The sequence below is a fragment of the Carcharhinus amblyrhynchos genome, chromosome 1 (genome assembly GCF_965287045.1).
Source record: "Carcharhinus amblyrhynchos chromosome 1, sCarAmb.v2.hapA, whole genome shotgun sequence".
NCBI classification, from domain to species: Eukaryota; Metazoa; Chordata; class Chondrichthyes; order Carcharhiniformes; family Carcharhinidae; genus Carcharhinus; species Carcharhinus amblyrhynchos.
Window position 1 is genome coordinate 118,980,837 of NC_137324.1, and position 461,529 is coordinate 119,442,365.

The window sequence follows — 461,529 nt, forward strand, 5'->3', positions numbered from 1 at the left end:
TTAAACTCTATGCCCCAGCTGATGAAGGCACGCATGCCTTATGCCTTCTTGACTACCTTCTCCACCTGCATTGCCACTTTCAGTAACCTGTGTACCTGTACACCCAGATCCCTTTGCCTATCAATACTCTTAAGGGTTCTGCCATTTACTGTATATACCCTATCTGCATTAGACGTTCCAAAATGCATGACCTCACATTTGTCTGGATTAAACTCCAGCCCAAGTCTCTAACCGATCTATATCCTGCTGTATCCTATGATGGTCCTCACTGCTATCCGCAAATCCACCAGCCTTTGTGTTGTCCGCAAACTTACTAATCAAACCAGTTACATTTTCCTCCAAATCATTTCTATATATTACAAACAGCAAAAGTCCTAGCTCTGATCCCTGAGGAAGGCCACTTGTCATAGCAAAGTTTTAACGCTCACCAACTTCACACAGATGGAGCTCCAACATTAAATGTAATCATGAGATACTGGATGTCTATTCATACTTCCCTCACTGGCCTAGTGGATGACAACTCTGCTCAGTTCAGCACTTCTACAAGCTCAAAATGTTGCATATAGGATATCTGTCCTAAGGCAGCTGACCTGAACTGTGCCATCAGCAGGTCGTCCTCCTGAGCTGGAGGGAATTAAACAATCATCACTCTTGAGCCTAGTGAATTTTGTTGGGGAACATCCATAGGTACTCCGAAAATGGGCAGAGGTGGACATCAAATGAGTACAATATTGTTCTTTTCAACTGAGTACTTGTCAAAAATAACATTTAGTTCTAATGTACAGTTATGAAACCTTACCATTGGTGGCTACATCTTCAGACAACTCAGCTGCTGGGGATTCCCTCAGTAGATCCTTCCAACTCTCACTTCTCCTTTTAAGACTCTCCTTGAAATCCACTTCCTTGTTCAATCTTTTGGTAATCCTTCCTAACACATTCATCTTTTCACAATATTATTTTTGCTTGATTATGCCTGTGTGTGTGGGGCTGTCTTTCTCTGATGAAGGTACCATATGAGCGTATGAATTTGGAGCAGGAAGAGGCCACTCAGTCGCTCAAGCCTGCTCTGCCGTTCAATAATGTCATGGGTGGTTTTAACTTCAACTCCACATTCCTGCCTACCCTAAATAACCTTCCACCTCACATCATAAATTTCCTTGCCAAGAATCCCATTTGCCTTTTAATCACTTTCACAATTACCCTTTCACCTTCAACAATTTGTGCATGCCCCATCCCTAGTTCGCACCATTTCTACACCCACTTTGAAACTGCATTCTGTATCTTAAGTTACTTCACCTCATTCTTCTTGCCAAAATGTATCACTTGACACTTCTTTGCTTTAAATTTCATCTGCCACATGTCCACTCATTCCATCAGCTTGGCTATGTTCTCCTGATGTTTATCAATATACTCTTCACAGTTCACAATGCTTCCAGGTCTTGTGTCTTCTTCAAATTTCAAAATTGTGCACTATACACTCAAGTCTCAGCCATTAATATTGATAAAAAAACATCAGTGGTCCTAGCACTGACTCTTGGGGGAAAAAAAACAACGATATGACCCATAACCTCCAATCACCAGGGGACAGCTATGTTCCACCAGAAGCACAAGAAGGTTTTGGGCACTTACCTGCCCTAAAAAATTGTGCCGGAACTCCCAATGGGGTCAACAGCCTTCAGTCTTCAGCAAAACAACTTCCACAGACCCAGCGCAACACAGGAGACCCCTCACCACATGCCCTTCCGATGAGGCCAAATTGGGAATGCCCATTGAGGTCCCATTTGGAACTAGTAGTTCTATAATGAAAACAGAGAAAGGTTTCCCTGCTGTTATAAAAGGTATTTTGATGTTTTTAGAATTTTTTAAACCATTTATTTTGTGTAGTTAATGCTATTGTTATTGACTTATTTAAAAAGTAATTTTTGTCTTTTTATTGATTGACTACGAGTATTACTTAATATATAAATAGTTTCAGTTACTTGTGAAACTATTATTTAGTTCTGCATTATATTATATAACTTTACGTGTGGTATGTTTATAAGTGCTGGTATGTTTTAGTTTAGAATATTCTAAATCTGGGAAACTATTTAAATCTGTATTATATTATTAAAAAGTGTTTTTTAAGTGTTTGTGTTTTAATTTACATTATGGAAACTGAAAATTTAATTCAGAAGATGAGAGGTCAGAACTCTCTCAAACCGTGAATTGGATACCTGCATGAGATTGAGAAAAGGAGAATTCACACTTTGGGCTGTGGAAAATCTAATTGTGTTTATCGTTAATAACTTTCGCTTTGCTTCCTTCATTTATAATTCTCATATTTAACTGTTCTGTATGTTTCAACAAAGCATTTGTGTAATTTCAGATTTAAATGTTTTGTTTTGTTTCAACAAAGCTTTAGTGGAATTTTGTAGTTTAATGGAAAATATTTATTAACAAAAATAACATTATAAGTTCAAATCTTTGATACCATCATAACAATTAACTAAATATTTTACTTTAGCATCTGCACTGACATGTTTAATTACCTCATCTTTTCAAATTTCTTACAAAATATGTATTTCTCTAACAACAGTAAAGAAAATATTTTACTGTTATATTATTAATATTTAATATTTAATTATTATTATATTATTAATATTTAATATTTTATTGTTCTGTTGTCCCTAACCAAGAAGGTGACACAGGGGTATGAAGAGGGTTAAGGAGGGGAAGAGGAGGGAGAGAGAGAAAATGGGAGAGGAAAGAGAAATGGAGAGAGAAAAGAAGGGGGAAGGGAAAGGGGGAAAAGGGGAAGGGGGAAATGGGAGAGGGAAAGGTTTGGATTTTACTTGTAGCCTGACTCTTCTACACCTACATCAAAGCCTCAGAAAGAACTTCAGTTAGAAATCAAGCTGACAACAGAATGTTCTATCAGTGGAACATGACTCCAGATTTTCAATCTGCACTGGATTCTGTAATACCCCAGTCCAACGTCGGCATCGTCACATTCTGGAGAAACTTATCAGAGAGATAGTTCTCATCAGTTTACAGGAGACATCTTCAGGGATACACTTTCCTAAAGCATTTGAACTAGCAAAGTTGCATATGGTTTAACGTTGCATCAGGGAGACTCTTAAGATTAGAAGAAACAATACAGGAGACTTGCATATGTTATCTTAAGGAATACACTTTCCTGAAATGTTTGAACTAGCCAAGTTACACAAGGATCAACGTTGCATCAGGGAGACTCTTAAAGTAGCGTTAAACACTGCTGAAAATATATTGCAAAATCCAAATGCTGAAATTTATTCCAGATGCTAACATTCACCTTGTTACATATAGACATACTTTTTGACTGGAATTTGTTGGATTAGGACAAGGTTGTTTTAAAAAAAACCTTTCTTTTACTTTCTGTGTATTATATATAAGTTAAACATCTTTTAAAAACATTTATGAAAGAAAACCCACCCAAGAAATATTTTCTGCCTTTACTCGCTGCAGCTGGACCAAAAAATAACAGTGCAAATAAATAACGACAAAAAAAATCTCCTAACATCAATGCAGATGACTGAAGTTTTGGCACAACTGCACCTCAGCGCTTCAAAACCAGCAGCTTTCCGAATCTCAATCAGAGGTTCAAAGTTGGTGTTCTTTCAGCTCTGATGTGCATGAGCCTTCTGTGTTGTACCAACACAACGTATGGGACACAGTCAACTTAAGCCGGCATTTGGGCAGGAAATTAGCGGCCTTTATCTTCCTTCAGCCAGACAAACAACTGTTCACCACTACTCTGTTTCCCCTTCTACCCTGCACCTACTCATGCTAGCATAAAATTTGAGGCTGAGAGAGAAAAAAGCCTTTAGAGTCTTAATAGGCGAAAGGATGGGATTTCTGCCTGAGGCCTGCCACCCAAGTGTGAAATTGTGCCTGGGATTGGGAGTTGGGTTCTGGGGGAACCCCATCCATTCCATTTTACACTTCTCCCCTTCCTCTAATCCCCGCCTCAGAATGCACCTTGGGGGAAGCATAAAATCCTGCCCATGGAGGGGGAGAAAGTGCATTTCAAATGCAGGCTATTACATTCCTCTATTTAATGTCAGGAGGATAAGACATCACACTCTATATTTTTATAATATGTATATATGCTTTATGTACATACTTAATTGCTACAATTTTAAAAATTGGACAAAGACTTTAAAATTGGCTGAAGCTATGCCTTTCTGTGACCCTGAACGAAAGAAGCTATCTGGGCGATATCAAAGGTACTTGCATCTCTGAATAGACCCAAATGACCCCTGTGGGCTGCAGAGACCAAATTTAAAGAGAACTGTGCAAAAATCATCTACATAATCTAGACTGGCCAACCGCAGCTGGGACAGAGACCCACAATTTCTTTATGGGTCTTAAAGGTTGGAACATTAATAATTTTCGTAATCCAGAAAAAGGGATACACACGCTTTGTCAAAGTGAAGAGGTGAAGCCATAAAAAATGATTCACTAGCTGGTGGAACTAGTAATATTACCTTGTGGAGCTGCAGAATTCAGCTTGCCATTTATTTTCCATCTGCCAAGCACAGGAAAGGGACACTGTCCATGTTTGAATGCATGGTCCCATTTACACCGTCTCAGCTAGAACTTCTGTACCATTGGCTCCAAGACTGATTCATTTCTGCATGCCTATCTTGTCTTGGAAGTCAAGTTTTCAACCCGCAGAACTCTGTGAAGGAAGAAATCATTGGACTTTGATTCTGGACTCTGGACACATGTGAAACAATAATTCTTATCTCTGTGGTCTTTGCCATGTCTTTCTTTATCCATTTTTGCAGGATTTTCCAGCCCTTCCCACTAATGGGATCCTCCAATCCCACCAAGACAACCCCCACTCACCCCTGCCGCTACTGCGCCAGGTTCCAAGGCAGCAGGATTGGCAAACCATGAAAATTGGTGTAGACTCGGTGGAACCAGGTGATCTCACCATTTAATCCTGTATGACTATACAGGGTGGGTGGGGAGAGGGGACTGCATAGTGAGCCCCTTCCACATTTCAAATGCAAATAAACTAAACTGCTGAGTTCACCCTTCGCAAGTTTTCTGTGACGTTTTTAATAGAAAATAGGATCACAACATGACTGAGATGTTGGGGAATGCGCCACTGTTTAGAAAGGACAAAATCAAATCGAAATAGCTTTCTGTTTATAAATGATAGTGAAAGAAGAAATTAAATTAACTCCTCTACCTGTCCGAAACATCACCAGATCACATCTTCATTGCATTTATCCTCTTGTGCATGTTGCAACTTTAAATAAAGGCACTCTCTTACATGTGCTATTTGGATGCTCAGAATCATAGAATCCTGACAGTGCAGAAAGAGGCCATTCGGCCCATTGGATCTGCACCAAGTCTCTGACAGAGCACTTTATCCAGGCTCACCCCCACCCTATCCCCATAACCCCATGTATTTACCTCGCTCAGCCCCTTGACCTACATACTAAGGGACAATTTATCATGGCCAATCCACCTCACCTGCACATCTTTTGGAGTGTGGGAGGAAACTGGAGCACCCAGAGGAAACCCACACAGACGCGAGGGGAACTCCACACAGACAGTGACCCAAGCGGAGAATTGAACCTGGCTCCCTGGCGCCGTGAGGCAGCAGTGCTAACCACTGTGCCTGCAATTTATTCGTATCTTGCTATCTTAACAAGCAAAATGAAGTCAGTTTATTTTTTAACAAGTGAATTGTCACTAGAAATGAAGAAAGGCATGGAAACCCGACGAGCTGTGGTAAAGAAATGGATGCACTTAAAATGGATATTATGTTAGGTTGAATGGGATAATAGTTGCCTTATGTGGTGCATAACTCTGTTGAAACTAATTTAAAATGATAGTATTTTCAATTTCTAGGTTCAGACTGGATGAATGACCTACTGGTTCTGGTGGGTGCCTGGCAGACACAGAATCATACCCAGCAAAATGACAGGGGAATAAACATTCAGACCATAGATGGTTCTTTTCCCAAACCACTTTGAGGAATTTGGTTTTGTGTAAACCACAATGTTTTTAATACGATGCAGCTGTTATGTGGCACTTGATCAAATACTTTTGTAAGACTATATACACCATATAAACTGTTTGTTTCTAACCTTAAGGAAGAAGGTGAAAGCCTATTCCACCAACAAATAGGCAAATCATCTGGCTGTACCCAAGTCATTTATACTATCCATTTTTGTATTCTCTAGAATTTGTCTTGATTCAGTTTTCATTTCTAAAAATCTGTGGGGTTTTCTTTTGTTAAGAATATATTTCTGGGACTGACTCCATGGTTCCCAAAATTTCCAACATTCTTTTTGTTTTCAGTCGAACTCAGGGTTTTCAAAGGTTATTAACAGTTTCACTTGGATTTATTACTTGGTCTGATTAAAGAAGTATTACAAACTGGGTAGAAACCAGGTCCAACTGCAGACCTTATTGAATTACCTGGCCTTGGCCAAGGTATGGCAGTATTACATTTTACACTTGCCCTCAGTGTCCTTACTGCAATAGAGGAGGAAATTAGCCAGGAATTCCTGCTCCTCTGTGGTATATGCTGCCCCCTGCTGGAAAGTAGGCATTCTTGGCTGTCAGCTGAGGGGAGAGCTGTGACTGCGCCTAGAACCCGAAACTGCCAGTTATGCCAGATGAAGGAGGGCAATCTGTACCCACAGAATTTTATCCTAAGAAGAAGGACCTTTGAGGGTGGGAAGGGTGGGGGGTAACACTGCAGGTTTGGGGAACACTGGCTGAAAAAGAACAAGAAAAATATTTAAGAAAAGAGAGAAAGAGAGATAGATTTTCAAAAATCAGTACTACTGGAAAAAGTGATATTGGGGGGAGTTGTCTGAGATTGCGGGGGGGGGGGGGGGGGGAACGGTCCAGAATGGGGGAAGGTCAGAGCTGGCCCAGGAATTGTCGCAGGGGCCACGGTCAGGCCATGGTGGTCACAAGATGGGCAGCACTGTGGGGGTCCCAGGCTGGCCAGCAATCGAGCTGGCCATCAGATGGGGTGACTAACAGATTGGGCCACTACGTGTGCACAGAGCTCCGGAGATGTCAGCCTCTGGCATTAATAGGCCCCATCCCTCCATTGTTTTTAATGATATTCATGACTGGGACCTCTGCAATGCACAGAGTGAAGAGATTCAGGTCTGAAGTTGCACTGGAAAAACAGTCGTGATCTGGACCAGTTTTCTCACTAATTCAGCACTTCTGGGAGAATCATCCCCCCTTTTGTTTCTTTCCAACTTTATTGCTTTAATTTTCTTAAGCTTTAAAAATCAGATTATTTCATTTCAATTTATTATTCTTGATTAAAATTATGTTAGGTGTGTGCGTGTGTGTGTGCGTTTTTTATGTGTGTGCATGTATCTGCATGTGCATGTATACATCCTGGCAGGTAGCTTGTAGCACTGTTCACAGTTTGTCAGGTCATATGCTGATTTATGATAACAGAAGTCTTGTATCATGTAATGTATGATTTATTATTCCATTACTGTTTAACCTGAAATATTGCATGAAAGCCATAACGTCTAATTGAACATAAATATACTCTTAGGTCAGTTATCAGTTAATTGCTGTTAATCAGGAAAGGTTTTATATTGTTGTGAGAAAATTTGTGGGTTTTCTGCCTGAATAAATCATTACAATCTTTCTCTTTTTTATACTTTTAAAGAATAGCAAATAAACTCCTGTGCAGAGGGCTTGTATTTCCATGGAGACAGATGGCTTCACATATTAGCCAGTACAGTGCTGGAGTACTGCATCAGGTCCCACCCTTGTGTCTAGCACCCATCATTTTCACCTCGGGGGAATGGCAGCAAGACACATTCATGTCACACATTTCACACATCTGTAGTTCGTGGAAGCAATAGCACGCTTAAAAATATGGCTGCCTTCACTCAGCAGCATTTTTGTATCCAAGTTTCTGAAATATGACTCATTTGGAGCAGTCAGGTATATATTTTCGACTGCTAAGAATAGACATGAATGTGTGTAAAAGAGGGATATGGTCTGCAGTTCTGTCAAACAGTCAAGTAATTTAAGTATCCTATATTTTAACTTTGAAAAATAAGTTTTCTGTATCTCTCAGTTAAAAAGAACTGGTGCTTGCAATTTCAGTAGATGTTATTTTATATATGCCGGAGAGCTGCTAGTATAGTATTAGCGTCTCTTGACTGCTTTTTTACAATCTATCTTTAGCATGATGAATTCACAGTTTGATTGACAGCTGCAAGTGGTTATAATGGGGTTAGCTGTCTTTGATGTGGGGCTAGGAATACAAATGTTTGTTGTTATGAGGGATTAAATATTTGATGGGATATAAATGCATTGAATGGACTTTTAAAAATGGAAGCATATTATTTACTATTGTGAAGTCTGTAATAGATATTTATAACTTTTGTTTTATTTCAGGTCACTATGGCTCCTGAGGTCAGCCCATGTGGACATTGGATGAATTGGCATGGAGGGTGCAGGGAAAAAGACTAATGGGTTTGAAACATAAATTGCCATTATGTAGCACTAAGTTGGGATAGGGATTATAAAGGGTCAGGAGGATGAGTAGAGTGTCATAGCTTAGCATGAGTTGGTTTAAGTTGGCATAGGGCTATAAAGAACCATGGGGATGATCAGGAGCATGGGAGGATATGAGAGACAAATAAGAGTAGGTGTGAAGTGGCATGAGTTGACATGAATTGGTATAAAGAGTAAATGGGGGGAAGGGGTGTTAAAAGGGTGTGATGGGTGAGAGCTAGAAGGCCATACTGTTTTTATTATAACTGGGCTGATGTCCCAGAACACTGAAGTGAACCTTTTAACTAACCTGCCTTGAAACCTTGCAGCCCCTGTGGCCGTATCCATGCTGCTTCCTCAGCAGTAGGTCCAATCTCAGTTAGCACACCCAAGGGAGAAAATACGGCCATTGAGGGTAGTTTGTTCTGAGTTGGATTTGGAGATTGGGAAATTTCCCAATTCTGTGCACTTAAATCAACAGTGAAATTTTGGGCCAAGAATTTCAAAATTTTGGAGTCCAGAGAAGCTGGAAAGCGGTTGCATAGCACGCTGCAATGAACAGAGTCAGGAGTGCAGAATTCAAGGTGGAAGCCAGGTTTGTCTGGATTCTTAATCACATAAGAAATCCAAGAAATGTCAATGAGGACATGTTTCTTCCAATCGTCCACCACTGTCCATGTCCGAGGACTAGGTCTGGATTAATTCCTAGGCTTCCCTAGAAACAAATCACAACCCATTGTCTTGGCCTTTATTATCTTATCATCTGAGAGCTGGTTTGAGTTCTGTTGAAATCCTTGGAATTACTCCAGAGCACTTAAAAAATAAGATAATTGATCCCAGAGGGCTGTGGACAATTTGAGGCCTGATCCTGCGCAGCTGCACTTCTTCTCATAATGTGGTGTCTCCAGAATCATCTCCTTTTTATCCACCACTAGTCCAACAACCCTTTGAGGTTACTACGTACCTTCGCTTCTGGCCTCTTGCATATCTCAGATTTACTTTGCTCTTCACTATTGGATCTGTGTCTCCTGCTATCTGAGGGGCTTAGCCAGGAAATTCGCTCCCTAAATCTCCTTATCTCTCATCATTCTTCTAAGTCACTTCTTAAAACTCACTTTTAAAATCAAACCATTTGTGATTCTGATATCTCTTTTTGTAGGTAAAATGGTGAACAAATAATGGCAGGCCTTCAAAGAGGATATTGTTTGGGTACAGACCAGAAACACTCTTGTAAGAGGGGAAAAGGAATGGCATCCAAAGCCAGGGTTCTGTGGATGACTAATGATATACAGAGATTGCAAAGAAACAGAATAAAGAGTCTTACAATAAATTTCACATTCATAATATAGTTCTCATCAGTTCAGTGATTTCTACAAGATTGCATAGTAGCCTGGTAACTAAACTGAGAGCTTATGGAGTTAGGAAACAAAGAGGAAAATGGATGATAAGCTAATTACAAAAAAATGCAGTGTAGGGATCAAAGGTACCTCTAAAAATTGGCAAAAAGTTTGAAGTGTTGCTCCATGTGGAATGGTGCCCAGACTACTGTTGACCACCATCTATAAACAGGACCATGCCCTTCACTAAGCTCCTGAAGTCGATCACTGTCTCTTTCATTCTGTTGACTTTGCTCTGTCCAAGATCGCAAGAAACTACAAAGGATCATGAACGAAGCCCAGTCCATCATGCAATCCAGCCTCCTACCTATTGACTCTGTCCACATTCCTAGCTGCCTCAGAAAAGCAGCCAGCATAATCAAGGACTCCCACGTACCCCAGACATACTCTCTTCCATCTCTTCTATTGGGAAAAACAACAAAAGTCTGAGGTCACGTACCAAACAACTCAAGAATAGCTTCTTTCCTGCTGCCATCAGACCTTTGAATGGATCTACATTATATTAAGTTGATCTTTCTCTACACCCTAGCTACATTCTGCACTCTATCTTTTCCTTCTCTATGAACAGTATGCTTTGTCTGTATAACACACAAGAAACAATACTTTTCAATGTATGCAAATACATGGACAATAATAAATCAAATCAATGGTCATAAGAACATAAGAAATAGGAGCAGGATAAATAGGTCTCTCGGCCTGCTTTTGTTCTGTCAGTTCAGTACAATTTTTTTCTGAGAAAATCTTGGGATGTCTTACTTCATTAATAGTGCTATACAGTGACAATTTTGTTCTTGCATTAATGAAACACAAATATATTAAAAATGTTAGCTTTTCACTATTCCACTCCAAAATTCCAGCAGTAGGCTTACTGCCCCATCCTAGGCTGCCACCATTTTGGTTTGGGCCTCAGAGTGAGTCACTTGTTTCTGTCCATTTCCATCAGGAACTTATTTACAAACCTCTCCCAGTGGTGTATAGAGGACACAGAAACAATTTTGAGCTAGTAAGTGGCATCATGTGCACTCCGCTCTTGGGTACCAGGCATTGAAGTTTCTTAAAGAGATTTTTGCAAACTCTACAGGCAAAGATAAGTGTTTGGGATATTTAAAAATACTTTTTGTACTACTGCTGCTGATGACTCATCCACAATCTGCCGCACAACAGGAGATCAGTAGCCCTTCGCTGGCTGCTGCTACTTGACATTCCTGCTAACAAGCCTGATACATCAAAGGCCACCGTGCCCAGCATTGCAAAATAATATGGAAATAGCCTCCCATTATCTAGCTAGAGCAGTTCATTTGTATGCATCTAACACTATTATTTGAAGATCTGTGATCCCATGGTTGACATTAGTATCAGTGTCACATTCAGGCATCAAATCGTGATTATATATATTTTTGCATTAGCTTGTACTGATCTGAATATAATGACATATTTAAAAATCAATAGGGAAAATAAATCACTCAATATATAGCAGTGAGAGAAAAATACCATCAGCAATTTGAAACAAAAATCCAATGAAAAGTTAATCGTACTTTTCATTTTCTTGTAATACATGTGACAATAATAAATCAAATCATATCAGCTATCAAAGAGAAGAAGAATTAATTGACTTTTTGAAGATCTGTTCTGTGGCAGTTATGTCTCTTCACCCAGGTGATCACAAAGGAATTTTAAAAATGTATTTTATAATGCAATAAACTTGTGGAATTTTTTGTTGTTTGAATATTTCAACCTACCCATTATGTTGTCCAACATCTTTTGGTGATGTTCCCGTCATATGTTTTGCCCTGAAACATAGACTCCATGAGGTTGCCAACTCTGATTGGAAACATTCCTGATCACATGACATCTGATCATGTGATACCTAATCATGTGACATCTGATCACATGACATTAGCAAACATTGCTGACCTTTACTTTCTGATGGTTGAATCCTCCGTGGTCAAATACTTTTAGTCATGGCAAATAAGCTGTTGTGTGAAAATTCCAAGAACCAATCAACCACAGTATAACAGATAAAGTGGACAACATTTATCCTTCATCCAGTACCTGAAAATATGTGCACTTAATAATGGGTACACACCCATAAACTGATTATCTGATCATTACCTTAATGCTGTTTGTTGGACCATATTGTGTGCAAATTGGCTGCTACATTACCTATATTCTCAAACTTCAAATGTAATTAATTAACTGTAAAGTTCTTCCACATATCCTTCTGGGTAAATGTAAGCCTTTAAATTAGATTGCCATATCATCAACAATAATTCACTAACTCAATCTATATCTAATTGTCAGTTATTGATTCAGTGCCCCATTATCCTATCTGTAATGAGTAGTAATCCATTGATATTCATACTGAAATGCGGCCAGAATATACCACACTTCTGCTGCACAAGGTCTGGTCAGTGCCCAGGTTTCACACTGCTTTACTGGCTGCCCATCTCCCAGTGCTACTCCAACTCAGCACATTTCTGCTGTTCCTGTCTCTGCAGAAAGCCTTAGTTCCCATGTTCAAACCATTCTTTGTCTCTTCTATTCCCACTGCACCATTCCCTCACTCTTCCATTGCCATTCTCCTCACTCGAATCTTTATTCCTCCTTCTTCATCCGAACTCCCTTGCATCCTCACTTGCCATCCCCACTCCTGCTCCCTGTCACTTCTTCCACATTGCCACACCCCTGCCAATCATCCAACTCCCTCCATCCCCACTTCTCACTCCCCATCTCCACTCCCCCATCCCCATTAGCCCTATTTTCACTCCCCATCCCCATTTCCTATCCCGTTCCCCACTCCCCTTCCCCATCCCCACTCCTCAGCTCCACACTCCCCACCCCAACACCATTCCCCTCTCCCTACCCTCATTCCCCACTTTACTACCATCCTCACTCTTCACCCTCATCCCCACTCCCCCATTGCCCCATCCTTTTCCACTCCATCCTCCCAACTCCCCCATCACCACCCCCCTTTCTTCCCCTCAGAAATTATGTCAAACTGGAGAAGAGCTAAGCGGAGTGCCTCACTGATTGACATTTAGGCTCTTACTGATTTTACTTTACACGAATGGCTTAGATCCCAAAAGTCAGTGAAAACTATTAAATATGTGGGCTATATCAAACCATGAGGCTGTCTGCTGTAGATATAGTTTTAGGTTCATTGGTATCTGCTGCCCCTGTAAGTGAATCCCATGTGCCTTATGTTCCAGAGTAGACTCACATTGCCAAGTGTCTATCTACGATAGTGTGATACAAAGGATGTAACAATGCATTCCTCCTTATACACATTGGATATTGTGAATTTTACCAATGACCATTTATACTTTAGTGAAATATTGAGCAATTTTCTTTCACAGTTATAATCAGGCTCCATTCACAAAGTTTGACTAATACACGATAGCACATATAGTTATATTTTCAGCTATATTTTTCCAAGTCAATAAATTGAGTTGCTACTTGTAATTTTTGTCATCTATCCCAAACTTCTCAATGTGGGGATCAACCTGCCCTAACAACTTGCTCCTTGAAAACCAAACTGTCAATGTATTTTTCTGTTCCCATTCCATCTGCTTGATCACAATCAAAGTACATTCAAGACAACCTTTCCAGAGTGCCCAGGGTCAGGGAGTTGCTGACACAATGGTTGCAAACCATTTATCAAATTACTAAAACAGATTAATGAGTTGTTTATTGCATTCAGTTTTCACACTCCCACTTAGAACATTCACAGGACAACCCTTGATCTGTCATTCCAGTTCATTTAAACTATGTTAAAGTAGCAAAAAGGGAAATGTTATGCAACAGGGTGAATTGTTTGTCAACTGGAATTGTCAACAATAATTTTTAGACTTAAAAGAATATAAGAACCTTGGTTCCCTGTTTCTTAGCTCAATGTAGGGTTTGACCATAAATTCAGATACAGGTAAACATAATCTGGAGTTTAATAGTAATTTCTCAAGCTATAAGTAATATTGGACCAGCTTTGCACACAGACAGGGGAATTCTCAGATCCATTAATCCGGACCTTTAACAATGGCTGCCTGGATGTTGGATTTCATACATTCCATGCCAACATACGCCTTTCCAGTTATCCCTAATGGATGGTTGTGAATCAGTCATCCTTCAGTAATTCAGTGATGAAACCTCTCAGGTTAATGTCAACATTAGTGACGTACCAGGCAACACTTTTTTTAATACTCCAGACATTTTTTTCCCCAAAAATCTAATGGAGAGGACTTTTAAATGCCGTGATAGCTTGATAGCTGCCTTTCACATGTCCCTTTTTAAAGATACCACTGACAATTTTGACAGCTCTCTTTGACAGCTCCACGTCAGGGAACTAAGAGAGATATATGCAATGGATGGAAACATGGAGTTGAAGCCCAAAATCAGCCATGATTGTATTCAATAGCAGAGGAGGTGCAATGGGCCATGTCATCTGCTCCTATTTCTTATGATCTTATGTTCTTTGACAGGTGCTTCTGACAGTTTGATAATTGATTTTGACGGGTCTGTTGACAGTAAGCTTGACAGTACTAGTTTATGCGCTTCTTATGCACATGTATATCTAATTTTAACAATTCCAAAGGACATCTGTCCTACCTAAGGAGGCATCTGACCTCCACTAAAAGGAACCTTACCTCCCAAAAGTGTCTCCGAACCAAATCCAAAGGGATACCATACCTAACTAAACAAATTCACAATTTTTTTTACCTGGTCTAACCTGCAACCTTTGGATTACACACTCCAGGTCTATCAAAATCCCACTTCAGTGAAGACAGCTGATGATTGAAGTGGCCAGTTATGTCCATAAACTGCACAGACACGAAACCAGTGTCTAAATGTATCTTTGTGAAAGTTGGAAGTGCCATGCTCAGGCACAGAACTTAAGATTTTTGGGCATTGCTGTTACTTTTAACACGATGAAGAGGCTCTCCATCATGGTGAAAACCTGGGCCAGATTTTGCTCCCTGAATAACAGTGAAGTTAATAGTACCATTGTTATTTAAGATTTAATTACTGCAACTTCAGGCAAGGTGCAGATGTGTAATTAATTGCCAATACCCAAACATCGCTGTCCCAGTTGCATGATTAGTTTGTGGAAAAAATCATTTCACTCACTATCTGTCCCATCATTGATATAGACTGACTATCTGTCCCATCATTGATATAGACTGACTATCATGTTTACATGGTAATTATGAAATTAATTCAGCACTGAGAGTCACTTTTGAAATTATTCTTTCAAAGGCTGTGGACATCACTGGCAAGGACGATGTTTGCTGCCCATCCCTTATAACCCTTGAACAGAGTGGCTTGTTTGGCAGTTTCTAAGTCAACTGCATTCCTCTGGATCTTGAGTTATATGCTAGCCAGACCAGGTAAAAATGGCAGATTACCTTCCCTAAAGGACATTGGTACAACAATCATCAATAGTTTTATGGTCACTATTACCGAGACTTGCTTTATATTCTGGATTTTATTAACTGAAATTCCATTAACTGTCATAGTGGGATTTGAACCCATGTCCTCAGAGCATTAGCCAGGGGCTCTGGATTACAAATTCATTGACATTACCAGTATGCCACCATCTCTCCATTTTAAACATAATACCCTTTAACAATGTGAAAGTTGTTAATTATTGATAATCAATCTCACTGGGATTAAAAATTACAAATATGGAATTTCATTCATTCAGCTTTTAATTGCTGTAGGGACTTTGTTAAATGTCAAATGCACCTTTTTTTTCAGTCACTCTTTTCCTCTCTCTCAGTTTAATCTCTCTTTCCTCCTTTGTTTCTCATCTGTACTTGATTTGACATTGAATTCACTATTCCAGACAACACTGGTTCAGACTCTGAGCATTCTTCAACTTAATTGGTTCCGAAGAAACACAGTTGGTTGCCCTGAGACTAAAACACGGCAACTGTTTTGCCATTTGCCTCAATAATTTGCAGAAAATTCTGGTTCAAAACCCCACAAAATGTTTTTGAGCAAGTTCAAGAGCTACAAAACAGTTAAGGCCATTTGTATGCTATTGAGAGCAAATTCCAGCCCAATGTGTCATATGGCATACGTTTTACATTGTTTGAATACAGTAGCCCCATGCATCACATTGAAAGGACTGACGTTGGTTCTACTTTGGAAATGATGCCAGGAAATCAAGCTGTCATAAATTGAATTTCTCTCTCATTGTAAGTTGCAATTTGGCGGCAGCAAGAAGGCCTATGTTGGTAACTCATCTCAGCCAGGATTTTGACATGGGCTGGCTGAAGTGGCCTGGTTTTTCCTGATGTGAAAAGATTAAGTAGCTTGATGAGTTTCACTTTTGGGATCACACATTAAAACTTGTCACTTTTATGAACGGGCTCCAATATGAAAAATTGTCCATCAGAAAAGGAGGGAAAAAGGATTTGAAAAATGAATTCTATATCTGCTTGGTAGGTTCCAATGATAACACTGTAATAATCATTTGAAGTAAGTGTTCCTTATCTTACGTAGTAGCAATTTTAACCCAACTGATATTTCCTGGATGCAGTTATATCCACTTGCTCTCACCACTGTCATAAACCTTGTTTCTATGATTCGATTGGGCACCTTACAGCATCAGGGACCCAGGATGAATTCCAACCTTGGGTGACTGTGTGGAGTTTGTGTGGAGATAAGTTCTCCGTGTATCTGCGTGGGTTTCCTCCGGGTGCTCCGGTTTCCTCCCACACTCTAAAGATATGCAGCTTTGGTTGATAAGCCATCCAAATTGCCATTTAGGCTAGTATTTTACCATCCTGCCCACCACGAGAATTGGAGCAGGCAAGCGATGGACCATGGAAAAGTCTGTTGACCCCGGGCGGGAATTTACAGTTTCAGGACAAGTGAGGCCGTAAAATAGCGTAACATAAGAACATACATAAAATCCCACCCTTAGTATCAGGGAGATTAGCAGGATAAATATGTAAATTATAGGGATAGGGCCTGGGTCATATTGTTGTCGGTGGAGTATCGATGGGCCAAATGGGCTCTTTCTGCACTGTAGGAATTCTATGGATTCTATAGATTCAATAAAAACTGGCAATCCAATGCGGACCATTCAGATGAGAAATATTACTAGATAATTAAATATTCACTGCTTGATATTTTACATCCAGAGGTTCAACAAGATAAATGAACATTGGAGGCAAATAGTTTTGGTTCTTCAGTTTCTAATCATCCAGCAGGAAAAAAAAACAAGCACTAATGCATGAAAGAAAGTATTCATTTTCCAGTGGTTGTTTTATTTTACAGTTCAGCTACTGAAATGAAGGAAAACCACAGGATGGCGCCACAGTTTGTTCCTGGGATATCTGACAGTTCCTGATGAATTATACTCTTCTTATGGTTGCAACCAAAGAAAATCTGTGCTGAAAATCAGCGCTGACCAGCCGATAGAGTCACGCACCGTTTTGTGTGCCAATAAAACAGATCTTCATCATTTTAGCCACGTTATTAAGTCAAGCAAATCAGAACCAGATCTCTAGTTACATATTTTTCAAACTTCTGTTCATAATTAAGTGCAGGTTGTTATGATGAGTACTTGTTATGATCTGGACTGAATCAGCAGTACATTATATTGATAAACTGCTTTTCAACGACTGACATCAGTATTGAAGACACATCAGTCAGGAAAATACTCAGCTTAAAATAAAAGCAAACGACTACAGATGCTGGAGATCTGAAAGAAAAACAAAAGAACAAAGAACAAAGAACAACACAGCACGGGAAACAGGCCCTTCGGCCCAACGAGCCCGCGCCGCCGTCCCACTGTCTCAGTGACCTAAAAGGTGCTGGAAAATCTCAGCAGGCCTGACTGTATCTATGACAAAAGAAAGCGAACTGATCGTTTGAGTCCAATATGACTACTTATTATAACAATACTACATATAGAACCATAGAATCCCTACAGACCAGAAGGAAGGTGTTTGGCCTATAAAGCCTGCATAGACTCTCTGAAAGAGCATCTTACCCAGGCCTATCCCTGCCCTATCTTCATAACCCACATATTTACCATCGCTAATCCACCTGACCTACACATCCCTGGAGACTAAAGGGCAATTTAGCATAGCCAATCCACCTAATCTGCACATCTTTGGACTGTGGGAGGAAACCAGAGCACCCGGTAGAAACCCATGCAGAAATGGGAAGAACACGCAGACTCCATACATGCCTGAATCAAACTCAAGTCACTATGAGGCAGCAATGTTAACCATTGTGCCACCATCCCAACTTAGTATTCAGCATGTTAGCAGCTAAATTTTATTGGCTTGCACATAATAGCTACTTAAATATCAACACGTATTCCAGCACTATATATACCAATTTACATTTTCCAAAGTATATTCACAGTTAATCATGTTGCTGCCACAAAAACATTAATTCAAATATTTTTCTTTTGACAGGAGAGAATGGAACCTATTAAAAATGTTGCACTTCTGAAAATTTATGTGATGCATAACTTGTTGGTACTGAAGGGAAATGCATAAGATCATGACAAAGGTTTCAACTTCCATCCCCAATTAAGCATTTACTTCTTTTCATTTGTGGAATATGGGCATTGTTATTGCCCATCTTATGCTGCCCTTGAAACTGAGTGGCTTGGTACACCATTTCAGGGGACAGTTGAGAGTCAACCATATTGCTGTGGCTCTGGAGTCACAAATAGGTTAGACCAGGTAAAGACGACAGATTTCCTTCCCTAAAGGACATTCGTGAAACAGATGGGTTTTCTCAAAAATAGACAATGATTTCATGGTCGTCAGTAGATTCTTGATTCCAGATATTTTCTTAATTCCAGCATTGCTTCATTAAATCTAATCATTTATTTCTAAATTATAATAACAAGGAAGTGGAACTGGACATGAACAAGGATGCAAAACAGTTGGTATTGCATCAGTCTCCTGATTTACATTTCATCTGATTCCATTTTGTTGATTTCAATACAATAGGAAGTGTGTTGTTCAGTGAGTGACAGATCCTATTCAAACTGTTTAGCATCCCTGCCCATGTGCGATTTCATAAGACATGGTCATATTTGTCTCTTTCTCAGTTCCATTATGTGTCCTTTGTGTCATTTATGTCACAATGATTTGCAATTGTTAGCTTTGTTGAGTATATCAGAGAATGCATGAGGCGCATACTTAAAAGCCAGATGTGAATAATATCAACTAACTTCTGATTTTTTTTTAAATTTTGTTGCTCTATTCTGCCACTCATATTACTGGGGATAGATTTCCTCTGCACACTCAATGTGGTCAAAACATAAATGCATCATTACACCTAATCACAAGAGAATACTGCCCCTATCTCGAGCATAAAAATGGTCAGCACATTTACCAATCATTACACATTAACAATTGAAATTGGATTAATTTGACACTTTTTTTTGGACTACTTCAGATTCTGTTTAATTAAAATTTGCAGTCTTTGTAATTGTCAACAAGTGGATACCTTATAACTACCTGTAAATAACTATCACTCCTGTATTTGTTATTTCAAAATGACAGCATAACATCAATCCTACTTTGCTAAAATGTTTTCTATTTAATTTAAATGGTGTCAGATCTCAAAAGCTATTTATTAGTCGAATCAAGATGGATACAATATACTGGCCACTTTGCATGGTAATGCTCACATGGAGGGAATACCAATTGCTGTCTGCAGATGAAGTGAGGTTTGAGTGCACGAGATAAGAACATAAGAACAGGAATGGGCCATAGAGTCCACTAAGCCTGCTCCACCATTCAGTAAGATCATCACAAATGGGTTTTTACTCAAATCCAATTTCCAGCCCATTCCCTGTAACTCTTAGTATTCAAAAATCAGCCAATTCTCAGTCTTGAAATATACCCAGTAACTGAGTATCCAAAGCCTGCTGGGGTCATGAATTCCAAAATGTCACAATCTTTTGAAAGATGTTGGGTGAGATTCTTTGGCCTCCCAGCTACGTGTTTGCACCAACGGGAGGCGGCGCTTAGTTTGCTAGTCCTGACATTATAAATAGGAATTCCCATTGATGTCATCCCACGCTGGTGGGAAACCCACCGGAGAATTCTGACCGAAATTTCTCCACATTTCAGTCCGAAGTGGTCAGCAACCTATCCTGAGGTTTAACCTGAAGCCATGAGACTTCATGGAGTCTGGAGTCAATGTTGAGGACTCGCAGGGCAACTCCCTCCCGACTGTATATCACTGTGCCACCGACTCTGCTGGGTCTGTCCTGCCAGTGGGATGATAATGGCAGCAAATACATGGGAACACCACCACTTGCAAGTTCTCCTGCAAGCCATTCACCATCTTGATTTGGAAATATATCGCCGCTCCTTCGCAATTGCTGGGACAAAATCCTGCATTTCCTTCCCCAGCAGCATTGTGGGTCAACCCACAGCACTTAGACTGCAGGGTTTCAAGAAGGCAGCTCACCATCACCTTCTCAAGGGCAACTAGGGATGGGCAATAAACGCTGGCCAGCCAGCAATCTCCATGTCCCACGAATGAATAAAAAAGAAATGATGACTTTATTTGCTGTTAAAAATCCAGTGAAACAAGGCTTAACTTTTGCAAGAGTTTTTTTTACAGTGAAACTTATAGTGCAAAAAGTGGAAGTTCAGGTCAAATCAGGGGATCTCTAGATAATTCATAACTGGCAGGACTTTAAAAACGCAATTTGTGGAGGAGTAAGTGCTCATTGATAAGAGCTTCTAGGTTTCCATGTTTCTGGATTTTCATGTGTATGTGTGAACACCAGAAGTTGCTGTCAGTTACACAGAGTGATGACAGCAAAAACTGCCATTACAATTTTTAAATCTGTCATTACTTTCATTTTACCTTACTATTGATAAAGAAAAGTAACTTGAATTTATACAATGCTTTGCATGCTCTGAGAATTTTCCAATAAACTTTATAGCCAAGGAAGTACTTTTAGCCGGAGAGCAGGGCCTGAAGGGGCAGGATCTATGGGCGATGGGGACTGAAGGGAGTGGGGTCTGTTGGGTAGGGCCTAGGGGGGTGTGGCCGGGCCGAGGCTGCTGCGGTCAATGGAGGGAGGGCATCTGCTGCCGCTCTGCATCAGATCAATGGAGAGAGGGGTGGGGGCCACTGCGCACTCTTCCTGCGATCAGTATAGAGAGGGAGGGGCGCAATCGGTCTGGGCAGTGGGGGAAATGGTGGTGGCTATATTTTCGGGTGGTGTAGGGCTCACAACTGGCTGCAGGCAGCACGATAGCTGGGGTGGGGTGGGTGCTGGCTGCAGCAGGCCCAACAGCACACTTTCTCTGTCAGGCCTCTGCTGTTGTAATTGCGCATGTGCAGACACAGAGATCTGCACACACACAATAGCTGCCTCTGTTACTGGCTGGTGAGTTAAGCCCCACCCACTGCGTCTACCAGCTAGAAACAGTCTTGTCCATTTTCTCAAGCACTATATGCACAAGATTGGGAGTAAAAATTAGCCCAAAAAACAGACCTACAACTCTCCCTTTTTCACGCTAGCTGGACACTTGGAATTTTTGGCGTAAAATTCCGAGTAGCAAAATCACCCACAGCAAGGTCCATAAACAGAAATGTGATAAATTACTGGACAATCTACATTGGTGATGTAGGACAAGGATAAACATTTATTAGCAATAGTACCCTGTTCTTATTTTAAATGGTGCAATGGGATATTTATCTATTCACCTGAGAAGGAAGAAATGGGCCAGACTTTCTGGCCACCTCCCCACCACAACAACTCACCACCCCCACCCCCCCCTATAATAGGGTGACCAGAACTGTACACAGTATTCCAAGTGTGGCCTTACCAATGTCTTGTACAACTTCAACTCCTGTATTCAATGTTCTGACCAATGAAACCAAGCATTCTAAATGCCTTCTTCACCACTCTGTCCACCTGTGACTCCACTTTCAAGGAGCTATGAACATGTATCCCTAGATCTCCTTATTCTGTAACTCTCCCCAACACCCTACCATTTCCTGCCCTGGTTTAATCGACCAAAATGCATCACCTCGTATTTATCTAAATTAAACTTCATCTGCCATTCGTCAGCCCACTGACACAACTGATCAAGATCCCATTGCAATTGGAGATAATTTTCTTCACTGTCGACTATGCCACCAATCTTGGTGGCATCTGCAAACTTACTGACCATGTCTCCTATATTCTCATCTAAATCATTAACATAAATGACAGGTAACAGTGGACCCAGCACTGATCCCTGAGGCACACCACTGGTCACAGGCCTCCAGTTTGAAAAACAAGCCTCTATAACCATCCTCTGGTTTCTGTCAAGAAGTCAATTTTGTATCCATTTAGATACCTCATTCTGGATCCCGTAAGATTTAACCTAATGCAACAACCTATCATGTGGTACCTTATCAAAGGCCTTGCTAAAGCCCATGTAGACAACATCAAATGCACTGCCCTCATTTACCTTCTTGGTTACCCCTTCGAAAAACTCAATCAGATGATTTGCCACTCACAAAGCCATGCTGACTGTCCCTAATCAGTACTTGTGTCTCTAAATACTAGTCGGTCCTGTCACTCAAAATATCTTCCAATAACTTACCCACCACAGATGTGAGGCTATTCTTGTTTATCACCTCATCTGAAAGAAATGCTTTCTTAGTAGAGGAATGTACAGCAATTTGCAACAGCATAGAGTTTCTCACTGCTAAAGAATGATGAGACACAAAACAAAAGCATTGTAGGATCACCATTTGTGGGAGGGTATAAACAAGTTTACATTAATAGTTTCCATTATAGAAATCTATAATGGACAAGTTGACAGGAGTTGCATGATGATATAATATTTCCTGGCCTGTGTAATAAGTCTTTGGAGTGAGAAATCCCTTCACTAAAATCCTTTTATTTACAACTCTAACAGCAGTACACAGATTGCGAGCAGCTAGCAGGCTAACTCCAGGAGTGCCAGAGGAACTGACACACCCATTTAAGTACAAGGCAAAGACCCTCTGATTAGCCTATCAATCGGATCCTTAATCAGGGAGTTCATCCTCCAATAGGCCAATCTCGATGGACTGATTAAAGTCATTACAGCCTGTAACTTCTGAGCTTCCTGACAGCAAATTCAAATGTCCATTGGACAATTTCCCAGCAAACTGAGCCATCTGAAAATATGATTTAATTGTTCTAACTGTATTACAGCAATAGTTATCGAGGAAAATATAGTATTAAAACTACTTTTAACTCCTGGGCAATAATAGTACTGATCTCCCATGGGTCTCCTTCTCCTACTGACTACTCGCCCCCTCATCTCCCCCTCCCTCAAACACCTAACGCCCCCAACAGACCTACTTCCCATTCACCACCTCCCAACCAACTGTCTGACATCTGATTGACGACAAAACCCTACCTCCCTCACTGACCACCCAACCTAACTCTGCCACTGACCAAACACACCCCCCCCACCCCCGCAACCACCTAACCCCTAATATCCAGTCAACCAACATCCACCAGCCCCCTCCTCAGCCAATGAGGCCTGTCTCAACCTGATTGACCAGTAAGATGCCATGCTCTGTGTCCACAATATAAGAACATAAGAACATAAGAAATAGGAGCAGGAGTAGGCCATCCAGCCCTTCGAGCCTGCCCCGCCATTCAATAAGATCATGGCTGATCTGTCGCTGCTTAGTTCCACTTTCCCGCCCTCTCCCCATAACCCTTAACCCCTCTCCTATCAAAAACCCATCAACCCGCGTCTTAAAAATATTTAGCGAGGCAGCCTCCACCACTTCAACGGGCAGAGAATTCCAGAGATTCACAACCCTTTGAGTGAAGAAGTTCCTCCTCAACTCCGTTCTAAACCGCCCCCCTTTTATCTTGAGGCTATGCCCCCTAGTCCTACTGTCTTTTTTGAGCGGGAAGAGTCTTTCCACCTCTATCCTATCCATCCCATTCATCATCTTATACGTCTCAATGAGATCTCCCCTCATTCTTCTAAACTCTAACGAGTACAAGCCCAGTTTATTCAGCCTCTCCTCATAGCTCAACCCCCTCAACTCCGGAATCAGCCTAGTAAACCTCCTCTGCACTCCCTCCAAGGCCAAAATATCCTTGCGTACGTACGGCGCCCAAAACTGCACACAGTACTCCAGCTGCGGCCTCACCAATGCCCTATACAGCTGCAGCAAGACCTCCCTACTTTTATATTCAATCCCCCTCGCTATGAAGGCCAGCATCCCATTCGCCTTCCTGACCACCTGCTGCATCTGCAAGCTGGGTTTTTGCGACTCATGCACAAGGACCCCGAGGTCCCTCTGCACCGTCGCCTGCTGCAGTTTTTCGCCCCGTAAGTAATAGTCCTCCCTACCATTCTTCCTACCAAAGTGGACCACCTCACACTTGCCAACATTAAATTCCATTTGCCATTTCCTGGCCCATTCGCCCAGCCTATCTAGATCCTTCTGTAGACTCTCCACACTCTCCGCACAATTTGCCGTTCCCCCAATCTTGGTGTCATCAGCAAATTTCGACACTCTACACTCGGTTCCCTCCTCCAGATCATCTATATAAATGGTAAAAAGCTGAGGCCCCAGCACCGACCCCTGGGGCACTCCACTAGTCACCATCCGCCAATCCGAATAGCACCCGTTGACCCCCATTCTCTGCCTCCTATTTGACAACCAATCCTCTATCCACGCTAACACCCTACCCCCAACTCCATGTCCTTCGACCTTCTGCAATAACCTCTTGTGAGGCACTTTGTCAAACGCCTTCTGAAAATCTAGAAAGACCACATCCACCGGCTCTCCTCTATCCACCGCCCTAGACACATCCTCATAGAACTCCAGTAAATTTGTCAGACACGACTTCCCTTTAATGAAACCGTGCTGCGTCTGCTCTATCAAGCAATTCCCTTCAAGATGCTTTGCAATTTCCTCCTTAATGACAGATTCTAACATTTTACCTACCACAGACGTTAATCTAACCGGCCTATAATTCCCCGCCTTTTGCCTGGCACCCTTCTTAAACAACGGCATAACATTAGCTGTTTTCCAATCATCCGGCACTTCCCCGGAATCCAGCGACGTTTGGAAAATAACCACCAAGGCATCCACTATCACCTCCGCCATTTCTTTCAGAACCCTCGGATGCATTCCATCCGGTCCTGGGGACTTGTCCACAATCAGCCCCTCCAGTCTGTCGAGCACCGCCTCTCTAGTAACAGTAATGTCATTAAGACCCTCCAGTCCTACCACCTTTCCATCGCTAACACCCGGCAAATTATTCACGTCCTCCTCCGTGAAGACAGAAACAAAAAAGTTATTCAATACCTTAGCCATATCCCCATCCCCTACCACTAGGTCCCCTTTCTCATCCTCTAAAGGACCAACATTCACCCTAGCCAGCCTCTTCCTTTTTATATATTTATAAAAACTCTTGCTATCCTTTTTTATATTAAGCGCTAGCCCAGCTTCATAGTTTCTCCTACCCTTCTTTATCAACTTCTTTGTCAATCTTTGTTGATATTTAAACCTCTCCCAATCCTCTTCTCGCCCACTACTCTTAGCTACTCTAAATTCCTTCGCTTTTAGTTTAACACTTTCCTTCACCTCCTTCGTTATCCACGGCTTATTACCTCTCCTCCTACTATCCTTTTTGACCATCGGAATTAATTTCCGCTGAGCACCAAGAAAGATCTCCTTAAAGATCCTCCACTGCTCCTCAACAGACCCTCCATCCAACGCGCTCCCCCAGTCCACATTCGCCAATTCTTCTCTCATCCTACCGTACTCCCCTCTATTCAAACAAAGGACGCGTGTCCGGGAACCCACTTTCTCCTCCTCCATTTGCACCAGAAACTCCACCATACAATGATCACTCTCCCCAAGAGGATCCTTCACCACAAGGTCCTTAATTCTACCCGCCTCATTACATAGCACCAGATCCAAGATAGCTCGCTCCCTCGTCGGCTCCAACACACACTGTTCGAGGAAACTATCCCGGCAGCATTCCAAGAACTCTTCCTCGAGCCCCCCGCGTCCAACATGGGTCGACCAATCAATATGCAGATTGAAATCCCCCATAACTACGGCCGTCCCATTCCTGCATGCCGCACTTATTTGCACGTTAACAGCCCGCCCCACTTCCAGATCATTATTCGGGGGCCTATAGACGACACCCACCAGCGTCTTCCTCCCTTTGCTGTTCCTAATCTCCACCCACAACGATTCCACCCTCTGCTCCTTGGCTCCAATATCATCCCTTGCTACCACCGTGATGCTATCCTTAATCAGCAGAGCTACGCCCCCCCCTTTTCCCTCCTGCCTATCCTTCCTAAACACTTGATAGCCCTGTACATTCAGCTCCCAGTCCCTGTCACCCTGCAGCCACGTCTCTGTAATGGCCACCAGATCGTATCCATTTGTGTCGATCTGCGCCACCAGCTCATCCACTTTATTCCGAATGCTTCGTGCATTCAGATAAAGCGCCTTCATCCCAGCCTTCACCTGGACTCTATTTGCCGCAACGCCACCAACTATACTCACACCCCCTACTCCCTCTATTATTGGGACATCCTCGGCCTCTTCCCTTACCTGTACCCTCTCCTTAACTTTAGACCTTGTAACATCACCTACCCTCGCACCCTCCCCCCCCGCAATTAGTTTAAAGCCCTGTCTACAGTCCTCTTTACTCGATTCGCCAGCACTCTGGTCCCAGCACTGTTCAGACCAACCCCATCCCGCCCGAACAGGTCCCACCTACCCCAATACTGGTGCCAATGCCCCATAAATTCAAACCCATTCCTCCCACACCAATCCCTGAGCCACCCATTCACTTCCTTAATCCTGTCAACCCTACACCCGTCTGCACTCGGTTCAGGCAGTAGCCCAGAGATGACCACCTTGTCGGTTCTACTTTTTAATTCCATTCCCAGCTTTTCATACTCCCTCCCCAGATCCTCAGTCTGCATTTTGCTTACGTCGCCAGCACCCACATGTACCACAACGACCGGATTCTCACCCTCCCACTCCAGGTTCCTCTGCAGCCCAGCTGCGACATCCTGTACCCGAGCACCAGGCAGACAACACACCCTTCTGTGCACTTTGTCATTGTGACAAAGGACAGTGTCAATACCCTTCACCCCACTATCCCCAATCACTACTACGTTCCTTTTCCCCTTCTCTTTGCCTATGTCCTGCTGCAGCACTGTACCGTGTACAGTTTGCTCACCAACCTCACCTGCCTCGTTCTCGTCCAACCTGGAAGCAAGAACCTCAAACCTGTTATGCAGATTAAGAGGCTGAGGCCTCCGCTCCTCACCCCCCTTCCTCTTCCCAGCAGCCCCCTCTTGTCCCTGACCCTTAGAGTTAGCCAGTCTAGGGGGGGTGGATGTCACTTGCACCCCATTGACAATGGCACCCTCTCTCCCCCTGATGAGCCTCAGTGACAATATGAGTGAAAGCTCGGCAAACATGTTTGTGAAAGTTTCCTCTGTTCAATATTTCCTAACTGTATTTAAGGGCGTTCAAATGGTCATTGGATAGGCATATGGATAACATTGGAATAGTTTAGGTTAGAGGGTCATTAGATACGTTCCACTGATCGGCGCAACAAGGGCCGAAGGGCCTGTACTGTGCTGTAATGTTCTATATTCTATGTATTCGGATTATTGTGTGCAGTTCTGGTCACTACATTATCAGAAGGACATGGAAGCTTTGGAAAGAGTGCAAAGGAGGTTCACTAGAATGTTGCCTGGTCTCAAGGGCATTGGCTATGAGAAGAGGCTGAATAAACTAAGATTGTTTTCACTGGAAAGACAGAGGCTGAGGGGAAACCTGTTAGAGGTCTACAAAATTATGAGAGGCATAGTCAGGGTGGGTAATCAGAGGCTCTTCCCAATGGTGGAAGTTCAATCACAAGGAGTCACAGGTTCAAGGTAAGGGGGGAAAGTTTAAGACAGAAGCGTGGGGCATATATTTCACAGAGTGGTGGGTGCCTCGAACACACTATCAGAAGAGGTATTTGAAGCAGGCACATTAGCAACATTTAAGAGACATCTGGATAGATACCTGAATAGGGAAGGAATAGAGAGATATGGACCGGATAAGGGCAGAAGGTTTTTTTCAGTTTAATTAGGGCATCATAATCGGCAGAGGTTTGGAGGGCTGAAGGGCCTGCCTCTGTGCTGTACTTTTCTTTGTTCTTTGTTCTTAAACATCTTGAATGTGTTGACGTTTCCAGTAAAAATTCCAAACACAGAAAATCTTCACAAACCTGGAGGATCTCTAACCATATATTGAGCTAAAGATAATAATCTATCCTTCAGGCCTTGGACACATTTATAAACTGCTTTATCTTTACCTCAGCTAAATGTCATCATTTTATCTCCTATGTTATACTCCTACTGTTGCTCATTTTGCTAATATTTTATTATATTTGGGACCCTGATACATAACCACCAAAAGTTAATTATCACTCCAAAGATTTGTGGGCTAGGTTGTTTGGCCATGCTAAATTGCCCCTTAGTGTCAGGGGGGTTAGTAGCGTAAATAAGGGGGGTTATGGAGAAACGGCCTGGGTGGGATTGTAGTCAGGACAGACTAGATGGGCCAAATGGCCTCCTTCTGTACTGTAGTGTTTCTTTCTATTCCTCTGTTGCATGGTGTGCTGATACTGGGAGATGGTTTCCTCTGTGCATGAGCTGTGGCACAATTATGTGTTCCATTACACTTAATGCACAGAGAAAGTCTTTTCCTATAATGATCAAAAACTCTTAGTATATTTACGCATTGTTTCTGATTAACCACATGAATAAGTTTAATTTTACATTACTAGAGTGATACTTAAGCTTTGGTTATTTTAAACCTCTAAAGCAATATCCGTTTAGTGTCCTAGAATTTCGAGGCTGAACATAGGAAGCATCGTTCTGAAATGAACAACTGGGACAAGCAGGGAGAAATGTCCTACTTATTCACCTCATGAGTTCAGTGATAAGACGGATAGAGATAAATCATTGCGTCACCTGTGACCACTCAGGAATGACCTTCACTTTCTGGATTGTCAATTCTGCCTCAGCTGGCAGTTGCAACTACAATTTTTAAAAAATCGTCCTAAGAAAGGAACTTATTCTGGAATAAAGCAAGCAAAAAATTACCACCTTGTGTTATGATGTTTGCTTTAAAATAATTGATTCTAATAGAAATCTGTAACATCTTTAGTTCTCAATTCTCCATATGTAACTTTCTTCCTGTCTCATATCTGCAGCAACATCGCACAATTTAAATGGATGCCTGTTTTTCAGTAATACTCTGCACATTGTTGTTTATTTCCAATACTATTTTAGATGGGAACAATTAAACTAAATTATACAGACTAAGGGACAAATCAAGGGTGCAGCTCCTAAAGGGACACTGCATCAAACAAAAGCAAATTGCAAAGAAATTTAAAACATCAAACCCAAATTGACTAACGGGGTTGATAAAACACCCCAGCCCCGGCGGTGCCCATGGGGCATGGAAGACCTCAGTGGTGCCGACCCTCTCAGGTGCCTACTGCTTGGAAGTTTCGCCAGATCCAGGAGCAAGTTGTTGCTGATCTCCAAAGATGAGTCGGCACCTTCAACCAGCTTTGCTTCGCCCATTAATAGACTGCAATCTTCTCTAAGGGAAACAATAGGGTAGAATCCAGTACCTCTGAATCACATGCATCCACTCAAGGAAAAGAGCAGTCAAACATAATCCCCATCATTTAATGCTAAATATTCCATGTAGCATGCAAATTAGTAGCAGTCTATATCAACAGACTGAAGGCACATAGGTCATATGAGAAAAATACCAACATCCTGCCTCCCTCCATCTAAAATTGCAGTGCTTTACAGAGCATAGTTGATGCCATTCTGACAATACTCAGTTACAGACTGAAATATTTCACCTTCATAACAGTTAACAATTGAGCTGGGCAATTTGCTTATTACATGCTTGTATGCCAGCTAAGTCTTCTCTAAGCCAATCAGAGCACTTTGGGAGAAATCCATTTTACCCATGGCCAAAGTGCCCCATTTTTCAAGATACAATCTTCTTACAGTGGGTCTTCACAAAACATGACAGAAAATTAAGTCTAAAATAAAAGTAGGAAGTTATATTCTGGCTTAAAGGGTAAACTATGGCTCAGCCGGTGACACTCCTGCCTTTGCATTCGAAGATTGTGTGTCCATGTCCCATTCTGGAGACTTATCAAAAATTAGGCTGGTACCCCTGTCCAGTTTTGAGTCAGTACCGCACTGTTGAGAGTGCTGTCCATAAGATACTAAATAAAGGCCCTATCTGCTCTGTTATGTGGGTCATGTTAAAGGTTCTGTGGCACAATTTTGAAGAAAAGATGGGTGGGGGTGGTTCATTGTTGTTGTTTATTTGTATTCGTTCTTGGGAATGTGAGCATCAGCAGCAAAGTCAGCCCTTATTGCCCATCCCTACATCCCTGATTGCCCTTGAGTCTGTGGTGGGGAAGCATCTACAGCTGAATGATTTCCTATATGGATTCAATAAAGAATCAAGCACACTGGTACGTGCTTGGCATCACACATGGGTCAGACTAGTAAGCACGGCAAATTTTCTTCCCTGAAAAGCATTAGTGAACCAGATAGCAATTCAGTAGTTTCATGACCATTATTAACCTAACTTAACATTTTATTCCAGCCACACTAATGAATTAAATTTAAATTCTTCCAGGTGCCATTGTGTGATTTGAATTCCCAGCTGCAGGCCTACGAATTATTCATCCAGTGACATTACCATCCTGGTCAATATTTATCCTGAATCTCAAAATCTCCTTAAAAAAAACAGGCTATCTGGTCATTATTACATGTCTGTTTGTGGGAGCCTTCTATGTATAAATTGGCTGCCACATTTCTTATCAGTGACTACACTTCATGTGTTTTGGGCTGTATTGAGGACATGAAAGGTACAATATCTGTAAGGAGAGAAAAGTGCTGACGTTTCAAGTCCAGATGACCCTTTGTCAAAGCAAAGGCAGATTTTAGCTTTATTCTCTCCTTACAGATGCTGCCAGACCTGCCGAGATTTTCCAGCATTTTCTCTTTTGGTTTCAGATTTATTAAAGGTACAATATCAATGGGTGTCTTTCTTTATTCTTTCTTTAATTATGCAAATATATTACACAAAAACATTCATGTTTGATTAAAGTCTGGGGTTAAACATTCATTATAGCCCATTCTCCTGTGCAGTTTGTGATCTGCCCACCATGCCAGTTGCCATCGAGGCAGGTAGCACAATAATTTGGTATTGTCGCCTCATTGATTTGCTGGTCTGTGAGGGGATCCAGGTTGCTGACTGCCTCAGCGCTCAGCAGGGAATGATCACTATGCCCTCATCTCCCATGATACAATCAAGTTACTCATTCTAAAGATAGTCTGCCCAACCTAAAAGCAAACTGCATGCAGTGAAAATGAGCTGCTGCTGACATTGGTTGCATAGAAGAGCTACACAAATGGAACACCATTGAAGAGAAAGCACTCCTATGCTCATGGAAGCATTACTCAAGGAGATGGGTGATAAAGAGATCATTTTTTTCCACAGGAAGATGATACAAGTCAAGGACCACCCTCCTTAGGAAGTAGGATCAAGTAGCCAAGCAAATCAATGCAAAAAAACTAGCTCTAAAGAGCCAGCAGCAGTGCAACAAGAAGCTGGTGACCTTATTAGGGAAGGTCAGTGAATTCATCTCTGATAGACTTCATACACAGCCAACCAGCAACCTCCAATGCTCAATCCACCAGACTCCCGCCACTCATCCAGCATGACAATCAGGGCTCAAGTCTACCACCCTGTACGCCTCCTCAATTGCATGCGTCTACCAATACTGCCAGCCTCACACCCAAATCCCAATACTTCCACAAATCCAGCTATTCAGCTATAGCAGGCACATTATCTTTACACAATAATATACAATCATGGGCATATCTGTGCAGGGCAAGGTCACCTATAATTACCCAAAGTAGAGCAGAACAAGATGGAGAACAAGGACCTCTGCACATCTTGAGCTCAGTGGAGGAGGTGGCCTGTTGCATCATGGGGCTTGCTGTGACAGAGCCCATGGCATCAGGGAGCAGAGAGCATTAAAGGTTATGGTATATTCTTGCTTTATACTTCTTCTCAATTCCCAGCTCACCATTATGAATGATATGATAATGGAACTCTTGCTTTCCTCCCAACCTCACTTTACTCACCCCAGACTTTCCCATTCCTATTTCCTGCTTTTAGACACACAAGTATTGTCACCTGTCCAGCCTCAGAAAGAGAGAGAGCACAGCACTGATTTGACACTTGTAATGCTATCTCCATTATCAGCACAACATAAACCTTGGGTAGTAGAATTGTCCACGTTGGAAACAGCAAAGTGGTGAGTCACCAGCACGCCTGGTCAGGGGAAAAGACAGCTTGTGTGCCAGTTCCCCAGAGGATGAGGTCGCAGTTGAGTTCTGCTACAGAGCAATCAGATAAGAATATTGATGGGGTATTATACAGGACAGCATTGCCAAAGATGCTGGGAACATTTCCTTTACCTGCCAAATAGCATCCTGGCACTGTCAAGGAACATAGAGGGGTCTGACTCCAGTTTAGCAGAGGGCATCACACGTAGCTTCCCATCTCCACAGCCGCTGCTCCGTTTCCATGTTGTATTGTAGATCCAGAGTCATTGCAGCTGCACTCTAGCCACCTACATCCAAATAACCTCCTCTAACCTAACAACTTCAGATATCCAATGCTCCTCCAATTCTGACCACTTGCATATCCTCAATTTTAATCACTCCACCATTGGCGGCCATGCTTTCAATTGCAAACGCCCTGTGAACCTCTGTAATTCCTTCCCTAAAACCCTCAACCTCTCTTTCCTCCTTTAAGATACCCTTACATCCTACCTCTGACCAAACTCGTCATCTTCCCTGATATCTCCTTTAGTGTTTCTGTGTCTAATTTCATTTAATATCACTCCTGTGGAGCAATTTGGGGTGTTTTATTACATCAGAAGCAATGTATAAATCAAAGTTGTTGTTTGAGATTTCAGTAATGTGGTCTTTTTTCCTCTACAATGGTGCGTGACATTCAATAGATTTTAACAGAGCAGGTCCTCTCATTTTCAATGCTTCACTCTACATGATAAAGAAATTGTCATTCATCAATTTACTATGAGGGATAAGGTCAGGTCGAAGAGTGACTTATGAATCAAGATAAATACCCAAGTAACAGTTAAAGAAGTTGCAGCTCTAATAAGCTAAAAAAAAGCTTAAATGGTACCACTGATTCATTAAACCAATAATTGGCTTCATTGTTATTTTTAGTCCACTGGCACATAATAAAAATATACAAATAGTGTTAGACAGATGTTGCAAATTAACTTCACTGCCACACAAATGCAATTTTGTGCTTAGCCAGCCATTGTCCATATGGTGTCAAGTAAGCATAAAAATTAATGGCGGGCAGATTTTTGCTTGCAATGCAGAGGAAGTTATATTCTGGACTTTGCCACCTTGTGCAAATGGACAAACGTTTGTAGCTCAAACATTGTCTGTGCCAGTCAAGGTCAATGCAGACAGCATACAATAACTGTGCTGTCTGCTAATTATCATTATCTGTTTGTGCAGCCATGCTATTAATTTGCTGTCTACTCATTGGTATGGGAGGTGGGGGGAACACATCACGCATCCATAATGCTCCTTAAAGGCAGCTAGCATCAACTAAAGGGCAGGCAGATTCCAGTTACAGACACCAAAGAACACTTTGGAAAGAAATGGCTAAAGGAGAGAATGAGCAGACACCAACATTGATTGTTGCTGTACAAAAGACCTTGATGCAGAGAGTGGAGAGGAGTAAAGGGATTTTCCTCTTAAGGGCATGAGTCTCTCCAAGCATTAACTGAGGAGAGTTAGGGCCAAGAGGAGTCAAAATTCTCCTGTTCTTGCTGTCCTTGCTTGACTGCAATAGATTTCCTGTGTTGGAAAAGGACATATTTGTCAATTTAGCATGTACTTGACTGTCCACGTGCTGTGATCATAAAATAACCAATTGGACATATTTTCTTTAGTTTAGCAAAGAGAAAGGTTAGTGTTATTACACTTTAATTGATCTGGGTAAGCTAATCGCATGCAGTCATACACACACACACACATATATGAGTTGGGGACAATAGATTGGCCAAAGTAGATTCCATAAAATTAAGTTCACAGTTTGAACCTTGGAGTCTCTACTGGCTGCAGACAGAACCTGCTGGTCTTGCTTTCAGTGTTGAAGCAGTTCAAAGCTGGAGCTGAACTATCAGCTTCCACATTACTGTAGTGTTCTTCATGTCAGGTAAGTAATCAACGTCATACTTTCCTAGAATAAATCAGCAAGGACCAGACGCTGTTTCCCATTCCATTCAAATATATCTGCTGTGGCGTGTGATCATGGAAGGTCTAGAATCTCATGACGGTATATTAGCTCTTTGATTTGCCGAGTCCTGAGCACATTATATGGTGCTCACCTGGATGCCTCCCTGTCTATGTCGCCATACATTGAAGGCAAGTACATCGTCCCTTTTGCCCCACACTCTGTTGCTTCAACCACTACCCCCCCCCCCCCCACCCCATCCCCCTCCACTCCCACTCCATGTGCCCTTGGTGGATTTGCTGGGTGTAGTAATTCCACAGAGAATGAGGGATTATGAACATCTGGGTACAAAGTATCAGTCCAACTTGCACTGTTAACTCCTCTCTCATGATGTAAAAAGTGTGGATCTCATGGGGAAACTCTTTCGCCATTTGCAGGCTATCCTTTCATCATGATGTAGTGGAACTGCTTGTAGATGTGGTCCTCTTGCAGGGCAGGTTTGAGTTCATTGGTTCTCCATGACAACAGCACTTAGATTGTCATAATGGCGATATCCTCTTCATGCTCAGCATATTAGTGGTGGGTGGGTGGATGGATGAGTCCTTGAAAAGGCATCTGTTCAGTGCAGTTCCTTATTGCATTGCAGATCATACTGAGGTTGTATTATTGGAGATTGAGAATCAGTCTCTGCAGGTGTGGTCATGCTAAATGGAGGGGCCTTTTGAGGATGGCAATGAGTAGCTGGTGATCAGTTTCAATAATAGTAGGGTATATATAAATGAAATCATGAAATTTATGACAGGCAAAGACAAGGGTGACAAGTTCTTTCTCAATATGGGTATAGCGAGTTCCAGTGCAAGTGAGGCCTTGAGATAAAAGATACTGGTCTACAATTTTTGTTGTTGAAAAGTGCTAAAGATTGTGAGATGATTAGAGATAAGGGGACTGATTTAAACAAAGCAGTTCACTTGTCTCTGAGAGTTTAGGTAGATAGGCATTCTGATCACTTCTGTCTCTCGTTCTCCTCTTCATCCATTACTTCTATCTCTTCCTCTCCCAGTTACTACACACAAACATATAAATTATGAGCAAGAGTAGGCCACTCAGTACCCTGAGTTTGTCTGTTATTCGATAAGATCATGTCTGACCTAATTGTAAACTCAAATCCACATCCCCACTTACCCTTGTTAACCTTTTGCCCCCTTGCTATCAAGAATCAATCTAGCTCTGCCTTAAAAAGATTCAAAGATTCAGCTTCCACTGTCTTTTGAGAAAGAGAGTTACAAAGAGACATGGCCTTCTGAGAGAAAAAAATGTCTCCTCATTCACCTTTCTCTGTATTTTTTCCTATCAAAGTGGTGGGAAAAGGAGGCACCACAGGATGGCATAACTGCACAACATGGCAATCAATCTAGATACCCATTCAGAGATGTACTGCAAAACTTCTCCAGAATAATGCAAGCAATGAAGTAATGTTTGAGCACGCCAATTATTTTTTCTATGGTAATCTTTGGGGTAGCACAGGTCTCAATGCAGGGCAACTCTGCAGCCTTGTGCCTGATCTTGATTGGAGTTTAGAGCCATGACCAGATGGAATATCCCTTGTCACCCAATTATAAGCCCATACCTTAATGGTCTGATTGGGATAAAGGTGGCTCACAGGCTGCAAGTGAAATTACATGCTGCAGAGAAAAAAGAAACACAAACAAAAGCTGCAAGTAAATAGTAAGTGAGTGAAAAGCAGCAAGATTTCCAATTCCATCTTCAGTCCAGTTGAAAAATGATGCTGCTTTCCTAGATATAATGGCAAAAGTATGAGATTGCAATTAACTTAGAAACCAAAGATAATCAGTAGCCACACTGTTAATACTGTTGGGGAAGGACTGCTACAAAGTGTATATCACCCAACATGTAACAAATGATCAAAGGAAAAGATGGCAGAGATTTTGAAAGCCTTAAATACAACAAACAAAATGGAACAATAGTCCCCAAGGCAACAATGGCTATGAGAAAGACATTTTCTGAATAAAGAAAATCACCCAATAGCATAGCCAGTGTCAGTGTAGACACATCCCATTAAGAAAGATGCAGTGTTATGTGTGCAATGCATTTGCAAAGGCTGACCAGAAGGCCAAATAGTTATTTATGCATGAGAACAGTAGATATATAGGCTTGAATTCTCCCCGAAAAATTGTCGAATTCATGTGAAAACTGGAGTAATTCACGATGTTTTCTTCATTGTGGAAGTTCAGAGAAGTATGTCCCACACTCTGTGCACTGCAGAGGTCACTAATGTGTATATCATTATCAAACTGTGGGCAGGCCTATTCCTGCCTAGGAAGTCGACAGCATAGCACTGAATGGGCCACTGCACATGCGCCAATCTGTCAATGCACGTGCAGTGGCCCTGTACTGCTAGCCTCCCGATTGCCGGCGAGCTCGATCGCTGACCAGACCCACGACCCCTGCATTGCCAGTTCTCCAAACCTCCCCACAGCTCAATCACTGGCCTCCCGACCATTCCCCGGTCAGTGCCGCACACCCCGCTCTTGGTCCACACTGATCACCAGGCCCTGCAACCCCCCAGCAGTTACCCCCCCCACAGCACCGACTCCCGTTCCACTGTCCCAACCACCCCCTCAGCAGGCTAACCTCAGCCTCCAGCCCCCTCAGCCCATACTGACCTCCCGTTATCCCTCACCGGTCCTGTCTGCAGAGTGGCAGCAGGACCACCCCTACCCTCACCACACCCCCCCTACCCTCACCCACCCCCCCCACCCTCACTGCCCCCCCACCCTCACCCCCCCCCCCACCGCCCCCCCCACCCTCACCCCCCCCCCCCACCCCATCAATCTCCCCACCTTGAGCATTGTCACTTTGCGCCTAGATATTGCCAGGGGGCCCAGGCTGGCATTGCCAGGGTGCCAATGCCCAGTGGGTACCCCCTGCCATTCGACCATCTGGGGGACCAGATTTCTCCCCTTCACTTGCGATGGTGCATGCAAATGTGTCTTTTGTTTGCTGTTAAAAAAGGGCATAGTTGTATCTAATTTTGATATGAAAAAGATGACGTTTGAGTTTTGGAAATCCTGCAAGTCTAACTGATTTGCTGTAGCCATGTGCCTCTACCAAGGCTCTGCTTCCCAAGACAGACATCCTATGATCAGTTTAATAAAGCCTCCCACAGAAACACACAGTAATGAAGACAGCTGTCCTTGTATTAACGTCTGCTGTCCTTAAACTTGCAACATGCTTCAAGCTGAAAGTATGTGCTCCTTGCTCACTTGTTCACTGGGGTCTTAGTAAGTTGGTTGGTGCCTGAGAAAGAGATATATCAATAAATGTATAAAAAAAAGTTTTAAACTTACTTGTGGAATAAACAAAATATAAGTTTCAGTGTGAAGTCTGCCACTTTGAAAAGGGAAGAGGCTTTTTGCTGCTACAATAGTTAATCAATAATGTGTCAGATTTTTTCATTTGTACTCTAATTTGTTTTTTGTTTGGATGCACAGTGCGTCAACTAATGCATCTGTCAATGGGACATCTTGGTAGCCAGATGGAACTATCTAATCTGAAGCTGAAAATTAGCCATTCCAAATGCAGCAATTGCTAACAAAATGCATGAGTGCAAGGTCAAGGAGATTTATCAAGTCCTACTTTATTATTGATAGAGTGTGCATCTTGTTGGGATGCAGTTTCAAGGGGCAATAGCTGACATGATATGGATGTTTTGGGTGAGCCTGAAAAAGCAAAGCTTGAGCTCTGCGAGCTAACTCTGATAAATGAGTTCTCTTTGTGGAAACAATTATTTTAAATTTATGAATTAATGACAGATGAATTCAAATCTGAAAACTTGAAAAAAGAAACTGAAAATTGTCAAAATGCTATTAGGAATTACATTCATATTTTTATGCTAGTAGTTTAACGCTAAACTGCATCATACTAAATAAAATGTGGTAGTGTTAACTACACAGTGGTACAGTTGTTAGCACTGCTGCCTCACAGCACCAGGGACCTGGGTTTGATTCTTGGCTCGGGTCACGTCTGTGCGGAGTTTGCACGTTCTCCCCATGTCTGTGTGGGTTTTCACCGGGTGCTCCGGTTTCCTCCCACAGTCTGAAAGATGTGCTGGTTAGGTGCATTGGCCATGCTAAATTTTCCTTCAGTGTCCCCAAACAGGTGCCAATGTGTGGGGATTTTCACAATAACTTCAGTACAGTGTTGATGTAAGCCTACTTGTGACACTAATAAATAAACTTTAAAATTTTCCAGTAAAAAAGTGCAGCAGGTTGCTCAGTATAGATTGATTTTAAATTGAAATCTCTCTGAACTGCAGGTTTGCAGTGTTTATTTTATTAATTGGTCAATGGTTTATATTTCAGTTGGAAAAAAGATATGCTCCATGTATTTTTTTCTTAAAAAGATGATTAATTAGCCATAAAAATGACTCAAGAGCATGAAAGGTAAACACAAACAGATGCAAGGTGCAGATTTAGAGCGATGTTATTTTTCTTCATGTCTGTAGGTTAGTAATTTCTAGATGTTTGTTTTTTTCAGTTCTTTCACAGGGTGTAGGCACTTATATAGAAGAAGAAAGAGAATGACAGAGGCCATTCAGGCCCAGGCACTGCTACTTGCTAACTCACCTATGGCAACTAGCTTTCTGGTTTTGTTAAATTCAAAAATAGCATTTGGGGTAAGGTTAGAATTAAGATTAAGATCACATCAGTGAGCTTCCCTCTCCAACTGAAATCCTTTTCTTCCACTTGCAGACATTAGAACAATTTGACATTGAATCAACTGCAGCCAATTTAAGGCAAAGTATTCATGTAATTTTTTTTACCAGTTCCATTGTGATAATCTCATTGAGATAAATTAAGCCAACCAACCAAAGTCAAGCTAAAATCATGCAAATGGATCAATTTAATTTCCTGATAATGCATCACTTTCTTATCAATGAATGTGACATTATTTTCACTCATGGGAAAGGCATAAAAGGCAAAAGAAACAAAGCAAAGAACAAGTCATTCATCAGAAGCACAGAAATGGAAATTCTTGGTAAAGGGGTCATTGAAAGACATCGTGCAATCTAGATCTTGGAAGAATGCCCCACACCTGTACAGCACATGCTGTTTGAACAGAAATAGCCTAGAAAATGAATGCAGTCCCCCAAATGGGAAGGAACAAGAAAACTGCAGCAAATGCCTTAATAATGCAGAAAGGACTGTCAGGGACTGCTCTCCTATAACAGGTAAGTAGGACAACGTGTGCGTAAGGAAGAATCATCCAACTTAATGGTGCTGTCCAAAGCTGAAAAAAGTGCGACTGAGCTTGTAAACATAAAGCAAGAGCTGCTGCAGTAACCTAAATGATTCGCTGCATCTGTCAGTTTAAAGGCATATTTATTAACTTTGAGCAAATCAACAAAGAAAGCATTTGAAAACAGTTAATGTGTCCTATAATGACAAAAAGACTTGTGAAAGTAGAATGAAACATGAACAGGATTTGATGCAATAAAATGACTCATTTCAGTCAAACGGAGAATAAGTCTCCGATGTTTTTGTAGCATCATGGAATTCTAGAATGGTTGCACAGAAGGCTGTCATTAAGTCATTTGTGTTCATGTTGCTCTCTGCAAGCGCAACTCAGCTCCCATGCTTAAGAGGTGAGCTGACATAAAGTAAAAGCACATACATTACCGATGATCACTTGGTGAGGTTCTAGAGGAAGATCATAGTAAAGTACCAAACAAGGCATTAATGAATGTCTTCCTTCCAAACTATCCACACCAGATACATGGCTAAATACTTCCAATTGAACTTCTATCCAGCCTACATGGATCACATGCCTGGATCTCTCTGAATTGCATAATATGAATAGCACAGTATGATCAGACAAAGTCAACATGGCTTTACAACAGGGAAACTCTGTTTGATAAATTTATTAGAACGTTCTGAGGATGCAACTAGTAGGTTATATAAAGGGGAACCAATAGATGTGATATACTTTGATTTCCAAAAGACATTAAATAAAGTGCCATATAAAATATTAATACATAAGATGAGTTGGAAGTAATACATCAGCATAGATTAAATCAGGAAGAAAAATGTTGGGATAAAAGAGGCATTTTCAAGAAGGAGGCTGTAACTAGTGTGTCATAAGAGTCAGTGCTTGTTCTTTAGCTATTTAGAATGAATTTAAAAAATATATAAATTATTTCATAGGGTGTGCGTGTCACTGACTAGGTCAGCATTTGTTGCCCATTCTTATTTGCCATTGGGAAGGTGTAGTGAGCCACCTTCTCGAACTGCTGCAGTCCACAGTGCTGTTACAAAGGGAGTTCCAGGATTCTGCTCCAGCAACAATGAAGGAACAACAACATAGGTCCAAGTCAGGAAGCTGCGTGGCTTGGAAGGGAACTTGCAGGTGATGGTATTCCCATGTATTTTCTGCCTGTAATCTTCTGGATGGGAGAAGATGAGGCTTTGGAAGGTGCTGTCAAAGGAGTGTTGGTGAGTTGCTCAGTACATTTTGTAAATTGTGCACACCGCTGTCAAATGCATTAGTGGGAGGGGGAAGTGAACATTAAAGATGGTGGATGGGGTGCCAATGAAGTGTGCTGCTTTGCCCTGAATGGTATGAAACATCTTGAATGCTGTTGGATCTGCATTCATTCAAGCAAGTGAAGAATGTTACATCACACATCTGACTTGTGACGTGTAGATGGTGGACAGACATTTGGGAGTCAGGAGGTAAGGTTTCTCACTGTAGAATTCCCAGCTTCTGACCTAATCTTGTTGCCAAAGTATTTATGTGGCTGGTCCAATTCAGTTTTTGGTCTGATAATGACCTAGGATATTAATAGTGGAGGGTTCAGTAATAATAATGCCATTGAATGTCAGGGGTAGATGGTCAAATTCTCCTGGGTTGATCATTGCCTGGCACTTGTGGAGCACAAATATTACTTGCCATTAATCAGCCCAAGTATGAATATTATCCAAGTCTTGCTGTGTATGCACATGGATTGCTTCAGTAGTTGATGAGTCATGAATGGTACTGAATATTTTGAAATCATCAATGAACCTTCTCACTTCTGTCATTATGATGGAGGGAAGATCATTGATAAAGCAGCTGAAGATGGTTTGGCCTAGGATGCTACCCTGAGAAGTTTGTGAACTGTCCTGGGGCTGAAATGATTAACCTTCAACAACCACAACCATCTCCGTTTGTTCTTGGTATGACTCCAAACAGTGGAGAGTTTTCCCTGATTTTCACTGATTTCAGTTTTGCTAGGGTTTGTTGTTGTCACATTTGGCCATCTTTGTCGCTCTCCACTGTGTTATCTGACTGTACGTTGAACATTCAAACTGTAATTTCCCCCAGTTTAATCAGGCTGTTGGAAAGCAGAAAATAGTGTTCCACAGAGATCAGTACTGGGACCATTGTTGTTCACTAATTACCATAAACAATGTACATGGGAGAATTCAAAATTTGCAGATTTCGAGAAATTAGGAGTATTATTACTACTGAAGAAGGATGTGACAAAATGCAAAAATAAGTTAATAAACTTCCAGAATGATGTAAATGGCCAATTAATGTCAACAAAAAGAAGTGTGAGGTGCTGCATTTTGGTAGGAGAAATAAGGAGGCCACAAATTCCTTGGGGAATAAGAGTCTAAGTGGGGTAGATGAAGAAAGGAAAGTAAGCATACAGATTCACAAATCTTTGAAAGTCGCACTGCACACTAATAAGGTCATAAAGAATGCAAAGCACTAAGATTTATTTCCAGGGGTACTGAACTCAAAAGCAGAGAAGTTATATTAAACTTATACAAAATATTGGTTAGACCACATGAAATGTACTGTGCACAATTCTGATCTTCCATGTGAGATATAGAGGTGCTTGGAGATATATGTTAATAATAATACCATAAGGTCATAAAGAATGCAAACAAAAAACTCAGGTTTATTTCCAGAATTCAACAGCAAAGAAGTATTATTAAACTTATACAAAATCTTGGTTAGATCACATGAAGTGTACCGTGTACAGTCTGGTCTTCATATGAATGTAGAGGCACTGGACATATATATGGATAATATCAGAACCGAGAGGTTTTAATGCAGCTTTTTCCTCCAGTAAAGAAAAGTCTGAGAGATGAACTGATAGAAATCATTAAAATTATGAAGAGGTACAATTCTCTGCATACATGCAGAGAAGATTTTTCTACTTGTGGGCTCTCCAAAACCAGAAGATCACTAATGAATTCAATTGAGAATTCAGATGAATGTATTTTCATAGCAAGTTGTTGGAATATGAAACTTGCCGGCATGTGCAATTTTTGTGGCAAATGATACAGATGCATTTAAAGGGAAGTAAGGTAAGGCCATGAGGGGAAAATAAATGGAAGTTTACACTAAACTAAAAGTAAAATATTGCAGATGCTGGAGATCTGAAATCAAAACATTTGGGATGATTTTATCTCTTCTTGTCTAAGTGTTGGGTGGACTTGAAACTGGGAGAGTTCCAGTTCCATCTTTTGGGTGTGTTTTTAGCCCCCCCCATATGCACTCTGCCTGCAAAATTCTGAGCGAGCCTGTGGCTCTTTGCAGGAACCTGTGGGTGGGGCTTAATGCACCCAAGAGCAGCAGAGAGAGGTGGTCTAACTGCAGAGAGAGGTGGCCGCAAGCCTTTGATGCTGCATATGCACATTAGCAGTAGCAGGGGTTTGACAGGCCAAGAGAGATCTGCCAGGCCTCTGCTAGTGCAGCCAGCCTGAAGCATCCTCCCCCTGCAATCGCAGGGGCCCATATGACGCCTCCCTGCCATCCAGACCGATCACGGACCCCTTCCCTCCCCCATCAATTGTGGCCTTGCTGTCCTCCCCCCACCGATTGTTGAAAAGTGGCAGTGGACCCCTTCTCCCTCCCTCTCTCACCAATCATTGCAGTGTGGCAGTGGACCCCCTCTCCCATTAGCCCTACCTCCAGGCACTGCCCTGTGGGCATTGCCCAAGTGCCCAGAAGGCATTACCCAGATGTCCGGTGGGCATTGCCCAGGTGCCAGTGTGGCACTGCCCAAGGGGCACACCCCGAGGGGCCTCAGTAGCCTCTGGTTCCACCAGCAAGGCCAAATCGACTGCTCCCCATTCATGGGGATAATGTCTATTCCTTGCCAGCGAGAACCTTTCCAGGTGAGGCCATAAAGGGAGCAGGGCCAGGACGACTGAGCTCAGCAAGCAGATGTTAAAACAGCTTTTAAATAAATTTAAATACATTGACCTGCCTCTCACCCATTTCCAGCAAGAGGCTGACCAGGCAGGAAATCCAGTGCTCATAAAATGGCGTCAGTCGCAAAAACCGGTGCCAATCTCTTTACGACTGTGTCGTGCCCAAAAACAGGCAAACGCGATGGTAAAATTGCCCCCAAAATGTTGGAAAAACTCAGCTGGTCTGTCAGCATCTGTCAAGAATGAGGCAGAGTTAACGTTTGAAGTCCAATATGACTCTTCTTCAGAACCAAAGCAATGTTTTTAACCCGTGATAACATTGGGTTTAGATGTGGGAGGAGGCTCAAATGCAGCATAAACACCAACATAGACTAGTTCAACCGAATGGCATGCTTTTGTGCTGTAAATTTTGGCAAAGCGCAGTCTCCATATCATAACTGCTAACTGTATTCCTCACCGCAGAACTTGGTCCAGGTTTTGTGGGCTGTAGTAATAGCAAACTTGTTGGTGTTTTCCATCATTATCCTTTGAATCTGGCAGCAACTTCTGGTATCCAGACACATGCAGTTAAACATGAAAATCCAGTTGCTATCAGTAATTCTCTGCTTCTCCAGAGGGTGCGCTGTTGAACTCTCCACAGGTGGCACTCATCAGAAATCCCTGAATGAATGAGTCCTTCCCATTTTGTGCTGTAATCTGTGTTATAAACTCCTGAGAAGATTATATCTTGTTAATGAACTGCTTTTAATAGCCTACCAAGTCATATTACTTATGAACAACATCTCTGCCCTGGAAAACTAATTCTAGCAATGTTAAATTATTCCATTATGATAAAAATTCCATACCTATTAATATAGTAAAAAAATTCTAGTTTATTTCAGCACCTGGACTTTCCTGTCAGTGACAAAGTATACATGTCAGTGCTCATTTTCCTGGCTTCTACATGGTTCTGTGGTCTACAAATGCCCCAGGCCTAGTACTTTGAGGCCTAATTACAGTGAAGCCAGCTGGAAGAATTCACCTGCTTTGAGATAAAGCAATTATTCACTGTTCAGGTTGGTGCTTTATATTGCTTTAGACCAATTTTAAGTAATTGTGAAGTTTTTAAAAGTTTTAGTTACTTTTAATTGGTTTTAAATACTTTTCCAAACTTTGAAAAAATTTCTACAATGCTGAAAAAAAGCCTTTAAGTATTTTAATCAGTGGTAGCTGAATGAAGTGAAAGTTAGTCTAGCTATGAATGTATTGCAGAGAATTAACTAACACAGACATATCCATAATGTTCCTGGTAACATTCCTGGTAAGGAATTATGCCGTCGGGAGTTTTTTGTTCCAGATAGAGCCAGCAAGTTTGGAGAGAGATGCCAAACAAAGTGCCATCTAAAGGATCCTCAGTGGCAGCTCAGGTTAAGGAAGACTGTCCATCTCACCATCTGCAAAGGGAGAAGGCGGCTGCGGTGGTGAGCTGGTGTCACTCATTATGGTCTGAAACATCACCAGAATCTGACCTCCCATACTAGAGGATCATGTGGAAAATGACAAGATCCTCATGTTAAAAAATGCTATGTGCAGGTAGCTACCAAGGTCCATTTGCCAATGGGGTAGCACAATGGTTAGCACTAGTGCCTCACAGTGCCAGGGACCCAGGTTCAATTCTGGGCTTGGGTCACTGTGTGGAGTTTGCACATTCTCCCTGTATCTGTGTGGGTTTCCTCCAGGTGCTGCAGAGGTCCTTCCACAGTCAAAAGATGTACAGGCTAGGTGAAATGTCCATGCTAAATTGACCCTAGTGTTAGGGGGATTAGCAGGGTAAATATCTGGGGTTGCGGGAATAGGGCCTGGGTAGGAATGTGGTCAGTGCAGATTTGATGGGCCGAATGGCCTTTTTCTGCATCTTCTTTCAGTCTTGTGGCGATAGAGAATGTGGTGTTAGGAGCAGGTCTGTGAACCTAAGAGTCCCTAGTGAAGAATCTGCAAATAGGTGACAGATGCGTGAAAGTCAGTTAGATACCTGTTCTGGGACAAAGTGAACAGTGGCATTGATGTTAATAACTGGGAGAAGCTCACTTTCAGTCAATCAAAAATGCTGACAAATTGTCCATCATGCTACATCATAATTTGAGTCACAACATCATAATGATGAGGCATAGCAGAGGCAGAGAACGAAAGAAAACAAAGAAAAGTATACACTTCTAATGCCATTACATCATGGGATGTCCTGCCCCATGTGTCCAAATATCTGCAGGTCAATAAGCAGCCTGATCACTAACCATGAAGACCCATGGCAGAAACCCATGACCCCGAGTAGATGTCATCGTCAAATCGGGGTGGGGGGGTGGTGGTGTGCAGTGGACAATGTCATTCAGCTTATTATTGGAAAGTAAACCTTACATCATTAAGATTAAATATGAAAGATCCCTTTGATTTGGTGCTAGAATGAAATTAACATCAAGAAAATGAAGTATGTGCCACATTGATTGTAAGATCACTTCCTTTAAGAACATTTGTAAACACTATCGTTTTGCTACAGCAATAGTATTTATAGTCACTATCATAATCACTTTTATTTTACTACATAGTTTTGTTGTGGATTGGCCCTGCTAGATTGCTCTATAGTGTCCAACGATGTGTGGTAAATGCATGCAGTTAGGGGAGGGCCTGGGTGAGGTGCTTTTACAGAGATTCAGAGCAGAGCCAGTGGGCCAGATGGCCTCTCTCTGCACTGTAGGATTTCTATGGGATTTTATGGATATCTACAATGAATTTAAAACCTATGTGACCGAGAAAAATATTCCGATCAAGAAACCGGTTTCAGTCACAATTGATGGTGCACCGCCAATTCTGGATGTCAATGCAGGCTTTGTTGCACTTTGCAGAAATGATCCTGAACTCGGCACCCCACGACACGACACGAACCGAACCATACCATCAATGACAGCTATTGTCAAGATCATCAACTCAATCTATGCTAGAGCCCTGAAACATCACTTGCTCAACATGATACTCAATGAGTTTAATGCCGCCTATGGTCGGTTAATCCTTCGTGCAGACGTGAGGTGGTCCTCCTGAGATGTTTAGATCTATTCCCTGAAATTATCACCTTTCTTAAATCAAGAAATGAGGTGTACAGCAAGCTGTCAATTAATGCATGGTTGCTAGATTTGGCATTTCTTTTGGTGATACGTGCAAAATTACATGAGCTGAACTGGAAGTTGCAGGGGAGGGATAGAGACTTGTCACACATGATCAGTGCAGTGAATGTGTTCAAGTTGAAACTGGGCCTGTGGTCCTCCCAGTTAAAGAACAAAATTCCTGAGTACTTCCCAAATCCGAGAAAATCAAACGGGTTAAAGAGAGACTTCCTTCCAAGCAAGTTCTTTGACCACCTGGAATTGGGAAAGGAATTTCAGGAGCTAGACAAGATGGAACAAATCCTTTTCTTTACATTGGAGAACTGACAGCAAAATTTCAGCAGGTGTTCAATCAAAACATTGGATTCGCATTAGAAATAATCACCATGCAAAATAACATAGAGCTAAAAGCTCGGTTAAGGGACAAAGACTTTTGAGGACTTGTAAACAGAGAGGAATACTGTCTTCTAACATCGTGTGCACTCAAGGTGAAGGCCTACTTTGATTCCACATACCTCGGTGATGTGGCTTCTTCACAGATGAAACTGATCAAATCTGAATATTGCAATTTTCTTGCAGATAATCATCTGATGGACTGGCCAGTCAAACTATGACCCAGACTTCACAGCAGTCACAGATATTGTACAACTACAGATGTCACACTAAGGATAGTTGAGGGTTGTGCATTAGTACATTTTGGGGGGGTTTTAGTAAAGTAGAATTTTTATTTCAATTGTTAGACTTAATGATTTTGGACGATGGGCCCCAGCTGAGTAGAGGCCCCCCTGACTCTCTTAATTTAGTTTTAATCAGGATTGTTGTATTTTTAATTCAACTTTACTAAAATCCCCCAAAAATGTACTTATTTGGGCAGCATGGTGGTATAGTGGCTAGCACTGCTGCCTCACAGTGCCAGGGACCCAAGTTCAACTCTGGCCTGGGTGACTGTGTGTGCGCAGTATGCATGTTCTCCCCATGTCTGCGTGAGTTTCCTCTGGGTACTCCAGCTTCCTCCCAAAGTGCAAAGATGTGTGGATTAGATGCATTGGCCATGCTAAATTGCCCCTTAATGTCAGGGGGATTAGCAAGGTAAATATGAGAGTTACTGGGATAGCGCCTGGGTGGGATTATTGTTGAGGCAGTCTTGATGGGCTGAATGGCCTCCTGCTGTACTGTAGGGATTCTATGATAAGATAGGTCTCGTGTTGCATTTTGATGCTAAAGGTGATTTTGTGCTTAAAAATGCTGGAGACCACTGAACCAGCCAGCTGCCAAACATAGGCATAGCAAGTTCATTCTAGGGGGCACAGCCTCAAGATAAAAGGGGGGCGGTTTAGAACGGAGTTGAGGAGGAACTTCTTCACTCAAAGGGTGGTGAATCTCTGGAATTCTCTGCCCGTTGAAGTGGTGGAGGCTGCCTCGCTAAATATTTTTAAGACGCGGGTTGATGGGTTTTTGATGAGAGGGGATTAAGGGTTATGGGGAGAGGGCGGGAAAGTGGAACTGAGCCACGACAGATCAGCCATGATCTTATTGAATGGTGGGGCAGTCTCGAAGGGCTAGATGGCCTACTCCTGCTCCTATTTCTTATTCCAGATCCATTGTTTAAATTGATTAAATTAAGATGGTCAGTGGGGCTCTACTCAGCTGGAGTCCATTGTTCAAAATGATTAAGGTTAACAGCTCGGCCCTCATCCACCTGAATAATTAGATTATGTCTAAATGTCTTTGAGTAGTTCAGCTTTGGCAATTCTCACTCATTTAACCTTATTGTCCTTGTTGGGCTGCATCCAGGTGGCTCAACTCCATTCACAAAGCTTTGTAAGCTGCAAGATGTGGTAATGTTGATAAAAGCAAATATGAGGATGCTGGAAATCTGAAACAAAACCAAAATGCTGAATGTACTCAGCAGGTCTGGGAACATCTGTGGAGAGTTAACATTTCGAGCCCATGTGACCCTTCTACAGAACTCTAAAGCAGTTATGTAGATTTTTGGCCAACTTAAGACCTGCTGTTTAGATCACTAGGAGTCCTTCTAAAACTTTTTCTATAACTTGAGCCCTTTCAATAAACAAAGTAAATTTTTGATATAAAACAGGGTTTTCAAACACAGAGAGGAGCATTTTCAATTGCCAGTACAGAAGAGGCCTTTTGGTCCGTCAAGGAATCATGTCCCTTGATTTTGATGATTTCTGTTGTAATTTTTTTAAATATGGCCCAGGGACCCCATGCAGTTGAAGGGCCCATGTACATAGTTGTTGTAAAAACAAGTATTTTTAAAATAATATTTGGAAAACATCATCTTTGCAGTGCTCACTTGCAGAATTACCTTCCCCTCAAAGCAGAGATCTTTGGCAAAGAGGATGCAAGCTCAGCCTCCAGAGATCAAATTGTGCTATTTAGTAATTTCATACTGAAGTGTGAAACTAGAGCTGATGAACTGCTGTTGCAAATATGAAAAACCAAGTATTAAATGTAGGTCAGTCCCTGAGCATTGATCTCGCCTCTCAGAATACACAGTGGCATGGAACCTTTGTTGATACCCACACAATAGGCGGAAGCAATGGTTTAGCTGATAATTTATTTTCAATTTCGATGGGTCAAGCCCTTTCAGATTGTTTTACTGCAAGTGAAATTATTAAACAGAGCAGTTTAATATGAAAGAACCCACTTAATATGAGAGGCATGACTGTCTTAATGCCGTATCCACATTAACAGTCTGGGAATTTTGTGGTGGCTAGCTGGTTGAAATTTGAACACGATTATTCTGTAAGTTCATTATTTGATAGTTTTAACAGGAAAATTGACACAATGATGAATATGATTCCCAAGACACTCAGAATCCTGGAATCCCATGTAATTATAGAAGAATTATTAATCTTTCATCACCACCAATCAGAAATGCAAAAAATAAAAAGATGGAATTACGAAATTATATTCCCAAATTGTCAGCAACAATTTCCAGAATCTTAAGAAATTAAAATAAAGGCATTTAGTCACTATAACTGACCCTGATAATTTGTATTGTGACCTTGGACTTTCAGTTTACATATAGGATGCTGATGTGTAGTCAAAACTAACAGGCTTTGACATTGAGGAAGGCCACAGGTAAGGTTGAGGCAAGCCAGCAATGCCCTATTAATAGTTACTCAGTTAGCTACCACCAACCATTTTCTGATTGCAACATTGCAAAGCACACAAACACACTACCACACAATGCATTTTTCAAGGTAAGCCTAGACTAATCCAGCCACTGCAACATTGCTTCCACTGACTTGTCCACTTTTGTTCTTCATATGCGCATCATTGTAATACTTCTTTGTAGTGCTACTAATGAGGCATCAAGACTTCAGACAGTAATGAGTTTTCCTCAGTGCTCCATTATCCTGGCCCTTGACACTCTTCCCTTGCCCCTCCCCAACAGCACCCTCGCCCCTGCCACACACACACACACACACACCCCCACCCTGCCCCAGCCCCTGCCTCCTTCACTGAGGTAGAATTGAGACTGAACTGATGCTGTATAAATGCAACATACATTTCATAAATTCATGTGCAAGAAGCCGTATATGTCCTTTTGAGGGAAATGTGGATCAAGAACGTTTGCAATTCATATAACCAATGATCTATAATGAGAACACCCACTGTGTGCAACCAGTAGTCCAATAGCTATGAAGAATCCCACAATTCTAAACAAAAATGGGTGATTTTCTCAGTCATGTGTTTGGGAGCATTATCGCCTTATTTAAATTGAGACTCCTTGGCAAAGAGCGCTTTGGTGACTTGCTTGTTAGAGGAGTGCTAATCTGCCAAAATATTCCAACAGCTATCTGGAATGAGCCTGTAGCACAGAAGTGAAGAGCTAGAGTTGCTTTTTGTGCCACAGTGAGAGCTGTCTTTACTATACATCTTGTTGAAGCTCCAGCTACCAGTGAACGGAAGTTCTTCAAAGCTTTATGACTGAAGTACAGTCTCCTTGAAAAGAAACTGTGCCATTTTGTGTGGATCCAATTGGCTGGAAGGTACTGGGATGGTTTGGCTTATCTCTGGTATGCCTGATTAACTTGTTTTCCCTTACAGCCTCTTGCTGCCCCTGTTCCTCCAACACATACATCATGTAAAGTAGAACTTCTATGGGCAAATCCATTGTGCAGCTCTGTAATTATCCTCCAATAGAATGCTTTGTATGGTTAATGCAGAATATAAGTTAAGGCTTCCTGATATCTCAAATTACAGAATCTGAATTCCCACAGCAGAAGTTAGATTAACTTTCCTATCATTTCTGTTTTCCAATAGCTGCAAAGAGTCCCAAAGTCTCCACAGCTGTTTTAGTGAATGGTGTACTTTCAATTATATATTTTTGCCTTGATGAATTGGTCATTGCAAACTGGGTCTTTTTGACAGTGGCATACATTCTCAAGGACAAATGAGCAGGTAGAAGTCCCAGAATTTAGGAAGTGATGTCTTTGTGTCCTAATTCCATCAGCATGTTGCTGTCACTGAGAGGACTAGTGATTCTCGAACCTGCCCTGAAACTGAGTAAGATTTCTGTGGGGTACAAGTCCAGTGGAACTTTGATATAAATTGGCCCTGTCAGAAATTTCTGGCCCAAAAAATTCTGATTTGATCCTGATTTATGCCCTTCCCTAATCCAGAAATTTCAGTATTCAAGGCTAGGTAACATAATGCTTTGGACAAGCCATTTATCTCCAGTGACATTAAATCAAATGCCTTCTAAAAATCCATGTACACTACGTCAGCTGTATGCCTTTTATCTCTCCAATCAATCCACTCTTCAAAAACTTGGATAAATTTGTCAAACATAATGTTGCCTTTAACAATTTGGGGTTTGTTGTCCTTTGTTAATCTATGCATTTTGAAATACTTCATCATTTTTATCTCAAACTATGGAATGCAAAAGTACCCACAGCAAAGATTAGAAACAAGTCTATTGTTATTACTTTTTATTCTTTTGTCCTTTATGGAACTATCATGTTACATTGACTATGCTCCTGTCCTATGGCATAATCTGCATATTTAAGGAGGATTTTAAAAAGTAATACTCAGACCGTCTGCTTTTTTTTATGTGAGCACATTCTGTAAGAACACACCAGCAGTTCCGCAATATCTTTTAGAATGAGTTTCATTTCTACAATTGCCTGTGACAACCGTTTCATATTCTCTTTTAATACCAAAGGTGAGCTAGACCATCCCAATACTTTCCATCCAATTGGATCCACACAGCATGGAAGATGTTGTCAAAGGAGCCTAGCTGAGATGGTGCTGTGCATCTTATAGATGGTACACGCTGCTGCCACTCTGCTCCAGTGGTGAAGGGAGTGAATATTGAAGGTAGTGGATGGTGTTCCAATCAAGTGAGCTGTTTTTTTCGTGGATGGTGTCGAACTTATTGAGCATTGTTGGAGCTGCACTCATCCAGGCAAGTGTAGGGTATTCCATCACACTCCTGACTTCTGCCTTGTAGAAGGTGGTTTTAACCTGGTGTTGTAAGACTTTTTATTGTGTTTACCCCAGTCCAACGCTGGCATCTCCACATTGTAGAAGGTAGACAGACTTTGGAGAATCAGGAGGTAAGTTACTCACTGCAGAATTGCCAGCCTCTGACTTGCTCTTGTCGCCATGATGTGGAAGTGCTGGCATTGGACTAGGGTAAACACAGTAAGAAGTCTCACAACACCAGGTTAAAGTGCAACAGGTTTATTTGTTAGTAAATGCCACTAGCTTTCGGAGCTCTGCTCCTTCGTCAGGTGAATGGCTCACCTGACGAAGGAACAGCATTCCAACAGCTAGTGGCATTTACTACCAAATAAACCTGTTGCACTTTAACCTGGTGTTGTGAGACTTCTTGCTCTTGTAGCCACAGGGTATTTATATAGTAAGTTCAGTTCAGTTTCTGGTCAGTGGTAATCTCCTGGATGTTGAAAGTGGGGGATACATTGATGGTAATGGCACTGAATGTCAAGAGTTGATGGTTAGATTCTCTTGCTGGAGATGGTCATTGCCTGGCACTTGTGTGGCATGATTATTACTGTCCACTTATTAATCCAAGCCTGAATATTGTCCAGGTCTTGCTGCGAATGGATATACACTGCTACAGTATCTGAGAAGTCATGAATGGTGCTGAACATTGTGTAATCGTCAGCAAACATCCCCACATCAGACCTTTTGATGAAGGAAGGTCTTTGGTGATGCATTTGGGTTTGGCCCCAGGACACTATCTCGAGGATCTCCTGCTGTAATGTTCGATGCTAAGATGATTGATCTCCAACCACCACAACCATCTTCCCTTGTGCCAGGCATAACTCCAACCAGGTACTCAGGTTTACTCCTGATTCCCACTGACTCCAGTTTTGCTAGGGCTCCTTGATGCCACACTTGGTCAAATGCTACCTTGATGTTGAGGGCAGTCAGTCTTACCTCAACTCTCCGATTCAGCTATTTTGTACATGCTTGGAAGAAGGAATTAATGAAATCAGGAGCTGAGTGGCCCTAACGGAACCCAAACTGAGTGTCAGTGAGCAGATTATTTCTGTTTAAATGCCATTTGATCAAACTGTCATTGGTACCTTCTTTCACTTTGCCAATGATCAAGAGTAGACTGTTTGGTCAACGATTTGCCCTGCTTTTTGTGTTCGGGACATTCCTGTCCACATACCAATTTTCCACATTGCTAGTTAGTTGCCAATGTTGTAGCTGCACTGGAAGAGTTTGGTTAGCAATGTGGTTAATTCTGGTGCACAAGTCTTCAGTACTGTTGCCAGAATGATGCAAAGCCCATAGTCTTTGCTATGCCCTATGCCTTCAGCTATTTCTTGGTATCACATGATGTCACAATCGAATTGGCTGAAGACTGACATCTATGCTACTGGGGACTTCAGGAAGAGTCAAAGACAAATCATCCACCCAGCATTTCAGCTGAAGGTGCTTGCAAATGCTTCAGCCTGGTCTTTTGCAGAAATGTATAGTTTTCCCCCCATCATTAAGAATATGTTTTAATGTCCATCACCATTCATGACTGGATATGGCAAGACTGCAGAGCTTAGCTCTGGCTATTGCTTCCACTGTGTGGCATGCAAGTAGTCCTGTGTAGTTTCACCAGATTGACACTTCATTTTGAGATGAGTGGCATAACACTTTCCAATGCCAAGTCCTGGACTCTGACATTGCCAGGATTTCTCCTATGCAGCATTTCATGGAACATACCTAGCTATTCCACCTATTTCTCTCGCTACAGGTACCATTTCACATCCCCATCCAATCAACCAACACTGTCTCATATTCTCATTCTATTGTGGTCTTGCATCCATGCCTTACATTCACCCTCGGCAAATGTTATCCTTCTATGCTCTGCACATAGTCATTGTGAACATTATGACTCTTTTTTTCTCTCCCTCCACGAAAAGAGACAACACAACCCCAGGAAGTGGCCCTATAATGAGAGGCAATTGACAACCACTGACAACATGTGCCCACCGGGCTTAGCGGGTAAATGTTGTTGTTTCAGGAGACTGCCATGTTTAACTGTCTACAGGTGGTGAGCAGCAGGGTGGCATGGTGGTTAGCACTTTGCCTCACAATGCCAGGGACCTGGGTTCAATTCCCAGCTTGGGTCACTGTCTGTGTGGAGTTTGCACATTCTCCCCATATCTGTCTGGGTTTCCTTCTGGGTGCTCCAGTTTCCACCCACAGTCCGAAAGATGTGCTGGTTAGGAGCATTGGCCATGCTAAATTCTCCGTGAATGTATCCAAACAAGGGCCAGAGTGTGGCGATCACGGGATTTACACAGTAACTTCTCTATAGTGTTAATATAAGCCAACTTGTGACTAATAAATAAATAAAACTAAACTGGAGGTCCATTTGTGTTCCTAGAAAGAGATAGACTGAAACAGTAGTTGTTGAGGCTAGGAGATCTGTTTCTGATGTGTACCTCTATAACAAAATGACTATAAATGTGGTTAGGAATTGTTTGAGTTCTATATTTTGTAGAGTCATAGAGAGTTACAGCATGGAAACAGGCCCTTTGGCCTATTTGTCCATACTGCCCTTTTTTTAAAACCCATAAGCTAGTCCCAATTGCCCGCATTTGGCCCACATCTCTTTATACCCATCTTACCCATATAACTGTCTAAAAATTGTACCTGTCTTTACTACTACCTCTGGCAACTCACCACCCTCTGTGAAAAAAAATTACCCATCTGGACACTTTTGTCCCTCTCTTTCTCCTCTCACCTTAAACCTATGCTCTTTAGTTTTAGACTCCCCTGCCTTTGGGAAAAGATATTGACTATCTGCCTGATCTATGCCTCTCATTATTTTATAGACCTCTATAAGATCACCCCTAAGCCTCCTACGCTGCAGAGAAAAAAGTCCAATCTAGAATCATAGAACCCTACAGTGCAGAAAGAGGCCCTTCGGCCCATCAACTCTGCACCAATCACAATCCCACCTGGGCCCTAACCCCCATATCCCTACGTATTTTACCCACTAACCCCTCTAACCTAAGCATCCTAGTACACTGAGGGACAATTTTAGCATGGTCAATCGACCTAACCCGCACATCTTTGGAGTGTGGGAGGAAATCAGAGCACCCAGAGGAAACCCACATAGACACAAAGAGAATGTGCAAACTCCATACAGACAGTGACCCAAGCCAGGAATCGAACCCAGGTCCCTGGAGCTGTGAAGCAGCAGTGCTAACCACTGTGCTACTACTGTGCTGCCCAGCCTCTCTATCCAGCCTCTCCTTGTAACTCAAACCATCAAGTCCCAGTAGCGTCCTAGTAAATCTTTTCTGCATTCTTTCTATTTCAATAATATCCCTTCTATAATTGGGTGACCAGAACTGTACACAATATTCCAAGCGTGGCCTTAACAATGTCTTATACAACTTAAACAAGATGCCCCAACACCTATGTTCAATGTTCTGACCAATGAAGCTAAGCACGCTGAATGTCTTCTTCACCATTCCGTCCACCTGTAACTCCACTTTCAAGGAGTTATGAACCTATACCCCTAGATCTCTTCATTCTGCAACTCTCCCCAGTGCCCTACCATTAACTGAATAAGTCCTGCCCTGGTTCGATTGACCAAAATGCATCACAATTTATCTAAATTAAATTCTATCTACCATTCATCAGCCCTCTGCCCAATTGATCGAGGCCCCGTTGCAATCAGAGATAATCTTCTTCACTGTCCATTATGCCACCAATCTTGGTGTCAACTGCAAACTCACTAACCATGCCTCCTATATTCGCATCCAAATCATTAACGTAAATGAAAAAATGACAGTGGATCCAACACCAATCCCTGAGGCACACCGCTGGTCACAGATCTCCAATTTGAAAAACAACCCTCTACAACCACCCCCTGGCTTATGTCATCAAGCCAATTTTGTATCCATTTAGCTACCTCACCCTGGATCCCGTGAGATTTAACCTTATGCAACAACCAGCCTTGTCAAAGGTCTTACTAAAGTAGACAACATCAACTGCACTGCCCCCATCTACCTTCTTGGTTACCCCTTCAAAAAACTCAACTAAATTTGTGAGACATGATTTTTTACTCAAAGCCATGCTAACTGTCCCTAATCAGTCTTTGTGTCTCTAAATGCCTGTAGATCCTTTCTCTCAAAATACCTTCCTACAACTTACCCCCACAGATGTGAGGTTCACCAGCCTGAAATTCCCACTTATTATTATCATTTCTGAAATGGAACATGATAGGAGAGGATAGTTACCCGAAGGTGAAGGGGGAAAACTAGTAAAACCCTTTCAGATCCAAAAATTAAAACCCTTGAGACTAATGTGGAAAATAGTAGAAAGTAAATGCCAATTATCTTTTGACATTCTCAGGGCGGGACTTTATGGTCTCGAACATCCCAAAACCATAAAATCCTATCCGAGATCAACAGATCTTCCTATGCTCCGCCCCTCGCTGTCTCCGATTCCCATTGTAGGTAGGACACTAAAATTCCAGCCTCAGAGTGTGAAGAATGCGAGCGCAAAGTGGATTTGTAGACATGGATTACATCTCTACCAATTGCCTTGGCACTCTGCCTTCCTACAAGAAGTAAAGTCTGAAGTGAAGCATCTTGTGAGATGGATGGCCATCACTGGATATTGCTGAAAACTTTGAACTTTCTACCAGAGTTTTTGAATTCAATCTACAAGAAAAATGATCCATTAAATGTCTGAGTCATGGTCAGAATTATAGATTTTGGAAAACAAATTATCATTCCACGGAAAGATATATCATGGATTTTAACAGATTGTATAAATGATTGATAGAATTCAATCTGAGTGTCCCTGAATCGGTACTACTATTCAAATTACAGGATTGTGCTAAGGTGCTTCATTGAACCAGGTAACTGATTGTCACTGGTCTTCACATCTTGGAAAAGGAAACTCTGTTGGATCAGGTGTCTGCTGCATTAAAAAAACACGGAGTGGGGGGGGGGGGGGCAGTCATTTTCTTCATTTCCATGGACCAGGTAAGACCTCCTACAAGTGACATAAACAATAGAAAGCTTGATGATTTTATAGATTTCAAAATAGCCCAGATACCAAACACAGACATCAATACAATAGAAGGATTAAAGGTGGGCAGAATAAGGATGAAAGTGCCTTTGACAGAAGATAAAGTTGAAACAAAAGTAATCAGTGAATGAATTTCAGGAACAGCCAAGGAACAGTTAATAGTTGCTTTGGTGTGATTTCAAAGTTTCATTGTGTGACGAGCTGCCCAAAAGAAAGTGGCAGGGTCTCAATGACAGAAAGCAAAGAGAATTTTGAGGAACAGGATGAAGATAATGATGAATCCAAACAAATTATACTGATCACAAGGAATTTTAGTTTTGTGATCCATGTGAATCGCAGGCTCCAGACTCCTTTAACTGTGCAGCAACTCACCAAAATTCTTTCACCTTTCAAACACACAACCTCTACTGGAAGGATAAGGACAGCAGATGCATGGAACATTGTTAATTATATGAATTAAAGTGCCTACAGGGTGCAGCCAGTAAGGAGGGGAGGAGCGGGGGTCAACTATTGAATAATAACTAGTGCACATAAACTAAACCAGTGACCCTGTTGTTGGAAACGGTATAGAAACAAGCTTTACTATCAGTATTTGTTGATTACAGCACTGTACATCTTACTGCCCTTGGAAAGGACCAGATTCAACTCCCTACTGATATCTATAGTTGGGATGTCTGCATGCAGTTATGTGTTTATGCCTCAACATGTCTTCCAATAAAAAGAGACATTAAGTGCCAACCAATGGCTCAGTTGGTAGCATTCCTGCCTTTAAGTCGTAATGTTAGAGGTTTAAGTCCCACTACAATGCATTGCTGAGGAGATGATGCGACATAAAAAGATATTTGAGACTTGGAAGCAGGCACTGCAGAGACTGATGATGACTACCTCCTTACAAAACATTTTTTGATTTAGTTACAATTCCCCTCTGAGGAGCAGTTCATTAGTTAATTAGTTTATTTGTTTTTTTTCACTTGAACAAGAAGAGAGACATTTATTGACAGATGGTGGGTTTTTATACATTCGTAATTTCTCACTTGGTGGAGAAATCAAAAAGTGGTGAAGATTGATTTCTGGATTCTTCCATTACAAGCTGGCTCTAAGAAGTTTAAAATGGTAGCAGAGAATGGTTGCCAAAAAGTGAAATTGGAAAGAAAGAGGGACATTTTTGAGACAGAAGATTACAATCTGAGTAGCTTTTGTGAAAGATGGCTGAAAACAAGTGTAAATTGTCAGGGTATGATTACTTGCCAAGGTTTTCAGAGCCTGAACCTTGTGAACAAAGGAAGAAATAAATGGACATCGGTTATCTCCTTGCTCAAGGGGAAACAAAATATGGCCTTGTCACTTCTGAAAAAAATATATTTTTGATGCAGAGTATTTTGTGAGCTGGAAGTCTGAGTTGCAATCAGAGGATTGTTTGGATCTTCTATTAGAGATGATGTATAGGTGAAAATTGCCAGAAAATTAATCTATTGGACATCTATGAGGCATGGTTAGACTTTGATAGATATTAAAAGATAAACAGTCATTCCAAAGAGAAATCTATCATGGACTTCACAAAACTTTGGTTAGGCCTCATTTGGAGTATTCTGTGCAATTTTGGTCACCATACTACCAGAAGGGTGTTGATGCTTTGGAAAGGGGCAGAAGAGATTTACCAGGATGTTTGGAGGATATGGACTATGAAGAAAGGTTGAACAAACTTGGATTGTTTTAAGTGGAGTGTGGCAAGTTGAGGGGGGGGGAACCTGGTAGAAGTTTACAAGATTATGACAGGCTTGGATAGAATGGATAATCAGAGTATTTTTTCCCAGGGTTGAAGGATCAATTACTCTGGGGTATATGTGAGAGTGAGAGGGAAAAGTTTAAAAGAGATGTAAGGAGCAAGTTTTTCACACAGAGGCTGGTGAATGCCTGGAACTTGCTGCGACGAGGTGGTAGAAATAGATTATATAACAATGTCCAAGAGGCATCTGGATATATACATGAATAGTCAGGGAATAGAGGATCTGGACCACATAGAGACAAGAAAATATTAGATCAGAGATGCACCTGCGTCAGCACAAACATGGCAGGCTGAAGGGCCTGTTTCTGTGCTGTACTTTTCTTTGTTCTTTGGCTTTATCAGACTGTATAATAATTGCAGAAATTAAATTTGGAGATTCCTTGTTCAGCTCAGGCATTTAAATTCTGGATTATGCTAAGATGTTGCATATGAATTGACTCCCAGTCTTAACTGTGTATCAGTTCTCAGAACAGATGTCTGCTGCCTTGTAATAGTTCCTGGGAAGCAATAAGTTCCAGCAGTCTTGATGGCAAAAATGGGACATTATGCCATGTTTCAAAAGATGGAAACATTTTGAGATCCTCCAGATAGTGCCAGTTGTGAAAATGAATGTTTTTTTTTGTGTGACAAAGGGGTGGAGATTTGTAATACTCTGTTAGAAAAAGGCTGTGTGTGTGTATGTAACAGGTAACATGAACCTTTTGTCTGGAAGAGTTGAGGGACAGGAGTAAAAGTATTAGGTTTGTGCATTTGCAATCTGATATTATGGTGTTTTTGAGGTAAGGTAAATAGGTTGGACCTAATATTTGCATTATTAGATAAGTTGAGTATTCGTTTGAATATCAAAAGGATGTCAGAGGTGACAGAACTGTACCTTTTGCATCTTATAAGAGTTCCATCGGTAAACAAAGGAGGTTTTAATTCATTTTATTGACCCGAAAGCAAAGACAAAATAGAATATGAAAGGTTTTTTATATTTTGAAAAATTACTTTCAAAGATGTGCTGAGGACAATGGAATCATAGATAAAAATGAAAAGAGATGTTTGAAGAGAAATGTTAGGAGCTTAGTGGTTGGCTGAGTGAGAAAGACCTGCTACAAACAACTTTGGGCTGGGAGAAGGTACAGTTTGTATCAGCCATCCAGTCAAGCTAGAAGAATCTTGAGGCTGCAGAAAGCAGTCTTGTTCTAAAGTTTTGGATTTCCACAGCAGAGTAAATAAGAGAATGAGAGGCGGTGTGGTATGCCTTTTTAGAGTGACAGCAGCTGTACCTGGAATATTATTACTGGATTTTTATAGTTAAGCATTTATAAGGGATTGTTGTCTGGAAGGTGTTTACTTGTGGGTGAGACCAAGTAGGGAGTCTTTTGGGGGAAATATTTTGTAAGGCTATTTTTGAACTGTGTAACTGTAATCTTGTGCGCTTAAGTTTTCTTTCATTCTTGTTAATAAACATCTTACTTAACACTGTTGAGATTTTAAATGTAACTAGATTTTGTGCAACTGAGATTAGAACATTTTCAGAATACAAAACTAAAAGGTATGGTTCAGTAAATCTTTGCTGAGGTATGGCTTACTTTTTCTCTGGGATTTGATTTGCTCACCAATAATACCTGCTGTAGTCATAACAGTGTACATACTGAGGATGAAAATAATTTTAGCAGATTTAGATATCAGAGCAGGATTGGAGCAACAACATTAAATAAATGAATCCCAGGAACATCTGGGGAATTGTTACTCTGTCCTTCAGATGTAACTCAAAATATCATAATGCTATGAACTGTGCAGAGCAGAACATAGGGTTCCCAATGTGATGTATAGCAGAGAATTCAGATGTAAAAGACGATGACAATGATCAATCATAAGGAATTATGTTAGTCACAAGAAGCTTTAGTCCAGTGAGGAGTGTATTACAGAATTAGATTTGTTACAGCACAGAAGGGAGACATTCAACCCATCATGTTTGCATCAGCTCTCCGAAAGAGCAAATTACTTAGTGCAATTCTCTCACCTTCTCCCAATAAACCTGCCTACTCTATCTTTACAAGTAACTGTCTTAATTCCTTTGATTGAACATTGGTCACAGATTTATTTAACTGTGTAGTGTTAAATAGTGGTTACACCTCAACAGTATGCAGAATAAGTTGGCTAAAATGTTACCTAGATTCACTCAGTAGTAAGGATCACTGGAAGGACAGAGAGTATGAAAATTCTACTTATTTTAGGATCAGGGATGAAAACACTTTAAGGTCAATAAAAAGAGTGGTGATTCCATGGAAAACAGCTGGTTTAATCCACTTTATTAGTATCGATATAGTATCCAGTGAGATACTTACGTTGTTAAGTAGATATTCCACAAAAAGTCATCAATTAACTGGACAAGGAATATGAAAAAAGCAATTTTGGAAATTCAGGATTTGCAGCTTACCCGATCAGGATATTATTGTATCACTTTTCCAAAAATAAATGTTAGGGAAATATTAACGGGGCATCAAGTCAGAGAGGAAAAAAGAAATAATCTTAAAATTGTACAAGTAATTTGTTCACCTCTCCTGTCAAAGATTAAAAATCCTAAAGGATGCAGATTAGAGCAAAATGTGAAATATGTATAAATACCAAAAGACATTATCCCTTCATAGAGATATACAGCACAGAAGAAGCCCTTTGGTCTATCATGTCTGCGCCAGTAGACAAATCATTCAATTACTCTAATCACATTTTTCAGCATTTGGCCCATAGCCTCGTATGCCTTGGCATTGCATGTTCACATCTAAATTCTTCTTAAAATGTTTTGAGGATCTCTGCCTCCATCACTCTTTCAGGCTGTGAGTTCCAGACTCCCACCATCCTTTGGGTGAAGATGTTTTTCCTCACATTCCTTCTAAACTTCCTGCCCCTTACCTTAAATCTACGTCTCTTTGCTATTGATCCCTCCATCAAGGGGAGCGGTCTTTTCCTGTCTACTCAAACTATGCCCCTCATAATTTTATACATGTTCCCCCTCAGTCTCCTCTACCCAAGAAAACAAGCCCAGTCTATCCAATCACTCTCCATAACTAAACCTCTCCAGCCCAGGAAACAACCTGGTAAATCTCCTCTGTGCCCTTTCTTGTAGTATCACATCCCTCCTACATAATAAGAACATAAGAAATAGGAGCAGGAGTAGGCCATCTAGCCCCTCGAGCCTGCCCCGCCATTCAATAAGATCATGGCTGATCTGTCGTGGCTCAGTTCCACATTCCCGCCCTCTCCCCATAACCCTTAATCCCCTCTCTCATCAAAAACCCATCAACCCGCTTCTTAAAAATATTTAGCGAGGTAGCCTCCACCGCTTCAACGGGCAGAGAATTCCAGAGATTCACCACCCTTTGAGTGAAGAAGTTCCTCCTCAACTCCGTTCTAAACCGCCCCCCCTTTATCTTGAGGCTGTGCCCTCTAGTCCTACTGTCCTTTCTGAGCGGGAAGACCCTCTCCACCTCTATCCTATCCATCCCATTCAACATCTTATATGTCTCAATGAGATCTCCTATATTATGGATTTCAGGAATGCACACTATAGTCTAGCTGTGGCCTAACCAATGTTTTATATAGTTCCAACATAACCTGCCTGCTCTTAAACTCTATGCCTCAGCTAATAAAGGCAAGTATACAATATGTCTTCTTAACCACTTTATCCACCAGTCCTGCTACCTGTTTTTTTTTGACAAAGTTCCATAAGATCTGGAGAGAAAACCTTTTTTTTTCTCTGGAGAGAACCATGCCAGTTTTCTGGCTTTCAGTCAGATCCAGACACTCATTTTTTGGTAAGATTCCACCAAGGTTGAATATTGATTAAATGTTCAAGATGAAGACCAAGAGATCCATGGATTGGCAGAATGGGCTAAAGGAATGGAAAGTAAGAAGATTCATTATGAGTCCAAATAGTGGGTCTGAGAGTGATTAGAAAATGATCACATTCCAGACAGAGTCTCCAACTATGCAAGACAAACCTTACAATAGTTGTCCTGAAAGACTTCAAAGTGCAATTAGAGGCTGCAGCTTGAACACATTACACAATGAAAGGAAGGCTATAGAGATAGGACTAAAAGCGAAAGTCCTCATGACTATGAAGTTTTGGTGGCAGCCAATAAACTCAAGGGTAAACTAATAAGTGGCAAAATGAAAGCAATTAGATAGCTGGAAGGAATTTGGAATTTATCTGAAGTGCTAGATAGGGGACAGTCAGCCTTGTTGCAAGAATGAATTTTCACAGGAAACATTCTTGCAGGTGAGACTTCCTACAACTAAAATGAGGCTAGTATCTTGGGGTTTTGAAGAGTGACTAGATGATCTAGATATTAACAACAGTAGAAGAAGTAATACAAAGAAGTTTCTTTGGCTCCTTTGACCACATATTTAGAGGAGTGTAGATCTGCATTTCTACATGATAAAATATTTTGGAGAAGTGTTTTGGAAACTGCCCAAGGAGGCAAGTGATGTAGAAGGGAAACTATGGTAACTAATCAATCCATTTATGTCTTGAATGATGCCTCAAGGGTGTGGTATTCTTCAGTGAGACCTATTTTGCTGAGAGTAGGCTGGATTCAATTAAAATCAGATCCCACATTATTTTATGATATTAAATATACATCTTCATGATACGTGTTGATGAGTTCTTGCAGAGTGGTACCGTGCAATTTGAGAAATGTGTTATTAATAAGCTTAAAGAGCAATGCAAGATTGGAAACCAGACGTCAGAGGCTTTTAAGTATATCGATTTAGACATTAAGTGGAATAGATCTGGAGTAACTTTGAATCAGCAATCCTCTTTAGCAAGTGTTACTCCTATTCTGATTACCATGTTAGGTCATCATAGAAAAGCAATGTCTAAAGAAAGAAATAGGGCATTTGCAGATTTGTTGGTTGAATGGGTTATGCACTGAGACAAGACTGGATACTAGTTTAGAAGTATTGCAACCAAGTACAATGCTGAAGCATCTTAAAGTTGAAGATATTTTAAGGAAAAATGAAACATTAAAAATTAAATGCAGAGACATGAATGCTTAACTTACCATTCTTGGGTGACTCAAAGAACAGGAAATTACTTATCCTTAGTGAGGCTCTCATGCCATTCTTCCTGATGAATGTTCACGTGTTTTCAGATTTCATGACATTTGTGGCTGTGAAAATGGGAAATGTTGCCTTTTACCCTGGGAAGCTAAAGAATAAAAAAAAACCTCAGATGCAGAAACACTGCCTCTTCTGGAAGCAGTAGATGTGGAATTCTATTTGTCAAATATTTTGGGGGAAATTATAGAAAAAAGGGTTACTGAAAACAGGCTGTCCATTTAATATTCCATGTGAGATAGTATGCACTCAACAGTGTAAGTCAAAAATGATTAAGTATTATCCTTGCTAGCGTAAAACAAATTTAGAAAAAAATGAAATCTCCAGCACAAAATGTACTGATGTAAGTTATCAATCATCTGATTGTATCACAGGAAGGAGTGCATGTACCAAAAGATCATTGTGGGTGCTAGAAGGAAGACATTTCGAAAAGATTTCTGGGGAATATGGAAAGTAATTTTTTTTCTTCTTTTTTGACTTGTTTTGAAATTTTGTGCATGACTTTTATTTGTTAGGTTTAATTTAAAGAAAGATAAAAGGAATATGTTAATTGTATAAACTAATGTTATGTATTGACAGGAGGGGGTGGGGGGCATCCATTAGATAACTACATGTGCACAAATAAATAAATCTTCATACTGTGGTGTTCTGTCCTGCTATCTAGAGGTGGTGTAAGGCCTCACTGCATGGCCTTTTACATGGGATTCCTCCCCTTTTCAAATGGGGATTCAGCATTGAGGCTGTTGCATCCAACAGTCATGTGCAATAGAAGGCCAAACTGGTTCCTGGACTCCTGGGCTGCCTATATTTTGTGCAGCATTGCAGATTCTGTGTTTCACATAGATAAAGGTTACCCAGGTTGCAACCCTTATTTCATTATTCGAGGGAGAACCTCAAGTTTTGTTCAGTCTCATGCTTCTGATCTTTGGCCACCGAAAAGTAGAGGGTGGACTTCCTTGGTAGCCTGCTCCTGAGGCTGTTCAAAGTAGCAGTTGAGGGCATCATTCAGTCTGAGTGAATGTCCCTCTTTCGTGACTATGTTCATGTCCAGGGATCTCCGAAGAGGGTACATGTGGTGTCCATTGATACCTATGAGGACTTCTGCAAGCAGTTCATGCCACAGGGTCTGGAGTGCATCATCAATGCTAGGAACATTGAGGTTTTGCTTTTGTTTCAGCGCCCCTTTAAGGGGTGACTCTTTAATTTTATTTAGTTAATGAGTTATTTAATTTTGTTGATCATGCTCAGAGTATAAAGAGGCATTTGCTCCCTTTTGAACATTAGAGGCAGCTGGTCCTCAATCCTTCGTTGCACTTCAGCCCTAGGCTCCTATTCTTCAGCCAGCCGGTGTGTAGGCAGATCGGAAAGCCCCCTTGTTAGCCTGCTCCTGGACCTGGCAAGGCATTTGAGGGGGTCATTCAAAGCAACCATCTGCCTCTCTTTCATGATTACATCTGTGCCCTGGCGAGGGAGCACATGGGATCATTTGGTATGCTTGAGGCCTTTTGCAACCAATTGGTGCCACAGGGGCTGGAGTGCATCATCTCCCCACAAAACATTATTTTAATTTACATTAGACAAGTGTCCTTTAAAGAAGTGCTTCTTTAAGGGAGGGGGATGTCAATTTATTAATTTGGTTTTTAGCTAATTTTTTTTTTACTTATTGACACTAATGGTGGATTGATGTAACATTAGAAGTTTTTTATTTGTAATATCTCACTTTGTGAATAAATCTAAAACTGAGTAAACCATGATATGGAGATGCCAATGTTGGGCTGGGGTGGGCACAGTAAGAAGTCTCACAATACCAAGTTAAAGTCCAACAGGTTTATTTGGAAGCATGAATTTTCGGAGTGCTGCTCCTTCATCACCAGATGAAGGAGCTTGAGACTCCAATAGTTTGTGCTACCAAATAAACCTGTCGGACATTAACCTGGTGTTGTGAGACTTCTTACAGAGTAAACCATGATCCTCCTGGTCTAGAATGGTCCTTCTGGTCTAGAAGATGGTATTATTATTTCCATTTTTTTCTGCAAATTTGTATACTACAGGAATGGCCTAGATCCAAGGTGTTGGGGAAAATTCAGAGAACACTGAGACATTGTATCAGATCATCCAGTTTCTTTCAGGAGGTTTGGTACACTATTAATGAAAAGTCAGCTGAAGGAAGTAATTGATGCACCTTGTACCAGAAAGGTTCTTATGTTTTGTGATCAGCCCTCTGAGGAACAGAATGTGGTCGATCAAGAGTTGGACAATGGTAATGTGGCTGAACACAGCTCCCACGACAGAACCATCATTCCATGGGCCAATTGCCCAGAGTTGGTAGTCAGGCATTTTATATTCCAGGTTGTTCTAATGAAAGAGGGAAGAGACAACTATGGGACTTCCAGGAAAAGTTACTAGAAAGTTCAAAAATTCAGGATAATGGCTAAGAGGTGGGGTCCATCGACTGAAAAATGGGCTGAAAGAATGGAAGTTAAGAAAGTACAATGAAAGTAATGAATGAGTCTGAAAGCAACTCTTGTGTCAGAAAGCCATCATATACTGGTGAAAAAATCTCTGACAGTGCAAGAGGGAGATCTTGAAATAATAATTCAAACAAATATAAAAGAGGAAGTAGGGGCAGTTCTTTGAATATATTTAAAAAACCTGACAAACAGAAATCTTGTCAGAGAAGAGCAGAACTTCTTCAAGATGAACATTCCTGCAAGTGAAATGTAAGTGAATTAAACACTAATACAAAAGCTAAATACTGCAGACGCTGGAAATAAAAAGCACAATCAGGGCATGCTGGAAATATTCAACAATCCTAGCAGCATCTGTGGAAAAAGGAACAGAATTAACATTTCAACTCTGTGATCCTTCATCAGAACTGAGAAAAGCTCGAAATGTAATAGGGTTTGAGCAAGTGGAAGAGGGGAGATTGATAAGAGAACAAAAGGAAAGATCTGTAATAGGGTGCAGGGCACAAGAGATTAAGTGGCAAAAGATTTCATTGTGAAATGCTAAACGGAGTGGTATTAGACAACTGATGAAGTAAAAAGTGTCACTAGAGGAAGTGTGAATGTCAGGACAGCAGTCACCCAAAAACAAAGGGATTAGGAAAGGAACAAGAAAAATCACCAAACTAGCCCAAGAAAACACACAAAACAAAATGGGGCAGGGGTTACAATCTAAAATGATTGAGTTCAGTGGGAATCCAGAGGTCTGTAAATGTCCACTCTAAAGATCCTTCAGCTTCGTTCAAACACTGCAGTAGGTCAAGGGCAGAATATTTAGAGTGGGAACAAAGGAGAGAATTCAGATGAAGACAACTTGGAGCTCAGGACCATGCTTGCAGAAAGAAGGGGAATATTTCACAAAGCGATTAGTGATCTCGGTGTAGAAGTGGTGACATTGTGGGAATTGAGTACAAAATGCTAAATTGAAAGTGGAAGTAAATCTTTCACTTGCAAGGAGTGTTTGAGCCATTGAAAGGAAGGGGTAAAAGGGCAGGGGTTGGATCTCCTGAAATTGGAAAGGGATGATGTTGAGAGTGACTGAGATGTGAATCAGAATATAAGTGAGGGAACGGTACCTTCAGAATGTAGCTTCCATAATATTTCATTCATGTCACAAAGGAAAGCTTCCAGGCATCTTCATGATGAAGTTGGCAATCTCTTATTGGGTGCAACTACAAAGTTTGAGAAATATGCTATTAATAAGATTAGAGTAGAATTTAAAATAGTGGGACAGGCTTGTAGTGGATTTTTTAAATATATTGGTTTACACATTAGGCAAGGTAGGTGTGGATTAATTTTAAAACAACAATCCCATTTAAATAGTTTGACTCCCATCCTTGCCATCCCATCCCATCCATCATATTCCATTCTCGCAGAAAAATGATGTTGTATCTAAAGAGACAGAGCAGCTGCAAACCTTGACTGGTCAATTAAACTGGCTGAATACTCAAATGATCAGATTCTAGTTTGGATGTGTTGCAATTAAGTACTACAAAGAAGCACCCTAAAGTGGAGAATATATTTAGAGAAAATAAACATTAAGAAAATTAAATGTGGATAAATATATTCTTAAATTCCTATTCTTAAAGATCCAAAAACATGAAGCTGTAATTTTTAAGTGAACTTTCACATGTTAATCATCTTAATGGATAGTCTACTGCAGCCATAGCACTTCTGGTGAACAAAAATGGGAACTGCTATGCTTTAGCTTAAGAAGCAATGGAAATAAAAAGGCTTGTTAAAAATATTCTAACTGCCAAAACATTGACATTGGTAAAGGCAGTAGGTATGGAATTCTATCTGTCAAAAAATTGTACAATTTTACAATAGCATACTAAGCGCATTGGATGTTATGTATGACAGTCATTCATTGCAGGACAATGGATACACTATGAAAAGTATGAGTGAGAAAAGGTTACAGTTTGTCCTTATGATAATAAATTATCTAGAATTAAATGAGCAGATCAAAATCATCAATTCTTAGATTGTTTTACGAACAAAATCCTGGTTAAACACAACTTAATGATTTTATGAATATTTAAAAGCATTACCCAACAGTTGCATGGAGGTCCCCCCCTTGCATTCAAAGTCAAAGGGTGGAATAATGTCAAGATCTCGACCTTGCATTCATTTTAAGGGATTTAGCTTCCAATATACTTCCAAACCCACCCTGCTTTGTTTTCTTCTCCCAATTCTAGCATGCTTACCCATAAATCTTAATTATCCATCGAAATTTGATGTATTGTAATTAAGAACATAAGAACCAGGGGCAAAAGTAGACCATGTGGCCTCTCGAGCTTGCTCTGCCATTCAATAAGATCATGGTTGATCTTTTCAGGAACTCAGCTTAGTTCCTTTACTGTTCAAAAACCTGTCTATCTTTGCCTTAAAACCATTCAACTGCTTCACTGGGCAGGGAATTCCACACATTCACAACCCTTTGGGTGAAGAGGTTCCTACTCTATGCAGTCCTAAATCTGCTCCCTCTTATTTTGAGGCTGTGCCCCCTAGTTCTAGTTTCACCCACCAGTGGAAACAACCTCCCTGCTTCTATCTTATCTATTCTCTTTATAATTGTATATGTTTCTATAAGATCCCCCTCCATTCTTCTAAATTACAATGAGTGTAGTCCCAATCTACTCAATCTCTCCCCATAAGCTAACCCTCTCAACTTATTTACTATTTTTTAGTTGATCCCCTACCCTTGTGAGTTGTTTGCTTAACTTATTTCACAGATGTTTCACGACAAATCAAGCAAAGTTGGATTTGCTTCTTCAATTCTAGAGTCCAGATCACATAGTAACTCCAACATGGATATGGATATCCATGTTGATATATGGATCAACATTTGCTACATCTGTCCATATTAATAAATTATTTTTAATCGCATACTCTTTGTTTTCTGCCCCCCAACCATCTCTCTCAATCTATGTGTCCACATTTTCCTTACATGTTATTACTTTTGCTACACATGCAACTTGACAAGTGTCTTTTGAAAATCCATATTAACCATAGATTTTGTCCTGCTTATTAACTGAATTCTCCCAGGAAAAATTTTTTTGCTTTGTATCCATTACAACATTGATCTAAAATTTTCACACTCCACATCACTCATAGGTACAATGATGCAAAACTCAACCAAGGATTAATTAAATTCCCATTGATAGATGAACATGAAAAAGGACAGCAACTTTGAGAGAAATGTTGTGCCTAACACACTTTTGTGTATTGATAGTGCCTTTAAAAGACTTTCTGTGATATATAAGCATACATATTTCAATTATAATATCAAACAACTAACCTGAAAATTAAAACTATTCTTTACAAACAAAAGGGTTAAAATTCTTCTTGAGCAGCAGCATAAAATAGACAGTCAGCAGCCTTTTTAATACCCTGTTTAATTTTCTTTCCCACCAAGTTCCAATGAAAAAATGATTAAGGAATAATTTGAATGCTTGTTTCATTATAATAGTTAACAAACTATCAAGCTTCCTGATTATTACAATGAAATTGATAATGTTCAAAGGAAGCTGAATCTACAAACAAAAAAGGAAAGTGAATCAATTATGTGGGAAGATATTGTATTCCAGTCATTAAGAAAAATGGTTTTGGGATTCAGACAGGATGGAAAAATCCAGCAGATTGCACAAACTCTGCAATTAATTTCTTGACAGATCTCCCCTTGAACCAAGCATTGCTCCAGAAGCTCTTACAATAACGTATGTACCATTGAGGCCCTTGAAATGCATCCTATCCTCAACCATGATTATATCCTAATGGCACTGGCTGCAAGGCAAACCTGGTTCTTTTGAACTTTACAGAAATTATTATTGGGATCATATTTGAATTATTGTGTATAATTAGAGACAACATGACTTCCAATTTTCAAGGGGATGTCAATGGGTTATCGAAAGTTCAGGAAAGGGTGACAAGTTCTGAGACTTAGGTCCCAATTTGAACCAAGACCTGATGAAAATGGGGACCAAAATTTTTGCAACAACCTACTCCACTTGATTTACATTGACCTTCTTTTATCCATCATTATAACGGGTGTGTTATGGCCCTCATACCAGGCAGGCAAGGACCTCCTCGAAATTCTGAAGTAAGATTCTGATTACATCATTCATAAGATCATAAGACATAGGAGTAGAATTAGACCACTTGGCCCATCAAGTCTGCTCTGCCATCCAATCATGGCTGATTTTTTTTTTTACCCCCATTCTCCTGCCTTTTCTCCATTACTCCTGACCAGAGCCTTATACAGCCTAGAAGTACACCCCTGCTCTTGTATTTTAGCCCTCTTGACATGAATGCTAACATTGCATTTGCTTCCTAACTGACGACTGAACCTGCATGTTAACCTGAAGAGAATTTTGAACAAGGACTCCTAAGTTCCTTTCCTAAATGGGAAAATGCTTAGGATATCTCTGATATCCTAAGCATTTTCCCATTTAGGAAATAGTCTATGTCTCCATTCCTCCTTCCAAAATGCAGAACCTCACACCTCTCCACATTGTACTTCATCTGCCACTTCTTTGCCCACTCACCTAACCTATCCAAGTCCTGCTGCAGCCTCCCTGTTTCCTCAGTTTTACCTGTCCCTCTACATACCTTTGTGTCATCTGCAAACTTAGCAACAGTGTCTTCAGCTCCTTCTTCTAAATTGTTAATGTATATTGTGAAAAGTTGTGGTCCCAGCACTGTTGTGCCTCCCACATAGCCCTCAAAAATCCTGCCATTGCTGTTTCACAGTCTTCCTTGCTAGGTTCCCTTTCTGATCAATTCTTGCCAGCTCCCCAACAATATTTTAAACTTAAGCATTTGTATTTGACACCCAGAATTTTCCACCAGGAACCGTTGAGAATGGGACATGGAACTAGCAAAGGTCTGTTGACCCCGGGTCGGATTTTCCGGCCTTGGAGCAAGCATGGCCAGAAAATCCCATCCCCACAACATCGGCTTCACCAGGAATACCAACTGCAAAGGAGCAGCTCACCCTCTCACCCTTCTTCCTCCCCACACCATCCCTACTCCATCCTATCCCCTGCCTTTTATTCCACCACCAGAATTAAAACCAGAGCTTTAAATCTTTATGTTTTAGCAAAAAGAAATTAGTGTGTTAGCGTGAACCATCATTTGTCAATTTTTTGAGAGCCAGAGACAGGAGTGTAAAATTAATATGATTTATGTAAATCTTGAGACAAGAAGAAATTTTGTCTCAAAGGTTTCATGGATTCGTGGAAAAAGCTCCAATGCTACATTAACATTTTTGAAACAACTGGATAAATATATGATTCAGGGTAGTAGGGATAAAGAAAGTGTTTTATTATTAAATAATAATATGATAGCACAGTGGTTAGCACAGCTGCCTCACAGCGCCAGGGACCACGGTTCAATTCCAGCCTTGAGTGTGTGGAATTTGCACGTTCTCCCTGTGTCTGCGTGGGTTTCCTCCAGGTGCTCCAGTTTCCTCCCACAGTCCAAAGATGCACAGTTTAGGTGGATTGGCCATGCTAAATTGCCCCTTATTGTCCTACGATGTATAGGTTATGAGGATTAATAGGGTAAATACGTAGGGTTGCAGAGATTGGGGCACTCTGTCAGAAAGTCAGTGCATTCTCAATGGATGAAATGGCATGCTTCTGCATTGTAGGGATTTTATGATTCTATAATATTTAATTAGTAATAGATTACTACTTCATTATGAAAAATTGTTATTTTTGAAGTGAAGCCATGATTATTATATAAGTAAACATGGTAGGCAGTTTGAAAATAGGCCCATCAACAAACAGCAGCTGAATGTTTTTCTTTGGGCGGCACAGTGTCACATGCCTCACAGCACCAGGGACCCTGGTTCAATTCCCAGATTGGGTCACTGCCTCTGCGGAGTCTCCACATTCTCCCCCATGTCTGTGTGGGTTTCCGCCCACAGTCCAAAGGTGTGCCATGGATTGGCCGTGCTAAATTGGCCATCAGTGTCAGGGGGACAAGCTAGGATAATTGCATAGGGTTATGTGGATAGGGTCTGGGTGGGATTGTGGTTGGTGCAGACTCGAAGGGCTGAATGGCCTCCTGCACTGTAGGAATTCTATGATTCTAATAATCATCTTGATTTTCCAGTGGGTTCATCAACTGGAACATATTCATTGATGTTATTGTTACAATCAGAAAACTAGATCAATCTGTTCCTGGTCATTTTATTTCAGAAAGGAATGTTATCTAGAACATAAGGTGAATTCCTAGCTATTCTTTGAACAGTACTGTGTTTTGTTTTCTATTCACTTGAGCAATACCTTATTGAATGCAGAACCTGAAGAACTGTACCATAGACAATGTAGAATTTGTGAAAGCTGCATTGAATAGTAAAACTAGATAGTGTGCTTTCATTGCTGAATTGGGAGATGAGCCCGCAACCAAAAACAGACTTTTATCCAGTTTCTCCAGTGGTTCTGCATACCCCTTGCTGACGTTAGAGAGGGAAATCGAGCCATTATGACTCAACAAGGTTTATTGCTCACTCAACCTCTCTGCATCTGATGGTGCATTAAACAAACTGTTGTCTGTTTCTGTCGCAAATTATTCCTTGAACAGGTCGCTAGTCTGTCACCAGGAAAATATAGTTGGAGATGTGCACATCTGAGATTGTCACAGTTGGTTACATTAATTAGTTTCTTGTATTGTACTTTTTTATCCATTGTGTATTGTGCTTAGCATCCCTAGATGTGTGTTAGTTATAAGTTTCCTTACTCACAGTAGTGAGTAATCGCAAATGTTCTTCATGCACATGCACACGCTTGAACACATATGCGCGCACACACACACGCACACTACAGTCTCTCTTTCTCTAGCATGGCCAATCCACCTAATCTACACACCTTTGGACTGTGGGAAGAAACTGGAACACCTGGCAAAAACCCACAAAGATGCACAGACAGTGACCTGAGGCCAGAATCAAACCATGGTCCCTGGAGCTGTGACGCAGCAGTGCTAACCACTGTGCCAGCATGCTACCCAAAGAAAGGTTTATGATGTTAATAATACTGTATACATTATATCTAGACATTCTGGTAAGGTCTAAAATTACTAATTTAAATGACATGTTCATGTCTATCATTACTTGATTTTCAATTTTAAACATGGTACCATTTACATTATCTTTATATTCCTTTTGCTGAATCCCTAAGGCATTGCCTCTGATAGTTCTAACTTTTCAATTTTCCTATCTTCACAATCATCATCATCAAAATCATCATCTTGCTGCGGCTGTATAGGGCATTGGTGAGGCCGCAGCTGGAGTACTGTGTGCAGTTTTGGTCGCCATACTTACGCAAGGATATTTTGGCCTTGGAGGGAGTGCAGAGGAGGTTTACTAGGCTGATACTGGAGTTGAGGGGATTGAGCTATGAGGAGAGGCTGAATAAACTAGGCTTGTACGCGTTAGAGTTTAGGAGAATGAGGGGAGATCTCATTGAGACGTATAAGATGATGAATGGGATGGATAGGATAGAGGTGGAGAGACTCTTCCCGCTCAGAAAGGATAGTAGGACTAGGGGGCACAGCCTCAAGATAAAGGGGAGGCGGTTTAGAATGGAGTTGAGGAGGAACTTCTTCGCTCAAAGGGTGGTGAATCTCTGGAATTCTCTGCCCATTGAGGTGGTGGAGGCTGCCTCGCTAAATATTTTTAAGACGCGGGTTGATGGGTTTTTGATAAGCGAGGGGATTAAGGGTTAAGGGGAGAGGGCAGGAATGTGGAACTGAGCCACGACAGATCAGCCATGATCTTATGGAATGGCGGGGCAGGCTTGAAGGGCTAGATGGCCTACTCCTGCTCCTATTTCTTATGTTCTTATGTTCTTTAAAATCCAAACATTTTTATCCGCAGCTCTTGCAACATGAATTATTTCTATTGTCTGAGCTTCTATGAACTTGCTTTTATTATTTATACTCTGGTGATTTAAACTTCAATTTGGACCAACACTAACACTGCTTAATATTAAAGTTCATTTTTGAACCTTCTGTACCATTCTAAACCATATTTAGTTCTTAAATACTTTTGCAAAGAGCGTTACTGCTAAATGTTTGTGCTGAATATACTACAGCAAAATTTACCATCTTTAATACTTATGGTAGTCTTTATTAAAAAAATACAAGTTTTTTAATGAACTACATGCATTACATTTTACTACTGGCCATAATAAAAGATACTTCATCAGTACTTTACCAATTTGTAGCTGTGTCAATGTGATACTAGGAGTTATTATATGACCCTAAGATGTTGCTGACATCTAAGATTGTCCCAATTTGTTACATTAATTAGTTTCTTGTATTGCACTTTTTTTTAATCCATTGTGTATTGTGCTTAGCATCCCTAGCTATGTGTGTTAGTGGTTTGTTTCCTTACACACAATAGTGAGTAATCACAAAAGTTTGTCATTGGTATTTAAATATCTTGATACAACAATTTACATTTTTAGTGAAGATAAACATTCCAACATGCTTGACAGAGATGTAATTAGAAAAAGACCAAAGCTGAAGCAAAGAAGGCGATATTTAGAGTACAAAACCTTGGTCAAGCAGTTAACTTTTGGGGAAGATCTTAAAAGACAGAGACACAGAAATAAAGCAGTTCAAGAAGGGAATTTTAATGTATCCTGCATAGACAGCCAAAGGCATATTTAGCAATGATCAGTGAAGGGAGAGAGATATGGATAAGAAATTTAGGAGGTTTGGTTGAAACATAGAAAAAAGAAGCAGGAAGTAGGCCTTGCAGCCCCGCAAGCCTGCTCCACCAGGGCTGGAGAAAGTCACAGAGCTAGGAAGAATGAAGAAGTTTCAAAACAAGAGTGTGTATTTTTAATGGAATTTTAAATTGTGGGATTGTAATCAAATTAATGTTGCCAAGAATGGAAATGAAAGGTGAGCAAAACCTGGTGCAGAGTACGATACAGAGAGCAGGGTTTTAGATGAGTTGTACTGTGAATTCCTGGAAAATGAGAGGTTGGGCAAGAGAGCACTGAAATCTCAAATCTGGAGGTGACAAAGGCGTGGATAAGAGTTTCAGTACAAAGTAGGCCAAGGGAAGAGCAGAAATTGGGCAATGTTATAAAGGCAGATATAAGTGGCCTTTGTGATAAAAGATGGATGGCGTATGAAAGCACAGTCAGGGTAAAGACATGGTTGCAGGAGGAGAAACCATTGCCGGAGATGCTCTGCCTGTGATTTGAGTAAGATTGCAAGGTAATGAGTGCAGTACTGCTCACAGCTGGACAACAATAGAGACATGGGAACAGAATAATGGGATAGACTGTTTCAAATACTGCAGAGAGGCTGCAAAGGGCAAGGAGGAATAACACGGTGTGGGGGAACATGAGGATCTTAGACACTTAAGACATCTTTTATATTTTTGAGCAGCATGTGTTGGTGCTCTGTCAATGGTAGAGATGTGATTTGGTAGAATCAAATGGGAAGTTTCAGGAAAGTTAGGCATGGGTTTGATAGATGACCGGGTATTATATGTAAGATTATTGAAGGAAAGAGAAGACAGAAATTGAATTGTGATTTGTTAAGGATAGAAGGACCGAGTGGATGTTGTGAGAATGAGAGAAAGAAGCAGGTTTAGAGCTAGGTAGGAGCAAAAATGGCAGAGTTGGATTAGTAGGTTGGGAAGAGTGGGATGTAGCCAAGGATGTCAAACAGATGGTCTCAATCTTCATGAGTTCCTCTCACCTGTTGGAGCAAAGAGTTGAGGAACAGGGGTGTGCGTATAGGGAAAAGTTGGTATTGAAAATGAGGAACTAAGCGTTACCTTTACACTCCAAGATGATCCTGAAGTGAATAATTTTGATGACGTATTTTTACTTGCATTCAGATATTGAATCTCAATAGTCACAATGCCAGTGGAGGCTAAAGACTGCTACTCGCCTTTCACATTAATGCACTTTTATTGTAGAAGATGTTAGTACACAGTGCCAGAGAATGGAGGTCCTCACACATCTGAGCATTATCACAGAAGCAACACGTACACTAGTGAGTAACTGTTCTCAAACTGTAAGGGAGAGAGAACTCGAAAGTTCTGGGTCCACTGTTCATTCATGGTTAACAATTATACATTTTTATACATTCTTTTTATGGAACCAAATCAGAGCAAAAAATGTTTGTCTGAAGTTTCAAAATAAGATGCTGATTATGATCTAATTTAGTAACAGCAGACCTCAATAATCCATGTTTACCCTTTGCACAGCAAGGGAAAAGGACTCACTGAATGTAGCTAAAACTAAGATGTCTGGTACTGGTTAACTAAAGTTACCTGCACTGTCACTTTGTCTCTCTGTCTCTTGGTCTCCATCACTTTGATGTGTCAGTTAAAACAAAGCAGAGAAGTAAGGCTGTCAGACAATGAATGCATTGTATCCCTTGCTAGCATTCTTTGTAATAGTGTGAAAAAAAATCGGTGGCTAAATGAAAATGAATCAAATATTGAAATCTATTCTAGTAACAAAATAAAGAAGGCACTGCATTCTGTCAATTGTGGCAACAGCACAGAGAAATCTTGCAAGTCTGTAGGAATTAACTGTCATCTATGCACCTTTGAGCAAACTTGATAAAGTGAGCGACCCTGACAAATGCAGAATAATTTGCTTTGTGCTAGTATGAACTGAAAAACTGGCAGAGGTTTGCGGTTGCACTTTGGAATTTGCCAATGGTTTAAAAAAGTAGTAAGTACTGAAGGTCTCCTATGCAAAAATTAGCATGGTCCTATTTCTTTATCCAATATAGGTCTGAGATTGAGAAGATTTACTCTAGAGCTTCTTAAGTGACACCTCTTAAAACATGGCTCCAGAGAGAAATTTCAGAAAAGCCACCTAAGTTGATATATCCTGATGCTGGGTTTCATCCTTGGTGCTGCCCCATTATCAATGTTTCCCCTGCAGCCATGTTCTCCATCCCCTCTTCCACCATTTGTATTATTTAAAAAAAAATCACCATTGCAAACGATATTTTAAGGTTCCTAGGCTTTTATTCTCACTCTAAAGGAATTTAATTTGAAGCTGAAAGCTTCAGGAGGAGCAAAACAAACAAGTTCTGAGCATAAGAACATAAGAAATAGGAGCAGAAGTAGGCCATCTGGCCCCTCGAGCCTACCTCGCCATTCAATAAGATCATGGCTGATCTGTTGTGGCTCAGCTCCACATTCCCGCCCTCTCCCCATAACCCTTAATCCCCTCTCTTATCAAAAACCCATCAACCCACGTCTTAAAAATATTTAGCGAGGCAGCCTCCACCACTCCAACGGGCAGATAATTCCAGAGATTCATCACCCTTTGAGTGAAGAAGTTCCTCCTCAACTCCGTTCTAAACCGCCCCCCCTTTATTTTGAGGCTGTGTCCCCTAGTCCTACTGTCCTTTCTGTCTCTCCACCTCTATCCTATCCATCCCATTCATCATCTTATACGTCTCAATGAGATCTCCCCTCATTCTTCTAAACTCTAACGAGTACAAGCCTAATCTATTCAGCCTCTCCTCATAGCTCAACCCCCTCAACTCCGGTATCAGCCTAGTAAACCTCCTCTGCACTCCCTCCAAGGCCAAAATATCCTTGCGTAAGTACGGCGCCCAAAACTGCACACAGTACTCCAGCTGCGGCCTCACCAATGCCCTATACAGCTGCAGCAAGACCTCCCTACTTTTATATTCAATCCCCCTCGCTATGAAGGCCAGCATCCCATTCGCCTTCCTGACCACCTGCTGCACCTGCAAGCTGGGTTTTTGCGACTCATGCACAAGGACCCCGAGGTCCCTCTGCACCGTCGCCTGCTGCAGTTTTTCTCCACGTAAGTAATAATCCTTCCTACCATTATTCCTACCAAAGTGGACCACCTCACACTTGCCAACATTAAATTCCATTTGCCAGTTCCTGGCTCATTTGCCCAGCCTATCTAGATCCTTCTGCAGACTCTCCACACCCTCCGCACAATTTGCCTTTCCACCAATCTTGGTGTCATCAGCAAATTTTGACACCATACACTCAGTTCCCTCCTCCAGATCATCTATATAAATGGTAAATAGCTGACGCCCCAGCACCGACCCCTGAGGCACTCCACTAGTCACCAACCGCCAATCCGAATAGCACCCATTGACCCCCACTCTCTGCCTCCTATTTGACAACCAGTCCTCTATCCACGCGAACACCCTACCCCCAACTCCATGTCCCCTGACCTTCTGCAATAACCTCTTGTGAGGTACTTTGTCAAACGCCTTCTGAAAATCAAGAAAGACCACATCCACCGGCTCTCCTCTATCCACCGCCCTAGACACATCCTCATAGAACTCCAGTAAATTTGTCAGACACGACTTCCCCTTAACGAAACCGTGCTGCGTCTGCTCTATCAAGCAATTCCTCTCAAGATGCCTCGCTATTTCCTCCTTGATGACGGATTCTAACATTTTACCTACAACAGACGTTAAACTAACTGGCCTATAATTCCCCGCCTTTTGCCTGGCACCCTTCTTAAACAACCTTCTTAAGCAACCTGGTGGAGCCGTGGGCTGACAAATTTCCAGGTTCTGATGGACTTCATCTTAAGGGAGGTGATTAATGAGGTAGTAGATGAATTGGTGCTAATTTTCCAAAATTCTCCAAAGTTCCAAAATTTTCCAAAGTTCCATTTCACTGAAGAGGAGCAAATATAACCCATCTATTCAAGAAGGGAGGGAGACAGAAAATGAGAAACTACAGGCCAGTTACCTTGATGTCTGCCATGGGGAAGGTGTTAGAATCAATCATGTAAAGAGGTTATAGCTCGGCACTTAAATAAGCTCAAGTTAATTGGGAAGAATCAAATAGTTATTTGAAAGGGAAATCATGTTTAACCAATTTACCGGAATTATTTGAAGGAGTAACATGTTCTGTAGATAAAGGAGAATTTGTAGACATACTGTACTTGATTTCCAGAAGGGATTTGATAAAGTGCCACCCCAAAGGTTATTGCAAAAAATAAAAATTTATGGTGCTGGGGTAACATATGAGCTTGGACAGAAGATTGACTGGCTAGCAGAAAACAGAGATTATGCATATATACGTCTGTGTCTAATTGGAAGGATATGATGAGTGGAGTCCAGGACTCTGTGCCAGAACGGCAACCTATAAAAATTTACATCAATGTCATTGGTAAGGGTAGCAAAGGTATGGTGGCTAAATTTGCAGATGACACAGATATAGATGGGAAAGTATGTTGTGAAGCAGACATAAGGGCTGGAACTTTCTAGCTGTTCTTGCTGGAATTCTCTGGTCCCACCAATGGCATACTGCCATGGATTTTTCAGCAGCTTGCAGTGGATTCCAAGGGAAATTCCATTGACAGCAGCGGGACCAGAAGATCCCTCTGCCAGCCAAAGGCATGCTATCTCCTGCCACAAGAAACATACCACGGGGGAACGAAAGGATCCCACTGAGAGGTTTGCAGACAGACATAGATAGGTTGAGTGAGTTGGCAAAATCTGGCAGATGGAGAATAATGTGGGAAAATGTAAAATTATTCACTTTGCCAGGAAGAATAAAAGAAATTACTTAAACAGAGAACGATTGCAGAATTCCAAGGTGCAGAGGGGTTTAGGTCTTTTTAATTCATGAGTCACAAGAAGTTTGTCTGCAGATACAGCATATAATGAAAAATGCTAATTCTTTAATTACAAGAGGTATTGAACATAAAAGTATGTTATATTTCCAGTTATACAGAGCATTGATGATACTATGAGCAGGGTTCTCCAGGCGTTCATGTTAGTGGGATTCTCTGGTCCCGCCAGCAATGCACGTCCACCTCTGGGTTTCCTGGAGACGTGATGGTTTCAATGGGAAATCCCATTGACGGCAGTGAGAACAGAGAATTCCGCTGGCTGTGAATGGCAAACACACAGCTGGGAGGCTGGAGAATCCTGCCCCACATTTCAAATACTATGTGCAGGTTTGGTTTTCTTATTTAAGGAAGTACTTAAATGCATTGGATTTGGTTCAGAGGCGGTTTGCCAGATTGTTGCCTGGAAAAAGAGGGTTATCTTATGAGGAAAGATTGGACAGCCTGGGCTTGTTTTCCAATGGAGTTTCGAAGAGTGAGGAGTAACTAGGTTGAAGTGTATATGACCCTGAATGGTCATGACAAGGCAAAGGTGGAAAGGATGTTTCCTCTTGTGGGTGAATCCAGAACTAGGGGACACTGTCTTCAGTTAGGGGTCACCCTTTTAAAACAGATGAGAATTGTTTTCTTTCAGAAGGTTGTGCGACTTTGGAGCAATGCCTCAGAATGCAGTGGGGATGGGGGGGCGGCGTCATTGAATATTTTTAAAGCAGAGATAGATAAATTCATGTTAGGCAATGGAATCAAATTTTATCAGTGGTGGATGAGGAATTTGATTTGAAAACCGAAACAGATCTATCTGATCTTATTAAATGGCAGTGCAAGCTTGAGAGGCCAAAAGGCCTACCTCTGTTTCTATGTTGTATATTCATAAGTGCTTAAAGGATATGTGGGTAGAACAAAATTGTTGCCAAGTATCCTTTCCAACAAAAAAAATTCTGCATTTTGTGACTGGGTCTAAAGCACAACATAAAACTCTGAGAATGTGAAAGGTGCTATATAAATGCAGGATTGCACTTCTGTCTTTATCAGCTAGAACTGATAATTCTGCTTGTATGGTAAAAAGAGTGGAGTTCATGGTTTAAAAAAAAGGATTGCATAATGGATTGTATGGTCCCATGTTTCTCCCACTCTAACAGCTCATGGAACTTGGGATACATTATAAACAGGATGGCTATCTAATGAATTTGGATTCCACCCCAAATTCATGCCCACAAAATAGCGTCACCATGACACCCTCATTATTCATGGAATCTGAGGTCGTTTTATGCAATGGAAAATCAGGATTGTCACCTACATATTGTGACGTTAGTATAACTTAAAGAAAGATTTTTTTTAGAAATCATAATCTCTGGAGCTCTCATAGCTTCAGCGTTTTTCATTGCTGCTGAGCTGTCTACCAGATGTCCTTTTTTTTGCTCTTTAAGCTGCTTAAATGGGATTTGTTTACTGTTACTGTGGGATCTTTTATGGTTCTGCATTGTTGGGAAGAAAAACTAGTCAGCAGGTCAGGTGACAGAAATTCTTTTCTGTTTTCAGTTCTGAGCTGCAGGTTTGCATTTTGGGGTTTTTGGAAAGAACATTAAACTGGAAAGAAGTCTCTCTCTCTCTCCCTGGTTTTGGAAATGCTGCTGGTTATCTGAAAGCAGCGTCTTGTCTTTCTGAAGGAGGGAATCTGCTTGCCTAGAATCCCTGGTGTTTTGGGAAGTTATTCTGACCTCACATTGTTCTGAGTCTATCCAGAGAACTGCAGACTTCATCCAAAGGATTCAATTCCAATCTCATTTAAGCATTAGTCTATGCAGTATTAAATCTGTTTGAAGGGTCTTATTTATGGGATTGGTTTGATTGGGACTGCTCCTATATTCGTTAAGGGTTACACATGACAGTGATTGTTTTGGCATTATTTGTAATTGATAGAAGTTATTGGTAATTTTCTTCCTATACATGTTAACTGTATTCTTAAATAAACTTTGTTTAATAAAAGCTCCCTGGTGGTCATTTGAATTATTCCCGAAGTAAAACCTATTATGCTTACCCTAGCCAAATTCAAGATGTAAAACTTATGATCCGGGCAAACTCTATAAACCACTTGAGTTTCTGACCTGAACCATAACAATATTAACATTACAAAATATACCAAGGTGCCATTCTGACACCAACACCAACTTTAAAGACAGTGTGAGTAGACAGTAGAGTTATGTTTCCTCCTTCACACTGGTCTCCAATAAGCAAATTGAGAAAAACTCTGTATTTAAATGCACGTGCAGAGTTTTGCTCAGCTGCTCCTGACTTGACTGCCGGAGATATTTCTAATGTTAGAAAGGAATCGACAGCACAGCTGGGTCTATTCCAGCAACAGTGATTTGAAAATGGTTCACCAAGTATCACCTGGGCTCATGCTACACTTAAACTTTCAATATCAAAAGATGAATTTGTGTCGATTTGGATTGACAATGAAACAAGGAAAAAAAATCCCAAACAGCTGAAGACTATCCTCCAGGTGGTCTTGCACCCGACATATAGTGCCAACTTGACAACAGTTGGATTACAGTTAAATAGCAGCATCTCAGTGATACAATCTGTGCTATGTAACTACCTCAAGGAAGGAACTCAAGAAAGTTGAAATTCCTGCCAAGCTGTTGTGATGCTTTAAAAGGAGGTATATTTTACAGCTTGCAAGAGACTGAACATTGTAAATAGATGAGTTACAGAGCCACTTGATGACAGCAGACCTCAGTTCAATGTGCCTGAAGAGGTAGGTAGGGCAAGAAATTGGTCTGTACCATTTTTCTGGTGCCGGGAAGGTAAGCTGTGTGCAAAATTGATGCTGCTACAAATTGGTAACTGTACCTTGGAAGCAAATGTAGAGTTGGGATCTGAATGTGATGAATTATCAAGCATGACGGTGCTACCGACAACTAATGGAATAGGATAGTGCATGTGTCAGCTTACTGAAGGAGAGTCAAAAGACTTCAATTACAAAGCAAAAACAGGAGAACCCTGTTGTTCAGGCACACCAGGATGCTGAATGCGTTGGCTGGCTTATCTGCCTAACAGCTTCTGTCACTGTCATGAAGTGTGCTGGAATCCGACTCCAACTTGGCAGAGGAAACTGTGCAGAGCTTGCCCTCTCAGTGTACTAGGGAATTCACACAACTTCTTCATACAGATATGTTTTTCCTGGGCACCTCCTTAAATTTCCACACACGTGGCCATCTTCTCACTCACATAGCCTTAAATGTCCATACTATCTCAGTTGGTCCATCATGACATTAAGCTAATTTACCATTACCCTCATGCAATTCAGATCTTTTCATGACTTCCTTCTCTTGACTGATCAGGGGCCTATGCATGGGTTGTCAATCTCTTCCCACATTTCATTGGCATCTTTTTGTGCTATCCAGGGATACAAGCTTGCCTGGCCAGACAGCACCAGGTCAATGAAACATTTGTGGCATGGCAACGATCTTCCAACCCAAATCCGAAGACTTGTTTCATCAACTGGGAGGAGCAATGTTTTCTGTGTCCTTGCCACCTGCAGGAGTACCTGAAATGAAGCATCAGTAACTTGGTGCATTACTTGCTCTAACTCTGGCCATTCTCCACCACCACCCTTGTGTAGCCCCACTCTTTAAGTTGCCCCTATGTGTGATGCCTTTGTTACAGGTAATGTCTTTCGTCTAATTATGGTGCCTGTGTTTTGGTTGCCTGGATCATCTCCCATATAGTCGGCTCCCAAGGTTGCTGACTATTATTTAGTCAACTAATGGTAATATTCATCATTATGTCCCACTGCCCAACAATCACGACTCAAACTGGACCCCGACATTCCATCCTTTTGATAAAATTCAGTCCGTGATTTCCAGAAGGATGATATCAGTCCTAATTGTACAATAGATCCATGATAGTGGGACTAAAATTCCAGGGAGGGTGTCCATTGGCGTCCCACTGTAATTCCAGCAGAAGGTCAGTCAAAGTCCTGCAAAATTTCAGCCCCTACACAGATCATGCTTTGGAAATACCTTGGTCACACAACCCTATTAACAATAATAAGCTATGGGATTTTTGGTCAACCTATCTGTTGTTTACAGATCTTTGCAGTCGTTGAGGTCGCAAATTGCAGCTGACCTTGTTTTATTTGCTTTGTTTTATTCCACTTTGATCATTGTCTCTTTGATTTATTGGAGGTTTATAAAAATGCAGCTTCCCATTGTGAGCAGTAGTTTATTTCTAATGTGAGGCTCATGACTTTCAAAATACCTTTTTCTCATTCATTTTTTTCATTCATTTATTGTCAATCCCTAGTTGCCCGAGAGCAGCTGAGAGTCAACCCACATTGCTGTGGAGTCACATGTAGGCCAGATCAGGAAAAAATGGCAGATTTTTGTCTCTGACGGATTTAGTGAACTAGATGGGTTTTTTCCAAAAATCGACAACCATTTTAAGGCCACAAGTAGATTCTTAATTCCAGATATTTTTTATTGAATTCAAGTTCCACCTCCTGTCATGGCAGAGACCTCCCCAGATACAGGAGTGTGTGTGAGAGGGATTGCAAGAGGAGGGAACTGGGGTTTAGAGAGACCTCCTCAGATACAGGAGAGTATGTGAGAATGATTGAGGGGGAGGGGTGTGGAGGAGATTAGAAAGACCTCCCCAGATACAGGAGTGTGTGTGAGAGAGCTGTGGGGGTTAGGGGGGAGTAAGAGAGATCTCCCCAGGTACGGGAGTATGTGAAAGAGAGGGGTTCGAGCGATCATCCTAGATACAGGAATGAGACAACGATGTTTGATCAATAAATATTCAGCCAACACCCATTAATTTTTTTCCCGCCAGCAGCCCATAACCTGATCGGAGGGAGGGAGGGGTGATTAATCCTCTCATCCAGTTTCTCCCAGTTACACACACACTGGGCAACCCGTTCCCCTATCAGAGAGCATGGGGTAGATTAACCTACTCACTCACCTCCTCCCTGTTACACAAATAATGGGCAGCCTGTAACCTGATCAGACGGCGAAAAGGGCAATTAACTGTTATGTTCCCGGGCCCTGGCTGCCCCCTATTACTCACTGGTACTGACCTCTGTGGTTTTTGGATGCACGTCTCAGTGAGGAGCAGTGTGAAAGAGCAGATGACAGTTGTGCTGAGCCCCAGGGCGATGGACAATAAGGGACTATCTTCCCTGATTTCACACTCGGTGTCAGACACTGCACTCCCAACTCTTAATCTCTTCATCCCGAGCTCCTCACATTTTGTCAAAGAAAACCAAAGAATGTTATAGACTCCAGACTCCCAAAGTCATCTCTCTCCCCCCACTTCCTTGCTTCCGCCTCTTTCGCCCCCGCCTCTCCCATTCCCCTCTCTCTTCCTCTCTGTCTCTCCCCCCACCCCCTCGCTCTCTCTCTCTCTCTCCCTCCCCAACCCCTCTCTCTCTCCCCCTCCCTCCCCCGTGCCCCCCCTCTCTCTCTCTCTTCTCCCCCCTCCCCCACCGCACCCCCCCACCGCTCCTTCTCTCTCTCTCTCCCCCTCCCTCCCCATCCCCTCTCTCTCTTCACTGTTACACTGCCAACATAAATGTAGAGGGAGCTCTGTATTGTACCTATCTCAGGGCGGAATTGTGGCACAGTGGGTTCGCACTCTTGCCTCACAGCGCCAGGAACTCGGGTTCAATTCTGACCTCGAAGGACTGTCTGTGTGGAGTTTGCACATTCTTCCCGTGTGTGTGTGGGTTTAATTTGGCTGCTCTGGTTTCTTCCCTCACTCCAAAGATGGGCAGGTTAGGTGGATTGGCCATGCTAAATTGGCCCTTAGTGTCAGGGGGATTAGCAGGGTAAATATGGGGATAGGGTGGGACTGTTGTCAGTGCAGAATTGATGGGCTGAATGGCCTCCTCCTGCACTGTGGGATTCTATGATCCAATGATTCAAACCCAGGTCCACAGAACATTAACCGAATTTCTATATTAATAGCCCACGATAATACCACTAGGCCATCACCTCTCTTATCTGCATGTAAATGATGCATAAAAGAGGGAGAATGTACAAAAATGAATCCCAACATACAGAACTGTGGAAGACGCCATTTGGCCCATTGTGTCTGTTCCAATGTTCAGTAATATCATGGCTGATCTAGTCGTGGCTCCAACTTCACATTCCTGCCTATATTAAGAACATAAGAAATAGGAGCAGGAGTAGGCCATCTAGCCCTTCGAGCCTGCCCCGCCATTCAATAAGATCATGGCTGATCTGTTGTGGCTCAGTTCCACTTTCCCGCTTTCTCCCCATAACCCTTAATTCCCCTGTCTATCAAAAACCTATGTACCCATGACTTAAATGTATTCATCGAGGTAGCCTCCACCACTCCAACGGGCAGAGAATTCCAGAGATTCATCACCCTTTGAGTGAAGAAGTTCCTCCTCAACTCCGTTCTAAACTGCTCCACCCCCTTATTTTGAGGCTGTCCTCTAGTCCTGCTATCCTTTCCAAGCGGGAAGAATCTCTCTACCTCTACCCTATCCATCCCCTTCATTATCTTATACGTCTCTATAAGATTCCCCCTCAGCCTTCTAAACTCCAACGAGTACAGACCTAGTCTATTTAGTGTCTCTTCAAAGGCTAACACCCTCATCTCCGGTATCAGCCTAGTGAACCTCCTCTGCACTCCCTCCAAGGCCAATATATCCCTGTGCAAATGCGGCGACCAAAACTGCACACAGTACTCCAGCTGTGGCCTCACCAGTACCCTGTATAGTTGCAGCAAGACCTCCCTGCTTTTATATTCTAACCCCCTCGCTATAAAGACCAACATTCCATTTGTTTCCAATGGTTATTCAATAACCATTGACTCCCTTGTTAGTTAAGAATCTATATCTTTGTCTTAAAAATATCCAATGACCCTGCTTCCATCACTTTCTTAGAAAGAGAGTATTAAAGTCTCACTACCCACTGACAGAAACAAAGTTTCCCCAACTCCATCTTAAATGACAGAGTCCTTATTTTGAAATTGAGTCATTTAGTTCAAGGGCAGAATTTTCCCATCGGGCCCACCATGGGAAACGTAGTGGGCAGGACACGAACCATTGCAAAGGTCCACTGACCTCGGGCAGTGTTTTCCGACCTTGGAGCAAGTGTGGTCGGAAAATTCCCACCCTTAGTCTTTCCCACAAGGGGAAACATCCTTTCAGCATCCATCCTGTCAAGTCCCCTCTGGATCTTATAAAAGATCACCTCTCATTCTTCTAAACTCCAAAGCATACAGGCCCAACCTGTCTAATCATTCCTCAAAAAGAAAATCTCCCACCCCAGGTATCAGTCAAGTGAACCTTCCCTAAATTGTTTCTAATGCATTTATATCCTTTCTTAAATAAAGAAACCAAAACTGTACACAGTACTCCAGATGTAAACAGCACATGATATTCTAGATGTGTGCTGTTCATTTATACGAATAAATTATTTGCTGTCACTTTTTAATCCTGTGAATATGAGTGAGTACTTCTCTTGACAACAGCATTTTTGCTCAAAAAATCTTTAGAGTAAGTGTAACTTGTGTTTATTTTTATGTTAACAAGTGGCACAATGGTTAGCACGGCTGCCTCACAGTGCCAGGGACTCGGGTTTGATTCCCGTCTTGGGTCACTGCCTGTGTGGAATTTCTCCCTGTGTCTGTGTGGGTTTCCTCTGGGCCCTCCAGTTTTCTCCCACATCCAAAGATGTGCAGGTTAGATGGATTGGCCATGCTAAATTGATCCTTGTGTCAGGGGAACTAGCTAAGGTAAATGGATGGGCCTCGGTGGGATTGTGGTCAGTGCAGACTCGATGGGCCAAATGGCCTCTTCCTGCATATAGAGATTCTATAATTCTGTGAAGTTGGGAAAAGTTCTCTGCTATTGTATGACTGTCCAAATGGCCTGACCCTTTGCTGTTCATTGAAAGGTTCAGACGATGTTGCCTAAATTCAGTGAAAAGCTAAAATTACAAAAATGATTTATAAAAAATTTTCCAAGTCACCCAAACAATCAGTTGATTAAGACAGCAAATAGCTGAGAGAATGGAGAGGTCCTAGATTTAATCAACCAATCAAATTAACCAACATCATTGGGATTAAGTTAGTCACATCACAATTAGTCTCAATGTCTGGGTTTTGAGGAGAAAAATCATCCACGTTTTCTGATTCTCATTTGTACCCTCTGACCACTTCTGGAAGCGCTTGATCAAAGATGAGGAATAATAACATCATGGGTTTTAATTTTGAAGCACATGTTCCATAATTAAAGGGAAAATAGCACTTGCAGTTGTCTCAGGCATTGACAATTTAAGTGAGAAGCCTGAGGCCTACCTGTATGCATGGATCTTTATGCCACCAATTATTTAATAATTTCTGGAAAGAAGAAGAACAGTAGAGAAAATTAAGGTACATGAATGTTAAAGAGAAAAGCACTTTACAATAAACTGAGCATGTCTTAGGTGAGTGGTTCACAAAAAAAAATTTATCTATTGATCTCTGCATCTCTATTGCTCGCTCTTAAATTTTGATGACAATTTGAAAGCCAAGTATCAATAGTAAAGCAATTAACATAAATCATTGATCTAGATATCACTAAAGTATTAATAAAGCTAACATCTAATCAATTATGTTTGTTATGTTCTATCTGATCCAGGGTCATTTATTACTGAATTAAATAGAATACTCAAGTAAACATTTCTATCGAAAACAATGTATAAGATCAACTGTAGGATCGACAAACACCAACTATAGCATGTTCTTTTAACAAAGGGCTCAACACATACAAGAGAAGTGATTGATCAGCTTGCAGGCACAGCAAGTGTTTGGGGAGATCCATAATTTAGAAAAGAATCAATACTTTTTGTACGCTATGGTGGCAAACCATATGATGATGCCAGTGGTAAGATTTGTCCATGATCAACCAGATCAGTTTGTAACCACAAAAATGCTATTTGCAGGAAGCTCTGATCAAAATAATGGCACTTTGTGATTAAGACAGAGGGGAAATCAGAAAGTTCCCAGTCTGCTGATTAGTACCAAAGGGAGTTGAATACAAGAGTGTTTGCTTTCTGCCACACCCCATCACCAATCCCCAGTATGGGAATGAAATAGAAAAAGTGAAGAGATGAAGTGAAAATAAAATAAGTATATAAGGAAAAGAAGAGGATCCAAATTGGGGTAAATTATGGTATTTGGCTTATTCCCCTCTAACCTGATATAATTTGTACGCTTCTTTCTGTTTAAAAAAAACATTCAGTTTCATTGCTAGAATATATTACATTTCATCTGACTTAATTGGTGCTCAGCCAAATAGGTCTTAATGACTGACATGATTACCAGCGTCATAGCTGGAGTTGATCAAACCTGGGACCCCTCTGTTCTCTATGGCTCAATTACGCACTGTTCTAACTACGAGACTCACTTTAGTCTGCCAGAATTCAAATATTATAAAATATCATGGGATTGCTCACTGAGAATGCAATGATGTGCAATTTGATAATGACATCGACATGGTAGTTGATCAAATATGTTGTTACCTGTTGTCATAAGGAACGAAATATAGTTTTCAGGAGAATGAAGGGGAAATGACAGAGAACAATTTTGCCAGAGAGTATAGATGGAATTCATATGCTCTGTCCTTATTTTCACATTTCCAATTAAAAATTATATATGTATATATAATTTAAATACCCTATCCAAATTTGTCACCGTGTATGCACATCCTCATGCAAGTGAAGGCAATGTGGGGGTATGATTACAATATGGCAAGATAACTTAGGTGATTTTCATTAGAAATTATACATAGGAATTTATAATGGAAAGTTGACAGGAACTGTGCATTAATGTAAGCTTATTTAACATACACTAATTCAAAGATCTTTCATGATGTTGCTTAAAGTACTAAAGATTACGGATCTTACTACTTTCATTTCTTTGTTGCTGTCTATCTTTTCTCCCTCTGATTTTCTCCTGATGCTTCTCTCCTCTTGCTTCTCTTTCATCCCTCTTGTCGCAGTCTCTTTCTTACCTATTGTTTCTCTGTCCCGTTTCTGCTTTGCTGTTTTGCAACTATTTCTGTTCTGTCCTTTAGGGATGAGAGGTCAATGGGGGCCATAGGCCACATTTTCTACAGCAGATTTAACATGCATGTCACTTTTTTTTCAGCAGAGAGAGAGAGAGGTTCCGGGTGTGGCCAACCAAATTTGGGGTGTTGAGTCAGAACGGTATTCTTTCGGGTCAGCCATGGTTGGGTGAGGTAAGGAGCATGCCCATGACTGAGGCAAGTTTTGGACTGTGAATTGGGAAAAGGACTGAGACAGTTCAGGTGGCACGGTGGTTAGCACTGCTCCCTCACAGCACCAGGGACCAGGGTTCAATTCCGGCCTTGGCTGACTGTCTGTGTGGAGTTTGCACATTCTTCCTGTGTCCATGTGAGTGTCCTCCAGTGCTTCAGTTTCCTTCCACAGTCCAAAGATGTGAGGGTTAGATTGATTGGCCATAGTAAATTGACCTTTAGTGTTGGGGGATTAGGAGGGTAAATAAATTGAGTTATTGGAATAGGGCTTGGGTGGGATTGTGGTAGGCGCATACTCGACGGGCCAAATGGCCTCCTTCTGCACTTTGGGATTCTATGAGGACAGCAGCTTGGCTTTACACTAACAAGTTGAAAGGCTGGAGTAGCAGCTCCACTTCCCCTTCCCCACATCAGCTATCCCATGCCAAAAGAACATTTCCTTCCCTTCCCCTGGCACTTTATATTCTTCCTCTCCCCCACTGCTTCATTCCTGTCACTTCCTACCTCCTGTGTTTTGATACATTTCTCCTCAGAGCTTGGTCCTACTAAAGAGAAAGAGGGAGTGACCATGGGGAAACAGTGGCTCAGAGCTGGTGAAGCAGGGTGGATTTGGGTGAGCAAGCCCTGAGGGAGAAGGAAGGCATGATGTGCACACATGAGGACGGCCTCAATAGGGATCTTGGGTTCATGTCGCACTATCTGTAACCCTCATGACTTGCCTGAACTTGTAAAATCTCACTTACTGTCCTGTCTGGAGACAATACACATCTCCACTCACATTGTCTGCATCTTTTAGACTGGAATAGCAGGTTAGCTGTAAAGAATCGCATTCTAATCAGTATTCTGTAAACCGTGTGTGTGCCTTTTGTATGCTCTGAGACCAGAACTCTCCACTCACCTGACGAAGGGGCAAACGCCAAAAGCTTGTGGGTTTACTATCAAATAAACTGGTTGGACTTTAACCTGGTGTTATGAGACTTCTTATGGAGAAGGACAGGGATGTAGATACAAACAGGCATGCAGAAAATGAAAGCCAGCAATAATAAGCTGAGACCAGTTGGACTGGGGTGAAAAATGGATGGAGCTGGTTAGATTTGTAAAGCAGGTGATTGTGTAACATAGTGTCATGCATCACTCAGTTTTCAAAGAGCTGAAAGATGAACATGAAAGGTAAGCATGTCTTAGACACAGATTATAACTAACTCCCAGGTCTTGTGAAAATAGCATAGGGAATGTGTGCTATGTTTAATATTTTTGGATTCGCATGAAAGATAAGACATAAATAAGCATGTCTTAGACGCACAGCTTAACTCACTGCCAGGTCTTGTGAAAAAAAGCACAGGGAACGTGTGCTATGTTTAATATTTTTTATTATTGCAGAAATGTTTTCTTCGTAAAGGTTATAATCCATGTAATTCCACAGACGCCAATATTTCTGGTATCTTGCCCATCTTTAACATGTGGCATGTGCAGTGAATTTTAACAGATTATTGGATTTGGGAATGATCACAATCGAGCTTTATACTCTACTCAGATAATAACATCGTTTTGGTAGGAACACTGAGTGAAAATTTATCTTTCCAGCTCAGGGGCACAGATTCTAACTTTAGTATCTCCAGTGACACATTGGCTGAGATCAGCTAACTCAAGTTAGGCCAAAGATCAAGAGCTTCCCTAGTCTGTTTGGTTTATTTCCATAGTTGGCAATGAATTTATCAATGAAGCAATCAAGGAAAAAAATGCAGTTGAAAAAAGTCAAAGCTAGTTTTAACCTCTTTGATTTCTGCAACGTTATCTATGAAAAAAATATCCATAATATTCTCTGGATACTTTCCTTTCTTTTCCCCCTCACTTTACCAATAGTACTTCAATTTTGTTATCAGCATGTTAACATGGATGAATGCTTGTGGTGCTTTAAATTTTAAAACAATTTGGATGCGTATCACAAGCTGACTGTGGACATAGTTACTTAGTACAGTGATTCATGTTGATTAAAGATAAGGAGTCAGGGCAAATTCCACAAAAACATGAGGCATCCAGGTATTACAAGGCTGTTGCCAAGTGCACGTCCATTATACTTTTTAAAAATTATTTTTGACCTTGCTGCAGTGTTTTGGCTATCTAACCATGCAGTAAATAACTGTGGAACCTAATGCCCCGTGAACTTGATTATCAGACTGTATCTAAGCATCGGTTTTCTGACAGGTCCAGCACGTGAGAAATTCTAAGCAGGGTCTGATTGAGGTTGCATATTTTATTAGCAGGCAACAGACGTGCCTCTCTTTTGGGGAGTGTAAAAAGAATTCTGGCCCAGCACACTTAATGGGACAAAGGTCTGCAATTTGAAATCTTGATTCATATTATTGGATGCCATGTTGGAAACTTATTACTGGAAATGTAACCACGCACTGGAACAAAGATAAAGTGGTAGATAAACAAAATTACAGCTAATTTACTATTCAGTGTTTGCCAATTGCAGTTGATGAATTATGTTGCAAGAATCCCATCCTTACAAATTGCTGGTAACTTTCTCCTGTTTGTGCCTCTTCATTGCACAATGCCCAATTGTATCCCTTTGCATTACTCATAGGATCCCTACAGTGCAGTCTTGTAAACCTTCTCTGTACTTCTTCCAGAGCAAGGACATCCTTCCTCAGGAAAGAAAACCAAAACTGCGCAAAATATTCCAGGTGTAGCCTCACCAAGGCCCTGCATAATCCTGCCTCTGCACTCAAATCCTCTTGCTTTGAAGGCCAACCTACCATATGCCTTTTTGACTGCCAGCTGCACCTGCATGCTTACTTTCAGTGACTGGTGTATGAACATAAGAAATAGGAGCAGGAGTAGGCCATCTAGCCCTTCCAGCCTGCCCCGCCATTCAATAAGATCATGGCTGATCTGTCGTGGCTCAGTTCCACATTCCCGCCCTCTCCCCATAACCCTTAATCCCCTCTCTTATCAAAAACCCATCAACCCGCGTCTTAAAAATATTTAGCGAGGTAGCCTCCACCACTTCAACGGGCAGAGAATTCCAGAGATTCACCACCCTTTGAGTGAAGAAGTTCCTCCTCAACTCCGTTCTAAACCGCCCCCCCTTTATCTTGAGGCTGTGCCCCCTAGTCCTACTATCTTTTTTAAGGGGGAAGAGTCTCTCCACCTCTATCCTATCCATCCCATTCATCATCTTATACGTCTCAATGAGATCTCCCCTCATTCTTCTAAACTCTAACGAGTACAAGCCCAGTTTATTCAGCCTCTCCTCATAGCTCAACCCCCTCAACTCTGGCATCAGCCTAGTAAACCTCCTCTGCACTCCCTCCAAGGCCAAAATATCCTTGCGTAAGTACGGCGCCCAAAACTGCACACAGTACTCCAGCTGCGGCCTCACCAATGCCCTATACAGCCGCAGCAAGACCTCCCTACTTTTATATTCAATCCCCCTCGCTATGAAGGCCAGCATCCCATTCGCCTTCCTGGCCACCTGCTGCACCTGCAAGCTGGGTTTTTGCGACTCATGCACAAGGACCCCGAGGTCCCTCTGCACCGTTGCCTGCTGCAGTTTTTCTCCACGTAAGTATTAATCCTTCCTACCATTATTCCTACCAAAGTGAACCACCTCACACTTGGACACCCGGATGTCATTGCACATTGCCCTCTCCTAATTTAGGCCATTTGGATAGTAATCTATCTTCCTGATTTTGCTATCCAAGTGGATAATCTCACATTTAACCAAATTATACGGCATCTGCCATTCATTTGCCCATTCACTCAACTTGTTCAAATCACACTGAAGGATCTCTGCATCCTCCTCAAAACTCATCCTCCCATTCAGCTTTATGTCATCCGTAAATTTGGAGATATTACATTCAATTCCCTCATCCAAATCACTGGCAAGTAAGCCTGGATGATTGAATGCCAGCCTTACTAAACACATGAAAATGGAGATTAGAATAAACTTGAATGATTTATTCAGCCTCTCGCCAGAAATGGGTGATAGGCTGACAGCACTTGAAATCCGGTTCCGGGAAGATCGCGAGAGCCGAGAAATCGGGCACAATCCTGATTTCTGGCCTCTCGCACAATTTTACTAGCTTGCTTTGCCTGTCAAAGGGCAGGACAAACAGGTAAAATCAGGGCCTAAATCCAACTGATTTCTGATCATTAGCACTAAATGCGCTGTCATCATTTACCTATCCAATTTCATTCCCTAAGATAAAATCTAGAACTGCCCCCTTTCATGTTGTGTTTGCTACATACCAGTGAACAAAATTCTCCTGATCACATTTTAGGAATACTGTACCCTCTGTACCTTTTTACGCTGAATTTATCCCAGTTGGCGTGTTTTTATTACTACCATTTTCCAGATTTTCTGCACTTGTCAGCAATTTGCTTTTCTATCTTCCTGTGACTATTTGGGGGCCTGTGATGTATTTGCAGCAGTGTTCTTGTTCCATTTTGTTCCTCAGCTCAACTCACGTGGCTTCATTTGGTAATCCTTGTAGCATATCACCCCTCCTCACAGTTGTGATTGTTTCTTTAACCAGTACTGTACCCTTCCCTTCCTTTATATTCCTTATCTGTCCTATCCAGAAACACTGGAAATAGAAATGTGGAGCTGCTATTTGTTAAGACGTATTTCAGTAGCATGAACACCTTACTCTCCAGTGTCTACCTATGCTCTGAGATCACCTGCCTTATATGCTAGACCCCCTGTATTGAAGTGTCTCCTATGAATTATTGAACGATTTCTACGTTGCTTACCTTCCGGCCTTTGGTTTTAGGGCCTTCCCTACTCGCTTTCTGCCTTTTTTCCAGTTTTACTTCGCTTCCTCCTGTGCCTACATTCAGGTTTCCAACCCTTGTCAAGCTGATTTAAACTGTTCTCAACTGCAATAGCAAACCTCCTTGCCAAGATATTGGTTCTGATCCAGTTGAGGTGGAAACCATGTACAGACTTGTACTTTCTACTTCCTGCATTCCTTTTGCACTGAGTAATTTTGAGAGAAAAAAAATTAAGGCTTGGCTGGCAAATTATAAAGTTAAATGTCAGTTTTTAGCAAAATGAAAGAGAAAAATGTTATCTCACATTTTGGAGGCAGGTTATTGCCAGCTTCCAGCTGAAGACAAGTAAATTTATCTCAGTTTGCTAACGATTAAAAAGGTTGAGATATCATTTGTTTAAAAGAATGAGCTATACCACAAATGAATATAGCTTTCATTTTCCTAAGTTCTGAGATGAGGAGACCAAATTCATCTCATGATCTGAGTTTAGTAAGCTCATTTATAATCTTATTTCACCCCTGTATATAGGAAATATGTGTTGGACCATTCAATATGGAAAGCAAGTAATATTTTCAAGTACTCTTTCACATACTTCTAATATTCATAGTTATTTCACGTTGGCATGCTGTGAATTTCGGTGATTTAAATGGATATTTTGATATAGTCTTTCATAGCATTAGCTGCTTAAAAGATAATCACGTAACAGTTTCCACAGTTTTATCTGCTCCAAAAACTTCTAATTCTACACTTTTTCTAGAACTGTGCCAAAAATATATTTCTTCCAACTTTGCCTGGATTACTTGGGATGCCACATTTGGAAAATTAACTATGTAGCTGTAGACTCACCTTTCTACAAGAGTGGGCAGTAAGAGGAGGGAACCTAGGGAGAGGGGAGAACCAAGGGGGAAATCCAAGGGAAGGATACAAAGGGGGTGGGGGAGTAAAAAAAAAAGGGAAGGATACTAAGGGGGGAGGGTGGGGTGGGGGAATGTGGCCACCAAGGAATTTGAATATGACTTTGACTCCAAATTTTGGGAAGTGACTGATAGCTGCATTTGTTTTCACTGAAAAAGGAAAAAGTAAAAGTAAGAGACATTATCTAATGCTGAGTGACATGACTAAAAGCATGAGAAATAGAGATAAGCTTGATATTTGCTTGTAGATTGTAAGTCAGAATTAAAGGCTTTAAATGCATTGTGAAATCCGGCTTTAGAGCAAACATTTTTACTGCTTGGGAGTGTAAATGTAGGTCAAACTTGCAACAAAAACAGCTGAGGCTGAGATAATTAACTTGTATAAAGAGAGATTTGGTTAAATATACGATTAAGGATGATGATTTTAGTGGTAGGTACAGAGTGAAATGATAATACTCCCCAGAACACAATAGTTCCTTTGTTGCTTGGTTGGAGGATGTGGTCAGGAACACATCAGGATCCACATGCAGCATGTTCAATTTTAACAACATGCTTAAGGCCTATATGCAGGACTATTTTTGAGGTGTATGTTTTTAAAAGGTTGAATTGTGAAGTTAGATGAACAGTGTATCACACACATTGAGGAGAACTTAATATATTGAGTGTTTCCTGTTCCATGCTTTTTGATTTACTTATGATTTTTCCAACCGTACCAGCACTGCTTATCTCACTTATTTTCTCAGTGTCCCAGTCAGCCCACTGAGTCTGCACTGACTCTCCAATACAGCATCCCAGTCAGACCCTAACCTCAGCCTTATCCCTATAACACTGCGCATCTACCATGGCTATTCTGCCTAATTTACATATCTTGGGACAATTTAGCATGTACAATCCACCTAACCTGCACATTTTTAGAGTAAGAAGTCTCACAACACCAGGCTAAAGTCCAACAGGTTTATTTGATAGCAAAATCCACAAGCTTTCAGAGCGCTGCTCCTTCGTCGGGTAGTGGATTTTGCTACCAAATAAACCTGTTGGACTTTAGCCTGGTGTTGTGAGACTTCTTACTGTGTTTACCCCAGTCCAATGCCAGCATCGCCACATCATTTTTACAGTGTCAGAGGAAACTGGAGCATCCAAAGGAAACCTATGCAGAAATGGCAGGTACATGCAAGCTCCTACACACAGTCACACAAGGCCAGAATCGAACACAGGTCCCTGGTGCTGTGAGGCAGCAATACTAACCACCATGCCGCCCTAGAAAAGTTGGAGGATGTGTTCAAATGCAACTGTTGGAATCATGCACCCCCTTAGCAAGGCAGAGGCCATTTTGTTCTTTTTTAAAAATCGGATGCGCTTTATCAAAGGACACAATTCCTCTTTGCTTCCATTGTCATACTTGGGAACGTAGAAAACCTATAAACTCAAATGACATCCTGCAAAAAAGCTAACATTACCTTCCAAAAAACTGACAAGCCAAGAATAGCCCTGAACATAGGCCTGAGTATGCAGTTAGACTGAAAGTGCAATGGAGAAGCAACTTAACACAAATTAATTGCAGCTATGTCTCATTTATATACCAAAAGATTGTGCAAGATCGTTCCTAATCTGGTAAAACAAAATGTGAACAATTTATTATCTGTATTAGCAATCAGTTGCAATATCTGACGGTTAGATTGTTTTAAGGTTTTGGGTTGGAATTTGTTGCAGGCTTTGGGTCCCTAATATTGAATGGGGTTTGCAAGCCCTTGTTGGCCAAGACCAATTGTGCAATATTTCCAGAGACAGTCTCCTACCCAATCATGGGCTGGACATTTTGAAGCCTTAATAGACCTAAAGGAAGAGGTGGGCACTGTTGAAACTATGCAAGGGCCTCAGCATGGGGATACCCTCGAAGGAACAGTTCTAAATTTTAAATAATATGTCAAATAGAAATGTTAAGCCCCTTGGGGCAGAGGGAAAGCCCCTCACAGGGAATTGTTCTATCTTTCCTACTCCTATTAAGCTGGCAGAAGCCTCTGCACAGGATGACAAGGGGAGGGGGAGATGGAAGTAGGGTGGAGGGATGTATTGGTGGCAAAAGCTGCCAAACTGCATTTAATTTGGGCCTTGGACATCTTAGTTTGTTGTGCAACTCTGTCAAGCAGCCAGACAACTGTCAAGATCATAGTCCCAGCCCACTCCTTGGAAAATTCCCTGACAAGGGTAAGATTACTTCTTTTTCTATATACCCGACTCTTTCCCCCACTGTCTTCAAGCTCACTCCATCTGGCCAGACAAATGCAGCCCTTTGTTTCTACATCGTCACAGTGACATGCAGATATTACCCTACACCCTACCCTCCAGCCACTCTGCCTCAAGACATGGAGACACTCTTTTGCCCTCTTGCTCTCAGTTTGTGAAGGCACTCTCGCTCTTGCCACATTATCCTGGTTCTCTTTCTTAAATGAGCATTGTCTGCTGCTCTTGATTCCTATCTGATGCTCCTACTGCTCTGCGCCACTCAGTGGACTCCATTTCATGCTATGGATGGGCATATCTAATCTTGCAATACTACCATAAGACCTGGTACTCTGCTGTATTGAATAACAGTTTCATCTCTGAAGCAAAGCACAACATCATTTGCTTCAGCTAGTGTGGTGACTGTCACTTTAAGGACAACACAAGCAAAAGAGGGCCATGCGGCTTGAAGGGACAAAAATGGGACTGAGAGTGAGTAATCACCCCAGGGGATGGACTCCTCTGTTAGGCAGAAGACACGTAGAGACTGGGGCAGCTGTGGGGTGCTTCCGGGCAGCCAGGGAGGCTGCCGGTTTCTTAGAAGCATGGAATCCCTATAACGCAGAAGGAGGCCATTCAACCCATCGATTCTGCACCGACCACAATCCCATTCAGGCCATAGTCTTTCCTTGTTAATATGTACACTTAGTGTTCCTGACAAACTCTGTGGAATGCATCACTACAGCTAGGAGCTGCCAGTGCTCCTGAGCACTGGGTGTGGTGTGATGCCACACGTTATAGCCAACTACTTTTAAAGAGTTAGTAGGGAAACCCAACAGAAAATTTGAGCAACCAAGGCTGGTAAACTACAATCAGATAATCTCTGTTGGTGACATTGGTTGAGGGATTAATATTCGCCAGATTACTGGGAGAACTGACCCAATTTTCTTTGACATTCTTGATGGGGCAGACAGGACCTTGGTATGATGTCTCATATGGGAGACGGCATCTCTGACAATGCAGCATTTTGTTGTATTAATTCTCAGATACTTTCGACCAGTTTGCTTACTGAAAAGTTTTACCCTGGTGCCCTTATTTGCAAGATGGGCAAAGGACAAACACAAGTAAAGATTCAATAAGTTTATTAATAACACTATTAACCCTTAAATTACCAACATAAAATAAGAGGATACCACAAATTCAAGTATACTACCCGAAAAGATGGTTTAGTTAAACTACAAGCCCGATTCTGAGTCCCCCTGGTCTGTCATCACAAAGGTGAGTCTCAATGGCAGCTTCTTCCTTCTTCTCTGGTCTGTCTTCTGGATGGTCAAGGTTGCCTCCCTTATCCAATCTTCACTGCTGGTGTGTCTAAAATGTATACATTTATCCCCCTGTCTGCCTGCCTTTCCAGAAACTTCTCTGGTTTCCGGCCAATTAAGTCCCAGGAGGGGTTCCAATACCCAGTGGGTTCCTTGATGTCTGTCTGACAAGACACCGGGGTCCGCCCCCAGGGTGTCCATTTCCAAGTTGTTTCTTACATGCAACTTGTTGCCAGATGAGGTAACTGCAGGAACTTTAGGTGACAGAAAGTCTGGCCCGATCTGGGCTCACAGTAAGAAGTCTGACAACACCAGGTTCAAGTCCAACCAATTTATTTGATAGTAAACTCACAAGCTTTCAGGGTTTGCCCCTTCGTCAGGTGAATGGAGAGTTCTGGCCTAAGACAGAGCATATAACAGCACAGACAGTTTACAGATTACTGATTAGAATGCGATTCTTTACAGCTAACCTGCTATTCGAGTCTTAAAGATGCCGACAATGTATCTGGGCTTCTAACAGGAAGCCGATGCATTTCAATGGGGTGTGATGATCTCTTGCTGAGTCTCAGTAGAGTGCGATGATCTTCAATAGGCCAGGCCCAGACATGTTTGTCTATTTGTATAATTAGCCTGCCTAAGGTTTGACTGTGTTATTTTAATATGTCCAATTCTTCAATTTAGGGTATCCAATTTAATCAGCCTTAAAACTAGGCCCTGATTATATTATTGCAATTTCCTTAATGCTCCTCTAGCCCATTGCAAGAAGTTTTAAGCTCAGGTCTTTGGAATGAGACTTCCTTGAAACTTCCAACTCTGCATGTGTGCTACCAGCTAAATCATATCTGACACTATAGTGCTATCTCCAAGGTGCATGGGGGGTTTGAAGCACCACTTATTTTTATACTTTCAAAAGTAGACAAATATGTTTGAGTACAAAACATTGGGTGACTGCATGAAACGTCCAGCATGTATAATTAGTAACCTAATGTCTTTCTTGTCCATCAACATCACTTTTGATATCCATTTGCTTAGGTGCTGTGAAGCAACATTTCCTTGTTAACCTTTAATACCAATAGAGCTACGAACAAAGCACGTTCAATCAAACAGCAGAAGTAGGGTTATGTGCTTAAAATGTGCTGAGTTGCTTCAGCGTTTGACTTCAACCTCATCAGCCTTGAACCTGCTGTATGGGGAGGTAATGGCCTAGTGGTGTTATTGCTTGACTACTAATCCAGAAACTCAACCAAAGTTCTGAGGACCAGGGTTCAAATCCTGCCATGGCAGGAGGTGGAATTTGAATTCAATTTTTAAAAAAATCTGGAATTAAGAATCTACTGACGACCATGTAACCATTGTTGACTGTTGAAAAAATCCATCTGTTTCACTGATGCCCTTTAGGGAGGGAAATCTGCTATCCTTACCTGGTCTGACCTACATGTGACTCCAGAACCACAGCAATGTGGTTGCCTCTCAACTGCCCTCAGGCAAATCAGGATGGGCAATAAATCTGGCCAGAGACACCCAAGTCCCACAAGTTAATAAAAATGCTAGAAATAAACTTAATCCTGACAGTACATAGTGAATGTAACTGTGTGACGACCTGTGCATATGATTTGAACAGCACTGTACTCCGTAAAAACATTTGCAAATATTTTCACTACTGAAGCACCTTAGTGCATCTTGAACTCTGTAGATAATCTTTACTGTTATGACCACATGAAATGTTTTGCAATGTTTCTTTCGTATATTTTGTGCATAAAATATATCTTTGCAAAGAAAAAGCAAAATACTAGCAATTGGTTCTGGTTGCTGCACAGAAAAGCGCCCCCCTCCCCCCCCCCCCGGAGACTGCGGCAGCGGGGAGCAGTAACGGCGATGGAATTTAGTCGAGCGGAATGGGGGGGGGGGGGGGGGGGGGGTGGCGAGAGGAACTCGCTGGGTCACAGTCCCTCAAACTGGCGGCTGCTGCTCACTGACACCCAGCGCTGCACAAAGCCGCTTGGGGTTTGACTCTGTGCTGTCAGCTCAGCCGGCAAAGTTTCCCTCTGGCTGCATCAGAAAATATGAACAGCGATAATAAAACAGAGAGAGAGAGAAAAAAGCCAACAGATGATTGACCAGTGGATGAACTTACAAGTAAAAGGGCACTCGGTCCCCGGTTATTGCAACATAATCTGTCACTACAAACCAGCCCACCTTAAGAAAAAAATGAAAGTGCTGTGCCATTAATAAACTGAACTAGGGAAGGGAATCTCTTTAACATTTCGAATAAAAGACTGCAGAACTCTCCGCATTGCTTTCAGCCCATGGGTGTTATTCATGAGTATTTTGCCTTTTGAAATGCAAAATCCAAATTTTCCCCTCTTATTTCTTGACGTCAGCCTCTCCCCTCCCCCAGCCAGTAGTAATCCGGGCTGGGTTTTTTTCTCTCTCTGTAAACTATATCGCGAGATGTGGAGAGAGTCCGGAGCTGGCTTTCTATTTTCTCATTTCCCTGTAGTGACAGTGCTGAGGAAGGTTCAGAAGCGGAGAGACTGATACTTTCTATCTTGAAGAGGTAGTGGAGAGAGGTCAGGGAGGAGAGACAGACAGAGTGCAGATTGCAGCACAATGTTATGAGGACACAGACAGAGAGAGAGAGAGGTTTAGTTTAAGTGACACTGACTGCGGGAGCTGCTATTAGTGACAGTGAGACACACACACATATCGGTGCAGTCACACTGACTGGGTCCCACAAACACTGTCACACACACACACCCAGCCATTTCAGCACCCACCAGGAGAAGCAGCAGCCAGCTCCTGCTTTTCCCCCCTTCTTCTAGGGTAAGGGAGAAGACGGGCGGCTCGGAGGAGCGCACGTTGTGTCACAGCGAGCCAGGTTGTTAGTCTCTGCCGGGTTGTCGCTGTCCATCGCGGGGGCAGGGAAATCGGCGAGCAGCCGCCTGTAAAGACCGGAGTTTAGACAGCCACCGTCGCCAGCTCTCACCATGGCTTCGACCACAACGTGCACCAGATTCACGGACGAATACCAGCTCTTCGAGGAACTTGGAAAGTACGGCAGCAAATCTTGTCACCGGAGTGATTTTTTTTTAAAAGCAAATTTATCCTTGCCATAAGTATTAGTATTCTGGCGGAGGTTCGCATTCATGGAGTGCAGTCTTCTGCATGGTTACCTTTTCTTAAATGTAATTATAAACGTCTAGACGTGTTGTAAGGACACTGCCTGACCTGGGCATAAAATTCAGCTAGATATCTGCCGTCTTATCTCCTTTTGGAACCGGTTTTGCTTTCTGAAGCAAAGTATTTATATATTTAAACAAATCCGGACTCTCCACAGAGTGTCCTGAAATGTTATATTTACCTTTATGTTGCGTTCGCAAAAACACACCAAGTGTTTTGGAAAACATGAATTTCAATGACTTCGGTGCCTTTGATTTATTTGGCTTATTTTTGCTCAGTTAGTAGGGTGACCCAGGTGGATTGAAACAGCTTTCTAAATTGGGGAGCGTTAGCTGTCTACCTGTATGATTTTTTTTCTTGTTTGAACTATATCTGTATATATGTGATCAATTGTTTGCAGGGGAGCGTTCTCGGTGGTGAGACGATGCATGAAAATCTCGACAGGACAGGAATACGCTGCCAAAATCATCAACACCAAAAAATTATCTGCCAGGGGTAGGTGTATTGAACATTTCGCATCGTGCTATTATTAATAATTTGGATGCATTGCAGGAATATTCAGCATGCAAATGTCTGTCTCACCGAAATGAATAAAAAATGGAAGGTTTTCTTTAAATGGTCAGATTGTTAACGGTCCCTGACAAATTCCGTCAGTTCTTGGCTTCGCACTTCCAGACCTGATTGTGGATCGCATAAAAATCGTGCAGTGATGCTTTCGACAGATTTAGGTGTGAAAATGCGGCGTGGATGGAAATGATCTGAGCGGAGGCTCACAGATAAAAGTGACAGTGGCTTCTGTAAACCCAATTGACAAGTTGGGTCGAGTCTGAACTTGCATACTAAAACTTACTGCACAGAATTTGCTGGAGCGAGGCATTCCAGTTGCTTTGTAAACGCCCTCCTTGCGGACATACCTATATAACCAGGAAGCAGAATTTTCCTTCACGTTGTGTGACTGCCAGCTTCAGTGGCACCAGTGATTGCCAAATATTTGATTGATGCCGATTATGTCCGATTTAATACATTTCCAATCACAATGCATACTTAATGTGTTCTGAAAGTTTGTGCGTGTGAGGCATCCTGATGGCCTGTAATACCAGTGTTGAACCATAGATGCCCGTGGTCTAGTTTGTGCACGTTTCCTTATCTGCTCCTTCCTCCTCCAGTTTTCCACCGTTGCTTTCCTTCTCAGTGTAAATTGCCTCTGTGGTCGGCTGGCATCAGTTCCAGTAATCTAGCAAGTACCGGCGAAATATGGTGCGCAGGAGGAATATCTTTCAAATCCTTAGGTGTTGTAACCATGGCAAGAGCACGCAGTCTATCACACGGTGAATTCAAGTTCACAGTAATTTTTGAGGGAAATTGTGTGAAGAGAACAACAAGCTAGGAGGCTCACCTCTGCCCTACACTGTGCTTGAACTTCACACAACGGTTAGATTCATAGAATCTCCACAGTGCAGAAAGAGGCCGTTCAGCCCATTGAGCCTGCACTGTCACTAATCCCCCCTCTCCCGTCCCCGTAACCCTATTTATTTACTGCTAATCTTCCTGACTCTTAAGGGACAATTAGCATGGCCAATCTATCTAACCTGTACGTCTTTGGGCAGTTGGAAGAACCCACACACACACACACGAGGAGAATGAGCAAACTGCACACAGTCACCCAAGGCTGGAATTGAACCCAGGTCCCAGATCTGAGACCTGTGAAGCAGCAGAGCTAGCCACTGTGTTACCCAGCTGCCCTTATAGCGGTTATAGCGCAGTAGATCATTTTGTGCTGGTTCTCCATAGGAGCAGTTCACCTAGTGTTACTCCCCTGCCTTTTCCTTGTAGCCCTGCACATGTTTTTTCTTTCAGCTAATAAGTCAATTCCATTTTAAAAGCCTTAATTGAAGTTACCTCCACCACACTCTGAGGCAGTGCATTCCTAATCTTCACCACACACTGTAAAGCTGTTTTTCCTCATGTCTCCATTGCTGCTTTTGCCAATTATGTTAAATCTGTGCCCTTTGGTCCTCAATCCTTCCAGCAATCGGAAGAGTTTCTTGCTATTTACTCTGACCCTTATGATTTTAAATTCTTTAATTGAATCTTCTCTCAACCTTTGAGGTAGAATGGTTCCAGCTTCTGCAGTCAATCTACTTAACTGAAGTTCTTCATTCTTGGGACTTCTCTAATTAATCTTTCTGCACCTCTTAAAATACCTTTCATAGTTCCTAAAGCGTGTTCCCGGTTCTGGATACAAAACTCCAGTTGATAGATGAGTGTTTTATACAAGTTTGACATAACTTCCTTACTCTTGTACTTTATACGGCTACTGATGAATCCCAAGACGCTGTATGTTGTATTACCTGCTCTTTCAACTTTAACTGCTTTGTCCTGGCACCGTCGATGATATGTGCACATAGGAACACAGGGACCTGAGTTTGTGTTTCCCACTTGGAATAGTACACTTTATTATTTATGGCTCTTGTGTATTCTTTCTACTAAAATGACTTATTTCTTACTTCTCATATTAAATTTTATTTGCCATGTCTTTGCCCATTCCACCAACCTGCCTACCCTTTTGAAGTTCTGCACTATCCTCCTCTTCACAGTTCACAGTACTTTCAAGTGTCATGTCATCTGCAAATTTTGAAATTGTGCCCCTTATATCAGGGCCTAGGTCATGAATATGTATCAGAAACAGCGAGGCTCCTAACACTCATCCCTGGAGAACTCACAAACAATTCCTTTGGTTGGGAAGGTAACCATTTACCGCTCTTCTGTTGCCTGCTATTCAGCCAATTTAGTATCTAGACTCAGCCACATTCACAGGAAAATACAAGGTTAAAACTGCTTCTATCATGTTGTGAGGAAGTTATATGCCTACACTTAATTAATAGATCTGTTCATATGTGTTAGCTAGCTTCGTGATTCCTGTTGGTGCCATCTTTTTGATATTGCTGAAGCTAGTGTGCAGAATCATAGCACTAAGTCACTGAGACCTAATTCCAGGAGCCTGCTGTAGTAGAAGCATGTAGTGGGATATGAGAACATCATTGGCAAAATGTCATGTGTCGATTTGCGAGTTTTGAAGATGTGTGGCCAATAGAAGACCCACTGCTTTATAGCATGTGTTTGAACATTATCAGTGTTAAATGTGGAATGCATTTTTCAAACATAAGAATATTCAATTGTCTGGCAAATTAACTTGGTGCGTCAGTATTAATACACCATTGACATTTTTAAACTAATTAAACTGTTAAGTCATGAACAATTGGAGGTTAAAGTAGGTAGCCATCATCCTCTGCGTGAAAGAAGAAACAATCCATTGTCAATTGATTTTACTTATTTAAATTATGTCCTGGAAGAAATCTTAGTTTAGATCATTAAATTATAACTGATGACGATATGGTAACTCTTCAGTTCAACTCAATTTAAAGCTCAGAAATGTGATCAGCGTTAGTAACTAAGATATTTATATTATACGTCCACAGAGAGCAGAGTTTGCAGGTTCATTGAATATTTTAAGAGTGAATTGGATGCTTGATTGACAAGGAAGTTAAAGGGAGTAAGCAGGAAAGTACACTTGAAAATAAAGGCCACAGTCAGATCAGTTATGATCTTATCAAATGGTGGAGCAGGCTTGAGGGGCTGAATGGCCAACTCTTGCTCCTAATATGATTGTTTGTATAATTCATTGCTTTCCCTTTTATCTAATGTCTAAACTAATTAGGGACATCTTTTGGAACTGGAGAGAGGGCAGTAAGAGTAAGGGGGCAGTAAGTTAGTAATCCATGGTGTATGCAGTCAATAAAATGTAGCACAACAGAGGAACATTTTAATAGGTGTACATTGTATGCTTCATCTTATTTAACACTTGGGCTTAAAGAGACAGTATTTTACTGCATTGTATGATGGAGTGATAGAGGTAGTTGTTTCTTCCTTACGATCTGATCCCTAAACATCTTCCGAATGAACATACCATAAAGAGTTAATTGAGAAGTGTTAAGTCTTAAAATGCAGTGGTTACATTGCATCAATAAATAGACTGAGGTGGCTTTGATACTCAAAACTGTCAGGTGTTTATAAAGAGTGGATATCTAAAATGGTCTGTATTTTGTGAATGTAAGTTACAATGTTAAATTGAGTTTCTTTTTGGTTTTGAGAAGTACAAACAATGACCTAGCATTTGCTTGTGAATTTTGAAAATAAAGGCTTACATATGATGAATTATTTCAAAACTTAGTAATTTCAGTATTTACCTTTTCATCATATACATTCTTTTTGAGAAAATTGGGTGACTGATTCAGCTGTAAAATTGGAGTACTCTATTCCTGAACTAGATATTCAAGTTGCTTCTGTTGAAACTGCAATTAAAAATTCATAACCTGCTTTGGGCATGTTTGTTCAACCGAAGTGGCTGTTTTGTAAATATTATGTAGCATTGTTTACTGAGAGCAATTAAAAACAATGGTTCAAGCAGTTTATTGTTTCAGTGCTTCACAGTAACTTGCTTTTGTGATAGCAGACACTTATTAGTAAAACAATATGTTTGTAGCATGTAAAAAGAGAGACTCTTAATTCTCCTATGCAGCTGTAATGTTTCAGTATTGGACTCCAGTGCTGTATCCTTTTTTTTATATTTCAGTGCCAGATCCAGAGCTAAATTGGAGCTTTATTGTGCTGATTTTTGTTTGCACTCCCATTGGGAATTCCCATTTTGGGTATCTAAACAGAATGTCTCCAAATAAGAGCGGAAAGTCAGCCAAATTCGTCTGTAGAGGTTTCCTATATAGTTTTGTGTTGATGATTCCTACTGACAACACGCAGAAGCAAGTTGTTTGGCAGTATTCATAGCCAGGTCTTCCTAAGCAGAGTTTACCACTTTCTTTCAAGCAATGCTAGAACCATTGCACTATAATTAGTTAACATCAGTATTTTCTGGCACCTTATCATGTCCTCATCACAGCACTACTTGGTAACTATGGGCTGCAGTTCGAAAGTAACATAGGCAGATTAAGCAGATAATTTGCATACAGCAAGGCCTGATGAAAGATGAGTGAGTGAGAAAATACTTTCTTTTGTTAGGCTTTGACCTGGATACCAAGTAAACTCTTTGCTTTTCTTTGAATAGTGCTGTAGAAACCTTAGCATTCACCTGAGAAGGTGCAATGTCTCTTATGTTAGATGGTACCTCCCATACTTCAGTGTTATCCTCGATCATATGCTCAGTTCTATTAGGGGTGCTTGAGCCAATAATATTTTAATTTTGAGGCAATGAGCGCTCAGTAAATGAAGAAAGACTTGCATTTATATACCACCACACTTCTCAAAGCACTTTACAAAGTACATTGTCGGTGTAGTTACTGTTGCAATGTAGGAAACATAGTAGCCAATTTTGCACAGGGTAAGCTCCCAGCAATTGCAATGTGAGAATGACCAGATAATCTGTTTTTGTGATGTTGATTGAGGCGTAAATATTGCCCAGGACACTGTGGATAATGCTGATTTTTTTTTTTGAAATAGTGCTATAGGTTTTTTTATGCCCACCCAAGTGGTTAGATGAGGATTTCGATTTGACGTTTCACCCGAAAAAGGCCTCTGGATCTCTCAGTATTACGCTGGGAGTGTCAGCCTTAATTTTTGTGCTGAAGTCTTGGAGTGATCTTGAACCTGAACCCAGGACCTTCTGACTCAGGTTAGAATGCTAACACTGGCTGACTCACAGCTGACAACTGCTCACAGCTGCTTTCTTATCTGCTCCTTGGAAAAGGTTTGTTTGCCGTTGGTTTGCACACTTTGAAAGTGTCATCTTTACTCTGAAGGTGTGATCTGCTTTTATAAACTTGCAGCAGTTGAGGAAACAGGGTCTGGACCAATCTGCTGCTCACTCATCTGCAGCTCCTCGGGCCTTAGCACATCATCCCAGAGTTGCAAATTACAGGTGAAATACGTAAAAAAAAAAGAGCTTCCTCAACATGTTGGAACACCAGTGACTGAAGAAGCTGATGATGTTGCACAGGTTGATGACAGCCTGCTGATTTAAAGCTGCTGCTAGCTGGACCTGCCACTCATTACCAGTAGCTGTCAAAGTCACTTATTTAGAGTTCCACCTTGGACACTGGCAGAATTTTGCAGTTGGTGGGTGGCAGACAGGTGACTGTCAGGGCAGGCAATTCTGCCAATATCTCCTCTGTCAGCTAGAGTGAGCAGCTGCTGAGATTTGCAGCTCTGGCTGGCTTCTTGCAGGTGCAGGGTACAGTTGACAACACGCATGTTGGAATTAAGGCAGCTGCAGATTGCTGGGGAGTGTTTGTCAGCCGCAAGGATGATGTGTCATTTGCCAGGTCACCAAGATGCTGAAGATGTGCTTCAGCTACCTGGAAGTTCCACCAAGCAGAATGTCCAGGATACTCGTGCTGTGCTGTGCTCTGTACAGCCTTAGGCAGCAGCAGGAGGAAGAAGAGCACAGAGCCTCTTCGGGTGATTGCAAGGGCAAAGATGATGAGGTGGCAAAAGTTGATGTGGGCAGTGCCAGGCTGACCTAATTATTGCAAAGTTGACTTGGATAGATGCACTGGTTGAACCTAAACCATGAACCCATGTTTAAAAGGCCACTTTTACATCCCTCTTTCCCTGCCCCCACATGTCATTAACATGATGTATTCCTACATACAACCAAGCCTCTTTTTGAACAGCTCTTGCCTGACCCCCTTCCCCCTCATCTTTCATCTGTAACTTGGTGTCAATTCAGGCTTCCTATTTATCATTGTTAAACTGAAAAGGCCACTTTTCAATCAGGAATGGACAAGATGGGGCAATAGTGCAAAGGAAGAATAGCAATGTGGCTCCACATATCAAACTGAAACCTCTGATTCTAACATTGGAACACAAGGCTGTGTTATGCATTGTCCAATTACCTAGAATTTTAACATGGTACAACCTCTAGCAGAGTTGGAAGTAGGTTGTTTGGATCCCTGCTGAGATGTTTTCAGCCAACATCTCAGGGTTTTGGAGCTCGTGAGAGGTTTTGGGCTAAGCTGCCCAACCTACACAAGAGCAGACTCCAACTCAATCATTCTAGTACGCCATGTTGGGCACTGACTTCAATATGGTGGGTGGGTGGTGGTGAGCAGCAATGAGTGAGAAGTGGAAATGCTTTGAGGGCGGTCCTCACTTCCATGTCCCATTCATTCTTCTGGCCTAACTACACTTAAGCATGTAATGTGCTGGAGCATGCTTTCCTGCAGATCAGTGGGCTGATAATTGGCCAACGCTAGGGTATCATTCATATAGTTGAGGTGGCATTCACGGCAAGCCATTAGTGAAGACCTATATGCTCATGGCATCATTCCCAGGTTTGGTCGATGTAGTAAGCTGTAGAAGAACACACATCTGCAAACACCTGCAGCAACATGCCACTCACTTTTAAGATTGGGTTCCTCCAATGCAATAGCTAGAACATCGTCTATCCTTTTGCTGCTCAAGAAGATTCATTGACTCGTGGGGTATGGCATCTGTGTCCAACCGTGCATGGCCCTGCAGCTCTAGTGCAGATGGTCCACTGTTACCTCCTGCCTCTTATTCTCTTGTGACCCATGAGTCATCATGCGAAAATCTCAGTTGCTCGTCCCACCAGTGTATCTTAGCTGGTGTATGGTGTGCATGGTGATCTCTCCAAATTGATGTCGTCCTCCCCCAAGGAGGCATCACTGGTGGTGACCTGGGCCAACTGTGAGGGAATGAGTACTGTCAATTTAAGTCATCATCCTGCTCATGATCATATTTTGGTCGTATTCGACATCAAGTATGATGTGTTCATAGAATCCCTATAGTGCAGGAGGCCGCCATTTGGCCCATCGAGTCTTACCTGACCACAATCCCACCCAAGCTCTGTCCCTGTGACTTCAGGTATTTACCCTGCTGGTCCCCTGACAGTGGGTCAATTTAACATGGCCAATCAACCTAATCTGCACATCTTTGGACTGTGGGAGGAAACTCTAGCACCCAGAGGAAATGCACACAGACACGGGGATAGTGTGCAGATTCCGCATAGACCATCACCCAAGCTGGGAATCGAACCCAAGTCCATGGCACTGAGAGACAGCTGTGCTAATCACTGTGCCATTGTACTGCCCCCTGTTCTACATAATGTGACTGCCTGATAGTTCATTCTGTTCCTAAGTAGCTGGAGACTTATTCTCTGGATGGGCATGTTGACACTTTACTCATCACCATTGATTCTTCCTCTGTGTTGGCAAGATGGCTGGAGGGCCACCTGAGATCTGTGCTCTCCACTCCAAAGGATAGAAGAGACCTCTATTGAGGTAGTAATGGCATGTGTCAAACAGATGGAGAGACAGCACTTTTAAATTCATTTACTGGATGTGACCAGCATTTATTGTCCATCTCTAGTTGCCATTGGGATATTGGGTAGTGAGCTGTCGTCTTGAACCGCTGCAGCCGTGAGGTGTGGGTACACCCACAATGCTATTAGGCAGGGAGTTCTCGAATTTTCACCCAGCAACAGTGAAGGAAAGGTGATATATTTCCAAGTCAGGATGGTGAGTGACTTGGAGGGGAACTTGCATCTGGTGGTGTTCCCATGTGTGTGGTCTCTTTGTCTTTCTAGATAGTAGTGGGTGTGGGTTTGGAACTTGCTGCCTTAGGAGGTGTGGTGATTTCCTGCAGTGCATCTTGTAGACGGTATACATGGCTGCCAGTGTTCATTGGTGATGGGAGGATTGAATGTTTATGGAAGAGGCAGCAATCAAGCAGGCTGCTTTGTCCTGGGTGGTGTTGAGCTTCTTGAGTGTTGTTGGAGCTGCACTCGTCAAGGCAAGTGGAGAGCATTCCATTACACTCCTGACTTGTGCTGTGAAGATGGTGAACAGACTTTGGAGAGTCAGGAGGTAAGTTCTCACCACAGGATTCCTAGCCTTTGACCTGCTTTTGTAGCTACAGTTTTTATATGGTTGGTCCAGTTCAGTTTCGGTCAGTGGTAACTCTGAAGATGTTGATTTGTTGAGGGTGATGATGAAGAATTAGTAATAAATGGTATAAGGGTGAGTATTGGTGGCAAATAGATAGGGATGTACGGCAACAGATCGCTAAGTTTGAGAGATGATGTTCGGACGAAGATTCTGAGAAGGCAGAGTCAGGTGGCAATATACTGAAAATGTTGGTGAATGTGACATTGTACTCCCCTTTCCTGCCCTGCTTAAGTTATTAAATTTCTGTTTGCATTGAATTCAGAAACTTAGCATCATGCTCCTGTGGCACCCCCTGTCACTTCCAACCATGCGTGGTGTCCACCACTGGTGTTGCTGTGGAACAGTATATTCTTTACAGAATTCACACACCGCCCCCCCCCCTCCCCCCCCAGCAACATTTCAAGAGAAGCATCACTAAAGCATGACAAAGTTTTTGTCCTCTACCTTCCACAGCAACACATTATTTTCCCCTCCCCACCCCTAAATGCTTCAGTGTGTGCATTGGAGTGCCCCTTTTAAACAGTAGAGAGGCAATTCCGTTACATGGGTTGTCATTGCACCTGCTGATACTAACTGGTCAAGAAGCCAAAATCACTAACAGTTATGTGAATGGCTTGTAATGTGCATCATATTTTCCAACACACTTGACCCCCTCACCATCATTGCCACCATCACATCAAAGCTGCCTGGATTGAACTCCAGGCCATAGCTTCATTTATTAAATAATCATTACAAATCCATGGTTCTGATAATATTATGTATAATGTCATGAAATATCTGATTCTGACTCTCTTTAAGCGTTTTATAGTATTCTTGAAAAGGTTTATCAAGTACACAATTCCCGTCACACTTCAAAGAGCTGAATAAAGGAACTCTGTAAGAATATATAAAACTGGAGCTCGGATATCTGCATCTTCTTAATTAACTTCTATGTCAACTTGCTGTATGCGTTTAATTATTAGATTTTTGCATCCGCAAGAGGCAATATATCCTCACTTAAGTATTATATCGTACAATCTCCTACTTGTAAGTAGTTCATTCTCTGACTTGCCATGAACAGTGTTGTGGGAGATTTGCTATTAATATTATGAAAGGTCTGTGTTTACGTGCACTACCCCTTCGTCTTTGGACATTACACCACGAATAGTGCAAAATTTCTTTCCTTAAAACTGTAGATTAAAAGCAATGTACAGATTAGGTTTGTTGGAATAGGAAATACAAGGTACAATTTGCATGTGCTTTCAAAGATAATCTATGAACAATGTCTCAATGTTGATCTCCCAACAATTAACATTTGAATTCATCCAGAGTTTGCTTAACAGCGTTGAACATGCAATCTAAAAGAAACACATTTACATCTTTGCCAGCAGAATGTTTTTGTAAAGTAATATCACCTGACTTAATGTAGGTAGCATCATAGGAGAGCTTAACACATTTAAGATAGACATGTTATTTTATACACAAAAATTGAGAGAATGAAATTCACCCCACCTGCCAACATGTCCAACTGTGTGTGCATGGAATATTAAACATGTACCTAATAAATTCACTTTTACATAACATTGCTTCAGAAGCATATGAAAGACTGGGTTTTATTTTGCTGTTTGAAATGAAGGCTGAATTCTAATGACACAATTTGAATTATAAAGAAACCTTTTCACTGAACAAAGCTTGAACAGCTGAATTGAAATTTATTTTCTTGCCAGTTTTTCATTTTGTCCTGGGAGACTGTTGCAGATGTGCAAACTGCCCTCAATGCCCTGTGCAACTCGCCATTGTGTTTATCAGAAACCAGGACACAAAAAGTGGTCCTTTCTGCTCCATGTTGTTCTGGGATCAACATGATTGTGGTCAGCGGCAAGTTTAAAAAAAAGGAACCAATATTTGTAATGTTGCCTTCATAAAGAGTGTATTGAATTCAGTTATTGTTACTATGTCTGGTGTGAATTTGTAGAAGTCTCATTCAATATTATCCTATTGATATTTGGAAAAGTTGTGAGTATCACATTGGTGCAATTATCTGAATTTTCAATGACCTTTTATTTTGTGATCTCATCACTGTTTATTTCAGAACTGGGTATTAAATACTTCAGTTTGACATAATTATCAGAAACAGAAAAAGATACATTTATGTTTTTCTTTCCAACAGAAACCACTCATTTTTTTTAAAAAGCATAAGATATTCTTTGACTTTGTAATCATTACATCTCTCACATCCACATGTATGGTATTGCTTGGCAAGGCACTCTAAAGCAATTGAATTGAAAGCAATTCAAACCCAACTGAAAGTTGTTCTGGAGCTGCGTAACACTAACAAAATTCACTTTTGGATACATTTGTTTTACAGCTGGCTATTTGCCTAGGATCAAACATCTCCAGATATTTCTTGAATTTAGTGCAAGTTCTGCCCCTCTTGCAATCATTAGAGTGTGAAGCATCAGTATACAAAGTCAGCAGAGAGGAAAATCAACATAACAATTTTCCAGTTAATATTAGAAACTATTTAGGTTATCATATTTATTTTGGTGCGTCTTTCAAGAACATTTACATCAACGCATTCTGGTACAGTAGATAAGCAGTTTGTCTTGTAAATCCCCAGAAAACAGGAAATCCCGTAGCACTGGGTGGGAAATTTAAGGTTCTTTCTGTGCCTTTGTACTCTGTTTTAAGCATTTTGTAATTATGCCTGAGGGACAGCTGAGCTAATGTATGAGTCGCACATAATGCTTATATTGCTGTTGATTCAGTCCACAGGGATATACTGCCATTGGCCTTGTGAAGTCCGCCTCTTTGATACCCATGCCACTATACTTTCCAGCTAGTGTAATTCAACAGTGGAATTGGGTGTTGAAAGTTCCATCCAATTATCCATGGTGTTTTGCATTAAAGTGCCCGTGTGATAGATTATACTAGAAATTATTTTGAAATTGTAACACGCAAAAGCTAATTCTCAGATTTACTTATGATGTTTCCGATCTTAAGACTTTGTAAGTGTTCAGGTTGTTTTGAACAGATTGGTTTGAATTTTGTGGTTCCTAGACCAGTTTCTCTAGGTGGACAATGTTTTCATGACAGGATGGAGGGAACCTAAATCGTTGGTCAAACTGCATTTCTGTTTATTGCAAAGTTCTCACATTTGCTACCGTGTAGCTGAGAATTAATATTTTGTCCTGCATTATGATCCTAAAATATTGAAATATGACCACTATTATACAATGTGTATATATTATGAGGAAAGGTTGGAGAAACTGGGACTATTCTCCTTGGAAAGACGGAGATTGAGGGGGGACATGATAGAGGTATATAAGATACTGAAGGGAATAGACAGAGTCAATAGTGAGAGACTGCTCCCTAGATTGGTTACAAATACAAGAGGACATGATTTAAGGGTGAGGGGGGAGAGGTATAATTTGGATATGAGAGGAAGGTTCTTTACACAGAGAGTTGTGGGGGTATGGAACGCGCTACCGAGTAGGGTGGTGGAGGCGGGAACGTTGGACTCGTTTAAGGTTCAGTTAGATAGGCACATGAGTGAAACGAGGATGGAGGGTTACGGTAGGGGTTATTAAATAAGGGTTAGAACCTCGGGAGACACCGGAAAGGCAGGCTTGTGATTAACGTTTTTGTCTTTTATTCCGCAGGTGGAGGTCCACCTCGTGTCAAACGAGGGGCATGCACACGGTGGGTCGTGCGTGGGCTACTCTTGGAGGTTCCAGGAGTGGCCTAGCACTTCGTGTCGGTGTGTGTGCTTGATCCTGGACCGGTAGACGGGCGCCGCAACAGCTCGGTGACTAGCACTGCTAGCTGTGCAGATACATGGATTTGGGCCTGTGTCTGTGGGAGTTTGCGCATTCTCCCTGTGGATGTGTGGGTTTCCTTCGGGCGCTCCGGTTTCCTCCCACACCCCAAAGATGTGCTCTTAGGCTGATTGGTTTTACCAAATTGACACTATTCTCCCCTGAATCTGGCTAAGTCAGGGGTTCTATTCGTAGACACGCAGGGTAGAATAGGTGTAGGGTGATGCGGCGGCGCGGGCTCGTTGGGCCGAAGGGCCTGTTTCCCGTGCTGGGTTGTTCTTTGTTCTTTGTATATATGTGAAAGAGCTGTTAGTGCATGCAGTTAGTTTTGCGCTGGATAATCTGGCCTTCGCTAACTTAAGTTTACCATCTTATTTATTGCAATTATTCAATAAGAGATAGACTATTGATTTTAGTATTAAATCAAGATTTAATTAACAGGCCAATGTACTTTGTTTCCACCATAATAGTGGTATTGGCCTATGTTCATTAATGCTTCAAGAGAAGTACATTTTTAGATTCACTTGGACGTTAAACTTGCAAACTTTTGGGATTTTGATATGAATTGTTTAGTAAGCAAATGCAGTCAGTTTTGCCAGGAAGACAGATCAATTCTGATCCTATTACTTCACGTTCATTAAGGGCATCTTTATTAATGGTTCTGTTTTTTATTCATTTATGGGATGTGGGCATCGCTGTCAAGGCCAGCATTTATTGCCCATCCCTATTTGCCCTTAAGGTGGTGAGGTAAGCTGCCTTCTTGAACCGCTGCAATCCCTGAGGTGCTGGTATACCCACTGTGTTGTTAGGAAGGAACAGAGATATATTTCCAAGTCAAGATGGTGAATGACTTGGATGGTAGCCTTCAGGCAGTGCTGTTCCCAGACATCAACTGCCCTTGTTCTTCTGGATGGTACCAGTCAAGGGTTTGGTGCTGCCTAAGGAGCCTTGGTGAGTTCCTGCAGTGCATCTTGTGGATAGCACATCCAACTACCATTGTTCATTGGTGGTGGAGGGTTTAATGTTTGTGGAAGGGGTAGCAATCAGGTGAGCTGTTTTGTCCTGGATAGTATCAAGCTTCATGAGTGTTGCTGCAGCTGCACTCATCCAGGCAAGTGAATCACAGTCCTGACTTGTGCCTTGTAGATGTTGGACAGGTTTAGTGGAGTTAGGCAGTGAGTTACTCACTGCAGGATTCCTAACTGCTGACCTGCCCTTGCATCCACAATATTTATATGGCTAGTCCAGTTTCTGGTGATTGGTAATCCTCCAGGATGTTGATAGTGGAGGATTCAGTGATGGCAATGCCATTGAATATCAAGGGGTGAAGGTTAGATTCTCTCTTGTTGGAGATGGTCATTGCCTGGCACTTATGTGGCCCAAGCATTGCTTGTCAGCCCAAATCTAGATACTGTCCAGGTGTTGCTGCATTTAAAAATGGACTGCTTCAGTATCTGAGAAATCATGAATGTTGCTGAATATTGTTCAGTCATCTCCGAACATCCCCACTTCTGACTATATGATGGAAGGAAGGTGAAGTAGCTGAAGATGGTTGGGCCTAAGACACTACCCTGAGGGAGTCCTACATTGATGTCCTGGAGCTGAGATGATTGACCTTCAACCACCACAACCATCTTGCTTTGTGCCAGGTATGACAAGTCAGTGGTGAGTTTGCCATGATCCATGCATAAAAAATAAAAGGTGCATTTGCAATCTAATTATGTTTTTGGGCAATATCTTAAAGTACAAGATAAATCTGTTCTGTAATCGCTATAGAGAATGGATCCCATTCTTGCGTGCAGTAATTTATTTTGAAACTTAGAGCTAGTATGGCATAGTAACTTTGGCTGGAATTTTCCAAGGTCCCCTGCTGTGGGTTTTGCAGTGGCGGGGTTGATGAACCATTGAAATCTCCGTTCACGTTGGTGGGACTGGAAAATCCTGCTGGCAGGAAGGGTTGGAAAATTTCAGCCAAATTGAATCAATGATTTCTCTGTTGAGAATAGACTCCAAGTGTATTTTGGCTTCTCAGATTCTACTGGGATTCAAATCCAAGATTTTCCCAAAATGTGACATTTGCAGCATCGACTATGTGGCAAAATTGTGCTATGTAAAAAGATGTGCTTTGTCCCAGCAGGATTCAAAACAAAATAAAATGTTGCAGGGGGTAGGGACAAACAGCATAGTTTTTGCATTAGCTTTTCATGCCAGTCATAACACGTAGCTGAACTCCAGCAGATAAACTGCTTATCTAAAAAAAGGACTCCTGCAGAGTCCCCACAGTGCAGGATTGAGCCATTTGGCCTGCCGACCCTCCACCAATAACACTCCCATCCAGGCCCCGTCCCTTAACCCCACGTATTTACCCTGCTAACCCCCTTAACACTAAGGGTCAATTTAGCATGGCCCGTCAAACTAACTTGCAGATCTTTTGAAGTGTGGGAGGAAATTGGAATGCTGGAGGAAACCCACGTAGATGTGGAGAGAATGGACAGTCACCTGAGTCCGGAATTGAACCCGGGTCCCTGCCTGGAATTGAACCCGGGTCCCTGGCGCTATGAGGCAGCAGTGCTAACGCTGTGCCACCATGCTGACCATACAGTCAGGCTTCCCATGTGAAATCTGAAGCTGGTTTTATACTGGGCTTTTGTAAGAATCGATTCTGGAATACTGGTGTTGTTGGAACAGCTCCCAATACTTAAAGTACTAGCCAGACAGACAAGTGGCAGCAGAATTGTCAGCTTACACAACAACAGTTTTGGATCAAAAGGTTTAGGAGTACAAATAATGGGAGATGATTCAGAAATGATAATCTTTAGAACTTGACAGAGGAGATGTTGTTTCACTGTTTGGTGCTGCTGCCTTAGAAATACCTTTTGTTGAGTTTGAATTTGCAAATAATGTTTAATAACTTTGAAGAATCACGTTTGAAAATTTCCATCTCCTCCTGTCTTGTATAGTATGGATATTTATTGCTATGGAAATTCTATTTAAGTCTGCATATGTATAGCTAACACTTGAATGCCTTTTCATATCTTCAGAATATTTGGGTCATCATAATTGAAGGTTAAAAGAGATTTGTCCAATCCCAAAGATTTTTAACTTGCTGTGCAGCTAATTTCATTATCAAATAGGAGCTAGAAATTTAAGTTTTACAAGAGCATTTTTTCCCTAGTCTGAAACATGCCCCAGAGTTAATTGTTAATAATTGGAATATGCTACTTAAATTGCTTTTCACACATGCTGCCTCCTCTCGTATGCAGCAATAAATGCTGATTAGAGCCAGCAGCTCAATAATGTCTCATACAAGAGGCTGTTCTTGGAGCTTCGAAGTGCCACTGGGCTGCTCAATCATTTGGGAGGTGACAATTTCATCTGACTCTAGTTGTAATGATCAAACACTGATAGTTTTTGCAGATTTCAATCATGAGCTCTGTCTATTTTATTCCTCTTCTTGCCCTCGGGATCCTGGTGCCACTGTGCTTTTCCCATCCCACCATCTGCAATCCTGCGGTGTAAACCCTTCAGATCTACTTTCTCATCCAGTGGATCACTAACTAGGAAGCGATTGTCAAGGTGCTAAATATCTTTAATAAATCAGCTTTAGTGATAGATCTGCAGTTTTGGTAGTGGTAGCCTTGGCCTTTTAACCAACATTGCATGAATGTTTGTGCTTTGAAACCCAAGAAATTAAACAAATGCCTTCTAATTGTCCTGTTTTGTAGAAATACAGGGAACAATAAACATCCCTAAATAAAGTGGGAATAGTCAACAGATTTGATAGCATCTGTGGTGGAAGAGGCAAAGCAAACATTTAAGATCTGCGACTTCTCATCAGTTCACTGGCCTAAAATACAAATGCTGTTCCTCTTGCCACAGGTGCTGCCAGATCTGAGTATTTCTAGCACTTCCTGCTTTTATTTTAGATTTCCAGCACCCACAGTACTTTGCTTTTGTATTGTGTATGAATGTGAATCCTTGGACAGGGTTTTATGAGGTGCGCATTAATTCATGGACACATTTTCAGAATAGTTGAAAGTTCATGTAAGGACACTGTTTTTCAGATGTCTTTTCAGACAACTTCATTGTCATCTTATGAAGTGGAAAATGTGATTTTATAGTAAATACAGGTTCAGATCTACCTGTAGAAAAAGTGGCTCTTGACATCTTAGTCTACTGAGCACATTTCCTGTTGAAATGTTCAGTGTAGTCATTTCCAATAACACTCTCTTTTTCTCTTGCCTGTGTGATTATTTAACCGTAGAAGATAGCATTGTTGTGTGAAATGAATTTGCATCATAAGATGTAAAACAGAATGGCAATTTGAATGTTTGCATGTGACAGTCATGCCAGACAAATGCCAAGCAAAAAACATCTCCACTAATAGAGAATCTCTCCTTGATGTTTGAAAGCTTGATCTTCACCGAATCCCCCATCATCAGTATCCTGAGGGATACCATTGACCTGCAACTTAACTGGACTAGCCATATAAATGACCAGTAACGTGGCTACACAGGTAGATCACAGGCTGGGAAACCTGCAGTGCATAGCTCCTCTCCTTACTCCCCAGTGTATCGCCACTACCTCCAGAGTACAAGTCAGGTGTGTGATGGCATAGGCTCCACAGCATTTTGGCCAAGCACCCTCTTGATTGACAGCCATCCACCCCCTTCACTCTCTCCAACATGGCAGACAGTGGCAGCAGTGTGTACATCTACAACATGCGCTGCAACACACACTCAAGGTTCCTTCAACAGCACCTTCCAAACCTACAATCTCCACCATCTAGAACGACAGGGGCAGCCCATGCATGGGAACATCACCACATGCAAGCTTTCCTCCAAGTCACACATCATCCTGACTTGGACAATATTGCCACTCCTTCGCTGTTTCAGTAAAAATCCTGGAACTCCCCTTCTAACAGTGTTGTGGGTGTACCTACACCACATGAGCTGAAGTGGTTCAAGAAGGGGCTCACCAGCAAGGGCAAATTAGGAGTAAGCAATAAATGTTGGCCTTGCTAATGCATTGACATACTGTGCAGGAATAACAGAATTTGTTCTTTTTGGAAGTTGTGCTGATTAATTTGATCTTTTATGATACAAAATCTCCTTCATTGGATTACAACTTAGCAATCTACTTCTGCATGATTTTTTAAAAAAATCTTCAGTATATATATTTTTCACTAAACACCATCCTTCTGTTTCATAATTAACTTTTCAGCTCTTGTAAGGCTCCTGTTACGTGAACAAGTTGAATGTTTAAAAACAAATCACACTGAAGAAAAAATGCATTATTAACAAATGATCTGGGCTAGAAGTGTAACTAATAAGGTGTGGCATGGAGGGCCAGAACTTCCTTTGTCTTGTGTAGCTAGCTGTTGGTTTGAAGAATATAATGGGATTCCAAAGACAGGAAAAGCTGAAAAAACTCAGCAACTGTTCAGGGTTCTGAAGAAGAGTCACATTGGACTCAAAACATTAACTCTGTCTTTCTTTCTGTAGTTGCTTCCAGACCTCCTGAGTTTTCCCAGTGTTTTCTGTTTTTATTTCTAATTTCCAGCGTCTGTATTACTTTGCTTTTACATTAAGGAAATTGGCCCTGTCACAGTATATTTTGGCATTAATTGGCCAAAATACTCATGGTGATCCTCGCCCTATACATTATCCCATATCACAATTTCAGCTATCTATAATTCCAGTATTAAGATTGGTTATTTAACCAGATTACTTTGACCCAACTGTCTCTTCTGCATGGATCTATAAATGGATCTTGTTATATAGTTAAAGTTGTGTTAATTACTTTTAGAGGTCAAGTGAGGTGAACATTTTACTTTGGACATGCAACTTATAATTTCAATTTGAAGAAATGTTCCTTTGTGAATTCAATCAGCAAAGTAGGTCTTAATGTAATTTTGAAACAGTGTTGTCCAATATGTAAGCTAGTAACAGCATGTGATTCATGAGAATCCAGATATGGTTAGTTGCATTTTTGGTCACTTACTGGATACGGTTATCAAGCAATGTCAACACTTGTATTCTCATTAAATATGCAGGTGTACTTCAACCTTTTCTTGCTGGCGAGATGTGGAGATATGAAACAGAATGTGTGCCAAGCTTTTCTTAGATTCTTCTGTGTGCGTACGTTATTTCCTTGGTTACTGCTTATTTATCATGAACAAAAAGGGTACACAGTGGATGGAACGTTTACTATGGAAGCACCAGCAACATAGAGAGCTCTGTGCTCCACACAGTGCTGTCAGTTTGGCCAATAACTATTGCAGACCTGCATAACTGAGCAGCTTCAAAAGGGCATGACACGTGAAGAGCAAGCCGTGTATAGCCACATACTGGACAGAAGGAAGGGCCACTGTTGGCATGTCTCAGTTTTCTCAGCAATCACTCTGATGAAATCAATGTATCACTTACTGTTGCTGGATAAAAACCCAAAAGAGGCATGCAGCAGCTGATAAATTTATGTCAGTATCTCAAACTTCAATGAATGAGGAATGCTAAAGTTTTACATTTATAGCACAAAAAATACATTATTAATATGATAGTAGTACATACGTTGTTGCAGGTCAAGTATTTAACAGCATTGTTTAGAAAGATTTGTGCTAGTTTTAATTTTTGTTTTTACAAAGAATGAAGGAATAGTTCAGTTTTCTTCTCATGCTCTTCCTTCCTACCTTGTCGCTTCCCTGTCATAAAAATATAACACTGAATGGGGATGTGGCAGGGTGGGGAGGAAGAGCATGACAAGAAAGCTGAATTATTCCTTCGTTCTTTGTAAAAACAGAAAGAAGGTCCCAAGTTTTGGAGTAATCCTGTATTAGAGTCTAGCACACATGTCTAGTAATGAGCAGATATTTGCTATAGATCCTTTGGTTGCCCCAGCTGGTGAATTACTGTGGGGGTGGCCACCTTGTCTGGTGAGTTGGAATACAAACCTATGAGAATGATAATTTATCTCAACCTCAGTTTGACATTTTCCATTATATACATCCGCCCTAATGACTTATCTCTGATGCTAATAAATTGGTATTAAAGTTTTATTAGCTTTACTTCGTGTGACAGCATTCACTAAATATGATTGGCCATAAATATTTCCTCAACCTCTTGCAAGTGGTTGATGGTGTGATTTGTATGATCATTAATTCTGGGTTGCATTCACATGTACGACAGTGTTAAACTGCTGTGCCCCCTTGCCTCTTAACACCAATTATGATTTCTTCTTGAGGATTGAAGTCAACTGAGCAACTGCCTCAGGTGTCCTTCTCAACTTAATCAAGCAGCCTGCCTCCCCTGTCTGCTGGGTGGCATGGTGGCACAGTACTTAGCACTGCTGCCTCACAGTGCCAAGGACCCAGGTTTAATTCCCAGCTTTGGTCACTGTCTGTGCAGAGTCTGCATATTCTCCCTGTGTCTGTGTGAGTTTCCTCCCACAGTCCAAAGATGTGCTGGTTAGGTGCATTGGCCATGTTGAATTCTCCTTCAGTGTATTCAAACAGACGCTGGCATGTGGCGACTAGAGGATTTTCACAGTAACTTCATTGCAGTGTTAATTTAAACCTACTTGTGACACTAATGAATTAAAAAAGATTACTTTTTTTAGCGCAACTCCTCATATGACTACTCAACTACTTTTCCTGCCAGCTAGGGTCTGCTAACATAGACTGTTAATGCATTGTCTACGACCTTTTAAAACCAGTTTGTCATTCCTTCCTCAATGCCAACCTTGACCATTCTGTCTCTTCCAATTCTGCCAACATTTGCGTTCCTCTTCTTGTCTTTGGTCAAGTGGTATGGACAAATGCCAACTCTGACTGCAGGAAGTACTTTACCTTTTGTAGTTTTCCGTGACTTTCCCACAGGATATGACACTATTATTCGCTTGGTCCTATAGCTCTCGTTCTCAGCTCCTTCTGAGTCCACCTTCTACATATGGTTAAACTCCTGCTAGTGCACCCTCAGCAATATTTCTCCAATTTAAGCACGGTCATCTCCTGAGTTCCTCCAGGAATCATCTTGTTCCTCAGCTTTATAAACACAGGGTACAATTTCATCCAGACAACAAGTGCCTCCTGTGAGAGCCCTGAGTTGCCTCCCTTGCGGAAGGGCTGCCATTTTAAATGCCACTCAGGTACTTAAGTGGCCAGTGTGGGCCTTCCCCAGGATCAAAGACCTGTATCTGGAATTCCTGCCCCTGAGTGCTGCAGGCCAACCCCCACCAGGCCAGGCTAAAGGTCCTTGGTGAGCAGTCTTTCAGCACATTCCCACCTCATTAAATGCTCCCCAATCTTCAAATCTGTCTCAAGAAATTCAACCCACTTTCTGATGGCCCCAAACTTGACTGTGTTACTGCTTTTCTTGAGCACATGGCCATGTTGTGAGACATTCTTATAATTTGAGGTTTGGGTTAAAGAACAAAGTTCAGTACAGCACTGGGGTAGGCCCTTCAGCCCACCAGACCTGTGAGATGCTCGAATCAATTCTTCCATTTGGCTCCAAGCTGAGTTTCAAACCCAATACCACTGTGTTACTAATTGTCTTTCTATCCAGTTCCACCAGTGTGGTGGAAGGAAATCTGCCATCTTTACCTGGTCTGGCCTACATGTGACTCCAGACCCATTGCAATGTGGTTGACCTTTTGCCTTTGAAACTCAGTTCAAGAACAATTAGGGATGGGCAATTAATGCTGACCCAGCCAGAGATGCCCACAGTCCATGAATGAATAATGCCCACCTTTGTCACAATTACTTGACAGCTCCTTCCCAATATCCATGATCTTCATATTGTCCAAAACTCCTCATTCCATCGACAGCAATCCCATCTGACTTTCATCCTCATTTTAGCTGGCCTAAATTGGCCCCCTGTCCCTGATGGCTTCAATTTTAAATCCATCCATTTGCCAGTCCACAGTACTGGCCTATTTCTGCAATTTTACATCACCCCTTACACAGGCGACATGATGGTTAGCACTGCTGCCTCACAGTACCAGGAACCCGGATTTGATTCCAGCTTTGTGTGACTATGTGGAGTTTGCACATTCTCCATGTGTTTGCGTGTGTTTCCTCTGGGTGCTCTGGCTTCCTCCCATAGTTCTAAGATGTGCGGGTTGGGTTGATTGACCAGTATCAGGGGATTAACAGGATAAAAATGTGGGGATGGGGTCTGGTGGGGTTGTTGTTTCGGTGCACTGTAGGGATTATTTCTTCCTCCTTTCACATCCACACACACACACACACACACACACACACAATGTTGCTTCAGTGAGAGAGAGAGAGCTTTCATCTATATCCTCTACAGTTCTGTTCTGTGCACCCACAGTGCTGTTAGGAGGGAATTGCCATATAGTTCCAAGTCAAGATGGTGAATGACTTGGAGGGGAACTTCCAGGTTGTGGTATTCCCAATTATCTACTGCCCTTTTCTTTCTAGTTGGTAGTGGTCATGGGTTTGGAAGGTGCTGCCTAAGGAATCTTGGTGAGTTCTTGCAGTGCATCTTATTGAGGGTGCACATGGCTGCTGGTATACTTTGATGCTGGAGTGTTTGTGTTTGTAGAAGGCATAGCAACCAAGCAGGCTGCTTTTTACTAGATGGTGTTGAGCTTTTTGAGTATTGTTTGAGCTGTATTCAATCAGGCAAGTGTATAGTATTCCATCACACTCCTGACTTATGCCTTATAGATGGTGGACAGGCTCTGGGGATCAAGAGGTAAGTTACTTACCACACTCCTTTCTCTAGCCTCCTCTTGTAGCCACAGTATTAATATGGCTAGTCCAGTTCAGTTTCTTGTCAGTGGTAACCCCTGGATGTTGACAGTGGGGGCTTTAGTGATGGTAATGCCATTGAATGTCAAGGTTATATTTTCTCTCTTTGGAAATAGTCATTGCCTGGCACTTATGTGGTGCAAATGGTACTCATCACATGCCAGACTAAGCCTTAACATGGATTTCTGCAGCTGCTGAACATTGTGCAATCATTAGTGAACATCTCCACTTCTGACCATATGATTGAAAGAAGGTCATTGATGAAGTAAATGAGAATAGGCCTAAGACACTATCCTGAAGAAATCCTGTAGTAATGTCCTAGAACTAAGATGATTGATCTCCAACTACCACAACCATCTTCCTTCGTGCTAGCTATAACCCTAACAAGTGAAGGGTTTTCCCCTGTTTCCTGTTGGCTTGATTCTGCTAAGGCTCCTTGATGCCATGCTCTGATCAAATGCTTCCTTAATGTTAAGGGGCCCTCAGTTCACCTCTGGAATTCAGCTCTTTTGTCCGTGTTTGAACCAAGGTTGTAATGAGATCAGGAACTGAGTGACCTTGGTGAAACCCAAACTGGGTGTCACTGAACAGATTATCGCTGAGTAAGCATCACATATTAGCACTGTTAATAACCCCTTCCATCGCTTTCCTGATGGTTGAGAGTAAACTGATGGGGCTGTAATTGGCCAGATTGGGTTTGTCTTGTTTCTTGTGTACAGCAGATATGTGGTCAGTTTTCCACTTATCGAGTAGATGCCAGTGTTACAGCTGTACTGGAACAGTTTAGCTGGGGATATGGTTGTTTGGGAGAATAAGCCTTTAATTTTAGTGACTTGAGATCCATAGCAATAAAAATTGCTCTTAACTAACCGCCGAAAACACACACCGACACTTGGTTGTCACTACCACCTTCTCGAGGGCAATTGGGACGGGTAGTAAATGTTTACCTTTCATGCAACGTCAACATGTTGTGAATGAATAGAAGGAAAACAGCCTAGAACTTTGTATATTGCAGGCACTCCAAATGCAAGCTTTCATCGTCACATTTCTTTGGGGAACTATGTTTATAGAATTCAATGTGTTCATGGATTTGAAGAATAATGGCCAATATCTTGTAGCATTGCATTTGGGAATTCAAGTTGAGCTGGAGTCTTGAATTGGGAAGCAGAGTTTGAAGCTGTGACTTAAACAGTGTACAGGCAAAATGTTAAACCCTTGTTGGAGCCTTGTGTTGTGTAATTTTTAAAATATTTGTCAAGTGTGGACACAGGCTGTTTGTATTATAAATTCTAATATAAATTTGTTATTCTGTCATTACAAAACACCTCTACTGTGATGGTGTTGACAGGAGTGTGTCGTTAGTGTTATATAGTCGGTTTCCATTTCAGTGTGACCACAAGAATTCACAGTGTAATTGTTGACAAGTGTAAATATGCCTATTATATGTGTACCTGTATAATTTGTACAATGATTGTAAGTGTTAAGCATTGTTTTGCAATTATAGGTAGTAATTAAAACAACTTTTTTTTTCTAAAATGAGTATGATGTGACTTGCATGCAACGTGAGTGTGTTTTGGAGTGAAAACTGAGATTGAGAGCAGAAGTGGAAGTTGATTCCTGCAATTTTCTGGTATCTGTCTTAAATTTGAATTATTTGGATTTTTGGCAAATTTAGCAGCATTTGAAATAATTCATTTTACATAGAGCTGCTATAATTTTGAATCATTGACTATGCGGTATGCGTAGGAAGAAAAACACTGAATTTGTTCAGAACTGACTGTATGTGAGTCTGAAATGGGAAAACAAAGAAAGTTGAACTTGTCAGTTAAATTGAATGCAGTCTGTTCCCAAGGAATTGTTATATAGTTCAGCAAGAGCTGGGATAACTTTTCTGATGCAAGAAGTCTGCACCTGACCAGTTACCAGGGAGTGGTCTAGGATTTTGGAACCTGATCCCAACAGGTCTGCCATCAAGTTTAAACTCTAATTAGATAGAAGGTCTAAATTTCATCTGTATATATTACTGAGCACATGTACTTTTAACATAATACGACATCCCCAGGCACTTCAGATGAGCGATGGTTAAACAAAATTTGAACCAGATGTGGAGAGAGACCAAAAGCTTGTTCACGAGGTAGGTTTGAAGGAGTGTCGTAAAGGAAGACAGACAGGCAAGAAAGTCTAGTAAGGGAATTCCAGACATTAGGGCCTCAGTAGCCATTGGTCACCAACATTGAGTGATTAAACTCAGAGTATCACAAAAGGCCTGAATAAGGAGGTATGTAGATATCACTGAAAATTCTAGGGCTGGGAGAACTTAGAGCCAAGGAGGGGAAGAAGTGGAGGTATTTGGAAAATAAGAGTTTTGAAACTGAAGCATTACTTAACTGGAGTTTATATAGGGCACTAAACATCAGGATGATGAGTGAATAGGACTTGGTACAAATTGGGACACAGGTCGCAAAGTTTTGGATTACCTCAAATTTATTGTAGGATAGAAGATGGGGTGCCATTCACAAGTGCTTTTGAATCGTCAAATCTGGAGGTAACAAGGTGTAGATGAGGGTTTCAGCTGAAGGTATACGGAGACAAGGATGGATTGCACACTGTTATGGAAGTGAAAATGGGTGGCACCAATATAAAATTAAAAGCTCATTTTTGGGACAGATACAACACCAAAGCTTGATGTGTTTTTCTGCTCAGGCAGTTGCCAGAGAATGGGATAGAGTAGGTGGCTCTGGGGCAGAGATGGTGGTGGGTACCAAAAACAATGGCTTTTGTCTTTCCCACTTTGAGTAACATAAAATGTCTGCTTATCCAGTACTGGATGTCAGACAGATAGTTAGACAGTTTAGAGATGGTGGGGTAGAATTTGGAGAGACTGTTAAGAGGAGATGGTGGTGAGGGAGAGCTGGGCACCATTGCCATACAAGTGGAAGCTGGCATTGTGTTTTTGATTGATGTCAAGGAGCAGCATGCAGATGAGAAATAGGAGGAGTCTAAGGATGTAACAATGCAAGTTGGGGAAGAGGAACCACTGCAGGTCACTATCTGTCCATAAGGATAAAAATAACATCAGGTGAAAAGAGTGCCATCTATCTGGATGACATTAGAGAGGTTTTGGAGAAAGATGGTGTGGCCAGTCATTTCAAAGACTACAGACAGGATGAGAAGTTGGACTATCACAGTCTCATTGGATGTCATTTGTGAAATAGATACAATTGTAATCTTGGGAATATATCATGGCATGAGAGAACAAATTATTGTTAAACTCAATAAATAAAGTGAAGTAAATGGATTATCAAGTTGATTAAATTTACATCTTTGATTTTCTGTTATGTTTAATGGATTATTCTTGCCACCTAATGGATAAATGTTTTCATTTGCCTAACTTCCCACAGCACTGTTTCATTACCCTCAGTTAGTTAAATATTGTGTCTGACTCCAATCTTTTAATTGTTTGAGTGAATAAAAGAAAATCTGTTTCTGGGATGTAGAGGTCCCTGGCAGGGCTAGCATTTATTGTCTCTTTCTAATAGCCCCCAAGAAGCTGGTGGTGATTTGCTGCCTTGAATTGCTGCAGTCTGTCTGGTGATGTTAGTCCCTTTATGCTGTTAGTAGGGAGCTTTTTGACCCAGTGCAGATGAAAGATACAGCTCCAGGTCAAGAGGAATTGTAACTTAGAGGAGAGCTTACAAATGGCAGTGTTTCCACATGTCTGCTGCCCTTGTTCAAGGGTTGGGGGGAGGTCGTGATTTGGGAAACACTTGAAGAAGCCTTTGCAGTGCATCTTTTAGATTATAGTTATTTTGTGTTACTATATTATCCCATTTTAAGAATTTGGAACTTGGGCCCCCTTTCAAGTTTGGGAAGATTTCTGTAAAAGGAGAGTAAGCACAGTTGGACAATTTTAGTCACAGAACAGTCAGTGAGGAAAAGTCAGAGTATTTTTAGCGCTTCAGGAATTGAGAGCTCCAAAAAAACATGCAAAATGATGTTTTCCAAGTTTGTAATCAGATTTGTATTTGTACCATCTATTTTAGCTGCTTTTTTGTTAAATATACATAGGGTCACAAATATGTAATTGGATTCTGCGAACATGTTGATGCTTGAATTCTACGTGACTGAAGTACAGTGAATTAAAAAATGGAATATTATGTTATGTTTATTTGTCAGTAGTACATGTTTTATCTGACCTTGTTAAATAATCGATCAACGTAGCATCTCGTTCAGATGCATACGGCTGTCACATTCTTGCACTGCATTAAATTTAATAACAAACTACAGCAGAAAATATTTTAAAAATCCAGTGCTTCATGTCAAATTGTAGCGGGAACACTTCATAAATTCATATTTAACAAGCAAGCAACTTTCCCATTGTTATGAATTTCTCTCTAAGAATTTCATCATGAAAATAATGAACAAAGCAGTGTAAATGGCTGGTTATTATTTGAGACTCGAACAGAATGTGCTGGGAATGACTCAGGTCAAGCAGCATCCAAATAGAGGGAAACAGGTCAATGCACATTCATCTGAAGTAGTGTTATTTGTTATCCATATGAATTGTTCAAAACATTTTGATGTTGAAGTGTTAACAAAAATTAGAACCTAATAGGAATAAATCTTGCAAGAAAGTGTGAACAGATGGCTATTTATGATGGTATGAAATACAGGTTTAAATGCAAGCAACGCAAGTGTGAAAATTCTAATTTGTTACGGGTGTGAAACGGTATTCTTCAGCACTGTGCAAAGACCAGTGTTCCTCTGAGTGTTGCGTGTGCTAAATTTAACTTTTAGAACACTGTTTAAATTTAGTTCAGTTTACATTTATCAAAATATGTTTCATGTCCCCCTTGTGATAGATTCACATATGTATGGTCTTGAAATATTCCCCTTTTAAACTGAGATAGCAATTCAAATCAAAACCACCAGACTTCAGAAAGTTTAATTTAACAACATAAATGCATGGTTCAAGGATACTTCGGCTCCCAAATTTCAAATGGAAAGAATCTTAAAACTACTATAGTTTTGAGATTTATCTTATATTTCATATTAATGGTTCTCATGGTTCGACTCCTATCTGGCACAAAGGAGGATGGTTGTAGTAGTTGGAGGTCAATCATCTCAGTTGCAGGAGTTGCTCCGGGTAGTGTCCTGGTCCAACCATCTTAGCTGCTTCACCAATGACCTTCCTACCATCATAATATCAGAGTCTGGGACAAATGGATGATGGTTTAAGAAAGAAATGCTTCAATAGATGTATAATGATCACTTGGCCGACCCACTTGAGTAAATACCCCAGCACAGTTATCTTGTTTGCAGACAATGCAATGTTCAGCACCATTCGCAACTCCTCAGACACTAAAGCAGTCCAAATACAGCAAGACCTATACAATATCCAGGTTTGGGCTGATGAGTGGCAAGTAACATTTGCACCAAGTATGTGTCAGGCAATGACCATCTCCAAAAGGAGGATATCAATATCACTCATGGACAATCAATGGCTGAATCCCCCAATATCAATATCTTGAGGGTTACCATTGATCTGAAACTGAACTGGGCCAGCCATGTAAATAATGTGGCTACCAGAGCGGGTCAAAAGCTAGGAATCCTGTGGCAAGTAACTCACCTCCTGATTCGCTAAAACCTGTCCGCCATCTACAAGGCACAAGTCAGGAGTGCACTGGAATACTTGCCATTGCCTGGATGGGTGCAGCTCCAACAACACTCAAGAAGCTCAAAACCATCCAGGACAAAGCAGTCCACTGATTGGTATTCCTTCGACAAACATTCAAGCCCTCCCTCAGCGATGAACAGTGGCAACAGTGTGCACCATTCGCTGCAGGAATTCATCTAAGCTCCTTTGGCAGCACCTTCCAAATCCACAACCACTATCATCTAAAAGGACATGCAGCAGATACCTGGGAACAGCACTACCTGGAAGTTCCCCTCCAAGTCACTCACCATCCTGACTTGGAAATATATCATTGTTTCTTAATGAAATTCCTTCCCTCACAGCACTTTGCGTGTATCTGTACCTCAGGGACAGCAGCATTTCACCACTTTCTTAAAGATAACTAGGGATGGGCAATAAATGCTGCCCCAGCCAGCGACACCCATATCCTGGAAAATGAAGTTTAAAAAATTATTGCAAGACCATGATTTGGCTCTGAGTCAGAAGGTTGTGGTTTCAGAACCTCACCAGAGACTTCAGCAGCCAGTGTCTCTCTGCAGAATGACAGATTGCTTGTTTTGCAGAGATGCCACTTTTCTGATGAGATTTGGGTCAGCATCCCACTTGTTGACAAACATTCCCATTGCAAGGAGGACAAGTTCTCCCTGTGACCCGGGAAATTCCTTCACTGATAAATTAACATGTTCTTATTTGTGGGATTTTGCTTTGAGCAAATTCACTGCTATGATCATCTTTGATGATTATGCTTTAAAAGTAATTAATTGTGCAGTTTTTTTTTGCATGTCTGTTGAAGATGTAAGAGACCAAATGTGTACCAGTATTTTTACTTTAATAAAAGTATTAATTTTGAACGTCGAATGTATACACATATCTCATGTGTGTAATACATTGTATGTTGAGGTTTGGGATGCGAACTGCCCCTTTAAGAGTGTGGGTCAGGTGACTTTTGGCTAATTAGCATTCCCCATGTGGGACCCTGCTGGGCAGTCTTAGACCTGACCATGAATGAGTGCACACCTTAAAGACCTCCCAGTGTTCAAGTATCAAGCCTACCTCATGATTCTTTATACACCCTTATTCCATAGGAACATACATAATAACACAGAAGTACACATTCTGTAAAATCTAAAACACAGGAACAGGCTATAGAATCCAACAAGTCATATTCCAGTGCTTACATGCCACACAGAACATTTACACCTTGCCCTCTTCTTCCACTTTTTCCATCTTCACAAAAAATTATGTCTTCCCTAAAATGTGTCAATGCTGTCTGTTTCAACCAAACAATGTTCTACATTATTATCATTTTATGTAAATATATTCATCCTAAATACTTGATCTTTTGATGGCTATTGTACATTTGTGTCCAGTAGCCCCCCCCCCCCCACCCTGTTGGGTTCACCAACAAGTGGAATCAATTTCTCCACATACATACCCTTTCACACTCGTAGTATGCTTTTTTTTGGATCATCTGCTTAGATTTTGTGTTTCCGGAGAAATGAGCTCCAGCCTGCTTAATCTTTTTTGCTGGTTACACTTCTCCGTGTCTCTTTTAGAGACCAGAATGCTAATAGTGCTCCAAATATTGACTAATATTCTGAACACGTTTATCATTATCTCTCTGCTTTTGTATTCTGTTCTCTAGAAATGAGCCCCACTACTCTACGCTTATACATTTTATGGTTTTATGAATTTGTGTTACTGCATTCAGCATATTTGAATTCTCCTCCCCCACCCCACCCCAATTCAAAAGGCGAACCTCATCAACTCTATATTAAATTTCATTTGATATTCATTTGTTCACAGTGAAGCTTTGTCCTCATGTAACTGGGGGTCAACTTCTACACAACAAGTTGTAGACCCCAACCATTTTCTTCTGCAAAATGTTACGTTGTTGGTATATACAGCACAGATAAAAAAGAATCAAAAATTATTTCTCCTCTTTTTGTAGCTAAAATGTTGCAAAACTGTTTGGTGTTCTACTGCATCTCAGAATCTTTCTTAAAAGGTTTGTTTTGTTTTTGGTGTGCTAAAGAACTGTCATCTATGCATGTCCCAAATTGCTAACATATTTCTCTCGGATCACTGCAAGTCCTCATACTCTTGAAGGCACTGTGGATATGGTGAGATGTTTGAATGTTATGAGATCCATGGATCAGTTTTAAAAAGAAGATAAAAAAACAAAATCACGCAGTCTGCAGATGCTGCAAAATGCACCTGATGGATCAAGTGGGAATTATACTGACTGTTGGGCAGAATTGTGACACAGCTTAAATACAAGATCAAGGGATTTATCCGTATTTGATAAGATTCTTATAAAGCGTGCGTGCCCTTTCCTTTTATGCCTGTTGTGGAGGATATTTATAGAAGTGACGACTTGAACAAGTATTGCTTTGGGGCTGGCATTATTTCAGTGCTGCTATTTAAAGGTTCAGAATACATTGTGATTTCAGCCTTTTAGACTACCTGTTACAAAAAACCTACCGGTTACAAGGGACCAAGCGCTCTCAGTGCACTAAATTAATTGAGTTCAACAGGTTGGTTGAATCTCATTAATGAACACACAATTTCCAAGGCTTGAATAAGCAATGCATCATTCTATTTTTTTTTAAATATTTGGTATGCTTGATGCTCTTAGATTTTGAAACATGCCCCTTGTGGTTTGCACTACCAATTTTTTGGACCTTTAGCTGCATATGTACTGACACTTTGGCCACTAATTGAAGAGTGCTTACTTTTGCCTCAAAGCAAGTGTTCAGACGGACGAAAATTGGATATTTTTGGCAACCTTTGACTTGATAGCTGTTCCTTTTTTAAGTCCAGTCACTGAACATATTGAAAAAAAATAGAAGTTCTGATTTCAGTATCAAACTCATTTTGATAGTATTGCCAAGTCAGTGTGAAATAATTTAAACTCAAAATAGTGCTGTGCAACTGGTTTAATTTGCGTTTGATGCTTTCTTTTTTAAAACATGGAAAAACATGCAAGAACTAAGAAGCTCCAGAATCGTATTTTTAAAAGGATTATTCTGTTCAAAACAAATTGTTTTAAATCCATTTGAAAAAGCCAATCTTCCTAAGAATTTTGGATTAAAATTTTCTTGTATACCCTTTGAACCATTTAAATTAATTTGACTCTCACCATGATGAGAGATTCGAACACAAAAAGTATTTAAAAGTTTAGTTAGCTTATTCTTGAATTTAACTATTTAGTTACCTTCAACTATCAAACAACTAACTCTGGGCTGAACTTTGGCTTCTGGGTTGAGATTCCAACATCAGGAGCATTTCCAGGGCCCAGCCATGTACTGCTTCAGTGTATGACATCCTTTTCAAGATGATGGCCAGTTAGTGGCCTGATAGTGTGTTCTGAATCCAATTGAGAATGGAACATGGGATGCTGAATTTGGATCACCAATAGGAGGCCTTCCAGTACTGAACAGCGAGTGGTTGGAGTTGCTACTGCAGGAGGAAGGAGGAGAGAGTGCCTCAAGATGGAAGCACCATCTGATGAATCTTCAAACTTAAAAAGTATAACGAGGCCTCAGCTGCCAGGCTGTTGTTATAGAGGGGGAAACTTCTCCAAAGGATGATGTACAACCACTCTTCTGGCTGTTTGACGAATCGGACTATCAGGATTGTAGAGAGAATGGATTGTATGACAGAGTCTTGGCTCTTTGGTCTGCTCGCAGGAGGGTGGTTCCACCTATTGCCTGAGTTCTCTGCAAAACACGCCAATTGAAAAGTTCCATTTGGTAGTGGCAGATTGTCTAGCCCCATTGCATGTGGGCAGGTAGCCATTATCCCCGCTTCCTCCCACCCTGCATTAACGTTTATTGAGATGGCCTCTAGGCAAGAACATATTGGCAACTGCCCTGTCATTCTCCAGTGCTAAATGCCCATATGGTTGTCTCCCGTGTAGGATTTTTTTCTGAGAATCATTAGTCTGTGGACTTCTGTTCTCCAGTGAACACTGAACACAGAGTCATTGAATATTATTAAGGCTGAGTTTAGATTTCAGATTGATAAGGGAGCCAGAAGTTATAGGGGATAAACCAGAAAGTGGCGTAAAACTAGAATTAGATCAGCCATGATTGTATTGAACAGTGGGACAGGCTCGGGGGATGATTTGATCTATTGCTCTTGATTTGTATTTTCATACCTGCCCTGCAGGGACTGAAGTGGTTCAAGAAGGCAGCGTACTACCACCTTTTCAAGGATAGTTGGGGATGGGTTATAAATGTTGGTCCAGCAATACTCCACAAATGAATAAAAGAAGTAATCAGCCCAAGAAAATGCAATCTTTAAAAAATAATAAACAGGACTTCAGACTTGAAAATTAATGCTTTGTTTAAACCTTTTGTGCTCCGAGTCCCATTGATGCTACTACTCGTTCTTTTTGATCCTTTTTAAATATTCCTATCCAGAATATTTTGACTCTCTTGGACTATCTTGTTGGCCTATACCTTTTAAAGAGACCTAGCAGTGCTTTAGCTGGAGAGGGAGAAGAGCTTATGAAGGGACATCTAGAACTTCAGGGCTCAGTGGCTGATGAACATTGTCAGTAAAGGAGACCAGAATTGGGGAATGCACTTCCGTGCTTGAACAGCTGAAGCAGGCTCCAAAAGTGATGAGGACTAAGGCTCAGTAGGAATTTGAATGTCAGGGTGATATTGGACCAGAAGTCAACATAGACCTGTGAGAACATGGATGAGTGAGATGATGGGCTGAGTTCCCCAGTGCTGTATTAGTACATACCCCAAAGATGCACTGGAGAATCCCCTTTAGATGTTTCCATTAAGGATTTATATGACAATTTCCCAGATGTGCAAATTTCCCTGTGCAACTGTCCTGCGTTGGGAACAATCCAAAAATGTGATTTTAAATCACTTTGGATGGTTACAATTGGGTCACATCAATAGTTGCCCAGAAAAAGAAGAATACCACTTCTAACTTCTGAGTAACTCTTGTATGAGCTCAGACTGAGCTCCAAAGAACTCCCTATTCCCGACCACCATTCACAGCAGCCCCCCCAATCCCTGCAGCAGGATTCCCTCAACACACTCAGACCACCACTGCACTCCCTCGGAGACTGGAACCTTCCAGACCAATCTTGAACCTGATCTGGCCTCCTATCACACCCCTCATCCCCACATAATTCTATCCCCTTAACTTAGACTTTTTCTTTTCCCTCACCTGTAATGGTCAATGGAACATTAAACTTAACCAATTTATGACAGCCAGTGGCGCTGGGCCTTGGGGATGCACTGTACCAGCTGGATCTCATCCAGCCTGAGTTGCAAGATCAGGTGAGATGGACTTAGGTGGTGGGAGGAAACCAATTAGGTATAAATTTAACATGGTGGGGCAATGTGATGTTGATTGCCACTCCAAGGAAATTCAGGCTTTTTAGTATGTGGACAATCAAGTGATGGGTCCACCCAAGTTTCTGGAGAATAGAGGATGGCATTGCAGCCAGGAGAACATTGCATCCGGAGTCAGCAAAAGCATGGTTATAGCAGTAACTGGCTGAGGCAGAATGATGATGGGTGATGTTAACGATGTGCATTTTTTTTATTGAGGCGCTTGGGTCAGAAGCTCAGTTAAGGGTTGAATAGGACATCAAGCTTGAAAACTGTCAGATTCAGCTTGAGACAGTGGCCAGGAAGGGAATGGGAATGGGGTTCATGGCAAGATCCAAAAATAGTACTTTTGATTGCTCCTGTGTTTAACTGAAGGAAGTTGCAGCTCATCCAGAAGTGGACATTGAATACGAAAGCCGACAGTGCAGTGGCGAGGGGAGGACTGAAGAATTAGGGGTGAGGTGGAGCTGGTGTTGCCACCTTACATTTGTCTGAAGAGCAACATGTGAATGAGAAATAGGAGGGTGCATGAAGCAGGGAGAGCATCCACTGCAGTTAGTTTGGCTCCAGCTGGGTACTGCTGCTGAAAGCCTCATCCTTGTGTTGTTGCTTGATAATTGTTCTGCTGCCTGGCTGTTCAACAGCTACACTCCATAAACGTGACATTGTCCAGCATTCAGCTACTCCTACCCTAACCCCTGGTGAGTTCAGCAGTTTTCATCATTGCTGACTCGCTGAACAAAATCACTAATTCCTGGTGAACCAAAGCCTTGATTTTGCTACACTGAACCAATCTTAATGCAATATTGCAAATTTTATCATTTACGTGCTGCAGAGAGAAATAAATTTGACTTTAGACAATCATTTGTTGTTTGTGTGTTGTTTGCTCCTTTTCAAATCTAACTAGTGGGACATTCAAATTTCAGAAAGCCCCTGTTAGGTGTGGCAGATTGAGAGAAGACAATGCTCTATCTAATCCAGGGACTGTTTGAGGAGGCATTTTGAAAACAGCCAATCAACTTGAAACACCCAAGAGAGAAAACCTGTTTTGGATTTCCAGCAAATCAAGTGGATTAATTCAGCTTCCAAAGTATAAAGAAGCTCAAGGAAAATAATTACAGTATTTAAAAGTTACTAATTAAGTGTTCGCTTAGTCCTTCTAGTTGTGATTGGTTTATCATTTTACTTGGTCATTTTGGTGCAAGATTGTCTTCAAAATCCTTGTCACTTTCATCCTTAAATTCAAATCCCTCCATGACTTTGCTTCTCGCTGTGACGATACCCCTAAAATCTCCGTCAGTGGGTCAGCTAAGAAGAATGGCATTGGTTAGAAAGTCAAAGACAGCTGAGAAGTTGGTGATGTTTATCTGTGGGGAAGAGGAGCATGGATTTTTGGATGTGACACTGCCTTCAAGGAGTTTGAAGACAATCTTATAACAAACTGACCAAGAAAGCAAAATAATAAACCAATCATAACTAGAAGGTCTAAGCAAACACTTAATTAATAACTTTTAAATACTGTAATTATTTTCCTTGAGTTCCTTTATACTTTGGGAGCTGAATTAATCCATTTGGTTTATTGGAAATCCAAAACAGGTTTTCTGTCTTGGCTGTTTCAAGTTGATTGGCTGTTTTCAAAACGCCACCTCAAATAGTCCCTGGGTTAGAGCATTGTCTTCTGTCAATGCCTAACAGGGAATTTTTGAAATTTGAATATCCCACTAGTTAGATTTGAAAAGGAACTGTCAATTCCATACAAATACCAAGCGATTGTCTAAATTTTGAATTTATTTCTTGGCAGCACGTAAAGATGAAATTTGCAATATTGCGTGAAGATTCGTTCAGTATAGTAATTTAATCTGCAGTCATCTTGTTTATTATTCAACCACTTGTCTGATGACTGAATTTAGCAGATAATGAACCAAAATTAGACAAAATATTTTATTCTCGTCACATCCAGTTTATATTCTAGACCTGCTTCCAATTGTGTACTATGAAGCCAATATCATTGTGCCAAATTTATCCTGTTCCTACTCTGAGCAGATTTAGCAACAACATATTAACTGCACACATGCTAGATGTGCATTTACTCTTGAATTGCTTTATTATTCCACGCCCTTATTACTTTGGATAAGGTGTGAACAGGCCAGAACGCTGCATTGTTAGTTCATGGCCAGAATATAATTGTGGACTTAATGACAAGTACCAGAGTGACAGTCATTTTGGCTCTGCCACCAACAGCAGTATGTTCTTAATGTGGCCAATGTAACCATCGCTTCAACTGGCTCTTGTCACTGCCTTTGAGAATATAATGATCCCTCTGAGCAATAAGACTGATAGCATTTGAGAGATGGAAATAGGAAATGCACAACATTGAGTCAGAAGTGACTCTAAATATAAAGTATAAACAATGCATGACACAATGTGGATAATTATTGATGTCTATGTTCAGAAGAGAAATCTGCAGTGGAAAATGGGTTTACATTTGAACAGGAAGCTGTGTAGGAGTCCAAAGGTGAATATGTCAGATGATAATGGAAATGGGAGTTGGGATACTGAGTAACGAGTATATAATGACCATGATTGTGCAGAATAGAAATGTTAGTAAGCTGTTTTTTTTTCCCAAGGTAGAGGTGATTTTATGGTGCATTAAGTGCTGTGCATCAGTTTGGAGGAAGAGAATTAAATTGTAATCAAACAAAAAAAGTGTTTTTCAGGCTTTTTAAAAAGCTGTTACATCTGTTGACTTTACAGAATGAAGTGCTGGAGAAAGGGCAGCTGCTAGTGGAGTGTGGGATGATCAAACAAGGGCATTATGAGCAGTCCACCTGGAAAGCCAGGAGGGGAAAGATAAATTTTATATTATATTCATGGTGTAAATTCCCTGAATTCTAGAAGGTAATCTGATACGAGAACGGCGGGTGAAGACAAAGGATGCCATCATTGTGGTGAGTGGGAAGGAGTGACAAATGGAAGAGACGGTGAAGGGCCTAATCTACTGTCTGAGGAAAAACCTCCATGTTGGAGGGAAAAGATTCCAAAATTCCTGGTGCAGAAATTGATCAAAGTCGATTTGAAAAAGAAATGTAGAAGGATGGACTTTATTACCTAAGTAACTGTGGATAACTTGGCATAGATATCAGTACGTCTTGTGGTCAAGTAATTTTCACACATTCTTGCTTGGAATCTTTGACCAGAGTTCTCTGGCCATTCATGCCAGGGGGCTTCTCTGGTCCCTCTGGCAGTGCGCCCCGACCTGCGGGTTTTCCAGCAGCGTGGGGTGGCTTCAATGGGCAATCCCATTGACAGCACTGGACCAGAGAATCCCGCCTCCAGCGAACAGTATGCCATCTCCCACCACTGAGAAACACCCGGCTAGGAGGCCGGAGAATCCCATCCTACTTCTTTCTAATATGAAATGATAAGTTCAGTAATAAGGGTTGGGCTGAATTCGATTGTCTCTGAAAATGGGTCTGAGCATCGTAATGTTTGATTGCAATGCATGGAGTATTGCAACTTTGTTAACTGGACCCATGAGCAGGGGCCAAAATTGTGGATGGCTAACATAATTTAAAACTAGCTTGGACTGCTTAAAGTTGACCTTCTTAAAGGGTGAGCAGCTGCTGGGAGTTGTGGTTGAAGAGAACCAAACTTGGGAAAGAATGAAGATTGGTAAAAGATGCGAGAGTGCAGACTGCAGGAGTATCAAGAGTCAGGCTAGATTCCATCAATTTTTTCCATTTTGGCATAAATGTGAAGACAGGATGTTTCTCTCCAGGAGTAATTCCGCTGACAAATTAGGGATCTTTCATAGTAACATAAATTTTATTTAATAACACAGTTTAATCAGCTTAACTCTTAACAGTCGAACAACAGTTAAAAGAAAGGAAACAGCATTTCTAACTTATCACTATTTCAAAGAACAAAGAGAAATACAGTATAGGAACAGGCCCTTTGGCCCTCCAAGCTTGCACCGATCATGATACCCTAACTAAAAAAAAAATGTCTGCCCTTACTTGGTCTGTGTCCCTCTATTTATGTACCCATCCAGATGCTGCTTAAATGTTGCTAATGTGTTTGCTTCTACCACATCCTCTGACAGTCCGTTCCAAGCACCCACCACTCTGTGTGAGAAACTTCCCCTGTACATCTCCCTTAAACTTTCCTCCTCTCACCATGAACCTGTGCCCTCATGTAATTGACAGTTCCACCCTTGGAAAAAGTCTCTGACTATCCATCCTGTCTATGGCCCTCATAATTTTGTAGACCTCTATCAGGTCTCCCCTCAACCTTTTGTCTTTCCAGTGAAAACAATCCCTAGTTTATTCAATATCTCCTCATAGTCGAGACCCTCGAGGCAACATCCTGGTGAACCTTCTTTGCACTCTCTCCAAAGCTTTCACTTACTTCTGATAGTGTAGTGACCAGAACTGCATGCAATACACCAAATGCGGCCTAACCAAGATTTTATATGGCCGCATCGTGATTTTCCTACTCCTGTACTCAGTGCCCTGGCTGATGAAGGCAAGCATGCCATATGACTTCTTATTTACTTTGGCCATCTGTGTTGCCACTTTTAGGGAACTATAGACTTGCATGCTCTGATCCTCTGTTATTTCAGTTCCAAATAATGTTATAATCCTGGACAGAAGCTCCAAGGTGTTTTATGGAGTCAGCCTACATCACAGGTTTTGCACTTTGAATTTCGGTACAGGTAAGCGTCAGATGTTTTGCTCCAGGTATGTATCAAATGACCCATTAGGGAGTGTTTATCAAACAAAATTTATTTGCAACTATAGTTAACACAGAAAATTAGCAATAAACCTTTAGTAATTACAAAAAACAGCAAAAAAACCATGATTTTGTATAAATGTTAGTATCTAAGAATGCTGTTGAAGCACTAACATTCTTGCAAACATACATCCCAGTTCATTTTGGCACAGAAAATGAATATGCTCACTTGATGCTGGAACTTGCAGCTTTCTAATCCCACTCCCCACCCCGCTTTCTTGGTGAGCTGAAAACACAGATCTTCCGATCCTGGTGCTTTCAGCACATTCCTTGTCTGTAGTTACCAACCAACCAGCCGCCAAGATGGGCCAAATGGCCTCTCTCTGTACTATAGGGTTTCTATGATTTTTATAAATGGTCTACCCTGTATCCTCAGACAATGACCTCTGTTCTTTTCAGCTCTTCTAAATGCAAAAACTTGAGCTCCCTTTTGATACTAAAAACATTTTTGAATTTGGCTTCATGCAGTTTACGTATAAGTTTTCTGAAATTGATCAAGGACAATCTTGTTCATGGTATAGTTGCTGCCCTGTGCAGCCAAGAGGAAATACAACGTTTAAAAAAAATTGCAATAGGTTGCTAGTGTGGTATTCTCCTGAAAATGTAATTCGGGTACTGCTAATATTGTAATTGATGTGTTTACTGTTAACACTCCAGCCTGTTTTAAGAAATGAACAGATGAATTCTAAAACATACTGAAATATAAGTGTAGACTTGGTAGTTGTCCAATTCTATCAGATGGATCTTTTTGACTGCTGGCAATTGCTAATGCATAAAGTAGATGTACAGCTTGTACTTTAGTGAAGTAAAGTACATTCTGTAAGTAATTATAATCAATCGATGACAATCCAATTTATTTGTGCACAACTGAGGTCATAATTACAGCAAGTTCCTATTGGAAATAATTGACGTTCCAAGCTGGGTTAATGATAAATCGTGAAAGTGGAACAGAGTAGTTTGGTATTTTGGTGGTACAGCAGTTACTGCCATTTGACAAACTTAACTTTTAAGTAAATGGCACTTGAGTTTTTGTGTAGGCCTGTTTGGTGAATTGTTGACCAAATTAGCTTCTAAATCCTTGGATAAGAGCTGTTCATATGGCACTAATGTGACATGAAGGAATAATTGATGATCTTTGTTGAGTATGGTCTTTTTAAGCAGCTTTGATGCATGGTTGAAGTTTTGTATACAATATCTTTCTATTTAGTGGATGCATGCTACTAATAATTTATTGTAGAGCAAGATGACATATTTGTGTCCTGATTGACATGCAGGAAGTGGCCTTTTCCTCTTGCTGTTGATGTGCAATTAACTAAAATTATACAGGAATTTGAATCATTTTGAAGTGAGGTATTGCTTGAAAAATTGGAACATATATTTAATGTCTTTGTTGATGAATATGAAATTGTAACACCCTACAAGTCAACTGCCGAAATATATGACGATTTACTAATCCCTGTTGTATGAGCAAATTTTCAAATAAATACAGATGATTTTAACTTCATTCATGAAGCTAAGAATAAACGATGCACTTGATGGATATTGGATCTATTGTTTGGCTACATTTCAGTTACATTTTGTTATGTTGGAATGGAATAAATGATGAAATCTTTTAATTTTATACTATCCTTGATACTGATTTTATGATTACATGTAGTGACATTTTGATTTTATTAATAGAAATGTTAATGGTCCACAATTTCAAGTTGTGTTTTATGTAGAGATTGTAAATCAGTTGTTTGGCTTATGAAGTTATGAACTTGATTTTATGCCATGCCCCTTTTTAAGAAATGAAGGGGATGCAAAGGAATATGTTAGGAAATGGATTCGAGATGTATTACTCGGGCGGGTTGTGTGCTTTTGTATTCAGTATTATATGGTTTGTACATGCAGACGGAGTGGAAGTTTAAAGTTTACTTATTAGTGTCACAAGTAGGTTTGTGTTAACACTACAATGAGGTTACTGTGAAAATTCCCTAGTCGCCACACTCTGCCTGTTTGGGTGCACTGAGGGAGAATTTTAGTATGGCCAATGCACCTAACCAGCACGTCTTTTGGACTCTAGGAGGAAGCTGGAGCACCCAAAGGAAACTCACACAGACACGGGGAGAATGTGCAGACTCCGCAGAGACAGGACCCAAGCCAAGAATTAAACCTGGGTCCCTGGTGTTGTGAGGCAGCAGAGATAACCACTGTGCCACCATGCTGTCTGGTATTGGGTCGAGGAAAAATGAAGGGACTGTAGAATGAGGAAGTATTAGGATTGATAGTTTTGAAGGTTGACAGTGATGCAAGGCCATTGGGCATGTGAGTGGAGTCTAGAAAGTCAGAGATTTGTGTGTCATGATCTGGGAGTATCAGGAGTACTGTGATCAGTACTTTTGATAGTGAGACTACGGGGGTGAGATGCTAGTGCCCTGATGCCTTGTTGGGGGCATCATGAGAAGTGATGGGTGTATGATATCAAAGTAGAGAGAAGGGTTTGCCAGATTCTGGAATGACAGGCTTTGGGAGGATTGGGCCAAAAATTATTGGCTGTGGGAATGGGATTTGGTAGTATTTTTATGGAAGCGGTGAATGAAAAGGCTTCAAGCTTTATTGAGTTACCCTGGTCCAGTAATCTATCAAAGATACTTTGAGCATTGTGGGATTTTTGTTTGACTTGGGATTTTTTTGGTCGGTGATGAAGCAGCATGTAGCTGTGCACAAAGTTTTCGCAGGCTACAGAGCAGTGACTGACTATCAGAGGATACCTATTTGTGTGACATCCTCTGAGGAACATGTATTTTTATCTTTGACTAATTGAAGCAGTGAGGTTCTTCAAGCAATCAGATTGAAGAATCCTCACTAAATCACAAGTCCAAACTGTAAGTATAAAGCAGGAAATATAACATAAATTTTAATTGCGTACAGAAGGTGAAATAAAGAGGAGGCTACAGAGGTGACTCCTCGTGTTCAAATTTAATGTTTTAACATTTGTTGAATTGCAGGTCTCCTGTTCTAGTCTCCTTTTAATGCATGGAATTGGTTTGGTGCATCTGACCCAACTCTCCCAATTTAGCCAACCATGTTTCAAATTTATCTCATTCCGATTTCAGAAAGGCAAATAACATAGCAAAGGAGGTGGGGTTGCCCTGATAGTAAGGGATGACGGAACGGTATTCATGAGAGTCTGTCTTCTGAAGATTGAACAGGTAGAATCAATAAGGATGAAAATTGGGTTTAGCAAGAATTGGCGAACACTGATGGGAGTAGTTTATAAGCTTCCTAATAATGGTTATACCATTGGGCAGAGAATTAAACAATTAATTATTGCAGCCAATAACAATAGAAATGTAATAATTGTGGGGGACTATGCAGACTGAAACAATTAAATTGGCAAGAATGGTCTGGAAGATGAGTTTGTAGAATTTTTTATCATAGCTTCTTGGAGCAGTATGTAGTGGAACTGACTAGGGATAAAGTTATCTTAGATTTAGTGTGGTGTAATGAAGCAGGGTTAATTAGTAATGTCGTAGTAAAAGGTCTACAGGGAAATAATGACCTTGATACCATTCAATTCCACATTAAGTTTGAAAATGATGTTTTCCAATTGCAAACACAAATCTTAAACTTAAAGCCAGTTACATCAGTATGAGGGGTGAACGGGCTAAGATTAATTGGGTAAGTAGACTAAAAGGTGTGGAGGTAAATTAACAGTGGAAAACACTTAAAGAAACAATTAAAATGTTTAACAAGGATACATTCTACTTAAGAACAAACACTTGGCAAGAAGGAGTCATCCATGGCTCACTCAGGAAGTTAAATATAGAATTACATTAGAAGAACAGGCTTTCAATGTTGCAAAGAACAGTAGCAGATTTGGAAGATTGGGAGTGTTCTAGAAAGCAGCCACCGGCCACCAAAAACTTGATAGCTAGGAATATAAAAACAGATTGCAAGAGCATTTAAAAGTATATAAAAAGGAAAGGGGTGGCTAAAGCAAACGTCAGTCCCTTAGAAGCAGAGGCAGGAGAAATTATCATGGGGAAATGATGGAGGCATTGAACATATGTTGTATCTGCCTCGAGAAAATGCTGGAAAATCTCAGCAGGTCTAGCGGCGTCTGTAAGGAGACAAAAGAGCTGACCTTTTGAGTCCAGATGACCCTTTGTATCTGCCTTCGCAGCAGAAGATACAAGTTCTAAACCAGAAATAGACAGTAACCTCTAGGCTAAAAGATAGTGTGGAAATTAATATCAGCAGAGATAAAGTATAAGAGAAACCTAAGGGACTAAAATCAGACAAATCCTTGGGGCCTTGAGGCTAACGCCCTAGAGGTCTAAAAAATATAGCTGCAGAGGTAGTGGATGTGATAGCTATAATTTTCCAAAATTCCTTAAATTTGGATCAGTTCCACTAGGCTGGAAGTTGGCAAATGTTATACTGCTTTCAAGAAAGTAGGGAGCAAGGAAATGGTGAATTACTGGCCAATTAGACTAACAAATTCTGGAAAATGCTGGAATTTAGAATTAAGGAAGCCGTAACTATATGCTTAGCAAAAACATGTTGCTATATTTTTCTAAAGGAAAATCCTGTTTGGTAAATTTATTAGAAGTTTTTAACAATATTATTAGTAGGATAGATAGAGAGGAACCAATAGAAGTAGTATGGCTGGATTTCCAAAAGATATTTAATAAGGTGTCACAACAAAAGTTAGTAGGTAGATAAAGGCTCATGGTTTTGCGGCTACAGGATTGGCATGATACAGGATTGGTTAATGAATAGAAAACAGAGTGAGCATACACAGGGCATTTTCAAGTTTGCACACAATGATTAGTGGAATGCTGCAAGGATCAGTGCAGGGGCCTCAGCTATTTGCCATCTTTATTAATTACTTAAATGAAGAGTTGGAGAATAAGTTTGCTGATGATACTAAGTTAGATAGAAAGGTAATCTGCAGGGAGGAAACGAGAGAGGCTGCAAAGAGATGTAGATAGCTTAGATGAATGGGTAACAAATTCGCAAATAGAGTATAGTGTAGAGAAGAGTGAAGTTATCCACTTGGATTGTAAGAAAAAAAGATTTCTTTAAAAGGTGAGAAACTTTTAAGAGTTGATGTTCAGAGACTTGAATGTGCGTTTTCAAAGAAAGCAGAATGCTAATACTCGACTGCAGTAAACAATTAGAAAGGCAGATGGCTTGTTGGCCTTTATTACAAAGGGATTGGGGTCCAAGAATAAATAAGTCTTGCTACAGTTGTGTGGGGTTTTGGTGAGATTACATTTGGAACACTTGCGCAGTTTTGGTCTCCACATTTAAGAAATATTTATTCGCTTCGGAGATGGTACAGTGAAAGTTCACTAGATAGGTCAACCGCCTCATTGCAGGGACCAATGATGAGAGGCTGGGTAAATTGAGCTTATATTCTCTGAAGTTTAAAAGAATGAGAGGTGATCACATTAAATCCTGCAAAAATCTTGATAAGGTGAACACTTTGAGATTCTTTCCATTGGCTAGAGAATATAAAACATAGGATATGGGGAATGGGCCAGAAAATAGAGTTGAGGCCCAAGATCAGCCACAATTGTATGAAATAGTGGAGCAGGCTCGATGAGCTGTGTGGTCCATTCCTGCTCCTATCTCTTATGTTCTATCAAAACTTGCTCACAAAACAACTGTTAAGTAAATGTTAGGAGATGAATTCACACATGACCACATGAGCATGGGTAGTTCAGTGATGTAGCACCACTGGAGTTAATCTGCCGGTCTGTATTTTCTATTGTGTAGTCTCTCCAACAAAATTTTAAATATTTTATCTCACAACAGCCAATTTTTTTTAAAAAAGTGGTCTGAGGGGATTTTTCTCTCAAAGTGCAAGGAGCTGTGTAATGTGCATGTATGCAGGACCACATCTCAAATTCTTGTGTGATTGGCTTTATCTCCTCAATGACAGCGCCCTCTACCCCTGGCTGTCTACTGATCACCCACATGGCAAGCATTTTCAAATAATCTCTGTACAAACATGTTAAATCTGTATAAATTAACTATTGAAGCAGTTGTCGTAGCAGGCAGCATTCGTTTAATCAACAGAAAAGGAAGTATTAAGCTACAGTTCTCACTTCTTAAAATTGGTGGTAGTCTTTTTGGACTATCAGGAGAAATCTGTGTCTTTTCAACACTGTACAGACAAATCTTTATATATGAATTTGTGTGACTATCGAGTGAAGCCAGGATTGTCCTCAACTACTACCTGTGAGGTTAAAAAAGGCTACTGATATTGACTGCAATGCTCACTGATTTGTGACATTGGTCGCTTGAACAAGGCCTTGGTGCAATACCTCTGCAAGGAGGCAACAATTTATTTGAGGAGGGAACGAAGCAGGTGAGTAAAGTAGGGGAGGGCAGAAAGCAACCTATTGTGGACTACATGAGAACTGATAGAAATGTTCGTCAAAAGCCAAGAAAATCAAATGCTAAGATTTATACAAGTAACAATGAGGTAGCATTAGCTACTAATGTCTTCAGCTAATAATTGGATTTGTTTCTCCAGGATGGTTTTCATTATGGTGATACAACTCATTTTTCTTAAATGGATCAAATAACTCCAGCGCTAATCGTTTTTGCATAAACAACTCGTATTCTATCATTTTATATCCAGACACACTGCTATGCCTGTTAATGGACATTATCTGAAACACAGCCATACAAATTGCTTCTTTCAGATCCAGCTTATTATACTATCTTTGATAAAAACCACTGTATTAGTTTACATAACGCTATTTTTAACAGAATAGTGGCTTCTGGTATCTCCACTTTATAATCTGGTTTACTGAACAGAATGGGTGAATTGCGTTGCCATTTTGTCCATGTCAGTGTTCACTGGTGTCTCCTTTCCTGTTGAGTGTAGCTTTTGAAATCAAACTGCAAACCTCAATGAGAGCAAGTTGAAGTGAGCCCTAAAATTTTCTAGGTCAAAGTATGCTTTGCCATGAAAATGAAACAATTGCTCATTATTCATGGTTTACTTGAGTCCATTGTACATTCAATTATTTAAACTAAATCCTGCTTCTTGGAATGTTATCGGTAATGGAAATAATCTTACCTTGATAAAATTTGTTTTGGTGGAATAATAAAGCATCTTATGCATTCAATATAATGGGCAGGGCAAATCAAGACTAAGGCGACTTGACTGCAGCATGTGGCTGGCATCTCCTCGCTGCAATGCTTTCCTCTTATCAGTGTTACCTTTGTGTCTTTAACGTCTGTTCGCATAGCTGAGCGACATGACCTGAACATCATTTGAAGGCTTAAATTCGGGTCACTGTGCTTCTCATCAGATAATCCTTTTTATAAATAGGCCAGCTTAGGAATAGCAGGTTCATAAGAAACATTAATTCCATTTGAAATCCAATAGACTAATGTATTGTCATATTTGTGAAATATGTATTTATGCAGCCAGTACAATCAAGATTCTGTCTCTTTTGCAAAGTTTCTATAGCCACTAATGTTCCACCAACAGAAATAGTATAATACAGTCAGTGTGGGAAATCTGAAAAAGAAACAAAGTGCTGGAGACATTCAGCAGGTCAGACAGCATTTGTGGAGAAGTTAAGCAAGATTAACATTTTTAAATCTAGGACCCTTTCATCCGAACTAAACAATTGAATGCAGCTAGTGCTACAGATATTCTCCTTGAAAGTCATAGAAACCCTACTGTACAGAAGGAGGCCATTCAGTTCATTGAGCTGCACCTACAACAATCCCACCCAGGCCCTCTTCCCGTAACTGCACATATTTACTCTGCCAATCCCTCTAACCTATGCATCCCTAATGAACACTAATGGGCAAGTTAGCACAGCCGATGCACCTAACTCACCCATCTTTGGACTATGGCAGGAAACCAGAGCACCTGCAGGAAACCCATGCAGACATGGGGAGAATGTGCAGTGACCCAAGCAGGGATTCAGACCCAGGTCCTTGGAGCTGTGAGGCAGCAGTGCTAACACTGTGCCACTGTACTGCAACAAAAGAGTATTTCAATTAACATCTCTGAATTATGGGTGCCGACTAATAACAAATGGAGACTGTGACTACATTTTGTAGAAAAATATTTTTCTAAATAATACTACCTGTCAGGTCCAACGGCATGATATGCTTGTAGAAGCATTGTACAAGTAGGCCTTTGTGGAACTTCCTGTGAAAGTGGAGACTATTTCAGTGATTACGAACACCCTAATATATATATTCTTTTTTTTGATAAAGACACATCACCATACAAGTGAGGTGTTTTTGCTGAATACACAAGTTGCATGGAATATAAGTGATGTGCATGTTGGGGTTTTAATGACGTAAATATTGAGAGAGATTTTCACATCATTATACTCAGTGCAAACCTTATGCATGTGGGCACTTTAACAATGAAAAATCAAGTACTGAACAGAAGAGTTGCATGTGAGCTTGTGGTCAAGTCAGTCATTCTGTAATTAAGGTCTGGAATGCGTTGCCTGAGAATGTGATGAAGGCAGATTAAATCAAAGCATTCAAAAACACGTTGGTCTGTATCTGAAGAAGAACAGTTATGGGGAGAAGGAGAGAGAATGGTGCTAAGTGAATTGCTCATTTGGAAAGCCAGTGCAGACACGATGGGCTGAATGGCCACCTTCTGCAATGCAACACTGCTGTATATCAGGTGGTTGGCTGCCAAAAACATTTTGTATTTAAAAAAAAGCATTAAAAATGCAAGGATGAAGAGATGATAAATTTGAATAGGGAAACTGTTGTGCCAAGCACTGTCCAAACTTTTGGGTACCCTATCATTAAAGGTTATTAAATTTAGAAGATGTGCAGAATAAATTTGTTAAGATTATATTAGACATAAGGTACTGCTTGAGAGATGTGAGAAACTGGGGCTCATTCAATTAAAGCAGAGAAAATGATGAGGATCTTCTTTGTAGGTTTCTAAAGTTATCAAACGTTGAGAAAAATATTCTCTTGTTGGCCAATTTTTGATGAGATGTCTCACTTTAATGCTTTCCTCACTCACAATAACTATATTAAAGTTATTTAAGTAGAAGGTTGTTGGAGCATGAAATGCTTTGCATAGAGTGTGGCCATAGTTGAGACAATTATATAGTTTGATAAGTATTTGAAGTAGAGAGAGATGCCAAACTGTGGTAGAGCCTAAGTGGTGGGATTAATCTTGACCTGCTGCAGTGAAGAGCTGGCACAGAAATTGCTTAGTCCTGGCTTTTATGGAGAAAAATCTGTTTTAATATTACATGATAGATTGGACAGAATTTTGTTTCTGAATGCATTTCAAGTGACTTGGATTTCCAGCATTTGTCTCATGCTGTATATAAATGCACTATGGCATATTCTGTATTTAGGGGTCTAAAACGCTCCATTTCTTTATACAGCTTGGGAAACTGAAACTGATTAGAAATTTGCTTAACCAAATGTGTTTTATGACCACGATAATAAGTTTGTTGCATGCAATGTGATGAAAGGTCCACTGCCTGACACAAATTTGCTCCTTGGGTCTCCATATCAGCTACTTGTATCTATTTAATAGCTCTGGCCTAACTGAATTTTGATTATACAACAATGTGCACGAGTCTAAGTCAAATGATAATTAATTACTGGAAGTGGACAGTAGCTATAAACCAGCAACGTTAATTTCATCTGAGGCAACAAAGTGGACTCTAGCTATCACTGTAATATTACATTCTGTACCTTTTTTCTTCTCTTCTGTATGTATGGTATGTTTTATCTGGATAGCACACAAGAAACAATACTTTTCACTGTATACCAATAAAGGTGACAATAATAAATCAAATCAAAAGCAATTTTGAAGTGCCTAATCAGAGTGGAAGGAAAGATATGTGAGATTGGGTGGGAACAGGAGCAGACATTTCAGCATGACTGGCTTTTTAATTCAACTATCTCATTATTATTTTACTTCTGGGTTTGGTATTAATTGCACACCAGCGGGCGTGATGAGGACACACGATGCAGACTCAACTGCTAAACCTAAAGGGCCGAACCAAAGGTGGAACTTGGAGAAGGCAGGAGTCTGATCAAGAAGAGACAGAACATAAGAACCAGGGGCAGGAGTGTTCTTATGTTCTCCCTCTTCTTGATCACACTCCTACCTTTATGGATGCAGATGGTCAAGATCTGTGCCTCAATTTAACAATGGATACTTGATGGACTGCGAGGATGAATGTAGAGAGAGAGCGAGAATCCTGCTCCTCTCAAAAAAGAAAGCATGGCTGGTGATGGCACAGGGGGTAAGCAGAAGTGCTGTTATGCTACCCTCCTGACAGTGCAGGAAAAACTTCAATGATCTAACCAGATCACAAGAGGTGAGCACACTTTCACATTTACTTACATCCTGCTGTGCACATTATTCCATCTCTCAACTGTTTTGTGTCAAGCCTACTCCGTCACATCACTTAACTTGACAACGCACCCATCCTTCTTTGTGTATTTCCTCATATCTCATTTGTCAATTCACCACTCACTTACCCTCGCCCAATTTCATGCCTCTTCTTGATTGTCATCCTCACCAACTACATAGTTTCTGGCAGGAGAGCATGAGGCATTGTAGGTGCTTGTGGATTTGTTTGCAGAGGAGGAGAAAATAGACATGGAGATAAATGAGAGGTGGATCACTGACTGGACCAGCATTTATTGTCTGTCCCTCAAGAGCAATTAAGAGTCAAGCACATTGCTATGGCGCTGGTGTCACATGTAGGCCAAGTAAGGATGGCAGATTTCCTTCCCCAAAGGACATTAGTGAATCATTTGGGTTTTTACATCAATAAACAATGGTTTCATGGTCATTGTTAGACTTCTTTTAATTCCAGAATGTTATTGAATTCAAATTTCACCATCTGTTGTGGTGGGATTTGAACCTGGACCCCCAGAGCATTACCCTTATCTCTGGATTACTAGACCAGTGACACTACTGCTATGCTGACACACACACAAAAAAAATTAGATATCAGCAAATCACAACTCATCCAACACTCAGTCATATTGACTTGTATTTCACTCGCTGAAATTACCTTACCTAACCAGTATGACTCTAGATCATGGTATAAAATTCACCCTTTGAAGCCGTCACAAAAGCAGGGATTGACTTATACACCAAATGCACAATGTGGGTGGTGATTTTGAAATGTGAGGGAAAAAAACTAAACATTGGTAATTAAAAATTCATTTATTGAATGAATTGATTGTACAGAGTTGGTTAACCGCAGGCAAAGTGTTTTAAAACTGAAATTCATCATCATCAGCAGCTGACGTAGAGTTCATCAAATTCATTCTGAGTCACTTTGACTGTGGTTTTATTTGGTACTTTTACTTTGAGTCATCCTTCTACACCAAATCATCTCCCTCTACATCCATCGTAATAGATGTTCTGCATTTTTTTTGGACGATTCACGATTTGATAATGAAACCACACATGAACCAGAGTAGCAAGTATATTACCAACCAGTGGGAAAGTTTTTTCTTTAACCATCCATCTATTCCATTCATTATGACATGATCCATGAATGGTTTGTTGAGGTACACATCCAAAGGTTAGACCTTCTGTATAATTGCATTTTGGGTGTTATTTCTTTGCGAGTACCTGTAGATTTCCGACCTCATTGGTTATATGCGTTTTGAACATGTCGCACGCTACTAAATGGGCCACTGAGACACCTGTTCCGTACATTATTGATCTATAACTTCATTCCATTCTCATCCATACCATTGTCATGGAAATGCAAATAAATTTCCTGTGGGAAACATGGCTTTATGTTTGAAGCCATGTATAAGGCTTTACTTTCATTCCATCAGCCATGCAGATTTGTGCCACCATGAATCTTGTCTTCTCATGTCCTGTGGGTTTCATTCAAACTATTTCAAACCTTTCCATTCCACAGTTTGATTGCTGGGCGTATCAACATTCATGGGAATTTCATCAATCTTACTGATGTGACTTACGGGTCCATGTGTTTTGTTGCTGTCTGATGATGAATTGCTCAGATTGGTCATTTGTCCATCTCTTGGTAATCTCTGAGTGATTTTGGTTTTCTGTTGCATCAGTAAGACTGTTTCATTCCATAAAGCAGCTACACCAACTAACGTTGGGTCTGAAATCTTTACTGGTCTCGGTTTGATTTGGCCCTATTGCCTTACCTTTCTGGTGATGGTGTCTCCATTCTGGCGTTTTTTTGAAGACGCATTCCAACACATCTCAAGGTCAGTTCAGTGGCTGGTCACTGTTCTCATGGCGCAGGTTTTGTCATCCTCCTCAAAGTGGATTCCTCCTTCCATTCTCACCAGTTTTCGACTTGCACCCAACCCTCTCGATGCAGCAGTTATTTCATGAATTAGCAGATGTTTGACTTTTAGCTTGAAATCAGCTTCGTAACTGCTATCATTTTGCTGGAAGACCCATTTCTGATAGGTACCCTCCATCATGTGATGTGCAGATTGTTCTGTGTTGGTGTGCCTTAAACCTACCATGCATCATTTTTGCAACAGTTAGTAGTGTCCATTTGAGCCCATATAGAACATAGAACACTACAGCACAAACAGGCCCTTCGGCCCACGAGTTGCGCCGATCACATCAACACCTACCAACCTACAGACCTATCTATAACCCTCAATCTCATTAAACCCCATATACTCATCCAGAAGTCTTTTAAAAGACCCCAGCGAGTTCGCCTCCACCACCACTGACGGCAGCCGATTCCATTCACTTACCACCCTCTGAGTGAAAAACTTACCTCTAACATCACTTCTGAACTTCCCTCCCTGCACCTTAAATCTGTGTCCTCTCATAGCAACCATTTCAACCCGGGGAAATAGCCTCTGAGAGTCCACCCTATCTATTCCTCTCAACATTTTGTAAACTTCTATCAGGTCGCCTCTCAACCTTCGTCTCTCCAGGGAAAAGAGTCCCAGCTCCCTCAACCTAACTTCATAAGGCATGCCTCCCAGTCCAGGCAACATCCTTGTAAATCTCCTCTGTACCCTCTCAATAGCTTCTACATCTTTCCTATAGTGAGGCGACCAGAACTGCGCACAATACTCTAAATGAGGCCTGACAAGGGTCTTATAAAGGGTCTTATATGTTGCCATTCAATACAAGATAAGTAAATCATGCATTTCCAGTGGAAAAAATTGTGAAAAATTGAAGGTGAAATTGAACGTGCGTATCGCATTTCATAGCTTAAATTTTGATTTTGTTTGTTACTGTCATATGTATTAGTATACAGTGAAAAGTATTGTTTTTTGCATGCCATACAAAGTATACCGTTCATAGAGAAGGAAATGAGAGTGCAGAATGTAGTGTTAATCAGAGCTAGGGTGTAGAGAAAGATCAACTTACTGTGAGGTAATACAAAATTGTGTTGTGAAGTTTCTGTTCTTTAGTAGAAAAATTTATTCTTGTGAATTTTATTATTTCACTCCTCTTCCCTGTTTTGCACATTCTTGGTTTCTGGGGCCAACTCACCTTCTAACTTGGCTTTATGGTGAATGGGATAATGTGAATTGGTGCGGTCATGGATGAGATGGTTGTTTGTCGGGCTGCTTTGTGTCAGTGGCATTGAGGGGAGGGGGTGGTGTGGTAGCTGGGGGTGGAAGAGTGACCATTGCATGTTCTCGTGATACCAATTCATTGGTGCAATCTCAGTGAACTTTAGAATTAATAAGGGCATCTTGGGCAGCAATGTGAGTAGCTAATGTAGATTCCTGTCATCTCCTCCTTCACTATCTCCTCTTCCTGGTCCTTTAATTTATCTGCAGAGGATCTGCAATCTGCACCTTGTTCCTTCTACAGGTCCAAACCTGCAGAGTGCTCCACACCACAGAAATGCTGGACACTCACATTGGTGCATATGGAAGGGAGTCTCTAGGTTTGTCAAGATATCAGACATCTGGTAGTCATTTGGCATTTATTGTAATGCTGCTGAATTTTATTGGTAGAGTTTCTAGTAGGTGTCAACAGTCAAATTTGAAGTGATTTTCCTTGTCTCCTTGCAGTCGTCCTGCAAATCTGTTTGCAGGTCCAAAGACATCAGGGCATTTGGATTGCCAGCCGACAAAGCATCATGACCATCCTTGGGAACCCTGTGCACGGATGCATAATAATCTTACCGGCTGTATATTGATGGAATAGAAATTTTTCTGGTTTACCAATACCCCCTGATTTTTTTTTTGCGGGGGAGGGGTTGTGGCTGCCACAGAAGCAGGTGGATGCATAAAGAGCAGAAAATGCTGGAAAACAAACCATCCGTTCTGGGTGTATCCCAACTTGGTATGGCTCCAGCTCTGACCTAGAACGTATTAAACTACAAAGGGTTGTGAACATAGCCCAGTCCATCCACACAAACCAGCCTCCCACCCATTGACTCCATCTACACTTCCTGCTGCCTCAGAAAAGCAGCCAGCAATAATCAAAGGACCCCACGCACCCTGGACATATTCTCATCCACCTTCTTCTGTCGGAAAAAAGATACAGAAGTCTGAGGTCACATACCAATCAACTCAAGAACAGATTCTTCTTTGCTGCCATCAGACTTTTGACTAGGCCTACCATATATTAAGCTGATCTTTCTCTGAACCCCAGTTATAACTCTAATACTATATTCTGCATCCTGTCCTTTCCTTCTCCCCTATGTAGTCTGTGAAGTTCATGCGTTATCTGTATAGCGTGTAAGAAACAATAATTTTCACTGCATCCCAATCCATGTAACAATAACAAATCAAATCAAATGATTTGGAAACATTCAGCAGGTCAGGGAGCATTCTGTCGAGAGAGAAAAACCGAGTTCATTGACCTGAAATGTTAACTCTGTCTCCTGACCTGAATATTTTTAGCATTTTTTCCCTTTTATTTCCAGCTTCTGCAGTATTTTGCTTCTGTAGTTTTTTCAGGACATGTATTCAGGAATGTGGTGTCATGAAGGGTTTAAAAATAGGCCAATTATTTTTTTTCTGAAAAGTGAGGCTTGCAAAGATTTGCAACGGCAAAACTCTTTTGGGTACTTTAATAATGCTGGATAACGAGATAAATAATTGAGGACAGTTTGTTTCCTTACTCATGTCATGCTAGCAGTTTTTTTTCCCAGTTTGACCTTGTAGTTGGGAAGATGAATCGACAATTACTGCATAGCCTGTCAGGATTCTGACATTGCAATGGTGAGTGTGTATAATATATGCACGGAGGGGGGTTCCATCTTGTGCTGAAGCAAGGAGGCAGCAAACTGTCAATCTCACAGTCAAGCTAAAACTCATTACAGTTTTGCAATGGCTCACGGTGTGATGGATGTTCTGATAAATTCCATTAATCTGTGTAGCTACACCTGGGCTTGCTTATTGGAAATGAGCATTTTGGTAATTCCTGTAATAGAGACAGGTTTGCGGATTTCAAGCACTGATGTAAACTGGACAAATATCTTGAGTGCTTTGTTATTTTGTGGTAATTTTTGATTTTGATTTTTAAACTTGTGTGCATCATGTAAGTCAAGTGCATTAAGAAATTTAAGGCCCACCCATTCTTCCACTGACTGTGGTGTAAACTTCAAATATCAGTTGGTTAGGATAACTCAGTGGTGGAGGAATGGAAGCAGTCGGTTTTGATTCTCGTTCCCCTTAATGACAGTATATTTTATCAGCCAGTCTGCTCAATGCAGTGCCAACTGAGATTAGTAACTCTGAACTCTGGCAGATGGCCTTAAGTGATATCCCAAGGGCCATCTGTCTAGTTTTTTTTCTTTTGGTTCTGAATGTTTGGCTTCTAAAATAACACTTTAACCAAGTTAAATATTGGAGCCAAGCCAGAGGAAGTGTCAAGTGCCTGAATCGTGCAGCTGAGTGCAGTGAAATGAGAATTATTTCACCCCAAGTTTAAGGATAAAATTGGTAGCAGCCTGAATAATAAACTGGAGCCTGTTTTAATGCTGTTAAATTAGCATGTAGAAGTGTTTATTTTGTAACTGTAAAGTACTGATGTGTAAATTTTTTTTTATTTTACCCATTTATATAAACTTCCTGTTTTGTTTTAATACACTATGCATTTATGTAGTGTTTTCTCGCATCTTGGGGTTGCCTCCAAAGACCTCACATTGTTGAGACCTGCAGTGATACAACATAGAACCAGCAACCATTTTACATATGGTAAAATCCTATAAAAGTAGTGAGGTGATCGACTTTTATAGGGGAGATCACTCCAGCAACGTTTGTCAAGCTGGCTGCTAATGCATACTGAAACGATAGGTGTGTGACTGGGGTGGTATTGCGTCAGAGTCAACGACCAAGTGCAATGGCAGCATTTGATCACGTGTGTGCAATAAGGGGCCTGAAAAAACAAAACTGACGTTAGTGGGAGTCAGAAGAGGAAAACCTCCACTGGATAGAATCCCACCTGGCACAAATGAAGATAGTTGTAATGGTTGGAAGTCAATCACCTCGGTTCCAGGACATCAGAGTAGGAGACTGACGTGTAAAGCTAATGAAACGTTCGTTCTGTTTCTCCCTACTCCCTCAAAATTTTATTCTGTCTTCAAACATGCTAGAACAAAGCACATCCTTTTACATAGCGCGTGCATAATTTTGCCACCTCTCACACCTCAACCACAACCTCAGACAAGAGGTGTGTGAGATAGTTGATGCTGCAAATTTCACATTTTGAGAAGATCTTGAATCACAGTGGCATCAGAAGCCAAAATACATTTGGAGTCCTTTCTCAATCAAGAAATCAATTTGGCTGGATTTTCCAGCCCTTCCTGCCGGCGGGATCTTCCAATCCCACTGATATGAACAGAAGATTCAAGATATGCAGTTGCCAGTGTTGGACAAGGGTAGGCACAGTAAATAGTAAATTCAATGGTCCGTTGCCTTTGCCTCTGCCACTGCGAAACCCACAGCAGGGGAGGTTGGAAAATTCCAGCCAAAGGAACTATGCCAAACTAGCTAAAAATAGTCAAGTTTCCAAACAAAAATGAGACCCTTTCTCTACAGCAATTACAGAACAGGTTTACCTCGTACTAACTTTCAGATATTGCCCAAATACATAAGTAGATCCCAAATGCACTTTTTTATCTTTCATTTTGCAGAGCTAATGACAAACTCACCAGTGATTAGAGTCATACCTGGCACAAAGGAAGGTGGTGGTGGTTGTGGTTATTGGAGATCAATCATCTTATTTCCAGTGCATCACTGCAGGAGTTCCTCAGGGCAGTGACCTAGGCCTAACCATCTTTAGCTGCTTCATCACTGATCTTCCATCATAAGGTCAGAGGTGGGGATATTCACTGATGACTGCACAATGTTCAGGACCACTTGCAACTCCTCAGATATTATAGCAGTCCATGTCAAAATGCAGCAAGACCTGGGCAAAATCCAGGCTTTAGTTGACAACTGGCAAGTAGCATTTGTGCCACACAAGTGCCAGATGCAAATCCCCAGTTAGAGAGAAAGTAACCATCACGCCTTGACATTCAATGACGTTGCAATCATTGAATCCCCCACTGTCAACATCCTCATGGATACCATTGACCAGGAACTGAACTGGACTAACAATGTAAATACTGTGGCTACAAGAGTAGGTCAGAGGCTACGAATCGTGCAGCATGTAACTCACCACCTGACTCGCCCAATACCTGCCCAGCATCTACAAGACAAAGGTCAGGAGTATGATTGAATACTGTGCATTTGCCTGGATGAATACTGCTGCAACAGCACTCATCCAGGACAAAGCAGTCCACTTGATTGATACCCCTTCCACAAACATTCACTTCTGCACCACCAACAAATCACTGCAGCAGTGCCTGCCATCTACAACATGCAGTGCAGAAACTCACCAAAGCTCCTTGGGCAGCACCTTCTAAACCTATGATGCTACCATCTAGAAAGACAAGAGTTGCAGATACCTGGGAAAAGCATCACCTGGAAGTTCCCCTCCGTCACTCACCATCCTGACTTGGAAATGTATTGCTGAGTCAAAATCATGAAACTCCCCCCCTCACGGTGCTGTGGATGTACTTACACCTTATGGACTGCAGCAATTCAAGAAAACAGCTCACCACCACCACCACCTCAAGGGTGACTAGGGATGGGCAAAAAGTGCTGGCCTAGCGAGAACACCCACATTTTTTAAATGAATAAAGACAATGCCAATCTGAATAATAGAGGAACAGAATTTTGTTGCTGATGTGATTCAAATTATAGCAGTTCTGGAAAGAAGCATTTTAATACAGTTCTTTTTAATGTGTGATAGTATTGTAGTATTTTGTGAATATTTGTGAAGCAAATGCCCTGGCCCAGAAATTACAGCACGTGTTTGTTAGAAAACTGTGCATCTGAAGACCCAGACTGAACCTCCTCCCCCTAATCACCTCCCTCCTTCCCCCCCACTCCCCTCCTTCTTCTCTCCCTCTTCCCCCCCCCCACTCCCCTCCATCCCCCTCTCCCCTCCCTTCCCTCTTCCCCTACTCCCCCTTCCTCCCTCCTCCTCTCACTTAGCTCCCTTCCTTCTCCCCCACTGCCCCCTTCGTCCCCCACCTTCCCCTTTGTCTCCTCCACTCCCCTCCCTCCCCTCTGTCCCACTCCCCTCCTTCCCCTTCTTCTCTCCTCCCATTCCCCTCCCTTCCCTCTTCCCCCAAGCCTCTCTCTCCCTCCCCTTCCTCCCCCCTGCCCCCACTCCCCTCCTCCCCCCACTCCCCTCCTTCCCCTCCTGCTCCCCCTCCTCCTCCACTCCCCTTCCTCCCTCCTCCTCCCACTCCCCTCCCTCCAACATTAGCATTGAAAGTACTGTCAAGAGTACCTAGCTTCAGTAATTAGACTGTTCTATCTTAGTTGTACAGTGCAAACTAAATGCTGCCTTGTAGTTTCCTTGATATTTGATTTACTTCATTGACTGCTAACTGGTTCAGTGGCTTTATGTGATCTTGTCATTTAAGCTACAATGTTGGATTTTTTGATCCAAATCTGCACCAGATGGTAAAAGTATCCATGTATTTGTTGTATTTTGTACAGAATGACAGGTACTGCTTTGTTTTGAATTTCTGCTTTTTTACATTTTGAACATGATGTTTGGATGTCTCCTTGTGCTACCTCTAAGGGTTTACTTACAAGCCTTTGTTATGTATCTTGCCCTTGTCCATGTAGCAAACTACAAAGTGGTACAAACGTTTTCAGCAGCTGCAGTGGACTGGTCTCACAAACATCAGTGAATTTACAGAAGGAGCACATGCAGTGACAAATACCTAAAATCCACAACTGCATGAAAGTTACTTGGAACGGAGTTCTTTGTAAATGTAGTGTGATCACTGATATTTATGTACCTGAAATTCAAGTAGCAACATTTGTTTATAAATAGCAACTTAATATAAATTGGTGTGGGAGCATGTGATTTCAGAATTCACTTTGGCCAATTACAGAATTTGATTTTGTGCTGCTAAATTAAGTCTAATACATATATTGTGTGCCTGAAATGGTTTATTGTTGCATGGTAGCAGCATAATTGGATTTCCGATAACCTCATTGATTACAAAACGAAATCTAAGTAGCCTGGAAGCTAGATTTGTTAATGCCTTTAACATCTCCTCCGATTCGTTCACTGTTGCTGAATGGCTGCACTTTAACGTACAGTCCTGACTTTGTCGTCTATTTTGCTTTTGTGTTAACTTTCCCCATTGCATATTGCCGTATCCACATTTCTCGTTAAGATTTTTCTGTCAATTGATCACCGACACAATATATTTACAGGCTCTGCCAATGAGACAGTTCTATCCATTTAACCACAAGTCTCTTGATACCTTTTGAAAAAAGTTGTCTTTTTAGTAATTACAAATTTATAATTTTCAAAATAATGTCCAAAATTAGAAGTACATTTCATACCAAAATGATTAAATTCAAACACTTCAATTCATTGTTTATTCTGTCCCTTAATATCATCATACGTTTTTAACAAAGTACGGCCTGGACTCTTCCAAAGGCCTGGACTTGGGACTTGGTGTGACATAGCTGAATGCTTTCTGTGCAAATTCAGTGCAGTGAATTACCCTTTATATATTTGGTAAAACTTTAACTAAATGCAATTTATTATTTTGTATCAGTCTGTTTAAATTTTATTTATTAGTGTCACAAGTACGCTTACGTTAACACTGTGATGAAGTTATTGGGAAAATCCCCTAGTTGCCACATTCCAGCACAGTGAGGAAAAATTTAGCATGGTCAGTGCACCTAACTAGCCCATCTTTGGACTGAGAGGAAACCCATGCAGACATGGAGAGAATGTGCAAGCTTCGCACATACAGTGACCCAAGCTGGGAATTGAACCCAGGTCCCTGGCGCTGTGAGGTAGCAGTGCTAGCCACTGTGCTGCCATTCAACTTATTTAAAAAAAATTACTCAGTTGCTTTTTAAATTTTCAGAAATTTTATTCAGGATAAATGTTTATATTTATTTTGTGTATTTACTCATTTGAGTTAATTCTTCAATAGTTTGAAGATACCAAAGAATCTACCCCAGCTGTTTGCTCACAAGAATATGAAATTATAAAATGTCCTAAATAGTAACACCTGTGAAATTGACAGCCACACATATATTGCCTCAGTAAATATAATATCATTTTCATATAACTATGTATGAGAATAATGCAGATGAAGAGAAACATATTACATGCCAAGGAGCTAATTTATTAGAAAGTCAGAAGCCAGTGTTGCCAGCCAGTTTACTTCTCCTCGCCTTACTTCTGTCAGACAACAGGAAGCCACCTACTTGGATCACATTTGCAGTTGTCAAATTCCATGTGCTCTCAAACCCCTGCTTCTCCCTCCACATTGATGCCAAATCACAGGGCCTTCCCAGCAGCACTACCACAGAGCTCCACCACAGATTTGCCATTGGCAGGATTGCATCAACCTTATGTCAAAGTACATTTTGGATAAATCAAACAATCAATTAAACTAAATCAAAATAAACTGAGGGGCAGGTTAAAAGGGGCAGCCCCTGCCTGAAACAAAAAGCAAATCACAAATGAAACTTCATAAAACCAAAAGGTGATTAAGAGGGTCAGTTGCCCTCAAGTGCATTTGGTGTAATTTAGCTGATCTCAGGTGGTACAGGGGGAATTTCAGTTGACCTGGTGGTTTCGGGAAATGGGAACATTCAAGTGTGTTTCCTGTTTTTGGTTGTTCGGCGGTGACTCCTGCTGAGAAGGTCCTTTTTAATCAATTGAGACCAGTGTCTCTCTCTATTCTCTTCCACTCCTTGCACTCACTGTGAGAGTGCTCCTTCCACTCACATTGTCAGCCACTTCAGGTCTTGAACAGCAGGTTAGGTGTAAGGATTCGCATTCCAATCAGTAATCTCTAAACTGTCTGTGCTTTATATGCTCTGTCTGAGGCCAGAACTCTCCGTTCACCTGACGAAGAGGCAGTCCCCTCGAAAGCTTGTGAGTATTATCAAATAAATCGGTTGGACTAAAACCTGGTGTTGTCAGACTTTATACAGTGATGGTCTAGACCAGAGGTGGCCACCTTTTTGCAGCTGGTGAAGGAAAATTATATCTGATCAAGAACAGCAAATGTTCAAGGCCAGAGAGTAATTGCTCAGTGTCAAAAGCGAGTGCTCAACAGAGTCATTTAATGTTCAGGATACAGACTGCATGGCATGCCATTACATTCAATAACTTTATATTAAAAAAAATCTCTGATAAGAACATGCTCAGTGTGGCGTGGCAATTTTGTTTTGCAACATTGTTACACCTTAAATTATAATTACTTCCTTTAAATAGAAGGTTGCTAATATACAAAAACTGTATTAATGGGCAACACATTATCATGGCATTTAATCCCTGATTATGAACTAGTTGTGGAAGCAGATTTAATAGTAATTTTCAAAAGGGAATTGGGGCACATACTTGCCAAGGAGAAATTTGCTGGCATTTGGGGAAATAGCAGGTGAGTACAACTAATTGAGTAATGGGGTGGCATTGTGGCATAGTGGTTAGCAGTGCTGCCTCACAGCGCCAGGGGCCTGGGTTCAATTCCAGACTTGAGTGACTGTCTGTATGGGTTTCCAGTGGGTGCTCCATTTTCCTCCCATAGTCCAATGATGTGCAGGTTAGGGGGATTGGCCAGACTAAATTGTCCCTTTGTCTCACAATATGTAGGTTAGATGGATTCATATGGGAAATGTGAGAGGTTACAGGAATAGGGTGGAGGAAGGAGAACTGGGTAGGATGTGCTTTTGGGCTGAATGGCCTTTTCTGCACTGTAGGAAGACTCTGATTCTTTCAAGAGACCAACAAAGACAAAATGGTTTGTATGGTTCAATAAAACCATATTCTTATTCTTACTCTTCACATAATCAGTATGATCTGTGTTATTTTTGCTCGCTTGAACAGTAATACGTTTGCATTACCAAAACAAGACCTGATGTGGAGATGCTGGTGTTGGATTTGGGTGGGCACAGTAAGAAGTCTGTCAAGTTCAACAGGTTTATTTGGTATCATGAGCTTTTGGAGTGCTGCTCCTTCATCAGGTGAGGATTCAGGTGTGCCCAAACAAGTCAAGCCTAGTAATGAACGTTTCTTGTGATAGCCTTTCCTGTTTTTCTCTGTTTTCTTGAAATATAATCCTGTACGCAAAAGTAACAGCTCTGATTTGTGCATCATTCAGAACAGGTCTGCCTGGAAACAGATAAGGACACAGAAAAAAAATTAGAAATCGGTTGAGAAAAAGTAGTCACATGCAACTGTTGTCTCTTTTAGAACAGTTTTATTCTATTGCCGTTATTGTGAATTTAATCATTTTTCACTGAAAAGTTGTAACTTCTATAAGAACAGAGAACTTCAACTTTTCTTAGCATTGTAAAGATTAACTGGAAATCTTACTTATAGCTGTTTTTGTTCCATCTTTAGCATCATTGAATTGAAAATACTGAAAATGTGTTCAATGCTTGTGTCCCTCTGAATTTACTGCTGTGTTGGTATTTTTTATGAAACTTCATGTAATCGTCAGTGAGAAGTGTGAAGTTCAAGCAAACTTAGACTATGCAAGCACACTGTGCATGTAGATAAAAGCAAAATACTGTTGATGCTGGAAGCAAAGAAAAGCAGGAAATGCTGGAAAATCTCAGCAGGTCTGATGGTATCTGTGGAGAGAGAATCGAGCGAATGTTTTGAATCTGAATTACCCTTTGTCAGAGCTGCACGGATCTCTGACCAAGGGTCATCCACATTCAAAACATTGACTCTATTCTCTCTCCACAGATGTGGTCAGACCTGCTGAGATTTTCCAGCATTTCCTGTTTTTACTGCGTACTGTGTCTATGTTCAGGTCACATAACCTATCTCTCAATTGCAGATTTTTTTTCTCGGATGCCAGCAACATGTTTGCAAGAAAGGACAGATCCAAAATTTGGAGGTTCTGCCAATTTTTTCTTTCATGAGAGCTTTCATAGCTCAAAAACAAGAGTGATTACTTTTCCGGGAGAAAGTGAGCGTATTACATAATGAGGCGTAAGATCAAAAAGAATATTTTCATCCATCTAACTCTTTAATCTGATTTTTACATTTCCTTTGTTTAAGCTTGAGTTTCATTGACGTTAGCAGTCTCAAAAGAGTGCTTGTAACGTGCTTTGGGACATTGGCTATTCAGGATGAATAATGCAATGGAAATGTAGAGAATTGAAGGAAATTGCTCTGAGCTTTATAATCGTTCACTAACCCACGTTCTGATCTTGACATTACTGGCATGTTATATGTAACAAGCATACCTAGCTAAGGTGTCGTGGCTTTCTGAATAATTGACATCAGGGAATTTGATAGTTGCACCTTGGGTTTAATATTTTAGCCAACAAGCAGTTCTTCCATTATAGTGCAGTCATCGGGCACTGTAACACTGGCTGAGACTTGCCCTGAGTATCACAAGTCATGTCTAGGTAAGCAATAAGTATGCACCTCTCTGGATATCTGAACAAAGCTGTGATTCAACATCATTACTTGGATCTGAGATTCAGTATTCTGACTGTGCGTTGAAGCTGTCGCAGAGCTGAAAATGGTTCTGCAGTGTATTATTATCCTGGTGTAGAATTGCTGTAATATCATGGACTCATTTTCAAATTTGCCCTGTTATTCTTAACCACTTCTTGCGCATTGCTTTTCTTTTTGACTGCATTTTTACAAAAAAAAGTATTTTTTATCCCTCGCCCGTTTTAAATGAACTGCCAACCTGGTCTCAATCTAATCCTGTTTATAAACTGCTCTTGCTCTGAAAATGGCACCTTCCACTGAGTGCAGTAATTGTTATTGTTGGAGCTAACCAGAACAATGCACTGCTTTACATAGTTAAGAAGGAAGATTATTAATTGGTGAGCACAGGAGCCAAATGCAACTAACTCTGCTGGTCTCGGTTCCCCTCATGAAATGACCTTTTGGGCAAGGTACCCAAGAGCACCAGATGGCCATGAAACAAAACTCACTGTGATGGTCTTTTAGAATCATAGAATCCCTACAGTACAGAAGGAGGCTATTCAGCCCATTGAGTTTGCACTGACAAGAATACCATCCAGGCCTTATTCCCATAATCCCACATATGTACACTGCTAATCCCCCTGACACTCGGGTGAATTTAGCACAGCCAATCCACCTAACCTGCACATCGTTAGAGTGTGGGAAGAAACTGGAGCACCCGGAGGAATGTGCAAACTCCACACAGACAGTGACCCGATGCAGGAATTGAACCCAGGTACCTGGTGCTGTGAGGCAGCAGTGCTAATCACTGTGCCACCCCATGAGGACAAGAGGAAAAACAAATCACATTGTAATTACCATAAATTATGTTGCGTGCAAAAAAATTCAAATCTTTCTTGCATAGGATACCACATTAGCAATATCCAATCTGCTGTCACCTCCCCCATAATTAGGAAAGATTGGAAGGTTATTGCAAGCTCTTCCAGTAACTCCACCCCCATTTCTTTTAGTAAATTAACATGCAAACCATCAAGTGAGTTTCTAAAGTTTATTTATTTATTAATCACAAGTAGGCCTACATTAACACTGCAATGAAGATGCTGTGAAAATCCCTTAGTTGCCACACTCTGGCACCTGTCTGGGTGCACTGAAGGAGAATTTAGCATGGCCAGTGCACCTAACTGGCACATCTTTTGGACTGTGGGTGGAAACCGGAGCACCCGAAGGAAATCCACACAGATACGGGAGAGCGTGCAAACTCCGCGCAGAGACCAAAGCTAGGAATCAAACCTGGATCCCTGGTGCTCGGAGGCGGCAGTGCTAACCACTGTGCCACCAAGACTTATCCACTCTTAAGTATAGCCGGTATATTAAGTATTTCCAGTACCACCTTCTCCTCAGTTTTCAACCTATCCATTAGCTCCACCATAGACACTTTACCAATATTTTACCAGCTTTCTCTTCCTTGGGAAACACCAATACAAAATACTCATTCTCGTCTCGGTCTGCTCTTTTGAGCACACGTCACCCTCTTTGTGCTAGGGAAGGTTTCACTCTCCCTTGTATTACCCACTTGCTACCTTAATGCTGGTACAGTATGTTTGAGTTCCTTTATATGTTTGTGATGGACGTATGCAATTCATCACAACTTTTGATGCTTACACGAAATACAGTTTGAAAATGTCTTTTTAAAATTTATCCTTGCATGGAAAGTGGGCATTGCTAGCAATGCCAGTGTTGAAAATGTTTTAAAATTTATTCACAATAACTGTTGACAGCATTTCTGTCATTTGCCCATTGGAGGGAAATTGAGGGTTAGCTTTACAGGGCCAGAATGAGTGAAGATAAAGGGAAGTAGAGTGCTTACGGGAACTAAAAAGGAATAAGCATTTGGAAACAAGTGTGCATAGTTCTACATTTCTGGCCTCAATGCTGTTCCCCTACATGGAAGATGCTGGCTAATCAGTACATTTTGAAATTGTCAGTTTTGCTGAATTTAAATGTCAGGCTGTTAAAATGGGCCTTGTTTTGATATTTATCTTTACACAGTTGACCTTTTAAAAAAAGTAAATCATAATGGTGGATATAACTAGCATAGCTTGAAACATTACATGTCAAATACATATTTATGTCTTTGGAAGTTTAGCTCATTTCCTTTGAAGCTTGAAGAATGCAGCTGGTGTTATTAAGCTGTACCTGAAAGATGTCAAAGCTGTCTTTAGAGTATGCATAAACTTCTTTTGCTTAAGAAACTATGGATGGATTTACTGCTGGGAGGAAATTTTAGGTGAAATTACAGAAGAGACGGGAGCTAAGGCAGCACTCTCAGTACAAAAGTAACAAAAAGTATTATTGTGTTGTTGCAGCTTTGCAGTCTGGTTACACGAAAGTATCAAGTCTCATTGCTTCAAATTAAGAAGCAAAAAGAACTTCTTGGCAAAAGGCATTTAGATTTGCTGTGCTGGTAAATAAACAACAAATTGGTTTCTAACCAATTTGGCGTTTGGTATGAAAAACTGTATCCTTCAGTTGTTCAAAATGTAACAAAATAAGTATTTCAGTAATGTGGTCATTCCAATATATTCACATGGTTTTAAACCATAAATTTATCCTGCCCTCTTAATGTTGGAATTAACCATACCAAAAGTTTGTGGATGATGGACCAGATAAAAGTTTTAAGTTTGATTCGTCAGACCAAGATATGTAGATCAAAGGTGGATAATTGGAGGTGAACTTGTGCTTACTTTTTTAACGTGGCATTTATGACGTAGGGTTTTTTTTGGAGATTGATCAGTATAAGATCATTTTGAAGAGTTGAATAATTAACTTATTTCACTGCTAAATTTACAAACTTGATCTGAGCAAAAATCAAGGATTTCATCCTAAAGTTACATTATTCGATGGTGAGGACAAGTGGTAATTGCCTTTTTTACATCTGCTTTGAATTAGTGAAGCATTGGAGATGCTAATCTAGTAAAATACATTTTACTGGAGCTTGATTTTGGTTCTAAGAAGTTTGTTGGTATTGCTACTTTTAGTTATTAGTAATTTATTTTTTAAATGATGCCTGTAATTGTCTAACCAGGAAGCCAAGCATCTTTTGGGAGAATCTGCTGAACTGAGAGTTTTGTTGGATATTTAGAGAATTGTTAGTTCATTGGAAACAGGGAGAAATTTTCTGCTTCCGCATTTTCAGTCTGCGTGAGGAACACATCCCAAAAAATGGTAGGCAGCAGCCAGCAATTTTCCTACTAAAATTAATACAAATTTGTGGACTGGAGGTGTACTTTTCCCCAAAATATGTGCTCCTGTCAAATATTAGGAACAGGGGAGCAAATAATCATTTCTCTTTTTGATTCTTAAATTGCTTTATTTTGAGCAGATGGGAAAAGGAACAATACATTTGACAAGCATTTGGAGCAGTTAACACACTTTCAATTTCTTAAAAAAAAAGCTTGTAGAAAAAGTCAATTATTTTTGCGAAACAAATTTTTGGGTAAGTTCGCTTATCAAATTTACATTTTCCACCCTCTTAACTTCTAAATTATAAATACGAAGATGTGTGGATTAGGTGGATTGACCATTAGTTTTTCCTTAGTTTCATTAATTGCTCCTTAGTTTCAGGAGAATTAGTTAGGGTAAATACGTGGCATTACGGGGATAGGGCCTGGGGTGGGATTGTTGTTGGTGCAAGCTCAATGGGCTAAATGGCCTCCCTCTGCACTGTAGGGATTCTATGATAATATCCATTAGAGTAGATCTGGACATCTTTGTTATTCTTGAGAAACAGATATCTTGTGCAGCTTCAACACTTGCAATGAGTTCTCTCCATGTTTTGAATAGTGCCAAAAAATGTGTTCCATCTCAAATCTAAGCATTTATTTTGCCTTAAAGTAACGATGTTTTCACAAATAATGCAAACATTCTGTTTGGCGGAAAAAGAGGATATGATGCGTGCCTTCAAATCTGAGCATAGCATTACGATTCTTGTAAAGACACAACTTTTAAGAAAGATGTTTGAATTCCCAGTGACCGACTGAAAGGAACTACATGGCAAAGGATCAGTATTTAAGACCTTTATCATGGCAAAAAAAAACTAAAACCAACTAGCTCAAGTATCTGGTAGGCAGCTAGTACTCTAAACTATCACCCCTTTAATTTTTTAACATGACTGAAAACCCCATGCCACAGTTGTACTTAGCTTTCCACTCTGCAGAATTGCAGTTTTGCAGGAACTTGTCCAACATCATTTCCAGCTTCCAATGTGTTTGCTTCTCCCCATTTTGCAGGGTTGTAACACTGAGTAACTGTAAGAATGTGTTTCTTCCAGTTTCTGGAGAAGTCCAGGACTGACTACCGGTGATGGGGCCTGCTCTGGTGATGCTTTCCATTCCTATCTACGTCAGGATGAATCTTCTGCATTCTGTAGATTGCTACCAGATGTGTCTCTTTACCCAGAGATTGTCCCCTCTCCCACATTCTGCCTGGCAGTCCACAGAAGAAGTACATTTCTTCCCTGCTGAGCACAAGAGCTGCATCCTTTTGTTTCTCTGAGATTTCGGGCAGGAAAAGAAAGACGGTCTCACAGAGACAGAAAATCTGCTTCAGCTGCTCTTGTCTTTGTTTCTGATATGAACACTTTTTACCTTGTTAGTAATTCTTGACTTGCCCCACCCTTCCCTGTGGTAACCAAGCACCAGGTATTGTTGTCAGGCAGAATTCAGAATTGATCAGATGACTTTCTTTGCTACCTTTTTTTTATAGGGGTGCAACAGTGGTTAGCACTGCTGCCTCACAGCGCTAGGGACCCAAGTTCAATTCCCAGCTTGGATCACTGTTTGTGTGTAGTCTCCCCCGGGTTCTGCAGTTTCCTCCCACAATCCAAAAAAAATGTACTGGTTAGCTGCATTGCTAAAATTCTCCCTCCGTGTACCTGAACAGGCGCTAGTGTGAGGTGTCTAGGGGATATTCACAGTAACTTCATTGCAGTGTTAATGTAAACCTACTTGTGACACTAATAAATAAACTTTAAAGCTTTAATGTTGAATTAGAGATAGTCCCAGACATTAATCATCTTTTCAAACTCCGCATTCATGCATGAATAAACAGAAGCAAATTAATTATCAGCATTGTAGAGAACGTGAATTAAAAAATAAGCTACGCATAAAATCATTGACCAGAATTTTATTTTCAGACACCTACAAATTAGTTTTGATATGAAAATATTCATTAATTCCTTCAAAAAAAGAGTAATATCATGGTGGTATTGATGGATTGATATTTTCTGAATCTTTATTCATCGAACATGAACTTAACTCATGCAGGGGAGTTCACTTTTAATGATGTCATGAATGCCCAAATAGATGGTGTCAATCAATAATGCTTGTTTATCGGTGATCCTCGGACTTGGAATATAATTTGTTTCTGAAAATCAGTTCTCAAGTTGAAACTTCCGTTGCAAGTCAGAACCGATGTTCCCATAAGAACAATATTATAAATCAGGAATTGGTTCTGAACCAAGGCCTGTTACCCAATTTTCACCATAATATCACAGAATTGTGTGCTTAACCAAATATTAAAAAAGTAATATAACAAATTAATATAATATAAACTCTTGGAAACACAAAGATTCACCAATGCATGATCATAGAATCTCTACAATGCAAAAAAAAAGGCCATTCGGCCCATCAAGCCTGCACCAACAACAATTCCACCCTATCCCTGTAACCACACATATTTGTCCTACTAATTCCCTGAAACATTTAGTATGGTCAATCAACCTAACCCACACATTTGTGGGAGGATACCCACGCGGATACTGGGAGAATGTGCAAACTCCACATAAACAATGACCCTACCTGGGAATTGGACCTGGGTCCTTGACGCTGTGAGGCAGCAGTGCTAGTCACTGTGCCACCTGAGAAAAGGAACTGAACATCCTGCATCCAGGAAATGATGCATAGATGAATCCTTGGACGTGTTTTCTTATTCCAATGCCTATCTGAGCTTCCACTTGTATTGCCGAGGATATATCATTGGACTTGTAAAAGCTCATATAGTTCCAGTCAGGCTGAGCATTTTGGTGTGGCATTTCTTTATGCATGTTAGACTTCATTTGTTGTGTTTTTCACGGTTCAACTTCAATTGTTTTACGAAATTTTAGCTCATGGATTATGTGCATATATATCCCAACACAGCAATTAGGAATTTAAATTTGGCTTATTAAATTGGCTCAAAAGCAAGTATCAGTAATAATAACTGGATTGTCATTAAACCCAGCCAGTTCATAAGTATCCTTTAGGAAAGGAATTCCATGCTCCCCAGTCAGCCTTTTCTATATCTCATTCTAGACCCACGATAATGTAGTTGACTTTCGGTTGCCTTCTAAACCAGCCTACCATACCACTCAATTGTTATGTGCATCTTGGGAATGAGCAATGCAAACTTTTTTGACAGCAATATCCACAGCCCATGAATGAATAAAATCCAACCCTGAGGAATTGATCCTTGCCAATCACTGGCATTTGGTGCCAATATCGTATATCCCTGTACGTTTGTACAGTCACAAAAATTGGTGTAATTTATCACAAAATGCCAACACTAAAATTTCCAGTCCACCTCCATAACATCTCCCAACTCTATCCTTGCCTCAGTTCATTTTTCCAAGCTTTGTTATCTGTGGACCTGGACATTCCAAGTAACTCCTGATAGACACCCACGTTCAATTCATGTAAACCTGAGGCTATCTAAACACTGCTACACATGTCCAAACTCGCACCAAGTCCCTTTCATCTATTGGCCTTGTGTTTACTAACCTGTATTAGCTCCCAGTTGAAATGCCTCTTTTTAAAAAAAAATTCACACGTTGTTTATCAATCCTTCCGCATCTCAGTAACTCGTACAGCTATGCAACTCGCCAAGATATCTATGCTTCTAATTCTAGCCTTTTGAGCATTCTCAACTTTAATTGCTTCACCATTAATGCCCATATCTTCAGCAGCCTAGGCCCTAAGCTCTCAAATTCCTTCTGAAAACCTCCTTTAAGATGTTGCTTAAAACCAAGCTTTTAGTCATCTTCCTTGATATCTCTTTATGTGGTGCTATCAAAGTTAATGATGCTCCTGCGAAGTGCCTTGGGACATTTTATGATGTTAAAAGCGCTGTATTAGTACAGCCTATTATAACTAGGTCTTATTTTCTTTGGAAGTGTTTTAAAGTATAGTGCTGTTCTGTGTAAGTAAGAATGGCTTATGGCGTCAATATTTTTGCTAACACCACACTTAGAGGGGGTGCACTATGTGTGTGCAGGAAGTTGGTTTAATATTTTAAATATAGCTGCTGCTGGTTTCAGTTTTGCATAATGCAAATTGTGCAAACTTGATAATCTATGGTTGGTGAGGTAATCAAGTTTGAAGGCTATACATGCAAAACAATACCACAAACTCAGCTTTTTTTTTCAGTCAGACTTTTTTCAAAAATAGACCAAATTGTGTTTTTTTTAAAACTCCTTGCTCACAGGATTACCTTGATCTGATAGGCTCATAAGTATTGGTGCGGTCCTTAAGTAGTACATTTTCAAAAGTATGTTGCAAATGCAGCTGCACTTGCAGTCTTAAAGCACAATTGTTGTTGTAGTGCTTCCAGTCATCACACTTGCTGATATGTGTTTGCATAAATACAAATATTTGCTACTCGTGATAGGAAGTGTTCATGTCATTCTTTACGCTTTGCAGCTCAGATTATAGTGGAAGATGCCCGCCTCCCATGGTGAACTATTCACGTTGAAAACTCCTACCATTACATCCACCTTTATGGTAAAGGAAGAAAGTTTGTTCACAACGACAACATTTTAAACATGGGGGCTAAAAAAAAGTACGGAATGGTTTGGTCCAACTTATTTTTCCTACATTCTTTGTTTTGTAAGGATGTCGAAGATATGGATGGAATGCACCATCAACATTAGGATTTGTCCAGTCCAATCTATGTACCCTTAACATTGTGGTATATCATAATTATGACCAAACAATTTTCCTGGCACTGAAAATTATTATTTTACACATGTGGTGTCTGATTCCTGCAGTTTTTATTAATTGTTAGAGGTTTACAGTCTCTGTCTCTCCCCTTTTCTCTCTCTCGATCTAATCTTTCTCTCATTCATTTCCATTACCAGGTTAGATATTAAATTCACTATATTAATTTACATTTTGTGGTTCTCACTTTGCATGAATGATTCTTCAATCTGATTGGTTAAGGATGACACACCATTGCTTGCTCTTTGCCGCAGATCCCCAGTGCTCTGTAGAGGGTGCTGTGCTGTTTGGATTCCCTGTAAAACAGCAACTTGCCAGACTGAGTCCTGCAGGAAGTCAGTGACCAAGGTCCGGTCTAACTTGTAGCAAAATTCGGCCTATTTAATCCTTGTACTATTTGAGATCACACAGAACTGTATTTTATATTCCTTTGCTGACCTCAACTTCGAAGGAAAACAAAGTGAACATTTTACATTATCGATGCATCAGTAAAATATGGAGATGGGCATTGTGTCTTTAATTGTTTAATTATCAAGGACCTCAAAAATGGGTGTTCCTCAAAGGGCAAAAACAATATATGTATGAAATTATTTGTCAATTCCAATCTTTGAAATCATTACCCAACAGCTAGGATGTCTTTGAACTTAATAGATGTTAAACAAGCTTTTAGTATATATTAGAGGCAATATTATTCATTAAATATCAATTGAAAAATCATAGAATCCTGCAGTGCAGAAGGAGCCATTTGGCCCATCGAGTCTGCACCGACTGCAATCCCATCCAGGCTCTATCCTCATAACCCCATTCGTTTACTCAAGCTATTCCCCCTGACACTAAGGGGCAATTTAGCATAGCCAATCAACCTAACCTGCACACCTTTGATCTGTGGGAGGAAACCAGAGGAAGGCCATGCAGACACAGGGAGAATGTGCAAAATCCATACAGACAGTGACCCCAGCTGGGAATTGAACCCAGGGCCCTGGCGCTGTGAGGCAGTAGTGCTAACTACTGTACCATCGTGCTACCCATGGATGAAGATGAATGAAAGATTGCTCTGAAACATGCAGATAGATTGCATTCATCCATTTCACTGAACCAAACAGTCAATCCAAATAATTATAAATGTTTTCACATCTGAAGCGTGAAGTCCAAACGCACACAGGCAAACCTGAAAACTTTGTTTTCCCAGGGGTAAGCAGGCACTGCCATTGGTTATGAGCACTTTGTCTTACCTGTCATGGATACTTTGGGATAGATCTTAACTTTTAGTTGGCTAACTGACAGAATGTTATTGTCTACCCAATAGAACTTGTGTGAGGCCTGGTCTGTTTTCTGCTGCAAGCAGAAAAGGAGTGTCCTGATGTACTGCCAGATCAGAGTCAAAAACTGGTTAGCCTGGCCAAGGTAGAGGTTGGATATGGGGAGGGGCAGACCATTTTATTGAGTGACTTGATTTATTATTGTCACATATATTGGAATACAGTGAAAAATGTTGTTTCTTTTGCACATTGTGCAATCTTGTGCATTCCACATGAATACACATTTGCTCCCCAAGCAGCCAAAAAATAATGATTTTAATACTTGTGTTTCTGACCCTCTTCTGGACCCTCCAGAGCTCACTGAGCAGATAGCCCATAACAGATGAAAATGACATCAGCGTTCATTTATGCCATAGGCCCACAATTTACATAAGTTATTAAGGCTCCTGTTGAATTCAGCATTGGCAGACTGGGAACAGGGCAGTAGCTCCATCACCTCTGTTACCTCCATTTCTGTTGGCTGGAAGAAGTTAAGTTCTTCCTCCTCGCTTTCTCACCCCCAAGACTGACGAATGTTTTGGGAGAGGCTACTTTCAATTTTGGAGAGAAGTAAAATCTTGGGAACAATAATACTGATGATCCATGTTTTGTAATTTAATCTCTCTTTATAGGTTACAGTATGTTCCAGCAAAAGGACATGATGTCCACAGTGGCACTTCGAATTTCTTCTAGATGTCACAAAATCCATTTCTTTGAGTAGAGAAAAGCTTTCAGTTGAAAAGGGCAGAAAATTATAAATAAATAATCATCCTCAAGGTTGAAAGTGCACATAAAAAGCTAAATGGACAACAGTAGTGTCATTGACATAGAATGGACAAACCCAGGTTCTAAAGCATCCAGAATGAATTTTGAGAGAGCTTGTTGGATACAAGCTTCTTGTTGGGCCCTGACTTTCTTCTTCTCAATCTCCAGCAACTTCCAAGGCTCAGTTTTATTATATAGAGGTGGCCAGTCCCTGATGAATGCTTGCATTGCTAAACATGACCTTGTGTTGTGGGCTACTTTGTCCCATTAAAAGGAAATGAAATTGGAATGAGTGGTATGACATTGTTGAGAAGTGACATTTAAGAAGCCCCCGTCACGATGGAGCTATTTCCCTGTTCCCAGTTTGCCAATATTTAATTCAACAGGAGCCTTGTTAACCTATGCAAATTGTGGGTCTGTGGCGTGCATGAACACTGATGTTATTTAGCTGAGATCGGCTAGGTCAGTTGGCTAGACAGCTGTTAGTGATGCAGAATGACGCCAACAGCGTGAGTTCATTTCCTGTATCAGCTGAGGCTATTCATTAAAGCCCATCTTCTCAACCTTGCCCCTATCCTGAGGTGTAGTAATCCACAGGTTAAATCAGCACCCATCAGCTCTCCACCTCAGAGGCGAGCAGTCTATGGTCATCTGGCACTATGGCAACTTCACCTTTTACTGGTGCTAGCTAAATATCATGGAGCTCCCTTCCTAATAGCACCATGGGTGCATCCACACAAGATTGACTGCAGTAGTTCAGACAAGCAGCTCACCAAACCCTTATCAAGGATAGTTAGAGATGGACAACAAATACTGGCCTTGCCATTCCTTGGCATAATAAAATAAATCCCTCTGTAGTATAAAGCTTGAATATGTCATGCAAAAGCTCTCATGTATGCATTGTGACAATGCAAAATAAATTGAAGTTACATGAGTGTTTCAAACATGACTTGGACTGAAGAAAAATCACCAGTAAATAGCTTTTCAGTCATATGATAAGCAAGCTCTTCTACTTGCACGGATACATTGTGCACACACCTGTCAAAAAATGTATATTTTGTATGTATATTTATACATATACATTTTTTGTATGTGTAAATGTACCTTGGGTCAAGATGGAAAGGGGGGCGGGGGGTGTGCACGTGGTTCAGATCACATCCCAGTCGGGGGGGCCCGTCTCTTGGCTGCCCTTAGAAAACATAATTATTTTGACCTCTTGTAGGGTGCCTCAGTTTTGAAGTGTCCGCATGCTGCACCTGCCTTGGTGATGCTCACCTTCATCGGTCGGACAGCAGCCCTATGACTGGAAAACAGCTCCTCCAATCTAGATCCCAGCAAATCTGGGCTTGGGGAACACCTTTTGGTCCTGGTATCGAGCCCACAGAAAATTTCTGCCTATTGAAATATGCATCTAATCGCCATGGTATAATTTGGTGTTCTCATCTGGCATCCCACTGTGTTCTTTGAGAGGTGGATATGATATTAACTGGCCACTGAAGTAGGAGGTTCAAATCATCCAGGGGTGTGTACCTTTTAGATTTACAGGTAGCTGCTGTTGCATTCAGAGTAGTCAGGACTGTAAGTGGCAGACTTTGCTGTTGTGGCATCCGTTTTGAGATCTTCACTGAAACTTACTCATGTTGCAGACCCTTGAGGTCAGCCTTTATCCTTATTTAAAATTTAGATTCTACAGTAATGCAACTCATGGAATAAATACAGAATATCAATTATGCAAGAGGTATTACAAAGCAACACAAGATTACAGGTGGCTAGCAACATTGTTCACAAAACAAAAGCGATAGATAATTACCAAATCTGGGAGGCACCAAAAAATGTTCAACCTTGGCAGCAGCTGCCAGTGTTCTTATCCCTGTGGAACAACTCATTGTTCTACTTATTGTGTCTCCCCCCCATTCTTGCATGACCTTCAAAACACCTGACAATTAAAACATTGTGCTGAAGTGAAGTTACACAAAACTAACAACCTCACGTGGTAACATTAATGAACCAATAAAAGCCATTAATCTAACTCTGAGAATGTACATCCTTATTACCTGACTGAATTTTTTTCATAGGGTGGCCTTTTAGCAATGATTTTTGTAAAAAAAAATTAGACTGTTTGGTATACAAGGTTAGCTGCAGTCCAGGGGTTTTGATGGCTTGCATAGCATTTTAATTAATCATCTCTTAACTTCCATCTTAACCTATAATATATGCATGCTATGTCTGGTGATTAGTTTTCATTTTAAGCCTAATTTACGATTTTATCCCAGGATTGATAGTGATATAAGCACAAGTTTCTGGTCCTATAAAGCAGGCTTGGCGCCACCAATATGATATCGTAATTAATGGCATTTGAATGAATGAATCATTGGGTCCAGAGTTTATTAGATTTCTTCCTGTTGTGAACTGTATTGCTTAAGGTGCAAAAGCACATACAATATCAGCATCACTGGATGTAGTTACAGAAATTCCTGATTCCAAGCCTCTTGTTTATAGATTGAATATGAATCTAATCTTCGCTTGCCACGGTATCCATTCAATTCCTTTAGAACGTAGATAAGCATGTAGTTTCCGAAGTGACAAGCCAGAAGGAGGAGGAACAAAAATACCTGCATCTTTTTAATAGTTTTCAATGCCAAACTTGGCATACTGTTCTAAAATAATTCAAATAAATCTGAAACCAAATTTGTATTTCTATATTAAAAGCAAAATTCTCCAAATTTCTGGAAATCTGAAATGAGAACAGATAATGCTGGAAAAAAAGGTTCAGCGGGTCTGGCAACATCTCTGAAGAAAGGAATGGGTTTAATATTTGTGTCCGGTATTACTCCTGTTTGGAAAAATTCAGCTGTTCTGAAGAGTCATATTGGATTCAATATTAACTCAGTTTCTTGCTTCACACATGCTGCCAGAAATGCTGAATTTTTCCAGTTTCTTCTGTATTTATTGCATGTATATGTACTATATATATATATATTATAAATTATATATAATCTTGATAGTAGATGTATGTGGCTACATCCTATTTTAAATTGATCCATATTCTCCTTTCCTTCTCATTTATTCCAGTATTTTGCTTGCCTCTCACATTTAGTCTCACTTCTGAGGAATTTTCTTTTGCTTCACCCAAATGGGCAGTCATTTGGGAACCCAAGCAGTATATTCATTGTCACAGCTCAAAGTTGGATTGGATGCTGTTCTCAACTGGATCTGTCCATTTACCCTACGTTTAACAGTCACTGGATAATGATGAACACTCTGAGATCTGGCTGATTTTTTTTTTGTTTTCCAACCCACTGTCCTAGTTTGGAGGCTTTTCTGGTTGGTTATGAGCCCTGTCCCATAACCAGCACCGTCCAGACATCAAATCTGCTTCTTTTCAGTGTGTAAAGTGTCACATAAAACAGTTCAGAAGCCTGCATTGGCACTTGTTAAATAGCTGTAGTTCATAAGCTGCCAGATACACCCATTTATTTTGTAAATACTTGTAGAGAGATGCATGCTATTAGTAATCGTTGATTCTACAATTGCTGATTAAAGTAAAAATGGGTTGAATTTCTATTAAGAATATTAGTGTCTGTAAAGTTTATCAAAAGGTGTTGTCAATACTGACTAAGACTTGAATTTTGGAAAGCTTTTGCACTGACACATTTAGGAGGAGTTGCCATCAGTTTGTAGGAGGGTCATCATTTCTGGAGGTAAAAAGAATTGAACACATCATTACTGATTTCAGTTGGGTTGGTGGCAGATTTCCAGTTTTGAGATGGGACTGGAGGGGGAGAAATTCACTGATGTTCCCAATCTTTCTGACTGACCAAATTGAATGTGGGTGCCAAGTGAGGGCAGGTCAACTCTCACCTTTTCACTATTTGAATAACCTGCTGATGTGCACTGGCTAGGCTTATGGAAGAATGTCTACTCGCACGATGACGGCTGACCAACATCTACAGAACTGCAACAAAATGCAATTCCCCGGTGTAAGGGGACATAATAGAGGGAGCCAAAAGAAGATATAATAGATTTTTTTCAGTGAATTTCAATTATTTTCTAAATAGTTTTTAATGAATTGTGCTTCAGGTTACTTCCCTGAGGCAGGGAGAGGAGAGAAGCAGATGCACCTTGGTAAAACTAGGATTGCGCTACCATATTCTGTACACCTTAGTGAATGAGAGACAATTTATAAAATGTGCGAACATATTTGTTGGAATGGAATCAGTTTGTTGGGAGTTATTGGAGTGTGAATTCAATTAATTCAAGGTGTGAAGGTCCACATTAAACAAGAACAAAAGATAAGCAAGGCGAATGTTACTGTAATAATTAATGTTAGTATTGATCAGTTAGCATGCTCTGAATGTCCTTTCAAGCTATGTGGGGATGGCACTGCTGCCTCACAGCATCAGGGATTCTGGCTTGGGTCATTGTCTGTGTAGATTTTGTATGTTCTCCCCATCTCTGCATGGGTTTCCTCCGGCTGCTCTGGTTTCCTCCCACAGTCCGAAAGACGTGCTGGTTAGGTGTATTGGCTATGCAAAATTCTCCCTCAGTGTGTCCAAACAGGAGCCAGAATGTGAATTTTCACAGTAACTTCATTGCAGTGTTAGTGTAAGTGTACGTGTGACACTGATAAAAATAATAAACTTTAATAAAACAAAGCAACTTGCTAGGCTTCAACTGCATAAATGCCTGTTGCATTTGAAGATAATCTGTACAAAAGAACTGAGTAAACAATAGCCATTAACACAAACAGTGGGAAAATCCCTTCTCTTCCCTACCCTGCTTATCTTAAATAATTGGATCACATCTATTTCTCGTTGCTGGATTTCATCAAGGAATTGGGTAGGGGAAATTTGATCCATTTTATTCATCAATACTGTAATGTGACTTGATTAAGGTTTTGTTTTTATACATAGGTTAAAGATAAATTTTATTCAACACAGTAGTGGATTATGGCATAATTGGTGACAAAGGAAATTTAGCATTATTCTCTCACCATCCATGCCATTCCAGATAATATACCAATATATAATCAGAAAGCACATTTGGAACATTCCATCTGATCAGTCTGAACAAATCACTGTAAATTTTGCCTTTTGACATCTCCTCTCCTTTTAATTTGGACCTATCCACCTTGATTTAATTTTGTATTGAAAAGCTTGGCTTGTAACATCAGAAGCATAATTTAAATTCTGCTCACTGTTACACAGATTTTTGCATACGCTAGTGGTGAGGTTTTTTATCGATATCCTACCTGGATTGAATCAAAAGCAGGTGATTGTGCCACATCCGCACGACTCTGTTATTTGGCTTTACTCATTGATGTGTTACGCAATCAGAGCCTGAATTCGGTGATATTTCAATTGTTGCACACGACGGTTTTTGTTTTATTTCTTATTCCTTGATCTGAGAGTGCTGTAAGCGTAGGATGGGGAAGAATGTGTGATATTATGGTGCCAGTAGGGATCTGCAAACCAAAATAACCAAATGTGTGGAATGATCCTCAAAATGAAGAAATTACAGGACAAGATTTCAGTTTTATAACTTCAGTATGAGTCAGAATCAATGTAAATTAAACCTAAAATAACAGACAAATGTGATTGGTATAAACTGTAAATTACACCTGGAATAGAGATCATGGAGGTAGGATGCTGTCCACTCCTCCTGTATGATCCAGTTTCAGCCTAATATTTCTTCTGAATAGAATTCCCAGTCCTTTTGATCAGTGACTCGGCCAACTGTCTGCTGATAGACGCTGTTGTACAGTTAGGGTTTGACAATGCAGTCTTCTCAGTATTGCAACTTTACTGTACCTCTTCCGGGTTAAAGGCCACCACATTTCAGTGAGTTTCTGTTTGACAGTCTCTCCCCCTGGCAACCAGATCACATTGGAATGTCTCCAAGCTGTTTTTCTCTGTTTACTTTTATGACATTGAAAATAGTGTTAGTTGCTCAAATTTAATCTTAATTTTGACTTTATCAAATCCTATTTGGATTGTACTGATTCATTGACATTATTACCTATTTCTATTGCTATATGTACGGCAGTTGATTCAGTCTCACAGAAACAGGTTACAAAATCACAAAACTGTTGTTGTTCTTCAAGATGTTTGCATTGACTGAACCAGAAAAAGAGCAATTAGACAGGGTTTTCACACCCACCTATTAGAGTCCAGAATAAAAAAACTGATCTAATTTTAACCATGAAATATTACTTTCCTGTGAAAGGTCTTGAGAGATTTTGCAACACTTTGCCACAGCATATCTGAATGTATTGTTTCAGCTCCACCGTATCACAGTAAAAATTTTGAGTATCAGTTGGAAGGTTTTCTGTCTCATTGTTAAAGTTGAAGAGTCCCAGTTAATCAAGTCCATCCCATAGCTATTCCCTTGTACAAATACAATTCCCTTGACCAAGCATATTCCTCTCCCTGGATTGCCTGTAGGGCCTGAATGCTGTGGTGACCAGAACCATGCTTAAAGATACTTGGCGCACAGTCTGAGCGTACACAGCTCCAGCATAGCTTACTAAGAATTAAGAAATCAAGGAATTTGTGGAAGGAAGTTGCAGGGGGAGGCATATGGACTTAAAGTTGAAAATCAGCCATGATTGTATTAAATGGTAGAACAGGATCAAATGACCGTTTGGTCTACCCCTACTCATATTTCTTAAGTTTTGCATTCTAACATATACTACGTTGAGTGGGCAAAGTAGCCCTGCATCTTACTTTGTTTCTTGTCTTGCACTATTTTGAGATGATGAATCATCTAACATTCTTGCATCTCTTTCAGATGCAACTTTTGTTTATTTTATTCTGCTCCTAAAGCACCTATTTTTAAATACAAAATACACTTGCTTAATTTGTCTGTATTTGACTGATAAAGATAGAATTGCCTATTTTTGAGAACACTTACTCTTGACTTGTTCATACCCTGCTTCATTCTTTGCATCATTTTTACAGTTTGCTGTGACTACTATAACCGGCAAAAGTCGATATTGCAGGCTGGTCAGTGTACAACCTGTACTTAATGTATTGTTAATGAAAGACTCAATGACTGATTTCAGGTTTTCTGCTGACCTTTGGGAACTTTGACTTCCCGTTATGTTGGCTTCCGATCTATTATTCTGTCTTTTTGTCTCTTTTTTTTTCCGTTTTTGACTAACCGTCTGTACTTCTCATTTTCAGCCTGATTCTCTGTGGCATTGACAAACTGACACCAGTCATGTGCTACCCTTTTCAGCTCCATTCTACTCTAATCTTTCAATATCCATAGAGCTCTAGTTTTTGATGCTCCACCTGTTACCTTGTAGGAAAGTACCTCATCCCTATCTGGATCAGTTCCTCTTTAAAGGTCGCCTGCCCATTGCTCCATTACGTTTCTGCCTACCTGTCCTGTTGTTGACTGTAATTTGCTCCAGCCAGATCCCTCCTCAATTTGGACATGGATGGTAGAGGTTTGGGTAATCCCAAGTTCATGCAAGGTAAAGTGCCTGGAGACAAGCTAGCTTTGAGTGGACTTGGCTCACTCAGCTCTCATTTCTAATTTAGTATTACTGAGCCTGGATGTATCTTGCTGTTCTTTGAAAGCTCTGTACTGTCAATAAATTATTGACACCTTTACCCTGTTGGTTTTTGCCAATGTTTCATGAAGTAGCTATCAGTTTTATGCCGTAGTTTCACCTGATGCATTGGCTCAGCTTTTGTGGTCAGTGTTGGAGTGATACTGTTCGCTACTGACCCCAAAGAAAGATGCCCACACGGGTGTTGCCGTCATTGTGCTGTGGATTTCCCCTTTCCTATTGCGACTTTGATTCTGGTACCAGCTCAAGGGAATCTCTGGCATCCATCAACAATAATGCTAAGCAGCCAATCACGTTAAAGAATTCCCAAGCAGCAAATCAGAAAATAATTTCTCCCACTTTTTAATCATTTCGCAGAAAGTGAAATAAAGATTGGATGTACTCATGGCATTAATGTAGAAGCTAAAATATCATTAACTTTTTTAAAAAAAGAGTTTTTTTGGCATGATGAAGGATTACAATATTCCACCAATACAAAATTACTTTTTCTGGACCAGAGAGTTTGATCAACAGGAAGTATGAACTTGGTGCAGAGTTTAGAAAAAAAACAATTTTGCCTCTTTCAACAAGGTATAACTTTTCCAAGAGATTGTACAGCAATAGTATTGTGGAAGTTCATACCAAATCAAGTAATTTCAGAAGCTTTCCATCTTGAACAGCTCACCCTGTAGAGGAGGAGGGAATCACTACTTCATTTCCATTTTTAACTGCCTGTGCGTGGATTTTAGTTTTTTCTGCAGTCGTAATAATGGCAAATGCCGACAGTCATGGGGTTTGAATTGCTACATGTATTAATACTGAAAATGAGGCTCTTATTTTTTCCTTTTATGATCTATCACCATAAATATTTAGGATATCTTGACCATTTTTCAGTGGAAATCATTTGGGAAATAATAGCCAAAATTATAATCCCTTTTCGCCCAGTAAGAACAGGGCATGAGAAATGCAAAGATTAAACCAAATCCATTACTAGCCTGAGGTGGATCCCTTTCCTCCTGGCACCATTGCAATGTAATTGACTTTGGGGTGGGTCAGTGTTCTCACTGCAGGCAGGTAGAGGCATAATATAAACTGAAAGGCCATGGCTAGTAATGGTGCTTCACTGTCATTTTGATGATGTCAGAGGCAGCTCACTCTATGTAGTCAAATGGACAAACTACAGCAGGAATTGCATACTGATTAGAAAAACGAAGATAAGTTTTGAAAAATGACAGTAATGACAAGGTTTCTCCATGCAGGCCCAATAAGGATGTTAGGGGCCTCCCAGCCCCAAACTTCCCCCTCCATCCTGTCAATGGTATTAGTGACCAATGCACTTACTGAATGATAACATTATGCTGGGGGCCTTTGGGTCTTGACAACAGCTAAGACTCTCCTTGATCTAAATGAGACAGTCTTCAAAATAGTGCACTTATCTCGCTGAGATCTCCATGGGGATTGTCCACCTGCCCTCCCATCTATATCCATAACCCAGTCAGGATGTACACATAGCCCAGGAAAAACCATGGCCACAATGTATTGATGCAAATATGGGGGAGAACAAAGTCTAGAAGTTGCTAATGTGCTTTCTACAGAGAATGCAGAATGAACTGTTTGTTTGTCTAGGTAATAGAGAAAACACCTCAGCCATTATATTTGTTCTGTGTTTGCAAAGAAAGAGAGCTAATATGCAAGTGAAATGCCTTTGAGGCAAAGAGGCCCAGAAAATGCAGGCTCAGAGATAAGGTAATTGGCTGCCAGGAGTGGCCATTTTGTTCTGAGTGCAGGATATTGGTTTCCAAACATTTGATCAAATTACCTGAGATGGCCCAATCCTTCATTTTAGTGAAGGGTCACAGAATCACAGAATCCCAACAGTACAGAAGGAGGCCCTTCCCCCATTGGGTTTGCACCAACTCAGCATCTTACTCAGGCCCACACACCCTCTCACCGTCTGATCCCTGTATCCACTAATCCCCTAACCTATACAACTTGGCACAGTAAGGAACAACTTAGCATAGCCAATCTACCTAACTTGCACCTCTTTGGAGTGTGAGAGGAAACCGCAGCAACCAGAGGAAACCCATGCAGACAAGGGAAGAATGTGCAAACTCCACACAGACAGTCACTTAATGCTAGAATTGAACCTCGGTCCCTGGCATTATGAGGCAGCAGTGCAAGCCACTATGCCACCCACGACTTTTTGAAATCTCAGCTCCAATAAGAGCAAGCAAAAATTGCCAATGAACATGCTGACCTTTCACATTATTATCCTGTAGCATTATTTCAGACATAAGTTCAAACTAACTCAGTTTTTCTTCTCTTCAAATTGATCTTGATTCAGTAGATGGTTATGGAGATGAGAGAGGCAAAGCTGAACTCGCTACATGTCCACAAGCAGGAGTGTTTTTAATTGTTTTAAAATAGGCTGTGTCATGTTTCCCCAACCCTCAAGTTTGTGACACCTATTTTTAAAGTGACTTGCTCAAACTCTCTTAGTATAGAGCTTGGAATTTAGTTTATTCACACATTCAAACCTGGGGGAGATGATCGCAAATTCACAGACATAAATATACAGTAAGTGGGATAGAAAGAGGAGTTTTACAACTATGAATAACTTAACATTAAATGAACCTCAGAAACTGGTATCAGTCCATAAAGTTTCCAGAGTCTAGAAAGTCAAATGGGGGTGGGAGGTTTCCTTCATAGAGATGATCCAGAGGGTTCCTAGCAGAAGGCGGCAGCGCAGAATCACTTTAAAGTAAATAGCGATGCAATGAGATGGGATTTCTATGCTTAGACTTGGTCTAATTGACAAGCGATAATCAGAGTCTTCCCCATAAACATTCACTGAGGGCTTGAGACTTGTTTCAGGTTGCTTGGAGTCCTGCTTGTTAGCCTTTAAGGTTGGAAGCAAATCAGCAGACTGCTTGGTTCTCAGTTCACCTCTGAATATAGGGATTTTAAAATCGTCATTTGATTAATGTGATCTCCTCCCTCCACAGTAATTTCATAAAGGGATGTTTGTCTGGTGTTTGGACCTGGCTTTTGTTTTCTCATTTATAATGTTCCAGCCATTTGACTCTGGAAGAGTCATTATCCATATTAATGACCCTATCTGGGTTGCTATTTTCTTGCATTGACTCATGGATTCCGTGAGAGGGATAAGCTCATAAAGATGCAAATAGCATCCATTTCCCTTCCATAATTCCTTTTTGGCAATTCCAGTTGTGAAACGGTAGTTTTTGGTGCCTCTGCAGATATTATGAGTTCTGATGGCTCTTTGTTACAGTCCTCCGTTTTGTGGATTTTAATGTGTTTTCACAATGAATTGTGGGATTCCAGACAGATGAGGTTGGAACTCTTTGATCTAGTAACTTACTGGAAAGTTTCAGACACTGTGGCCATTTTGGGTCTGTAACAACCATCGTTTGATTCTGCAGAGTCAATTTTAAGCAAGCAAAACAAATAAAGTTAGATTTGCACAATTTATGATGTCTTTCATGTTTTACTGACATGTCAATATTGAGACAAAATAGAACACCGAGAGTGCAAATTATCTGGGTAATTTGTTCATTAATCATTAAGTAACAGGTATAAAAGACAAAGCTAGGTACAATAAAATAACTCTCAGCTTAACAGAAGGTTGAAGCTGGGATATCTGTCAGTAGATGCCTAAACCTGTTCTTTAAATAAAGAAAGATTAATTTACTCTACAGAGGTCCGCACATTGTTTTCTACCCCTTTGCAAAAATCAGTGGCCTGGATTTTGTAAAGAAAGCTGCACAAACAAATCTAGAAACCTCAGTTGAGAGAACTTTAACTGTGTTGATGTACAATTGGTTGCAGTATTGTTTAATAAGGCTTCCCAACACCAACTGCAGTGATCAAGCTGTCAAAATTGCCAATTGTTTTATTCAATTCCAACAGACAGCTGATCAGGAAATGGAAAGCATTTATAATCAAATTACATTTTTTAGAAAATGTACAAGGTATTGAAATCAAGATTAGAATATAAACGTATGTTTAAGGTAGAAGCTGAAATAATATCAACAAATACTTCTAAAAAGTTTTTAAAAAGTCTAGTTTCAGAAATCTAATTAACCATAATGGAGACATTTGAAAGCATTCCACCAACATAACATTATCTTTCAGGACTAGACCAATTGTTCATGATTACTTAACTCGCTACTAAATGCTTAGTTTTACCACATTGAATAAGACATAATTTTTTAATGTGGTAACTTATAGTGATGTGAGGGCAGAAAAGGAGAAAAACATGCTGGAACAGTTGGATTTTATTGATTACTGGCTCAGGTAGTAAGGAATCTATAATGTTGTGATGAAGCAGTGAATGATGGACCACAACGTGAGGATTTCTGTGTTAATTTGCACTGAACTTTGAAGTTGTGGTCAGGTTCAGAAGGTCAACTACATGAACACTGATGATTTGCCTTTAAAAACACTGCAAATTGTTACCTTTCTCCTTAAAGGTATATGGTATGTTGTTCAGTTTCTTTAGTCTTTGGCTGAAATAAGTTTTTAATGGGGGAGGGGCAGCATAATGGCACAGTGGTTAGCACTGTTGTCTCACGGTTCCAGGGACCCGGGTTCAATTCCCAACTTTGAGTCAGCACATTCTCCCTGTGTCTGCATGGGTTTCCTCTGGGTGCTCCGGTTTCCTCCCAGAGTCCGAAACATGTGCTGGTTGGGTGCATTGGCCATGCTCAATTCTCCCTCAGTATACCCAAATAAGCGCCAGAGTGTGGCAACTAGGGGATTTTCACAGTAAACTTATTGCGGTGTTAATGTAAGCCTACTTGTGACTAATAAATAAACTTTAACTTTATCTTTCCTTGAGGCAGTAGTACTTTTAGCCTATTGAAAATTATGTTGATGCTTGCAATCAGTAATAGACAATCAGGTTATGCTAATTCTCTGTACAGTTTAAAAAATATGTTGACCTTTTTATGCATATAGAAAATTAGGAGTTGCAATCATTTTTGTTAGATGTTGGTCATAGTGAGACCTTGGGCTGAATTATTGTCCTCTATTCAGGAAGCTTGAGTCCAGCTATTTCCAGATGTGGCATTTCCAACTTCAGAAAGGTAGCCTATTCATCTTGAATTTTGGTCTCCTTTTGGCAGCAGGACCCAATTGGCAGTGGAGGCAGTGAGGAAGCTGAGGTTGACAAGTTAGAAAGCCCACCTCTGTTTGTTGGGACAGTAGCCTGTTCTATCCATGTTTGTTAGGCCCTCAGCCCCATCACCTAAACCCAATGACTGCTTGATGCCCTCTCATATATCTCCTATGTCCTGTCCATACCTTCATGTCTCCCTCCTCCCTCCATTCCTCCCATGTACTCTGCATGTCCACTTACCCAGAATTACTACGTGTAGAGCTCATGTAATAACACTAGCAAGTCTTTAAAACGCTTGAAATTTTTAAAATATCAGCCTTTCAAAATTGGCTTTGATAAAAATGCCCCTCTTACCAGTTCATAAAACTGTCAATGAATGGCAAGTGTTCATATTGCCAATTAGAAAAAACTGTCAAAAAAGCAGACTGAAGATATGGCCAGACATCTGTTTTATCAGATGGCCTCATTATATATGCCTGACTGAGCTCCAAGACTCACTAATACCTTCGGCCATGTAGGGCATTATTTCATAGCTGCAAAGAAGATTGTTGTTTGATCTTTGTTTGACGTGATTTTTAAAAAAATCCTGGTTTGCTTATTTGAACAGGATTAGGTGATGTTAAGTGGATTAAAACTTCTTTTGAAGTTGATTTGGAAGCACTAATTTTATGAAATTTTATTTCATGTTTCAGAAGCATGCCTGTATTATTCATTGTTTTCTGTATCTGTTGGATACATGAAGAGTGCTTCGAGGACTGAAAATATGTCAGGACATTAAATCAATATGAAAATAGGGTCTCCTGCATACACTAATATCTGGTGCTCCATACTGTTGAATGTAGAAGATGAGTTTATCCACTGGATACAGTACTCTAGTGCATCTAAATCCTTATTCAGTTATAGTCAATTTAATGTCTCTTATGTTTTAACAGCTGAGTCTTATGATCAATCATTGCATCAACAACATATGTAACCTCTCAGACAACATCTAATTGTGACTGTTGACATTGGCAAGAGCTTCTAAATTTGCCTGTCAAAAGGTTCCTGACTCCACAGCAGACTCCCTCCCAAGGTTCACATACCGGCTTGCCTGGCATGGTTCCCAAAGCCATCAGCAATCCACCTTAATGAGAAAATTGTATTTGGAGCAGGCATTTAAATAGCAAATATGGCATCACTTTACAGGAGCGTTGGGTCATGACCAATCGTGTTTTCTGACCCAGTGAAATGGCAGATGGTGGGAATAGTCTGGGAAATACAAAATTGCACCTTGTATTTGGTCCTTCTGGTGCAAGCTTGTTCGGAATTCGGAGAGGAAAATTGAACCCTTTTTTTGTTTCAGGTGATCAAAGTTTCCTCCTTCTTCAGTACTGGTGTGAAACTTGGAAGCTATGTGCTAGGAGACTGCTGGTTCTAGGCCAACAGTCACCAGCTGCTTCATCAATTATTTTCTCTTCATCATAACGTCAGTACTGGTGTGATTGAAGTGATCTTTATTCACAATTTCTCAATGTAATGAGGCAGCTCTCCATGCCTACATTAAGCAAGACTTCAATAAGATACAGACTTGGGCTTGTAAATGTCAAATATATTTATAACACAAGTGTCAAGCAATGACCATCTCCAACAATAGAGTCTAATCACTTTTCCCCTTGACATTCAATGACAATGTAGTCATAATTGGCAAAAGAAGTAATGGAAACATGAGAGGAAATGTTTTCACGCAGTGAGTGGTTAAGATCTGGAATGCACTGTCTGAGATTGTGGTGAAGGCAGGTTCAATCGAGGTATTCAAAAGGCATTTGAATTGTTATCTGAAATTGAAGAATGTGCAGGGTTACGTGGAGAAGGTGGGAGAATGAAACTAGGTGAATTGCGTGTTTGGGAGTTGGCACAGACATGATGGGATGAATGGCTTCCTTCCATTCTGTAACAAATCTGTGAATCACCTGAACTAAGAGATGATCAGAAGGTTTACTGGCAGCCACGTAATTGCTGTGGTTGCAAGAGACTGACTTCCCAGAGCTTCTTCGCTAACTCTGAGCACAGGTTAGGCATGTGATGGAATACTCTGCATTAGCCTGGATGGTGCATCTGTAGCAGGGCACCAAGTTCAGAATTATTCAAGACGAAGCAGTCTGCTTGATTGGCAGCCCGTCCACCACCTTAAACATGCCCCCTTTTTTATTATGTACTATTGTTAGAATGCATCTCTAAAGGATGTATTCTAACAATTTGCCAATGCATCTTTGACAACAAATGTTGGAAATCTGAAATAAAAGATACATCTGTCTTGGAGAAAGGAATGTAATTAACATTTCAGGTCAATAATGGCCTATCCTCACTCCAGATAGATATTTGGGATGACCAACTTTAAAACTGATTTATAGGTGATGCAAAAGGTACATGGAAGGAAGTAAAAGGGAAGTTCTGTGATAGTGTGGAGGACAGTAGCAATTAAATAACAAATGATGATTGTGCCATGCACAAGGCAAGGTGATAATCCAGTAAGAAAAGAACCTAAAGTTTGATTTTACTGGAGGTGTAAATGATTAGAGGAAAAGAGCACTGTGAGAAGGAAATAGAGGTAATCTGACAAAGTAGAGAGGGCTGTTGTGCGTGAAGAAAGCGACAGGAAGAGGAAATGCAGTGCAGACCACACCCACTGCCTATGTACTAATAGAGGATCATTGTCCAAATTACCAGCTCCACCTCCCCTCCCAATTCCAGCATTTGCTTCCCCCAAAAATGATGGTGATGGCTAAGATGCATAATGTTCCCAAATTCAGTTTTTGTAAGCCTGGGTGACTATAACAGTGTCCAACAGAAAGATGAGATTCTGTTCCTCTAGCTTGCATTGAACTTCATTGAAGCGATATAGGAGGCCAAGAACTGAGTGGGTAGGCGGAGCACCTGGCGCACATTCTTTTAGGACAGAAATAGTTGTCAACTGCGAATAAATTTAATGGACATTTCCTCCTGTCCTTCTGTACTTTGTTTTACCTTTATGAGTGTTGATTCCTCAGAGGTCAACATCCATTTATGAATCCAACTGAAGTGAAAGAACAGATTCCTTATTGGTTTTGCATTGCTGAACACAATTCTTCATACACCAATTTAAATTTGATCTATCTTTTTTTTTTAAATACAGATCATCAGAAGTTGGAAAGAGAGGCTCGGATTTGTCGACTTTTAAAGCACCCCAATATTGGTAAGTGTCTTTCCAAAGTAGTTAGAAATAAAAAAATCAGTATCGCTTTAATTTTCAAATAATTTGCGTTCCACATAAATTTCAATGTAATTGATGTCTTGACATTATCAACACTGAAATTTATTGGGCCATCATTTTGTTAAAAAGATGGATGGTGCTTGGCTTTATTTCTCCTTCAATAATTTGCTTAAGCCCCTTCATGATGAGCAGATAAATGCTCTGGCTGGAGCATTCCAAGTTCACTTTCTGACCTTTATTTAGTCAGCTGGATTTGTCCAGGATGTGACCCTGAATCAAGTGAACAGAGATTATTCAAGGGAAAATTCTGTTAATACTGCATTGGCCATATTACTGATCTGGATTTGGGTGTACAGAGCATAATTTCAACGTTTGCAGCTGATACAAAACTTGGAAAAGAAATAGGGGGATAGTAACAAACTATATAGACTGGATGGAATTTAATCTTGGTAATGGGGAAGGTCCATATAGTCTCCACTGGTGATGGCACGACAGGTGTAAGTACCCATCAGGCACATAACCGGACAGCATGAATGTTCTGCCCAAGATTCAGGAGGGGAAGATTTGCCTGTCAAGAGCTGTGGTCAGTCAGAGGCTGGCAGTTCTCCACTGGTGGTAATGGATGAGGATTGTGGGGGTGGGGGATTGCCACATATTGCGGAGACGCTGGTTAGAAGAATGGAGGAAGTTGGCTCTAAGGTACAGCAGGAATATTTGGATAACTCTACCAAAATAGGGCTGAATGGCCTCCTTTCATGTCGTACCGCGATCTTAAAGTGGGTTTGTATGCAATCCTCTTTGAAAAACCATGTTAGTTATTCAAAGGAAAGTCACAGCATTGTGGAAAATATTTGCCAGCAACAAATGTGCTGGTGGTTCAGCAATTTGGGAACAAGCATGCAGACCTGTCAAGAAACTGTATTTAGTGTGTGTGTTATCTCTGGCCCAGAAGGACATTTTAAAATCTTATTGACTCATGGGGCACATCAGAAATCCCTCGCATCCATGGATTCCAGTCTGGAAGTCTATATTGTGGGTAGGTTCTTGTGTTGGCATTAGGTTTAAACTGTTATTGGAACTTTGATATATTAATAGCTGCTTCCCATCCCTTTAGAAAAAAAATCTAGTTTTATTTAGGTGGTGTCTGGGGATTCTCTTTCTGGAAAGAGATTAGAACCTAATAATTTATAAATCTCAGTGCATCCCAGGTGGTATCATGGAACCATTTTAAATGTTGAAAAATGTTAGTCTGACGGAACCAATGCTTATTGCTGTAATTACTATAATCAGCACTTTCCTTCAAAGAAATGTTAACATTGCTGTTTATATCCTTAAGTTATGGGGTAATGAGACAGTTTCATATGCTAGAGTAACAAATGCTATTTCTTGATATTTCTAGCTATGTGTACATTGCAACTGTATTTGACCTCCACGTTTTTATGGAATGCATAGTACTATCCCAGGCTATATTTTAATAGGCACGTGGATTTGAAAACTATCTTTCAATTTGATCTTTCTTATGAAAGTTGAGTAGTGTTCTTTTAGTTTTATCTTACCCTTGGATCATTTTTAACCGGATTATATTTAATAGACCATTATTCTACCTCATTGTAATGCATTGTGATACTGGACATGACTCCTGGGATGCTGCTGATGTACTTCCATGGGTTGCTGAAATGTGTTTGGAATTGCAATTCAGTGTTTTTGCCAGGAGGTTAACTTTGGAGAAGCTGGGAGTGAACTCCAGAGCTCTGCTGAAAGGCATAATTCAATCTGACCTGTTGCTTCTTCCTGACCAGGGAAATGTTGCAGCCTCTGTCTGGTGTTACTAATGTTCAAAACTGAGTAGAGTGGGATATGGAATCACTACCCTCCTTTCTGTGGTGCTGATTGCTGATGTTATAATTTAGCACCACCATGCTGATTCTTCATTTAGGCCCAATTTGTACAAACAAAAGGTTACTTCAATCAGAAGTCTCTTGGACACTATTTTCCTTTTGAATAGAAAAGATTTTCGTTGTTATGCTCTGGCACAAATTATTTTCCAGTTTAGACACAAGAAATCTAAGCAATTGATATTTCTGCTCTCACTTCCCATCCCTGCATGAATCGTGGATTTATTTGAATGTCTTAGAACTCGAATTTCTCCTCGTGTTGTGGTATCTAACAATTGATTTATTCTGAAAAAACACATCCATTTTACCTCCTGATCACTGGTGTCTTAACAGTTTAATAATGGCTCAGTGATGGTGCAAGAGGTTAGTAAGTTTTTAAACTATCAAACATTAAGGCACTCATAGAACTATCAGCATTAAGTTAAATGACTTTTAAAATAGGTTTATGACCAACAAGAAAGCAGTTTGCGTACATATGAGATGCAGTAAGCGATTTAAACAAGTGATTATGATTTTAAAACATGCTGATATTTTGAATGTATTAATGTATTTTTAAAGGTATATTGTTCACTTTAGCTAAGGGCAATTTGCTGTGAAGCATTAGGGCAAAATCATATTCTAAGAGAATGTTAAGGCCTTGAGAATATGCAAGATTTATCAGTAAAATTTTGGATGAAGACAACATTTAATTCACTTAATCATATTTCATGAATAGGATTTATTCAATGTCCAGATAAGATGGATGCATGCCCAGACATGGAGGCATGTGTTAATCTGGTTTGGCAGTGACCTACAGGGGAACTCATGGGAACATTAATTTGAACTTTGGGTTAGCGTCTGAGGTTACCAAACATCACGGGAAGTGGGGTCAGCCAAGACAGGAGTTAGTTTCTACGGACTAACAAAATGCCATTTTGCCAGAGGGTAAGATACAATTGGCTAAGGTAAATGGCAGGTGGTGTTGTTGATTTATTTATGTTGGAGATGATTGATTTATAGCTAATGAAAGGCAGGAGTAATTGATTAAAAAAAAACCTATAATTGATCTGTTTTGAATTGTATACATCAAATTTTCATCGGAGATGTCTAGGTGCTTTATCTCAGAGTTGCCCTGACCCTTTGGTTTCTCCTAGCTGCCACTGGTCTAAATAAAAGTTATGTCTTTAAACTGAGTTAGTGGCTTTGTGAGTCTTGTATTGTCTGAAGTTTCAGCAGTACCGGCCACCTCAGAAACCGCACCAGTCTTTCCGGTGAGAGGATAGAGTCACCGGAGTCTAATAGCGGGATGTGCCTCCTCAGAAAGGGTGAGTATCTTTACTTTACCACCCGAGCTGCTTAGAAGGAGAAATGCATCAAGTTGTCGGATCTGTAAGTTAACCTGTCCGAACGAGCATTTGGGGTCACAAGATTAGTGTCACTGACTAAAGAAACCGTGTTTAAACAAGAGGGTGTGATAACCAATCTGTGAGTGGAGTCAAGAGAGCCGCCTGGTGGGATAGACGTAAAAATTATTGGGCACACTTAATCCAAAAGGCCAGGGATGGAATCCTGGTACTGTTTGCTTAGTAGAGCCAAGAGTGCCGTGCATCAGTTAACGCAAGAGGCAAGAACCAACTGGAGAGGGCATTAGTCAGCCTAGACATTAGAGTGCCCCATGGGACCAGGAGAGAGAAGCATTTTTGAGTTATTGGGGTGGAGAACTCAGTAAGACATCCCCGGTTAGGAGAAATTAGAAGACAAGGGTCAAGCTTTCAGCAGGGGGCTAAGGGCTTTGACCAGGAGGAATTCCCAGAGAAGGGTCTGTGGAATTGGAAGGGAAAGTGGATAGAAAATAAATAGAAATTAGAGAGAGGGAGAGAGAAAGGGCAAGCGTGTTGGGAAAGCCAGTAATACGAAATTGAAAAACACTGAGGTTAGAAGGTCTAGAATGCCCTACAGTGGTCATGTGGAGTATGAAAGAAAGTGTAAATTTAACATGGGGAAAAAGATGATTTGTTAATACAAAAGATAGTAACAGAGCATGATAAATTAATTAGGAAAATGATAGAGAAATGATCTGATTTAGAGATTTCTGAGTCCCCGAGCAAAAGTCCTGGTGGAAAGCCCAGATTAAACAAAAACCAGAATGGCCATGGTGATTCACGCTGCTATGATGAGAAATCACCTTCAGAAAGAGCCAGTTAACAAACAGTTAGTCACTGCAAAAGCTGTTGGGGAAGACTCTGAAGTGTGCCTATAGAGAGGGCAGTAACCAATTCATCGTATCCCCCAATTCCAAAGGAGTCAGCTGAGGAGGAAATAGTTTGGGAAGATTTATCAGGAAGGGTAACTCACAGAGATGGAAATTCCCCTAAGGATAATAAGGTGGGATTGCCTGTTCTGGTAGCACCACTCCATACAATAATAAAATCAACTGGTAGAGGGAGAGGAACAACCACTGTAACTACTGAGGAAGCGCCATGTTAGGCAACTGAGAAGCAGATGTTTATGGATTAATTTAGGTCTGATGCGTCGTTATCACCAAAATTTGTCTTTTTGGAAAAGTATGGATGAGTTAAGAGATGTTTATCATTTGACTTTGGATGACATAAGAATTTTAGTAAAGGGAAAGTTAGCAGCACCAGCATGGCAATTGTTACCTGAACCTTTAAAAAGGAGAAATTGGATATTTGCAACGTGTAATAGTGAGGACCAAAGATATGAACAATTAACTGGGTGATAGGGTGAACTATTGGTAAAAGACACATCAGTTGGACAAAGGTAACTTTAGTTAAACACGATCCCAAAGAATCCGTAAAAGAATACAGAGAAAGGTAATTCAGGGCTTCTGTAGAAAATAGAAGGGTTGAAAATCTTACTAGAGATGACGATATGTTTTTGGGCTTGCTCAGAGAAGGGTTTCGTCCAGCTCTGACTTGAATTATAGATTTGGGTATTCTAGTAGGAAATAATTATCGGGATGCTATGAATTGGGCTGTGAAAACAGAATCCAATTACCAGAAAAATCCCAAGATGATTCCAGTACAAATTGGTCAGTCACAAACTAAACTTAAGGGCTTTGCCTGTTGAAAGAAAGGACGTTTTGCTAGGGATTGCCAAAGCAGAGACACAGGAAATAATCTGAGTTACAAAAAACAATACAGCAAATGTCAAAGGTCATAATATGAAAAAATGTTGGGTGAAAAGGAGGGGTTGAGAAGGACAGGGTAACAACTAGGCGAATTCATCCTCTGAGTCTCAAACCCAAAGTATTACAGCCAGTGTTTCAGATGACAGCAGCTGAATTGCAGAAATTGTTAGGTCAGAAATGAGCAGCTCTTGAGATTGCAGGTAGAGATCCCCCAGTATGTAGAAACAGTTTTTGGAAGCCAACCTACATCGTGTTGGTAGACACTGGGGCATCTATTATCGACAACAGATTTAAATTTGCCAACAACTGATCAGACCATACAGTTGCAAGAAATAACTGGGAGAATTAAGACCACGTTATTGAGTGAACTTACTGCATTGGAGATTGAGGGTAAAGGGGTCCAGATTTGGATATGTTCAACAGAGGAAGGAAGTATTTTAGGGATAGACCTGTTCGAACAATTGGGGGCTATAATCGATACCAAGGCAGGTAACGTAAGGTGGCATACGTTGTACAACTGAAATCGATGGGGTGAGAAGAAAGATTGCAATACCTCTAGAATAGGGGCACTCTGACAAAATTGGGAGAATGGAACAATGTAAGGAAATTTGGCTGCACAGTATCCTCAGGCTTGGTCCGAACACAAACAGGATTGTGGGTATTTAGATGTCCCTCCGATAGCAATTCCCGGAAATATTCATTCTCCACGTAGACAATACCTCTCAAACTAGAAGCAATGGAAGCAGTTAAAAAGGTCATTTCAGATTTAGAAAAGCAACAAATAGTAACCAAGATCTCTTCGGAGACTAATTCACCTGTTTGGCCAGTAAGAAAGCCAGATGGCAGCTATCGATTAACTATCAATTACACAGCTTTGAATCACTGTGTGACTCGAGAGCATTCCAAAGTGGTGAATCCAGCCAGCATCCTGAACACCACTGAATAGAACAGATGATACTTAGAATGCTAGACACAGCTAATGTATTTTGGTCAATTCCTATAACCAAGGAACATCAATATAAGTTTGGAATAACATCGGGAATCAGCAATGAAGTTGGACCTATCTGCCACAATGATTCCATAACAGTCCAGCGATTTTCCACAAATGCCTGGCACAGGTAATAGAGCCTTTAGAATGCAGAGGAACAACCATTTTGCGGTATGTGGGTGACATTTTGATAGCAACGAAAGAACAGAATGGGGAGAGAAGGAAGCACAGGCTTTCTCTGATTTAAAGCAAGCTATGTTAGGATTATCAGATCTCACTAATCCATTTCACATTTTTTTATCAGGAAAATGATGGAATGCAAGCTGCAGTGGTGACCAACAACCTGGAGACAGGTTAAATAAGACTAGTGGGGTACTACTCCATCTAACTAGATTTAGTTGCTAGAGGTACACATCAATGTGCGAGAGCACTAGCCATGCCTCATGAGCAATAAGTGGTTCAGAGCCACTTACCCTGATGAGAAAAATAATTCTCCACAGTCCTCACTCAATTGTCCAGCTTTTAGAAGCTGGAAGATTAAAAGGAGTTTCTGATGGAAGATGTTCAAAATGGGAAGCAAATCTCTTGCCAGTAGACAGGCGTGTAGAAATCAGCAGAGATGTAAGGGAAAATTCTGCAGGAGGATTGACAGTATGAGGAACAGAGCACGAATGAGTTGCAGAAATGAATTAGGGAGCAAGTGAAGGTTTAGCAGAAGAACCGCTCACAGATGAAGAGGTGATTAACCTATATGTAGACAGAGCTAGAAAATATGTTAATGGTAAACCCCGCACTACATGGGCAGTGGCAAATGATGAAGGAACAGTGATTTGCAGGAGAACAAATCCCAGGGAGTAATTCAGCACAAGTAGCAGCAGCTTTAACTAAAATTGTAGCATGGAGCATCGGAAAATGAGTTAACATTTATACAGACAGCCGACATGCTTTTGGGGTAATTCATGACCATGTGACAGCTTGGAGCAGGCGAGGTTTCATTCCATCAAGCAATGGACATGTACAGCGTGAGAATTTGGTTAAAGATTGAATTCAAGCCGCCCGTAATCCCTTAGAAGCAGCTATAATCAAAGTGCAGGCACACAAGAAAATTAAGAGTCAAGCACAGAAGGGAAGCAGTCAAGTTGACAAAACAAGATTTATTAGAACAGAATTGGAAAGGGACAAAAACAGCAGATGTGGCAGCACTACAAGTTAATGATATCACAGATATTAATGTGAAGCAAGTACAGGAACAAGCGTCAGAGGAAGAAAAGTGGGGGGGGGGGGGGCGCAAAAGGGTCAAGATGGCGTACGAAGAAAAAGGAAAATAATAGCATCAGAAGCAATACAGCAAACCTTGTTAAAAGTATAGCATGGATTAGCTCATACAAGCAGAGATACAATGGTCAAATTAGTTGGAATTTGGTGGTGGAAAGGTATGGGAGAAATGATAGCAAAATTCTGTCAGACATGTTTACAGTGCACGTTAGTGGAACCAGATCATCACTGCAAGGTTAAGATGGGGAACCAGCTGAGACCCAAAGGACCATGGGAATATCTGCAGATGGATTTTACGGGACCATCACCTAGAGCAAAAGGGAAGACTTATTGGTTAGTAATTATTGATCGGTTCACACGATTGTTGAAGCATTCCTACGTAACAGCCAAAACGGTAGCTTTGATGTTGGTGAATGAAATAATACCTAGGTGCAGAATGCCCCTTCAGTTTGACTCAGGCCAGGAAACTCATTTTACAGGAAGAGTTTTAAGAGAAGTCTGCAGAATGTTAGGGATAAGACAAAAATTTCACATACCATATCACCCACAGAGCTTAGGCATGGTAGAACGAATGAATTGAATACTGAAGAATAGTTTAACCAAGGCCATTTTAGAGGAAGGAAACAATTGGGTACAGGCTTTGCCTGCAATATTGTTATGACAGAGAGCTACACCATCCCGAGGAATAGGATGAACCCATTTTGAATTGATGACTGGTAGGTCAATGTGCCTCCCTGAGGATGTAATAACAGGGGGAGGAGAACGTGAAGTTGGCCGAGAAGCAGTGTGTCAGTGTACGAGAGATTTAGTAGACCATTTACATATTCTCAAAAATTAGGTAATCATTCAACAGCCACATGGAGATTAGATCAAATTGGCAGTGGAGTACATTCCTAAATTACCTACACCAGGGGATAATGTAATGGTGAAACTCATGATAGATAAAAAAGAGCTAGGGATCAGATGGGAGAGGCCATTTAGCATGATGGTGACAGGACAAATGTACCCTAATTGATGAGTAGTACAGTCCACGATAGCGACCTTAAACACAGCTGAAACCATACCCCAGTAATAACGAAATTGTCCCAGAGGGTGGATAATCTTGTAGAATAGGGGATCATCACAGCTTTTATAGTCACATTACTGATAACAGGGATAATTTGGATTTGCAGATGACTTATTAGATTGGGCCAGATTATGGTGCTCGGATAATAGAGGAAATTGAAATGATTTAGTTAATGTGATACTAACTCAAGTGCTGCTGGGCACTTTAAGTTTACAGCATATCTGATATACAATTTGTGAGATCTGAGAAATTTCAGGTAGATTCCCCCAGAAGTGGCGCTGTGGGTAAAGTTCCACACAGTTAACCAAAGGAAGATGTGAATACCGTCAGCTAAAACAGTACAAGATGGTCTTGGGTTTGGGATGGGAGGGGAGGGTATGGGACTGGGGGTGGTCTATTGGTATCATTTAGTAGCTAGATGTCAAAAAGAGGGTGAAGAGGATCAGCACCAGAGGCTGCAGAAGAGTATTTGAACTTGGGAGCTGGATCCTTAGGGAAAGGAAATGAAGACATCAGGAATCTAAAGGGATGAGAGCAGCAGCAGCAGTTGGGATGTTGCGCCACACCAGTCTTTTGGAAAATGATCTTGAGACTTGGTTGATTGACTTTTACCCCCTCCTATTTTTCACCTGCATGCTACCTCAGTGATATTATCTGAAAATAATCTGTTTCTACATGTATGCTGGGACACCCAGCTCTACTTCACTGCCATCTCTCTCAGTCCCTCCATTGTCTCTAATTTTATAAGGCTGCTTGTCAGGCATTCAGTTCTGGATGAGCAGAAATTTCCTTCAGCTAAATATTGGCAAGACTGAAACCATTGTTTTTAGTTCCACTGCACTGTGTTCCATAGCTATCAACCCCACCTATCTTTCTGCCAACTTTGAGGCCATACTGGACTGTCTGCAACGTTGGTATCAAATTATGCCCTAAGATAGCTTCTGACACATCTCTGCATTCTGCCTATTTCCACCTTTGTATAAATGCCAACTGCACCCTGTCTCAAAAGGAAAAACCCTGGGTGATACCACCAGACCAACCCCTGCTCACTTCACCCCCAGCCCCATACCAAACCCAAGACCATCGTGTACTTGCTTGAAATCTGAAATAAAACAGAAAATGCTGGAAAGAATCAGCAAGTCTGGCAGCAGATGTGGAGAAATTAACACTTAACATTTCAGGTCAAGATTCCATTAACTCTGTCTCTCTCTCTGTGCACTTGTTGAGTATTTGCAGCACATTCTATTTTTATTCTACCCTTACTCAGCTCTTCTTCTGCTGAAACTCTTATCCATGCCTTTGTTGCCTGTAGCCATGACTATTTTAATGCCCTCCCGTCTGGCCTCCCACATTCTAACTTCCACAAACTTGAAGTCATCAAAAACTCAGCCACCCATGTCCAATCTTGCATCAAATCCTGTTCACTTATCACTCTTGTGCTCACTGAACTACATTGGCTCCCAGTTAAGCAATATCCTACTTTTAAAATTCTTACCCTTGTTTTCAAATCCCTCCATACTTGACTGGGAGTTTGGATATGAGCAGCTGAGCTTTGGGCGACCTCAAGTTCATGAAGGGTAGAACATTGAAGAGCAGGGAGGAGTGGATCGAAGTAGTCAAGTCTGGAGGTTACAAAGTCATGGATGAGAGTTGTAGCAGCAGATGAGGTGAGGTAGGGTGGAGTTGGACAGTGTTACTAGCAAGCTTGGTGATGGTACAAAGCTCCTCCTAGGTTAAGTATAGCACTAAGATTACATACAGTCTTGTTTAGTCTCAGCCAGGCAGAGGAATGGAGTCAGTGGCTAGTGAATACAGTTTTGTAATGGGTACTGAAGGCAATATCTTCACTCCTTATGATATTTAATTGGAGGGAATTTCTGACTGTCCAGTACTGAATGCCAGTCTGCTAATTTAGAGACTGTGGAGGAATTGACAGAGATGGTGGCGTGCTGCATCACATCAGTGTGCATGTAATGACTGAGCTGTGTTGGAGCTTGTGGGTGAGAAATAGAGAGGATGCATCCTTGGGGGAACAGTGCAGCAGCAGGGAAAGAGGCTATTGCAAATGATACAATGGCAATGATTAGACAGTGAAGAATGAAACCCGATTAATGCCATCCCTCCTAGCTGGATCATAGTGGAGAGGGGTGATGTTGGCAAATTTGAAGAAGAGAAGAACTGACCCTGAGGGAGAGAACAATTTCAGCTAACATGGAAGCCAGGAGTTGAAGTTGGTTGGTCAGCATCTTAGTGAGCTGGGTTGCAGGAGGTGGAACACCTGGTTGAGATAAGCTACAAGACAGCATATGAAGGGAGATAGGAGAGAGATTGGAGAAAATAAAGTTCAGGGTTAGAAAAAAGTTAAACGTTAGAGGAAGTTTGGCCTGGTGCAGTAAAAAAATGAAGGGAAGTCAGCTGATCAGCATTTCATCCTTAATGGCAAAGCAGTCTACAAGTTCCTCGCATTTCTACTTGAAGATTAGGGTAAAGGAGATGGGGAGAGGAGTCTAAGATGGCAATTTACTGTAGGTAAAACAAGCCATCTTAAATGTGGAAAATATACCTCCTGTAAATTACATCCTGAAGTCTTGTCTTGTTATAAAGGAGTTTGGTGAATTAAATTGTTATATCAAAATCATTGCCCCATCATCGTGGGACCAACCTTTGGAGATTCAGCGGCACCCACCAAATATCCATTGACTTTCAGTGGGACTGGACAATCCTGGAAGTGGGAGGGGCTGGAATATCATGCTCAGTGATTTTACTGATCGGTGTTAGGGTTTTTGAGGCCAACTATATAGTTCACTGCTGTCTGACACATCAAAAATAGTCTTCCATATTCCAGGCTAACTCTTGTGTCTCTAACTTTGACCGTTTCTTAACCAACATTAAATAACCTCAAAGGCATGATTGGCATTAAAATACTTGTTTGTATTGAACAGTTGGTGAAAACACTTGTGTATGTTTCTGAAAGAGTAACAAAAGGGGGAGCACTTCAAACTGTGAAGTGAGCTTTCACATCGGTCTGTTGTCATGGATACTGTAGCAGCTGGTGCTCAGGAAGTGCTTTTGATCAAAGTGTTTCAAGCCCGCAAAATGTGAAACCAGTACCTTCTGTTAATTATATACTGAAGTTGATCCTTTTGGAAAGGGGTATGGTGAGTTCAGATTGTATCATGAATCCATTGTGTGGGTGGAAGGACAGCTTGAGGGATTTCCTCATGATCTCAAGACCTGGAATGGCCATTACAAAGTGCAGAACTACTGATTTAATAGCGAGTAGCAACAGTCACTACATCATTTTAAATAAACGGCAGCAAAACCGGGCAGCTTGCACGTAATATATTTTGCAACGCGTAGAATTTTCCATCTTTTGAAATGAAATTCTTTCTACGCCTGTCAAGCATTTGTTACTCAGGAGACACAGGTCCAACATGAAGAATACCCTTACTACATTTTGTATTTCCTTTGCCAATGCTTTTGTGATTTTGTTTTCCAGTTTAAAAGTGACATTCCCTCCGTGCATTCGGATGAAATTGATTCTTTTCACAGAACTGCTGGATTTGTTTTTAGAAAGTAGGGATTATGGTCAGTTTGGATTGTCATGGGACTGGAACAAGATAAAGGCCGCGATTCAGCATGAGCTACAGATGCTAAGTCCTGCAAGTGGGCAAAAATGGGATTTGTGGGGCGTGAATCACAAGCACAATCCCCCCCTCCACTAAGATGTCACAATCAAGTTCACACCCATGAAGGGTGCAAATCTGATCAGCATATTTTAGAATAAATTTAAATATGATTAGGTTTAATACAGCTCTCCTGCCTTCACCAGATGTTGGCGTGAGGTCATGCAGCGTGAATCACTACGGTTTTCAAAAACAAAATCTGGTCGTGATGACCACGCTGGAAGTGCACTGTGAGGTTTAGCCCTGGTTAGTGTGGGACATAGCTGGGCAGTGCCAGGGTGGCAGTGCTAGGGTTGGGCTTTACGGGAGCTCCAATTGGGGGGGGTGGGGGGGGGTTCCCTTTGTGTGTGGGGAGGGGCCCAGTGGTTGTGAGGGGTGTGGGTGGAACTTGCATTGGAGTGGGATATGGTGGAGAGGGCAAGGCCTATGAAGGGGGGTGCGATACCCTGATCCTAAGAAGGGGAGGCTCGCCCTGGAGATTTGTGGGGGTAGCAGCTTGGGTCGGAGCCTGTGAAAGGGAACGGAGCAGAGCCTGTGATGGGGGAGGTGGCGGGAGGTGGGGAGGGGGGCAAGTGGCAGAGTTGCTAATGAAGAGAAGGTGTTGCTCGTGATGAGGAAGAGGAGGAGTCCCCCTGATGCTTGTGAATTGCGGTGGGGGAGATGGAGTGCCCTGATGATGCTGCAGGGAGGGGGAATTTAATTTAACTCTCCAGGTTGGTGTCTCCTTTAAAAATAGTGTCGCTCTCAGAATCCCGGTGTGTTTGGGGCCCATCCCTCATCAGCATTTTGTGCCATAGATTGCCGTTAAATCAGGTAAGAAAAGGTAGCTGTGATGCTGACAAGTTTCATACAGCTTTTCTCTCCTGATCGAACACTCTGGATGGAACTTTGGGAAAATTGCACTCGAACGTTTTTGCCAGTCTTATAGGCCAACCACTAAAGCCCTTACAGTTTTAATTGAATCGTCGAATGATTAAGCTAGAAGGAGGCCAATTGGTCTACCATGCTTGTACAAGCTTTTTAGGAACAACAATGTCCATTTATATGCTGTACTTACCAGAGGTAAGCATCCTAATGTGATTCATAGTAAGCATTATCAAACACACCTTGTTCCAAACCACAAAGGCTTGGCCAAAGATATGTAAATTTTAAGGAGGGGATTAATGGAAGAAAGATGAACAGTTTCTCAATATTTGCTCTAATAAAACCTTTTATGGTTTTGAAAACCACGATCACCGAAGGAAAACGACCCTTGCTTTTCTTGTTCCTCCACGTGAGCTCAGATTTCCCATGATCCCATTCCGGTAAATTCCATCTGCTTCCTCTCTTGGGTGTAGATATTCTCACTAAAGTGTTGTGCTGAAATTAGGCACAATACCCCAGCTGACACCTAGCTAGTGTTTAATAAGGATTTAGCATAGCTAGACTGCTTTTGAACTCTATTTCTCTATTAATAAAGCTAAGTGAACCGTTCACTTTTTAAGAAATCTTCTTGATTTATCTGGCTTACTTTCAAAGAAATGTGCATGCTCACCTGTGGGTCTCCTGTTCCTGCAATTTGCTTCATTTCACCTTTCCTCATTCGGCCTACCAAACTGTATCAGTTCTTATCTCTGCTAGATTTCATCTGTGTCCTTCCATTTCACTAGTTAATGACCTCCTGAAGTTGCTGTCCTCATTATTTACTTCAGTTCCAAGTCTTGTATCTTCCACAAACTTTATATGCTCTGTATATTAAAGTCCAGGTTATTAAAATGTAGCAACCGCTGGGGAACACCATCTAGTTTGGAAAGCCATTATTCACTACAATTGTCTGCTTTTGTCCCGTAACCAATTTTGTATCCACACTGACACTATTTGTTTATTCCCAAGAGCTTTAATTTTGTTACTAATCTATTAAATGTTACTTTGTGTATATGGACTTTCAAACGTCAACTGCACCGCCATCATCAACCCTCTCCTTTTATTCATCTAAAACTCCCTTAAGTTCATCAAACACAGTTTAATGTTAATAGATCTCAGTGAACATTATTTATTAGCTCATTCTTTTCTAAATGCCAGTTCACCTTGTCCCAGATTATTGTCTCTGCCCGCATTCCAGATTTATCCCCCCTCCCCCTTTTATAACAGGGTTCTAACATTTGCTGTCCTCTAGTGCCTTTCCCATATCCAAGAAGGATTAAATGTTCTAAGCCAGAACCTGTGTAATTTCCACTCTTACTTCCCTCAGCAACCTAAGACATAACTTGTAAGGAAATGGTGATTATTCTGCTTTGAGTCCGGCAAATCTTTTAAGTGTCACTTTGTTTTTATCTTACTGCTGCTTTGGAAACATCCACTTTTCTAGTGAAGGCATTTGCAAAGTACTCATTCAGCACCTCAGCCATGCCAACTGCATCAATAAAATCTTCCTTGTTTGACAGTGTTTTTATGCTAGTCACTTCTTTGCTGCTTTTAATCCATTTTTTATTGTTCTCTGTACTTTCTGTTCACTTCTTGGTTGTGTAATGATCTTATAATTATTGTATGGCTCCTCCTTCAGCCTCATTTTAATCGCTATATTTTTAGACATCCGGGAAGTCCATGCTCTTCCTTTCCATCTAATGGAAATGTGTTTATGCTGTATTTGAACCATTTCCCAATTAGAAGGCCTTCCATTGTTCAGTTAATGTTTTGTTGAGAAACTTTGATTCCAATCCATCTTGGCCTTTTCAAGCCACTCACCGAAAGCCTCCGGCCTCATCCACACCTGGGATTCTCTGGTGCCGCTGGAGCGAATGGAGTTTTGGCTAGAGCTCCAAATTCTCCATCCTTGCTGGCAGTGGGGTGACCACAGACAAGATCAGCGAATCCCACCCGCTGAATCAGCCCTCCTTCAGTTATTCTGTTTCCATTTAGTTGTTCCTTCATGATTTTAAGACTGATCACTGTTCCTCAAATGCTGTCCATTGAAACTTCATTCCACAGCACTAGATTTAGCTACTGCTTTCTTCCTTGTTGGGCTGGAAACACAGTGATAAAGAATGTTCCTTTAAGCATAATTAGCAAAACCTCATCCTTTTTGCTCTTTACTCAGTTATTATCCCAATTTATATGTGAATAACATAATGATTCTGCAGTTCTTGCATCCTTCTGGAATTTGCTCCTTCATCTCCTTCCCATGATTTTGTTGCCAGAGTTTACATCCTGTAGTTAATGGTCCATAACTACTTCAGAGTGATAGTCAGAGGTTGAGTGCCATTCCAGAGGGGTATGGACTGATTTTTGCAAAGCCGTTGTCTCACCTGAGCTTCCTCTCTCAGGCTGGTTGAAGCAGGTAAAACAAAGTCTGCCCCCAGCTGCAGCTGCGATGTGTAAAGAGAATGCACCACCTTTTTATGACACTAGCTGCCAAAAAACAGGTGGTTAAAGGAACTATTGAAAGGGGGAATATAATTTTCACAAAGTAAGTGAGGGTGATGGTGTGCACTGTTGTGTCAGGGCTGTCCCCTGTAGGGCTTGGTTTGGGTCTTTAAAATAGTTCCTCTGAAGTTTCAATTATTTTGTTTTCCCCCTTCCAGCTCTTTCAGAGTAGCATCCGAAGTTAGTGATTTAAATCGCTTTGCCAGATGGTTCCCAGTCCAGTGCAATTGTATAGGAGTAGTTGGCTTTTCTGGACAGTTGCCAGTAAACCCTCACTGGGGAACCTCCGAGAGATTTCCTAACTCAATACTTCCACCATCTCACTTCTATTCCAGAACTCTCATGAGCACCTTGTAGGAAGGACTATTAAGTTCCAATCCTCTTCCGCTATGAATCATGTCTCTGTAATTGCCACCATATCATAGTCAGCCAGTCTTCTGTTCAAGTTCTAAAATACACCTAAGTAAATTGAACCAGGGAATTGGAGAGAACAGTTGTGGAAACCTATTTGGGCTTTAGAAGGGTGACTGTGCTTCTGTTGTGGAAGAAATTGACCTGAGATGGTTGCACTTAATGAGGCAAATATAAATGGTTGGAGCATGAATCTTTTCCCTCTTTGGGAGTCTGGTGGTGCATTAAGGCTCTCAAGATTTAATTATAATTTAACATGAGATGTTTTCAGTGTTGCTCAGCTGTTCAAAGCTATTCGCTGGCAATTTAAACAGCTGATCACAGAGCTTTGCTTGGAGTGCCTATTTGTTTCACAGCTGCCTTTTGAGAGCATTTGAAATTGCCACCAAAGTTCCTTGAAGTTGCAGCATCTGAGTTCAGACTTCACCACAAACTGATCAGTCTAATCAATGGAAAGTTTAAAAAAAATTCATTCATGGGATGGGGGTGACTCTGGCTAGGCTAGCATTTATTATAAGTTCATAAGATATAGGAGCAGAATTAGGCCATTTGGCTCATCGAGTCTGCTCTATCATTCGATCATGGCCGATATCCCCAATTTCCTGCCTTCTCCCCATAACCCTTCAACCCATTACCAATTTAAATATCTGTCTAACTTCTCCTTAAATTTGATCACTATCGCAGCATCCACTATATTCTGGGGTAGCGAATTCCACAGATTCACAACTCTTTGGGAGAAGTAGTTTTTTTTTCCCTTAGCTCTATTTTAAATTTGTTCCTCATTCTATGATTATGACTTGTTGTCATAGAATGCCCCACATCAGCATCATCTCTACATCTACTTTATCCATACTTTTTATCATCTTTTATACCTCAATTTATCTCCACCCATTCTTATAAATTCCAGAAAGTATTGGCCTAAACTGTTTAATCTCTCTTCATGCGACAAACTCCTCATTTCTGGAATCAATCTCTTGAACCTCCTCTGAACTGCCTCCAGTGCCACTACATCTTTCCTCAAATAATTTATTGCCCATTCCTAACTCACCTTGAGAAAGTACAAATTGGATAGTTTAATAGGAAAATAGGCAATCTCCAAATTGCACAAATATATACAAACAGTTCTGATAAACTTTCCGATATAATCATTTTTATGTTTATTACAAACCTCATTTTTAGCAGCATACATTTAATTTGCAAATACAACCTAAAGTGTTTTCAAAGTTATGTTTGTGCAGTATCATCCAGGGACTTCCTTCTTTCCATTGTTGAAAGATTTTTAGCATTGGTCATCTTTGATTCATTATTTTGATACAAACTTTGTAGTTCCTTACATAATACTGTTTTCAATATTTTTAATTTGTTTATTCTTTGTCAGTTTTGTCTTAATTTTTCTCTCATGAATAATAAGCAGATTTTTTTTTTGATTAACATACTCCAGCAGTGGGATTTTCCGGCTGCACTCGCCCCAATGCTGGAAAATTCAGCCCGAGGTCCATGGAGCTTTTTGTTGTCTGCTATGATCCCTGTGGTGGACAGGACAAGAAAATTGCACCCTAGATGTAGATATTTTTCATTCTGTCAGAAATGCTTTGATATTGTTCACAAGTGAGATAGAACTTGTATTGTTCCAAGAAATGAACACCGGAATGCAGAAAGGGTAACTTTAAGTGGAAAGATAGTCCACCAAGATTCAAAGGGTTGCTTGAGGATGCAACTTGAGCAGGTTACTGACATGGATGTGTTGAGGAATATATGTATCTGAGAAAAAAATCGTATGTTGCAGGCAACGAAGGTTGTGTACCCAGTTTTCATTGTACGTGACCATTGAGCCTTGCCACGGGAGTTCCATATGTAAATATACATTGATATGGAGATGCTTGTATTGGACTGGTGTGGGCACAATAAGTCTCACAACACCAGGTTAAAGTCCAACAGGTTTGTTGGGTATAATGAGCTTCCGGAGTGCTGCTCCTTCATCAGGAGGTTAGTTCACAAACACAGCATATATAGACAAAGAGACAGTTGAAATAATGCTGTGTTTGTGGACTAATCTCCACTTATCTGATGAAAGAACTGCGCTCCAAAACCTCGCGATTTCAAACAAACCTGTTAGACTTTAACCTTGTGTTCTGAGACTTCTTACTGTAAATATACATTGGGTATGAGTTCATGGCCTTGCTTGCCCTGGAACCATAAAATCCCACGTGAGGTCAGTGGCCCTTCCCATGCTCCGCCCCTTGCCCTCTCTGATTCCCATGGTGGGCAGGTTGCTAAAACTTTGGCCATGTGTCCCAGTGGGGGGGAAAAAATTCAACCCAAATCTTCTTGGAACTAATCGAAGTGCAGTGGTAGATTTATGGAGTTGAGCTCTTAAGTGAAGTCAGAAAGAAGAGAGAGCTGCAAATTTGGAGCAGTGATTCTCTAGACTGCTCCCTTGAGCCTGGGTTGCTGCTGCAAGAGCACCATCAATATGTCCCTGAGCACATCAGTCTCAATTTCTTTTTAAATATTTTCAGCAACCATCTGATAATGTCTACTCAACCTAGAAGGATTATCATCCCTGATACACTGTGAGCATTTTGTGTATCTGTCGTTCAGATATACCTGCCACCCTTCAAGTTGCATTTCATTCATAAACAAGCTTCTGTCAAGTTATTCCCAAGAAGAAAAATCAATGGCCGTTAGACTTCCACTGCAACAAATCTATCCTCCAGGTTGTTCTGGGAGCTCTCAGGATGTGTCTTAGTCATAAGCCTTCAATTTCCCACTAGATTACACCTATTTATAGACCTCATGAATCAAAAGATTAGGTTGGATAGGATCTCTTTAGTAATAGAATAATACAGATCCATCAAATCCCACAAGGCAGAAACATACTATTTGGCCCATCTTGCTTGTACAGATTTTTTAAGAGCTGTCCAATTAACCCAGCTCTTCTGCTCTTTCCTCATAGACCAGTAAACACTTTATAAACATTTCCTTTTGATGCCTATTTATTGCTTTAAAAGACCTCTTCTCCCCTCTGGTTCTTTTATCAATTATCTTCGATCTGTTTTCTCTGATTAATGATCCTTCTACCAGGGAAACAGTTTCTCTTTCATTACTCAACAGAATTTTGAACGTGTGTTAAATCTCTCGACCTTTTCTGCTCCAAGGCGGACAATCCCAGCCCCTTTGCTCTCCGGATAATTGAAGCACCTCATTCCATAAAATTAAATTGAAAAAGTTTGCTAACAGCGTAGATCTCAAAATTCCGAGATTAGGGAGGATGGTATCTTGGCTGGGAGGGTGGCCATTACCAAGTATTCTAGTTGGGAGGGAGCGAGTGAGTGGGTTGGGACTGCTTATATTGTCCCCACTTAAGATGTGACGTAACTCACATATGTATATAAGCAGAATCCTCCATCTGCAATCTATTAGTCTGCCTTTCTTCTGCATGATGCATGCATATTTAATATATGATTCAAGAAATTGGAACAGAGTGATTGTTCCTTTTATAAAAGAAAACCCTTCATCCAGTGTTCTTGACAGAGTGGCAAAGTGCTTGTGATAACTCTCAATGCAGTCCATTGGAATCACTGATTGATCTCCTTGTGGGGTGCATTGAGTATGAGTTGTCCTGGTATCGGACGATGAGCCATCGAGTTGTAACTGATTACCTGAGCCTTTTGTAAGGCAGGCCCAGGACTGGGCCTGCAGAACTACTTGACTCAGGCAGGGACTGGTGTGTGTAGACGACTATAGTGGTTTCTCTTTAGATTTTGTAAATAAATAATGATCCTTTGTAGTCGGACTTCCTGAGTTATTACAGTGCTGTTTCAATTTTTCTGCCATTTCCCTAAACGCCTCCCCCAGCCTTCCAAGCCTGCACCCTTGCAGGACTATGTGATAAACATTGTGAACAGAACATTTAAATGACTCCAATCTGCTTTTTGGGGAAATGTCAGTGTTAAGGCAGGTGGGGGGCAGACATACTGCTCTGCTGTTTCCCATGGCAGTGTGGAACTTTAAAGAATTTCTGGGGCCATAGTCTATGAAGCTACCCTGCAATGTAGTATATGCGAACTAGGTATTCAGTATTTAATTGCCATTCTGTACTGGATTACTTGATTGGGGTTGTGGCACTAATTTGTTGTTACAATTAGCTTCTGTGTCTCGTGTTGGGTAGAAGAAGAAATGCACCCATGTAGGGAATAATGTGATTGAGAATGGACATGTATGAACATGGGATAAATGTGAATTAATTAAGGGAAGACAGCAGGGACTTGTTGAAGGCAAATCATATTTAACTAACCCGTTTGAGTTTTTGGATGAGTAACAGAGGGTTGATGAGGGGGATGTGTTGTACATAGTTGTCCAAAGGTATTAGATAAAATGCTCAATATTGAAGTTGTGAGAAACATTACAGATAGTGGAATACAAGTGTAAGTGACAGGAAAGATACAAAATTGGCTGAATGTCCAGAAATTTAAAGTATTGAATGATTGTTTTTTGGACTGGAGGAAGATGTATGTAGTATGAGGTTGGTTCCCCTGGAATCTGTTAGGACCCCTGCTTTCCTTGTTGTATATTAATGATCTAGATTTGGATGTGCAGTGAATAATTTTAAAAATTAGAGATGACACAAAACCTTGAAATATTGTCAACTGTGGGGAGGATGGTTATAGATTACAAGAGGACATAGACAGGATGGTGGGAAGGGCGAATAAGTGACAGCTGAAATTTAATGCAGAGATGTGTGAAAAATAAAATAAAGTATACAATTCAAAAGGGATACAGGAACAGAAGGACTTGAATGTTTAGGTGCACAAATCATTGAAGGTGGTAGTACAGGTGGCAAAAGTGTAAAATAAAGTACATAGGATTCTAGGCTTTATAAATAATGATGTAAGAGTGCCAAAGCAATGAGGCTATGATGAACCTGTATAAAAGACTGGCCCTTAGTTGGGGTATTATTTACAATTCACGGCACCACACTTAAGGAAGGATGTGCAGGCATTAAAGAAGGTGCACAAGAATGGTTCCGAGGATGAAGTACTTCATCTACATGGTTAGGATAGAGAAACTTGGACTGTTCTCTTTGGAGAAGAGAAGGCTGAGGATATTTAAATAGAGGTGTTCAACATCATGATGGTTAGATGGCAAAAAACTCATTCTATTGGCGGAAGGGTTGAGAAGCAGAGGACATTGATTTAATGTGATTGTCAATGCTTCTTTTGCCAATGTGGAAAAACTTTTATGCCCTGAGTGGTTAGAGTCAGGAATGCAAGACCCTGAGGGGAAGATGGAGGCACATTCAGTTGAGCCTTTTAGCAGAACATCAGATAATTGTCTGAAGAGAAACCGATTGCAGGACAGTGAAGAAAAGGAGGGGCCTGGGATTTGCTGAGTTACTCATGCAGAGAGCTGAAACAGACATGATGAGCTGAATGGCCTCCTGAGTTGTAGCCATTCTGTGATTCTAATATTTATTCTCCTGTCTCCCATTTGAGGCTCAAGCATGAATAATGGTGTGTTTGGATGCAACAGCAGAGGATGACATTTACTGGTGGATTCGTATTGCAGCCAAAGTCACCACATTTCGGAGGAAAGGAAGTGAGAAAAGAAGATCAAAATAGAGAGCTGAGAATGATGGGTGGCAAATATGTTGTTTGTTTTCTGAACTTGATGATTCAATTGCTTTTCTTAAAAGACTAAAAATGATTCCTCTCACAGTAACTCCTACATAATTTACACTGAAAATCTTGAGCAGTTCACAGAAGGAGGCTATTCGGTCTGTCAGGTCTGTGTTGGCTCTCCAAAAAAACCAATATACCGAGTGCCATACCTCTGCCATCTCCCTTTAGCCCTGCATATTATTACTTTTCATAATCTAATTCTTTTCTTGAACCATCCTCCGCTACACACTCAGACAGTGAATTTCACACCTTCGCCATTTGCTGTGTGAAAAAGTATCTCATGATTTCAATGCTGCTTTTACCTAGTGCCTTAAACGTTTGCTGTTTTGTTCTTGATCCTGCTATCAATGGGAAGGGTTTCTCCCTATTCACTCTGTCTAGACCCTTCATGATTTTGAATATCTCAATCAAATCTCCTCTTCAGCTATGAAAACGTTCCCAATTTCTCTAATCTGTCTTCATAATTGAATTAACACCGTGCTGATGTATTCTGTAAAATTGAAATAAACTTGTCAATTATATGTTAATTGGCACAATATTTTTTTTTAAATTGCTGAAGGGTAAATCACTTAGACATTTGCTCAAATTTTCCCCATTTTAATTTAACACCACTTTGCAAAATGAGATGATGCTTGTCTGAAGTTGATCATTGCTTGTTTTGTAGTTCTTCTTCAGGGCTCATTGAAGATGCCACCCATGCATTTTTTTCTGAGCATCCTAATTGCATAACCAGCCATTCTGTTTGGAGTAGATGGTGGCAACTTGTGCGAAAGGAACTTTTTTGCTTGGTTGCAATATTCACAGCAGGCCATAAGGGTCATTTTTTTCCCTCTAATTTAGGGCTTGGATGATGACACAATTGTAGAATCATAGTCAAACAGAGAAGGAAGCCATTCAGCCAAGAGATGCAGCCTGTCCCATTCCCTGCTGTGTACCCATAATCTGAAAGTTTACTTTCCCCATGTTCCCATCAGATTTACTTTTGAAAAATTGATCATCCCTGATTCCACCAGCCTTATGGTCTTTTCAATTGGCACATAATGCTTATTTGCACCTTTTGGAGATGACAGTGGCCTATATCCATTTGAATCATATAACCAAGATATTACAAACTTGCTTAAAACAGAAGAACTATAAGTGTTGTATTCACAGCCAAACGTATTCTTTATAATTGGAAAATTTTGGTTTGTAAATTTCCTACAACTAAATATTGGGAAGGTGGACACTATTTTCAGCAGTCCCTGCCATAAACTCAGTTCCATAGCTGCCGATTCCATCCCTCTCCCTGACAACAATTTGAGATTAAACTGTCTATTCACAACCTTGGTGTCAGATTTGGCCCAAAATAAGTTTTGCACCAACACTAAGACTGCCCGTTGCCACCTCTAACCTAGCCCAGTTTCACTATTGGCTTAGCTCATCTGTTGCTGAAATTCTCATCAATGCCTTTGGTAGCTATGTTCTAACACGCGTCAAGCCGCCATCCTATATCTGCAGTCTATATATATGGGCAGTACAGCAATTAACACTGCTGCCTCACAGTGCCAGAGACCTGGGTTTGATTTCTGGCTTAGGTCACTGTCTGTGCGGAGTCTGAACTTTCACCCCGTGCTCTGGTTTCTTCCCACAGTCCGAAAGACATACTGGTTAAGTGCATTGTCCATGCTAAATTCTCCCTCAGTGTACCCAAATAGATGCCGGAGTGTGGAGACTTGGGAATTTTCACAGTAACTTCATTGCAGTGTTAATGTAAGTCTACTTGTGACACTAAGTAAACCTAGACTTAAACCTCCTATTCTAACTTGCAGCAAGTCCCATTAATCCAGCACTTCTGTCCTTGCTGACGTACATCAGCTCCCAGTTGAGTAACAGTTTGAGTTCAACATTTTCATTTGTGTTTTCAAATTCTTTCATGCCCTTGTCTGACTTTAAGGTTCCTTAACCCTCACACACTATGCTCACCGGTGCTAGCATGTTGCGCATCCCTAATTTTAATCATTCCATTATTGACGGTCCTGTCTTCAGCTGCTGAACCCCAGACTTTTGGAAATCCTTCCCTCAATCCCTCTGCCTCTTTATCTATTTTCCTTCTCAACTCTTTCCTTCTTTAAGCTCGTTCCTAAAACCTACCTCTTTGAACAAACTTTTAGTCATTTGTCTTAATATCACTGTGTCTTGGTGTCAAATTTTGTTTAATAACGCTTATGTCAAGTGCCTTGGGACATTTTACTGTGTTAACAGTGTAAATGCAATGTTTTAAGTTTCAAATATCAAATTTGTACTATATAGCAAATATATAAATATTAAGTGTCAAGTATTTTAAATATTAGAGCTATCTAATATAAGTACAATCATTTTTATTATTAATTGTGTTCCCGTTGCATTATTTGGCTTCTATTTCCAGTCTAAGGTAAAATGCATCATTAAGTATAGTCAAGGAAATATTTAGACCCTTCCTTTACTATGGAGATAGAGAAAGAATGGGACTGACTAGATTGCTCAACAGGGAGTTGACATTGACTCAGTGGGAATGACCTTTTCCTGTGCTGTAAAGATTATGCAGGTTGAATTGCGCTTTTTTCTAATGATTGAAGTTGCTTAGATGCTTTCATACATAGTACGCATTAACGCACATGATGTAGAATTTACAGTTAGAGCCTATTCATCTGAACTATCTGTATCTTGCAGAATGCATTCCATGCCCTGTATCAACCTGCACTGAATTAATATTTAACATTTCATGTGAAATGCTCTTCTCAATTGGTATCAGCTGATGAATGAACACTGTCTCCTATGAACATTTTTTTTCTTTATTTGTATTTTAGGTAATGGGTAGAAAGGCTTAAGCAGGAATTGTGATTGGTGCCTTATTTTCAAGCCTGCCAATACTTATTTACTGAGTTTAAAGTTCTGAATGCTACGTACATTGGCCCAGAATTTCTTCAGTTTGACCTGGGTTGAAGTCTATACTGATCTTTCAATTTGTAATTTCGTCCAAAATTTCCTGCATCTCCCATTTGAAAATGCTAGAACACAAAGTAAAGACAACATAAAACATTGTAGACCCTGGTGCAAATTCAGCATAACCGCGTCAAGAAACTTGTGTAGCGTATGCCTTTTTGTCCCTCTTTTTATTTGAGAATTAATTTACAGCCAGCAGATCTTTATTTTTGTAAATTAAACACTTATGCATGTTTTAGCAGAGTTAATTGTGGAATGTTTTACTTCAAGTGTTAATAGATGTCTGATATCATAAAATATTCAGAGATGTATAAAATGTAATCCAGGTCCTATTGACAAAAATATTTTTTTAAAAATTGCCATCAAACTCCCGAAATGAATTGGAGGCCTGGCTCAAGGTTGAAATTCTTCAGTCATATTGGTTTCTGGTTAGGTAGGATGTGCTGCACCTAAAGCTATGGAAGAAGTGCACTTACTGGGTCTGCCCATTTAGATCTAGTGGCAATCAGGAAATTTGGTGTCCCCTGGTCTTTTGTGTGTACCACGTGGTTAATGAATTTACGTTGGGTTTCAACAGACTTACCACCAGAGCAACATAAATAAATAAAGAAATTTGTGAACTGCAAGGTTTCCAACATAAAACTGATGTAAATTACAGACTGGCAATTTTCTTTGACACAACACAGCTCTTACATTGTTATTTTGCTGGCAATTGTGAGGAAACTCTAGGCCAATTTTATAGATGTATATTAATATCATTGCAATTCAAATATTGTATAGGTTGTCATATGTATTGTATTGATATAAAGGATGAGATCAAAGTTATAGAATCAAAGAACCCTACAGGGCAGAAGGAGGCCATTCAGCCCACTGAGCCTGCACCGACTACAATCCCACCAGGCCCTTGGCCCCATAACCCCATGCATTTACAGTAGCTAGTTCCCCTGACCTGAGGGGCAATTTAGCATGGCCAATCTACCTAACCTGCACATTTTTGTTGAATGGTCAAAATCTGAGTTTGTTTGCTATTTCTGAGTAATGGTAAGAATTTGGCTTCTTTATTTTTACACCCTTGGAAAGAGTGTGATTTGACTATTTCAAGTGATGTTTACACTTGACCTGAAACAAAAGGATACCATCTACAGATTGTTTGCTTTGTTCTGAAATTAGCTTATTGTTTACCAAGTGAGCAAAGTCCATGTCCATCAAGTGTTAACTCCAGAAAAATGAAGAATGCACTGGGTTATGGGTTAAGTGCCATGCATCTCTAGGACTTGCCTTCAAATCCAACCCAAATAGATGCTAAGAAAGACCCCTCTGATACCTGAACAATGTACATAAGCACAGTACCCTGGTTTCACTTCTGGACAATGTCGCACCGAGTACACAAAGAAAAATAATTGAATAACTGGTATTAACAACTTACAAGGAAAAGTTATCAACTGTTGATGAGTTAAACCAGTTTTTTTGAAAAGTTTAATCAATTATAGGGTTTGTTTTGAACTTTATCTGACCTACTTATGTAACCCAATCCACTTTTGCTTGCATTTACTGCCTTTGATTGTCCAATGTGGTTATTATCTTTCAGAAGGAAGCTGGATGACTATTTGCTTAAGATTTGTTTACTACACAACAAATAGATACAATCAAATACTGTGGAACATCATAATTTTAGTCTTATTGAGCCTATAGCGATGTCACCCAAGAAATCCACATTTGAAGATTGTAGTTGTAACATTAGGCCACCACCTTGGATTTTCCATGATTATTGCTAACTCTAGTACAATATTCAATTTGTCACTTGGTGGTACATAACTTGAATATTAATTTTTTAAAGAAGAGACATACTGTTGAAGCTTTTTACCTTGCGCTCATCAGGACAGGCACAAGAATGCCAAATTTCAAAGGAAGCAATAATTTATACTCATGAGAAAAGACTGCTGTTTAGTTGGCAAGTTGACTCTGGTTGAGGTGTTGCTATGGAGAATACACAAGGGAACCTTTGTCGCTCAGGCTTTTGTTTAATTTTAAAAAGATGCAATGCCTGGACATCTTCCTTTCACCTGAAGATGACAGATCATTGCACATGAACATGGGTAACTTCTAGTGTTAGTGAGCCACATTGCAAATTTGACTGATGATTTTTAAGTTTGTTTTTAGTATAATTCTTAGCATATTCAACAGTGTTCAGTAAGTGCTGCCAAATCAGGGAATGACATCTAAGATTAGACTTGTGCTCTGAACAAGCTTAGGATAATTGATTATGGTCAGTTCTCTACAACGAAAGGGCTGTGCTGCTTGATACAGTCAGTCAGTCGTTGGGACTTGTGGCTTACATACTGGACGTCATACTGGCACTGAAAATCTTGCACCCATTACTCACGTGTGGTAAGCAGAAAATATCTTTGGCTTGACAGCAGCATTTTGCTAGTGGAAAATACCACTTGTGTTGCTACTGCATAGTAACAGCGTGAAATAGCTAGCTTCACCTCCAGCTTAAAACATTCAACATTCCTCCTCACATACAGTGAGATGGGAAAAAAAACAGATTTCAAGGATCATAACTAATTATGGAACAAACTAGAGGTTCAATTAAAAACACCTGGACTAAATGCAATCTTCTCCTTTTATGTGTGATTTTTTTTAAAAAAGAAGTCACATTTGAGTAAATTTACCCCACGTTAGGAAATGTGTAAACATGATGGTCAATAATCTGAATCAGTTTGTAGTCACTTCTTTAATGTTAAGAGCAATGCTTTTGGTATCAATTTCCAGAGAACTGGAAAGGAATAGTGAAAACCAGAGGGTTGTAATCTATCGTGTGTCTCATGGAGTCAATATCCAGAAAAGCTCTTCTACATAATCACTTTTGAAATTGAGTCATTAATGCGCCAAACTTTACACAGCAAGCTCCCATTGGGTGGCACAATAGTTAATACTGCTGCCTCACAGCACCAGGACCCACGTTTGATTCTGGCCTTGGGTGACTGTCTTCTCCCCATGTCTGCATGAGTTTCCTCCCATAGTCCAAAAACATGCAGGTCAGGTGGATTGGTCATTATAAATTTCCCCTTACTGGCCAAAGATGTGCAGGCCAGGGAGATTAGCCATGGTAAAGATTTAGTGTTTTAGTGGAATTGGAGAGGTGGGCCTGGGTAAGATGTTTTTTCAGAGAGGTGGTGCAAACTTGATGGCTCAGATGGCCTCCTTCTGCACTGTGGGGAAACAGCCAAGAAATGATCAGTGGAGAGCTCACTGTTGCATTTATAAGAATGCTATGTGTTACAAAATAAGGGGCAACATTCTTAGAGGAGTGCAGGAGCAGAATGGCTTGGGTGTATTTGTGCGTAGCTCATTGAAAGTGGCAGGACAGATAGAGAACAGTTAATAAAGATACAAGATTCTTGCTTTTCTTAATAGAGGCAAAGTGCAAGAGCAAGAAGGTTATGCTGAATTATCCAAGTCACAAGGTAGACCTCAGCTGCAGTATTGTGTACAGTTCTAGGTGCCACACTACAGAAAGAATGCAAATGCATTGAAGAGAGTGCAGAAGATGTTTATAGGGATGGTTCCAGGGGTGAAAAATTTCAGTTCTGAGGATAGATTGGAATGGTTCGGTCTGTTCCCCATTGACAGAGGCTAAAAGATGTTAAAAATCATGAGGGGTCTGGACAGAGTAGAATGGGAGAAGCTATTCCTGCTCCCAACAAGGTCAAGAGCGAGGGGGCAAGAATTTGATGTGATTTGCAGAAGAAGCAGATGTGATGTGAGAGAGAACTTTTTCACAGAAGTGGTTCGGGTCTGATTTTACTCGCGTACCATTTTGCAGTTTGGGTCTTTATCCTGAACCCAGTGTGACTTCTAGAAGGAACAGCCACTGCAGTAGTTCAGACACTTTCATCATGTCTAGACTCCTTGCTATTATCGTGGCCCAATAGAATTGGACTAAGAGAAGAATCCAGAAGTGTGAGCTTCTGCCTCTTTGCTGTCCCAGAATTATAGATCAGCACGTGAAACAACTATTCTGACATGTGGCAGGTATGATGTAAGCGGATGTCAACTTTTGTGTGAGAAAGAAAGCCATCGATAACATTAGCAAAATGATAGTTTTTAACCATTTGCTTGCTGTGTCTTGTGCCTAATTGAAAAGATAACTGAAGTCAATTGCATTCATTTAGAGCAGAAACCTCTGACTCAGGAGGGTCATGTTACTTGTTGAACATTTATGAAATTGGTCCAGAAAGAATGTTTTGTCACAAATGTCATGCCTTCGTTACTAAATAGAACTTAGTTTTAGCAGAAAGTGAATTTCACTTTGCGACATTTCAGCAGATTAGATTAAATTGTTTCAACCACGCACAGAGCTGAATGAGTGAAAGGGTAGCATGGTTGATAAAAGTCTCTGATGAATTTAACAGCTATCTATGAAATTGATTATTAAAGAGATCTGCAGAGTGTGAAGTATCTGAGTGCAATGACTCAGTAGTCTTTACTGTAGATTTTATTAAGTAAATCCATATATAAATAATGCGCTGGTGTCCAGGAATCTGCCTAAGGAAAAGATATATTTTAAAATATCTCTAACGGAACGTTCTAACTCTCCCTTTCCCTGTTGTTGATTAATAACGTCAAGTACATTTGTTTTATTTCCCACGTGCAATAGCCAATCTTATCAATGCCCTTGAGAAACATTTTCCTAACTAGGCTTCTGTGGCCCAGATTAGTTTTTACACGTCATTGGTATTTAAATTCTGCACCAGGTTTCAATGCTATGTTGGGGTTAGCACTGCTGCCTCAGTGCCAGGGACCCAGGTTCAATTCAGGCCTTGGGTCACTGTCTGTGTGGAGTTTGCACATTCTCCACGTGTCTGCATGGGTTTCCTCTGCGTGCTCTGGTTTCCTCCCATAGTCCAAAAGATGTGCTGGTTAGGTTGATTGGCCGTGCTAAATTGACCTTGATGTTGGGGGATTGACAGGGTAAATGTGTGGGGCTACGGGAATAGGGCCTGGGTGGGATTGTGGTCGATGCAGACTCGATGGGCCGAATGGCCGCCTCCTGCATTGTAGGGTTCTATGATTTAAATTCAGCATTAGTTTTAGAAATGTAAAATAAGCAGTTTTAAAAATAAAATATGACATACATTTTTAAATTGAGCAGGCACTCTGAATATTCATCCTCATTTGCCCTACAAGTTTATCAGATACATGCATAATTCAACTTTCATACCAAAAAAGATGTTTTTAAATTGAATTCTTGAAGTATGAAGAAACAATGGGATATTTAGTCAGCAACGGCATACCTTTCTACAGACCTTTGTGCAATAAACTGGACCCTAAACTCCATCCAAGCTATTGAATTGCTTCAGGAGAGGTTTTGCTCATTTTCTTCCTTTCCACTTTCTCTAATCACCCCATTTCACAAAGTTCAATTCAACAATACCTATTGAAATCTTGTATCCTGGCCCAATAGTTCTGTCCACTGTAACCTATTCATGGTACCATAGCTAAGGGGCTCTGCTGTTCTATTTATCAGATTGCTCATCTTTGTTTTGTAGCTAAATGCATTCATACATAATTGTGATGTTTTAGAGAGCTATATGTATTGTAATTGTGTACCTGAATGTGACAGGTTATTTTTAAAATTCTTAATGTTCACTGTCGAGCTCGGTTGACTATATGTGCTTTTCATGCAAAATAAACTAAGGCTGCATTCTGTGACAGTACAATGAGGAATTTTTTGAGGAAAAGAATTAAATCAATCCATTTTTCAGACACAAATTAGTAAGGGCAAATGAACTTAACTATTGTTTTGGTTGATATTAGTATAGGACCAATAAAATGCAATTTGAATGTAATTACGTATAATTCACTGAAAATTTGTAATCATCTGTAAGCAGTATGAACCCATGAGCAAGATCAATCTATTGCATAGTTAGTTGGCAGCAAGTTAAAATGATTGGCCGACTGGCAATTGGGGGACCATTGGGTAATCGCCTCAGGTACAAATCGTTGCAGTGATTGCACATCTGAATCTGTGGACAAGCACTGTAACAGTGCAGCCTGTCAAAATTCACCCGTGACGGCGCACCACGTCAAAGTTCACCCGTGACGGCGCACTGCGTCAAAGTTCACCCGTGACGGCGCACCGCCTGTCTCGCAGGGCTGATGTTAGAAGCTGTTGCCAGGTTTTCCCTGTAAAAACGAGTGCTGATAGCTTTGCATTAATATTGCAGCAAATCCAAGCTATTGCATGTAATGCTGTACGGATGAAACATGGGTGGCAGGTCAGAGGGTTTGAATGGAACAGCAAAGATAGATCATTATTTTGGAGCTTGCTGTAATTGCCTTTTGGCCAAGGAATATCAGGGATTAATCGAGTGCGATAGGGCAAATTGCGAAAGATGTAGAGTTAATAAATCAATGACCTTTCTAATTCAATGCTACCTTGTCTCCTTTACATTTGATCATTTCCAGCTCTTGGCTAAGCTTGTTGCAAATTTTGATACTTGAAACAAACAGCACTGAATTTGGGTCTATTTCTGAAAATGATTCAGCCGCAAACCACACTCCATCTGCTCCATCAGCTTTGTGATGCCATTAATTCAGAAAGAGGTGGACAAGTCTGCTTCATTTTGCGAATGGTGATAATTATAGAACAATGCAATTCGGAATGCTCAAATACCTGTTTTGTTCCTTCAACCTTTTGGGGTTCGAGTGGAACCGAAAATCAGTGGTATTTTCTGTTAAGTTGTTTCAATCTTGGTAAATTTATTAATGCAGTTTGAGACATCCTAAAAGTGGAGCTATCTTGTGTGCATTTTTCAGCAGTTTTTTTTTAGAAACAAATACATATTATGCTTTAGGAGGCTATTTGGCACACTGTGTCTGTACTGGCTGAAAAAGAACTGTCTACACTAGGTATTTCCAAACCTTTCCAGCAAAAGGTCCTTTTTAACCTCCCAAGAATACTGAAATCCTGTAAAACATCTCTATTATAGTGAAGAATTAAACCACAAAAAATCATTATTAATGCACAGTAGGTAAAAACATATAGAAACAAAGTCAAAAGATGTTCCTATGTCTTATGGGTATCCATTTGTTTTAATAAAGTTCTGTTATTCAACAAGTCTTACCTTTTTGTCATTTTTAATGGGAGTTCATCTCACCTATTCTTGCCCTCACCTCCACCTGGCCCCACTTGCTTCCATTCATTCTCATCCACTCATCCTCCTCGTCCCTCCAGTCAGATCGATTGCAGAACCCAGTTTGGGAGCCGCCACTCATGTATTAGTTCACCACTCTAGTGGTTTGTCCCATTGGTCTGTTTTTTGGCATAGGACTCACCTGCTTGCATGCTGGCATACCATGCCACAAGATGTGTACGTGTGCGCTGATGCACTAAGTCTGTATCTGATGTTTAGAACTGGAACTAAAAGCAGATGGATTAGATGGATTGGTATTCTGAAATCCGATTGCTGAAGTTCAAAATTCATACAGTGGATGATCTGTGACACACCATTTATTGAAAAGGATATTAACTTATTTTCTCATCTCCACCTGTGCATGTGCAGATAAAAGATCCCTTGGTGGTATTTGAAATGGAGCAGAATCCTTCTGATAAGCTTATCAACATTCATTCCCACAACCAGCAGCAATAAATTAGATTAATAAGTCCCTTGTCTCATTTAGTGAGATTTTGATGTGCAAATTCTCTGCTGCTTTCTCCTTCGTAACAAATAATTCTCCTTCAGAACTAAGTAATTGTCACTGAACCGCATTGGAACGTCATAAAGATGGCACTAATTGCAAGTTGGTGCTTTTTCACTTACTAACAATTAATGCACCTGAACTTCTCAATTTTACTCTGGGTTTATGGATCTAAACTCTGTCTTACTCATTGGAAGGCTGAAGAAATTACTCACAGCAATCTTACCCTCACCACAGTCTGCCCTGTTAAGAAAAATTTCATGATGTGGAGATGCTGGCGTTGGACTGGGGGAAACACAGTAAGAAGTCTCATAACACCAGTTCAAGTCCAACAGGTTTATTTGGTAGTAAACGCCACTAGCTTTTGGAGTGCTGCTCCTTCATCAGGTGAGTGGGGAGTTCTGATCACAAACAGGGCATATAAAGACACACACAGTTTACAGAGTACTGATTAGAATGCGAGTCTTTACAGCTATTCAGCTAATCAAGTCTTGAAGATGCAGACAATGTGAATAGTGATGGCATTAAGCATAGGTTAAAGAGATGTGTATTGTCTCCAGACAGGACAGTAAGTGAGATGTTGTAAGCCCAGGCAAGTCATAGGGGTTACAGATAGTGTGACATGAAGCCAAGATCCCTGTTGAGGCCATCCTCATGTGTGCAGAACTTGGCTACCATTACTCTGCGCTGTCGTATGTCATGAAGGCCGTTTGGAGAATGTTTACCCGAAGATCAGAGGCCGAATGCCTGTGACCGCTGAAGTGTTCGCCAACAGGAAGGGAACGGTCTTGTCTGGTGATTGTTGAGCAGTGTTCATTCATCCGTTGTCATAGTGTCTGCATGGTCTCCTCATTGTACCATGCCTAGGGACATCCTTTCCTGCAGTGTATCAGGTAGACAACGTTGGCCGAGTTGCAACAGTATGTGGTGGATGGTGTTCTCGTGAGATGATGGCATCCATGTCGACGATCTGGCATGTCTTGCAGAGGTTGCTGTGGCAGGGTTGTGTGGTGTTGTGGTCACTGTTCTCCTGAAGGCTGGGTAGTTTGCCACAGACAATGGTGTGTTTGAGGTTGTGCGGTTGTTTGAAGGCAAGAAGTGGGAGGGATAGGATGGCCTAGACGAGAAGTTCGTCTTTATCAATGACATGTTGAAGACTCCGGAGAGGTTGTCACATCTTCTCCGCTCCAGGGAAGTGCTGTACGACAAAGGGTACTCTATCCACCGTGTCCTGTGTTTGTCTTCTGAGGAAGTTGGTGTGGTTTTTCGCTGTGGTGCGTCGGAACTGTCGATTGAGTTGAGTGCCATATCCTGCTCTTATAAGAGCATCTTTCAGCGTCTGGAGGTGTCTGTTGCGATCCCCCTCATCTGAGCAGATCCTGTGTATACGTTGGGGATGGCTTCTTTAACGTGTTTAGGGTGGAAGCTGGAGAAGTGGAGCATCGTGAGGTTATCTGTGGGCTTGCGGTACAGTGAGGTGCCCGTCCTTAATGGAGATGCGTGTCCAAGAATGCAGCCGATTCCAGAGAATAGTCCATGGTGAGTCTGATGGTGCGATGGAACTTGTTGATGTCGTCATGTAGTGGTTTCAGTGGTTGTTCACCATGAGTCCAAAGGAAGAAAATGTCATCAATGTATCTGATGTATAGCATTGGTTGAAAGTCCTGTAGGGTGAAGAAGTCTTGTTCGAGCCTGTGCATGAAGATGTTGGCATATTGAGGTGTAAATTTGGTCCCTATGGCTGTTCCGTGTGCCTGGATGAAGAATCGGCTGTTGAGGGTGAAGACGTTGTGGTCTAGGATGAAGCGGATGAGTTGTAAAATTGCATCTGGAAACTGGCAGAGAAAAATTCCAAACAGAGAAGAAAAGGTAAAACAAAAAGAGTGTTGAATTGGAGATGAAAACCAGTTGGGCTTGAAGTCTAACCTGCCATACAGAAGATTCAAGCTTAGAAAAAAAGGCAGACAGTTGAGCCAATAGATTGGTACATGTGACTGAGAAAAAAAAGGATTGGCAACCTGCAACAACAGCAACTTGCATTTATACAGCATCTCAAACATAGCAATATGTCCCAACGTATATCATTGGAGCAATTATCAAACAAAATTTGACACTGAGTGACATAAGGTGATAATACAGGAAAGAAAAGCAGGTTTTATGGATGCCTTAAATGGGGGGGCGAGAGATACTTGAGGACCAAATTTCAGGAATGAAGGTCATGCCAGCTGAAGGCATGCCTACCAGTGATGAAGCAAAGAAAATGAATGATGCGCTAAAGGCTAGAATCGCAAAGTACATTATAGTTACAAACACAATAGTCATAATACTTAGGACTGTAGAGATGAAGAAAATTATAAAAGTAGAGGAAGTCATGATCATGGAAGGATTTGAAAACAGGGATGGAAATTTTAAAACTGAGATATGGATCAATCGAGAGCTGTTGTAAGTCATGGATAATGGGTGAACGAGTCTTGGCGCAAGTTACCATATGGACTGCAAAGTTTTGAATAAGCTCAAATTTATGCAGGGTGCAAGGTGAGAAAGGCCAGCAGAGAGAACCTTGGAGTAGTCAAATCTAGAGATAACAAAGATATGGGTAAGGGTTTTCGTAGCAGGTGAACTAAGGTGGAGTGGCAATCGGTGATGTATGGAATTGGAAATAAACAAGCTTGGCAATGCCATGAAGGCTTCGTTCAGGGTCAGATATGTAGCAGATCTCGTGAACGCTCCAGTTCAGCCTCCAAATTGCTGGGAAGAGGGATGAAATTGCTGTTTAACGAACATTGTTTGAGATGGGAATGGAAGATGGCAGCCTTGATTCTTCCAATAGATGCAGAAACCACACTTCCTGTACAAAATTGTGAGGTTGAGGGTGTGTGGGGAGCAGGTATGTGGGTGAAGAAAGAAACACAAAATCACTGAATTAGGTGGACTCTGCTATGTTTAAAAAAAGTTTTCATTTACATGCCTTGAGCAAAATGTATTTTTTAATTCTTTCTTGCCATACAGTGCAAAACACGTAGACACAAGAATAGCAACAACATCAGACATACATAGATAGAAATCGCACTGTTTCTGACAAGTCTTCTAAATGTCATTAAATTTTCAGCATTCACAGCAAAATCAGGCAAAGCATTCCATGCAGCAACAATTCTATGTAAAGAAAAAATACGAAATATCAAGACATGAACCAGATTTCTGTAGTTTATACTGATGACTACGTAAAATACTGTAATTGCAAGAAAATAATTTTTCATGCTTAAAGGTAATAAAGCCATGTATCAATTTTTAAGGATTGTAATCCAAGAATTCTTAAATACTCCTCATAAGATACTCCCCCCATGCCTTCCATTTTCCTGATAACACATCTTTGCGCTCTCTGTAGAAACTGTACTCTCTCAGTAGGCTGTGAGCTTCTCTGAAGGTGTAGACTATGGATGCATACTTCAGAAGTGGGCATACCAGCTGCTTATAGCGGTTAAGATGAACTATGATATCCCAATTCAAAAAAATGCATTCAACGCTCTTAAAACATTTTCTGCCCACTATACTGTCTGAGCAAAATGTATTTTTTAATTCTTTCTTGCCATACAGTGCATGTAAATGAAAACTTTTTTTAAACATAGCAGAGTCCACCTAATTCAGTGATTTTGTGTTTCTTTCTTCACCCACATACCTGCTCCCCACACACCCTCAACCTCACGATTTTGTACAGGAAGTGTGGTTTCTGCATCTATTGGAAGAATCAAGGCTGCCATCTTCCATTCCCATCTCAAACAATGTTCATAAACTTCAGATAACTTTTAACAGTCACACCCAAATCTTTTTCAATAGTTGAATGATTTGAAGGCTGGCCATTGATATGGTACTGTGAATTAGGATTATTGTGGTGAAAATGGAGATCTGAACACCTCGCCACTGGACAAGCGTTCGAGAGCCCTGGATAATTTTTTTTTAACTTCCAAGTAAATTTTAGTGTCATCCGTATATTTCTAAATTCTGCTGAATCTGGCCATCAATATCACTAATGTAAACCGCAGACAGGGTCCAAAGACTCTTCCTTGAGGGATCCAGAATTCGTATATGTTGGATTTGATAATTACCCATTAACAGTGACACTTCCACATGGTCCAACAAAAATGATTTTATCCATTGATAAAGTTTGCCCTTAATTCCCAATCCAGATAACAACTTGTTCAACAATCGTGTATGTGGCACAGAATTAAAGGCTTTACAAAAATGCAAATAAATTGTGTCACGCCATTGGCTTCTGTCAACTATAGCAGTCACTATAGTTAGTAAAAATTCAAGCAAAAATGAGGCACACACAGCCCAGGGATGAAGCCAAATTGGTTGCCCCCAACAAAACCATGCTCCTTCCAAAAAGTCCAGATGGTCTCAACAACGCAAGGTTCCATGAGTTTTTCAATGTGGCAAGTCAAATTGACCAGCTAATAATTCTCAGCTAACTTTCTGCTCCATTTTTAAAAATTAGGTACGACAAGAGGAGTGTTTTATTGTCTGTTGTTCTCTGGGGAGTGCATTTCTGGAGCAGAGATGTGGCAAATATGAAGCATTACAGTTAGAATTGACATAATTGGCTTCAGCAGCCACTTGTGGCAACAAATTCAATTTGATAAACCCCTGGATACATAATGTCCTTACCCTCCTATGCTTTTAATACTAATCTCAAATTTATGCACTATTACAATTAACTCTCAATTCTTTGAACATTTGGATACTTGTATTCACATCCCCTTAGCCCTTAAGTAAAAAAAAGTCATTTCCTCATTAAAGCCAGTTTTCTCATCGATGATATTGTCTCAGTAAATCAATATTGCACATTTTCCTTGACTTCGCAGTCCATTCTATAACCAAGTGATCAAGAATATGCAGTCCTCCATCCAATGGTTTGTGTGATCAAAACTATAAACTAGTGAAAATTAACTGTAAATGAGACACCAGAAGGAGCTTCACACAGAGGTTGATAAATATGAGTAATAACAGCAGGATATTTGAAACGCAAAGATACAGCTATCCAAAACAGTTGGATTCTGGGCTAACAGAAATAGAATGCTGGAGCAAGGAGTTTTAGTTTGCCAAAATGTTTTTTTCACATCCTTGACTTTTTTCCCCTGACGTTATATCCTCTAAGTTTGTAAAACTGACTTACTGAGTGGACTAATAAGTATTCATTTAAATCTGCAGTTACACTAAGACACATCACTTGCGTCATAATGAACTGCCATCTCGCAAGGAGGTACATGCTGATAGGTGCCTGATGCTGAGAAGCCATGATTATGTGTGATCAAGGGTAGAAATGAGGTTGCTTTGTTGAAGTAATTACCAATGCTGACAATATTTAGCTGTCATTCATTCCCTTTCAGACTCACTTAGGGATAGGTCTACTGTAGACTTTGCATTCAGTGGCTCATTCATTCTAGGAATTTAGGGTACATATTTCTGTACTTGTCAATTATAAATTTAAATATAAAATGTGGACCTTCAATTCTAAACCTGTAAGCATGTAAAGTATGCATTTCTGTTCTCAGCTCAAGTAGATCTGGGCAGGGTAGAAGTCATTCACATTTTAAAGTAAATTGAGGAAGCTCACCACTTGCATGGTAAGGAATGGGCTTTAACAGTGGATTTAATTTGCCCTCTTCTATCATCACCACAAGAAAACAACCCATTCAGTGCAATAGCAGTACCCTGTAGACTCAAATGTAGGCTAAGCAATGAAGCTGAAGAGAATTGAAGGCATGATCAAACAGGCTAGCAGAGGCAGCTTTTGAAGGGTGTGGGGTTCAGACCCCACTCTGTGATCAGAATAAATTGGAGATTGGCATTGACTGCACAAGGTGATTTAGAAGTGAGAAGGGTTGGGGGGGAGTGTAGAAGTGGGGTAGCACAAGTTATGGAATGACTTGTAGATGCTACTGTGCATTTTAAATCAAAAGGTTTGAGGGTTGAGAAGCTAGCGGAGGCTGGTAACCACTGAAATGGGGATGTAGCTGTAGAGTTTTGAATGATTGTATTTTAAAGAGGAAATTAAGACTAGAATAGATTAGGTATCTCTGTCATCATGGGAGTGAGATGGGATTGAGACGAGCAATGCTGTGAAGGGAGAAGTGGAAGGTTTTGGTAGCAATAATGTAAAGTGTTCGAAGCTTGGCTTTGGACATAGGCTGAACTCCCGAGTAATTAAACCCTGAGTTGAGAATGAAATCCAGGCTTGTGATGCGCAAATTACTGTGAATGCTGGAATCTGAAACAATAGCATAAAATTCTGGAAAATTTCAAGTCTGACAGCATCTGTGGGCAGACAACAGAGCCAACATTTTGAGTCTGGATGACTTTTTTTTTGCTCTAATGGTCTTGCTGATGTTAGGCAGAAGATCTTGTTTGTTCACTGCTTAATGTTAGATAGTGTGTATTGGATTTCACAACTCTATGGACTGAATATATTCACTTGTACCTGCTGCAAATTTTTTCTTCAAATGTGTGATACAGGATTTTACACTTGAATGTGCTTATGCCTGAATGATATTTTAAACAGCTTTCAATTTCAAAAACTATTAACAATTCTACTGCAGCACTTGCATGAAAGCCTCTCTGCATACAATTATGTGAGCCCATCTCACGATTGCCCTTCTGTACTTCTTCACACTATCACCACAAGGACTATAGCTGTTCAAGGGTAAGATGATCTTAGTGCAACCAGAATTGGAGGGACTTGCTAGCTTCACCACACCCTAAGGTTTTTTTTATGTGATTGTAAAAGTGTGAATAACTTTTCTGCTGTCAGAAAGATGTAGAAAGTATCGGCTCATCTTCATACTGAGCAACTATCACATGATCACATCACAGCACAACTATAGACCTTTCTGTCTCAACAGGGGAGAAAAAACAAACTGGTTGTCCTGATTTTTCAAAACTGATGTTGTGGAGTAAGTAATTAGGTAGCCGGAATAAAAATGGAAAATTAACATTATGAATAAGTAAGCCACTTCTGAGTTAGTTGCTGATGTTAATTTGGCTGGTAAACTTAAATCCTGACAGTGATTATACTTTAAAAATTGGCTGTAAAGTACCCTGAAATTACGAATAATGCTATATAAATGCACATTGATTCTTCTTTCAAGCCACTGTGGATCCAGCTGTCAGGTGTAGAATGAGATTTCATTCTCCAATTGAAAGGCTAGAGTGAAATATATTTTGATATGTGCAAAATGACTTTGTTTATGGTGGTTGGAGGGGGTGTATTCTACATCCAAGGCTTGTTTGTTCTTTTTCTTGATTAACATTAGCAAAATGAGAAACAAAGAGTTGCTTGTAGTAACTAGCCATATTAAAGCTGTGTCAGCAGGATTGTCACAAAACAGTGAATCTGTATAGAATCATAGAGATTTACAGCATTGAAACAGGCCCTTTGGCCCAACTTGACCATGCCATTTTTTTAACACCTAAGCTAGTCCCAATTGCCCGCGCTTGGCCCATATCCCTCTATAGCCATCTTACTCATGTAACTGTCTAAACACTTTTTAAAAGACAAAATTGTACCCGCCTCTACTGCTACCTTTGGCAGCTTGTTCCAGATACTCACCACCCTCTGTGTGAGAAAATTGCCCTCTTAAACCCTTTGTCTCTCTCCCCTTTATCTTGAACTGATGCCTTCTAGTTTTAGATTCTCTTTCCTTTGGGAAAAGATATTGACTATCTAGCTGATCTGTGCCCCTCATTATTTTATAGATCTCTATAAGATCATCCCTCAGCCTCCTATGCTCCAGGGGAAAAAAATCCCTGTCCATCCAGCCTCTCCTTGTAACTCAAACCATCAAGTCCTTGTAGCATCCTGTAAATCTTTTCTGAACTCTTTCTAGTTTAATAATCTTTCTATAATAGGGTGACCAGAATTGTACGCAGCATTCCAAGTGTGGCCTTACCAATGTCTTGCACAACTTCGACAAGACATCCCAACTCCAGTATTCAATGTTCTGACTGATGAAACCAACATGCCAAATGTCATCTTCACCACTCTGTCCATCCGTGACTGCACTTTCAAGAAGTTATCAATCTGTATGCCTCAATTGTTTTGTTCTATAACTCTCCCAACGGCCTACCATTACCTGAGTAAATATGATATTGCACAATAAAAAATTCTCATGTTCCCCAGCCTCTGCAGTGAATGATTTCTCATGCTGACTGATTTTGAGTTCCCTGACCTTTTGGGCTGCACAGTGGTCCAGTGGTTAGCACTGCTGCCTCACAGCTCCAGGGACCTGGATTCAATTCAAGCCTTGGGTGACTATATGGAGTTTGTACCTTCTCCACATGTCTGCTTGCATTCCTTCTGAATGCTCTGGTTTCCTCCCACAGTCCATGTTAGGTGGATTGGCCATGGCAAATTGCCCTTTAGTGTCCCCAGATATGTTGGTTAGATGGATTAGCCATGGGAGATGTGTGAGGTTACCAGAATAGGAAAGGGCCTGGATAAGATGTTCGAGTCAGTGCAGACTCAATGGACCAAACAGCCTCTTCTGCATTGTAGGGATTCTATGATTCATATCCTTGCTAAATCCCTGCATCCATGCAAGCTCCCCAACCCATATTCATAGCCGCCCCTTGTCCTTGCCATTTCACATGGTCTTGCTGGTCTGATCATATCAAAGATAAGGCTATCTCTGATCACTTCCTTGTATCACTCTCCGTTATCCAATTCCCTTCACAAAGCTACTGAATCTGCTTTCACCACTCTTGCAGGCAGCGTATTCAAGATTATACCTTGTGCCACTGCTTGACTTTCTTCTCACCCATCCAAACCCACTCTTAGCGTGCTTCCACCACTAGAAGCCCTGACTCACTTTCATCTGTACTATTGAAATCGAAAATGCCTAGTCTTTGGCCCTCCAATCCGTGTGACACCCCTGCAGCCACTTAATTGCTCAATCACACCCTCACTTTTGATGTCCTAGTCCCCAATAAACTTTCAATCAGCAACAAAGTGATGAAAGGCATCAGTGACAGTGCTATAAAGCAGCACTTACTCACTAATCACCTGCTCACGGATGCTCACATTGGGTTCAAGGGGCTTTTCGGTTTCTGATCTTGTTACAGCCTTGGTCCAAAGGACAAAAGAGCTAAATTCCAGAGGTGAGGTTAGAGCGACTGCCTTTGATATCAAAATAGCAGCTGAATTGAGCCCAGGCAAAATTGAAGTCAGTTGAATTTGAGGGAGAGGGTGGGAGTCACGCCTAGCACAAAGGGTTGTGGTTGTTGGAGGCCAATCATCTCAGTCCCAGGACATCACTGTAGGAGCTCCTCAGGCTGATGATTCTAGTCCCAACCTTCAATTGTCCCATCAATAATGTTCCCTCCTTGGATATGTTTCAGCTGATTGTACAGTTTTCAGTACCATTCAGGGCTCTCCAGCTTCTGAAGCAGTCTTAGTTCACATGCTGCAGGTCCTGGACAACCTTCTGGTTTGGATTGATAAGTGACAAGTTGTAATTGGTGTTACACAACTGCCAGATAATGATCATTTCCAATACAAGAGAGTTTTAACAAACTCCCCTTGGTGTTCAACAGCATTACCCATTCCCACCACTAGCATTCTGAAGTTTAGTTATCATTAATCAAGAATTTAACTGGACCAGCTATGTAAATATTGTGGGTATAAGAGCAGGACAGAGGCTGGCAATTCTGCAATGAGGTACTCACTTCCTTACTCCCCAAAGCCTGTCCAGTATCTACAAGTTGGGAATGTGATAGAATACTTTCCACTCACCTGCATGAATACAGCTCCAACAATATTAAATGGCTTGACCATGTAGTGCAAAGCAGCTTGATCAACACCTAATTCACTAAAACATTATCTCCCTCCACCGACACACCACTTTCACTGTATACTGTCTACAAGATGCACTGCATCTCACCTCATTTTATTCTTATCTCTCTACTAGCAGCCAGAGGATCTTGCACTGGCTTCTCTCTGTGCTGCTGCCTCGAGCTGCTCTGTGTTCCTCCAACAGATCTATCCTTGGTTCCTCTCCCTTTTGCATGGCAACATCATCTGAAAGCACAGTGTTACTTTTCGCATGCACGCTGATGACAAGCATCTCTACCTGACCGCCACCTCTCTTGACTTCTCCACAATTGCTAAATTTCGACATGCAACAGAATTTTCCTCCAATTAAATATTGGGAAGGTTGAAGCCCTTGTTTGCTGCGCCAAACTCCATTTTCTAGCTACTGCCTTACATCCCTCAGATTGGTGACAGTCTGAGATTAAAACAGTCTGTTCCCAATATTAGTAGTTTACCCCAACTGAGAGCTTGTGGGTTTACTATCAAATAAACTGGTTGGACTTTAACCTGATGTTGTGAGACTTCTTACTGTGTTTACCCCAGTCCAACGCCAGCGTCTCCACATCATGGCCCAATATTAGTGTCAGTTTGGCCCAAGATCAGCTTTCCATCACTACTTTCACCTCCCTAACATTTTCTCACTTCAGCCTGCCTCAGGTCATCTGCTGAGACCCTCACTTATGTCTTTGTTACCTCGAGACTCGACCATATTAGTGCACTCTTGGCTGGTCTCCCACTTCTACCCCTGTAAACTCGGAGGTTATCCAAAGCTCGGCTGCCCATACTTGGTTGACAGTAAGACTGGGTCACCTATCACCCCTCTGAATTACGTTGACTTCAAGCCAAGCAACAAACTCTCACAAAAACACAAAATGCTGGAAAATCTCAACAGGTCTGACGGCATCTATGGAGAGAGGACATTTTGAGTCAGGATGACCTTTCATCAGAGCTCAACAAATTCCCACATGCAGATGTATGGGATTGTGGGTAATCTAGGAAGTTGGATCAGGAATTGGCTATCAGATAGGAGACAGAGGGTGGTGGTGGATGGTAAATATTCATCATGGAGTGCAGTTACGAGTGGTGTGCCTCAGGGATCTGTTTTGGGGCCACTGTTGTTTGTAATTTTTATTAATGATCTGGATGAGGGTATAGTTGGGTGGATTAGTAAATTTGCTGATGACACCAAAGTTGGAGGTGTGGTAGATTGTGAGGAAGGGTGTCATAGTCTGCAGGGAGACTTAGATAGGTTGCAGAGCTGGGCCGAGAGGTGGCGGATGGAATTTAATGCGGAGAAGTGTGAGGTAATTCACTTTGGTAGGAGCAACAGATGTGTCGAGTATAGGGCTAACGGGAGGACTTTGAATAGTGTGGATGAACAGAGGGATCTAGGTGTGTGTGTACATAGATCCCTGAAAGTTGGGAATCAAGTAGATAAGGTTGTCAAGAAGGCGTACGGTGTCTTGGCGTTTATTGGTAGGGGGATTGAATTTAGGAGTCGCAGTGTAATGTTGCAACTGTACACTACTCTAGTGCGGCCGCACTTGGAGTACTGTGTGCAGTTCTGGTCCCCACATTACAAGAAGGATGTGGAGGCGTTGGAGAGGGTGCAGAGGAGGTTTACTAGGATGTTGCCTGGTATGGTGGGGAGGTCCTATGAGGAGAGACTGAGGGATCTAGGGTTGTTTTCGTTGGGAAGAAGGCGGCTAAGAGGGGATCTTATTGAAACATATAAGATGATTAGGGGTTTAGATAGGGTGGATAGTGATAGCCTTTTTCCTCGGATGGAGAAAGCTAGCACGAGGGGGCATGACTTTAAATTAAGGGGGGGTAGCTACAGGACGGATGTCAGGGGTAGGTTCTTTACCCAGCGGGTGGTGAGGGATTGGAATGCCCTGCCTGCTGCAGTTGTAGATGCGTCTAGTTTGGGGGCGTTTAAGAGATCTCTGGATAGGTTTATGGACGAAAAGGGATTGGTATAGGCTAGTGGGTCATTGTTTTTGTAACTGGTCGGCGCAACATCGTGGGCCGAAGGGCCTGTTCTGCGCTGTAATGTTCTATGTTCTATGTTCTATGTTCTATTGGTTCAAATTCCTCCATGGCCTCGCCCTCCATGCTCACAAACCTTGTTGGTATCTGTGTTCATTTAATCCTGGCCCATTGAACATTCCCACATTGGTGGCTTTGTCTTCATTTGCCTTGCCAGACACACACACCCACCCCCACCAAGCTCTGGAATTCTCTGCCTACACCCTTGTGCTTTTCTACCACACTTTCCTCCTTTCAGACTCTCCTTCCGAACTACCTAATAGGTGGCTGGATGTCGTGTTTGTTTTATTATGCTCTTGTGAAGCACCTTGAGATGTTTTGTCACATTAAAGGCTTGCATAAAAAGAAGCCGTTATTACTGTTGGTTGGTGCATTCAAATGATCAGCTTTATAACCCATCAACTTGCCAGTATGTTTAGAACAAAAATGAGATTTTCCTTCCCGCCCTCTGAAATGGCCTAGCTAACTACTCAATTCAAGAACTATTAGGGACAGGCAATGAATACTGACCTTGTCAATGACACCCACATCCCATGAAAGAACTAAGTTCAAAAATAATTGGAAAGTGGGACTGGAGCCTGATGGAATCTGAGTAATTAAAATGCAAGACGGCACTTCGTTTGTTGCAACTTTCCATTATTGTGCGCAGACTTGGAGACTTTTTTTTATAAAAATGCTGTCTTGTTATAGTGGTCAGTATGTTCTTTCCATGCTTGTTTGCCCAAAAAAATGTGTTTTGTATAACAAACAAGCTTTAATGTTTTCCTCTGAAGGACTTGTGTAACAGTTGATTACTTCTCTATTTCGATAAGGTGGATGTTTCCTGCTTCGAATGAATTCATTGGCCTTACTGAATAAATCCTGTCACTAGATTTAGGGAATTGTGATGGTTTAGAAATAAGGTAGAAAGTGATGTTCAATGATTTAGAAGATTACACCAAGATGTGCAGTTAGCATATAGATGTCAGGTTTCATCCCGCCCCCACACCCCAAACAGCCCAGTGAAAATATAATTCACATTTTCTGTACTCGTCACCCTTTCAGTATTTCCTATACCCATGCTGCTGCTAACTATGTACTGCAAGAGATATGCTGGAATCTTGTGCACATCTAACTCCAGCTATATTTGTTACCAGACAGCGAAACTGGAATCAGTGGGTATCAGGAGGCAAACTGACTGCTGTTTAGAGTCATAATTGGTACATAGGAAGATGGTTGTGGTTGTGGAGGGTCAGTCATCTCAGTTTCAGGACATCTCTGCCAGAGTCCCTCAGTGTAGTGTCTTAGGCCCATCAATCTTCAGTTGCTTCATCAATGATCTTCCCTCTGTCATAAGGTCAGAATTGGGGATGTTCACCAATGATTGTGCAATCATTGTGCAGTGTTCAGCACCATTCACGATGACTCAGATACTGAAGTAGTCCATGTTCAAATGCAGCAGGATCTGGCCAATATCCAGGCTTGGGCTGACAAGTGACAAGAAATATTCATGCCACACAAATGCCAGGCAGAGACAATCACCAATAAGAGACACTCTAACCACTGCCCCTTGATATTCGATGGTGTAGCCATCACTGAATTCCCCACTGTCAACATCCTTGGGGTTACCATTGACCAGAAACTCAACTGGACTCACCACGTAAACACAGTGGCGACAAGAGCAGATCGGAGGTGAGAAATACTGTGGCGACTCCTCAGCACCGGTTCATCATCATCTACAAGGCACAAGTCAGGGGTGTGATGGAATATTCCCCACTTGCCTGGATGGGTGAAACTCCAACAACACTCAAGACGCCATCCAGGACAAAGCAGCCCACTTGATTGGCACCACATTTACAAAACTTCAATTCCCCCATCACTGATGCTCAGTAGCAGCAGTGTACAATATCTACAAGATGCACTGCATCAATTCACCAAAGATCTTTAGACAGCACCTTCCAAGCCCACAACCACTTCCATCTTGAAGGACAAGGGCAGCAGATACACGGTAACACCACCACCTGCAAGTTCCCCTCCAAGCCATTCACCATCCTGACTTGGAAATATATTGCCGTTCCTTCGCAGTGGCTGGGTCAAAATCCTGGAATTCCCTCCCTATTGGCTTCATGGGTCAACTCACAGAACATAGACTGCAGTTATTCAAGAAGGCAGCTCACCACCACCTTGTCAAGGGCAGCTATGGAAGGGCTGGCCAGCCAGCGATGCCCGTATCCCACAAATGAATTAAAAAAATTCATATGTTCATAAGATCTAGGAGCAGAATTAGGCCATTCAATCCATTGAGACACCTTTGCCATTCGATGATGGCTGATATTCTACTACACAATAAGTCCATGTCCTGATATTTACTTTTTCAAATGGCCAGGAAAGTTGATGAGGGCAGGGGGTTAGATGTAATGTATGTGGACTTCTGTCAGGCCTTTGATAAAGTTCCACATGGTAGGCTGCTCTGGAAGGTTAGATCACATGGAATCCAGGGAAGGCTGACAAATTGGATATAGATTTGATTTTATGGTAGGAAACAGATGATAATGGTGGAAGATTGCTTGTAGGACTGGAGGCCTGTGACTAGTGGTGTGCCTCAGGGGTCAGTGCTAGGCCCATTGCTATTTGTTATGTATGTCAACAATTTGGATATGAACTTACAAAGTATGATCAGTAAGTTTGCAGATGACACTAAAATAGGCCATTGACAGTGAGGAAGGTTATCAAAAATTGCAGCAGGATCTTGATCAGCTGGGGAAGTGGGCCAAGAAATGGCAAATGGAGTTCAATACAGATAAGTGTGAGGTGTTGCATTTTGGAAAGTCAAATTATGGTAGGACTTTCACGGTGAATGGTAGGACCTTGGGGAATATCATGGAATAAAGGGACCTTAGAGTTCAGGTGCACGGTTCTGTAAAGGTGGAGTCATGGGTAGATAGGGCAGTGAAGAAGGTTTTTCACATGCTGGATTTCCATCAGTCAGGGAGTATAGAAATTGGGAAGTTATGTTGCAGTTGAACAGGACGTTGGTGAGGCTGCACCTGTAGTATTGTGTTCAGTTTAGGACTTGCTATAGCGAAGATGTTATTAAACTGCAGAAGAGATTTACAAGAATGCTGCCAGGGCTCAAGGGACTGAGTTACAGGAAGAGATTGGACATCCTAGGACTTTTTTCTTTGGAGCGTAAGAGACTGAGGGATGATCTTATAGAGTTGTATAAGATCATGAGAGACAAGGGTAAGGTGAATGCACACAGTTTTTTTCCCAAGGTTGGAGAATCAAAAACTAGAGAACACAGATTTAAGTTAAGAGCAACTTCTTTACAGAGTGTGGTACACATGTGGAATGAGCTGCCAGAAGAACAGCAGGGACATTGACAACATTTACAAGGCATTTGGACAGATGCATGGACAGGAAAGGTTTAGGGGATATGGCCCAAATGCAGACAGATGGGGTTAGCTTAGATGGGCACAACTGCAACATAACTTTCTGACTTCTGTACTCCCTGATTGATGGGAGGCCAGCATACCAAATGCAAACAGATGAGTTAGCTCAACATGGACCACTTTTGGCCAAAAGGCCTGTCTCTGTGCCGTAGATCCTGTGATTCTATGAAGACATCTGTCACTTTTTTCTTAATTTACTCATGGGATGTAAGCTTTGATGGCAAAGCCAACATTTATTGCCCATTCCTAATTGTCCTTGTGAAAAGGTATGTGAACTGCCTTTTGAGTCGCAGCAGTCCGTGTGGTGTACTTGTAACTGCAGCAATGTTAGAGAGGGGTTTCAGAACTTCACCCTGTTGACTCACACTGGTCATGTGCTAGGTTGGACAAAGAACAAAGAAAAATACAGCACAGGAACAGGCCCTTCAGTCCTCCAGGCCTGCACCGACCATGCTGCCTGACTTAACTAAAACCCCCAATGCTTCCGGGGATCATAGCCCTCTGTGTCCGTCCTATTCATGTATTTGTCAGGATGCCCCTTAAAAGTCACTTCCGTACCTGTTTCCACTACCTCCTTTGGCAACAAGTTCCAGGCACTCACTACTCCTGCGGGGCGGGGGGGGATGTCTGCCTCGTATATCTCCTTTAAACCTTGCTCCTCGCACCTTTAAACCTGTGCCCCCTAGTAATTGACTCTCCCACCCTGGGAAAAAGCTTCTGACTATCCATCCTGTCCATGCCTTCTTGTAATGTTGTGGACTTCTATCAGGTCGCCCTTCAACCTCTATTGTTCCAGTGAGAACAAACCAAGTTTCTCCAACCTCTCCTTATAGTTAATGCCCTCCATACCGGGCAACATCCTGGTAAATCTTTCCTGTACTCTCTCCAAAGCCTCCACATTCTTCTGGTAGTGTGCTGACCAGAATTGAACACTATATTCCATATAATAAAGCTGCCAATTTTTACACTCAATGACCCGGCCAATGAAGGCTGTATGCCTTCTTGACTACCTTCTCCACCTGCATTGCCACTTTCAGTGACCTGTGTACTGTACACCCAGATCCTTTTGCCTGTCAATACTCTTAAGTGTTCTGCCATTTACTGTATATTTCCTATCTGTATTAGACCTTCCATTTGTTGGGATCGATTACAGCAGAATAATTGGGGTAATTTTAATCCTCTGGGATGACTAGAACAGTGAAAGATATGGGAAAACTCGCCATAAATACATTGAGTTATAGGGCAGAATTCTCCCAAGACCCTGCCAGCAGATTTGATGGTGGCCATCAAGAGAAAATATGGAGGAAGGCCCAGAAACCATTTTCATGCTAATGTGAGTTTACAAGTGGGATCTTCCCTTGGTGCTGCTCATGGGAGATCAGAAAACCTGGCAGAGGATTGATGTAAACTTCATTTGCGTACGATTAATTGGATGCACATGAAGGTCAAATCCCCATCCCTCCACATATGTTTCTTTACGATGCTGGCATGGATCATATCGGGAACAATGAGGCGTGCACTTGTCAGGACTCATTTGAACAATGCCAAGGAATTCCTCCAGAATTTGGGATGGAGGCCACTGGGAACCCAAAAGCCACGGCAGTGGGCTAGGGGAGTATTTGCTGGTGGACCTTTCAGATTCGATGCCCTGGAGGGGGTCCATCTTCCAGCCTCAGAGTGATCTTGGAGATCATTTTCATTTTCAGATAGTTCACCTTCTTTCTTCAATGCTGGGTCAGTGACGTTGGGCGTCTTTACAATATGGCGCCCAGACACGATGATGGATTACATGCCATCCAGGCCTGCCTTGTCATTGAATATAGCGTAAAACACCCAGGTACAAAATTAATTGAGGTTGGGGCTGGAAGATTTTCACGTCAGCCTCTGCAGCAGGGAACACTCCACATTCTTGCCCTCACCTCGAGACTTGGGCTCAAAATGGGAGAATTCCAACCATGATTTATGTGGGACAGGTTGGTGATTGGTTGAATAATGCACAGAGTAGGTTGATTATTATAATATGTTAATGTGCTCTGCACCTCAGATTTTAGTGGTCGTTTATTTATTGGTTGGGCTTCCCAGGGCTTAGAGAACCCAGCAGATAAACAGAAGTGAGCACTGCTAAATCCAGCAGCAAAGGTTTTTTTCCAGTACTGCTTTTGGACTGGTAGGGACAGCTATACTTCCTTCTAGCCTCCCAAGATAACTTGTCTCCCTGTGATCTCTAGACCCCTCCTAGAAGTCTGCAATTGCATTGTCTGTGGCATAAAATCTCATGGCTTGACTACTTCCCAATTTAACTAGCTTCAGCCTCTCAATCTCCCTCCCCCACCGTACTTTCTGTTCTTCTGGCTATTCTTTCATGCATCCTTTCTCTCTTTCCCTCACCATTTGGCAGCTGTCCCTTCAGTGGCCAAAGCCCTCAGCCTCACAATGTCACTTTCTTGCTTTAAGACCTTCTTTTTCAGCTGATTCTGTTCATCAGACTCTGGCCGTTTCACTCTATCTCTCCTTTGATGCAATTTGTATTTTCCTTTTTTTCCTTTGGTAATGTGCTGTAGAAATGTTTGGACACTAATAAAGCAAGAGTTTGCTAAATGGATGTGGCAAGAGGAGAATGATAGAAAAACCAGAAAGGGAGAAAAATGTGAATACAACATATGAATATGTATGTCTGTGTGTAATACCATAGTTCAATATGGGTGTTTGGATGCACTTTAGAGAGATAGAGAAAACAAAAGGTTAGAAACAGAATTGAGACATTTTATGGTCTTTTAAAACAATGTTTGGATTTAGCAGAATTCACATGTCTTTGTTTCATACTACTTTTTGTCTAACCCATACAAGATACTGCTTAATATTGCTCATCGTTGTATCCATAAATCAGTTATAACTCTACAGAGAAAATTAGAATCCCTGATGCAATTCAAAAGAGTTAGCACGCATCTGCACGGTTGGTGTAAGGGTGAAGTTTCTGATTAATAAAATAATCCCAACAGTTTGTCTGCTTGTGTGGGCTGTCTGTAATAAAATATGGACAGGAGACTGAGCTGCCTTATATTCTGGTCTGATGGAAAATTTTAAAATATGCTCCAGCACAGGTTTTCATCTGGGGTAATATAAAATTAAATTGCTTTTCCTTGAACCAGCAATGAGTGACAAGCTGGAGAAACTTGAAGCCTTTCTTTGATCTTGCATTTTAATGAATTAAATGTGATTTGAAATGCTAATGTCAGTAACTGGGTGTTGGCCAGTACGTGCTTAATGTCTACCTAATGTGATTTGCAGCAAACCCATTATAGGTGTGTGTTTTTGGGAAAAGTTGCTCCCATGTGCTTTTCTCCTTTTACATGACTGGGCTTTGCTGTGTGTGTTTTGGAGAGAATTGAGCTGCAAACATGTGGAGAGTCATTGTGGAAACCCAAGTCAAAGATTTTCAGTTGATAAGCACGTAATGGTTGGAGAAGGTCACTATCACCATCAGGGCAACTTGTTATGGGCATTTCAGGATTTCTAAATTAGAAATAGACATTCTCTATTGAGCAGTTAACCTCAGGAGTACTGTACTATGTGTTAGCAACAACACCTTGAGAAAGGGCCTCTTGTTTGACTATGTTCTAAATTTACTAACACGCAGTAGCAGGTTCCACAGTATATTTGGAGAGAGTAAATTAATCCCTTTGATTAATAATATGCTCTTCTACTGAAATCAATATGCTCAGTTGTTTGCTGCTGCCTACATTTTTTTGTTTTGTATGTTTTATTGTGATAAATTTTCAGTCTTCCTGTCTTGGCCTTAGGGCACCTACACAGGCATATATTACTAACTCAAACACCTCCTGCGCACCATTTTCCATTCATTAATCGGAAAATTTAAACTGGGCATATCAAAGGTGAAAGTCGATCCTATTATACAGCATTTTAATGAATGAATATTTACAATGTTGTAGATAACCAAGAGTGAGAGCAATGATCTGTATTCTGAATCACCTTGAAACTTGGCAAGACAGTGCTGAGTATCCTCCTGTGATTTAAGATGGAGTTTTCTCAAATCTGACTCTCTTCAAGCCTAGAGCAAATGATTCATGTATTCTCCTTTATTGGAACCATTGGTCCTCTAGCTAAGACTTTTTTTAGTGATGTTGGGGTCACATCACTGTGCTGTCCAATTGGTCTTATGTGAAAATTATCCTTATGCATTTATTCAGTAGAAATGTCTATCTACATTCCTTTTGTAGATGGATGGATACTTCAGAAGCTCTGCACTTTTATTTTAAGAAATATTTGATTCAGCCATCTGTTATAAGCAAGCTATGTTGACATTTGATGAGATTTCCATAGTTCCAAGACAAAATAGCATCAAATGCGATTCCATGGGGTCTAACTGCAGTCTCTCGTTCTCATTTTATCCTTGGTCTTAATCACATTTCTTTTGTTAACTAACACCTGCACACCTTCTGATTTGCATGTTTAAACTAATAGATTCTGCAACTGTTCCAGTGCAATGTTCTGCCTAACCTGATTTGTTTGGCTTTGCTCATTTAATAGTGTGGAGAGGGTGCTGAATCTCTGGATTCTGTGCCCCAAAGGGTGCTGGAGGCTGGATCATTAGGAGTATTCAGAGTGGAGATGGATAAATATTTGATAGATCAAGGAATAGAGGGCTATGGGGAGAATGAAACAGAAAAGGAATTGGGGTCAGCATAGATCAGCCATGATTATATTGAATGATGGGGCAGGCTTGAAGGGTCTGGTTGCTGACTCTTGCTTCTATTTCTTCTGTTCTTGTGAAGTCCCTTTACTTTCACAATAGTCACAGTACAGTTATTGTCGACTCCCAGCAATAAGGTCCTCTTTTATCTGTGGTAGCCCATTGCCCTGCACGCGAAATGTAAAACTTTGAATTACAGGAGTTCCGCGACTCTATACAAACTGCTTCTTGAATGAGAATTATGTTTGAGTAGCACTAGATTTATCTAAATTTATCCACAAAATAAGCAGAAATTGTTTTCCTTGCAACTGTTAACTGCAATCCTATTATCGCCGGGGACCATTCCCAGCCCCAGGCATTGCATCAGATATCAAGCTTTAAAATGCTGCAGCAATCTACCTTCAATGCCCCAGTTTAAAAAAAAGTGAACAACAGCCCATGGATTTCAGATTTGCAAACATAGCTGACATCAAGGGTTAGAAATCCGCCTGGCCATGTTTTGGGTTTCGGGATATACAAAGTGAACCCGTCTCCGAAAGGCCTTTGCATCATTGAGTTACCCCAAAATAGATTTTATTCTGATTGCCTGTTTTCATGATGACTAATGGGGATTTTTAGGTCGGATTTTCAGAGTTATCGAGGCTCCATGGATCTTTAAAATGGTGGGCAGGTCATGATTCTGGGGTTCCCAGCACCCGCCCCCCCCCCCCCCTCAGTTTTTACAATATGGGATAAGACTACCGGCTGGTGCAGGTCACAAGCTGCACCCTACACTCAGTGCCATTGTGGGGGCCTTTCCTAATCTTCTGCAATCTTCATGATGTAGGGCCAGCCTTTCAAGGACTTCTGATTCACTGACCGTCAGAGGTATCATGGACTGTAGTCTAGATGAAAGAACTTTTTTAAAAGTTAAGTTCAAATGGTCCTACTCATGCCAACCTGTATCCCATCTATCCACTCCCATGGCCCCTCCTAACCTCTATGCCTAGCTACTCCATACCACCCACCCTTCATACCCTCCATGGCAACCTATGAGACTCCCATACCCATTTGTATAGTCTATACAGAACCACTGAATCCAATAGAAACAATAGCATGTGAAAAAAATTATTTAAATGAGCGCTCATTTATAAAATTTGCTTTTATTGCAGCCATGTAAAGGTACCAGTCATCCAGACCCTTTAAAGTAACAATCACAGAAATATTAAGCACTTGAGACCTCCTTATCTTATATAAATAAACATTATGCAATTGACAGATTAGATCACAGAATAGTAGCTCTCAGTCAAGCAACGTTTTCCCTGGAGCTGTTTTGAAAGACAAATGGATATCTGGGCTGTTACCCAAAAATGACCTGAGTTCTTAATCTATGAATAGTAAAGGTAGGCTAGAATCAGAGAATCCCTACAGTGAAGAAGGAAGCCATTCAGTCCATCGAACCTGCACTGACAACATTCCCACCCAAGCCCTATCCCAGCAGCCCCACCTATTTACCTGCTAATCCTCCTGACACTGAGGGGCAACCTAGCATGGCCAATCAACCTAACATGCACATCTTTGGGCTGTGGGAGGAAACCTGAGCACCTGGAGGAAACCCACACAGACAATGGGGAAGAACATATAAACTCTACACAGACAGTCACCTGAGGCTGGAATCAAACTCTGGTCCCTCGAGCTGTGAGGCAGCAGTGGTTACCGTTATTTCACCATGCTACAGATTATTACATCTTTTGAAGGAAAGTAATGCTGCACTGAAGAGCAGACAAGGCAGATTAGATTTAGATTGGCATAGCAAAGATAGACAGACCATCACAGCACTGTGTCACTCGTATATTGTTACAAATGTAGGAACTCAATATAAACTAAATTCTGTTAAGTCTGCTACCTGTTTAGGCATGAATACTTATTTTGGAAGGTAAGAATATTCACTCCATTGCAATGCTACCTGCAACATAAGCACCAAGAACATTTCCTAGTGCTAAATATATTTGATTATTTATGAGCAGAATCTGTGGCAGAAGCTTGACATGTCAAAAGATTTAACGTCCTGACAGCAGATTGTGCATGGGAGGAAAGTGATCCTATAGGAGATAAAACCCAGTACTAGGGTTGAAAGATAAGAATTTCCTGATGTGGAATGTGATGCAATGAGACAGGGATGTCATACAAGGATTATTTGCTGTGCAAATTTCTCATTACAGAAGGCCCTTTTGTGGTTCGTGCAGTTGGGGCAATGATAAACGAGGTATTTGTTTTAACAGTTAGACTCATGTCCGTAACTTGATGCTACTGCTTCTTGCAACTGCTGCCAACTCTGCTATGCTCAGGATGCTCCAATATCTTCACTACTGCCAACTCCACATCTAGCCTCTCAACCCGTCTCAGTATTTATGCTCCCTGTGTCCATATCCTACTGTAAAGCTGTTTGCAGATGCATGGACCTCTCCAATCTCCAAATCCTGCCTAAATTCCAAATCCAAACTACTGCTTTTTCCCAGGCATGGACCCCATTCTCAGTTTCCTTCATTTATCCTCGATTCACACCTTTCCCTTCAACTGCTCATGTTGCAATACCTCTTTAAGCGCTCTTCATATACCAAAGCAAAACCTGATACATTCCGCTACGGTCTTCCTCTTTCAGTTTTCAGATTAATGAAGGAAATTGGTAAGGTGCTAATGAAAGTTGCATTGAGTCCATGAGAGGTGCAAAAACAAAGAACCATAGAATCCCTATAGTGCAGAAGGAGGCCATTTGGCCCATTGAGTCTGCACCAACTCCATGCATTTACCCTGCTAACCGTCTGACACTAAGGGGCAATTTAGCATGGCCAATCAGCTTAACAGAATAGATTGAGCAGAGGGAAGGGAGACTGAGAGAGAATTTGACACAAACTAATGGTGGGCGAGGGGAATAGATTATTGTGTGGACTAGCCATACAGAAATGAGAGAGTGAATGAGAAAATAAGACCATGACAGAATGTAAGAGAGAGAATTTGAGAGGCATAAAGAAACGGTTGCAGGAAAATGTTTTGTATGTGAGAACAATGTTGTAGCAAATGAGTTGCATTGTACATACCTAACACTAAAATAGTATATCCTCTATTTAGAGAGCTCAAAACAAGTAGATAATATTAATTGATCAATATTCGGGAGAAACTAGGTAAGAATCACAATGATATGCACAGGTGGGGCATTCCAGCTTTTAAAAAAAGTGTTTGGGACCTGGGTGTTGCTGGCTAGATCAGCTGTTATTACCCATCAATAATTGCCCTCGAAGGTCATGGCGAGCTGCCTTTTTGAGCCATTGTAGTCCATGTAGTCCAGGTGCTGCAGGTGTACCACCAATGCTGTTTAAGAGGGATTTCCAGGATTTTTAAACAGTGGCATAGTTCCAAGTCAGAATGGTGAGTGGCTTGCAGGGGAAATTGCAGGTGGTGTTAACATTCTGATGCACTTGCTGCCCTTCTCCTTGATAGAGGTCATGGGTTTGTAAGGTGCTGTAGAATAAGCTTTGGTAAGTTTTTTAATTCATTCGTGGGATGTGGACCTCACTGGCTAGGCGAGCATTTATTGCCTATCTCTAAACCCTTCAACTGAGTGGCTTGTGAGGCCATTTCAGAGGGCAGTTAATCCCATTTCTGTGGCTCAGGAGTCACATGTAGGCCAAACCAAGTAAGGATTGCAGATTTTCTTCCCAAAATGACATTAGTGAACCAGATGGCTTTCTACAACAATCGACAATGATTTCAAGGTCATCATTAGATTTTTAATTCCAGATTTTTATTGAATTCAAATTTTATGTGGGGGGATTTGAACCCCTTCCCCAAAGCATTACCCTGGGCCTGTGGATTACTATTTCAGTGACAATACCACTCTGCCATTGCCTCCCCAGTTGCTGTGGTACACTTTGTAGATGATAAGCAGTGTTGACACTGTGTCTCGGTGGTGGTGAGAGTGGATGTTGCAGTGGTGGTTGGGGTGCCACTTTGTCCTGGATGGTGTTGAGCTTCATTAGTATTATTGGGGCTGCACACATCCAGGCAAGTGGAGATTATTCCATTATGCTCCTGACTTGTGCCTGATAGATAGCGGATAGGCTTTGAAGTCAGGAGGTAAGTTAGCGTCTACAGAATTCCCAGCCTCTGACTTGCTCTTATATCCATTGTATTTCTACAACTGGTCCAATTCAGTTTCTGGTTGATGGTAATTCCCCCAGTTGTTGATTGTGGAGATTCAGTGATGGTAATGCCATTAAATGTTATGGGCAAATGGTTGGATTCTCTCTTGTTGGATGTGGTCATTGCCTGGCACTTGTGTGATGCAAATGTTCCTTGTCACTTATCAGCTCAAGCCTGATTATTAAATATAAGAAACATAGAAAAACAACAGCACAAACAGGCCCTTCAGCCCACAAGTTGCGCCGAACAGCTCTACCTGCTAGAATGTTGTATAGGCCTTGCTGCTAAGGGGGGGAGAATCAGACTGCTTCAGTGTCTGAGGAGTTAAGAATGGTGCTAAACATTGTGCAGTCATCAGTAAACATCAGTATGCCCTCATGATGGTAGGAAGGTCATTGATAAAATAGTTGAAGATTTTTGGTCTAGGACACAAGCAACTCCCTGATGTCCTGGGATTGAGATGACAGACTTTCAACAACGACAACCATCTTCTTTTGTGCTCATTGTGACTCCAACCAGTGGAAAATCTCCTCCCCTGATTTCTATTGACTTTGGTTATTCTATGGCTCCTTGTTGCCACACTCAGTCAAGTGCTTCCTCAATGTCAAGGGAAGTTACTCCCATCTCACTTCTTGAGCTTAGCTGTTTTGTTCGTGTTCGGATCAAGGCTGTATTAAGCTCAGGAGCTGAGTGGCCCATAAAGAACCCAAACTGAGTGCCAGTGGGCAGGTTATTGCTAAGCAAGTGCTGCGTGATAGCACTGTCAACAGCCTTTTCCATCACTCACTGCTAAAAAATTATTCCCCTTATGTGGCCTGTGATTTTGTTAACTTAAGTCTGTATCACCTGCTTCTCCTGCTGATGATGATGATTTGTTCTTATCTGTGTTATCAAAACCTATCGCGATTTTGAACGTCTTGATAACAACTCCATTTAGCTTCAGCTTTTCCAGTCCCTTTATGTCTGACATTTGTTGCCATTCTCGTAAATCACTACACTATCTTTGAGGCCTTAATATCCTTCCTAAAGTGTGATGCCTAGAATTGGCCACTATTTGTGCCTTGTGCCTAACTAGTGATTTCTAAGCGTTTAACAGAACTTCCTTGCTTTTATGCACGTTTGTTTTCTATTTGTCAAGTCAATGATTCCATATGTTGTATTAACTGCTTTCTCACATTGGCCTGTCGCATTCAAAAATTTGTATGTGACACCAGATTCCTCTGTTTCTACACATCCTTAAAAAGTGTACCATTTAGTTTGTGTCATCCAAATCACTGCAACAATACATCACGTCATTCTTTGCTGCATTAAATTGTATCTGCCATATATAAAATAAATGGTTGCAGCCCAGATCTGTGGAAACTCTGTACGTTTCCTTCCAGCCTGAAAAACACCCGTTCACTATTACTTTCTGCTTTGTGTCTGCGCTGCCCTTCAATCCCATGTGTTTCAACTTTCCTCATAACTATTGTAGTTACGTTGTAGTTTATCAGCTGTCTTTTGAAAGTCCATAACATTAACTGCACATCTTCAACCTTTGACATTATTTCATCAAAGATCTCAAACGAGATAAGCAAGCAGATTTGGCCTTCAACAAATACTTACTGTCTTTTAAGTGACAGTTTATGTCTTGAATTATTGCCTCTAAATGTTTCCTTACCACCAACATTAGACAGTCTGGCTTAGTTACAGTGATGCAAAGAGGAACCCTGTTGAGCTAGGGAAGTGAAATTGTTGAGTGGTGTGCCTCAAGCAGTGGCACTAAAGTTTCTAATCTGCCACTTTTGCCACCCCAAACAGCGTGTTAGTGCAACATGCTAAAACACTGCAGAGTGGCAATCAAGAAAACATGGTGAATATTTTTGTCTAGAGTCAGATCTAGGGGGCAAGTTACAGGATATGGTGCTGTTACTGTATAGGCCAGACTACGCCATGAGTTCTGTATCCAGGACTGGTCATCAGCATCACATAAAACAAAGAACAAAGAACAACCCAGCACGGGAAACAGGCCCTTCGGCCCAACAAGCCCGCGCCGCCACATCACCCTACACCTATTCTACCCTGCGTAGCCTGGGAGGCTTTTAAGTGCTGCAAGCAGATCAAGGGTCAGAGCCAAGTTTTAAGGAAACATGAAAAAGACTTTAGCTTTTTAACATAGAATCCCTGCAGTGCACAAAGTTGCCATTTGGCCCATGGAGTCTGCACCGAGTACAATTCCACCCACACCCCATCCCTGTAATCCCATATATTTATGCTAATCCCCGTGGCACTAAGGGTCAATTTATCATGGCCAATCTGCCTAACCCACATGTCTTTGGAGTGTGGGAGGAAACTGGAGAACTCGGAGGAAACCCACACAGACACAGGGAGAATGTGCAAACTCACACAAACAGTGACCTGAGGCCGGAATTGAACCCAGGTCCCTGGCACTGAGAGGCAGCAGTGCTAACCACTGTGCCATCGCTTTGAACAAAAGTGAGTGATACATTTTTTGTGAGATTCAAGATTGTGAACAGTCTGGAAAATTACTTCAGACTAAGTTGAGAAAGACGGGAACACTAATTGAATCTGATAAAAGAAACACATTTAGGATTGATGGTGGGACATTTTTCAGTGTTCAGCAAGACCCTGAAGTTTCACCATTCTGGTGCCCAAAAATGTTTTATATTTTTGTCGATCATGTGAAATCAGCATAATTGATTTTCAGATTCATAATTGAAATGAACAGACGGTTGTATAAAGGTTGGCTGATCTGTTATCACACATTTTATGCTATTGCCAAAAGCAAGAATTAACTTCCTGGATAGAGTCTTCCTTAGATTTAATTAGCACCTCCAGTCTAGTGTGGGGCAATGAGCAGCAAGACAGACTCACCAGTCCCAATCTATCACAATTTCTTTCACCGCAGCCCAGGTCTTATCCCATTCTTGGAGGTCCTCCTTAAATGTACTTCATCAGGTCCTGTTTGGCTGACCCCACTTTGTTTTCTATCCGATGGTGTCCATTATACTGCTACTCTGTGTGTGGACCTCCAGGAAGTGAAATATGTGTCCTCCCAGTCTCAGCCATGTCTTTGTCTTGATATCCTGCAAGTGCATCTGACCAGTTCTCTCTGGTGAATGGAGAAGTGGGGACAAAAACCATTTGACCATTTAACAAACCATTGGATTCCACATCGGTTACTATTAGTTGAATAATTGAAATGAGCTAAGTTATCTTTTTCATTTGTATTTATCTTGTGATCTTCCAGTTTTTCAAATTTGGATACCTTTTCAATCATTGCTTCCTGGAATGGTAATACCAGTAACGAGAAAAGCTGCATCACTAGTTGTTTGTCTAATAGATGGACTGCCAACCTGACATTTTTCACCCAAGCTCTTAGTTGTTGTAGGGTTGCTATTACTGAGCTCCGATCTGCTCAAGCGATGCACTTTCTGAATATTAGGAGCATGTTTCATCGAACCTCTTGGATATCGCTGAGCTTTCCTTGGGACTCTCATCCATATTCCTGTGCCCTCTGGCTTTCTCTCAGTGCTGCTAATGACATGCTTAAAAACACTGAAAGATCCATCCTAGAACAGATTAACTTCATTCACTGCATCTTATTACCAGAGAATGGTCACTTGAATTCAGTTGACAATGGTACAGTAACAATGCACGGTGATGCTAGAAGGTGCTGTTTGGGTACTGTGAAGATCTGGTTTCGGAGAATCGTTGCAATTATCTTCCCTCTGGAGGCTGCTCTGTACATACCATAATTGCACTTGTCTCCCTTCTTGAATATAGTTGCAATCACTACATCCCTCTGATTCCCCCAGCCTGCACTATTCATCCCAACCGTGCTCGGAGTCTATTTTAGAATATTAATGGGAGTTCTATCCTGATAAATAATATTACCATGTTTAACATTCAGATTCTCTACATAATCAATAATAATGCACAACTTCTAACCTGTGAGTAACACCATGATATTGTGCCGATTCTAGTTGCAACCCTATTACCTGCAGATATTCATCCTCTAACAAGAGCCAGATCCTCTTGTAGAGTACAAGGTGTGATGAGACTTGAACAGAAAATGCTGGAAAATCTCAGCAAGTCCGACAGCTTATGTGGAGACAGAACCGAGCTAATGTTTCAAGTCTGGATGACTCTTCGTCAGAGCAGGGGTCATCCAGACTTGAAACATTAGCTCTGTTCTGTCTCCACAAAGCTGTCAGACCTGCTGGGATTTTTCCAGCATTTTCTGTTTTTGTTTCAGATTCCAACATCTGTAGTAATTTGCTTTTATCTTAGAGTGGTGAGACTTACTGGTTTATGCTACCTTTAACAAAGGTCATCTGTCTTAGTACTGCCATGTACTCTGGTTTAGACTCTAATTTTGTGTGAATGTGACCAATGCTGAACTGAAAACAACAGTCAAATGGGCAAAACCAACCTGAACCAAACTCAAAGATTGCATGTGTAGATGCGTTTGTTTTTGGGCCAAATCTCACCGTCCTTTGCCTGAAATTTAATTCAGCATCAATGTTTCTAAGCTAATCCTTGACACATACCCAATAAAGTAGATGTTTCAATGAATGGTAGAAATAACAGCACTGTCAAAGCTGATCATGATTTTGGGCTTGTGAACTGTACTAATTCAAGGAGTTTAATAATAAATGTGCTCCATTATTTTTGCTCAGTTTTGATGAATATTTGGGGGAATTTTAATCCTGGAACTGGGTGGGTTTGGGTTGTATGGGTGTTAAAATGTTAAAAATTGGACAAAATCTGATTCCATTTGGAGTGGTGTTTGGTAAGAAGCATCTCGGAGATCTATCCCTTCTCCAAATATGTTAACCAATATTCTTCAGGATTTACTTCAATTTTGAATTTAATCCAGTGTCTAAAATGAAGTGAGCACAGATCCGGCAAATAACTTGCTTTAGCACAACTCCTCTTCCCCACTACGCCCTCCCCTAGTGTTTCGCCAACCCTGGCCTTTCTCCCTCTCTCTTTCTCCCACTGAGCTGTACGACTGTAGCCTGTCAAGTTCCCATCCACCAGTATCATCCTTCAGGGTGTCTTAGTTGCCCCCCCCCCCCCCCCCCCACCCCACACACACACACACACACACACACACACACACACACACACAATCAAGGCTGTTAGCTGTTAACTCAGTTTCTGTCTCCAGAAACACTGCCTACTGAGTATTTCCATTATTTTCTCTTTATTACAGTTTATTTGCTTTTGTAAGTAATAAGTATGCATTTAATGGTCAAAGTGGAAATGTATTACCTGCTAAGTACAATGTCTACATAACACCTCAATGGACATGGCACTACCACTTTTGAATAAACTGGCAGTGAGTGAGGTAGCATATTTGAATATACAGAAATTTAGTTCAATCAGATGTTAATAGTAAAGATTTTTGGTAGTGTTACACTTGGAAGCTTTTACATTTGCTTTATATATACAAATATCTAAATTTGTATTCAATATTTTTATATTCAATTATGTTCTTTCCCTTTCTCTTTCAGTTCGGCTCCATGACAGCATATCAGAGGAAGGGTTCCATTACCTAGTGTTTGATCTGTAAGTATTTTTTTTCGTCTTTGATCAGTATTCCACTATTGTAGCAAAGCAAAATCATTTCTTTTGTGTTTAGGGCTTTTACTGGCACCACATTACTCATGCTGTTAGATTCTGTTGAAGGATGATTTCACAGGCAGTTTCAAGCATTGTAGTATTACTTGATGATGTTAAAGATTGGTGTGGAAGAGGTCACCATTAAAGTTTTGATGCGGTGTTCTAAACCCTGTTTGTTTTCTTTTGCAATAGCCCACAAGGATGTACGCAGATACCAAGCAAACAGATGCTCAATTTCCATGTAAATGTACATTGTATGCAATTGATCCACAAGGCACACATTGTGACATTATTAAATACCAGATAACTAATGCTAATTGATACAGTCTCATTTCATCTGGCTATGCGTTCTCAGCTTCAGAACGAGTAAAAGATAAAACAAGCATATACTAACTATAGTGTTGCATATGGGGAACTAAGGCCTGATTTATTTTGCAGACGGGCCAACTTTGGAGCCGTTTTAAAATGGAGCACAGACCTTATTCTGGAACTCCATTCCCTGTTCTGGTGCTGGCAGTTTTGCTGCTGGGAGTGGCAATTTTGCTCCCTGTACTCCTATCCTGACCAGTTCCATTGCGGGGCTAGGCATCTCATAGCCCCTGTAACGATTTCTGTGGAGTCAGTTTCTGGATGACTCAATTCACAACCCCGAGAGGAGCTGTGAACCATAGTTTGGAATCAGGAACCTTTTGAAATGTAAATACACCTATGCCACTTTCCCAAATGCTTCCTTATCATCTCCATGCTTATTCATCTAGTATGCACTATGTACTGAAATAATTAGCTACACAATAAGGATAACAAGTTTTGAAGTGATGAGGGGGAAGAAAGCACCCATTCAAAAATCTGCTTTGAAAAAAAAGCTGCTGTTCCTACAGTCCTATAAAGTGTCAGTCAGGTAGAGCCTTTGCATTATCAGTAGCATAATATTTGCCCACTTCACATCTCTTAACCATGTCCAAATAAACATACATACATTGGCAAAATAGGTCACAGAATAACTTATAAACTCAAAGATGTCAATCAAGCGAAGTAAACATTCCATGTCAGTGTGTCTAAACAGACCCCTGCTGACAGTGATGTATTTCTGATTCTTGGAGTTCAGCCAAGCGTTCATAATGAAACTAGGTGGCCATCCATTTTTGCTGATACAGTTCCAGGAGCAGCTCTCTATAAATGCTTGGCTGAGCTCCAAGCCTCTAAAACATATTTACTCAGCAAGGCTCTATTTGGACAAAGTGAATAGGCATGGAAGTGGCCGAGGGAAGCCACAGAGGGAAAATGGATGGTCATGGAGAGTATGTTGAGTGGGAGTTAGGGGTAAAGACTGAAGGGCCTAACCACTTTTTATACAGCTGGGACAAAGTCACATAAAACATAAGAACATAAGAACATAAGAAATAGGAGCAGGAGTAGGCCATCTAGCCCTTCGAGCCTGCCCCGCCATTCAATAAGATCATGGCTGATCTGTTGTGGCTCAGTTCCACTTTCCCGCCCTCTCCCCATAACCCTTAATCCCCTCTCTTATCAAGAACCCATCAACCCGCTTCTTAAAAATATTTAGCGAGGCAGCCTCCACCACTTCAACGGGCAGAGAATTCCAGAGATTCACCACCCTTTGAGTGAAGAAGTTCCTCCTCAACTCCGTTCTAAACCGCCTCCCCTTTATCTTGAGGCTGTGCCCCCTAGTCCTACTGTCTTTTTTGAGCGGGAAGAGTCTCTCCACCTCTATCCTATCCATCCCATTCATCATCTTATACATCTCAATGAGATCTCCCCTCATTCTTCTAAACTCTAACGAGTCAGTAGAGCTACGCCACCCCCTCTTTCCTCCTGCCTATCCTTCCTAAACACTTGATAGCCCTGTACATTCATCACCCAGTCCCTGTCACCTTGCAGCCACGTCTCTGTAATGGCCACCAGATCGTATCCATTTGTGTCGATCTGCGCCACCAGCTCATCCACTTTATTCCGAATGCTTCGTGCATTCAAACCAAGATGGACAAATTTGACCAGCGCACCTTGTCACTCCCCATTCCTGTGGCTGCCTTGGATGTGCTTTAGGGATTGGGGGATTCAATTCTCTTCAGCCTCTGTCTCTCCAAAGTGAAGATTTAAAGTAATGGGACCCTTCAAACAGAGAGGGTTTTTGCCAAGTTAGAATATTTTCTGACTTGAGCCACCCATCTTGAAAATCCAGCCCCAAGTTGATTTTTTAGCTGCCGCAGTAGGGTGATTAAACAAAGGCACGCAGACAGGATTCAACTGCAGTTTCGAAGTCCCACATTTTCTCCTTATTACATATCTAAATTATTTATTCCTATATTTGCATTGGATTTGCATTTAAACATTTCATACTGCAACTACATCTTCCTGCCAGGCTCACAAATCAGAAATGTGCAAATGTGGCAGCTTTGCCCCTGGAACCTATCAGAAAGAAGTGTGTGAACCTCAGCTTTTTATGTGTCAGTGCATGGTTAGTAGATGGAAACCTGCAATGTGAATCTGGAATTTGGTGAGACTGGTCATATATGTATACTGAGCTTGTCTGCATATAGTTTTAACTATCATTCAATAAATCATTGTTGTGATTCAAGGCTTCCTGGTCATGTTACCTCTCGCTACCATAGCAGATATGTCACAAGTTGACATGGGTAGGTTTTATCATCAACATGGATCGTAGAATCCTACAGTGCAGAAGGAGGGCATTTGACCCATTGGGACTGCACTGACCACAATCCCACCCAGGTCCTCCTCCTTTAGCCCCATGCCTTTACCCTAGCTAGTCCCCCTGACACTGAGGGGCAAGTTAGTATGGCCAATCCAGCTAATCCACACATCTTTGGACTGTGGGAGAAAACCAGAGCACCCAGAGGAAACACATGCTGACATAGGGAGACGATGCAAACTCCACACAGACCCAAGCCAAGAACCCGTGTCCCTGCGCTGTGAGGCAGCAGTGCTAACCACTATGCCACTGTGCTGCCTGTGGAAGTGAAATCATTGTGCCAAAATTGACAGTACATGCAGACACAGTCATTGTTGTGGTATGAAAGCATTAAAATACACTAAAGAAACTTTAATCTGTAAATGTAATTAAAATATGTAAATTTTGAATTATTATTTTGTTGGCATCTTTATTTAGGGTGTTAGAAAACTTTTAATATTTTGGATAAAATGGCATGTGAAAAAAGTGTCCAGTCATAGTATTTTGATCAAACTGCAGGAAGCGGGTTGCCAGATTGCACAGTAAAAGCAAGGCAAACAAAATGCCAAATTGAAGCAAACCTGGGAATTTGTAATAAAGACCTGCATTTACTTAGCACCTTGTATGACTTCAGGCCATCACAAAGTGCTTTACAACCAGAGAATGACTTGAATGTGAAGTGTAATCACTGTTGTGATGTGAGAAAGGCAGCTGTCAATTTGTGCGCAACGAGGTCCCACAAATAACAATGAGGTAATGATCAAACAATCTGTTGTGGTGATGTTGGCTGAAGGAGAAATATTGGCCAGGACAGCAGAAAGAGCTTCCCTGGGAGAAACTGATAAAAATTCAGCTCACTAAAATGTGACATTGGGAAGTCAAATGGTGCAGACAGGAAACATATAAGATCCTCTCGGAGACGAGTCAAGCCTCAGGACAGATTTCCACTACATGGGTTTAGCATTGTTGTAAAAATTAAAATCACTTCACAGTTGAGCTGAACTTGTGGTTTAATTTCACCGGTAGTGTCCTGACCTAATTACAAATTCCTTCACTGTGACCAAGCTGGCACAGCATTTCAATTCTATCAATATTCCTACTCAAAACATATTGTATCCACCCAGGTATTTGCTTTTATTATCAAAATACATCCCATACCACCAGGTTGATTCCCAGCAAGTAGTGGACGTTGCATGGCAACCCAGGCACATGCTAATGTATTGGAATCATACCAGTAAAGTACAACCCTTCATGCCACCATACTCTGAATGTTTTGTCTTTTTATGGTAAATTGGCTTTATTTTTCTTTGGCGATGCTATTCAGGGAGAGTCCAAATCCCCTCAGAACACTGAATGATTTACTATCTGATATCTTGCTGCCTGCCACTATTGTATGGAACTATATGTAACAATATCTAGAAATACTCTTAAACTGAAATCCAGCTGGAGTTCCGCTTTCAACAGCTGGAAAATTTTAAAAATAACGCAGGTAGGATCCGACAGGCAGAAATTTCTCCATGATCAAATTTCAATGCACGTTTAGTTTCTGATATAACACCCTCAGAAAACAGCACCCTCATATCAACTAGCACCATGAGGCGATAAGATTGCCCCCAGAGTGTCCAAAGCTGTGTAGGTTAGGTGGATTAGCCATCATAAATGCGCTGGGTTACAGTGATAGGGCAGAGAGATGGGCCCATTGGGATGCTCTTTCAGACAGTTGGTGCAGAGTCGATGGGCCAAATTGCCGCCTTCTGTACTGTAGAGATTCAATGGTTCTATGGGTCTCTGAACATAAGAACTAGGAGCAGGAATGGGCAACTCAGCCCCTTGATTAGCTTGCTCCACTACGATCGTAGCTGATCTTGTCTTGGCCTCAACTCCACAATCCTGCCTGTTCTCCATAACTTTTCAACCCATTACTAATTAAAAATCTGACGGTCTCCTCAAATTTACTCAATGTCCTGGCATCCACTCTGAGGTAGTGAATTCCACAGATTAATGACTCTTTCAGAGAAGTCATTTCTCCTCACCTCTCTTTTAAATCTTGTTACCCCTTATTGTGATCAAAAGGTCCTCTGAACAAAAGGCTCCCTTGAACAAAAGGTCCTCAAGGAAATATGCATGAACTAGTTGCAATTGAAACTGGATAATGAATTATCAGGATGACATTTTTGGGAATATTCTGTGTGGATAAGTGCCAGTTTAAAAAATATATTTTGGTTCTTTTTGTAAAAGGTTGTGTCATTTTGTCCCATAGTCATGATAAGAGCAACTTTTATTTTTTTTAATGTGATGGTTTTTTTTTGAATTTGGGGTTAGTTTAATGAAACAAATTGTAGATATTCCCATTTGGTACTGAGTACTGTAAATGTGCATAAGATCCAATGCTTTGGTGGACATTGCACTCAATGGAGAAAATTAAGATCCCCACAAATGGATGGGCTTTCCTGAAAATTAGAAATATGAATGTAAACCGTTGTCACCAAGAATATGTTTAATGTTAGATTGAGCGAATATTGCACCAGATATTGTAGTTTAAGTGCCACTTGAGCAGTTGTCTACTTGTTACAGTTAGAACTAAATGGTTAGAGATGTTAAATAAAATTGAATAATTTATGGTTGAGAGAATTTATGCAGAACTCTGCTCTAGGAGATGAATTTTGATTTAGTCGAGTCTGTGACCAGATTGATAATACGTGGCTTGATAGCAGTTGCGGTCAGGTAAGTGTCCCTCCATATTTACATTGGGTTCTTGATTAGTTTCAGGATTGGTACATTTTTGGGTGGTGTTGATGCTCTTTGTTCCCTGTTTGGATCTGGTCCATTCTTTCCATGTAACTCATCCAGTTCTGCTGATTCCAGCTGCTGAGTTGTATCTTCCAGCTATACAAGACTCAAGTCTGGAACCTTGCCAGATCTGAACTTGCTTCGACACTGGTTGCTGTCCACTCAGCTCACTTTGAAATGTGTCTATACTTTGCCCCTTTTCTATTCCTGATCCATCACTGCCTTTCGGAAAAGGTGGATTGTGGGGTCCTTGGTCATGGCATGGAAAATATTTTTCATATATTTGATGTATTTGCTTCACTTTAATTAATGTTACGACTTCAAGAACCTAAAGGTAGACCTGGCCTGTGACTAGGAACTCAGCAATGAGTCCTTACTGATGCTGCCCTAAAACCTAACATCTTGATCCTCCCTTTCAATGCTTCCAGATCCCTCTACCTCCTTCCTTTTTAACTCCAAGAATTTGTAAACTAGTTTCTGATTAGTCAACACTCCTTTCCTAATGATGTGGCACCCCTTAACACTGCAGATTTTGGATCACATTCCAAGTGGGCTCAGATCCAAATTCTACGATTATATAAAATGCTTGTCACTGGGAGCATTTGGAAAGGCAAGTAGATAGGCAGGAAAGGGAGTTGGTGGAAATATCGGCCACCTTCTCCCCAACAGAAACACCAAGCAGTTTCTCCCACCATGGGGCCTTGTCCAAGTACTCCAACATACCAACTACCCCCTTCAGTAGATCGTTCCCAATACTACCTGATTGAAAGACTTCCATCCCTGAACTTTTAGACCCCATCAATTTTTCAGAGACCCGGTTCCCCTGCCAATGTTAGCAGACCCCAGAATAATCCTCTGGTCCAAATTCCAGTACCACTTCATTCCTTAAATATAATTAGAACTATAAATAGTAATTCCTAGTTTTTTAAATGCAACTAAGACATTCAATTGAAAGACAATAGTAGTGAATGCAATGGATTTACAATTGTTCCAAAACTAAGGGTGAAAATTGCCCCAGTATGTGTGTTGTACGTTATTTTGTTTTGGGACATTTGAACTTCCAAATCAGCCAGTGTTCCTTTTCTGTCACTTGTAACATAATGTTGCTTTGAAAGGACAGAAATGATTTTGAAAATTTGACGAAAACACTTCTTGATTCTCCCCAACTTAAGATATTTATATATTTTGCAAATATTTTCAGATATTTTAATTCACAAAGATGGACATGAAAAGATGGAGAAGGAAAATATAGGCCAGTTTACCAAGTATCCATCACTGGGAAAATATGAGAATGCTTTGGGTGATATTATTTGACCCCGAGAGCAGATTGCACTGGGGCTATGTGGGACTGGAGAGTCACGAGGGATTGGCAAGAACCTGCTTTGGGATTCTCTTCCCCCTCCCCCGACCCAGAAGTAATCTGGTTTCCAACCAGCGAGGGCGGAAACCAGATTAGCATATTTAAATCTCCTTTTTAAATGTGCTTAGTCAATTTCAAGTCGGATTTCCCTGCTCCGGGGAGCCTCTGAGCAGCAGGAGGTGCAGCAAACTGGTGTGAATCGTTACTGGTCTCCACAGAGTCCAGGTGTGATGGCAACACCCAGAGGGGTTGGAGGCCATTGAAGCCCCTGGGTGGTTGAGGCAATGACTGGACAGTGGCCTGGCAATGCCAACCAGGTTGGCAGTGCCTAGGTGCCATTTGTCAACATTTTGCCCACTTGCTGAGCTACCAATATCTCTTTGTAAACTATTTGTATCTCTCTCGCAACTTGCCTTTCCACCTATTTTTGCAAATTTGGCTACAGTACGTTTGCTTCCTTCCTCCAAGTTATTAATATACGTTGTAAACAGTTGCAGTCCCAGCACTGATTCCTGTAGAACCCCACTGGATACAAGAGCCCCTTATTCTCACTCGCTGTTTCCTGCCCTTTAGACAATTTCCTATCCTTGCCAATATACTACCTCCAACACCATGAATTTAACCTTTTGTGAGGTACCTTGCTGAACATCATCTTGAAGTCCAGATACGACACACTGGTTCCTCTGTATTCACTCTGGTTGAAACTTGCCTGAAAAACTTCAATAAATTAGTCAGACATGATTTTCATTTCATGAAGCCATGCTGGCTTTGCTTGATTCGATTATGATTTTCCAAATGTGTTGCTATTACTTCCTGAATAACTGATTCCAATATTTTTCCAATGTTGGGCTAATCGGCCTATAGTTGCCTGCTTTTTGCCTCATTCCTTTTTGTTTAGGGGTGTCACGTTGGCAGTTTTCCAATCTTCCTGTATTTCTCCAGACTCCAAAGATTTTTGGAAAATTACAATCAATGTATGTGCTATCTCTGATGCTGCTACTTTTAGAATCCCAGGCTGCAAGCTATCAGGGCCAGGGGACTTGTCTGTCTTTAGCTCCATTGGTTTGTTTATTACTGCTTCTTTAATGATGATATTTAATACCAGCCCTTTATTCTTTAGTATTAATGAGATGTTCGAAGTATCTTCCACTGTTAAGACTGATGCAAAACATCCTCTCCCATTTTCTTGTTCATGACATGGAGATGCCGGCGTTGGACATCACCGTGACTTACCTGATGAAGGGGCAGCGCTCCGAAACCTTGTGCTGCCAAATAAATCTGTTGGACTTTAACCTGGTGTTGTGAAACTTCTTACTGAATTTTCTTGTTCCCCATAACTATCTCCCCAGATTCATTTTCGAAAGGGCCTTTTTCACTTTGATCTTTCTCTTTTATATCTGCAAAGAAGCTCTTATTGTCAGTTTTTATATTCCTCGCTAGTTTGCTCCCTCTCTCCTTATTATCTTTTAGCCCTCTTTTTCGGGATTCTGAATTCATCCCAGTATTTGAGGCTATCATTGACCACCTCATTTCTCTTTTTGCTTTCAACTTAATACTCCCCTTAACTTCCTCAGTTAGCTGTATGGTTTGTTTATCCTCCTTAGAATCTTTCCTCCTTACTTGGGAAGTATATTCCTGAGAGTCATGAATTACCTCCTTAAATGCATGTCACTGCTTGTTTAGTGTCTTTCTTGCTAATCTATCCGTCCAATCCTCTTTAGCTAACACTATTCTCATTTCATTATAATTCCCTTTAGTAAAGTTAAATACAGTTTTTTGATTCATTTGTGGGACATGAGCATCACTAGCTGGCCAGCAATTATTGTTTGTCCCTAGTTGCCCTGGGAGGGCAGTTCAGAGTCAACTACAATGCAGTGACTCTGCAATCACATATAGGCCAGACCAGGTAAGGACGGCAGATATCCTTCCCTAAAATGAACCAGATGTGTTTTTTTGACAATAGTTTCATGGTCATCATTAGATCCTTAATTTCAGATTTTTTTATTGAATTCAAATTCCACTATCTGACGTGGCAGGATTCGAACCCAGGTCTCCAGAACGTTAGCTGAGTTTCTGAATTAAGTCTAGTGATAATGCCACTAGGCCATCTCCTCCCCAATGTTGTTTCTGATCCAAATTACATGATCTCAAACTGAATATTAAATTCTATCATGTTATTACTTACTTGGAAGAATTCCAACCATTATTAGGGAAGTAGTAGCAGGACATTTAGAAAGTCAAAATACAATCAGGCAGAGTCAATATGGCTTTGTGAAATGGAAAATGATGTTTCTCAAATTACAAATCTTCTGAAAATGTAACAAGCAGGATGGACAAAAGAGGTACCTGTAAATACACTATATTTTGATTTCCAAAAGTCATTTGATAAGATGGCACATAAAAGGTTACTGCACAAACGCTTGTGGTATTGGGGTGAAATGTTAGTATTGATAGAGGATTGACTAATTAACAGGAAACAGCAAATGAGGGTAAATGATCATTTTAAGATTGGCAAACTGTAACTAATGGAGGGTCACATCGTGTTGTGGTTAGTCGAGAGATGGAGAAAGGAGAAACCACCCACTATCATTCCCCTGTCCGTAACAGCTGAGTGATGTGACTATTTCCCCGGGGAAAGCCCATTCATTGATACAGAAAAAAGTGACGCATTTACCAATAAGTTACTTGTGAATTTCCGAGCCTGTTGGTTCAGGCTCAATGCAGAGTGCAGCAGCATGAGTTCCTTGCCTCCCGCCTCATTTTGTGCATTTCAAAAAAATTGGCATACAATTGGAAGGTGTTTCAAGAAACTAGGCAATTTGTGCTAACGCTTGGATCCTTGCGCATCTAAAGGTCCATGGGCATCTTAGAGGTATCACAAAGATACTTTGTGAGGATGCTAAGATTCCTTTGATGGAGCACGATCCAAAAGATCTTGAGCTCCATGGACAGGTGAAATTTCTCTTTTCCTTTTCCAAGCAGTTCACCTTTCCCGGTGGTCAAATTAGTATCAGGGTTTCCTTCAAGATGTGTTAATGGCCCAAGACTGGAAATACTAGAGCCCCTAGACCTAAACAGGCACAATCCTTGCATCTGTTGACCAATTATGCTGCCCTATGCGTGCTTAAATCTCTTGTTGGCTCTATAGGAAAATATAGGCTGTGCAACCAGATCTGAATAATTACAAACATAAACAGAGATTTGTACAATTATTTCTTCATACTATCTGCTTTTGTGTTATAATCAGATGCACAATAATTTTGTATCAGGTCACAGCAAGGTTTCTCATTTAAAGTTTGTGTTGGAAGTTATTGCTGGTGAGCATCAAATCCTGATGTTCAGATATTCCTGTATTCAACGAGCACATCTGCCTGGCATATTAGCTGTTTTGCCTCTGTTGAATGCTCAAATTTACCTCAAGGGATGTTGCAGCCAGTTGCCATCAGATGCCATTGTCAGTTTTGTTCCTAAATATATTTGCAGCCAAAGAGATGGCTTTTACCAGGCAAGAAGCTTCAAACAATGAATGGTTTCTGTGAGTTAAAATTCAGAATTAAAAAAATTGGTCTTATTCACAGATTTTTCTTGCAAGTGGTTATAGAATTTCAAATGGATTATTAGTCTTCTTGTGAAGGAGCTGAAGCAAAAGGGCATCAGCTGTGTAGAACAAAAGAACCATCTGTTTATGCTTGGCAGATGCAGCTGAAATGTATGCGTGGGCTCATTTCTTAAAATACATTGCTTGACGTACGAAACACTTAGTAACTTAATCATTCTTATTTTATACCACTGTCACTGAGGAATGAAGTATAAATTTGTGATGAATGCACACAACTCTAGTTGTGAGGAAGACACTTGTGAAAAAATTGCAGTATGTTTTGCTCTCTTGAGAATTGAGTGCATCCACGTTCCAATGCGAATCACTAACACCTTTTGGAAATGAAACGTACATCTGCTACATAAGTGTGGAGAAATAATTTTGAATAAAGTTGATTATTTTTTCCAGGGCTATGGCCCAACTATTCTCAGAGTGTTACGTACAAATTTAGCCAATATGGAAGGATAATAAACAAAAATATAGGAGAGGTGGCAGTGAAGGACAGCTAAATAGGTAATTGGGATTAAAGTCTCTGTTACTTCATCTGCCTTCGGGAACTGAGGATGTTTCCACTGAAGAAGGCTGATATTCCAAATGCTGAAAGACTTAAACAAGGTAAATGTCAGTCTTTAAAGATAATACACAGTGGAGATAAATGAGTGGTGGTGATAAATGCATGAAATGGATTTTTTAAAAATTCTTTTGTGGGATATGGATGTTGCTGGCTGGCCAGCATTTATTGCCCAACCATAGTTGCCTGAGGGCAGTTGATGTCAGCCACATTTCTGTGGCTTTGGAGTCACATGTAGGCCAAACCAGGTCAGGATGGCTGATTTCCTTCCATAAAAATTATTAGTGAAACAGAGGGGTTTTTCCCAACAATTGACGGTGGTTTTATGGTCATCAATAGATTCTTAATTCCAGATTTTTTTTTATTGAATCCACACATTCCTCCATCTGCTGTGGTGGGATTCGAACCTGGGTCATCAGAACGTTAACTGAGTTTCTGGATTAATTATCTAGTGAAAAACACCACTAGACTCATCACTTGCCCTAAATATTTCCTCCCGTATTGTTCCCATATTTGCAAAGATTAACAAAATTTGAACAAAAACTGGTCAATGTAAGTTTTTTGAAATTTTCAGTGGCAGAGGACATGGCCTTGGTGATTTTTACACTGGGGATTATTTGGAAGCAGTTATTGAAGAGTGGACATTGTCGTGTTGTGGTATTGTCACAGGACTAGTGACTACTGCTCTGGGGATCTGGGTTCAAATCCTACCACAGCAGATGGTTGAATTCACTAAACAAAAAAAACCTGTATCTAAAATTCTACTGATGACCATGAAACCATTGTCAATCTATCCTAAAAACCCATCTAGTTCACTTGCTTTTTAGACTCACGTGACTCTAGATGCACAGCAATGTTGTTGACTCTTAAAGGGCACTTGGTTGAAGGGCAATTAGGAATGGGCAATAAATGCTGACCCAACCAGTGACATCCACATCTCACGCATGTTCTCAGGCCTCGTTCAAATGTTGCATTCGTGTCTGGGACAGAGACCTCTTTTGACTGTGAACATGCAAAAAAAGGAGGAAGTCAGGATGCATCTCCTATGTCAAAAAGATCAGTACTGTTAATCAGGCAGGCCCAATTACAGCTCTGTCACAGCCAGAAGAATTGACTGTCGCAAAATTCCAGTATTAACCTTGTGAATGAGTATGTGTGTGCGTGTGTGTGTGTGTCATGACTGGAAGACAGCAACACCCCAAACTGCAGTCCAAATGCTTTACAGTTTTTATTGGCAGAACTGGTACTTGGACTCTGTCATTGCATCAGAGAAAAGCCAGGATATCAAGTATCGATTTGAAGAATGCTGTTTCACAACAGTGATGCTTCTCCCATTATTCTAGGTGGGAATAAATGGTTGTACAGCTCTGGAGAGGGTGAATGGTAGGCAGGACTGGTTTTTCTAGCATAGTAAATGTCCAAACTAATAACTTCAGTAACTGTTAATGTGCTTTATGGTTATTTCTATTCAAATAAACTGTATGGCAAAAATGAGGTAGTGACGCATAGGGAGGGTTTGGCAGGACACATTCTTTAGCATTGCTTTCATCACTAAACATAGAGAATTAACAATGACATTGTGCAACAAACATTGAGGCAGCAAAGTCGTTTCTCTGTACCAAAAGGCACTGTTAAGGGGTACAATTTGCCCCAAAAATTTCCAAGTGTGGTCTCCGGTAGCAAAAGCAAAGCATTTCACACCAAGTGGGTCAGTGCGATTTCGATAGCAATCCACCCACACTTAGACAATTCTTTGGAGATAGGGTTGATTTGCACCGTGAAAGAAATGTGTGGGAACTAAAGATGCTGGCCAGGCTAGTTCTTTTGCGATCTGGGCACCGTTTCTGAAGGGTGCCCTGATCGCAAAATAATGTCATAGGACCCCCCTCAACTTCACCCAATTGCTGGCTTGAGCCCCCTCTTCCACCCCAGAGCCTTATCCATCACTGGCACCAACCATCACCCACTGTTCTCAAATGAGTAACACCCTGCTATGGGGTTGCCAATGACCCCACCACACCCCAAAACCATGCCCCTTGGCAATGTCCGGGTTCCAGGGGACACAGCAATGTCCCTGACCACCTAAAGGTTCCGATAGTCCCCAAGGGCACAATTTGCCCAAAACATTTCCAAGTGTGGTCTCCAGTGGCAAAAGCGGTGCATTTCACACCAGGTGGGTTAGCACAATTCCAATTGCAGTCCACCTTTGGAGGCTGGGGTGATTTACACCATGAAAGAAATGTGTGAAACTGAAGATGCTCCTAGCATGATCACCATGTCTGGTCTCCATTTGTGGAGATCAGTAGCGATGCCCGCTAGAACAATATGAAGCCCAGGGGTCAGTGAAGCCAGCTTAAAACAGATCCTGCATATTTAAATGGAGATTTAATTTGCTAATCTAGATGTGAACCAGATTATGCCACTGGCTGGAGGTGAAGAGAATCTCCCCAGCAGAAATCACATTATGGCCCCTCTCACGAGAGTCTTGGGCCATAACAGTTGACTGTGCAAGCGGGGCCGGAGACCCACCCCAGATGCTCAGAAGTTGCTAAAGTGGTGCATTTCATGGCAAGAGTCGTGAATTAGATTTTGTGCCTCACCTTTTTGTGCTGCAAATGGAAATGCTACTTTGCAATCTGTGAAGTTAACAGGGCAGCTGTGGCCGCCTGAGTGTCAAATCCAGTGGTCTACCCATTTAACCATTTAAATTCAAGAATAAAGAAACAGGGAGTGAAGGAAAAGAAAATGAGGTGAGTTAGAGTCAAATCAGATATAGAAATAAAAGAAGGAAAGAAATAATGGGTTCAGAGAGAAAAAGAAAGAAAAAGTAGGAAAAACTCCAGAAACAGTTTACAACCTACAGTAATGCAACTGCAGAGTTTCTTTGTTCTTCCTTTGAGCCTCCCAAATTGAATGACTTTATCAGGACCACAAGTTACATCATTAACATGCACCACAGAACTAGTGTTAGCTGCCCTCAATGGCCGCTGGGAGATTTATTTTCATTAACTGATCAAATCCAGTAATTTTATGGTACACAATGTGGAGACTTTCTAGTGGGATTATCAGCAGAGTAATGCAAATTATTCAGCAAATTGTTGCAAATCAGAACTCATGGTGTGACTCTTTCGATACAACGTACTTGGTAGCTCGTTATTATCGGTAGCTACTGTGAACTGCCTCACATTTTCTCGGAATTTCTGTTGGAAAGATCAATCTTGGCAATTACCCGACTTTCCCTTTGAGACAGCTTGTGCGTAAAGTGACTGCTTTGGAATTTGTAGCACCAGGCTTTTCTGAGACAGCATTAATCCTGAACTAGATTTGGTGTTGTCGGGAGAGGTTGAGGACAGGCAGCAATAACATTTATTTTGCCATCCTTTTGGCTAAGATCAAGCATCATCGGACCAACAAGAGATCAGTTTTTGCAAAGAGCTACTGGATTTCCATGTGTGTCATAGTTTGAAGAAGACAATGCGTGAGTTCTGCTGCCATTGGTGGATTTTCATGCTGGTTTAAGCCTCTAGCTTAGACCTAATGCCTCTACAGCACAACTCAGCATTTGAGCTATGGCTGCAGCTGCCTCTTGAGCACCAGGCCAAGGGATGCGGAACACTATCCAAGTAACTGTGAAGACATCAGACAAAATTTGCCTCTGAATCAAACCTAATTCATGAAGAGGGTACTGTTTGAGTGCTGTGAGTTTGAAGCAGCAGACGTCGTTTGCCTACAAGACTTCCCTAGAGGTGGATATTTCTACTTTCAAAAGGGATGCATCAAGCTTCTGAAGGTCTTAAAGGAAAAAGATGACATGGGGCCTCTCTATCCTGACAGCTGAGGCATTGTTCACTTTACCGTGCCAGCAGAACTGGGTTGTTACGTTCCTCATGTATGACTCATTCATTCCCCTGGTGGACATGTTCACATTCCCCGCCAGATATGTTGATTTGAACAAAAACAGCATTGTACTGAAGGACAAATTTGGCATCTGGAACAGCAAATGCCAGGTCGAAGTTACCTTAAGAGCTCCCCTTCAGTATCGCCATTGGAGAAAGTCAAGGCTACCTTTTCTATGGGGGGAAATCATGAGTGTGTCATACCTGTGGCAAAACTTAAAATGTTGCCACCAACTGTAACCCCACCTTCTACAGAAGCTGCTTGCAGAAGAGATATGCAAACAAGGACTACAAAGAAAGTCAGTGCCGCAACCTGCGCGGGGTGGGGGGATGCCATATATGCTCAAATCATTTGCAGAAATTTGTAAAAGGTCGACATAAAGGAGGCTGTGAAGTGTAAAAATAAAGTGCAGCAGCGTCTTTGTTGGTGGGTGCAAGATGTTGCTGATAAAGATTCTGACTCAAAAGTGAAGGCCCCACCACACTCGGACAATACATCCCCATCCCTGTCAGAAGGGAAGATTCCTTGCAACAGGAGCGAGCTGATCACAAAGTGCATTGGATAAGGGTGAGCTACAAAAATTGCCTGCAGCTAGTGCCTCTAATGGCATCTCCTTTGTGGACAAGGAAGGACAAGATGGCCACTGCCGATGAAATAAGCAGGTCAGGACCAAAGTGCACAGGAGAGACAAAACCCAGGTCACCAATGACAAAGACAACAAAACATCTGGGTAATATCAACCTCCAGTAGTTGGGAGCAGCAATGCGACCAGTACACCCCAGAACCCAGAAAGATGCGCAAGAACATACACCAGCTGCAGAGATCCCGGGGCAGCAAGTTCCCCACCACCCCCCTCGCCACAATGTCACCCAGTCGATGTTACGGGTCCAGTGCAGGCCAGTGCAGCTTGCAACCCCGAAACAGCTCAGCAACACAACGGGTCTGAAGGGATACATTGAGCAACTTGAACCTGCTATGGCAAAAAATTCTGGACTTTGACATTAGTAAATCTACCTTTTAAAATGGGTTTGAAAGTTGCATTCATCAATATGCAAAGTGTTAAAAGATATTTTGCGTTGTGTGGCCAGCCTAACTTAACAGGCCAGTGTCAAAGCTAAACATCATCCTGCAGGGGGGTGAGATACTGCGCCTCATCAACTACAGATGCTGGTCAAGCTGGCGGTTCCACAGGCTGTCCATCTGGTCAGGAGGGAACAATTGTTGTAAACTGCTGTGGAGGGGGTGGGGCAACTTCATACTCTCCGAAGGAGGTGTCCTTCCTCATAGCAGATGTCCCATACGCAAATGTTCCGCTCGGATTGATTAATGCGTACGCCCCGGCGGTAAAGAGTGAGTGGCTGGGAGTCTTTCAGCAACTTGCGCTGCTGCTGACCACTTCCAGGCCGGTCATTCCGGGCAGTGACTTCAACTGCATCACCAATGCATCATGGCCAATAACTAACAGGACGGCACGTCCAAACTCCTGATGGAAATGTTAAAAGATGCCAAGCTGCGCAACCTCTTCAGCAATTCCACAAATGTAGCGCAGCATAGATACACATGGTTGCAACAAGATGGGTCTCGCCACTCCAGGATAGATTTCCTGTTTCTGTCCAGTACGTTCACAGTCAGGTATACTGGTGTCAGCTGGTGTTCTCTGAGCATTGCCTCCTGCTGGCCGACTGTCGCCTACAGAAGAACCAGAGGTTGGGCAGGGGGAATGTAAAACTGACCCAAAGAACCTCAAGGAAGTAAAAAAGATCACAACAGTTGGAGAAACCTGAAACTGCACGTGGGTGAGCTGGATTATCCGTGGGAAACTTGTGGGGTTAGGGGGATAGGATGAGGGAGAAAGCTAAGATATCCTGTCAGAGAGTCGGTACTGACTCGAGGGACCGAATGGCCTCCTCTCCACTGTAGGGATTCTGTGATTGTAAAATCTCTCTTCGGTTCTCAATCAAGGGAGTACCTTAAAGGTGTTCATAAAGTAAGCGAGAGACAAGGGGAAGTGCCCTGACTCCAGAAGAGTGTGCAGAATCTGCTCTAGCTGCAGTTGATGTTGGTCATTGTCAAAGAGGATCTCCCATGAGGTGAAGGGCCAGCAAGCCTCGCTTTTTGCCATGGAGGCTTCCATTGTCCGGTCCAGAGTCTGCTCCATAGAGCAGGATGCGATGTGCTTGTGTTTCTTCCAGAAAGTGCACAGAGAGAGAGCTCGGTGATCAGTGAAAAGGAGATTGCTCAGAAAAATCATTGCGGTCTGACATTTTGAGGATCAGCAAATCCTTCTGTGCTGGGCTATATGACCTGAAGCCCACAGACAGCACAGCCTGTCAGCCCTTCCTGTACCCAGTCATGGGGGTCTAAGACAATAGTGAGTGGGAGAGCCTGGACAAACCACTAACTCTGGATCAGCTGCCATAAGCCATTAAGCCCGTTGAGGTGAGTAAAACTCCCAGAAGTGAAGATTTACTGGCTGAGTTGTATTTGGCTCTGTGGGACTGGATCAGCTCTGACCTGCTGGTTGTATACGAGAGTATGCTTCTGACTGGTAGCATGTCCGGATCCATGAGGGAAAGCATCATTACCCTCATCTACAAGTCGAAGAAGTTAGAAATTGGTGACCCATCTCACTGATAAGTGTGGGTGACAAAATTCTAGTCAAGGTCATCGCCAACTGTGTCAAATCTGCTCTGGAGTCAAAGATCCACCCTGATCAGACCTATGCTGTACCCAGCAGGAGAATCTCGGATAGGCAGTCGTATCCTTGAGTAGTGTGAGGCTAAGTGCAGGACAGGAGGGTGGACAACTCCCTGAATCAGCAGAAGGCCTTTGATGGAATGTTACATACCACAACCATGGATGTGCTCTCCAAAATGGGGTTGGGGAGTGAATCTGCAATGACCAGAAGACCACAAGACACAGGAGCAAAATTAGGCCACTCGGCCCATCGAGTTTGCTCTGCCATTCAATCATGGCTGATATTTTTCTCATCCGCATTCTCCTGCCTTTTCCCCATAACCCCTGACTGCCTTATTAATCAAGAACCTATCTATCTCTGGCTTTAAGACTCAATGACCTGATCTCCACTGCCTTCTACAGCAAAGAGTTCCACAGATTCATCACTCACTGGCTGAAGAAATTCCTCCCCATCTCTGTTTTTTAAAGGATCATCCCTTTAGTCTGAGGTTGTGCCCTCTGGTTCTAGTTTTTCCTTCTAGTGGAAACATCCTCTCCACGTCCACTCTATCCAGGCCTCTCAGTATCCTGTAATACAGATCCAGAGTCCTCAATCGTTCCTCCTACAATAAGTTCTTCATTCCAGGGATCATTCTTGTGAACCACCTCTGGACCGTTTCCAAGGCCAGCACATCCTCCTTTAGATATGGGGTCCAAAACTGCTCACAGTACTCCAAACGGGGTCTGACCAGAGCCTTATACAGCCTCAGAAGTATATCCCTGCTCTTGTATTCTAACTCTCTCGTCATGAATTTGCCTTCCTAACTGCCGACTGAACCTGCATGTTAACCTTAACAGAATCTTGAACAATGACTGCCAAGTCCCGTTGTGTTTCTGATTTTCTAAGCATTTCCCCATTTAGAAAATAGTCTATGCCTCCATTCCTCCTTCCAAAGTGCATAACCTCACTCTTTTCCACATTGTATTCCATCTGCTACTTCTTTGTCCTCTCTCCTAACCTGTCCAAATCCTTCTGCAGTCCTCCTGTTTTCTCAATACTACCTGTCCCACTGGATGGGTGGCACAGTAGCACAGTGAATAGCACTGCTGCTTCACAGCTCCAGGGACTTGGGTTCAATTCCCAGCTTGGGCCACTGTCTGTGTGGAGTTTGCACATTCTCTTCATGACTGCATGGGTTTCCTCCGGGTGCTCTGGTTTCCTCCCACAGTCCAAAGATGTGCGGGTTAGGTTGATTGGCCACTCTAAAATTGCCCCTTAGTGTCCTGAGATGCCTAGGTTAGAGGGATTAGTGGGTAAATATGTAGGGATATGGGATAGGGCCTGGGTGGGATTGTGGTCGGTGCAGACTGGATGGGACAAATAGCCTGTTTCTGCACTGTAGAGTTTCTATGATTCTATGAACTGCCCTACACAAACATCAGTAGTGAAATTTTAATCAGTGGTGGGAATCAAAGTTTCCAGATCAAATCTGGCAGCAGGCAGGTCTGCCCTGCTTCCTCTGTCCTGTTCGTGTTTTGTTTAGGGTCTTCTGCGAGTCCATCAGGAAGGATTCGCGCACAAGAGGAGTGACGATCCCAGGCAGCGAAGGCACACAGGTCGAAGCCTCCGTGTACATGGATGTTGCTGTTTTCTGCTCAGATCCAACGTTACTGTGAAAGCTCCTGAATGTCTGTGACCAATTCATAGAATCATAGAATCCTACAATACAGAAGAAGACCATTCGGCCCATCAAGTCTGTACCACCCACAATCCCACCCAGGGCCTTTTCCCATAACCCCACACATTTACCCTACTAATCCCCCTGACACTAGGATCAATTTAGCATGGCCAAACAACCTAATCCGCACATCTTTGGACTGTGGGAATAAACCTACGCAGACACGGAGAGAAAATACACACTCCACACAGTCAGCCGAGGCCAGAATTGAACCTAGTCCCTGGTGCTGTGAGGCAGCAATGCTAACCACTGTGCCACCGTGCTGTCCTTCAAACTGGCCTTAGGAGCCAAGATAAACCATGGCAAGAGTGAAGCCATGTTCTTTAGGAACTGGGCTGATCGATTCCTTGTCCCCTTCACCATCTGGTTAGATTACCTGAAGGTACTGGAAATATGATTCAAAGCAGCTGGAGAATGCGCTAAAAACTCGGAGGAGTGTATTGCCAAGATCAAGCAGAAACCAAGGATAAAATTCTCAAGGGAACTTAAACATGAAGTTCACAAAATAACAGGCCAATGAGGACATGTGAGGTACTGTGTGACATTTTTGAAGAAAACATGTTTTAAATGATACCAAATAGTCAGCTCACATATAAGATGTAAATGCTGGTGAATTGGAAAGATATCAATGAGAATTGTGCATTAAAGCTTGATTGACCGAAATGTTCCAGTTCCACAAGCTGATCCTTGTAAAGGAGGACAATGAGCTGGAAATTGAAGAAATGGGTTTGTAGAAAATGAAACATTCCCATCTCTCAAACAGGCAGATGATAAAGTGAAACTCCAAAAATCTCAGACACCAATACGTTCTAAGCAGTTGAACTCCATCATTTTCATGGAGTAAATGGTTCCATTAAATGCTGACCGAATGACCTGAACGTATTGATGAGTTAGTGTCTTGGCTGTTTCAGTAACTTCCACCATCTGTAAGAGGCAAAATAAAAAAGAATTAATTGCTTTCAACATTGAAGCTGATCTGCTTGACCTTTTTTGTCTTGATCTCTTTGAGTGCACGCTTACTCATTCTTCTATCCTTTTGAGTTTCTGTGGTCTGTTGATAGTCGCCAGTATAATGAATGGTGTCAGACAGTACGACATTAGTCTAAAATGGAAAAGAATATTTCAACAATGTCACCATTATTCAGAATATGGCCTGGTTCCAGGCCATAATATGACGGTGAAGCCAGTAGTTTTGAATGGCTGTGACCAACTTCATGTAACATTTCGATGTTTTTCTGCTTTTTTTTTGCCTGAATCATTCAGTGGGGAGTATACCCCTATATTGCTCGCTGTAATTGTTTCTTTGGCATCCCGCAGAAACATGTCAAAATATACTAGAGAGACTAACCAACTTGACAAAGTTATTAAGAATAAGTCGTGTGGGGATAGGATGTAATTGCTACTTATTTAACCAACACCAGTATCAGTTGAAGTTGCTTATATTGTAAAGCCTTCTCAGCTATTGCGCTCAGGACTGCTATGCTCACAGGGCCATCTAATTTTCAGACATGGCTTTGACTTTCACTGAGTGAGCAAGAGTAGAACTGTTCTGAGAACTCCTTCCACTGAATGTAGCAAAAAAGGTCTGCTAATTTGGTTCTATTGATGGAAATCAAGACAGGATTGTGGTATCATTAATTAATGATCACATCTTGGATGCAGTTATTCTGTTGGTGTGTATAGATTATTATCTGTTTGTTTTCCCTAATGAACATGTGGAGAGCATTTCACAGCTTGTGGTTAAAAAAGGTAGTTCCAACATTTGGCTCAGTATTTTCAGCACTACTGCTGTCCTTTGGGACTACAATGTCATCTGCACTATACGTGCACACTATTGGTACAATCTGTATCGGACATCATTTTAGTGAGGACACCTGACCATAAATCAAAAGAAATCGTGGGATTAGAGGGAAGTTGAATTTGAGAAGAAGGATTACATTGGGACAAACTTTAAAAGATGTGGGCTGCCTTTAAGTAGTGCAGGATAAGTATAAATGGCAATGGCAGGTATGAACTTGGGCCCCCCTGCTAAAGAAGTTGAACCTCTTGTGAAGAGGAAGAAGGAAACTAATGTAAAGATGAGAGGTGAAGGCTCAGTTAGGGTGCTTGAGAATTACAAGTTAACCAGGAAGGACCTGATGAGAAAGCTAAGAAGAGCCAGGAGGGTACATGAGAATTCTTTGGCAGGCAGGATCAAGGAAAACCTTAAAGCTTTCTAGAGGTATGTCAGGAATCAAAGATTGACTAGGGTAAGATTAGGGCCATTCAAGGACAGTAGTGGGAAATTGTATGCAGAGACCAAAGAGATAGAAGAGGCACTAAATGAATATTTTTCATCAGTATTCATACAGGAAAAAGACAATGTTGTCGAGGAGAATACTGAGATACAGGCTATTAAACTAGATGGGATTAAGGTTCATAAGGAGGAAGTGTTAGCAATTCTGGAAAGTGTGAAAAAAGATGAGATCCTTGAGCTGAATGGGATTTATTCTAGGATTCTCTAGGTTGCTAGGGAGGAGATTTCAGAGCCTTTGGCTTCAATCTTTATGTCGTCATTGTCTACAGGAATAGTACCAGAAGACTGGAGGATAGCAAATGTTGCCCTCTTGTTCAAGAAGGGGAGTAGAGACAACCCTGGTAATTATAGAACAGTGAGCCTTACATCTGTTGTGGGCAAAGTTTTGGAAAGGATTATAAGAGAGAGGATTTATAATCATCTAGGAAGGAATAATTTGATTAGGGATAGTCAACACAGTTTTGTGAAGGGTGCCTTGTTCTTTGAAAAGGTGACCAAAGAGGTGGATGAGGCTAAAGCAGTTGATATGGTGTAAGTGGATTTCAGTAAAGCATTTGATAAGGTTCCCCAGGGTAAGCTATTGCAGAAAATATGGAGGCATGGGATTAAGGGCGACTTAGCCGTTTAGATCAGAAATTGGCTAGCTGTAAGAAGATAGAGGGTGGTTGTTGATGGGAAATGTTCATCCTGGAGTTCAGTTACTGGTGGTGTACTGCAAGGATCTGTTTTGGGGCCACTGCTTTTTGTCATTTTTATAAATTACCTGGATGAGGGCATGGAAGGATGATTAGTAAATTTGTGGATGACACTAAAGTCGGTGGCGTTGTGGACAGTGCGGAAGGATGTTGCAGGTTGCAGAGGGACATAGATAAGTTGCAGAACTGGGTTGAGAGATGGCAGATGGAGTTTAATGTGGAAAAGTGTGAGGTGATTCGCTTTGAAAGGAGTAACAGGAATACAGAGTACTGGGCTAACGATAAGATACTAGGTGGTGTGGATGAGCAGAGAGATCTCGGTGTCCATGTGCATAGATCCCTGAAAGTTGGCACCCAGGTTGAGAGGGTTGTTAAGAAGGTGTACAGTGTGTTAGCTTTTATTGGTAGAGGGATTGAGTTTCGGAGCCATGAGGTCATGTTGCAGCTGTACAAAACTCTTGTGGCCGCACTTGGAGTATTGCGCACTGTTCTTGTCGTCGCATTATAGGAAGGATGTGGAAGAATTGCAAGGGGTGCAGAGGAGATTTATCAGGATGTTGCCTAGTATGGTGGGAAGGTCTTATGCGGAAAGGCTGAGGGACGTGAGGCTGCTTTCGTTAGAAGAAGGTTAAAAGGTGACTTAATAGAGGCATATAAGATGATCAGAGGATTAGATAGGGTGGATAGTGAGAGCCTTTTTCCTCGGATGGTGATGGCTAGCATGAGGGGACATAGCTTTAAATTGAAGGGTGATAGATATAGGACAGATGTCAGGTAGGTTCTTTACTCAGTGTAGTAAGGGCGTGGAATGCCCTGCCTGCAACAGTAGTGGACTTGCCAACAGTAAGGGCATTTAAATGGTCATTGGGTAAACATATGAATGACATTGGAATAGTGTAGGTTAGATGGGCTTTAGATTGGTTTCACAGGTCGGCACAACATCGTGGGCCAAAGGGCCTGTACTGTGCTGTAATGTTCTATGCTGAGGTGTGCAACATATTTAGTGCTGAACTATACACTGCTGTCAGTTAAATTAACAGACAGCACGATGTTTGCAAGCTGCCTGTATGTACTCTTGCTACAATTCAGTAGGGCTGTGGTGAGGCCACACCTGGAGTACTGTGTGCAATTTGTTCTCTGTATTTAGGGAAGGCATGCTGCATTGATGCCATGCAGCAAAAGTTCTCTAAGTTAGTTCCTGAAGAGAGATGTATCCTATGATGGTAGGCTGAGTGGAGTCGGCCTATACTCATTGAGGTTTAGAAGAATGAGTGATGATCTTATGGATAGTACAAGGTTCTGAAGGAGTTTGTCAATTTAGTCACTGTGAGGTTGTTTCCCCTGACTGGGAAATCTACAACATATAGTACGAACACTGTCATAGCAAAACGGCGAAATGATTTAAGACAGAAACGAGAGACATCCCTTCATTCTTAAGACTGAAAATCTTATGGATTGTCCACTCCAAAGTGTTGTTGTTATCTTTGACAAATGGACTGAAAAGGAGTTGCGGCAAAAGATCATCCATTGCATTGATTTGCAAGGCAGGTTGAAGGGACAAGTGGTCTACTCCTCTTATTTCTTATGTTCTTCCCTAGCCCACTGAATCAAATTTCCTCTCTGGTCTCTCCTGTCCAAGACCTGAACTCACAACTTCTTCTATGTTCTCCCTGAGCTCCCTCATTCCCCGCACCCCCCCCCCCCCCCCCACCCCATCTTGCGCACGAAACCGCTTTCTGTTCCCTCAAACCTATTTTCACTGATCTGCTGATCAGCCAACTTCCCTTGCTGGCTATCATGTTAGCTCGTTGTTAATGACTGAAAGGTCACAGCCTGAAACCTTAACTCTCCACAGATGCTGAGTATTTCCAGCATCTCCAGTTTTTATTCCAAGGCACTGGCTTCCCATGTACCCTTCATAAACTTCATCTGTGTTACATACTTGTGCCAAGTCCCATTCACTGTTCGTCACTGTGCTCACTGGTCTGCAATGATTTCATGTCTGATTTTAGCCACTCCACTATTGGAGGCCGTGGCTTTAAGACTTCAAGATCTGGAATTTCCTTCCTAAAACTCTTTGCCCTTCTTCTCCTTTCAACTTTTAAGACATTCCTTAAATTTCTCTTTTGACCAAGACACCTGGCTTAACATTTCCTTAAGTGCCTTGATGTCAGATTTTGCTTCATAATACACGTCACACCTTGGGATATTTACTATGTTAAAATTGACAAATAATTACCAGTTGTTGTTGATTTGCTCCCTAGCCACTCCTTTAAAATTCAGTATTTGGACAGGAACTTCAATCACCCATTATTAGAGTGAGGCTTTGTGTCAGACCTGTCCCCGAAACAGTATTACAAGGTTTGACCTGAATGGAAATCAAACACAAATTTCAATAGTATGCGGCCACAATAACTCGTAATTAAATTGCAGCTTTAACAGAGTGAAGTGCTTATTTTAACAACCTGAAGGCAGTTGTATTTTATGGTTGAGTAGTCTTTTACAGCCCTTATCAGTGTTCTCGCAAATAGGTTGTGTCCAGCTCAAGTTGCTCAATCTACTGATTTCAACGTTGCAGTGTGCTTGCACGTTGTGAAGATTTCAGTTATTCCCATGACAAGTTTATAGAGTGCCCTGTTTTTTGGAAGGCAGATAATGAATTCTTCTCCATGTTTTTGGATGCCTTCAGTGCCTGAAGGTTAGTGTCTGAAGGACGTTGGATCTTGTATCTCAGATCTTCATCAGGAGGATTAGCATTATCGAAAAAGATATGGAATGGTGGATGAAGCTCCCTGAAAGAATTAACCTTTTACATCCCGGGCTGAATTGCAAAATCCACATTGTAAATTCATTGACAGTTTTAACTGCTAGCGGTATAACTAAAATAAAATCTTCACTCCAAATTTGTATGAAGAATTGTGCAATTTGTAATATACATTCTGGATTTTACCAACATAACTGCAAATTACATTTTCAAATGGGAGTTTTTCCCCAGCACCAGGATTAACCAATTGTCGCTTTCAATCCTAACACAAATTTTGGAACAGGTACTTTTTATTGAACCGAAAAACCCAATTCAAATTAAATTCAATTCATGGTCTCCACTTGAGGGACAAACTAAATCCAAGCTGACAGGATGAGGCATTGCACCCACTTCTGGGCTTGATCTGATGATTCATCTTAACCAAAAGGCCGATATGTCTTGAAAAGTTGCGTCAGATAAAGCCTCGGTTTAACCTCATTAGTTACCCTAATCCTTTTCTCTAGCCTGGGAAACCACCCTCGCAGGCATCAGCACACCCCAAGTGCAGTGTGCTAACTCTGGGACCTGCTTGATCATGGTTTCACCCACAGGTAGAGACACAATCTAGCTGAGAATAATTCTCTGCCATGTCCTAAACTTTCCTATTATCCAAGAGTGTGTTCCAGCAGTCCAGAATAAATCTCTCCTGACATGCTGCAGGTGGTTATAAATTGATGCAGATGAATGACTTGTGGTTATTATTGTGGTTCCTGCATTTAATTATTCTGAATGCTTAATACAGAGCAGGTACAGAAGTTAGGTTTTCAAATCTGACAGAGAGACCTGTGCTAGCATTTTCAGACCAATATAAGGCTCCATTTTCCAGGGGGAAAATATAATTTATTTCAGTACCTTGCCAGCCATCTCCTGACCTCAGCAGCCAGCACGGGTCTTGCCAAAGAAGTGTTCTTCCCCCAGTCTGATGTGACTTCCTGGCCATGGCTCGCAAGTCTGTTTCCTGTGTATAAATGACTTTGGGGTCATAAATGTGACCAGGGTCGGGGGCATGTTTATCGAGGGCTGGAATCCTGCCCCATCAGAGATGGGCTCGAATTAAAGTTGGCAAAAGTGTAGGCTATTATATATCCAACAAAATATAAGTGTGACAAATGGTCCAAAGGAACATCTTTTTCCAAGCCACTCTCATAGCTTTATTAAAAAAACCTGTCTTATCGGAACACAACTGTCTTCCCAAAGGACACTGCTAACCTTCTGAGATGAATGCCATTCCTTTGTCCATTATTCTTTCTTTCCGCATCAGTGCTCACTTTAATATTACCAAATGGAACATAACTGTAAATGAGAAATTCTTAAAGTCATCTAACTGCAGCTAGTGGTTACATCGAGCTCAAAGTCATGCAACTATAAACGATTTTGCAGATTGATTATTTGGTGCAAAACTGTTGACATTACAGAATAGATTTCATCGACTCATGTTTTTAGTTCTATGAAGGATTCTTTTTAAACCCAGACGGACACAATTTGTAAGCCAGTGCCCTTAGGATTGCAAGGAATGACCTATGTAATCACCACATTTCAATTTATCTAACATGTAAGATGTAACTGCAAAATCACAGCTTAGCTTCTTAGCACCACGTCCAGCTCAGTGCAAAAGTCACAGTGAATTCTTGGGAGGACTTTCGTATAAATCCACCCATGAAAAGCCCTGTTATTGATAGTTGGCATGCCCTGGACAAGATGAGGGAAGAGGAAGAAGAGAGGAATGCCAAGGCTCTGTTCAATCCACCTCTTGCATCAGTCATCAATCTGTTTTGAAACCTGGTTCACACCCTAGCTGCTTGGGCATTGGTTATTGGTGAGTGTTCATATTGCCTCCAACACCACAGATTTTAACAACCCTCAAAACAGTTTCCTTGGCTGCAGCAAGGGATATAATTGATGGAGCTCTCATTGATTCGTATGCCTGCGACATAATCAGTCTTGTTTGCAGCAACAGAGCTTGCTGTTTCTTCTCACTGCATGGGTGATGAGGTCTAGCTATTCGTTGAATATTTATGGATCTTAATTAACTGGATGAATGTCTTCTATGTAAAATATATGTTTGTTGTATTGAGGTACTCTCTTAATTGCGCAAGGTTAAGTTATTGATGTTGCAAGAAACCTAGTTTGTTGAATCGCCGTTAATTGAAGACAAGTATATGAAAATTGTCTGCGGCTAACACTGAATTAATAAAACTGATGAGCTGCTCCATATTCACCTTTTTATTTTAATACACCCAGTTTAATTATGTTGAGAAATTATTATTTCTTTCCTTGCTATGAGTCAGCTCACCTAGCAGAGATTAGAAACATCGATATGGATAGAAGATATTTTCCTGCGTATATTCTATCCTCAATCCAATTAAAATGGCATCAATTATATAAATTGCCACTGGACTTTTCAAATCACGATTTAATTGCCGTTATGAACATTAAAACAGTTTATGTTTTCAACTTTCTCCTTTAATTCAAGGTTAAATTTTGGAGAGAGCGATAGGATTTCCTACTAAATCTGCCCCGAGACAAACCAATGTGACCTGTTTATTACAGAGACAGAAACACAAATTAAAATGTACTCAAAGTAAGGTATAAATTTGAACACGTTGACAGAAGCAGCTGGTCATGCTCTGTGCCTGTCAGCAAGGGAGCGGGGGGCGGAAGACTGAAAGGTGCTGCTATGCCAGGTAGAAGAAATTGACTATTTTTTGGTTAATCACCAAGCAGAGTGCTGGTGAGGATGGATCCCTGTTTGAGGAACCCAGTATTGTGGAGAATTAAAAACCAAAGTATCACCACAGGCTATCCTCCTCCTGGAAGCCCATCCGATTATGCTCAGAAAGTTGAATGAAGAGTTCTTCTTTAAAAGAACATTGAAAGATTCATGTTGGTGTAAAGAAGTGGTTGGGGAAGAGATCCTGTTGAAATGAGCAGGAGCTTGGAAATTTTTACCACACCACTACATTTCTGCAGACAATATGTTATAATGTATAAATGTGGTTTGTGGTCTTCAAATGTGTTCAGCTCATAAAGAGGTGGAGATGCTGGCATTGGACTGGGGAGGGCATAATAAGAAGTCTCACAACATCAGGTTAAAGTCCAACAGGTTTATTTTGAATCACAAGCTTTTGGAGGGCTGCTCCTTCATCAGGTTAATAAGGAGCACTGCTGCCATTCTGTGCCTGTGGTGGAGAGAGTGGGTGTATAAGATGGTGAATGGGGTGCCCATCAAGTAGGCTGTTTTGTCTTGCATATTGTCAAGTTTCTTGAGCTTTGTTGAAGCGGCACTCATTCCAAGAAACAAGAGCTTATTCCATCACACTCCTTTTGCCATGTAGATTGTGGGCAGAATTTGGGGGAATCATGAGCTGAGTTACTCACTGTCAACTTCCCAGCTTCTGACCTGCTCTCGTCACCACAGTATTAATCTGGTTGGTGCAGTTATATTTTTGATGAATGGCAAGTCCCAGGCTGTTAACAGTGGGGGATTCACGATGATAATGCCAGTGAACATTCAGGGGAGAGAGTTTAATTCTGTCTTGATGGAAATGTTCTTTGCCTGACATTTGCACCAAAGAACGAAGGAAATTACAGCACAAGAACAGGCCCTTCAGTCCTCCAAGCCTGCACTGACCATGTTGCCCTACTGAACTAAAAGCCCCCTATCCTTTAGGGGACCATATCCCTCAACTCCCATCCTATTCATGTATTTACCCAGACGTCCTTTAAAAGTCACTATTGTACCTGCTTCCGCTACCTCCCCCAGCAGTGAGTTCCAGGCACCTATTGTGTAAAAAAAAAATTGCCTCATACATCTCCTTTAAACCTTGCCCCTCGCACATTAAACCTATACCCCCTAGTAATTGACTCTTTCACCCTGCAAGAAAGCTTCTGATTATCCACTCTGTCCATACGCCTCATAATCTTGTAGACATCTATCAGGTCGTCCCTCAACCTCCGTCATTCCAGTGAGAACAAACCAAGTTTCTCCAACCTCTCCTCATAGGTAATGTGCTTCGTGCCAGGCAACATCCTGATAAATCTTTTCTGTATCCTCTCCAAAGTCTCTACATCCTTCTGGTAGCATGGCAACCAAAATTGAACACTATATTCTAAGTATGGCCTAACTAAGGTTCTATAAAACTGCAGCATGACTTGCTAATTTTTAAACTCAGTGCCCCAGCTGATGAAAGCAAGCATGCCATATGCCTTCCTGACTATTTTCTCCAGCTGCGTTGCCACCTTTAGTGACCTGTGTACCTGTACACTTAGATTCCTTTGTCTATCAGTACTCTTAGGAGTTCTGCCATTTATTGTGTATTTCTTTATTAGACCTTCCAAAGTGCATTACCTCACATTTGTCCAGATTAAACTCCATCTGCCATCTCTCCGCTCAAATCTCCAACCGATCTGTATCCTGCTGTTTCCTCTGACAGTCCTCATTGCTATCCACAAATCCACCAACCTTTTGTGTCATCTGCAAACTTACTAATCAAACCAGTTACATTTTCCTCCAAATCATTTAGATATATATATATATATTTATTTATATATATTACAAACAGCAAAGGTCCCAGCACTGATCCCTGAGGAACGCCACTAGCCACAGCCCTCCATTCAGAAATGCACCTTTCCACTTGCTACTCTGTCTTCTTTGACTAAGCCAATCCTGTATCCATCTTGCCAGCTCACTTCTGATCCCATGTGACTTTATCTTCTGTACCAGTCTGCCATGAGTGATCTTGTCAAAAGCCTCACTGAAGTCCATGTAGACAACATCCACTGCTCTACCCTCATCAATCATCTTCGCCACTTCCTCGAAAAACTCAATCAAGTTAATAAGACATGACCTCCCCTTTACAAAACTACGTTGCCTCTCACTAATACGTCCATTTATTTCCAAATAAATGTTATTAATGTTAACTAATGTTATTCGGCACTTATCAACCCAAGCCTTAATGATGTCCAAGTCTTGCTGCATGTGAGCAGGGACTGTTTCAGCTTCTGAGGGTTGTAAATGGTGCTAAACATTATGCAATCATCAGTGAACAGTAGCACTTCCATTCTTATGATGGAGGGAAGATCCATTGATGGAGCAATTGAAGATGGTTGGGCTGAAGACACTACACAGAGGAACTACTGCAGTAGTGTACTCGCCTGCACTCATTGGAGTTCAGAAGGCTGAGGGGGGATCTTATAGAGACATATAAGATAATGAAGGTGCTAGATAGGGTAGAGGTAGAGAGATTCTTTCCACTTAGAAAGGAAACCAGAACTAGAGGGCACAGCCTCAAAATAAAGGGGGGGGGGTGCAGTTTAGAATAGAGCTGAGGAGGAACTTCTTCTCTCAGAGGGTAGTGAATCTCTGGAATTCTCTGCCCACTGAACTGGTGGAGGCTACCTCGTTAAGTATGTTTAAGTCACGGGTAGATAGATTTCTGATCGATGAGGGAATTAAGGGTTATGGGGAGCAGGCGGGTAAGTGGAACTGATCCACTTCAGATCAGCCATGATCTTACTGAATGGCTGGGCAGGCTCGAGGGGCTGGATGGCCTACTCCTGCTCCTATTTCTTATGTTCTTGTGTAGTGTCTTGGGGCTGAGAACATTGGTCTGCAACAGCCACAGCCATTTTTTTGTGCTAGGTATGACTTCAGCCAGTGGAGAGTTTCTCCCTGATTCTCATTTGACTTCAATTTTGCTCGGGCACCTTGATACCACACAGTCACATGCTGCCTTGATGTGAAAGGCAGCCACTTTTAACTTGCCTCGCCCCTGGAGTTCAGCTCTTTTGTCCATGTTTGGGTCAAGGCAGTACTGTGATCTGTAGTTGGGTGGCCCTGGTAGAACTCATACAAGGCATCAATGAGCAAGTTCTGCTTAATAGCACCGCTGATGACACTGTCCATCACTTTACTGATGATTTGGGGTATACTGATAGGGCAGTAATCCACTGGGTTGAATTTCTCCTGCTTTTTGTGAACTGGAAAGTACCTGGGCAATTTTCCACATTTTCAGATCGATTCGAGTGTTGCAGCTGCAGTAGGACAGCTTAGCTTGGGACGTAGTTGATTCTGGAGCACGAGTCTTCAGTATAATTGCCAGGATGTTGTCAGGGCCCATAGACTGCAATATCCAGTGCTCCCAGCTGTTTATTGATGTTGCTTCAAATGAATCAAATTTACTGAAGATTGGCATCTGTTAAGGTGGGATACTTGGAAAAAGTGAGTGCTCTCCTTTCCTCTCTAAATGAGGAGACAGTATCTTGCTATTTCCTTAACTAATTGGCTAGTTAAATAACTTAACATTAGATGGGCATGGTAGCAATGGCGATGTAATATGACTGCATGTAATGGGAATCTGTGGAGTACTCTGCAGTCCTGGAAAACCAGATCTGTGGTAAGTGTTCACTGCTTGAACACCTTTAGCTCAAGTTGTTGAGTTAGAGTCTTAAGTTACAGACATTAAGGACATCTGAGAGGAGTAGAGTTACCCGAGTTCCAGCAGGCAATCACACCACTTGGGTTAAGGTGAACTTGGCAGCTGATCAGTGGTCAGGGACATGAGGGTGTGACTGTAGGTCAGACACAATCCAACATATAGCGGTGGAAGAGAGCCTCAGCCCTTGACTTTGACCAACAGATACAAGGTAGTTGTTATCTGTGTGGTTGATAGCAACGACTGCAGGGTAGATGAGCAAACTGACCATAGCACCATGGATGCATGAAATGGAGAGGAGCAAGAATAAAAAAAGTTCTGGTATCTGTAGGGTCCATTCTATTCAGGGGGATGACAACTGTTTTCTCTATAATAATCAGAAGTTCAGGAGGTTGTATTGCCTGCCTGTTGCTAGGGGTAAGGACATCTCCTTGTGGCTGGAGATGAACCTGGAATGGAAGGGGAAAGATCCAGTTGCTGTAGTCCATGTGGGAACCAATAAAACAGGTAGAACCAGGAATGATGTCCAGCTGCGAGGTAACCATCTTTGGATTATCAGCTGAGTTACGCATCAGTAGTGGGAAAGGAAGGGTTGTGATTTATGGGTGCTGTATATTTAAAGGGGTTGTAAGTTTACTTTAACAGCCGACTACATGATTTGATGATGTCATCAGGGTGTGTCTTCAGGTTGCTGATTTACTTTCAGTTTTGTACTTGGAAGAGCAGAGAGCAACTCTTCACTAAAACCTGTTGTGTGTCTCTTTGAATCTGCGTGTGCAAACTATGTCAGTTATTTTTTCTGTTAAAACCCACAACCCCTAACAAAATTCAGACATTACAATGGGGCACTAGCAACAGTCCTTGGGAGGGTGAAAGGAAGATGTTGGGGCTCCATGTCAACCAGGCAAGATATCAATTTGCATTCTTGCAGCTTCACACATTGCAATTAGACTTCAGCAACATTGCAAACAAATACAAAATCTGCACTAATAGAGGCACTTGAACCTTCACCTAGCTCAAGGAATGCAGTTGCTATTGGTGAACAAAACATGAAGGAAGTTCCAAGTTGTCCTGCCCGATTAAGTCCTTTCAAAAAAGTTGTCTTTGTCTCCGAAAGACTGAATGTCACTGAAAATGCCACAAATGACGAAGAAAATGGGGTGATGATGAAAGAAGTACTGATAAAGTTAGATTGCCATCACCTGCTGCAATTCTGTTTGGTTGACCTGTGAGAACCACGTTAATGACTATCATTCGGTGGCTCTGACACTCATCGTTATGAAGTACTTTGAAAAGTTAGTCATGACACCAGTCAAGTCCTGCCTGCCAGGCTGTCTGGATCCACTACTGTTCGCCTATTGTTGCAACAGGTCCACAGCAGACGTCACCTCCCTGGCCCTGCACTCAACCCTGGAACACCTAGATAACAAAGACACCTATGTCATACTCCTATTCATAGACTACAGCTCAGCCTTCATCACTATTATTCCTATTATACTCATCTCCAAACTTTAAGGCTTTGGGCTTAGCTCCTCCTTCTGCAACTGGATCTTCGAGTTCCTAACCCACACACTGCAGTCAGTAAGGATAGGCAAGAATACCTTCTCCACAATCATCCTCAACACCGGTACTCCACAAGGCTGCATTCTCAGCCCCTTACTATACTTCTTATACACTTCTGACTGTATGGACAAATTCCCTCCAACTCTATTTTCAAGTTTGCTGATGATTCCACCGTTGCAGGTTGAATCTCAAACAATGACGAGTCACAGTACAGGAATGAGATAGAGAATCTGGTGAACTGGTGCGGCAACAATAATCTCTCCTTCAATGTCAACAAAATAAAGGAAATAATTATTTACTTCTGGAAGTGTAGTGGCGGGCATGCCCCTGTCTGCATCAATGGGGACAAAGTAGAATGGTGGAGAGCTTCATGTCTTTAGGTGTCCAGATTGCCATCAACCTGTCCTGACCCCTCTAACAATACAGTTAAGAAAGCCCTCCAACACCTCTATTTACTCAGGAGACTAAGGAAATTTGGCATGTCTGCTTCAACTCTCATGAACTTCTACAGATGCACCATAGAAAGCATTCTTTCTGATTGTATGGTTTGCTTGGTATGGCCCCTGCTCTGTCCAAGACTGCAAGAAACTACTAAGGATCATGAATGAAGCCCAGCCATCAAACCTGCCTCCATCCATTGACTCTGTCTACATTTCCCCTTGTTTCGGAAAAGCAGCTAGCATAATCAACGACCCCATGCACCCTGAACATTCTCTCTTCCGCCGCCTTCCATCGGGAAAAAGATACAAAATTCTGAGGTCACATACCAACCAATTCAGAGCCATAGTTACTCCTGCAAAACCGGTAGTGCGGATCTCCCTTAATCTGACGCACATGTAATTCCCTAAATTTGCAGCCCTTTATTGTGGAGTCCACGAGATGTAGACAAAAGTCACAGGTAGAAGATGGATTGGAATGAAGCACTCACTGAGTGTTAAAATGAGCGGCGCGGGCTTGTAGGGCCGAAGGGCCTGTTCCCCGTGCTGTGTTGTTCTTTGTTCTTTGACTCAAGAACAGTTTCTTCCCTGCTGCTATCAGACTTTTGAATAACCTGCCTCACATTGTGTTGATCTTTCTCTACACCCTAGCTTTGACTGTGGCACTACATTCTGCACTCTCTCCTTTCCTTCTCTATGAACGGTACGCTTTGTCTGTATAATGTGCAAGAAACAATACTTGTCACATGTATTAATATACAGTGAAAATAATAATTCAAATCATTTCCATATACTATCATCTCACCAATTCATCTTTGATCACAAACTGGTTACATCAGAAACAAAATAAGATGAAAGATACACCTGACAGTCATACTGGTGCAGAACAACTGCCAATATATATTAGCCAGAAGATGAGGAGGTATCGTGCCAGCAAGGACAGACGTGGATCCCAGTAGACCTTGATTTCTTTCCAGTGATATTTGCAACAGCTCCAGCAAAGATATCCAAGATGTGCAAAGAACCACACTGGTATGAGATGACAACACCAAATGGCGTAATACTGTGTGAAGGAAGCGATCTCACCACAGGGGACTCTGCTAGCCGTATACAAAGTGACTAATGAGCATCAACTACCTGTACCCAGGTACGTTGTGCAGACAAAGAGGCAACAAGCAACACACTGACAATTGAGAACAGTCGTTCCAAACACAATCCTTAGAAGGAGAGGACAGACAATTTGAGCACGCACTTATATGTTGTTGACACAAGATGTAGTTGAGTCAGCTGTATAGTTCCAAAACTAGACAATACCTTGAAAAATAATACTCTATAAGTTGCAGTTCTTGAATGTTTTCTGGGAATAAGGATATGGTCATCATATTTCCTTTGAATATGGAACTTTTATAGAATGTATATTGTACCAGATAGGACTGTTATTTAAGGGAAGGAGGATGCTGTGACAGAGAACTTGTTATTATGTTAAATATTTTAAATATATGTTTATGTTAATATGAATGCCTTCACAGGAAATGGTGCAATATCACATGGTCCAATTCTAATGCACAGTTAGCATTGGGCAAACTGAAGCAGCAACAAATTCCATTGAAGTTCTCTGTTCAACCTCTCTGCCTACCCTTCAGCTTTGTTTGTAATAATGTAGAAAGAGATAAATTGATGAAGCTTTTTTTTAAAAGAAGATGCTGGATCCTTGGCTTTATAAATAGAGGCCCCCCTCCTGTGTGTTTTGTGGAGGCAGCCTGCTATGGGCTGGTGGCAGGATATCCAGCGTTGTCAATGGTTCCCCATTGTTTGCACTCTCCACTGCTAGGGAACAGTTGGCAGGAGATTGCATCAGCAGGTCATCCAGATGCCATGGAAAGTCCCACCCATAGAAGACAAAAGCAAGGTAGCTGTGATGAACCTCTTGTAAGTTACTGGCCTCCTTCTCTGCTATCTTCTAGCAATCTAGTCATCTCAGAAGAATTACAGTGAGCCATCATTTATTGCTTGTAGCTCAATGCTAGTTTTCCTTCACACCCTGTGTGAGAACCTCTCCGGCTATGTTGAGGGCATCCTAAAACCCATTGTACAATGAACCCCCAGCTTTTGTTGTGACACTACGGACTTCCTACGGAAACTCAGCACACATGGAGCAGTTGAACCAGGGACACTCCTCGTCACAATGGATGTCTTGGCGCTCTACACCAACATCCCCCATGACGATGGCATTGCTGCGACTGCCTCAGTACTCAATGTTGACAACTGCCAGTTTCCAGATGCAATTTTACAACTCATCCGCTTTATCCTGGACCACAACGTCTTCACCTTCAACAACCAGTTTTTCATCCAGACACACAGAACAGCCATGGGGACCAAATTCGCACCTCAATATGCCAGCATCTTCATGCACAGGTTCGAACAAGACTTCGTCACTGCACAGGATCTTCAACCGATGCTATACACTAGATACATCAATGACATTCTCTTCCTTTGGACTCGTGGTGAACAATCACTGAAACAACTATATGATGATATCAACAAGTTCCACCCCACCATCAGACTCACCATGGACTATTCTCCAGAATCGGTTGCGTTCTTGGACATAAACATCTCCATCAAGGACGGTCACCTCAGCACCTCACTGTGCCGCAAGCCCACAGACAACCTCACAATGCTCCACTTCTCCAGCTGCCATCCTAAACACGTTAAAGAAGCCATCCCCTATGGACAAGCCCTCCGTATACACAGGACTTGCCCAGATGAGGAGGATCGTGACAGACACCTCCAGACACTGAAAGACGCCCTCATAAGAACAGGATATGGCGCTCGACTCATCGATCGACAGTTCCGATGCGCCACAGCGAAAAACCGCACTGACCTCCTCAGAAGACAAACAAGGGACACGGTGGACAGAGTACCCTTCGTAGTCCAGTACTTCCCCAGAGCGGAGAAACTATGACATCTTCTCTGGAGTCTTCAACATAGCATTGATGAAGACAAACATCTTGCCAGGGCCATCCCCACACCCCCACTTCTTGCCTTCAGACAACCACGCAACCTCAAACAGACCATTGTTCGCAGCAAACTACCCCCTGCCTTCAGGAGAACAGTGACCACAATACCACACAACCCTGCCACAGCAACCTTTGCAAGACATGCCGGATCATCGACATGGATGACATCATCACACGTGAGAATACCATCCACCAGGTACACGGTACATACTCTTGCAACTCGACCAACGTTGTCTACCTAATATGTTGCAAGAAAGGATGTCCCAAGGCATGGTACACTGGGGAGACCATGCAGACGCTATGACAACGGATGAATGAACATCACTCGACAATCACCAGGCAAGACTGTTCCCTTCCTGTTGGTGAACACTTCAGTGATCAGAGGCCGAATGCCTGTGAACTTCGAGTAGGCATTCTCCAAGGCGGCCTTCACGATACACGACAGCGCAGAGTTGCTGAGCAGAGACTGATAGGCAAGTTCTGCACACATGAGGACAGTCTCAACAGGGATTTTGGGTTCATGTTGCACTATTTGTAATCTCCATGACTTGCCTGGGTTTGTCAAACCTCCCTTACTGTACTGTCTGGAGACAATACACATCTCTTTAACCTATGCTCAGTGCTCCTTCCCCTCAGATTGTTAGCTACTTTAAGACTTGAATAGCAGGTTAGGCGTAAAGATTCGCATTCTAATCAGTAATCTGTAAACTGTCTGTGCTGTTATATGCTCTGTCTGAGGCCAGAATTCTCCATTCACCTGATGAAGAGAGGAACCTCGAAAGCTTGTGAGTTTACTATCAAATAAATCGGTTGGACTTAAACCTGGTGTTGTCAGACTTCTTACTGTGTTTTCCTTCACATTGCCAGCTTGCTTAGCTGGACATTGAGAACCCATAAAATGCTTTGCTGCATTTCTCCAGTGCTAGTAGAATATCTGGTCTAATTCTTGAGTTAATGCCTTCAGTGTTTAAGTGTTGCTGAAACCGTCAGGTCTGGCAATTCTACTCGGTGAATTCTGTATCTTATTTCCTTGCTCACCCCCTTGAGAATAGTACTGTGTACAGTCTGGTCCATGGATGTATTCCATGTAGGTATTTAATTTCTCATGCTTCTTCATAAAACTTGCTTTACCAATCTCTACTTCTGTTCTAGTTTGCTTAATTGAAATTAATGGGCTGGATTTTTGTAGAAGTAGGAAGATCAAATTGGAAACTTCACAACCTGATAGACCCATGTCCTTTTAAAAAGGTCCCCAACTGCTGTCATACTATCTTTCTGGGGTGAAGAAGGTATAATAGAATAGGGCCCCATCACCTCGGGAGGCAGATCCAAGGTGGCAACAGAGGGGCGTAGATGGCAAGGCCAGTAAGCTTGGCTATCTGCATCTGTTTACTGGGGTGTCACGCCGGTTTTAATGTCTAGCATTCATATCACCCCCACCCACCTTCCATGTTCCCTCATGGCGCATATTCACTTGACATCCCGCCTGTCCTCTAGCCACTCCCTCGGGATCTACTTTTAGCAGATCTTAGGAGCTATGTCTTTGAAATGGGCATAAAAAATAAATATCTAACGATGTAATTTGATTTGATGGGAACAAGCCCCTCCTTCAGAAAAAAAGCCATCCAAAAAGAATTAAACCTCCCTCAAGTAATCAATCTGTCGTATGTATGAACAAATATCTATTTAACTAACCTAATCAAAAAAAGCCAATTAAAACTGTCAACCGAAATGTTGATTAAAACCCTCCTCCTGAGATTGGTGATTCTGGACCTTTTGAAAGTCAGCCAAGCATTCCTAGTAGGCTCAGCTGTGATATAAACTTCACAAAATGTGAACAATGGAGTCCATCAAAACTGAAAAACCAACTGCCTTTTTTCTGAGCTGCACTGGATGTCTTATCAACAAATTTCATCCAGAAACAGGTGGGGGATTTTTTTTTTTTAAGTAAAAGCTACTGAAGATTTTTTCCATTTTTAAATGACTTTAGGAATTTAGATTGCCTCAGAATATTACATGAGATCCCAAGCAATGTTTTCTTCAGCTTTTAATGCATCAGAGCACTTGTGAAAATGAATCCAATGGGAAAAGTACTCCTAAGCATCTGGGCACTTGCACAATGCTGATGAATGTAATGGTCAACTTAGCTTTATTCTGTAATCAATCATTGTAGTAAAGACGTATCCATTTACAATACAGGATCTAATGATTGAAACTGAAAGAACACCATTTTTTGTATATCAAAGCCTGTCAATTAAGGAATTCCCTACTTAAAATTGGGGTTCCCCTGTGGTTCATGCCTCCTGTCACTGAAGGGACTCCATCCCAGTACAATTGGCAGGGGAAGGGTGGAGACAGTGGCTTAAAACCCCCCACTCCTACAACGGAGCTGGCAAGGGCTGTTGTACACTGAGGGGTTTGTAGCCTTATTCCATGCTGGTGAAAACTGTCAGAATGAAAATAAAGACAGAAATCACAGATCCTATCCTCCATTTCAAAAGGCTGTGTAGTACCAAACTCGGTGAACTTCTGAGCCCATGTATCTAAACTCTTTTCTCCCATCTTCACTTTTAAGGAATTAATTTTACATCACCCATCTCCGGCCTTCTATAATATTTTGAACTTGATCCTTGATGTATTTACCTGTATTCAGTTACTACATGCACAGCTTAAAAAAAACACAACTTTGGATCCCTTTTCTGCTGTCTTTATCTGCCATTGTATTGTCCTCTTGCCTTTGAAGCAGTAAAAAAGAGCAAAATAATGCAGGAGATGGGAAATTGGACATCCAAACAGAAAACATCGTTGTGACGAGATTACACAGGCTAATTTTTTTGTGCACGGGCTGTTCAGAATGATTTCCCCAGACCTGAAACATTGATGTATATGTTCTTTCAACAGGTGTTCACTTGTCTGATGTTTCTAGAACTTCTGCTCTTATTTTCTTTATTTTCCATTAGCTCAGTTCATCAGTATTCCAAGTAATTATTTTTTGGTTTGGTATATTATAAATTACTAAGATTAGTTTATATGTTCTTCTTGACAATTCATTCAGAGCAATAATTTGGTCTTTCTAGATGCATGGTAATGCTAGATTTTATCCTTAGAGCTAGGAAGGCTAATAGAATGCTAGTCTTTATTAAAAGAGGATTTGAGGTCAGAATAGTGAAGTCTTGCTTCAAATTGTGTAGAAACTTGGTTAGAGCGCACCTGGTGTACTGTTGCAATTTTGGTCCCTTTACCTCAAAGAATGCTATTGCCAAAGAGGGAGTGCAATAACAGTTCACCAGACTTGTTCTGGAGATGATGGAGCTTCTTAAGAAAAGAGATTGTACAAACTGGGCCTGAAATTTTGAAATTCTCTCACCACAGAAGGCTGTAGATGCTCAGTCATTGGGTTTATTTCAATTGAGATTGATAGATTTTTGATTAACAAAATGTAAAGGGTTATGAGGGTAGTGTGGGTAACAAGCAGTATTCAATCAGCGATGATTGTATTGAATGATGGAGCAGGCTTAATAGGCTGAATGGCCTACTCTTGTTCCTATACTTCTGCATCTCCAAATAAAGTCTTGTAAAGATATTTTTTCATCTATTTTGTAGCTGCAGCCTGTATTTAATCCTTCCAGAAGATGTTCTAAAGTTTTGCATAATTAGATTTCCTCCTACTTGTTCAGACTATTTATCTCTCAAATTGTAAATCAAGCCATCACAGACTTTGTTTCTATTCTGGGCAGGTTTTACTTTTGTAATAAATCTATCTCACCCATGTAGAAATCAGGTAAATTGTCAATATAGCTATCCAAGCATGAATAACAATTCTTAAAAACTGTTTCCTGTAAGATTTGTGAAGAATTTTCTGTCCTTGACAATTAATGTGTGATATAAGGGATAAACAAAACATTTCTAATTATAGCCTTTTTGAGAGATTAGTTTGCAAACCTTAATTTCCTAGCACATGGCATTTTATAATGTCAAAAATAACTATAGCAGCTAACAGTGACAAAAAATATCCTGGTACTCCCGTCTTGGTGCTGATATTGGAATGCTTCTTTATACTAGGGATTTTACAGAACCCTAACTGTGTACACTCAAGTTAAACAACTTGAGAAGCACCAGAGTGATAGGCCAATGTAGTTCAGGCTATTAAATGAGCCATTCAGAATTATTATAAACATAAAATTACACCAAAGCAAATACATTCCACCAATACGATTTATGTATTGCATATCTGGGATAACTTGAATTTTACTAAAATAATAGTGCAACAGAATAAATTTATAGGAACTTTTGGTAAATTTTGTTATGTGTAAGATCACTCGTTTCTCATAGATATCAAATAGATGAGACTTGCAACATACTTTCTCACTTTTGTTTCATCTTTAAGGTCAATTTACAGTAGACTACAAAGAGATATTTTAAGAGTTTAGAATGTTTTGTTGGTTTAACATATTTGGCTAATGGGCAAAATGTGGTAACGTTAGCTACACGGTGTACTGGTGTCCTCTACTTTCTGTAAGAATACTAATCACTTGCGTGCAACGTTTCTTGTCTTATTAGAGTGACTGGTGGAGAATTATTTGAAGACATTGTGGCCAGAGAATACTATAGTGAAGCAGATGCCAGGTAAGCTTACTCCTTTTACTGCGAAGCTGTGTGGCCTAGAAATTCCTCAGAGTTGTTCCGAGGAGCTTCCCGGCCTTAGTTTTACAATGTTTTCTAAGTTAGATGCAAATCTTTCTGATGTACAGTGCTTAATCATGTTAAAGGCAGATTCAACACAATAGAAACATCAATGTTTTTACTTAACTGAAGCAATTCCTTAAAAAAAAAATGCAGTTAAAGGCCTGTTGACATGATTATAGCACGTAGTTCAAAATATTTTCTGTTAGAGCAAATAATTATTTTACAAGTTTTGCTGTGAATATACCTGTGTTTTTCCTTAAAAAAATGAGCATTTTCCATTTCTGAAACATATTTTGCCATGGTGGGGAAGCCAAAGGGCATTGATTTGATGTAGATCTGGCTGTCACCTTCATATTTTCATTTTTATTCCAAGAATCAGTAATTATAATTTAAAAAAACAACTAAAAAACAATTCACACCTGATAGGAATATCTAAGCGTTAAAGGTTGAGAAATTGAATGGTGTACTATGTATTGGTCCATAATTTCCTTGCAGTAGCAAGCAGCAGCAGATGAGCTTCTTTTCTTCGACATGCTAGTTGACAAATCTGACAGTGGGTTCTCTACTACTGTCTACAGCAAGCCTATCTTCAATGATCAATATATGCATTGGGGGTTTGACTGTCTCATGTGCTATAAAATTGACCCTACTTGCAACCTCATGTTACAGCCTGAGCCATTAGCTCACTGTACATGCTCAGTGGTGAAATAGAGCATGTCCTGTGCGCTAATGCCTACCCTGTACCTTGCAGAAAATCATAAATGGCGCTAAGTCTGCCACCTTTGGGTTTGGAAAGTGTCTAGTCTACCTCAGATTAACCTGGAAGTGTAAGGTATCTCAGCAATTTGAGCAACAGGTGAAGTCAGCTGTTTTTCACTGCAACAATGCTGTAGCAAAACAAGTTGTACTCTCCATGAATAGGATGCTGCCATCAAACCAAAAAGGTGTTGGCCAGAATTCTCCCACCTCACCCACCACGGCAGACCATGTAAAAGTCCGTTGACCTCGGGCAGGATTCTCTGGCTTTGAGTTGAGCACAGCTGGAGAATCCTGCCCATTCTGCCTATCCCACAAATGAGTGATATGAGGTATGTGAATTTCAGTGCCAGCATAATGCCAGTTATGTAGGCCATTCATCCCAATAGCTGGCAAAAGGTATCATGCCCCGTCTGCTGTTTGCACCAGGCTAAGTGACTGTATTGAACCAGCCTATGCTAGCAAAACCCAAAAGCATAAGCTGGAATTTTAACACTCCGCCTGCCACGGGAATCAGAGTGGGCGGGGGGCAGAGCATGGGAAGGTCTGTTAACGTCGGGCAGGATTTTCTGATTTCAGGACGAGTGAAGTCATAAAATCCCGCCCGTAGTGTCCACCATGAGATGTGATTCCGTGATTGAACAACTCTTATTTAACAATCTCGATTGTGTGAAGAATTACACTGACAACCAATTTAAAATTATCAGTCGGCCTCACAGTGTGGCTCATTTACATATGCTGGAAGCTATACATGTCCACACAAGGGCCTAGTCCTTGCAGACAGAAGGAGCATATCCACACATTGTGTTGTCCTCAGCTAAACAAAAGGAGGGGCAGCCATTCCAAGATACATTCTCCATGGCAGCAACTCTGCCAGAGTCCACTTGCCAACCAAATCAACACTCTCATCTCATGCAGTTTACGTTATTGATCCCTTTACCTTTGGTATTCTTGTGAACTCTCCTAATGATTGCAAGACAAACAGCATCAACAGCATGTCCCTCTTTTCAGCAATATTCAATCATCCTTCAGTGCAATGATTTTAAAATGAGCATAAAGGTTTGTAGAAACCCAATTTGTGCTGAGTGCAATTTTCCCTTAAAATTCCACAATCATTTGCAGCAAAAAAACACAGCTAATCAGAAGTTCTAGGTCATAATGTTCTCAATGTTTCTGAGTTTAGGAGCACGTGCTTTGATTTCTTTAAAATATTTTTCTTTTCGCTTGCCACGCATCCATTAATTATATTGGCATAAACTCAACAATTTGAAAAAGAAAATCGTGAATGGGTTGCAAAATTTCACAGTGGCAGCATTGTTTCTAAGGTCTTTGAAATCAGAAGGGGCGATCAACAATGTGAACAATATTCAAGTCAGACTTGATAGTAGTATATCATCCATTCGGTGGCATTCCAGCTACAAATAACATAACACTCTACTAAGTTATTTGGCATGAGAAACATTTCACCAATCTTCAATTAGAATCTGTGATTGTGTTAACGTTAACAGACAAACTTTCAACTGTTTTCACATACTTAGAAATAAATATGTAGAAATAAATAATGGCAAAACATTTCAGAAATGGAAACTACTTCAACATTCTTGAGAACTTAAACTACTTACATTTCTAATGCTTATTACGCTGTAGATTTGTGCCTTTTATTTTAGCAGCTAATAAAATTATGAATAATGAAAATTGAAATGTGTTGTAAACAAGTGCAGTAATGCTTGATTTCTTCATCCAGAATTCATTTTCATTTCTTTCACTCCTATTTCTAAATCTCTCAATTCCAAGTATCTATTAAGGGGATATGCTGCTCATTATGTAATCTTATAAATAGTTTATTAAAATTAGCTAATTTCTCTTCATTCTTAACCTTTACATAGTGATGAAAAGGCCATCATCCCATGTGGGAAAATCTACCGTTGCATTTCCTCCTTTAAAGATTGCCAGAGGGCTTATAATGATTAGTTAGTCAGTCACATGTGGCTTTACACGCCAGGAGTTTAGATCAAGTGTGGTCTTCAGAGAAAGTAGGGTTAGTGGACAAGAAATAATTGGACCAGAGGAAGATGTAATTCTGACTCACTTTTTGATGTCCTACATGCTACTCTTACTTTTGTATTTAATTTATAAATTCTAATGCCAACATTCATAATGGAGACTGCCTGTGTAAGTTTGTCAAAAAAGTAAGTACACTCCCCTGCCAATGGTGGCACTCAGTGTCTCCACTGGAAGGAAATAGGACGTCAACTTTCTTTGGGGCGTTTTAATCATTAACGTTGATATTAGAATTTATAATGGAAAATTTGACAAGAAATGTGTATATTGGTAGGCAAAACTGAAGGAATTTCCCTATTCAAAGAATAAAAATTAGAACTCCTTACCCCCACCAAGGAATTCCCTCTACCCCTTCTCCCAGTGGAACTAGCCACCCATACAAGCCATCCCCATGAAAACGCTTCTTCCTCCCCTAGGAGATGAAATCCCACACCACAGAACTCCCTCATTCCAGGCACTGTCCATTGTGTCAGGGTGAGAGGGCATGGGATCCAAGGGGCTTTGGCCTTGTGGATCCAGAACTGGCTTGCCTGCAGAAGGCGGAGAGTGGTTGTGGATGGGTCTTTTTCTGCATGGAGGTCGGTCACCAGTGGAGTGCCCCAGGGATCTGTTCTAGGACCCTTGCTGTTTGTCATTTTCATAAATGACCTGGATGAGGAAGTGGAGGGATGGGTTAGTAAGTTCGCCGATGATATGAAGGTTGGTGGTGTTGTGGATGGTCTGGAGGGATGTCAGAAGTTGCAGCGTGACATAGATAGGATACAAGACTGGGCGGAGAAGTGGCAGATGGACTTCAACACAGATAAATGTGTAGTGGTCCATTTTGGCAGGACCAATGGGATGAAGGAATACAATATCAAGGGCAGGAGTCTTAGCTGTGTTGAAGAGCAGAAGGATCTTGGGGTCCAGGTCCATAGGACTCTTAAATCGGCCTCGCAGGTGGAGGATGTGGTCAAGAAGGCGTATGGTGTACTGGCCTTCATTAATCAAGGGATTGAGTTTAGGAGTCGGGAGGTAATGCTGCAACTTTATAAGACCCTTGTCAGACCCCACTTGGAGTACTGTGCGCAGTTCTGGTCACCTCACTATAGGAAGGACGTGGAAGCTATTGAAAGGGTGCAGAGGAGATTTACAAGGACGTTGCCTGATTTGGGAGGCAAGCCTTATGAAGATAGGTTGAGGGAGCTGGGACTCTTCTCCCTGGAGAGGCGTAGGTTGAGAGGTGACCTGATTGATGTTTATAAGATGTTGAGAGGAATAGACAGGGTGGATTTTCAGAGGCTATTTCCCCGAGCTGAAATGGTCGCTACGAGAGGATACAGATTTAAGGTGCAGGGAAGCAAGTACAGAGGAGATGTTAAGGGTAAGTTTTTCACCCAGAGAGTGGTGAGTGAATGGAATCGGCTGCCGTCAGTGGTGGTGGAGGCAAACTCGCTGGGGTCTTTTAAAAGACTTCTGGATGAGTATATGGGATCTAATGGGATTGGGGGTTATAGGTAGGTCCATGGCTTAGTAGGTATAGATGTGATTGGCGCAACTTGTGAGCCTGTTTGTGCTGTAGTGTTCTATGTTCTACTTCCCAGGCACAACCTACTCCCTTTGGGTGATGCACTCACCTACGCACCCGCGGCATGTTCTGCTTGCCCAGGTCCACTTCATGGGGGAATCTATTGTGATTCACATGGACAACCTATCGGGGTGGGAGTGGGGGGAGGGTCAGGTTTAAAGTCTGATCCCATCGGCATGAACTGCATTTTGGGATTCACGTGGGATTGTCCCATTCCTGAAAACAGGAGCGCAAAATTGGTCCCATTGATAATTGATGTGAATGTTAGAATGTAGTGAAGGTTCCTTCATGCAGACATCTAAGCTCAGCTGAGTTCAGCTAGCTGAAAGCAGGAAAATTGCAGAATTCCTGTGAAAACACTACAGATTGGTTCACAGAGATTCTTTCTATCCTACATGCGATGCCAGGTATCTTCCAGAGAATCGGGCCCTGAGGTAGTTTAGACTTGAGACAAGTTTGCTGCTTTGGTGTTGACAGGCTGGATGTTAAACAACAGATTGATTAGGAGTATATGAACGCAGTAACATTTTCTAAAGGCTAGAGGAGCGTAGGCCCTATAACGTTGCCCATCAATGAGTCAGTTTCAGGTTAACCATCTATTTCTATGCCTCTGGTCTACATTTGTTGTTCACTTTAGGAGATGAATGGTGGTTATCAGCGTCTCTACAGTTATAATCTATGATGGCACTCTCTCTTTGTTATGAGTCCAGGATGGGTAGACAAATGGTCTGCTGCTCCCTCGTTTCATTGATTGTTCTGGTTCACAAAACGATAGGTGTGAGATTCCACAAGGATGAATTCTGAGCTTTTTCCTGTAATTACTGTTGGAAGTTTCCACGTCTGTAGCCAACTTGCAAATCATGTGACCTGTAACAGCCATGTTTTTGGTCCAGCAAGATCCATTTTTTAAATAAACAAAGTAAAGTTTCATGATCTTTTTCACATATCTTCTAAACATGACCATATATAGTACCACTTTCTCCGCTCTGTATACAGGGTTTTTAATTCTGGAAATTTAGTTTAGTTTTTACACTTGGTGTAAACTGACCTGGTTGTTGACAATTTACCAAAAGCTCGTATTGTTTAATTGATCCTTTTGTGTCAATTTTCTTTCTTTGAAGAATTACGAAGTAAAAGGAAGTTGTATTTATAAAGCACCTAGAACAACCTCTGAATATCCCAAAGTACTTTACACTCAAGCACGTTACGAATTTTGTCACCAACGCAATGTAGGAAGCACGATACCTCATTGTGCGCAACAAACTGCAAAAGACAGCAAGACCTAGACAATACTTGGGCTTGGGCTGGTTTGTGGCAAACAATATTGTCTGGCACTTCTGTGGGGAAAATGACCATCTTCAAAAGAGAATCTGACCATCTCCCCTTAACATCCAGTGACATTAAGCATTGCTGAATCCCGCAACATCAGCCTGTTGAGTTTCTTGTTATTCTTCCAAGGCATGCGGGAATCACTGACTAACCCAGTATTTTTGTTACCTAACTTAACTGCCCTTGAGAAGGTGGTGGTGAGCCATCACCTTGAACTGCTGCAATCCATGTTGTTTGGGTATGCCCACAGTGCTGTTGGAAAAGGAATTCCAGGATTTAGACACAGTGACAGTGAGGAATGGTGATATAATTCCAAGTCAGGATGGTTTGTGGCTTGGAGAGAAACTTGCAGTTGGTGGTATTTCCATCCATTTGCTACCCTTGTCCTTCTTGGTGGAAAAGGTTGTGGATTTGGAAGGTGTTGCCGAAGGAACCTTGGTGAGTTGTTGCAGTGCATTTTGTAGCTGATGCACACTACTGATGCTGTGCATTGGTGGTGTTGTGAATGAATACTTAAGGTGATGGCTCGGTGTCAGTCAAGTGGGCTGCTTTGTCTTGTGTGGTGTCACGTTTCCTGGTGTTTTTGGAGCTGCATCCATCCAGGCAAGTGGAGGATGCTCCATCATATTCCTGCATTGTGCCTTGTAGGTGGTGGACAGGCTTTGAGTGTTTGGAGGTGAGTTCCCTCTCTGCAGAATTCCTCGACTCTGACAGGCTCTTATAGTCACAATATTTATATGGCTGGTGTAGTTCAGTTTCTGGTCAATGGTAACTCCCAGAATGTTTATAGCAGTGATACAACGACAGTAATGCCATTGAATGTCAAGGGGTGATAGTTGGATTACTTCTTTTTGGAGGTGATCATTGCTTGGCATTTGTATGGCACAAAATGATACTTATCACTTATCAGTCTAAGTCTGACTTTTGTTCAGGTGTTGTTTCTTATAGTCATGGACTGCTTCTGTATCTATGCTGAATATTGTGCAATCATCACCAAACATCTTCACTTCCCTCCTCATCATAGAGGGAAGATCATTGATGGAGCAACTGAATATAGTTGGTCCTTTGACACTACCTTGAGAAAATACTCTAAACTTGCTAAATGGGTGCAGTTCCAGAAACACTTCAGAAATTTGACACTATCCAGAATAAAGCAACTGCTTGATGGGCTCCCAATCCATCACCTTAAACATTCACACTCTCCAACCACCTGTGTATAGTGACAGCAGTGTACATCGTCTATATGTTACACTGCAGCAACTTGCCAAGGCTCTTTTAAAGGCACCTTCCAAACCTGTGTCCTCCACCATTTAGAAGGACAAGGGCAACAGGTTCAATGGCAACACCAACTAAAAACCACACACCATCTTGACTTGGGACTATATCACCATTCCTTCACTGGTCCCTTCCTAACAGCATTGTGGGTGTATTTACACCACGTAGACTACCACAGTTTAAGGAAATGCTGCATCATTGGTGCACCATGGCTGAAATGTGTACCACTTACAGGACACACTGCAGCAACTCACCAAACCTTCTTTGGGGACTGTTCCCAAGTCCAAAATCCCTATCAAGAGGACAAGGACAGCACATGCATGGAAACATTACCACCTCCAAGCTTCCTTCCCAAATCTCACCATTCTGACTTGGAACTCTATCACCAGGCATCCACTGCTGCTGGGTAAAAATCCTGGGACCTTAAGAGCACAGTGCCTATAATTTCACCACATGGTTCAGCGGTTCAAGAAGGGTGCTAACCATCATTCTCCCAAGCGCAATTAGGAATGGGCAATGAATACTAACCTTGTCAGCAATGCACACAACCAGTGAACAAATCTTTAAAACCAAGCAGGAATGTGATAATGACCAGGCAGTCTCTTTTAGTGATATTGATTTGGGTCACATACTAACTAGAATACTGATGGTAACTCTCCAATCTTCTCTAAAACAATACCATGGGATCTTTTGTGTTTACCTGAGACAGTGGGCACTGTCTTGCTTTAATGTTACATCTGAAAGATAGCACCTCAACAGTGAAGCACACCTTCAGTACTGCAATGAAGTATCAGCCCAGATTTTTGTGCTCAAGTTCTGAACTGGAACTTGAAATCTCCTACTCTCTGACTCAGATGTGAGTGCCACCAACTCAAGTCGCAGCTGATTCTTTTGTGAAAATTTGTAACCATTTTTTCCTTAAGTTTTTGATCAGTGCAAAGTTTTCAGCACCCAGAACTTACTTTAATATTCTTAGTTTGTCATTATTCTGAATCCCACATTAACATTGCTTTCAGGATCTGCATATCTTTTCCCCTGACTGATGCCCTTGAGATATGTTTTTACATGAATTTTCATGGCATGCTCGCCATCAAGAATATTGTAAGTGTCACATTAGCTAGAACTAATTTACAAATCCATATGGTTGTCTTTAATAAGTTGTTATGTGCCTTTGAGCACATCACAGCCCAAATTGGATAAGGACATTTGTAATGGTGCGCAACAGAGTGGAACTACATTGGTAGCATCATGATCTGTAATGAGATAACCCTGAGGGTATATGCTGAGATTCTCTGAGCAATACCTCCTGCAGCTTAAACTAAACTGCTACTGAAATTCAGAGTTCAATAGTCACTCTGTCAACCACATCCCAAACATTTTGCATTTCTGAGCACTGATTTTGGAATGAATCTGAATGCTTCATGATTAATAAATAGAGCCAGTCTCCAAAAGAAACTGTTGCCCTAATTTGTATGGCTGTGATTTTTTTTGTGTTTGGAATATGAACTTAATTCAAAAACTGGAAGATGACACTTGTGAGGTATAATTAAAAAATTCAATTCTTTAATTATCAACATTGCTGTACATAATATTTCAGAAAAGGGACTTCTCAGAGTGATTGAATTATTGAAGATACAGAACTTTTCATCCTGAGACACTGATGCATGCATCACTTTCAGATAATTGGTATTTTGGTGGCAATCCTTGTGAGGGACATTTAGCTGTTTCTCAAATTAACATGCACATTTGAGAGTCCTTAACATTGAATCCAGAATCAAGTGTTGTGACATTGTGTCAATCATAGGCAAGGGAATTTTCTGATGCTGTCTACCTACCACTCTTCTTGAACTGATGAATTAGTACTCCTTGTTAAATACCATTTGGAACAAGCACTGAAGGTGGGTAGGACACAGACTCCGGATGAGAAATTCTATAGACCAAGTACCAAGAATGTAGAACTGCCACAGGATCAGCTGGCTAAATTCTGAATGGCTTAGCTGCTGAACTGCGTCTGTGGCAGGTGGTGAGAGAACCAACGTGAAGAAGAAACCCACTTGACCTCGTTCTCATTAACTGGTGCACCTATCCACACGTAGGAGTGGTTGTTGGACAGACCTTCATAAAATGAAGTCATCACACTGAAAACTTCCTCTGTTGTGTTGTGTGAAGCGACCACTATGCTGAAGAGAATAGATACGGAATAGATAAAACAGCTCAGTAATGAGGTTTTACGGGACACTGTGCAAAGTCAGCAGGAGAATTATATTCCATCACAATCTGAAATCTTTGAATCAACAGTAGAGTACCGATTCATATGAGGAGTGTAAGAGAGTATGCTGGGAGCAGCACCAGGCTCACCTAAAATCAAGATGCTAACATGGCGAAGCTACAACACAAGACTACTCTAATGCTCATTAGCAGAAGCACTGTGCAACAGAGCTAAGCAGTCCCATAGCCAGTGGATCTGGTCAAAGTTCTGCAGTCCTGTCACATCCAGTCAATAATGGGTGGTGGACAGGACGGAGGAGGCTCATCCCCATACTCAGTTGTGGCGGAAGTCTGCGTGTCAGTGCAAAAGACAAAGCTGACGTTTTATCCTCATTTTCAGTCAGAAATACCAAGTGTATGATTTATCTCTGCCTCTTCCTGAGATCCCTACAATCATAGAGAGTAGTCTTCAGCCAGTTTCAATTAGTACTCATCATATGAAGAAATGGTTGCATGTCCTGAATACTGAAAAGATGTTAGTTCCCAACAGCATCTTGGTTGTAGTGCTGGAAACCTATTCTCCAGGATTAGCCACTTCTCTAACCAAGCTGTTCCAGTGTAATTACAATGCTGGCATGTGATCATGAGGGCATCTCCTGAGCCTGAACCACTTAAAGTCCAACACTGTAGTCTTTCTTCTGGAAATCTTTTATTCTGTCTCTACTTCTCTTTCTCAACCTCAGGTACCAGGTATCAATACCTGTTACTTTTCTTGCACTTGCTCCCTGTCTCCTATTTGGGAATCTTTTCCAATATGGTGCACTATATTTGGATGATATTGCCTTTTTTTTTTGCATGTTTTCTTTTGCGCAGATGCACTGTGTCCATCCTCAGCCCAAAGAACTTAAAATGCTGAATTACACATGCACAGCCCGCTCCCAGTCCATACGCATCCCCTCTCTCTCAGCCCCTCTGTCCAACAAGTTCAGTCTGATATTAGTAAGACCATCTCAAACCAAAGAAGGTCTTATCACTTCCCTATGACAGTCAAAACTATTATCATCACTGAATCCAGCACCGTTAACATTCTGCGGTTAGTCATTTACTTGAAACTTAACTGGAAACAGAATATACCGTGGCCATAAGAGTAGGTCTGGATCATTTGCAATAAGCCGCTCAGCTTCTGGCTTCCCAATGTCTTTCCAGCAGATGTGATGAATTTACTCTCCTCCACCATTCAAACAACATTCAATAAGCTCAACAACACCTGGGTTAAGCAACCAACCTGCCTGTCACCCCATCCAACATCTTAGACATTCACTCTCCACTAACCTCTGCTGTGTTGTTTGCTAAATGCCCTGCAGCAACTTCATAGAATTATAGAATCCCTACAGTACAGAAGGAGGCCATTCGGCCCATTGAGTCTTTACTGACCACAATCCCACCCAGGCCCTATTCCCGTAACCCCACACATTTATTCTGCTAATCCACCCGATGCTAGGGTCAATTTAGCATGGCCAATCAACCTAACTCGCGCATCTTTAGACTGTGGGAGGAAACCGGAGTAACTGGTAGAAACTCATGCAGACACAGGGAGAATGTGCAAACTCCACACAGACAGTGACCCGAGACTGGAATTGAACCTGGGACCCTGTGAGGCAGTAGTGCTAACCACTTGTCAAGGTTTTCACCCTGTGATGTTTACTGCTTAGCAGAACTTGAGAAACAGACAAATGGAAGCACCACCATCAGGTCATTCACATCCTGACTTGAAAATATGTGACCGTGCTTTGTGTGTCAAATCCTGGGAAGCTTTCTGGCAGGGTGTACCTATGTCACATAGACTACATCACCTTCTCGAGGACAATTAAGGTTGGGCAGGAAATGCTTAATCCCATAAATGGTTAACCCCATTTATCATAGAATCCCCACAGTGCAGAAGGAGGCCATTTGGCCCATCGAGTCTGCACCGACAACAATCCACCCAGGCCCTATTCCTGTAACCCCACATAGTTACCCTGCTAATCCCTCTAACCAATGCATCCTGGGACACTAAGGGGCAATTTAGCATGCCTAACCCACACATCTTTGGGCTGTGGGAGGAAACTGGAGTACCTGGAGGAAAACCATGCAGACACAGAGAAAATGTACAGACTCCACACAGACAGTGACCCAAGCCAGGAATCGAACCCAGGTCCCTGGAGCTGTGAGGAAGCAGTACTAACCACTGTGCCACCATGCCGCCACTTCAATAAAAGAAAATCAATAAAAGAAAATTGTGTTTCGTAAAATCCTGAGGAATTAAAGGCATGATTTATAACTGCAGGATTTTCTTTTCTTTCTGTATCATTTCCTGACAACAATATTCTTAAAATGAACAGAACAAAAGAAATGGAGAAATCTTTGAAAAGAAATAGAATAATTCACCTTCAAAGTATGTGGGTGGAGAACAGAAAATGGTTTCAGTGACGAAAGGGGGTTTGATAGAAATGATTAACATGTACAACTTACAGAAAATATATCAATAGCTGGAGAGTGATGTATAGAAAAAGAAGCATAATGAAGCAGCAAGATGGAATTGACTTCTTTGGCCTCAGTGTCTGGTGGAAGAAAGAAAGCAGGTTGACTTCACAATCAGCTCATTCAAAGAGATTTGATGGACAGTGGATGGTTCTGCCCTCTGATTTTCCTGATTCGTAGGAAACTATGCTATCAGCAATCAGTGTAGTCCTGGTTCGTGGAAGTATATATAAATTGATACTTTTCATAAAAGGAATAACAAGTCTCCATCCTACTCCCACTTTGATCTCTCCACATTTGTATGCAGTCTTCCAAGAAAACTCAGCATAAGCTCAGTGAATTGCAATCATCATTATAGTCTGCACCTTTTATCCCTCCAGCTTTAAGACTAACATCAGTGACTTCATACATTAACTGGAGTTCACAGTTTCTCCTTGGCAGTGGTTGCTAGCAGTGCAAGACAGATGTGCCATCGCTTTGGGGAATGGGATGATGATTGCTGCTTTTTGTGGGTCTCCCCACCATCTTGGTACACCCTAATCTTTGTGTTAACACACTTCTTGCCTTCTGCCGGACTACTGGGGCACAGGAGCCCACTCTGCCATCCTAGTTTTTCACACATTTCTTCTTAGCTCGTCCCCTTTTATTACTCATTCGCGTTCACATACTCCATATGTTGTTTAAGTTTTGTATTTCCCTTGTTATTCCTTCTTTTATCTCCTGTCAGTATCAGTGTTTCCATTTAATGGTCTCCTGTTTTCTCCCCAGCAAATTATGCAGCTTGTTTTTTGCATTTTTATCTTCCTTGTTCTGCTTCAGTCAAATATGTTGTTTGTCTTTAATATCTTCTAGTCACAAGGAAGAGTTTTAATCTGTGAGATATTGAGTGACTGACTTCTGTTTCTCTGATGAAGCCTAACACGCTGAATATTTCTATATTTTACTATTTTGGTTTCCAGATTTCCAGTACCTGCAGTATTTTGCTTTTTGACGAAATACTTAATCACTGAATTAATGTATTATAATTGCTGTGAATTTACCAAGCTCTAGATGATGTTGGGCTTGACCCACTTATCATACCATTGTCTTTGAGTCAGAAGGTTGTGGATTCAAATTTCACTCCACAAACTAAGTTTATAATCTAGGCTGATAATTCAGTGCAGTACTAAATAAATGCAGTAGACAGACATGCTGTCGTTCACATGAGAATGAGGCTCTGTGTGCCCTCAGTGCTGGAGATAAACTTTTCCATGGCAGTATTTGAAGAATAGGGAAGTTCTGCTCAGTGCCTTGATCAATATTTACCCCTGAACTGCCACTAATGAAACATTATGTGTAACCTTGCTGCATGCAGAATTATCTTTCATGTAGATTAGTGATTGGGCTGCATTATGACAAAGTCGGGGAGCCAAGTGGCAGCCAAGACATGATTCCAGGATTCCCAACCCCATTTCCCAGGGTTTCCAATTTTCAAGGCTGCCTTTAAGAGTTTAGGCTACTGTATATTGAGAGACAATACCATGCACTCCCAACCTGTCCTAGTTAGGCCTCGTCTTGCACAGTTTTTATAAAGTTGTATCAAAGATTTGTTGCGCACCGCAGTCTGCGTGAGAGAAGCTTTTGAAAGTTAAGTTCAAAAGGTCATTCCCATGTTCTCCATGATGAGGTATACTTCTGCCTCATGCCAAGCTATGGTACTTCCATGCCCATTCACTCACCATACTCTTTAGAACCAATAGTGACAATAAAATAAATAAAGTTTTAAAACCAGCATAGTTATTCATTCATAAATTGTAACTTTCTTAAAAAACCTTTTTATTATAGGCCATTCAGCCAAACCTTGTAAAGTAACAATTGCTGAAACTTCAAGCAGTAGAAATCATTTTGTCTTGTGTAAATAAACATTGTGAATTTGACAGTTTAGATCAGCGAGCCAGAGCTGTCAACCAAGTAGTACTTTCCCTTGGGGCTTAGATATTTCAGTAGATGAAGCCCCGTTGAAGCGAGCCTAATAAACAGCACATCTTAGCACCTGACTGATCCTGTGGCTGCCTCTGAATTATTGCCAGTCTTCATAAAATGAAAATCCTACCTTTCCTGGCACTTTCTGCCAAAGCAGCAGGACAATTGCCTCGACTCCTGCTAATTGTCTCAAGATGTACATCCAGCCTATTGTATTTTAAAAAGTATCGTTTTGGCTATAAAATGCTTTGGGATGTCCTGAGATTATAAAAGGTAAATGCAAGTAGCTTTTTCCTTCTTCGTAGTATATAAGACAAGGAGCAGGAGTAGGCTATTCTGCCCCTCAAGCATGCGCTGTGATTCAATAAGTTTGTGTTGATCTGTTTGTGGTCTCAGTTCCACTTCCCTGTCTATCCCTTTGACTCCCTTGGCAATCAAAAATCTGTCCAACTCATCCTTGAATATATTCAATGGTCTAGCCTCCACTGCTCTGTGGAGACGAGAATTCCACAGACTCTTAACCCTCTGCGAGAAATATTTCTCATCTCAGTTTTAAATGGGGACCCCTAATTTGTAAACAATTTCCCCAATTCTAGACACCCAACAAAGGGAAACATTCTCTCAGCATTCATCCATCAATATGTCAGGGTATTTTATGTTTCAGTAAGATCTTGTCTCATACTTCTAAACCCTAATGCATATAGACCCAACCCGCTTAGCATTTCCACATAAATTAATCCTTTCATTCCAAACTTCAGCCACATGAAATTTCTCTGAATGCTTCTAATGCAATTATATCCCTTCTTAAGTAAGGACACATTTAAACCATCTAAGTCTCTATGTATACTTTATATGTGCTCTTAATAGCTGACTCCCCTAGCTTTTCCTCCATTCCATGGGGAGTCCAGGTGGCCCATATGCGCCTTGAGATGGAGGTAGAGCTGGAAGCCATCCCAGGGCCTTCCACTCAGGAGACTTGTGACCTTACATTCAATCTTGGAACACCTGGATAACACACACACCTATGCCAGACTCCTGTTTATTGACTACAGCTCAGCCTTCAACGCTATTATCCCAACAAAACTTATTTTGAAACTCTAAGGGCTAGGCCTTGGCTCCTTCCTCTGCGATTGGATCCAAGACTTCCTAACCCACAGAATGCAAACAGTTAGGATAGGCAGCGACACCTCCTCCATCATTATCCTCAACACTTGTGACCTGCAAGGCTGTGTCCTCAGCCCCCTACTGTACTCCTTATATATCTATGACCATATGGCCAAATTCTCCTTCAACTCGATTTTCAAGTTTGTTGATGACACCACCATAGTGGGTTGGATCTCAAAAAAGATGAGAATTTAGTGAAATGGTTCAGCAACAAAAATCTAATGTTAGTAAAACGAAAGAGATAGTCATCAACTTCAGGAAGTGTAGTGGCCCTATTTATATTAGCAAGGATGAAGTGAAAATGCTCGAGAGCTTCAACATTCCAGGTATTCAGATCATCAACAACTTGTCCCTGTTCTTCCAAGCCAATGCTATAGTTAAGAAAGCCCGCTAATGCCTCTACTTTCTCAGGAGGCTAAGGAAATTTGGCACGTCCACAATGACTCTGTCCAGTTTTTACCGATGCACTATAGAAAACATCCTTTCCGGATGTATCGCAGCTTGGCATGCCTCCCGATCTAACCAAGACCAAAGAAACTATAAAGGCTTGTGAATGTAGCCCAGTCCATCATGCAAACTAGTCTCCCATCCATTGATGAGTAAACCTCTGCTGCGAGCCCTTAAAGGTGAAATGATTACCTAGCTTGCATTTTGCAATCTGAAGAAAGAATCAGAATGGCTAATGATTTGTACCTCTAGACTGCTGTTTGAAGCAAATTTATTAGTTGTGGCTTTGCCTCAGAACCACCTGGGATCTTGCATATCCTTTACAGAATTGATAGAAAAGTAAGGATTCATTTTGATATCAGTTGCTGGTGAGTAGATTTCCAGTGGTGCACATCGCTATAATTGTTTCCAAAATGATGTACATTTATTCCTTCCTAAAGTGCCCTGGGAATTTTGTAATAATTACACAAGTAGGTAATTTAAGATGATTGGAAGGGAGAATATCAGAAAGAATTGCTTGTCTTAATCAGAAAATGTTTTAATTTCTACTGGTGGTGATTTCATTTATGGCCGTCCAATTTTTGTTTTTTTTTCTTGGAGATGTATGGAGTTGTGGTACAGAACAGATTTGAAGTGGAGAATACAAGTAGTGAAAAGATAGCTGTAGTGAAAAAGCAGAAGTAGAATTATCATTCACAACTATGCATGGATGCCCAGACAGTTTGTGTTTTCATTGTTTCATGGGTAACCATAGTTATTATTTATAAGTGCTCAGCTGCAGTATTTGTGCTAATTTTTGTTTATCTGCCCTGCTGCTACCTAGAAACTGAAAAAAAAAGCCCCTTTTCCTGAAAGATGCGTGATTTGCACATGAAAAACGTATTTTTTAGTCCTTGGCCAAATCTTTTTTTGGAATGTCAGTTATCATGTTGGTTACTTTACTTTTATTGTGCTTAGACTCTTGCTGCTGCTTCCTTCAATCAAAGAGTCGAAGAGTACAATTCTGAGCAAGTGATTGTACACTTCATAGTGTATAAACTGGTCAATTATTGGACTATTATAGCTGCACACAACATATGAGCAATGACAGTTACCCAAAGGGTCCTGTTTGCCACCATCCCATCCCACATTCCCTGCAATCTAGGATGATGGTATTTTCCACTTGTATGTCAAGGTTATATTTCTTTCATTGAAGAGCGAGGTGAATGCTATGATAGTTAATCTAGCATTCTCTTTTTTTTATTAAGAAAACTAATTGCAAATCTGACCTTATTCCAGTGCCATTAGTTCCTGTCCCATTTGCATCTAATTTGTTCTGCAACCATTTTATCTACCACAGTTGAATTCTTTAAAACTGCTTGTTCATAAAAGAAAACTGAGGATCATAGGGGGTGATAGTGTTTGTGAAGATTTATCATACATCTCTGTATGTCAGTAAAAGAATAGTGTAATTGTAATTAAGTATGATTTGCTTTGTCATACACAGTACCAGTCACTCATGGCTTTACTAAATTATGAAAAACAACTTGCTGTGTTTTGTCTGTCTGGAATGTTTAAAATAGTCATCTGTAACATCCATGCATTTTTAGATATAACGTTAGATCAAATTAGCTTTTTGGCTGATCAGATTTATTTTGGAGATTATTCTCAATGAAGACTGTGATACTTTTCTTTTAAACTTCTAAATGTGGCTTCATTCACTGTCACTGTTTTTATTCCTTTTTCAAGTTGCAATTGATGAAGTTCTGTTCAGTACTGTGAACTTTCTATGTGTGTGCTGTGAATATGTACCCTAAATTTCTTCTCCCTTCCATTCTTCTGCCCTTGTTTCTTCACAGTCATTGTATACAGCAGATTCTAGAAAGTGTAAATCATTGTCACCTTAATGGCATAGTTCACAGGGACCTGAAGGTCAGTATTTACCCATGAACTGCAACCAGAAATACATTAATAGTGGGTGGGAAAACAACCTTAAAGATATCCCTTGCCTCAGCACATTCTGCATGGTGCCTTTTACCTATTTGCAAGTCCACATGTCTGCTATGCATCATGGCTGAAAGCTTTTGAATGCAATTGGGGGGGAATCTTTTCAATTTTCCGGTTCAGGGCACCAAACTTTTATTAAATAACTTGTTTGAATTGTTATGGTGCAAAGTTTGTGAATATGTAGTTTTTTTCTTAAATTTTGCTTATGATGCATTGCTGCGTGTGAATGAACACCACTTCTGTTCTGAGACTTGGACTGTGATAGCAACTATTTATACAACTGGTCACATGGTGCTCAATTGGAATACGTATAGGCAGTAGGCAAAAATGAGGAATTGTAAAGTGTTAAAAATATGACGATATTCTTTTAACTTAAATTAACAGTTAAATGTTGATTATAATGTTTGCAACCTTCATTTTACATAATAAAATGTTGATGAAAGGTCCAAAAATACTGAGAACAAGCATTTCTTTCCCAAAGGTGTCACTTTGGTAACTGTTATGTTGACCAAAATTAATAGACAATTGTTGAAGTAGTTATCTGTTACTCTTTTCTCATTGACTAATCATGGCCTTATGGTTACCACTGAATGTTTAGCCAGTAGCTAAAAAAGAATGACTATATGTCTAATTGAAATCATTGTGTCAAAGCTGTGAACATTATGGTTCATGTGCCAGTGGTTATTCTGCTGGAGCACCTGTGTTTAGGTCCATTAAGGGCAATTCCAAGAAACACCAGTTGTTTGCTATTGACCATTAAGCCAGTCTCTCCAACAGTACACAGAGAGTGAGTGTCAGCTTGGAACTAACACACGCCCCTGGTGTTTGCATGCAGTCATTGCATTCAGCAGATCCTGGAGGCTGTGCTACACTGCCATCAGATGGGTGTGGTCCATCGCGACCTGAAGGTGAGTGATTTGAAGATGATAATTTGAACAGTTCACACTGGTCTGCAGTCATGCATGAGGTTGAATCAAAGCTCCTTCCACCTTCCCTATGTATATAAGGTAGCAGGCCATTGTTATGGCCCAAAGCAATTGCCCTAGAACATAGAACGTTACAGCGCAGAACAGGCCCTTCGGCCCACGATGTTGCGCCGACCAGTTAAAAAGCAATGACCCTCTAACCTAAACCAATCCCTTCCCATCCATAAACCTATCCACGGACCTCTTAAACGCCCCCAAACTAGGCGCATTTACAACTGCAACTAGGCGCATTTACAACTGCCCTAACATGTGTCACCCACTGCCTTTGGAGAAAAGCAGATTTGGGAAGGTAGGGCATATTTTGTTCTGAAAAAAAAAGTATAAATGAGCAATTACAGTTTTCCTTTCTTTCAGTCTTCTGAGCCATCCTTACCTGCAGTATTGAAGTTGGTGACAGATGCTACTGTATGGGGTTGGATAGCTTAGTTGGCTAGACAGCTTTTTGGTGATACGGAGTGATGCCAACTGTGTGGGTTCAATTCTTCTACCGATTGAGGTTATTCACATTGGCTCTTCTTCTCAACCTTGCCATTTGCCTGAGGTGTGGTGACCAGGTTAAATCACCACCAGTCTATGGTCATCTGGGACTATGGTGACTTTCCCTTTTCTTTATGATTCTGCAATACCCATGTGGTCATAACTCTTGCTCAAGCCTTCAGAGGTTTGGCAGGAAGTTTGAGCATGTAAGTGCAGGGACCAATAGCAGTCCAGCTTTTTGTCTTTGCTCAGTATCCTCATGTCAGCAAAGGAAACCATTAGAGTGGAAGGACTTGATTGTACAGAAGGCTACGTTTTGCCACTTGACAAGACTGCACTTTATAGATAGATTTCTGTCCTTTTTCTACTACTAGTTTTTTGGAACAATCTCCATGTGTTTGTAGGATTAGTTACCTCCTTGACGGTTTTGAGAGTGGATGCACCACATGCAGGGGAACTTGTAAAGGAAGGGGTATAAGTCCAGTCATTGTGATTCATGTTGGGACAAACAGCATAGGTGGAAACAGTGAGGAGGTCCTAATGAAACTGTATCAGGAGTTAGGTTCTAAATTAAAAAGCAGGACCTCAAGAGTAATCATTTCTTGATAATTTGTATAGGAACAGACAGATCAGACAAGCTAACGTGATTAATGGGATGGTATGAAAGGGTTCCTTTTCATGGGGTACTGACACCCAACTCTGCAATAGGAAAGGGCTTGACTGATGGAATGACCTCCACTTACACAGTGATAGGAGCAATGTCCTATCAGAAAAAGTAAACGAGAGAGGTGACAAAAGTAAGGGAAGGGTGTATCCACAAAAAACACAAGCAGCCTAAATGTAAATAGAACAGAGCAGGAAAGCATAGAGAAGAATCAAGTCAGGAAGGACATTAATGGCAGAGGAATTAGTAGAATGGGGGTCTAAAAAAGGTCATGCATTATATGGAGTTCAGTTTTCTAAGTGCAGTCTAATCAAGGTTCTATGCAACTGTAACATAATTTCATAAGTACATAAGAACATAAGAAATAGGAGCAGGAGTAGGCCATCTAGCCCTTCGAGCCTGCCCCGCCATTCAATAAGATCATGGCTGATCTGTTGTGTCTCAGTTCCACATTCCCGCCCTCTCCCCATAACCCTTAATCCCCTTGCCTATCAAAAACCTATCAACCCGCGTCTTAAAAATATTTAGCGAGGCAGCCTCCACCACTTCAACGGGCAGAGAATTCCAGAGATTCACCACCCTTTGAGCGAAGAAGTTCCTCCTCAACTCCATTCTAAACTGCCCCCCCTTTATCTTGAGGCTGTGCCCCCTAGTCCTACTGTCCTTGCTTTTCAATTTTGATCCGCTAGAAATGAACCCCAATATTATCATTTATCCCTTGTACGTTTTGTGGTGAGTTAGTTAAAAATACAACTGGAAGAATTGTCAATTTGGAGCCAAAAAAACTTAATTAAATTTACATACCTATTCCTCTTTAGATACCTTCTGCAGATTCACCTCATCCAAAAAAATTAATGAGTGTCAACCTTATCCATTTTCAAACCTTTTCAACACTTTCCTGGTTTCAAAGCGCAGGCAGGATTGGTATTCAAATACTGCTAAAGAAAACACTTATGTTTAAACTGGTCTCAGAAATACAGCACAAATTGTGAAAAATTACCATTAAAAAGCAATTGATTTTTTTTAAATGTTTGTAAGTTTTAAGTTCATGGGTACAGTTAAATGTCACTCCTATTATGGAGCTCACAGCAAATTGATCAGTAGTAGTTCAAAAATGTGTAGCATTACAACATAATCAAAATAGCATCATCTTAATCGTGGTTTCCAGTCAGTTAAAGACCGAGAACTACCATAATTTGCCCACTACAAGTACAGCCAGCCTGCAAAACAGGCTTCTCATTGCTCTTAGTTGGTTATTAAGAGTCGTCAGAGAGACATACTAAGAATGGATTCATTGGAAGTGCAATTGGAATAAAGCTTCGTCCCAAAGTAAAATCCCTTAATGAATTTTAAGGATTTTAGTTTAAAGTTTATTTATTAGTGTCAAAGTTGCTTAAGTTAACACTGCAATGAAGTTACTTTGCAAACTCGCTAGTTGCCATGCTCTGGTTTGTATTCGGTTACACTAAGAAAGAACTCAGCGTGGCCAGTGCACAAAACGAGCACGTCTTTTGGACTTTTGGAAACCAGAGCACCCAGAGGAAATCCACACCAACACAGAGAAAACATGTGGACTTCACACAGAGTGTGATCCAAGCCAGGAATTGAACCAGGTCCCTAGCATTGTAAGGCAGTGGTGCTAGCCACTGTGCCAAGTCTCAAGCTCCATTTGGTTTTTAATTTAATTTTGGATTTGTTTTAGTAAGTTAAACAGAATCAAATAAGAAATTCTGGAAAGTCAATGTGTGTAAATGTCCAAAAAGATATGTTTGTGTACTGTCAAATTTGGTTTTGCTAAATGAATGATTTTGCCATAAGATATGACCTGAAGCCAGCAGTTAGATTGTGGAAAGCACTTGTCCAAATTATCTGCTGCTCCGTCTCTTTCAGCCATTACCTAAATTGCAAATAATACCTACACCCTTCATTGAGGCAGTATACTACGAGGGCTTGGATCAGAGAGATATTGGAAAGCTCAATCCTTTTGAAGAGTATACCTAAACCAGAGTAAACATTTGTAAACAGAAATATTTTGCCATGTTCCATGCATGACTGCAGATACTGGACTCTTCGCCCTGAGATACATGCCTTTTATTGCTGCTAAACAGTCAAGCCAGTTATATGTGTTGCTCAGTCTTAACATCCTTTTACAGTTTTGCTTACCTGATTAACTTTGAGTGGCTTTCATTTTGCATCAACAAGCAACTGTATTATATCTAGAGCATTGTGATAGGTTACCTTAGTATCTTAAGTGGTTGATTGTTGATCAGCTTAAATTAGTTTGATTTTGGTGTTCTATGCAATCAAAAATTAAGTTCTTGGATGGAAGAAAATTTGAAATGATTCCAGAATTGTAAAAGATAAAAAATACAGCTTTTTAGTTTAATAAACCTATTTATGCACTCTTAATCTAGCCTATCTTTTCGAATAGCCAGTCACCACTGCCCATAATACTATGGGTAAGGAATATGTTGACATAACGTTGCTTCTAGTGACACTCTGCAGACTACATCAACTCCCTGGGGGGGCAAGCATTGCCTTCAGCCACTACCTGCATGGCCCATGTGAGTTTTGACAATGACATCAATGAAGAAACCCATGTGTGCTGCAAGATGGAGTCATTGTCTGCACTTGGGGAATCAATGTAGTCTGCACGTTACCACTTCGAAGCTGCATTGCACAAGCAAATTTCCCCATTGTGCGCTTGCCAAAGATTGGATAAGTTAGGCTGGGCTGTGACTGCTTTCCCTTTCTTTTCTCCTCCTGGGAAATGGTTTGCTTCCATGTCAACTCAAATTGAGAATTAATTTAAGTAAACGATTTAAATTAAGGTTCCTGAGGTTGACCCACTGGATTGATGATTAAGTACAATTTGTGCTTTAAAATATTTTTGCATATGATTTGCTTTTTTAATTAGATATGGTAATATGATTTATAGATAAGTGCAACCCAATTCTAGAGTTGCTAATAAATATAAAATTATCTAAATGAAATAGCAAGTTGTACTTTACAACTTGCAATACTTGATAAGTTTTTTGATTTGAATAACAAACTTCAGTTTCTATAAACTGAAATTATTAACACATCTATCAATAATTCTGCTGATATGAATTGTATATTTTCTAAAATGTTAGTTGACATATCATTTAACTATTTTTAGTAAATAAACCAAAGATTTGCCTTCTATCTAAAGCATTATCTTTCACTAGATGTTTTTCAACATTCTGTTTGATCTGGAATCATTTAAGACATGTTTAATTGTATGACCTTTATCTATTTCAGATTTATTTCCTTTTGAGTGCTAAACAAGCAGGAAAAAACAATGCAGTTGAGAAGCCTTTCAAAGCACTATAAAGTTGTGAAGCTGTAATAGGTTGGGTTTGGGATAAAGAATAAAGTTTAGATAAATTGGATTTCGTGCCACAATTGGAAACTGCTCGTGGTAGTGATTTAAATTGACTGTCACTGTGCAATCACAGAGTAATGAGCTGTGTCCTTGCAATGTTTGATTCTTTGCCCTCTGTAAATATCTAACTAATTAATATACAAACAAGTAAAGTTGACCTGAGGACAGAACCTGCCATTGCTGATAATTTTAGATCAATGGCAGAAGTTAATTAATAAAAATTGTCTCTGGTATGGGTCTGACTCTATGGAGAATAAATAACACCTCTGATCTATAATGCTTTAGTAACCATTCTGTGAAAAATCATTTAGTTTGAATATGTTGCTTGGGCATAACAGTTCATTTAGGGATACGAAAAATAAAAATTTTGAGGTTTACTAATTTTTTTCATCCACTCTTTTAAAATGAAGCCGGAGAATTTGCTCCTAGCTAGTAAATTGAAGGGAGCAGCTGTGAAATTGGCAGATTTTGGTTTGGCAATTGAAGTCCAGGGAGACCAGCAAGCGTGGTTTGGTGAGTACATTGTAGAATTATGTTTTAGTCTCCTGCAGTTTAATTCCAGTTAACAAATCGCATCAGATTTTTCATAAGTCATCATTCAAAGGAATTTCTTAAAGCAAGTTTGAATGCCTGGGACAATCTCCTTTTCATTCAGGGCTATCTTTGATTTGATTTATTATTGTCACATGTACTGGTATACAGAGAAAAGGATTATTTTTTGCACGCGAAACAGACAAAACATACCATTCATAGAGGAGAAAAGGAGACGGTGCAGAATATGGCCTTACAGTCATAGCTAGGGCGTAGAAAAAAAGTCTGATGGCAGATGGGAAGAAGCTGCTCTTGAATCGATTAGTATGTGACCTCAGACATTTGTACCTTTTTCCAGATGGAGGAAGGTGGAACAGAGTATGCCTGGGATGCAAGGGGTCCTTGATTATGCTAGCTGCTTTTCTCAGGCAGCAGGAAGTGTAGACAGCATCAAGGGGTGGGAGGCTGGTTTGTGTGATGGGCTAGGCTTAATTCACAGCCCTTCGTAGTTTCTTGCGGTCTTGGTCAAAGCAGGAGCCGTACCAAGCTGTGACACAAATAGAAAGGGTGCATCTTATAAGGTGCCCAGTCCAGTACTGACAGTTCCCAATATCAGTGATGAAACAAATTTTCCTCATATCCAGAAGCTCAGGACAATGGAGCAAATTTGCAGTAAGGAGGCAGGTGGTACCTGTGAAAAAGAAAGATGTACAGACCGCACTCTGACCAGCTGTAAGAATTGCTGAAGAACACAGGCAGTAATTTTTGCATCTGAACAGTAATGTGAAACAGACAATAATGGTGTGGCTGCCTGTTAAACAACTGTCCAATTCCATTGAAAATAAAAACAAAAATCAAGAGGGGCTGAAATAATATCACCCATTTTAATTGACTATTCCAAGGCAAAATGATCCCCCATGGTAGCTGAATTGCAGAACTTATTGAGGCTTGGGATCCAAATGTTCGTGTTTGCTTCATTAAAGTTAGCTATAGAAGGTGTCTGCCACAAAGAATAGAGGAAAGTAACTTCAATAATTTATCGAGACAGCAATTTCTTTGCTCCGAGTGTTTTGCATTTGTCATCAGGATATTAACATTTACAATTTTTATCACCAGCTAAATAATTTCGTCCTTTCTAATTTCTTTCAAAATTAGGTCATTTTTAGTTGTCAGTTAGAGTCTGCCATCCATGTTAATATTTGAGTTAATGGTTTGAAATGGATTTCTTTTCTGCATCATACTAACCAGATATTAAAGGGAATGCAAAGCCGTCTTACTTTACTGAAACATAAAATTTATTTGAAATCAGCTCCATTTCTGAAAATGCTTTGATAATCCACAGGTTTTGCTGGTACGCCAGGATACCTATCTCCTGAAGTATTAAGAAAAGATCCATATGGAAAACCAGTGGACATGTGGGCTTGTGGTAAGTAAATTGCAGCATTTATGAGGCATTGCATCAGACATGGAGGATATCTTAGCCATATTGTTTACTTCCTGATCAGGCATTATGTTAAAAATAACCAAACGGATACTACGAATCCTTGGATAGAAATGCAAAATGGGCACCATGGTTCTTTTTCCCTTCCCTCACACGGGAACACTGAAGCCAGTCACGGTGGCACAGTGGTTAGTACTGCTGCCTCATAGCGCCAAGGACCCAGGTTCGATTCCTGGCTTGGCTCACTGTCTGTGTGGAGTCTGCATGTTCTCCCCGTGACTGCATGGGCTTCCTCCAGGTACTCTGGTTTCCTCCCACCGCCCAAAAGATGTGCTAGTTAGGTGCGTTGGCCATGCTAAATTCTGCCTCAGTGTATCCAAACAGGCACTGGAGTATGGCGACTGAGGGATTTTCACAGTAACTTCATTGCAGTGTTAATGTAAGCCTACTTGTAACTAATAAATAAGCTTCACTTTTAACTTTAACATCATGTGTGATCTGGCTGAAACCAAACCGCTCAGCACTGACCAGGAATTAAACCTGGGACTTTTAGTTTTTGGATTCTGTTGTATTAATTCTTCCTGATAGGAGTGTGTTCTAGTATTTAAAATCTGGGGACAGAAGGACAAAATTAGTCCTTCACGTATCTCCAAAACAATCATCACTGTTTATGGCAGAAACTTAAGCTACCTTTTAATTTAGGTTCTCACTCCAGAAACTCTTGCCTCTTTCCTCTCCGTTTTTAAAAAATTTGAGAATGAAAACACATTTCCATCCAAGCGTCAATTTCTAATCCAGGTGAGCCCGTGGAATTCACTACCACGGAAAGCAATTGAGGCCAAAACATTATGTTTTCAAGAAGGGATTAGATATAGCACTTGGGGCGAAGGAGATCAAAGGAAATGAGGGTGAAGGGAGGCGGGATTGAGCTACTTGGTTGGATGATCAGTCATGGTTATAATGAATAGTGGAGCAGGTTCCAAGGCTGAGTAGCCACCTCCTGCTCCTATTTTGTATGTTTCTATGAATGGTAAAAGAAGCAACAACAAAATGAGGAGTAACTTGTTTACACAGCGAATGGTTAGGATCTGGAATGTGCTGCCTGAGAGTGTGATCAATTGCAGCTTTCAAGGGAATCGCATCATTACCTGAAGAGGAAAATCTTGCAGGGCTACAGGAAAATGGTGTGGAAGCAATATTAGCATATTGTCTTTGTGGAGAGCTACCATACATACAGTAGGCTAAATGACTTCCTTCTGTGCTGTAACCACTCATGATTCAATCTGTCAAGAATGACATTTAGCTTGAAGGCACTATAAAATTATCAAGGATCAAGCAAAACAAAAGTCAATTAATACAGAATGCATCAAGTAGTACTTTGCAAAGAAGGATAGCAGTGTGGTATAGATAAAAGGAATAGACAGGGCAGTTAAATGGAGAAAGGGTAAAAGAGATGACCACTTTTTGAGTGAAGAAATTTCTCCTTATCTCAGTCCTAAATGGCTTACCCTGTGTCCTTAGACTGTGAACACTTGTTCTGGACTCCCTCACCATTGGGAATATCCTTCCTGCATCTATCTGGTTTCATCTTAGAACTGTATAGGTTTCTATGAGTTCCCCCCCCCCATTCATCTAAACTCCAGCAAATATAATCCTAACCAACTCGATCTCTCTTCATATGTCATTCACACCAAGCCAGAAATCAGTCTAGTAAATCTTTGCTGTACACCCTCTATAGCAACAACATCCTCCCTCAGGTGTAGAGACCAAAACTACACAGCATTCTAGGTGTGGTCCAACCAAGTTCTATAATTGCAGCAAGACATCCCTGTACTCGAATCTTCTCACTATGAAGGCCAACATATCATTTAGCACCTTTACCACCTGCATGCTTACTTTCAGTGAGTGGTCTATAAGACTATCCAGGTCTCGTTGCACATTACCCCCTCTCAATTTATAGCCGTTCAGATAATAATCTGCTCTCCTATTTTTGCTATCAAAATGGATAACCTCACATGTATCCATATTATATTACATCTGATCCCTGTGTTACCTACTAGTCATTACCTGCCATTTGGAAAAAGACCAGTTTATTCCTATCTGCCAACCAGTTTTCCATACATCTCAATACACTTTCCCCTTTTTTTCTTGAAATTACACTTTTTATTACATTTACTATTAAAAATGTACAGTGAGTCATCTCTTTCAGCTGTTGAAAATATGTACTGATTTCAGAAGCACAAACAACCAAGTATCAAAGTCAATGGCCAGAATCTTACTGCTCATGCCAGCAGAATTTTCCCATTCCACTGTAGTGAATGGAGATTTGGCTGGCTGCCAAATTCTTCGACCCCACTGAGTGGGAGTTTGGCATGAATAGCTGGGAAGATGCCGCCCAATGTGTGCCTAAGCATGAACAAAGCATGATAACCAAAAAGCACCTTTTAGCAAGATACACAGATCTGTTTCTCGTTTTATAAAACTACATTGGTAACATTCAAACTATAGGAACCAAGGTTAAAAACCATGTGAACTCAGACATAAAAAAATCAACTTAGGAACTGTTGAAGGCAAACCTGTTCACTGGGATTTCCAACATAAAAGGCTCAAGAATGCACCTCAGTGCACCAATACCCTCCATCTGCTCCTTGGCTTTTACCTGATAAAGCATTCCAGAAAGTCAAAATAGGATAAAGCTGTGCGACTCAACTGAGAAAATCTTCATCAGCTGTTATGGATGGGCAGAGGAGGCAATGGGAGGAAGGGCAGAAACAACATGAAACAAACTGGAACGATATTTGCAGCCGTGATCTCATGGGCAAACAAATGGGACAGAAAAATAAATACAAAGAAATGTTCTAACAGATGCCCACAACTGCATATATACATGTGATGACACAACCTTAAATTGAATACAACAACCTTAAGTTTATCTTAAATTGTTGTTCTTTGGTTCTTGCTCCTGTCACTATTGTGTGCAGACTTCTATCAAATCTGCTCTCAACCTTCTCTTCTCCAAGAAGAACAGCCCCAGCTTCCCCAGTTGATCTATGTCATAAGTTTCTCATACCTGGAACTATTCTTGTGAATATATTCTTCACCATCTCTAATGCCTTCACATTGTTCCTGGAATGTAGTGCCAGAATGATACTTAAAGTGATACTTTAATTTTTTTTAAACAAAACTGTCTTATATCTCTCTCTCAACCCATCTATTTTGGAATCAGAGGCCATTGAATGTCTTAAGAAATTAGAGCCTTATGTTGAGGGTGGCACGTTAGCACAGTGGTTAGCACTGCGGCCTGACCGTGCCAGGGACCTGGATTCAATTCCAGCCTTGGGTTACTGTCTGTGGAGTTTGCACGTTCTTCCCATGCCCGTGTGGGTTTCCTCCAGATGCCCCAGTTTCATCGCTAGAATCATTAGAATCTGCACTGACCATAATCCCACCCAGGCCCTACCCCCATATCCCTTCACATTTATCCTCTAATCCCACTAACCTACACATCCCAGGACACTAAGGGGCAATTTTAGCATGACCAATCAACCTAATCCGCACAATCTTTGGACTGTGGGAGGAAACCGGAGCACCTGGAGGAAACCCACGCAGACACGAGGAGAATGTGCAAACTCCATGCAGACAGTGACCTGAGCCAGGAATCAAACCCAGGTCCCTGGAGCTGTGAAGCAGCAGTGCTAACCACTGTGCTGCCATGCCGCTCATCTTTCGCAGGTTTGGTGGGTTGGCTGGGGTAAATTGCTCTTTAATGTCTCCAGATGTATAGGTTAAGGGAATTAGCAGGGTAAGTATGTGGGGTTACAAGGACGGGGCCTGGTTAAGATGCTCTGATGGAGAGTTGGTCTGGACTAGATGAGCGGAATGGCATCCTTCTGCACTGTAGGGATTCTATGATGCTTATTTCAATGTCAGTTCAATTTCAATGAAGGTGGGGATCTAAAAATTTCACATTATACCAAACATAGCTTCAATTGTTGACCCCCATGAGCACAGATTAAGGTTGGGGGGGGGGGTGGTTTAATCACAGCAGTCTTTTCTAGACTGTTTTTCTGACTGGAAGACAGTGTCAAGTGGAGTTTCACAGACATCGGTATTGGGGCTCTTGCTGTCAGTAGATTATATAAATTAATTAGACTTAAATGTAGGAGGGTTGCAGATTAAATGAAAATTGTTAAATAGAGATTGCAGGAGGATATAGGGAGGCTGGTCAGCTGGGCTGATCAATGACAAATGGAATTCAATTTAGATAAATCCTGCATTTGGGCAGAATCAGAGGGACCTTGGTGTGCAAGTACACTGGCCTCTTAAGATAGCAAGGCAGGTGGATAAAGCAGTTAAGAAGGCATTTAGTATACTTTTATTATCCAAAGCATAGAGTTTAAGAGCAGGGAGGTTACACTGGAACTATATAAAACGTTGATTAGGCCACAGTTAGAATACTGTGTGTAGTTCTAGAATCCACATTATAGGAGGGATGGGATAGCGCTGGAAAGGGTGCAGAGGAGATTTACCAGAATGTTGTCTGGGCTGGAGAGTTTATTTGTGAAGGGAGATTGGATAGACTGGGCTTGATTTCCTTGAAGCAGAGGAGACTGAGGGGGACATGATTGAGATGTATGTGCTTTGAGGTGCACAAATAGAGTAAACAGGAAGAAATATTTCCCCTTGATGGAAAAATTAATGATCAGAGACAGGAGTTTGAGAGCGGATGGGAGCGAAATTCTTTTCACCAGAGGGTAATGGGATTTTTCAACTCACTGCCTTAAAGAGTGGTGGAGGCAGAGACCCTCATAACACTGAAGAAGTATTTGGACACACACTTGCAATGCCAAGGCATAAAAGGCAACCAAATGTTGAAAAATGGAACTGGAATAATTGGGTAGTTTGACTTTGACCGATGCGGACTTGCTGCACCAAAGGGTCTTCCTTCATGCTGTAGACCTGACGTTATTCTTCCCTCTGATCAGCTGCACTGGAATGACAGCGAATATAACAGGAATGCCCAAAAGTTGATTAAGTAAATTTAAAAAGATATTTGTGTCAACTCGAAAGTATTTTAGGGGATGCTTATATTTGTCCTGTTTTGAAAACTAGTGAATTCAAGCTAGGGATGCTTCAAAATTGAAATGAAATTATTTTATGCATTCTAGTAATATACGTGGAAACTATCAAATAAGTTGGTTTCTTCAGTTTCAAAAACACATAAGTTGGATCAAAGTGCAATAATTTCCAGAAACAATGCTCTTATGATAGCATGATTAACATATAACTTTGTTAAACTTTGCCCTCTATCCAGTGGATTAGAACTCAAATCATCATTAATTGCTTCTTTTGTAATGATTTCAATGCATTTTCAGTGTTTGAGTTCATTGTCTAGGTGGTATCCTGGATAATGAACTGGATACTTCCTCCATGAGGATCCTGATATAATATGACATGCAATCCTAGAATTATTAGAACCACTGACCTACCCCTTCTAGGTCTCTGCTAGGAGACTAATGCACAACTCTCTGTGGAGAATTTGAGTGCTTAGTCTCGGCTGCAGTGATTTAGCCCTTACCTTGCTCGCAGCTCCAAGTGTTGGGAAACCTCCAGTCTAGGCATAGAATCCAAATTTCTTGAAAACTAAAAGCTAAAATATTTGGGATGAAAGCTGTACAGACACAGTCCTCCAGGTGTCAGTAATGTGTCCAACCACAAACATTTTGAGAAGGTGACATTCTCCATTGTGCTGGAATTGTTTTTTGGAAAATTAATTGGGGCGGTACAGTAATTAGCACTGTTTTCTCACCCCATCAGGGACCCGGGTTCAATTCCACCTGGGATGACTGTCTGTGTGCAGCTTGCATGTTCTCCCAGAGGGTAGCACTGGAAGGGTGTGTTTCTGAATGGATGCTGTGACAAGTGGTGTTCCTCAGGGATCAGTGCTGGGACCTTTGCTGTTTGTAATATACATAAATGATTTGGAGGAAAATGCAACTGGATTGATGAGTAAGTTTGCGGACGACACAAAGGTTGGTGGATTTGTGGATAGCGATGAGGACCATCAGAGGATACAGCAGGATATAGGTCAGTTGGAGACTTGAGTGGAGAGATGGCAGATGGAGTTTAATCCAGACAAATGTGAGATAACTCATTTTGGAAGGACTAATACAGACAGAAAATGTACTGTAAATGGCAGATCCTTTAAGAGTACTGGATGCCTGGGTGTACAGGAAAACAGGTCACTGAAAGTGGCAATGCAGGTGGAGAAGGTAATTAAGGAGGCATATGACATGCTTGCCTTCATCGGCCAAGGTATTGAGTTTAAAAATTGGCAAATCATGTTGCAGCTTTATAGAACCTTAGTTAGGTCTCACTTAGAATATAGTGTTTAATTCTGGTCACCACAGTACCAGACAGATGTGGAGGCTTTGGATAGGGTATAGAAAAGATTTACCAGGATGTTGCCTGATATGGAGGGGCATTAGCTTTGAGGAGAGGCTGGAAAAATTTGGCTTGTTCTCACTGGAACGACGGAGGTTGAGAGGTGACCTGATAGAAGTCTACAAGATTATGAGAGGCATGGACAGAGTGGATGGTCACAAGCTTTTTCCCAGGGTGGAAGAGTCAATTACTAGGGGGCATAGGTTTGAGATGCATGGGGCAAGGTTTAAAGGAGATGTACGGGGCAGATTTTTTACACAGAGTAGTGGGTGCCTGAAACTCGTTGCCATGGGAGGTAGTGGAAGCGGATACGGTAGTGACTTTTAAGGGGCATCTTGACAAGTGCATGAATAAGATGGGAATAGAGGGATATGGTCCCTGGAAGGGTAGAGAGTTTTAGTTAAGTCGGGCAGCATGGTTGGTGCAGGCTTGGAGGGTCGAAGGGCCTGTTGCTGTGCTGTAATTTTCTTTGTTCTTTGTGTCTGCGGAGGTTCTGTCCTGGTACTCTAGTTTCCTCCCACAGTCCAAAGATGTGAAGAATAGGTGGATTGGCCATGCTAAATTCACCCTCTGTGTCAGGGGGATTAGCAGGGTGCAGTTACATGGATTTACAGGATAGGGCCTGGGTGGGATTGTGGTCAATGCATTCTTGATGGGCTGCCTTCTGCACTGTAGGGATTCTATTCTGTTCTATAATTCTAAATATTGGCCTGTATTGTTCAAAAATAATTTGCTGTGGTCTGAACATGTTTGACAGGTGGGCTGTGCATTAACCACATTAATAGTATTTTGACATTGAGCATTTCTTTAATTTTGGCAGGTGTTATTCTGTACATACTACTGGTTGGTTACCCTCCCTTCTGGGATGAAGATCAGCACAGGCTGTATCAGCAGATCAAGGCTGGTGCATATGACGTAAGTAAATTGACTACTGCCAACTCTTTTAAGCAGTTGAAAATGTATAGAGGTTGGTTTAAACCTCCTGACTGCAGATATGTGTTATTTACCACTCAAGTGTTATTTATTACTGAGGCAAATATTGCAATTGATAGCACCAGAAATTATGTTTTTTCCTTTCTTTTGTGTTTCATTTCCTTTCCCCAAAGCACAAAACCTAGTCTTGCAGCCAGCAAACTTTTTAACTGACACCTTAACACCTAATGTGGTGGATGAGTCTATCATTATTCTGTTTCATAGAATATATTCTGCCACATCCGAATGATCTGCACTCACTTTGCGTTTAATGATAGAATCTCTACAGTGCAGAAGGAAGCCATTCAGCCCATCAAGCCTGCACTGACAAGAATCCCACCCAAACTGTATCCCAGTAACTGTACATAGTCCCCCTGACACCAAGGGGCAATTTAGCATGGCCAGTCAACCTAACCTGCACATCTTTGGACTGAGAGGAAATCGGAGCACCTGGGGGAAACCCATGCAGACATGAGGAGAATGTGCAAACTCTGCACAGATCAAAATGCTGGCACAATCACATCTGGAGCAGTGTTATGATTATTGAGCAAGTCTGTCATACAATTATCAATTAGACTTGCAACCTGTTCAAGAAATAAAACTGTTTCCTTTGATAGGCTTTTGTTAAAATCTCTGGAAATCTGGCATTCTAAGAAATAGCAGACAGAAGAGAAAGAACAACAAAGGTTTAACCTAAAAGCTTGATTCTGATGCAGATGCATTGGATTGAATCTGTTCTTTGATTGCAGTCTCTATCAGACTGAGAGGTAGATTACTCTTATGTAAGGTTAATTCTCATCATGAAACTTCTCACAAACATAACCTTCAATTGTATTAATTTTGAGCAGCATCTTACCAGCTGCACATAGACAGGGTGGGTGGGTGGGGGTTGGTAGTTGGTGGTGGTGTTATTTGCAGAATAGTGCATTGGATCAGCTACCGGTCCGCTTTACAGCCTTGGAGTAACCTTGCTGGAGGTGGGTGAGCAATGGAAGGGGCTCACTGCTTTTAGCTGCAGATATAGTGGAATTGCTAGCTTTCCAAAATTCTTAGAGTTGGAAGTGGTTCCGCTAGACGAGAAGTTAGCAGATGTGAGACTGTTTTTCAAGAAAGGAGCGACAGCAAAAGCAGTAAATAAACCAGCCACTTAGCCCAATGTGAGTTGTTAGTAAAATGATGGAATCTATTATTAAGTGTGTTGGGAAGCAAAGTTGTGGCAGAGAGGCTGCAAAGAGATATAGAATGGTTAAAAGGATGGGCAACAAAATGGCAGATGGGCTATGAGGAAATGTGAAATTATTTACTTTGGTCATAAGAATAAAAATGCAGATCATTTTTTTAAAGTTGAGAAACTTGTGCAAGTATAGATGGTCAAAGAGACTTAGGTTTGCTTGTACAAGGAAGATAGAAGCTAGCATGCAGATGCAGCAAACAATTTGGCTGGCAAATTGCATATTAGTTGGGGACTGGAGCACAAGAATAAGGAAGTTTTACTAATGTTGTATAAGGTCTTAGTGAGACCAAGCCCCTGGACTACTGTGTATGGTTTTGATTTCTATATTTAAGAATAAATTCACAGTGGAAGCGGTGCAGCAAATGTTCAATAAATTGGTCCCTGGGATTAGAGGCTTGGGGTGGGATTCACCCAAAAAAGTTCTAAGTGTCACATTTGCATAAAAACTGGAGTAAATCTTGCTTTTTTTTTCAGCGGGATTTTCAAAATGAATTTCCCATGCGCTGTTCACTGTGGAGTGCCTCAGTGTGAATCATACTGAAAATCGGGGGCAGGGCCTGTTCCTGCTGGAGATGCTGGCAGCATAGTGCTGAGCGGGCCACTGCACATCCATTGATCTGCCGGAGCCGAGATTGGCTCATGCACAGTAGCCCTGCACTGCTGGCCACCTGATCGCTGGCTAGCCCAGCAACCCTACAATACTGCCCATCAGAACTGCCTCCCCCCAGTGCCCTCAGTACTGGCCTACTGGACCCACCTCAATCTGCATCCACCTCTACCCCCCACAGTCCTAATACGATCCCTCTTCCCATGCCCTGATCCGCAATTACTGGCCTCCCTCCCTCTGCCACCAAGCCCAAGTGCAGAGTGGCAATGGGACCCTGCCCCATTTAGCTCCATTTGGTAGGCAGTGCCAAGGTGCTTCCTGGGTACTGGCACTCTGCTTCTTGGGCAGCCAAGCTGATAATGCCCAGGGACATGCTCCCCCCCCCCCCCCCCCCCCCCCACTGCCCAACCCTCTAAGGGACTTAATGGCCCCTCTTCACTCCAGCAGGATCAGGCCACCAGCTCCCTGCAAGCGGAGGGCAATTATAAACTGCGCTGGAGTGAAGCACTCCTGGCAGGGTGTGAGGCTCCAGCAGGCCTGAAGATCCATAGTCTATGATGAGAGGCTGAGCAATTTGGTCTTGGATGCAAGGCATTTCATAGGAGCAATGTTAAAGGTGCTAATAAAATGCACAATATTGTTGTACGTTCAAGAGTACATGAAGTGGCCCTAGAAATAGTGGTCGCATTGGTGGTACAAAATTGTACAGACTCTGAAACAGTTTCTAAGGATTGGAGGATAATTAATACTGCCCCATTATTTAAAAAGAGAGGTAGAGAGAAAACGGAATTGTAGACCAATCAGCCTGACAGTGGTAGAGTCCATTGTCAATCATTTTATAACAGGATGCTTGGAAAACAATGGAAGCATTGCACACAGAATGGATTTACGGAAGGAAAATCATGCTTGACAAAACTACTGTAATTCTTCAAGGATGTAACTAGTAGAGTTGATGAGGCGGCGGGGTGGGTGGGGGGCAGTGGATGTGGTTTATTTGGACTTTCAGAAGGCTTTTAACAAAGTTGCACATAAGAAATTACCATGTAAAATTGAAATGCATGGGATTGGGGGAGTGTATTGAGATGGATTGAGAATTGGTTGACAGAAAGGAAACAGAATATGAATAAACAAAATTTTCCAAATGACGGCAGTGGCAAGTGAGAAGGGTTGATGCTAGGGCCCCACTATTCACAATATAGATTAGTAATTTAGATGAGGGAATTAAATGTAATATTTCCAAATTTGCAGATGACAAAAAGCTAGGTTGGAAGATGAGCTGTGAGAAAGGTCGTTTCTCAACCTTTTGACTAAGATCAGGTGTCAGATCAAGCCCAAGATGGGATGTCTTGTCAGCTTGGATCTGTTTGTGTCTCTTGTGGGGACCATAAATTTGATTCAATCGGAATTTGAATTTGGTTTTTGGAACAAGCAAAGAATAGATTTGGGTCCACCCAGGCCACTTTGAGCATTGACTTTGAAACTTGAAGAATGGAGTAAAACATTTGGGGGGGAAAAAGAGAGAAAGATGCAGAGATGCTTCAGTGTGATCTGGACAAACTGGATAAGTGGGCAAATGCATGGCAGATGCTGTGAATGGTGGATAAATGTGAGGTTATCCACTTTGATAGCAAAAACATACAGGCAGATTATTATCTGAATGGCTGTAAATTAAGAGAGGGAAATGTGCAACGAGACCTGGATGTTTTGATACACTAGTCACTGAAGATAAGCATGCAGGTGCAGCATGTGGTACAGAAGGCTAATAGTATATTGGCCTTAATAGCAAGAAGATTTGAGTACAGAAACAGGGGTGGCTTGCTGCAATCATACAGGTCCTTGGTGAGGCCACAAGTGGAATATTGTGCAGTTTTGTTCTCCTTATCTGAGGAATGATGTTCTTGCAATAGAAGGAGTGCAGGTTTACCTGTCTGAGGTCCCCAGTCTTTCTTTTCAACTGCAGCAGATATAATCTCACTGATTCTATCTCTTCTCATACATCAGTCCTGACACCCTGGGAATCAGAGAAACTATAAAATTCTAACAGGGTTAGACAGGATAGATGCAGGAAAGATATTCTTGATGGTTGGGATGACCAGAACCAGGGATCATAACCTATTGATACGGGGTAAACCATTTAGGATTGGGATGAGGAGAAATGTTTTCACCCAGACAATGGCAGAAAGCACTTGAGGCCAAAACTCTTGGGACGGAGGTGGGAATCAGACCATTAAATTGTACGATCAGCAGCGATCACAGTGAATGACAGAGCATGCTCAAAGGACTGAATGACCGACTCCTATTTTCTATGTTGGCGGCTGTGTGGTTTCATCTGTGGGAATTCTAGTGGCAACACATGAAACCAAACATTATGAGACTTTAGGAGTGAAATGCATGTCTGAATTTTTGAAATCCTTTCAATTTGGGAATGTTTTCAGTATTAGAGTTAAATGTATATTGTTTCTTCCCACAAAATGCACTTGCAATTAAACAACTTTAAGTATGCTGCTGCTAATATAAACTGATAATATTTTACACAGACAGATGTCAAGTTGCTGATAATAATCTAGTCAGCTTTGTCATTTTATCTGTTTGATAGTTTCCTTCACCGGAGTGGGATACAGTGACTCCAGAAGCTAAGGATCTTATCAATAAAATGTTAACAATAAATCCTGCCAAACGGATCACAGCCTCAGAAGCCCTGAAGCATCCATGGATTTGTGTAAGTTGCTTCCCTTTTTGCATCAGTGTCAAGCTGTTTTGCTGTGGCAATTTGTAGGCAGTGGTTATTTACAGATGGTTCACACTTAGTAAGTATATTACAAACTTAAATCATGTGTGGGGTTATCAGTTTCAAAAAAATTATATTCCTGATAAACGATATCAAAACTTAAAGAACTTGCCTTTGTGTGGTCTTCCATGACCTCAGGATGTCCAAAGAATTTTAAAAGCAACAAATTTCTTTTGAAGTGTAGCTGCTGTTGTAAATTAAATAATGGTGGCTGTCAACTTGCAGACAGAAATGTCTCCATGATAGCAGTGGGATAGCTGACCGATTCATCTGTTTTTAGTCAAGTTACTTAAGGGATACATGTTGGCCAGGACACCAAGTGAACTCGCTTGATTGACGAATAGTTTCATGCAATCTTTCACATTTCAGAAAATACAAGGAGCCAAATGCTTTGCATTGTAATATGTTTAACTCCAGCCAAATTGTAGTAATGGGTATTTCACTTTGTCACATTGACATTGTGGAAGTTTCGCTTCTTCTTTATTGGATTTCCTAGACATTTGATAGAATGCTCTGTATTCCCTAAGAATTTGTAGAATTCTTGTTTAGATTGCTGATTTTTTGGTGCTAATAATAAAATTAGACACAGCTGGGTAATTTTTGGGGTCAGGAAGTGTTCTTCTGTCAGGCACTGAGAGACTGAAAGAGAAATGAAAACAAGGCTGTGCAATCAAACCAATTTGATATTGGACAGCCATGTCAAAGCTGACTATCATGGACCATTTTTTAAAACTTAGTCACTCATAAAAGTCCCTGAGAGTTTTGCCTGAAATTGGCCACAGCTGTTTCTGCTTTACTTCCTCCAGGCGTTAGCACTGCTAACAACTGGGGAAAGTGGTCTACTTCCCTTAGACAGGCTAAAACCAATAAGCTCAATTATCCTTTCCGAGACACTCATGAATTGTTCAGTAGTACCTGAACAGGCACGGTTGTCTACAAATTATCTTTTATTTAACTAAATGTATAACATTGTGAAATACAGCAGTACTTGTACAAATAATAATGTTTATCCTGTGTTTTTTTTTATTTTGCAGCAACGATCGACTGTTGCTTCTTGCATGCATAGACAGGAGACCGTGGAATGCCTGAAGAAATTCAATGCTAGAAGAAAACTGAAGGTCAGATATTATTCCACTCTCTCCCCTTGGCCTGAAGATAGAGCCCTCAATCTAAATTTATAAGTCCTCTGGTTTTCATATGAAATGTATTATTTCATGCACAAAGCTCAAACAGGAAAACATTGTAGTGCGTATCTTTGTGACATCCAGGCTTGTAGGGGTGGGGTAGTGTTGTGTAGCAGAGGGTGATGGGGAAAAAACATGAGTTTACTGGTGAGTACATATGGTGTGGCGGAATAAGATGTTGAATAAGGTGTTCCGTGAAGATGTACCACGTAGCCACCTGCAACTTAAAACCTACAGTCAACTTCTGTAATTTACAATTCTTCATACTTAACCCACAGTGCTGATCCCATAATCAGGTCTGCTTCTTCTGCTGCTAGGCATGGGCAAATGATATGTCTACATCTAGCTACAGTTGCCTAAACACTGCTGCTTATTACTTTAAATGGAGGGCCACCTTCAACTGATGAGAAGATGGATTACATTGCCATGAAAAGGAGTAGCCTCAGTCACCAAGTTAACCATTTTGTATCTTTCTTTATCTTGCATTTCTAAACATCACAGGCATTAAATTGACAAATGAAATTAACTGGTGTCTTTTAGCAGGCATGTCGAAGAGAAGTGCACCACCTTGCCCAATTGTTAAAAATGTTATCAGACAGTGCTATAACAGGCAGTATGTTAACTTCATTCTGTCTGCTGTTTTCAGTGACCACTGTGTGCTTCCAATATTAGCTGTGCTGTTCACTGACCGCATATAGGCGGGTGGCCGTATATTATAGTGGCAGTGGTGAGTTAAAGCCAGCCTGCTCCCTGTTTACGAGGAATATACTGTGGCTGCAAAAAGTGGTGAGAGTCTTAAATGGTGACATTGATTCCTTGAGGACTGGCTGCTCATACGAGAGACCAAGCAAAAAGGTTTCTAACAATGCACTAGGTGTCTTGTTTCAAAATGTGGAAACAAGGAAGAACATCCTGTGTCCGTAATGGCAGATATTTGTTCAGAAAGCAATGTGGCGAAGCAACGGTGAAGGTCGGTGTCACTGAATTGAATCCATGAGTTGCTCTGAGAACAATGATCTGTGCCGGAAGAAGTTTAGTGATTTGATGTGAGTTATCAAGGTGAGTAAGTTCATCTTCACATGTGTACGAGCCTTGTCCACTGTTCTATTCACTATGCCCCATCACCCATTTACCAACAGTCTTAATCAGTCCGCAGTTCATCAAGTCTATGGTTTCTCTTACATTCACCTAACAGTTTTGCAAGCCTTGTGCCCACAACTCTCAGCTTGTACACACTGGCAGCCATTCAACCATCACAGCCTTTTCATCCTCTTCCCTCTCTCATGAGGAGAAGGTGGTGCATAACAAGAAGCAGCAGGAAAGAACTGGGAGAAGGATAAGTACACTTGTGTTTTTTAACCCTCCCAAACAAGAGACAATGCTGGTCAGTATGAGAATATCTGCATAACGAATCTATCTTCTCCCAACTCATCTCTCCCTCACCCTTCAGTCTTAAGTTTCAGATATTCTAAACATGCACTTCATACTTTCTCCTCTTTTCAACCACAACCCAACTTGGTCTCTTTTTCAGATGTCCATGAGACAGAACTTTCCCGGTAAGAGGAGAAACAATATTATATTCACAGTCACCCTTTTGGAGACAGAAGCTGCATTTATGTTAAAATCAAGGATAGAAGAGGGATCTGAAAATGGTGCAACATTGGATAGAAGCACAGTGCATACAGGGGAGGAAGGCTGATGCAGAGGCTAGCTGACCAGAGGGCAAGGTCGCACGATAGCTCTGCTGCAGAGGAATCAGATGAGGGCTTCAGTGGGCCAAGCTATAGAAGCACGCTGATGTTTGAGCATAACCAGATATTTAGGTCTGCATCTTGATCACATCTCTGTCGTGACATTTAGATCAAATCCATTTTTCTGATAGTCTGCCATTAATTTCGTTACCTTGTAATGAATACTTTGTGCATCCAAATAATGCACCTTTATCTGAATGCATAACCTGTTGTTAAAGCCTGCATTCAGTACTTACGGAGAATGGAACAGCCCAATACCAGCCTGGCACAAGGTTATGAAGCCCTTCCTTCCCTCATTAAACACTTCCATTAGCATGTCCATGGAACATATTATGATTTGGCATTTTTTTCACCGAATATCAAAGATGCCTTACAGTGCACACAGTTTCCATCAAATAGGGAGCAGGTAATTGAACATGGTAGTGGTATGAGATGGAGAGACTGAGGATAGATACCATTCTTTATAGCCTTGACCAGAAGTTCCAAAGGGTTGTGCCCAGTACCAGGGTTAAAGACACCTCAACACAACTAGAGAAGTACTTGGAGAGGAAGGGGAAGGATCCAGTTGTCGTGGCCTACATAGGAAACAATGGTGCAGATAGAGCAAAGGAGGTGGTTCTGCTGAAGGAATTTGAAGAGCTCTGGGTCCAAATTAAAATACAGAAGCTCAAAGCTGGATTGCAACCTGAGCTACATGCAAATTGACATAAAATCAAACGGATCAGAAATTTTAATGTATGGCTCAGAGTGGTGTAGGAGATAGGTTTTGTTTCAGGGGCACTGGCACTAATATTGGGAAATGAAGGAGCTATGCCATTGGGACAGGCTCTACTTAAACTGGGCTGGGTCCAGTACCTGGTGAATCATATGAAAAAGGCTTTACATACTGATTTAAACTAAAATGTAGGAATCCATTGAGGGGAAATTTAGTAATCTAGAAGAGAAAAACCTATACAATAGAACAGTTTGGCTACAGGTAAGCGTAATGTGGCAAAAAGAGACAAAGTTTAACATTAATAGTGCATTGGTGAATAATGTTCAATCAGAAAAATAGTAAAAAATTAACATTAAAGGTGCTTTACTTGAATGCACAAAGTATTCATTACAAGGTAATGAAATCAATGGCACTCTGAGAGAAATGGGTTTGATCTCATAGTCATTACAGAAATGTGATCAAGATGCAGAACTAAATATTCCAGCAGTCTTGATGTTTTGAAATGTCAGACAAAATGGAAAAGGAGGGAGGGTGTCCCTGATGAATAAAGGATGATATAAAAACAGGAAGGATCTTGGTTCAGAGAAACATAAAGTGGAATTAATATAGGAAAAGCTAAAAAATATCAAGAGGCAGAAAATACTTGTGGGCATAGTTTATAGTCCTGTACATCATAATTATTATTATAGGCTGTCCCTCAAGTGAGAATGTTGCCTTTCCATAAATCCGAAGGTTGCTGATGAGGCTGATTTGAGATCTGCAGACTTGATAACATGTGAGGCATGTGTCTGTGTTATTAATTTGGGTCATGGTACGGGTTTTTTTTATACTCTTCATTTTCCTTTTCATTTTGTCATTGGTGTATCTTGAAATTCTGGGATCCTTCCCACAGGCTGTGCTGCCATCTAGTCTGTCCCCAGTGGTCAATGTCAATGTTGCATTCTTCATGTTGGCTTTCAGCAGTTCACTGAAGCACATTTTCTGTCCTCTTGTGGTGCATTTGCCCTAAATGAGCTGGGAGAAGAAGATCTACTTTAGGAGTCTGAAATCTGATAACCAAACTATGTAACGAATAGCCGATGATCATCGCCTTGGCACTTATGGTGTCTATTTGTGAGAGAGCACTGATGTTGATGCATCTGCCCTCTCACTTAATGTGTAAGATCTTCCACAAGCAGCATTGATGGTATGACTCCAGAGCCTTGAGAAGCCTTCTGTAATTTGTCCATGTTTCGGCCCCATATAATAAAGTCATGAGCTAACATGACCACATAGTAGATCACAAGTTTGGTTTCGGTTTTAATGTTGTGATCTTCAAACACTCAGTACCTTCGGTGGTCAAAGATTGTACCAGTAAATTTCAGGCAATGCTGATTTTTTTTTTTGTCACTGTCAGCCCTGTGTGTCTGAGAGAGAGAAAAAGCTTCCAAGATATCGGAAGTGAGCCACATTTTCAAGGCACTCATCGTGAGTCCTAATCAAAGAGATTGGGATGTGTGAATTTGAAGCTATCTGATGGAGGACTTTGGTCTTCTGAAAGTTGACTGTAAGTCCCATCTTCACTTTTGCCTCAGTAAATACGTTGACGGTTCCAGGGAGATTAGTTTCTGACAGTGTTTATTGCAGCAACATCAGTGTATTGGAGCACAATTACTGAGGGCAGGATGGTCTTAGCATTTGACTGGAGCCACCTGAGATTAAAGTTCACCATCTGTTTGATAATAAGGGAGTTTCTCTCTAGTTAGAGCATGGTGGTAAGGAAGATCAAAGAAAGAGTTGGTTGAGGACACAACCGTGTTTGACTGCTGTCTTAACCTCCAAAGAAACTGTAATGGATCTGTTGTTAAGGATCACTGCTCACATATTATCATGAAGCAGGTGAAGGACAGTAACAGATTTTGGAAAAATCCATAGTTCAGCATCTTCTAGAGTACCTCATGATTTATAGAGCTGGAAACATTTGTCAAGTCAAAGAATGCGTGTTTTCTGTTGTTCACAATATTTCTCTTGTAGTTGGCAAGCTGTAAAATTCATGGCAGCCATGCCTCTTGATGGCCTACACCCATGTTGAGATTCGGGTAGTAATTCTTCAGCAAGTATAATGAGTCGGTTCAGCAGGGATCTTGCCATGATCTTTCCTTCAGCAGAAAGTGGGGAGACAATTTGTAATTTCAGACTTTGGGGACATCTGCAAGCTCATACTCATTTCACCTGTTTGTCTCTGGAAAGAGGGAATGATATTAAACAATTTCTTTGTGTACAGAGAGCCTTAGTGATGTCCATTACAGGGCAATGCACTGCAAACAACGTGATGTTCTTTGTAACTTGCAGAGTGGCAGGAGCCAGAAAGGCACAAATTAATAGCTCCAGTCACCATGTTGTCCTTGCCCTGTTTTGAGGTGGCATTTGTGGCTGCGACAGTTGCCAGATTTCAGTCAGAAACTTTTGCGAAGTAAAGATGTCTTATTGCAGTGGTCCTCAATGAAAACTGAAGTTGAGGAATGAGAATCGCTCCCTAAAGATCCCCAAAAAAGCCAGCATAATCATGGACCCCACTCACTCTGGATCTTCACTCTTCCATCGGGCAAAAGTTACAAAAGTCTGAGGTCATGTACAAACTGACTCAAGAACAGCTTCTGCCCACCTGCCATCAGGCTTTTGAATGGACCTTCCTTATATTAAGTTAATCTTTCTCTGCACTCTAGCTGTAACTGTAACACTACATTTTGCACCCTCTCCTTTCCTTCTGTGTGAACAGTATGCTTTGCCTGAATAGCACGCAAGAAACAATACTTTTCACTGTACACTCATACATGTAAATCACATCAAAGAATATGGCCTTTTGCTTAGAGCCTTTCCTTGATTGGCTACATATACTTTTATAAAGAGCCATGGGATTAAAATGGCCCTCCCTTTATGCCAGCTTGTGCTTAGCAAGGTGCAATTTTTTCTTTCTGGTAGAGCATGTCATGTTTCAAGCTAAAGGTAATTGTCAGGCTCTTGTGGACATGGTGCACAAATTTCTTACCATAAAAATTGAATAATTGTGAAGTAATCTCACAGTTCAATGCCTGCCAAATGGCCTGGAAGAATTGTGGTAAGAGATGAGGATAACAATCTGTTAAAATGGATGAAAGGGTACAAAGTTTGTGCATGTAAACAATTGTTATTCAGATCAGAGAACTGGGTAACCATGGCATAACATTCCCTGTTACAGTTCCTCTTATAGTGTGAAAAAAATAACTGTGCAAGTGTTGTTTTAAAATGGTGCCAAAGGTGGATAAGGAAGAAAATGGGCAGTTTTATGGTGTTGCCTTAGCTTCACTGGTATGTTCCTTAAACTTCTTACTTCTGGAGTTTGTGTCTCCCAGTGCCAAATTCCTTGGAGGATTTGCAGGCCTGATTTTCAAAATTTACATTTTCGCCTGTAATGCCTATGGGCCACGTTTCTTTGTTAGGCTGTTCATAACTATCGCTCCCGTGCTTGACATTCTAGAAAAGTATCAGAAAAAGATTAATTAGACATGCTGATTAGCTGAGAAGCATTTAAGTGTGCCAAGCACTCTTTCACATCTGATTATCCTCCAGTGTGCTGCTCAAGTGTACAGACTAAACTATCTTAATAAAGACTGCAATCTAATTTCTGTCTTTTAGATTCTCGTACCTGTTTCACATGAGTTTTGTTGCTAATCTTGGAATGAGTATGAAAATAAGACTGTTGTGCAAATACATCTTCTAACACCAGCATGCACAAATCTATTTCCATTGGTGTAAAAGTGCCAACATGTAAATTTAGCCAAGGATTTTCTGCATGTTATTGCAATAAAATCTCAATGAGTCGAATCCCAGGAGAACTGCCTCCAAATTTGTGTTAAGCAGAGCGGTAATAGCTGAAGAGGCCCCATGCTCACATGAATGTGTCTCTATATAAACAGTTATGCCTACAGATGTGGTCTACGTCAAAAAGAAAACAGATTCAAATGCCAAATGAAAACACAGTAAAGCAGTAATTGTGTGGAAAAAAATCTCTTCAATTTGTTCACACTTTAGATGACCTGACCTTGCAATGAAAAATGCTGGGAGTTAGCTACGGAAAAACTCCATAATTGTTTTCTTCTCAATGTGCTGTTTTCAGCTGTGTGCAATACAGTCTGTCCTATCTTCAATGCACCCAATCATGTTGTCAGTGTTTTTGTGCTGCAGTGTGAAATCCTGGCATCTCGGCAGCCTTCACAACATTAAGAAGTCTCACAACGCCAGGCTAAAGTCCAACAGGCTTATTTGGAATCACTAGCTTTCGGAGCTCTGCAGCTTCATAAGGTGAGTGATGAAGAGGTGGCACTCCGAAAGCTTGTGATTCCAAATAATCCTGTTGGACTTTAACCTGAAGTTGTGAGACTTCTTACTGTGCCCACCCCACTCCAATGCTAGCATCTCCACATCTTTGCAACATTGGCTAGGGAAACAGGCAGGCGGGCAATCATCAGACTCCCCGGGCATCCAGCTCCTTGGGTTTTGTGGTTGATTAACACATTGCAAGCAAGGTGACATCATGTCTCATTACCATTGTGCAATGTCCACCTCTGCATAAGCTTCCATGGTTGTCTGTGCTAGAATTTCCATGCTGGCCTCCTGCAGCCAAACAAAAAATAAGTTTATTTTTATTGGACTGACCCCGCATTCTTGTTGTCTCCTGTAGGTGTAACCTTTTTGAACCTTGCATGGTGGAAGCAGTTGGCTGTTGTGACTTCCATTACCATCTTCCATGCCTTTCACAATGAATGTGACCTGTTGTAATGTTGGATTGTACTCCTTCATACTGATGGTCTCTCTAACCTGAGAGATCAGCTGCCATCAGTAGTGGGTTTTCAGGTTCCTCATCACCCCATGATCCATTGGCTGCAGTTGGCCAATGATGTTGGGAAGCAAGAACATCAATTTGATGGTCTTCAGACCAGTGATGTTGGGGTGCATCGGCTAGTTATCTGTAATGATGGCAATCTTTCTGTTCTTTCTTTGATGAATTTTGTCTACTCCCTTGATCCACACCTCAAAAATGCAGGTCATGCGGGCGGTTTTGTTAGCTTCATGCAGCGTGGATGGTGAGTTGACATTCACAACACAAAGTGGCTTTGTGGACATCCCTATCACAAGAAGCAGCAATTTTCCAGTGCCATTCATGTCGGTGGAGACTGTAGTATTGAGCAGTGCCTTGATCTGCTTTTCACCATTCCTTGTTTCACCTTAACGTCAGAGTTGTCCAGCAAAACGCTTGTTTCACCTCCATTTAAAATGTCTTGTGGTGCATTCTCATTCAATATGTGGATGAGAACATTTTGGAGCCAATCATCTGTCATTGCCACTGTAACCACTGCACCCTCACCACTTACCACTTGAAAGATGACACTTTGCCTTGTTTTGAATCAGTGCAGCTGTCTGTCACTGCTGTTAAACTCCTAAGTGGCACAGCTTTTTTGCCAGGCCGCCTCCCCTTTCCTGGGTTGGACTGGGGTGAGATTGTTCTCAGCTTGGACTGATGTGAACCAGATCAGCAGAACTTCTTCAGCATGGGTATAGACAGCCTTTCTCATTCTCTTCCTTGCTGCCTGTTTATCAAACTGTTCCAAGATGTTCACCTTGTAATTCATCATGGTGGATGAATCCAAAGGTGTAATCTCCCACTCCTTTGCCCAGTCTCCCACTTGCTGTACCAACTTCCTCCTCCCTCTGAGTGACAACACTTTTAAATTTCTCATAGGGTTTGCCGTAGTCGCAGGTTTTACACATCCTTTCACAGGAAGATTTCAATATCATTTGGCCCATTGAGTCTACAGCAATGCTCTGACAGAGTATCTTACCCAGGCCTTCTTCCCTCAGCCCTATTCGTGTTACCCCACACATTTACCATGGCTAATCAATCTAACCTACACGTCTTGGCCCACTAAGGAGCAATTTAGCATGGCCAGTCGACCTAACTTGCACATCTTTGGAGTTGGGAGGAAACTGGAGCACCCTGAGGATGCGGGACAACATGCAAACTCCACACTGTCAACCAAGGTCAGAATTGACCCAGGTGCCTGGTGCTGTGAGGCAGCAGTGTTAACCATTGTACTACCGTGCCGCAGACATCATTCCATGGAATTTGCTATTCTGCCGCCAGAAATGGTTAATGACATAGACGTAATTGGAATTTCATGTTACCTGAATTTGACTCACTGATTATTGCATGATCAAAACTTGCACTGACTTATGTTCAAACATCGATACATTGATATGTTATTGTATTTATATGTACAATAATCTTTGCCAGAAGTTTTTTCTCATTTGTTTTCTTTAACTCTTCCAGGGGGCTATTCTCACAACAATGCTGGCCACAAGAAACTTCTCGGGTATGTGTACAAATGATGCTTGTGCATCCTCTGTCTATATATTAATGCACAGAAATCTTTACAACTGCATCTTTGCACTTCGACAACATTTGTAGTAAAATTGACCAGCAATTTTAGAATTATTCACGATTGTTTGTTACAGTTACATAACAATCCTTTCTGTTAATTGGTATGATTGTCAGATACACAAATATCACTGTCAGATTGATCAACGTAGCAATAAGTCATTTGTAATGGTAGATGATACATGAAGAACATATTGGCCCAGCATTTGTGGTTATAATGAAGCTGTAGGCACTCGTCATCAGGACAGGGTGAAACTTGTGGGTATTGCACTAAGACTAATGCATGCTTAGACACAGGCAGCTATCTTAATTACATCTCTTGGAGGATACACAAAACGCTCAGATCTTGCAATATACTATATTCCCTCCCCACTTTAAAAAAGCTTATAAGATGGTACATGTACAAAACTTCCCAGAACTGACTAAACCAACATCAACAAAACCTGGAGCATGGAGTATAGGCTGGCGGAGTAACTTGTCAAATCTTCTGGCCCCAACCTCATTAATTGGTTGTTCTGCACTGTATTCTATGCGGGGCCGACTTGATGGCATATAGTCTGCCCTCTTCTGCGGTGCCATATTGAAAAGACATCCAACATCACTGACCCACTATTGAAGAAAGAAAATGGATCTCCTGAAAATGAAGTTGGATCTCCAGGAACGTTTTAAACTGGAAAATGGACCCACCTGGGACACCGAATCTGGAATGTCCACTTGTAGATATTCCCCCTCCCACTGCTGTGGTGTTCCTAGGTCCGGGGTTGCCTATAGACTGGAAGCAGCCACTGGCATTGTTCAGGTGAGTCTCAACTTCTGTACTACCCATTGTTCCAAACGTGTTTCACACCGGCATATCTTCCTGTTGGTGCTGTGCAGAATTTGGCATGGGTAGCCGTGCCATCATCTGCATCCAGTTGGCAGATGCAAACACATGTTGGTCTCCAAGCAGGTTTCCCAATCCATCATTGTGGGCACCATCAGAAGGTCCCACTGTAAATTCACACCAACTTTTTGGGCCCCCTCCAAATTCTACCCCCCTGCCCCACTGTCCATTGAACCCGCCAGTGAGGTCTCAGGAGAATTTCGCCCCCCTGTCTTTCTTTGCTCCACTAGTGGATTCTGCAACACCAGCAAACTTTCGGTTTCTTTTTAACTTTCTTTTTCTTCCTGACTTTCACTTTGAACTGCTGGAGAATTTTGAACTATGGCAGGGATTTCTCATGCTTTCTCTCTTGCTGTTTCAAGCAAATGTACTACACAATGGAGTCTCTCTTTAATCTTCACTGGAAGTGTGAACGCACCTCATGTTTTTGCAACAACCTCAATCACACACCTCCTTGGTGCTTTTTCACTATGACCTTCTAACCAGCACTGAGCTCTAGATTCATGTCTCGTTTCATCATGACTCACTTTCACTTGATCAAGGTCCAATCTTTCCTCCTAAAATAAACCCCCTAATTCCAAGAATCAGTCAAGTGAACCTTCTCTGAACTGCTTCTGATGAAATTAGGTTCTTTCTTAAATTAGAAGATCAAAACTATACTTAGTACTAAATGTAGCCTCACCAATGTCCTTTACAACTGCATAGTTTGAGGAAGTCCATTTAGGAAGTTTACAGATGACACAGAAATTAGAGGTGTGGTAAATAGTGAGGAGGATAACCTTAATTCATGGTACAATATAGAGGGGCTGGTCATTTGGACAGAACAGTGGCAAACGGAATTTAACTTTGTAAAGAATGAAGTGATTTTATGAGAACTAACAACATTGGGATATACAATGAATGGTAGAATGCTCAGAAGTACAGAGGGATCTTGGGGTGCATGTACATGGATCCCTGAAGGCAACAGGAGAGGTAGGTAAGGTGGCTAACGAGGAAAAGTTGCCTTTATTAGCTGAGGCATGGGGTACAAGAGCAGGGAGATTATGATGGAGCTGTATAAAATTCTCGTTAGGTCAGAGCTAAAATTCTGGTATAAAATTATGAGGGACATAGAGTAGATAGGAAGTAACATTTCACATTAGTAGAGGGGTCAATAACCAAGGAGCATAGATTTAAGGTAAGGGGCAGGAGATTTCTGAATAGTCTTTTAAAGCCCTACAAGTCTCACTCCTTCTGGAAGTGAAGCCACACACTGAGTCCCCTTTTGAATCTCAGCTGGTCTCACTCCTTCCCAAAGTGAAGTCTTGTGTTCTGTGTTATCTTTTAATGCTCGTCTGGTCTTGTTCCTTCCTGAAGATTTCATGCTTTAAAAGGACTTTTTTCTTTGAGGTGACTGAAGAAAAACACTACTGACATTTCCTTTTGGGGAACTTATACTTATCCCATATAGCACCCTCAAAAAAGTTGCAGTTTTCATACAAATACTTAAACATTACCTCAAATGCATCTGGACCCATCACTTTGTCCTCATCTCTATTTATTTGCTTTCAGCTAATTATATAACCTTTGTTTAAAACAAATTGGAAAAAGTTCATTTTTGTTGAATACAATGTAACTGTGTTTTAAATGACATACCAAATCATAAATACTGCTAAACAAACTCCTTGATCTTGAAAACCTAATTTTAGAAGCCTGAAATATCATTCCCTCTCTTTCATGATGAAAATTTTAGTTTTTTTTAAATAATTAATTTTTTATTTGATTTTTAAAAGTTTATGCTTTTTCAGCTTCCACTTTAATCCCATATGCATGTCCCAATCTTTATTTTACTTTCTGTAAAATGAATGGGCTGCACGATGGCACAGTGGTTAACATTGCTGCCTCACAGCACCAGGGATCTGAGTTCAATTCCAGCTTTGGGTTACTGTCTGTGGAGTGTGCACATTCTCCCCTGTGTCTGCGTAGGTTTCCTCCAGGTGCTCCAGTTTCCTCCCACACTCCAAAAATGTGCAGGTTATGTGGATTGGCCATACTCAGTTGCACCTTAATGTCAGGGAAATTAGCAAGGTAAATAGGTGGGGTTACAGAGCTAGGGCCTGGGTGGGATTATTGTCAGTGTAGGCTCGATGGGGTGAGTGGCCACCTTCTGCACTGTTGGAATTCTATGAGTAAAAAGTTTATTGATAGGCAGTGCTTTCTACATTCTGGTATGCTGTCCTTGAGAATCTCTAGATCTTGGCTGCTTAGTTTGCTTGATGAATTCACTGATACTGGATGCCAGCATAACACTGGAATGAAATTGGTGTAATAGAGAAAATCAGTGCCACAGAGTCCATTAAATCTTTTTGGACAGCTTTCTTCGAGGTCAGTTCCAAGTGCCATATCTTACTGCCCAGTGCACAATCCAGGGCATTTTATCAATTACCATTTGTTTTTCTAGGTTCCATTGTTAAAATATGCTCATGGCTTTATCTGTACTCATAGAAATATTATTTATCAGATGTGTTGCATTTTGTGCTTAATTTATCTAAAGTTATTAAAACCCCTATTTTTTTAATTTTCAATTACCAAATGACTTCAAGCAGTCTTCCCCTTTGATTAGTTCTGTATAATTGTGAAGAAAAAAGATAAAACGGACAATATTACATTCTAAAATTTGTGTGGGCAGCATGGTGGCACAGTGGTTTACTCTGATGCTTCACAGTGCCAGGGACCCAGGTTCAATTCCAGCCTTGGGCCACTGTCTGTATGGAGTTTGCACATTCTCCCCATGTCTCCAGGTGCTCCAGTTCCCTCCCACAGTTCAAAAGACTTGCTGGTTAGATGCATTGGCCACGCTAAATTCTCCTTCAGTGTACCCAAAAAGGTGACAGCGTGTGGCAACAAGGAAATTTCCATAGTAACTTCATTGGAGTGTTAGCACTAATGAAATAAGCTTTAATATTGTGTTCTAAGAGTCAGATGATACTCAGTATTAAAGACAGTTAGGTTTTGAGTTTGTAGGGGAAAATAAGGAGAGAGTGGCACGTTGTAGACTAACTAGATCAAAAGAGGAAAAAATTAGATTATGTGGTTAATATCTAATTTTGTGAAGAGTGTCCTGAGAAATGTGAAGTCAGTTGCAAATCTGAAGAAAATGCTATTGATACAACTATTTCAAAATAATGTATTTGAATTCAACCAATCAGCTTTTGGATAATACAATATGTTAGAGTTTCAGATGACCAAAAACAGACATTAGCAGACTTGAGACGTTTCACTGGATGCTGAGCATGATTTGTGATTTGGGAAACAGAAGGTAATGGTAAATCAGATGGAAGTTCACAAATAAAGAATTAAGATACATCTATAATTAAAAGCTTTGGAGAAAATTGTGGTTCTTTTGTGGTCAAAGGGATACTGTATTGCAAATTCAGATGTGCGGAAGAATGGGTTAACTTAGAAAAGTTCCAGACTGCTCCAAGATTGCATGATTTATCTGAGCTTGAATGAGATTTTTTGTTAGGAATAAGGTAGTGTTATGGATTTTTCCTTAGCAACCTCACTTATTTACCTACCTTCTAGAATCTCTCAGTCCAAACTCTCTTTTGAAATGCATTTATAGCCCCTCAAATCCATTGATAATGGCCATTCCTTTGGAACCATGCTTTAAATTGTAGGTGTATTTTAAAAACAAGTTCTGCCTCATCTCGTATTTTTAATATCAGTTTGAGTCTGTAAATCTCCAAGCTCTTCAATACTGTGAACAATTTGCCTATTCAATCTCCAAGAAAAACGTTCAATTTTTCAGCTTCAAATATGTTTTTCAAAGAAAATGGATTTAGCTTCTGGGCCTTTCTTCAAAATTTAAAGTCCTGTCACCCAGAATAGTTAGCATGGCTCACAATTTCTTTCATATCTTTTGATAGTCTGCACTGAAATATTACGGTGATGGCAACTGAAATGTTGGGGGGAAAATGGGTAACAATAGTTGTTTGAGGTAGCTGCAGAAAAATATGCCTGTGGCAGATAATGCTGTTGACATGCAAATAGTATTGGATTTCTTTGCGAATGAGGTAAGCATAGGCTATATGGAAACTAGACTCCGAAAATGATGAGGAGAAGATGAGTCATGTGCTATGATGGAATCGGTGTACTTTGATGGAGGATAGGGCTAGATGTGCTAAACGTACCTTTTTTATTTGAGGGATTAGGAAGGAGAGATGTGGAAAATTGCTGTAACAAATAGCCTTAATAAAGCAGCATGTGCTGATCTTGCGGAAAAGGTAATGTCTCAGTTATAAATTTAAATACTCACAGGATGCAATGATCCCTGTGCTTTTAAGACCAAAGTGAAGGGCAGCCATTTCTACAGCAATGAGAAAAGCACCATATTGTAGATATGGGGATGGGCTAATCTTTACAAGACTTTTTGGATGCTGTTTGAGTCATTATTTTGCTTGAAAACTGGTGTGTTATCCAGCTGTACAAGTTGAGAAAATTTAAGAAAACGTGGGTCTTTTTCTTGTGGGAGTAGTGCAAACCATACGTGGATTTCTAGAAAATGTTATGCTCGTAAAAAAGTAATATGATTCAATATATGTCTGGAGTCAAGTTAATTAGGGACCATGGCCAGAACTTTCCAGGCATGCATGTCGGTGAGGTTTTCCAGTCTAGCTGACAGCACAGCTCCACTGTGGCTTTTTTGAGGGCTGCATTCAATAGGAATCCCCATTGACAATGGCGGGATTGCAAGATCCCACTGCTGGCCAGTGTCGGGCTGCCTTGCATGTTTGCTCGGTTAATCCTACAAATTAATGACATTTTGTTGCTATTTTACTGTTGCTAAGTGTGCTTATTACTATTATTGGAAAACCTCATGCCCAGAATGTGTCTCATCCATATGGCAGTCCTTGTTTCTTTAAATTGTTTTGGTTGTCAGCTTGCATCACGCCACCACAATGTGCAAGACTGGCCAAAGAACACAAATTATTCCAAATTGTATTTGCAGGCTTCGTTGAGAAATCAGTAATGAATTCTGCATAAAGGTTCACAACGTAAAAGGATGTCAGCGTTTTCCCTTTGTTCTTCAATGTTCCTTGATGTTAAAAGACTGGTTTTGTCTTTTCCCTCACTATCCCTTTCCATCAGCAAAATGCACATCAGACGTTACTGCTGGCTAATAGTTAGCTGTAAGATCCTTTATTGTTTCAGTGAAGGTAGCTTTGCAAAAAAAGTCAGATAGATTAATCCACGGGTTACCTTCATAAAATCCTAGACTCTCATTTAATCTCCTGTAGCTTCACATATTTGGAGGAGAAATGGAAATGACTAGTCACCTGGTCCTTATAACTATTATTCTTGTCATCAATAGTACCTTCTATGAAATTTGGAACAAATATTTTAATTGCTTAATAAATTCATAGTGAATTATTTAAAATGACACATTATCTTGAAATGGTACAAAATGCAGGATTTACATGTACAGTGCATAACTTTGCGTTTCTGTGAATAACAGGTTTGACATTTTTCAAGAATGTTCCTACTCTGAGTTGTCGACATGGTCAAACATTACATCTGATTTCATGAACAATAATGCCCATGTGATTTATTAATGAAAACAGGAATTGAAGTTTGAGAACATAAACTAAGGAAGAAATATTACCATAGAATAAAAGTAATTTGGTGACACTGTTGCTCAGTGATTCAATGGAGAAAAGGGGAACCAGGTTACAATAAAACTGTCAGAATTGCATCAGTTTTTGGGCAAGTTATAGCAATCTATCATCAAGGTGACCAGGCACTTGGACGGCTGTGAGCTGATCTGGCACTCAGCACAGAATTGTGAAGAGTAGATCAAGATGATGAATCTAGCGGATTTTCCAGGAGTCTGCTAGCATGGTGAATTGTGGGATTGTATGTCTACATGGACTTCCAAAAGACAACTGGGGGCCACACAAGAGGTTTATAAACAGAAATGAACACGCAGGTGGGATTTTCTGTTTTCCCCCCAAGGCGTATTTTGCAGAGGAGACCTGTCACTGGCAGGTGGTGGGCTTTGCCTCTGGGATTCCGCAGCAGGGGTTCACAATTAGCAGGACCAAAAGATCCCACCACCGGGAGCAGCCTGAAAATCCCATCCACTGACTTAGAACTTGTAATTGGTTGGAAGGTAGGAACTCGATAGTCAGGCAAAGGCAAATGTACTCTGATAGGATGTTATAAGTGGTATCACCCTGGGATCTATACTGGCCCCCCAGTCTTTCAGCACAGAAATCATCAACTTCACTCAAAGGATGTAAAGTTGTGTGTCTAACGTAGGTGGAAGCAGGAAGTTGCCTGGGCTCAGGATAGTCTTACTAAAGTGGGAAATACTGGAGTTCAACGTGAAATGTAATCAATTTGAAATTGGAGAAAGGCAGATCAATTTCTTTGTTACTGGTGAGAAACTGGCCACTGATGTGAAGCAAAGGCTTGTGCACAAATCATTAAAAATGCATAAATACAAAAGGTAATCAAAAAGCAATTGGAATTTGGGCTAGAATGCAAAGGTGAGGCAGCGACATTTCAGTTGCACATCTTTGCACATATTCTTGGTTGGATCCCTCTTTTGAACTATGTTCAGTTTTGAACAGATGCAGATTTGCCTGAATCAGGCCTGTGGCTTAAATAGTTAATTTAAGAAGAGAGGTTGCGTAACTTTGGTTTGTTTTCCCTTTCAAAGATTGAGGGGTGATCTAATTGAGATATTTAAATTGATAACCTAGATTTCACAGAGTAGATACCAGTACAGAGAAACTGCGCCCTCTGGTGGAGAGTCTAGAGTTTGGGGCATAGGCTGGAATTTTACTGGCCTGCCCGCCACGGAAATCGGTTTGGGCAATGGAACGGTCTGTTGAAATTGTGTGGGATTTTACAGTTTCGGGATGAGTAAAGCCATAAAATCCCACCCATTTTCTTAAATTTAGAAAGAGGCCAATTATGAGCCAGGAAGGACTTCTTCGCACAGAGGTTGATAAAATTATGGAATTTTCCCCCAAGAGGGTCTGGATACTGGGCCAATTGAACATTTGAAAGACTTTTGTTAGGTATTTGATTTGGATTAAATATCTTTAAAATATAGAGCAACCATGATTTAATTGAATGATGGAACAGACTTGGAGACTGAATGGTCTATTCTTGATCTAATGGCCCAATATATTTGGGCTATCGTAAATCAGATCCACGAATTGTAACTGTTTGTTTAATCCCTTCAGTAGACTTTGTGAATTAACCGGGAAATTACTGAAGAAAAAGTTGAAAATGTGTAGGCCGGAATTCTCCATCCCGCCTGCAGTGCACCCTTGCCCGCACATTTCCTGCTGATATGAGGTGGTGTCTGGGAATTCCCATTGACAGCGGCAAGACTAGAGAATCCCTCCACTAGCAAACAACATGCCACCTCCTGCTGGCAGGAAACACTTGCGGAGAGGCCAGAAAATCTCACCCATCGAGCATATTGGCCTCAAATTTTTGTGCAGGTTATCCCAATCTTTTGGCATAGCTTCAGTGCAATGTTGGCAGAATCCTTGGAAAAGTGGCAAATCCATTTCCAATATTTTATGCTGCTTCTCCAGAGGTTCCTGTCATCTTATGCTGAAGTTACAGCAAGTGAGTGGGAGAAATGCAGGGTCTGTGCTCAAGCGCTTTGGAAGTGCCAAGTACAAATTAATGAAATCCACTCCACTGATAGTACGTGGAAGAAGATTGATTCTAATCCTAATTATATTGTTCTTTATACTTCTAATGAAGATACCATGAAGAAGTATTGCCAAATTTGGTCTGGATGCATTTTCCTTTTCCAAATACATTTTAGAAATCAAAAAATAAATTTCGGAAAAATCATGAGTTTCAACATGACATTTTTTAAGCTGATTTTTTTTTTCTCCTTATCAAATGAAGACTGATTCCAAGATTTCATAATTCCAAGATTTCATAATTCATTTATCACGGTGGATTTAATTGATAACTTTAAGTGACATAAACAGCTAGGCCATGCAGATTTTTCTTGTCGGCCTAAGGAAGTGCTTCCTTTATTAATCCCTTATTTTTAATTAACGCCTTGTATGTTTTTGTTTGAAACTGTCATAAATCAGTTGCAGATAAAAGTCCCCATTTCTTTTTTTGAAGTTTTACACATTTTATGTCTACTTGTATTGGGAAATGTTGAGAAAGAAGTGACCTAATCAAACACCTGTTTGTTTCTATTCCTCCTTTTTTTCCCCTTTTTCCACTTTATTTGGGACGTGTTCCCTGTAAGGTAAGACCCTCAGCCACTAATCGGGCATTTTTGCATCTCGAAGCAATCACTGCCTGATTGATTAATAACCCGTGCTTGCTATTGAATTTAAAATCGACTTTTGCCTGCTGTCTATAAATTTGCATTCTCTTTCTGCCGAATGATGATTGCTTCCAACTGCAGTAAAAATTAATTTTGGCCTGCAGCAGCTCTTTCAATATTACTACTGCTGCTGCTGCAAGTTAAACAGCGCTGGCTTTGCCAAAAAAAATAATGCTTGTGGCTCTTGGAAGTTATGCACCTAAATATGATCTTATTTTTAAATTAATTTACAGCAGCAAAGAGTTTGATGAACAAGAAGACAGATGGAGTTAAGGTAAGCTTGAAATCATAAGTACCAATGCGTCATATTATTATTCTGGCAATTCTGTATTCTTCTGCTCTGTTTTCCCTGTGCCTTTTTATCGCCATTGACAACCATGCAGACTCATGTGGCTTTCCACAAAAATAGCTTTCCAGTCTGCACACCAATGTGAGCTTATTTTTAACCAACTCTTTGCTTGCAGACAGGAAGCCAACTAACACTGAGGAAAGCTATACATCCCTTCTGCTGACTGTAAGATTAGTTTCAGAAAATCCTCTTTTTAGTTACAAAAAAATTAACTTCCTGTTATAGTTCTCACTGCAAATTTTCTTTGGTTGCTTTAAGAAATAGGCAGTGTAATTCCATATCTTGGTTAAGTTTGGCCGAAATTCTTGGGCGGTTTATGCTGGCTGATTTCTCTGATCCTGCCAGTGGCACTGCCCTGTTGCGAGTTTCCAGGGGACATGGGGTGGCACAATGGTTAGTGCCAGGGACTGGGTTCAATTCCTGTCTTGGGTCAATGTCCGTATGGAGTTTGGATATTCTCCCTGTGTCTGGGTTGGTTTCCTTTGGGTGCTCCGGTTTCCTCCCATTTTGCAAAGATGTGCGGGTTAGATTAATTGGCCACGCTAAAATTGCCTCTTAGTGTCAGGGGAACTAGAGTCAGAGGCTTACAGCATGGAAATAGGCCCTTCGCCCAACTTGTCCATGCTGTTCTTTTTTTAAAAAAACCCTTAAATTGATCCCAATTGCCTGCATTTGGCCCATATCCCTCCATCCCCATCATACCATGTAACTATCTAAATGCTTTTTAAAATACAAAATTATACCCGCCTCTACTCCTACCTCTGGCAGCTTGTTCCAGTCACTCTGTGTGAAAAAATTGCACCTCTGGACACTTTCGTATCTCTCCCCTCTCACCTTAAACCTATGCCCTCTAGTTTTAGACTCCCCTACCTTTGGGAAAAGATGTTGACTATCTGACTGATCTGTGCCCCTCATTATTTTATAGACCTTTATAAGATCACCCCTCAGCCTCGTACACTCCATAGAAAAAAGTCCCAGTCTATCCAGCCTCTCCTTATAACTCAGTCCATCAAGTCCCAGTAGCATCCTAGTAAATCTTTTCTGCACTCTTTCTAGTTTAATAATATCCTTTCTGTAATAGGATGACCAGAATTGTACACAGAAATCCAAGTGTGGCCTTACCAATGTCTTGTCCAACTTCTACAAGACATTCCATCTCCTGTATTCAATGTTCTGACCGATGAAACCAAGCATTCCGAACATCGTCTTCGGCACTCCAGCCACCTGTGACTCCACTTTCAAGGAGCTATGAACATGTACCCCTCGATCTCTTTGTTCTGTAACTCTCCCCAGTCCCCTATCATTAACTAAGTAAGTCCTGCCCTGGCTCAATTTACCAAAATGCATCACCTCGCATTTGTCTAAATTAAACCCCATCTGCCTTTCATCAGCCCATTGGCCCAATTGATCAAGATCCCGTTGCAATTGGAAATAACTTTCTTCATTTGTCCACTATGCTACCAATCTTGGTGTCATCTGCAAACTTACTAACCATGCCTCCTATATTCTCATCCAAATCATGAATATAAATGACAAATAACAGTGGACCCAGCACTAATCCCTGAGACACACCACAGGCCTCCAGTTTGAAAAACAACTCTCTACAATGCATGGAGTTGGGGGGGGTGAGGCCTGGGATTGTGGTCGGTGCAGACTCAATGGGTCAAATGGCCTCCTTCTGCACTGTAGATTTCTATGATTCTATGGAATGGCTTCAGTGGGAATTCCCATTAACTGCGGTGGGACCAGAAGACCCCACTGCCTGTGAAAGGCATGTCACCTCCCACCACTGAGACAAATGCTGAAGGGAGATCAGAGAATCTCGCCCTTTGTTTTCCACCTATTCAGTTACGCTTACTGGCAGTTTTAATTTATTTAAATTGTATTGTGAAGGCTTACCCTGGAATATTTGAATGAGCTTAGTTATCTGTTTGACACTTTTATGAAAGAACTTAATTTGTAACAAAAAGTGGAATGAATCTAATAACTGTGTTCTGTTGTGTGGTTATAGTTGGTCACTTTTGTCAACAAGTATCTAAACTACTTTGCGAACATGCCACCTATGCAATAAATTGGTTCCACCCTTAGTAAAACATACCAACTTTTAAAACTAAAACGGGCCAATTATTTACAAAAATGTAGCGGCCACAAAGATGCATGGTGTTTTGCATAACCCCAAAAATTAGAAGGAAGATCACGAGGATTCTCTTCTCCACTGGGATTATGTGATGACAAGCATGAATTTAAACCCACATTAGTTTATTTTTCTCACATGGGAATCTTGCATATTGGTGCTAATTTTGCAAACTTTGATCACATAAGTTTAAGAGTTTTTGCCAGAACAATTCTATGAATTGATCAACAGACAACACTGGTTCTGTAAGTTATCTTGGAAGACATTTCTTTAATCAGCTGGTCATGACCACTAATCTAAGTTTTGAATTTTTTCAATGATTGAGGAAAATCTAAAATATGGTTTAATTATAATTCAGTCCGTTTTGAATGGCTGTAAGACTTCATTTATTCAGCCTCCAATATACCAGCTCTCTATATTTTTGGAGAGGCTGCAACATTTTGGAAGAATAAAGAATCTTCTGGATTAGTGTGTGACCTCATCACGTTCCTTAAGTCCAAGTTGAAATAAGTGAGTGATTTCATCTTAGAATCATTTTCCTCAGGTCACTTATCCCTTTTTTTGTTCAGTTGGAATAGCAAAATGGGGAGAGAATGGGGGCAGTGGTGAAGGAGGAACCTAAAAATTAGTGGATTTGTGTTGGGTGGGGAGGGGGAGTTTTACTAAGCCTGAAAACTCAGTTTTCTGATCCAAATCCCCCTTCAGTCCAGCCGTTTTCAATTATAGTTGAGGAACCTTCATCGAGATGAGGGCTTGGTGGGTCCAGGAGTTGAATGAATTCACATCTCCTTCCACCTGTGCATTTGAGGAGTTCCCATGATTGGTAACCCCCAAAGGCCTTTTCCCAATGCCTCCAACTTGCCACCTGACCCTAAGCCCAACCCACTCTCGTCTGCAATTCACCCGTCACCAGGCCTTCAAGCACCCCAGAATTACCAACCTACCTTATTAACCACCATCAGTCAGTTAACCCTCATACCGTCACTCCTACCAGGTACAGAATTAGCTGCTGCTGAGGCTTTCACTGACTGACTGCCCACCTTTAAGGAGCCCTGCACGGAAACAGAAAATTTCACTTGGATGCAAGGGTAGGTTATCAACGAGAGACTGACCAATTGATGGTAGGAGACAATACTGGCAGGATGATAACCAATTTATTGCATAGGTGGCATGTTTGCAAAGTAGTTTAGATACTTGTTGACAAAAGTGACCAATTATAACCACACAACAGAACACAGTTATTAGATTCATTCCACTTTTTGTTACAAATTAAGTTCTTTCATAAAAGTGTCAATTTTTTAGGAGTAATATCCAGTGTTTATTAAAAGATTCTTAAATTGCCCAGTTGTGAGTTTGAAGCCACACATCAACTGGGGAATTGGGCACGTAGATGTAATGGAAACAACATCAGGTCTTATCTTGAGGGCACCATTTTAAGTTTGTATTGCCACTTGCAGGTATATTGTTAAAACTTTATTGCTGCCTTATGGACCAGCTGACATGTCTTAACGAGAGCCTTATAAGCATTTAATGGTTAGGACCTCATCAATAAGAATATTTCACAAAAAAGGAGCACGACAATTTCTTTGAGACATGAAACACTGATTAAACTATTAGTCGAACAGTTCTGATTAAGATTTTTAGGTGCCTCCTCCTCTTCCTTTTTCTTCACCTCAAGCACTAAGAAAGTTTATTTCATCTTGATTAAACTGCAATTTGATAAATTCCATGTGCAAATTTGGAAACATAGTGAAACGAAAGAAGCCTAGAGCAAGGATTCTGTCCTGAAAGGACTTGGGGGAGAAGGGCAAAGTCTACATGAATTTGAACCAATAGCAAAGTTCCATTTTCTGTTGAGCCAATTTTTCTTAAAGGTTTTAAGATTACACAAGAGAACCCAAAGTGCTTTTGTTCAGTGAACCCTACATATTTGGTAGCATTATTGTTGATGGATATATTGTAGATCTATCAGTCAATGTGAAGAATTATAGTATAGCAACCTTTAAAAAGTGACTCATTTTCAACTCTACGTTGCCATTGATCTGTCTTAATCAAAATAAATTGAAGTCCTGGTCTTTGTTGTCCTTACCGTTTATATTGAAAAGATAGGTTTGTGAAAGAAATGACTTTTCATGAAATTGGATAGTTGACCTTTGTTACGTTTGTTAAATGCACTCATTAATGTTATCTAACTATACAATATATTTAAATGTTTTTGAAGTAATGCTACTTGCATTTTCATACAAAGCCTGCGTTCACTTTATCAAATCCAAATACATTTATGCAGTATGATAAATTATTAATTATGCCTGTAAGTAATTGTTTACTCACTGAAAAACTGTACTCACCAAATTCCTCTTTCATTTCATCTGCTTCAACTGGTCAAGCTTCTCCCTGCATTAGCCAATAATCATTTATTTTGGCATGATTTATGTAATATTTTTCACTTGTTTCCCTTCTCTCTTTATGGAATAGTTCTGCTGTGCTGCTCAAGTTTAAGATACAATTGTGTTTTTTGTTTTTACTAATTTGTGTTTTTTTACAGATCAGTTGCTTAATCCTGCTTTTGCTTCCTGTTATCTATACTAGAGATTTAAGTTGCTTTGATTTTAAACATCTAACTGGGAAAAAGATTTTTATGATTGTACTTTACTTATACACAATGGGATGATAGTGTCATATCTTTTTAAAAAGTTTTTGAATTTGAAGCAAACAAAATAATAAATTGCAGTGCGTTATCACCATTGCATCATCTTTATTGTAAGCTGTTATAGCAGAACTAAGTCCTAACTTGCTCAGTTTATGTCTCTATTGATAGCTTAGGATCTACTTTGCAGACTTCCCCCTCTGGTGGATTAGGTTTATGCATTGTTTAATTCCTATCAGTTTAGTTTAATTACGCTTGTACACAAATTACCTATATACTTCAGTGGCAGAAATGTAACCAAAGTGACACATGAATAAAATATTTCTTAATAGATGAGTAAAACATATTAATCATTGATGTTATTTTAACAACTCTGAATCATTGAACTTCATAGCATAGCAGGCCATTCATTCAGTTGCAATAACGCCAGCTCTCTGAAAGCTTCCCACTCGATCTGATTCCTCTGCTGCTTCCACTTGCATTTAAACAATATTTTTAAATATTGCATTTTAATGTTTTTTTTAAATCCCAGCAGAAAATAGAAAATGTCTATTTTCTAGACATAGAAAATATGTCTACGAAAATAGATATCAGACAATGAAGACAGATATTCGGGAAAAATAATCTAGAGCTTTATTTAGAGGCGTGATTTGGAATGTTTTTCAAATTGGAGAGAAAGTGAGGTTTAGGGAGATAGTTCCACAGAGCAGTCTCTGACTATGCCACCAGTGCTATGGAGGAGGATAGTCATAAAAGAGCTTGAATCAGAAGAATCAAAATAGGGAAAGGAGTGAGGCTGTGGAGAGACTTGGAGATGAGGATCTCAATTTTAATATATTAGTATAGCCTAAACCAATGCAGCCACAGGAACAGGGCTTATGAAGGTACATGACAGGGAAATGAGAGATTTCTGGACCGGTTTAATTGTAATTCGAGGTTGGGATGTCAGCAGAGGATAGCTTTAGAGTAAAATGATATTGGATGAGATCTAGAGGCCATGCTGCAGACACTGACATAGGGAGACTTCAGCTAAGGAATTTGAAACTCAGTTTAGTGTTCAAAAGACACCAAGATTGCAAATGATTTCATGAGAAAACTATTGGTGCTTTTGGGACAAGTGCAGATAATGGCTTCCATCTTAGTTGTGACATATCCAGGATTTAAAGGTGAACAAGTACTCATACAGCACGAAGAAAATCAAGGAGTTCAGTGAAATTCTGAGCAACAGAAAAAACTAACTCGCTGCTTACATATAATGTCACAATGGGACAGCATGTAGGTAAGGAAGAAGGGAGGGCTAAACAGAGAGCTTTGTTGACTAAGTGTGAGAGGTAACAGATGCCATTGTTGAAAATGCGCTGGCTATATTATCATGTAAGGGCAAACCTATGGGATTGAACAGAGGAGGGACAATAGAGGAAGGTGATACAGTTAAGTCAACACTGGGAGAATGAGTTAGGCTTGTACAACATAGTTGGCCTCACACAGAATGTGTTTTGCAACTTTGCACGAGTTGTCTTGTGTTGCAAAGAAGATGGAAGTCGGACTGGATGAAGTTAAAAGTTATGACATATTAAATCTTATCTGCGGATTCTGTTAATTTAAAATTCCCTCTCTCTTTGAGTCATAGAGGTTTATGGCACAGAAACAAGCCCTTCAGCCCAACTTGTCCATGCTGCCCAGTTTGTACTATTAAGTTAGTCCCAATTGCCCTCATTTGGCCCATATTCTTCTGTACTAATTTTACCCATGTAACTGTCTAAATGCTTTTTAAAAGACAGAATTGTACCTGCTTCTCCTATCTCTGGCAGCTCGTTCCAGACACGCTCTATTCTCTGTGAAAAAATTGGCCCTCTGGAACCTTTTATATCTCTCCCCCCTCACTTTAAATCTATGCCCTCTAGTTTTAGACTCCCCTGCCTTTGGGAAAAGATATTGACTATCTAGCTTATCTATGCCTCTCATTATTTTATAGACCTCTATAAGATCACCCCTGGACTTCCCACGCTCCAGGGAAAATAAACCCAGTCTAATCTTTTCTGCACTCTGTTATAGAAAGGATATTATTAAATTAGAAAGAGGGTGACCAGAACTGTACACAATATTCCAAGTGTGGCCTTACGAATGCTTTGTACAACTTCAACAAGATGTCCCTGTCTTCAATATTCTGACCAATGAAATTAAGCATACCGAATGCCGCCTTCACCACCCTATCCACCTGTGACTCCGCTTTCAAAGAGCTATGAACCTGTACCTCTATATCTCTTTGTTCTTTAATGTTCTCAAATGCCCTACCATTAACTGAATAAGCCCTGCCCTGGTTTGCTCTACCAAAATGTATCACCTCGCGTTTATCTAAATTAAACTCGATCTGCCATTCATCAGCCCACTGGCCCAATTGATCAAGATCCCATTGCAATCTTGGATAACCATCTTCACTGTCCACTGTGCCACCAACTTTGGCGTCATTTGCAATCTTACTAACTATGCCTCCTAAATTCTCAGCCTAATCATTATTATAAATGACAAATAATAGTGGACCCAGCACCGAACCCTGTAGCACACTGTTGGTCACAGGCCTCCAGTTTGAAAAACCGCCCTCTACAACCACCCTTGCGTAGGTATTTTTATAAAATACGTAAAGCTATGAGGAGGATAACAATATACCTTGAGAACATATATAACACAGCCATCTACTCTCCAGAATAATGGTCCAGCAGCTGTGAGCATTTTTAAAAGTTATAAAAAGTACTGAGAGGGTAACTTCATAAGCTCCTTATCTACATCACAGCTCCTTCAGAGCTGGAGGCCTCCTGTTGGCCCAGCAGCTCCCAGAGCCTACCCACCATCCCCAATTAAATGGGAATTCCCTTGCCGTTCATGTGGATGACTATTTCTGGGATTGAGACTTGCATTTGATCCCTATGTTGTGGTTCCAACCCCAAAGCAACAAGCTAGACCAATGAGTCAAAGTCAAGGAAGTTGTGATAAAACTTCTTAAAACACCAGTTTGACCTTAGCTGGAGTATTCAATTCTGTGCACCATATTTTAGGAAGGATGTGAAGGCTTTAGAGAAGAAGCAGAGAAGATTTATAGGGAGGTTCCAGGGGTGAGGGCCTTCTATTTTGAGATTAGACTGGGGAACCTGGGCTTGTTCTGCTCAGAGGAACAGAGGTTAATAGAAGATTTGATAGAGTGTACAGAATCATGAAGGGTCTAGATAGAGGTAGATAGAGATAAATAGTTTCTGTTAGCATTAGGATTGAGAACCTGAGGATATAAGTTTAAAGTGATGAGCAGCAGAACCAAATGTGACATGAGAATTTTTTTATGCAATGAGTATTTACAATCTAGATTGCATTGCCTGAAAGGGTGTTGGAGGCATATTCAATCATGTCCTTCTAAAGGGAATTAGATAAACACCTAAGGGGGAAAGAATTGCAGGAGAGTGGGATTAACTAACTTGCAGAGAGTTTGATGGGCCAAATGGTCATCTCCATGCTGTGATTGTTTTATGATTCCAATTCTAGCTGTGCTATCTTTCTTGAGACATTGACAATGTGGTGCTCTGACAGTAGAATGGTAGTGTGTCTGTTCCAGTCTGATATAAGGATATGACATATAACATTCTAGGAACTATTGTATGTGGATGTCAAGGTGCACAATACTGTCAGAGTTAGCAGCTCAATCTACTTTTTTACATGTATGCACGTAGGAATGTCAGTAAAATGTACTATGTCAAGTGCACAGTGTCAGCAAACTTGAGGCTAACTGAATAATGATAAGAAGGACGTTGGATGGGTACAACCTTTCTGGTTTCAAATCAAAACTTGATTTTAAATCCAGGTGGCATTTAAACCCAACAACAATTTTAAATGGTTGTCGAGAGGAAAATTGATACTATTTCTCGATATAGAAGTGCCACCTTGGTTTTCCTGGCAAATAGTGTATCAGACATACACATTGCATTATATGATAGCCCATTATATTGACTATGTAGAAGATGATAGTTTGATGATACCTGTGTTTTTACAAATTGTATAGTATCTGTTCTGTGTTTAGATTTGACATGCAGAAAACATGTTGCTCTACAACTCTCACATTCTTGGTCAATAGCACATTCTAAAACAAATAATTTCTTACTTAAATATTCCTTTCTTTCAGCAATGAATGCATATCAGGGTGCAACTGGAGAGATGATAATTAACCCATGAAATTTAAAACAGGTTGTACTGGAATACTGATATAATGCATGCTTTCGATTAGGTCCATTATCAGCCTTTCTGAATAAAATAGACTGTTATTTATCAGGTAGTGGTAATTGCATGGAACTCTTGCCACTGGTGCTTCAACCAGTCTGTGAATTTAAATACAATATCAAGGTTCAGCAGCAGTTCATTTCTTTGGCATATGAAGCTTGTCTTAAGTTGTGATGTATTGTATGCCATTACAATCAATTTTCCAAAAGATCTGCAACATTTCGCACTTACTTTAGACAGAAAGAAATGATGGATTTCTTGGCAACAATTTTTTAGAAGAATTAACTTCATCCCTTTGGCCATAAGGTGCAAAGTAATGCTCTGCATAGTCTGTTTTTGGCTTGTGGTGATTCGGGTACTATCTGCCTCATAAATGTGTGGTTAACTATTCACTAACAAAGGGGAAGAAACATACTTGTGGATGCCATCCAAAGTGAATAGGAGAAAAAAGCAAACATCACTTCCAAATAATCTCTCTGTCTGTATCAGGGTAAGACAAACGTGTGAATCATAGAATCCCTACAGTGCACAAGGAGGCCATTCAGCCCATCCAGTCTGACCGACCCAGGCCTTAATTCTCTAACCCCATGTATTTACCCTGCTAATCCCCCAACCTATATATCTTGGGACACTAAAGGCAAATTTAGTGTGAGCTCGCAACCTAACCTGCATATCTTTGATCTGTGGGAGGAAACCAGAGCGTCCGGAGGAAACCCACACAGAATTGGGCAGAATGTGCAAACTCCACATCGTCATTCAAGGCCAGAATTGAGCCCAGGTCCTTGGCGCTATGAGGCAGCAATGCTTGCCACTGTGCCGCCCCAGTCCGTGTTGCGACTTTTCAGGAAGTTATATATCAACTTCAGTGTTCGTAAGAGGTTAGCTTCTCAACAAGGTCATTATGTCATTTCCTAACAGCAACTCAGAAGTGAACATGGCCAGAACTTCCACTGTTATTTCATAAAGTTGACTGCCAGGCAGTCGTGAGCTAACCAAATGTTGGCAACTGATCGAGTCAGGTGTTGTTAAAATTTCTAATTCATTTGTTTAAATGAAGTTTGACACACTAGCCAGTAGAGATGAGGTCTTGGCGGTATGATTTTTTTCTTATATTTTTTCAAATTATTTATTCATGACATATGAGCATCTCTGGCAAGACCACAATTTATTGCCAATCCTGAATTGACCTGAAAAAGATGGTGGTGTGCAGCTTTTTTGAACCTCTTCATTTCATTAGAGGCAAGCATTGCTTAAGTGGTAATAGGTAAGGAGTTCTAAGATTCTAATCCAGCGATGATGAAGGTCTAACAGTATAGATCCAAATCATGATGGTGTATGACTTGGAGTGGGGGAGGAACTTGAAGTCGGTGGTCCCATTCACTTGCATTCTTTCTCTATCAAGGCAGTACAGTTGAAGCACCCTTGGCAAATTGCCATAGTATATTTTGTAGCTGTCATGCCAATGATACGGGGGGGGGGGGGTGAATGGTTCAGGTAAATTGGGTAATAGGCTTTTTCCTAGATGGTGTTGAGCTTTTTCAGTGTTGCTGGAGCTGCATTCATCTAGGCAGGTGGAGAGTATTCCACTACGCTCCTGACATTTGCCTTATAGGCGGTAACACTTATTGTTACAGTATTTATGGATAGTCTAGTTAACCTTCTGGTCAATGGTGATGATAGGTATTTGACAATAGTGGTGTTATTGCATGTCAAAGGGGTGTTTGTTACACTTTCTTGATGATTATCATTTCCTACGTATAAGCTTCTAGCTTTCCATTCACATAGTGATATGTTTTACTGAGAGAATTGAAATTGAGCTAGTTGCTCAGATAGTAATTTGGAATCACAATTACTGATGTAGCCAGTGCCAGTGTAAGCATTTTCAGATTAGGATATTGTATTATTTTGCCATCTTCGTTAAACTGATGGAACTGTTAATCCTTCAGCGAGCGTTTGAGAATATGAGGTTAGGTATTGGAGGATTTGCATACGTTCAAAACTTTTAGAGCTGATTTCAGAATAATGCTAAAGGATTGATTTAATTTTGGTGTTAGTATCCATGGTAAGTTAGTAAAAAGATCTTGCATTTTGTCATTGTCAAAAATGGTGGTTACTGAGCAAATGTATCTTTTCAGCTGTCTTGTCAAGTCACCAGTTGACAAGCCCTAAAACATGTACTGAAGTCGTGACCAAGAAATGCAGAGGACAAGAGAAAGCACAATTGTGGTGCATCTGCTTGGTCCCAGGATTTACAAGCTGTGCTATGTTTTTTAACAACGTAGGGAAATGAAAGACAGTGAAGGACCAGCTGCTCCATTGGATCTATCCTGTACTATCATGATAGAACTTGGGTGTGCCAAGACCTACTCCCATTAAACCATACCACAACCGCTAGCTAAGCAATACCTGGGAATAGGCTAGGGGGAGAAAAAAACATAGACCGCTTAAGAAAAAATACTCTCCAATGCCCAATCAAACAAGTTAGAGCACACTAAAATGCATTCCCTGATAGCCACTTCTGTACATAGTTATGTTGGCACATTTTCCACCAAAAAAACTAACCAGTTCCCTCTTGAATTTGCTGACCTAGTTTACCTACACTATCGCCCTTAATCTCTACCTCATATTTATGATCTGCTTTATGGAATAGTTAAATCTAAATTCACTCTTCAGAATTCTGTCAGCACACTCTCATTCACAATGTTATGTCAAAAAATTTAAAAGCATTCAATTTATTTATACTCTTGAGAATCTTGGAGAACTTTAATCAGGGTACCCTTTTCTGAGCCTTGTTAGTCTTTTGTACATAAAACTCTTAACACCCCTTTAGAAAATTGCTTTGTAACCACTTCAAAGTTAGAATCTCTCACATATATTCCAGCTTAAACTCACTGTTTCTACTCAGGACATTTTGTGCTGCATTGATAGTTTGAAGACGTCCTCTATGTTGTTTACTGTGTACTCTTATATTGAAGTTTCAATGCTATTGTCTTGTCCAATATCATCTGTTTGCAATGCATGATGGACCAATTTTCCAATCGATTTCCGTTTTCTGGGATCTTTTAATTATTTTCCCTATTTCAGCCGCACCTGCACTCCTCCTCACCTTGACCTCACCACCCAAAAACCAAGTTATAATGCTTTTTGTTGTACTTCCAAACTGTTCTTATTTCTAGATTCACTAATTGTACCCTTAGACACTGATCTTTGCAAAACCCCAGTAAGGACTTTCCTAGATTTCATTGCAGCAATATGTGACATTTCACTTTATACCTTGTGAATGACACAAATTTTTGATCTAATCCAGAAACTTCCCTCACCCTATTTTGAGCCTTTGAACAATGGTCTGGCTGCTCTAACCAAAGAGGTTCTTTCTTTAAATGGCCAGTTATTTAATGCAGGCTATTTAATTGATTGAGTTTTTGATGGGGGATGTCTTTCCAACAGTCTTAGCTCTTTGATGTTAGGATAGAAAGTTGTAAGAAAGTTCCTCCACGTTCCACCCCCAACAGGAACTTCAACTAATGAGAAGAAAACAGCAAATTGATTTGTACGCAAGATTTCTTCTCCCCATTGCTTTGACACAGCCAACTCCCCCTCTTTCTCAACCTGATTGTGCTTTCTAATGTATAAAAGTAATAAACTCTTCATACTATCTCAAATACCCATTCGAACTGTAATACTATTATCAAAAGGCACAATTCAACCTTTCTACTAAGAAAAATATACAGCTAATAATTCAAATATGTATCAGAAGCTGCAGTATATCGCCCATTGTATTCAACTATTCAAAATACATCTATGTTTCATTTGTTACCCTCGCTCTGTCTTGCTTACACATACACTCATGGTTCCTTTCCTTTGCAAGACAAAACTTTTCAACATAAAGTATTGAAATGTTCCCTCTAATTTTTCCTCCGTTTTAGAAAAACTGAACACAAAATCAATGGATGAATTTAATTCCAACATCAAATCTACAATAAGTTAAAGTTCTAATTAAAAGCTTATTTTGCGCACTAGATATTTCAGTTGTGCAGATAGAAAACTACAGTTCTTAAAACAGAAAGTTTGAAATCATTTATACCAAATTGTTGCTTTGAACTGCCCTGTGTTTGATCAGTGGACTCTCAACTAGGATTCCAGCATTAGACTTCCTTTCTAACTGGTATTTGTACCCAAGTTTTCCTGTAAAAGGCAACATTTATTCAGCAATTCTTCCTGAAAGGAAGGAGGACAGACCATTGTGTGGATCATTTCTTGCACAAAAAATGTACATTTTCTATTGGAAAAGCCAAAGAGTGGAATGATTGAATCTGTAGATTAGGCCACCATGACTTAAAGTAGTCATAACAACATCCAAACTTGTTACGTTAATTGCATTGTCATCACTGAGACCAACCTGATACAAAGCTGATATAGTGAAGACCAAACTTTGTGTAATAAGATTAGGTACTGAATCCATGCTTTGTTTGTGACTCAGCGCATTAATTTAGTTAGTGCGTCATATGGTACAAAACCCTTTTCAAAAATTAACATCAGTTGCTTGTTTCTTCATACCTATCTACAAAATTATGTACATATCTCTATGTTTAGGAGTACTTGGTTGTGCCCATAAAAAAAATCTTTATCCCAGCATTCAAGATAAACAAATTACTGTTTAGTGTTTCACTTTCCAACTCTGTCATCCCGTTGTGCCATATGTAATCCCATACCATTGACATCTTCGAATTATCTATTTTTATAGAGACTTTTGCATTATTTGACAGCTACTATAACCTTTATATCTTGTTTATGTTGCCTTAATTTTAACTACTCTGGTTTCTGCCAAGTTAATTCAGCTTTTTTTCCCCCTTCTCCACTACTAATTTGTGGAAAATCTATCCTTTCTTCGCACTTTACTTTTGCCTTCCATATGTGGAATTGTTTTTTTTTGTTTCCAGATACTTTTACTGCAGCACAAGACAGATTCTGAAGAAATCCTTTCTTTAAACTATCAAAATTATCTTCTTTTTCTTTCTCTTTGATTGGTCAGAAAAGGAAGTCCAGTTCGAGTGTTCAGATGATGGTGAGGATTTTTGTCTGACAGATGTGTTTTTCTTGGGTTTTTTTGTATTACTTTGTGAAAATGGTGCATTTTATACTTTTAATTTTCAATTGCATTTTAAGATGCAGTTATGTTTGGCATATGTCTGATTTGAATTTGCTCCACCTTGCTAAGGCTACAAATCAAAGCGCATCTGATTTGAAGAATATATAATTCAGTGCAATCATCCAAAATTCAGGAATGTATTTGATGACTGTGTAAGAATGTGATGCTGTAGAGGGTTTGGAAAGCTTTCTTTGATATTTTTATTCCTTTCTTATCCACCCCTTCCTATGACAAATGCTGAGATACAAGCAATACTTGATGCTTTAAAATACTACAATTGTTGTCTTAGCTGTTGCAATTAAACAAAGAGAAAAGGTTTCTATTTTAAATGCGGCTGTTTCTGTTACAAAATAATAGTGGACAAAGCTGTCAATTCTGTAATGGGTTGTACTAATAAATTATTAATGATGCTTATTAAAATTATTATTTGCCCATTGCATTTAATTACAAGAATGTGTGTGCTGATGGCTGTTATTGTAGCTTACTGTAAAACTTGCTCCATGTAATTTTGGAGCTTTTAAACCTGGACATTTAGTGCCAATATGCAAAATGCAAGAACCTAAAAAGGGCTGATCTTCGATTTGTTGCTTGATCATTTTAAAGTTTCTGCGTTTTTTGTAGCCCAGAAAATAAAAAAATGCTTTTTGATTTGTATCATAGACTTCACCACATTGTTGATTTCTTAAAGAAAGAGATTGTAAATCTGCAGGTGGCATATGGAAATTATAACTCCTCCTGTGATGTGATTTAAGAAGTAATAAGCTGCATATAATTGCACGTTACAAAGAAATCCAATTGTTTAATTAAAATTTTAACAGAAAATGACTGAATTTATGCTTCTGAGGTGTATACATAAAGGATTTAGTCAGACTGAAGCACTTCGACACAATTTAAAAAAGAAAATGAAATCTATATCATATCTCACTTTCACTTTTAAAGATTTTGAAGCTTGTGCTTCTATCAATGTCGATAGCTTTGAGACGGGCTGTAATAAACTTCTGTAAAGTAGTACATCTGTCAAGTGTTGTGAGGATTTATAAATAGGTCAGAACATGCCCGCAATCTTCAAGAACTGTCTGCATGATTAAGTGCAATGGTTCCTGTTGTGGCACAGTGCGGAGTGTCATGTATGTTGCAGTGGAGTGGTAGGTCATGGATTCAGTCTGCTACATCCACTGTTGTATTAAAGTGAGGGCCAGCCACATTTTTAAAAATAAGAAGCAATTGGCTGGAAAATCAGTCTTGGGTTCCAGACTTTCTGGTCACGTAAGAATGGAGGAACCGGAACTGATCACATGACTGCCCACTTGGCTGCAGTCAACACATGATGTAGAAGTAGAGGCAGGTACAATTTTGTCTTTCAAAAAACATTTAGTTACAGTCGTAAGATGGATATAGAGGGATATGGGCCAAATGTGGGCAATTGGGAGTAGCTTAGTGGTTTTAAAAAAAGGCAGCATGGACAAGTTGGGCCGAAAGGCCTGTTTCCATGCTGTAAATCACTCCACGACATGATCTGGAAATGAGTGTAGAAGGATTTACCCCTCAAAAGTTATCCATAACACAAAGATAGCACTTCAAAATGATGGAGAAACATGACTTCACATTATCTAACACATTTGAATCTTAGTAAAATGTTGGATTTTATTGAAATGTAGTACTTTACATTGCTGTTCCTAGGAACTTCTTTTACCTTTCCTATGCTACCAGAGCAGGTAATTGTTTTTCATGCATAGCCTCTTGGTATTGTTATTGACCGTTTTTCTCTGCTTGTTTCTAAAGCTAATACAGCAACTTACTTTAGTTACTTAACTGTTTGGATTTTCATTTTTGAGTATGGTTCTTTTTAATTGTTCATCTGAGAGATTAACCAATTGGTTTTGTTTTAATACTATGCAAACTAAAAGCAAAAGAGATTGTAGGTAAATGAAGAATGAGGTAATGTAGGCGTTAACCTGAACACTGCTGGAGGCAGATTATCTTGACCAGTCGCATTTTGAGTTTTTTGCATCACAGATAAGAAAACGTCCTTTGGTAGCAAAGTTACTTTGATGCCAGAAAAAACATTCTGAAAGTTGAGCTGAGCACCTGGTGTCTTTGATGATTGTCATTCAGAGAAGGTTCAGCTCTAAAATGAATGAGGGGTAAATGGGATGCTAGATTACATGCAATAGATGTGTGTTTTTTTTAAATTAAGCTTAAAGCTGAATAGGGTAAATAAGAAATAAGATAAATGTAGTTAAAATAATGGAGCAAACCCTGGAAGGTCCATCTGAAGCTTTCAGCTTGCCTCTCTCCAGCTCCTTAGCACATTTCCGTGACCTTGGCTCCATGAATTGATATGCTTTACAAGCAATTTGACCCATCTTTACATGTCCTTGATACTCTGTCTGATTCCTGTAAGAAGCACTCTTATTATTTTGTTAGCGCTATGCGAGACATACGCAAGTCACAACCAAAATATTACATTTTCTACGCGAGTTCCACTTGCTTGACGTAACGCGCACAACCTCATTCCATTGAAGTATTTCCTGTTTACTAACTTGAGTACAGCTTGATAAGAATCAAGCTTAAAGGCCTTTAAGGTGAAATTTAACTGCTTATCATATTTAACTGCTGCTGGTCAGCCTATCTTGTCAGAGTCAGGATTATCTTACAACTGTTTAGTCCATCTCTCTCTCTCTCTCTTTGTCTTTCTCTCTCTCTTCCTCCACTTCCACTTTTACATCACAACACACGCTACAAACTATTTTCAGCATTAAAAAGTTGAAAATCAGCCAATAAATATCAAGCTTTATATTAGTTTTCTCCTCTTATATGCTCCCTTGCTCTTTCCTTCCTGTTTCCCATCTATCCCAACATTTCCTGACTGACAGTTGGGCGGGATTTTGGCTACTGAGGCAGGTAACATCAATCAGGAGATTTGCAGACTTGCCAGACTCACCCCGGTAAAAAGTGCCCCAGTGAGCACAGTTTTCACCCCGGGAAGAGAACAGCGTGTACGGGCGAGAGTCCAGCAAAGAACCCTGGATTCAGACTACTGGCAGCCACTGGGGCCAACAGTGTAGTTCAGAGAACTACTTCTGTTTTCTGCCACTTTGCCCCTATTGTTTTAGAAAGTGTTAAGCCCGATAACCCTCAATGCTTACATCCATCCCCCACCCCCATGACTCCTCAGACCTTCCGTGGCAACTCATGTCTCCCACCCACCCTCCATGGTCTTTTATGTCCTCCATGGCGACACATGCTCCCCACTCACCCCCACAGCCTTTTGATTCCTCCTAAGCTTCTCGCACTCTGTGAATCTCTCAACCATTCATCCAGTATCCGCCTTGAGCGGACCTCAGGAGACATATGGAGATGAAAAATACAATTCTAACAATCTCAACAATTATTACTCCAACGGACTTGTGTCAGAAATCTAGGACCTTGTCCACAGCTGAGATATTCTGATGCCATTGCAGCGAATGGAGTTTTGACCAAGCACCAAATTCTCCACTCTCATGGGCAGCGGGGGCAGGGTGAACAAGAACAAGCCCTTGATAGCGAAAATTTCCATTCATAGAACTCATTTGAAACTTTTTTAATTCAATCGTGGAACATGAGTGTTGCTGGCTGGTCAGCATTTATTGCCCATCCCTAGTTGTCCTTGTTCAGAGGGCAGTTGAGGATCAACCATATTGCTGCGGCTCTGAATTCATATGTAGGCCAGACCAGATGAGGACAGCAGATTTCCTTCCCTCAAGGACATTAGTGAACCAGATTGGTTTTTCCAACAATCGACAATGGTTTCATGGTGATTGGTAAATTCTTAATTTCAGGTACTTTTATTAAATTCAAATCCGCCCATCTGCCATGATGGGATTTGAACCCATGTCCCCAGAAGGAGTAACAGGATTGCAGAGTATTGGGCTAATGGAAAGACTCTTGGTAGTGTGGATGAGCAGAGAGATCTCGGTGTACATGGGCATAGATCCCTGAAAGTTGGCACCCAGGTTGATTGGGTCGTTAAGAAGGCGTACAGTGTGTTAGCTTTTATTGGTAGAGGGAATGCATTTCGGAGCTGTAAGGTCATGTTGCAGCTGTACAAAACCCTGGTGCGGCCACAGTTGGAGTATTGCGTTTAGTCCTGGTCGCCACATTATAAGAAAGATGTGGAGGCATTGGAAAGGGTGCAGAGGAGATTTACCAGGATGTTGCCTGGTATGGTGGGAAGGCCTTATGAGGAAAGGCTGAGGGACTTGAGGTTGTTTTCGTTAGAAAGAAGAAGGTTACGAGGTGACTTAATTGAGGCATACAAGATGATCAGAGGATTAGATAGGATGGACAGTGAGTGCCTTTTTCCTCAGATGGTGATGGCTAACACGAGGGGGCATAGCTTTAAATTGAGGGATGATAAATATAGGACAGATGTCAGAGGTTTACCCAGAGGGTAGTAAGAGCGTGGAATGCCCTACCTGCAGCAGTAGTGGACTCGCCAACTTTAAGGGCATTCAAATGGTCATTGGATACGCGTGTGGATAATATTGGAATAGTTTAGGTTAGAGGGTCATTAGATTGGTTCCACTGGTCAGCGCAACATCGAGGGCCGAAGGGCCTATGCTCTATGTTTTATGTTCTAGAACATTAGCTGAGTTTCTGGATTAATAGTCTAGTGATGATACCACTAGGCCATCACATCCCCATATCTCCTCAACTGATTAATTTCTTATACAAACTTACAGTCAGACCTGACAGCAAAGATAATTAATCCTTTAGTAGACTCTTTAGGCTGTGAATCAAACTGCAGATGTTGAGATTTATGTAGCTTTCAAAACTCACCCAGGCATTCATGATATAATGATAGTCTTTGGAGAAATGTCAATTGAAGCTGTCCAGCTGAGAATTTATTTTGACTGTTGCTGACTGCTGCAACACTTAAAGTTTAAAGATTGTGGAAACCAAAAAACTTCAGATCATGACAATTATGCAGACCTTGTCCGTCCTTCAAGAGTATTTATGTCTGTTCTTTCAACTCATGACTCCCATAAACGTCAACACTCTGGCAATATTTGGCAGTAGCCAGAATGGGGTCTGTTTGAATTCAGCATTGAGTTCAGATGGCCCTGCTGAGTTTGAGTTTCCTTTCCATGTTAATCATGCCATGTTCACTTTACCTCCTGCAGAAATTGAGATGAGGCTCCCACACCTAGGCCATTCTTATAAATCCAGGGACTCTTATTGCAAAAATCCAGCCATTATTCTTTACTCACTGTATGCAAAGCCACTAGGTAGCTAGCTTCCTTATATACCTCCCTTGTCTTCCCTTTCCTGGTTCTGTTTTAGTTGATGTTTTATTTTTACCTAGCCAAACCTAATTTGTTTTACAACATCCATGAAGCTACCTTTTAAATCTTCTGACTTCCAACCTTTAGTTTAAAGGTGAGATAAAATTGAAAAGGAAGAGTCACATTTATTTCCCTAATAATTGATTCCCAGTCAGTTGAAATTCATAAGACTGTAGATCAACAATCATGTCCATTTGGTGTCAAAATATGACAGTAGACTTCTCTGTTGTGTCACACAAACTTGCATAAACATCTGAAGAGTAGTAAAGATTAATATCCACGTGATGCAAGCTTGTTCTGCTGTTTGTTGTTCTTCCATATTCTACTTGGTTGCATTGTGGTATTGTCACTGGACTAGTAATCCAGAGACCTAGGGCAATGCTGTAGGGACCCAGGGTTCAATTCCCATTACAGCAACTTTGAATTCAATAAAAACATGGAATTAAAAGTCTAATGATGATCATTAAATCAATGCCAATTGTTGCTAAAAACCCATCAGGTACGCTGATGCCCTTTAATGCCATTTTCCTCCCTTTATATATAACTCCAGATCCACAGCATGATTGACTTGGTAATGCTCTCTGAAATGGCCTAGCGTGGTGCTCAGTTGAAGGGCACTTAGGAATGGGCAATAAATGCTGGCCCAAGAATAAATGAAATTAATTATTTCTGCCAATTGCCACTCCGCATTTGTTTTATTTCTTCTTCTTCTTTGTAAAGGTATCAATCTATATACGATCTTGACTCATATTGCCCTCGAAGGGTGAATGGTTTCTCGTTCCTTTGGAAATTCACTCATCTTAAATAATGTGATGTCAGTTTTGACCACCCAGCCCCCTTTCCCTTTCACAAAAGGGAACAGTATGGCTTGATCTTGGAAAGGGTGGAGAAGAGGTTTAGTGTAATGGTAGCAGGGATAAAAGACTTCACTTATGTGGAGAGGGTTAAGAAACTGGAGTTGTTCTCCTTAAGAGCAGAAAAGTATGGGTGATTTTCAGAGAGTAAATAAATCGAAATAGAGGGTTAGGTAATCAGAGATCACTGATTTAAAATTGTTCACATGACTGGAGGGGACATGAGGGGAAAATATTTATGCAGCAAGTTATGATTATCTGGAATGCCCCGCCTTGAAAAGTGGTAGAAGCAAATGTAGCAGTAACTTTCAAAATGACATTGGATAAATATTTGAAAGGTTCACTCATACTAATTTTTTTCCCAAGCAATTATTTCTTAAGCAATTTTTTAAAAACTGATCAGGGTCGGAATTCTCCGGTTGTTCATGCTGGTGGGATTCTTTGGTCCCCCTGCCCTGGGTTTCCTGGCGGAATTGGGTGGCTTCAGTGGGAATTTCCATTGACAGCGGCAGGACCAGAGGATCCCATTGCCAGTGAATGGCACACTGCCTCCCACCAACGAGAAAAATGCTGAAGGGAGGCCAGAGAATCTCACCATATGTGTCTACTTTTCTCCACTCTTATTTTATTCATAAACTCTGACTAGCTTTTCCTTAACAATCCAGGCTTCAGTAAGGATAAATTCCTCATCAGTTAATTTGTAAAATGGTGCACATATACAAAGTGTTGAATAGATTACTGTATCATTCGAAGAGTTGACCTGACAAATGTTGTTTGCACTTCAGTCAAATTTTCAGCCTTAAGTTCCTTCCCAGTTTCAGAGATATTCATAATGTTGATGCAAATATCTTATTCAATGTAAGCTCTACAGGATTATAAGACACAAGTGATGAACTAAATGCAAAGCAGAAACAGAAAATGCTGGAAAATCTCAGCGGGTCTGACAGCATCTATGGAGAGAGAATAAAGCCAACATTTTGAGTCAGGATGACCCTTCAGCAGAACGAAAGGTGATCATATCAGACATGCTGAGATTTTCCAGCATTTTCTGTTTTTGTTTCAGCATCACAGTATTTGCTTTTAAATAAATGCAAAGACTAATTCAGTGTCCACTATGGAACATTACGTGAGTGGAATTAACTAGATGACCAAGTAGCTTTTTCTTCAAGTTTGGTGTAATTCTTAAAAGACCAGTACAACATTATCTTTTGTAGAATTGAAGATGACCAGAAAGAATTGGATGATCAATCATTTAGAATGCTACAGCCCTTCTAGGAGTATGACAGTCTCATTGATGAAGTGCAGCATTTTTAGGCTAGATAATTTAAATTTGTAATATCGATAAAACTGTGATCCAGAAGTTTCCTACCCATGCATTAGCAAAGAGAGGAAATAAGGAATTGTCTTACCATGACGTTTATTTATTTCTGGCAAAACACTGCTGTCTGGGAGCTGAATTTGGAAAAGGTCCCAAAGCCATGCAGATTGTCCACGGACATTTGGAAAAAGTAGCTTAATTTCCAGATGTCCTTTTCCCATTCCATACTTGTGCTTGCATTGCATTGCACAGTCTGAAATATGCTTTAAGCTGTTTCAATTCATTGAGACCTAAAAATAGAAGCAATCTGTCCTTAAGGACTTGTACCTGATTTAAATTGCTTCTTGGGGGACTTTATCTCCACAATAAAGATTCTTCAAAGTAAAATAATTCAAAGAAGCAACATAGTTAAAGCAATGATTTTTAGATAGTTATGATATTGTTTCTCCTTTGAATTAAATTAGGTGATTGTCTGGATTTTTTAATTTAATCAGTAATGAGCAAATGAGGCATTTTCTGGGAACAATTGAGGAAGATTGTAAATACAAGTTAATATTTAATTTATCTAGCACATAACTTAGAGGTCAAAACAGAATATATTCCAAACTGCCCCATTAATATTTTAAAAGTTGCAGTATGCTATAGCAAATAAAATGACTTTCCATAATATCTGAATTATTCCTCTGCAGGCAGGCAATTGCTGCCAATGGACTGAAACAAATAGGTGATCATCGAGTTTTGATTCTGTTCCTTGGATAATGAGTAGATGTATAGCTTTCCTAGATTTTTGGAGTACGTGGAATTGATTATGGTTTGTTACCAAGCCAAGCAGGGTTTATGACCAGCAGTAAGGCTTTGATTTTTTTTCAAATGGTGATGGAGCAAATTTATCAAAAACACCATGGTTTCTACAATTAAGGCTTTTCATGCAATATTCATATGACGCACCCTTTTGTCGACTAAAAAAAAAGTATGCATTGCTGCTTACAGCTGAAATTGCTTCCATTGTTGAGTGTAATTTCCTGCATTTAATCAACAAATTAATTTGATAACCATATGTAGAATACAGATTTTAGAAAAAAAAATCACTTTTGGGATTTTTCTTCAGAACCAATTGTGTATTTCATGTGAGTTTGAGTTTTGTACAATGTCACATCAATATATTAATTTTGCCTGAATCGTAAAAACCTACATTGAAAAACTGTTGCACTTAACGCAAAATCCTTTCTGAAAAATACAACAGAGAATTTGTGATCTCTTTATCTATCTCTTTAGCAAATTATTTGGTGATTGAGCAGTATGTATTTAAATCTAATTTAATTTTTTGTATGCTAGTATATCCCATCTGGTTCACTAACGTCCTTGAGGGAAAGAAATCTGCTGTCCTTAACTAGTCTAGCCTACATGTGATACCAGAGCCACAGCAATGTGGTTTACTCTCAACTGCCCTTGGGCAACTGGAGATGGGCAATAAATACTGGCCAGCCAGCAACACCTTGTGAATGAATAAAGAAAAACAAAATTTATGAAAGGCCTAATTCACATCAGAGATTTTTGAAACCTTTATTCACGTGGGATCCATCTTCAGATTTTTTTTGTTTTCTGCAGTTCTTAAGTTGATAGCTTTCCTTATTCGTCTACCTCTCTCTCTTCCCCCTTCCCCACTCTTTCGTTTTCTTTTCTGATCCTAAAGATGGATTGAAATGTAAATTTGAAGATTTTTTCGATGAGCAAGCTGGGCTTGCATGAGTACAAGTAGATTAATTAATCGACACCGCAGTACTGTTCTACGCGGGTGTATACGTTTTGGTTGGCACCTGCTGAGGAATCCATCCAATTGAAGTCTGGATTTATAAGAGAGAATGGCTAGAGGGTTGACGAACAAAATTGAGTAAATGAGGAGGAGTGGAATGCCAATAAAGTGAAGATAATGTTATATAGGTAATGGATATTTTGGAAGTAAAAGATGAGTGATAGTGAGTGACCCACCCCACCTCAAAAAAAAAATCTTCCTTTGAAGATGTTGGATGCCTTGTTATGCCCTTCTTTTAAGCGATATTATTTTTCACATCTGTTGTCAAGATAAAGCAAGTTGGTATTTGTGTAAATGATTTGTTTTGTCCAAAACTTAACGGTGAAGAGGCGATATTCACTTGAAAGGCTGTAAAATGGTAATGTTTTCTTCTCTGTACTATAATTTCATGCTAGGTCGCGCCAGCAGATTGGGAAGGTGGAAATAAATGCAGTTAATAAAATATAGCATAAACATATGTATTATTTTAATGTACTACAACAGTGACCTGTGCTGTATTGGAAATGCATGTGTATATGTGATTTGTTTGGAATATCTAATAATTTTGTATTTTTGTACTGCTATTTCTTGTGTATACACTGTCTTTCAAACTTAATGTAATACTCTTTCTAATTCTTGTGCTCCTCGTTCAACCAAATCAAATGTGTAACCAAATACATTCTTTCTTCTGTAATATTATAAGGCTTTACACAGTCAATGGTAGTTGGAAGTAATATCTTAAGATTGTAAACAGCCCACATTATGTTTCAACAGATGTTCGTTTGAAGTGATTTCAGGGAGGGTCCGATATACAATGCAAACATTACTTTTGAGGCTTACATATGTTCTGTTTTTAACTTGCCTACAGATAAACAACAAAGCCAACGTAGTAACCAGCCCAAAAGAACCCATACCTACCCCAGCGCTGGTATACCTTGATTCCTCTTCCTATTTGTTTTTCTGTTTTCTTTTGCTTTCTAAGATACCGTGTGATTAGCAATACATATCTCTTCAATAATGTGGGAAAACCCAACGTGAAGCAGCATATTTACAGTTGTTTATTGTGACACTGACCATGGTTGTTGCTGTTTGCATGTTGTAGTGGCAAGCCACTGCTTTCCCCGCATGTCGCTTTAGCTCCTTGACTGACATCAGCCTCAGTACCAAAAGAGAGTCTGTTCCAAATTGAATCGCACAAATCGTTGACTTCGGGGAGCTAACAGAAATGATGCTCAGCAATTTAAGGAATTGCATGCTGCTACTGTAGGTGATTAGGCCTTTTCCTGCAGGATGCCCAGGCAGGTGCTGCTGGTAGCAGTAGAAACCCATTCTTCTTAGTTTTTTTTTTAAATGTGTTTATGATTTTTTTTCCACATGGCAGTAAAAGTATTGCTTTAGCCTCACTGTTCTTGTAGTTGGCTCTGCACGTTCTGATGACTGAAGATAACCTTGACCAATGAGAGTTTTCTTTTATCTTGCTCAGGAGCCCCAAACTACTGTAATCCACAATCCTGCTGATGGAAATAAGGTATTCCGAGATCTGCTCGCTGGCAAGCATTGCAGAACTTGTTTCATAAACACACATAGCAAAAGATCTGTTACATTAGGTATTCAATCTGTGACAGTTTTAGCTTTGAAACATAGAATATCCTTTGGAGAAAATATAGAATATGCGGCTTGAGTGTGCAGCATATGGGGTTTTGCAAAGTTCTTTAGTTTGTCCCTTTTTTTCACTTGCAGTTTGACTTTCTGTCTTTGAATGGGGATGGGAATGCATGACTGTTCAGCAAGCTTCTGGTATTGTGAGTGTGTGTATGTTCAGTTCACTTCGTCTTGGTGAATTTGCAGGTGTACACAAGCATGCAGTATTGTCATCTTCATCTGTGCTGTATGGCTGCATGGGCTAAAAGAAATAACTTCTTGGCTGTTGAAAGGTTGCGATCATTTTACCTGGGAGGTGATCGGTCCATCAAGTCCATGTCAGTCTGAAATGGCCTGATCCAGACAACATGTTGCATTATTGCATAAGTGCTGCTCGGAAATGATGCCTCATCATTCTCCGATTCCAAAATCATACAGATGTGTTTTGTACTTTTCTTTAAATTTCTTTCATTTTTAAGAAGTCATTTAGTGGTTATTCACTTGAACTGAGTCACAAAGTAATGTGAATTGAACTTCACAATTAATTTAAGTGTTGCTTTCCTTTGCAGTCAGGGTTTTAATGGATTTTGCTGTTGGAGAGTGATGCAGAGGACAACATTTGTATTTCAGTTTTTCCGGTACATTTGCCACGAATTGAACTAATTTCTAAGATACAATTCAAAAGGTATCATACGCAATAACAAATTGCCTATGTGCTGTTTTTTATCATCCGTCTATAGTGCAAAACTATCCTGATCTTGAAAATTATGACAACTAAATCTGGTTAACTGACATGCTTCAAGAAAATTGTAAATGGCTTTAACCATCATGCAGTTTTAAAAGCTTGCACAATTTTATAATAACCACTAAATGCCTGTTAATAGTGAATTTGTTAGTACTTCTGAGTTGCATCAGAACCGAGGTGAGTTATGAAAATTCACTTTTGTTACTTTCAGATAACAATCGACTTTGAAGTTATCTTTTGTCAGTAATCGCATGTTTCATAGTTGTTGCACATCCTTTGGAGTTCGTCATGTAATAGTGGAATGAAATTATTTGTCATGAAAATATAGATAGCTTTGCATCTACTTATAAGTGCACTGATGGGCCATCAGATGTAAACTGGCAGGCAATAGTTAACGAGGTGTATCTTTATTTTAGTAAATGCATGAAATACGTGTCAGCTATCATTTTGTTCATTGTGCCCAATCTATCTCAGAAACTGCCAGGGCCCTCTGGGAATGGGGCAGTATCTATTGTAAGCAACTTGACATTGTTTCACTGTACAATACTGATCCCAGGTCACATTTGGGTAACACTGGATCTGTTTCAGATCCATAAGCTACTTCCATATTTTAAATTTTAATCCATTGTCTTTAGTGTCATAGGAGTATGTTAATGAACCAAGTTTACTTTTAAATGAGTTTTCTTAATGAAAATTGTCTTTCTCTCAAAACAAATAGACTCATTTATTTAAAAAAAGGGTTTAAGCTGTTCATTGTGGAAAGCGTATGAAGAAATTTTAAAATGAGAATGAAATGGTTTTGAGTAAGAATCTGCCACTTGTATAGTCATTGAATTCTATAAGTGAAGCTAAGTCTTAAATGTTATCTGCACGTCTTCCTTATTGCATCTATGTTCTCCACTTCAAGCTTTGCATTTGTTCTGGGTTTATTCTTCAAAGACAGCATGCACATGAACTCAGTGTCTTCATAAAATGGTGTCTCATTTTCTTCTTAGGAATCCTCAGAAAGTACCAACACGACTATTGAAGATGAGGATGTGAAAGGTAAGCTGAATAAAGAAAAGGAAATTGGTCTGATTGGCGGGTCTCAGCTTAGTCTTCAAATGTTTTGTTACTATTTAAGTAACTATCATCATATTATACAGTATTAGGAGAAAAGCTCCATTTAAATTTGATAACAGCGGCACAGTAGCACAATGGTTAGCACTGCTGCCTCATAGTGCCAGGGATCCAGGTTCAGCCTCACTTTCTGTGTGAAATTTCAACTTTCTCCCCACGTCTGCGTGGGTTTCCTCCGGGTGCTGCAGTTTCCTCGCACACTCTAAAGATGTATGGGTTAGGTTGATTGGCAGTGCTAAGTTGATCCTAGTGCCGGGGGATTAACAGGGTAAATGTGTGGGGTTACGGGAATAGGATCTGGGTGAGATTGTGGTCAGTACAGATTCGATGGGCCAATTGGTCTCCTTCTGTATTATAGGATTCTATGATTTATGAATGTTATGAAGCCTAATTCAGTGCTAGAGAGCAATATAGTGATTTTGGCATTAAAATTAGTTTTGTTTATTTTAAGGAAGTTACTCACAAGTCTAAAATGGGTGATGTTGGTTTTAAAAAGAGGGCAATCAGAAAAGAATAGTTTTTGGGAGATTCAAAAAAAATTAGCTATAAACTAATCAATTAAACAACATTTATTCATATGAACGTGTAACTCTTTTTAATTTTAATCTGATGTGCCTTTATTTACATAGCGGTTTTGTCCATTCTGTTTGGCTGTAAATTTGCTTCTTTGCTGTTCAGATGCCAGTCTTCCTTGCTTGAGCTCTCCTATACACTTTTTAAAAAAATTAAACACTTTTCCCTCAAAGCATTAGTTCACTCACATTTTCATTAAGAATATTGGTAGCATGTTGCTTGATTCCTGCATTTTAACAATGCATGCCACGTATATGTTATAACTTCCATTAAAATATTAATTTAATTCCACTACCATTCTTCCTGCCTGATGTTGAATGAGCTGCACAGTTAATATGTTTTTTAAATTAATTCCTAGGATATGAGCATAGCTGACGAGACCAGCATTTATTGTTACCCTTGAGTTTCTTCCAAAAGTCCATTGCATTAGCTAAAATGAGTAATCCTCTATCCCCAATGGAGCAATCATCTAGAATTCCCCACCTAACACCAATTTGGGAGCAGCAGCATCAGAAGGATTGTAGCGGTTCGGGGAAAATATCAATCATCATCTCAAGCTAACAATGGGCAATGATGGAGTCTTGCCAGTGCACGCACATCCTGAATACTGTTTTTTTAAATTACATAATTCTCAATGTATCCAGCATGATCAAATTATAAAACATTATGCAAGTCTATTGGTCTCCAATTTGACATAGATATTGTATTCTAGTTTTTCCAAATGGCCACTAATCCATTCAAAATAGAGTGCCGATATGCGCAGTCAGGGTCAGTATAGTGGTAATTGAGTGTAGTGTTGTGCTACGGGCTCTAAAAATTAGATTTTTCTTTACTGAAGCCAGGAGACCAGTTTTATGTATTGATATTTAATGGCAGCGATAACCTCTTCCCTTGAACAGGTTCAGACAATGTGAATTGGAAAACCTAGTGTCCAATGCCCATTTTAAAAGAAATTAAGCTACTAGAGCTGGAAGTTTTTTTTGTAATTTTATTTTTTTTTCCTCCCTCTGCTCCCAACACCTTCTTTCAAACATCTTCCTCAGTTGTAAAGATGATCCGGAAATCAATTTCCAAATCCTGCTCATGTCCTATCCTGACTTTTTATGGCTAGGGTCCCAGTTTCTCATTCTTTGGATGAAAACTGCTTTACTTGTGCGCCAAATCATTTCAAACCATCACAGCCTAGCCTGCCTCACAGCACCAGAGACCAGGGTTTGATTCTGGCCTTAAGTGGCTCTCTTTGTGAAGGTTGCACATTCTCCCCATATCTGCATAGGTTTCTTCTGGGTGCTCCAGTTCTTGCCCACCGCCTCCCCCCCCCCCCCCCCCCCCCCCGAGTCTCCCTCCGGCAGCCCAAAGATGTGCAGATCAGATGAATTGGGCATGCTAAATTGTTTCTTAGTGTCCAATGACGTGTACGTTAGGTCGTTTAGCCATGGTAAATGTGTGGGATTATGAGGATATAAAATACTCCTTTGGAAAGTTGGTGTAGACTCGATGGACTAAATAGCTGCCACCTCCTTCTGCACTGTTGGAATTCTATGGTTCCTTGAAAACTCAGACATGTGGGGAATTTCAGCTGACTCTATAGGTGGATATTTAACCCAGAAATACTGGTAGGTTTAGGTTGGTTGGGATGGGAATTTGGGAGGGCAGTTATAGTCAGAAAAGATTGTTTCCTAGCCAAACCCACCACCAATCTGCTCACTTCTAGCTTGAACTGAGAGATAGGCAGCCTGCCATGCTGCTTCAAGGAAGGCAGATTGGAATATTAATGATGGTAATAAAGCTTTAAGCCTCATTGCCATATTACTTTTCTACTTAAAATCTGGTCAGCTGTATTGTCCAGCAGCTTTATAGAGGTGAGGACTTGGCAGAGGTGAGTGCTTACACACACCCCTCCTGGATTCAGGCAACCCCATATTCCAATACCATACCGCCAGTATGGGACCTCCAAACTAACCCCCTCCCCATATATAAGGCCTTTGACTTCCCCCACCAACCATGTCTTCCTGAGACATTTGATCTCAGACTCTGATCCTCTTAGTTCTTAAATCCTCCAGACCCCACACCTCCTTGGGGAATTACCTCACCCCAAGGTCTCTACTCCCATCACCTTTCCCTTTCCACACCCCTCAGTCCAGGCTCGGTTGCCATCCCACTCTTTTAGTCTTCCTCTCCAATCTCCTATCCCCTGTACAAACATAGCATAGTAACCAAATTAATGAGTTTGGAATTTGCAGATAGTTTAAAGATTGATTCAAAGGGTTCATTTAACACCTGGTTATTAATGTTTCCATCCTGTTAATCCTTTCAAGAAGCTATTACTACTCACACAGGCCAGATTTTTGATCCTGAATCAGGATCCCCCTCCCTCGACTTTATTCCTTACTGCCATCAGATGCCGAAAGCGATTTTCTTTTTAATGGATGGCGGGTCAGTGGCCAGGGTACACGTTCATTGTGCAGTTAGGAATGGCATGTGGGCCCCTGAGGCTGGGGGGCCAATAGGAGGTCCTCCGGCACTGAGCGCAGCAGCCCCACCGTTGGAAGCCAGCACTATTGATGCCAGTGAGAGGGCATCCTAAGATAAGGGTTCCTCTCAGTTGATAAGCTTTCTGCAATTATAAATAGCTGTCAATGCATCTTTGTAGTGGGAGGAACCCCCCTGCCTCACTCCCACCTTTAAGGTTGACTATGGCTGCAGCTGTAGCCATTCATTGGTAGTGATATGGAAAGATCTTTAAAAATCCAACTGGCAATTACATCTATGAAACTCTTATTCGTTTAACCTTGCAGGGCTCTCTTATTCAGGCAGGAAAAAACAGTTCTGTAGCTGTTCTTCCTTGAGCTATTTCACAGTAACTTCATTGCAGTGTTAATATAAGCCTACTTGTGACACTAATAAATAAATTTTATTGATTATCAATTTACCTTTTGTTACTAATTTCCACTTATGTTGGTTTGCCCATTTTCAACTTCCAAGGTCGTGCATGCCCAATAAACACTGCCTCTAATGTTGTCGGTCAAATTTGTGAAATATTTGCTCCTCTTCTGACTTGGTCTTCCCAGTTTTCTGAACGTGACTAAATTTGCTGATGACACGAAGATGAGTGGAAAAGCAAATTGCATGGAGGGTGTGGAAAGTCTGCAGAGAGATCTGGATAGGCTGAGTGAGTGGGCGAGGACCTGGCAGATGGAGTATAATGTTAGCAAATGTGAGGTTATCCACTTTGGTAGAAATAATAGTAGGAGGGATTATTATTTAAAGGGTGAAAAGCTGCAGCATGCTACGGTGCAGAGGGACCTGGGGGTCCTTGTGCATGAGTCGCAAAAACCCAGTCTGCAGGTGCAGCAGGTGATCAAGAAGGTGAATGGAATGTTGGTCTTTATAGCGAGGGGGATAGAATATAAAAGCATGGAGGTCTTGCTGCAACTGTACAGGGTACTGGTGAGGCCGCAACTGGAGTACTTTGTGCAGATTTGGTAGCTGCACTTGCGGAAGGATATATTGGCCTTGGAGGGAGTGCAGAGAAGGTTCACTAGGCTGATACCGGAGATGAAGGGTTAGCCTGTGAGGAGAGATTGAATAGACTGGGTTTGTACTTGTTGGAGTTTAGAAGGCTGAGGGGGGATCTTTTAGAGACGTATAAGATAATGAAGGGGATAGACAGGGTAGAGGTAGAGAGATTCTTCCAGCTTAGAAAGGAAGCAGGACTAGAGGGCACAGTCTCAAAATAAGGGGGTGGGGGGGCAGTTTAGATTGGAGTTGAGGAGGAACTTCTTCACTCAAAGGGTGGTGAATCTCTGGAACTCTCTGCCTGTTGAAGTGGTGGAGGCTACCTCGCTGAGTATATTTAAGTCACGGGTAGATAGGTTTCTGATAGACAAGGGAATTAAGGGTTATGGGGAGAAAGCGGGTAAGTGGAACTAATCCACTTCAGGTCAGCCATGATCTTATCGAATGGCGGGGCAGGCTCGAAGGGCTAGATGGCCTACTCCTGCTCCTATTTCTTATGCTGTTATGTTCTTATTATGTTCACTGTTCACTTGGTCTCAGTAATTTCATACACCATGGATTTTTTTGGTAGACTGGAGGAAAGAGATCACATGGAATGAAGAAGAAGGCTGTTGTGTCATCTCTTAATGCTTCTTGCATTTTTACAAAGATTTAAGCTTTCAGGACCTGATTGCCATTTAATCCCTTTGTCACATTTAAAACGCTTTGCTGAAAATCATGATCTCTTATCTCTCGATCAAATACAACCACTTGCTTGTTTGAGTCATGAGTCTTCCACAATCTCATAATTCTGAAAAGGTTGATACCCTTCCCTTAGGTTAGTTAGGGGTCAGTTCTCTGAACTAGCAACCTAGCCTTCGTAAATGAATGCAGTGCGTTAACTTTAACTGCAATAGTTTGATGTCTGATACTCCAAAGATTTTATTCCTCCACACTCAAATTTTCCACTGGAACTGCAGAGTAACTTCTAAGCTGAAGCGCCAATGTAACTGAACCACCATGATGTCTCAGTTGAGGTCAAATGAGACCATATTTATTCTGCACATTATACCTCTTCTAGTCCAAAGTAGATGCAGTATTGTAATTAAATAGGATGATACCTTTTTGTTTCAGGAAAACTAAACTCTGAGCATGCTGTGATTATGATGTACAATACCATAACAAAGATCTGTTGTACTTCATGACTAAACATTTGTTTCCTACTGCGATAATACCACAAGTTGATGCTTCAGTACACATTGTTAGTCATAATTTGCTTCAGATGTTTAATCTTCCAAGTGCTATCATGAACAGCATTTTTATTTTAGTTACTAGATTTGTTTTATGTTAGTAGTAATCCATTTTTGAACACTGTGGGTAGAATCTTACAAGAATTTGGCAAAGTCGATGCCGGTGTGAATCCAGCCAGCGCCGTCAGTGGGAAAGCTCAGATTATTGAGCCCCTTTAAAAATTTTTACATTAATCATGTGAATCAGACTGTACTTGTGGTAGCCTTTCACTCATTCGTTCACCCTGGGGCAACTTCCTTTCTGCTTTCAGTGGGGAGCCCCAAATAAACCCCTCCCCCAGCACTTTTTGCAGGTCCATTGGGAGGAATGGCTACCAGGAAGCCAGCACCACCTTTCTCACAGGGAATCTTGACCAGTATCCTGGATGGTGTTCAGCAGAGGCAGGGTGTCCCTTATCCACTCTTGCACAGATATCCACAGATGCAAGGCCTGGCACGCTGTGGCAGCCTTCGTGAGTGCCAGCTCACTGCAGAAGAGGATGAGGCAGCAGTACCGCAAGAAGATGAATGACCTTCTTTGCGTGACCAGGGTAAGTGTGCCTCCTCATGTCTCCTGCTGCACCCTCTCGCACACCTCTCAGACTTCGATGGTGATCTCTCATTCAGCCACCTTGTGGATTCCCGATACTTATCACAAGGCCCCCCATCCCTCCTGCAAATCCCCATGGTCTCCTAGTATCTACTCAGCTCCTCCCATTTCCCCTCCCACTCAAGTGTCATGTCCCATGCAAACCAAACCTCATCACCATCTGAATTGGCAGCACGCCCACCTACGCTGTCCACATCTTTCCCTTAGACCATAAGACATAGGAGCAGAATTAGGCCACTTGGCCCCTCGCGTCTGCTCCACCATTCACTCATGGCTGATATTTTTCTCATCCCTGCTCTCCTGCCTTTTCCCTATAACCCCTGATCCCCTCTTGCAGGGCAAACTTGATCACAGCCATTGTGAGCGAGCATAGCTGCCTGGTGTCATGTGTGAGCTGAGAACGCTAATGCCCTTTAGGAAAACCCTTGTGCTGGCTGGGGACAAGCAGGGCTGCACCTGAGCAGCAGGTGAATTGAGGGCTGCAGACTGAAGTGAGAACCCTCAAGATACGCAGTCATTGTTCAGGCCTCAAGTGTATAAACTTTTTCCCTTCATTTATTCCCCCATTATGTACTAATGCCATCTCGCTTCCCTGCAGGTCAATCAGTCGAGCAGCCAGGACCATCCTCATACCCCTTGGAGACCGCAGCTCCAAGGGAGACGTGTTAGACACCACCATAGAAGAGGTATCACATCTGTTACCCCCACTCTCCACCAGCACAGACACTCACACCTCGGTGGGATTAATTAGTAGGCAGCCTCCTGGCTCGCAGCTGAAGATCCACAGCAGGCGGAGGCAGAGATGTCCCAACGAACTAAACCTGAGGGATGCCACAGCCCAGAACTCTGCAGGGTCCCTGGCTGATGATGTGCCCCTGGGCCCAGAAGTCCCAGAGTTGATGGAACTGCAAAGGCAGAGTTGCGAGTGTCAGGAAGGAATGACAGCATCTCTCCTCAGACCGCAAGGCCGACTGGAAGAGTGCCATCACCTTCTGTCTGATGAACTGCCACTCCGATGCAGTGCTGTGAGAATGGGATCCACGGTGGAGATCTTGGCGCAGGATGGGCACTCCATGACAGGGGATGTCCACTAACCTTAACGCTAACGACCACCATGTTTGAGGACATGAGCTCCATGGTGCAGGGCTTCAACCGCATGGGAATCCATGAGTGTCAGCACCAGAGGAGGCGGGGCTTCTGGATTTCACTCCAGCTGCCCCTCTATCCCATGGAGGATCCCAGGCGCCCCCGGACACCGAAAGAGAAGAGGATCGGCATGAGCACAGCCTGGGGCCCTCCACCCAGGGTGTCCCATCTGTGACACACCACCCCCCCGCCCTTCTCCTCTGTGAGTGACACACCTCCAACCTTCCTATTGAGGAGGACAGCACAACAATACCCATATAGCCCAAACGTAGGCCTGACCTTCAAGGCCCGGGCCCTCCAGGGGACTTCCACCTAGGTCGTAAGGCCACAGGGTGTGGAGGGCAGCAGGCTACCTCCACTTCATCTGTGGATCCTGGGGATAGACCTAGATACAGCAAAAGCATGAGTAAAAGTAAAAAGACTTCAGGCACCTTGTGGGCAAGGGTGAACCTCAGCACAAGAATAGAGGGGTAGCTGTTGCAACATACTTGGAATAAAACATCGCTATTCTCATACACAGTCTCTGCTCTGTCATCTCGTAGTGCCATGCTCCACGAATCCCTGGTATTTCATCCCTGTGCCATGTGAGAATGGCAGCGCTACATCTCTGCCACTTCCCACTCTGACGATGTGCTGCACGGGTGCCCTGGACCCATTCCCCCAAAGCCCCATCCATGCTTCCACTCCCACCCGAACCTGTCATCATCTCCGCTCGTGCCCCTCATGTCTGCCACTTGTATCCAGTTGTCAAGGAGGCTAAGGGCTGCCAAAGTGCTTGAGGGGCTGCCCATTTCTGGTAAAAGAAGATTGTGAACACCAAGGCCCTGCTCTCAGAGGGGACTGCACTAGCTGAGGTAACACATCCAGCATTTCTGAGCCCGTTCACTGGCAGGATGCATTTAGCACTCTGTCAGACAGGAGTCAGTCATATCACTGAGTATGAGAGGAACATTGCTCTGTCCTTGCAGGAAGTCACTATCATTCTCCCGCAGAGTCCGGCCAATGGCTTTAGCGTCCTGCTCTGAAATCAGGCACCATCACCAGAAGCAACTACTGGCATCACGTCACTATTCGATGTCATTCTTAATGGTGGAAGAGATATTCACTGTCTGGCCTTGCTTGCCCCCAAACCAAGGGCTAGTGAGGGCAACTCTAGCTCTTCAGTTCATATGGGTCACGGTCATTGCCTGAGGCTCTTCCTCCTCCTCTGTGTGTTGACCATCACCGCCCTCCTCAACCTCCTGTTCATTCGAGGAGATGAGTTGGTCCAGCTGACCTCCCCTCAATTTTTGGAGTGCACAGTAGACGACACTAACATGGGATACCCTCTGTGGGCTGTACTGCAGGTCAGCACCCCCCCCACCACCCACCCATGACGACCATCCAGGCACCACATCCAGTCCAATTACCTGCTCAACCAGCATATGCATTGATTGAAACGTGAGCCTCTTTGTAGCAAGTCTCAGTGGGCGTTTGTAGCCTCCACACTGTTGTCATCAGCCACATCCTGAGCGGGTACCCCCTATTCCTGAGGAACCATCCCTCCAGCCGCTACTCTCCCTCAAAAATGGCTGAGGTCTGTGAGTGCCCCAAGATGTGACTGTCATGGACTTCCCAGGAAGTGAGCACACACTTGCACTATGTGCGTTGTGTGGTCACAAACATTCTGGACATTGAGATTGACATTGTATCGCTTGCAGCTCAGATGAGGAAGCAGTCATGTAGTGGTATTGTCACTGGACTAGCAATCTGAAGACCCAGGGCAAGATCTGGGACCCGGCTTCAAATCCCACCGTGGCAGATGATGACATTTGAATTCAAATAAAAGTCTGGAATTAAAAGCCTAATTACGACCATGAATTCAATGTTGATTGTTGTAAAGACCTATCTGGTTCACTGATGTTCTTTAGGAAAAGAAATTTGCAGTCCATACCTGACCTGACCTACACGTGACTCTGGATCCACAGCATTGTGGTTGACTCTTAAATGTCTTGTGAAACAGAGGGCGGTTAGGGTCAGGCAATAAATGCTGGCCTAGCCAACAACGCACTCAGCCTGTAAATATATTTAAAATAACAAGTTGATTTGAACTTGCATGCAGCTTAACCCCTTTGTCCCCAAAGTGCTGCCTGAATTAGAAATAAGAGATTAGAAATAGGAGAGGAGAGGTCACCCTGTTGGGAGTCTTTTATAGACCTCCTAAAAGTTCTAGAGAGGTTGAGGAAAGGATTGCGGAGACAATCCTGGTTAGGAGTGAAAGTAATAGGGTAATTGTTATGGGGGACTTTAACTTTACGAATATTGATTGGAATTGCTATAGTTCTAGCTCATTAGAGGGGTCAGTGTTTGTACAAAGCGTGCAGGAAGGTTTTTTGACTCAGTATGTAGATAGGCCAACTAGAGGTAAGGCTATATTGGATTTGGTGCTGGGAAATGAGCCAGACCAGGTGCTAGACTTGGAAGTTGGTGTGCATTTTGGTGATAGTGACCATAATTCGGTTACGTTCACCTTAGTGATGGGAAGGGATAGGCATGAACCTCGGGTCAGTAGTTTTAGCTGGGGTAAGGGTAATTATGAGGCTGTTAGGAGTGAATTAGGAAGCATAGATTGGACTAGGAGATTACAGGGACTGGGAACGTCCGAAATGTGGAGTTTTTTCAAGGAGCAGTTACTGCGAGTCCTTGATAGGTATGTCCCTGTCAGGCATGGAGGAATTGGTAGATCTAGGGAACCGTGGTGCACTAAAAGAGTTGAGTCGATGGTTAAAAAGAAAAAGGAGGCTTATGTTCGGATGAGATTTGAGGGCTCAGGTAGTGCACTAGAAAGCTTTAGATTGGCTAGGAGGGAGTTGAAGAGGGGGTTAAGAAGGGCTAAAAGAGGACATGAGAAGATCTTGGCTGATAGGATTAAGGAGAATCCTAAGGCATTCTATAGGTATGTCAGGAACAGAAGGTTGGTCAGGGCAAGATTAGGGCCAGTTACAGACAGCAGAGGGAAGTTGTGTGTGGAACCGGAGGAGATTGGAGAAGCATTGAACCAATATTTCTCTTCGGTGTTCACGCAGGGGGACATGAATATAGCTGAGGAGGACACTGGGTTGCAGGGGTGTAAAATAGACAGTATTACGGTTGATAAGGGGGATGTGCGGGATATTCTTGAGGGGCTGAAAATAGATAAGTCCCCTGGTCCGGATGGGATCTACCCTAGGATTCTCTGGGAGGCTAGAGAGGTGATTGCAGAGCCTCTGGCTCTGATCTTCAGGTCGTCATTGGTCTCTGGTGTAGTCCCGGAGGATTGGAGGATAGCGAATGTTGTCCCATTGTTTAAGAAGGGGAACAGAGACTTTGCCGGGAATTATAGACCGGTGAGTCTTACTTCTGTTGTGGGCAAGGTTTTAGAAAAAATTATTAGGGATAGGATTTATAGTTATTTGGAGTGTAATGAATTGATTAGAAATAGTCAGCATGGTTTTGTAGCGGGTAGGTCGTGCCTTACTAACCTTATTGAGTTTTTTGAGAAGGTGACCAAAGAGGTGGATGGGGGCAAGGCAGTTGACATGGTATATATGGATTTTAGTAAGGCGTTCGATAAGGTTCACCATGGTAGGCTTCTGCAGAAAATGCAGATGTATGGGATTGTGGGTAATCTAAGAAGTTGGATCAGGAATTGGCTATCAGATAGGAGACAGAGGGTGGTGGTTGATGGTAAATATTCATCATGGAGTTCGGTTACGAGTGGTGTGCCTCAGGGATCTGTTTTGGGGCCACTGTTGTTTGTAATCTTTATTAATGATCTGGATGAGGGTATAGTTGGGTGGATTAGTAAATTTGCTGATGACACCAAAGTCGGAGGTGTGGTAGATTGTGAGGAAGGGTGTCATAGTCTGCAGGGAGACTTAGATAGGTTGCAGAGCTGGGCCGAGAGGTGGCGGATGGAATTTAATGCGGAGAAGTGTGAGGTAATTCACTTTGGTAGGAGCAACAGATGTGTCGAGTATAGGGTTAACGGGAGGACTTTGAATAGTGTGGAGGAGCAGAGGGATCTAGGTGTATGTGTACATAGATCCCTGAAAGTTGGGAATCAAGTAGATAAGGTTGTTAAGAAGGCGTACGGTGTCTTGGCGTTTATTGGTAGGGGGATTGAATTTAGGAGTCGCAGCGTCATGTTGCAACTGTACACTACTCTGGTGCGGCCGCGCTTGGAGTACTGTGTGCAGTTCTGGTCCCCACATTACAAGAAGGATGTGGAGGCTTTGGAGAGGGTGCAGAGGAGGTTTACTAGGATGTTGCCTGGTATGGTGGGGAGGTCCTATGAGGAGAGACTGAGGGATTTAGGGTTGTTTTCGTTGGAAAGAAGGCGGCTAAGAGGGGATCTTATTGAAACATATAAGATGATTAGAGGTTTAGATAGGGTGGATAGTGATAGCCTTTTTCCTCGGATGGAGAAAGCTAGCACGAGGGGGCATGGCTTTAAATTAAGGGGGGGTAGCTACAGGACGGATGTCAGGGGTAGGTTCTTTACCCAGCGGGTGGTGAGGGATTGGAATGCCCTGCCTGCTGCAGTTGTAAATGCGCCTAGTTTGGGGGCGTTTAAGAGATCTGTGGATAGGTTTATGGACGAAAAGGGATTGGCATAGGCTAGTGGGTCATTGTTTTTGTAACTGGTCGGCGCAACATCGTGGGCCGAAGGGCCTGTTCTGCGCTGTAATGTTCTATGTTCTATGAATGTGGGGTTGAAATCACCCTGCAGTCGTCCTCCCTGCAGAGAGAGGCCTTTCATGCCTCATGAGTCGTAAATGTACCTCATCCCTTCGAGCCCCACTCTGCCCTTGTAGTTGGCCTCTCATGGAACCCCATACGTGTACTGCAGAGTTGCCCCCAGTGTGAGCATCTGCACTCCCCTCCTCCCATCCACTCCCTCAGTAGTACAGGCCCAGCAGAGGACACAAGATGTGTTGCCTGTATAGCAGCCTTCAAACCCCTTTTAAAGCAAGGGTCACCCCGACATGAAGGGAAGGTAAGGCCTGCAAGCAACCCCGCCCCCAACCCTGAGTTGAACTTATCCATGCCCCCTGCATCCTTGCCAGTGGCCCCTGAGCAATGGTAACTGGAAATTACAGTCTCGCCAGCGAGATTCATGTTTTCAGATTCTCTCCAGATTTTGCGTCGACAACCCCATACACAGCTAGTTCAGGTTCACAATCACCCCCAGTGCAGAAGAAGGCCATTCGGCCCATTGAGTCTGCATTGACCACAATCCCACCTGGGCCCTATGCCCATAACACCATGCATTTACCTTAGCTAGTCCCCCTGACACTGAGGGGCGAGTTAGCCAATCCACCTAACCCGCACATCTTTGGACTGTGGGTGGAAACTGGAGTATCTGGAGGAAACCCTTGCAGACACAAGGAGAATGTGCAAACTTCACACCCAAGCCGGGATTCGAATCCAGGTCCCTGGCGCTGAGGGGCAGCAGTGCTAACCACTGTGCTAGCATGCTGCCCTAATATAAATAAATATACCACCCTTTGAATATGACCACTTGATATTTTGCACAGTTAGGGCGATTTGTTGATTTGGAATCGGCACTAACACTCCTGTCTATTTTCAGGTTCAATTTATTATGAATTTATGAGACAAGGTGAGAATCTAGTTTAGGTGGTGAAGCCAAAAGTCTTGCAGAAAGAGCTAAAATTATCAGTTGCCAATGTTCTCTTTCTGTAATTGCATGTTATAATTGAACCATGAATTTCAGTTCAGTAGGATTTTCCCTCATTATTTAATAGTGTGTAACAATGTCTGTTAGCTTTTCTGTACAATGTATAAAACCAGGAAATATTTTTGTTCAGATAAGTAGCTTGAATGTTAATTGGGGGTTTGTGACTGCAAGATTTACTTTGATTCTTAGAAACAATTGAAAGTTCCTTTTGCGTATCATATATCTAAATGAGCACAAGTTAATTCCGAAATGAACCTCCATAGAAATATGATATCTAGGTTAGGTATGTTAACAGCTTTCTTCAATCCATTATTAATGTGAAGATGCTGTTAACATTCCATGGCTCCTTCTGTGTATGGTTCGCAACAGAATTCTTTGAGTAAGCTCAAGCCGCTTGTTGGTGGAGTATAAGAACAGAGTGCATTGATATCTAGTGCACATGATCGATCCAACAAGACACAGAATGGCTTTCAATTTCTAGCTCAGTAAAAACCATGAGCAGAATTCTTGCTTGGCATTGGGTCCTGTGGTGGGGCCGAGAACGTGGAGTGCTTGCTGCTGCAGAGGCCAGTAGGAAAAATGCACCAAATCTTCTAGTCCCAACCTCACAAGTTATGCACCTGGATGCTTTGTGCTGTATTTCATGGCGAAGTAGACTTGATGACACGTAGTCTGCCATCCTATCCAAGTGCCACCCTCTCCGAGATGCACCCTGACTGATGACTGTGGTGTTCCAATGTCCATGGTTACAGGCAGCCTCCATCCTGAACGCCAGAGGCAGCCCCAGTCCTGACCAACATTTATCCTTCAATCAACCTCTCAAACTGGTGATTGTTACTGATGGCGGAAACTCAACAATGTGCAAATTAACTGCCGCATTTCCTATATTACAACAGTGACTTCACTTCAATACTGCTGCTTTGACTGTAAAACACTGTGGCCTTACACAACCACAGTGTCCCAATGTAAATGCAAGTCCTTTCTCTCTTACTATATTTGGCCGACATCGAAAGACCAGGTTACAAATAAGATCTTGTAGCATATCTGTTCCTGAATCGTTTGAAAACAGATTTTATTCAGTCAGTCATAGTTACTTACTCCAAAGCCGCTTCCTTCAAACTGGGCTTCCTGGCGCAATTATTTTTGAATATTTTGAAAAATAGAGAACCTTAAATAATATATTTTGATACTACAATTACTACATTTATTACATATACTACATGAAAGTGGAATCTTCATCATTCTTGGCTATCAGCATTACTGTCACTTTTTTCATTGCACAAACACATCTTATATGTATAATTCAGATGCTCAAATCAAAAGACAAACTATGTTTTTCCCTCACATTGCTTCAAAGCCTTTCTGTTAATCTTGGAAACTCATGCTCAAAGTTGCAAAGACGTTTGCCTCAACCTTTAACTCCTCTAAATATTCAACATAACACTGTCCAGGATCATCAACAGATGCATTAACACTTCTGTAAGTTATCTTGCTTAGAATTAGCTCCTCATTAAAGTTTCCTGAAAATCTGCTTAAAATGTATTTGCCAGGTTGTTGAATGAACTGTAAGAACAATGGTTTTGATTCCATATAATCTCAATGATTAGTCAATTGGCCCATGCCAGTTCTTTGCTTGAGCTTTCAGATTAGCTCCAATTCCCTGCATTTTCACCAAAGCTCTGTAATTTTTTTCCCCTTCAAACATTTTTCCAGTATTCTTTATGATACTTTCTGAATTCAGTCTTTTATGGGATGTGGACATTGCTGAAAAGACCAGCATTTGTTGACTGTCTTTAATTGCCTTTAAACTGAATGGCATGTTAGCAGACAGCAATGACTCAACCACATTATTGGAGATCTGGAGTCATGTGTAGGTCAAACCAGGTGAGGATGGAGATTTCCTTCCTGAAAGGACATTAGTGGACCAGATGGGAAGTTTTTTTTATATATGAAGCTAGCAAGTATCCATGAAATTTCTATATTCCAGATTTTGTTAATTGATTTTTAAAATTCCGTCAGCTGTTATTTGTGCCCTCTGGTTACTCACTCCTCATTGAATCCCTACAGTGCAGAAGGAGGCCATTTGGACTTTCGAATCTGTATCCATTCTCTCTGACACAGGATCTTATACAGGCCCACGCTCCAACCTATTCCCATAGCCCCATGTATTTACCCCATCAATCCCCCTAAATAATGCATCTTGAGACACTAAGGGGCAATTTAGCACAGCCTGTCCATATAATCTGCACATTTTTGGACTGTGGGAGTAAACTGGAGCACCCGGAAGAAACCCAGGCAGACATGGCAAGAACGTGCAAACTCCACACAGTGACCCAAGGCTGGAATGAAACCTGGGTTGCTGGAACAATGAGGCCTTCAGCCAATGGGAACGCATTGACCCCTTCCCCACCTCCCCCGCAAACCAGGTATTCTTGTTCCTGCCACCCTTAAAAACTGTTCCATTTAGTTCATAATACTGCACATTAATCTTCTTTCTGACTAAGATATATCCTATCAGTTTTCAGCACAAAATTTCATCTCCCAATTTATATTAGTATATCCCAGGAAATCCATTCCTACCTCTTCGTTGTTTACTATATTTCTAAGTTTTGTGTCACCTGCAAACTTCCAAACGATGTTCTGAATACCTGTCATTAATTGTCCATTAATGAAATTATTAATTGTTTCCTAAAGCTCTCCCGCTGAACCGTGTTCCATTTCACCCACTTAATTGTTACATGTCCAAAAGAACAGTGGCTTTAATGGTAGTCTTTGGGGAACAGCACTCTATACCTCCCCCAATCTGAAAAACCATTGACCACTAATATCCCTTGGACAATTTTATATCCATGTTGTATCCACTGTCCCTTTAGTCTTATTTGCTTTAATATTGCTGATAAATATTTATATGGTAGCTGGTGAAAAGTCCATACACACAATATTAACCACACTACCTCCATTGATCATCTCCATTATGTCATTAAAGGAATCAATTAAGTTAGTCAAAAACAATTTGCCTTTAACAGATCTGTGTTGACATTCATTTATTAGCCCATACTTTTCCAACTGCCAATTCATTTTGACCCAGATTATTGTCTCCCAAGTTTCCCTTGTACCAATGTTAGGCTGCCTGGTCTCCAGCTGCCCGTTTGTAATCTGTCTCCTGCAAGGAGACACATTACACTAGAGTATAACATTTGCAATTGTCTGGTATTCTGGCACCACTCTGATATCCAAGGAAATTTGGAAGATTTTAGCTAACCTCCATAATTCTTTCTTCCCTTAGTAACATAAGATGCCTCCCATTAAGGCCAGGTGACTACTTTCTATCTTTTTTCTAATCTGATCCAATACTGCTACTGCTTTACTGCTATATTGGAAGTATCTTTTTTTATTGTAAAGACAGGGCTGGTACAGTGGTTAGCATTGCTGCCTCACTGCGCCAGAGACCCAGGTTCAAGTCTGGCTTGGGTCACTGTCTGTGCGGATTCTACTCGTTCTCTTCGCGCCTGTGTGGGTTTCCTCCAGGTGCTCTGGTTTCCTCCCACAGTCCAAAGATGTGCGGGTTAGGTGCATTGACATGCGCAAGTGCCAGAGTGTGGCGGCTAGGGGAATTTCACCGTAATTTCATTGCAGTGTTAATGTAAGCCTTACTTGTGACTAATAATTAAACTTTAAACTCTAATTTAGTACCCCAGCTATACCCTCTACCTCCACAAGAATATCTCCATTTTAATCCATAGAGGCCCCAGCTTTATCTTGACTATCCTTTTGCTGTATGCGTTCAGAAAAAAAAGTTTGAGTTCCCTTTTATATTTGTTAGGTGGGCCACCTAATTTATTCTTCTCTCTTTACCCAGTGCAGTCTCCCTTTTCAGATCTCTTTTGTACTCTGTGCTCGCAAGAAATAGAAGCAGGAGTCAGCCACCAGGCCCTTCAAGCCTGCCCGGCAATCAATGTGATCGTAGCTGATCCAGGCCAGCCTCAGCTCCTTTTCTGTGCCATCTCCCCATTGCCCCCTGTTCCTCAATTTATCAAATATTATCCACTTCCACTTTAAATACTTCTCATGATCCAGCCGCCTCCACCCTGTGGGCCAGAGAATTCCAGAGATTCATCACCGTCTGCGAGATGGAATTTCTACACACCTCAGTTTCAAATGACTGGCCCTTTATGTCCTCTTGTTCAGGACTCTCCCACTGATGAAAACATCTCACCATCTACCATGTCAAGCCCCTCAGATCTTGTATGTTTGAATCAGGTCACCTGACACTCTTCCAAACTCCAGCAGACACAGACGCAGACTATTCAGTCTCTTTATATTGGACAACCCTCTCATCCCAGGAAATAGCCGCCAATGTCACCATATCCTTTTCTAGGTAAGGGGACCAAAATTGTATGTGGTATTCCAACTTCACCAACACCCTGTACAATTGCAACAAAACTTCCCTATTTTTAAACTCCAACCCCTTTGCAATAAAGGCCAATATGCCAAATGCTTTCTTAACTACTTACTGGACCCCTTGCTAGTATTTTGTAATCATGCACTAGAACACCTAGATTCCTCTGTACTTCACTCACCTGCAGTCTCTCTCCATTTAGATAATAATCTGCCTTTTGATTCTTTCTACCAAAGTGTGTTACCTCTCACTTCCCCACATTTAATCTCCATTTACCAGGTTTTCACATAAGCATCCAATCTATCTATATCCCATTTCAGAACCCTCATCACATCACACCTTTCCCACCTATCTTCGTATCATCAGCAAATTTGGAAGCCTTACACCCTGTTTCTTCCTCCAGATCATTAATGTAAATAGTGAACAATTACTGGCCAAGAACTGACTCCTGCAGCACTCTACTCATTACATCTTTCCTCTCTGAAAAGGACCCGTTTGTTCCAACTTACTGTTTTCTATGTGACAGCCAGTTTTCAATCCATGCTAAACCACTTGCCAATAATAGATGTTGAACTAACTGGCCTATAGTTCCTTGACTTTTGCCTTTCACCCTTTTTGAACAAAGGAATCACATGGGTTCTTTTCCAATCTTCTGGTACCCTCCCAGAATTTAGCAAGTTACAAAAAATTTTAATCAATGCAGTCGCTACGTCTGCAACCACTTTCATTAAATCCCTAGCATGCAGTTCATCACGTCCTGGCAACGTGTCCGCCTTTAGCTCCTTGAGTTTCTCTAATACTATATCCGTTGTGATTAGGATTTTGTAAGTTCTACTGTTATTTCAAATCAGTCAATCTGATATTTTAGGGATATTTGCAGTGTCTTCCACGGTGAAGATTGATGCAAAAAATTTATTTAGCTTATCCACCATTTCTTTGTTTGTTGTTATCAATTCACCTGCCTCGTTCCGTATTGGTCCAACATTGACCTTAGCCGCTCGCTTCTTATCTGTATATCCATAGAAACTCTTATGGTTTGTTTTTATGTTGCATGCAAGTTTTCCCTCAAATTTCATTTTCTCCCTTATAAGCCTTTTTCAGTCTTTTGCTGCTGGATCCTAAAAACTTCCCAGTCCTTTGGTCTACCACAATCCTTTGTATATATACTTTGTATATCCTGATTTTCAGTTTAATATTACCCTTGATCTCCTTTGTTAACTATGGATTTTGCCTCTTTCTTGTGGAATCCCTCTTTTTGACGGTGAAAAATTCCTGCTGAGCATTTTGGATCAGCTGTTTGAATATCTGCCACTGCTCATCGACTGACCTGTACCTTAGCTTGTTTACCCAGTTCACCTTAGACAACTCCTCCCTTACACCATTATAATTGCCGTCATTTAAGTTGAAGACACTGGACCTAAAGCATTCACTCTCTGATGTATTGTGGTCATTACCCCCTAGGGGATCCTTAACCACAAGATCCCTTATTAATTTTCTTCATTACACAAAACCAAATCTAAAATAGCCTGTTCCCAGGTAGGTTCCACAATATACTGCTCTAAAAAGCAATCCCTGATGCATTCCACACATTCTTCTATGCTATCTTTTCTGATTTGGTTTACCCAATCAATATACAGATTAAAGTCTCCCATGATAATTGCCGTTCCCCTCATACATGCCTTTGATATTTCTCTGTTTGTGCTCTGACTTCTTGAGCGGTCATGTTTTGGGGGTCTATAGATTATTCCCACCCTGCTATTTATGATTTTAATCCAACTGATTCTACAGCACTATCCATTGCCTTTTTATCATGACTCGGCACTCCTCTGAAACCTTTCTTGATGCACAATGCTACCCCATTTCCTTTCCCCTTTGGCCTGTTCTTTTGGAACATTTCATACCCTGAAATGTTGAGCACCCAGTCTTGGTCACCCTGCAACCACTTCTCTGTAATAGCTGATGCAGTATACTCATATGCTGTAAGCTGTGCTACCAACTTATCTTGTTACAAATGCTTTGTGCATTCAGATAAAGAACATTTAGCTTTGCTTTTTTAACAGTTGTTTACAACTCTGGATCTCGTCTGTATTGAATATTTTTACTTGTGTTTCCTGCCCCAGTCTGTCGGCATATAATGTTCGCGTTCCCCCTCACTATCCAGTGCCTTTGCTCCCTTGGTATACTCCGATTTTTTAAAAATCTTCTGTTCTTATCATCCTGCCCCCTCCCCAGTTAAGTCTCTTGTATGAGTTGTGGGTGTAATATAATGTTCATATGATCTGTCTCTAGCTGTAATTTTCTGTTGACATTCAGAATAATCACAATCATGCAGAAGGGGAGGCAATAGTGCAGTGGTATTGTCACTGGGCCAGTAATTCAGAGAGCCAAGATAATCCTCTGGGGATCTGGGTTCAAATCCCACCACAGCAGACAGTGAAATTTGAATTCAATTAAAAAGTCTACTGATGACTGTGGAACCATTGTCGATTATCATAAAAACCAATCTGGCTCACTAACAGCCTCTTGGAAAGGAATCCTTACCTGATCTAGACAACATGTGACTCCAGATCCGCAGCAACATGGTTGACTCTTAAATGCCTTCAGGGTTGGGCAATAAATGCTGGCCCAGTTAGTGATGCCCACAATCCATGAATGACTAAAATAAAACCTGCACTCCTACCTTTAAGTTTGACTTCCTAATTTGCCAAGCAACTGAACCCTCACTCCCACTCTTCAGTTTATTCAACTGTTTCTCAATTGCATTATGAAAAATTCATGTGTCATACATTTCCATTTTCTGACTCATTTTAACTGGTGTACCTTTAATCATCCAGGAAGCTCTAGCTTTGGATGTCCGTCCTTTCCCCCTCATAGAATGCATCTATTCTGTAACCAAACAATCTCCTCTGAAAGCCTTCTGTTGTTCAATTACTATTTTATTTGCTAAGTTTCAACTATAACCCACCTGATCCAGATCCCTTTCCAACTTGCTGAAGTTAGCTCTCCTCTAGTTAATGTTTGATTGGTCCTTATCAATTTCTGTAACTGTCCATACCTGATGTAGTGAGTGCACTTTCCAAATGCTCTCCAACTTCATTCCCCAGAACTAGATTCAGCATTGCTTCATTTTTAGACTGGGAAAACAAAGTTCTTCTGTACACATTTCACAAATTTCTCCCCTTTTGTTGTTTACACTTTTGCTATCCCAGCCTGAATGCAGATAATTGAATTCCCTAATTATTACTACGTGTAATTTTCATGTGTTTCAATAATTTACTTATAAATTTGATCCCCTATTTCATTCTTACTATTTGGTGGCCTATAGCAGGCAGTTAGTATTGTAACAGTTCTTCCATTTTTCCTTAATTCTAATCAAATGGATATTGTCTTTGACCCCTCAACTACATTATACTTCTCCAGTGATGATAGTTTATTTGATCAATGATGCCACAAGTCACCCCTTTGCTAACAACCAACACCCTTCCTTTTTCCAGCTTCCCTATCTTTCTTATCTACCTTGTATCGAGGAACGTCACAGCCCAATTTTTGTCCTTTTTGAGCCAGTTTTCTTATTACTAATATGTAAAGCCCTATGAGGTGACCTATGCCTGCAGCTTTCTAACATTATTTACAACTCTGCATACGCTTAAGCATAAACACTTCAAACCAATTTTGGACTACCTTGCAATTGCCACTTTCTGATCTCTACCCACTAATGAATTATTCTTCACTACAGTGTTATCTACCTCTTCCAGTCCTTTCAGCAGCTCGTTTCTCTGCTATAATGTTTCATCCTGATGCCCATTCCCTGGCTGTATTAATTTAAATCATCCTCCACAGCACTATTTAATTTTCCTGCGAGGAAGACAGTTTGGTTAAGGTGCAATCTTTTGCCCCAGTACTGGTTGCAGCACCCTGAAAGTAAAAATCTACCCGCAGCACCAATTTTCCAGCAATGCTTAACCTGTTCTATCCTGCTGTTCCAAAATGCTCTAGAATGTGCCACTGAGAGTAATTATCAACATTGGCCATTACCTTAGTCATATAATTAAAGTTGCCTCAAGAGCATTTTAAATGTCAGGGATTCTGCAGTGAATAACTCAACAGACTCCCCAAAAGCTGTCCAGAATCAACAGGGCACAAGTCAGGAGTATGATGGAATAATCTGAACTTGACTCGATGGATGCAGCTCCAGCAACACTCAAAGCTCCATGCTATCCAGGACAAAGCAGCCACTTAATCAGCACTCCATCCACCACCCTAAACATTCACACCCTCCACCACTGAAGCACAGTGGCAACACTGTGTACCACATACAAGTTGGTACTGCGGCAGTTCACCAAGGTGCCTATGATAGCACCTTCTAACCCCATGACCTCTAGAAAGAAAAGGCCAAATGATACATGGGAGCATCACCACCTGCGGGTTCCCCTGACTTGTAACTAGATCCAGTAAAAAGTCTGACAACACCAGGTTTTAGTCCAACCTATTTATTTGATAATATACTCGCAAGCTTTCGGGTTAGCCCCTTCGTCAGGTGACGTCACCTGACGAAGGGGCTAACCCGAAAGCTTGCGAGTATATTATCAAATAAATAGGTTGGACTAAAACCTGGTGTTGTCAGACTTTTTACTGTGTTTACGCCAGTCCAACGCCGGCATACCCACATCATGACTACTATCGACACATTGTAACTAGATCACCATTCCTTCACTGTCACTGGGTCAAAATCAGAAATTCCCTCCCTAACAGCACTATGGGTGTAACTGCACCACATAGACTGTAGTGATTCAACAAAGGCAGTTCACCACCACCTTGAGAATAATTAAGGATAGGATGCAAGCACTGGCCTTGTCAGTAATGCCCACATCTCATGAAAGAATTTTTAAAAGACTGATGTCCATCTGTTTAATATCCTCCCATGTTCCTTAAATTCTGAGATTACAAAACTTCCAATCTTTCCTTGACATTGTCATTGGTTCAAATATGGATTGAAATTTCTGATTGCTCCTCTTCCACTTTTCGCTGCCATTTGAAATATTCTGCTTTGTCCTGGCTTCAAGGAGACAGCACACCATTCCAGACACAGCTGGGGCTTTGCAGAAACATCTTGTCTATCCCTCTTCAGTGTTGAAAATCCATGCACGCTGCTTTCCTACACTTTGCAGCTTTCTGTGCAATTTTTTGCCCCACAGAGCAGTGGATGTGCTCTGAACTGCTCTCTCCAAAGGTCTCGTAACCCTCACAGGTATCCAATACAGAAAGCAAGCTTGAATGCCCCACTCCATAGGACTTTTTAACTTTCTGCCTGTTGTGGGATGACCACGAGTGGGCCTCTGTGTCCTGCGTAGTGTGGAGCTTGTTTGTTGTTGGAGCTGCACCTATCCAGGCAAGTGGAGATTATTCCATCGTAAGAACATAAGAAGTAGGAGCAGGAGTAGGCTATCTAGCCCTTCGAGCCTGCCCCACCATTCAATAAGATCATGGCTGATCTGAAGTGGATTAGTTCCACTTTCCCGCCTGCTCCCCATAACCCTTAATTCCCTTATCTATCGACCCGTGACTTAAATATATTCAACGAGACAGCCTCCACCACTTCAATGGGCAGAGAATTCCAGAGATTCACCACCCTTTGAGTGAAGAAGTTCCTCCTCAACTCCGTTCTAAACTGCACCCGCCCCCCCCTTATTTTGAGGCTGTGCCCTCTAGTCCTGCTTCCTTTCTAAGCGGAAAGAATCTCTCTACCTCTACCCTATCTAGTCCCTTCATTATCTTGTAAGTCTCTATAAGATCCCCCCTCAGCCTTCTAAATGCCAATGAGTACAGGCCCAGTCGATTTAATCTCTCTATCAGTCTATTTAATCTCTCCTCATAAGCTAACCTCCTCATTTCCAGTATCAGCCTGGTGAACCTTCTCTGTACTCCCTCCAAGGCCAATATATCCTTACCCAGATAAGGGGACCAAAACTGCACACAGTACTCCAGCTGCGACCTCACCAGTACCCTGTACAGTTGCAGCAAGACCTCCCTGCTTTTATATTCTATCCCCCTCGCTATAAAGGCCAACATTCCATTCGCCTTCTTGCTCACCTGCTGCACCTGCAGACTTAGTTTTTGCGATTCATTCACAAGGACCCCCAGGTCCCTCTGCACAGTAGCATGCTGCAACTTTTCACCCTTTAAATAATATTCCTTCCTACTATTATTTCTACCAAAGTGGATAACCTCACACTTGCTAACGTTATAGTCCATCTGCCAGGTCCTTGCCCACTCGCTCAGCCTATCGAGATCTCTCTGCAGACTTTCTGCGCCCTCCATGCAATTTGCTTTTCCACTCATCTTAGTGTCATCAGCAAATTTTGTTACCCTACACTCAACCCCCTCCTCCAGATCGTCTATGTATATGGTAAACAGTTGAGGCCCCAGCACCGATCCCTGCGGCACTCCACTAATCACCAACTGCCAACCAGAATAGCACCCATTGATTCCAACTCTCTGCTTCCTGTTAGATTCCTGACTTGTGCCCTATTGATGCTGGACAGGCTTTGGGGAGTTTGTTGAGTTACTCACTGCAGAATTCCTGACATTTGGCATGCTCTCACGGCAACTTTTTTTATGTGACTAAGATAGTGGCCAAAGTTGATACGTGTCACGTGCTAGTTTTGTGATCAATCTGGGATGCATGTTCCAGGAAAATCACAGCCACCCATGTGACCAGCAGTGACAAGGCCACTCTGTAAACTCAAACTCTAAACTTGAGCTTGGCTGAAACAATCAGAAGCGCTCCTGGCATTCGTGGATATCTAGAACAATTTGGGAGCAATTTAGTTGCATTGTGGCACTTCTAGTGGCACTTTGCAGACTGCATCGATTCCCCAGGAGCAGGCAAAGCTGCATGCTGCTATGCACTTACCTCATACAACATTTTACATCGGTATCATTCAAGAACATCATGTGAGTCATAGAGATAGTGACCACTTAACATAAGCCTATGTAGTATCATTTCTTCCCCTCATAGTGCCCTGGAGTTCCCACATGGCACAGGAATTGCAGGCAATGCATCCTAATGTCACATCATGCTGGTGAATAGTTTATCTGCTTTGTTTTACATAGCTTTACTCATGCTGATCATTTACTTATTTATCCATGCCAGTTTTTTTTAATTTAAGTCTTTTCACATCCCTTTAATGTTGGTATCCTTTATTTTAATTTTATTCCTTTAGCTCTAATTAATTACTGTTAATTTAAATAGCAAATCTATAAATTGGTTTAAGTTGCTCATCACCATCTTCCCCTTCTGCATTAAGTTCCCACTTTCATTGCCATCTTTCTTAGCAGATGCATTCAACTCTGAGCACCAACACATTTTAGAGTCTTTCCGATTTTTTTTAATCTTAGCTTTTATCCAGGTTTGACCCTGTTAAAATCAAACCTCATCACTTTCTGTCTCAGTTTGCAGCAACCATGTAGTAATAGTTCAAGTACCATGTTGAAATGTTTGCGCAATTCTGACCATAAATGATTAAGGATAGTGGCCATAATTTACCTTCTGTAAAATTTTTCGACTTTTTTCTGTCAAAATACTTCACGGATCTGCTTTTCGACTGTACAATGTCTTAAGAATGCAAGCAAGGACCTAAAAAATCAATCTGCTCTCAACAAAGAGAAAAGTAGTTTAAAAATAAACAATTTTCTTAAAAATGAATTGCATTTAAAAAGGACGGAGGGCACGTTGAAGTGGCACTAACATGATGTAGATTCTCCTTTGTGACTTGATCATCAGAATTGGATTATTTGGAGATATAGCCAAGCAATCTTGGTATTTTCCTTCTAAGTGGGGAGGGGCTAATCTGAGAAATTTCCTAGCAACAGCACTGCTAGAAACCTTGAATTAGGCTGCATGCTCATTCTCTTTAAATTTATGTGGAGCACCAGGAACTTGATTAGCAGAAACTTTTATTTTCTGAGTTTGCATAGTCATGAAAATTGAATTATTTCAATACATTTGAACCCAAACTCTAGAGCTTTACAGTTTCATGAAAAACCTTAAATAATTTAGGTAACTGTCAGCCGTGTTTCTTTTTTTTATAACCGGACAAAACAATTTAATGAAACAGTTCATATGTTGCCTTTAATAATGCATTTATTTAGCTTCAGGGAGTCGTCATTCAATCTTTATTATTTGAATTCAACCTTTACTGCCAGTGTACTGATAAAAGGACATCTTTGCAATGCTATTAATTGGGTGACTTTACTGACTCACTAGGTTTGCTGTAATTGAACTTTCCTTTGGGAACTGCTATCTATGTTCTACTCCAAAATTAGCATCTCCTGTGGTCTTGGAAAAAGGGCTCAGATGTGACTATTTTTATAGCAAGAACTGATTCTGTCATTTAAATATTAGTACGATTAGAAAATTAGTACAATCTTTAAATTATGCAGCATTGGATGAAAAGGCATATTTCTGCAGAAGCATAAATATTTTGCTCCCTACAGTTACTGTGCACACCAGAGTAAACTTCCACGTCAGCCGTGGTTGCACTCTCACCTATGAACTGGTTTGAATATACCTCACAGACTTGAGCACCTATTCTAGGCTGACACATTAGTTCAGCACTGAGGGAGTGCTACAGTGACAGAGGCAAGGTCTTTCAAATGGGATGTTAAAGTGAGTCCCCTTCTGCCCTCTGTTTATGACACTGTTTATGAAGAACACTAAGGAAGTTGTGTATAGTATTCTGGTCAATAATTATCCCTGAACTACCATCAAAAATAATCAGATCATTATCACATTACTGTTGACTTTGCTATGTCCAGGTTATTTGCAGCATTTCCCACATCACAACAGTGACTATACAGGTGGTACAGAGGTTAACACTGCTGCCTCACGGTGCCAGGGATGCAGGTTCGATTCCCAGTTTGGGTCGCTGTCAGTGTAGCATCTGCATGTTCTCCTCATGCCTGTGTGGGTTTTCTCCTGGTGCTCTGGTTTCCACCCACAATCCTAAAGATGTGTTGGTTATGTGCATTGGCCATGTTAAATTCTCCCTCTGTACCTGAACAGGTGTCAGAGTGTGTCGACTAGGGGATTTTCAGAGTAACTTCATTGCGTTGTTAATATAAGCCTATTTGTGATACTGATAAATAAATAAATAACATCAGAAGTACTTAATTGGCTATAAAGTGTTTTGGAATGACTTGAAGTAGTGGAAAGCACTATTTAAGTGCAAGACTTTTGTTTGTGGAGGAGTTGGACAGAAGAGCACATTCACTTTGTACTGGCATCTGAACAGAAAATGGAAGTTATTAAATCTTTCAATTAATGCTTTGAAAGCAATGTTAGTTTTTTTAAAAATTTGATTTTATGATTTTTGCTTTGTTTTATAATTTCATTCTTTGGCCTTTTTTCCTTCTCAATCCTTGCATGTCCAAGTACAGCCTGCATAAAGGAGTGTAACACAGGGAGGTTGTATTCCATTCGTTCATCACTCTCTCTCTCGTCTACATCTTCTTGCTGGTCTCCGTCCTCATTATGTCCCAGCAGTAAATCCTGCTGTCACTGTATCCTGAAGATTCTGGTCACGCTCTATCTTTTCACTTTTGTTTGCTCATATGTCGTGTTTCTTTCCATCAATTCAGTGACCCAGTGTTTAGAAAATGCAAATAATAACCAAAACGTACACTCGAAGAGCCATTGTTGTGAGTCAGAGCCCTCACAGACCACATCTTCCTCTCTTCAGTGTAAGTCAAGAAAAGAACAGTCCAAATGGTCCTGGAGATGACTAGTTTGGGGTATTAGACAACATTAAAGACCAATACCATTTTGGAAAGCTTTGACAGTACTTGGGCATCATAACAGCCATGTCCATTTTGCTCTAGTCCTTTTGGTTACGTTCAGCTTTGTGCTGGTCTGTTTCTATATGATAGTGTTAGCCATACACTAATGTTTCATCAGATTTCTGGTTGAAGTCGAGTGATGAAACTGCAGATGAACAACTCAAATGTAATTTTTCATTGTTGCCTCCTAAGGAAAATGTATAGCCGGAAGAGAGATACTGCATTTACTGTCCTCTGGACCTCTAGTTATTTTCATCCCCTTAATAGATTGCCAGTTAAACTCATCTCCCAGAAATATAACATTAAGTTTTCCTGGAATCTCATCACAACTTAGTCCCTTTGTGCAAAGTATCATTCTTGGCCTTCTCCAAGAGCAGTAACTCTTTCCAAAGTCTAACGCAATACTGCTAATTAGATCTTGCTATTATTCTGCATAACTGCACGATATGCTCTGCATCATTCACATCATTAATATAGATTGAAAATGAGGCCCTCACAGTGATCTCTGTGCAACTCCAGTTGTTTCAGTTTGCCACCCTGAAAATGACGTTGTTACCCCTATGCTTTGTAGTGAAGTAAACTGCAGAATATCTAATCTGTAAAGAGATTTTTAACTGAATCTGGTGTTGTTTTCCTGCATCTGTGTTGCATCGCCAGAGGAGAATATATGGAATTACTGAGTTTGAAGTTGACTTCTTAAAGTAATTCAAAGAGATTTGAACCCTCTGAGAACTTCTCATTGGGCATATTATTTCCTCCGTAAGCAAATCAGTAAGTGCCTTATGGGAACATTTGAATTCTAACTTCAGTTGTCCTTGCTATCATGTAGTTGGATACCCATTGATATCAAACCTGTTGCAACAACTGCCACATGAATGTAAAATATAGATGTATTTCCATCTACCTTGGCTATAATTACAGGACATTTCACTAACAAATTACAGTACTTTGCATTGAACACGTGTGCTGAGTGCAGTATGTTATCATATGATTTTTTTTATCAGCAACCAGCACAGTGACTGGTTGCTAAGAACCATTCCTAGATCTGTACATGAGCCCAAATACTGGCAGGAGTTTGAGGAAGCTTTCTGTTCCTGAGCAGCTATATGTGACTATTTACATCTGTAGCAATTCTGTTCCTAATGTAGTTTGAAGAAAAAGAGATGTTGTGCATTACTGGACTTTGAGATTATTGTCAGTGTGTATTAAGCAGCTTTCTTCCTGAATCCACTTGACTGGATTCTGTTGCGTTACTGAGAATTAATCAGGAAGTGATGAGCACGAAAACAGGTAGGAAATTATCCATCAAGACCAATTGGATGTTACAAATTAAGATGGCTGGCAGTAACACTCAGGAACTCAATATAAATTTAAGCCTCTAATATATTGACTTATTGCACATTTTCTTCAGTATATTTTGACAATGCATCTTTAAAAGGATGTTCAAGCATTTGACAAGTGTTTTTTGAGCTTATATCATTGTTTCTAAACACATATAATAATAGTTTTGTAGCATTGTGCAAATATCATGACAAAGATAAGACGTAGCATTTCTGGTTCAGTTTCTTCTCCAAATATAATTGCATGAAGTGCCCCTGTTACAAAAGAACGTTGAAAGTTATAAAAGCATGCACCATTTCTTCCTGGACTGTCATTTATTGAATTCCTGGCTTCTAAAATCAAAAAAATAATGTTTATCACTTATTCAGGGAGAAACTACCAGGGCAATGAGAGTATTGAACAGAAGAGACCAGGACAGGGAGGGAAGAGGAGACATCTGCTTTGTGATTTGACAACCTTGCTGGAAAGAGTTTTGTGCTTTTCTGGAAATCTTGACTTTTTAAAATAACATTGGCCCTGTTTATTCTTAGCACGCAAACAAGAAATTATTAAAGTTACAGAGCAACTGATTGAAGCCATCAACAATGGAGATTTTGAAGCATACACGTAAGTATTCATTTGATTCCTTTGTCCATACTAAATCAATTTATTCCAATTTGGAGCTGGTTATATAATGTAGTATGGTCTGAATGTTGCCATAGGATTGAAGTTAATTCATGTTACGCAAGGTGATTTTTTGAGTTAACGTTCCGAGCAGAAGTTCTCACCCACCAGAGTGAGTTTTATGATAATTTGATTGCCAGGCTCTGCATTTTTGTCTGTACATTTCTTCAATCACATGTTCAAGAGATTATCCCTTATGCTCAGTTTGATCCAAAAATTATGAAGTAATTCAGTTCTGATCGAACTTACCAGGAATTCCTAGTGGGGCAAACATTCTCCTTAGCAGAATGTTTACATGTAGCCAAGTGCTCTGGATATTATTGGTCATCATGCTCAAAGTTGGTCTTCCTTGTAACTCTCTATGGCTGCAATTTTAAGGTGGGGTTGGGAAAGAAGCATTGCAATTCCTGAAGCAGATGGTGATCCGAGAGGGTGCAGGATTTGGAGCAAGGGCTTACTTCTATGCATTTAACATTTCTGGTCAGTGGGTGGATATTTGATGGCAGAAGCTCACAGCTGGTGACCCATGGGAACAGTCCCTGGCAGTCAGTTGAGTGCTGCAAGAACTCCAGTGGTGATTGTGCACTTGTGTTTGGTGGGTAGCTGCAGAACTCACCATGCTCTGGCTAGCAGGGGAGGGGATGGTGAGCTTTCTTTCCTGGGGCAAAGGAGGCCTAAGGCTTGGTCCAGAAAGAAACTTCAGTAATGTTTTTCAAATTTACTTTTGATGATACTCCTCTGACATCTGGTTCCTGGCACAAACTAGGCCTTACCAGAAAGCCAACACTGTTCTCTTGTTCAGACTGTTAGAAGTCCCACAACACCAGGTTAAAGTCCAACAGGTTTATTTGGTAGCAAAAGCCACTAGCTTTTGGAGCGCTCACTGTTCCTTCATCCCTTGTTCAGATCCAAATAAAATTGCAGTCATGATTTGACGTCATCAGGTTCTGATCTGTCTAGTTTAAAAAAAGAGCCTGCTTCCTCACTGTGGATGTACTATTTATCTGCTGAAAAGAGAGTAAAAATAGGAACATAGGAAGGCAATGGGTTCAGAGATGTTCTGTGACTGGCCTTGTTTTAACTATCTCCCCTGCCCACTTTCCCATTATCATTCTGACCCCCTTGAGTGGCTGGCCTGGGAATTTCTTCTTCGTGATGAGAGAACCTAATTTTGTTAATGCATCTCGTCTATCCTGTCTGATCTTAAAAAAAACTTTCATTGCTTCATCTTACATCTCCTTTGTTGCACGTTTTGCCCAGTCAAATTAATAACCTAATAATTTACTTCCATCAAGTGCACTCCAGGGGATGCCTGATAATAGCTATTGATGACCAGTCCTTAATCTTAATTGTTCTTGACATCCCTTACATATCGATCGTAGTGCAAACCTGCATCCTGCGAGAAAGGGCACACAAACTCGTTAGCGTGCATGTACAGCAGGTAATTAGGAAAGTAAATGGAATGTTAGCCTTTACTGCAAGGGGAATAGGGTATTAAAGTGGTGCAATTGTATTACTTTATGCACCTAGAGTACTTTGGTCTCCTTACTTTAGGAGGAACTTACTTGCATTGGACGCAGTTCAGAGGAGCTTCACCAGATTTGTTCCTTAGGAAGGGTTGAGTACTTGAACCTATATTGATTGGAATTTAGAAAAATGAGAGGTATTCTTTTAGAAGACCCCTTTGTTTGTAACTAGGTGTTCACTAAGCCTATTAAAATCTCATGTTTCAGTAAGATTACCTCCGATCTAGATGGGAGTTAAAGGCAAGGAAGAGAAGCGGGAAAGTGGAGTTAAAGCCATAAATCAGATCATCCTTCATCTTGTTCAATGGTGATACTGGCTTGAGGGGTCAGATGGCCTATTCCAGGTCTTCTTTCTTATATTCTGACACTGGAACACCAAATTACATTCAGATTCAAATCACATGCAGATTACAGTTTGGATTCAGAATTAGTTCTAAAGTCAGAAAAGGGAGAAGCTAACAGATATCACTAGTAGATTCACAGTATTGATATATTCAGACAAAATATTTTTCAATTGAATGGTATTTGTTAGAATGGGGGGAATTCAGAAACGTTCAAAAAAGAGTAAATTTCTGCTAGTTAAACGTTTACTGAGTTGTTATTCTAATTATGTACAATACCATAACCATTCATGCGCACGTGTGTACACAAGGTCCAAATCTTCCGGTATCCAGATAGTCTGAAATTGGGTGTAAATTGGGACATGTGTGCCAGAATCCTACATGAGTCCTGTCATGCACACGTGCACTGAAATTGTCAGGCAAGTTTAATCTTCCGATGGGTTGATTTCCATAATGTGGAGATGCCAGTGTTGGACTGGGGTAAACGCAATAAGAAGTCTCTCAACACCAGTTTAAAGTCCAAGACGTTTATTTGGTAGCAAAAGCCACTTTTGCTACCAAATAACCCTATTGGACTTTAACCTGGTGTTGTGAGACTTCTTACTTAATCTCCATAGCCCAGGAACCTTCACAGACGAATTTCACACTGAGTTCAATATCAGAGATTTGGTCTGACTTGCATGCATAGTTAGCCTGGCAATGTAATGCTGGTTAATATCAAGTTTAACTCCTCAATTAGTTAGTTACCATATTTGAACTGAGTACAAAATTTAACCGGACAACATATCCCTATCCAATCTGACAATTCCTCATGCACCCATTCAAGTACACGATCCTCACAACTGGACTGCGACTCCCCCCTGACCTGCCTGCGGACCCCCACCACACTGACCTACCCACGGACCCCCCTCACACCGACTTGCCCCATGAACCCCCCCCCAACCGACCTGTCTGCGGACCCCGTCCCCCCCCCCTCAATTGACCTGCCTATGGGCCCCTCCCCACACACATCACTACCCCCCCACCCCCGACCGTGATTCCTCCACCTGCAACCCTTGACCCTGCTGCCCCTCACCCTCAATAAAGGGAGAATTAGAAAAGCACGTTATAACGAAAGGACCATCTGGGAATAATATTTTAAATGTTAAAAAGCACCTAATGAACTAAATGAGAGGTAGCAGTGCAGACAATGTGTTGTACCTGTGTTGTGTGAGAGCTGGTGGATCTCATTGCAAGCCACAGTGACTGCATCTGCAGAAAGTGTTTGCACCTCGAGGAACTTCAGCTCAGAGTTGATGAGCTGAAACCTGAGCTTCGGGCACTGCGACAGATCAGGGAGGGGGAGAGTTACCTTGATGCTGTGTTTCAGGCAGTCACACCTAAGAACTTCAAATTTGGCCACGGGTCGGAGACAGGTTAGTGTGACTATGAGCAAGGCAGGTAGAGGGATCCTGAATTTGGCATTGGAGGAGCCTCAGCTCTTGCCCTTGTGCAGCAGATACGAGGGGGCTTGCTCTCTGTGTGGATGAGGAAAAAGATTTTAGTGAGGATGAGCAAACTGAGCACTGCACCATGCACAGGATGTCAAGTGGGGGGAGCAAAAAATAAGGAATTCTATAATCGGGGTACACATAGCATCCTTTGTTGTGTTGTCTCCCTGGTGCCAGAGTAAGGGACATCTCGAACTGCTGGAAAGGATATTGGAGAGGGAGGAACCAGTTGTTGTGGTCCATGATGGGCCAACAACATAGGCAAGAGGTCCTGTTTGGGGAACATCAGAAATCAGGAACAAAATTAAAGAACAGGACCTCGAAGGTTATAATCTCTGGATTATTACTTGAGCCACGTGCAAATTGGCATAAAGATTAAAAAAATCAGAAAAGTAAACACGTGGCTAAAGGAGTGATGTGGGAAAGAGGCTTCCATTTCATGGAGTATTGGGACAAGAACGAGCTGTACTGTTGGGACAGGCTCCACCTGAACCGATTTGGGTCCAAAGTCCTTGCAGAAAGGCTAAATAAGGTGGTCACAGGGATTTCAAACAAGTAAAGGTGGGGAGGAGTGGTGTGGGGGAAGTCATTACAGTTTCAAAAACAAGTAACAGGAGAGATAATAAAGAAAAACAGTCAGGAATCCTACTTCGGATGTGTCATGTAATGGTAAAACTATTAGGAGTATATTGATTGAACCAGAAGAGAAATGTTAAACAGATAAATAAAGCATCAGTGCCGAGGGACAGGTTAGAATGTATGGCCCAAATAGGAGTCTATATATAAATGTATGTAGTGTAAGGAATGAGTTAAATGAGCTACAGGTACAAATTTAAATAGCAGATAATGATAATGGTAGCCATTACTGAGCCATGGCTTCAGGATATTGAAGTCTGGGAAGTAAATATTTGATTTGATTTATTATTGTCACATGTTATGGCATACAATGAAAAGTGTTGTTTCTTGCGAGGTATACAGACAAAACATACCATTCATAGAGTACTTGGGGAAGAAGGAAAAGAGAGGGTGCAAAAGGGTGAAGAGAATGATCAGCTTAATGTATATTAAGTCAATTCAAAAGTCTTGATGGCAGCAGAGAATAAGCTGGTCTTTGAGTCCATGTACCAGATTATAAGGTTTACAGTGCAGATAGAGAAAATGGTGAGGAGATGGTGTAGCCTTACTGATTAGAAATAAAATCACTTTAATGGTGAAGGGGAATATATTGAGGGGAAAGCATCAGTAGAGGCCTTATGGGTTGAACTGAGGAACAGTAAAGGACCTAAAACTGTCATACGTGTTGTGTATATATTCCCTGTTAGCTGCTTTGAAGTGCTAGATTGTATAAATGCAGAAATTAGACAAATGTGTAGTGAAGGCAGATTCATATTAATTTTAACTGTATTATTTTTACTTTAACATAGGGGATTTTTACTTTAACATAGATGGGACAAGCAAGCAAATGCCTGTCAGAAAGGTAGTTAAATTTTGGAGTGTGTCTGGGACAGTTTCCTGCAACAATGCCCTGGATGAAACAAGGGGACAAGCAATATTTGATTTAGTAATGAGTAATGTGGTGGATTTAATTAGTAACCTAATTGTGTGTGAATATTTATCAAATAGTAATCTTAGGATTTGAAAGAGAAAAACATAAATCAGCTATTAGAATTGTAGATTTAGATAAGGCTGACTTTAATGAGATGAGATGGAGACTGTCCACAATAAACTGGAAAAATCTGCTAATGGATAAAACAACGGACGAACAGAGAAGGATACATCTTCGGGCACGAGAACACCAGACCTAAGGGACACACTCGTGGGACAACAATATAAGAGAGCACGGGGTTTGAGGCCTTCACTCACCTTCAGGCAGTGGAGAGCACCAGACCTGAGAGGGACACGTTTCACCGCAACAGCCACTGTTTAGACAGCACGCTGAGAATAATCCAAGCTGATTGGTTAGTAATAAACTGATACTTTAAATAGTGGAAGCTAAAAGAAACATTATTTATTGGAAAAGTACTTATTATCTCTAGATTTGTTTTAGTCTGAGGCATGAATTTTACATTTAAGACAGGTCAGGTGAGGATAGCTGAGTGGATTGTGTCACTTGTCACATATGAGTCATCTTGGACATGACCAGTGGGTTAGAGGACCACATATGCAGGAAGTACCCCCAGCTACAGGAACTGGAGCTCTGGGTTTCAGAGCTTGAGCAGTGGCTGGAGACACTGTGGCACATCTGTGGATAGCAAGTTTGGAGAGATGGTCACACCACAGCTCACGGGACTAGAGGAAAAAAGGGAATGGGTGACCACCGAGCAGTCCAGGAAGAACAGGCAGGTGGTGCAGGAATCCATTCAGTATCCCATTTTGGAAGCTGCTGAGGCCACTGGTACCTAAGAGGAGTGCAGTCAGAGCCAAGCTTCTGGCACCACAAGTGGCTTGACTGAACAGCCAGGGAGGAAGAAAGAAAAAAGGAAGAGCAATAGCTATCGGGGCTTCATTAATCAGGGGCACAGACAGGTGTTTCTGTGGTCAATGACATGATTCCAGGATGGTGTATTGCTTTTCTGGTGCCAGGGTCAGGGATATCTCTGAATGGCTGCACATCATCTTGAATGGAGAGGGTGATGAGTTAGAGGTTGTGGTACATGTTGGTACCAGTGATGTAAGTAAACTAAAGAATGATGTCTTGCATCAGTTCAGGGAACTAGGCAGCAGATTAAAAAGCAGAACCTCTTTGGTTGTAATCTCCAGATTACTCCCAGTGCCATGTGCTAGCGAGTATAGAAATAGGAAAATAGAACAGATGAATGCTTGGCTCAAGGGTTGGTGCAAGAGGCAAGGTTTTTGATTCCTGTATTGCTGGGACCCTTTCTGGGGAAGGTGGAACTTGTACAAAAGGGATAGTTTGCATCTGAACAACAGTGGGGCCAGCATCCTTGTTTGCTAGTGTTGCTGGGAAACGTTTAAACCAGTCTGGCAGGGGGAGGGGGTCACACGCGTTAGTAAAATAGAGACACTTCATGCTATGGTAAAGGAAGCAAGTCAGAGTGAGTTCAGCTATGTTGAGTGTTAGGAGGATAAGATAAGGCTGAATGGTGTTTACTTTAATGCTAGGAGTGTAATAGGTAAGGCTGATGAGTTAAGGGTATGGATAGACACGTGGAAGTGTGATATTGTTGCCATCACAGAGACATGATTCAGAGAAGTGTAGGCCTAGCAACTCAACATTCTGTGTGGAAGAGGTTGGAGGTGGCATTTAAAAAGGAAATGGGGAGAATACAGATCCAACATGTTCCCTATATGGGAAAATGTAAGAATAACAAGTTTAGGGAACTCTGGATGTCTGGGATAATTCAGGACTGGATAAGGAAGAAGAGCAAGTCAAAAGGGAGCAATTCAGCTGAAGGGTATAGTAAGTGCAAGAAGCAATTTAAGAAAGCATTTAGAAGAGCAAGAAAGAGGTCATGAAAAGGGACTTGCAAAGAATATTAGGGAGAATCTTAAGATGTTCTATAAATACATTAAGGGGAAGAGGTTAACCAGGGAAAGGGTAGGGACTGTTAGAGACCAAAAGGGCAATCTGTGTGTGAAGCCGCAAGACATTGGAAGGGTGTAAAATAAATACTTCTCATCAGTTTGCACTCAGGAGGATAAAAGCAAATTACTGCGGATGCTGGAATCTGAAACCAAAAGAGAAAATGCTGGAGAATCTCAGCAGGTCTGGCAGCATCTGTAAGGAAAGAAAAGAGCTGACACAGGGTCGTCTGAACTTGATACATCAGCTCTTTTCTCCTTACAGATGTTGCCAGACCTGCTGAGATTTTCCAGCATTTTCTCTTTTGGTTGCACTCAGGAGGTGGAGGGTATAGATACAGATTTCGGGAAAATGGACTGAGGACCTTGAGCATTTTGACATAGGCAGTGAGGAGGTATTGGAGGCTTTTGACAGGCTTAAAAATGGACAAATTCCCAGGCCTGGATGAATTGCATCCCGGACTGCTGTGGGAGATGGGAGACAGGAAATTGCAGGGTTCTGATGCAAATTTTTAATTCCTCTCTGGCCATGGGGGATGTACAGTAAGAAGTCTCACAACACCAGGTTAAAGTCCAACAGATTTATTTAGTAGCATAAGCTTTTGGAGTGTCGTTCCTTCTTCAGGTTAGTGGGAGTTGTGTTCACAAACAAGGCAAATATATACACAAACTCAATTTACAAGATAGTTGTTGGAATGTGAGTCTTTACAGGTAATCAAGTCTGAAAGGTACAGACAATGTGAGTAGAGAGAGGATTAAGCACAAGTTAAAGAGATGTGTATTGTCTCCAGCCTGGACAGTTAGTGAGATTTTGCAAGTCGTGGGAGTTACAGATAGTGCGACATGAACCCAAGGTCCCAGTTGAGGCTGTCCTCGTGTGCGGAACTTGGCTATCAGTTTCTGCTCAGCGACTCTGTGTTTTCATGTGTCTTGAAAGCCGCCTTGGAGAACACTTACCCAAAGATCAGAGGCTGAATGCCCGTGACTGCTGAAGTGTTTCCTGACAGGAAGAGAACGTTCTTGCCTGGTGATTGTCGAGTGGTGTTCATTCATCTATCGTCGTAGTGTCTGCGTGGTCTCTCCAATGTACCATGCCTTGGGACATCCTTTCCTGTAGTGGGGGATGTGCCAGAGGACTGGAGGATGGCTAACGTGGTTCCGTTTCCAAGGAATTACAAACACAGTGAATCTCATGTCAATGGTAGGAAAACTGTTGGAGAAAATTCAGAAACGGAGAATTAATCTTCACTTGGAAAGGCATGGGTTGATTAGGGGTAGTCAGCACAGCTTTGTCAGAGGAAGGCCATGCCTAACAAATTTGATAGAATCTTTTAAAAAAGGTACTCAAGTGTGTGGGTGAGGAGAATGCTCAATGCTTGAATCCATCATCAAAGAAGAAATAGTGAGGCACCTGGAGAGGAATGGTTTGATAGAGCAGACGCAGCATGGATTCGTTAAGGGGAAGTCGTGTTTGACAAATTTATTGGAATTCTATGAGGATGTGACTAGTGCGGTAGACAGAGGGGAACCGGTGGATGTGGTGTTTCTCGATTTTCAAAAGGCGTTTGATAAGGTGCCGCACAAAAGGTTGCTTCAGAAGGTTAGGGGGCATGGAGTTGGGGGTAAGGTGTTAGCTTGGATAGAGGATTGGTTGTCTAATAGGAGGCAGAGAGTTGTTATCGGTGGGTGCTATTCTGATTGGCGGTTGGTGACTAGTGGAGTGCCGCAGGGATCAGTGCTGGGGCCTCAGCTATTTACCATTTATATAGATGATCTGGAGAAGGGGGCTGAGTGTAGGGTGATGAAATTTGCCGATGACACAAAGATGAGTGGAAAAGCAAATTGCATGGAGGGGGTGGAAAGTCTGCAGAGGGATCTGGATAGGCTGAGCGAGTGGGCGAGGACCTGGCAGATGGAGTACAATGTTAGCAAGTGTGAGGTTATCCACTTTGGCAGGAATAATAGTAGGAGGGATTACTATTTAAAGGGCGGAAAGCTGCAGCATGCTACGGTGCAGAGGGACCTGGGGGTCCTTGTGCATGAGGCGCAAAAACCCAGTCTGCAGGTGCAACAGGTGATCAAGAAGGCGAATGGGATGCTGGCCTTTATAGTGAGGGGTATAGAATATAAAAGCAGCGAGGTCTTGCTGCAATAGTACAGGGCACTGGTGAGGCCGCAGCTGGAGTACTGTGTGCAGATTTGGTCGCTGCACTTGCACAAGGATATTTTAGCCTTGGAGGGAGTGCAGAGGAGGTTCACTAGGCTGATACCGGAGATGAGAGGGTTAGACTATGAAGAGAGACTAAATAGACTGAGTCTGTACTCGTTGGAGTTTAGAAGGATGAGGGGGCATCTTATAGAGACATATAAGATAATGAAAGGGATGGGTAGGGTAGAGGTAGAGAGATTCTTCCCGCTTAGAAAGGACAGCAGGACTAGAGGGCACAGCCTCAAGACAAGGAGGGAGCAGTTTAGAACGGAGTTGAGGAGGAACTTCTTCACTCAAAGGGTGGTGAATCTCTGGAATTCTCTGCCCGTTGAAGTGGTGGAGGCTACCTCGCTAAATATATTTAAGACGCTGGTAGATAGGTTTTTGACAGACAAGGGAATTAAGTGTTATGGGGAGAAAGCGGGAAAGTGGAACTGAGCCACTTCAGATCAGCCATGATCTTATTGAATGGCGGGGCAGGCTCGAAGGGCTAGATGGCCTACTCCTGCTCCTACTTCTTATGTTCTTAAGTAGTTAATGTGGATTTAAGCAAAACCTTTGACAAGACTGAGAGGCACGTGAAACTCAGGGAAACTTGGTGAGGTAGATCTGAAATCGGCTTCATAATAGGGCACAAAGGATGGTGAGAAGGCTGTTTGTTTGTGTGACCCGAGGGTTACCACAAGGTTCAGTGCTGGGTCCCTTATTGTTTGTTATATACATAAATTATATACATGAGAATGTGGAGAGAATGATAAGTAAGTTTGCAGATGATTCCAAGATTGGTAGCAGTTAATAGTGAAGAAGAAGTTCAAAGGTTGCAGGAAGATGTAGATGGTTTGGTCAGATGGGCAGAGTGTTGGCAGATGGTATTTAACCCTGGTAAGTGCCAGGTGATGCACTTTGAAAGAAGAAACAAGACAAGGGAGTATTTAATGAATGGCAGGACATTAGGAAGCTCAGAGAAACAGCTAGATCTTGGGTTAATCATTCACAGATCCCTGAAGGCAGCCCAGCAGGTGATTGATTGATTTATTATTGTCACATGTATTGGAATACAGTGAAAAGTATTGTTTCTTGTGAGTTGTTACAGACCAAACATACCGTTCATATGGGAGAAGGAAAGGATGGGGCGCAGATATGGTGTTACAATTACTGATAGGGTGAAGAGAAAGAGCAGTGTAGGACCATTCAAAAGTTTGGCACCAGAGAAGAAATTGTTCTTAAGGTGAATAGGATAGTTAAGAAGGCATACGGGACACTTGCTTTTATCAGTTGTGGAATAGAGTATAAGAGCAAGGAGGTAATGTTGGAGCTGTACTAAATGTTGATTAGGCCATAGCTGAAGTGTGTATGAAGTTCTGGTCACCTCACTACAGGAAGGATGTGATTACATTAGAGGAGGGGCAGGGGGCGGTTCATCAGGGTGTTGTTTGGGATGGAGCATTTGAGCTATGAAAAGAGACTTGATAGGCTGGGTTGTTTACTTGGAGCAGAGAAAGCTGAGAGGTGACCATGATTGAGATGTATAAGATTGTGAGGGGTATGAACAGGGTGACTAGGAATCAGCTGTTCCCCTGGGTTGAGGGGTCAGTCACGATGGGGCATAGTTTTAGAGTGAGGGGCAGGAAACTCAGAGAGCATTTGAGAAAAAAATTCACTCGGTGGTGAGAATCTGGAATGCACTGCCTGGGAGGGTAGTGGAGACAGGAAAACTTACAACTTTAAAAAATATTTGTATGAGCACTTGAAATATCATAAAATTCAAGGATGTGGGACAAGTGATGGAAAATGGGATTAGTGCACCTTTAGTGGTGGTTACTGTCGGTGCGGACTTGATAGGTCAAAGAGCTTTCTCTGCACTGTACGATTCTGCAATGTTCAAAGAAACAATTTATGCACCAGTTTATACCACTGAGAAGGAAAAGCATAAGTTCACAGAAAAACAGCCCCATACAACTAAAGAGATAAAGGACAGCATAAAACTAAAAGAAAGGGCTTACAAAAATGCAAAAAAAAAGCACAGATCCTGCTAAATAGGAAAGCTACAAAGACAGCAAAGGGCCATGAAACAGCGTAAAAGATCCACTACAAAGAATTATGAAAGGAAACTTGCAAGGTACTTTTCATAAAGGTAAAGTGCGTCCCCTGACCCCACTGCAATCCCTGAGCAGAGTTCTCCTGACCACCTCCCCCCATGACCTCTGACGAAACTTCCCCCTCCTGACCCAAATACACTCTCCCCTGATGCGACTAAGCCCCTCAATCCCACTACATTCCTCACCATGACTCCTTCCACCCTGAATATGCCCTTCCAACCAAGTTGCACCAGTCCCTGACCATACTATGCCATCCCACTGTCCCCCCACTCCACCAACTGCATCAGACCAGTCCACCACACTGACACAACTACTGCCCTGACCCAACAATTGTCCTAACCTACCATCCTAAACAACCAACACCACCTGACTATGTTCTGACATAACCCACTTGCCTACTCTCCATTCATCAACTCTTTATTCACCTACCCACCCATTTACCTGCTCCTTGCAAACCTTGAGACTGAAACAAAAATTTGCCTGAATGTGGCAGCTTCTATTGTGAAATGGGAGTGTATCCTGTCTTTTTTTTATTGCATTCAGTGGTTTTCCCTGTGGATGGTTTGCACTGACCCAACTAGATGATAAATAGCGAAAGGATTGGGTTACAGAATATGGGCCAAATTCAGTTCTCAGTTTGTCTACTGAGTTAATAAAAAGCAGGTTTATTGTAACACCAAGTAATTTAGATCAGGACATCTTGACACCTTTCATAGAGGAAAATTCTGTTGTCTCCAAGTAGCATGCTCCACTTGCTCACCAACAAAGGCTTAATATAGCTCCAAGAGCAGATGTTTATTTTAAATAATCATTTTCAAAACCCTTTGTACTCCGTTTCAAAATACTTTCTGGTAGGGCACATCCACTAAGTAAATACAAAACTACTTTGATCTTTCAAACCCCTCCAGGTCACCACATTTTGTAATATTGCTAAGGACCTAATTTAAAAACAACATACTTCTTCCTAATGCCATTGTATCCTCATTTCTATTGGTACAACTTTTAAACTTCACAAGGACTACTTACTTTTTGAGACCTGAATGCACGTTAAGAACTGGTGGACGTTTGTGACAACACTATATGGAAATTGGCATCCCTTGGTATTACCAGCAATGTCACGATTGGCACAAACCAATACTCGAAAGGCAATAAGAACATAAGAACATAAGAAATAGGAGCAGGAGTAGGCCATCTAGCCCTTCGAGCCTGCCCCGCCATTCAATAAGATCATGGCTGATCTGTCGTGGTTCAGTTCCACTTTCCCGCCCTCTCCCCATAACCCTTAATCCCCTCTCTTATCAAGAACCCATCAACCCGCTTCTTAAAAATATTTAGCGAGGCAGCCTCCACCACTTCAACGGGCAGAGAATTCCAGAGATTCACTACCCTTTGAGTGAAGAAGTTCCTCCTCAACTCCGTTCTAAACCGCCTCCCCTTTATCTTGAGGCTGTGCCCCCTAGTCCTACTGTCTTTTTTGAGCGGGAAGAGTCTCTCCACCTCTATCCTATCCATCCCATTCATCATCTTATATGTCTCAATGCGATCTCCCCTCATTCTTCTGAACTCTAACGAGTACAAGCCTAGTTTATTCAGCCTCTCCTCATAGCTCAACCCCCTCAACTCCGGTATCAGCCTAGTAAACCTCCTCTGCACTCCCTCCAAGGCCAAAATATCCTTGCGCAGGTGCGGCGCCCAAAACTGCACACAGTACTCCAGCTGCGGCCTCACCAATGCCCTATACAGCTGCAGCAAGACCTCCCTACTTTTATATTCAATCCCCCTCGCTATGAAGGCCAGCATCCCATTCGCCTTCCTGACCACCTGCTGCACCTGCAAGCTGGGTTTTTGCGACTCATGCACAAGGACCCCGAGGTCCCTCTGCACCGTCGCCTGCTGCAGTTTTTCGCCTCGTAAGTAATAGTCCTTCCTACCATTCTTCCTACCAAAGTGGACCACCTCACACTTGCCAACATTAAATTCCATTTGCCATTTCCTGGCCCATTCGCCCAGCCTATCTAGATCCTTCTGCAGACTCTCCACACCCTCCGCACAATTTGCCTTTCCCCCAATCTTGGTGTCATCAGCAAGTTTCGACACCATACACTCGGTTCCCTCTTCCAGATCATCTATATAAATGGTAAATAGCTGAGGCCCCAGCACCGACCCCTGGGGCACCCCACTAGTCACCAACCGCCAATCCGAATAGCACCCATTGACCCCCACTCTCTGCCTCCTATTTGACAACCAATCCTCTATCCATGCTAACACCCTACCCCCAACTCCATGTCCCCTGACCTTCTGCAATAACCTCTTGTGAGGTACCTTGTCAAACGCCTTCTGAAAATCCAGAAAGACCACATCCACCAGCTCTCCTCTATCCACTGCCCTAGACACATCCTCATAGAACTCCAGTAAATTTGTCAGACACGACTTCCCTTTAATGAAACCGTGTTGCGTCTGCCCTATCAAGCAATTCCCTTCAAGATGCCTTGCAATTTGATGGAATATTTTCTTAATGATGAGAGACTAAGAGTTGCGAAAGATCAAAGGGATTTGGGTGTCCATTACAAAAATCATTAAAACCAATACATAGTACAAGAGGTGAATGTGATGTTAAATTTGAACAATATTCCGATTTGAATTTTATTTTGCAGGAAGATTTGTGACCCAGGACTCACTGCATTTGAACCGGAAGCATTGGGTAACTTGGTTGAAGGAATGGACTTCCACAGGTTTTACTTTGAAAATGGTACATAATGTGGACATTATTCCTAGCATTGTAAGGTGTTTTGGTCTGGTTTCATTCTTAAATATATGTGCGCCTCTTTTTCTAGCTTTATCCAAGAACCACAAGCCAATTCACACCATTATATTGAATCCTCATGTCCATCTGATTGGTGATGATGCAGCCTGCATTGCATACATCCGCCTCACGCAATACATCGATGGCAGTAGCATGCCAAAAACTATGCAGACCGAGGAAACCAGAGTCTGGCATCGCCGTGATGGAAAGTGGCAAAACGTTCACTTCCACCGCTCAGGAGCCCCATCTGTACCTGTCAAGTAAGCTGAATTTCTGTATTAGTAGAAAGAAATTACATGATTAATAATAATGAACAATAAAATGAGAAATTCTTGATTTACAGAAAAACATTTTTTTTCTAATAAAATAAGATTCATATTGCAGCTTTATAACAAATGAATCATAAGTGATACATAATAAAGTTGCGGACAGTATAGAAAAAAGATTTTCATTTTAGGGAGTTAATCTTACATTGTGTGTCCTTTTGTAACATGACTCAGTGTTTGAAGTTAAGCGTTCTGTTTCGTAGCGAAGATTCATAGCAATTTGAAGCACAGCATTTATTTGAAAATTTAAAACTCTATTTAAGACTCATTGCATCAGACTGTATAGGGCATTGGTGAGGCCGCAGCTGGAGTACTGTGTGCAGTTTTGGGCGCCGCACCTGCGCAAGGATATTTTGGCCCTGGAAGGAGTGCAGAGGAGGTTTACTAGGCTGATACCGGAGTTGAGGGGATTGAACTATGAGGAGAGGCTGAATAAACTAGGCTTGTACTCGTTAGAGTTTAGAAGAATGAGGGGAGATCTCATTGAGACGTATAAGATGATGAATGGGATGGATAGGATAGAGGTGGAGAGACTCTTCCCGCTCAAAAAAGACAGTAGGACTAGGGGGCACAGCCTCAAGATAAAGGGGAGGCGGTTTAGAACGGAGTTGAGGAGGAACTTCTTCACTCAAAGGGTGGTGAATCTCTGGAATTCTCTGCCCGTTGAAGTGGTGGAGGCTGCCTCGCTAAATATTTTTAAGAAGCGGGTTGATGGGTTCTTGATAAGAGAGGGGATTAAGGGTTATGGGGAGAGGGCGGGAAAGTGGAACTGAGCCACAACAGATCAGCCATGATCTTATTGAATGGCGGGGCAGGCTCGAAGGGCTAGATGGCCTACTCCTGCTCCTATTTCTTATGTTCTTATGTTCACTTAAAATGTAACTATTTTTGTTTGAGAATCTGTAATACCTGAGCAAAAAGATGCATGGGAGTGGGAGGCAGGGAAGTATAATTTGTGATATGTTGCTGACCCATGTTGCAACTGAAACAGCTCAGTAGTTCCTTCACATGTCCTCAGCTTGGTTTATTTCCAGTGACAGTCACACAGAATGCTGTCTAGTTTTATCTTCCAAAGTCTTTGAAGTAGGCCACAACATTAATGTTTAAGCTTTTCCCATTTTCGGCTTTCTTACAACAGTGCTGCATCTTTTCATATTAATTGAACACACATTAATTGGCTTAACATTCCTTTCCAGCCATTTGTAGCATTCAGTGGCGTGTTTGCATTTCATATAACTTGAGGACCTAAATTTATGCTGACGCTTCAGGCAGTACAGCAGTCTTGTGGTTCATCAAGAGGAGACATTGTATCAGTTCATTTTCTGTTTTGAGGCAAATCTAATTCATCCTTCGGCATTATTTAAAGAAGAACTGGATAGTTCTCCTTTGGAGTTTTGGCAAATAGTTGTCCTTCAACCGACATCATTAGTGACTGATAATCAGTCATGTGTCTTATTGCTGCCTGTGAGACATTGCTGTGCACATGTTGGCAGTTGTTCTACCACACTGCAGCAGTGATTACACTTTCATAGTAAATAATTGTCTATGAAATACTTTTGGATGTCCCAAAAACATGAAAGGCATTTTAAAAATAATTTACTTGAATCTATATAAACTGACCAAAAACCTTTTCCATTAAAAGAAGATAAAAGACAAGTATATATACTTGCCTTTTAAACAATCAGACTTGAAGGGAAAACTATTTGATTCTAACATTTATAGGGTAGAGAAATAGCAAGGATAGGAAGAAAGCTGCCCCGCCTAACCCAAACCTTAATGGCCTGTTTAAAAATATTCATGTGAGGGAACACAAGGGTACAGAAGGAGTTAATTTGTTATCTGTACTGTTTTAAAAAAAACATTTGAATTGTATGTTCCCTGCTCGTGATCATGATTAAATTGGGATGAGAGGATTTGTTTAATTTTGTTTCGCTCAATTCTTGGCTGTATTGTAATAGGAGAACTTGAATTTTATCTCTCTTTTTTGTTTTAGCTAAAAAGAACTGGTGCCACTGCTGGATTTTCAGCACTCTGTGGACTGGAAGATCACAATCACATTCTACGCACTTCCAGTCTATTTTAAAGCATGTTTCTGAATGCATGAAGCTCTGACGGTGCACTTGTGACATGTCCTTTACTGTTAATTCCATCCGTAAATTTTTTTGTTTACACCTCATGAGAAGAAATGTTGCAAGGAGATCATAACCAAAGGAAGGAAAAATGTCGAAAGTACTTTTTAATCCTTCATTTATGCCAGGTTTCTTAACTTGTTATAATTGTAAACATTTAAATAAAGTTGTATTTTTTCTGGATTGCAAATATTTTAAAAGCTACTGTAACCCTCCCCCCTTGATCTGTATAAGAAAATATTGTAAGTGGGCCCATTTTCATTTTCTGAGTATAGGAATACTTTTGTAATATATATATAGAAGATGTCCTTAAGGTGGCAGGGCACTGTTACATGCAGTTCCAAAACTTGTTTTACAAGCTGGAATTATCCAGTCAGGGCTGGCTGTATCAGCCTAGAAAGAAACACCTAATACAGTAGCTGAACAGCCTTTTTCATTCAATTTCTTCCCCCCTCCCCCCCAGCTGAAACAACTGAGAAAATACCTTTTTAAAAAGAAAAAGTAAATTTTTTTGATGTGCTAGTGCTACTACTGGTCTTTTATTTGTTGTATTTCATCTGTCATCAGCTAGAATTGATTTTAAGTTGATACTTTATTCGGTTTGGGTGCAATACACTTCAGGAAATCAAGCTTGCTTTCATTATAGTGATGTGAAGATTGTGATTTGAGTCAACTGCTTATTGCTTTGGTGGGATTAGAGCTTAGAATTTTGTGAACTATGTTAATCTGCTTGCTGGTAGGCACGCATAGTATCAGATTTAACAAAGAAACACAACACCTTGGAACTTAAAACACCGAACATAGTGGATCTCTGTGATGTACATGCATCATTTATATAAGAACTTCCTTGTCTAGGCAGCTGATCAAACTCAAATCATTTTTAACTTTTTATTTGTCTCCAACGGACACGGGGATTGATGCTTTTGATGTCATCCGTGATAAAATTGGTTATTGATACTTTGTGAACTGGATGATTTTTGCTTATGCTTCTGTATATTTGTGAAATGTTCTTGTAAAAGATCCAAGTTACCAGATCTGTCTTTTTTTTGGGAGGAATGATTCCTCCATTTTAAATGCTTGTTTCTTCGCTGTTGTATACTTATAGGGTTATACTGCAGTGCTGAATAGTGCATGGACTCTCAATTAGTGTTTTCAGTGATTGTTGGCAACCATCAGACTCTCTCAGTGGTCAGTTCCTGGCAGAATTTGTTTACTTATATTGTGTGTTTGTTAGTCACCCAAAAATAATACAGTTAGCTGATGTTACTGTTAACTAGATGGCAAAGTCTACCCATTACATGGATTCAGAAATTGTGTTTTAATAAGCATGTATATTTATGGGCCATATTAATCTGCCAATAAGATCTATGAAAAATAGAAATATCTTCATTTTCTTTTTTGGTGACTGGCTGTAGTAACATAAGTGTATTGAAATCTATATGTGTAATCTTGACATTTTAATACCACATATGGTGTTAAAGTAGTATTAAAGACCAAGTCTGTCTTCCATACCCAATTCTGAAGAGCGGTGATTGGTTTTTCCACCACAATTGAAATGATACTTAAGTTCTGTCATTCTGCAAAGCTGCTGTTTATCATATGGGACACAGTGTACAGAGTTCTTGCCATAATGGTAAATGATTGATATATTAAAAGAAAATAAATTTGTGATTATTTCTCCTGATTAGCTATTCTCTGTGGTATGTGGATTTTTTAAATAGTTTTTAATCTGAATGTTTGAATGAGAAATGTGAGATAACTTAGAACTTGAGTTTCTGTCTCAGGGAATCAAGGTGGCTCAAAATGTTTCAAGTCTGTCATTACAGGCTGGGATTTTTTTCTAGCAGGGTAAAGATGTAGAGTTAGCCCCATCTAGCAGGCTCAATGGGCTTAATGATCTCCTTCTGCGCTGTAGGAATTCCATGAAAATACATTTTATTGAGAACAGAAAATTGTTTTAATGGCTATATAATAAAGGTTTAGATTCTCTGCAGTAAATCGTGCCAAGTATGGTCATAGGGTCTAGTCTCACTGCAGAGCAAAAACATAATGGCAATTATGTTGCAGTATGGAGTGAATGCTGCGAAGATGGAAGGGGCCTAATTTGAAGATGAGATGCTGTTCTTTAACCTACGATTGTGCTTCATTGGAACAATGCAGCAGACCATAGTCAGAGTGGGAAGAGTAAATAAATTAAGCAGCAGCCAGAGGTTTTTGAGGTCACGCTTGCAGATTGAACTGAGACTTCAATTAAGTGGTTATTCGATCTACGTTTCCCAATACAAAGGAGACTGTATTGTGAGCAGTATTTAACACTAATGTTAAATTGAAAGAAATACAGGTAACTTGTTTTGGAAATGGAACAGAAAAGAACAAGGGCCTTATCAACAAGGGTGTCCTCACTTGACAAAAAGAAGACATGACAGATACAACAGAGACCATGAAATTGGATGAATGTAACAGCAACCTAGAAGTAGGCTATTTGCCTGCCCTGCCTTTCATTTTGATCATTGCTGATCATATTCAATATCCCCCCACATACACATACACACACACACACACACACACAAAACATGCCTTTAGCCCCAAGAACTATATCTAATTCCTGCTTGAAATCTCAATGTTTTGGTCTTACTTATCTGTAGCAGTGAATTCCAACAGATTCGCCACATTCTGGGTGAAGAAATTACCCCTCACCTCAGTCCTTAAAGATTTACCCCTTATCCTCAAACTATGAACCCTATTTCTGCACTCCTCCACCATTGTAACACTGTTTCTGAATCTACCCTTTCTAATTCTGTTAGAATTTCAAAAGTTCTCACTCTTCTAAACTGCAATGACTATAATCCTAACTGACTTAATCTTTCCTCATATGACAAACCTGCCATCCCAGGAATCAGCCTTTGCTGTACTCCTTCCTCATAAGAAAACCAAAACTGCACACAATACTCAGGTGTGGCCTCACTAACACCCTATACAATTGCAGTAACACATTCCTATTTCTTTACTCAAATCCTCTTGCCAACATACAATTTGCCTTCTTTACTGCCTGCTGTATCTGTAGACTTACTTTCAGTGACTGATGCACGCAGACACCAAGGTCTCATCAGTATTCCCCTCTCTCAATTTACATCCATTCATACAATAATCTGCCTTCATATTGCAACCAAAGTGCATAACCTCAAATTTATTCACATTCTATTACATCTGCCATGTATATGCCAAATCTATTTGCCTAAATCACACGGAACCATCACTACATCTTCCTCACAGCTCACCCTCCCACCCACCTTTGTATCATCTGCAAACTTGGAAATAATACATTCAGTTCCCTCTTCCAAATCATGAATATATATGAATAGTTGGGGTCCCAGATCCCTGTGGCATCCCACTAGTCACTGCCTGCCAATCAGAAAATGACCCATTTATGCCAACTGGTTTCTACTAAGCAGCTTCACATCCATCTTAAGACCCTACCTGCAATCCCATGTGTTTTAACTTTACATCGTGGTATATTACTTGAGGCCTTGTCAAAAGTCTTAATAAACCACGTTCACCAGTAGTTCTTCACCAACTCTACTAGTTACATCTTCAAAAAGTTCCAGTAACTCATCAAGCATGATTTTCCCTTTGTACATCCATGCTGACTTTGTTTGATTATACCACTGCTTTACAAATGCTCAGCTATGAAATCCTTGGAAATGGACTCAACTTCCACAGTTTTGACTCTGATGAAGGGTCTGTAGATCTGTTCTTCCAGTTTCATGGTCTCTATTGCATCTGTCCTGACTTGACACATTTCAGACCAATGTTTCTAGAATAGAAGAATCACAGAATTCCGGCAGTGCAAAAGGAGACCATTTGACCCATTGAGTCTGCACCAACAACAATCCCACCCTGGCCCTATCCTTGTAACCCCAGGTATTTACCCTGCTAATCCCCCTGACAATAGTCAATTTAGCATGGCTAAACCACCTAACCCACACATCTTTGGAGTGTGGGAGGAAACAGGAGGAAACCCACTCAGACACAGGGAGAATTTGCAAACTCCACACAGATAGTGACCCAAGCTGGGAATCGAACCCAGGTCCCTGGCACTGTGAGGCAGCAGTGTTAACCACTATGCCACCTGATATGTCTTTCTTTTTTTGTCAAGTGAGGATGCCCTCTCTCCAATCCTTGTTGCTAAGCCCCTTGATGAAAGGTCACCCAGACTTGAAACATTGGCTCTATTCTCTCTCCACAGATGCTGTCAGACCTGCTGAGACTTCCCAGCATTTTCTGTTTTTGTTTCATATTCCAACATCCACAGTACTTTGCTTTTATCCCCAGTATTGTCATTAGGCTATAGTTCCCTGTTTTCCCTCAATCTCCCTTTTTGAATAGCGAGCTTACATTACCTACTCTCCAATCTGTAGGAACCAGTCCAGAGTTCGAAGAATTTTTGAAAAATGACTACCAAAGAATATGCTATTTCCAGGGCCACATTCTTAAGTACACTGGGATGAAGGTTATCAGGCCCTGGAGATTTATCCACCTTCAATCTCATCAAATTCCCCTACTAATTTTGATTTCCTTAATCTCCTCACTCCGTAATCCCAATCATTCTAGCAAATTGGAGCTCTCCTGTCATCAGAGTTACTCACTGCAGAATTCCAGGTTTCTGACCTGCTGTTGTAGGCACTATTTATTTGGTCGGTTTAGTTCAGTTTCTGGTCAATGTTAATCCCCAGGGTGTTCTATGCCCTGACATCATCTACAGCAACTATGTCTCATTCAGTTCAAGAATTCTATGTCCACTGAAACCAAACAATGCCTGCACGTGTTGAGTTGCATTCTCGTATCATTACAAGCAAAGATGATTCCTTTTGGCACCTAACCGCATTCTTTTACTCAAGACTTGGCATGTTTGCTAAGCAGACCTGATTGTTCATACCAAATGTTGGCCTGCAAATGGCTTTCCACTCCGGGATTCTCCTGGAATTGCCAGGAATAAGACATTAATCTGGACACTGCTGTGATCAATTTTAAGGGAAAAAAAACACATGGGTCTTAAACCATGATAAGAATGCTTCTTTTTGTTAACCGGTTATAAAAAAATACGGACCTGGGGTGAAAGACCGTCTGACAATGAAGCAGACAACTTGGACCAGTAAATGTGCTGAAAAGTCAGTCACTGAAGGAAACTGGGTTAAGGTGAGAGAGGGAGACTGGGGATGAAACGATTGCGCCTCATGTGGAAGGAAAGAACAAGTGAATTGGGGAGCTGCAATAGCAGCAGCAACATAATGAATGTGAGCAAAGCTGGTGGAATTTTTAAACAAAAACATTTTTGTTAACGTCAGATCTAAGGAATTTTATAACATGGGCAGGAGCCTCAGAAGCATAAAGTTGGGAACCCTTAGGTAGTGCATTAATCTATCATAATATCGTTTTTTGGCTTTGATTGCACTATTCCACTGTCTTAGCCCTTGCAATGATTTTGATAGTATTTTCTAATTTATCATATCCCCAGTACTGCTGCCCAGGTCATTAATAAAGCGTGCAGGGCCTAGGATCAATCTCAGGGGATCTCATTATGAGCATGTCTGCAAGCCAAACTGGTCTGTAATTATAATCTTCTTGCTGCAGAATTGTAACCAATTCCTAATCCATAATTTCAAATCTTGTGAAATGACCTGGTGAGAGGTAAATTAATGAAGTCTTTCTGACTAACTACAACCCAAATGACTTCTTCAAAACACTCAATAAATTTGTTTGCCACAGCTTAGTTTTCAGAAGCGATGTTGTGAATTTCTACTATCAGTTTCACTCCTAACACCTTCCAAGGAAAACTAGAGGTTGTTTAGCCTGTAATTCTCTGGCTATAATTTGTGCCCACTTATATAATGGGAATTACATGAACTAACTGTCAGGCTAAGGCTCTTTTGAATGATTCAAGATTTGAGTAAGTGCCTTACAATGCATCTATCTGTTTCATCTCTAAGTATTTTCCAGCACTACCTCTATCAAGTTTTAGTTTTCCTGAATCTATCTAACTTGAGATTGCTAATGATATTATTATTAATAATGCTAATGAATACAGAGCATCTGATCTGGAACTTATCAGCTGCAAGAATAGATACCAATATGAAATAGCCATATTCTGAGAGACAGTTTGAATGTGTCCTCCAGTATCCCTTACTAGCTTCCTAGAAGAGCATTACAACTAGTTCTAATGTAAAAGGTAGAATAAATAGAATTCCTAGAAATTGACAACCTGAGCTGCAAAGCCTGGAAATCTTAGAGAGGCTGGAGGTGATTATAGGGATTTGGGAGGGGTTAGCGAGTCATTGGGAAATTTATAAATGAGATGACAATTTGAAAATCATGATGTTGCTAGACCCAGAATCAATGGGAATAGGATGAATGAACATAGGGGTGATAGGTGAATAGAGGTGCATGCACATTAGGACATGGGAAGCAGTTTTATATAGCTTCAAGTTTCTAGAAGGTCAAATGTTGGCAATCAAACCTAAACTAAACAAATGCATGAATAAGGGTTTCAGCAGCAAATGGGCTGAGGTGGGATGAAGTCAGGGAGAGGTTCCCGAGGTGGAGTTAGGTGGCCTCAGTGACAGCTCAATATGTGGTAAGCAGCTCATCTCAGGGGCAAATATGATATCAAGGTTGCAAATCAGTCTCAAACAGTTGCCACATGGAGAGATAGGGCCAGTAGCTAGGGAATGGCGTTTGTAGTGGTATCCAAAAACAATGGCTTCACTTTTTCCAATATTTAATTGGAGCAAATTTCTGCTCAGCCAGTAATGAATATCAGATAAGCAATCCAATAATTTCTTGGAAGAGTCAAAGGAGGTGATGGTGAGGGAGAGCTGGGTTTCATCAATATATACACAAAGAAAAACGTCTTTCTGGATCATGTCATGTAGGAGCAGCATGAAGTTTAAAAATAGTGAGTCAATGAAAGGTCCTTGGAGAATATCAGCGGTCGTGGTGCAGGAGCAGGAAGAGAAGTCATTTTACAGTGGCTACAATTAGACAAGACTAGAACCAAGTGGACACATGCCTCGTTTTCCTTGTCACTGTGGTATGGAGCCCATAGCCAGAGCGACAAAATGCAGGTACTCAGACATATGATAGAGTCAGCTCTCATTGGTGTCACCAGTCTGTCCATGAACTAAACCATTTTCTCATTTGACAAAGCATGACAGAAATCAAGGTATAGCTAGACCATTTATGCAACGTTCTATATCATCTCTAGTACCTCCACCAGACATTCCCCTTTCTTGTCTCTGCATCACTAACAGACTTATCATAGCTGAGATCAGAGGCACACCATCAGCCTGTGGCTCAGCATGAGCATTATTCCCCAGTAGCCTTCCTTCTGTAAGGGACCTTGGCTAACAGCTTCCTTCAATTACAGAATGTGGCTGTGGAATGATCACTAGCAGGTGCCCCCAATGCTACACACTAACCTCCAGAAACTCACAGGGAAGAGGCAAATGAGGATGAATTCTTTAGGTTGTCTTCATTGTCGTCAGAGGTGGAGTGGTTTTTTTCAACTGCTGGCTTTGGCCATGGCCTGTGGCAATGCCTGAAAAGATCAACAAGAAAAATATTAAGGAGAAATTCAATCGATCAGGAAACCAGTTTCATACACATCGCCAATGTGCATTCTCATTCTGTCAGCTGGCTAGTCCAACCTTGCTGTTTGTTGTTGAGCAATCTCCAAAGCTACCTGCTCCAAACATATGATCACTCTTAGTTCTGTTACTCCTCCTGCTCCAGTCATTGGAGAAGTCCAGGCCGTCTTCCTTGCTACGTCGAAGGTTGCCCTACCCTGTGTGATAAACTGGTGATGTAGTAACATGACTAAAGCTACCTAATGTCGTTGCCCCCCCCCCTCAATCAATGCTACATACCGGCCACACAATCTGAGTTTTATACCCAATCTTATCAGGCACAAATGTCACTTGGCCTGGTCTCTTTGTCCATGTGATTCTAATTATGAACTATGCAATTCCCAGCCTGGCCTCTGACCCTGCTTGCAAACTCTATTTGTTCAATAACCTCAAGGGAGGCCCTTTGATGCAACAGCATATTGTCACTTAGCCTGGCTGATTGATTAGAGGAGGTTGTTCATGGGTCGAACTTGGATGGACCCCCTTGGCTGCTCACCTTCTCTACGATCTCTAGCTGGGCTGGTGTCGTCAAGGGTGAGGAGTGCCCTACTACCCATCCCTGGAGTAAAACATCTCTCACCATTTTCAGACAATCTGAAAGAAAACCTGTAAGGAGGTACAGCTAAACCATGCAGCCATTCTTTGTCTGTAGGAAGACATGGTGCTGGATAAGAGTTGGGATCTAAGAAGGTATTTTTCCAAATGAAGGGGAAAACAGTGGTGGGGTGGTTACTTGCTGGAAGATGTAAAATGGATGGAAACTGTAAGACATTTAAAACCATTTCCGTTGGCTTCATCAGTAGACGATGACTTCTCCTGATCAGCAACAGCTCTCCCTGCCTGCAGAGGCTGGATGCTTGCAAACAGGAGTGTTTTCCGACCGGCAACTCAGCTGATGATGCAAGTGGATACTTCCTGCCTGCTCACATTTCCTGGTTGCCCACAGCTACAATCTACATTATAATCGCATTCGTTTTGACTCCCAACATTTGAGCACAAGTGGTACCCACTTCTGGCCCCCACTATTAGGAGCCACATTCCTTACATTAAATTCCACCCATTGGGTTTACAGATACAACCTGTGAAGACTTGAGAGAGAGACAGCACAGAAAATATTTATATGTGAATGATTCCAGGGTTGAGGACCTTCAGTTATGTCAATAGGTTGGAGAAGCAGAAGTCATTTTCCTCAGGGAAGGTTGTTAAGGTGTTTGATAAAGTTTTTTAAACTCATGAGGGGTTCAAACAGGGCAGAAAAATTTAAAAAACTGTTCCCATTAAGTGTTATAACTAAAGGACACAGTATTGTCAAAAAACGCAAATGTAACATGAGGAAAAACTTGTTAGGCAGCAAAATGCACTACATTTTAATTGTGGTTTCCAAAAGGCAATTAGATAAGCATCTAAAGAGAAAGAAAACATTGCAAGACTACAAGTAGTACTAGCTAAATTGTGTTTGCAGAGAACTGATACAAACTCTACAGGCCAAAATGGTCACCTCTGAGCTGCAGCAATTGGATGGTAACCTATAAAAGTGAAACAAAACAGAAATATTGGGCCGAGTTTCCCATGTTACCACCTGACGAGTCAATGGGGAATGTTGGCTGCTCCTTAGGCACCCCATTTAAGGGGTGTAAGTATTTATTGGCTATCACAGAATTTATAGCCCATCCCTGGTTGCCTTTAAGAGCTAGTGTGCTGCAGCCCATGTGCACCCACAGGGAGATACTTCCAGGATTTTTACCCAGTGACTGTGAAGAAATGGCAATTTATTTCCAAGTCAGGATGGTGAGTAGCTTGGAGGAGTACCTGCAGGTTTTTCCCCCTTTGTCAGCTACACTTGCCCTTCTAGACAATAGTGGCTGTGGATTTGGAAGATACTGTCTAAGGAGCCTTGGTAAGTTCCTGCTCCAAGAAAAATATCCTGCTTCACAGACCTGCCAGCCAATCTGATTAGCCGACAGCTCTATAGTCCTAGTCACACCACTAGAATGCTGGCCATTACCCAGGACCACATCCAGCCTTACCCAAGAGGTCCAGGAGCTGGACAGAAGGTAAGCACTGGCGGAGTCATTTGGCAGGGCAGAAGGACCAGGGAGGCGAGGACTGGGGTCTTGAATGAGAGACCAGATAGAACAAAGAACAGCACAGCACAGGAAACAGGCCCTTCGGCCCTACAAGCCCACGCCGCCCACTTTAACACTCAGTGAGTGCCTTATGCAAGTCTTTCGTCAATCGAAGACATTCTTGTCTACCTGTAATGGATTCCACAATAAAGGAGTGTAAATTTAGGGCATTATGTGTGTGCCAGAGTAAGATTCAGGGACAATTTATTGACACCAATCAGCCCAAAGAGCACGTTTTTGGGATGTGGGAGGAAACCAGAGCACCCAGAGAAAACCCACGCAAGCACGGGGAGAATGTGCAAACTCCCACAGACATTGATCCAAGCTGGAGATCCGATCTGAGTCCCTGTAACTGCACAGCAAACAGTGATAGTCACTGAGCTGTCGTGTTGGTCCAGATTAAGCGTACACTAACAGACATGAAACACTAGACAACTCTCGAAGCAACATCCAAGAGCAACCCTCGCACGACCCACCGCGTGTATGTCCCTTGTTAAACCAATTGGGAGTTATATCTTGGTAGAAGCCCCCTATTAATAAAGGGGGTCCGCAAGGGAGATGCCTCCTATGAGAGTGTCTGGTGAGTGTCTGGAACAAGCTGCCAGAGGCAATAGTAGAGACGGGTACAATTTTGTCTTTTAAAAAGCGTTTCGACAGTTACATGGGTAAGATAGGTATAGAAGGATATGGGCCAACTGCAGATGATTGGGGCTAGTTTAGTGGTAAAAACTGGGCAGTCTGGACATGTTGGGCTAAAGGGCCTGGTCCCATGTTGTAAACCTTTATGAAATTCTTAAAATCCTACAGGGTGAAAGAACTGTAAAGATCAAAGTGACTCATGGAGAGCCAACAGAATTTACATGGGTTGGAATAAAGCCTGTGGAATTTAAAGCAACCAAACTTACAAAGGCCAGAGTGAGGTTTATAAAATTTGAAAGAAGCAAGCAAAATTACTGGGATAAAAGCAACAAGGATGGAAGTAAATGTATCTGAGTTATCGTTGGCAGAAACTTTCAAGGATTTAAGTAGCAACTAAGAGTGCTCCCATGCAGGCAGGCAAAATACAATGGAGATGCTTCATCCGGTTGATGTGCCACAGAAAATACAGCAGAAACCATCTGAACTACCTGCAGGCTGTGGTGTTCCAGAGAATAGATAGAACATAGAACAGTACAGCACAGTACAGGTCCTTCATAAGAACATAAGAACATAAGAAATAGGAGCAGGAGTAGGCCATCTGGCCCTTCGAGCCTGCCCCGCCATTCAATAAGATCATGGCTGATCTGTCGTGGCTCAGTTCCACTTTCCCGCCCTCTCCCCATAACCCTTAATCCCCTCTCTTATCAAAAACCCATCAACCCGCTTCTTAAAAATATTTAGCGAGGCAGCCTCCACCACTTCAACGGGCAGAGAATTCCAGAGATTCACCACCCTTTGAGTGAAGAAGTTCCTCCTCAACTCCGTTCTGAACTGCCCCCCCTTTATCTTGAGGCTGTGCCCCCTAGTCCTACTGTCTTTTTTGAGCGGGAAGAGTCTTTCCACCTCTATCCTATCCATCCCATTCATCATCTTATACGTCTCAATGAGATCTCCCCTCATTCTTCTAAACTCTAACGAGTACAAGCCTAGTTTATTCAGCCTCTCCTCATAGCTCAACCCCCTCAACTCCGGTATCAGCCTAGTAAACCTCCTCTGCACTCCCTCCAAGGCCAAAATATCCTTGCGCAGGTGCGGCGCCCAAAACTGCACACAGTACTCCAGCTGCGGCCTCACCAATGCCCTATACAGCTGCAGCAAGACCTCCCTACTTTTATATTCAATCCCCTCAATGTTGTGCCGAGCTATGTCCGAACCCAAGATCAAGCTATCCCACTCCCTTTCATTCTGGTGTGCTCCATGTGCCTATCCAATAATCACTTGAAAGTTCCTAAAGTGTCCAACTCCACTATCACAGCAAACAGTCCATTCCACACCCCAACCACTCTGAGCAAAGAACTAGCTCAGACATCGCTCCTATATCTCCCACCATGAACCTTATAGTTATGCCCCCTAGTATTCCCCGAGGAAATAGTCTCTGAACGTCCACTCTATCTATCCCCCTCATCATCTTATAAACCTCTATTAAGCTGCCTCTCATCCTCCTCCACTCTACAGAGAAAAGCCCCATCTCCCTCAACTTTTCCTCATAAGACCTACCCCACAAACCAGGTAGCATCCTGGTAAATCTCCTCTGAACTCTCTCCAGTGCTTCCACATCCTTCTTCTGTGAGGTGACCAGAACTGCACACAATATTCCACATGTGGTCTCACCAAGATCCTGTACAATTGCAGCATAGCCCCATGGCTCTTAAACTCAAACCCCCTGTTAGGTTGGGGAAACATTTGTTGTTGAGTTGAAGAAAAGGGGGAAATTGATATGTCTCAAGACAAACAGCATTTGGAAAACCACAAGGGAAATACAAGTACAGCCAGTGTCTGACATGGAGAGCAGCTATACAGAAACTGGCATAGGAACAGCTTTGTCCTTTAACCCGTCTCTACTATTGCCTCTGGCAGCTTGTTCCAGATACTCACCACCCTCTGAGTGAACAAATTGCCTCTCTGGACCCTTCTGTATCTCTCCCCTCTCACCTTAAACCTACGCCCTCTAGTTTTAGACCCCCCCTACCTTTGGGAAAAGATGATGACTATCTATCTTAGCTATGCCCCTCATTATTTTCTAGATCACTAACGACCTGTGAAACCAACTTCCTTTGTAAGGGAATTTGTACTCAGAGAATTTGTACTGAATATTGTACCTGAACTGGGTATGGAATACGGAATCACAGATCGTATTAGAATGTTTTCCTTGAAGTAGATTTAGGATGGGTAATGGGATGAGATTGGTATGTAACCTAATGTAATCAAGTATAGTTGATATGTAACCTAATGTAATCAAGTATAGTTGATGTGATCAAAGCAAGAGACCCAAAGAAGTAGTACAGCAATTACTTATTAGCAAATGCAAACAGTAGTCACTTGGGAGGACAATGGACACTACCCAGTTGTCCAGCTTAATATTTGACCGTAACAAAAAGGAAAGAATAAAGTAAGCATGTTTTTCTTCACATTCGGCCTGAGTCAGCTAAACCACAATTATTACACGAGCAGAGCGGTTTAGATAAGGGCAAGGGTCATAACCACCATGGTTTTAAGAAGCAAAGAGACGTAACAGGGAGTGACCAATCTCAAGCAAGGCAGATAAAGGGTCAACGTAGAAACAATGGTGGCCAAGCAAGGTCGAGTCATAAAAGCGAGATAAGGATCTTGAGATATGGAGCTGAAATGTACATAAAAAGACTGTAAGCCGATGGCCCATTGGAATGTTCCGGACATCCCGGCTTTATTCTCTTGTGCTGGAAAATAAAGTCTACTGCTTGGAGGATTACAACTCAGACTCTCTGTTTCAATCGAGTTAAATAAGTTGTCGTCTTGGGGAACCACGACACCTTCCAAGACAACAGTATCAAATTGGATTCGCTGCTAACCCCACAGCCCACCAGAAGGCACGCGTCTGTTGTAGTAATTTTTCCAAAAGGACAACCAAATATTAATCAAAACTCTATCCCACTCAACAGGGCATAATCAGGAATTTAGAAAAAGAGGAATGGAGCTATAAAGCATTAGAATTCTGAACCCAAGTCTTCTCAAAGCTAGCCCAACACTCAAAGAAATTCAATTGCCCTTGTGCCCCATCCCTAAGAAAAACAAACAAGTTGAGAAAACCTAAGCTTGAAAAGAAAAACAGACAATATTAGTTTAAGAATAATGTGTATAAGGGAGAATAAGTGTGCAGAATGTGTGTTCATATTTCTTATGATTTACAATGGAAGCTATGTAACTGAGATTCCATTATTTTGCCCATACAGCTGAGATGTATTATTCTCAATAATGACATGTCAGAATAATTTTAAATATGCACTTTTTGTATAGATGTTTCTAGCACGGTCTTTGATTTAAAATGGATAAGGATGAGCTGTTAAGAGGGCTGCCAAAGAGCAAGTGACCTTTGCAATTTCAACACATTATTTAAGCTTCCAGGAAGTTCCTCATTGCATCATCCAGAGTGAGGGCCTCCCCCATTATTCATAAACTAATACCAAAATGAAAATACTTTGTGGAATTCACACTTGTGACTGTTTGGAGATTTACCCTAAGGGCAAGTCTAGACTTCATGTCTCTGGGTTGGAAACCTTACGATGAGGGTTGGACAAAAGCCAATTCATTATCTCCATTGTATAGCTATAGCCTTCAACTCAGCCATTCCAGGCCTGGAAATAACAAGATTTATCTTGAGGTTCAGAAAGATCTGGGTAGCTTATAGAAGCACATTATAAGTACAGTAGTTGCAGAAAAGGCAGTGTCATCTTTGCCTTTTGAAAACCTGGAGGCTGTAGAGTTTCAAAGAATCCCTACAGTACAGAAGGAGGCCCTTCGGCCCATCGAGTCTGTAGCAACCACAATCTCACCCAAGCTCTATTCCATAACCTCATGCATTCACCCTGCTAATCCCCCTGACACTAGAGTCAATTCAGCATGGCCAATCATCCTAACCAGCAAATCTTTGGTGTGTGGGAGGAACACAGTGAAAAGTCTGACAACACCAAGTTTCAGTCCAACCGATTTATTTGATAGTAAATAATATTTGATAGTAAATTTACTATCAAATAAATCAGTTGGACTGAAACCTGGTGTTGTCAGACTTTTTACTGTGTTAACCCCAGTCCAACGCCAGCATATCCACATCGTATGGGAGGAAACCAGAGCACCTGAAGGAAACCCACACAGACATGGGGAGAATATGCAAACTCCACACAGACAGTGACTGAAGGCCAGAATTGAACCTGGGACCCTGGTGCTGTGAGGCAGCAGTGCTAGCCTCTGTGCCACCCAGCCAATGTGCCACCATGCCATGCAGGTTTGGTCGATTAGACTGCTAAATTGCCCCTTAGTGTCCCACAATGTGTGGTTAGGGGGATTAGTGGGCTAAACACATGGGGCTCCATTCCTCCTTCCAAAGTACATAACCTCACACTTTTCCACATTGTTTTCCATCTGCCACTCCTTTGCCCATTCTCCTAGCTTGTCCAAGTCCTTCTACAGCGCCTCCCCCCCCGCCCCACCCCGCTTCCTCAATCCTACCTCTACATATCTTTGTATCATCTGCAAACTTAGCAAAGATGCCTTCAGTTCCTTCTTCCAAATTGTTAACATATATTGTGAAAAGTTGTGCTCCCAGCACCAACCCCTGAAGCACACACTAGTCACCGACTGCTATCCTGAAAAAGACCTCTTTAGCCCCACTCTCCGCCTTCTGCAAGTCAGCCAATCCTCAGAAGTACATTCCTGCTCTTGTATTCTAATCCTCTCAACATGAATGCTAATATTGCATTTGCCTTCCTAACTGCCAACTGAACCTGCACAATAACCTTAAGAGAATCTTGGGTGGTATTGCACTCAGTTCCCGGTCAACCATATGAAGTCAGACTCTTATACTACAACACAATCGAGAAAACAAATACAGTTCAAGAGACTCGTGTACTTTTATAAGTTGTAAAGAAAATAATACTTCATAGTTCGCCCGTCTGTTTTGTTGTATGAAAACAGTTTAATACCAGAGTTGTGGCAGAATGCTCTTGAAAACATGAATGTTCAGCAAGTCATGATCTTAGTCCCTTATGGCATTCATATGCCAAGGTTCAATTTCCTTGCAGGTGTACTTGGATTTAGGAATCAGCTGGGAAGCGTTTGAAAACTCATATAGAATCATAGAATCCCTACAGTGCAGAAGTAGGCCATTTGGCCATTGAGTATGAACTGACCCTCTGACAGAGCATATTACCCAGCCTTATCTCTGTAGCCCCATGTGTTTAGCCCACTAATCCCCCTAACCACACATCTTGGGACACTAAGGGGCAATTTAGCAGTCTAATCTACCAAACCTGAATGGCATGGTGGCACATTGGCTGGGTGGTACAGAGGCTAGCACTGCTGCCTCACAGCACCAGGGTCCCAGGTTCAATTCTGGCCTTCAGTCACTGTCTGTGTGGAGTTTGCATATTCTCCCCATGTCTGTGTGGGTTTCCTTCAGGTGCTCTGGTTTCCTCCCACACGATGTGGATATGCTGGCGTTGGACTGGGATTAACACAGTAAAAAGTCTGACAACACCAGGTTTCAGTCCAACTGATTTATTTGATAGTAAATTTACTATCAAATATTATTTACTATCAAATAAATCGGTTGGACTGAAACTTGGTGTTGTCAGACTTTTCACTGTGTTCCTCCCACACACCAAAGATTTGCTGGTTAGGATGATTGGCCATGCTGAATTGACTCTAGTGTCAGGGGGATTAGCAGGGTGAATGCGTGAGGTTATGGAATAGAGCTTGGGTGAGATTGTGGTTGCTACAGACCACTTTTAGAGTTATTTGAGGAGGTAACAAGGAAGTTAGATAAAGGAGAACCAGTAGACATGATTTATTTAGATTTCTAGAAGGCTTTTGACTCAGTGCCATAAACGAGATTGTTAAGTAAGTTAAGAGCCCATGGTGTTAAGGGTAAGATTTTGGAATAGATAGAATCTTGAACAAGGACTCCCAAGTCCATTTGTGTTTCTGATTTCCTAAGCATTTCCCCATTTAGAAAATAGTCTATGCCTCCATTCATGAACTTCTAAGTACTCTGCGATCTCATCTTTAATAATGGACTTTAAAATCTTGCCAATGACCAAAGTCAGGCTAACAGGCCTATAATTTCCCGTTTACTGTCTCCCTCCCTTCTTAAGCAGCGGTGTTACATTAGCTACTTTCCAGTCCTCTGGGACCCTCCCTGCCTCCAGTGATTCCTGAAAGATCACCACCAATGCCTCCACAATTTCCTCAGCTATCTCTTTTAGAACCCTGGGGTGTATTCTAACCAGCCCAGGTGACTTATCCACCTTCAGACCTTTCAGTTTCTCCAGAACCTTCTATTTAGTAATGGCCACTACACTCACCTGTAGATCCTGATTCTCCTGGAGATCTGGCATCCCACTAGTGCCTTCCATTGTGAAGAATGATGCAAAGTAAGTATTCAGTTCCTCTATCATTTCTTTGTTTCCTATTATTCCTTCTCCAGCCTCATTTTCCAGTGATCCAATATCAATTTTTGCTTCACTCTTATCTTCTACATTTTGAAAAAAAAACCTCTTCCTATCTTATTTTATATTACTAGCTAGCTTACACTGATATTTCATCTTCTCTCCTCCTTATTGCTTTTTTAGTTGTCTTCTGCTCACTTTTAAAGGCTTCCCAATCCTTTGGCTTCCCACTTATCCTCACCACTTTGTATGCTTTCTCTTTTGTTTTTATGCTGTCCTTGACTTCCCCTATCAGCCACTGATGCCTCATCCTCCCCTTAGCATATTTCCCTCTCCTTGGGATGAGTTTCTATTGTGCCTCCTGAATACCCCCCAAAAACTCCTGTCATTGCTGTTCCACTATCTTCCCTGCTAGGCTCCCTTTCTAATCAACTCTGGCCAACTCCGCCCTCTTTGTAGTTATTTAATTGTCATACCATTAGATCTGATTCCAGCTTCTCCCTCTCAAGCTGCAGGGTAATTTCTATCATATTGTGGTCACTGCTCCCTAAGGTTCCTTCACCTCAAGTTCCTTAATCAAGTCTGTTTCATTATACATCACCGAATCCAGAATTGCCTGTTTCCTAGTAGGCTCTGTCACAAGCTGCTCCAAAAAAAACATTTCCTAGACAGTCCACAAATTCCTTTTTTTGGGATCCACTACCTACCTGATTTGCTCAGTCCATCTGCATATTGAAGTCCCCCATGATTATTGTGTGCCTTTTTTATGTGCCTTTTCTATTTGCTGATTTATTTTCTGCCCCACATCCCAACCACTGCTAGGGGGCCTGTACATAACTCCCATCAGGGTCTTTTTCCCTTTGCAATTCTTCAACTCTACCCACAGAGGTTCCATGCCTTCTGATCTTTTATCGCTTCTCGCTATTGATTTACCTTCATTCCTTATTAACAAAGCAACCCTGGCTCCTTTGCCCATCTGCCTGTCTTTCAATAGGACATACATCCTTGGACATTTAGATCCCAGCCCTGATCCACTTGCATCCACATCTCTATGATGCCCACCACATTGCACCGGTCAATTTCAATGTGTGCAACAAGCTCATTTATCTTGTTCCAAATATTGTGCACATTAGGTACAACACTATCAGTCCTGCATTGACCACCTCTTTCTCATACTTATCACCTTTTTTGTTCTGTCTGAGGTTAGATTCCTGCCATCTTCTATACTCTGTTGTGTTATGTGGTCTGGAAAGTTTACTAGCCTCTTCTAAGCCCGCGGCTCCCTTAACTAGTTAAATCTACTCATCATTAACCTGCACTTCTATCCTTTCACTTAACTTTGATGATGATGACTATCATTGGTTAACAGTTTAATGATCATCAGCAGGTCTCCAAATCCTTGATCATGTCACTTTTCTTCATTTGAGCCAAGAGCTGCCAACATGTTATAAAACAGTGGAAGATTTTATAGTTAAACCAAATTCCATTTCAAGCCAACATTTATATAAACATACATTTACATTAAATACAACACACAACAACGAGGAGTTGGAGCCTTGACTGACAATTTCCCTTTCCCCCACCACCACTCCTACCATGAGTTCCCTTGTTCAAGGATGCTGAGACCATATATAACTCCAAATAGGAATTAAACATGTCACCTGATACAAACAAATGTATCTTTATCCACTGGGGCATAAGGGATTAAAGGCCTTCTTGTCACACTTTTCAAATGTGCATATCAGTTTATCTTAGTGATGTGGAACCTTCTAACAGAATAACTTGCACTTCACCTATAAGTAGAGGACCTACACTGTTTGAATGTTAATCCCCTTGGTACAAAGCAATTGGCATCATTTTTTGCTATTGCAGTTCCTCACATTCATGTGTCAGTTGTGTAGTGGCGAACGTAAAATGCTGTGTATAGTTTGGCAGTGAGATTTAGATTCTTCACTTCATAATTCTTGATAGTTTTGTTTTTATTAAAACTCTTTGTAGTCATAATGTGCTTTTGGGCTAATTTTGGAATAAACTGATAAATCATTTATAAATCAGAATCATGTTCTGTTCAACTGAGCTTGCCTTATCTGACTGTTAATTACATATTCGTACAGTGGTACTCATGAATTATGAGCACATTCATACCTTTTCGCCAGAACAGATCTCTTCAAATTGACTTTATAAACTGATGCAGTTTTATTTTGTTCTGGATTTCCATGCAGTTTTATGAAACCCCTAATAAATGAGCATTGAAAAATATGCATTTTTAAAAATTCAGTCATAGGATGTGGGCATCACTGGCAAGGCCAACAGCTATTATCCACCTCTAATTGCCTTTAAGGACATGATGGTCAGGAATTTTTTGAACTGCTGCAGTCCTTGTGATGTAGGTATCCCACTGTACTATTAGCTAGGGAGTTCCAAAATTTTGATCCAACAATAATGAAGAAGCATCAATATATTCGTAAATAATAATGGCATGATACTCAGCAAGGGGATTATAAGGCACTAGGGCTATGTGATATTTATCTATCTTTTCTTCTTATAATCCTTGCATTTATAATGATGATATGTACTATGTGGAATCCTTTACTCTTGTCATGGCTAATATCAGTGGCACCACTGCAGGGAGCTGGGGTAGGTGGGGTTGGGTGGTTTGGGTAGGGGGTTGGTGGTATGACCCAACGATTCCTCGTAGCTGGTGAGGAAAACCCCTTTGGAGCTATGGGTGCTGTATTTTTGTTCTTTTGCGTTCAAATAATCTCTGACAGACTCCTGTAAAGTTTAGACACAGCGCACATTTTGGGAAAAGACATTGTTTTGTATCAATGGCACCCTTGAAATAGCTGGAAATGGGGAAGTATGAAGTGTGGTACAAGAATCTTTGGCTGATCAGCCTTTTCCATATCTGTGTCAGCATCCTATGTTCTCCTTGGCTAAACATGCAAGGACAGTAGCTACTTGGAAAAATCTGGAATGTAAGTTATGTGGCTCTGTCTCTAGTATCCCATAAGCAAGGACATGCAACATTATGCCATGTATTCATGGCTTTATCTTGTTGTGATGTGGAGATGCTGGTGTTGGACTGGGGTAAAACAGAAAGAAACCTCACAACACCAACTTAAAGTTCAACGAGTTTATTGGACTTTAACCTGCTGTTGTGAGATTTCTTTCTATTTTATCTTGTCCAGTTTTCCACCCCAAGCTCTGAAACATCCTTTCATTGTTTGTATATTTGGAGTTACATTTGTAACGAACTGTCTGAATCAACTGTGTTGATGCGCTCTTGTCTCTTTCTGTATGTATATGTGGAAAAATGATGATACTGTACTGTACCAATCCTTGATTGTTACAATAAAACATTGATGAAAATCAATCTGGGAAGAATGTGCTTTCTGCTTTCATTTTAAAGAGAGGAGAATTACATAATTTAAGATTAGACTCAGTAACTGATGTAATGAGCATGTATTGGAAAATCAATGGGTTTCACTTTTGTTTACCTCATAATGGAACTAAAAGGGCATTCCAGATTAAACAGCATGTCAGATCTGCTGATGTGAGGATGAACCTAAGGGTGGGTGAAATAATCTTTGACACACAGCATGGATGTGTTGAAGATAAGCTTGTTTTCAACAAAAACATTGGGAATTTTAAGTGAGTGGTAAAAGAGAACAGAACAAATATTGTGTATAATGCAAGTGTTTTGTAAGAAATATATTTAAAATTGAGGTATATGGTACAAGAGGTAATATAACAGACTGGATGGTTGGCAGACAGGAAACAAGAGTTGGGTAATTGGCTGTTAAGTTGATCAGAGGAGTGTTGGAAGTGGTGTGTGCCTGTACTCAGAGCTAGACTCACTTTTCAATGCATATTTCCTGGTCAATCACAAATGTGATTCAAGAACAAGTATAGTATTCGAATGGTGCAGTGTTCAAGTCCAAGAATAATTGGACTAGGGTGCACAGATTTAATTCAGTTTCAGTTTCAGTTTTAAAGTCACACATTCTATCTTTATTTTTATACATTTTCATTATAAATTCCAATGAAAACATTTATAATGTAAACTACCTCAGTAAACTTCTCCTGCCACAATTAGATGGTTCTACAAGGAATCATGAGAAGCTAAAGGTGTGTCCTATGAGTACAGTTGCCTGCCGTATCAATGCATTTAGTTGCATAGCACATGCTCACAATGCACAATCCAATTTCAACTGAGTTACAAAATTCAGGATAAATAGAGCGAGGCTATGGACCTGATGGACTGAATGGCCTCTTACTATGTAGGCTGTGCAATTCTATGGTTCTGAAAGATCATTGCTAAAGATGGCCACAAAAAAAAAGAAATCCGGACAAAATTTAGAGGAAAGGGCAATAATAATGTTGAACAAAAAACATTATAGCGTGATTCAAAAAGAGATTAGACAAGTTATTAAGATTCAGCAACGCTTCAGTGTAATCTTGTGTGCGATTGAATGGATAGGCTAATGGATTAATAATCTACAGTCGTGAAGAAGTTACATTACAGATGCTGTTGAAACAAGGCTATGTATCCAAATGACTGGCACAAAATCACTGCAGTCTGACTGCACTAAAGATGTGGGAGGAGAACATGAATGGAAATGTTGTAAATTTAGATTGTTGTTCTCATTTTTACCGTTGCCCTATTTTTTAACTGACTCAGTTGCTACTGTCTTGCAAAAAAGAGTGAGCTTTTATCAGGAGACCCAATGCCACAAGCAAATCCATTTTTCACTTCTAATTAATTAGTACTTAATCTAATTGGCACTGGCTCAGGTCAATATTAACAAATTGTTGATAGAGAATGAGGAATAGAATTTAAAGTCTCGTCAGTGATGAAAGAAAAGCCTCACCAGCTTACACTCTTTCAAAAGAAATGCCTTGCATTCAATTTCAAATGGTTACTTTTCACATCTGTCTCTGATCCACACCGCTACGAGAGGACACAGGTTTAAGGTGCTGGGGGACAGGTACAGAGGAGATGTCAGGGCTAAGTTTTTCACTCAGAGGGCGGTGAGTGAGTGGAATCGGCTGCCGTCGGTGGTGGTAGAGGTGAACTTGTTGGGGTCTTTTAAGAGACTTCTGGATGAGTACATGGGATTTAATGGGATTGAGGGTTATAGATAGGCCTGGTAGGTAGGGATATGATTGGCGCAACTTGTGGGCTGAAGGCCCTGTTTGTGCTCTAGTGTTCTATGTTCAAACATACAGCAAATTCTGTCATGCTGGCAAACTTCAAAATCGGCCAAAGCACTATAGAATTTGGCTGCTCACCTGCCTTATTTGAAAAATTACATTCATAAAATTACATTTTTTCTCTTATAAGTGAGGCATTCTTAATAAGTCTCATAGATTTACAAGACCCAGTCTTGTTTAAGTGTTGCAACATGGTTGTAAACACAGCTACCTAAGAACAGTAAATTTATTTGGCAAAATTAAATCCCTTTTTTGTGACCATGAATTGCATCCTAAATGAATGTGATGTATTTATTCATCAGCATCCTTCTCAATATCTCTGCAGTCTTTGACATGGCTGACCACACCATCCTTCTGCAACACCTCTCTTCATTGTTCAGCTGTGTGAATCATCTTAGCCTGGTTCTGGCATACCTATATAGTCATAGACCAAGAATAGCCCTCACACCATGAGCTTTGGAGTTGCTCAGGTATCTATCCTTGATTGCTATCACCTCTCATTAACCTTCTCCTTACCATGCTGCTTTTTGGTGACATCTGGTGACCAGGATTCATACATAATCCCACAACACCCAATACTATCTTACTGTTCTTGACCGCTCTAATGCCTCTGTCTCATCAGACTAATTGCTTGACTTTTCACATTGCATTAGCTGGGATTGCCTCCAGTTAGATATTGGGTAGGCTGAAGTTATTGCCATTGGTCCTCGCCACACACTCCGTATCCTTCCCTAACCCCTCCCTAACCACAATCTCATGTTGAAACAAACTGCTTGCAATTTTGGCATCCTATTTGACCCTGTACTGATCATTCAAATCATGTTAACCCCATCACAATGACAGTTTGCATCCACCTTGATGCCATTGCCTTTCTGTGCAATTACCTCAGCTTGCCTGTTACTAAACCTCCATTCTTTTGTTACTTTCAGACTTGGGTACTCCGATTGCTGTCTGTACTCTAACCTGCACCTAGTCTTACTCTCCTATGCTCCCCATGTTGACCAACCTACATTTTCTAAATTTTAAAAATCTTGGCCTCATTTTGGAATCACTCCAGGAACTTGCCCCCTCTCCTTTTTCTGTAATAGGATACAATCCTACAAGATTTCTGTACTCCTTCAACACTGGCTTATTGTATATTCTCACTCTATTTTCCATATCCATGGATATGCCTTCAGCTGCCTAGACCCTAAGTGTTGATTGTTTTATGCTCAGTACGTCTCATTAAGAGGTTCCGAGTCTTGAATGGTTGGACACGAAAAGCACAGCCTTACCTGCGGTTCATGCGGTGAGCTAAATTTCCATTCACTGTAGCTGGATAGGAAAATCCTGCCGATGTGAATGGTGATTGGATTCCAGCAAAAGTATTTATTGATGATACATCACTATGTACGTACATGCAGGGTATAGCCCAATCTAACTCCACGCTTGCTTCTGCACACGTCTGTCCGGTCCATAACTAACTCTAATCTCAGGTCAAATGTCTTTTTATGTCACAGTGTGAAAAGGATGAAAAGAAATACTGCATTGTGATCAGAGTTATATAAGATACTGTTTGTGGTCACAAAAAAATGATGTACTGTTTCCCTGTCCCATATTAACCTTTGCTCTGCCACTTACCCTAAAATTATACCAAGTTCATAAATTCCCTCTTTAAAATTTCCCACCTTTCTCCTCATTCTGTCACCTTTCCTCATATCTTTTCCTTTGGCTTGATGTCAATTTTTGTTTTATTACACTGCTATAAAGTGGCTTGCGATGTTTTCCTATATTAAAATAAATGCTCGTTTGTTCTTGCCGCTATAGCTCAATGTTGATTCCAGTTTGTAAAGCCAATATGACTTCAGATGCTATTCCAGGTGAAGAAAACTTTCTAACTAGAGTCATGTTTATCACTGTTCTTCATTTAAATTGCCTTTCTTTAATGGATGAAAAGGGTCGATATTTACTGTTGCTTCAAAGCTCATCGTCACAAGGGTCCTACAATTGTTAGAATGGTGTGCCATCATGTGGTTAATGTCTGGAATAGCAAGCTGGCTGTGAGAAATATGAAGGCTGCGGGAGGTGTGCCTGTACCCACATACATTCGAAACCAGAGGGATAAATCTATCTCGTTGTTCTGTGATTACAGAGTGGCAAGGTGCAGGCCCCTGTGCAGCTCTGGTCCCCATTTCAGTGCCTGCATCCTCTGCATGCTTCATGGGGATGAGTAGCATTCTTCAGAAAAAGCTGATATTTCAGGCAGCCTTCCTTTTTAAAGGCACAGTCCCTGTAAAAGGGAAGCTGCAGCAATGCATTGCAGGCTGCTGGAGAATTACCTTTGGCCACTGACTGAGAAACCGTGCCACACCAAAACCATGGTGGGTTTCCAGAGTTCAGCAGTGCTGCCCTGATTCACTCTCCCAAAAGGTTGAAACACAGGAGGAGACAACGGTTCTGGAGGGGGGGGGGGCTAGAAGGCTTTCAGATGCAACCATACAAAGGGAGTGAAAACATGAGGCAAGGGTTGGAAATGCCGAATGTGGTATCTGGAACCTGGCAACAGTGTAAAAAGAACTTCAGCAACTGTACTCTAGTGGTCAAGTCATCCACACAGCACACCTCAATACATCCACACTCTTATCACTCACCCAACATGCGCCCTGGATATTCACCTAATGTCCTCACACTACAGGTGGGATTTCTCCAATCTCATTCACCCTGTCTCCGCTTCCAGTGAGAATGGAAAATTTGACATTCCAGCTAAAACTCTATTCACCACTGCGGTACTGGAGAATCCCATCCACGGATGAGGTTGGACGTTTCTGGCGTACACCTCACTTGCACACACCTTCAAAAGTATACCAGACATGCATACACCTCCCGGTGCCTCCATTTAATTCCAGCTATTCAGATATAACTGGCATGACTAAAACACACTGCCACATAGTCAATAGCATTCTGTCTTCTTCTTTTGCAGTACAAGGTCACCAACACCAGGCAGGAAAGACAGAAGGACAGAGCAGGACCAGAATGAATACATCCCCTCAGCAGTCTGATCCTTCAAATCATGGGATGGAATGCCAGTGACATTCAGTGCAACTGGGGCCATCTTGATGACAATAAGTCATCAAGTGTGCCTTACACACCTTCTCCACTAACACTTTGCCTTCATGCTGAATGATGTAATAAAATGGAAATTGCAGATGAAGCAACTGTGAATCTTCTGCTTTCCTCCCAACCCACTTTCCTCACCTCAAACATCTCTTTACGTTTTGTGCTTTCAGGTCGCCCAGAACGGTTGAATGTCCAGCCACTGCAGAAGCAAGTGGAATAAAAGAATGGTTATGGCACGGGATGAAGCTATTTAATCAGCACGTCAATTCTAGCTGAATGACAGAGCAATTCAGTTAGTCTTATTCTCCTGTTTCTTGCTCCCTAACTCTGCAAAGTGAGAGGGGGGAAAAGAACTTTGACGAAGAAACAGAATTAGTCAACCTAAAACTCACTGAGATTAGCTCAAATGTTGGCACTTTGAGAATGGTAGAAGTTAGGGTAGAGTCAGGATCAGTACCTAATGATTCACTAGGCATGAGTGGGCTGCAGCTCAAACTGAGAATTAGTCAGTTTGTGTGCAAAATCCCTACAGTGCAAGATTGTACAGCATTTCTGCTGTACATGACTCAGATTAGAATCTCATTGGGTGGGCTGAAGGAAACTTCTGCTGAACATGCATATTGAGTTGTGTGGTGCATCAGTAGGCCTACTTGATAGCCCCCAGTCAATCACAAGGAGATGGAGGAGTCCATCTCCACTCTAGGAGTGGGAATTGCATAGATCATGGAGCCCATCATTTCCACTTCCATAGCAACGCTGCCAGAAATAATCATGGTCCAAGTCATCCTGCCAATGTATCAGTGTTGCGTGGGTAGCTCAAACGGGGGTCATGAAAATCTAGTTGCTGCCTTCTTAGAATCTACAGTGCAGAAGGAGGCCATTTGACCAATCAAGCCTGCACTGACAACAATCCCACCGGGGTCCTATCTCTGTAGCCCAATGTATTTACCCTCCTAATCCCTCTAACACTAAAGGGCAATTTATTATGGCCAATCAAAGTAACACACACATCTTTATACTGTGGGAAGTTCCTGGAGGAAACCAATGCAGACACAGGGAGAATGTGCAGACTCTGCATAGACAATGATTCAAGCCGGGAATCGAACCCGGGTCCCTGGCCCTGTGAGGCAGCAGTGCTAATCACTGTGCCACCATGCCATCCAGAGCATAAATGCATATTTCAATGATCACTAGAGCATGCAGAGTTTCCGAGCAGAAGACTAGAATTCTGAAGCAATGTCCCAGGGGAATGGCTTAGACAAGCACAAACCTGCTCTTCTCTCTAAGGATGACAGCAGTCGAGTTCCCACCAATGCCATTCTGTCCGTGCCCTTGCTGTTGCCTCCCAGTCAGCCAGCATTTAAGGTATTGCAGTCCAAAGCTGTGCCCTCAAGACTCAGAACATCTTCTGAAGCCATCTGCAGACTCTCCTATTGAATCATTCTGTACTGTAGATTCTAAGAAGGCAGCAACTAGATTTTCATGACCCCTGTTTGAGCCACCTATGCAACACTGATACATTGGCAGGATGACTTGGACCATGGTTGTTTCTGGCAGTGCTGCTATGGAAGTGGAAATGATGGGTCCATGATCTATGCAATTCCCACTCCCAGAGTGGAGAAGGACTCCTCCATTTCCTTGTGATTGACTGGGGGCTATCAAGTAGGTCTGTTGATGCACCACACAGCTTGATGTGCATGTTCAGTAGTAATTTCTTGCCTTTCATCAGTCATGTTGCAGCTACTAGGGTTGTACTATGTAGGAGCATAGGACAGGCAAAAGTACCAGAGAGATAGGCCCCAAGGGTCTGGAAAAGGTTGTCTAGTTGTGTTGTTTTTTGCTTGATTTATGTATTTCTGAATAAAGTTATGTGCAGGTTTCTGCTGTTGGCCATTAGTGACTGATACTGGCCAAGGGAATTTGTTCATGGTGAGGATGTAAGGGATGCACTGCAAGGGACCTGTGGGCAGATTGGGAGAGGCGATGTTCCTTTCCACTGAAGTGAAATCTCATCTCTTGCCCCTGGTCCTCATAAAAACAAAATAAATAGAAGTATGATCAGACCATTTGGTTCCTCAAATCTGCCCTGTTATTCAATAAGGTCATGACTTGCCTTATAATGTGGCCTTAACTTCTTTCCTGCCTGGCTCCTTCCCAACATCACCTCCCCGTCCCCAACTCCCCCTCCACCTTTCCCCAATAACCTCTGACTTTCTTGCAGATCAAAAATCTATCTAACTCAGCCTTGAACATAATCACTGACCCAGCATCTATAGCTCTCTGTGGTGGAGAATTCCAATGATTAAGAACTTTCTGAAAGAGGAAATTCCTCCTCATCTCCATCTTAAATAGGAGAACCTCATTTTGAAACGGTGCCTCCTAATCCTAGAGGAAACATTCTCCCAGCTTCTATCCTGACAAGACCCCTAAGAATCTTATACATTTCAGTAAGATCATGCACATATTGTCAAGATACAACTAGTGGTTTGTTCTGGAGCTTTAATTTCTCATTACATTTATTAATAAATTATATGAACGAATTAAATTGCATCTCAAAGTTTGCTGACAATAACAATTTAGGTAGTACAGTAAGTAGTGTAGAAAGCAAAACATTTCGACTTACATTGATAGGTTATGATAATGAAGATAAGCAGAAGCAGGGATTTAGGTGTCCATGTATAGATGTGACTAAAAGCTAGTGAACATGAACACAAAGTAATTAAAAAGGCCAGTGGAATGTTAATCTTTATCTCAAACTGTCTGGAATACAAAGGGGGGTGGAAGTTATGTTACAATTAGGCCTGCTGGAAGGATGCATTAACCTTGGAGGAATTGCAGTGCAGAGTCACCAGAATGATTGCAAGGATAAAAGAGTTTATTTATAAGGTGGAGAGTTCAAAACAAGGGAGCATAACCTTAAACTTGGAGCCAAGCCACTCACAGTGCAATGTCAAGCTGTACTTCTTCACACAATGGTATTAGAAATGTATGGACCTCTCTTTCCCCAAAATGCCAGATGAGTCTAAATGAAGTGAAAAGTTCAAAACTGAAACTGACAGATTTTTTTGTTACGTAGGAGCATAAGAGTTATGGATCAAAGCAGACAGATTGAGTATGCATATTATTCATAATCTATGAATGGTAAAACAGACTGTGAGATGACTGGTATATTTTTCTTGTCTTAAGAAAATCTATCAGTCCAAGACATAATGAATGATACTGTAATATATCCTTAGCAATTTGGTTTGGAGACACTTAAACAAAAGAATAGATTTCTATTCAGGTCAAATATCATGATGATCAAAAAAAAGTTTAAATATAAAGAATCATGATTGCTAAGATCATGAGACACAGGAGCAGAATTAGGCAACTCAGCCCATCGAGTCCACTCCACTATTCAATCATGGCTGTTTTTTTCTCATCTTCATTCTCCTGCCTTTTCTCCATAATCCCTGATCCCTTATTAAGAAGTGTAGAGTGCTTGAAAACAAAGAATTACATTCAATGGCATTAACATTGCTGAATCCCCCACAATTAATATCCTGTATGTTACCATTCAGCAGAAACTGAACCCTTTAAATATTGTGGCTACAAGAGCACGTCAGTGGCAAGGGATTTTGCAGTGAGTAATTTACCTCCTGATGCATCAAAGCCTGTCCACTATCTATAAGATACAAGTCAGGGGTGTGATGGATTACTCTCCAATTGTCTGGATGAATGCAGCTCTAACAACACTCAAGAAAGTAGCCCACATGATTGCCTTCCACGAATGTTTATTCGCTCCACCAATGACGCACAATAGCAGCAGTGTGTAGCGCGGCAGGAAATCACCAAAGCTCCTTAAGTAGCACATTTGAAACCAAAGACTACTACCACCTAGAAGGGCAAGGGCAGCAGACACCTGGAAACATCATCACCTGGATGTTCCATTTCAAGCCACTCACCATCCTGACTTGGAAATATATTGCTGTTCCTTCACTGCCACTGGGTCAAACTGCTGGAATTCTCTTTCTAATTGTGCTGTGGGTGTATCTATACCTCATGGACTTCAGTAGTTCAAGGATACAACTCAACACCAGCTTCTGAAGGACAATTAGGGCTGGGCAATGAATGCTGGCCTAGCTAGTAAAGCTCACGGTCCGTAAATGATTTTTTTGCTAAATGTAGAAACACAGATAAGCCATTGTACTAGAAGTAATGATACATTGCTTGAAAAACTTAAATGACAGCATGGATATTGAGACTGTTATCACATCCAGTATTCATAATTGTTATTTTTAAAATTAACTTGGCATTTGCTAAACCCGTGCTACTGCAAGCTGTTGAAATTGCAACAGAAATTCAGCTGCCATGCTATTACTTCTATAAATATAGGTTGCACATAACATTCTGTGAAATGTGTTCTCTCCATATTTAAGAAAACTGAAAAATTTAAAGTGTAAAGGATTATTTAGTTGTCTATCTCCCGCCCACAGCTTCTCTCATTTATTGGGATGGTATATTGGTTCATCAAAATCCTGCAGTTAGCATTGGCCAGATATGCAATGATAAAACACAAAATGACCACATTTAAGCTCACACTAGCATCTCTATATCTTCCAGAGTTTGAAACTATCCCATCCATTTTCAATCTATTCCTGGAGACATTCTCTCTTTTTACCATTTGCACTAATCAGTGCCCAGTCCACCTGTAGCCTTACCTCCCCATTCAACCAAAGGATTTTCAGACCCACATCTATACTTCCAACCCAGAGAAGATTTGTGCCTTAAAAACAAAAGGTTGCTAAGAGGAAGCTACCAACTCAGACATATCCTGTGTGATACTGCTACAATTTCTCAATTCCTTAAGAAATGAACCTATGTATTTTTGTGTTGACCAATCCCTAATGTATAGTCAGTGCCTTTATATTCATCTATTAAGTAAGCACAAGGAGAAGGAAAATATAATATGATAGTAATGATGGAGAATTTCTCATCTTGGTGCACACATCACAGGTTAAAACTGTTCAATCGATGCAAGGTTTGTGGCCTATAACCAGAGATCTGACTGCACAGTCTGAGAGTTCAACAGCACGTCAACAGATAAATTGAGAGTGGATAAAATCGGAAAAGCATTTGGCACCATTATTTGTTCTGTGCAGCATTGTTGCACATTCCGACTACAACTTAGTTTCATAGGCAGATCTTTAAAAATGTGCACACAAAGTGGCAAAAGTACCGCTCATCCCAATAAAACGAGCCGTGATGAATAGGGAATGTATAAGCAAATGAAATACAACACTCTGTTTAAAATGTTCACAGTCTTTCAATCCCGATCAGTAAAACAGCAGGAGTACTTGTTTAAATGGCAAAGAAGAAAGAAAGTGCAGGAAACATTGCAAAATTGTCCACAAAATTCCCAAGTTTAAATTGGAAGGTAGCTGATCTACTCTGAGTTTAAACTATTTAAACAATGCACAGAATTATTGTTTGTCAGCTTGGGCATGTCCAAACCAGAAAAGCAGCACATAAAGATGCATGTAGCCAGGAAAAACAAATGTTTACATAGGCTGAACACACCTGGACTCACAGAAAAAGACTAAAAATGATCCCAAAAATATTGTTGGAGGACCAGTTCTGAGTTAACTTGGATTCTGTTTTCCAACATCTGGAACTTCTGTTGTATTGTCAGTAACCTAAAGATCCATCAATTTATTCATCAGTCTGTGAAGAGGAAAGGGTACTATTGCAATTTTTCAGAAGCAGAGATGGCAAAGAGAATTGCAAATTGGTGATTGCTTCCAGTCCAAAAGTCCCAATTCAAAAAGATCTGCTGGACAAATCCAAAAGTGAGAGCATTGCTGAGTTACTCTTGACAATGAGGTAATCATTGCAGACCGACAAAACTTACAGGTCTTACGTGCAACTATATCCATTAACACTGTGATAGAATAGCAAAATCAGGAACAACATATGGAAGGTACAGGCTGCTGCATGCGCTGAAGAATTGCCCAGTATATCATAATTCCTGTAAGATATGTGGCAAAATGGGTGACAGGCAGCAGCAATGCAAAAGGACAAAGACTGAAGGAGCCACAACAAGTTGCCCAAAGGCTCAAAGAGATCATAGACATGCAGCACCTTCAAACAGCAGTAACATATACAGCAAATCTCTTAGTAGCAACATACACAAGGTAGAGGACAAAACTGACAACAATGATGATGATCAAGATGCAGTGAGCATACCTTCCACATCAACATGTAGCAGAAAACATCACACCGTCAGAAGTATTTGTCACAGATTAGATTATCTGTCCTCAAAGTGAGTAAACATTCACTATTGACAAAAATAAACACAGTGACAAATACTGCCCCTGAGAATTCTACAAGGAAGGTATCCAACAGAAGTGAAAGGCCATGGCAAAATCCATAATTGTGATGCTTTCAGTATATAAAGGCTTGGTAATTCAATGCATAGGATCCATCATACTAGAGCATAAATACAACCATTTATCTTAGGTGCCGTATGTCTTCTATATTGTAGAAACCAAAGATGCAGCAATTATTGGTCTACTGATGTTTTGAGATCTCACATTGGTGACCATCAATGGAATCAAATGATATTAGTAGCCTAAAGTGCAATATCCTGATTGTTTCAGTAGGGTCAGCAGTTTTCAGGAAGATTCAACATCACAATTGAGAGAAAATGCCAAACCATCAATTGACCCATCATGCAAGTGCAAAAAAAGATGTTCCACACACGGACAGGGTGAACTTTGCCACAGCAGAAGTATCAGTACTTCATCACTCCCACATGGACATAGATCAGGCAAAAAGACTAGTGAGCAAGTCAGTCCATTAGTAGTGTATGAACAATGACATTGATGTCACAGTTAAATAATATCTGGAAAATAAGCCAAATCAGCTCAGGGAACCATTGTTATATAGCGTTCCTACACATCATTGGGCCAAGAATGTTTCTGACATCTTCCATGTCCACTGAATGCTTTCTTCATTGTCGCTGGTTATTCTTCTAAGTATTTTATCTATCAAGTACACTATATCAAGCACAACTGTAGCACACTATAAATGCTATTATTAGTTTATTTGGGGCATCTAAAGATAATCTCAGGTAACAATCCCCAACTTGCTGGTAAGCCATTCAGGGACACATGTGAGAAGTGGAGAATATATTACTTTACACCTTCTCCATGCTACCTCCAGATCTAACAGCATTCTGAAAGAATGATTCATGTGGTGAAATCTTTAAATCTGAAGTGCAGAGAGAACAAGCAAAATCTGCACATTGCAATGCTACACCTTAGGACAACATTCTTAAGTGCAACCATTCCATCACAGGTGGAACTCATGTTTGGCTGACTAGGGTAAATGAATCTACATTGTTTTATCAATCTATCCTTCCAGAATCCAGAGAAGAACAAGGAAAGATGAAAGAAATACTTGACAGAAATGCAGCAGAAGAATTGTCAGGTTTAAGTCTGTGACTGACTCATAACCCTCTAATGTGCAAATAAGCATTTTAATTTGTTGTAAACAGTTACAGTTATTTGTAAGGGGAGTCATTTGCATCAAAAATGGGGAATGTGTTTTTTTAATTTCATTTCTTGGATGTAGGTGTCACTGGCTAGGCAAGCATTTATTGCCCATCCCTAATTGCCCTCACGAAGGTAGTGGTGAGCTGCCTTCTTGAATTGCTACAGTCCATGTGGTGTAGATACACAGTGGATGATAGTGTGCTATTCATATTTTATATGATATTGTTTTTTGCTGTTTACGGGGAATGTTTAAAATTCAGCTTTATCTGCAGGCAGCTGGTGTGTCTGGAAAACATTTAGCTCCAATGCTGAGAGGGCAGGGTAATTACTCATTTTAGCCATGTATGTAGTGTTTATGTAGGGTAGAGCTAATAGATGTTTGATTATAGATGGAAATTTCCCCATGGGATTTAAGTAAAGGAATGGAAGGTAAATTTTGATATGAAGGGTTATGTGATAATATGGTTAATAGGAGGAGCTGGATCAGTAGCCAACAAACATCTTTTCAGTTCTGGCTGGGATTTGTCTGAAGACAGCAGTTTTCTACAAGCTACTCTCTCGCCATAAAGTCTCTCTAAAAGCTTGAAAACAGTTTACACTTATTATGGCAAGTATATTCATAGTTGTTAAGTCTGTAATAGAATTGTTGCTTATTTGGAAATGAAACAGTGATAAGTTGGAAATTGAAGTTGTTTCTTTTCATTATAAAATATTTTTTCAATGGTTAATGGCTAAGGTGTTGCATTTATCAGAATTATAATTGTGCTGTGTTAATGAATACAATTTGTTTTACTATAAAGGATTTGAAATTTGTCAGTGGATTTACTCCTGAAGTGAAGCATCCTATCCTCACATTTACACCAAAATATAAAAATTGTTGGCGTCTACTCTTATATCCAAATGTCAGCTGGGATTCTTGTCCAGAACCTTGACAATACCCATAGTGCTGGAGCCTTGGTGAGGTAATCTTTTTAAGTGGATGTGGTTATACTTTCTGTATATACTATTAGAGAGGGAAATGATGCAATGCATCATGTAATTCAGACTTAATAGGTTATTTTGGAGAAATTCTCCCTGCGTCTATGTAGTTTTCCTCCAGGTGCTCAATTTCCTCCCACAGTCCAAAGATGTGCAGATTAGGCACTCAAAGGTTTCCACCCTTGACCACTGTAACCACAGGAGTGGAACTTTGTACACATTGTAAATAAAGGGTGTTGATGCCGGAAGAATAGCCTCGACAAGCAATGGCAATGAGGAGTAAAACGAGCTTTTTCTATCCTCCGGACATCTTTTACTGTCAAGTCAAATAATCCTCTGGTAAGAAAAATGCCTCTTTTTGTTAAACCTGAAACCTCTAATACAAGCATAGATGACTGGGCCCAATATGCAGAGTGTATGTGCTATCTTTTTTGGGCTAACAATATTGAGAGGGATGAGAAGCAGAAAATAGTCTTGTTGATAGAATGTGAGGTCCTGAACTTTATTGTAATAAAGAGCATGAGTTATCAGGTTGGCCCTGACTCCAAAAGCTTGAATAAATTGGTGGACATAGTTAATGGCTATTACGACCTAAAACCTTCCATAATACTTCAACAATACCACTTTAATAAGGCAGGTTGAACCCCTAGAGAATCTGAGACCAAGCTTTTGACCAGACTACAAAATTGGCAGAGCGCTGTGAATTTGGGCCACCCCTGAATGACATGTTGCAAGATAGACTGATTTGTGGAATTAATAACGCAATGGTCCAAAATAAAATTCTTGGCTGAAGCTAATTTGGACCTAAAGAAGGCTATTGAGATAGCTCTATCATTGGAGAATGCAGAGAAAGGAGCTCAGCAACTGCAAGGGATGTCAGACAACAGTGTCCTCCAATTGGGGGAAAGGGCATCATGCAATCTCCATCCCCCAACTGAGAGTGATGGTATCAGTAAAGCATCACTAGATTTGTTGGTCTGACTTCATGGAGACTATAAGCTTACGGGTCAATAGGGTTTTTAGACTTGACTGAAATCCAAGGCCCTGGATCAAAAACTTGTATACCAGCTTAACTGGCGACCAAACATTTTCTAAGTTGGACATGAATCATGCATATCTTCAACTTGAATTAGATGAGCTTTCCCCGAAGTGTGTGACAATTAATACGCTCAAAGGCTATATGAGTGCAATCACCTGCCCTTTGGGGTATCATTTGCAAATGCCATTTTTCAATGGATCATGGCGAACATTCTCCAAGGCTTACCTCATGTAATGATGTACCTGGACAATATCTTGGTCACATGAACTTTGAAACGTGAACGCCTACCAAACCTGGAAGAGGTTTTACAGCCATTCTTGAAGGATGGGATATGCCTGAAAAGGGAAAAATATGACTTCCAAGCAAGTTCATGACCTATTTGGACTTTTGGTTGCATAGCAAGATCTTTCATCTGGTGAAGGACAAAGTAAGGGCCATTCAGGAGGATTCAACACCAAGGAACCCGACAGAATTGAAATTCTTTCTGGGATTAATGAATTATTACAGGAAATTTATTCCAAATTTGGCTTCCTTACTGGCCCTGTTGCATGCCCTACTACTGAAACCTCAAAGGTGGTCTCGTGGGGATTGCCACAGCTGAAGGCTTTGAACAGTGTTAAACAGCAGCTTTTGTCCTCTAACTTATTGACCCATTTTGACCCCAAAAAGGACTTCATTCTGACATGTATGCCTCACCTTATGGGGTTGGGGGTGGCACTGGCACACTGCAGAAAAGATTGAACAGAGAAGACTATTGCATACACATCTAGGACCCTCTTGCATGCTGAATGGAGGCATTTCCAAATCAAGAGGTGTTGGCAGTTGTTTTTAGTGTTATAAAATTCCATTAATACATCTACACTAGACACTACATCACATTAACTGATCATAAATCTCTGCTGGGACTTCTTACAGAAAGGAACACATTGTTGCTAATTGCCTCTGCCCAGATGCAATGTAGGATCCATCGTCCACATAAGTAACTTCAGGGATGGTCTCAGAAGGGTCCCTAAGATCGTAAAAGAAAATATGGGGTCAATTTCTGATCAGGTCCAAGACCAGGGCAAAATTGTGAGGAAGCACCTGGATCATCTCAGGATTAGGGAACCCATGCCTGTGAAAGCCTCTTTACTGGCCATGGGGATGACCACTGCCAGTGTCAAGCCACAGCTAGAAATTGCCCATATGCCTACCCCATTGATGAGGACATAGATTCTGAAACGGAAGCAAGAAGAGACTGGCACCACAACTGAGTCAAGACCTTAGGAAGAATTTGCATCAGTGGCCTTACATTGTTTTGTTTGGAAGCAAATGTCTCCAATCCACTTCATACCTCTTGATAATGTCTTGCCTTCAATCCAAATAAATAAACAGCAAAATAGGGCCAAATTTTCACTTCAGAGTCAGGAAAACTTCCAACGACACAAACCTGAAAATGCCCCAGATATTTGGATTTTTGTTTTACAGGAGGTTGGTGTAAACAGAAGTTGAGCACAATACCCGAGATCAAAGTGGAGGCAGCCACAGGCCTGCTGGGTGCTGGGGCACATCAGTGCTCTGGGACTTTGTCCCAGCTGTCAAAAAGACAATATGACCAAAAACAAGGATTTAGCCCTCACCTCCCCATATCGTCCTTCATACTTTCCATGCCAACTTATGTCCCTAAGCACCCTTATGGCACTTAATATACCCCATGCCAATATATGCCCCTCAATCCATTCATTGACCCATTATACCCCAGTGCCAACTTAGGCTCAACTTAGAGCCAACTGATGCTCAAATGCGACCGTTAGCTCCACATCCTCTGTGACAACTCAAAAAATATGCTCCATGAGCAGACCTCAGGAGCATTGGTGAGATGAAATAAAATAAATTTGTGTGTTTATTGCTGACTTCATGATTAAAAATATTTTAATTCAGAGAAACTTATTAAAGTTTTTACTTAAAACATTTAACTTACTTCAAATATTTTAGCCAAATGCCTAATCCCTTATAAAACAATCATTTCTTTCAAGTACATAATGCCTTATGAAAGCAAACATTTCCTTCAAGTACTTAAACATTTGTATTCACATCTCCATATTAAATACATTGTAACAACTTAAACTGTATATTTACCATTCTTCCACAGTGAAAATGATGGGTTATGTAAATAGCCATGCACTACTAATTCTAAAATGATATTCTGGCTTATGCCAACAGACTGGTACTTGAAATTGAGTAAGAAGTCTCACAACACCAGGTTAAAGTCCAATAGGTTTATTTGGTAGCAAACGCAACTAGCTTTCAGAGTGCTGCTCCTTCATCAGGTGAGCGGGAGATCTGTTCACAAAAAGGGCATATAAAGACGCAAACTCAATTTACAGAATAGTGATTGGAATGCGGGTCTTCACAGCTAATCAAGTCTGAAAGGTACAGACAATGTGAATGGAGAGAGCATTAAGCATAGGTTAAAGAGATGTGCATTGTCTCCAGACAGGACAGTTAGTGAGACTTTGCAAGTCCAGGCAAGTCGTGAGGGTTGCAGATAGTGTAACATGAACCCAAAATCCCAGTTGAGACCGTCCTCATGTGTGCGGAACTTGGCTATGTCTCTGCTCAGCGACTCTGCGTTGTTGTGTGTCGTGAAGGCTGCCTTGGAGAACGCTTACCTGAAAATCAGAGGCCGAATGCCCGTGACCGCTGAAGTGTTCTCCAACAGGAAGAGAACGGCCTTGCCTGGTGATTGTTGAGCAGTGTTCACTCATTAGTTGTCATAGCGTCTGCTTAGTCTCCCCAATTTACCATGCGTCGTGACATCCTTTCCTGCAGCGTATTAGGTAGACAATGTTGGCCGAGTTGCAACAGTACGTACCTGGTGGATGGTGGTCTCACATGAGATGATGGCATCCGTGTCAATGATCCAGCACGTCTTGCAGAGGTTGCTGTGGCAGGGTTGTGTGGTGTCGTGGTCACTGTTCTCCTGAAGGCTGGATAGTTTGCTGCAGACAATGATCTGTTTGAGGTTGTGTG

General features: G+C 41.1%; 1 protein-coding gene across 27 annotated transcripts; it reads left to right on the forward strand.

The window, feature by feature from the left end:
- Positions 1 to 102,238: 102,238 nt before the first annotated feature.
- LOC145344414 (calcium/calmodulin-dependent protein kinase type II delta chain) lies at positions 102,239 to 425,410 on the forward strand. Of its 27 annotated transcripts, none has more exons than XM_080191547.1 (22): positions 102,239 to 102,830; positions 103,359 to 103,453; positions 191,265 to 191,324; positions 253,302 to 253,356; positions 294,554 to 294,619; positions 311,807 to 311,879; positions 317,898 to 318,000; positions 319,361 to 319,444; positions 326,724 to 326,818; positions 331,313 to 331,435; positions 332,539 to 332,622; positions 341,501 to 341,543; positions 351,084 to 351,124; positions 365,273 to 365,305; positions 375,549 to 375,608; positions 376,164 to 376,208; positions 378,062 to 378,110; positions 404,858 to 405,160; positions 407,128 to 407,203; positions 421,123 to 421,217; positions 421,303 to 421,531; positions 423,591 to 425,410. In XM_080191547.1, exons 1-22 carry the CDS (start codon positions 102,766 to 102,768, stop codon positions 423,592 to 423,594), a joined length of 1,881 nt encoding a protein of 626 aa, XP_080047673.1. In that variant the 5' UTR covers positions 102,239 to 102,765; the 3' UTR covers positions 423,595 to 425,410. The 27 variants fall into 27 exon arrangements, with proteins under 27 accessions (XP_080047673.1, XP_080047697.1, XP_080047682.1 ...); XM_080191571.1 differs by having other exon boundaries at positions 351,087 to 351,124; XM_080191556.1 differs by lacking the exon at positions 311,807 to 311,879 and adding an exon at positions 312,790 to 312,862.
- The last annotated feature ends 36,119 nt before the right edge of the window (positions 425,411 to 461,529 follow it).

Coding starts and splice junctions, on each gene's coding strand:
- LOC145344414 (XM_080191547.1), top strand. CDS start 102,766: ATGGCTTCGACCACAACGTGCACCAGATTCACGGACGAATACCAGCTC. Junction 326,819..331,312: donor TCAAGGCTGGTGCATATGAC/GTAAGTAAATTG, acceptor TCTGTTTGATAG/TTTCCTTCACCGGAGTGGGA. Junction 351,125..365,272: donor AGAAGACAGATGGAGTTAAG/GTAAGCTTGAAA, acceptor TTGATTGGTCAG/AAAAGGAAGTCCAGTTCGAG.